The sequence below is a fragment of the Dromaius novaehollandiae genome, chromosome W, assembly GCF_036370855.1.
Source record: "Dromaius novaehollandiae isolate bDroNov1 chromosome W, bDroNov1.hap1, whole genome shotgun sequence".
Classification (NCBI taxonomy): domain Eukaryota; kingdom Metazoa; phylum Chordata; class Aves; order Casuariiformes; family Dromaiidae; genus Dromaius; species Dromaius novaehollandiae.
In genome coordinates, this window is record NC_088130.1 from 12123169 (window position 1) to 12699884 (window position 576716).

Below are 576716 nucleotides of genomic sequence, written 5' to 3' on the forward strand. Positions count from 1 at the left end.
GAGAAAAATATCCCTGATAATGTATAGCTCTTGGCTTAGCACAAAAAGCTGTAATTCAACCCAGAGGCATTACTAGTTAATATCATCAACGGTGAGAGCACAGTTCAAGGGGCTACATAAATTAAATTGCAAGAAAGATTCCTGAGACTGCATTTTAGTTGTTGCTTTTCAGTTGAGAGCAAAGATTATTATTATTATTACTGTATTGGCATTTGTGAGGAAATCATGCGGCAAGGATAGATTATTGCATGGGGAAATAAAGAAGACAATGGTTGAAAAGTGTAGTGATGGCAAATCCAGATTACAAGGAATGAATCAAAATTTTGGAGAGTGGCAGAAAACAAATGTACCACTGGCATTTCCTCTGCAGTTAAAGCTGCCGTTGTTTCATTTATCATTTTTTAGATCCTAGGTCAGATTTTCTTGTTATTTATGAGGGGGTAAATCTGGACCAATGGCAACTACTTTGAGGATAAATCTACCAGTTTAAATGAATTGGGCCATTACCTTTCTTATCTAAAATGGTGGCTTTGTCATTAAAGTTATTTCATCAGTGGTGCAAAGGAGGGGACACAGATACTGGAAGCATACTGAGAATATAATTTTGCTTCCTTGTGCTAATATTAGAGACTCATTGACTCATGGGTGCATTAATGCAAAAAGCTTAGGGAGCTGTAGCATGGCCCATGAACTGTCATAGTCCATCTACCATAAAGTTTGAGAGGAATAGAGCATCAAATATTTATCAGGTAGGTAGATGTCAGGAAACTCTTTTGGCCTCTGACCAAAGAGCTCACACTTTCTCTATCTGATCTTGAGTCGCAGCTCCTGTTGTACATGCTGACGTGACAGAGGGATTTGAGGTATGTGGAATTATCTCAGATTGTTTGAAGCTGTAGTTATCCAGCTAAATACAAATATTGAATGAATTTGTCCTTACCTGCCTTCACACCACAGCTTTCTTTTTTCCAGTATTAGACATTCTTCAGGCCCACGTGCATGGATGTCTGCACTTAGTCATGTATTTGTGCTGTGCAACGCAGAGATGCCCGGCACAGTAGGCTTATTGCCTGGTATTAGGTAGTGCCTTGCAGAGGTACTGCCTTAGCTCCTGGAAGCAATGTAAACAATTTTTAAGACGCTTCCTTGAGATTTTATTACCTCTCTCTTTCGGCGGGGTGCAGGGATAACAGCCAAGCTGCTGCTAGCTCCAGGACTGCCTCGTGAAGGTCACCTCAGTAAAACATAGTGCAAGGTTAAGGTGATCCCTAGGGGACCTGCCCAGTAACACCACCAACAGCAAAACGCAATGGCAAAACAAACACATGGAAAAACCTAAGGATTATAAATACAGATCTCTGTGCAGAGATTTAGCTGGGTATATCATACTAACCTCAGAGGAGCCACGTGCCAAAATCCCCTGCCACCACCTTCAGATTTCACCCCAGAAGTCTTATTTAAAGCAACAGTGAAATGTAGCTGATGTTGGCACTTTTCCTTTGCCCACTCTGTACCCAAGTCCTGGGGCATGCACACACACACACCAGTATATCAAGGCACAGGCATATTCTGTAGGTCCTTGTTCACTCCTGCCGTATAGTTGGTAAACTGGAAAAGTCAATATTTATTATGTATTTTCCCTCTTCTGAAAAATTTCCTGTACTTAAAGTGTATATCTCCATGAGATATTACACTCTACCATAGTAAAGATATTGATAATCTTCCTAGGCTTCAAAGGAAAGGAGTGAAACCTTAGTTACTTTGTTTTTTGTGGTTGTCAGTTTGAATCTGCTCACTAGAAGTCTTGCAAAGAATGGTTTCTCTGTGTAAACTGATTCACAAGAATGAATGACAGATACATGCTCCATAATTATTGTGCTCAGTGATTGAGATACAGCCACATCCTGCTACTGAAATTGCACGTAGACCCGTCTGGAGCAGACTCTTCACACAGTGACTGTCAGACGCTAAGCTTCAGCATATCGCATTTGTCTGTGTCTAAAGGTTTGGGTCCACTTGGAAGTGACACATCATTAGTGACAAAAAGAGGATTGTTCATGTTCTTAGTGCCAACTTTGCAATTACTAGATAACACACATTTTCTGGCTTACTTATGATAGGATTAAAAGATCATTTTGTTGATGTATATACACTATGCGCAAAGCTCTAGACTTTGTTCCTCTCCTATTTTTAAGGAGAGGTAAAAGCAAATGCAAACATAGAATACAGCCAGGCTCTCTTTGACATGTATTTCTAATCCACCACACCAGGAACTGGTGTACAAATAGTTTTGTGGCAATGTTTTACCCTCAGCTTCATGTCGCACAGCCCCTTTGACGCTGGTAGTGTTGCACTGTGTAAGCCAAGAAACAATTTAGTTGTTCTGTGGAGGAGGGGAGAGATCCTCCACGTAACTGAACATGCCTCTTTTGGACCTGAGATTTTGAGACTATTGTATGCAAGTTTTATGTATATGCCTCAGAATTATGTGTTTGCAAATATAAGGGGTGGTTAATTAGCCCACATTAATAGAATAGGTTTTCCTTTAAAACTTACCGTGAACTCTTCCCAGTTGTTTGAGTAGACTGTTGTTTTGCTCTGGTCTTTTTGTGGCAGAGAGTTTGTGTGTGTGTCTCACGACTGGTTTTGAGAGCTTTTCTGATGTGAATGCAAACAAAATATGTGACTCCAAGAAGGGCTGGATGATTAAAGAATTGGATCTCTCAGCTCTGGATTGCCTTCTCAAACCTAACCTGGCTTCACAGCAATGGAAAATTATTGCTACTTGATGCTTCACACAGTTTCATAGGAAACTATTTTAATTTTAGCATGCTGTCCAGTGGACAGAGGATGCCAGAAAATTGAGAAGAAAGTGCAGTTTGTGCTGCTCAGAATATAGACTCACAATCGCAGTTGACATGCCTGTGCCTTGGCAATCTTGGGTGGGAGACTGAGTGTCAGATATTTCCCTTTGGGACCTTTTTTAAGTGATTCCAGCTCTCCCTTCCGCCCTCCCCAGTTGTCCCATATCTTGTGCCCATCTTGTGGGGCCAAGCAGCAAGCTGGGCCTGAATTAAAAATAACCAAAGAGAATCACTACAACATGAGATGCAGTGGCCAGATACTTTCTCCATAATTGAAGGGCTTTAGTGAACGGGCTTTGGTGAGATGAGAGGTTGCAACTCCTGTACTGGGATGGCAGAAGAAGGCAGTTGCCTTGATGCCGCAATTATAAATAAGTTTGCTAATTTAAACTGCCCCAGCGAGGTACTCTCCTGACTCCCCCGTGATGCTGACCAGGATTTGGATGGCACTAAACACTCATGCACCTTCCTTGCGTGTTTACCTGGATTAAGCATGAGAATTTAGGTATCTGTTTAAGTGGGATTGCTGGTGGGGCGTTGCAGGTGGAGCCATGCTTGTCCCAGAGAGCAGCAGAGCCGAGCATTGCAGAGGAGCTGGGGCGAGGAGGGGCAAGACCCCACTAGTGACAACGGAGTGGGCGCAAGGGCGCAAAATGCCATGGCGAGCAATGCCGAGCGCTGGTGTTGGAGATGCTGACCAAGGATGCCGTTAGATTAAAGTACTGAGGCATCCAAGCAGCGTAAAGCCAACCGCTTTACTGAGCTCGTACTTTATAAGTGTGTCAACACTTCCATGGTCTGCAGAGTGATGTTATAGGTTCAGACAACTGGATGATGGTCTTGGCTAGCTCAAAGCCATGGAGGAAGGAGCTGGAGGAGACAGTTCAAAGGAAAAGAGATAAGTTTTAACTGGAATGTTTTGAAGATCAGTCACCAAACAGCATTCCAGTGGTCTCCTAGGACCAGGCCTTCGCTGCCTTTTTTGCCTGCATATTGGTTACTCCTTGATGCAAAATGCATCTTGTATCTTGTTGGGGCCAAATCAAACCCCTGCAGGAATGGGGGGAATGTTGTATTCAGTTCCTCAAAGGAGCAAAACAATGTGTCACTGAGTTAAGCACTCACTGAGGCCAAGAGCTATTCCTTGCATTTTTTTTTTTGCTTTGTTTCCACAAAAATAGTTTGCATTACAGCAGTAAATTATCACTGCATTTTAAAACGGAACAGATCATGGTGGGATTTCTGTCTTTACACAAGCCGTCTAGTTGGAGATTGTAGTTTCCACACGAGGCATACCTCAGATAAAATTGCCAGCCAGTTAACATGTCCTCTTGTTAAGCTGAAAGCATTTTTTTGTTCAGTTGAATTATACATAGTAACTTTGTACAAACCCCACCCTGTACAATCTGACTACTGGAGAGGGCCAGGAAAGCAAGAGGTTCTTCATTTATTGCCTGCTCTATCGGCCTTTGGACAGTTGTAGATACTGATCTTGTTCCATAGCATGGATTCAGCTACTACAGTCTATTTCAGATCACCATGACTGTAGGTGATCAGCCTTTAAAAGTACTGGAGAAACCAAGGTGAAAAATGATTTACATTGTTCTCGCTGACTTTTTATTACAGAAACAGATGTTGGAGTTTTACTGACTGAAATAATCAGCCACAGAGCTAGTAGGTCATCAGCCCTGCTTTCCCCACCGAGTGCCACAACTGTAAAACAAAATGCACATTCCAGAAATTACAAGTTTTATTGGATATGCCAAAAACAGCATCTAGAGAATAAGAGTATAGATGGGGGGAGTGGAAAAAAAGCATGATAGCTTTGCATGATGTTGCTTAAGACTTTGCAGTGAATTTTGTAAATCCACTGTCTCTTCATCCAAAACATAGAGAATGTTTTGCCTTTAGGATGGAAGATGGGAAAGGGAAGGAGGGGTGAAGTTTTATAATAGTATAACTGAGGTGGCACAGTGCATGACAATACTTGCTGCTGCTTACAAATCTTGACTCTCACCAAGTGTTAATTGAGTATTCTCCCTGGTATGGCAGAAGCTGAAAAGCAGAAATATGAAAAAGATACTGCAGATGAGCTAGGGAATCCAGAAGTAGAATTTGGGGGTTGTTAGCACTTTTGCCTGTGCTTGGGTTATATACCTCCCCACATGGGAAGTTCTAGCTTCTGAGGTGCAAAGAAAATAAATAGAGTCCATTGGTTCAAACTGCATGGGATTTTCTCTATCTACATTTTGGAAAAGGGATCCAGTTTTTCATGTGGTTGACAGCAAGGGAGTGAGGAGGCACCCAGATGCAATTCTGACACAGAAGGGGAGCAGTGAGTGAAGGACCAGCTGCAAATGAGAAATAGAAAGGTTAAGTGAAGGCAGTTGCAGCTGCCTTTTTTGGAGAAGCTAATAGTGATTGGGACTCAGTTTACCTAAAAGACAATGTATACCTTGTAAATGTAGCTGACAGTGTGAAACAAGTCAAATAAGGATAAGATCGGAGGAAATTTTTTAAATGTGACTCTAGGCCCTGGTGTCTTACTGAAAATTAAGAGGATTTAGATTCATAAATGCTTAAAGGTCTAAGGTTTTTTTAGAACAGAGTAATGGGAGCTGAATGGCCTGAACTGGTCTTCAAGTCTAGGTCTAAACCATTTTGAAAATGTTACCCAGGAACCATATGGGCTTGCAACTGACAGTTCAAATGAAGTTGCAGTGTAATACATTGCATGTACAATGCCAGTTGGAAGGAACAGAAGGACATATGAAACTTGCTCTTAATGACTGTCTTTACTTAGAGGAAATGAGCAGTTTTTTGCAAGGGGCACTGAGCCAGAAGAAATAGCTTGGTAATGAAAGGTTATGGGTCCTCTTCAGAAAAGAGAGAAGTCAAATTATTTCCTAGTTATTGTTCTGCTAATTTCCTGGTCATGCAAGAAACTGTGTTTGGTGAGACAAAGCAGTTTGTGTGCAGGTGTAGGGTACAGTTCATAACCACATTTCTCCCCCTGTGGGCATGAGCTGTGTAAGTTTTATGTCTGTCTTGGGTAAAAAAATCTGCACATTTTCCCTGTGGGAGTTCAAAGTCCAGACTGAACAACATCTTCCAAATCTTCCCTTACAAAAGCTCCTCAGAGGAAACCTCAGGAGCTTCGGTTACTGTCTTGCAGTTAAAATCCTGGCCGTAGTCATGCATATAGTGCTTGTCGCCGGTGTGAGCACAACTGCATTTGGAGGTGCCAGACTACGCCTGTCAGAGCTGAGGCTGAACGGCGGTTCATTCATGCCCAGTGGATTGTAATAGCAAACAGTTAAAATGATGCTTGTATCAGAAGCTAAACACAGGGTGACGAGCTCAAATGACTGGTGAAGCTTTTGGACCTAAGCAGCACCTGCAGTATGTCATTGACAGAGCAGAAGTAAAGCTCTATGTTAGAATGTAGGTTTTCTGCTTCTTGGCAGAAGACACTGAGCTAGTACATTTCTGACATCCGGATTTGCTTGGCCATCTCTGCTGCACTGCTAACAGAAATGGGACAGGGAAGAAAGAAAGAGCTCCACTTGAAGTTAACCTACCTTAGATGGTCACCAAAGCCTCTCTTATAAGAGATCTCGCAGAATGGTGCGATATGTCGCAGGATTTCCTTCACCGCTGCTGCTGTTATTCCTCCAGTGTGGGCCGTAATGGCATAAAACAGCTATGGTTTCTGCTCGCTTAGACTCCACATGGGATTGGAGCATCTTCAGGCATTAATATTGCTACCTGGACAACAGGAACGTGCTTCATCTCTCTGTTGCCACTAATAAATGTGGTGTTTCCAATAGAAACATGCCTTGAGGAAACCTCTAGGGAGCAGGATGAACATATCTGTGCCTCACATACTGAGGTAAATTTACCTGACATGAATTGCCCAGACAGGAACATAATTTATGACCACAGTGAGACAAAGGGTTGTTGCATGTTGGGCATGATTCTTGCCTATTTTCCTGCAACTGATGTGACTGCATGCAGACTGTGGTTGCATATGCCCTGAAAAAATGACAGATGAGGGGTCCGGGGTTCCGAAGAGGGTAAATTTTATCTGAAATTTGGATTATTTCAGAAAAAAAGCTTCAGCTCTTTTATTCAAGAGTTTAAGAGGCTCCTATACAGTGCTTTGTCTTGCACTTGTTTGTGTCTTAATGCCGGCTTCAGTAGGATCTGGGTGTCAGTCACGAACGTAGTGTTAAGATTGTCTGTAAAGGATCTTTTAATGCACCACACTTGTGTCTATTTTGTGTAATTTGGACTGGCTTTTTTTCCCTCTCAGAAGGAAGTTTGAGCTCATTTCCAGCAGATCTTGCAGGGGGTGAAGAGGTTATGGCAGAGTGATACATGTGGGTGAGGTCTCTGCTCCGATGGAGCTCCTTAAAGTCTGCAGGGAGAGCAGGGGGCTGTTGAAGCTGGGAGGGAAACAGGGCTAGCTTGCCAAATGGTTTGGTAATGGAAGTTGCACATGTTAGTGGCAATTTGCAGTAACTCAGCAGAGCTTAGAAAACCTACCGAGTGAAATGCATCCTTTATTTGCTTTTGTGTTTCTAAAAGAAAAATCCACATAATTGTCTGTTGTGAATATTCTGCTGTCACTATTTGGTAGCCGGCAGCCCAGACGTGCTAATGTGAAGGCAGACCCGTGTGCAACGCTGTGATTTCCACACACTCAGCGAGCGAAGAAGTCACTCTGAATACAAAATGCACAGTGCTCCACGGTGCTTATGTAGCTTACATGGTCACATTGAAAGCATTGGGACGTATTACCCGAGGTGTTACTATGAAGTCCTGCTTTACTTGCATCTTGTGAAGGTTTTTGCTACCCATATAAAAATATAGATGTTAACATTATTAAAACTGTAGCCTACAGAAAGCAGGATTTGCCCTAGTAACACTGTACAGCTATGAATACAAAATCTGCCGAAAGCAACCTCGGGGCCGCCCTGGAGCCCAGATGTGTATCTATCATGCTGCCAGCTTGAAAGCGTCGCCTGGGGAGCGGCCAGGTTGCACCCTTTGAAGAGGGGCAGGCCACCGGTGCCCTGGCATACCTGATGCCGTGAGCACACACCCTCGAGCGGACTCGCGGGGGCAGCCCGCGGGCTGGAGGGAGGCAGGCGGCAGGAAGGAGAGCCGAGCTTGCAGCAGTCACAGTTCTCCTTGCAAAGCGTAAAGTCCAACAAACCAGTGCTCTTGTGGCAATGCCAGATCCATCAGTAACGCTAGAACTGCATGCAATAAAACAGTAGATAACAAATAACACATTTTTTCTTTAGATACTGTGGAATGCTACCCATGTGTTTAGCTCGTAGAAGAACACATAAGAAGAAGAATACATGTTGCATTGTAACTTGAGAATATAGAAAGAATATAGAATATAGACTGAACTATATGGAATATGGGGGTGTCTATTAGTGGACAGAACTGGGGATGCTTGTGTTAATATTTACAAGAGGTGATAGGACATAAATGTAGAAGTAATTGCTAACTTTTATTTTAACACAATTATTTTCATCAGAAGAAAGCCAATGTAACCAAGCCTTTCCATGAACGTGTTTCTTAGAGCAAAAGTTGTCCTAGGCATCTTAGGGTTTTCTGGGCCTGAGATGGATCTCTGATCAGCGGAAATCAAAGGTTTGGGATCAGGACTTTCCTCATCCCATCTGAGTACCTTACCAGCCAGCTATTTCACTGGTGTCAGGAAAATATTCTGAAAAGTCTTTTTCCCAGGATATTTCAGAGTAAAATAAATGTCAAAGCCAATTTTTGTTTTTCACTGCTGTTATTTCTGATATTCTTACTAACTCTATACAGAAGCTCCAAGCTTCTAGAGATACTCTTCGTGCCTGACCATTATTTTCTTTATGAGTGTTTGACTGTAACCTTGTCATTAAGGAATGCTGCAATTCATACCGAATATTTATTGAACGCATGTAGCAAAACCTAACTGGACAAGTGTTCAAAAGAAGGCTGACCTTGTGGTGCAAATACTATGATTAATAGGTTGGTCCTTGCATTTTTTTTTAAGGATCTTGCTGTCCTTTCTTTTAGACTTTGATATAGCATGATAATTTTTAATCAAAAAGAAGTGCATGCAGGGGGCCTGTGGTTGGAGAGATAGGAACCTCTGTCAGGGAGAGAGGTTCTCACCCATTTTCATATGAAGCTCGTTTGCAAAGGCTTTGACAAGCTCTGTGGTGTGCATGTCCTACAATGATACAACTCCCTTACCTCTAATAATTTGCTGCCTAAAGAGACCGCATTGGGCCAGCTGTGATCTTTTGTCTTCCTAACATTTTAATGCAAGGCATCAGAAGGAGAAAACAGCTGTAACACGACATGGCCATCTACTGATAGAAAACTGTATAACTTGTAAAAGGCATGCAACAGGAAGGAAGGGAGCATAGATTTCTGTGCTTGTTTAATATGAGTTCTCCTCTAAAGATGCCATGCTCTACAGGGGGCAGATGTCCAAAGAACCAGTGACCTTTTATCAAGAGCTCCACGTTTAAAAGTAGGTGTAAACAGTAGGTCATCAGCTTACTACTTTAGGGTTTGTCTATAAAGGAAAAAATTACCAGCAGAATTACAGCAGCATAAATCCTCTGTGGATAATCTGCTCTTGATATGTGTGTGCATGCAGAAGTTACGCTCCTATAACTTTATGCAAGTAATTATACCTTCAGGTCTTCCCCGTGAGAATGAGACCTTAGAGGTAAGCACGCAGTTGTGGGAACTCAGATGCTTAAGAAACTCCATGGTCTCTTCTTCCCCTTCCCCCGCCTTTGCACTGTTGAAAGTCAACACAGATTTTAGAAATCTCCTGATGGTGAAGGCAGTTACATATCATGCAACGTAAAACTAATTATTTTTTTAAGTAGTGTACCTTTGATACTCTGCCAGAAATAAAGACCTCTAAGTGCGTATGGAGCATTCCCAGTTTACATTTTGGCAGAAACATCTGAGAAAGAGATTTGGTATTTAGACACTGCATTTGGTAGAAGTGATACTGGAAACACCTAAGTGAACAGATGATGTGAGAAACAAAGTTACGCCAGTATTTAAGGGGTTACCCATGAGGTCTGTTTGTGACTCATCTTTGGGGCCCTTCTGCACTGCTTTGGTACAAATATCAGTAAAGTAATTTTCTTGGGGAATTTTATTCCAATTTACCTCTGACAGCTCTGTGAGTGCACTTTTTTCCATGAGAATATGTAGAAACCAATTAAAAGTTCCTCCATGAGCTGTGCTGCAGAGCAGGTCTTACATGTAAGGAGCTGTTTGATATCCGCTGCAGTCGTTTCAGATATGATGAGCTTCCCTCTCCAGGGAGACCATATCAATAAGCCCATGGGTTTATAGATAACACTTCTTGCCATTAAGGGGAGGGAGGAGGACTAGGGGAGGGAAATCCCCCCTTTGCCCCACTCTCTACATGGACAGCAGAATTATCTGAAAAGAAGGTGAGATCACGGAGGTAAGCAGAATTTAAATGCCAAGCAGAAAATAGAAATAGGACATTTGACAGAGGTGAGAATGAGGTGTGACAGACTGAAGCAGAGATGCAATAGCTTTCAATGAAAATTAACATGCTGGCCTAAGAATGGAAAAAGAAAGCTTAATTCCCCCCCACCACCACCACCCCTTGGAATAACATGATAAGGTGAATTTGATCCTACTTAAGTACTGTGTATTAAGTAATGCGTGTAGCACAGTACTGTGTGTATGTGTGTTCCTATGTGGGTATATGCATATTTGTACTCTGTGCATGTGTGTATGTATATGTATGTATGTACACATACATATAAATATGTGTATATTCCTTGTTTCGATGACATGCAAACACCTTCTGATATATTAGGATACAACAGGAGTCACCTTGCCTGTCTCTTCTGTTGCTGCTATGTCCAGGCAAGTCCCTCAAGATATTCCTATTAATTTAGATACATACCTCATTTTAGGAATAGTGGACATAAATCTTTCTGCACATATATACGTGCATGAGAAGAGAGCGTGCTAGCGGTTGCGTTGCTGTCTGTGGGTTGATGGAGAGGAGGAGCGGAGAAGTGGAAGGGTTCAAGGCTGACAGCTTCATAACATCTAAATGACTGAGGAATGCTGCTCCAGCTGCATCCATCCTCTGCGTGCCGGAGAGGCAGATAAGGGCAAAGTTAGACCTTTGCTGTCCTACAAGTGCTGTCTGAGTTATTTTATTCCCTGACATGAGTTCTCCACAGATAGGAAATATACACTGATGTACGTTGTATCAAAGCAGCTACTTGTCAGATAGAAGTTGGAAAACACCTCGGCAAAAGGAGATAATGGTGTCTGGTATCTAGCTCTGAGTTATTTCTATTAAAATGATTACTAGAAAGCTACCTTTGACTACTGTCACTTATCAGGAAATGTATGTGACAGGATGGTCTGTCAAGGAAGCGGCATATGTGGTATAAATGGACAAGGTTGTGTGACACACTGGAGGGCTGAAGCTCACCTTGTCCTCTTTCTGGTCCCATATTCTCTTTCACATTTTTCTGTCCCTGAAGTTTTCCTGCGGTCCAAAGACTGTGTCGTTCTTTCAGACAGGCTCTGCTATTGCTTAGCCAGACAGAGGCTGTGGTTACTGAGTCCCCTTAATCCAAAATAAATCTGTGCTAATTCTAAGAGGAGTGATCTTGCTTCCCTGCCACTTGTTTCTCTCTTGTTAGTGCTAGCACTTGTGGGGTTATATGCGGAGCCAGATGAAGGAACTGATTCATCTGAAAATGATTTCTGTGTGTGCCAGCTGCGGCAGGCACGTATGCTGGATTAAAGTGACCATGCAATTATGGCTGGAGAAACGATGGCTCGTGGCCCGGTTGTCCTTAGAAGGCTGGGGGGGGGGAAGGACGTGAGAGCCAGTAGACAACCAGAAAGAATATATAAAGTAAGCTCTCTAGAGCCTGTAAAGAGAAACTTAAGGGCAGAAGGAGTCTGTAGTTCCAGGGAAAAAGTAATGGAGGCTTTTTATTTTTTTGCCATTTTTTAATGAAATTTGCTCTAAGCCGTGCTGAAACAAATGTAGAGCCCTAGCCTTTAAAGGTGCTGTGTCTTCATAGAAGCCAGAGCTAATGCTCAACTCAGACTGACGATCGTCAAAAAAATGTTCACAGTACGGATGTGTGAGCACAATTCTGTGTGCAAGGCCAGGAATCTGACTACTGAGGTTTAGCTAGGTGATGGGAATATAAAATAAATTACTTCTGCCAAGAGGTTATGATTTGCTACAAGGAATAGGCATGGTTGCATGCAAGTATTGACATTATCTTCTCCCACCCCATCAGAGTTTTCTAAATAGGAAACGTGCCTTGATTTTTACCTAAATGTGTGAAATGGGACTAATTGTAATGATTTTAGAAGATAGAAAGTATTTGAAAGAACAGATTATTTGAAAAAATGACAATACAAAGAGAAAAATAGCTGTTCAAAGGATTTGTTTAATTTTTGTCACTATCACTACCAATGATGATAAAAAAAATTGATTTTAAATATATTATGCTTTTCAATGGTAGGAATGGCAGGAAAATAAAATATCTTTTTTTTGTCTGTTTTTTAGACTTAAATTTGCACTTTCATTGCTCTTTGGAGGTTTTCTTCACAGTTATGAAAGCTAAAAATGTCTGAACTTTTAATACAAAGTGCACTGAGATTCTTCTAAAACATCTTGATTTCTGGTAGCTTAGGCTTTAAAGGAAGAAAAGCCAAATATCACAGAACCTGCATGAAAATTGAGATAGCTGATGATGCGATAGTGTGTGTCCTCTTTAAATCTTTCTTTCTGTTTTGTTGTACTTTTACCTGCAATTTTCCAGAGATGATTATCTCCTGTATGCAAACTTAACTCTTTCAAAGAAGTGTCCTTTTTTTTTTTTTTATTAAGATGAAAGAAATAATAGGAAACAGAAAGAACAAAATAGGAAAAAATAGGAGGATAGGGTTCCTGATTTAGAAAAAGGAATTAATAAAATGAAACCCTTGTCTTAGAAAGTAGAGATGCACAACAAGCCAGGATATAGCTTCAAATCTGCTTAGGGTTTTTTTGTGGGCAAAGTAAATTTCACTGTAGCTTTTAAACTCCTGACCCCTGATCGTTATCAGGTAAGAACCTTATCAATTACCATAAATTTAATTATACTGCTTTAAATATTATGTAGAAAATCATGCATGGTAGAACTTGTACTTATCTACTCCTATAAATGTGTTATGCTGAAAGCAGATTTTTTTTCCTTTTGTCTGTAAAGATGAAGAAAGCCTAGAGAATGTTTTAGAAAGGATTTGAGAACACTCAGTATTTCTCATGATAAAAAATTCTTGTTTTCCTTCCCCACTGTGCCCCCTAAAAAAAAGACTGTGGTTTTCTTTCTTTGAAGACTAACACTTTAATCTTCAAAAATGATTGATGCTATTTTACTTGAAATAGAAATTTTGATTCTGATTCAACAAAATAGGATTCAGAGGACCAAACCCTGTTGGTACCATCATGCCCAAAGCACAAGGACTTTTCATTGGGCTCCCCGTTGGGTCCTGGTAAGGGAAATAAAACACTTACCAAGTCATGTCTCTTAATTTTGCCAGATCTCTTCTTTCAGTCGAACACAGTCCCCTCCTTACATCTAGACGCTGCCCTCCACCTTAACGGCTTTTCTGTTTTCTTGAACTTTGTCCAGGTTTCTGACCCAGGATCAGCTTTTGTGGTCATTTATTTATCGAATGCAATGATATGATTGATATATGAATGAGAACGCTCCTTTTTAAATGACTACCTAACTGCTGGCTGAATGTTGGATTCAGTACACGGGCAGCTACCAGCGGCTCGCCTTCCCAAGGTCCCTTCTGCGTTGCTGGTTTCTGGGGGTGAATGCTGGTCTGGGTAGCTCGCACAGGCTTTGTACTGTGTTGCTTTTCATTTGACAATTGAACCCGCTATTGGTGCCATGCAGTTTCTGAGTAATGATTAAAATGAGCTTTTGGAAATATAAAAAATACTCGTAAATGAGTTGCCTTGACTGTCCTGTTTGAAGCTGGGACACTTACTCTGAAATTAAGAAAAGAGGTTTTTATCTGAATTTGGCTGAGGCAAACTGCTGGCAGAAACCTTTCCATAGGCAGTGTCCTGGACCCCTGCTGCCCCTGTTTGCCTACACAAATTTCAGGTTTGCAGAGGAAGTATGAAGTGGTTCTCTCATAACAGTTGAGAATGAAGGGTTCCCACAAACCTAAAGCTGCTAAGTCTTTCAGTTCTCCTATTGCTTGGGCAGCTGCTTGGCTTCCAGAGAGGAGAAACCAATGCTCAGGCCATGGGGAAGGGAAGGGTCTGACAGCATCATCAACTGGGAATTAAATGTCAGCTTTTTACTGACAGTTTGCTTGTGTGGAGACAACCGCTATGACATTTCTCAAAAAAGGCTTTTTGCAATATTAAAGCTGTTTTTTTTTTTTTTAAGGAGAGAGAAAGAATTAGAAAAAAATCTTGTATTTGAATCTTTATCTTTGAGAAATTAAGATGTCAAGTGCTTTGAATTGAAAATGTTCTGGCACAGTACTGTGAAACTAAATTGCTAAATATGAGGTAACTGGCACGAGCCAGGACTCCCCACAGGCTGCCAGAAGTCTCAGCTCGTGGGTACTCCTGAAATTCCCAGGTGGTAGAGGTGGAGGAGCTATCTAACCCAAAAGCAGCAATGATCGACACAGAAAACTCTTGGTTATTCTGACCTGAAGAGCCTTACAGTTGGCCATAACAAAAAAAAGTAGTACTGCTGTCCGTGACCCCTGGCTAGTCATCATTAGGTTGCGACTCTCTAAACCCAAGACTGGCCTGGTTGTCCCATCTGAAATGCCTGGTGGGACACCCTGGGGTGGGGTGCCGTGAGGCAGGAGGTGAACAAATCCATGCTGAAGACTTTCAGGGCAACGGAGAAAAATGATGAATACCTGGAATCTGCAAGCCCATGCTTCAGTGAACCAGAAAACGCATTACAGCCGATGGTGAATGCTGGCTCTGCGTTAGGGAAGGACTGTTAGGGGGAGTTTGTACAACCACAAACTCAGCTGCCAAACGATTTTGAAGGAAAATTCAATTGTAATGCTTTTAGCAGTAAGCATAATAGGTATTACTATTACTTTTTATAATCAGTAGGATTATCTTTTAAGCATAAAGCCAATCAGAGTTAAGGTTAGAAAAATATCGTAGGTCACGCTAGTATTTTTTTAAAAGAAAATATAATTCTAACCCACTGCCAAGACACGGAAATGCCAAACTCTCATGATACCAAACTTTGGTTCTCTAGCATTTCTACATCCAAAGCACCTCAGCTAATTTCAATATCATATGTGCAGACAAGAAAAGGGGAGGCATTTTATAATGTATGGTACAATTACTACATACATATTGGAAGATCTCTTATTATAGAAAGGAAATTATCTGCTAGTCCCATAACTTACTATTTATCAGAATTTAGGGCATTAGTTTTTTCATATAAAATGAGTATTACCATCTTAATTGCACACAAAACTAATTTCTCTCCCTCAAAGATTAATGCTGGACTGGCTGTATTTTAGTCAGCTTTACTGTAAAATAAGGACATCTCTCTCTGATTTTGATTTATATTTTCAATATTGTATTTCAGAAAATGAACATGCTCATTGCTCTGCTTATTATTTTGCCAGATGAGATTTTTTCAATAAATTTGTGGTTTATACATGTGCAATAAATGTACATCCAGCCTGTGTTGCATTATATGGTGTAGCACATTGCATTTTGGCTTTTAAAGACGATGATATAAGGTATGATTGTAATCTACAGATCCAGAAATACCATTCCGCGGATTCTTTGTCTTATTTTTAATAGGGAAAATGAGACTGGTTGTGATTTCTTTATCAGATATAAGAGCTATTTAGGTGTGCATTGAGGCTAACTCTGATGCATTAAGTGCACTTAAAGGCAGTTGTGTGCAATATGTTAAAATTAGAATGGAAACAATAGATTAAACAATTTGGTTCCTCCAGCACTGCTTTTGGCAGTTGCCAATACCTTATTTTTTGTAAAATGACCAGCTGATCACCTATCAAAACCATCAGTGCTACACTTGCATGTCAGACTGTGTGGAGTGATGCTGAAAAGGGGCTGATGCAGGAGGAGCAGAACTCCAGGCACAGTAAAATGCATCCAAAAGTGGCTTAGTTATTAAGCATATATAGAGGTAAATCAAGTCAGCCTTCAGCTGTTGTGTAACAATTATAAACAACAGTTTATAATCTATAGGGCTCATCCCACAGCTTGTACTTTTAGGGAAGTGTTTGTTGATTTTGCCGGAGTTATTTGCAGAGGAGAGTCAGAAATGTGATTAAGGATTACAGGATTGAGTCCCAACCAAGCACAGATGACAAACAGCATCAACATCTTGACATTGTAAAAGGAATCTGTTCTAATGAGATTATTTCACGATTACTTGGTGTCTCCAAGATGTGGGTTTTACTTCTGGGTTTTACACTGAAGCAAATCAAGCAATGGGCAAATCTCTCCTCTTCTTTTTCCTGATCTTTGAACACAGATGACAGCATTTCCCTGAAATTCTTTCCTAGTGATTAAAACTGTGAGTGAGCAGGAACATGAGGAATTGGTAGGACTAGAAATTAGTCCATAGAAAAAGTCAAATGTTCAAGCAGTGCGTGTCTTTAGATTCAAATAATATGTAACAGAATTGATGCAGAATCCTTGTGGGGAGAGGATAATGCGCAGCTAACAGCAGTGAATAATTGCTTGTGGTGAAACAAACTCAGATAAAGCCAATTTAAAAATGCTGGCAGTCTAATGCGCATGAAGCTGTAGGAAAACTTTGTTTTACAGGGCCTTTTGGGGGAAATCCATTCCGCTTAGCATATTCTCTGTTTTTCTTCCAAAGCATGAATTTCTACTGCTTTCAAATATGCAATCAGTTTTTAAATGATTACCTTCTACACTAATTGATTGTATTATAAAAAATACTTATTATGCTTAAATCTTATCTTGGCTTATTCGTTAGACTCCATATGTCAATCTCCAGTGGAGACTGACTTTTAGTGTGAAGCTCAGCCTCAACGTAATCAGTATTTGCAGGTTTTCATGCTCTGCTCGTCTGTTTTACGGAGGGGACATATTATTTCCACGTCTGCACAGAGATAAGAACGACATAATAAATTCCATGCATTTTATCTTTAAATCTTGCATCTCTCAGATTCTTAAACCACTAGACGGTTTCTTAACACAAAGCTTGTGCAGCATTTACACACTCTAGTGAATCTTTCAGACTCAGTCCTCTTGTCAACTTTCAACCCTTCAATGGTGTTCAGGCTATTAGGAAGTTCAATGTTGCTTTTTCTTTCTTTTTCTTTTTCAAGTAGCTGAATCAGTTTAGAGTGACTACGATACTGAAATCAAAATACGAAGTCAGGTATGGAAAGCTAACGTACATCACCAGATACAATCTTTCCATTTTGTTCTGCTTTGCTATGATGGATTTTTAGACAAGTCACGTCTATGAGCAAATAACTTCTTATTAATTCTCTGCTATAACTTTCAATGGATACATTCATATCCTAAACTTCTAGATCCATTTTTCTCACTTTAAACTGTGTCATAAACTTTTAGCACATTGCGAAAGTGTTGTTAGGGCTCTATCAACCTTAAAGCAAGCAAGCAGGCAATCTTCCCATAATGTGCAGAAGTAACTAGCAGCTGTAAAACACTTTAAGATGCTTTCAGTTGCAGAGTATGATGATAACCATGTGGTGGAGACATGACTCAATACTGTCATATATTTAGGGCTGAAAAATGGAGTCTCTCTTCTGTTCTGAAACCCTAATGCTAGACCAGAAAGTGGTTGAAATGTTTCCTACGCAACTTTTAACATCAAATTGTTAGCTATCTGGAGCATAATTTGCATTTTATGTGCATTTAAGTATGATATCTAGACAGTTATCTGGAAACAAATACTCATTTTCATATTCCATAAATTTTAGGCAGAGTGCTGTCTTGGAAAGTTCAATTTAAGTGTCTTCAATTGCAAGGTAAGATACTGTCAAAATATCAGACTATTTGGGTATGATACACTTTTTACATTGACACGTCTTTGCTGCCTTGAAAATGGACAAAGCACTATATCCCTTTCAGCTCTGCTGCAGCAAACAACTCTTGTAAGTGTTTTGCTTTGCTATTTCCATGTTTTGAAGCACTAATGATCACTGGATTTGCCCGTCATGGCCAAATCTCTGTTTTCTCAGATGAAGGAGGACTTACGGTATTTTATGGTATTTTTGGCAATACGCAAAGCTTTCATCCTTCATGTGCCATTTTAATGGTAAATAAATCTTGAAATTTAATTTGCTATCATAGGCAAATAACCTATACAGTTCAGGATGGATACTATTACAGCATACTCCTGTAGCTCTTCAAAGCAGCTACTTTGCCTTTTGTTGGGTTTTTAGGTTCCTTAAAAAGAAAGTTTCAAGAAAGGCCAGTCTAAGACATCACACTAGAGTTGTGCGATCTCTCTTTGGCAACTTATCCTACATTTGATGTCTCACAATGAGTTTCTGAGGAATTTCTTTTGCATTATATGCAGAAGACAGTATGACAGCTACTGCTACAATTGCATGCCCGAATGAACCTACCCCTCCTCTGTTCTAGGGATGCAGGTCAAGAACGTGTCTTGCCTGTACTTTCTGATGGAAAAGTCAGTGCCACGGTCACTCCCCACACACGGGCATGGCACCAGCGACACCTGGCAGTTACATGCCCTGAGCCTTGCTCCAGTTGCATTTCCTTTAGCTAGACTTGAGCTGGCCTAGAGTAGAAATATACTTAGCTAGACTGGAAAATATATTTTTTTCAAACTTCTCCTTGGTAAGGAAAGCCATTTCTGTACGTTTAATATCTATAAATTGCTGTATGATCATTTTGGAGGCAAAAGTGCTGCATGAAAATAAACTGAAATGATGAGTGATTTGGGAAGACAAGAGTATCTTCAGGGAAGAGAGCGACCCAGGCCAGAACAGCTTTCTGCTGCCTCGGTAGGACATGCTTGCTCCCAGGGATGGAGCAAGGAAGGAGGGAGAACCTGGCCACTGGGAAAAGGGGGAGTGAGAAAGGACATTTATTTGTTCAGGCCGTGCTCCAAAATTAACCTGTTTCTTTATCCATTGTCTTCATGTCACTCTTTCGATCTCTCTGGGGCTCAGGACACAGCAGCAGGGAAGGTCTCCGAGGGCTAGAGGTCTCCTTGGGGCACACACGGAAACTTGCAGAAAGCTCCAGGGAGGCCTCTACCTCGTGAATTTTATCTCTCTTTTTCAAACCAGCACCTGACAAACAGTACTCACCACATCTCTGCAATAAACTGTACCAGTCTGTATATTGGACAACCCTTCACTAGATGGTGGTGGTTTGCAGTACCATTTAATGAAAGCTTCCAGAAACTTTATTCCTTGTAGTCCAACTTCTTTACCTGCACTGCAAGTGCAAAAAACAAATGTATCTGAACAGGTAAAATTTCAAACATAGTGATGCAGTCCTGATTTTTTAGGTTTTTTAGATTTTTATTGTAATTTTTTGCCATTTTAGGACTGCAAAAAGAGACCAAAGAAAGCACTACTAGTGCTTTGTGCCTGGTGTTTAAGACACGTTTTTTATTTACCAAGATTTTTTATTTACCAAGATTTAATCAAATGTTACATAGCTTAGCATGGCTTTGCAAAGAGTTTATTGCTTCTGCTTTCTCACTCATGTGACCAGAAGAATGTAGCACAGATGTTCTTTAACATAAGGGATGAGTGGTCACAGTAACTTAGTGTCAAATTAAAATTTCATGCATCTTTCTTACAGCAGTTTTAAGAGGACATAGAAAATCTGCAGCCATTAAAAATGTATGTCTGAGATCACAAAAGAAAATCCTCTCTTGTAGTACTTAAGCACTACTGAGTGCTCTTCAAGCGCTCAGAAAATAATTCTGAAGCTACTTTAAAGTGCTGCAGCCAGTGTGCTTTAATCTTACGAGGGCATCCAATAGGTTATGCAGTTTTATAAGGAAGCTTGCCTTAACTTCCAGATTGTTTATCTTCAAGTTTTCAAGTACTTCAAAAGCACAGCAGCTGTTGCAGTGAGGCAGGAATTGATTTTTTTTTTTCCTGTAGTGTCTCTATTTGGAATTATTTCATCTAACTACTTGAGTATTTGACCCCCTCATACAGTAACGTGGAGAAGTATTTTGGTTTTTATTACAAGTGCAATGTTTTTGTCTATTTTAAAAATAACTACGTCTCAACTAGCATGTTATAGAAAATGGAAATTTTATAAATGCTCAAAACTGCAGTACTGTAGCAGCTAAAAAGTCATGTAACAAAAGGCACTGTCCTGCAGATTTCAAAGAAACTGCTGGTAAAAATATTCCAAGCATATCTTTCTGAGCAGCTCATCTCTTTATGATCATAAAGGTTCTGTAAGTAGACTGAAAAGTTTCTATCAAAATGATGGCTGTTATCAAATGGGTCATAGATTTTTGTCCGTCTGTAATGCACTGAGAGAAAACGCTAGACCTGCTGCACCATTTTTTTTAAGGAAGTCAGCAATACCAGATCAGGAGTTAAATTCTGGAAAAACTGTGGTGTGCCCTCACAGATGTTAGTGGTTCAACGAGCATAGGCATTAACTCTGCGAAAAAGGGCTAAAACTAAAGAATGTAAGCACGCTACTTATTCCTACTCCCTTATTGCTGCTGGAATTTTGCACATACAAGTCTTGCCAGAAACCATTACTTCTAGAAGTCTGGTTTTCTCCTAACTGGCTATTTTTGTAAGCCTCTTCTGACCCTTTAAGGATTAATTTCCTAACACTTGAAACAGCAGTTAGCATGGGAGCTTTAGAGCATACAAGGAAACAATACACTTAACTTTTCCTAGGAGATAAAACTTATTCTAAAAATTGGTCCTGTAACATTCAATGCTAGGAAGAGGGAGAACTGAAACAACATAAAAAAGGTCAGAAGTGAGAGAATTAAAATCCTGCAGTGAAGACAGGAGACTTTTTAACTTCTGACTCGGAAAAGACAGATGTTAAATGATGGGGAGTGAAACAGGGAGGTAGGAACAGAGCCTGCCCATCCCAGGTGTAAATGAAAAGGGCTATTTGAGCCAAACAGATTTAGGTATATCAGACGCAGGAAGGTTTTGAAATGAATACTGGCTTTGCTGGGTTCCCAGCAGGTGAAAAGAGTATAAAGATTCATTTAAAACAAGAGAAAAATTGCTGTTTCTTTCTTCCCTTCGGAGGATGGTGAGGGTGTATGGGTTCAGCTAGGCAGGGAAGACAAAACTGAAGTAGCTGGCACAAAGTAAAATTAACAAGTCCTGTATGCCAGAGGCCTGTCAAATGAACAGATCGTTTGGCTATATTTCTTGACAGAAATAGTTTCAGTGTGTCAGAGCACTGAAAAAGAGAAGTGCCAGCGAAAGCTTTGTTGGACCTTAAACTGCCTGTTTTCTGCGAGCCTGCTGAAGGGATATTGCGAGGTCATACTTTTCTGCAAGTGTGATAATAATAATTATAATATAGCAGCAGCCAATTGAGCCTTTACTTAGAAAAATGAACATGCGGACAAGCACGCTTGCAGCATATGCTCTTAGGCAGGCCAAAAATAAAGCACGGAAAGGCTCCCTCCAGAGCGCTTGATGGATGGGTCATTAACGCATGTGGCTGTCAGAATAGTGGCAGCCAAAAATACCCTCTTTAGCAGAGGAAAACATACTGCAGCTCATCATTAATGTGATGTGCCCTGACCTAACAGCTCAGGTCTGAAATTCCCAGCTTTCTGACAGACTCGGTGTTCCAGCCAGCAGTTGGGTTTTGGTTTTGGGGTGGGTTTTTTTTGCTGTTATTTAATCAAGTGTTCACTGAGTAAAAGTAGTGCACAAAGAAAACAGTCTTGATAAGTCTTCCTACTATGCCAGAGCAACTAGCAAGAGCTTGTTAATAAGCAGAAAACATGGTAAATGGAAAAAAATAAAAGTGGGGTGAAAATGTTACCCTAACGACTCCAAAGACATAGATTGGATTGTCACCAATAAATGGCAAACGCCTGGTTTGTCAATAGATGGTGTGCAGATTTATGACAAGGGCAAATACGATGACGTTTCTGCTATCACTTGTAGTGACTTCAATGTCGGCTCAAACCAGAGCCCTCACCTCAATTGGCACTAACAAAGCTGAGGAGGCTCACTGTCCCCTCTGCCTTCAGGCAAGAAAACTCATACACAAATTTACCAGCTGGGAAATGATGTTTCCCCTGTGAAATATAAGGTTCTGTCCAAATGGGCTATCTGGTTCAAAAAACAGCTTCCCGCGATGGCTGCCAATCTGTCTGAAACGTGGCGGCAAGGCCCTTCCCCCCCCCCCCCCCCAAACACCTTGGGCCCCTCTTTCTCTCAGCTCAGGTGAAAATACTGCATATTAACACAATTTATCCACCTTGTGTGAGAAGGATAAAGTAGAGTAACTATAAATTCTATCAGCATAGTCTACTGCTGGTAAAGTGAATTGATTTTCCATTCTCTGTCTCTCAGAGCTTATTTCCTTGAAAAGAGACAAGTCTGGATGCAACCCTGGTAAGCAGTAAATCAAAAAAGCTTTTCTTTCTTGTTATATAGTTGGATCAGTTTCAGTGACCATTGCTCTTGCTTCTCTTTATATTTTTAATGTTCTTTGTAAAAGCATGTAGCTTTATGTCACCCCAGGGATGCTGAGAGTAGCCAGCAAGGTTAGGAGCTCTGATATTCATTGAATAAACTTATATACTATAGCTTAGGCTTCACGTTTGACCAAAAGTACCTTTTTATTAGTTATAATAGTCCATAAATTCTCCTGATTCCAAAACCTTGAGTCTTTAACGTTTCTTTTTTCAGATGTTTGTTCTGTTTTCTTAAACTTTGGGCCTTTACATTTCCAAAGCATGTAGACATTGTAGCAAGTGCAATAAAAGTTCAATTATCATTTCCTACATACCAACATACCTCCCCGGTTATTTAAGATCAGTCTCGGACTCAAGCTGTTTATGGTCTAGTTCAGACACGGCAAAGATGGATTATAAGAGGTAGTAGAACTAAAATATCCCAGGATGAGCCAAGATATTTATCAAAGCACCTTTAATTCATTTTTGAGTCAAAAGAGAGTTGTCTGAATAGAAGAGCTTTGGTGGTAATAAAGCTGGGGGAGACAGCAGATAGGATTTGGGGTTTCACGGGAGGGCCAGGAGATCAACATCTGATTTACAGAAAGCCTCGTACAGCTCTGCTATTCATTCAAGGAGCTCATAAAACCGAATGCAGGCAGACAGAGGACTTGATCTAGGAAACGCAAGGGGACATGAAGACGTGCCTGCTGCCCAGGGCTGCTGCGGGGTGAAGGCTGAAGATGTGCAGTTTCTCAAGCGCTGTGACATCTTGCTCGACTCGGCTGCCGAGCAGCCGAAATGCTGTCAGAATAAGTGGAGACTGTCAGCGTAAATGAAAAGCCGCGTGGCTGGGAGCACCTCGAATGTTCTTAAAGCTTCTTTTATTTTTATTCCTGTTAAACCTGGCTTCTACACATTAAAACCCTGTCAGCCACCTGGAAGGGCAGTCACATGCAATATTGAGAGGGACAGGGGACATTGCTTAAGTCTCCTCACTGCTGCATGCTTCATGCTTTCTCTTCAAAGTGAGGTCCCTTGTTCGCATACATTTTGCAGTACAAAAATGGAGAGCAGAGTTATTTTTAATTTAATTTCTCATTTTCTTTATGTCTGTACTATTCCTTTCAGGAAACTGTTTCATTTCCCTGTGCTTTTATTCCTGACATTTTGTTGAAGTCTAAGCTAGACTCCCACTGAAACATCACATAGTCTTATACTGTAGGTGTTAACAATAACAGAAATGCCAAAACCAAGGTTACGCTGAAATCCCAGTGAAACAAACCAGTTCACCTTGATCTCTTACCTAGGATGTCTGTGAACTTGTTTCTGTGACAAGCTGGGTAAGTGACTGAATCACAGCAAATTATAAGTATTTTTACGTAAGTGTTCATACCATATCACTTATTAAATAGGCTGAGGATGTTCCTGCTGATACATTAACATAAATTAGAGCTTGCAAAATGAAATGTTGCCAGAATACGATGCTATATCCAAACCAGAACAAGTCTCAGAAATGAATCCGTTTTGACAAACTTTTGCAAAGGAGAGGGGGCCCATATGACTGTGTTTAGCACTCTTGTGCCTCGGGAAATTTCTTCAGGATGTGGGAGCCACATCAGGCAGAAAGCAGAACTGAACACAAATTTCTCATACCTTATAAGCAAGTGCTTTGGGATTTAAAAAAAAAGCCCCAAGCAAACTTTAGCTCTTCCTCAGCCGAGGAGGAAGAGTGGAGTGCTGGGCTGGGGTTTTTGCGCTGCAGGCCACCCACGGGCACGCTGACACGGTCCTGTTTCCTGAAATCACGTGAGAAGTTTTGTTTGCATTGCAGTTCAAGGAGAGAAAAAAGAAAAGAAAAGAAATACCCAACACTTTAGTGAAATAAAACTGTTTCCCAGTTAGTTTGACCTGAAATCTACCGTGTCTCCACTGAAATCACCAGAACGACATCCTGCCACTGAGAAGACCGTGACTACTGCTGGGGGGATGGCTGTATTTTCTGAATCAGCCGCAGTGCACCTCCTCCAGTGCGGTGAGGGGTTGCAGGAAGGATGCTTGGTGCATGCTGCTGCGAGCCAGCGTGTTGCTCCTTGTACCGCTAACAGGTCTCCTTTAGGTGCAAGGAGCAATAGCTTATGTGGTAGGTGATATCCGACAACCCAGAGTACATGGTGGGAGGTTAAAGGAGAGCAGCTCACACACAGCCGCTGGGCTAGCAAACTTGGGAGCTGTTTTCAGCGCTGTTACCAGTGACCTCTTGTGGCTCAAATACTGCTGTGCTTGGAGAAGCATTTTGCTGAACCTAGGATGGGAGATAGCTGAGAATAACCCCGCATTGCAGGTGTCCCATCTTCTGCCCTCCACCATCATCTATATGTGGTCACTTGGGCATGCATATTGAGTGTCTCCTTCTAGGCCCAGCCTGAGGAAAAGGATAAGATACATGGGAGACCCCTTATGCACTGCCAAGACTTTGGCTTTTCATTCTCCCAGACACTGATTTTTTTTATGGTTTTCTACCTATTCACTTCTTGGTCATTCCCTGTGTGCTGGTGGCTTCTGGCTAGTTTAAATTCAAATCATGGTGTTGAGAATCCTCTTCCATGCAGCCTGCCTCTGTCTCTGCACTGCTCAGCTAGCAAACTTCTGGGAAGCCACAAGATTTTGTTGAGGGGGAGTATCACAGAAAACATGATTTCTTGGACATGTGCCTTGAATTTGCATGTGTGTGAAGGTACCTGGAAGAAGTTGGCAAAGACAGAGGTCCAGGTGTATGATACTCTGGGGAGGGAGTATATTAAGTGACTAAAACTCCTGTGTGATAAAATTAAGAGCAGCGTTAGCAAATCTCACTAGTCCATCCTGCTTTGAGAAATGTGGGCCTTGGGCGCATGTCCCACTGACCTGTCCTAATCAATGACTGCTTTCTTTTTTTTCCCCTAGCTTCACTCAGTCGCTCTGCTCTGGCTGCTGGTAGCAGGCCAGCGAGCCTTGGTCCACCCCAATCTCCCCTTACCCACAGGTGTCACGTGGGACGCAGCTAACTGCAGTAATACCAAGAGGACTAGCTGTTTAAGCTGGTATGGTCCTGCTTTCAGCCTGGCAAATGTATATTCCACTGGCATCCTGCAGCCTTTTTGTGTCCCTAAATTAGCTTTTTACAAAAGGTGGGTGGTTGTAGTACAGCTAAACAAGCCAGAGCGGTAGAGCCAGAGACACAGAACATGTGAAATGGAATAGATCTCCTCGTTTGTACACAAAAGCACCATGTCCTTCAGCACCATGGATCTCTGGTGTGTCCCGTATGGTGATTTATGAACTACCATCCGTGATCAATCCTAAGGTGCAGAGCAGTTGTCAGTAGAGAGGACGCGTGTGCAGTAAACAAACTATAAAATGCGAATGCTGCCGCTGGCCTCAGCATGGTCAGAAAAGCAGTCGTTGTAGTTCAGCTGTTGCTTTTGTATTATCAGTTATGTCTACAGCATTTTGGGGCAACTGACTTTCAGATTACAGATATCTAGTAGAACCTGTCTTCTGAATATGCTCCTTATTAGGAGCAGTGCAAGCTCCTCACACTACTTCATAGATGCCTGTTTCCTCTGTTTTCCTCTTCTGGCACAGAGATGTCGGACCAGATCCCAAGGCTTTGGGGCAGTGTCAGGAGGCAAAAAACAGGATCTCAAAAATCTGTGGAGAATGGCGGATTAAAGAGGATACATGAGTATCATAAAAGTGAGAAACAGGTAAAACAACTGATTGACTTAGAGATTTTTAGACTGAAGTAGAGGAAGTAAATAGTAAAGAAAAATGCAACAAAGATTTTATCGCTGCAGCTTCTAAGAGGTGTTCCAAGAGTTCAACCTGTTGGAAACTTGCACGGGAGGAGCCGACGGAGGGAAGACCCAGACGCTCAATATGAGTGATCAGCGTACTTCAACTTTATTAGGTGTGGTCTTTCTTTATATAGCACAGGACTAATCAGGCTCATACATATTGCAAAAGCTGAGCTCCTTATTGGTAACAGCAATTTGGTTTACCCAGCAACTTCTGCATTACATCACCCGCAAGTTCCCAGGACTAATCATTGATAACACCTTGGAGCCAAGGACAATGTGTCCTTGGCTCTGGCTGTTTTTACTCTCGTACGGGACTTGGCTCACATCAACTGTGTGCGATATGCACTTAGTTCTGCTTCCTTTATTTGTTCAATCTTCACATGACCTCTGCCCTCAAGCCAGTCCTCCACAATTCCCCCGTTTTTATTTTGTGCGAGAAAGACTTTTTTAGTTAATTGTTCAAGCTTTTGTGTTAAGCAGCCAAAAATCACTCTTACAGCAATTAAAATTAATACAATTATGACTAGAATACGTAGCCCTTCTTTGATCAAGCTCAAAATCCAGGTACTCACATTGCCAAACATCTTTCTAAACAGATCATCAAACCAATTATACTGTACGGTGATTCTCTGGGTGTGGTCCTTTAGCCATTTCAATTGCTCATAGATTGACTGTCCATGATCAGAAAGATTAAAACAACACATTCCTTCAAAATCCTCACACCCGCGTCCCTGTGCCAAAAGCAGAAAATCTATAGCTGCTCTATTTTGCAACACTGCATGTCTCAGGCTATCCATATCCTGTGACATTTCAGAGAGAATTTGTGTAGTAACATTTGATTGCCTAACAGCCCAACAAGCAAGTTTATTTAGATTAGACATGGCATGCGCAACTGCAACGTTAGGAGCTAAAGCTGCGGCGAAAAACCTTTCCGCAGGTCCCCATAATTCTACATCATCAGCACAATCTGAACCTAGTTTTTTCAATTCACGCTTGCCTCGACGATTCTCACTTCTTCTATGTCTGATTGCTGCAGTCAGATTTGACCAACGCTGATCATGTAAGTCAGGGGCGAAGAGTGTCAGGCGTCCTCTGCTGGACCTATCCATACTCCCGTTTTCATGTCCCGGTATTTTACTCTAAAGGTCCGGCTACCAGCCTTTTCTTCTTCTATATGATGTTTGATTGCTGGTGGTTCTTTGTCGTCCCCGAATACACACAAATAGTTTAGTACGAATAGGGTCTTATCAATTTTTTCCTTGATGTCTAGGATGTCCTTAAACTTCTCTATATATTGTTTGACAGTGCTGTTTGCTCGTTCAACAACCGCCTGACCATTCTAGGTCGTTGGGTTTCAATGGCAGCCAAATGGTATTCGGTGGTGCTCCCTCAATTTGCAATATTCGGTTTCTTCCTTTCCTAATGAGTTCGGCCATCGTTGAAATTTTTTCTTGAATAGTTCGTTTTGGTTGTAACGGTGGTGCTATCCATTCTAGTACAATGGGTTCCGCCAACCCTCTTTTTTCCCCGTTTTTATTTTGTGTTGTGTAATGGCTCCCATTAGGTATTGTGGGCCACATAAAATAGTAAGATCAAGTGGCTGATTTTCCAGGCGTCGATGCGTAGCACGCGTAGTAATTAGCGATGCAATTTCCTGGAGTACCCGTTGCTGTTCCTCTGTGAGCGTGACGGCAGCCGCTGGGTCTGTTCCCTTCAGCAAGGGGCGTAGCAGATTTAAAAGTTCATTAGGAATGCCGACAACCGGACGGATCCATTGGAGGTCTCCTAATAGTTTTTGAGCATCATTGAGTGTTCTTATGTCAGTCCTGATTGTCAATTTCTGTGGTCTGATGGTGGCATTCGAAATATGCCAGCCTAGATACTGCCAGGGGCTGGATTCTTGTACCTTTTCCGGGGCCACTACAAGTTCCTTTTTCTTTAATTGTGTGATTAGATCAAATTTTTGTTCAGGAGAAAAGGGGGTTTTTTGTGCCAACAATATGTCGTCCATGTAGTGATATATCATGGTCTCTGGCCACTGTTGACGTAACGGTTGAAGTGCCGCATCGACATAGAGTTGACAGAGGGTTGGTGAGTTTCGCATACCCTGCGGTAGTACTGTCCATTCAAATCTTTGGTCTGGCCCCTCTCTATTGATAGCAGGGAGTGTAAATGCAAATCGCTGTTTATCATCTTCATGGAGGGCTATGGTAAAGAAACAGTCCTTTAAATCTACGATTAGCAGGTGCCAGCCTTCTGGGATCATTGCTGGGTTGGGTAACCCCGGTTGTAAAGCACCCATGTTATGCATCTGTCTGTTTACAGCACGTAGATCGTGTAAAAGTCTGTATTTGCCGGATTTTTTCTTGATCACAAATATTGGGGTATTCCAAGGGCTGGTAGATAGTCTTAGATGACCTTGTTTGTACTGTTCCTTTACTAGTTCATGTGCTTGAATGAGACTTTCCCGTTTAAGCGGCCATTGCTCTACCCACACAGGCTGATCAGTCCTCCAGCTGAGTGGGATTGGGAAAGTCCAGGCTATGGCCGGTGCTATAAAGGGTGTTCCGAGGTAAGCACCATACCCATCTGGGCAAGGATATCGCGCCCTATTAAGGCTTGCACTCCTTCAGGTAGGGGTAAAATGGAAACGGAGCAATTAACCACCTTGTTCCCTATAGTCCATTGTAGCATCGATGATTTCCGGGCGAGGGTGACCCCGCCTACTCCAGCTACCATAGAGCTGGTCTCTCGGGTTGGCCAATGTTGGGGCCAAATCTTAGTGCTAATTATTGATACATCCGCTCCAGTGTCCAATAAGGCATTAGTGCGTATAGATTCTTCTTTATACTTTACAGTCACGGTTTGTCGGGGCCTTTGATGCATTCCGACAGTCAGTAATACTGCACTTCCAGTGGAACCAAAAGCACCATAGCCTCGTGGTTGCTCTTTCGCTGGTGCCACCCCTACAGTCAGGTGGGGAAGCGGAATAAGCTGGGCTATTCTCGATCCTTGCGGTATGTGCATAGGTGGAAACATTGCTGAAACCACAATTTGTACTTCCCCGAAATAGTCCTTGTCGATCAATCCTGTCAAAACTTGTAATCCTTTCATTGTAGCGGACGATCTTCCAATCAGTAAGGCACCTACTGGCTCATGATGATTAATAATTACTGGTCCGTAGACATTCGTCCGGATTCTTGTTGGCTTTGTATCCAATAAGGTGGCGTCTACTGCTGTTGCCAAGTCCAGTCCGAGACTCCCTCTGGTGGCTGGTCGAAGACAAAGGGGTTCATGGCGTTCGGAGTGGAGCTGGGCGCCGGCTGAGGTGGTTGTGTTAACTGCGGGGGTTGCTGAGTTGTTGTGGTGAAGGCCGCCTTTTGTGTCGTCGCGGGGCGGCTCGTCCCGCTTCTCCGGGCGTTTCCCGAACCAGCCTTCCAGCAAGCCGCTCCATCATGTTTGCTGCTTTTGCAGTTGGGACACCATACTCTACTAGCTTGGCATTCTCTGCGAAGATGGCCAACAATGCCGCATCGGTAGCAGTGTGCCGATCGTCGATCGGGGGGGGGTATTTCCGCCGGGATTTTGCAAAGGAGCAAGGGCAGCGAATACCTGACTTTGATTCTGTTGCATATTATCCCGCAACGCCTGTGCTTGCTCTCTCATGCTCTCTCCTAATTGTCTCACCGCCTCTACTAGCATAGCTTGCGGTCCTACAGGTACCTGCGCCATTCTTTCTAGCCCCTCCTCAATAGTCCATGTTCCCGGGAGCGTGGCTAAAATACTACGCGTTGAAGGGTTACTATTCTGTATTGCACATTGTTTCAAGATAGTCCCTTTCAGATAATCTGGTACCCCTGCTGCTTGTATAGCATTGGCTACTCTGTCAATAAATAAGCCGAAAGGCTCTTCCCGGCCCTGCTTTATTCCCATATAAGATGGGATACCCCCTGGCTCCTTTAATTGATCAAGCGCCCGCCTTGCTAGTTTCATTGATTCTTTAGCTTTATCTGGTCCCAGCAGGGCCTGCGCTTCTAAGCGGAAATACGCGCCTATCCCCATCAACTCATCTAACGTTACTCCATACAACGGGTCCCCTGGAGCCCTTATAACAGCTACCGCTTCCTGGCATACTGCGTGCCAATGCGCGTTAAACAGCAGCTGCTGATGCTGTGTTAGTATTAACTTCATTATGCTGCGTATGTCCCCCGGCAACAATATATTTGTCCCCCAAATATAGTCCAACATCTGTTGGGTTGGTTCCCCCTTTATTCCCGAATTTTTTTTTTTTTCTTTTTTTTTTTTTTCTTTTTCAAACTGCTTTTATTAGTGGTTTCTGACCATTAATATCATAGAGAAAAACTTATTTCACATTGATAGCCTGAGATGGGTGTCCTCAGATAACTGTGGCCAAAGGAAGAGGAGAAGGAGGAGAGGAGAAAAAGGGGGGGGGGAGAGGGGGGGGGAGAGAGAGAGGGGGGAAGAGAGAGAGGGGGGGAGAGAGAGAGGGGGGGAGAGGGGGGGGGAGGGGGGGGGAGAGAGGGGGGGAGAGAGGGGGGGAGGGAGGGGGGGGAGAGAGGGGGGGAGGGAGGGGGGGGGAGGGAGAGAGGGGGGGGAGGGAGAGGGGGGGGGAGGCGCTGAGGGAGGAGGGGGGATCTGCCGCATGGTCAATGTTGCTCCTTTTGGCAGGCCTGTGTTCCCAGACCCTCCCTGGGCAATAGTAAAGGTTCGAGGGGGGTGATGGGTATGGGGACACAGGGGACACCTCTGCATGCGGGGGTTCCTTGAACCCATCGGGGCTTCCCAAACGCTCCGCGGCGGCGACAGCTACTTTCTTTTTTTTGTTTGTTTGTTTTTTGGGGTTTTTTTTGTTTTTTTTTCTTTTTTTTTCTTTTTTTTCCTTTTTTTTCCTTTTTTTTTCTTTTCTTTTTTTTTTCTTTTCTTTTTTTTTTTTTTTTTTTTCTTTGAGGTGCGAGAGCATTAGTAACTGCCCTCCACGGCTTCATCAGCTTTTTTGCTGTCTTGTTGTCACTTATTACTTCATCAAACAACTTGTCCCCAAATTTTTTCCATTCAGTTTGTTCGAACATGGTATCTGGGTTAACAAAACACCCCTTAGCCACTCCGTAAGCTAATAGCCCTGGGAGTTCCTTATGACATTCTATTCCTTGAGTACCTCGCTTTTCTAAAAAGCATCTTAATAAATAATAAGCCGCTTGTCGCGCCGTGGTTACTCACTTACCGTTGCAACCTTTGCAAGACCTGCGGCGAGACTTTCTGGCAGGACCCCGTCTCGTCCTGGGCACGGACCCCCTTTGTTTGTGTCCTCTCCACCTCCTCTGTAGCTCTGGCACGTAGACCCCCTTTTGTGTCTCGTCACCTTTAGCACAGCAGGACCAGCTGTCTCTAGCACTCTGTCGACTCCTGAGTTTTTAATCACCGAGTCCCTGACCGGCAGGGTCCCTGTTCGGGCGCCATTTGTTGGAAACTTGCACGGGAGGAGCCGACGGAGGGAAGACCCAGACGCTCAATATGAGTGATCAGCGTACTTCAACTTTATTAGGTGTGGTCTTTCTTTATATAGCACAGGACTAATCAGGCTCATACATATTGCAAAAGCTGAGCTCCTTATTGGTAACAGCAATTTGGTTTACCCAGCAACTTCTGCATTACATCACCCGCAAGTTCCCAGGACTAATCATTGATAACACCTTGGAGCCAAGGACAATGTGTCCTTGGCTCTGGCTGTTTTTACTCTCGTACGGGACTTGGCTCACATCAACTGTGTGCGATATGCACTTAGTTCTGCTTCCTTTATTTGTTCAATCTTCACATGACCTCTGCCCTCAAGCCAGTCCTCCACATCAACCTACTCCGTTTTGCCCAGGGATAGCTCCCAGACCAAGCATCTGGGGATTCTCATGCCTATCATAGATATTTGTAAGAACTGAAAAAGCTATCGTGAATCTGCAGGAAGGGAGCTCACAGGGAAACATACAGTAGTTATCTCTGACATATGACCCGCAATCAGGAGCAGTTCTTTACATAGTGCCACTGTCAAAAGGACTGCAGAAGAACTGGTTAAACTCTGTAGTTCTGTGTATATCCCAAAGGAGTGAGTGGCGGATCACAAACCAATTTCCAAGCATCTCTGCTAATGTAGTTTTATCAACTTCGAAGAGATCAAGGCCATTCAAATGACCTCTTATCATCCTCAGGCAGATGGACTGGTGTAGCAAATGAATCAGTCCCTCACAGGAATACTACAAAAATATTTGCATTCAGATTCCGTGCACACAGATAGGTTGTTACTTTATCTTTTATTAGCATTTTCTGAATCCTACAAACTTCTGAGTCCACTGAACTTCACTGGGTTTTGCTTCACTTGTATATACACAATAGCTTGATGACATATTAGATCTGACTAGGAAAACCAGAGGAAGGGACTTCAGATTCTTCTAGTATAATGGATTCATCATAAAGTGAAGGAGAAAGCCTGCAGACACTTCTCACCTCACCAAAAAAAAAAATCTAGATGTGATGTAAGTTAGATGACTCAGTGGAGGAGTGAGCCTAGCAAAACATGGGGCAGGGTAGTGTTTGGTTACCCTCACCCTTTACAAAATAGTAAGGAACATTTGCTGCAGCAGGCAAGGAGGGTCAGTGAGTTGTTATATTGACCTGCTAGATAAAAGGAGAAATATCTTTCACAGACATGTGTTAAAACTACTATTGAAAGATAGTATCTGAAAGCTAGAATTGGCTATTTTCCCTGAATCAAGCTCAGTAGAGGTAGTGTCTACCAGATTAAAACATGTACACAACGCAGGACACTATTAAAGGAGGAAGCAGCTGGCATCTGAACTTGGCTGCTATGTTCCTCTGGCCATTTTTGTCAAGTGAGGAAGGGCTGGTATTATCCAGCAGGTTATTGATACTGATTATCATGTGCTTTCCAAAGAACTGCACAACAGCTGAACTCCAAAGTGGAGCAAAAGATGAAATCAAAGTTTATAGTGGAAGTTACTGAGCCATCTAATACTCTATGTGGTGGCCATGGGGAAACTTGGCTTTGGAGTCCAGGAGATTGAGGCTGTTTCAGTGTATGCTAAGGTCCCTTGGAGGTGAATTATTATACTTGTTAAAATATCAAGCACTGGATTTCACAAAAGAGCTCTTTCACAAAAGAGCACAAAAGATCTGTGCACAAATCCAGTTATTTCAGGGATCCACTGCTTGGGTCCAAAACAAGCAGCATGTTTGAGTCATAGCATTCCCCTAGAGCCCCACTGAAAGAGCTGCTTGAATCATTTAGAAGTTCCTACAAGACAAGATAGAAAAAGCCATCTCAACTATTAACCGCCAGATGTGTGCTGGATTTCTTGAAGATGAAGTTCCTTGGGTATCTGGTGAGGGAATGGAAAAGTTAATCTGAATTTTTCCAAGAATATAGAAGCTTTCATTGCTTTTATGGAGAAAGGAGGTCATCAAGAAAAACATAAAAAGGACAAAGAAACACCCTAAAACACAGTTAAATTGCTTTTTATGCCTCAAGAAGATTCTTAGTTTGGAACCAGTTTAGCTTTAAAAAAATTATTATAGTGTGAACAGATGCATCAAAGTACGGTTGCAAGCTGTACTAACCTAGGAGAAGAAAGGGGAAGAACATCCTGTTGTACATTAACAGAAAAGCCTATCTGCAAGAATAATAATATATCACTGTAGAATAAGGCCATCTCATACTAAAATGGCTATTGGAAACAGTAGAGTTTTATCCCCGAGGATTTATTTTTACATTAGTATGAAAAGCTTCCATTAAATTGGTAAAATACAATGAGGTGTAAAAGAATGTCTCTTATTAAATACGACTAAGTGATATTTGGCCTTACAGTCTTGCAAACTTGAGGTGAAACATCAATGGGAAGTGAATAAAGAATATGAATCACCTGTAAGATATAGGAAATGCAGGCAGAACATGCAGTTTCCTTTGCAGGGATGGTGCTTTAGCAGGAATGTGGTATAAACATGGGAGCAGGATGTAGACAGTTTTGTCATTTTTGTTTGCTTGTTTTTTTCCTTTTCTTTTCCACTAAAGACACCCACCCTTTTCTCATTTTAGTTCTTATTTCTTTTAAGGCAGATCAGCCAGACTCCGTCACAAAATCTGAATTGCGTGGGTTGCAACAGGTTCTCCAGCATTTGTGGAGGAGCACTCTATAAAGGGAGATTGTAATGATGGCTTTGCAGCGGTATTGTGATATATTTTTAAAACATTTCTGCTACAGATCAATATATAAGGCCTAACTTAGAGAAAAAAATAAGAACTCATTCACACTCGCACAAAAAATTCTAAAACCCCCAACAAATTTGCTGTTCTAGGTTGTTGAGTGACAAAAGGGATCTAGGATGACTGATTCACCCATTTGAATAAGGAAGAGACTGGTAGGAGTAGAGAAAAGAGAAAAGGATACTTTGCAAATTCTCCCTAAGAGGAAATTAGTATTATTTAAGGAGAGATTACAGCCTGAGCAAAATCACAACTCCCTATTCTGTAACAGCGACCTCCCTTATGCATCCTAGTTGCATAGTTATACCTAGTTATGCATCCTAGGTGCATAACTTTGCATTTGGCTTTCTTAGAATGTATTTTATTTGACTTGCTCCTGGTAAATAGTAATCTACATCATTATTTACTGTTTGACCAGTCTTTATTACATACACAAACCTGATCATCAGTGATTTTATAGTTTCATGCAATGGATAAAAGCATTATATAGTTTTGGGCATATAACTGATCTTTGCGAAAATGGACCTTTTTTTTGAGATGTGTGAGAGTTAGCAGATATACCTTGCATTACAGTTGTATTTTAATGAGAATTTTGTGTAGTATTAAGTTATATATTATATGAAAATACATATGCTGTTTCTGAAACAAAATGATAACCTTCACAAAGAGCATCTTGTGACAGAATAACTGATATATAATTTAGGTTCAGGTCAGAGCAGAAATTTTATTACTACCAACACAGAACAGCAGAGAGACAGACCCTGCTGATACAAACTCTGCCAAGTGGGGCGGTCATGGAGCTGATATACCTTTGGGTTATAGGACTTGTCCTTCCCAGAGCTACAGTGGATAAGTAGGATGTGGTAAGTGACAACAGGGAGTGAATTACTTCAGGAAAGGAAGCCCTAATGATACAGAGAGTACGTGCTTTTACAAACAATACGTTCCTTCAATAACTGAGTCATACCAAAGGCCGTTGCGGAGATCTCTTTGCTAGATAGGTCTGCAAAGGCCTCTGAGGCGTCAAGTATTTTACTTCCATTATCATTAGGTTTGTTTGATGAAACACTCAGGCTAAAGCTCTGCTAGTTTTATGCTGCCAGCCTTTACTAGTGAACGCTGCATTATATCAAACCTCTGCAGGTTGGCCTGGGCATGGTAAGGCTTATTGCAGTGGAACTGATTTTCCTTCCTGAGTACAAGAATGACATTAGTTCTTGTGTCTGCCTGGAATTTTCTACTGTTCGGGGATTTATTCCATCTTTATATGCTCCTCCTTAACAATAGCCTTTTTCTAATAAAAAAATTGGAAAACACTTCATCATGATATAGGCATGTTACCTTCTTCATTTATTAAACTTTTCTGGTTCTTCTGCATCTTGTGCCATGCTTACTCTAGGATGGCCAGCCTTAGAGCAACTGTCCCTTAGAACAACTCATCTTGGCCATGGCCTACTATCTTCCTTGAAAGGCCTTGGGATGAAAATGACAGGAGCATAAGAGAAGTAGAGGTGATAGGAACATGTTTTTCTAGTCCTGTGGTGGAACACAGCTGTGTGTTACACCATGTGATGGGGGATGTTTGTGTGCATGGTCCGGATGGTGGGTGAGCAGCAGAAGAGCCCTGTGTGCCTTTCCCTCGTTAGATTTTCATGCTTCTGGTCTATTCTACCCTTTAAGAAAAAAAAAGACCCCCCCCCACCTATTTGTATTTATTCGTATTTATAAATTATAAATAAAATAAACCAAACCCTCCTTTTCACTTAGTCCTGTTACAGTCTTATTTATGCATGTTAATGCAGCAATGAACACAATAACTGCCTGCTGCATTAGGAATGTGTCAAATGCTTTTTGCTACAGCTAAACCATGTTAATAAATCAGGGGTACTGAGAGCACAGTGACTCGTCTTGCCTACAAATAAAATGGCCATCTTGCCTTTAAAAGTGAGAGTTAAGTCATCTTTTCAAGTAATTGACAGAAGACTAGGAAATGAAATTAGTATGAAAAGAGGAAAGGTAGGAAAGGATATACAGCATATCCTGAAGGTAGGGGAGCAGGAAATGAGTAACCACAAAACAAGCTGGGGTTAAATATAAACTAACCAACTAAAGTCTTGGATCTTCCTTCACTCCCTTTTTTCCCTTCTTCATCCCCCAGCTAAAAAGAAAAGTATATATTATTTGCAAATATTATACACTTTAAAAAAAAGAAAAAGAAGGAGTCATGAATGAAACTGGAGTTGGAGTCCACTAGCTAAAAGCTGCTGGGAATACACTGCAGCGATGAAAATGTTAAGGTAGAATTCACATGCTAATATTTGATCAGGGAAACTATACTGAAGTCAGAGTTGTCTGCGTATATATCCATTTATCCTATCTCTTAAAATCTAGTATTTGATCCTTAATCAGGTAATTTTCCTTCAGATGATCCCTCACACTCCCAGTGTGGCCTCGTCCTGGTTTCTGGATGTAGTTCCATGATAGAGTATCTCAATAGTCTTCCTCACTGCAAAATAGTTGAAAATGTGCTCTTTCAAAAGAGTGGTAGAAAGGCTAGAATTAGCTTCAGATCATGTTTAGACTTCTATTTTGAGCCCGAAAGCCTTGTGTTTGTTAATACACTTAGTTATACATCCTGCTTTGCAACAACTACAAGATTAGTTCATGTTATCATATAATATGAACCAGGAACACTGGTCAACTAGGCAAGAGCAATATTTCTCTGATCAGAAAAATTAAAGTAAACTACTGAAGGAATGGTTAACATCTTTGTGCAAACTGTCAGGATTTTTTGATCAAAATCAACAAGCTTTACTGCAATCACAGGACAGACATTCTTGTAAACTGAGATGATTATGTTTAATAAACTGCTCAGCTGAGCAGCTGGACTCAGCACAGGAAAATTTTTTACGTGTTTTTTTTATCACAGAAGCCAATCAGAATATTCCTCTTGGAATCAGACTTCATTCTCTAATATGTAAATATAACTCTCATTTTTAGAGAGGGAAATTATGAAGAGTTAAAGTCAAGAAATCCAGCCCATTTATTAAATATGGGCAAATAATATTTCTAGTCTATCTTATGCTGCATTGGCAAACCAGAAATTGAGAGACTGGGCAAAGCTCTAGCTTCGATTTTCTTGACACGTGCAGCTGCATTTTGCAAAGTCTGTTTATGTAGCCACTTTGTGCAGTCAATAAGTTTGTTTGTACAGAGTAATGATTAGGACCTAGTAAACACAGAAAACAACTGCACAGAGGCTGTAATGAGGCCTGCAGGCTTTTTACTTCTGGCATGGAAAGCGGAAAAAGAAAGAATTCAGCTTGGCTCTTTAAACCCTAATAGGAGGATCATTTATATCATTGGCAAAGTACACTTGATATGGTTAAGTTATTTAAAATAAAATAAAAATGATTAAATAATAAAGCTCAGTTTGATATATTAGAATGAAAATCAGCTATATGTAACATTTCAGATTCCATGTTGAATTGCCTTTAACACAAGTAGGAAGTGCTTTGGAGCACCTTCTAAACACTATCTTCTAATCGATTAATGCTTAGCAGCTCTTAATGACTTTGTAAAAAGCAGAATATTTCAACTTGTGACTCAATACGGCAGCCAGAGTAGTGTGTGTTATACAGCACTGTTGCTGCCATGAAGTTATGGGCATGTAAACCCCCTAAACATGCAGAAAACATTTTGGACTATTCCAGGTGAGATTTTGAAATTCCCCCTTTGGAATTAAGGCTAAAGCTAATGCTTCCTGAAAACCAGAAACTGAGTTTTGACAAATGATCATTTCATTTTAAGAAAGACCCAAATCAAGCTATAGATATATATGCACTTCAATAATAAAATCAGGTGATAGTAATTTCAAGTTGCCTTCAACTAATGCTATTATGTTGGTGCGCAGGTACTTATATACCTGGTCTTTCTACAGTGTATGCAAAAAGATGCCATACCTGTTATGTTTTTACATCTGGGAAGGCATATGAGTTACTAACCTGCAGGTCATCAAAAATATGAGATTTATAAAGCCCATATGGCAGGCAGTAGGTTTTCATTTAACTTTTTATTTTCTCTTCACTTTCAAGATACGTTTAGTTCATATATGTATTTTAATCTCTTTAATTTTGAAGGAGATTCGGTAAGGAGAGGGCTACAGTTCACTTCAGTAGGTCATCCAGTTTGAACAACAAGAAAATTAAGGCCAGCACAAGAATATCCCATCCATTTACACTTTTCTAACTGGTCTGAAATACAAAGAACACCAGGATGTAGATTCCAGGCAACTGGTGTCACTAGGAAAAGTTTAAAGCCACAGCTCAGCTAATTAACAGCTAACAGCCCTTAAAATGATAACATAACTCTAAACTGGAGCTTCCTCAAAATAATATGAGTAAGACTGGAATCTTTATGCAGTGGTTAAAAATAACTTTCCTGAAAACTGTTTCCTGAAACTGTTTCTGGTATAGCCTGGCTTTGGGTAAAACACAGTGGAAATAACTCCTTGTTAAACATAAGTATCATCAGAGGCTTTCAACCTATTTTCTCCTGTGTAACAGCTTTCAATTGCAATTCATTTAATTTGTTTCAAAACGATCTTGTCATATCTACTGAAGTAATTCAAGCATTTACAGCACCAGTTGGAAGGAGCAGATGTGGATCATTAATATTCAGAGAGCTTCCTACTGATGAAAAAACTATTTGCAACGGTTCAGCCTCTGCAGTGGTTCATGCTTTTGAATCATTTTTGCCTGACTAGAGAGAAGTCTCAAGTCTTTTAGCAAGCTGAAATTTGGAAGCATGTTGATTACTCCATGATTGTTATTTGCACTCTGCTGCTGTAACTCCATGTGGAACCTATTTTTTAGATGAGTACTTCCAGCATTATATCTGAATTGGCCACCTTCTCTGATTAGGCTGAGTCCTTAAAACCAAAGTAAGTGCTAGCCCAGGGGCTTTAATCAATCTGTGCAAGTTTTTCATATAAGCGATGCCTGCTACTCAACCTACCTCTTGCACAACTTTTTCATTATCAATGTTTACCACACTGTTGCTTTCAGCACAACTGCATGAAGTCCTGACACTTTGTTTTCTTTGTTCCTCTTCTGTTTTTAGCCTAGAGCCAGGCAGTAGGTTATCAGATCTCTGTGGGATTTTCCAGCAAAATAGCTTAAATAGAAATCTTAGGGAGATGTATAAATTAACTTTTGTAGAGAAGTAAAAATTGATGGACTGAGAAGGAAATGTACTACCATTTCATAAATTTCAGATTATGTGAAATGTGCCATAACTGTACCTACATTAGGGAAATAATATGAGAAGATAAAATGAAAGTTGTTAATAAATAAATAAAAAAGTCCAGGGTAAATTACTAACACTGTGGAACTAGTTATGTTATAAAAGTCTGCTGAACAGGAAAGACCTATTAAAATTGGACATAAATTTTGAGGATTTAATTATAATTTTATGTTGTACATCTCCAAAGAGGGATAAGGATTATTTTCAGTCTGAGATTTCCTTGTAGACATGAAGTCAAGCAGAGGTGTGACTGCAGTAAAGCTGTTAGCAAAGATATAGTATATTAAACAGTACAAATCAAGAGACCAAAAATGATTCTGTGCTGAGCTTAAAAACAGGGGACCTTCATTTCCCCTATATCTTCGCTGGCTTCCAGATTCGTTTCAGACCTTCAAAACAGAAATATGATTATGTGAAGTGTCTAATTTGCTTGTGGTGTTATAAAATCTTCACACCTCTTTTAGGCTGAATCTCATCCCAGCTCTTTTAAGTTTGGTGTCAGTCTTTGCAGAGAGGAGGGAAAGGAAATACAGATTTTCATGCTAAGAAAGATCACTTTTCACATATTCTAAATAATCTATCTCTTTAAAGGAAAATGCTCCCAAGTGCTGGTGGAGAACAGATACAAGTTATTGCCCCAATACATCCAGACAGAACGGGGAAATGGATCAATAATATATATATCTATATACACACACACACACATATAAATATTTTATTTATATCTCCATTCTCTGACATGTGCTTGATGGTTTCAGTAAAAACTATATCCCATCACTATGTTCTGCCCTTGCAACAGGGGAGCAGGGTAAATCATGAAGCCTTTCCAGGTTGCATAAACTCCATGCATGTGGAACAGCTTAGCACTAGCATCCTTCCAAGATCTGTGCTGCTCTGCACATGTTGAAAGTGTGTCTAAACAGCGTTACCTTTGCAACACACTTCCTCAGCCTCCACCTGTAGAGTCCAGTGCTTTCAAGATGCTCTGGAGCTGCTCACGACCACAGGAAACTGCCTCACTTCTGTAGTCTGCACTGAGACATGAACGTTGCCCGGACCATATTGCTTGTTCAGTGACGTTGCTTGTGGTTCATTTGGAGCCTGGCTCACAGAAATATACTGCTAGAAAAGAGTTCTCTGGCATGCGCTCAAATTTGCCCTAGACATCCCAAACAAGGACTGGTGAGCTTGGTCCGAGGTACGGAGTCATAACAAAGCTTTCTGGGAGAGGCTGTAGGCTGGACACATCTTCAGCATCAATTATCAGCTAGGGAAACAGCAGCATCAAGTAAACTGGCACCTTGTAAAACTGTTCCTCTGCCACAAACTTAACTCCACACGTTAGCAGTCTAAATTCTGCCCCGACACTTACTTATGTTGTAAGATTATATTTTTCTGAACTGTTTTTGTACTGTTTTTAGTCTTTTATTATCTCCTTTTTTTAATAGTGTAGCTTTAAAAAAAAATAAATAGCTCTTGCATTTTCATCTATTTAGGCAATGAGGATGCATGATTTGGTATCAAACTGATTTGATACCAAATGAATTTCTTTTGATGACTATTTCAAGTCCACAAAAACTTTTTTTACTTGTTTCTGGCTCCTGTGCCAATCAAAGCGCAGTGTGGCTAGCATTGCTTTGAAACACTTTTTGTAACTTCAACTTATGTCTGTCTCAAGAAGTAGCAGATTGATGGCCTGTTATTTTCTATTCTGCTCCATATCCCTGTGTTCCATTTTAATGGCCTCATTAGAAGAGGACAACAGTTAAAAACAGATCTTTAATTCAGTGATGTATGCTGCATGCTCAAACATCCAACTTAGTAGCACATAACTCAACTGATCGTAAGGTCATGCTAATTTACTTTAAGCAATCTTTGGTCTTTGATACAAAACTCAAGTACAAGAAACACCATGCTGTCTTTGTGGAGTGTGTGCAGGAGTCTAAATTGCACAGTGTGTCAGAGAATGGGCCACCAAGTTTAAACATTTAATGTGACCTTAACTATTTTAAGCAAATTACATTTCAGCTGATGGGACATTTGAGAGCCAAATGCAGTACAGGCGGATTTTAATTTAGTAAAAATGTGTAAAACTTGAAGATTACCCACATGGACTGATTGGTGTAAGAATTCACATATTTTCTAGAAAGAGGGATTAAGCATTTGATTTTTGATGAAGCAAATATTGTTATGATTTGAAAAAGCACAAAATAAATTAGAACAACTTCTGTCCCCAAATTTTAACTGGAACTTAGCTGCATCTGCATGGAAAAGCCCACATAATTCAACCAGAAGCATGCCAAACTGACCCTTAAGAATGCAATTAGGGGGTATCACAATCGACCATTGTACCACTCCTTTAAAAAATATTCTTATTACAAACCTGAATCTAGCTGTCCCTGGAGATTCTTAAATTTAGATATATCTATTTATTGTAACTAAGATACAGCATAGTCTCCCTCCACCTCTAACCCATCTAACAATAAGATTTTTGCCCTATTTTTTAATGAAAACTTAACTGCTAGACAGAAAGTCATTTATTGCCTGTTTTCACAGTGATTTGTATTTCATAAGATGAATTTATAGCTGCACAAGGAAAAATGAAGTTTTGAAAAAAATAACTGTAATTTTGGTCCTAGAAACCTGTTACAGCACTAGCTGCACAACCTGGTAGCTGCAGCTACCTTGTAGGACATTGAACCAATGGCAGCAGAAGACAGCAGATGGGAGTTATTTATTAATGCAAACTCTGCCTCCAAATTTTGGTGAGAAAATGGCATTTTGGGGGAAGGGTCATTCTCTCCAGGTCCTGTGAGGCTGAAGAATTTTAACCCTATGAGCTTCCTTTATGCAAGAAGGAGAATCCCATAACAGACACACAAACGTGTCTGCTTCTCTAGCCTCTACTTACAAGTCCTTAAATTACACTATGTTAATCAACAGCATTCAGCATAACATGTGGCCTGGCTGTGGTAAAAATAACTGGCCGATAAAACGTGAAGCAGGACAGTCTCTGACTATTATGAGTCATGCTTAACAATTGTTCTAATGAGAGCTGGGAGAAAGCCTTTTTTCTTCCCCTCTAGGATTTGCATTTTTGGTTCACACAAAATAAACAAAATAGCACTGTTCAAGTGACCACAGTATTTCATGAGACCAAAACACTCATTCAATAGGATTAACACTTCATTTCAAAACTGTTTAAGTGTTATGACTGTTCAAACTCTTCTTGCAGGACTGAGCCCCTAACAGTAGAAGAGATCAGCTGCAGATGATGCAGATTTGTACAATGCCTCAATCTTGCACAGTTCCAGTCAATCCAATACTGTCGCCTTTGGTAAGTGTTCACTTGAAAGTCTTTATCTTTAATTCTTTCCAGAATAATAAAAATACTACTTCTAAAAATATACTGGATCAGATTTTGTAAGTTAGAGGGGTCTATACCATTCTTATTCTCCAAAATACTAACTGTGATTTTCACATATCTTTTTGCAACAGCTGATTTTTTCCCCCCCTTTAATTATCACACACTAAGGATCGTTGGATTGAATCTGTCAAAGTTGCTAATAAGGAAGTTAACAATAAAATTTGAAAATGAGTACGTACATAAATACTTGTAAGATCTCTTACCAGCACAGTATCCCTCAATAAAGTATAATCTTTGGCTGCAGTTTGAGCAATCTGAACAAAGTTCTTGGTTTTCAACTCTGCAAGGAAGCTTAGAAGTAAGCTTTATTTATTAGCTTTAATTCATGGGAAGAAACCACACATTTTAAAAATGTTTATTCAGATTAGGACATCTCTTCTGAAGATACCTGTGGTATATTCAATATACACCTTCCCTATTCCTTCAAAAACACTTAAGCTTTGAGGTAATTTAGGATAAAATACAGGAACACTTAAAAAAATAAAAGCAAGAGACAGTAAAAAAAATTTTAGGCAGGATAAATAGAAAAATATTCTGTCTTCCTTTCCCTGCTAATAGTTTCAACATAAATGCACTTCAAAAAGCAAAATAAGTCAGAGTCCAAAATTAAGTACATTCCTCAAGCAGAATTGACTTCATCAAGCATTTCACCTGAGCTAACATTTCAGGATTGGTCCCATAGCAGTAGGGAAGACATCCAGGGACAGATCATGTCATTCTACCCCATACACTGAGGGCAACAGGGGTGGGAATTCAAACCCCCTAAACCCTTCATTGTCTTTCTGGCTCCATGCGGGCAAAAGGTGGTCACTTTCTATAGCAGCATCTCTGTTCACATCTGTCAGCTAGTACTGACTCTGCCAATATTATTTTATCTGCTTACAGGAACCTATACCAAGGGAGATGGGTAATGCTAACAATGGTGTCCTGCTATCCCAGAGGGATCTTTAGGTTTGAGTGTAATCCAGGAACAAGGCACTTGCTGGGAAGGCCTGAGATGCAGACTGTGGGTTTGGAAGACTCTGTCCTTTGCCCATTCAACAGAAAAGAGCAGGAAGGCCCCTCTCTTAGGGGATGCTACTCTTCCTCTATTCAATGATTCCAAAGGAACTCTGACTTAAAATGTGGCATCTTCTGGCACACATGAAGGTTCTTCCTTTGGAAAGGATGATTTCACTTTTATATGCTATACCGGAAGACTGAGATACTCTAAGATATTTTTACAGTAGCAAAGATATGATTTGGGAATGACATAGGCAACAGAGGTTATAGTTCTTAAGACAGAATGAAAAAAAAAAAAAAAGCTAATCGGAGTCTTCATCGTCAAGGTATTCCTCTGCATTACTTAATGTTCGCACTATATCTGGAAAGAAACAAAGCATTCTCTTAATCTGGGATAAAAATCATACAAAGCCTCACATTTGCAATGCTTGCAAACCACCATCTGAGAAACCTAGATTCCTGTATTGTTTAGGGATGCTAGGGCTAAGATACACAAGTGCTGGGGCTGAAAATCTGCATCTCAAAGGCAGGGCTAGGCCAGTAATCATGTGACTTAGTCTGAAGGGGAAAGCACAGTAAAAGTAAGTTTACTGCTGTTCTACTTCTCCTCAGTGACCTCCAGGAGCCATCTCCTGGCTCCCTGAAAGATGTGCAGCAAAGCTGGAATATTTAATTCTCTTTTCTGTATATAGTACCTTTAAACTGCAAAGGAAAGGATCGGTGAGTTGGTTTACTTATGAGTGCTTAGCTGGCCGTCATTCTCTGCTTAAAATCAGACATACTCCATATATTCTCTCTTCTCCCCACTTCCTTGCCTAGCTTTTTTCCTGAAAAAAGGTTTTTGAGATTTACCTATGAGCTTATGCTATCAAAAGATGACAACAGAAGACAGGAGTACTAAAGTATCTTCCTCCAGGTTTGTAGTATTGCCAGGAGAGGTACATTTATCTTTCGGATTGTACAAAGATACACAGGAAAGGCTTTTTGTGACAGGTGATTGCTTTCCTACAGATCTTCAAAGGGGCTGAACTCCTTAACTATAAAGGGCCAGAGTAGTTGCTCATGAATTATTTAGTATATTATAATGTATAATAGGTACATTGTATTGTGTATTATGTTGTACTATTGGGAGCAAGGGACCATCAGATCCTAGTCAGTCATAGTCTTGCAATAGTATATTAAAAATATCAGGTACAAACATGACAAGACTGACATAATTCAGAAACATGCTAACTACCTTACCCTAGATTTCTGGAAGAAAAGTGAGTAAATTTAAAACTGACCCACTGAACTGTTTTGATAAAAGTCTAAGGATGGAAGAAAACAAAGGGAAGAAATTGTGAACCTCTGTGCTCAAGGGACCATACTTCAGGAAAGGACAAATTGTATTGCTTCCATATAATACTTCTTCCCTCCCTCAGAAGCACAAATGACAATCTTTTTGCATTTCTATGACAGCATTTCCAAGAACTCTTTCCTTTTTAGAAGGTACCTTAGCAGTCATTACCTGTGAATAAGTGCTTACATGCATAAAACAGAACTATATTTAAGTGGTTGTAAAGTAAGTTTCTTCAGAGCAAATAAAATATTTTTACAGAAGGATTATGCAGAAGCAATAGCTAAATAGGAACAGATTTGAAATTGGGAACAGGAAGACTTCTGAAATAGGACTAAATCTTTGAAAAGGAAAGATCATTTTACTGACAGACATGGGAAATACTGAAATGTGGTATCAATCAACAGACATGGAAAAGAGAAATGAATGCAGATGACCAAGAAAATACAAGGAAAGTACACAGCTTAATAGTGTCACAGAAATTATAGAAGACAAAATTAAGAGAGAATACCAAGCAAGAAAACTAATATTGAAATTGCAGTGAAAACTGAGAACACTACACCAAGGCAAACAAGAAAAGACAGTGTGTCAGAGTATCAGAACCTGGTAATAGGTGAAGTGACTATGGATGAAAAATTCGTCAGCTGTGAAACAAAAATAATTTAGATGGAGTGAAGCAAATGCACCACAAATAAAAGATAACCTCCCCAGAGTCAGAAAATGAAACATTAATATAATTAATAGGGACATTAGACAGAGAATGTTCTAGTACCAGGTGACTATAATTGACAGGAGAAGATGAAATAAAAAGTGCTCCTAATAGGAATTAACTAATATCAGGAAAAAATATGCAAACAAAGGAAACTGTCATTAGTCACAGCTGCTTTCTTCAGAGTCAAAACAGAGGGAAATAATTTGTCAAGGCCTTCTGGCAATCCCTGATACTACTTCTACCAAAAAGCTGGACAGTATTTTTCCTGCAACCCCTCTTCTTGGCCCTCTAAAGGGACTGCCAGCTATTCCACCATGTTATTCCCATAACCTCCTATCACCCACACGTTAGCATTCCCTCTGTTCTCATGTTCCATGCTAACCCTGCAATACGGTTACTAGACTGCATATGCCACCAATATCAGTTGTAACTCTGCCTGTATCTTTAAGTCATTTCTCATGTGTAATTCACCGAGGGCTTCTACCCCAATTTCAGCCTTCTGAAGGTTAAAGGAAACAATTCCTATGTGATCCTGAACAATTCAGTCTTTGTTCAACTTCTAAAGACAGACTTGTACCTGCCCAACTCCTCTACACAGCTACTGTGCTATTAGGAGAGACGAACGTGGGAGGCAGTGAGACTGTTTTGATAAATAGCTGAAAGCTTTTTCCATTTTATTTCTGTTTCTCAGTCAAGCAGGAAGATATAGGAATAAAAAAGGAAAACAGGAGTGAGACATAGATAAAAGAAGAGCTCCTGTTATGTTGGCTCAGTTTGGAGAAACAGACAGGTGGAACATATCACAGACTTTCACTCTCATGTCCTGCCCCTAGCAGTGCACTGCTCCTACAGGAAGTTTTCATCCTTGCTTTCCTTCCATCCTACCACTCCAAAGAGCCCTGCTTCCATTTCCTCCCCTTTCCACTATTATTTGCACATCTTCTGAACACCTTTGCCTCTTGCTGACATAAGAAGGTATTTTGTGTGGCGTCCTCAACATTGAATGTGATGAACCACAGACCTCTATCATACCTCTGCTGAACTGCTACTTAACCCCTTCTTCCAAACACAACTTTTAGTCTACGTAGCTCCAGACTGGTTTTTATGGCTATCAACACACTGATACTTGGCTGAAACATTAACTGTCCTCTAAAAAGGGAGAAATGTATCAGAAGAACAAAAATCAGAAATACCTGCACTTTTTTTCTTAAGCAGGGAAGCACAAGCTGCATTGGTCGCCATGTCTAAAGCCAGTTTCTTCTCATTGTTTTTCAGATCTGTTCTTGCCCCTTTATAATAGAAAATTTCCATCATGAATCACTCAGCTAGTCTTAGCTACTTCTTGATGGTATTATCATATGAGTTTCAGTAGTATGGGTAAAACAGACCAGAGTAATGCTCATCTGTGGACCGATATGAAGCAGACTAAAGGCTATAGATGTTCTTCCATATGCTACAGTTGGCTAGGGAGCTCATTGGCTGCTCTCCCTTTCCAGGAAGTAGATCTCTCTGCTGTTCTGCGGTTAAGTGCCACATTTTGTCTGCCAAGCAGGCTGATATTTATCTTGAGCAGGTCCGAAATCTACTTTCCAGACAACTGCCAGAATTTTCTGCAAGGCTTACAAAGTCAGGCAGGTGAGTTAGCTAGGGATTGTACCTAGGTTATAGGAAAACAGTTAAAAAATACATATTAATAAACATTCAGGAAGCTAGTCTGCCACACAGATTGTTGAAATCTTGGTGAAGATTACCCTTTGCCAGCAGCACCTCTACAATATCTGCATAACCCTTCCATGCAGCAGCATGCAAAGCTGTGTCTCCCAATTTGTTCTGTGGAGTTAGAGGGAAAAGCAACAGGATTAAAATACAGCAAAAACCTTTCAGCTTGCACCAAGAATGAATAACATCACATCTCTAGTGTAAGAGTCCTACCTGCTGGTTTAGCTCTAGGTTTGGCTGGGTAAACAGAACATCCACTATATCTACAGGGAACATGAAAAAAATAAAAGGAAAACTTAGTGGAAACAAAATATGCCTTTTTGCATTCATAGTATAATCTTATTTAAGATTCAACAAAGGAAAGATCCAATCAGCTAACAAAAATCTATTACAACAAGACAGCATTGAACAAACAAAACCAAAAAACCCAATCACAAGGAAATATTAAGGCATACCATACCCTCAAAACCCAACATTTTTTGGTCTGTCCTTCCTCCCACTCTAATTGTCACACTGATTAGAATGGCTGCTTTAACATCAACAGCAGCAAAACACAACACTTGACGCATCTGAACCTCCCATCTGGCTTTAACTTTTCTTTCAGAAAATTAGAATGACATAGAACAATCCTAGGTTTATTATTTAGTACTGCAATTTTAGCAGTCTGTTTAACCAGCAAGTCAAGAAAATCAGAGAACGGTCACTTCAAATGATTTTTCTCATACCTTTATGCCCTCCATGGCATGCCCAGTACAGAGCTGTGTTTCCAGCTTTGTCTAAGCCATTGACCCCAACTCTGTTATCCAAACACTCTCTCAACCAGCTTAGGTTGCCTAAAAAAGAAATTCTGTTTTACTGACTTTTTCTCTGAAAAATTAACAGAACCATTAAGGCCACTTAGTTCTCTCTCTGACTGCCATGCTCCTTCTATGAACTTATGAGGAAAAAGCGCGTTTAGCAGCAACACTTAACTCATAAAACAACCAGTCCAAGTGATACCAAACATCATCTTCCACTCCCATAGGACCTTTAGGCCTCTGTAGAGCTGACTGGATGATATAAGACATTTCTGCTGTGCATACAATCAGAGTGGTAATTCTCTTAGGCTGTACGCAAGTTCAGCTTCTGAAAACTCAAGAACTTTACCAGATAACTTGTTCAAGATACTAGATAGCCAAAACAAACATGCCTCTTCATTTTAAATATAATTAAGGGCATTTTGGCACAAAACAGACAAATCTTTCTTTAGCATTACACAACCAAAGTCCAAACTCACCTCGTTTGGCAGCTTCATGCAATGGGTTATCAATAGACTCAGCTTGTTCTGCCACTGAAATGAAACAGACAGTAAACTCTAACCGGTTCTGAAACTGAACAGATATTTGATACTACCTGTATGGGAATAAAACTTTGCTTTGCTCTGGAACAGCCAACAGTACATATCCCATTTTAATGTGAAGAGGACTTCCAAGTGATGGACTAGTTGGATACACTTCCCTTTCCTGTGTATAGGAAAGAAATTCAGAGAAGAATCTGTGAAAACTTCAAAGAACAGCCTCAAATTGATCAGAGGTTGCAAGCCACTGAGAATCTGACAGTATTTTATCCTGGTTGTTCCTTGTCTTTCTACACTTGTAGATTATTTTTGAGCAGTCGCACAGGGGCTGGTCATTGTTCTGCAGTGCAGTGGCTTTCAAGCTATAGCGTGCCACCTGTAGTTATCAGTGTATTACTTTTAAGGGGCCTGTGAAAAGTAATTAAGTCCACTCACTGTCAATAGGCTTCCTATTTATTTTTACGGAGATTTGCATTTCCCCTAGAAAAGTTACAGGAGGTCTGCAAATCAAAACTGAATTTTGTGATGGGAATGTTGAAGTTTAGTAGATATTCTCTTCATCTTGCAAACTTTAGGTTTTATTGGAGAAGAGCAGGGCAAGATTCCTGGTCACAGTGCTGTTGCAGCAGCAAAAAGAAATGAACAGCACTGTGGAACAGTTGGAAGTGGGGCTGTGACTTGGAAACTCCCTTTTTTAAACTTCTTTTTAGGTAAAAGCCTGTGACTACTACGGGTACAGGCAAGTAGGACAGCATCCAATCTGAGATGACTGGGTTCTCTAAGCCCTTGCCCCTCTGCTTTTAGAGGAGGTAGGCAAAATCTGAGTGTGTGTTTCTCTGGTCAAAGTGTTACTATAATCAGATGCAACGCAGGCAAATATAAAGTACTTCAGTCACCAGAAGTAAGAGTCTCAAGTCTATCACGACCTACCCAGATCTTTTCTCACTTTGGTGTGTATTGCTCACATAATGATTTATAATTGCAAGATTTCACGTGTTTATCTCTTCAGTTACGAGTAAAATAAAATGCAAATGCTATATTCTGGTATTTCAGGTTAGAAAAATTTGTGCAGTGAACAGAATCCTAAAGCAGCACTGGAGAAGCTGGTTGCAGAGCAGACAGCCATTATACAAATAGAACACTCTAGTCATACTGAGCTGTGCTTCTAGGGCACAGCAGAAAGCATTAATCTCTGCAGATATCACTGTCTCAGAAGCATAAAAATAATTTTGTCCTTATAAAATTATTGTCAAAAGCAGTAATAAGCATTTTTAATGCAGACAGCACTGATTCTGGCTTCATCAGCGTTTCCATTTATATCTGTTTTCCAAATGTGCTCCTTCCAGTCCAGCAGATGGAGCACAAGACCTCACCACGAAATCAGTAGTTTCCAATCTGTCTGCATCTTCCCCTAAAAGGTTATAGAAGACCACAGGAGAGTGCAGTGTTTCAAGTAGCACAGGAATGGGACTGAACCTGGGCAGTCCTAAGACTAACAAGCAGCGGAAGCAGGCTTTGAGTGATTTTACAGTTTGTCCAAATCAAAAGACATGCTTGTATGCAATAAATATGCAACCAAGTATACTAGCTGCACTGTGTAGCAGCTAGAACACCTCTGACTTGCTGTTGTGTACAGACACTGCTTTTATGTCCCAGTACCCTTTATTTGTAGTATCTGCATAGGCTCCTGTTTTGCTCACATACAAAGTTTTTGCAAAACGTGCAGCACCAGACTAAAACAGAAGTGGAAGTTGCAAACTTTGGCTCAGGTAATTTTTCAATAAACCACTCTAGAGCCAATTTTTCCAAATGATCTCAATGAAAACATACAAACAGAATCAGTAAGTTGCTGGGTTTATTTTAAATATAGCATACTCCGATATCTGCAAGAAATCAGAGCATAGGTGAGCATGTGTAAACCATTCTTCCAGTGCATAATAACGACAACCTCTGGCAGATGGCTAGAATACAATCAGTCTGTCAGTCACAAAAGTAACTGAGAAATTTCAGCTTGTGGAAAGAAACTGCATTGTAGCCTTCCATTCATGGATTTCTACTGAGACAGCTCACCTAATCTGACTATAGGTTAGGGCAGGGAATCATATCATTGCTACCATAACATTTCCTAGTGAGGAAAGGATGGACGTGAAGCAAGCACACTGCTACTGACATATTGTGGTTTTGATGCTATCTGTCACATGACACTGCTGCTCTGCCTACATTTCCTGAGAGAACTTGGAAGAATTCAACTGGGTTGCCTGTACTCATAGGTTTCCAAAATGATTTTAGCTGAATCTGAAAAAGCAATTTTTATTTCATCCCAACAGGTCAAATATGAATTTTTGCAGTTTTATTACTCTTTATTTCTACCTACCTGGTTAGATGGTTTTAACATAGTGACTTTAACAAGCAAACCTTTTTTTTTTTTTTCTCCCCCCTCCTTTCTTTCTTTCAGTGGCTGAATACATTCATTAAGGAGCCACTACAGGCAAACAGAACAACCCTGTTTCTTAAGTGGAAAAGGTCAAAGGAGGCTTACAGAAGTACTCACAATCTGCTTTATCTTCCTCTCTGGTTCTAGGTTTGCCTAACAACTCCAATATTGATTATCTATCTCTGTAAACAGACAGCCCCTGCTGTGTCAGACTTCTTGATCTCAAAGCTATTAAAGGCTGTGGTGTCCACCATTAGGTCTACTTAAAAAAAGACAACATGCAGACTGAAAGAATACAGCTGAGAAACAGCTAATGAGAAGATATTAAAAGCAGGAATACATCCAGTAAGGGCATCAAGAATATAACGCTATCACTTTAGCATTCAGTCTGTAAAATCATCCTGTATACCCATCTATTCATTCCCTCAAGACTGAAGGCATCTCTTGCTACACACCTAGAAACATGAACTTGCCAAACTCAAGCTGTCCCTCTGTAGGTTATAAAAACCTCAGACAGCCTGTACATAGCCAACATATAGTGGTGACTGATATTGCAGAATTTGAGTATTTTGAAATACTCTGGCAGAGGACAGTTAAACATCAATATTGTTATCATAGTTTCTGAAAATAAGCATATCAGCAATTTTCATTTACCAATTTCCTTTCACTGCGAATGACCTTACCAAGGAAAATATTTCAGACTTACCATAGTTGCTTGGAATTAGTCCAGTTCTCCCTTTGCAAGTTCCTTTCCACCAATTTGTATCACTCTGGAGAGAAAGGGGAAAAGTTTAAAGGGATAATGCTGCATCTCAGAATTATTCTGTCTATATGGGATGTGTCAGACTCACCATGTCTGAGATGTAAATGATATCTCCTTCTTCAAAGTACAGTTCATCTGGCTTTAAAAAAAAAAGTAAATAAAGTTCTGAATGCATGTACCTAGACAAAACACATACATGGGAAAAGCAGAGTACCTTCAGCTCTTCTTTGAAAATTACAATAGCTCAAATTCTCCAGGAAGAAGACAACTGCCTGACAGTCTTTCATACGGTAGGCAAGTCAAACTACAGCTAACTTTTTGGATCTGTGACCCTCCTGACAGGTAAACAAAAAGGCTGTAGTCTTTCCCACAGAGCTCTGTGCAACAAGAGCAGTGAAATATAGCTAGTGTTTGCTAATCTCTTCCCTTTTTGGCTGGTCCCAGTTCATCAAATCTCTCTATTCTGAATTATCTTTGTTGCCTTTGGAAGAAGGGGGAGGGGGGAGGGACACACTGAGTCTGCTTATCCTAGATTGCAGGCAACTGGTACTAAAGAAGACATGATGCTTTTAGAAAGAGCTGAACTTGAGGAAGGAGAAAATGGTGATATATTAGGCAGTTATGGACACGTTTAAGAACCGAGATCCATCAACATTGGAGGCTTTTTGCATCAAAACTGTAGTACAGCAAGTCTGACAGGGCAAACCAAGCAGAACTCAGGAAGATTTTATTATAGACAGGATTAAATAAACAAACAAAAAAATCCAAACCCTAAAATCTAAACATACTCACCGTTCTGGGCTCAAACGTATACAGGGCTCTGAACACTTTAACCTGCCCTAAAAAAGAAAAATAGTGCCAATATCATGTTTTCTAACCACAGCACGCACCTACAGCCCCTAAATCCAACTGAACGCCTTTTCTTAAACGTTAACTCTGTTCGAGTGAGTTTGTGGTATGCCTGTATCGATGAAAATACTCAACTCAGCAGCACAAGTTCTGAAGGAAATGAGCCAAATGGTCAGCTAAGTGTAATCTGCCCCTTGTGCACACCTGGCTCACTATGTAGCCATTGACATCTCAGGCAAAGTACAGCTTGAAGCACACAAAAAGCCACCTGAACATCTGTTATATATATTTCTATTAAGAGAGTCAGATGGGTCAAGCACTACAGGATTAAGGAAGGAATAAAGAAATATAAAAGTGATGAATATCCCCATCATTTTTTCATACTTACTTAAGGCTAATAATTAGGAATTATTGTTGGACTTCAAAGAAAAGTGGCAAATGGTCATCCAAGCCCTATTTATGTAATGTACAACTGATATGTTGTTCTGTTTAGATGTTTAAAATAAACTATAATGTTTACAATTCCACTAAGTGGGCAATGTTTGTTTTAATAGGGCAGCTTTAAGAGACTGTCAGTGTCATCCAAGCCCAGAAAACATAATCTTAATGTAGAGAGGTACAAATTTAATTGCATAAACTGCAAAGGAAGCATCTATACAAACATAAATAAAGAAAATTGACCAACATAGGTGTATTTCAAAAATACAAAGGAGAAAGCATAAGAGCTCAGGAAAAGAAATAACTATCTTGCATAATTTTATTAGCTGAACTGCTGAAATCCACTGGACTCAATGGTTTTTCTGTATTGTTTACTTCTAAATAGCTGAAGTCTTAAGTATGTAGATATTCTATACTGTACTTCAGGTCCTTAAACTGTAAACTTTACATTGTTATATAGATCAACTTGTAATCAAAACAGTATTTAGTCCATCTGGACAATGCACTTAGACCAGGCTATTGCTCAGAGGCACCAGTGAACTTACTGCCAAAGTCTGGTACTGTAAAATAAACTGTATGCTTACACAGAATCCTGCATAGTATATTAAGCCACAAATTATACTAGAAGAATCGAGTGACAAGTAAGTAGGCACTCTTCGTTACCCTAATATCTAAAAGCCTTCCCACAAGAAGAGTGATTGTTTTAGAATGGTAACTTACGGGCTCTACATGTCAGTCTAAATACATATAAGTTGACAGGCTTGAGAAGAGTGGGGAGGGTATTCAACTGCATAAGCTGCCATATTGACCAGTCTGTCATTTTGCAGCATATCCAACAGTCTCAAATTGGATCTTGAAAGATGTATTCAAATACCTCTGGATGTTCTTGAGCAAGAGCCATGCCACAGCATGTGTTTATGAAAATACATTTACTAAGGTGCAACTCCTACGCAAAACATTCTGTAGTCCTGTATCTTAAGCTTTTTGGGCCTATGTGTTTATAATAGTCTATCCATAAAGTTAATCTGTGAAGCTTTCTAAAATAGCCAGATGCACGTAGACACTGTAGATATGATGATTCTTATAATTCATAACTGCATCCTGTGCCTATATTCTGGACCTTACTTTTGAGTAACACTATAACATTCAAATCTGGCTTTACTGGTTCTCTCTCATTTCTTAGGCATAAAGAGTCCAATACTTCTCAGATCTATGTCCTAGAAACTAAATACCTGCACTGTGGCAGTAACTAAAATGAAACCTCATTTTTGTTCATTACCTATATGGTGATGATGAACAAAAGTAGAGGGTAGTGTATCCTAGATCTAAGAGCTTCAGAATAAAGTGTTCCAGCTGAGGCAGGGAGGAAGTCAACTAAAAAGAGGAAAAAGAACAAGAGATGACAGAACAGGAAGGGAGACAGAAAGGGCTGGGTGATAAAGGGTAGCTCCCTTCCCTCCCTTCTCCCAAGCTTTCTAAATAGATGACAAAAATGCAAAATAGAATTGCACAGTATACATTGTGACAACTTTAACCTTCACTCACTAATTTTCAAGGTTTTTTTCAAGTACAATTCTGGGGTAGAGGAAATGGAGAACAAAAAGGAAGAATAAGAAATATTAAAATGAAAAGATGGCAGAAGACAGAAAAATTAGGAAATGCAGATCTGTGTAGTGAGTGTTTTCTGTAATAATGTATTGCATCTGTATCAACAGATTTTTCTAAAACTGTCACACCCTTAAGTGGAGGAAAAGAAGAACAAAAACACTTATGCTGATAAAAGTATTGTTAAACTGTTGTTTAAACCTTAGGCAAATTGGCCGAATTTTTTTAGTTCTATACAACAGAAATGGAGAATTACTTCCCCAAATGTCAAGCTGTGGTGTCACGGCATAGCACGTTCTAAAAATCTCTTCCCATGATGAAGTACAAAGTACAGATCTGCATTTATAAGATGCCAGTCTGGTTCATGTTAATTTTACAGCAATTTATACGGGAGTTGAGCACTGCTGCTTACTGGCACTTCTGAATGATCTTTACAAATATTTCTTGATAAACAGATTTATACAGTGCTGCATTTAAGAGCTAAGAACAATAGGATTTGAGCACTTGACGTGGTACTAATTTGCAGCTTATTTTTAAATGCAAAAATCAGTCTAAAAGATTTAAAATAATAAAATATAAGGACTCAAAGTACAGATCAAACTAGAATCCCTTTTCTGCAAATACTGACAAATTATCTTTAACTGGGCACATGAGTAGTTAGAATTGCTTGAATAGAAGCTACTTTTGTTTAGTAATGCACATCCCTAGGCATGCAGAGAAAATTACAGCTTTTGTTTGCCAGTGTCCTTTGTAATAAGAAAAAAGTCAGAAAGAGCTTGATGATACTCTCCTGCTCCCCTTTACTATCCCCTCTCCACAGCTAACCACTTTGCAAGATATCTGTGTCATGGAGAACTAATATATTAGCATTGATTTGAACTTATCAGAGTTGACTGACTGTACCTCCCCCACCATGTATTTCTAGGACAAAATAACTAAAATATAGAAGACATGACTTGAAGATTTCAAGGCATTAGACAAATATTAGTGACTTTGTTCTCAGCTTGATCTGGGGGGGGGGGTATCCTTTTCAAAAGATAAAGAAAATGGAGGCACAGTGCAATCAAGTGTTCCACAATAAATCTCTTTTTAAGCAGAGGGAAAAGTATAAACTCCCTCTGCTTTCAGTCCCATGCTTTAGCCACAAGACTATCTTTTCCTTTTCTCATGGAACTTGCATTAAACATCTGCAGAACACCTATCTAACAAGATAACTTCTTATGCATACTAAGCAGACACAAATACATCTTAGCATACAGACTCCCACAATTTACAAAACCCTCCTCAAAAACACCTCAGGGTAAGCGAGTCAAACTAACGATTCACTCTAATCAGTGACATTCTGCTGCCACATAAAACAAATGCCTTTATCATGTTTGACTGACCTTGCTCCCTTTGAATTCTTTTGGATGACTTCTTAAATAAAGATAAAATGCTTTTATCAGGAAAGGAAATGGGCAACTCAGATTTCTAATATTGCCCTCTCCCAGCTAAAACTGATTTGCCTCGAAATTGCAAATGAAGTGCATAAAAGTAAACTGAGGTTCTAATTTAAATAATTAAAAGTGTTAAAAAAAGTTAAAAAATTAAAATGTTAAAAAATGCAGCTTCTGATATTTACTAAACTAAAAACATCACTATTGTGCTTTGTAATGCAAAGTTAAAAAGAAAAGACAATTTTGTCAAAAGATTATAAACCTTTTGCCTCCTCCTAACAATTTTGAGGTTTATTTTTACTTGCAGTATCATTAATAGAAGGTTGTTTTCAAATAAGTGCTTAGTGTTTTCTCAACAAGGAGTTACTGTTTCTCTCAGTGAGGCTTTTTTCCACTTCCCCCTACCCCGTTCTTTTACTCTAGCTTCTCTGTGCCATTGTAGACACTATCATTAAAAACCCCTCTTCTACTAAACTTGCCACCAAAACATTTGAGTGAGGCTGAACTTCCGCAGCCACAGAGGAGGGAAAGCAATTTCATTAGCTGGTCAATTTATATTACTTCCTCAACCAAAAGTAAGGTGTACTAGATGTGAGAGCCATTTACTTCAGTTAAGGAAATAAACATGCTAGTAAGCTAATGTTCCCAGGAGCTAATAAGGCTTGGGCCCAATGAACTGACACAAGTCTTTTGTTGGAATTTGGCACCCTGGTTCTCCTGCCATGGACAGATGCAAACAAATCTCATTCGCTCCAACACAAATGAGGTTCTGCAGAACAGATATTGGTTCTGACGCAGCAGCTTTTCATTAGCTATATTCAGAGCTAGTAGCTCTAGAGCGCCATAAAACCAGAATCAGATAAACAGACTCCCTGGGTGTCACAAAGCACTATCAGTGCCTGTAATACAGAGAAAGTGATCATCTCTGTGCTGTGGGAAATCCTGCATGGCCCATGGTTATCTACACATAAATTAAAAAACTTCAGGTCTGTCAGCATTTGTGAGGGGTCAAGCTAGTCCTGGGCTAAGAGTCACCATCCATCCTCCCTTTTGGCCCCACGAGGCTGCATAGAAGCAGCTGAGAATCAGGGACGCTCTCTAGCATAAACTTGACTATAAACAACTAATTTCAATCCCCAGCTATAACAACTTGACCAAAAAGAGAAAAAAATGTATAAGCCTGCAGGCGGGAAGAGAAGGACAGTTTGCAGGTTTCAGGTCCTATGCTAGTTTCTGCATCTTCTCTAGATGGAGGAGCAGAAGGAATAGCTGTGAACATGAATTCTGATACACATTCAGATGATTTTCTCTGTAGCAAGAGAGTCATCTATCTTCCGCCTGACCTCACAGAAAGTATGGTAGCAAAAGCACAGAGAGCATTTTCTCATTCTCAGTCTAAGACTCTCCAAAGAAAGAACATAACCTGGTAACTGCAGCAACTAGAAGATGCAAAGTTTTGGTCAAGTGCTAGTATCACTAGTAAACTGCAAATCAGAATTATTTGCAATATGCTTACAGGTTGCTTTAGTAAGGACAGATATATTCACATTATGATCTGCATGTCTCTTGGAGGATGCGGCAATTTTAATAAAAGGACATTAAGACCCGATTGAAATGTGCTTTTCCTGCTTCTTAGAACCTGGAAAATAAGGTGCTTTACACCCAGGCCAGTGGGATTAAAAAAAGTGGAAATACATTTTACATGAGTGCCACTTCAACTTTGGCATTTTGCTCTCAGGATCTTGCACAGAGACACAAGAGTACAATACAGCATTTAAGCATTGCCACAACCAACACAAAAAAGTAGAGTTTCCACTGGTTAGAGAACCATCTTCCACTTCTTAGTAGTACTTGTTAGAAAGGGGAAATGAATATAGGGCATCCAAATCAAAGGGGAAAGGGGGAGAGCGCACCACCCCCCCCCCAAAAAAAAAAAAAAAAAAGAGAGAGAGAAAGAGAGAGAAAGGAAAAAGCCTGGGAAAATTTGAGTAGTGACACCTGGAAAAGACAAAGGGTGGACTGGTGCCATTGTAGATAATAAAGTGGCGTAGCCCCCCAAAAGTCATGAACTGTATTTGTCAGCACCTAGAGTGGAAGGAGTGTTTAGCATTTGTTTTCAGAAAACCAGAATTAAGAATATCCTCACAGAAGATGAACATGAATATCTTCACTTAATGTTTGCTGCAAATTATTCACAAATGAATTGTGAGCTGCCCAGTTTGATGCTGAAATCTTCCCCTACTTACTACAGGTTTTATTTCTGCAAATACGCGAGATGCCTTTGCTTGTAGAAAGGCTACTTGTGGCCACAGCAGCTTGCAGTAAGTGGAAGGTTTGAGGTCAGAAATAAGTGTTTTTAATTCATATTGAAAGCGGACTTCAAGCTTTTTAACAGTTCTTCTGATGCCCCTCACCCCCCCACCTTAGAGCTGGTGACTCTAGCATAACTCCCCACATTCATGTTTACTCCTCCCTGACCAACAGAAACAGAAGAAACAACAGAAGGAACCAAAACCATCACCTAAGCCCAATTCAAGCCTACTGATTGCTCAGACCTTTCCCATGTGACTCAACGTAGGACTCCTGCTCTGGTGAATGGTGCCTGCCACAGATCCTACTTTACCTAAGCAGTAATATGAAATGAACTTGACTATGATTCAAACTAAGTACTCGCATATAGAATCCTACTTTTAATTGTGAAAGCTACTGGTGGCTGCAAAGGTAACCATTTGTGTTACATATATTATGTTTCCTCCCACCTCCCTTCTTCTCAACTGGAATTACTTTAAATTGTAATTTCCTTGAGACAAAGACTTGTACCAAGTTTTCTTTGTAAAACGTTGTGTTGATTGTACCCTAGGATCAATGAATCCTTCTCTCTGGAGAATATGAAACTAAGGTTAAGTGTTATTAACTATTCATATAATACTATCATCTCTCCAAAAGTTGCTGCTGCTGCAGCCTATGTAAGGTTCTAAATAACAATCAGACAGGGAACGCTGTTCAAGGAGACAACTAGCAGGAGCCAATACAGCTTGTCAGGTTTGAAGAATGTAGTAAGTAACTTTTGTAAATAGGATCAACATTGGGCACAGAATGTTTAAAAAGTTAATGAACTCTGCAAAGAGCAATGCAGTTTGAGACATCAATAGAGCTATTGAAAGATGGAGGGGAAACTCTACACTTGCATAGTGCTGACATAGAAGAAAGTTTAGTTATTTTCAACTCCTACTCCACTCATTTGAATCACCAATAGCAAAACTAAATAGAAAATACTGCTAAAAAGCAAGAGTAGTAAAACAGCCTCAGCAAAAAGCAAAGCTAGGAGCTTGTTAAAAGCCCTTAAAAACAACCACGATCCTTTATTCAGAACCTAACCACAGACTCCAAGATACAAGCTCAACTGTTGACAAATATATTAGATGACTGTTTATAGATGTTAAAAATCTCTTTGCAACTGAAATCCTAACAGAAGGTGATCATGGCAGGACTATTAGAAGTGAAGAGCTTTCTGTCAGATAAAAAGCTCTGTTACTGAAAATTGCATTTCATGCAATAATTATTTAATTTTCTCCCTTAATGCCTTTTTCCACATTTTTAAATGACTGTCTGCCCATCCAACTGTAATCTCCCAACACCCCTCTGATGAATACGCTCACTGTTTTAGAAAGGATGAATATTTATTTCACTAGAAATGCTTTCCTGCCACAAGCTATATCTCCTTCTATCTAGTCTGCGCTCCCCTCCCCCCCCCCAGCATTACTTAAAGAACTACAGTAGCCAAAGTCTTGTTTTCTCTTCTATCTTTCTTGAATTCTAACAATTCACTGGCAAAGTAAGCAGGTTTGCTGTTCCCTGACACAGGTTATAGACCCGTATGCAGACTGGTATGCTATATCTGATCTCTGTCAGTGAAGAAAAATTAACATAGCTTGATCAAATACACTGAGAGGACATTCAACCAATTGCAGTCTGGAAGCTACCACTACAGAGAGCATTATAGTGCTGTAGGAATTGTTTCAACAGATGCAGTCCCTATGTTGTATCTACTTGTCTTTTAAGTTAATACACTTTAATGTCTATAACCCAGGAGATTCATAGAACAATAACAGTATTATAGGGATAACTGATATCAAAGACAGAGAAAAAGCCAGACACACATGCCTTAATACAAACATATTTTCAAGTAGGCTAGAAGACAGTTTCTTCCTTAAAATACCTTTGAAAAAAATTAATGCAATAGCCTCCATGAGACATTCTCTATTCAAACAAAGATGAGAGATTCATCAAAACGAATCTCATTACCCTTAATATGATGAGAGCCACTACCAAAAAAGTCTTACTCTCTTCCTCCTTCAGCCATTTGTTTCTGCCTCATCCTTTTTGCTGCATCTAGTAATCACGTGGTAAACCAGAAGCTGGTAAACCAGCAAGTTGATTAGATAGAAAAATAACAACATTGAAAGAATTCTGTAGCATCAGAGCACTGATCCAAGTTGTCACATTGTCACTAAGTACAATGGAAAAGGAAGGGCAAGGGAGCAGGGAACCTCCCCTTTTGACAGCAGTCTGCATTTTACCAGATGAAACTAACACAAAACTGCATCCTAGCAAACTAGGAAGGGATGCCCAATGTCAGAAACATCACGCCTGATTTAGCCTCATAGCTGATGCACGTTAAACAAGACTTGAGGCTTTAGCTCCTTAATCGTTCTCTTAAGCCAACTCCTCTTTTTGCAGATTAGAGAACTGAGTAATCAAGTTCAATGGAAAAATTTATTCTTCTCACATATTTGGGTGTTAAAAGTCACACCAAAACCTTTGAGAAGCCTACAGATTTCCTCAGTATGGGTTTTCAGCGGGAGACCAGAACAGCAATGCTTCTATCAGTGCTTTTCGATTTCTTTTTAAATAAGCCCTGTTTTCAAAGAGGCTTAGTAAATTTAGGGTAGAGGTAAGTCACCCAAGGATGAAACTCTGCATTCAGAGCTTCACCAGATTTTACTTCTGCAGATAAGTAAGCAACTGTTCTAAACTGGGTCTGCAATTACTTGATTTTTAAACACATTAAAAACTTGTAAAATAAGCTGGCTAGTTAAAATATTCAATTATGTCATGTACTTAAGTACTCCTAAAGCACATAGGTATTTCAAGGATATTCTAAGGGAGGAAAATATTGAAATTTGAACATATTTAGTGGTCAGATAAGGTGGTTAATGTCTCCCAAAATATGATTATCTACTTGATTATGTTAAAAGTGAATCTTTAACTAGAAGTAAGAACCCAGCCTTTTATACTGCAGGATGGTGTGCCAAAATGGTAAACAGCAACAGCACTTTCCAGACCAATTCCTCATTTAAAAAAACAAACCCTCAAATCTCGTGGTTTAAATTTTGGCAGAGGAAAGGCCTTAGCCTCCTTAGCTGAAGGAAAACACTTTATTTGAAAAACTGTGCAACTCCCAATGATTTCCAACTTCCAAAAATAGAATTGTGCAGTTTCCAATGATTTTTAATATTTTTTCAGAAAAAATACTCGATTCTCACTAACTTTTGAAAACCAACTCTGCGCTAAACATAGCCAAGCGGGCGCAGGGGCCGAGATTTACGCACTGCGAGGCCCAGAGGCTCTAGCAAGGGTGATGGACACATGCACCTGCCACAGGGTCTCGAAGGCCACGCACGGCGAGTCCGGCAGCAGCAGGAGCTGCAGCAGGCTTCGACGAAGAGCTGCGGAAACCTTACGGTGGACAACCGCAACGAGCTGCTCTGGGGCACCTCGTCGCGGCGCCCCGGTAACGGCTCGGCCCCGGCGGCGCTCTCGAACCTTCCCCAGGGGCGGCGCCACCAACGCCGGCGTCGACCGAGCGACACGGCGGTTAATGGCGGCGGCACCCCGCCGGGGGCTGCGCCGGCTCTGACAGCCCCGACCCGGCTCCCGCACCGTCCACGTGCCAGGAGGCGCCGGGCTGCTCCGCGCCCCGCGGCGAAGCCGCGCTGCCGGCCCGGGCGGGGCGCAGGCGGCCGGGGGACGGCGGCTCGGGCCGCCGCGCCCCTCCCTTACCTGGCTTGGCCGGCTTAGGGGGCGGCTTGGACATGGCTGCAGCTGGGTCGGGCGCGGGCGGCCGCCTCAGCAGGCTGCGGGCGGCTCCGCGGCGCGGGACGGTGGCGCAAGCCCTCGCTGGGCTCCCAGAACGGTGCGCGCCGGCGGCCAGGGAGGAAGGAAGGACGGAGCGGGGGGAGGGGGGGTGGCGTGGGGGCTGCCGGCGGCGCCCCCCAGCGGCGGGCGCCCCGCGAGTCGGGGGCGGGACGAGCCGGGGCGCAGCCAATCCCCGCGCGCGCCCAGGCCCCACCCGTCGCCCCTCCTCGCTCTCCCCCCTCGGAAGGGAATGGAGCGCGGCCTGAGGAGGCCGTAATCAGAGCGCGCGGCCGCGGCGGGGCAGCGGCGTGGGCGGGGGAGGTGGGCGGCCGTTGGCGGCGGCCAGGCCCGAGGGGCGCGTGCAGGTGCCTGGGGGGCCCCCGTCGCGGGCCTGTGACAGGAGCTTCGTGCCGGCTCCGCGGTGAAGCTGGTGGCATACGCGCCTTGGTCACCTGCGTAGTTATGCGCAAGAGGTGGGAGCTCTGCCCGTGTGAAAGCCGTTGGGCCGGGATGGCTTCTTCGGGACATCCTGCGTGTCCTTAAGCAGTGGTTAAAAGTCAGTATTAACCTCGGAGGTGCTGAAGTGGTCGTGCCAAATGGGAAGCGTGTTTTGGCCGTTACCGCTGAACTGCTACCGTGTGCTGCAGCTTTGTCATGCCGTGGCGTAAAAAATCGGTTAATAGCAGTTCTCTGATGTGGTCATAACAGGTTTATGTTGTTTAGAGATGCTTAAAGTGAGACAGGAAGGAATAATTTAGGAGTTTTGTGTTGCAGTGTTGGTGGCAAACTTGTCTTTGTAATTTGTGTTATTCCTTCCTTTTGGGGAGGAGGCAGCAGGGAAGAGCTGGTGGATTTTGTTCATCTTGGTGTTTTTTTCCTTTAAATGGGGATTAACTCTCATACAGACAGTGATGTAAATTAGAGTCCAAAGCTCAGCATGTGTATCTAGATGTTATTTAGTTTGTTAGATAGTGGGGTTTTTTTGTGGGACAAAGGACAAAGAACACAAATCTTACTGATTTTTTTAAAAAATAGTAGTTTTTTGAGGGACTGAGTATCAGAGCTTCCTGAGAGCAAGCAGGTAATCTGTTAGTGCTCTCTGAATAGACAGGTAATACCACCAACATGCAGTGTATCGTCTAACTTGGGAGTTACAATATTCCTAACAAGCCCTCAGATGCTGACTTCTAAAATTGTCCAGTGCCAACTGCTGTAGGTACTCAGCAGCATTGCAGATCAACAGCTATTGTACTGATGATAACTCTTGGACTAGTCAATATGTTTTTATTTTTATCTACCAGAAGAAACACATAAAATGACCATGTAAAGATTTCACAGGCCTGTGAAATAATGAGAATGGAATATAGTTGAACTTTCAGTCTTGTGTTCCAAGTAGAAAAGGCTAAAACTGCTTTCTCCCAGACTCTGTGTATATCCAACTCTTTCTTTAAAACAGAAATACTGTGGGTTTTACTTTTCATACTCATGCCCTGTCTTTTGTCTAGTATAGTACAGCAGATACTTGTTTGTTACTGGGGAGGTTTTTTTTTTTTCCCCCACTTGCTTTTACCCCTTCTGTCCTATCAGGTCTTATGTGTTATAGGCCTTATCTTCTTAAGTGTGACCTAGTAGGATGGAGTGGGTGAAAAACAGTGTGTTTGTGTGTGGTTAAATAGTTATTAATTGGTGTGTGCTCTCGGTAAGTAATGTTTGACAAATGTTAAACTGTGGTTTGACAAACTCTCTGGACTAGTGCTGCTGTCAAGAGAAGCAGCTCCATTGCTACCCATCCTTCTGCTACACTGTATCTTCCCCGGCATGGGTGAATAGATGGTAAATTGAAGGGAATTAATTCAGCTGACAACTGCTGTTCTTTTCCTCCCTTCCCTTTTGCAGAACTGTTCTTCAGGTGGAGTAGTTTTCCAATGCAGTTCACTATGGGTTCTGCAAACACCTGCACCAGCATGAAGTTGTAAGAGAGAGTTGGAGAAAGACAAGATTGTGTCTTCTGGCAGCAGCGACAGCTGAAGGTGTTCAGCCAGTCAGAGCCTCAAGGTTGGTTTCTTGGCAGCAGTGGGCATGTGGGTGAACATCTGTTCCAGAGTTTTAGTTTTTGATCTCTTCTGGAGCAGAACAAGTGTTACATAGTCTTCTACAGTGCTAAATCAGCCAGGATGGCTTAAACTGCCTTTACAGTAGTTCTAATGAATCCCAATTGCCCTGTGTTGGAGCACTTGTATGGTCTGTGCTGTTAACTCGGGACAAGGGAATGGTGGATTCTTAAACTGCTGAGGCCAAATTCATAAGAGAATCTTTGGACATACTCTTTGTATAAACTTTTATGAAATTTTAAAAACATCTTTCACCTTGGCACATGGCATTGGGTTCTGTGGGGTTTGGATTTTGTTTTTTTTTTTTTCACCACAGCATCTCTTTTTCTTACCTAGTGTTTCAGCTAGTTGTTTGAGCTAGCGATTGTGCTTTTCTTCCAGAAACTGCCATGTTAATTGATATTGGTAGAACAAGTCTCTCAAAGTTCTCCCCAAATTGTTAAAATACTGTCTGTGGTATAATGCATCCAAATCTGATGTGGTATGTGTGGGGTTTTTCTGTTAGCATTAAGATGCTAGAAGAGCTAGAGGTTCTGACAGTAACTTTGCAAAGAAGTAGGACAGAAAGCTTAAAAAACATTATCTATACCTGGTGTTACTTAATGCAATAGCAGGTTTCCTTGTTGTCAAATTTCACTGGCTTATTATTTTTGACAGTGAAAAGAAAGAACTGAAGAGAATACAAACTATGAAAGTATTGGTTGTTGGCCTTGGAGGGTAAGTATTGACAAGTTAAATTTCCTCAAACTTAAGACTGCTATTTGTTTCAGAATTAAGTGTGACATTGTTTCTATTTGTGATAAATTGTATTTTGAGATATATTTTGAAAATAGATTCCAAATACAACACAATATTGACATATATATATATATATCATGTAACTTTTTAGAACTTGTCCCTGTCTTTTTCATTAATCTCAGATGCCATCTCTATTCCCTTTCTTGCCACTGTTAGATTTACTCTCTGAAAGCTGTTAGAACTTGCCAGCAAATTTCTGGATGTAGGGAGTATTTAATGTGAATAAACTTCTTGGTTTTTGGATTGTATCTGTATTTTGACTTACCCTAACTATATTTACATGTAAGCGGGTGTGCATGTGCATATGTCTGTGTGCATGTGTATACGCGTATTTTTGTCTTGATCCAATTTTTACTGTGTTTTCTAATTCAGTGTAACAAATGGGGGGGAAAACAACACTGGCAGAGAAGCTTAAGAAAATTCTTCCCAACTGTGATATAATCTCTCAGGATGACTTCTTTAAGGTAAAGGCTTTGATAGAAGACCTGATAGATATAAGTAAGCTTAAGATAAAGTTTTAGTACCATTTTTTCCCTTTTCAGTTCTCCTATTGATAAACTTTTTGAAATGGATGCTGCTCGAAATCACGTTAACTTTATGCGAGAGGAATAGAACGAGAGCATTGCGATAACAGAACTTTTCAGTTGCCAAAAAAGACTGAGTATACTCAACAAAAAGGAGTTTACTGTATTCTTTGGTGCTCTGTTAAATAAAGAAGAGGTGTATGCTGGATGCATTTTACAAGATATTTTGTGCTCATGAAGCTAATAATATTTTTGTCTTAATCCTAGATAAAAAACCCATGCAGCAGTATGTAGTTCTGTGGTTTCCAAATTAAAAAAGAAAAGCAACTCTTGTATTAACATTGGAGTTGTTTATTAAAGAGGATGAAGTCGTTCTTATTTCTAGAAAATAAAGTTCTAATGAACTTAAGAGGTATTATTTGAAGAATCTGTTGTTCTAGATCAAATAAAGTATATTGTATTTTCATGGTTGTATACAGCAGTTTAATTTTGAAGACAAATTTTGTCACTTATGATACAGTGGTATATAACTCATATGTTTTTAATTTAAGAGAATGTATCTGTGAAAGTGTTCATAAGAGCAGCCCAGAAAATGTTAATTTTTTTTCTCTCCAGCCGGAATCTGAAGTAGAGACAGATCAACATGGATTTAAGCTATACGACGGTCAGTAGCTTTGATACATTGTTAGTGAGCTTTGTACTGAAATGTCTGCTGTGTAGAATTTTAGTACTTCCCTCTTCCCCCTTCTGCTCAGAGCAAGATGGTGAGCAAATGGTTGTTTCAAAGGGATCTGTTGTTCAGTTTCTCTCAGTTCACCAATATGTAAACAGAAAACTTGCTGAACTAGTGAACAGCTGAAGCTAGCACTTCTCCTTTTCATTTCTCTTTTTTATCTTTTCCTCTACTTCTTGAGTTTGTACCTGGAGCAGTAGCAAATGGCACTGTTCAGTTGAAAGTCTCTTGGCTTGCAGCACTGGCATAAGCTTAATCTCATCACTTTCTGTGCAGTGATGGATATTTTTCACTTGGATGATGAACTCATGGGATGTCATGACCATTGAGTCTCTTTCATGATCACATCCCAAATCAGTCAAAATTTGGGTCCAATCTTGACACCTTTATCTCGTGTCAGATCTCACATGGTGACCCAACGTTTTGAAGTTCATAGTTAATACTCGCCCAACATGATAATTTAGTCTTTTAAACATTTAGATCCAGATCCACTTTAGGCCAGTGCTTTAGTTCAAGTGATATCTATGAACAGTTTATTATTAGCTAATCTCCTCCAGTACTCAGGGACCACAAAACGCATCACTTTCTTGATATTGGCCAGAACCATAACTTCCATCTGAAAACTGATTTTCATCAGTGGTGCAGTTTTTGTCTCAGCTTCTAGACATGAAACTTGAACGTGAAACTAGAGGGATCAATTGGACATTCAGGTTCAAATATCCAGGTTTAATGCTGCTATTCTAGATTCCAGTACCAGCTGGGAGCTTACGATGTCTTTACCTTTGTCTTCTCCTGTGGATCTGCACTGTGGGTTGTGGCCTTCTAATTTTTTATTAAAAAATGTGTCTTGCATCAGTTTCTAAACCCCGTTCTCCTGTAAAATGTATTTGCTCCTATGTTAGGAGGAAGCCTGCTTTCTTTCTATCATTCAGTACTTACCCGATGTGTTCTGTTTCTGTCCGTAGATAGACGTGTAAAAGTGTTGCTTTATACTGTGCTGCTTGATATGCCATCCTGTTTTTGATCCAGTCTGTCTCTCCCCACCTCCCAAACAGCCAAACCCAATAAAAACCCAAAGCAAAAAGTTTTTGAAACTCGTTGGCCTGTTTAAGTTACAACTGACAGAAGGGAGGAGGTCTTAGTGGCAAGCAGGTTTTTACAAGTTTCATAGAATTGGAGAGCAATCTCACAGCTTTCATGATGGAGAGAAAGGCTGTGAAGTGAGTTCACATGCTATTTGGTGTTGCACGGTTTTGAGGGGCCACATTCACCTGAAATTCCGCTTTAGTTTCAAGGTGTCACCTGTTGCAAACAAGGAACAACTTTGTGTGTGTGAGATGTTTTGGGGGTAATCTTGTTCCTTTTCATTAATGCTTATAGTTAGATTATTTGACTTACTAACTGAGGGATACTCAAGGGTTCTTTTTCCCTCTTTTCTGTTTCTAAGAAATGCCTGTGGTTTTGGTTTCATCTAGTACTTGATGCCCTCTATATGGATGAAATGGTGAAAAGTATTCACAGTCAGATGAACAGCCCAGCAAGCTTGCGCGTCTTGACTGAAGAATCACAGACTACATGTATCAATCCGAAAAATACAGAAGACGTTTATATTTTAATTGTGGAAGGCTTTCTTTTATATAATTATGAGTAAGCAGTATTATGTAACCTGGTATATTAAAAGTTTCCCTGGAAGGGAAAAGAGAACTAAATATATTATTGTCTTAGGCCACTTAATGAACTGTGGGATAGAAGATATTTTCTGACCTTTCCTTATGAAGAGTGCAAAAGGAGGAGGAGGTAAGATTATTCAGTTATTGCTCACTGAGGGTCACTCTATCCCCTAGCGTGGAGTGGTTCTTTTGTACTAGCTTTTCTTCTGTGCTTGCCAAATAAAAGCTAGTAAGATTAGCTGTCCTCTGTGATTCACAGGGAAGCTTGTGTAGACTATTTAACAAGCACTAACAAACATTTTTGTCATTTAGAGCACAGGGTGGTTATTTAAAATGTTAAACGTCTTAAAAACACTGAAAAGAGATTCCTTAGGTCAGAGAAATTATTTGATTATTGACTGCGTACTGCAGTTAAACTATGTTTAAAGTGAGAAGCACTTCAAAAAACATAAAGCAATCTTATCCTTGGGTGAATACAGCTACACGGTAATTAAAGTAATAATATTCATGTGTGGTTTTAGTGTATATTTGGTTTAGACCGTGTATTAGTTATACTGTGTATTTGATTTATATTACTGAGCCAATGTCTGACTTGGCTCCAAGTTTGGAACCTGAATCGTGTGCTGAAGCAATCCATGTACATGAAGTCAGTGTCTGCTGGCTGAGTGAAGAAATGCTCCATTCAGTTGGCTTTCATTTTCACGTGTGGCCAAGGATTCTGGCGGACTCCATTTTCTTGGTTCCTGTCTTGACTCGCCTGGAGTTTGGCATCCAGGCTGGAAATGACTAGATGAGATTGGTAGTCATCTAAAACTTGAGAAATCGGTACGCCCAATAAAGAGGAAAAAAATAATTTGTTTTGGTAATGCTTTTGATAAAGCTTAATTTACTTGAGAAAGATATTACACAGAAACCTTCCTTTTACCTCATCTTAAACATGATTTGATTGGCCAAAATAGGTAATTCAGTAAGAGTTCATATCACTGATTGTATTATAACTGTTGGAGCAAGGGAGGCTCCTTTGTTATGCAGCTTCCCTGCCTATTTGTATTTTGGATAGATGCTCTAATTAAACCAGCTGATACTGGGGGAAAAATGTAAAACTTGCATGGGAAAGCAAATATATTTTTGTGTAGCACCAGAGTCTATCAGCCAGCAGATACACCGGGGTACTTCGATGGACACGTGTGACCTATGTATCTGAAATATAAAAACGAATTGGAAGAAAATGCAAGTAATGTTGGTATGCTATCCTTAATTTTAAACTTATAAAATGATTAAACATAGAATTTGGGAGGGTGGGTTTGTTTGTTAATTTGGTTCCCTACTAAAGCAAACATTCTTCAGATTTTTTATTTGTGGTGCTTGGGTAGTAGGTTTGGACCTTTCTGTTGCTTTGTTTTTCAAGTTTTTAAAGTTTTTTTTTTTAAATAAAAATGTGTAAATTATGAGGTTACAAGAAAAAAATCAAAATGTTCTGATCACTAATTAAGTCCATGTAACAAGCCAGCTTGGGTGTGCATGTATGTATACATGTGTATGTCTAAATAGGAGAGTTCTGAGGTAGTATCTGATGTATTGGGTGAATTCTTCAAAAGAATTAAAATCTGGCTGAAGTCCTGAAGACCTAAACTTAGGGCACTTCCTAGGTGCTTCTTGTACACACTCCAGTTGCCAGTTTTGCATGAGAAGTGTCAAAGTTGGGTATATTGGTGGGGCTCTGCCATGAGTTTGTGCGATGCTTCGTTTGTGCTGTAAAAGCTCTTGGCACTGCCTGCTTCTGGATGTGGGGGCGGAGGGAAGAGAAGCATCAGTGTGCAGACCAGGGCACTCCTTACTGCGCTGTGAGAATGAGGACAGCAATATCCCTATTTGCCTTGCTCATTCCAACCCTATAGCTGAGGGAGAACCCAAGGTCTTCCACTGTATAGGGATCTTTCTGCTGAATTAGTCCATTGCTCTACTGTCCCAATGTTATGATCTCTACCTTTCTGGAGATTTTTGGACCAAAATATTTGTGAGTGAGTTCTTAACTGGAATACCCTTCTATTATGCTAGTTTTTGTTTTGTTTTTGTTTTTAAACATTTAACTTGAATTCAGGACAGAACCAAAGGGACTACTGTTCCTGTCTTTTATTTTGTTCACCTCTTGTGATTGCACCCATAGGAATAGTGAAGATTTTCTTAATTGCTATTACAGATAATTGGCATAGAACTCACATGAAAACTTCTTTCTTTCTTATTTTTTAGTTTATTTGGATGGAACAAAACCCCAGGAGGAGCTTTTATCCTGTGTGTACAATGATATAATACAGGAATTAAAAAAGCAAAGGGAAGGAAGTAAGTAATTTTGTTGGAAATTGAATCTGCCTCTCCCATTCCAAGTTAACAAAAAGTAATCTTTCTGTATGGAAATAATGTGTGGATTATAGATCTGTCTATCTATATGCCACAGTCCTTATACATGTTTGTCTATTATTTTAAGTCATAATAGGCTATAACTTTTTTTAAGAAGTTAATTGAAATTGGATTTTCTTAAATAATAGGTGAATCTACTACTAAAAAGGAGGGGGGGAAAAAAGCCCAATCCAGAACAGGGGAAGGAGGGGCAAAACATGACTGAAAGCAGACATATTTTGGGAGTGGTAGTTTCTCCTAATATACAGTCATATACCATGAGCAAGCAGAGAAATGACACCACAGGTGACGTGCTTATTTATTTTAGGTAAGCAAGTCACAGCATAATAATGTAGGAAGTTTGGATTCTCTCTGATGTGGACTGAAAACCAAACACTGTAGTACTTGGCAAGGCAACTGAGCAGATGTTGTATGTATGTCCATAATACTACTTCGTACAACACAAGTGGATTTGTAGTGACTATTAACTCTGTAAGCCTCACATATTGCTGAGTAGTATTAACAGTGCAATATTTTTTAGAATTCCTTCTAACAGTAATACTTTAGCCAAATGCCAATCTTTAAATCTGATTGCATGCTTACATTTTTAAAGAATATAAACAAATATTTTTGTATAGAAAAAAACTATAAAGATGCAGTTCTGTTGATTAATAAGGATATTGGAAGATAATGTATGCAATTTCAAATGACTATATAGTATTTGAGAATTACAAAGTGATTAGAAGCTAGTAAAAATATGGGAGGAGGTCACTGATAAACATGTTATAGAGGAACTGGCTACGTGCTGTTGCTAAAAAGACTAGTAATTTTAAGACTGTATAGTTAAGAGCTGTTACATTGCTTATTCAGTAACTGAAGATATTACTGATAATGTTATAAGTGAACATATTTAGACATGCTAAATACCTGCATGGTGTTTCTCAAGTAATTTGTATATTGCAGATTATTTGGAGTAGTTGGGAGCGGATATAAAAAAAAAAATGAAGAGAAATCAGGTTGTAGGAAAAGATGGGCCAATAAGATGGGTCAGTGAGAATGCAGATGCATCGCTGACAAGGTTAAGTAATGTATCATGGAAAGATTGAGAATTGGGATGGCATAAAGTACTAGATGATAAATGCATGCTTTAAGGAGGAGGAGGAAGGAAAGATATTCTTTGTTAATTTTCAGAACTCATGTTGAAATTATATTAATGAATGTATTTAAAAAGCAGGTATTCTAAATGTATGTTAAAACTTTCTTACATGGTTTGTGTATATATTTAGATAAACTAAGAAGTAGAATCAGCTTCAGTTGTTGAATAAGAAATGAATCAGCTCTTACTTTTTCTAAATGTCCTCTTACATTTTTATCAACCAGATAAACAAGACTTTTAAAACTGAACTACATACATTAAAAGACAAGGCTAAACTACATATCATGCTTTGGCTGAACTGATCATGGTGATTGAAATGTAATAGGCGTCCTAAAACTGTAAAAAGAAAAAAGCCTGAAACAGATTAGAGCTGTGTAAAACTGTGTGTGAGACAAAGTACTTCCAAATGCTAATTTGTATAATTATTTTGCAATAAAAAATACTTCAAGTTGCATTTGCTCAAATGTGTTGATGGACTGTCTGGCTTGAGACTATATTTTTGTTTTTATTTAACTTTGGAAGAGGTGCAACTGAGAGAGAGTGGCTAATACACGGAGAAGGGGAATGTTGCTGTTGTCTCGCCTCCCATCTCTGCACAGAACTTGCTCACTTATTGTCGTCTTTTGTAATCTTTGGAAATATTCTCTTTCACAGAGAAATGCATGAGTACAATTTCAAGAGATATGATGTTTCCAGAGGAACATAAGTGATGCTTTTATGAATTGAAAAGGATAGGAAGCAAAGGGTAAGACTTAATGGGCGGGCACCTTTCAGGAGGAGGAAGAATTTTAGTATTGGCAGTCCTCAAGTGGTCTTATTCAGCAAATTTAGCAGCAACTCAGAGGCGGGAATGAATAATGAAATCACTCAAGCTTGCAGATGATACTGGGCTTTCTCAAGTAGTTTGATGTTGAGCCAGTGGCAAGGAACTTGCTTCCTGAGCTTTGTGAGATCCTTGCATGGGCAACAGGGGTTGGTAAGCTTCAGTAAAGATTTATGCATCTGCGGAAAAATAATTGAAATAATTTCTCTAAATGTACATGGTGCCGAACTTGTAACTGGAAGTTACTGCTCAGGGAAGTTATCTTTGACGGTTCTTTGAAACCATTGGCACAGCGTGGAGCAGCAATCAAAATGTTGGCCATCTTATGGAAGGGTATTGAGAATAAGACAGGTGGTACTATTATGCTGCTGTATGAAACTGGTGCACTCACATTTTCAGTATTGTGCAGCTCTGGAGGGAGGACATAGTGGAGTTAAGAGAAGGACAACTAATCAAGGAAATCAAGCAACTGCTTTGTGAGGAGATACTAAAAAGGCTGGGCTCTTAAATCTGCAGAGGAGAAGACTGAGGGAATATGGTCAAGGTTTACAAAATCTTGAAAGTGTTGAGTCAAGTGGATGCAGAACTACTATTCACTAAATCTGACAATACTAAATCTAGGGGGCACTCTTCCATCTTTGGAAACAGATCTACCAGTTCACACAGCAGATAGAGAGCTTCTGGAATTTATTGCCATAGAAGGCAGACAGTGCCAGCAGGTTTAAAAGGGTCTGGGAAGTTTATAGACAACGGATCCATAAATTGTAGTAAAAGAAGCAGGCAGGATGGACCTGCCTTGAATGGACTGCAGAAAGTGGCCTGGCTCATGTGCTGTGCCTAAACTGCACGTCCTCTTGCCAGTTGCTACAGCAACTCACCTTAGTGGGAAAAGACAGTGAACTCTTCTGAGTCTCTTTGGGAGAGAAGCTATTTCAGGCGCTGTGATAAAAGTTCACAGACCTCCCTGCAGCATTTGCCTCTTTCCAAGACTTATGTTGTGTGTTGGTAGAATGCTTTGAAGATGGCACCACCACTGATGGGAAAAATCTAGTTTGGCCCTGGCAGCTGGCTCTTGCTCTTGCACAGCCCTATCTTTTGTGCTAGCTCTAAAGCAGTTGGGGAGAGCTGCAGGACAGGAACCAGTGGTGAAGAGAGGATGTTCTTTGGAAGCAGTGCCACCTTCTTCTGGCTGCAACTTTAGGCTGTCATAGCTGAAGGAAAACTTTGCTGAGTGTCTTGCATATGCTTAGAAATGTGAGGATAGAAGTGTTGCTGTTGTAGTGTAGAAGACTAATGTAAGTAAAATGGCTGATATACAGGAAGCAGAGAAATGCAAGGACAGGATTAGTTTGACATCGAAGAAGGTGATTTCTTCATCCTGATGATGCCAAAATAATGGAAAGAACATGATGATGTACATGATGATACATGTGATCTATCATCGTATACACTTGTACATGATGAACATGATGATAACAGTCATTTATGTAGTTGGAACAAACATTTTATTTCACAAAACTATTACTCCCTCTCTAACCTTCAGAGGTAAGTCTAGAAACTAAAATCCTAACTCCGAACACTACCGTAATTGACTCAGATGTTGATTTTGTCACAAGCACTGCTTTCTATCTCAGGTAACCATTTAATGCACTACTGGGAGCAATTACCCTTTTGTCCATCCCACTGGGAATAATGTCTTTGTGCTTTTTCTCCTGCACAGCCACCTAACACCTTCATAGTCAACCTGTCCAATGCAGGTAACGCAGTTGCATCAAAGGAAGAATAGTCGTGTTAAGACAAGGACAAGGGGGGGGGGGAAATTGAGAGTGTTTACATTAGGAGGCTGATGCTCCTATTTCAACAGTTAGAAGGTTGGTGTGCCCACAAGCTTCTCTCTTACTCCATTCCCTAGTTATATCACTTGGTTTACCTGAAAAGTCATTATTTCCTGCCAGCCTTTTGACAAAATAATGATATAGTGCTTTTCAGGTCCTCAGTCTGAGGAGGGGATTGACCCTTAACAAAGGAGGCCCTTTTTAGTAAGAGCTGGCTGTTACCAAAGCAGGTTGAACGGTAGCAGGAGGACTTGTTGTGGGACGCGTGGAGGGTGTTTGCACAGACAGGTTTCGTCAGGATGAGGGGGATGCTCTGGCTTGCCTATAGGGTGAAAGGGGAAAGTGGCTTTTGTGTGGGGAGAAGTCTGAAGTGTAGTGACTCACCTATTGTTAGACATTGCTTAATTGCTTATTCTTAGACGTCACCTCCTTGTTTTTCTCCCTGCAGGCAGTTCCCATGCTCTTTTTCAGAAAGAGCAACTTGGCTTTAGCCCAGGGTTTAATTATTCGCAGAGCTCCCTTTGCGGTATCCTCCTCGTCAGCATTAAATGCCTTACTGCTAATAGCTGGTTACTGCACAGGACTGGATCTGTATCTTACCAAGAGCAAGCAGCGAACAGACGGAGGCCTGCGGCAGGCCAAGCAAGAGCTGGAGTTTTTGATTGCCTAACTTGTACTTTTTTTGCATGAGGGCTCCAAGGGAGCTCAGCAAGCGCATGTTGCGGTATCTGCAAAGGCATTTCAGACTAATTAGGAACAACCCCAAGCAGATGCCATTTTCTACGGGTTAGGGCTAGTACTATCCTACAGTGAAATTGCTCTCCCTGCCTGGGATAGCTGACGTAAATTGAGTAATTCGCCAGGGATCTGATCAAAAAAAAAAAAAAGAGGTGGCTGCTTATTACTTATTTTAAGGGGAGGTGGGGAGTTTGCTATTGTTAATCTGGCCAAATTGTCCTTGCAGAAACGGACGGAGACAGCAGCTCCACGCCTGCAGTCGGTACACGTGAAATGCCGACAGCGGCGGGGAGCAGCCTCCTCCCCCCGCCCCGGGCCGTGTGGGGGCAGCGCGGGCCGCGGGCCGCGCCCCGCCCGCTACTGCGCCTGCGCCCTGCGCCGCTCTTCTTCCCCCCGGTGTTCTCATGATGCTGCCTGCGCGCTGCCCGCGCGGGGGGCGGTGCCGGGCGCGCGCCCGGCTCCCTCCCGGCTCCCTCCCGCGTCCTGGTGCCGGAAGTGAGGGCGCGCGCGCCGAGCGGGGCGGGCGGTTGGCGGCTGTTGTCGCGGGGATGTCGGCCGCGTGCGCTGTGTCCCGCAAAGCGCAGCCGCCGCTGCCGCCGCGCCCCCCCGGCGAGAGGGACCCGCCGGCCAAGGCGATGCGCAGGGGGCTGCGGCGGGGCCACGAGGAGGAGCGCGAACAGCTGCCGTGGCGGGGAGAGTGCGGCGGCGAGCGGGAGGCGGAGGAGGCGGCCCCGCTGAGCGACGTGCGGCGGCGGCAGCCGCAGGAGCCGAGGGCGGCGGCGGCCACGGCAGCCTGGGCGGAGGCGGAGGAGGAGCGGCTGGAGCGGGAGCATTTCCGGAGGATCATCAACGCCTTCCGATACTACGGGTAACCGAGCCCCCCGCTGCCGCCGTGTGCCGCGCAGGCGTGCCCTCGGCTCGGCGGCCTCGCTGCTCCGGTGAGGAGGCCGCTGTCCACGTGGGCGGCTTCGCGGTGTCCCCGCGCCGGCCTCCCGGATCCCCTTGCTCTCCTGTCCGTGTCCGTCTGTCCATCGGCCCGTTCTCTGTGGGGAGCACTGTGCCGGGGCGTGCTGCCTTTGGCTGGGGAGAGAAGGTTCGCTGCTCCCCTTGCGTTTCTGGATACCCACGAAGTCGGTTTGCCGGCTAGGAAGCAAAAAAGGGGGGGGGGGGGAACAACCCCCCCCCCCCCGGCCTCAAAATGCCAAACACTTGAAGCGACGGGTAGAAGGCTTTTTTTTTTTTTTTTTTTTTTTTTTTTTTTTAAGATAAAAGTGGTTAAGTATGCACTATGTAAATAAAGTATTGAAACACAGTAGTAGTTTGAACTGGCAAAGATATGCAAAGGATGTTTCACTTAGTCTCGATTTTTGGGGAAGTTTTTGAAAGACTGGTTAATTTGCAGAAGAAATGAGGCTTTTCGATAGCGCTGATGGATGCCATTTTGTTACAGTTCTAGTTGTCTAGACGTTTGTTGAGTGAGAAAAGTGCTTGATGGCCGTTTAGGAGCAAAATAAGAGGAAAAAAACTCTGATTTGCCACGTGAATTCATAGAATGAAAGAGAAGAGTGCTCCAAATTGCATGTAGGCATGGCTGAAAGAGGCCTAGTCCTTGGCACTATTTTGGCAAATTGTCTGTTAGGTTTGTGAAGCAGGCTTGGGATGTAGTTTCATTATTTGTATTTCACTATTATTTCACTATTTTTATACTTCAATTGACAGATTACATCATCTGAGCATTGCTGTGCACTGACCCCTTTTTGGCAATGTAAGACAAGCATATCCATAACACTTAAATGACAGTGAGGTTTGTGGAGAAGTGGGTGGTTAGAGCCTTTGTCCTGTTTAGTGTTTTTATGTCATGGGGGTTTGGGGGTTTTTGTTTGTTTGTTTTTGTTTTCCAGGAGAAGCAGGAGGTTCAACTATATGATGTCCTGATGTCCCTTCCAAACAGAACTCTGTAATTCAGTTTGGTCATATCCAAAGCCTTTATGTTGGATATAAATATTTGTTTAACTGCAGTTGTCTGTTATGGCTGTGTCAGTGATGTAATTGTATCCTCTGGCCTTAAATCCTTTGAAACTGTTGTCTTTGTCAGCTTCAAGCTCAACAGTGACTCTAGACTGCTTTCAAGTACTTTAGTAATGGAGCTAAAATTGAGCTTGAGAGCTACTTGATTTGTGTTTAGTATAGAGAGTTTTTCTTACTGTTTTTTCTCTGCTTTTTGTTCTTAAATGTCATTTAAAACCAGTGTAGATATTACAGTAAACAGGCCCTTCTCAGTGGCATGTTTGTATTGTTGGAGAACATTTAACTGGTCGAATTTGTAGGTTGAGGTTGCAATCAAAATTGCAGCAATTGCACCTTACTACTTCTGGTTGCTAGTTCTCATCACTATGCTGCAGTATGTATGCTGACACAAGAGTTTGAGAAACTGCAGTATGGCTTAACCTGATAAAATACTTGCAGCTGCCAAAAGGGGCAGTATCCATATCTATTCCCTTGTCCTGGCTTCATAGCTTCTCCCTCTCTAGTCCCTTCGACCCTGTGCTCAGGCAACTTGACTTGCTAAGCTGGCAAAAAACAAATCTAGCAAAAATTGAATAGCTTTCTGCTGGGTTAATGAGTCAAGCCAGGTTTATGGCAGGCCTGGTGAGTGCCAGAGCTGTCACAAGGTAGAGGGCAGAACTGTACTGGGAGAGGAAAAGGGAGAGGAGAAGAAAGAAGACTTTCAGCAGTAGCTTCACACCTTCTCCTCTGTGGAACTGTTTGAGGAAAGGAATGAGTTATTTTTAGCCCGAATCAGTTACATGAGCAGATTCACAGTCTGATAGCCCCACTCCACATCCCACTATTGCTGTAGCCAAAGGTTACCACAACATTCAGCTGTTTCATTCCATTTAAATTGGATTTGTGAAACAATCTGGCAATTTTTATGGGTTTGTGGTTTGGTTGCTTATTTAATTGAATCATTTTGTAGATCCATGTATTGGAGGTAGTGATCACCTGTGCTGGAAATGTGTGGCTGGTGATGGAACAGTACGAGGTAAAAACAGTATTTAAATTGTAACATATTGGTGAAAGAGTGGTAATGTGGAACTAGAGCTTAAAACAATCATTTTGCCTATAAAATTCTTGAACTTCTTCTCTAGTAGGAAATTATGAAGTCTGACCGCTCTCTGAATTTAGTTAAAGAAATGGATAGTTGTAACTGGAGCAGCTTCGAGTGAATTCTTTGTATTTATTTATTATACATATTGTTGCTAAATATCTAAAGACCTTAAATGTTTTGTTTTCTAGAACTAATATGCACGAACGTGTGAACAGAACGGAGAGGCAGTTTAGATCTCTCCCAGCTAACCAACAGAGTCTTCTCCCTCAATTTCTTCCTCACCTTGACAAGATTCGGAAGTGCATTGATCATAATCAACAGATACTACAGACCATTGTGAATGATTGCGTTCATATGTTTGAAAATAAAGAATATGGAGAAGATGTATGTTAAAACTGAACTTTTTGATATTCCAGAATTAAATTCTGTATGCTTTGGGATTTTCTGCATTTGTGTTTTCACACCTTTTGTCCTCCAGCATTCTTTCCTTTTGCCCTTCTTACCTTTTCTTCTTTATGAATTCCTGTTTGCTTACATTTTCTTACTCTCATTTTCACATCTTGTAGAGATGATTACTAAAACAACATGTTGATAGTTCTGGTTACTATTATGAAAACTAATATCTATGGCAAATGTCAATAATCATTTCTAGTAAAACAGTGGTGGTGTTTGTGTGGTGTTGTTTGTTTGTGGTGTGTAGTGTTTTTTTTTTTTTTTTTTAACTCTGGAGTTCTAGCTCTACCCTGGTTACACTTTAATCTTATTTTTCCAATTGGCTATATAAGCCATAATTGATATTGTCTGCCATATTATATGTTATTGTACGTTATGGCATCCTAAATTGTTTTAGGTTGGCCAAGAATTTTGAATGTTATCATCTATAAGATTTATTTATTTATTTGCACTACTCATCTGCTTTTCAGTGTGGCATTTCTATCACAGAAAATTGCACTTGGACTTGAAAGACTGGCAGTGATGGAAATGGAAGTCTGCTTTTGGTATCTGCAGGCTAAGTACAGTTCGGGATAGCTCCAGTGTGAGCTTCTCAAGGCTGCCTCAGTAGTGACATAGAAGGACCTCCTCAGGGTGGGAGGTTCCATCTCTGTACTAGTCTTCTATCGACTAGAACTCCTGACAGCCCTAAAAGCATGACTTCTTGTCTGTTTCTACTTTATTTTTTATTTTTCAAAACTAAAGATACTTGCATATTTTCCCTAACTTTTTTTTCCGCTTTAATCAGGGAAGAGGGAAGATTACACCAGCCTCAACATTTGACATGGATAAATTAAAGTCTACTTTGAAACAATTCGTAAGAGACTGGAGTGAAGAGGGTAAACCCGAAAGAGATTCCTGCTACCAGCCAATCATTAGTGAAATTGTAAAGAACTTTCCAAAAGAGAGATGGTAAATGGTGTTTTAAGACTTAATTTTATGTGGGCATGCACTGTTGCACAAACATTACAAAGTTTTTAGGAAATAAGAAAAAGCTTGGATTTAATCATTCACAGAAATTGCTGAATTTTGCAGAATGTATTGTTCAATTAAGAAAGTTTCTGTTTAATAGAAGGTTTTGGATAAGAGCAGAATCATAAACTTCACATGTAGTAAGCCAGGAATAAATATTTGTTTTCTGTGGCTAGATATAATGGGCTCCCTGATAACTTTTAATGTGATAGTATTCAGAAGATTGTGGAGTTAACCCAGTGGTGCTCAGTAAGGTGAAGTGTGCAGGTTAGCTGTTAATCAGAGTGCTTGTGCTGCAGATCAGGGGAAGGCCATTATGACAGCAGCAGATGTGAGTATTGCCCTTGGTGTAAAGGAAAAGGAAAGAAGACGACTCATTTTCCCTGTTACAGTTTTATTGCTCTTATAGTTTATCTTGCAAATGCTTAGCTCTAGCCTTGGTTTCAGATAGATGTTACAACGTAAGTCTTAGAAAAACTTCGTTGGATGTACGTGCATAATTTTATTACTGCACTGGCTTGTTAAGAAACACCACCAAAAAAGTAATCAGTGCAGGGGTTTTTATGTAACTTTAAGTAGAAGTATACTGGTAGAATCTGAGGAACATTGGTATGTTGAAGAAATTATTGCTGTAAAAATTCTGTTGTTAGTGATGCTGCCATTTAGTCAGCCCAGTTATCATAAAGTATCTTCCAGTTTAAACTTGACACTCTCAGAAAAATTAAGTATTGCATTTATTTTAATATCACTTGTGAACTTTGTTCTCAGAACATCTCAGAGTTTAGGTTTGATATAGCTGGAAGCTACTGTGGGTTTCTTTCTCAATGATTACTGAAAATGCACTTGCACCAATTTGCAAATAACTTCTACTAGCTGTTTCTTAATTTTCATGAATGAGGACTACTAGTGGTGGCAGAACATGGCGTGGATTCTGACACGGTCAAATAGCAAGGTCAGGTAGACTGCTGGGTTTCTTTTTTGCTTTGAGCTAACTTATCTAAAGATTGAATGATAGTGCACCACTTAGGAAATTTAATTTGAAAATGAGCTTTCTACAGTACACTGAAAAACATAACTGGAATGCTCTTTGCTTGTTGGATATAAGGCATTCAAGGATCTTCAGTTGTATAAAAAAAACTATAGTAAAAGTTTAGTTTTTACACATTTAGGTGAAACTATTTCTTTAGAACTCCCCCTAGGAGTTATCCTAGGGGGGAAAAAATACAGGTAAAGCTTTTGCCTTTCTAAGTTTTACAGTTTACATATAAATTGGTAGCAGCATCTTGGAAGACATGATATTGATCAAACTTAATCTTTGTCTCTAAAACTGGCTTTGAATTTCAACTTTTTGGAAATCCTCCTTTAGTTCTTAGTTTGTAGATGGGCGATGCCAACGTGTTGCGTATCTGATAGAAGACTTTCTGTCTGAAGGCCGAACAAGTTGGATAAAGACTGGACAAAATTTAAGTTTTGTTCTTCAAGTATAGCATTAATATACTTAGTGAACTAGGAAAAATTGTATAGAAGAAAATTGTAAGCCTTTTTACATATAACTCCTGACTGAGAGCAGCAGCTTGTGAATTCACGCACATTTAAAACTGGAAGTGGTAGAGCAACGTGTCATACAAAATGTTTCTTACAACACTTTTATTTTTATATTCACCAGATCCTTAATTTGTAAGATACGATGTATTTCTTGTGCCTAACAAAGGTCAAATCACAGTTCTGAATGCAGAATTTCAATTTCTGAAACTAAAAAGTGTAACGTAAATGTTGTAACTGTAAAGATGTACTATAGACAGCTGCAGCTGCTCATGGCTTAAGAAACAAAGGTGTCAAAGGGAGCTCAAAAGGTGATGTGGCAGAAGGAAATTTTTTTAGAATTGCTGCTTTTACCTCTACCTTGCTGATTCTTTATAGGAAGAAGTAGTGCTGTCTCATTTTTTTTTTTCTACAGTTCATCCAGGAGAAGATCACATTTCTTTTCAGATAGAGACCTTGTTTGTATCTAGCTTTTTGTCATGTCACTGAATTACAATAATGTATTTTACCCTGCCTGAAGCTGAAGACCACCTTAGCTGCAGAGGGTTGCAAAATTGTAATACTCAAAAACCTACCCATCTTTAGCAAGCTATTTGAAACGAGAAACGAGCAAGAATCGGGTTTATTCTCTAAGCATCTTCACTTCATTCTCCTAAGGCAGCAATACTGTGCGAATTGACTTGGTCACACTTTAACTGTTGTTGAATTTTTTAATAGGTTTTCAGTGCTAAGAATGCCCTAGATGAGTTAAAAATTGAATATTACAAGGTTACCTGATGCATCTTTAGTGCAGATCTATAGGAGAGGTCATAGGTATGGAAGTAATCTGTTAAATCTTAAAAATGGCAGTTCACTTTTTTTGTATGCTAGCTTTTAAAGTTTTTGGTTAGAAAACAAGTTACCTCTTCTGTAAAGTCTTAGAGATGTATGACTGAAGTTGGAAAGTTTTGACTTGTACTTGTATCATCAGGAAACTTTATTAGTTTTAGGAAGCAACATTGGTAACAAATTGGGTGAATCTCTAGTTGTTAGCTTTGTGCTACTTTACTAGGAATTCTGTTGTTTTCCGTTGGACACAACAAATGTGATGCCTCTTCTATCCCTGTTGTGATGGCTCTGAGATACCAGTTGCTTTTTTCTTCCCCTTTTTCTCTTTGTTTACATCAAACATCTCTATTGAGAGTTTGAGTTTCTGCCCAGTGAAATGTTTGCATTTTAAAAAGGTGTATTGCATACACATCTATTTAAAAGTTTAATATTGAAGCTTTTTATGGAGCTGTGGTAGCACTTATATAAAACCTTTTTTCTGTTTATATATTGTTTATATATTGTTAGTTATTGTCCCCAGCTCATTCTTTATGCTAGGGTCCAGAGGCTTTCCTACTTTGGTGTACTCTTTTCAGGAGGCAAGAAGCGCAGTAGTTCAGAAGTATTTGTTCTCTTTGTTTATGTATTTTAAGCCTTACTGTCTGTGTCATCTCAACCTTGCAGAAGAGGCAACTTGTCTGGCAGGGAAGGCTGTCCCTAATCTGGTTCCTTTTTTAAAGTTTTTGTGGGTATCGGTTGTTTCAGTTTGAAGGGATGGAAGGGGCTTAGTTTGGCCATAATGAAGTTACTCTGGCTGTTGTGTATATAGTGGGTGCAAAGTCTCTTTCCTAAAGAGAGGACTGGCTGTGAGTGGTCATGTAGGAAGGTGGCCTGTGGATGGAACCTCAAAGTGCACCTTTGCACTTCTTCATAGTTCTCTTTAGTAGTGTAAAGTGCTGAAGTGTCCTGCAATGTTGAAATTCTTACAGAAAAAGTGTTTTCATTATCAAATGCCAAAAATACAGGTTTGCCTAGATGTATTTTGCATTAGAAGTGATGGGGGAATAAATACTCTAAATCTCTCACTACAAGTCAACCTATATATTCTTAATGGCTTCATCAGAATTGTACCTTCAGTTTCTAATTAACATCATTTCTGTTGTTTCTATTGCTATGCATTGGAGTCATGAAAAAGGAATATAGAAGATTTGTGGAAAAGTACAAGGGCATGGTATTTTGATCAATTTAGGTATTGAAAAAGATGATCTGCTATTAGAGGTTTTAAGTCACAATCTGAAACTATCCAAGTATGTTTGCTGCTGTTAGAGCTCTGTGCACGCTGGTATTGTATTGTTGTTATTTTCTGCGATATCAGCCTACTGTGGGTATGCAAAGAGCAGGAAAAGAAGTATTAAATGCGATATATGCTTGCAGTTCTGGGATGCAGAACAAGCAACAGTGGAAAGCAGCTGTAAACTAGAAGTCTTGTGAGTAGGTGCTAATGTTATCTCGTGTTTCAGTCTAGTTTCTTGGCAAGACTGTCATCCAAAAATAAAAAACGCAAAAGCTGTTTCTGCATCCTGTTCCTCCTCAGAAATCTTTTTCTTTCTGTAAGTGTAGAATCTGTTAGTAGGATCATCAGAGCAGTTGAAGCGAAGTTGCATGAGCTAAGAGTCTTTCTAAAGCAGCAATGGATTTCCTGTATTATTCAGTTTGGAATTTCTAGAATTGTCTGCCTTCTTGACCAGGCCTTCTAAATTTCTTTGGTCTGTAGTGAAATACAGATATATTTTTATTTCTTGATTAAATGTGACCATTTAAGCATATTTATGGAAGAAACAACTGAAAATCTAGATGAGTGTACTGAGGAGCATTACTTTACAGCAAATACTTCTTTCTAAACTGGATAAATTTTTTTGTTCTAACTAATTCCTCTTCTCTTTCTGAATTTTCTTTTACTTCTATTACCCTTTCTACTTATCCGAAAGGACATAAAGATCCAATTTCTCATCCAAAAGGAACCAAAGAGATGTTAAACCTTTAAGTTAGCTAATATCATTCCATGACCAAGATCTGTAAGTTTAGGTATTTTCTCCAAAGTTTTCCTTTGTTCATTAACTTGGTCTATAGAACCCCCTGTCATTAGAAGTTTAAATCTAGCCCCTAGTACAGCAATTGACTATACTTTTAGTATATGCCCAAAAGAAGTGATGAGTACTTAGTTTCCTTTTTTATTTGAAAAATTTATCTCACTCATTTTAAGCCTGAGCTTGGCTATACTTTTTGCATGCAGAGTCACATTTACAGTGATTCTAAAGCTTCTGCTTTATAAGAATTTTCTTTAACTTGACATAAAACGTTTGTCCTCCTAGAGTGTGTGTGGGTTTTTTTCTCCTCCAAATTTGTGCTTTAACCTAAATTCTGCTTGAAATGCTGAATTTACCAGCAGGTGATGTCTTCTGTGCTGTTCCAGTCCACAGAAGGCTTTGCAGGTCCTGAAATGGAAGTATGTCAAGTTTGCAGAAGAATTGGTCTTCAACTGATTGCACTTTTTAGTTACCTTCATTACTTATTTAAAAAGCAGTTATATTTTAAAGAATATTATTGAAAACAGGATTATAGTACAGTAATGAAAATTACCATACTGAAAATTGGGTCTGTTCACTATCTAAATTTATAAATGTTATAGAGATAAGACATGAGGAAAGAATGAGTTGACAAGTTCCACAGTGTGTGGCGTGTCCACTGGTCTTCTATGGAGAGTATATTTCTGATGTATAGTGTTTCATGGCAATATAAGAACCCCTTGAAGTAGGTGCCTTTGCTTTTAAAAAAAAAAAAAAAAAAAAAAAAAGTTACCTCTCTTCTGAGAGGTATGTATCAGTAAATAATGTTGAGCTGCAGTGTTTAGTTTATGAAAATGAAGTTTATCTATGATCACACGCCATTATATTCTTATTTTAGCTGAAGCACCTTCAGATTTTTCTGTTAAGACTCAGTCATTGTAAAATATGAAGCCTATATTTTTTTATTGCGTATAACTTTACCTTGAAAAAAATGATAGCATATTAAAGTCTTCAGTAATGGCATCAAGCTTTTAAAAATTGAAAATATATCAAGAGTGCAAAAAGTGATACAATAATGACAAATTTTATTAGCATTTCTGATGATGTTCATCCACTGTCTCTTTAAGAGGCTGCAGCATGTACATAATTTATCCCAAACAGTCTGTTAGCCCTCTTCCCTATACCTATACTGTTAATAGGCCAATATTTCTCACCTTATGTGCCACAGATGTTCATATTCAAAATGTGTGATGTACGGAGGTTAAGCATAATGCCCATTTATGTTCCTAGCAAATACCAGAGCTCTTCTGATCTGTGGCTTAGAAATGCTGCTGCTGCTTGCTGGTTTAAGGTAATTTCACTGAGGATAATCTTCAGTTGTTATCAGTTATTAGGGGCTGGGGGAGTTCCTTTAATTGTCTTTGCTTCTACTGCTATTATGTAGCTACTGTAGGAAAGCGGGTTTTTCTAGCCTCCTAAATTGGCTTGTGGCTGTTTAGCCATTAAAAAGCAGTTTCTATGCAGCTTAAATTTTGTAGCAATTCTGATTCCCAGCTCTTCTTTCAGCTGACTTTAACATGTAGTTTGATGTTACAGCTATGTTCATGTAGTAGGTACCTGCTTGTTGCACAGTGAGTTTGCGAAGTACCTGATTTCTCTGATTTCAGGTAACAGAAATGGTCTTGCACCATTTTGGAAGGCAAGTGTCCATGTTAGTGGATTCAGAAATTTGAATATATTTTGTGTTCTATTAGCAGTGCTCTGGATGCTGAAATGAAGTTGATGGCCCGCACAAGTCCCTGGCAACTGATATAAAGAGGATAGGTAGGAATTAAACTGCTAACAAATTTCCAGGCAGGCTTCAATCCTGTAATAAAGTTGCAGAGGAAAGTGCAGTTAAAATCAACTTTTTTCACTTTTTTTCCTGGATAAAAAGATAAAAGCTAATTGAAAGCAATTTAAAATCAACTCGCTTGTATGAAGCTTTCTTGTGCCTGTTTGAATAAGGGTGCAGATTCAGAACACTGGTTATACCTACATAGCTCCTTGTCAGTAGGTTATTTATATAAGAGTATCTCTTCTGATCAGTGTTGTGATGTCTTGGAATTGGTATAAGGTTTTTCAAGCCACTGTTATTGTAAAATCTAAGTGTCCACATGAGGTTGCAAAAATTTGCATAGAGCTTATTGAAATATTTCATAAATAAAGATATATTGTAAAGAAATGGATGAGGCGGAACAATGGTTGCAATAATGGTGAATAGTTACACCACTACTAATAGAAAAAAGCTGCAAGATTGAGGTTCTTTTAACTTTTCTGGCAAGTGATTTGGATCCCCCTCCTCTCAGGTTCCTATTTTCAAAATTTATGTTAAGCAAATAGTTTTCCCTTGAATTCATCTCTTTGCTTTTTTCACTAGGACTTCTTTGCTGGCTCATTATTCTTTCTTCTGGCCTTCATTGTAGAAGAGAGGTAAAAGTAAACTCTTGTTTCACAGAAGTGCTTTTAAATAATTATAAAGTGCTGTCTTTCTGCTTCCTGTTAATCAAAGAATAAAGAATCTGAAATTATAATTTGAAAGGAATAAAAATTAGGAGTGAAAAAACTTTGGTTTTCAATTTGGGAATCTTAACCACTTAAGTGATTAAGCCACAAACCAAAAGACACTCTTAAATCACTTTGTTAATTTGTGTGGCCTTCAGAAAAGAATACTAAATTATATATAGGTTGCCAGTACTTTCTTCTGGGTTTGGTTAATGATCTTTAGAAATACTGCTTTTCAGAAGTTTTGTGCATGCGCGCTTGCTTGCTTGCTCTCTTTTTAATGCTGATTTTGGCTTCCTTCATTTAGTTACGTGTATGTATTAAATTCACTCACATATGTTTTGCCTTTGAAGGTGTACTGTGAAAGGGAGGGAGGGCTGAATGTTCACCCCCCCCCCCTTTTTTTTTTTTTTTTTTTATGTATATATATATATATATATATATATATATATATATATATATATGAATATGAAACTAGAAAGTCCTATTCAGGACTGAAAACTGGAAAATTTTTGGAGAATGTTAAAACATGTAAGTGTTCACATTCTTCATATGTATGTGGCTTTGGGTCATTCCACTTGGCTGTACGTATAAGACCAGATTCCTATGAATAGCCTTGTCCTTTTAGTCAGCATCTGTGCCGTGTTCACCCTTTTGCTTCCCACAGCAAGAGTATAGAGGTCTAAATGGCAATAAACACTTAATCATGAGATTAGAATCCTGTCCTATATCTTGCAAACTTATGTATTATGCTTTTAAATTACAATTTCTTTTGTTATTTGGCATACTTCCTTGTTAGATGATACGTCTTTTCAGTTTGGCGTGGAGGTGATTTTGAGAGTGAAGATTCCCGTTTGTGTTTGTCCTGTATATGAAAGTGTCTTTTCTCTTGTATGCAACATGAAATGAAAAGCCCTACACTGCCAGGCTTGATTGTATTATGATGCAACCATACTGGTAGGTTAGAATATGTATGTATTACCTTTTCTGCCTGGAAGAGGAGAACGTTTTGAGATTCTTAGTTGTTCTATTTATTAATTGCTGGACTTGGAACCTGGGAGAGGTTAATTCACAGCTTTCTGCTACTCAAATGTGGGGCATCTCCTACCACAGCGAGTCTTCTGAGAAACTCCTAGTATTAGGCATGCTCTGTACATCTAATTCTGCAGCAGGTTGTCCAGCTGTTTATCACAGTAAGTCAAGATCCTGAATATAAGCAAGTTATAACAAGCATTTCTCATCGGCAATTTTAGCATTACTGTAAAAGAGAGGAACACTGGTTTGTGGAGTAGATTCTGTGTCCTATGGAAAAGGAATGGAGATTCTGTCAATCTTTCTCTTGAGAGTTTAACAGCAAATCACTCCTGAAGCATTAGTATCAGTCAGGACTGAGAAATATAAAAATATATTCCAAATACAAAGCCTGCTGTGATGTCAGTATGTGATATCAGACATAGATTGTCTTGGTACTAAACAGCTTCAGTGAGGACAAAGATGCACCAAGAGTCTTAGCACAAGGTTAATTAATATGTGTAATATTTTCGTAACTGGGGAGCCTTTGGCTTCTCCACTGGCAGAATTGCCTTTGTTCAAATGACTTTGGACAGTCACTGCAAAAGTTACCTTGTTGGTAAAACAGAAGCAGTGCCTCAGAGCATCTCCATCACTTGAAGTGGTCAGCAGTGCTTATAAGAAGTCTTTAGCAGAGCTTTTAATCCTTTGCCACCCCTGTGCATCTGGGATGATGAAATGGGATTTAAATAGAGAGTACGGCCAGGAATTTTTGTAGAGACCAGGTAGAATGTAAAGCTCCCACATTATTGACTCCTCATGGTATGTTATGCCTGTGATGTTAAATGCGCCATTTTACAAAAAGGGAAGGAAAATATAGTAGGGTAAACATGCTGCAGAAGAGTTTAGTTAGGCTGCTCCATCTTTCTTGTGTAAATAGGTTATCAGACCGCTACAGGTGAGCCAAAGTTAAGTTGGTCTAAATCCCTCAGTAACTGAACACTGCTGGATGTTTTCCTGTAGTCTTGATATCTAGTTATGGGAAGTGAAGGGCAGAGAACTGCACTGTACTTTGCTTTAGGAAACCTGATGTTGCATATGTACTTGAGTGAAATCAAAACCCGCAGTTGCTGAAAAATTAACTATTTTTAAGTATTTATAGTCTGAATTATTCATTATCAGCTCATAGAAATTTTGTCTGCTTTGTGTTGTGATGTCAAAATACTTGTTTATTTCTTACAAGTATAAAGCGATGTAAGCAAGAACTGCATTTCTGATTTCTAGCATATTTACTAGTTATTAGTGGGCATCGTAGAAGAGTAAATAGTGATATGTGATCATGTTCGTTCTTTCTGCAAATCACTCCAGCTTTTAAAGTTATTAGAGAAAATATTTTGTTAATGATGCACTATACTCTAAGGATTGCATAGTTGTAAGTACTTCTATTCTGTGCACATGTTCTCTTGATAAGTCATTTTTCTGTGATTTTTTTTGACTATACAATTAACTGATCTGATCAAAATGGCTTGGTTTGCCTTTAAAAAATACAGGAAGTACATTATAACATCTAAATATATGGGGGAAAATGTTTGACTGGACCTCTCTACGTTTTGTTAGGAGGTATCAGATAAAGACTTAACTATTATTTTTGTTTTGTTGCAGGGATTTCTCCAAAGTTAATATCCTGGTACCTGGTGCTGGGCTAGGTAGATTGGCGTGGGAGATAGCTATGCTCGGTTATGCTTGCCAAGGAAATGAATGGAGCCTCTTTATGCTCTTTTCTTCTAACTTTGTACTCAACAGGTACATAGCTTATGTTTTACTTGCTGGTTGACACCTACAGGGAGGCAAAATTATTAATGAGAAAAACTTGAGTAAATAAAACTGAACAAGAATAGATTTTTAAGTCCTAACACAGGTAACAACTTCATAGAACTTTTTTTCTTCCGAAAAGTATAAGTGGAATAATTGGAGGGGGGAATGTTATGAGTCTATATAAGTGCAATAATTTGAGGGGGGGAGCATTATGAGTCTTATGTGTAAGTTAAGTTTATAGTAGCAAGCATGCCTTTTCAGTTATGAGACTTAAGATGACTGGACTCTGCCACAGATTTCCTGCATAATTTTGAATAAATTTTATTTTTTATTTCAAATCTATTTCTATAAAATGCACACCTACCTCACAGGTGTCAAAGATGGATTAATATATGAACGATACTTAGTGATGGTGATTACTAACAGAGGAAACCTGTCAATGAAAATGTTGCATTCCAAATTAAAATATAGAAATAGCATCTTGTGCTGAAAACAGCCAACCAAGCATGCTACACTGCTTCTTAAGCAAGTCTTGTCACTGAATAAAAGCTAAAATTATAAATTTAATAGTTCTGCAACTGCCCTCAGGTACCAAATTTGAATGCAAGACAGTAATGTAAATTTTACTGTATGTGTTTAATTTAGAGTGATGTTTTTGTGTTCGGTATTGTCACTTGCACTGGAAATTATTGCTGAATAAATTTGATAGAGAAGGAAGAAGGCAGCAAAATGCAGTTCCTGTAAGAATGGGGATGGAAAGACTGTTAGCAGACAAGTATCAAGGAGATTTTTTTTTTCTTTTCTTTTAACCAAGTTCAAAGAAACAGAATTTGTGGGTTCCCTAATTCTTCAGTCTGAAATGATAAGCCCTTTGTGAAAACGCCTAAAATGACGGCCTATACTCTCTATTTTCATGGCGCTTTGCGGCCCTGTTTATGGTCTGTTTCCCTCATGCTAGGCATGGGACCTGAAAGATGATTCCTGATCTGTTATTACTTAAAATTCTAATACAGAACAAGGGGAAAGCATTGTTTCTCATGGCTGCTGAATGTGTGAATATGACAGCAGTGGTCACTAGAACGAAAACAAATACTTGATAGAGATTTATTTTCTTTTTTTCTTACATCATCCATAAATGACTGTCATCTGGTGGTGAAATTGCATGTTACAGTTGAGCTGATCTAATGCCTTGCAGCTATGGAGAAGAGATCATGTTCTTCTCACCTCTAGCTATACAGCCTTATTGGCTGTTAGGCTCTTTGGAACTTTTAAATTGATTCAAAGCAGTATAAAAGTATTCACTTCCCCTGTTTGACAGCACTGATTAGCTGTCACATTGGTCCAAACCAGAAAGTATACCTTCACCCTAAACTACTTATGATAATGTTTTTGCCTCCTTTAAATACGGAATCTTTAGGCCATGTGTGGAATTCACCTGAAAAATCCATGAGTCTAGAGCTTATTCTAATATTCCATAAATCTTAGCATCTAATGTTCATGTAGTGTTTCCTATTAGTATAAAATATATTTAGCAAAGAAGCGTATATGTGTTAGATTTGCTAACAGTATTTAGTCAGCAAAATTGCATGTTGCTCAGCTGTTGTAACCTTCATCTTTCCTGGGCAAGTTATCAGTTACAAGTTTTGGTATTAGCAGAAAGAGAACACACAACTACTAACTCAACTCTGAATTTCGGTCAGGTCAGTTGAGGTGCAGGGATAACTGTAGACTTGGGATGCCTATTAAGAAGGTTGGAGGGACTTTGGGGATCTTTCATTTCAGGCCTAAATGGCTGTTCCCAGTTAGCCATCTGAAATGGACATGTTTGCCTTTCTGGACAAGGGAGTTGAAAGAAATAACAATGATCAATATGAGTTGAAGATACCAGTTAAGGAAGAGTTGTGGTAAGAGGATTTTGTGAATAAGTCTTTAGCTACAGTTTCTTTCCTCCTTCCCTCTTAATTTATCCAGAAAGAGGATAGAGTTGGTGCCTAGGTCTTTCCATGTTGAACAAGGAAAATAACTTTGAATAAAATGCTAGCTTATTTTATTGATTTCAGTGATGCTTAAAAAAGGTTAAATATTAAATCTTTTTTTGAAAATTCTATTTAGTTTTGTAGTTCAAAACAGCATAGTATAGTTCCTAATTAGTTTTTTTTCAGCTGATAATGACATGAGGATTTTTCTAGTGTATGCTTACAGTTTTGATCTGCCTTCTTTCTCTGACCTTGGTTTGTTTTTAGGGAGACAAAGTACTGTCTTGAATATGAAGCCTACTACTAAAATAGGCCTTCTGGATTTGGTACAGTGACTTAAATCTGTATACGAAATACCTGCTGGTTTTAACACATGTGAAAGAACTTTCTTCTCTTAAATTGAGAACTTATGTTGCTGTGGATAAAATTTCAAAGCATGGTATGTAGTGAACACAAAAGCGCATCAGTGTGTAACTATGGTCAATGAAAAATTGAAATGAATCAACTCAGCTTTGAAAACTGTATTGTTTAAAGTGCATTACTCCATTGAGGAAGCTCCAGTTCCAAAACAAAGTGGCTCTGGAGAGTTAAGCTATAATGGCTCCAAAGCTGCTGCAATCCTTAAATAGAAGATTCAGCTTTTTCCTTTATGATACGATTTTTGTATTGCTGGTGTATTTTTCTTGTGTTTGGAAGAATCCTGGATATAATGACAGATGGCAGAGGTGAGCGCTGGTGATGTGCAGACACACTTCATTTCTCACATGCTTTGGCAGAACGAAACTTGTAAAAATCATAAGCAGTCTTCCTACCTCTGGGAAGCACACCAAAACTTTCAAGTGGTCTAGAGCCACAGGATACTCATTACAACCCTATGACATCTGATAGCAGGAAAAATATCAGGGTTGCGTCTACATGGAAGAGACATGGGCTCTTACATGGTCTAATTTTTCCACTGTGCAACAGAATTGATCTAGCGTGCAGCTAGTTGCTGACTTGCTTCGTTTTGCAGCTGGAGATTCAGAGCAGACTTAGTAGCCTCAGCACAACAGCCTGTCAGGAGAAGCAGTAGTCCCACCTATGAATATTTGAGGAAACAGAGTTTGAGTAGTATAAAATCACTTTGCACCCAAACAAGAGCGGAGGTAGTTTAAAGTGCTTGGAATTTTGCCAGTGGAATTCACACTGACAGTTGGCTAACCTTTACTTTCCTGAAGGAATGTCTTTGTAGATAAATCCGGACACCTTGAGAAGGTTGCTTAATTGTACTTTTTGCATATTGATGAATGCCTTAGGATGAAAACATTGAAGCATTTTTATCTTGAAATCAGAGTTCAAAAGTGAGATTTGAGCTAACAGTCTTTTCCAGAATTAGTTTTTCAGACTGTGTTGCACAGTAAGTGGTGCTGCCCCATTAGAAGTGAAGTGCCTCACGCTCTTAGTTAAAGATGTTAGATATTTTTAACCTAAATTCTATTGTGCATCTTTTGTTGGAAGGATGGTAATTGTAAAGGACCGTAGTATTTAGTTTTGAGGTATAAATTAGGGAAGGTGGAAAGGGAAGGTTTTCAAGCTTGAATATGGAGCAGGATTGTTCTTCTGTAGTAAATGGGGAATTGTGCTGGAACTGTCTAGAAGTGTATGTGTAAATAATTTGTGCTCAAAAATGAGAAGAAAAAGGTACTGAAAGGTGCATGTTCGCTGGCAGGCTCAGAAAAATTTCCTTTGTAATCAGCTCAGGTATCTTCATTTCTTTGCCTTGCTTGTCTGAAAATGTCATTGTTTTACAGAAGTGTTCTAAGGACACAGATTGACTGTGAACACATGGAGAATGCTGAAATGGTTAACATAGAAACATTTGATAGACCTTTTTTTAAATTATTATTATTTAATGAAGTCAGCCCAAGTAGAAGTGTCTTGCTTGAAGGAAATTATATCCATGTTATCAGGGTATTTTCCCCTGTTTGTTTTCTTTATGACTGTTAGGATTGCATATATCTGGCATTTATATATCCATTATATATGGAGACAGTTGATGAGTTCAGTATACTGCTGTTCATATGCAGTTGATTGTTTTTACTGAGAAAACTAAATATAAATGTGACATCAAGGTCAAAATTTTTATTTCAAAGATTGTACCTCAGATGTTTTTTTATTCACAAGCCAAAAGAGTGCTTTTTATGTAAACTGGTAGATTGCTTGCAGTTTAAGAGGTGTTTGTTGATATGTATTTTATAGAACAGATGTCCTCTGTTATCTCTGAATATTTAGTTATGCATGTATATCATGGCATTGGTAAGTGGGCTTGACTGCAGAAAATGGTGGTGATGCATGGGGAGAGAAAACTTCCTTTTTTTTTAAGTTACAAATTGAGTTTGCTGGACTCTGCGGAAGACTTTTTGTTTATTTACTTTGAATACTATTTCATCACTTTTTAGAGTTTGCTTAGTTTGTTGTGTCAATCCATAGATCTTATTTAAGAAAATTACTTTGCATAGTTGCAACGCTTCAGATGCTAATAACTTAAGAGACATCTAGTGCAAAACTTCTATGCCTTTGCAAAAAGATTTTGAAAGTTAAATACATTCTTTAATATAGCATTTGAACAAAGCTTTTGTTTTGCTGTGCTTCAAAGCCCCTATGATTGTGGTTCAGAAAAGGCAGAAGAACCTAGAATGAGGACAATATTCCCCAAAAATTCAAGACAAGCATGAAACTACTGTTGCTCTTTTTTTTTTTTTTTTTTTTTTTTTTTTTTTTTAATAAAAAGATAATCCAGAAAGACTTAATAGCTTTACTGAATTTACTGAATCACAAATTTTGTCCATCTCACAGAAAGAATCTTGTTAGCTTTCTTCTCAGTGAAAAGTAAGTTGGGGAAAGTGGTGAAAAGGGCGAAAAGAAAGTTTTAAAATGGGGGGGGGAAGGGCAGTTATTGAGTGGTGATAGTTTTATATGTCAGAGAGTGAAATTGTTTAATTTTGTTTGATCAGTTCATAAATTGATGGGTCATGAACTAGATAAAAGTGCTTTAGAAAGCTTATAGCTTTAACTTTATCAACAAAATCATGGATGTTGGTGAAAGTCTTTTGTGTATCATTTTATATGCAAGATATCTACACTTTTAGATAATACTTAAGCAGCTAAGTGAAACTGAGTTGTTCTGACTTCCTTATTTTTCAGATGCTCTGAAATCAACTCATGTAAACTTTATCCCTGGATTCATCAGTTTAGCAATAACAGAAGATCTGCTGATCAGATACGACCAATTTATTTCCCTGATGTTGACCCTCACAGTCTTCCTTCTGGTGCGAACTTCTCTATGACAGCAGGAGATTTTCAAGAAATTTACTCTGAGTGCAGTGAGTAAATGCAAATATTTAGTCTTTCCATGCACCTTCAGTGTTTTAATGGTGAGACAATAAGAAATGATTACAAATAGAGTGGAACAAATAAATGATCACAAATACAGTGGAACTATGTCTGTGATCGTTAAGCAAAAAAATACCAACTGTAGCAAGTTTTTTTTTTTTACTCCAAATTTTTCTTTTCTTTTTAGTTATAAAAGAATACACTATTGCAGTAGTCTCTTTCAAAATAAAGACAACATAAGAATATTAGGGAAATGTTTACTTGATTAAGAAAAGTGATGTTAAACAGGTGAACGGTGTGGAATGGAGAGTCAATTCTTTAGTGCAAGAAATACAAGTTTTTTTGTTGATTCCTTTACAGTTGTAAAAACATACCCAACTGTTTCAGAAATAGTTAATTACAAATGAAACAAATGCATGCATATTGAGTGCCAGTAGCAGGTATTTTGGGGGCACATTATGGAGATGGTAATTGTTAAAGATTGAGATGCTCTAGCCAGTACAAATACCGTTATTTTTCCTGGTTATATCAGATTAGTCATGCTGTCTTCATTGCAGCTATTAAGTGATCTTTTATGACTAATCTAATGTTGACTTAATCTGCAGATGACAACCTCCTTTAGCGCTTACTCTACATGTTTTGGCTTTTGATCAAAAGATAGCACTTAGCCTTAACACTTCTGATCCTAGTAGAGCAAATACTAAGAAACATGGAGTATGTCTATTTTGGAGGTCTCTGTCGCCCCGCCGCCCCCCCCCGCCGCCCCCCCCGCCTCTCCTTCCCCCCCCCAGTATTGGATTGAACAGAAGTTGCAAGTTCTGTTTTCTGCTTCCACTTCTCTGACCTTATTGGAGCCATAGTTATTTTCACCAGAATTAAATAGCTTTCGATCAGCTTTTTTTTTTTTTTTTTTTTTTTTTTTTTTTTTTGTGCAGCTAAGCTCCCAGATATTTTGTTGGAAGATGGCTTCCTTAAATTGCTCCATTTTCTGCAGATTAATCTGTCTTGTATTAGACAAGGTGATGGTGATAAATTCAGATTTCTTTTTAAATTTAGGGAACTTAGACTTTTGCAATTTCAAAGATATGTTTAGACAAAAAATGGGGAGCCTCATACTTTAAAAGATAATCCTTGAAAGATCTTGCTAGTTAAATACACTAGTAAAATACAGCTGGAGAAACATTCAGATACTGGATAAAATGCTTTGGAGTTGCATACTTTGTAAAAATATGCTTTAATGTACAGACCTGTATTGTTCTAGGTGTTAGCATAACTGGAGAGGCCCAAAGTCACTGAGTATTTTTGCATTTATATTTTTAACCTTTCTGGTAGTGAAGTTCATAAAAACAGGTGAGTATTAGCACATTTGGGTGCTTATATATATGTATATATATGCACACCCCTCAAAGTCAAACTTGCTGTCTATTGCTTATGTAAAACATAGCTAGTTTCTGGTAAACATCAAAAGTGTTCAACTTCTATTATCAGTTGAAAGAAAGCCCAAGTGTAACAACAAATATTGGTGTTAAATTTTTACAGGGCAAGAAACATTGAACCTGATCTCTGTATAATATGTTCTTTTTGTGCAGATACATGGGACTGCATAGCGACCTGCTTCTTTATAGATACGGCACATAATGTTATTGATTATATTGATACAATATGGAAAATACTAAAGCCTGGAGGAATATGGATAAATGTAGGCAAGTGTGACCAACCTTTCTTCCACCTACTCCCAAGTTCTGTTTCCTCACATAACGAGCTCCTAGTATCTGAAAAGAGTTATGGGGATGAAAGTGTCTGTGCTGAAAACTCTACAGAGCCAAAAAAAAAAAAAATTACAGCTTGCAAATCATCTCAGGCCTGTTCAATATGTCAAAATATTGAAGAATATGTCCAAATGGTTATTTTTGTTAAGTTACTGTCAAGTGATTTTATATATGGCATCAGAGCTGTCTAGTGCCATGTTTTGAAATCATGCATCACGTTTGTTATTTGTTTGACAAATGTAGTGTCCTGTATTCTTTCTGTTGGCTTTCCAAGGAAAGAGAAGTTGTTCTGTCTGTATTTGTCATCTAATTGGTACTGTGCTTGTAAGCAGAAGTTTCAAGGATAAGATTTATGGATGCTCTGGCTTAAAGGAAAGGAGACTTAAAATTTCTGCCATGGTGAGGGAAAGGCAGAAAAACCTCATACATCAAACACTTTGTGTAGTGACTGACCGACTACACATTTTGTCACTGGTCAGGACAAGTGTAGAACGTAGCTCTTGTAGAGGCCACATGTCCTGCCTCCAATTCGATAGAGACAGCTATGATTCTACAATGATGAAGGGGAATAAAATTTAAGAGACAGAAGACACAATTTGGTAGGGAACAAGAGTTCATTGTTCAATATCAGTTGAACTAATTTGTTCTAACTTTACATTGATTCTGAAGTCATTATAAAAAGCATATTTGAGTAATAAAATATGTATCTTTTTTGTCTGTATTTGACTGTGGGCCTGAATGTTAGCATTCTTAGCACTTTCGGTATGTACTTCTGATTCTAAAAAAAGTTTAGGTTTTTTTTTTTTATATCCCTTTCCATTTTATTCTTATCCTCTAGGTCCTCTCCTTTACCACTTTGAAAACTTGGCAAATGAGCTTTCTATAGAATTAAGCTATGAGGATATAAAAAATGTTATACTGCAGTATGGATTCCATATCGAGGTAAGAAAATATTGCAGTTTAGGAATGCGTAGTATAGACTAGACAAACTGCTTCATACAGTCTTTACCTTAAATGTAGTTTAGCTTAATGGCACAGGCTAATAATGTTTAGAATAGTTAAATGCTTGTAACTGTGTTGCAAAATTTTACTTTTCTCATTTTTTAAAAAAGTGAGTGGATAGGCATTGAAATCTGTTGGTAGTAGTATATAGCAATTTCTCTCTGACTGAGAGAAACTTATGCAGTGCCGGTAGAGAAAGTGTTTTGAAGACTTCTGCTTTATATTTTCAGGTGGAGAAAGAATCTGTATTATCAACATACACTGTGAATGAACTCTCCATGATGAAATACTACTATGAATGTGTGTTGTTTGTCGTGAGAAAACCAGAATAAAAGTGGTTTGAATAGGTTAATCAGAAAAAAATGTTGGCTCAAATGCTAAAATTGAAAACAAAACTGACTGGGTGATGTCTGGACACAACCTCAAATCAGTGGTGCCTTCTTATTCCTAATTAGGATTTAGATAGTGTCTATTTTCTTAATCTCTATTGCTATCCAGACACGTACTATGCCATGCATATTTGTACTATACTAATGAAAATGGAGGGGGAAATGTTCACATACACTGTCCTTGTGCTTTGGAATGCATTAAAAAAAAATTTCTTGAGTATAAAATTTTATATTTGCCCTAACCATGCTAATTCTCCACATATGCTGCCTCAGTTCTCATAAATTTATAATTTTTTTAATTTTGTGATATTAGCAATGCTTAGAGGTACTTATTGTACTAGCTTTGTCACAGTTTAAGGAAGTATGTCTAAATATGCACTTGAAATTATGCAGTCTAAAATGATTGAAAAGAGGTAAAATGTTTCTTGGAAGATATAATAACCATCAGAACTGTTAGACAGCATTTTCTGTGGAACTGGAAATAGGAACAAAGACTATTGTACAAATGCTAATCTTCAAATCTGACTGTTAACAATGTAATTAAAACAATCTGTAGGCAATTTGAAATAATATGTGAAAGCAGAGTACTAAGTGAAGAACATGTCATAGAGGAGCAGTAAACTAACCTCAGTTCAGGATTAACACCAATTGTGATTAATCTGTTGGTGTTGAAACTGAAATATTGAATGCTTTGCAGACTTAAAATGTACTGGTTTTGAGTCACCTGCCTACTACTAAAGTTAAAGATGTGGAAGCAATATATTTTGTTAAAGATAATTAAACAACAGAAAGTCCGGTTATACTTTTGAGCTCTTCTTTTTAAAAAAAATTTATAGTATAGCTGACTTGCCCATGCCATAAACGGGTAGTGGGCAAAAGGAAATCCCTTTTTCTCCTTCTACCCCCCCACCCAAAAAGTTGCATATAAACAAGATGTACTGTAACCAAAACACCATCTTGTCTGAGTTGGCATATGCAGGCCAATTGGTAGATAATTTGGATGCAACTTCAAGGCAGTTTACCCATGCTACTGTGAAGTCTACCTCTTGCTTCCTTATCTTAATTTTTTCCTGGCAAATAAGGTTTAGGTGGATATTTTATCTACAAAACCTGACATTATACAAGAGAGATGGAGGCTTCTGTCACTTAAATAGGTAAATGAGAAAACATTAGTTAATAATTACTGTGCTAAGAGGAGGTATCATATTAGCCATTTGTTTTTTGTTCCTATTAATATGATCGTTAACTTAGGTACCACTTTCATCCTTTTTCAAACAACCTCAGTTGTTTTCAGTTATTTATATAGTCCCTTTTTCATGGTGTTGGCCTAATCACATCTTTTTAATAGGGGCTATATCCATTATAAGATTTTGGATTTCTTCTGTTAAGGCAGGGAAATTGTGCCTTCATTTCTTTTTTAATCGAAAGTTTGCATGGAGAGAAAAACACATCTTTACCTTTGATATAGTCTCAACACTGCATAAGAGAGAGAGCCTGTGGATGTTTCAGTACTATGTTGTTTTCTGCTCAGAATCCTTATCAAGGCTAAAGGCTTCTGAACCACAAACATTTTCATTGGAGCTTTAACTTAAAATAGTCTTTGAACTGTCTCCTCTTCTTAAAGGTGTACCACCAAGATTTAGCTCTGTTAATGAATACTTGAAATTTAACCCTGTTCCAAGAAAGACCAATTTAAAGCTGAAACGCTGCCATTATAATAACTAGATACAAAAACAAGCCCTTGCTCTCACCTCAAAGTCTTCTGTTGCTTTGATTTCCTTATTGTACTACTTCAATTTTTTTCTATGAACTTTGTGATTCCTTGCCTTCATTCAGTTTTTTTCTTATATAAAAAGTGATTAGCATTTTATTCAAATTTCAAGCTCTTTGAAATAAGACAAGGTTAGGTAAATGTTAATTATGCAGTTGCTGAGTATTTACATCTGTAATATTGCCCAATTTCTGCCTCTTTTAACCAGCCTGTAGTTGCTCTTGAAATGTGGTGTTACTGTTTTTACAAATAGACCATTGAACTTTTTGCATTGACTAAATCTCAGTATCTTTTGTTCTCTTGGGTTTGTTCTTCACTACCCCTGTTGTTGAAAGTGCCATTTTTTTGCTTTGCTTTTGGAAAATATATGTTTTTATTGACTTATGTCAGGTATATAGTGATGCGCTTCTATTTTTAATTTAGAAAATGCCAATTTTCCCTGATGCTTCCCTTTTGAAATGTAACAGTTGCGTTAAGAGTTGGAAGCAGAATAATCTTGTGAATGAATTGTATGAGTTGACTAGTGTTTTTTACCTGCAGTCTTATTTATGAGTTCTTAAAATTCATCATTTGTATTTTTATGGACAGGGATAAATGTGTATTATTCAGTGTGATTGCATTCTTCTCTTAATTGTATACAGAGGGGGAAAAAAATGCATAACTTGTTTATCAGCTGAAGCCAAGATGATTTAGGTCACTATTAAACTGTATGTGGTATTGAGTGTAAAATATAAAATGCTGCATAATCTGCAGTGTAATACTTCTTTTTACGTTTGTCAAGCTTACCCCATATAGTGTCCTGTATTTTTATTTATATGTACTACATTCTAAAATCAGTTACGGAGATAAGAATTGGAAGTTCCATGTCTTGGTGTGAACTTTCCTCTATTTTTAATGTGTATAATGGACTTGATTTTTCTTGGATATTAAAGTTTGCTGTATGACTTGATGAGTCTCATCTTTGATTTGTATAGCTTAGGCTGGATTTAAAAAAAAAAAAAAAAGTTGTCAAGTCGTGCTTCCTTAACCCTTTAGTATTTCGTGTGCTGATGTCCCTGCACTTTTCCCTCCAACTCGGTCTGTAATGGACTGGGGCGTTAAAACAGGGCAGATCTGCTTCACCATCGCAGAGGTCTCTGAACCTTCAGCCTTTGGTTGAATAACGGATTAAGTGCCCCAGGCAACCAGCCGGGGGGGGGGGGTGTTTGTTTGTTTAAAAAAAAAAACAAAAAAAACCCCAGACGTTGCTCAAAGCGAGGCGTTTCCAGCATTCGGGGGGACGCGGGGAGGCTGGAGCTGCCGGCGCGGGCGGGCTGTGTTCGGCGGCCCTGGAACCGAGGGGCCCCGCGGCGGCGCCTGCGCAGTCCCTCGCGCGCGGGCCCGTGGGGGCGGGGCGGGGCGGGGCAGGGCAGCCGTACGGCATCGCAGCGACTCTCCTCGGTCCCGTCGGCGCCGCGCATGCGCCGGCGCCGCGGCGCGGCCGGGCCTGCGCTGCGGGGGGACGCGTGGCCGCGGGCCGGGCCGCTCTTATGGCCAAGCGGTGCGCGGAGCCGTTGGTGTGTCACGTGCCCTTCAAACGCTGCCTGTCCGAGCCGTCGCGCGCCGCCGCGCCCGAGCGGCCCTCCTGGGCTGAGGCGGCGAATGGCGCCCCGAAGCGGCAGCTGGAGGAGGCCGAGGCGCCGCCGGGGAAGCGGCCCGGGCTGCGGGGCGGCAGCCCGCGGGCGGAGCAGGGCGAGGCGGCGGGCCGGCCGCGGCGGCGCGGGGGGCCGGCGGCGGCGCAGGAGGCGCGGGCGGCGGGAGGCTCTGAGGGCCGCGGCAAGGAGCGAGCCGCCGCCGAGGTAACGGGGCAGCTGGGACACTGGGTGCGGGGTCGGGCGAAGCTCGCCTCCTCCTGGGGCCGCGCGGCCTCCCCGCCCGCCGCGGGGTTCCCCTGTAGGGGAAGGGCAGGGAAGCGGCCGGCCGGAGCCGGCCTGCCCCGGCCGCAGGCTGTGGCGGCTGCTGGGAGGTCGCAGGCCAGGCTGGGAACAGGCGGCAACTCTTTTTTTTTTTTTTTTTTTAACCTTTTTTGTTGGGGGTGAGCATTGAGTAGCGGTGCCTCGAACAAAAGGTCTGGTGAAGAGGATGGTCAGGGGATGGGTCATTTAGTCAGCTTTTAATGCCGTCGTGCACAGCTGTCCCTTCACGTTTCTGGTTAATGGGGGCAGTGCTAGTGGTGTCAAGAAAGTTTCACTTCTGCGAAAGTAATATACGAAGTTAAATTTCCTGCCTGTGTAGAAGTTTGATGTAGGTAAACTCGCTGCTCCTCCCACGTGGACCTTTTAACTAAAAGTAAAGGATTTGATCCAGCGAGTTGGAAAAGCCGGGGACTCTAATTGGGTCAGATGGACTTTGAACTCTAGTTTTAGTCCCCGGTTTTGAAAAAAATAGTCCTTCGATAGTATAACACCTGTTTGTGGTCTGTAAACAAACTTGTGGCTTACCTTTCTTGAGCTCTTCCCTTTTTTCTCTTTTTGTGATTATTAGTGGAATTAAGGCACAAACAAATCGAGGAAAAAAATTGGTATGCGCCAGGAAAATAACGCATCCTTTTTAAGCTAGACATTTTAAATACAAGGATATCTTTCAGTTTGGAAGAGAGAAAAAGGCTTCTTTTGAAATTTTGGTGACAAATTGAGCCAAGCTCTACCGAACAGTTTTACTCCATTGCAAATATGATGCTGAATTATTTATTTATCCCTAGAATTATTTGTTGTTTTTTAGTTGTGTTAGGCAAGGCAGTAAGGCCCCTGGAGTCCTACACAGTGAAGAGTGAGACAATACTTTCTGAAAGAATTCCATAGGAAGATTTTATGTATAGTTGCATATTTCCCTATATAAAATATTTGTTGTGAGACTGTATTTTTAAATAATTTGTTTCCCCAAGTGCAATACTGTATAAAAATATTTCCACTTTAAAATAAAGCTTTGTAATGTTAGAAGAGGTTTTTCATCTGTCTTCTGTGTGGTTAATGTTAAGAGGTTTTTCATCTGTCTTCTGTGTGGTTAATGTTAAGAGGTTTTTCTTCCATCTTCTGTGTGTCCTACCTGTTTTAAATTTTTCCCAACAACAGATATTTTTGATGATGACTTTTACGCCTCTTAAGTTGGCATTATTTGTTGTTTTGTGGCTTATTGCAAAATTTGTTAGAGTAATAGGCATGAGAAGGAAAGTATTAATTTTCTACTGTTGTTCAGGAAAGTTATGAGCAATTTCAATAATACAGCGGTTCACCAAAGAAGAAATATTATTTGAGTTACATTTGCAAGCATATCTTTGCAACTAGAGTTAGGAAATTAACTCCTTAAAATGAAACAACTTCATCTCTAGAAACTGAGCTTTAACTGAGCTTGCTGTATGTAACCTACATGGCTAGCATTTTTACTCAGAACCTGTTTTGAAAGATATTTAGCTCAATGGGAATATATGGAACTCAGTTACTCATTTTATGTATTAATATCGAGTGTTCGCTCCTGTCCTTTGCACTGCTTGGTTTTGCTCATTTTCACACTGAATCTTCTGGGGAGATGCAAGTAAGCTGAAATGCTGCTGCTCTGAAGACTTGAATACTCTTCAGATTAATCCAATATGTAATCTGAACCTGAAATTGGGAATATGTGCATTTTTGCAGTTGTGCAGTTTTAGATTATAATCTCTTTGGAACAAGCATGCTTCCGTTTCCTTGGTGCATACAAAGCACCTAGCACAATGGTATTCTGATTTTAAGTGTCTAGCTTTTCACAGTGTGAGCAGCAACTTTTTATTAAATTATAAGAAGAGGAAGTCAGGTAAACATGAGGACAGTGTATAAGGATAGCTATGTGCTGACAGGTTTTGAAACTCCATTGCTGGAGATTTATTTTAAAGAAGTTGTTAGCCACCTTCCCTGTACAATTCAGTATGAGTGATCTTGCCTAGTTAGGAACGTGGACTAGGTAATCTTTCATCGTTCTTTCGCACGTTGTTTATTGTTTGTTGTTAATACTGTGCAGTACAAAAATCTCAGTTCGCAAGAATACTTATGCAGCTACTTGTATTTTGACTTTCTTCCAGTTTCTGTATGACCAGTCCTGTTTCTGTGGCACTCCATTACTTCACTGCTTTTGGTCCCAATTCCAACTAATGGGAACTTTGTTTCTTTAAACTTCCCTGAAGCTAATCTTTTCCTAATGAGCAAATGGATACATCAGTAGTACTCTACAGGAACACAACAATCCTATTATTGTAAAATGTCCTCACCTTTTATCCTTGTGTTAATCATCACAGTTCTTAAATAATGCAGGTTTTGATAGTAAATGCAAGTAACCTAGTACAACAAACTGTCGTCCACAAGAAGTCTGTATTGTAACAAATAGAAAAATTATTTTTGTATGGAACATACAGTAAATTTATCTTTTTTAAAAAGCATCATGTTATTCCAGTGTCTGAGAGGCTTTAGTGTCAATACTTACTGGGATTTTTTGGACATTAGTTTTTATTATTCTGTTACAAAGCCAGCAGACAGATCATGAATTCATTCAAGAACCATACCGAAAGTTGGTTATACCGGTTTAGTAGTTAAAGATGCTTTTTTTTCAAAATGTGCTCAAACTGACTCATTAAAATAAAATGTTTAAAAATTCTAATCACAGGTTAGAAACGATACAAACCAATATATACCAGAAATAATTAATTTTAGGTATGCGACAGTACTCATTGTTTTTATGTAGTAGAACAAAGTACATGTTCAAGACCTAACAAATGACTTAAGAATTTCTTTGCTCACTTCTTATGTGCATCACTTTCATAGAAATGTGCATGGATTGACAACCAATTCTAGAAACTTTGTTTCTTATTTTAATAATGACATAAGATTATAAGCAGACAGCATATTTTCTAATAGAGAAGGAAAAGGTTGTGGTGGCATATACCTATGGAGTAAGCTAGTAGATAAATACATGTTCCTCCCATTTTTTTCCTATACAATTTATCTTGTCTTAAGCTTTCCCCTCCCTGTTCCAAAAAGAAACGTTGATTATTCTTTTCTATACTCACGTACAAAATGTAGATAAAGAAAAGAAGAAACACAATGTGGTAGAAACCCTCACCAGTGCTTTACTTTTCCTGCAAATACTGTTCTTTAAGTAGATGTAAAATAATTAAATACATTTTTCAGAATACAAGCTTCTAAATGTGTATGATGTTCATATGGCATTGTGAGAGGAAAAGGCAGTGAACAATTTTTACATATGCAAAGTGCAAAAAGAATTGCACGAGTTTTTTCAGCCTTGTTCCCTGCAAATACTTCAAGTGGAACAAATTGGTGGAGTTGTTACTATTTCCCAGAGGTATACAGTAGTCCTTTGTAAAATTATTTGAAATAATAAAAGTAAACTATGATCAGCTTCTTTTGTAAAAGCTTTTTTATTGTTTTCTTTTACTGCTGTGATATACGTTAATGTTTTGTTGCTGTTGTTGTTTGTCTCTTTTTAAAGCAGGAAGAAGAATTTTGTCAGTATAACTCATTCCTGTATTGGAGAGTACCATTGCCTACTCTTGATTTGTCTGACATTCAGGATCTAGATGGAGAGACTGTACCGGAAACTAAAACTCCTTCAAGGACTGATACCATGGAGACTGAAATGGAGACCTGATCAGTTATTTCATAGCTGTACATCTACTTGCAGGAAGCAAGCTTTTCTACCTGGGAGAACAATTATAGCATGTTTCTGACTTTTTGAAGAAACAGCATATGTGAGTCTGCAAAAGCAAGATTGAGTTGTCTAAGTTGATGGAAGAATCACTCTTAGATACTTACCAGTAAGCTGTCTGGAGAGGTAATCTATCCAGTGGCGAGGATGCTGTGCTTGTCTAGCAAGAATGCTTGAAAACATGGAGGCAAACTAAAAGAAAACTACCGAAAATCGTAACTGGGTGCTATTGTAAGAAGCAGCTTGATATGTAACATATGGGAAAGAAGTGGAAAGTCATTTTGTCTGTCCTGAACAAAAAGTTGTAATTGCGATACATGAAAGTGAAATCTTTATCTTGTGGATCTATTTTAAAACACACATTCCCCAAAACTGCAGTTTTTCCTAGTGCATTTTTTCCCTTCAATAGCTAAACCAAAAAATAAGAGCCCACCAAAACCAAACTGAACATTCCCTTTTCTGTGCAAACCAAAAACAGCTGTGGTGGGGGGAGGGGGAAGGAAAAGGGATTCTTTTCTTCTGCAAGCTGTCGCTGTTCTAAAAGTTGCTTCACAGTCTCCTAGTGATCACTCAAAGCAACGAGCAGCTAGCTTTTGGGGTTTTGGTCCATTCTTGAGTTAATGCTATTCCTATTCTTTGTGACATTAGCTCTGAACCAGTTAGTGATGAAATGGCAGGCATGTGCAAAGCTGTCAAGAAAAGTTACTGCAGTGTAAAATTATCATGTATGCTTTTTCAAACTTAACCGACTGAGGTCCAGTTTTTGCAGAGGCTATAGATCTTGCAGGGCTTTTTTTTTTTTTTTTTTTTTTTTTTTTTTTTTTAACACAAGTTCATTGAATTAGTGGATTTTTGTTGTGAATTATGAAGTAACGCTTATCTTTTTTTATTTATTTTACAAATACTTGTCTTCAATAATAGACTGAAATTTAAAGTTGTATTGGCAGACTATCAGACCTTGCAAATGTGATTTGTATTTAAATATAGTGAATACGTCTGGGATTTTTGTTGGGACCATCTCTGAATAAGGCAATTTGTGAATTTTTAATAATGTGTTTGTTAAAGAACAATAAAGTTTTGCCTTTCTGTATTCGAATGTTTTGAGACTATTGTTACTTGAATTTCCTGACTTTGTCTCTTAAGACTGTTGCTTCTGTAACTGTGTCATGTTATTAGGTCCTTTTGCTTAAAACGTCAGTTCGTCAACCTCACTAGTAAGCATTTGGAAACTTTTTTCAGTATTTATCTGTAGTTTTACTTTGCTGATTGTTTTACATTGTGTGGGTTTTTTAGAGCTTGCAGAAGAAGGGAGGTAGCTTAGTGAGTCAAGCATTTCATGGTGCTTGCTCAGGCAGGCTTCTAACTGCTATTAGAGTAGTGAGATACATATTTAAAACCTCAATATTTATTTTGCTCAAACATTGTTATATTTTTTAAGACCAAGTATATCAAATTGTTCTTAAGAGATGCTCAGATTTTTAGAAGCAAACTCCTTTTCCAGTAAGAATGCATCCACTATTACGTGTTTATTGTAACTAAAGTAGTAGTAGTGAGTAGTAAAGTAGTGAGGAAATATATTTTTGCTTTTCCTTTCCTTTTTTTTTTTTTTTTTTTTTTTTTTTTTTTTTAAACCCTAGCTAATTTACTGCATTTGATTTCTGTGCAGTCACATCTCTTACTCCTGTATTTGTGGTATTTCTAAGATTTCACACCATCCATTGTTCCCAGGAGCCAGTATTTCCCAGTATTAGCTAGTATCTATGCAGATACATTTTTATAATTAAGATCTGCTTGGTGCTTCTTAAACAGAAAGTCCATCCAAGTGGTAGGCTGCACTTTAGTGTCAAGAATCTCTCTCTTCTTTCCATATTCACTAGACGCTTACCAAAGAAAACTTATGGTTGTCTTCCTTATATGCTCTTCTATAACAAAATAAATAATCCCTTTAAAAATTTAAAGGCTTCACCATTGTTTCAGAGCACTTTATGTGCAATTATGCTCTAGGCAAACACTTTCCTTGTGGCTTGTTCCAGTCCTGGAGCCTGGGTTATGGGATGGAATGTTACTGCTGCTCTCAGAGCATTTGCTGAGCTGATTCATTTTTTCCATTCATCTGTTTGCAAGTAGAAGCAAACTTAAAAGCTTTGGAAAACCTTTTGAAATGAGTCTGAGAGGCCGGGTAATATAAAAGGCTGGGCAAGGTAAGTGGGTGTTGATAGAGTACATAAGCTTTGCATTAGAACTGTGGCAAAGCATGATAAAGAAATGTTTTTGCTGACAGATTGATATCTCCAGACACTATGTGTCACTCTGGGCTACCAGAACGTTGGTCTTGACTTCTGGCTTCGTTTTTCAAAGAGCTAGAGCTCAAGTGATGTACGTAAATTATAAGTAAGTTAAAGTCATTTTAATTTGCATGCGTGTGCTATTTTTAGTTCTGAGTAAACTCTCCCTCTGGCTATATCCAATAGGAGGAGAAAATGTTCTTTTAAAATAATAAAATATCAGCACAGAAATTCTAAGACAACTTGTGAGCAGGTATAGTGTCTACCAACTTTTTCGTAGCACTTCTTTTAAGCTGACAATCTTCTTTGAAATAAACATTCAGAAAAATGTTATTTATATTCTCTCTAGGTAATTGGCAGTTTGCTTTTTTGTAAAATTTTCCTTTCTAAAAGGAGGAGCCCCTATCAAAATTAAGAGTAAAGAAATAGGCAATGTCGTTCAGTTGAAAAACTTGGGTTCGGGGGGGGGGTAATGAAACATAATAAAAGAGAACTATTACTGGTACATTATTTTGTTCTGATTGCTTTTGTGGGATGGATTCTGTGTCCATCACTTCAGTTCATTCAGTGTCAAAAGACTTCCATCAGAGGTTGAGTCAGTCTGGATATTGCTCTTGGTTAGAGACCTTAGAATGGAGTGTCCTTCGCTGCACTGAGGCTTGCAAATTCACCTGCATCTGGTTTGGTATACATTTCTGAAATCATTGTCTTGGGTACTTTGTAGGATGGTGCTTGCTTGTCCTTGATGTCTGTTTTTATTTTGCCATTGTGAAAAACATGATAAATTAGTCAAATGACAAGTGCATATGACTGATGTTCACAAAGTCTGGGGGGAACAAAAAAAAAAAAGATTGAACCACAGGGATTATGCAAATTGATGAGGGCATTGAATGTGGAAGTAGCACAATTTGGGTTGAGAAGACTGATCAGAAGCAGGTACATTGCTGAAGTGGAAGATGTTTCAAAGCAGATTTAAGTATTATTAGCATTATTATCTACTTGCTTCTCCTTGTAACCTCAAGGCCTATTTTAGAAGGGTTGGTTTGCTACTTGATCTGTACTGTGTTCATGGTTCCAGTAATAGATAAGCCTCCAGGAGAAGATTCAGGCTCATTCCTAATCAGGAGAATGAAGAATTTTTGCTACCAAAAATGTGCTGTATTAATGACCAAGTCTTGGGTAAGTGGACCTGGCTAGAAAGAAAGAGAGAAACACAAAATACGGGAATGGAAGCTAGGTAATGATGAGTAAGAGGGACAGCAGATGATCGCAGGCATAGCTGGCCATCTGAACAGTATGATGTAGCAGTGTTTTCAGGGCTGGCTCCATCTTTGGCACAGCAACATTTACAATAATTCGAATATGGTGATGGACAGTAATTTTACTAGATTTCTTGCTGTTTTGGCAGTTTTTGCTTGATGTTTTTTCCTGTTGGCAAAGCCAAGAATTTAATGGACATTAAAAAGTACACACCTATTTATATGGCTAGTGGGAAAATCCACAGGTCCCTTAAAATAGAAAATAAGGAGTGCAAATACATGTTTCTAAGTAGCTCCAGAGATTACAACTGTCCTGCACTAGAAAGCTAGCTCTGTTTACGGCAGATTCATTGTGGGGATTCGCATGTATTTTTCTGGAAGTTGATGATAGCTGCTGTAGGAGATGTTAGGCTGCATGGACTACTTGTTTGGCATAGCAAAGCCTATGTTCGATAAAGCACTTTAAAATAGCTAATATGCTTGGGCTGGCTTAATTATTTCCATACCTACAGTTATAACCTTGACTCTCTAGGTGGCAATACACATACACAGTAAACTACTGTGAATCTGGAAAATGTTTTGGGTATGCTTTTATTCTGAACTGCTACTGAAAATTCGAGCAGTGACATCATGAATGTTAATCATTTCCTTACTGTGATACATAAATAAAAGCAGATCAAGTCACAAGTTCCTGATTTTAAGGTGACACAAGGTCTTCAGCATAGTTCAAGTGAAAACATTTTGTCAGTTTTTGGTTCATCTCTGTTTATCCCTTTTCCCCTACCCCCCAAGCTATCAATTTAAACACATGGAAATTTGTTGTCACTACTTCTTAGCACTGTTTCCATTAGTTACAATTGGAAAGCAAGCTTTATCTGATTGTGTGTTGGATGGAAATCTCGATCTGTGGCTGAAGGCTACTTGAAATGTATTCATTAAACATGGGGATGAAAAAGGTAAGCATGCTAGTTCATAAGAGACTAACTCATGGAGCGGTGTTTAAATGTTGGTATATAGGTGACAAAATATATTTGAAATGTATGAAAAAATTTCAGAGAGGGATTTTTCCAGTAGTAGTAGTAAAAGTTTGCTTACTTAAAATTCTTGATTTCAAACCTGTCTTACTAGAGAATTTGATTTTGATACAGCAAACAGTGCATCTCTATTATCAGTATTTCATTTGTAAGTGAAGTCTTTAGTATTATTGTGTGTTTTAAATGCTTTTCGTTAAATGAACACCCTATCACTGAAACAAGATGTGACTTTTAATTCACTTGTAAGAACTTAAAAGCATTATTATTTGCTTAAAGCCATACAGATCATAATTTTTTCACTGCTGTAGAAGTAGTTTCCTTATTGCTGATACGTTACTCAGGAGAAAAAAATCATGAAAGGAAGATGTAGGAAAAATCAGTTCTTGTAATTTTGTTATTTTGTTTTGCTTTTAAGACTGGCTGTGATGGATGTTAATTTTTCTGTTTTTGTTTTGTTGTATGATATGGAACCTATGAGAGAAAAATACAGACTAGCTAAGCGTTACAAGTTTTTCAGTTTTCTTATATTAATAGGAAGGCTTCATGTTTGGATTGGAATATGGTGAAATAAAGTCTCTTTCTAAATATGCAGTTGAGAGAAAAATAAACAAAAATAATATTGTAGTACCTCCAGTGAAGTGTAAGCCAAAGGAAAAAAGTTGTTTTTTTTTTAATGCAGAGCTATGAATAGAAATGAGCCACTTCTACAGTTGTTTGTTCTCTTGCACAGGTGAATTTTGTAATATACTTTGAGCAGTGTACAGTGCTCTTCTAATTAAATTGGAACCTTTAATTAATTCCAAAGAATCTACCCTAAATGTCAAATGTTCTCTTTCTGAAGCCTGATGTTGTAAAAACAGTTTCTTTCTGATGCTTCATTCTGTGGAATGTGAAAATTATTGTTTTCATTTTCTTCCTGGCATATCAAACAAACTAATTTTGCTTCTTACTACATAAAAAGCACTTATGAGAAAAACTACTTTGGCATAAAGTAAACAACCAAAATCCTACCGTTTCATGATTGTTAGATACAAGCTACAGTGTTTTTTGATCAAATATCACAAAATGTTTCATGTGTGTACCCCTTAATAGTTACTGCTTTTCTATTTTTAACCTTTTAGGAATTATAGAAACCTTCTGTGATTGAAAACAGGAAAGCATACTTCAGGCAAACCTCTATATTTCCCAGTTGATAACATGCAAATACAGAGGCACTAAAGACTAACGAGAGAAAATTTACAGCTTCTCGTTATTGAAAGTGAAGGCATAAAAATCACTCTACATTGAACCCATCTGAAAGTATGATTCTGGACTCATATGTTGATTTGAGAGGAAAAGTAATGACTAACAAGCAAAAATGTACTTTGGACATTAATAGTAATATAAATCCGGGAGTGTAAATATCCAAATACCTTCATTTCTGTGACATGGAAGGGCCTCAGGTGGAATCCTGATGGTTTTGATGTCCAGAATGTGTATTTTTTCTTAGAGCCCATACGTACGCTGCATATATATGCCCAAAGAGCTTTAAGGATAAACTTGGTTGGCAACATCTCTTTGAGTCAAACAAGTATTTACTGTGAGTGTGTCTACTTGTTTTTGTGCCAGCAAATAGCATAAAAGGCAGAATAGGCTCCCTGTTATCTTTGTTTCTCATTAATTTGAGCGGCAAGGCAGATTCTCATACCTACATTTCAGTGCATTCCTTCCTCCCCCCTTTGTATTGTGCAGCTTATCTAGGAATATTCTGGATTTGTCAGTGCTAACTACTCCAACCTCAAATCGATTTTATCTTTTTGCTTGTTTGTTTGCTCTTGAATCATTCTGAGGCCAGAATTGCTAATTTATTAAGGCTGGTCATTTCAATGTTGAATTTGGCAATCAAAATACTTTAGTCAAATTTCTTAGACCACATACCAGTGTCTATCATTGACTTAAAAGAATGATAAAAGAGAACTGCATTATCGAATTCTCCTTTACAGTATGAAAAATTGGAAACATTTTACCTTTTAAAGATATGATTTTGAAGGTCGCTGTATTTCATCAGTACTATTTTACTACAGGTTAGAGTACTGAATTTTTATTTTTGAAGCGTACTTTTCTGATTCAGAGTCCTGTAGATACAGTGTAGTAATGCTATAAGAGATTTGTGATTTCAGGACAGCTCATAGGAGTGAGCAGTAACTGTGGTAGCATTTTCAAGGACAGATGCTTAGATTTTTATCTGAAGTCTCAAGCAGTCAAGGAAACAACAGTATTTTTTTAGTGTGGTTTCTTAAGAAAGCAAAAGATTGTATGATCATACAATATGTTAAAAAAAAAATCAGCCACACCGTGTTGAGCTTAGGATGTAACCAAACTCATTTCCTCTCCTAGGCTGATTGTTTTTTTCTCAGAAAGGAAAAATACCTAAGGCCTTTTTATATGAGAGAAGCACTTAGGAGAGTGGTTTCTGTTGCAAATGCTGTTTTTTGTGGCTTTAAAGACTACCATTTAAAAACACAATATAGCAATTAGTCATATATGGCCCAACACTTTGATATAAAAAATAATGTTAAGACACAGGGTTGTAGCAAAATAATTTTGTTTCAGAAAGGGATGATTGGCACAGAAAAAAAATCCAAAATCAACTGCTTTATTCACTAAAGGAAAGTAAGCTTAATTTTACTTTGTTTTCTTCTTAGAAATATAGGTACCTGAAGGAGAAACTGTTCAGAAACCAGCAGCAAACAGCCAAATTCTCAGTTTGAAGGTTCATGATATGCTCTCTTTCTATCCCGTGGCATGCAATTGCTCCTTGAAACAGTGTAAAAGCAGGGATCATTGTAACAGAGCCCTGCTTAACTGGCAGTAGCATCTCAATTTTACACCTGACTTTTTTGCCTACTATTTCCCATCTGTTGCTCTTGGTGGGAGCTAGTCTAAGCAATGCCCTGCAGAGCAGGTCCAGCCCGTAGGGTCAATCCACCTGGTCGCTTGTGCTGCAGCCCCGTGCGGGGGCTGTGCCCGATGGGGAGCAGTTGCTGGCACAGCCAGTGAAACCCAGCGGAGAAGTGGCAGGGACTCACCTGAGCAGTGGGCAGCAGTTGCACGTGAAAGCTGTCAGCATAGCATCTGCATGAGCCATGGATGCATCCTACATTTGGCATCTAGCCCCCAGTTTTGGAAAGATTGGCCTGGGATAAGTATGTGCTTTGAACCAACTGTCACTCGGTTTTCCTTTAAATCTGAGGCGCTCTGTATGCTTGCACCCTCACCAGGTTTTCCTCGTGTCTCCAGCCAAGGTCAAAGCACAGAGGTCCTTCTTCCTTTGAGAAGTGGTGACTTGGTGCTCCTTGTGTGTTCATCACTGTTTAACCCTCAATTTGTAGGTAAACAGTTTTAGTCTAGTTCAAAATACAGAGGTCATGTAGATAAGGTTCTTTTTTTATCTCGGGCAGGATTTTTCCCCCCTTTAAGGCTTGAAGCATTGCTTTGGCACATCTTTGAGTGTTAATTCTAGCACAAACTACTAGTATGCTGCCAAACCTGCCTTCTGTATAGGCCCCATGAGACAGATATATTGTGTCTGGTGTGAAAAAGATGGGAAGGAACAGAACAAATTTTGAAAATTCTTCTAAGATGAGGATTCATAAGTCCTGGGGTCCCATCTGGAGAAAATCTCACTGAAGAATCTTTAAACCTGGTACTTGACCCAGGCCAGGGGGTTGACAAGTCAGCGTTCACATCTTCCAGGAGTACCCTTAAAGATCTTTCCAGTATGTCATCTCTCAATCAACCTGAGGGATACAAAGAATGACAGAGCAAAGTGCAAAGAGCCACTGTTCCCTGGGACTGTTCTACAGACCTTAATCCTTCTTTAACAGCTAAGCAGAGATTGTGTTAAGGCTCCTCAGAAATTTAGAAAAGGTTTAAGGCATTACTGTTTAGCTACACAAATCACCCAATGAGTCATCTAATACAGAGGTAAGAGCAGAGACTGAAGTGGATATCCTCTGATAGTGCATCTTCCTCATGCTTGTCTCTGTGAAGATTGTTATCCAGCAAAAGTACATAGTGCTTCTCTGTCACTACTAAGGGTTTCTTCTCAAGAGACAGAGATGGCTACATCTTAAAGCTGTAGAACGTACTCCTTCACCAAATCCCCTTAGGATTTCTTTCATGTATTTTCCTACCTCAATTAAGAAAATAGGGTAACAGAGACCAATGGCACCCTCTGAAATCTCATTTTGCAATTCTGGACAGTGGCATCCTGCCTTAGAAAGGAGGATGCTTGTTTTTGTGGAACTATCACCAGAAACACAGAAAATATTTTATGATTGTACTGAGACACTAAGCTGTACTGCCACATTTTGTTCTTTGGGTCTGCACTGCCTCCAAAGGTATTTACAGAATGCATTTTGGGAGAATCGATGGTTGGATATTTGTGAGTCTGACCATCGAACTGACAATATCCACCTATTGCATTCTTGACTAGTTACACAGTCTAATAAAAGCTTTTAAATATCATTTTTTTTTCTCCCAGGATAAATTCTGCAAACAATCCTATTCACTTGGAGTGTTTCTTTGCTCAAATACAGTGACATCTTAACTATCTTGAAAGACTTCAAGCCATGTTTAGATCTCAGTAACCACTTGTTTCAACCAGTGAGTGATCTGAGCAAGAAAACACCCTAAGCTCTAAGACCATGTGGTGTCCTGGGTATATATTCAAGACTCGATATTTAAGACTGCTCTTGTTCTTGCCTCCTATTGAAGCACGTTCATCACATGAACTAATAGCCGATAGACATTTTTATGCCTGCCAGCATTGTGTCACCCTTTATTTGGATGAAAAAATGAGTCACTCTTGAGGAGGGAAACCATGTTCTCCTTCCTGGAAAAGCTTTTGTTGGCAGATTAGTTTCTAATATCTGTATGTGGTAGGCACCAGGAGGGAAGCTGTGCTGCAGCAGACCTGCAGTCATCATTCCATGTTCACATACTGTGAAATGAGCAATAAAGCGCAGACTTAAGCCCATGCCAATAGGTTGCCTGCACACCCTGTAAGTTGAAGGGCAAGAATAGGGCAGAATATTCTGTTCAGTTGTAGTCCAGAGCCTGTATGGTAAAACAAGATTTCTTTAAGTTTTGTGCTATAAATAGCCTGGTCTCTGCTACAGTGCTTTTGCACAGCATCATAAAAGAGTAGCTGAAAAATGTCATCATCTGGTGAATGTGCATTCTTTGCTGGACTGACTTGTGAGACTTCTTTAGTTATGTTGGAACATAAAGGTATATAAGCCTAGTGGCAGGCAGATTTATTGATGAGGATATGGCAGGGGGGAAGGAAATCTAGAAGCAGTCATTACCAGTTTCATCCCTTGCTCCTCTCTTCACTGCTCCATCACTTCTTGTAGATCTGCAAAGGCACGAAGGGAAAGATAAAAGTTTGGTAGAGAGTCTTATGAAACCTAATGTCTTCAGTGGGCATTTGGTGATGAGGAAGCAGTGAAACTGGGAGTTCTCTCTAAAGCAGATTGTTCATTTGATGGAGATTAGTTTTGGCTTTTGCACTCTAAAATAAAGCCACCCCTTTAATAGATCTTGCCTGATTAAGCACAGTTGATGAAAAACACTCAACTTCAATATACTTGCTGGTTAGGAGGTATGATCTAACAGAATCTGGTAAACAGAATGGGTATCTGTGTGTTCATCCTTTCACAGGCATCTCATGGAAATAAATCAAACCATCCCTGATTTGGTAGAAGTTTCTACTAGGTGTATTATCCTTCTTTTAAAAATCTCTTTTTGGAAAGAGATTCTTGGATTTTGGAAAAAGTGGAAGGTTCCACTTGGATGAATACGGTCATAGGCTGACAAGTGTGTGCTTCACCTGTTTAGGATGTGGAAAGCAGGAAGTCTGAAGTGCTACTTCTAAAGGGCTTCCGAGAACTGAGCTGGCCTCACTGCTGTTGAAGTAACAACTGGGAAGATAGGATATATGACAAAAGAAGCTTAAAGGATGGACAAGCAAGATATCTCTGATCTTAAGGTAAGTCTGTAGAAATAGGATTGGTATTCTGCAGTAGGATTGCAGGAGAAAACACTCCAGTAGTTCCGATTTTTAGAGATAACAGGATAAAGGAGTACATGATAGTTATGTGGACTTTGAGCTATTGAAACGTCTGTTGTAAAACACAGGCGTGAAAACATGTATGGTATGAAGTATTAGGGAATTGTGCATGAGAATTTTCAGCATGGGTATTGGTTTGTTTAGCTTTGCAGAAAATTTTTTTGTGTCTTTGTACTAGATAACAAATGCTGAGTCTTCATTCCAGGAAGAGTGAGAATTTCTCATGTCTGAAGGAAGACACACAACTTAGAATGAAATGGGAGAAATTTGGAATTAAGAAAATGCTTTCAATCAGAGGAATATATATACCTAGTCACGTCCCAGTAAAAGGCTAGAGCATCTATGTGTGCTGAGATACACATGTATGCAGGCTTTTTACAAGGCTTAGACTCATAGTAAGAGTGAGCCTTGTAACAGTCACTGATGGGTTTGCCTGATTTTGCCTATTAAAGAACATTTTTTTAATTTCATTTATATGCATTGGTAAAATTGAAGATTGAGCCGAAAGTTTCTATGCTGACTCAAGATGATTTGTTTGAGAAAAATAAAATAATCTCACTATTTTGAAAGGTGTAGCTAGAAAAAGAATGAACATGATATTTATTACCTGCTACAAATTTCTAGCAATGTTTTCTGTTTTTTGAAGCTTTTAATTTTTTTCAAGTCCTCCTGTATAAGAAATGCAATGCAAGAAGTTTGAGGAAGACAGAGGAGCAATGTGAGAAGCAGAAAATTATGTTTGGTAGGGGCTGAAACACAATTTTCTTATCCTCCTTGTCTTTGAAAAATTGCTCCTGTGAAAGCGCTGCTATGTTTAACAGCCTGCACTTCAGAAGGCCCCGAGGCATGCTCCAGGGCTGAGCAGGCTTTTTGGCTCAGATTTACCACGGAGGCTGGGGACTTGACCTGGCAGTGGGAAAACTCCCTCTGCCGTGCTCTTGGTGACCCTCTTCCTGGGCTCCCGTGCTGTGAGGACAGACCGCCTGGTCCGAACGCGGAGCTCCTTCCCGCAGGGAGAAAGAGAGCTGGGCACCAAGGAGGAAGGCAAAAATTGTCTGGGCAGGACAATTAGAAGTGGAGAGAAAGGAAACATCCAGCAGTAAGGGGAGGGGTAATTTAGATAATATGCAGAGCTTGGCGGGCATTGGGGCTCAGAAGTCAGTAAAATGGCACAACTGAAAGCAATGAAACAAAAGAAACATTGGGCAAAAAATTAGCAGTGGATGAAAGGCTGGGGTAGAGAAACCAAAGAACTGGAGATTGGGACTGATTGTAGGAAGAGAAGCAGTTTGGGATGAGAAATTAGAGACTGAAAGAAAAGTGAGGTCTGAGAGAAGTTGGAGGAAATATGGAAGATGAGAAACACAGAATGAAACTCAGGATAAAAGAAGAATAGCCTGCGTCCTCTGTGTTAGTCCACATAAAATACAGCAGCCCGTTATTGCTGCAGTTGCTTTGGTCAGATGGTGGTGGCCCTCAGCGCATTCAGAGCTTCCCACCCTAGGCGAGACGGCGATAACTTGTGATGGGTTGTTGAGGTTTTTCCTCTGGCTTTTTTCCATCAGTGTGGGAAACGTGACAGCAAAGATATGTTTAAAAAGAATAGGAAGACCAGGTAGTTGAGTAATCAAGAGTTTGGTTTTACATCCATGTTTCATCCCTTTATGCATAAGCAGTTTTTAATTAATTCACTGGTCACACAGTGCTTTCCTTGCATGCAGGGCAAGTCGTTCATGGCCTTGAGCAAAATGACCGGATAGTCATTTTGTGTTTTCCACGTCTTGTTTTTTTAAATGCATTTGCTAGGTATGATTCGAGGCCTAATAACCCAGGGCAGCATCACTCCTCTCCTCAGGGACTCTTAGGTTCACCATCAAGCGCTACGACGCTGATGCACCCTGAGAAACGGACGGCTGTTGCCCTCGGGTTTTACGGGGGGGGGCAAGACGGAGACAAGCTGAAGCCCGGGCAGAGGCGAAGTTTGGATTCCTCGGCGTCCCGCGGTGGCGGCACCCTCCCGCGCCGCGGAGGAAGGCGATAAACCGGGGCGGTGAAGGGGGGGAGGCTCCGCGGGGCCGCCGCGCCCGCGGGAGGCGCCGCCCGCCGCGCCTGGCGCCATGGCCGGGTGGCGGGAGCTGCTCTCCGCGCAGCCGGGCTCCGCCCGCCGGGGCGCCCGCGCCCGCCGGCCCCCGCCGCGCTGCGCCGCCGTCGCCCTCCGCCGCCTGCGGCCGCCGCCCCGCTGCCGCCGCCGCCACCACCAGCCCGAGGGCGGCCGCGGCCCCGCGGCCCCCGCGCCGCCGCAGGTAGAGCCCCGGGCGGGCGCCCGCTGCGGGCGCGGGGACGGGGAGGAGGATGGGCCTGACAGCCCTGCTCCGGGAGGGGAGGGGAGGGGGCCCTTCGCTTCAGAGTGATTTGCGGGGTTTCTTTTTTATTATTTTTATTTTTAAGTTATTTTTGAGCATTCGCCCCCCAGCCATTGCACGCCGGGGGGAGAGCAGCAGGCACAGGTAGGGCAGCCGGGCATCACTTGACGTTTGCCGCGCGGGGAAAGGGAGCATGCGCACCAGGCGGGCTTGGCGCATGCACCGCGGCCTCTTGGTTTCTCCCCCATGCTCCCACAAAAGAGAGCTGGAGGGGACGAAGACGCCATCAGGCCTGATCCTCTTCATCTTCATCCAGGCCAAAGTCCCATTGACGCGAATGATAGGTTTCTTGGTCAGGAGTGGGTGAGGAGGCTATCAGCTCACCTGAGCAGTGTGGTTAGATAATCTTTTCTTTTTCCAGCAATGTCTATCGCAGTTGCTGTTTAATAAGTAGCACCTGGGTGGCATCAAGCTTCATCTGAAAGTCCACATGACTTGGGGAAAGAACAGATTTGTTGAGCTGATCACTAGGAGAAAACCTCGAGCTACGAGTGGCTTCAACCTTACTGCTGTTTTGTTTTGTGGTTTAGCGCGCTGGTTTTGGTGCTGTTTGCCCTCAGTGCCTCTGTGGAGGTGGACTTTGGTTATTTTTTTATACCTACATCTGCCTGTATTCCAGTAGCTGTGAAAGGCTTCCAGCAAAAAGGATTCCCGCTCTGCAAGCAGGACATCGTATGGTGATTTGGTGGTAGTGCCATTTGAGTACCATGAGATTTACAAAGGTTTGATGTGATTTATAAGAAATTTGCCTTTGGCTGTATTCAAATTTCACTTCTGTATACTGTTACGCTGGCTGACACCTTTTTTAAAATTCAAAGATGAAATTTATATCATTCAGAAGTTGGGGTTTTAAGAACAGCACTCTGCAACTACAGATAATATTAGGAGACTGGATGCTATTTCATGCAGAGGATGCTGTAACAATGTGTCTAATGTATTCATTTCCAATATACTTGCTAATATAAGAAATATGCCTAGAGTGGAATATTCTTTGTGAATGATACAGTTTGGGTATACAGAATGAGTATAGTTTTCAAAACATGCACCATCTGCCTGCACACCAACAAAAAATGAGATAGGGGTTTAAGTTGTGAGTGCCTAAAGTTAAACCACTAATTCCTTTTCTTGGTGCCAAAGTGGACTGGCCAGTCTTCAGAGGTTTAGTGCATTTTGGATCCCACAGGGAGCCAACAGAGGGGAATTAGTTTTTGTTACCTGTAAAAATAAACTAAGGCTTATTTAGGAGCCTAAAATAGGTTTATGGAAGCATCATTTTTTTTTTCTTAATGAAAAATATGCTCTGATGTGAAATCAGTTTACAGCATTTCCTTTGATGTGTTTATATTATACTATAACAACCTTATTTAAAGTTATAAGGGGTTTATATAGTAGTATTTGGAAACGTGATAAGCAGCAAATAGGTTAGGTTATATTTGAACTAAAGTTTCTTTAATCATTTTGTGGCTTGATAAGGGACAAGCATTGTAGCTTTCTCAGCTGTTACAAGGTCAGACGCACAGAAATTGCCCAATAGTCAATGTGCTGAAGTATGTGATCCCTGGAGGTAACCAGTTTCAGGAGGAAAACATAAGGACCATGCACAGCAGTATTAGGGAAAGACTTTTTTCTTTCTGAGCTCCACCTTCGCTTTTTTATGTTGTAGGGATGGGGAGGAGATAAGGAAGGTAATTGTTGCCTTACTTCTTCTCATTTGCGACAACCTAAATGGAAGTCAAAAAGTCACATATTAGTTTTAAGAAGTGGAAGATACATGAGATGAAAATTTCTGCAGCTCATAGAAGAATGAGAGGTCTCAGTAAGCATCTCTCCATGCACGCACATAATTGTACAGTGCCTAAAGTATTCTACACGTGGCTGCAAATAACATTTTCAAGAACGTTTAAGTGATTTAAGTGTCAAAGTCCCATTTTTCAAAACGGTGTTGGCACATAAGAGCGTCGCGTAACGTTGAAACCAGTCAGACTTTGTGCATATAGTGGCAATATTTGTGCAAATAGTGTGCAATATCTACCTAAACCAGAGCAACATACACTTTAAATTTAAACATCTTAAAGATGACTTAAATTTAAGCCTCATATTGACCGAGTGTCTTCAGTTGCTTTACACACACAATATTTAAGATCGTATCAGATGCAATCTCTGGAGTTGTGAAAACAACAGATTTGTTCCAATTTGCCCAGCTTTTGTTGCAATCCATCTCTTCTGTGTCGTTTCTACATACAGTAGAGTGTACGTGACTGACTATCGGCCTGCCAGGGATCAGATCCCTGGTTGTAATGTGTTTGTGGAGAACCTGAAGGGTTTGATACGAAGGCAGCCACAGCATGCAAGTCCTCTGTCATCCCAAAGCGTTCCCCTTTGCCTCTGCTTGACCACTGTGGTAGGTGCCAAGAGATAACAGAGAACAGATTTTAACAGTCTGGGACCAGAGTCATCCTCAGTTTATATTAGTGTCTTTAAAGTGGGGTTGCAGTACGGGATAGCTTGTTGGGGAAGGCTGCAGTTGTGCAAAGAGAAGGCGAGTGCCTTCACGTTGCTGTTAGTGCAGCTCTGAAAATGGCTGGTGTTGCAAATGGGACGGCAGTGCCTGGGGTGGGGGCTGCTCTGTCCCCTCAGCAGCTTGCATCAGTGTGGATCTGATCGGGTGACAGCTGCCCAAGCTTGATGTGAACCTTCCCAGGAAGAAACTCTGAAGTAGAGGGGGAAAAGGAGGTACGTGTAATACTCTTCCTGTGTCTTTTCCATACTAGTATGAAAGTGCCTGTGCCAGGCCGGTGGGAACTTGTATTCATACCTTATTGAGACCCTCCAGTCTCATTCCTTTTATTAGCTTATAGTTAAAGCGAAGTACATTTGTTCAAGGCAAGGTAGCCTTTGTCTGCAAAGAACTTGCAATTTGAGTGTGAGATACGAGGAATCAGAAGCATCTGACAAAGCAATGGAAGCAGTAAACTAAATGGTGAGGTGATCTCCTCTGTTACGGTAAAAATACATTTTTGGGGGAAGACGTGAAGAAGCTGAGATATAATTAGGTTCCCTCCACTTCAGTTTAGGGATAATCAGTTATAAAGCAGAACTACTTCAATTTCATTAATATTCATGGCTCTGCATACTCTGTCCCAAAAGAAATTTTGAATGACTCTTAATATTTCTTTCCAGCTGAGTGGTTTTGAGACTTGAACTGAGAATGGCGCAGAAAGAAGCAGAAAGGTGGACGATGATGATTTAGTTGTGTTTGTGCTCATGGTTGGTATTGTGACAGCACAAAAAGAGGCAAAGGAATGTTACATCTTTGAAATGCAATTATTACATTTATTTTAACACTATGACTAATTCTACTTAAAACATGAGTATTTTAAATCAGATAGCCATGTTCGAAAAAGATAGTAATGCGGTACTCCAGCAGGCAAGTTATATCAGATGAACATACTCTGTGAGGAAGAAAAGACTGAAACTATAGTAGGGGCTAGATAAGCTAAGCTCTTTGGGTTGAATTCAGATAGGATACTGGCACGTGAAATTTGTCTTGGTCTTCACAGGGTTTGTGTCTGGTTTACGTTTCTGCCGATATCCCGAGGCTATGCTCCATGAGGCAGGGTGTTGGGTGCACTCACTGGATCCAGCTTTGCAGAAAGAGAAGTGGCAGCAGCTTTCTCTTCACCAGTGCTCTCACCACTGCAGGCTTCATCTCACCTACAGGGTCCTCTGGGGTGTGACATGAAGCACCGGGACCGGGGTAGGACGTGCAACAGGCACTTAGAGCAGGGTCCAGGGTTTTGTCCCAAATGACTCTGTTGTCCTGCCTTTTTGGCTCTCGGTTCTTCTTAAATTCAGTTTTCACCCAGTAGCATCATGTCAGATGAAGAGGTGGGGCCCTCGACACGACATACCCCTAACAAGCCTATTGGCTTTAGGGTGCTGTCCAGAGTGATCATAGGTTCAACTTAGGTAATCTAGTTTTTGGATGATTGCCCCCCTGGCCTCTTTGAGACTGTCCGATCAGCTCACAGCATGATGGGAAGCTGAGGTGGTTGTGACTTAGCAAGGTTTGATCTCCCCTCAATGTTATTTCCACCAGGACCTGCTCTACTCTCAACTGGTGTATAACGCTTCCCTGATTCTTGTAGTACATAAGCATATTTCTGTATAACATGCATGTTAAGTAAACCCTTGTGATCCACACTGTATGTTTTGAATGATGTTCTTTTGCATTATGTTCACCTCTCTGACATGTTCATTCAGAGAGCTGATTGTACCTTCTCCTGCAAGTCCTAAAAGAAGAGAGGCCCCTTCGGGTGCGTAAGGCAGAAGTATCTTTCTTCATGAGGCTGTTGTATGCTACAAATTCTAAGAGCTCTAAGTAAAGTGATTAAGCCTCGAGGAATACGCAGTTGTTTTCATCATTTTCTTATGGCTGGCTTTGCTTTACTTCTCTTCCATAGTGCTGTTTCTTTTACACACCATTCTGAGTTGTCCAATTCCCTCTGCTCATTAAAGAGGAACAGCAACTTGCATCTAAAAATAATTTTTGGGTTTTCTTACTGTTCTTTCGACCAGGGGACAAAGCTAGACACTGTGGTGCTGTGCGTTGATAAATGCAAGTCAGAAGAAGCTTTTTTAAAAAAAATCCATTGTTTTTTCAATGTCTTCTTGTCACTGCTTCCAAATCAGATGTCCTTGGTTTGCTAGTGAAATGCATGGGTTTTTTTTGTTTGTTTGTTTTCTTTCTAATTAGGAAGCCTCAGGTGATAGATGAGGTGGTGAGAATTGAGTTCAGCCCTCTTCTGTGTTACTGCTAATGACGAGCACCCTGAATGTCTAATCAGACTGACACTTATTGCCTAGTCTGTGATGGTTTCAGATGTGATGGTCTGGAACGCCATTAACAGGGGCACATGGCTGTGTCTCTGGGCCAACTCTGCAGTGTCAAAATATAACATGTTTACAGTATGAAAGTGCTTTTCTAGATGCCATATGGTACCAGGAGTTGTGCAAAAGCAGTGAGAAACTTGGTCATTTCCCTAAAGTGATGTAGAGGGACTTTAGTGCCAGTTGGATTACACTGGTTTGCTTAGGACTGTGGGTGTAGATTTTTTTACCAGCCCAGCTAGAATGGGTCAGTCCCAGGTTTGATTACAGTCCTACTGCTATAAACCACTATATCTGTTAATGTATTTATTGTTTTTGTTTATTGATGTAATCTAACCCCCAAACAGGAGGCAGAGGAGCTTATGTTAGTAAATCCTCAAATGCTTGCAAAATGCATCCTTCCCTCCTCCTGGTCGGGCCCTTTGGTTGTTTTTGCAACCCCCAGTCTGAAAAACAGCTGATAAAGTCGAAGTGGTTGAATCGGTAGACGAGGCCGGAGGGTAGGTTGGAAAGACTTGGTGCAAAGCCTCAGGGGGTGCTCAGGCAGCCTCTGGGGTGCAGGGACAAGGAGCCGTGTCCATCCTCGTGGGTCCTGGGCATTAAGAGGGTGAACGGGGTGATTTCTATTCAAAAGCAAGGTAGCATGAAAAAGGGAAACTGCTTTTTGAGTGGGGCTGGAATGGACACCCTTGCTTCTTGCAAAATGGGAAGAGCCTGCCCCAGGCCCCGGCCTTGCAATGTGTCTGAGCGCTGCTGTGCACCGAAGTCAAGCCTGTAAGGATTTTATTAGTGCATGGGACAAACAACGGAGCAAAGGGAACAACGCAGGCAGGAGTAACAGCAGATGATCCCGTGCCTCTAGAGGCTAGCAGTGTTGGTGGTTCACATCCTTTAACCTTTGTAGTACTTCAGTTTAATACGGATTTATATCAAACTGCAACTTCCTGGGGCCTTTCATGCTTCCTCCAGCTGGATCTCGCAAACTGTGTTTGGTTTCCCCTTTAGATACTTTAGACACATCCTGTCTTTTGTCACCTCTGTGGCTATTGTTAATTCCCTGGTTGTGAAAATATACAGTAAGCAAAGGAAAGCTCAAAATTTATTGGCTGGTATCAAATCTAATTTCCCTCTCTCCCTGCTCTTCACGTTTTTTCTCTTGGTGAAGGAGGGATCTCTTGACTTGTCTATCTGAGAGAGGCCAGAGATAGGCAAGGTGCAAGAAAGAGGGGAGTCGTCTGGAAAAATGCAGGCAGAAAAATATACTTCAGTATGACAGTATACACAGAGACTAAAGTTGTGGAGAAGCTTAGAAATAGGACTTTTTTTTAAGAGCAGAGGAACGTTTTTGGTTTGAATGTGAGGTGAAATGTGAGCTTCCCTGGACAGACTAAAAATATTCAAGCAATGCAATTACATGATTTGATGGTATGAGAGGAAATCTTTGACAAGTGATCAACGACACATAATGTTTACTGTAAAGCTGCATTTGGCAATATGAGTGTAGAAAATAGGTTTTATAGTTTCAGCAAATAATGGTAAAGTGTGAGCTGTGAGTGATCATAATCCAATACAATTACAACTGTATCTGGTTTAAACCAGGAAGAGCTGTGTAAAATTGCTGTATAATTTTGAACCCACTGATAGAGGAATGCTTTTGTAAGAACAGTAGGCGGTTGACCTCTGTGATCGCTCAGTGCCAGGTACGTGAGACCCAGTTTTAAAAATAGTAAGTTGATTAGTGGCTCTTTGCTAACGTCAAGTGTTGGACAAAGAGCGAGCACTGGCATTTCCTCCCGAAGTGGAAACCTGAGCAAGGCTTGAAGCGTTGTGCTGACTGTCTGAATAATATGCCTGAAGCATCAATTTCTTATTGCTCCTTGAATTTTGGCCAGTTTAAAATGACTTCAAACAACATTGTTTCAAGTCTAACTTGCCTGAATTTGTGAACCCTTCTAATGCTACTGCGTTAGTTAATAAAAGAAGATGAAATCCTTTAGTTTCTTCATGATATGAATAGTAGTACTGACCTTAGAAACTTTGTCCATGCGGCAGGCAGGAGTGTTCATTAAGGGAACCCTGCAACTTTTGTCTCCAAAAAAGACAAAGTAAAGCCATTTCTATATTAAGGGGTTTACAATTTTTGGCAGCTATAATTTGGATTCATTTGTCATTTCTTGCTCTGTTACTGATGCTTGCTCTGTTATTTGTCACAAGTTCTGAGTGTCCTATCATTTTTCCTACAATTTGGAGTGCTTTCTGTCAGTTGATATCTTTTCTGTACCTTTTTTTATGACTGGTTGTTAAATAATCCACATCTTACGCTGATCATTGAACTGGTTTTATGGGAGAATAAAAGATAGTGTACAGAACTATGTTGTATTCTAATATTGGCAATATGTGAAAAATGTCAGCTTTTAGCAAGATAGCTGCCGCCAGTGTTAAGCACAGATTTTTTTCCGTTGTTTAAATGCATCGCAATTATGGAGCATAGCCAGATCCAAGCTTTCTCAAAGGTGGCAGCGCTTCCAGAGCAATAGGTTTTGGACTGGCTATTTTTAGCAGAAGGCCCAATTCTGTTTCTTGTCATGGAGACTTTGTGTTGTTTCCAATTGGAGGAGCTGACCAGGAAACCAGCTAATGCTTATACTGATTCTGTCTTGTTTTTAAGTTATTTGCTGACGTCTAAGGCCAGGCCAGGCATAAAATAGGATTTTTAGCAGCACTGTCGGGGCGTGCTTCAAGGGGGAGGGGCTGAGGAAAATGAACTGTGATTTGAGGTTGCCTGTGTGTAGCTGTGACTGGTTCAGCGCTTTCAAAGGTAGAGTTAGAGCATCTTTGACAGCAACATGGAGAGAATTCACTATTTAATATTTCCTGCTTTTTGTTGTCACAACCCTGCTGCTATTTGCATGTCCTGGTGTGTTAGGTGCACTGGAAGCATTTCCTCATGTTGAGAACACCAGAAATGTTCTTGTAACTGTATCACGTGGTCCACTCTGAGGTCCGAAGCTACGTGCTGGAAAGCCTGTTACAGCCAAAGGGGCTTTCTTCAATTGCGTAAGTTTTGATCAACATTTGGGATATGGTTTCATGAGCCTTTGATGCAAGGCCCCAATCCAGAAAAGCACTTAGCCATACAGACTTAGCTCTTAAGTACAGTTGATTAAATGTTAAAGTAAATGCCATAGTACTCTCTGTTGATTTAAGGCTGAATTGATAAGTTCCTAAGAAGCTGACAGGCTCCGTCAGAGCTAGGGAAAATCATCCAAAATCTCCCTGCAGTACGACTGAAGGCTTGTAACAAGTTCTGTTATTCTGCTCTAACTTGGGTCTATGTTTACCCTGTTAGCATAAGTGACTCCTCTTCTATTGGTGTAGGTTTCTAGGAAAGTTTGAGAGTACTTAATGGTGAATGTGGTTGAATGAATTACCAGCAGATTATCACAGAAATTCTGCTGTGACTTGAAATGATATTTTATTTTTAAGAGGGGGGCAAAAGAGAAACTCCTCAATGCTACAGAGTCTGCAGACTTTCTACAAAGGCAGTCTGGAATTAACCAATAGTTGTCTTTTATAGTTGGACTTACTGAAATGTTGAACAACAGTGAAAACATTCAAATTACATTATTTGCACAATACTTCTATGCATCTTTTTGAAATGTGCGGATGAAAGTTTTCTTGCAAGTTCAATTGTTTGTAAGGCAGTACTTCCACTGATGTACAGGCTCCTGAACACTTGGGCAAAAAGTGTGTGAGAAAGATTGGAAAAGCAAAATGTAATAGTTAATAACAGGTGTGCTGTCAGTACTGTCTCAGTACTGACAGGAGGGGAACCACAGCATGGCTGTGTTACAAAGCCAGGCTGTTGTCTTGCAGCAGTGAAATGCACAGTGAAATCCTAGAAGACAGGGGAGTTAGCTGAAAACCTCACATTGGGTTCATGTTTTATTGCGTGTCACTCTGGAGTTTTACACTACACTTCTTCCCTACGTGAAACCGAAGTGGCGTTCTTTGTTATGATCGGTTGTTACTTTACTTAATGCCATGAGTGTGCAGGTGATGGATGCTGAACCAGAAAGTCTCTGCCCTGAAAAGCTCATGCAGCCTGTTAAGCTGGAAATCTCTTTAATGCTAGGAGTAATTTAGCAAGGGCAATGAGAGGCAGAAGTATTGTTGACATCCTGCTTGTGAGTTAAAAATTACTATGTATGAAATGATGATACCTGTAAGTTCAGCTTAGTTTATAGAGCTCAGGCAGCGTTCCCAGGGCTGCGGGTTCAAGAGATACCATTTTGCTTATAGCCTGAACACGTGTGAGACAGTCCGAGCGTTGGCTTACAAGGACTCTGGCTACCTTTCAGGTACGTAATGTTCTTGTGAGTGACTTGCTCTATGTCTAGTTAATTTTTAAAAGGGTTTTAAATAGTCTAGAACAGTCTGCTGAGCACAGAGACGGTGGATACTTCTAGTGGCTCTGCAAATGGGAAATCCTCCCTTCCCTCCCCTCACTTTGTACTTGAGTAAGGATTGGTCACATCCTGCCCTGTATTGGTCTCTCACAGGTACAATTACAGGAAAGTGGTATCTCCCTGCTTCCCAGGCAAAGAGCATCAATTCTGGGTCTTTCTGATCTTTCTAATCCTTGCCACCAGTGGTAAATTTCTTTACAGCTACTGTACCAATATACTGGAGTCTTGGGGAAAAATCTATTAGCCACATTGCTATTTAGTATTTGTTTTCATCTCATTATGTTAAGGGTGACCAAACATTTCTTAACCAACATATTTCTATCACATGTAGCTATACCATGTTTTGCTGAAAGTCTGCCCATCTCACCAAATGTGCAAAATATTGGCTCTAATTAAGATATGCAGGGATACCCACATTCTTGAGAAGTGACTTAGAAAAGTGGTTGTGTGTAGTGGAATCTCTGCACAGCTGGTGTTTGGTGCTTGGCAGCACGTATCACCTCTTGAAGAAGTTGTATTTTGGCTAAGATACAAGGTGGAAGTCCATTGCTCTCTGTGTTGTCTGTACAAATTCCTTGCAGTTTTAATAAGGGACTTGCAGCTTGGTTGCTCTGGCTAGATTCCAGCACAGTTGTATTTTGCCTAAATAAACTAGCCTGTTATTTAAATTGGCTACTCATTATATAATTTCTTATTATCTGCCCCATCTAGATCTACAGTGTGTTATTAAAGGCAGATGCTATTTTTGTGGAAGAGATGGTTATGTTTCAATAACGAATGAAATTACTCTGATGCTGAGATGTGTGCCTTTTAATTTCCTTTGACAGAATTTGATTGTGTTGGGAGCAGTATGTTGTTTCTTCAGAAAATGTGTGTATCTGTGCTCTCACCCCACAGGGGACATTAGTGCAGTTAATTGTACTAAAAAATTTTGGTGTTTAGTATTAAGAGTGTAACCTAGTTTTCCTCGGTTTGGTACTCAACCAGTGGACAGTGCTTATTGTCTGGTCTTGAAGGGGCTGAATGTTTGGTGCAGACCTTGATTTAGTAAAGCTAATGCCAGAGCAGGACAAGTGCACATTAGCCCCTGCTTATCGGAGTTTAATTGGCGCAGGGCATTTAAAAGCGTTGACTCTGGCAAGTCCTTTATGAGGGGGTGGGGTGGGCAGGGCACGGACCGAAGCGAGCAGGCACACAAAAATGGAAATGTTCCCCGTGGACAAGTGCTGAAATTAGTAAGCGCACAAGTGCATGGCTATACACATGCTTCCTCCGATACAAATGCGTTAACCGCTGCATAGCTGCTCAGTGACCCCACACGGCGAGGCGGGGACCCCTCCTCGCTTTGGGTAGTGCTTCCAAGCTGGTGGTGCCGGACCCCGTGTGAGAGAGCAGCAGTGAGCACAGCCTGGCCATCTTGGGAGGACGGGTTATTTCCTTACGAGGTGAGGTTTTAAGTTTCGTCCGCTGTTGCTCGCTGTCCACAAAGGTTGGAAAGGAGTGAGCGATGCAGGTGTTTCTCTAATTTTTTTTTTCTCTGGTCTCTTGCTTTATTTCTGGAAATCTTTGTCTTTAACCTGTTTATGTTTAACCAGATTCGACCTGGCAGTGTCCCTTTAATACCACATTATGTAAGGATATCAGACACTAAAGATATTAGAGAAGTGATTAAAAGCAATTTGCTAAGAACTATTCATGTGCCTGAAATCTCAGAGCCAAACTCTTCCCACTCCATTGACTAAAGCAGTCTAGAAATCTCCAAAGCCTCTTCTGCGGCAGGGAAGCATTAGCAGCAAGCCTAATCCTCAGACTGGTGAGAAATGAGAAGGCAAAACTCCCAGATAAAGGTCTCAGAACTGTCTGGAAAGAAAATTCCACTATAAACTTGGTTTTAGATCTTCCGTATATCAGAAAAGAAGTTTACCAGCGTGAAGGAACATGCAGTTGTATTTTTGTCTCCTTCAAAGGTTTGGTGATAGAGAGGGCACAGGTTGATACCAGCTTGGAGTATATAAATTAAAATTATAAATATAAATTTTAATTTGTTGTCGCAGTTTAATTAAATGATCACAATTTTGAAATGTTAACTACAATTTTATGAAAGAAACATATGTATTATAGAGAGAATTTAGAAAACTAGCGACCAAAAGCAAATGAATTGCAGCTCAGAAGTTTTCTGTTTTCATTTTTACTTGCCTAATCCTGAAGTCGTTAGATGACTGTAAAAAGTATGAAGCATTACAACTCCTTTCCTGATTAGGCTGTGAATTTAGAAACCTTATTAAAGCATTAGATTAAGAAATGGATGCTATTGTTATAGGGTAAATTTACACAGCAAGTGAAGATTTCAGCTTAATTTTATATAAAAATAATGGTAAGTGTGTCTTCTTCAGTTCTGAAACTTGTAGTGCTTCACAAAATGATATACAGTTATACAGACTGATTTTTTTTTATTTTTATTTTTTAGTAACACCATCTCTTTAAGGAACTTCACTAAAGGCAATAGTGTTGGAGACTTTACCAGCTGTTTTTTGCTGTATGCACTTGTTTATCATTTGATATGAAAACCAACCTTAGAGTTACAGTCTCTTAGGCAGGCTTCATCATGATCATATACAGATGATATGCAATCCAAGTATTATCATTTTCTTAATCTAAAAATTACAGAAGCAAGGATGTGAGACAATGCAATGTAGCCTTTGGCAAAATTTTTGTAAATAATCAAAGATTACTGTTGAAATATCTGTATAGGAAGATACTCTATTTCTTTGCAGAACAGGGTGAAAATTCCCACTATTCTTTCAATTTTACTTCAGAATGGTTTCAGTCCTTATTACTGAGAAATTCTTAAAGACTAAGAATCCTTAAGTTGAGTTAAAGGACTTGAGTAGTTATGCTCGTAGTGGATATGCCGTTAGGAGACATGTATCCTTGGCATTTCAGGATTCAACGGTCAGATTGATTTCATAAGTCTGGTTTGTCTGAAGTAAATGGGAATTTTGCCAATGACCTCTATAGTAGTAAGGTCAGGTTCATGGTATCTGATCCAAAGCTCATTGGCGTCAATAGGCTTCTTTCTGCTGACTTCGTTAGGTTTCGAGTCCGACCCATTGCGATTAGAGTTGTCTGGTCACTCACCAGGGGATTAGGTGTGTTGTGTGGTGGTATTAATGTGCATGTGTAGCAGGTTAGACAGCAGCTTCTGCTGGTGTCACAGCTGCAGGAAAAAAGAGGTGCTATTGGGCCAATTTGTAAAATGTTACGCAAAACATCCAGAATTTTAAACATTACTTTTATATTTAAAAAAAGACCCAAAACAAAAAAATAATTTTTTTAAAAAATAAGGTACGTTCTTTCAGGGGACGGCTTGGATGTTCGAAAAGCTGATAATAAAGAAGATGCCTCTGTATCTCCCTTACTAGATATTGTAACGTTGGCTAACACAGTTTATTGTCATCCTTCAGGATTATGTAGAGCAAAGTTATCTTTTGATTTGAAATACACTATAGTTTTTCTGCATAGTTATCAGATGACTTGTCCTCATTAAAAAAAAAAAAATCTGTTGTAACTTGTACCATGTGATGGCATCATGAGAGACATTGAGCTTCAGAGATTAAAAACTTCTTTGACATCCTTTCTTGCGTGTATTCACACGTGGGTTACTTGAGTGCCAGCCCCTTGCTCAGCTGGCACCATGCTCTGCATGGTGTGTAGTTGGTGTGTAGGCTGATGCAGAGTGTCCTTGTTATGCTGGGCTGTGTTCTCCAAAACTGACCTTCACACCTGGGTTGTGATATACCCCACCTCAGGAAATAGGCAGGTAACACTTGATTTCTGGGCTATGTTGTGCTGGAAATAAAGTAGCTTGAGGGAAGCCACCTGAGACTATGTGATACCAACGGCTTGTACAAAATTATTTTGAATTACTAGTGCTGTTACTAAATTGAAGCGACAGCGGTCTAGATGTTCTTCTTTGTCCTCTCACAAGGCTGAGTATGTTGCCCCAGCAAATGCTGGGAGGCCTGTCAGGAAGGCAGGATCTCTCATGCGGTACTGCTCAGCACGCACCAAAAACTCTCCTAGCCATTCCATTATACCCACTCTTGCTAATGAGAAGTTTAGTAAAGTATTAAAAAAAAAAACTTTTTATTCAAGGCATTCCATAAAATAAAAGATTTTTTTATTCTCTAGTTTTGATAAGTCAAGAGTAGTATTTACAGGAAACGGAGTCCCAGGATGTTGTAATAACAGAAATATTTCAGTGTTTTCCTTGATAGCTCAAACAGTTAGGATGAAGTGGTTTGGGAAGTGTGAGACAATACTGGTTGCTGAGGAGAATCCTGCCGAAAGATTTTTGAGAAGAGCAGAGCATAGCTGCTCTCCAAAAATGAAATTCGCTCTGTTGCTTCTCAGGCTTTTCTTTGGATTGAATTTTTGTGCCTGGTCTTCAGTAGGTGTCTTTCGAAGATAATTTTTCTGCATGCCTTGCTCTGTCCAGCCCTGAGGATTTGCCACAGTGATATTCCTTCATTCTGAGCTCAGCCAGACGCAGTTCAATTAGTTGTTCCCAGAAGAATACACATGCACATTAATACCAGCAAACTATTTTTTAATAAACTCTTTCATCTTTGTCAATGGGGGCCTCATTCAGACTACATTAAAATCAAAGGAGCGACTCCCATTGGTTTTGATGGAAGCTGGTCCCAAACCTTCAGACATCTTGGTATTTCGTTTATGCAGCTCTTGACTTTCCATAACCAAAGGATTAGCTATAAGATTATGTGGGGGCAGATAATATTTGCGAATGTGAAGCAGAAGTAAGAAACCCCCAACAGACCTGTTTTATTAAGGATCATAATTCCATTCAGCAGATAAAAGAGAGGTATTCTCTTTTATAAGAATTATTGCTGAACTCCAACCATAAAATGCTCCCAGGAGTATTCTCAATCAGTTGAATTACAGACATTCTCATGAATTTAATTCTTTACTAATTCATGATATGAAAGAGACCTTTTGCAAACGAGCATGGAGACAGGTACTTATCATAAACATTTTTATGAGGGAAGTGTGTGCTGTGCAGGGATAATTGTTTGCAAACATCAGAAGGAAGGAAGGAGTCACTTTATTATTGTTTGCCTTGTAGGCCTAATCATAAACCAGGACCCTGTCCTAGAGCTTACTATCTAAGATAGACAAGAGGTAGAGAGGCAATGAGACAGTTTTAATCATTATAACTGTATTTACTTTTTATAGTACAATATCTATCTTATCCATTTTGTTGAGGTAACAGCTCCCATAAACTGCAAGATTTTCCTGTGTTCTAGTATTTCTTAAATTCAGTCATGGAGTTTTCAAAGTTTGGCATCCAAAAACCTGTTATTGCTTTTGGGAATTTTGATCCTGATAGACCAGAAGAGGTTCAAAAACTCCCCAAGATTCTTTGAAAAATCTCTGTACCACAGTGACTATTTACTCAGCTACACAGCCTCCATCAAGTCAGTTTTTGGAGTGTCCCTGGAGGTCAGTGGAAAAATCCCACTTGACATTACTGTTAAGTGCTAGGTCTGGTCTTTGAGAATGGTCCCAGATTTTTGCATTTTGCATTTCACTGTAGTCCTAGTTCAGGAGACATGTAACCAGGAAGCTTCAGTTCTTAAATGTTAATAACAATAATGAAAAAAGCAATCAGTCATCTCTTTCTGGTTAAATAAATAAAAATAATTTAAAAATCTTGATTTTTTTTTTCAGATTTTCACAGGTTTAGTAAGATTGTCACACACTAGTCTTCTGGCAGAAGGAATGGGTAGTCATTTCAGCAACTCCTCCTTTTCTCACTTCCAGTTCTGATCCATCCTAGCTGCTGCTTCTATTATATGTGTGTTTTTTACTGGTCCTCTAAATCGTTTTCATGTTCATTAACAGAGGCAGACATAAATCTCAGTATTCATATTTACGTGGAGCTCTGTAAAGCTTGGGAGTGAATGGCTGGGACTGGTCAGAGTCATAGCTGTAGCTTCAGCTCATAGCGTTTGGTTTCATCTAACATCATGATAGGAATCATTGAGACGTTCAGCATATACAGCAATACAGACATTATAGTGCAATTTTTGACATTATGTTCTGAAGTTCAGGAATGCAATTATGTCTGAAATGTCTTTTCAGTCCCCTAAGTCTTGGATTGAAGAGGTCTTCAGTAAGAGAGAATGTGCCAACATCATTCCCAGTTCAAAAGACCCTCACAGGTAAAGAAGTGAATTTTTCCTTCTGCTACATTTAGAAAGAATCAGAATAAATTGTTATGGACATTGTGTGTAGTTTCAGTGCAGTTCTTTGTGATTTTTGTGATGCCTCAGTTAGTGATTGCTGACATTTATGATTTCTTGCAGATACTGTCACCAGTACCTTTTCAATGAAGCTGTTTAAGTTAGAAATCGGCAACTATTAACCTTCCTGGGCTTCTCAGATATGTTTCTCTCAGTCCAATAACCAAAACTGTGGTACGGCATCCAACTGAGAGAGAGAAAAATGACATGCTTCTTAATGTCAAATTACTACTGCACTGGAATTCTTAATCCCGTTTTACTGCTTTGTCCCTTCCTCAAAGGATAAAGCAGAATCTGCTTTAAGTAGAAAACAATGTCTGCTGTTGCTTATGGTACTCTGAGATGCAGGTTTCTGCTCAGGCTGGCAAAGAATGTGAAAAGAGTAAGAAAAAAATCAAAATGGTCAACCCAGGTTTGAGGAACTGAGAATGCAAACCTTCCAGATCATGCCCTCCACATTGTGTAACTAATCGGTTGTATTGCCTAAATAAACTCAGTGAGATCGCATCTCAAGGGTGTAAATTGTAAATTTGATCATATTGTTTTGAACATGTAGATAGCGTAAATGATGGATTGGACATACAGTCTGAGATTTAAAATTCCAAACAAATCACTGAAGTTATCCAGTAGATCTTTCTAGGTTGAATGCGGACATACACAACCTTTAATTCTGTTGATTAGAATTTTTTCACAGGTGAATTAATATTTTATGAATACCATTACAGGTGCTTTCTTTTATATATGCATGTATTAATTATTCATCTATTGTCACAGATGTTCTGCAGGATGCCAGGTATGCCAGAATTTAATCAGGTAAGGGTTTATAAATGAAAAGTCTATGCTTTTTAAAATGAGCTAAAGTAAAAATGGACCTTCCTGGTCTAGGAAGCAACAATAGCAAAAATATCCTTCCTCTGGAAATGTCATAAGAGCCTTTCTGGGGGCCTGTTGGGGAAAGTTTTACTATAAACCATGGTACAATAAATTATATAATAACCTTCAATTTACTCAAAATAGATCATTTTATCCAAAGGACTTCTGCAGATGTCTTTGTCTTAATCTTCTCCTGAGGAAGGAAAGGCATGATGATATTATTTTTCTGAAGATTTTTCTCATCTTCACTGTACTGGCAGTTCTGAATTCCTGCTTTTGGGAAGGCAAACAACAACATTTACATCGTTTTAGTGCTTTTAACTGGTGTGTGGATTGTCTGTGGCTTGTGAATCTTTTCAATCCAATGTTTGTAGTAGCTGGTGGTGTTGTAGCTGGTGTCCACAAACAGCTTTTAGTATTGCATATTTAGGATAATAAATTAGCAGTTGTTAAATCAAAACTTTAATTTTCCTTGACAGTTGTTTTGCAATAAGGCCTTTTCTCTGAAAGCTGAAGCAATAGAAAACTGGGAGTTCCCAATAACTAATGACTAACAGGGTGGTGCAAACTGTTCCTGTCATCTGCATGAGTGTGACTATTTGCATTTTGATGATACATTTCACGTTTTATTTTACTTCTAAGGTTTACATGAAACCAGACTCAAACTTTCTAAAAAGCAAATAAAACACTCCTCTAAATCAAAACAGCATAAAGAGCATTGGCCTTAAAAGTAAGGTGAATGATCTGTGCAACATATGCTCTTAAAGGGTCTACTCCCTTCATCTGATTTCTGTCCCAAAAGAGTGACCACATGTGTGTTTAGCCCCAGAGCAGAAGAAGAGAGATTTAAAGATTTTGCAGGCGTTCTGGAGGTGGCAATGCAGTGAGAATTTTACTGCTTCCTGCTAACTTGCAGATAAGTTCAGATGAGTTCAGTAAGGGAGTACTTAAGATGTAGTTTTCACACTATTTTAAGTCCATCTAAATTCAGACTACTGCAGTTCTGGCTTTCCCTCTGCTCTCCCCTTGCCTCTGTGATCATGTTGTTGGTTGGTTCAGGAAGCTCATTGATATGAAAATTAACCTGGAAAAAATAAAAAAAGATTAGTTTTGAACCAGATCAGCCTTCTAATCAACCACTGTGTAGTTGTATGAATGCTAATACTACAGTGGGAGAGCGGAGGGCAGATGGAGGAAGAAGGAGAGAAAGTGGGAGTGTGCATGCCACAGTGTTTTCTTATTAAATTATTTTTCTCTTTTACCTTTCTCTAGATCTCATAGATTTGGATTTTGTTCCCCTCTTACTGTTGTTAACTTTTTGGTGTGCATTTTCCTGCTTCTTAAATTCATGTAAATCGCATTTGTCCATCTGTCTGTATATGCAGGATGTGTGTGGGTATCTGGTGTTCGTTTCAGTCAGCTGTTGTCTTCTGGGTACATTTTCCCGAGTGATAGCTAATCTTTTTACTTGTGTATTTTGAGATGCACGCATCGCTTTGTTCTAGCAGAGCTCTTCTTTCAAAGTTCCAAACACGGGAAAAGCATTTCCACATGAGTGTTAAAATTGGTTATTTTCTGTTTGTTAGATCAGAAATTAAACTAGTTTTAGGCTTCCCGAGATTTGTAAATTTTTCACAGCTATCAAAAGTTGATGTGAATGTACTTGATGTATACTGTAATTTGACCTAATACCTTAGACAAATGAGTTCCTTTTTTTTCAAAGGGAATCTCTTAATGATGTTATTTAAAGAGAACTTTCAAGGTTTGCAATCGGTTCATGAGTGGGTTATGCAACTGTTTGCTAATACTAAGTAGAATAACTCCATTAAGTACTTGCTAATCAAATCTGAGTAATGCATTGGTACATTTGTCCATGCTTCCCCAGCGTGTTGAACTGGCCTATGTCCTCTTTGGTGCAGTGCTCCCAAGCACGTCCCGGGCTGCTGCGCTGCGGCACCAAGGCTGATCTCACTGCGTGGTTATTCAGCAATGCGGTGCTGAACCTCTGGTTCCTTGTGCATCTCCATTGTTTTTGCGAGTTATCTCTGTATTTGACCCTTTAGGCACATTTCTTGATACTGGCTCTAATGTGCTGCCCAGTCACCATCGACCCTCCGAGTTTCTCCTCGTTACTCGAAGCATGACTTTTCTAGGGTGCTGTTTCTGCATCACTCCACGTTACTCCCTGCCTCACTAGTAGCTTGGTGAGCCTCTAAAGTAAGGAAGGAAAAGCTATTGCAAGGATGCTTTGAAGCTGTACGTGGTGCATTCAGAGGATTACAGGATAATGCGGGCTGGCAGGGACCCCAGGAGGCCTCTGGGCCAACCCCTGCCCAGAGCAGGCTCAGCCACGGGGCAGACCAGGTTGCTCAGGGCTGGACCCAGCTGGGGCTTGAGGACAGCGCCAGCACCACCTCTGGCCCAGCCCCGCTGCCGGGCTGTCCCCGGGGGAAACGTCATTTCTCCCCATACTGAGCTCTATCGCTTCCCCGGCGGCGCCTCCCCCAGCGCCTCCTGCCCCAGCACTGCCCGGCCTGGCCATGGCTGCACCCCTGTCTTCGTCCTGTCTCACCGCGGCCCTGTTGGCCTCTTCCTCCCGCCCAACCAGGGCCCTCTGAGCAGCACCTGCCCTCCCATTTAGCCACCGGTTCCCCCAGATTTGGAGTCCTTTACAGCTCGATGGAGCGCCCTCCGTCCTCTCCTCTGGGTCACTGAACAGGACAGGTCCCAGCAGAGACCCTCGCGGTGCCCCATGTGACACTGGCCTCCAGGTAGGGTGCGACCCATAACCACCACCCTCCGAGCCCGACCCTCAACCAGTTTTTTACCCGTCTTGTCGTCCTCTCACCCAGAAAATAACATCCCAATTTGGATACAAGAATATTGTGGGAGACTGTGTCAAAAGCCTTGCTAAAGTCGAGGTAAACAGCATCCACTGCTCTCCCCTCATCCACAAATCTGGTCATTTTATAACAGCATGCAATCAAGTTGGTCATGCGTGATTTACCCTTGGTAAATCCTCTGACTGTTTCTGATCATCACCTTCTCCCTCATGTGCGCAGATGTGGGCTCCAGCAGGACCCCTCCCAGGATTTTCCCAGGGATTGAAATGTTGCTGACCAGTCTGCAGCTCCCCAGATTTATTTTTTGCCCGTTTCTGAAGATGAGTGCAGCACTCGCCTCTCTCCAGTCATTGGGAACCTCCCCTAATCTCCACAACATGTCAAAGCTGGTGTATAGTGGCCTTGCGAGGACATCCACCAGCTGCCTCAGGGTGCAGCCTGTCTGATCCCAGGGCCTTGTGCAGGTCGAGTGCTCACAAGCAATCCCTAACTCAATCCTTACCCCGGCTGGTGGCTCCTCTCCTCTTTGAGCCCTGTCACATACAGCACAAAGATCTACAGCAAAATACAAAGAGCTCCATGTAATGTCCTGGTTTGATTTCCTCACCCTTTCTGAAAGCCTCCTGGTCTTGACTTTCGACTTTCCAGATAGCTCAGGAGTTATTTGCACCTTGTCCCTTCCTGCTAGACACCTAGAGAGAATGTGCCAACTTGAAGCAGAGCAAGAGCTGTCTGGATAATACCAGTCCTTTAGAGTTCATACATCTGTATGGTAATCTTAGGTCTAAAAGCAGGTGTATATACCCTGTGGTGCCTGTGTTAGGTCCACGTGCAGTCCTCTACCGCCTGCTCAGTGTAGCTAAGGCTTTCTGCAAACGTGGCTGATCCCTGTGTGCATTTGCATTTAAACATTTAGAACGCAGTGCAAATGTTGTTATTTACTAAAACAGTTTGGTGTTCATTGGCCCTCTCAGTTTCAAGATTACTGCACTGATTTGTCATGTCAGACGGTTAGTTCCTTTCCGTAGGATCTTTGCTATGAAAAGGCAGGTTGCTGCAGTTCATGTTGCTCTAGGAAGGGCTACTGATGTGACTCTGTAAGGCACAATAACATCAGAGGTAGTCCTTATGTGCTGATATTTTGATGGTAGCTTTCTGCAGTGCTAGGTTTCGACAACTCTTTAATTCTCCACTGAACAAGATTGCTTGATTGAGTTATTAATTCCTCAAGACTGTGGGATGCCTCCCTTCTCCAGTCTGCTTTTGTAGAGCATTGAATAGATCCAACGTCGTTTGCCTGTGCTGAAAAACTAAAGTGCACACATACTTTATATGGTTTCTAGGTGTCTGAAAGTGCCTTTCTAAAACAGTACACCTGCTTAATTTGCTTAGGGCTTTTATTTTTTTTAGATCCATTTATCTTTCACCATTTAACTTTCTCTCATCTCCATAGAAAATGTTCTGTCTTTCTGCATGTTACCTCTTTAGGGTTTTGCAGATCAAGTTTACATCTAACCTGCTCCTAGATCCACAAGTAATGTTTCAGAGTCCCAAGGAATTCATTAAGTTTGGGATGTTGGAGGCTGCTTGGTATCTCACGGAGTAGAAGGGAAGGCTTTCTCTAAATTTCTCAAGAGTGTTTTAACATCAGAAATGTCTAAAGGGAAACTGGAGTATCAGATGTCATTATAAATTACATCCAAGTTAATCCTGTAAAACAGGCCGAAGCCTGTCAGAGCCTGTATAACAGTGATACTGATTGAATTTGGAGCCTGGGCTATTCATCTGGTTGCAAGCTTTTAATGCTAACTGAGCTTCTGCTGAATTTCCATTAACATTGCACTTCAATCAATTTATTTTGTATATTCACTTTGCTGGTGTCCAAGAGTTAGTAGAAAGGTCACCCTTAACTCCTCTCTAGACTTAAGGTCACTTCTCTCCTCCTGGTTGATGACTGTAACGCCAAGATCATCTTCAGTACCTAGAATAACCTGTGGTCATAACTACAGAAAAGTCTTGATGGCCCAAAATATTATTCTTAAACTTCACATATGAGCCCAATAAATCTGAACTGCTTTGCTCAGATCAGAATTGCTTCATGGGACTGTCAAACTGTTATTAGTGTTCCCCAGGTATAAAAAAAATCCTATATCCTTCAAAACATATTTATGATTTTATTCAATGTCATTTTGCCATTGCTGAGTTTTCTCATCTGAGTTCATTTTTGTTATATTTAGTGTCAGAAAGCTAGAAAATCCATTTGGGCTATTCTGATCAAGATCCTACAGCCATGTGCAAGTGTGTATGATATAAAATCATTTCTTTATTTTTAATGTGAGGTGTTGCTGTGGACGGCTGATTGGAGATCACCCAGAGGTAGACTGTAGCTGGCCAATCTATCAGGCTGCCCTGCAGAAAGGCGATGAAGAATGGTCCGTGCAAAAACACACAAAGACGAGTCCAACTGATGCATTTGGGACAATCAATTTCCAAGATGGAGATCATACATACCATGCCAAGGTTTGTGTGTAATTTGATTTTTTTTTTAATAGGTGCTGGGTTAATATGTACTTTTTTGTAATTTCAGTGTAAGAAAGGCAAAAGGTGAGGTTGGGTGAATGTTGGATTGTTAGTCCTGAAAGAACAGGGCAATGTACAAGTAACTCGAATATATATAGTGTGTGTGTGTGTGTGTGTATATATATATATATGAATATATAGTGTGTATATATATATATATACACGTGTATATATATATGAATATATAGTATGTATACAATATTTTTAGGTTGAGCTTCATTGAGATTAAGAGCAACCTGACTTGTTCTCTGTATTGCTCACTGATACATTTTTATGCTATCGCATTAATACCTTTCTTTGTGAAAGTTCTGATGTTTCACAAGATCTTTAAGACGTTAGAGCTGAGAAGTTTCTAGACATTTCATTTTCTTCACTTGAAGTATTTAAAGGATATTTATTTTACCCGTGATTATTTCTTCCAGTATATCAGACTCTCTTATGACAGCAATTTGGACCAGCTGTTGCACCTGATGGTTAAAGAATGGCAGATGGAATTGCCGAAGCTAGTGATATCTGTTCATGGAGGCATTCAAAATTTCAAGCTTCCCTCGAAGGTCAAACAGGTTTTCAGCAAAGGATTGGTCAAGGCTGCTGAGACTACAGGAGCATGGATAATTACAGAAGGCATCAATAGCGGTAGTGTAATTCTTTTTCTTTGTTTCAGTCTTCATCATATACGAACATGTACAATTAGGGCAAATACAATGTAGTTGTTTGTATGATAATTTGGGATATTCTAGCACAAAATAAGGGAATTTTTATCAGGAATAATGCATAATGCAAAGAGTGGCATCAGACTGCTCTCCTGTTGACTGATACTCTGAGTATTTTCAATATTTTTTTTATTAAAGAGGAAGGATTATTCTGCATGTAATAAGAAGCACAGTGCCAACTGATAGATAACCAGAACTTATGTTGCAGTGGATTTCATCTACTTCCTTAAAACATTCAGGTTCTGAAGACCATGATCAGCATCTTTAAAAATAGTTTTCAAATCTAAATTTAATTCACATTTTATAATTAAGAAAGTTTTAAATTATGATAATCCATTAACTAGCCTGTTAATATCTGAAATTCCCTAGACTATGCACAAAAGCTGAAGTGGTCAGTAAGCCAAGGAACTGAAAAAATCTTATTTCTTTAGCTCGTATTCAATCATGTGGCCTTAGAGGAGACTATCCTGTACATCAGAGAGGATTTGAATTTACACCTGACAGATGACCTAGATTGCTTGGCTATGCTTTGTGCCATCCTGGAAGCAGTATGGACAATCAGGAGATGACATGAAGCTCATGGGAAAATCCCCTTGATGAAAACCCTCATGTGAATGATGTGCTGAAAAATAGTACATTCATTATTAGATGAATTTAATCTTTTTTGATGAAGGAATGATCTGAAAACTTTCTATAAGCTAAAACTACAAATGAAACTTTTTAAATTGACTTGTTCAAAGCTATTCAAACATGTTTTTATTTGCATGATTTTTCTTTAAATGTCAGTTGCTTAGACAAAATCTGACCTGTAATCATTGCTGCTTTACAATAAAGTCTTAATGTATATTAGCTCAGGCTGCAAGGAGTACCAAGCACAGGAAGAAATACAGACTCATTCAATTAGCTGAATATAAAAACATAGACATGCAGAAATTGGAAAAGATCATTGCCAAACTATTTTCCATTAGCTTAAAAGTTGATTAAATTCAAATATGTTTTTAGAATGTTTGGATGCTTAAGGTGATTTTTTCTGTGTTTTTTTTCTTTTCTTTTTGCTCTTAGTTTGTCGTTCTAAGGTCTTCCAATAGAGTGAGGCATTATATTTGAAAGAATAGAGTCTAAAAGTATAGTATACTAACTTTAGTGTACAATGAAACTAATTGAAATCGTTAATAATTAAATGTAAATACTAACAAAGTATTATATGTTAGTATAAATACTAACAAAGGCATTAGTTTCAATCTTAGTTCTGAGAATACTTATAGAAATAATAAGGTATTTATGCAGGTAGATAGATCCATTAGCAACATATGTGAATAATGTTAATTACAAATATGTGTTAACTTTGGTGCGTTACGTCTGAACCTTACTATTCCTGCGGTGCATGTCAAATGTAGAAGTGAGGAGGATAGTTTTATTTCTGTTCAAAACATAACCGTAGAATAAAGTAAATGATGGAGAACCCTTTCACTGGTGTCTGGTAGCAGGAATCCAAATGTAGCAGAAAAGTGATGATTACTTATGTGTTCAGGAGTGTCTAGGCATGTGGGGGATGCCCTGAAAGGCCGTGCCTCCCCGTACCTGCGGAAGATCTGTGCTGTTGGGATCCCTCCCTGGGGCATCATCGAGAACCAGAGGGACCTCATTGGAAAAGATGTGAGTTGGACATATTTTGCTAAGAAAAACCTTCCTATTCAGGGGAGGTTTTGGCTTTCTTATCTACATCATTTTCTGCCTGCTTCTCTTCACTGGTTTGGTTTTGTTGTCAGTAAAAGCAATCTTAGATTTTGCTCAGCAGTCCAATTCTATCACATGTCGAGGCGCTGTATTTTGCTTTTCATATGTAAGTAATAGTTTTAAAATATTTCTGTTCTTATAGAAAATTGCCATTTCTTTTTGAAATTTTGTAATTAACTAGGCAATTGTCTTGTGTGTGCAAATGATGTATTTCTACATTCATGTGATTCAGGATAAGCAACCAGGTTAATAGTGTACACAAGTAGGCTATTAAAATGCATAATTTTTATTCATAAACTGGAATTTTATGTGAGTGCCTGTGTGAGGGCACAATCTACATAACTGTTTAAAAACACTTGACAAGTTAGGGCAAAATCATTCCATGTAAATGACAGATCACATTTTTTAGTAGAAATACAACAGGAAAAAATATGCTACTGTGTTTCAACTATTACAAAGGCAGGCAGTGACTCATCTCCTTACTAAGGACTGTAACCCTAATCATAAATGCTTTCTGTGGTATTAGTTATATTTTTGTTGCTGTTAAGAATCAAATGAAAACCCGTGCTTGATTAGAGCAGCAGGAAGCAGGATGGAGACTTCCACACAGTATGACAAAGAAATATATATAAGTGAGGCAACACACAAGGCAATATTTTGCTGATTTCTTTAAAGATTTTTTTTATTTTGATTTTCTCAGGTAGTTTGCCTGTACCAGACTCTTGGTAATCCACTCAGCAAGCTGAGTCCCCTCAACAGCATGCATTCTCATTTCCTAATGGCAGATGATGGGACAGTAGGCAAGTATGGGAATGAAATGATGCTCAGGAGGAATTTGGAGAAGTACATATCACTTCAAAAAATACACACAAGTGAGTACTGCCTTGGTCACAGTTTGAAAATCCTATCCTGAAAGTCATGGAGATACTTGGCATTTCCCATTACATGCTGTGTATCTTCAGTTGCCATGGATTTCGCTGATTGAAAGTTAATCAATTCAGGTGTCTTGAACTCGATCAGGAGAAATGAAAAGGACAGCACTCTCAGAAAGAATTAGGCATTTGGGGTAACTCAGGTTTTGGTTTCTCAGTTGCAGAAACATCTAAAAGAGTCGGATTATTCTGAAAGTGCTGAGCATGTGCTCACTTTCCATGGTTTTGCATGGTCTTTATATCAGCATGAGAGAATTTCCCAACATTTTGACTAGGTGGTAAGACTGTCAGATTCAGCAGCACTTGAATCCTTCTCTGCCTCTTTATGATACTTTTATCCTCATTGTATCTTGCATTGCCTACCTCAGACCTCCTCAGGAACAGAAACACAGACTGCCTGCAGAAGGGAAACTTGTCGTCAGTGTTTCCGTTAGCCAGACTTTGTAGCTTCTGCTTCCATTGTTTGCCTATGCAATAACTGAATTATGGTATAGAAATCATAAAGAAAATATTTTTTACCTAGACAAGTTTTTCTTTTTATGCAGTAGATCATTTAAGCAATTTCTGGAAGTTGCTTCTGTTCTAGAGATTTAAATCATGAGATATGTTAAAAAGATATTTGTGGAGTTATAATATTGAATGCTTGCTTTTTTTATCAGCTCATGATATAGTTTTTACAAACTTAGAAATCTACCCAAAATCTTTTTAATGTGCTCACATGTACAGCTTCTTATTCAGCCTCTAATGTTTTTTCTTAGTACGTCTTTTTGTCACTTGTATTTCCTATTGTTTTTTTCTATTTCTATTGCATCTTATTTGACAGGTATTTATAATTATTAAAACAATGCCTTGCTGCTGTAAAACTCGTCAAAGTCTGTAAAAAAGTGCCTGATTGCTTTTCTGTATGTATAAGCAAGCAAATGGATATGGACCACATTTCAAACTCCATCAGTGTCCTTGTATGTGTGAGAGCTATTGCGAAGTGCAGAAGAAGGATACTTTGCATAATATGCTCTTTCTTCTTTCCAGTGCTAGGGCTGCTTACAATTGCATCAAGGGGTTTTCATGACCTTTTTTCCCCGATGGCAAATATTCTGTGAAAGTTGGTCTTAAAAAGTGTAAGTTAAATTAGAGATGGCGAAGGCATGATTTCCTCTCCATTGAACCACGTAGTTCCTGGGAGATTCCTTCATGAGTATTTGTTGATGAGACATTCTGATGTGTGTGGTGTTTTTGTTTTTTTTTGTTTTGTTTGTTTGTTTTTTTGTTTTTTGGGGGGTTTTTTTTGGTTTTTTTTGTTTTTTGTAACCAAGACCTGTTTGTAACTGGTTAGGTGTGTTTTGAAACAGGAATGGGCCAAGGTGTACCTGTAGTTGGGTTGGTGGTGGAAGGAGGCCCCAATGTGATCCTAATGGTGTGGGAGTACATGAGGGCCAGTCCAGCTGTCCCCGTGGTGGTCTGTGAGGGCACTGGCAGAGCTGCAGATATCCTGGCTTTTACCCACAAACGCACAGGTGATACGGGGTGAGTAGTGGCATACCGCACCTCCTGCTTGATTTGCAATATTGGGAGGGACCTGAAAATGCCTGTCTCCAAATCAGAGAGACAAGAGATTCCTGCCTCTAATAATGACCCCACCATGGGCTTCTGCTGGCTTTTACTTCTCTGAAGTGAGAACAGTACTTCTTCCTTCCCCGCCTCAAGCCAGTTTTTTTAAAAAAACCTATTCTGCCAAAATTACTAAGGCTTTTCTGAAGAGGAAAACTTTGAAACTGCATCTAGCTATTCTGAGTTATTTCAATGTTTCTAGCCTCTGGCTAGGGATGGTGTTGGGGGATGCCAGATACCTGCTTTGCTTTTGACCCCATCCCTTCATCCTTCTTGTCAGGATTGTGAAAGTGGGCTTGGGTTTGGGTTACACAAAGGTTTTGAGACTAGGGCTGGGGTTATTGGCTGTGAGTGCCTCAGTCTCAGGTAGGAAGAGGACCAATGTTCCCTAGCCTTAGTTTAGGTCCCAGTATATTTCCCATATATCCCAATATGCCCCGTATTTGTCATCCCATCTAGCTGTAACTCCTTCTGCCACCTCCTGTGCAGTCTCAGCTCCCCAGAGCCTTCGCTCAGCTGCAGATGCTGGGATATTGAAAGACAGAAAAACGTTATGAAACTTTATTGTTTTTTAGCTGCATATTCATAAGCAATCCTTTGAAAACTCTTAACCTTTTTATTTCTTGTGTTTCTAATGGTTTATGTGTGTGGTCAAGCGTAATGCCTATGTAAATAATAATTTATGTTATGTGATGTCTTTGCTCTGTTTTGTTGAAAGATGGGGGAAAAAGTCAACAGAGAAGTGAAAGTAAAAGAGGTTTCTCAAGTGTCTCTGCTTAGCACAAATTTCTTTTATTGCTGAGGTATCATTTGAGGTGGGATGAAGTAGCCAAAAATATACTTATTTTTGCTTTTATGTCTGTTCTTCAGGGAGTTGCGCCCTCAAGTGAAGGAGGAGGTTTTAGTAATGATCCAAAACACCTTTAATTTGGGGCAGAAACAGTCCAGCCACTTATGTCACATTTTGATGGAGTGCATGGAGCGCAGGGAATCCGTGAGTAGGGCTCACGCGCTGATTTTATGATGTCTTTGTTTGCGGTTACCCTTTTTGCTCTTTCTATGATGGGCTGGCTTGGGCTCAGCGGTTGCAAAGTAATAGCGTTATCTCTAATACGAAGATGACAAGAGGGTGTCTGTGCTCTTCTGTGCATTTCTGCTGGTTTCAGTACACATCATGTACCGCAGGGGAAAGGAGGCTCAGTGCGTTTGGTCAAAACTCCTGAAAAGATAACATGAAATGAGTCTCTGTTTTTATAAAGCACTAGTAACTGATCTGTGTATCCTTTGTTTTACTAAGGTATATATTAGGTAGTTCCACAGAAGCTATTTAGTTGACTTTTCAAGTCTCAGTGGTTGCTTATGAAACGACAGCCTTCGTGTTTTTGGCAAAAGGCCTGACATCTTTGTTTTCACAGTAAAGATTAAGTGATTCTTTTCTTTTTCCTTCTCTACTAGTGTCATCTTTGTAATTTAGAAATGCATCCATCCATTCTTCTACTCAGAATTTTGCTAGATTTTGTCTCTAGAGTATCAGGGTTTTTGAAATGTGCTGGCACATTTAATGGCTAGGGTAGTCATTTGGGGGTACTGAGTATTTCTTGTGAAAGCCATGACAATTGTAGCAATGGACACTAACAGGGAAATGATATAATAAGGTTTTTTTTTGTTTTTCTGTATGTTTTATTTTATTTGAGTGTCTAAGACTGTTTTCTAGTTGAAAACTGGGTAGATATCAGTCATGTTGCATTTTTACATTTCCCAGCTTTGAAAACTAACCAAAAGGAAATAAGCTCATGTTATAATACAGTAGGCTGATGTCAGTTTGTCTGGGATGCCATTGCATTAAAAAGCAAAATGATGTAATTTCTTATTGAAACAGAGTAAACATATTCAGATATGGGTCCTTTGCCAGTGTTTGCACTGAGATCTGTGTGATTTAATCTAACACAACCCTTACCAAGAAGAAATAACCTCAAGCTTTTCCGCCCCACCTCAAATAAAGTACTTTTACAATTCTAACAGATAACCATATTTGATGCGGAGTCTGAGGAACAGCAGGACATTGATTTGGCAATTCTGACCGCACTCCTGAAAGGTACTTATCTGAGAAGACGACCTGTTTTCATCTGATGTATAGCTGTCTTGGCTTACCCATTCAAAGCAAAGGAATAACATTAATGTATGAGAACTGTTAAATTCTTTGTTTGTTTGCTAGGTACAAATATGTCTGCTTCAGATCAGCTAGATTTGGCGTTGGCCTGGAACCGACTGGATATTGCCAAGAAACATATATTGGTTTATGGACAACACTGGAAGGTATGTTTTATTTTTCACAGTAGCTTTGTATTTTATTGTGGTGACTTATTTTCCATGATTTGCATTTGTCAGGCTTTAACTGAGGAGTAGTTTGGTGCTTGGATTCAGTCTTGGCATAATCATCTTTGATTTTGGAGAGACATTGTTCTTAAAATCACAGTGGTCAACAACAGTGAGCATCACATGAAAATTAAAAACACACTTGTTTATCTAGTCCTATAATTTTCCCTGCTGGCTTTTCCAAATAGTTCCACTGGTCCTTCTGGATATATATCCCTCAAGCCTGTTCTGGCAATCATTGCTGGTCAAAGATATTTCATTGTAAAACAGAGCACTCTTTTCTCCAAAGGAATTAATGTGCTGCCTCTCTTTTCCTAGCTCTAGACAGTACAGAAATCATTAGACCAATACTGAATCCTTTGTGGAGTTGTGTCGCGGCCCGAAAGGAGTCGTTCAGGACGACCTCCCTCCCCTTGGGGCCAAACGACCAAGTTCGTGATGCCCTTGGACTGAATTAAGGTGAAACGACACCAGCCAACCGGTTTTAAGATTTATTAACACAAAGATAAGGCATGTGGTCAAATAGGATAATTCAATGGCGAATACTGCAACTAGCTAGACAAAAACAGATCTTACCAACATTCAACAAAAGAGAGGGGGAAAGAGAGAGAGAGAGAGAGAAAGATATCACCACCCGTGGATCCAGCGGCGTCCTGTTGGTCCTCTTCCTTTGGGAGTCTCGGCAGTGGGGGGGGGCTCCCGTCTGGTGGTAGGTGGGTCCTCTTCACCCTGGGTGTAAGTTTTGGTGGTGCGCGTGCAGTAATTACAACTTGAGTTGGGTCCGACCCTAGGTTAGCTCGGAATGACACGCGTGCAGTGGTTACAGCTCGAGTTGGGTACCTCCAAAGAGGGACCCTGAACAAAGAGATCCCTGGGCAATTATAGCTTTTTCAAATTAAGTTTCCCACCCCCCCCACGTGGTAGTTCAGACCAATAGTAATTTTTGGGTCTGGAGTCTCCTGCTCCTTATTGGATCTCATCGTTGTTCCTAGGCAGGCTGTTTCTTTTCTCTCTTATCTTTTCTGTTGCAGTTTCTGCAGACAGGTGTGTCTTCCTTCCTCGGGTCCCACCATCATCTCTCAAGGTCTTGACAAAGAGGTGGTAACTCCAGCAATTAGCACTGTTTCAGCAGTGCACAGGAATGCAAATTGCTGGTAACTCCCTTATCGTTCCCGCCTGCGCCAGCTCTGGGGCCCTTTCTCACCGAACTAGGGAGTGTGGCCTAAGGCTTCAGCAAATTTAGCCACTCATGCCAAGCAAGTTTTATAGAAGTTGTGCTAAAAACGGATCCCAAAGTCTCTGCCCGATTGCGGTCTCGTTCAGTGCAGGCTCGGTGTGTCCTGGGTGGTCGCAGGGAGACCATCTCGGGGGTCGCAGCAGCCCAGTCCTGTTTCCGCCAGGGACAGATGGCTTGTTCGGGGTTGTGGCCTGCCTGCACCCCATGCACCAAGAAATGTTTAAGGCAAAAAATTCATTCATCTGTCCGCCACACCACCCTGTGACTTAAACATTGATTGGTACGTCTCCTTCCTGAAGTCTTCATGGCCTTCATCCACAGTGGTGATAGGAGATAGAGAGAGAGATATCAGAAAGAAGTATAGAAAGGGTAGAACAAGTCATGGGAAGAGTAAAAGGAACAATACAGGTTCAGGTAAAAGGTGCTTAACAGTGGTTACACAGAGGTGTTGCCCAATGCAAGCTCATGCTTTAACAATTTTAGCAACTTTTAACTTCACAGAACACACATCAAAATTGAGTTAACGAAGGTAAGTGATTGTTACAACAGGTATAACAGCTGGCAAATGCGGTATGGATGTCAATATGCAATTTCCTCCTTCAGGGTAAACTGGGAATGGGTTTAAATGATGGGTACTGTGGTTGGCTGTGGCCGATAGATGGCACGGATTTTCTTTATGCCGTCGGGTGAGGTGGTAGGAACAAATTGCATATTTGACACAACATGTCGGATTAATTGAACAAAGCAAGGAATTATACAAGGTAAAAAACATTAAAGCGGCAACTGCACCTAACAAATACAACATTAACTGTTTCACCCACGGTGCCCCTGGTAACCATACCACAAATTGCCACTCCAGCCGTTCCAGGTTTGGACGGGGACATGGGCTATTTTTCTGATATCTTTGGTTAACTGGAGAACTACCTCGCCTACATCATCTATTTCTAAACAACAGTTGGAAATATTTAATTTCCCACACAACCCTCCCTCTTCAGCTAACAGATAGTCTAAAACCATGCGGTGCTGAAGGATTGCCGTGCGCATCTGTTGGGACTGCCAAGTTAAAAGATCTTTTGCATCAGCGGTTTTGTTGGTAATAATTTCTAGAGCCACTTTTAGGTTGTAAATTGGTTCTCTTGCCCCCGATATTAGTTCATTAGGATTCCAGGTTGCAGGCCCATAATGTTGAACTATTCGTTCAGGAGGCCACTCATTATTTCCCCATTTTTGCGTCTCACCCAAATCTACCTTAATGGATCGCGTCTTACGGGCAACCCTTCTGTCTCCGAGGTTATCATATACTTTTATGCCTAACCAAGGTCCGCCTGTTTCTGGTAAAAGGAAAAACAAAGGTCTGACAATCCCTGTATAACAAATTCCCGACCACCCCGCGGGTAAAAATTTATATGCTGTGTGTCCGCAGATCCAGTAATGCCCCTTCTTAGCTCCGATGCCCTGAGCAAATGGCCCGTTTATCCCTGGTGGGAATTGAAAGTAAGTTGTGTCTCTGTCACCCAGAGGGCTGAAAAATGTGGTTGCCCCATCACCTATTTGGCCGGTATAATACCAAGCCCCAGAAGTCTCTTCCCATTTGCAGGTTTGCTTGTAAGGGGGATAATTGGGTCGTTGGAGAGTTAAAGTTTTGTTTTTGTTTGACCAGTATCCCTCAAGTCCCCAATTGTGCCCCGTTTCATCGAGCCACATCCATAGCTGGAGATTCCTGTTTTTGTCGAGCGGCTTATGAGCGAGTGTCCATCGACATTTACTTTCCCCCACTTCGATCCCTCCCTCCTGGGTATGAATTAAACAATATTGCTCCATGGCTGGAAACTGAATTGGCCAGGTCCCACTGTCGTCCCACATGTCGTCCACGGTTTCGCTGTAATTGCTTACGATCTGGTCTGGGGTGAGGGGTGTGGACGTCCACGGCCAGCTTGATAACCCTATCGGTCCTCTGCACACCCAGCAGTGGCTTAAATTGAGAGTTTGGCTTACTGCTTTCACCAGCAACACGAACTCGTTGTTCTCGAAGAGATTAAATGGCTGGGGGGAAGGTAGGGGGAGTGGTCGTTCATCACCCTCGTGGATGCATCCTTGAATCACGATGGTCCAGAGCAGTAGGTGCATCTTGGTCAGATCGCTGCCCTTGAAAACAGGAATAAGGACAAACTCGCTCCTCGGGTCAGAAGGAGGGAATAATCCATTTTGTGTGAATCTTGTGGGTTTTCCCACTAGCATCTTTTGCTCTCCAAGTACATTTATTATTCTATTAACCTCCCAGCAGTTTTGCTCCTGAAAAGGAAGCCATTCCGGGCAGCCTTTGAACACCATATATGAGTCCATGTAGATGTGTACAGGGGAAGTAGCCTGGCCTTTGCATTGGGATACGCTCCACACTGCAGCCAGCTCTCCCACCTGCGCACTGCCCTCTCCCTCTGTAATGATCTGCTCCTTAGTCCCCACTTGCAGCGCCACAGCCTGGTATCTCCAGGTTTTCCCTTTCTGCTTTGAGGAAGCATTTAGGATCTGATTGGAAAATGGGGGAGCTACTAGAATTACAGAGGGGAGTTGGGGGGTTTCTTTATTCAAGTCTGCCTCATCTTGTATATTTAAAACTTTAGCAGCTCCCTCTGTTACGGAGAAGATTTTGCAATAGTGCTGTATTTGTGTGTACCATTTTCATACAGAGGCTCTCTGAGCCACCCCGTCAGGGGGCGGGGTCCCTGCCAGGACCGCTTTGGTCACCTTAAACGGACCTTGGAGAACTATGGGTTGCTTTCGAATAGTTCGTTCAGCCTCCCTTAGGGTGAGGCTGACTACAAACATCCCCTTCTTCCACATAGTGTACTGTTTTTCAGCGTCATATAATGGCCTGGCAATAATTGAAAAATCAGGAATGTGCTTCCTCCAAAATACGAGCAGCCCTAGAGCATATGTTGCAGGTCCTTTTTGGACTCCAGCATTTTAATTGAGTCTAATGAGGACAGGGTATCCGGGGGAATGCAGGTCATCCCCCCCCTCCACCAGATTCCCCAAAATTTTACTTCACTGGAGGGAGTTTGGATCTTTTCAGACGGAATTGTCAGCCCTGTCTGCTCTAGGTGAGCAATAATGTTGCACTGTGTTCTCTCAACATCCTCTACCTGGCTCCCTCCCATGAGCACGCCGTCTATGTATTGATAAATTTTGACTCCCACCTGTATGGGGACGGTTTCGAGCTCTTGTGCTAGCGTAGGGGATGCTTGTACCCCTGAGGTAGTTGAGTGAACTTGTATTGCTGTCTCTCCCACGTGAAGGCAAAACGCTCTTGGTCCTCAGGCTGCAAAGGGACCATAAAAAACATGTATTTGACATCGATTGTTGCCATCACGGGGTGGGACTTCTCCTGGATAGTCGCTATTAATTCAGCAATATTTGGCACAGCAGCCGTCAGTGGGCCTGTATTGTTATTCAGATGCCGATAATCAATTGTCAATCTCCACTTTCTGTTTGGTTTACAGACTGGCCACACAGGGGAGTTACAGGGTGAGTGAGTGGGAATAATTATCTCCTGTTCTCGTAATTCAGTTATTACAGGGGCAATTCCCTCCCTTGCTCCTAATGGCAGAGCATAGGGTTTGACATTGATTATTTTTGAAGGAGGAAGTGCGGGTGCTGACTGAAGCAGCCTCGTCGAGGCTACAGGGAGTCCAAACGTCCACTCTTTTCCTCCCAAGTCTACCCAGGTACGGCCTTTTAGTAGGTCAAGTCCCATAATATTTGTTGGCAAATCTCCTAGTATCATTGTGGTTTCAACTGGAGATTCATCACCTGGCAGCCAGCATTTAATTCGGGCTGTCGGTTGTGGTTTAGAATTACCAAAAACATCAGTGACCCAGATTGGTTTCTTATCGGCCACTATTCCATTGTTATCAGCGATATCCTTCCGAAGAGCTGATATCTGGGCCCCAGTGTCTACTAAGAAAGTAACTGGAGTTTTAAAGGGCCCTAGTGGGAAAGTTATCAACAAGTCTCCTCTGCTGTTTTCTGTGAGCCTCCTTAAGTGGACCCACTGGCCGTTCCCCGGCTCACTTAAAAGGGACAGCTTGGGGGGTTTTCCCGACTCCGGGCTTTTAAAATCAATCAGATCAATTTCCTGGGGTGCAGACGGGGTTACTACTCTAGGTTCTTGGGATAAGGGAGCAGGATCTTTGGGATTTGAGGAAGATGGGGTTCCCCTTATCCTGTCCCAACTTCTTACCAAACTTTCCAGGTTGCTAGTTGGTAACCTATCCATGACTTCTCTGGGAATTCCCTTTGAAATGCCTTCTGCCCACAATAATTGTCTCCTGCTACCCGACACCCGTACCGGTTTCCCAGGATGTGGGGGTCGCGGCGATTTATGTTGCCTCCCACCTTCCTCAACTCTTCTTATTTCTGCTTTATGCTTTGTTTCCCCCTGGCCAGTGAACCCCATACGCCTTCTGTAATTAATTAGTTCCTGTGCCACTTCCCCCCAAGTCATGTCAGGGGAGCCTCCCCTTCCCCTCGGTCGGGGAGCTCCTAATCGGTCTTGCAGCTGGACAGCATATAGCTTTAAAGCATCAGGAAGTCCCCTGATCAGAGGATGTAACCTCTCGGGGTCTGCCACACACTGCATGGGGGAGGGCTGCTGCGGAAGCAGCAAACGGTCATGCATCAATTGGAGGCAAGCAGTTTTCTGCACGCTTTCCAAAATGTGGCCCGCTGTGGGTGTTTTAATAGAAAAAGGGTCTCCTCTTTCCATTGGGTCTAATCCTCCTGCCCAGTAGGCTACCCTCTGGGTCAAGGACCCTGGTTCCCTATTATCATTTGTGGTTAGGAAGACTCCGGGTCCCCAATATCCTCTAGCCTCATCTTCGCTCAGCAGAATGCGATCCCCCCCAGTGAGGGAGACTCTCCACACATACTCAGTTTCAGTTTCCCAGGAGCCCCGGGAGTATTTTTCCTGTATTTTAGCCAAGTCCTGAGGGGAATAGGGGATAATACGCGTGGTATGTTGTTGAATACCCCCTTGACCATTATCAATGGTTTCAGTTTTAATCAAGGGTCTCATTACTACGTTCCCATCTCCAGGATAAAAGAGGTTCCTGCTCTCTTCTAATTCTTTAATTGGATATATGGATTTTAGATCAGATGCCTGTTTTCCGTCTAGTTTTGCCAAATTCGAGAATCCCAGTTCACTATCATCAAACCCCCGCCTGTTTTCTTCCAGTTCAGACGGCAGGATTCTCTCTCGGTCTAATGAGTCTGATAAGATTGTTTGAAGTCGCTGAGTATGGTTGCGCTCAGCAGCGAGTTGACTTTGCAAGTTTCTCACCTGTTCTTGCAAAGACTCAATTGTCTCTTTGTCTCGACTCTGCGAGTTTCTTATCTGTTCTTGCAAGGACTCAATTGTCTCTTTATCACCCTGCCTCTCCCTCTGGGCAGCAATTAGTGCCGCCCCTAAAACAGCACAAACTGTTGCTTTTCCTTTCCCGGTTTGTAGTTTTCGTTCCTTTGCCAAAAGAGTGATCCTATCTGCCACCGCCTTTGAGTCATGCCAATTGTTTTGGGCCCAAGCCATGCCAGGAAGAGAGGGCAGGGCTTTATAGCCCTTCAATTTTTCAAAGAGAGGATTATCCTCCATTGTCGGATCCTCAAATCGATCCCGACAACAACTATCACACAACACAAAAGGAGACTACTCCAAATTATTCAGCCTACTGTGGGTTCACGTACCCAGTGCGGATCTTTACAACAAGATCCTCTGTCCCCGCTCCTGTCAAGCACTTCCCAAGGAAGGGGCCACGCTAAGGGCCCTGGTCCCTTCTGGTAGGTTCAGTATCTCAAGGGCATCCTGCCGACTACGCCAATTATGTCGCGGCCCGAAGGGAGTCGTTCAGGACGACCTCCCTCCCCTTGGGGCCAAACGACCAAGTTCGTGATGCCCTTGGACTGAATTAAGGTGAAACGACACCAGCCAACTGGTTTTAAGATTTATTAACACAAAGATAAGGCATGTGGTCAAATAGGATAATTCAATGGCGAATACTGCAACTAGCTAGACAAAAACAGATCTTACCAACATTCAACAAAAGAGAGGGGGAAAGAGAGAGAGAGAGAGAGAGAAAGATATCACCACCCGTGGATCCAGCGGCGTCCTGTTGGTCCTCTTCCTTTGGGAGTCTCGGCAGTGGGGGGGCTTCCGTCTGGTGGTAGGTGGGTCCTCTTCACCCTGGGTGTAAGTTTTGGTGGTGCGCGTGCAGTAATTACAACTTGAGTTGGGTCCGACCCTAGGTTAGCTCGGAATGACACGCGTGCAGTGGTTACAGCTCGAGTTGGGTACCTCCAAAGAGGGACCCTGAACAAAGAGATCCCTGGGCAATTATAGCTTTTTCAAATTAAGTTTCCCACCCCCCCCACGTGGTAGTTCAGACCAATAGTAATTTTTGGGTCTGGAGTCTCCTGCTCCTTATTGGATCTCATCGTTGTTCCTAGGCAGGCTGTTTCTTTTCTCTCTTATCTTTTCTGTTGCAGTTTCTGCAGACAGGTGTGTCTTCCTTCCTCGGGTCCCACCATCATCTCTCAAGGTCTTGACAAAGAGGTGGTAACTCCAGCAATTAGCACTGTTTCAGCAGTGCACAGGAATGCAAATTGCTGGTAACTCCCTTATCGTTCCCGCCTGCGCCAGCTCTGGGGCCCTTTCTCACCGAACTAGGGAGTGTGGCCTAAGGCTTCAGCAAATTTAGCCACTCATGCCAAGCAAGTTTTATAGAAGTTGTGCTAAAAACGGATCCCAGAGTCTCTGCCCGATTGCGGTCTCGTTCAGTGCAGGCTCGGTGTGTCCCGGGTGGTCGCAGGGAGACCATCTCGGGGGTCGCAGCAGCCCAGTCCTGTTTCCGCCAGGGACAGATGGCTTGTTCGGGGTTGTGGCCTGCCTGCACCCCATGCACCAAGAAATGTTTAAGGCAAAAAATTCATTCATCTGTCCGCCACAAGTTGCCAGGTAAAATAAAGATAGAATTAAATGTGTGATAATATGGCATTGTGGTATTATTTTTTTATAAACTCTATATCTCTCAACAAATGTTATTCCCATTTTTTAGAAAAGTAAATATTTTCTTCAAAAAATGGTATCTGAGGCTGCCAGAAGTAAATCTCCTTAATTTTCCAAGAATTACAAAGTTGATTTTGCCAGTCCCCATGTGTCCCTTTTTTTCTTTACAGCCTACATTTTGGATGATGGAAAGTGGAACATCTTTTTTGCTGAGTGACCTTAGCTGGTGGTTTGACTGAAAAAGAGAATTTAATTTATTGCTCACCAATCCATGTTTTCTTGTGTTGTATAAGGCTAAATATGTGGAAAATTGTGCCCAAGATATCTACAGTTGGGCATCCATGAATTAATGGACACTTTTGTTGTTACCTCTCTGGGCTCAGCTCACTATCTGTGAAGTGGAGATGATAACAGCATGTTTGCACAGAAATCTGGTAAAAACAAATGGTGTCGAGTGCCCCCTGAAAAGTCCAGAAGGGAATTACCAATTTCATTTTCAGGATTTGAGCGGTATGCGGAAGATAAGGGATGTGCCAAGCTGGGAACAGTAAGGCTGGAACCAAATGCTGAATAGCTGCTTGTTAAGTGAGCATCATGCACTCTGTGAACTGGATATGGCTGAGCCCAGTGGAGAAACACAGTGTATGATTGTGCAGTGAACGATTGTGCCATTATTCATGATGATGAATTAGCTGATAGCTTGTGAGTGCTTGACCTCATAACCTTAATAATATTTATGTAACACAGACTTTTGTTTTTATGCAATGTGAGAAAGATGTATTTATAAATCAAAATATATGCATATTTTTGCCTTTAGGAAATTTATTGCAATATGCTATTATGTTTTGACTCTATAAAGAGAATATATTTTTCTCAATGTCATCTTTCACTAGCTGGTTTATAGCATGTAAAATTTTTTATTTACGTTCATTTGTCTTTAACAACTCAGCTGTCATACTGTCAACTGTAGATAAGCCTTTATTAAAGCACAGTCTGTTTAAGGTATTAAAGAAAGAGGACACTCTTTATTCATTATTGTCTAAATGTCTATCCTGTTCGAGTAAGTCAGAAGTATTGAGCTTTTGCCATTTTTATCACTGAAGATATATTTTGGCAAGGGCTGTGGATTTGCATCCTTTTTTTGCTAGCCATTTGCATGAAAAGTATAGGTGCTATAGAGGCAGGTGGAACCTACTTTGAATGGTGAATTAGTATAACTCATGAAAAAGTGAAGAGTGAAAGCTGAGCTCTTAAATGAGAATGTTAAATTCTGGTGGCTTTTTTTGCTGCCTGATATTTTCATTTGATGCTTCTGGTTCTTGTAGTGCTGGAAATAATGAATGACAGTTTCCCATTCCCCACCACTGTGACACTGATAATTTTAGAGAACTGTTTCATAGTACCCCTTCTCTCCTTGCTTTTCCGAGCTGCTAATCTGCTTCATTTCTCCTTATCTCTGACAATCTTTGCTGCTCTTCTGTGTACTTTCTCCAGATCTTTAAGTCCTTTTTTTGGGATAGGCTGACCAACACTCCACCGAGTAGTCAAGATGTCAGGTTCTCCATTGAATTATGTAGTGATGTACTAATATCTTATACATTATTCTGTAGTCATCTAAAAAGAAACCCTAATATTCTCTATGCTTGTTTGACTAGTACTGAATTTGTATTCATGCTTTCAGAAGATAGGTCAACTAACACCTTTTCCGAATTAATTTCAAGACTGACATTGTGCAGGCTGGGTTGTTTCACCAATGCATATTATTTCACATTTACCAATGTGGAGTTTCACCTTTTTTTTTTTTTTTGGCTGGTGAGTCTATATTCTGAGATTCTTCTGCAGCTCTTCATGACAATCAATTTAATTACTATGAATATTTTTGTATCATCAGCAAGTATTGTCAAATCAGTATGCAGCCTGTGGGACTTCCTTGGAGTCCCACCACCTATTACTATTCTTTTTTCCCATCAGTTGATCACTTATTAATCAACGAGAGGACATTCATCTTGTGACAGTAAAATTCCTTTAAAAGTTCTTCAGGAAAGCTGTTATCAAAAGTTTTTTGAGGGCTACAAAAGTACTCTGTTAATCAGAAAGCCTCATCCTTATTGGCTTCCTGAAAAACCTCCAGTAGCTTTATGATTGCACTCTACAGATTATTTGTGTTGCTTCTCCTTAGTGTACCACATTTACCCATGTCCCTATTAGTGCTATTCCTTATCATAGTTTCATTATGTTTGTTCATACAAAATTCTGACTATATGGATATGCAATACCTGAACAACATGTGCACCTCTGTCCTTTTGAAAAATTGGCATATTTTTTATGGTTTCACAGTCTGCTGGCAGAGAGGCCGATTTCCGCTACAGTTCAGTTCCCTGGGAACTCTTAGGTGAATACCACCTGGTCCCGACAATTTGCTACCACTTTATTGATGACTTCTGAAATCTTTTCTACCGACACTTCAATTTGACACAGTTCCTCAGATTCGTATGCCATAAAGAACAGCTTTGATGTAGGAACTTTCCTAACATATTCTGTAGTGAGCAGTGAGGCAAAGAATTAATTTATGGTTTCTGCAATAGCCTTACCTCCTTGAGTGTTTCTTTTATACCTTGATCATCTTTCGGCCTTACAGATTAACTGGCAGTCCCACTGCTCCCCCTCCTCTGCTTCTGATGTGCTCAAAAAAGATCTTTGTACTTGTTCGTATCTATTTCAGTACAATTGTTCAGCATCATTTTGAATGAAAAAGCCATTGTCAAATAATGAGTATGTTCTCCCCTTCAAGTAAGATGTAAAGAGCTCATAATAAACAATTCTTACATCTGTTATTGCTTCTCCAAGCAAAAATTGGAAAGGCATATGTTCCTTTTTTTTTCCCCATTAAGCAGGTTAAAGGTCTTACATAATAATATGTTCTTCATACATTGTAAAGAAGCAAAAAAAACCCCAAAAAACCAAAACCTAAGTACAATTCTAAAGCTCTCTTTTGACTTAGTTGCATTCTTAATTAACGAGGAGTAGTCTCCCCCCCCCAGGTCTACAGTTTCTGCATGGTTATTGTGACCATGTGTTCAAATTTTTTGAAACAAGTATTTAAGCAGCAATCTGTAAGTGACTGTTCATGCAGTCTTGGTATTTTTTGTTATGTATTTAAGTATTTCAAGGAAACACGCATGGTTATATACTGATTGTGGGCATTTCTTTTTAGAATTCTGGTCCTAAAAATTCAGGTGGTAAGGATTATAATCAGCTGTTACTATGTTTCTGCTTAAATGTCAGCTCAGTCTCAAATGGACTTTGCAACAAAGAATGTCATTTTCCTAGTTACCACTTTAACCTCTTTAAGACACACTGCCAGCCCAAGGAATGACTGCTCAAGGAAATTTAATTCAGGAAGGGTCACTTGAGATATTTCTGAAAGAAGCGCCGATAATTCAGAGGCATCGCGCAGGCTTTCTTTTGACACGTGATGCTTCTGTAATGTTTACTGATCATCTTTTAATATTGCAAAAATCCACAAAACATAAATGCATGCATGCAGGACCAATTTTACATAGTTAGTGCTGGTACCTGCCCTATTTGTATGCCAAGATTCTAATTTTTCACACCCAGCTGCATTTTCTGAACATGAGTATTCTGCAGAAATCTTCTCTTCTTTTGCTGTCATAGTTCATCATGTTCCCAACTCCTTTGCTATTTTGCATCGAGAAATCCTGTTGAGCTCTCTGCAGGTACTATGACTAGAGTGCTTCCCCAGTTTGCTGCTGTCATAGGTAGGACTCTTCTTTGCAGTGACTTTCAGAGAGTTTGTCCTAACTCAGATCCTTTCTCATATTTGAAAAGAAATCTACATTAAAGAACTTCAAGTTCTACAAGAAGATCTTGAAATATAGTACTTTGAAATGGTTTTTGTCATATGTCAAAAAAGAAAGTTTTTTCCCCCGTTATCATGTATTAGCTTCTAAAGTGAAATTGTGAGTCGGAATTGTGAGTTCCAAGTGAGTTGGAAATGTATTGTCGGAGACTGGCTGTGAAGATAGATTTGTAGAAGTCTTTACAGATGTTGGGTTTACGGAGAGTCAGTTTTTCTCCTCCTCTCTTTTTACACCAATGCTTCCTGCAGCATATTTTTCTTTTGGCCTGTACACTTTAAATGTACCTAGAGGCAGGTCATTGTGATAGAGGGATCCCTAACTGTTCGGGAATGTTTTATTTATTTCCAAAAGAAGGTAATATTTTTCTAATCTTTTTCCGTTATCCCTGTCCTCCTGGAGGTTGGTGCCTTGGAACAAGCAATGCTGGATGCTTTAGTGATGGACCGTGTGGATTTTGTGAAGCTATTAATAGAGCATGGAGTGAATATGCACCGTTTTCTTACCATATCTCGATTGGAAGAGCTTTACAATACAGTGAGTGTTTGAAATCCCAGTGTACCAAATGGTGCAGTGGTGCGCACACAACTTGTAGATATGAATGTGTAGAGAGAATAGCATTTTTCTTAAGCGATTAGATAATAAGGACACATTTTAAAGAAGGGCTTTTGAAAAAAACTTGAAAATGAATATTTTTTCATCAGTTTTGATTGTAAAGTTGGATTTTTGGATTGTTGTGCTAGCTTTTTATTTTTGAATTCATCGACCTGAACCAGACTGAATACACAAATGAATCTCATGAAAAATATATTCCAATTTTAATTTGATTTCTGACATACACTTATCTTGCTGAAAATGGTCTGCTGTTTAACCAAGGTGATATTAAATGCTTTTTAAATTATATCCAGGTTTAAGATAAAATAAATGTTGCAGATCAGTGTTTAAATGCTTTTGAAGAGGTTTGTGGGGGGAGCTTGAATAGCAGAGGCTTATTTTGAAGTTCTTTCAGCTTTCTTTCACAGTCTTGATTTTCAAGTGTAGAAAGGTACATTCATTTGCTCTCTTCTTTTCACATCACAGAAACAAGGACCATCAAATCTGCTGCTGCATCACCTAGTTCGAGATGTGAAACAGGTAACATGCATAGGAAAGGCTGGGGAGCAAAGAATGATGCTTAAAACTTCAGTGTCCAGCGGCACACTGCTATTAGATGATACTGGAGAGTGTTTAGGAATAGAAGTGATGGGTTCATTACTACACTCCTATATCTGGTGGTTCATCTTCATCCCATTAATCCCCCCAAGCAATTAACTAACATACTACCACTGAATGCTCCCAAGAGCCCCATACCTTAATTTGAAAGCCCTGCAGTTCGTATAGATGAAACTGTCTCTTTCTTAAGTTACCAAAGTGACATTATGCAGTGATTGTACAAAGGGCTTAGCGAATTAGGGCAGTAATTATGCTCATTGCTTTAAGGTTTTGTTTTGTTTTTATTTTTTTCCCTCAAAGCTAGAAAAGTCTTTCCTTGTTAAGCAGTAGCAGAAAGATACTGTGACAAGATGCAGTATTTTTTTGTGTGCTGCAGTGCCTGGGAGAACAGAAGGTGGCAGTGGATGACTACTACATGGAGCATTGGCTGAGTTAGGAGCGTAGAGGCAGCCTAGTTATTTAGCTATGCAGTTAATTTGTTTCATATTTCCGTTATCTGTTGCAAATCTCAGGATTGCTTACACAAGAAGGGATGAGCTGTTCTTTGTGCATTTAGTCTCCACTGTAGGAGATGCCACGATCCAAAACTAGATTATTTGGCTAATTCTTTCCAGGGTATGAATACTGATATAAAATAAAATGGCAAATCTGACTGTTTACAGAGTAGCATGCTATCAAGTACCGGTATTTTTGGTATGATTTTCATATTTTGGGTGACCTTAATGCCAGTCTCTCCGATGTGATAGGTGTAAGGGTATTCTGGTCTCCCTGGCAAGCTATTTTCTGTGCTGTCCTGTACTGATGGGCATATCTGAGGTCTAATTTATGTGATGGACCTGGAAGATCTCTGTACTGAAAATACATTCAGCTTTTTCAAGCTGAGGAGTCTGTCTTTCTCACTCGAACTGGAGTGATGGGCTCCTTGATATGATCCCTCTCCTAAAACCCTTGGCCTGGTTACCTCTCAGGACATTCTGGGAGATCTCAGTGTGTGATTTAAAGGGGCACTTGAAATGGAATAGTGGAATTTAGGTGAAATGTGGATGCATAATTTAAAAATTTTCCACACCAGTGGCTAAGCTAGACTCACTTGGGACCTGCAGATGGTCTAAATGTTGAAAAGACTTTCACACCTGAGCTTCTGTAAGTATGTGTGAGTGATTTGTGCACAGGTTGTGCAGTCACAGTCTTTTTATATGATAACGCAGTGGTTAGGACACTCACCAGAGAATTGTGAGCCTGGATTTTAGGACATAACCTCCATTACTATGACTAATTTTGCTGCTGCTGCTTTGGATTTGGGTGGAAATACATGGGTGCAGAGAAGTATCTATACATATAGGTGGGCAAAAATACTTGCTTAACTCTCAATGCCAGAGCTGGCAAGCTGTCTCCTGTGAGACTGCTTTTTGCCGCAGAGCTCTCAGAGCATGCTAGTGCCTCTCGTTCCCCTGGGCTGGATTGTGCTAGTTGGCTGGACTGAGAGCTGTCTACTAAAGTCTATTGAAAAAGCTCTGGCTAATGAAGAAAATGGCTTTTCACAGTTTGAAAGATATGGATTGCTGGGAATATATAACACCTCTGGTCCTGTCTATGCCCAGGCCCATTTTTCACTTCCAAGAGTTACAGCTTAAGATTTTACTGCAAATCTTTAAAGTTGGCATGGAAGACAGTCTGTTTGTCAGAGAATTTGCCCAAACCTCGTGTCCTGCAGTGACAGCAAAGAGAAACTGGGAAGCAATGGTGTTTAAATGGAGGTGGTGAGAGGCTCAGAAGGTCTAGCTAATGTAAGGGCAGATGCTGTCCTAGTTATCTTGACAGTGTGGAGCCTGTACGATAGACCACCAGTCTCCAGGAATTATAAAACATATAAATATGTTTCATACACTTCTCCTTCATTTATGATTAGGTAATGAACTGGCTTAATGAGCAAGTCGTACCATGCTAGTTTTGTCTTGTTATCGGAGAACAACTCTTCAGTCTGCCTAGCTGTTGGTCATTTTATTGATGGATCGTCGTCTTCACTGTTGAATGCAGCTGGTCTTCACAGAATCACAGAATGGTTGAGGTTGGAAGGATCCTTTAGAGATCATCTAGTCCACCCCCCCTGCTCAAGCAGGGTCACCTAGAGCAGGTTGCCCTGTCTTCTTTCACTGTGTGAAATGTCTTGTGAACATTTGAACAACACTGCCAAATGCTGAAATGGTTGGATGTTGTATGAAATAGCATCGCAAAATCTTGTGACATTTGGTGTTTCAGAGTACCCTTCCATTGGATTACAAGATATCACTGATTGATATTGGGCTGGTGATAGAGTACCTCCTTGGTGGAGCTTATCGGAGCAGCTACACAAGGAAACATTTCAGAATCCTGTACAACGATCTCTACAGAAAACACAAGGTAACATCCACAAAATGGCCACTGCTGGTCACCAATGAAAGCCAAAATGTGACACCTAAAAATAGCTCAGGTTATCATTGTGATTTGACTGAAAAGTGTTGGTTAACTGTATTCCACGCTTAGTCTGTTTTGTGGATATCTTAGCTGTGATAAATTTGCCAATAAAACAGACAAATCTCCCCCAAACTATTCCCCTCCAGAAAACTATTGGTGACTGTTAAATTAACTATTCAACTAGTTTAACAGACTCGCCTTTGTGCCTGATAGCCCGGTTGCATTCTTTCCTCTGGAATTCATCAATAAAGATCTTCAAGTCTGTGCCAACCACCATTTCCACTTTTGTGAGCGCTATTTCTGCTCTTAGTGCTTGAACCAAGTCACAGAAAAGTCCTTGAATTCAGTAGGTATTGAATTAGCCTATTAGAGGATGTCTGCATGGCACAGTGAAGAGACACTGGAGATCCCTGACCCACGTTCTGAGCAAATATCTTACCTTTTAGAAGCAGTTCAGCGATGGCCTGGGCTCGTGAACCACATTTGCCTGACAGCACTATTTCCTTAAAGCGCTGGTCATTGCCTGGGAGGTCTCCTGCCGGTTATGCCAGCCTGCATTCCAGATGCAGTGTCTCTGTGCAGGCAGGGAATTGCACTTGTCCGTACTTGCTGTTTTGCACCTTCTGGATGCTGAAGGTGGTTCACTGTATGGTACTGCCTTGTGTGGTATGTGCATACTGTTAGCATCACCTCTGCAAACAAGTAACTCAATGAAACTGCCTCAGAGCTACAGCCTGCAAACGTACTAGCTTCCTTGTTTCCCCTATTCATTTTCCAAAACCAGTAACTTGAAAACAGCTTGAACTTCTCAATAAATTAGTCAGTTATTAATCCTAATGTCACAGAAGAAGCAGATTCACTGCAGAGGAACATTTCATTTTCTCTCCCCAGTTTTCAGTGGAACTGGACTTTGATTACAGTCCTTCCATCTGTAAAACAAAGAATACCCTCATCCCAGTGTCCTGCTTTCATGACTGGCAGAAAAATCTGAAGGTGATTAGAGAAAATGAGAAGAAAAAATGAAAACTATGACTTGGAGTGAATAGAAACACTGTGATAGAGCTTCCTATGTGTCACTGACTTATAATGCCTAAAAAGTGATATTTGAGCTGCTGTAACACTCTTTACTGTGGCCTCATGAAGTACAACCTGTGCAGGGATGAGTGAAACCGCATTGTCTTATAACCAGGAGCTGCAGAGATGAGTGTTAATGATTCAGCCAGTAACGTTCTTCCTTCTGAGACAATATTGAACAAAATGCTCAGGGATGCTAGACATGCTGTCCTTCAGAAGAAATGGTAAGCAAAAGGTCCAGAGCACTTCCGTTTGTTAAAGCGCTTATGGCACTTTTTGTAAGGGTAAGCACTCAGGAAACGTTCCAGATTGGGTGATTTCATTCTGGTTATGTTGTTTGAATTGGTGGATGCTATTGGGGGAATCAGTATTTTGTCTTTTAGAGATTAAGAAAAATATTTTTTTAATTTTAGATGGGATACAGGCCACTGTTTCCTTGCTAGTACAAGCTCCAGATGCAGTTACAATGATAGCTATCTCACTAGTCTTTGAATAGCGTCAGTTTTCACAGGCACTGTTGAAATCAGAAATAAATACAGGCAAACTTCATCCCTAATCTGCATTTCTCTGTTTGTGTTTTATGGTCTACCTTTGGATCTAGAGAGTGCTTTCCAGTTTTTCTCAGAGCCTGTCTCATCATTCCCTTCATCACAGTAATCACATGGGTAGCAGAATGGGATCCGCTGAACATACTTTGCATTCTCAGTTCTTCAGAACTGCACAGCCTTACAAATGCAAGGTAATGTAATTGTTTATTCTAGCCTTAGCTTTGGACATATTATGCTACTAATGAGTTTGCTGAGAGATTTATTTTAGACATATGCTATTCAGACTTGTTATTTATCATAATTCAATTTAAATTCCATGGAAAAGGTGTTTTACTGCACACTATTCAAGAAGTACAGGTCTCGCAATTTTAGTGTTGAATTCAAGCTCTGATTCCTCCCAGGATACTTTTAAACTTCCATTTACTTGTTGATAAGGGCTTTCGTTCATTGAACCTGTAACATTTCTGAGCATACAGTATGGGCAAAAACTCTTCTTATTTGGAATCAATAATAGGAATTCTCTGACTTTCTCTATGTTTTCTCATGATTGCTTATTAAAGTAGCTACAGTAAGCCTTCTAAGAAGAGATACAGTTCTGTTATCTGGAAAAGGATGACAAAATATTTTGTTTAAAAAAAAATGACTGTTAAAAATCAAAGATCCCCACATATTCTCATGTGCCAGACAAAACATAGAGTTAAATTAATTTAATTGACTTTATTGGAATTAGCCTGAGCCAAGCAGAACCCATTATAGCACTGAGAAAACCTGAGATGTACTTCACTTAAACCAATAAGACTTTTGCTTTGCCTTTATGGGGAAATATCTAGACATGAATGTATAGCAAGTTTACACTACAAATGTGGCAGATGTATTAAAAATCACCATTAACTATCACAAGTCTGTTGCGTATTTCAATCTACTGATTGCTTTTCTCTTTTGTCATGACACAACTACAAGAAAATAATAAAAGATTAATACCCTGCTATCAGGGGGGTGGGAAACTATCTAACAGTGCAGGCTGTAAATGTCAAGGGTACAGATTACTGAGAAATGGGTGTTTTTCCTCCACTGATGCAGGCAACTTCCTACTGTTGATGATCTGAATGTGATCCTAGCTATGGCTTAGGACTTATATAATGATCAAACCATTTGCTACTTGTAATTCAAATCTGCATGCAATTTTAATTACATGAATCTGAACCTCAGCAGTTCATTCAGATTTTCTATCCTTTAAACAAATTTACAGGAAAGATCCACTGCTTTTCATAAGTCTAAGAAGAAGTCAAAAGAGTTTATAAACTTCGCAGAAGACTATGAGTCATTTGGCTTTATTTACCCCTATAACGACCTCTTGGTTTGGGCAGTATTAATGAAAAGGCAGAAGATGGCAATGTTCTTCTGGCAGCATGGAGAGGAAGCCATGGTCAAGGCCATTGTGGCTTGCAAACTCTACCGGGCAATGGCCCACGAAGCTAAGCAGAGCAACATGGTGGACGACACTTCAGAGGAGCTTAAGAAGTACTCAAAGTATGAGTTCTCCCTTCACTTCAGTTAATAAAGATCTGCAGTGCTTAGAATGGTTAGACATTTTTCTAATCCACTAAGAGCTTGTCAGATTAGTGGTGCCACAGACTATGGAGTGCAAAAGAAATACTTTCAGCTGCCCAGCATTCATAGTGTACAATGCGGCTGGATACTAGTGCACAGTCTGGTTGAGATTTAAAGGAAAACTATTAGTTAAAAGGTCAAATGGGAGATTGAAATTTCCCTTACAGTTTTGCTTACCAATTTATCATGTTAAAAAGCTATATGGCACATTTGTGTTGGACTTTTCAAACATGTTGCACACGGTAATGAGCAAGCTTGAATTCTGCTCTGCGTAAGACCTAAAGAAAAAATACGCTGAAATAGCTGAGTGAAAAAAAAAAAAAAGAAAGAAATAGACCAAGAAGGTTTTTTTCAAGTTTGTAATTTCATTTTAGTCTTTTCTGCTAATTTTTCTTGTTGGTGTTCTATTGTATGCTTTCGTAATCATAATGCCTCAGATTCAGAGTACAATAAGATGTGCTGTCTTGTTTTGCACACAGCTCCAAAGATCCTTTTAAAGGAAGGCATATCTTCATAGAGGAGTCTCTCCTAAAAAGATGTGTAAGAGCCAGTGTAAAAGAGAGTTCCTCTTGCAACTGCCTGCAGTGCTGTCCACAGTGATGGCATGTCTGTTGTTGAAGGAAATACACTGACCTTTATAGAGTCCATTTTGATCAAAGAAAGAGGTTAGGAAAAAAACAAACCAATCACAAAAACAGAAACCAGGATCACACTAAACCTTGTGATTATGAGTAAATATTAGATATTCCCTAAATTATTTTTCGCTGGGTATATTGATAAAGCAATGGGAAAAATGGCAGAAGGCATGCTTTCTGCAACTGTTAGCTGAACAGAGCTTTCAAAACAACCTCTTTGCACCAATGATTTTGAGTTTTGATTGATCCCTTTTATATTGAATATTAATTCTTTACTGTTCTAGGGAATTTGGGCAGCTTGCCTTAGATGTGCTGGAGAAAGCATTCAAACAAAATGAGCAGATGGCCATGAAGTTGCTGACCTACGAACTGAAAAACTGGAGCAACTCAACTTGCTTAAAGCTGGCAGTGTCTGTGGGACTGCGGCCTTTTGTATCTCATACCTGCACACAGATGCTGCTGACTGATATGTGGATGGGACGCCTGAAGATGCGGAAGAGCTCCTGGTTTAAGGTAACATCACTTGATTTAGCTTTTTCTGAATATTTAGATGCTTTATAGATGTCTCCTTGGTTATGAACTGATTTACTGCAGCTTCAGACAGACATGCTCTGGCATGGATGGGAACTGATGCACGTCTGGGGAAGAGAAGACAAGGGTGGAAAGGAGGACAGTTCCTGCTGCTGTTTTACTTTTTTTGAGGAAACAGCTGGGGGGTTACATTGGGAGACTTCACCTTCTGAGTTTTCTTTATCTGTTTCCACTCCCTCAGCACCCTCCTCACTCACACCCACTCCTCTGGCAGATCTGCTGGTGGGAGGAGCGCCCTGTCAACATGGAGGGCGGTATCTGCAGTATCCATAGATACTGCTAACTCTCTCAAAAGCCACAAGACAATCAGGAGTAACACACTTCTTCAGAGGCTGTAGGAGTGTGATATGGAGTTTTCTGCCTCAGCAGCTCCCTCGAAAGTCTGGGCTTTTGCTCTGGATTTGTGCTGGCACCGTGCACAGCTGGCTTTGGCCCCAGGTCTATGCTATCCATGCCAAATTAATTTACTAAGTCTTATGTTTCTCTTTTAGGTCATTGTAAGTATTCTTCTGCCTCCCACCATCTTGATGCTGGAGTTTAAAAGCAAAGCAGAAATGTCTCATGTGCCTCAGTCTCAAGACTTCCATCAGTTCACATGGTACCATGGGGATGAGAGCCCACCCAGCACTAAAGATGCCTCGTCTCTGGTTAGTCTGCAGTGACTAGTCATTTGCATCTCACTGTCTGTCCCTTTACCATAGTGTATTTCTGAAGGGAGAGGAGGGGTGATCATCTGGAAATGTCAGGGCCTGCGTCTCAAGAATTAGGGGTTCAGTCCCTGGTTCAGATGCAGACTTCTTGTGTGAACTTGGACAAATCACTTCATCTGTCCTGGGTGTCTCTTTACTATTTGTAATACTGAAATCTTTCCCAGCCATACAGGAGTGCAATAAGGTTAGAATTAACTGGTTATGCAGGTATCGGGGCACAAGGTCTGTTGAAAATGCAGATAAATACATATGTAATCTTATATTCTGCGTAATCCGACAATGGTTTCATATCATACACAAGATGGCATCCATAAAACTCGATTCAGTTTGCACAGTCAAGCACTCCAAAGTAGGGAGATGCCAGAGCTGAGGATATCCAAGAGTGAGAATGGCATCACATGCCTCTCCACCTCAGTTTTTCTTCCCATTCTGCTTGGCCAGCAGCCTCCACTCTGTGTCTTGGTACTCAGACTCTCTCCTCCTCTCCATTGCCATCCTTCATTCTTAATCTTTCCTTGAGATATCTTGTCCCGAATTACATCACAGCCCTTCCAGAGGTCCAGCTCCTGCCCTCCTTGTTCAAAAGAAGGGAATCTCTACTTCTGCATTTCTTAAGCCTAATAGAGGCATCACTTAAAGCACAGGAGAAGGACTCTGCTTTTGGTTTAATCACGTGAACTGAGGCCTGAAACACTCTGCAGGAAGCTGTAGTTGCACAAAAGTCCTTCTTAAACCTGACTGTGGATAATCACCAACACAGGTGAAATCTTGGCCTTTTAAGATCTGAATTCCTCCAGATTTCTGCTAATTAGAGTCACATGTCTGTCCTGTTTTCTGCACTGAAATTTTCCGAAAGTTTTCAATCTGAGGCAGACAGCAGACACAGAGAATTTCCATCCAAACGGGTAAGCGTGGGTGAAGCCCTAATCAAATGAAAGCAGAATTGTCAAGTGAGATGTGCCAGGCAATCTTATTTGCTCTGCCTACAGCCGATAAGCGTTGTGGATTGCTTGGGACCTTCTCCATTAACTTTCAATTTGCGTAAAGCAAAAGTGAGCGGATAGTTCTCGAGGACATTCCCAGCAGCACGGCTGACCTGTCAATGCCACACCCGTGTTTTCTCTCTCTGATGCAGAAAAATGCTTGAAGCACTTACCTCCTGCAGTGCCTGTCTAATATAGTCAGCTCAAAAAGGCTGTCGATGGTGTTAGGTAACAGCTATGATACAGAGGAAAGGCCAGTTGTAATTATTTGCAGCAGGGACCCCCTGCAGCCTGGTAGAAGGCAACAGAGCAACCTGTGTAAGTGTGTGTCTGACCTGCCTCAGACAGGGGTGCTTCCTTTCTGAGCCAACGATAAGCTCATCTTCCTATTCTATCTAATGTAGAGTGGTGGTTAAAAGGCTGAGCTACCACTTCTTAAATACTCTGATATGAAATGCAGTAGCAAAAAAGTGTAGAAAATTTCAACACTGTATGTGTGCTACATAGAGGGTTTCTCACCCGCAGTCAAATTCCACTGACCTACTGTGGCCCTCGCTCACAGGACAAATTCTCCCCTTCACCTCAGTGAATCCAGTGTTAAGACGTCAGGGTGATTCTGTGTATCAGACTCTCTCTCTTTAACACATTTCTGAGTCTAAAGTGATGCATAAATTGCAGTTTTCCCCTGGTTACCCAGGGAAAGGTTGTGTATTAGGAATAAGCCTCCATGTTACAAGAAAAATGCTATCCTGCAGATGTCTACTAGCAGTAGCTTTTAGCATTGCTACTAGCCAAGGCAGCTGACCAGCCCTGAAACAAAACTAAACCAGGTAGCTTGGTTCCCTCAGCCCTGCCCAGCTATTAGCTGTTTATAGTTCCCAGGCCCCTCCATCTCTCAAAACCCCTTTCAGTAGCACCTGGTTTTCTCAGTTGCCCACGGCTGTGGATCTGCAGCTTTTCTTAGGCTTCAGCAGCACCTCAGATATTTATATCTTCAGTAGGGTACTCGGATAAGTATTAAGCTCTGGATGTAGAATCAAATGTGTTTTTTCTTTTTCTTTTTTTTTTTGTTTTGTGGGAGGTAATAAGTTATCTGTATTTTTTTGTATGCAGATCTTTGTAAGAGAGTACTTATTTCATCATGTTCTAATCAGACATACATCAAAAATAGCAATTGGATTCCATGTTTATAATTTCACTGCCCTGACATTTTCTGTGCAACTGTATTCCAAGCTTACAGTGCGCTGAACTGTGGCACTCATTCCCTTTTTTCGGAGCGCTGTACAGTTGTCAGTGGGTTTCTAGCCAAGACTCTTCTGTCACACTGGGAATTTTTATCCTTATTTTACAGCTAGGAGAGGTGAGACAGAGAGGGATTAAGTGACTTGCTGAAAAACTTACAGAAATCTGTGTCAGAAATAGGAGTGGGTTCAGGTCTGCTGATGCCCAGTCCAGTGCCTTCAATTGCAAGAGCAAACTCTAATGATTATATCAGAACAGTGTGTGTGTGTAAATTATTGCAAATGAGATGGTTGCAACAGGACAAAATCAGGATGTTTCTATCTTTAGAACAAAGCTTAAACACCTGTGCCTGGCTTCCTGCTAACATGGCACAACTTTTGCAATCGTACACCATGGTTTCTTACTTTTAAAATGCTGTTTCCTCTTAAGAAGGATTATGATGTGGAGAAGGCACCTCAGAAGTCCGACGAAAGCCAAGTGGACAGCGGACAAGGAAGCCTTCCTGGAACTAGAAAAATCTATGAATTCTACAATGCACCAATTGTCAAGTTCTGGTTTCACACGGTTGGTCATTGCGCTAGAACTCACGTTGCCAAAATCCTCTTCTAATCCTTTAAATGTCGCTACATACCACATTTACTTTGTCTAACACTAATTTACAGGCACTTGGTGGTGAGGAATGAGAAGACACTTGAATTTTTCCCTCACAATTAGTTTTTTCAGCCAAAATTGTGCAGCTGCAGTAAAAAAAAAAATCTGGTTATAGGGGACTAAAGGAAAATCCCAGCACAGTTTTTTTCGGTAGTTAATTGCATCTGTAGAGATAAACTTGAATCTGACCTTAAATACATAAAATTTCACACATATTCATGTCTCTTTAGAAACTGTTTCTGAAGGAGTGAATTTTGATATAGGATATCGTTTGCTACAGAGAAATATGCATTTATCAGATCAATTTTTGTAACTAACCCTGTATCAGTAGAATTTGTGATCTTTAAGATCGCAATGTACATAAACTGTTATTCCTTTAAAAGGTTGTGGTCAACAGCTTTATATTTTCTTAGTTTATTATCTCAGGTATGTTTATAGTATGTTCTAAAATATATTTTTTTCACCTGATATTATTCTGTCTGTGTTTTGGCAGGCACTGATAAGCTAGCAGCATTACACTTGGCTTTGGGAGTGGTTACTTGCTCCTACAGAAGATTAGGATAAAAGCCTAGCACTGCCTTTACATCCAAGTAGTGGCATGCAGATATAATATACTTTGTCTGAGCTCTGGACATTGTGGGGTTAGGGCCCAGGTGGACATGCGCTGCATGCTGCTTGGGACAATAGTTCATCTTCTGCTTTGGGTCTTTCAGCACTAAAGTGCCAATTTTCAAATCATGCTTAAGGGTATTCCCCATTAAAAAAAAAAAAAAAAAGCTTTGGAGAACTTTGAGTAAAGATTTTGGGCTCAAAAATTTGACAGTGCCTCAGTAATTTGAGTGCATTTTCTCAGGTGAAATACTTGTTAGTATGTTTGCAGAAATATGTTGGTTTTTTGTTACAGCTGTCTATGCATCTGGAACATGTGGTATGTGTTTTGTAGATGGCGTACATGGCTTTTCTCATGCTTTTCACATACACTGTGTTGGTGAAGATGGAAGCGAGACCTAGTGTGCAAGAGTGGCTTGTTATTGTTTATATTTTCAGCACTGCCATCGAAAAAGTCAGGGAGGTAAGCTTTTCCATTTCTACTCATCTTTAGAGGGTATATTATAGACTAAAGAATACCATAGCCTACATTCTTCCTGTAGAGAATTTTGCATGGCATAGGAAAGAAATGCATACAACATTTATGCTTCAGAAGTCTTTTACTTGAAGACAACTACTGGGGCTTTCAAAAAAGGTTTTAAAGTTTGTCCTTAAATCTCTTAAAGCTAGTGGTAGTGTGCAGGTTGCTTGAAAGTCATGGTGCTGAATTGGGATTTGGAGCCTCGGTGTTGGCATCAATTTCTTAAATTTTTGGCATAGACCATTAAACTTGCAAGAAATATGGAATTTTTCTTTAGGTATTTACTTTAACTGTGGACATTGTTGTCAATTAACAGATGTTATATACAAAATATTCTAAGGGTCTCCCTCAAGTCCAACTGACCCCCTAGAAACAAAATTAGAAAAACTCCATCAAATTTTAATGCTGTATTAGCTAGGCAGGAAAAAATGACAGTGATCAGTCAAAATTAATCACATTAACTGCGATTGATTAAATCTGAGCTTCTGAACACACCTTGCACTCCAAAGCTGGGGTTAGGAACAAAGGCAGCTGTGCATTTCCCAAATTATTTTATCTGATCAGACATATCTTCAGTGTGGAATTGGCACATAATAATCAACAGTATTGTGAGGTATTTTTTATGTGATTTTTGCAATGCTGTACTTTTAGGAGAATAAAACACTGAAAAAAATCAGTTCTGAGTGAAGGATGCTGTTAAAATAGTCAGATCACTCAGGAGAGTGTGAAATCAGTTAAAGAGAGGTGAAGGATTTTAAGGGGCAGCAGAAATTTTGGGAATAGATTGAAGTCTGGGATGAACATAGGAGTTCTGTGGCTGCATGAGATAAAACTGAAAAAATATACCCAGGGACTGTTTGACTGAGAAGAAATCGTATATGCATAGCAAGTACTTTGGAGATCACTATTGTGCTATTGCATCCTATTGATGGTGCATCAGCGTCTTCTTTCTATCATTAACCCTTACTAGACACCTAGAAGTTGATGTCTTCTACATGCGTTTCTTTGTCCATGTACTGGTTCCGGACTGCTGGAAAAGATTTTGTAGGACATGAGGTCTTACGCGTGCAGCTAATTAACTGCTGAGGGCCTTGCTATATGTGACTGCAAGCCCATATTTCTCTAGATTGTATCAAGTAATTGTTAAAGGCTTTAGGCCCTGATCCTGCAACCAGCTACTCATGTGGGTTAGCCCAGTTGAGTTCAGTAGGATCACTTGTTTGTGCAAACGTGTTCCTGTGCGTAAATTCTTGCAGGATCAGGGCATAACATTTCAAAAGCTCTCTTTCACTTGCTACTTATCGGTGTGATCTTACATAGCACTGCATAATTGGCCTCACTCACGCAATGTGCAAAGGTTTTATTTATGGCCTCCCAAAGATTCCACTTCACGCATTTGTTCAGTGAAGCTTAAAATCCCTTTGGGGCACCTCAAGAGTTCAAGGAGCGAACATTTCATTCTTTACCTTGCTAGTTGCCAGCACTCCTTTTTCTAGCATGTCCTTGGCAGAATGCAAGGATCTTGCTTTATATTTTCAGTCTAAAGTAAGATGCATTAATTATTTTCCTGTCAGCAAGGTTAGATTGGCATTTTCCATGACTTAGGGGCTTTTGAAATGGCTATTGCAGGTCATGACCATTCCTCTAGAAAATACTAATTAATTTATAACAATACATATGTGTAGTAGTTCTGTACTGCCTGCTCCTTTCTGCTGAGGAATGTGCTTTTCAGTGAGTGGCTTCAGTATCAGAATTCATTTTTCCTTAGAATGAGCTATCCTATTTGCTTGAGCAATATCACATTACAGATTCAATACAAACCTCAGTAGACGGTGGATTGCAGTAGTAATATGCAGACCTGCTAAAAGCAGAGAAAAAGGAGTACATTCCCAAATATCACGAAACGATTCAGACAGGAAAATTTTAAAGAATGTATCAGTGATTTTAATGGTGCTTCTGTTTTTTCCAATTCTGCTCAGGTATTTATTTCAGAGCCTGGAAAATTCAGTCAAAAAGTGAAGGTGTGGATTTATGAATACTGGAATTTTACTGATTCTATAGCTATCGTTCTGTTTATGATTGGGTTTGGCTTGCGCTGGTTCAACCCACCTGTTCAAACGGCAGGGCGGCTGCTTTACTGCTTGGATATAATATTTTGGTATGCACGGCTCCTTGATCTTTTTGCTGTGAATCAGCATGCTGGCCCATACCTGACAATGATTGGGAAAATGGTAAGTATTACACTTTGGAGAAACATTTTCGTAGTTAAGGTATCTACTGAGGAACCTGTAAATGTCAGAAATAAATCTAGAAAAGAACGGTGGCCAAATGAGAGGTGACCTAATAACTCATAGTGACTATATTACCTGCATTACCACCGTTCTTTCTGTTTGTGAGTTTACAATCGGATTTCAGTTCTCTCTAATTTATTCATAACTTGAATTTATTCACAAAAGCCATTTTCACTTGGTTCCTTGGAGAAGGGTTGCATTTGAGTTGAGTTTCTGATCCAGCTTCATAATAGGAGGAAGAAAAATCTCTGTCTCTGGCAGACGGGCTCACTACTAGAGACAGTTTCCAAGAGCTAGGGGAATTATCTAATTATTATTTTACATTTTGATTCAAATAATTATATCCCATTTTTAGCAAGCAAAATTTCTCTGAGATCAAAGTTAATTTTTTTCCTTTTGGTATCAGAACTGCTGCTGAACTGCTGCCTAGTCTTGAGGGACATCTGCAGATTCCCTCTGTAATTTCCCTTGGTTATTGGGAACTATCTTATTAATACTTTTATATTCTGTCTTGCATAGTAATTCTGGTCCAGTGGTAGAACGCGAAATCATTTTCCCTGATATTCCTTGCTCTCTGTTTGAAAGAACGTACGACTGAAGAAGAGAACCAACACGGGTCTCTGCATTATTCAAATCCTACTTAAGACCTTAAGATGGTCTTAAGCAAGTAGGACTTGTGGACTTTTTAGACCAGAATGAATTTAACTTCTAGAGAACATGTGGATAATCCAGTTGATAGAATATTTTTCTTTCCTCTAGCAGATTAGATTATTTATACTGTTTTTTTATTCCTATTGGTAAAAGCTGTGATTGATTCTGCTCCCTAAAATGTATGTCTCCTTTACATATAATTACCATAATTTTTCCACGCAGACAGCAAACATGTTCTATATTGTGATCATGATGGCCATAGTCCTGTTGAGTTTTGGAGTGTCACGAAAGGCAATCCTTTCACCAGAGGAGCCTCCTTCTTGGACTCTGGCACGAGATATTGTGTTTCAGCCCTACTGGATGATATTTGGTGAAGTCTATGCTGGAGAAATAGATGGTAGGTAATTTTCACAAGACAGGTCACCAGCTTAAATTTAATATGTGCTTAAACGTGGTCACTTAGGGCTCTTAGAGCTTGGACCACAAATTGCATCTATTCTTGCTCAAATGATTTTGATTCCAGCATGCATATATGGCCTTAATTAGTTTAATACTGTATGAATAAAGGTGAGAATGTTAGTTTCTTTGTTTAAAATGAATATTAAGCTTTAAAGCCTCCAAATTTAACTTTTGAAATGAAATATATTACAAAGGTCAGAGCAAAGCACATAGGGACTAATACTAGGCTTATTCTTGGTCAGGGGATCTGGCAGCGAAATGAATTTCCAATTAGGCCAATCCAAAAGTGCTGATCTCCTGGAGAAAAGACTGCAAAGTTGCCATAAAAAATAAAAGGGGGAGGAGGAAAAAAGAAAAAAAGGAAAGGATTTTTCACCATAATAAGAGTTGTATTAACAGGCATCATTCTTAAATCGACCGGTTACATATAGCAAAAATATACCAAATCAATGTAAATAAAAAAGATGTTATATCTTGATTTTTTGGTTTTGACTTTATCGCAATAAGAGAAAAGCCAGGCACTCCAGGCGGTACTTCATCATTACAGATGGAAGGCACTCAGATGCTGCTGAGTGGTGGGTGCAAGTAAAACAGTCCCTAAAACAGAAAAATAGGTAAACAAACAGATAGAGATATTTAAGATATATAGTTCAGCATAGGTCTGCTTCATTTATATAATGAAGCATGTTGCATCCATTATTATTGCTGAAACAATCACATGATGACTATATATCTTGATTATGGAGCAATTTTTTCTCAGTCAAAATACTTTTAATAAAAGTGTGCTGTAAAGTTTCATAGTTTAGTCCATTTAATCATTTATTAATGCTAAACCTTTAGAAATTTGAAACTTCCCAAATAAAACTGATTTCACTAATGATCCTGAATGCTGCAGAATTTCTTCTGCATTTAGGGCTGCTGCTTTATAAATATATCTTAAAAATTTCCTCAAAGATACAAAATTTGATTAAAACATTAAAAAATATATTTTGGCAATTTAAAAACATTAAGAGGGATCCCTTAGTTTCTGTGAAACATTGCATCCTCTCACAAATATTCATAGTCATATATCCATTTGCACATGAGTTAATATGATCTAATTGAAGCTGTATAGGAATCATACTCCAGGTTCGATGAAGCAGTCCTGGGGCCTCATTGTTTCCACACTGGAGTCAGGGAAAGCTTTATTACTTGCTTTAAACATTGACGATTTGGATTGCAATTTTCTTGAGTGTGTGCTGTTACCAGCATATATTTCAGTTACATCATTTTCCCCTTAACAAAAAGTCCATTATTCTTGTAAGAACTGATATTTAAGAAATGGCATCTAGAGCTTCTGTATTGCAATGGAAACTATGGGACGGTAGTGTCGTGAAGAAGCCTCAGATCATCTCCCTTAAGTGGAGGTAGACTCTTTAATCAGAAACTAAATAACATAACTCTATGGCAGTAACTGGAGCCGTCCTGTTTCTTACTGGTGCAAGTGCGGAGCCCATGCCATTGCTCTGCTGATGTCCTTGCTAATCGTTGTCTGCATGTCCTTTACTTTCAGTCTGTGAATCCAGCCAAGACTGTCCTCCTGGCTCCTTCCTTACGCCATTCCTCCAAGCTGTGTACCTCTTTGTGCAGTACATCATCATGGTCAACTTGCTCATTGCTTTCTTTAAGTAGGTACCATGGGTATATTGCTGCAAAAGCAAGGCCAACTAGTAGGTGCTCTGCCAACACTTCTGTAAGAGGCTTCCACCAGAAATGCTCCACCAGGGGCATGTTGATGAGGGGTTGTTACCCCGTCTTTCAAGGGGTCCAGGTGGATAAAAGAAAAATGGTGGAAGTAGGAGGGTGGGAGGAAGGGGATGAGGAGGCAACTAAGCTGTTTTGCCATTTAAACAGAATCTGAGCATGTAACTGTGATGAAGGAAGGGAACAACTCCACTTGGCAAACAACCAATATTAATTACTCTGATGTAATTTGTTCTTCATTCCTAAAATTTATCTTTCTTGTGTTGACAGCCTGCATAATGTTCATCATATTGTTCATCATAAAGAAGCATAGTATTTAAACTGGCAGATAAATGGAGGAGACATTTGAGGGAAGGGGGGTAATGACTTTGTTAGGGGCATGCTCTTCCTCTCGGAAATAACTTGAAATTTCATGTTGTTTGGTGCAATCTGATGTGTTCTAGAACTGAAATCTAACTGCAGTGTTTTTAAATCTCTGCTTTTTAATGTCTGCTGCCAGAATAGGAGAGTTTCATCGATGACTTTGTAGCAGTCCTAAACTTTTCAGTTTTAAGCGGGACTCCCTGAAAACCCTTCCACTGCAGTGGATTAAGTTTCTCATGGATATGTTGATGCTAAAGAGCAATGTGTGCAAATGTTAGCAGAGAACAATCTAATCCAAGCAGTTAATTTTTTTTTCCTAGAGTTCTAGTATTTCTGAGGAAGAAAAGTCAGCTGTAAGTTTAAAAAAAAAAAAATCAAATGAAGAAATGTAGTGATTAATATTCAAGAAAACTGAATGATCAAAACTCATTCTATTCCCATTTCCAATTAGAAATCCCTTTCCTGAAATTGTTGCAAGGCATTAATTTTTTTTTTTAAATACACAGCTGTGAAATTGTAATTTGAATTATTTCTAGATTTAGACCTTCAGCAACAATGACATGTTAAACCTTCTGCTTAGTGATTTGATTCTTCCAGAAGTGGGACCAAAAATGGGTATTAGCAATATGTTTAATTATGCTCCCAGAGGCAAAGCTGATGTTTTTGTGATTATATGTTGGGCATGAAGGACTCAGGTAGGACTGCAATTGAAATTAAAGTGCCAGAAAAAACAAAGTTGCTTGCCTGAACTGGGGTCTGTGATAGTATGGGAAAATGTTAGGTGCTGCATCAGTCAAATTTAGCAGCATCACTGCAAGAAGTACCCTGCACAAGAGCTGCCTTTGCAGCTACCTCTTGCAGCAGGTATTTTGTCTGAGGGAGAGTGAACTGAACTGAAGAACAGCAGGACTGTTTTGGTAACATGCTTCCTTTAGCCTGACTCCTCCATTTAATCCGGTTCAGATCGGCAGACAATGTTGAGTTCCCAGATAGACTGCATATTAAAGTTTAAATACTCTGGCTGAGATTTTCAAAGCCACTTCAGGGATATTTTTTGCCCAGTTCCCATTAATTTGAATGGGAATTGGATCTCCAAATCTTTTAGGCAGCTTTGAAGATCTCATCCTCTGTGCACTAGCTGCAGGCACGTGCTACTGCTTCGTTAAATGAAAGTTGCTAAGCTGATTTACCTCGCTGGAGAGATGGGACTTTGTCAAATTAGATCTGTAGACAAGCATCTTCTGCTGTACTGGGAGGATTTCTCACAGGAATGTTTTACCTCCCTCTCCCCTTTATCTCTCTTCTCAGTAATGTTTACTTTGACTTGAAATCCATATCGAACAAGCTCTGGAAGTACAATCGTTACCGCTACATTATGACCTACCATGAGAAGCCATGGCTGCCTCCACCTTTCATCCTCCTGAGCCACATTGGACTCCTCATCAACCGCATCTTCCACCATCGGCCCCCAAATGAGTTGGATCAAGAGGAAGGCGATGTTGGACTAAGTAAGCAGAGCAAAGCTGGGGACCCACAGGAATAGCTGGTGGAGTGTTTTGCCATCTTCCCGTCAGCTACTTTGTAGCTGAGCGCCTCCAAAAAAAGAGATTCTCTGGGGTGGGAGTTGTTTTTATTTTCAAAATTGAATTTAACCTGCCTGTCTAAGAGCTCATTTAGGGCAGTGTTTTGTTTTGATTTTGGCTTTCTCTTTGCTACATACTGTGTGTCAGTGAAGACATGCTATTAACAGAATGAAGAACAGGTTCTGAGTTTTAACTTACACCATTGCCTGGCAGCACCATCATGCTCAATCATGGTTATTATCTTATTTTCAATGAAGCTGGCCCATGACCTCCAAATGATGTTGCAGAACTGTCCTGATGGAGTAGCATCAATATGTTGCAACTCTGAGTTGAACTAAAGTGACAGCAACTTTTTCTGTAGGATACAATAATGTTATTTTTAAAGAGAATAAGCTACACTGGAGATAAACATTTTTTGTACATTTGTCCTGAAAAGATGAACAGTTCTTTTCTAATTGCCCAGGCTCACAGACCTTTTTGATGACCCTATGTTTATTTTTCTGATAATACTCATTGACTTCTTCCCTCTGTGCCCTCCATAGCCCATTAAGTTTTCATGATTTTTCTCTGTCTGGATCATAGGTCATCAGCATCTCTGGTTCGTTTGGTAAAGGACAGCTTAAGTGAAAACAACACTGAGTGGAGATGAGACTTCTGTTTTCAGTCCCTTTGTACAGTAATGATAGTCATATGTATTAAGTAAACTAGTTAAGGATGCTCTGAGGTGAGGCACTAGTGGCCCGTAAAAGATGCTTCAGCAAACATTACAGTCCCAGACCTGTTATGTAGTGCTGCATATGAGTGGAGAGTCCCTTCCTGACTTTGTGGCATCAGCTGGTGATGTGAAACCTAATATTTGAGAACCCATTTCTGCAATAATTAACAAAAACTGTTTGTAGATATACAGGAGCCATGAGGGTAGAACCCCATTAAAGCACATCGGCCTCTGAGTGAACAGGATTAGTAAAAGGAAACTCCTGCTTGCTAGATAGATCCGTGGCCATGCATCAAAGGACCCCTTTGTGTTAGGCTCTGGGCTGGATGTTAGTCAGTGTGCCATACTTTGTAACAGTGGGTGTCAGGGGTAAAGGTGAGGCCCAGAGCAGTCCCCCATAGTCCCTGGCAGTACTGTATCCTGCTGGGCTGCGGGGAGGCAGCAGCAGCGCTGCAGTGCAGTGTGATGAGTGCGATTGCATGAGCAATGCAATGTGAAAGTCGCAGCAGAGCCCGAGGCCAGAAGACGTCCAGAGATGGCAGATTTGGGGATAGAGGACAGGAGCCTCCTACCTCCTTGTTGTGGCAGTCCCTCTGTGCACCATTCCTGCTGTTGTCACCTTAACCCTTCTCGCCTTGGCGCTGCTCCATCCCCAGGTCCTTCCTATGCCTCTTCCTGGCGATGCCGCCTCCCCATCCTGCTGCTGCCAGCTCCAGCCGCTGTGCTGGGAGCAGCCCCCAGCCACCGTTGTGAGGGGAGGCGTGACCACAAGGTGCTGGGATGGGGTGGGAGACGAAGACTCAGCGGTGGGGTCTTGCTGGGTGATGGGGCAAGGCAAGGGAGTGAGGAGGAGGAAAGGTGGTTGGCTGTAAGTTTATGTCATAAGAGGCTGGGGAATGTTGGTCTGCAGCGTTGGACAGCCTCATCCTTTTTTTGGAACGTGATGCAACTTACATCCTTGATGCCTAATAAAAGAGTTGCACAGCCCCTGCTTGGGTTATGTTTCGTTCAGGATTTTCTCTGCTGCACATGAATCCCTAAAGATATCTGCTGTGCTCACAAATGTGGGCTGAACTAATCAATGGTGAGCTGCTTTACTGCTGCTCCTAGACTCGGCTGCTCTATCGTGGCTAGGTACAGCAGCCTTCCTTTGAAGTAGCACTGTTCTTTTTATATATGTGCATAGTATGTTAAGTGACTAACTTGGCACAGAGGGTGTCTTACTTGTAAGGTACAGCAGGCACCAGGAAAGCTAAACGACTGCTTCGCATATCTAAAAAGATGGAAGGCAGCTAGTACCTCGCCTACACCCTTTCTCAGAAAGAGATTTCCTCTTCATATACCTTTGCTTTCTTTTTCTATACGCTTATGCATTGCTTGATAAGTTTCTTCTACTTAAATTTTGGTATGATGGTAATTAACTGGTTTTAGCAATGAGGATCCAGTGCCACCCAGTGGAAAATCAATGAAAATGCTAAGGTAAAATCTGAGGCAAGGTCACCAACGGGTTAGAGGGGAAAAGAGCCGAGCAGATGATCACATCTCATTCTGCATGGGAGAAGGATCCTGGACCACTGTGCAGTGCTTCACTGGTGTGCCCTGTGTTGCAGCAGGTTATTAAAGCTGGTAACGAACATTGTCTTGCAATTTGTCACAGCTACCCCCATAGTAAGTGCAGCGGGAACTCTGGTACGCAAAAAGAAAAATAAAAAAAGAGCTTGGAAGATGTGCAGCTTGGATCACAGAGGTAGCTAAAGATAAATCCTCTAGAGACTGACTTGCTTTTTTATACCGTATGCACTTCTTCATGCTAACTTATATTCAGCCCCTTCTCTCAGAAGTCTTATGTTGGTCTTCTAGAACAACAGTCTCATGAACAGCCTAAGCGGTGGAGTTCTAACCTTTTAAAAGAATTCGTTTCACCCCAGCGCAAAGAATATTTGCTTAATATTTTGTTCATACAAACATCTGAAGCAAGTAGGTGAGAAAAAGCTTTGTAGCTTTGTGTTCTTGAAAGGATGATAATTGTTATGGGTGAATAGCCCTTAATGAATGTGCTGATCAAATTATAGCAAGATCTTCATAGGTAAGTCTTGTATATCTGTCTCTAAGTCTTATGAGTCTTAGATGTGTAACAAAATACTGGAAAAAGTTAGAAAATTTATCTGTGAGCATTGATTTAGCTGTGCATTTTCAAGTCTTTAAAAGCGAGTGGAGTTTCTGTCAGGGTAGTTTCTCGGCCTACGTAAGATAAGATGAAAAACACATTTATGCATACTTGGCTCAAATTCATACAATGAGGTCTGATTCATTTTTGTCAAGGAAGGGAAGGAAACCTATTCTGAAGGTTTGCTCTTTTTTCACGGTGGGGTATAAATGGAGGGGCATTTGTTAGCATGCTTAATACCAGCTATTACTTCCTTTGTTCAGAGCTGTACCTGAGTGATGAGGAGTTAAAGAAGCTCCATGACTTCGAGGAGCAGTGTGTGGAAAAATATTTTCATGAGAAGAATGAAAGCTTGAGTTCCAGCGACAGTGAAAGGATCCGTGTGACGACAGAAAGGTGTGTTTTGTGGCTAATTTGTGTCCTTTGTATGCATTTGTCATATAAAAAGACTTTGATAAGCTAAAACCTTTGGAACAGATTATGGCCGCTGTGAATATGAGAGGCATTAGTATGCATAGGCCCTTATAATTGGGTTGAAATGTAACGCATCTGAACTAATGGAAAGCCTGGCTGGGAAGTGCTGCTGGCAAAATTGGATCTCCGGATGTGTGCAGTATGCCAGCAGTTAAAGGGGTGCAGGAGGGAGCTGCTCAACTTCACTGTTGCAGACTAGGTAGCACCGAGAAGGTGATGCTGGAATAGAGCATACAGTACATTTTTTTATTTAAAGGCTTAGCAGTGTAGGAACACTGTGAGAATGTTTCTTGTGATCAAGTTCTGCAAGTTGCTGTTTGCAGAAATAACCATATAACCATTGTAGCATTAGCTACAATATACTCTTTTGGTTTGCAAAATATTGATAGGGCTATCAATAGGATTTCAAAACTCTCAGTATTAGCCTAATTCAGCTTTCTATTGAAATCAATGGCAAAGCTGCCATTAAGTTTGATGGGAAGAATTAAACAAACTGAGCACTATAAAAAGTCTTATTGAATGCCAATACTGATATGATCTAATAAATTAATTCTGCCTAGAGTAAGATAGCCCCTTAATCTTTTCTTGTTCATAGACCTATTTTCTGCATACCAAAACAAAGCATATAAACAAAATGATGTCTCCTGTAAAAGAAATAAAATAAATGGGTTTGCTCACAAGCTGCAATATCAACTGCAGCAAAAAGATTTCATTTAATGGATAGCTATAGATCTGGAAAGGGATTTTTGCTTTTTTTTTTTTTTTTTTTTTTGAATGCAAAGGTAAAATGTATTTCATAGCAGAGGAAGAATCCCTTCTAAAATAAATTCATTTACATGAATAAAATATCTTGGAACATGGGTATTTGATTTTATTCAGCCATTGGTTAAATATTACACTGTTTAGTTACTCAGTGACAAAGGAAAGGAACACTTCTGGCATATTGCCTGCAGCCAGGTTATCACTATCTTAGTGACAAAGTACCAGAGAGAGTAGCTTCAGGAGATGTGAAGATAATGATTTGGTTAAAATGAAATCATTCAGTTTTTCCAGGCTGAGTTCTCACAGTGGTCACTGGGGATTTGAAGACCATTGAAAAGGTTCTGCTTGTTTGGCAATTGAATTTTACTTGAAGATAACTGGTGGCATTGGACATACAAAATCTATTCAAGAGGCAAAAGAGGTCGTTGGGAAGGCTCTTTTCCCAGCAGACTCTAGTATTTGAGAAATGGAAGAGTATCTGTAGGCTCACTTGAGCCTCATCCTTCTCATTCTTGCACAAGAAATGTAGAAATGCAGGATGACTGACTGATTAGCAATACACTTCTCATTTCCAAAGCTGTGTCATGTTACCCAAGGTTTAGTAATTATATGGCAAAGTGTGGGGATTAGTAGGAAAATGGTAATTTTAAAAATAGATGCTCCCTGAGCAAAAAGCCTGTCTATTTAAAAGTCATGGGTTTTTAGCTCAGTAAATCTGAATGACAGATTGAGAGTCTGGATTGGTTTTGTCAAATGTAGATGTTTATGAGAATGGAAGTCATGTAAAAAAAATGAAGGACTGTTTAATTACAGATTTTTTTTCAATTGTGTTAATGGCTTCCTTCATCACCTGGCGACCAGAAATTAAAATCTCTGTTTTGATATTTTAATAATTTTTTCTTTTTCCACCTAGAGTGGAGGAGATGTTTTTGCAGCTAAAAGAAGTACATGAGAAGGTATTTTATATCAAGGAATCTTTAATTTCCCTGGACAGCCAGCTAGGACATTTGCAAGACCTGTCTGCCTTGACTGTGGACATCCTGAAAGTGATTTCAGCTGTAGACACCTTGCAGGTGGAAGAAGCCTTGCTGGCTGACAGAAAACATCGAGCCTGTAGGAAGCTCCCCCATAGCTGGAGCAACGCGCTCTATTCCAAGACTCTGAGCAGTCTGGAGGGTTTGCATGATAAGAAGTACAATTACTACAGCATGCCACCGTCCCTCTTGCGGAGCTTGGTGAGGAGTCAGTGGTCATCAGAGTGTCGAGGCCATGTTTTGAGGACTGAGGATAGGAAGGCGGTGGAAGACAGCTCTCCAAGGATAGAAATAGAAAGCGACACGCTCACTTCAGGGGTATCTTCTGAGACTAAGTCCACTCCTAGATATGGACAATTTTTGCTGGTTCCTCCTGACCATCAAGGAGGGTCTTTCTCTGAGGATGTCAGCTTGAATTTGTCCTTTTCAAGTGCTCCTGACAAATACAGGGAAGTCACATTAGGGGACAAGCTGCAAAGCAGCATTGAAGCACAGCAAGATTTGAAGAGGGTCCATCTCAATGGAAAAGAGCCAGAAGATTATCGATGGAGTCAGAGCGACTTTGTTACTCATTTGCCAAGAGAAAATACTGATGGTGTAGTGACTGATTGTCCTATAGGTCTCCAGCCATTGCCAGCTCTCTGTGAGAATGCGACACCCTCATGTGATGACAGGGAAGAAACTGAAGGTGGTTATGTGAACTGGGGATTCTCTGAAGGTGATGAAAAAGGGGTTTTGAGGAGGAAAGAAAAGAAGCCACTGTGCATACATTCCACCTATAATAGTGACTGCAATTTCACGGGTAGTCCTCCCAGGCGTGTCCAGATAAAAGAATCACAGTCCTTCTCCTATAACTCCAACAAGTCAAGATACAGCAGTGATGTCTCTCAGAACAAGCTGAAACGCAGCACCTCCTTCTGGATCAGCCCACTCTGGAGGGACTGGAGTTTCTGCAGGAGCAACAGCTTGCAGTCCCGTAGGGAAGAGAAAACAGAGAAAACCTGCAAGGCCATAGGTGGTAATAATAAAATTTTATACCTCTACCATATCTTTTATGGAGGAGCCCAAGACATTGCACAGATTTCTCTTTTGCATGCAGGATGTATCAGCCGCAGTTGAGGGGAGTAGCAGGGAATCCAGAGTTACTCCTTTGCTTTCCTTGCAGTGGGTCTGGTTGCTGTAGGGCAAATCTGAAGTGTGGCTGGTATCTAAGCAATATGACGCTGTGTGTCAGGGCACAGGAGCAGTCCAACCCTGATTCTCCCCCTCTGGCATGCACCCTGTGGTTGTGACTACGCAACCGGGGTGATGAATGGACTGTGTTGGCTCTGAGGGAATCTCCCACACCAGGAAAGCAATCCCAAAGTTACAGGAACTGGAAGAAACTGTACAAACACTTAAAGGTACATCAGCATTATCATAGGTCAGATGGATGAATAGAGAATGAAGAGGTAGATATTTTCACAGTAGATCTAAAAAACAAACAAACAAACAAAAAAAACCCCATCCACTACCAAGTTTGTTTACAAGAACTGAAATATAGCAGACTCCAGTTTTAAGTATAAATAGTATGAAATGATGGCCAACATTTGTTGTTTTATATCTTATGATGGTGAACATCTTTGCACTGAACTGCATGAATTTCATGAGTATTAGCTTTGGGTATCACAAGTCATTCTCAGCTTGCTTTGGAGATCTGCCAGCTCTCAGTCTTATCAGTTCTTCTCTTGTAAACAAAATCTCTGTAGCTTAACCATGTTTTTTGACCACTTCACACAGACTCCTCACTATCTAGTGAGCTATGCCACAGTGAGGCGACAAAAGCAAAACAACAAAGCAGAGACAGAAAGTCTCCGAGGGAAAAGAAGCGGCAAAAACTCCTTCAGGTGCCGGTATGTGTAGATGCAAGAGAATCACATAATCCATAGCTGTCTTTTTAGTTCACTGAGAGCAGTTTTGTAGTGTGGGACAAAATTAAAGCTTCACTGAAAATGCATACATTATAAAATACTATATGCGAATTGGGGAGTCTTTTTTTCTCTGGCTTTGGTTTAATTTCCCTTTTGTCTGAGTGCTTGGGAGTTCAGTTTTGAACCTGGTGAAGTCCACTGGCTTTGCCAGGTAGTAGACCAAGCCTGTTATTGGCTTTACACAGTAAGGAATCTGCCCTCACACTTTGCTGAGAGGGGGAATTTGGGGAGGCTTGATACAGTCTGGGAGCAGTGAGCTCGATCCTGGCTTCCTGCATGCAGCAGTAAAGAGACAAGCCATGCCTCTTATGTTGTCTTCTGTCTATGAGGGTTTGGTAATCTTTTCTCTGAATCCAAGTATAAGTGGCAGATAGCGTGTTGATTCTCTCTACATATATAGGGGTGTGTGTGTGTATATATATATATATATATTTATTTATGTATGAAGCTAGTCTCGTATCAATACGTATGTGCACTTATATAAAAAATTATTTATCAGCTGGAAACAGTTACCCCTGTTTAATGAGATGAAAGCTGAAGGTGGATTGGTTTACATACGATGCTCAGGTCAGCAACAGACCTGAGGCTTGAACTTTGAGACCTAATTCTCTCATAAGGTATTCCAGGGGACCTCAAAGTTTATTTTGAAAAGCTATAGTGTTAGATTTTTCACTGGTAGTATTTTCTAGACAAAAGCAATGTGTCTTCTGCAACTTGTAACAAAAACGGGAAAATCTATTTCTCAGTTGGGAGTCATGTCAGTCATTGGCATTTCAGTGATATTCTGAAAGGCCATGGCATAGTGCAGCTGTCGGAGGACCTGCAGAGGTGCTAGTCAGCCTGTAAATCGAGTGCTGTTTTGTCTGTGTCTTGCCAGGTGATTACAGTGGATGATTGTCCCCAGAACACCCAAGTGAGTTCAGAGCCTGCAGAGAGCAACGTCTGGAGTGAAGAAGAGAAACACAGCAAGAACTGGCTCACTGTGTCTAATTTCAACCAGCTAAGTATGTGATACTTTGCAGCTGGTGAAATTCAGGACAGCCTTAAAAAGAAAAGCAGTAAACAAAAATTTACAAACTCAAAGTGTTATCCACCACTTTCACCGCATGGCATAACTTGTACATGCTGAATACAATTAGACGTTGTCATGGACGGCTTGGACATTTGTTCTGCCTTTGCAGAAGCAAAATGGATGTAGGTGGGATGGAAGTTCAGTTACATCTTGCTGTGAGTGTTGTCTGGCTCACGTGGGGGACAGCAAAGCACTAATCCTCAAGAATAAGCAGGAAGCAAGGAGGATGATATCCTTGTCTCCTCTCCTGAGGTTTCTTCTAAAGCAGCATCCTGCCTAATTGCAAAAATAGTCTCTGGCAAATTTTTTAGGGTGTTTAAACTTGCAGGTAATGCTGCAATACTGTATCTGTTGGCAGATCCCCTGCATGCATTATTCATTGCTCAGAAATACATCCTCCAAGGGCAAGAAATGAATTCTGCATTGTCTCTGTAGGAATGAATAGGGAATGGCCTTCCTATTCTTCTTTTAGTAATTCTCTAGCTCTTCCATTCTGAGAAATCCTTGCGTAGGTCATCTTACCTCTCAGCTTTGTATGACACAGCTCGCTGGCTTCAGTTTGCAAACTGCTAGGAGAAGCTCCAGGGACTGCTGTGACTCAGTACGTTGTGGTCCGAGGAGGACAGGGCTCCCCTGAAATTTGCTGACAGAAAATGGAAACAGTCTGTTTTAATCCTATGAAATTCTGTTATTGCATTTATAGCCCATTACTCATTTGCTAGGGCAGTATGGTGTATAGGTGTTTATTTTACAGCAATGGGCTGTTCATTTACACTCCAGATATTGCTGATATCTGTTCTTTTGTTTAGGTTTGGAACGGCTCAGTTACATGCACCAAAAATTGAAAAATCAAGAAGTTGATAGGCATACCGTACCAGTCTGTGATTACCTGAGGCGTTCTCGAGAGGTAAGACTTAAGGATGTACATCCTAGACCATAGCTACATGGCAGTGCAGCTCTCCTGCCCTCCGTGGAGTTGCTGGTTCTTTGTCATGAAATACCTCTTGATACATGAGGAACTATGTTATATACTGGGATGGCACGTGTGTGCTAGTAAATGAATAGTTTAACAGCAGTTAGTGCTCTATGAAGATTAATACAATGGGATATTAAATTGAATCAGGAGGTGGGTTTGGATATGACTAAGGTGGTCCAAAAACCAAGCATGTGTTAGTAATTCACTAGGCAATTGAGTGAGTACGCAGCTTGGTGTCCCGATCCAATATCCGGGGGGGGGGGGGGGGGGGGGGGGTTTCGTTACGATCCCAAGGACGAGATTAAGACGCTAAAACCGGTCAAATATCGTACAACCTTTTAAATTTATTTTCCACAGAGTGGGGAGAAAAGGTGGGGAAAGGCAAAGGGGAGGAGAGAGAGAGAGAGAGAGAGAGAAAAGGGGGAAAGAGAAAGAGATATCACCACCCCTGGATCCAGCGGCGTCCCGTTGGTCCTCTTCACCCTGGGTGTAAATTTTAGCGATGCGCGTGCGGTAATTACAACTCGAGCAGGGTCCGACCCTAGGTTCCCGCTGAAAAGTTTGGAGCCAAATCAAGGCAAATTAAATAAATAAATTGTAATGACACGCATGCAGTAGTTACAGCTCGAGTTGGGTGCCTCCAAAGAGGGACCCCGAACAAAGAAATCCCTGGGCAATTATAGCTTTTTCAAATTAAGTTTCCCACCCCTCACGCGGTAGTTCAGACCAATAGTAATTTTTAGGTCTGGGGTCTCCTGCTCCCTATTGGGTCTCATCACTGTCCCTAGGCAGGCTGTTTATCTTTACTGTTGCGGTTTCTGCTGACAGATGTGTTTTGATTCCTCGGGTTCTGCCCTTCTCTCTCAAGGCCCTGACAAACAGGTGTTGTTCCAGCAATTAGCACTGCCCCAGCAGGGACAGTAGGTGTTATCTCCCAAGGTCCTGACGAGGAGGATATAATCCAGACCCCCCCCCAATTAACACTGTTTCAGCAGCGAGAGGAGGCCCTGCCCCCCAGGGTCCTGGCGCCCAAGCAGGCCTCACTTCAAAGCCTTGACATCCTCCCTCCCAGAGTGTGGGGCACAGGAATGCAGACTGCTGGTAACTCCCTTATCTTTCCAGCCTGCACCAGCTCTGGGGCCCTTTCTCACTGAACTAGGGAGTGCGGCTAAGCAAGTTTTATAAAAGTTGTGTTAAGCGGCAGTAATTTGCAGTCCAGGTCCCAAAGTCTCTGCCCGATCGTGCCCTGGTTCGGCGCAGGCTCGGTGTGTCCCAGGTGGTCGCGGGGAGACCACTTCGGGGGTCGCAGCAGCTCAGTCCTGTTTCCGCCGGGAACAGATGGCTTGTTCGGGGTTATGGTTTGCTTGTACCATATGTACCAAGAAATGTTTAAGGCAAAAGTCCTGTCCGCCACACTTGGTCTTGAATCTATAGGCAGAATCAGTTAGAGAAGTGAAGTAACTTTTGGAAAGTTAGCTACATAGCTCTTAATCTATAAGGCAGAGATAGTTATTTCTTGTAAAGTGAGAGTTAAATATTGATAATAACTGCAAAGTTTAGTTTTCTTAACCTCTGGCTTAAAAAGACTGTATCTTACCAGAATTAATTTGCAGCTCCGTATCATAGAGGCCCTCTGCCTATGTAAATCAACATAGGTTCATTGACTTTGATGGAGCTAGACCAATTTATATTTGCTGAAGATCTAAAGGGTGTAGGAAAGAAGCTGGGTTACAGAAACGTCTATCTCTTTTTAAATGGCGTGGCTAATGGAAGAAAATGCATCTTTCACCACATTGCATAGGGGTATCTCAGAGGTATGAAAGGAAATTAACAGGGAATAAATTGAGAAAAGGAACCGTGAAATAATCCTTTCCTCCTCCTTTCTCAACAGCACCCTTCCTTGCCTGTTTTACTCGTAGTGCTCTTGATTATTAAAAGAGGGATTTTTGAAAGCCTAGCTTCCTTTTCACTGTAAATGTTGTGAGTTTTTGTTTGTTTTTTTTGTTTTTTTTTTTTTTTAAAGAAAGGAAGATGAGCCAGATATTTGCAGTTTTGTTCTGAGTGCTGTAGAATTTAAATCAAATACTAGGGAAGAGAGCTTGAATCTAAATTTTAAAAATGGCAGTTTTTTGTATGAGAGAGGGGAAAGAGAGAAATCTAAATATTTCTTCTGAGTGTACATTTTCTGTTAAACCTAAACTTGGAGACTAAATCAATAAATCTTTGAAATGTGAAACACAGGATCAGACAAGCAAAATAAAGATAAAGCTGTGTGAAAGGACTAATCTGATCCCACTGCAGTCGCTGGAACTCTTCTCAGGACTTAAAAATCCCACCCTTGAGTTTTACCTGAGCAACTTTAATCTGAGTTTTGAAGCATCAGAGTTAGGCCAAAACTAGTTACTTCCAGAATGCCAGATTCAAATTATTTGAATCTTTAAATATCTATGGTGCAATACCCATTGAAGTCGCTTGGCCTCCCTTTGATTTCTGCCTGGGTTATGAGAATGTGTATATATACATATACATATATATATATATATATAGCTGAGCCAACTTGTTCAGTTTGGATTGAGATATGTTTTTAAAGAAAAGGATTTTCCCTAAAATAGGACTTCTCAGATTTACCCCCTGAACACCAGTGCTTCACAAGTCTGTCTCAATGGCTAGCAGGGAGCAAAGCAAGGGAGATGTGTGTGGGAAGGTCTCAGATTCGTTAAAGAATTTTTCTCTGCAAAGCAATCTACAAGGTGAAAATATGAGTGAACTCTGAGCTAGAAAATTTGAGAATTAAGTTTCAGATAATGTTCAGAGCTGAATTTTAGTTAATTTATCTTTCAACTTCATCTTTGAACTTTTGATTTGTGCTCTACTTCTTTTAAGCAACAAAATCTGTCTGGCTACTGCTTTTAGAAGAATAATCCCATCTCTGACTAGCACTTTAGGAGGACCTGGCAAATGGCAGGCTGTCTGATAAGTGCAATTTTCCCTGATAGGGCTGGAAGATTAAAAGATGGTTTGAGTATTTTCTTAACTGAAAGACCTGGATACGATCTAAATATCACTGGAAAACTGTTCAGTATGTTGTCTTCTATTATAAAGGCTTAGGATGCATTTTTTTTTCTCAACTGTAAAGCTTATTCTTAATTTTGAATTTTCTAATACAAAGGAAGTTTCTGAATACTTTCAATATTAGAATGCCTTTATGACACTTTTATAGTAAGCTTTTGTGAGTGTATTGAGCTGTAAGTGGAGACCTGAGTATTTTACTCAAATGTATGGAGACGACATGAACAAATTAATATTTCAATTTACTGTAGGTACAACAATGCCATAATTCACTTGCCTATCAGTGGGACTATTCATGCTAACAATAAACATACCAATAACTATTTCCAGGATTTAGACCTTTCTGAGTTGTTTGATGTGCATGTGACAGTGATGTGCAGATTTTACCAGTAAAAGTATTTCTCTTCTTTATAGGATTGGAGTCATAGCATGTTTGGAAACACCCAGAAAAATAATCTGAACAGGAACTCCTTGTATGTATTCCTACATATATTGAGATATTCATTACATGCTTTTATAAAGAGACTTCCATACTTTCTGCAGGTTTCCACTTCAGTTCTGTAATACGCTTCGGATGAGAAATTTATCTGAAATGAGGAATTAAGGCAATTCACTTTGTTTTAGTTTCTTCAGATGAAGGCTTATTAATGGAGATAAGAGATCCATTTAAACAAAATTTGTAAATTTAGGTGGAATAGAGACCCCCTTTATTATTCTAACAATATCCAATTTTCTAATTCAATCACTGAGATCACGATCGCATCTTTTAACTAGCCATTATTCCAATCTAGTGAACATGAAAGGTTGCATTTGCTTTTGCTGTGTCAATTGCATGTTTGCTCTTTTAATAATTAAAACCCTAGCAGCTCCTGAAAGCTGTTCTCATTCTCTGATTAAAATCTGTTGTTTTGAGTCTGCACATTTGCAAAATATTTGGTTTGTTTTTTATGAAGAACTTTCAGTAGTTATTAAGCTTTGATTATATTGAGTGAAATTATTCTCATTTCAAAAATGTTTTTAATTTTCTTGTTTTTTCTTGTTTTTTTTTAAGCTTGATTGATAATTATGTTAATATTTGGGGTATTTCCACATGTGGTGCTGTCTCTCTCTTCCTTCGCTTTCCTATTTTCATTGATTGCTTTTACATCTCCCCTACTTAGTAACACTGTGGATGTAATAAATAAAAGGCACTGTAAAACTGCCACATCCCATATAATTTCACCATGGGAAGAAGAAAAAAAGATACTGTGTTTTTTTTTTACCCATCCTGTGCTTTTTCTTTTTTACTCCAAAATGTATAGGCAGTAGGCAAACTGCATATCTTCCATCAGGACTTACAGGCCTTGCATGGCCTGATTCTGTCATTCAATCTATTGTCTTCAGTGGGATCTCTCTGGTGTGAGATATCCACCATCTTCTTTAATAAAAGCTACTTTAACGTTAAGGTTGAAACCTTAACCCATAGACCAACAGTTGAAACAGGCTGCTTTTATGCAAGCGAGGGCAGTGACACGTGTAGCACTGGGGACAGTTGAGCATTGATTCACATGGTTTGGAAAATGATCAAATGGGAACGTGACCGAAGTGGTCTTTGATTGATGCTATTGTTACCGTCTAAATGAGGTGGACAGTGGCGCACAATGCTAAGAGCAGCTCAACAGAAAGCAGAAGAACGCAGAAAAACATCACTGCTCTTTAGTAACTGGGGTTTATTTGCAAATCATTGCAACAAACAAAATTGCACTGGGAGTTATTTTGTTTCATGCTGCAGATGGAACCTTTGTGAGTTTGGCCTTCACATAGCTCACATCTCATCATAGGTACCAGTGTTAGCTCAGAAAAGTTTGAAGTAAAATCTCAAATGTTTGCTTTTAAACAGGTTAAGAAGTTCAGAGGGAACTGACAGTAAGTTTTTCATTGTTACTCATTTTAATTCCTCTCTGCAAATCCCATCTTGACAATCCTGAAGTACAGAATCCAAAGGGAAGTTAATTTGCTATAGTTGGATGGTTATAGGAAGACATTCAACTATTATTTCATATGTTAGTTACTAATTGTTACTTTAAAGTCTAAGGCTTTTTTATATGGGAACATGTTTTCCTCAGGCTAACTGCAAAGTCTTAGAAGAAAAAAATCTATTTTTACTTAAGTCTGCCCTGTAACGTGCTGCTTTTCAGCAGGAATAAACTGTTTAAAAAGATGGTGCTGCTTTCATCCCTGGCAGTCTAACAGATCTCCTGAGTTAAAGTTGGATATATACCTGAGGATAGATCATGGTATAAAATTTCTAATGTATGCTTGATTTTTTCAAGTCGCAGTTTGGTGCAATTCCTCCATTTGTGTGGTTTCACTGAAATTATAAAGGCAGTGAAGTATTGAATTTATTATCAAATTGGCAGTGAAGAAATTCAAGGTCATGGCAAGGAATGACTTTGCTCCATAAAAGTAGAGTGCTGTTTAACTTCACTTACATTTTTTTGGCTTTTTAGTCTACTCTGTGTTCCAGTTTTCCCGACATGCCACACAGCTGTAATGGGCTGTGCAGCTGGGTATCTAACCCTTGTTTAAGGCTGGCTGAGATGTGGAAATGGAGCACCCTCCTCCTTACTGCCCTGTACGGGCTGCTCTTTCTGCTCGGGCTGTGCCCAAAAGGCTGCAGAGCTGAAACCCGCTGCGGCGAGTGCGGGTCCGCGGGGCTACTCTCCAGAGCCCAGCAGTTACAGCGCTGCTGCTTTGATTAAAACTCACTTTTCCCATCCTCAGAAGGACTGATTTGGCCACTGTTCTCTTTTCGTGCTAGCTGTTCCGCTTGGTGTGAAATGCTGTGATACTGGTTGGGCCTGGCATGAAAGAGAGCAAAACGGATCTTGGATCACCAGCCAAGGGCACTCACCGGAAATGCCGATCCTTCCCCCCAAATCTATTTGTTTTTTTTTGTTTAAGATCTGTTTCCTTAGGGAGGGGAATCTAAGCAAATTAAAAAAAAAAAAAAAAAAAAAAGCAGCAAGAAAAACGTAATGTCCAAATAGTTTGATGAGATTCAGTTTTAATAACTTCCTTTTTCAGAATTAAAAGTACCACAGTGTACATGTTTTTTGAAATCTGGCATTTCGAAGGCTTATTTTCCAATAGAAAAAAGTAATTTCATCTAATTAATGGAAACGTGTTCATTAATCTCGGTTTTATTATAAAACGGCTTTTTATAAAACAAAGCTTTTTGGACCAAATTTGATCTGGCTGTGCCTCTTTAACATCATGTAACCACACAGATTATTTGCCTGTTTATATTTTAACAGCATTTTAGATGTCATGGGTTAATGGGCCACTATTATTATAACTTTGGTGTAATAGCATAGTTAATGGAATGCTTAATGACTGAGGATGGAGTTGGAAAAATCATGCCTTTGGGAGCCTGTGAAGCATGATGGACAGCAAAGTGCTTTTAATATCCCAGAGGTGTAATTGGCTCAAAAAACCTACATGTCCTTGAGGTTAATATGACTAGTTTCCCACCATTTCCCTGAATAAATAAATCATCTGGCTATATTGCACTGATGATGAGATGTGCCAATATACTGTATATTATAGCATAGTTAAAGCCTATCAGCAGTTTTCTCTTCAGAATGCTCAGGCAGTAGTTCTGATTAATCTGTTTCATGACAAACTCTGGGATGGAAGGAATTCGAAATCAAGCATTTCTCTCTGCTGTAATAATTAACGTAATGATCCTTTAAACATTGTTTCAGATATCTTTGCCTGCTTGAAAACATCTCAAGATCTGCACCATCATTACTCAGGTAAGCAGGAGGCATCAGAATGATAGCTGAGTAATTTAACAAATTAAAAAGAACATTACTCCTTTCCCTGTCATCCTCTGTGATTTTCACTTTGAAGAGTTGCACAATTGCTCACTGCAAAGAAGGTTGTTTATTAATTTGTGCCCAACACAGCACTGAGGAAACTGTGAATTATTTTCTTGCTGCTAATTGCTCCATTTCAGGTATTTTTGGCAAATCCTGAGCAGAATGTACATAATAGCTTTCAAAATATCAGCAGAAACGATGAAGGGAGCTCTGATTCCTGTGGGGGTGGGAGGTGCACTCATTCATTTATAGCTGTCGCTTCCCCTCGCACCTCCTTCATGCTTTCTGGACTTGGCTTCTTCGATTTATTTATTTGTCCTGTACTACTTAATCTGTGTTTATGAACAGAGAACCTATGAACTCATGGAAATCTGTCAGGGAATAAATCATTTGGATACTAATTGCCCACTGTCCTTGAGCATGCACAGAGTTTCCTCCAAAGGAAACTGGATTTCTGTTTTTCCCAGAGGAGAACTGTGCAGAGCTTGCCGGTAGATGTCTCTATTGCCTGCATGACTTGGGCTCCTTTCAAGGGAAGCTTAGGGTAAACCAGGAGCATTAGCAGCCACCTGAAGTTCCAAAAACTACACTATTTTCGCTCTCAATAACACCTCCTCATTTGTAGTCAGTGTACAAGAGTAATTTCTCTCACTTGGTGGGATTGCTGCAGTGATGAATTGGGCTCTATTCATGCATGCTCTTTTGGATTAGTTAGGATTTTTAGCATAGATAAGGATCGTTTCCTTTGTGAGCTGGCAAAATCAAAGGCTTTGGGAGGTTTCTGGTATATGTTTTCATTTCTCAAGAAGACCGGGATAGAATTTAGTCAGCTAAGCCCAAAACTTTGGTCCTAAAATCCCACACCATATACTGCTTATATTAAAAAAATGCTTTAGTTTTGCTGTAGTGTTTCACAGGCAGCTACAGTTCTGCCTCTCTGCACACCCAAAAGAACTTGACTTTTGCCCTGAGTTTAGTGGCTTGTGCAAGTCTACTTCACATCACTTCTCGAGGGTCTGGAGTGAGTTCTGGCCTGGTCTGAAGGCTTTCTTGCAAAGCCTGGCAGGAGGGGAACAGAGGGGGGTCCTCTTGTTCACTTCCTTTTCCCTGTTATGCAGTAATTTACTGACTAAAGCATGTTCCTAGCAAGGCTTCAAAGGACGACCCTGTTCTTTTGATCCATGCTCCAAGGACTGTTTAGGCATATTAACTAATCCCTGTCAAATTCGGAATATAGAGATTGTAAACAAGCCTTGAATCGGAGTCTGGAACACCGATCTTCTCAGCTGAGGACCCTAATTCATAGGTTAGAGAGTCATGGTCCCCCTTGCTCTCTGCTTCTGGGCTACTCAATCTCTAATTCCTTTCTGCTCAGGGAAGTAGTTTTGAAAAGAAGGACAAGGGAGTGCCCAAACTCTAGAAGAGTTTGCAGTCAGGGCTGTTTGGTTGCTCTGCAGAGAAACAGAGCTCAGCTATGGGTCGCGTCCTGCTTTGGACACGAGTTGTGCCCTCAGCCATTGAATAGGGAAATTAGGTGCTCAGCATTGTAGCTCCTGGGTTGCCTCCTTATTCTAATCTTAACCCCTTTGAGGCTTATCTGACACCCCTCTCCTGCTTCCTGATATCCTGCACATTTTGAAGACAAATCTGTAAACGCTTGGTTGGTGCTCAGGAGTTCTGAAGGTGTTTTTCTGAGAAATAGGCCCCCAGTTAGGGTGGGATAATAACGTTACTGGTGTGGTCTGGCACAGAGCCCAGATGAAGAGGCTGCACTCTGTGCAGGGTGAGCTTGGATTTCACTGCAGTGCCTTACTAAAACCCCAGGCAATTCTGAGCCTTACAAAGACAGCCAGCAAGGGCAGCTGAGGCCAGTACATCATCTTAGCACAATTCAAATATTGCTACCCTGGAGCTGGCAGAAGAAGGGAGCAGCAGCCACGGCCCTTGGTGGAAGGTGAGGATGAAGCATGGCAGAAGGAGCTCTTCTTGCCAGGGCGCAAGGGGCCAGTCCCAGAGAGGCAAGGAGCACAGCCTGTTTTCTGGGAAGGAGGGAACAGGGAAAACAGTGGTGATTGACGCTTGTGAGATACCTTGGGTGTACAAAAGGGTGCTGCTGGCTGGGTAGAATTTCTAAAATGCCGACTAGGATCACGTTGCAGCTTATTTGGCTTTGTACGCTGCAATAAAGCAATGTCAGATGTTTTTGAAGCTCAGCCAGGTTGATGTTTACTCAGTACAGTAGAGATATGTCTTGTTTGCAGCTGTTGAAAGAAACAACTTAATGAGACTTGCTCACACCATACCATTTACACCAGTCCAGCTCTTTGGTGAGTACCAACTTTCTGGTTGTTTTCTGCATTATCCATGCGTTATTTTTTAAAGACTGCATTTGTGACATTGGATTAATTTCAGTAAATTAAATTAAATTTCTTTTCTAAAAGAAATGAACGGGGATAGAGTCAGAATAATTCAGGTTAGGAAGGAATTCTGGAGGCCATCTAGTTCAACTCCCTGTACAGACGATTTAGATCAGGTTGCTGAGGGCTTGTCCAGTTGGGTTTTGAATATCTCTATGAACAGGGATTCCACAGCTTCTCTGGACAACCTGTTGCAGTATTTGACTACCTTCACTGGGAATTTTTTTTTTTTCATAATATTAATTTGAGTTTCCCTTGCTGCAGCTTGGGTCTGTTGGCACTCATGTAATTACTGTGCACCTCTGAGAAGAGTTTAGCTTCATCTTCTCTTTAACCTTTCATTAGTTAGTTGAAGACAGCAATAAGATTCCCCTATTAATGTTTATATGTATTTATATATATTTATATTCTCTCACACAAACACACACACATGCGCGCCTATGTATATGTGCAGCACATCTCAAGAGGAAAACCAGATGTTGGCTGAAAGGGCAGCACTCCTGTACCTGGTACAGAAGCCTTGTAATTTGCCAAGGAAAAAAGAACTGTGCTGTAATTGAAGAATGGCAGGGAATAATACATGTGATCGTTTGGAAGAGATTTGAAATTAGTGTGCTATGTTGGCTTACAGCAGCAGGAGCTCTGCCTCTAGACACTTGAGATCTAGGAACCTTTTTTTCAATGGGTAGAATATTTTGTCTCACAGCAGCTAATTGCTGATACTTCATAGGATTTCTTGGAAGCTGATTACTGCAGATAATTAATACAGCTATGACCATATCGAACATTCTAATCTCTGAGGCTCCTGGGAGACACCTTTTTAGGTATTAAATTGTCAAAAGATAATAAAATGAAGTGTCGCCTTCTGATGCGACAATCTCCCGTTCGCCTGAGACGGCACGGAGGCTCCCCCAGCCTCCGGGCCAATGAGCACTGACACCAATATGGGGATGCTGCAAATGGCGTTTATTGTACGCATGTATTCGCTTATATACCTACAAGCATACTGCTATCTCTACGTCATATCCTTCCTCTTCCTTCCTCTTTCCGTGCCATCGCGAGATCTTCCGATCGCCGTTCCCTACATCTCCCCCTCCCCATGCTTTGACTATGCTATTTGCTTTAAATTGCCGTGTCGCGGGTTAAGCGTTCATAGTGTGGGTGTGGGTGGGACCACCCCTTTTCTAGCAGTTGTCTTACCAAGCATCTAAACACTAGTCTACATGCTAATATGCCTAGCACGAGCATCAGTAGCAGGTGCAACTCTTCTATTAGTAATTGCCTGGCCCATGGTCCTAGCCCAAGCCAATTACCACTACTGAACCCAGAAGGTCAAGCTCTTGCGGGTCCCAGGGCAATGATGCATTCAGCGTGTTCTAGCAGTTACTAATATTGCTTGTGTTTGTGCAATGCTCTCTCAGCTTTGGTAGGTCTACGGTCAAATTCAATGGGACCCCTATTAAGCATGTCTTAAAAGGCTGCCCCGCACCCGCCAGCGTCAGGCAAAATTGCTTATTTCCTGTCCGGTTTGCCAGGTGAGCCATAGATTGTTACTACCCCATTTCGCTAACATTGGTTCGCCTTTCACCCCTTGGAGTTCCAGTCCCAGCATCGCTACGAGGAGAGCTACTTGGGTTGCTCCCCCTGCCATCTTCTCAGGTTTTCTGGTTACGCGTTCTTCTTGTGGTTTCACGCGCCTTTTCTCATCTGTTCTTCTTCTCCTGTCTGCTGTCTTTGCTGCTAGAAGGGATCATCGGCTTTTCAGGGTGGTCCTCCCCTGCAATAAAACTCAGACATTCATTAATTCACCTGACTCTCTGCTTCCTGTCTTGTCCTTGCCCTGAGGTCTGGGCGCACCCACTTCATAGGGACCCATCTTACCATTTCTCCCTGCCTGACCGCTGCATACCCTCGTCCTTGGGTTACCAGCTGCCACCCCTCTTCCCATTCCCCTTTTTCCGGGATTCGGACCTTTATGTCTGGTCCCTCGTGCATGGCTTGGACCGCCCAATGCTTTTCCGCTGGCGTCTTGTTCTCCTCCCCCCGATGAACTGATTCAGACCGAATAAGGCACGCATAATTATTTCTGATTGTTTGTGCGCGGGGATTCTTTGTGTATATCCTTCCCCCTCCCCAAGAATCTCGATCCTTTGCTTTAAAGTGCGGTTTGCTCGCTCGACGATGGCCTGACCTGTGCTATTATAGGCAATACCGTGCACTAGCTTAATTCCCCACCGTACGGCCCATTCTCTCGTGCTTTGCGCTGTGAAACACGTGCCGTTGTCTGTTTTAATAGTTTCTGGGGCACCCAGCCAGGCCATTGCCGTGTGCCAATGCAACTGTGCCGCCCGCGCTGTGACTCGTTTATGTTGGGTCGCCACGATGCTACCGCTGTGTGTGTCCACTGTGACAGCCAGCCAGGGCCGTGGTCGAAGTCGCTGGCACATTGTGAAGTCCGTTTGCCATATTTGGTTTCCTTTCAGCCCCCTGGGGTTGATGCCGGCGCCCCACAGGGGGTTTTTTTGGCAATACGGGCAAGCCGCAACCACTTCACGAGCCGTGGTGAGGGGGATGTTGCAGCTTTTTGCCAGTGCTTTTGCACCAACATGGAGAAGGTCGTGCACCTGCCTTGCTTCTGCGACTGTCCACACACCTTTGGCCGCTTGATCGGCTTTATTGTTGCCTTCTTGGTACACTCCTTGGATTGCCTCATGACTCCGAACATGAATAATGGAGGCAGTGGCCCGCCGTTGTTGTAGGGCTTCTTCTAGCATTAGCGCAATGGGCGATCCGGCCCATCCGGGATACGACATGTTGTGTAACAATTTAAAGACGAACATGGAGTCTGTCACTACATTCAAATGCTCTTCTGGCCACATTTGCAATGCCTGCGCCACAGCTCGGGCCTCTAGATGCTGTACGCTACTGTCCGGCTCGCTGATCTTCACTCGGTGCCATTGGGCCTTTTGATCTTGCCACACAACAACCGCTGCCCTGGTCACCGATGATGCGTCGGTGAACACTGTGCGCCCTGGTGCAGGTCGCTGTAGCACTCGGGCTTTCAGATGGGGCCGAAGGACGGTGAGATGTGTATACATCTCCAGCACAGGTGATAATCTGATTGTTCCTGGGAATCCTTCTAAAGCTATTGCTATACTATCTTGTTTCTGGACCACGCTGTCCCATTGACTCCTTTTTACCGGCAGGTAAATGGACTCAGGCTCCTTCGCGAAGTGCCGAACGGTGGCGGTTCGTCCCTTCTGTATCATCTGTGCCAACGCTGTTACGATTGTGACGTATGCCGTACTTATTTGGTTTGACACTATCCACCATACGACTTCCGGACGCTCCGGTGTCCCTTGTCCTAGAACGCCTATGGCTCCTGTTCTTGTAACTGCCACGTACAGATTGATAGGTCTGGCCGGGTCGTATCTCGTTACTCCGCCCTTTGCCATGAGATCTTCTATTTTTCGGAGGGCTTCTAACGCGTTCGGTGTCATCTGCCTCGGTTCCCATGGTTTGTGGCCCTTGAGCAACTCGAACAGTGGCTCCATCCACTCCTTGGGAATACCTATCAGCCCTCGCAGCCATTGGAGAGCTCCAACCAATTGTTGTACATCATGCAACGTCCGTATCTCTCTATTGAGCTTTATCGGCTGTGGGACCACAGCTCTGGGGAGGATGGTGGTTCCCAGATAGTCGACAGATTCTCCCCTTTGCGTCTTCGCTTTCTGGACGTACAATCCCGCTTCATTTAGGCAGTTAATTACTGCCTGTTCTGCCTGATCGGTTTCTTGCTGGGTCTCTGCAGCTATTAGGAGGTCGTCCATGTAATGGATGATAAGCGCGCGCGGGAGCTGCGCTCTTACCGGCTGCAATACCTTAGCTACTGCCGCCTGACAAATCGTAGGTGAATTTTTCATGCCCTGCGGGAGGACTGTCCATTGATATCGCGCTGCTGGCTCCTGCAGATTCTCTGAGGGCAGTGTGAAGGCAAATCGAGCTTTGTCCTGAGGGGCTAATGGTATAGAGAAAAAGCAATCTTGGATATCCATCACCACCACTGGCCAATTCTTTGGTATTGCTGATGGTAGTGGCAACCCCGGCTGGAGGGCACCCATCGCTTCCATCTGCTGATTTACCGCTCGTAGGTCGTGCAGTAATCGAAATTTAGACTTGTCCTTTTTGTGTATCACAAATATAGGAGTGTTCCAGGGACTGTGGCTTTCCTCCAGGTGTCCCTGCTCTAGTTCTCTACTTACTATTTGTCGGGCAGCCGCCAATTTGTCCCCTGTCAATGGCCACTGCTCTACCCACACAGGCTCATTGGAGCACCATGTCAGCGGGACAGCGAAATGAGCCCCGAGGAGGTAGGCAGTGGCCCTTACCCTAAATTTGTCAGGTGAAAGCCGCTTTGCAATAAGGCATCTCGCCCTAACAATGGTTCCCCTATGGCAGTTATGTACGGCCGCACACGGATGATCTGAGCAGGCCTATCCGGGTCCTCCAATACAATTGTGATATCGGTTTCAGAAATCATAGCCTCCGCCCTGCCTCCCACTCCATCTAACGAGCTTGCCACTTTTGCTGGCCAACTCGATGGCCACAACCACGAGGGCACACATGTAACATCTGCCCCCGTATCTAGCATCATTATTAAGGGGATGCTAGGAGGACCCGCCCCTGGTGGGCCTATCAGATGCGCTTTCACTCGGGGTCTCTTCTCACACCCTAAGACCAGGGCCACGCGGGGTTTCCCTTCGGAGTTTGGTCGCTGGAGCTGTCCATCAGCGGTGTGTTGTTGTTGACAGGGGCTACTTGAGGCCGGCTCACCGGGGAGGGGTGGCCCCCTAGTTGCCCTCCCCGCTTCTCGTTTCCCGACCGCCGACAATCTCGTGCTCTGTGTCCTGGTTTTCCACAGGCCCAGCATGTAAGGCTCCCCATACCCCCTGTTGGGCGCGCGTAACTTCCCTTATTCGTGCACTGTGCTCTCAAATGGCCCATTCGCCCGCAGCCAAAGCATGGGCCTCCCTTTGGACCTCCTCTAGCTCTAACCTCCGGCATTGCCATAACTGCTGCAGCAATCTGTAGGGCTGTGGTCTTGTCCCGGTGTTCTAATACGTACTTGATCGTCTGCCCTAGACTTGCTCCCTTAGGCGCTGTTCTTAGGATTTCTTTTGTCAACTCGTTGCCCTGCTGTTTGATACATTCCAACATCACCGCTCCTTTTGCAGCGTCTGGTAAAGATGCAAGTTCTACTGCTGCCTGTAGCCTGTCACAAAACTTGTCAAACGGCTCTCCCACTCTCTGCTTCACAGTCGTCCATGGCTCTGCCTGCTGCACCAGTGGCCCAATATCATCAAAGGCCTTTCGAGATGCTTCTGTTGCCACCAGTATCTCCCGAGGTCTCAGGCCCGCTGCCTGCTGCTGGGGTGTAGCCATGGCCGCATCATTTCCTCTTAACCGCGCTAGGGTGGATTGGCCCAGTGGGTTCTGCGGGTCTGCCTGCGCGGCCATCAACGCCTGCTGCAAGCGTGAGGTCCACGCTTCTTTCCACATAAGGACCATCGTGGGCGATAAAACCAGTCACGCGAGGGCGCGACAATCCCACGGTATTAGGCCTCCCGCGTGCGCCGCGTCCAGCAACGTCTGTGTCACCGGGTGTCGCAGGCCCTGTTCTTGCACTGCTTTCAATAGCTGTTGTACCGTCTTTGGGTCGAGGGGCATCCATTCCACTGCCCCCCCCCCCCGGGGCAACTCGTACTGGGAAGGCCCCTATTGGCGCACGAAACTTGAGGCCACTCAGGGCACATTCCGTCGCTATCAGTTTCCAGTCTGTTAGGGGAATTTCTTTTCCCCCTCCCGCTTGGGCAGAACCTGCTGTCTCTGATAGCCCTCTTTGTTTAGCTGTTGCCTCTGATAGCCCTCTTTGTTTAGCTATTGCCTCTAATAGCCCTCTTTGTTTAGCTGTTTCTTCTTCCAGAGCTGTAAGCAGCATAAACATCTGCTCCATATCTCTTGTGACTTTCCTCCTTTTTTTTTTTTTTTTTTTTTTTTCTTTCTCCTTCGCCTCTGACTGCGGCGGGGGAACTCCGCCCTAGTTGCTGCACCTGAGTCTTCAGTCTCCTCCTTCCGCAATGCTGGTCGACGCCCACTCCTCTCTCGGCCAGCGCCATCTTTTCCCGGGTGCGGGACCCTCGGTCTTTCCCCTGCTTCCGGTCTTTCCCCTGCTTCTTCTCTTCTTTCGTCCTCCCACTGCACCCGAATCATGGCCCCCGGTAGCCAGTCTCGGGGATCATCCACTATAATCGGTCTTTCCTTTTCTTCTGCCTCCTCCACTTTCACCTTGCTTTCTTTTCCTCTACCCGCCTCTGGCTTTTTCATATCTCGGTCTCCACAAAGGTCTCCTGGTTCTCCTAGTTCTCCCCCTTCCATCGCCCTCATCTCTTTCCACGGATACCGCGGCGGAGGCGGAGAAGAGGGCGTTATTGGGTAAGCCTCTAGAGTTTTTGCCTCCCCCTCTCCCCGCTCTGGTTCTTGATTAACCGCCTCCTCCTTTATGTCTGTTTCCACACTCTCCGTTTTCACTTCATCCCCTACTATCGCCTCTTCCTCTATCGCCTCCGTTCGCTCCTCTGCGTTTGCTGCTGTCTGTATCGTTTGCTGCTGTCTGTATCGCCATTTCCGCGGACATGTGCAGCGCCACGCGGGCAGCCTGCCAGGTCTCAAGCTCCTCCCTAGTCCTTTCTAAAATGATCGTTATGTCTCCCCACGTCTTAAGCTCTGCGGCCTTCTTAGTGGCCATAGCTCTCTGAGCAAGTGCTCGAGTGCACTTCTCCCAGTTAGAAGGGGAAAAAATGTCCCCTGGTCTAACTATCGCTCCATCTTTCAGGAGCCGCCCGACGCAGTTCGCAACTGCATCCGCTCTCATAGAGAGCCCCCATTCCCGGGCACCCACGCGTACAACCTTAACTACCGCGTCCATGATCCGGATCCTCTCGACCGCCTGCGGTCCGCCGTCTCAGCTATCACGTCGGGGTCACCACTTGTCGCCTTCTGATGCGACAATCTCCCGTTCGCCTGAGACGGCACGGAGGCTCCCCCAGCCTCCGGGCCAATGAGCACTGACACCAATATGGGGATGCTGCAAATGGCGTTTATTGTACGCATGTATTCGCTTATATACCTACAAGCATACTGCTATCTCTACGTCATATCCTTCCTCTTCCTTCCTCTTTCCGTGCCATCGCGAGATCTTCCGATCGCCGTTCCCTACAATGAAGAATCGATATAAGACTAAGAAATGTACCTGGTTATTGTGTCCTTGTTCAAGTGTCTTATTTTTATGTCACTTTCCATTGCTTTATTTTAAATTAACGTGCGTACAAAGTCTCATGCTCAGCAGCACCTACATTTGTGCTAACTGCTGACTTGGGGGTAGAAATCTGCTTATTTCTCCTGGATCCAGTTTGTCCTTTGTTGTGCCATTCTTTGCCACTAGCAGATGCAGTTACCTCGTCACGCTTGCCAGTGAATACCTATTTCTTATGAATTAACATTGCAAATAATGTGAGTTACAAGAAGGAGAGCCAGGTTTAAAAAAACAGTCTCCTTTCTGTTTACAGAAAGTAGTTTACAGATGATGGCAACAGGAAGGTGTCCCACTTGCACTGCAAGAGAGGAGTGCTATTACAGCTACATAGGGAGACAGACTGTGACTGAATTGAAGCTCACCAGATTTGTTCTGCTTTCAGAAAAATGTTGTTAGTGGGAGCAGAACTTCTGAAATTTTGTGCACTACAAGTAACACCGGAATTTCTGGGAAAAAGACAAATCTTACTTTAAAATGGCAAACTGAAAACTTTCTGTTCATTTGCTTTAACTTGTTCTCCTTGGATTACTCTCTAAAACAGAACTTTAAATACCAAGGAAAAATTGAGCTCTTTTCAGTTCGGATTCTACCTTCCCTTGTTCATCATGGCCAGTTCATTACTTTCGACACAACTCAGCTGACTGTCTGCCAAACAATGTAGCAATCTCCAGGCTTTTAATTTTGGAGTAGATAACACATTTATCTACTTGTTTGACTTCTTTACTAGTTTGTTTAATTAAGCACAATTACAGTACTGTGTGTGTTCCATCAATCGTGATTAACTTAAAACAAATCTTAATAAACATTTTCCTTCCACATAAATGAAGAAACAAAGGGAGCCATATTAAAGATACTTAGATTTAAGTTCATCCATTGGAGATAAAGTGATAATCCCTTAAAAACATGTGTTTTTAAAGTCCAGTCATCCTTAAATACTTAAAAACTATGGCAGAGGAGACTGTTTTACAAAGACCAGAATATCAAAGGGATTTGCATATGTGGAAAAGTGCATGAGTTCTTAAATTCATCTCTGTTCAGAGGCTTGATACAAGCTCTTTGGACCACTTATGTTATCACAGTAGATCTTAAGTGGAATATATGTAATAAGTAGTGTAAATTTAGATAGGGGTGGTTTTCACACAAATGAACAATAATGATAAAAAAGCTCTCTCTTCAAGTGTGTCTTACACAGGCCTGTAAAGTGGTGTGTGGTTTTAAGATGCCAAATCAAAATGCAGTTCTCTCCTGTTTCTGTGATGGGTGACTTTTACCAACAAAATTCTGTTTTTTTTCAGCTGGAGAAGAAGTGACGGTCTATCGGCTAGAAGAGAGTTCACCTGTGAACCTCGACAAAAGCATGTCGTCTTGGTCCCAGCATGGTATGGCTGCAATGATCCAAGTCTTATCACGGGAGGAGATGGATGGGGGTCTGCGGAGAGCCATGAAGGTCATTTGTACTTGGTCTGAGAATGATGTATTGAAGTTGGGACAAGTCTTCATTGTGAAGTCTTTTCTGCCAGAGGTGGTTCAGACCTGGCAAAAGATCTTTCACGATGGCACAGTGCTACATCTCTGCCTGAGGGTGAGTTCATACCTTAGGGGACACTGACCGGTCTAGTTTGACATGTCTTAAAAGTTATACTGGTTATACTGGTAATGCCTTCAGCATACTTGACCTGTGGTTTGATATTACTCTTTGGAAAGGCAAATGATTTTGAAGAATATCTATTTCCCTTTTGTACACAATATGCAAACAATCAGCTGAATTCTTTCTTGTTTTTTGGCAATTCATGATATTTTTCTACATGATAGCATGTGAGTAATGTTTATAGCATGCTTTTCTTTAGGAGATACAACAGCAAAGGGCTGCTCAGAAGTTAATCTATACCTTCAATCAAGTGAAGCCTCATACCATTCCATATACTCCAAGGTAGGAAAACTGTCTTTAAGTATCAGGTTTCTCTTCTCAGCTGTATCTCAGATCTAACACAGCCTCCTTTCCACAGTGGGTCGAAATAGCTGCTGCTTAGACAGTCTCGTTATATACCTAGGTTCATAGAGATAAATCAGGATGGAAGATGACAGTAATGGCAGTGGCTTAAACAAGAGGCTGTTAGTGAAAAGAAGTTTTCAGCAAGAGACTTACAAAAAATAAGGTTTATTGCCTGTTTCTCAAAGTCTCTTTTCTGATGCCAGTGTTTTTACAGGAGGAATTATCTGGTAGATAATATTTGAGCATGTGGCTGAAGAAGGGAAGATATCTGAGGCAGTGGGTGGGGAAATTTTATGTATTAGAGGGTTGGCATTAGCCAAAGCAGACTGATAATGCCTTTTAAGTGCATTTCAGTCATATATATATACACACACATATATGTGTATAGATATGTTTATAATATATGAGCAAGAGAGAAATATCCATGTCTTTCATATTATTTGAATAATGCTAAAGCTTTTGATTAGGAGCTGATTAAACTAAAATATATACATTTTGAGAAGCAAGCCATTGCCCTGCACACAGTCTATTTCTAAAGCATCCCTTATATTACCATATTTTGAATGTTTCCATACATGTCTGTATTCATTTGGTAAAACAGATCATAATTTGGGTATTGAGTACTTACAATAAAGTTTTACTGTTTCTTTTACAAGGGACTTTACAGACCAGGACAAGAAACATTGGGCCTTCAGTTCATAAAAGACTTGAAAATTTCAACAGAGTAAAATGGCTTTTCGCATTATGAGAGCTTAGTCACATCTTTAGGGGAGATAAGGACATCTGGCTTAAAAAGTGCTAGGACATGTATTTCTTACCTGTATCAGTAGAGACTTTTCCTTCTGGTTACCTTTTTCTCTCCCGTTCCCATAAGCTGTCTCTAGAATTGCCTCTTTTTAAATCTGCTCTACTGAAGTGGCACAATCCCACTTTGATAACATACTTTCCCTTGTCTTAGTGGGCATGGATTTGACAGTGAAATAGTGAAGAAAGAGAGACACGCAATTTCAAGTCACTATTTGGGAAAAAGCAAGATGAACTGAGCTGTTATGCATTTGCTTTGGTAGCAATTGGTTGGCTGATCAACACCTGCTCTGTGAACGGCTAACTGATATGTGCTTAAGGCGCAGCACGCATTGCCTGGTAGGGATGTCACAGGAGGTGAGAAGGAGTGGGAGAATAATGGTTTTAGGACAATAATCCACTGGAAGCCAGGATTCCTTATTTCTCCTCCTCCTCAAGCAATCGTTTAGAGATATTCACTTTAATTGTCTATGTTCTTCTTTAAGAGAAGTGGTACAGACTGGTTTGGTGCTTTCTGTCTTCAGTAATAGTACTGAAGGTTTTGGGGTACAGTGAGATGTGTTTTAATGGATGTTTTTGAGGAACAAAAGTTTCCAAGAAGCCTTGCTTCTCCCCTCCTCCCATTTGAATGGAAGCCGTAATTTCCGAGGTAGGAGCACAGTAGAGTTTCCCATTATAGCACTACAAACAGAAGTTTGATTCCTTCCCTCTGCAGAAGATGGCAAAAAGGGAGACATCTGGCAGGGAACTTAGTCACTGGCTACTCTTTCACATGACCTTTCTAGTGATTCCACTGAGTTTTGTGGAGTTGCACCTCTGTATATAATGGTTTGAGTCAATTATCATGGATAGTGAATAGTTTATATAACTGCTTCCATTTGCCAAAATAATATTATCAGCCTTTTAAGAGGAAGGTAAGTAGCTCTGAACTTTGTCTTTATAGGTGGATCTGATGGCAAATAAACTTCTTGGTGATGCTGTTCCTTAGCCCTTGAGCAAGAATTGCTTTTTATTCAATTAACATAAGAGAATTTGTGTAGGCAGTTTATAGGTTGGCTGGAGTAAATCAGACTATGTTGTTTGTCCATAAACTATACCTTCTGAGGAAGTGCTTTGTTCTGAGTGTTATCAAACCCAGAAGGCCTTTCCGATATCTACCATTTGTTACCTCCTGCTGTTGAAAGTGCTCCAGCCAGGGAAGACATGCCCTCCTTTTTGGTATATTTGCTTTGCATCATGCTGTGCTCTGATTGTGAAGTTGTTTGTTACCGTGCCAGCTCCTGATAGACAGCATTTATATCTGCAGGTTCCTGGAAGTTTTCCTCATCTACTGCCATTCAGTCAACCAGTGGCTGACCATTGAGAAGTACATGACTGGCGAGTTTCGGAAATACAACAACAACAACGGAGATGAGATCTCTCCCAGCAGCTTGCTGGAAGAGTTGATGCTGGCCTTCTCCCATTGGACCTATGTGTATACCCGTGGGGAGCTCCTTGTCCTGGATTTGCAAGGTAAGTGCTGTCATGGAACAGCTTTATCACGAAACCCAAAGAAAGCACTTCTCTCAAAGGAGAATTTAATACGGAGGAATGGGCCAAATTCTCTTCCCATTTGCATAGTGGCAAAGCTCAAGCAACCTCTGGGTATCTTTCGTGTGGCATTGGTAAATGAGCATCCACAGAGCCACACTGGTTTATGTAGGTGTAACGGGAAAATAATGTAGCCTCAAATATATCTAGGCAGCATGGACAAGCAGCAGGCAGTTAAAGCGTGCAGGAACATTTCAACCAGCTCCAAAAAAACCACTCCACAGTTTTAAAGTATTTTTATATTTATTAAGATATATAGGTAATACATAGATTCAAGCGTACCCCTGTATATTATATATGCACAACTGTGTGTGTGTGTGTGTGTGTATATCTGTCAGAATACTGAGAACTATTATCTGTATTTTTTATTTTTCTTATTAATAAATCGGTAAGCAGTTTACATAAGCTGCAAGCCTGAATACTATTCACAAAGTCTGGTGGCTCCTTCAAAGAGCATGTGATCTCTTTACAGTACATGTGTAAATGGGAACATGGCATATTTTAAAGAGATAAAACAGTTGACAATGTTCAGAAGACGAACAGCACCCATCAAACAGTATAAACACCATTGTTTGTCATTTCTGTCAAGGGAAATGTGTATGGGTAGACAGAGACTTAACATATTTACATTTTACAGCATTCAGAAGCTGTGAATTACAAAAAGACATGCTTATTATGCAAAATAAACCTATAATTCTATCCTTGCCTTCATTTGGTTGTAGCTGCACATTAAAAAAATGCAGAAAGAGTAAGTGTGTCTTCACCATAGCTTACTGGAATTTGTCTTAAATTTGCTTGGGTTTATTATACAACTCCCGACAGTTTCAGACCAACTGTGTTGGCTCAAATATGGAAAAGTTAAACATCTGTGTAAATCGCATCAAGACTGGAGCTTCAGTTTTCATCTCAAACAAGGAAATGGACTAAAATCTTTGCAGACTTCTTTTGCATCTTCTCTAGTTTTGGTCTCACGTTTATCTTGTAGTAGACCCCTTGTTCTCTAATCTGGAGTTTAGGAAAAGTCCAAAGCTGCTCCTCTTGGAGTTTTAATAGGACTTATCTCTATCAAACAAAAGTTATATTATACTATAACCATCTCATACACATGCACTATATTTTGTCTAATTTACCTCAACTGAAATGGCCCTTATTGAAAGGAGTAGAGATTTGGGGGTATTTCAGTTACAAAATGCTATTTCCACAATCTTTACTGGTGTTTGTTGCAGAGCATAAGCTCATCATCAGTGGCCTATGGAAATAAAAATAATTGCATATCATACGCTCATAGACTTCATTCTTTAGTTGAAAAACAATCATTTCCCCAGATAAAAGGAAAGAGCTTTCTGGTAAAATGGAAGTATGCCATCAGTTTGGGGAGAACTGCAAAATATGTATAAGCATTCACTGCAAATGCATATTTAATTCCCTTCTGTGACCACTCAGAAGAGAAAAGGATAACAGATCCAAGCATTTGCTCATAACATGGCTGAATAATGAGTTATGTCTCATGCTTCGTACCTTGAGGAGAACCTGTATCTGGAGTAGATCCATTGAAATCAGTAGGAATTTACACCTGATTAATACCTTTATTCCAACCTAAATAAAAGTGTTAGTCTTGGTTACATTTTGCTTAGTTATTTCAGCTTCAGCATAATTTTTAGTGGTTACAATTATTTGCATAAGCCTTCAGTCTACATAGAAATAAACCACAAAGTAGCTGAAGTCAGGACCATAAGGAGAACTCTAAATATTTGCCTGTAGTTAACAGTTTTTTGTAGTCTTATCATGTACTTTTTAACTCATGACCACTCTAACTGTGACATTTTTATGATCTACAAAGAAAATGGATAATCACATATTTTTAAGTACTGTGTTGTGAGAGCGTTACTACTGTCCCTTATAACACACACTATTGATTTTATTGTAGGTGTTGGGGAAAACCTTACAGATCCATCTGTGATTAAACCTGAAGACAAGAAGTAAGTTCCTCTCTGAGGAAATTATCATTGATGTCAGACATTCTGCGATATTCAATATATTTTGGATCTGGGGAGCCACATGTGCCCCAGCTCCCACATCTGATGAGAGGTATATGAAAGGTGGGGAGAATCTTACATTGCTGTGCTGGGAGCACATGAGTTTTCCAGGGAGAGCAGGAGTGGGAGACTGGACTCCATAACTTTCTTAGTAAATATGCACCTAAGGAGTTCATTAGTGACTTTAATGTAGTTCTCTTTCCCCTGCCTGGTGGGGTGCTGCTTCATTGAGTATATAGGGCCACATGGCTTAAGGAAGTGAGGAGAGGGCCATACACATAAGGCTCTGGATTTCTGATCTTTCCAATAGGTCCTAATGGTGCATTTAAGCCTACTGCACCTTACAGGCTTAGAGCCAAGACATGGAGATATTTAATCATGCACTGCAGGTCACAAAAATCAGCGAGGCTGCACAGAAGTAGCAATCTGGCTTCATGCATTAAATTGCAGAATCAGGGCTAGTATCTAGGCAGACGTTGCAGCTGTGTGCAATAAGTAAAACAGCCCCACCAGTCCTCAGGTGTGGAGTATGAGACAAATGCAGCTGGCTCCTGGATACACCCCCAGGCATGCCTCCCTGCCCTTCATGTCTTGCCATGTCGGGCCACTCCGTGTGCCGGAGGCTCTCTGAGACAGGGCTGTGAGTCCCTTGTTGATTGTATCGCTGTGAGCCGACCTGCAGATCAGATATGGAGCAGAGGAGAGGCTGCGGCATCGAGGAGTGCTACCCTGTAGGGCCCTCTTCTCTGAGGGGGTCTTCCTAGACCCACATGTCTTGCCAGCTGCTGCGTGCTCAGCTGGGCTCCCCCTCTCTCAGATCATGTCATCTGATGAAAAGGGTTTCTCAATTTGGGCAGGAAAGAAGATACAAATGTGAATAATCTGATTTAATGCAAGGAGAAATTAATGATAGAAATACTAGATGACTTGCTCAGAACTCAGAACAAGTCCATTTTGGAGGCAGACTCTTAGTTCTGGGACCAGTGTTAATATTTCATTAATAAGATTAGTAATAAATGACTGTATTAATGTTGCATGAATGTTTAATTATGAATGCAGGTGTATTGGCCATATAATATTTATTCTGAAAGCAATATCAAAAATACGCTGAACACTTCACAGAGACAAAGTCTTTGCCCTAAGTAGGTCATAGGATCTTGACAGAAGCACAAGGAGTGCTTAGGAGAGAGAGTCAGAGAGATCAATTATATAGTTGTTCACTACATAGGTTCGAGTAAATGTTTTTAAAGTATTGCTACAGATGAATAAAGGCCTGGCTCACTGCTATTCAAGTGGATTTTTTACTTCAGTGGAAGCAAATATGTAACCTAAATAAACCATTGGTGTGACTTATTACTGACGACTGTGGCCACAATCATTAGACCACGGTAATTCTCATGGCAACTCAGCTTATCTTCTCTAAAATAGGAATAATATTTACCCATGTTATCTTGAAGGGTATGTTTGTTAGCATCCTTCTGGATTATTTTTGTCATTAAATAATTTTGTCATGCTTACTAAAATGTGATCCTGCAGATTCTATTTTCAAAACTTCTTGTTGTTTTGTTTCTATCATCTGCAATACAGTCAAGTCTTAGTTAAAGAGCAAATGTTGATTAATTAATCAAACCAGCTTGATTTTCTTATGTTCTGGAAAATCTTCAGAACAGCAAGTTGTGAAACTATATTGTTTTGATTCAGGGATCTGAAGGAATAAGAGTGAAAACGCAGATGGATTCTGTAAGCAGGCAGCAGATACCCAATTCTAAGGCATGCTTTCTAAAATAATAATAATGTAAATGCACTTTCTTTGCTCTAACCTTCACTCCATCACAGGGGAAACGTTTCTAGCAGTATCAAGATCTGTTTTATGTTTTCATTTGTAAATAACATACTTCATCAAAACCTGTGTGCTGCCTCAAAAGTTGCTTTGAGCTCACATTCTCTTAGAAGCCTGGGAGAGAGTAGATGGCATCTGACTGACAGGGCTGATACAAATTTTAGCACTACTTATAATTACATTATTTATGTTTTGTTTCTGTAATTCCATTGATTTAGTAGCTCATGTCATTATCTTGTAATGAGTCTTTTCTTTCATGCATTCCACACGCTGTCTTGGAATAGAGTTTTTAATGGCAAAATGTGACCCCTATATCTGTGGTAGTGAGGCATTATATCTTGGTTTTATATACAGTACCAAGCTAAAAATAACAGATCTGCTTGGAAAGTATGCCTGACGCTGTAGAGTCTCAGACAGATCCCAAACTGGTGTATATCGGTGTGACTTCACGGATATTTAACACGTATTGAAGACCTGGCCATGTACAGTTCATGGGATGAATGAAGTGGGAAAAAAAAGACGTGGATAAAATGTGCACTAAAAGATTTCCCGTAAAAGCCGAAGTAGTCAAGGTACAGCAGCAGGATCATGACACAATGAAATCCCTGCAGACTCTTGTACTGCCCAAACGTTGGGAAGACATGCCTCATAAGTAATGCTCTTTTCAGTGTGTAGCACTTGCCAAATCCACAACAAAGTCTGTGCTGGTAAAGCTTTCACAGATGCAAGGTGCAGGATGTCTGTAGAGCAGATGATGAGAATTGTGGACCAAGTTTCAAATTAGAAAGAACTGATGCATTAGGCCTGTTGAGAGAGGTGAAGAAAAGGGCCCTAGCAGGCAAAAAACTCATTACAAACATGTGAAAAGGAGGAGTCAGAGGTGCTAGATCTTTCAGTCTCCCTTTTGAAAGCTCTCAAGCGGATAGTGATGGGCTGAAGGTTGTAGCAATGAGTGGAGACCTTGTCTTCTCAAGCTACTCATGTAGCATATGTTTCGGAGTTATACTAAGCTGTGCAATTTCAGCCAAACAATGACAGTTGAAATGTTGCCAATAGCAAAAGCCTCTGCGTGGACTACACGGCTAGCCTAGACACCTGCACAACTGAAACAGGAGAACTGGATGCTCAGTCTGCAAAAAGATATAGATGAAATAACTTGGGTGCCTCCTGAGAAAGGTGGGTGCATGAAGCCCCCACAGTCCATTGCTATGAAGTCCCCACCTTCCATCAGTAAAGTTTTGTAGATGCCTCATTGTTTGCTTTGAGCATTTGCAGCTCTGTCTTGACTGCAAGGAGCACCCTTTGCATTAACACAGTATATATTAATATATCACTGACAGCCAGCCAGGCCCAATCTGATAGGTGTTTATTGAGCATTTATTATTAGATTTGAGCATTTACTATTAGATAGGACTCTGCACAAAAGGAGGAATGGGCTTTCTTTCTTTTTTTTTTTTTTCTTTTTTTTTTTTTTTTAAAAAAGCTTGGTAGCTCATATAAATGTACCTGCTCAGGGTGCAGGAAAGTGGGGCTCAGTATTTTTCTCTCCTTGGAGAGACCATGAATAACCAGGAGAGTAACCTCATTTATAGAATATGTATAGGGTTAGAGGGGACCTTAAGGGCTCAGCTGGTTCTTTTTCTGCACCAAGTCATTCCTGTGTCAGGCCTTACAGGTCCTATATGGCCAACTCTTGAGGACTTCCAGGGATGGTGATCCTAAAACCTTCACAGAACATCTGTTTTCAATACTTTGCTATCCTTACTATTAAAAAGATTTTCCTGATTTTCCACTTGAAACATTTCTTTCTGGTCCTGTCTATAATTGGCATAGAGGACAAATCTTCAATCAATTTCAAACAGTTCCTATGTTCTCCTTCAATTTCTTTCTTCTGTTTTTAGGCTACCCCCTCAAGTTTTTGTATATGTCCTGATTTCTAGACTGCTGGTCATTCTCGTTCTTTCCCTAATTTGTCCCCATATTTCTTGAAATAAGTTTCCAAAATTGAATGTAACACTCCTCTTGAACCATAACCAGTGCCGAGTAGAGAGGAAGGATTACTTCATACACGTTGCAGACAGTAACCCTTGTTATATGTCCCACAACAGCATGGGAAAATTATCTGTCTTTCTTGTGGCATTTGCTGCGCTTTGCATGGAATAATCAAAGAAGGAATATCAGAGTGGTTCTGTAGCTTAGTAGTTATGTTTCCTATACCTGCTTAAGCAAATATTTGTCTATTCTATTCTTACTGGCATTTTACCAGGTTAGACTAAAGGCTAGAAATGGCTATGTAGGATTGTGTCATTTAAAGTGTATATATGGCACTTAAGTAATATTCCACTTCTTATCTGTTTTGATGCATTAATTTGCAGTAAAGGTTGATTAGACTAGTGCTTGAATGAACCAGGAGACAGACACTATTTACTGTCTGCCAGAAATTAGACAGATATTAAGCTTTCAGTATGAGTTTTGGCTAATCATTGCACTTCTCCCATGTGAAAGGGGAGAACTTGTCATGTTTGTGAACTGTTCTCCTTAGATATATCTTCTGAGTGTGGATTACAGGAAGATTTGAGAGAGTTAAAATCTTTTTCTATAGCTTCTCAGAGCTATAATTGATTTCAGATTTTAAAATGTGTTGTTTCCACTCTGCATATAATTAAAATAAAAAATTAGCTTTCATAAAGTTTCTTTGGAAGTGTTTCTTGTGTGCTGTGTTCCATGATGTCTAGAATGTCAATTAAATTCTTGAAAACAATGGTGGAGCAATATTAAAATTAATGAACACTGATCTTTCAAAGTACATTAAGAATCTGTTATAATTATGTGGTACGTCTAATACGTGTCTGGGTATAGCCTGCTTCTGTTTGTAATTGTGTTGGCTTCATCCAGAATATGCAATACGCATTCACAAATAGATCCCTTAGTAATGTTGCTGAATTGGCCAGAGTGCAGACACACAGAAACGAGCATAGAAAGAAGCCAATAAATTTTAAAGCCTTGCTTGCCAGCAGTGTACTATATTCTTTTTCTGTGCTGCATATTGATATGACTAGGGCTCTGCTTCCTTTGGGTAACCTGGTTTTCTGTTCTTAAATGAAGCAAAAGTTCTGCTGAATTTCACCTCTTTGCTAGCTCTGGTTTGTTCCCAGATGTCCACTATCGAAACCAAAACCAAGCCAGTTGCTCGATGAGAATGGACAACATTTCCAACAGAGTCATTCATGTTCTGGCATATGCTCTCTGAATGCTACTGTGCCCGAATTTCTACTAAGCACTTTAGTGGGAAGTGTTGGGTCTGCCCTGTATCTCTCCAGAGCAGGTCACAGCATGGCTATGCTGCATCTCTGAGATGCAATACTGGATAAAGTAGCTGTGGGGTATATAGCTGGTATATATCTAGGCTAATACTTTACCAGAATTGGCAGTTTTCTTGTCCCTGAGCTAAGAAACTTGTGATTGTGATTATCTTTATACAAAGGTCTAACTTAACTCTGATTTAATAAATAGAAAATGTCATCACCCCACTGACAAGTCACCCCTGAGACGATTTCTCTATAATCTGAAGAAAAATAAAGATATTTGCCTTTGAACTTTACTTCTAGAACCTTGCATTCTTCCTCATTTTTTTTATACTGGAATTGCTTTGTTTTGGTTTCATTGATTATTTTATGTTATTTCTTTCAGATCTGGAAAAATGGTATTTGGACCAGCGAACCTAGGAGAAGATGCAATAAGAAACTTCATTGCAAAGCACCGTTGTAACTCTTGCTGCAGGAAGCTGAAACTTCCTGGTATGCAAAATAAAGATTCATTTTTAATCTCTAACTTTTTGAATGCAAGATAATAAAGACCAAAGTATGACAGAAAGACAGGAATTGAAATTTTACTGAGTGAGTTGTGATGAACACTGAAATATAGTTGGCACACTCTTTCTGGGCAAAGGCAAATAGGAAAATATTTCTCTGTCACCTTACTCCTTTGCCCAGCAACCATATTAGGGTTTGATGATGTTGGTCTGATGTTAGCAGTCAGCATGTTAGCTTCTACACACTGAATTGTTTCCTTTGCTGTGCAAAGTGATGGATCATTTTTCTGGGAGAATCAATACAGTTAACCTCAGCAATAATTTTTAGAATAAGAGAGGCTAAAGATCTGAGGAAATCTGTAAAAACTAGCAATGCATTAGCCTGGGAAAAACTCACTGCAGCTCTCTCGGCCCTTGGATAGGGTCCTATCCACTGCAACCCTTTCTTCCTGCTTAAATAGTTTGCCTGTTGTTCGTGTTAGGTTTGTTAGAACATGCTCCTGTTTTTTTTGTGATGCAGGTTTAAAAGGCTCAAAGCCAAAATATGTTGCTATTTTGGATGAATTTCCACCTATATATTTTTTCTAGAGGAAAGCTCCTTCCTCTCAGTAGCTACATGGAAAATTGCTGTTTGATTCTGAAACAGAAACTGTGGTGTTATTTTTTTGGATTACTTGTGCCTATGGCAGCTAGGCATTGTAGAGGAGAAAATCAGCTGAATGAATACAGCAAGAGATGGGTCATTCCTATCAGCTCACACCATTTTTGGCCTCTCCAGGGCTCTCATCCCTCTGGCTCTGGTTTGCCCCATTGCCAATTCTCGGCTTCCTGGATGCAGCTAACAGGCTGCCACCAGCTGCAGAGCTGGATGCTCTGCTCTGGGCACACATGTTTTTCAAACATTTATTTATCTGTGTCATTGAATTTATTTTCTTGCCATAGATTTGAGGAGAAATGACTACATGTTGGAAAGGCTCAGTCCAGCGTTCGAAGGAGAAACAGAGACAGGAGGAGCTGATGGTGTGGACGAGCCCTTGGAGTACGACACATGGTTGTGAGCGGAGCCCACATATTTGCATGCTCGAAAACCGCCCCCTTATCATGGCTGCGGGTCAGTCTGAAAGAAAAAAATGTAGACGTCTGTGTGCAGCTTCTCGCTGCCCTCTCCGTACTCTATGGGCAAGGAGTCAAAAGCATCTCTCTAGTTATCCCTCTCCCGTGCGCTCGAGCTGGTCCTGCTGTTACTGTTCAGTAAATTGCCAGGAGCAGGTCACCCCTTGGCAGGATGAACTGTTCCATCAGTGCCTTTTTTGGGGAAATGTGGTTAATGATGCCAAACTGTGTGTGCTTGCTTAGGAAAATGACAACCAACGTATTTCCATGGAGGAAGGATTCGATGTTTCTCTCTCTGCTCTGTAGTAAAAAACTAAATGTATACACATGTATAAACCATTCATTTTCAGATGCAGAGCCCACTCAACCCCGTGCTCACTTTTGCCCTGTGCACAGGAGACTCTTCAAGAAATTGCAGAAAAGTTATTCTCTCTTTATTGTTCATTTTGATGCAGTGACAAGCCAAGAGTGTATGAAAGTCAGTCAGTGGTTTAAACAATAGTTACGGATATAGCAGGTAGATTGCAAAATTTTATGGGAGCTTCATCTTGAGTTCTTTTCATGTACCAAGACTTTAATAAAGTCGAACAATGAAGGGTTGGACCCACAAGTATCACTGGCCTTTCCTGTTTTGAGTTGATGGAACTGAAAAATCCACCATCTTTAATACAAACATGAACTAAACAACGATCTTGAACATGATTCCGTTTTTAACCAGGATCTGTTTTTCTTTAAAATATTTTAGCTTCAGAATGTTTTTAATTCTTTAAGTTGTAAATTGCAACCAAGATTTGAAAAGGCACAAAAAATAGTATGTTCTGCTTAGTACTTAGCTGCTTATTGTCAATGTCAGGCTGTACACAGGATTTTTTTCTACCAGTGGTGGCATTAGATGCAGATGCTGCAAAAGTATCCACATATGTTTCTGCTCATATCCTGTGATTTCAGTAGAACTTCTCAATATAGAAAAATCTAGTATATGCGATTTGCTTTGTAGAATCTGGATCTAAAGGAACTGCTCAGCATAAATATCTCTAATACAACTTACATTGTATTAGAGATCACTTTTATCATTAATGGAAATTTGTACTTTTGTATTAACAGGAGAAATACTTAATCTTGAAATATAAGTCATCAGAAAATTTTATACTTGAATACAAAACAAAATCGTATTTCCATCACAACTGATAGTACATTGTTGTGTAAGGGGACTACTTGTGATGATTTATCATTCATTGGGTATATTTAGAAAATGTCTGTGTATACATAAGAAATAGAAATTACATGTTCCCAGTTTTTGTATTGATTATGATATTGATTATGACACTGACATAAGCTGTATGTTTGCCTGAGATGCCTTCAGTTTGTGAGAGCATCCTGAAGACATACTTTTGCTTTTTTCTTATCATTTTGGTAAGATTATTTTTATGGAAAATAATGCCTCGCTTGTATTAATTTGTACTCATTTTGCAAAAATGACACCCCCCCCCCTTTTTTTTTTTGAAGCAGTTCAACATATTGGCAAGTTTTTGCTTGTCTGTGAAAGTGATTAATTGCATCTTTGCATAATGGTGGTGGATTTTGATCCCTTCGCTGGTAAGATAGTGGATCTACTTCCAATGATTATTCTCTTAAAAATTGCCTTTAGGAAGAGATCTACTTAGTGCCATCCTTTAAAGAACAAACTTTCTCTGGGAGATATCTAACTTTTAGCATGCCTTTAAATTCACTTAAGTTAAATGAGACTTCAGTATGCCTTTAAAGTTAAGGACTATTTAAGTCTTATCCTGATAGTGTTGTTTTCCTCACTCATTGCCATAAATTCTTGCATCAAAAGAATGGAATTATGGACACTTATAGATTAGACACAAAAAATAAGCCCCACAGCAGTTTGGGCTTAAGCACCTTTTGTTTCTTTTTGTTTCAAAGATACTACTAAGTCATACTTTAGATTACCTTTTCTTAACAACCATCCTGTTGCCTTCAAGAGTGAGTGGCTTCTGAATTCATAGCAATGCTTGTAAGAACTGGTACGGTGTTTCAGGTTCATCTTATCCCTTTTTATAATGTTCTCATCCACGTACATACTGCCTTCACCTCAAATTAGGGATTCTCACAAAATGACTGTCCATTATAAAATACAACTTATACAAACATGTTTTATGTCTAACTTTACTCAGTGTCAAGTATTAATGCAGTGAACCAAGAAAAGGATGCATTTGAAATTGTTCCATTATATACTTGTAGCAGCGCACTAAGTTGAAAAATTCCAGTGATTCTGGGTGCTAATTAATTTTGCCTCACCTTATTTTTTTCACTTTTTTGGAAGGGCTGCTTTACATTTCACTAAACTGTAAGTTTGGGTAATTTGTGTAAAAATCTTTTTTACTCCTACCTTTCTCATAGTTCAGTAATAAATAGTAATGAAAATAATTTGAAAAAGTTTATTTTCTTTTTCTTTTGAGTCCTTGGTATCTTTCTTGCTCCAGATTCTGTACTCTTTTAAAATTGTCTTTTGATGTCTAAATGCTGACCACAGATTGAAGCCTGGGCATGCTGAAAAAATGAAAAAAAACCAGTGGCCCTTAGTGGGAAGAGCAGTAAGCCTCATATTAAAACCACAGTGCATGTGGAATGAGAGATTTGTAGGATAAGGCTCAGCTGCTCCATGCTTGTTCCATGACAAGAGGTGTGGAAGAGAAAATCCTACATGTCAAACCTTAGTTTTCTGATAATTAGTTTCAGTATTTGTTTTTGCTTGAAAGCACGTTTCGGATTTTTTTAATTTATTCTTCTGATGGATTCAGAATAAAGCCCTGCTTACTTTGTTGAAAAAAGTGAGGCAGTAGGTGATGTAGAAGCTCTGAAAAAATTTGAAACCAAAGAATTTGTAAACTCACATTTTAATGTGAACTTAAAAGAAGCTTATTTAAGAATTCAGCTGAGATTGCTCAAAACAAAACGTGATTTTGGCAGCTACTGCGTTGGAGATTTAGCTTAAACATATAACAAATATTCAGACATTGCAAACCTCATTCTCAGGAAGGCTTTTTTCATTTCTTTTTGTCAGTCGTGGCATTTTCAGGGTGACTTTATTGTTGGTGCAATAAACACAGAAGGGATATTAGATCTCTATTTTCTAGAAATGGATTTGTATTTGATGTGGTTTTGTCAATCTATTTCATCCTGTTTCAAAAGGATAAAAACGTATTTTCAAAAATGTTTCTGGTCTTGATGAGTATAGAATGAAGCAGTATGTTTCCAAGTTGTAAGAAAAACAGGTGAAGGTTACATATAGAAAATAATGCAGATTTATATTTATTTGATTTTTTAATCTCAAGATAATAAACATTAATTCTATATGTATCATGTGGTTTTCAGCTCTCCTGAATCTTGTTTTTTAACAGTATAATAACATTAGTTTCTATACTTGAGTCAGTAGGCTTGTAGCAGGCACATACTTGTGCCATAAGTAAAAATTTCTTCCCTAGAAAGTACATACTTTATAATGTTCCCTATTAAGTACAACTTAAATTATTAGATGTTCAGTAACCTTTGGATTTTTTTTTTAGTTGAGTTGAGATGCATATTCGAGTCTTAGAAAACTTGGTAGTTAATAGACCAAATCTACGTTGCAGGCTCTTAAGAAAAACAAATATCACTTTAATATGACAATATTAATTTTACCCTAATTCTGCATCTGTGTTATGGAATGACCATGCAGCCACTGGTGTAAACAAAGAACTGGTAGAGATTAACGGTACTCTGTTGACTTCATTGTTCAAGATACTATTTTATATCAGCTACTTTTTACGTCTATTCTCTATTCTTAGGATGTTGACGCCAATGGTTATCTCACTTTCTGATTGACAAGGGGATCCTAGAAATATAGAAAAGCCCATCTGCAGTGACACTGGCCTTCACATGAACTGTGAGCACCCCAGGGTTGTTAATGCTTTCCCTGTTGCTAGACCTCTTACAAAAACTGCTATTGCTTTTCAGCTTTTCTTTACTGTACTCATTATATCTTGAATTATTCTGGAACACACTTTGATTCCCTAATATATGGTAACTATTGCAGGAGAAGGAAAACCTCAAGCTAAAACCAAACAAAAGCTACTTTCCTATTTCTTATTTGAATAGCGTATAAGCTGCTGCAAGGCTCTGTTCATTTGCCTATCTGGCATCAGTTCTATTTGCAGAGACAGAGCAAATAAACTAGTGTTTTAAAATAAACTGGTTTCATTTAGATTGTGATGTTTAGTTGTGATAAAATGCTAAAGATTAAGGGAAAAAAATCAAAAAAAAAAGCACAAAATCCTGGGAAAAAAAGTTACTATTGCATAAAGAAAGATAGACTGTGCTCTGTGTGTCAGGGATTTAGGTAGAAGGCTAAAACCTTCCATTTCTTAGGCTGTCATTGAATGAACTTGACTTGGATTTTGACATTGTGCAGCCAGTCCAACATACCCACAACTGGCAAGAGGAGGAGGAGGAAAAGGAGGGTAAGGAGCAGAGAGGAGTCTCTGACTTCTGAGCCTTTCTGCTGCTGTTCCTGACTGAACTCATCCTGCTGAGATACTGCCAACTTCAGCTTGCTCCTGTGATCTATAGTGAGGCAGGCTCTACTAAAATGCAGAGCATTTGTGTGCACCATGTAGACCAAGACATTTGTGTCAGGGATCTAATATTGAAACAAGTTGAAAGGGGATAGGCTGTTCCACTACTAATGCTGGGGGATTTACTGTAAAAAATTCAGGCAGCATACACTACCAGTGGACAGGTATTTGATGCTTGTGATTAGAAAAAAAAGTGACAAAACATAATATTACTGCAGAAGAAATAAAGTCTATGACACATCTGTGGAGGTACCCACCTGAGTACCCAACTTTCACTAAGGATTTCCTTCCTTGAACTTTTAGGAATTGGGTGTCTCAGCAGCTTCTCAGGAGTTGATTCTGTGGTGTGGTGATGAGGTGGGAATCAGGTTCAACACTGCATCCCAGGTGGCCCAGATTCAAGAGGAGAGTGCCTTACCTGATCATGAAAAAGAGAGATACTTCTCCTTAGTTGACCCCTACTGTGAAATCAAAGTATTATTTGACCTTTGAAAATGTCTGAGCAGCAAATTGGGATTGCTCATGGACAAATGTGGTCCATGAAATAAACACTGAACTTAACCTTGCCCCAGCTTCATTCTCTGGAGTATTGCAGTCTCTGAAATCCTATTCAGGAAATGAGAGGAACATTCAATCTCAGATAATGTCTGTGTAGCAGCCTGGATTAATAGCTAACCTTGCATAACCTCTTCCACAATAAAAAGTATGGATTTCAGCTGAGATGACCAGTGACCTGAACTCTGGGCAAAGTGAAAGGGTTGGATCTGACTGAGCTCAGTTGACAATTGGACAAAATAAAGGTGGAAGATGACTATGGAGGATCCCAGCCTGCACCCAATTAGAGAAGGATTTGAACTCAAGTGGCACCCTGACCAAATTAGACCAGCAGTTGAGGTTAAATAGCTATAGTGCACAGGAAAAGAGCTGAATATGACCACTTATGATCTCTGAGAAGCACAGCAGGGCTGAGGTTGACCCATGAGGAACCCTTAGCAGAATGGAGAGGCAGAATAAGACTGCAAGATAGTAATGAAGGGAAAAAAGGCCCAAGGCTGATCTCAAATATTTGCTTTCATCAAATAGTAAGGGAGGGGTCTAACCTTAGGGGACCCCATGGCAGCTGACCAAGGTGAGCAAAGGAGGTCCAGGTAATCTCAAATGACCTCAGAGCAACAAATGAGAGTTGGAGTTGGCCACAGATGACCCCTGCGCTGCTAACTAGGTTTAAGGTAGACCTCACATGACTCTGGGAAAGAAATGACATCTGGATTAACCTCAAATAAACCTGGGCACCAGACAAGGTCCAGGCTGACCTTAAATGAGTGGCTGGGGCAACTAATTGGAATTAGGGTTGACCTCAAATGACACCTGGGAAGGTTAATTGGCTCTGAGTTTGACCTAGAATAACCTCCGGAATGAAAATAAGGGACAGGTTGACCTCAACTGGATGTTAGGCTGACCTTAAATGATCTCAAGCATCAAATGAACACAGCATTGACCTCAGATGACCCCAGAGGATCAAATGAGGGCCATTTTGACCTCAAATGCTCCCCATCAGTAATTGGAGCTCATGCTTATTTGAACTGACCCCAGACACCAAGTGCTGGGGTGACCTCAGATGACCCCAAGTAATGGTTTGTATCTCAAGGTGACTTCAGATGACCACAGGCAGGAAACAAGGGCTGCAGTTGACCTCTAATGAACCTAAGCACCAAAAGAGGGGTAGGTTGACCTCAAATGACCACCAAGGCAAGTATTTGGATCTCAGGTTCACCTTAAGTGCCCTCTGGGCACCACACAAGGGCTGCATTGACCTCAAGTGAACTCTAACTAGCATTGAGGTTGACCTCAAATGACCCCTGGGCAACTTAATTGGATCTCAACTTGACCTTAAATGACCCCTCTCCTCCAAATGAGAGCAGTGTTGACCTGAGATGACCCCTAGGCAGCAAGCAAGAGCTGTTTGACCTCAAATGACCCCATATTGACCTCAAAAGACCCTGGATAGGTTAATTGGATCTCCAGTTGACCTTGAATGACCTTTGTGAGTAGGAAACAATGCCTGTGGTTGACCTCAAATGACTCTGTGCAACTATTTGGCTCTCAGGCTGACCTCAGATGACCCCCAGATACAAAATGAGACCAGCGCTGACCTCAAATGACCCCCAAGCAGATAAGTGAATCTCATGTTCACCTCAGCTGACCCTTGGAGAACAAACAAGAGCCAGGTTGACATCAAATGGTCCCCAGTCATATAACTGAATTTACGGTTGACTTCAAATAACCCTGAATCAGGAAATTGTACCTCATGTTGACCTGAAATGACCTCAGACATCAGCCAAAAGCTCAGTTGATGTGAGATGCCCCCAGGAACTAGCTGGATCAAAAGTCAACTTCAGATGGCCCCAGGCAAGAAACAAGGACTGTGATTGACCTCTAATGACCTCCCAAGAACCAAATCAGAGGTAGGTTGACCTCAGATGACCACTAAAGCAAATATTTGGATCTCAGGTTCACCTTAAAAGACCTCTGGGCACCAAACAAGGGCTGCACTGATCTCAAATGAACCCTAACTGGCTCTCAAGTTGACCTCAAATGAACCCTGGGCAGCTTAATTAGATTTCAACTTGACCTTAATGACCCCTCTCCACCAAATGAGAGCAGTATTGACCTTAGATGACCCATGTGCAGTTAAGTGCATCTCAAGTTGACTTCAGATGATTCTGGGTACCAAACAAGAGCCAGGCTGACCTCAAATGTCCCCATGCACCTAACCTGATTCCATGTTGACCTCAAATGACTCCTGGGTAGGTTAATTGGTCCTCCAGTTGACCTCAAATGACCCTTGTAAGTAGGGATAAAAGGGCTGTGGTTGACCTCAAGTGACCCTGTGCAAATAATTTGCTCCCGAATTTACCTCACATGACCTCTTTGCACCAAGCAAGAGCTGTGTTGACCTCAAATGACCACTGGGCATCTAATTGGATCTCAAGTTGACCTCAACCCCTGAGAAGGAAATGAGGGCTGCAGTTGACCTGAAATGCCCCTGGGTAGGTAACTGGCTCTCATGTTGACCTCAAATAACCCCAGACAGCAAAAACAGGCTCGTTTGTCCTGAAATGACCTCTGAGCCACTAGATGGATCTCATGTTGACCTCAGATGACTCCTGGGCACGAAAAAAGGACTTTGTTGATCTTAAATGACCTCTGGCAACTAACTGCATTTCAAGTTGCCCTTAAATGACCCCTGGACATCATATGAGGGCTATTTTCCCCTCAAACGACCCAAAGGCAAGTTATTGGACCTAAAGGTAGACCTCAGATTACCCTGTGAAATTAGCTGGATTTAAGTTTGACCTCAAAAGACCTGCTTGGCAGGAAGTAAGGACTCTGGTTGACCTTATATGACCCCTTGCATAGCTAATTGGCTCTGAGGTTGACCCCCAGATGGCCCCTCTCAGGACATGAGAGCTGAGTTGACCTCAAATGATCCCATGTAGGTACTAGGATCTCATGTTGACCTTGGAGGACCTCTGTATATCAAATGAGACCCAGGACTGACCTAAAAATCATGTAATCATAGACTAGTTTAATTTGCAAGTGTCCTTTGAAGGTCATCTAGTCCAACTCCCTGCACACAGCAGATACAATTAGATCAAGTTGCTCAGGTGCTTGCCCAAGTAAATTTGAAATTTCTCCAAGGAAAAAGATTTCACAACTTTTCTGGCAACCTGTTCCAGGATCTGATCATGCTCATGGTTAAAAGAAATGAAAACAAAACAACACAACAATGATTTCCCTGTAGCTAATCTATCTAACATATATTGTCACAAGTGTGGAAAAGGTAGGAGTAATTGCCATCAGCCTTTTGGCTACACCTTTGCTAATACAGCCCAGGGTGGTCTTCTGGCAGGGAGCAGCAGGGGCCAGCTGCTGAGAGCCCAGATCACCAGGTGAGTCCATAGTGATGAGGCAGGTCCAAGGTCAAGCCCTGAAGTCAAGTCCGCAGGCCAGGGTCAGCGAGGTACAAGAAGGCCAGGTATGGTCCAGGCGCAGGCAAAGAGTAAAGGCCTCAGCTTAAATGCAGCTCCAAAGCAAAGAGAGGGGAGGTTCCCCTCTATTAACTCATGTTCAGCTTTTTTGTCCACTAAAAACATCAAATTTCTGCAAATCAGGTTTCCTTCTGCTTCAGGTTTTCCTTTTCTGCAAAGCTGCTTGTTATCCGTGTGGCTCCCAGTCTGTACCGCTGCATGGAGTTAGTCCATCCCATGTACAAGACTTTGCATTTGCTTTTGCTGAACTTCATAAGGTTCCTGTTGGTTCCCCCCCCCCCCAAAAAAACCTGTCTGTACCCCTTGAATAGCAGCACCATAAATATACCATCCAGCGTATCAACCGCTCACTTCAGTTTGTTATCCCACAGGAACTTGCTAAGAGCATGCTCTGTCTAATCATTCTGGTTGCCTTTCCATAGTTTTACTTAGCTTAGCGCAGTCTTCCCAGCAGTTCTTTATCATAACTTACCTAGGTCCTCAGCAGGCCAAACCAAGTTCATGCAGCCGGGCCAGATCAGAGCTGGACCTGGGCTCCTTGGGCCCCAGGCAGCTGAAACTCTGGAGAGGAGGAAGGTTTGGGGGGGGGTAACCTGGAACCAAGTTTGACTTCAGATGACCCCCGATTGGCAAGCAAGGACAGTTGTTTTCTGCAAAGGCCTACAATGCAACAAACTGAGGGCAGCAGTTGACCTCAGATGGTTTCCAATCAACAAAACATGGGCAGCTCTTAAACTTACAGAACCGCTGAGTAATTGATGTAATTCTTGAGCTTCTCTGTGTAGTGTATGTAAAAGGAGGGGGCAGAGGAGGGAGATGGCTGCAGTCTGCAGTCAATTTCAGGTGACAACTTTATATGAAAATTAAGTAGTCTTTCCATTTCCACACTGCATGTGCATGACAGTGCAGTTGTGCAGGACCCCAGCTAACTGCTCTGTTTCCAGATGTGGCAGTAATTAATCTCAGTTAATCCCAAATAGAAAAGAGATATAGTGGCTGCCCTTTAATGGTAGCTGTGCAGAAAACTGTACCAGTATATTACTTCAGAAAACCTCAGATCACAGACTTTGTCAGTGTTTGATCTCCAATGATCTCCTAAGCAGAAGACTGAGGGAGTATTTTACCTAAATGTCTCTTTAAGCATGAAAATTTTCATTTGCTTAACTTCATCTGGTTCAACTACCCAAGTCTGGCTCAATAGTTGACCTCAGGCAGCTCCTGAGCAGCACAGCTAGACAGCCTGTTGCACCTGACCAGCAGTCTTAGGAAATGGTTAAATGGTATTGAACCTTTATAACATTTTGGGCAGGTGGGCCCAGCAGTCTTCCTAAGTGTGAAAATGGGGCAGCAGTGGTCCCTGTTTGATCCATATACATATTCCTCAGGAATAACTAACATTTGGAGGACATCATTGTACAGCAAATTAGGGCTTCATTGACCTTTGAGCTGTAAACTAGGGCAGGCATTGACCTCCAAGTACCCAACTCTGGCCATAGATGATGTCAGATGATCCAGGGAGAAGGAACATGGATCTGTGGGACTTAATATCATCACTCTAAAGATGGTAGTGATGGTTCATTTCAGCTAAACTCAGTTCAATAAGTAACTTTTGCAGATGTTTCCTGAATAGCAAATTGGGGCAGTAATTGACCTTTGGACTCCTGACCCCTGAGCCAAATGTGGGCCATAAATTAGTATTTAATTTCACATTGCCACTGGATAATTCCTTAAGGCAGTAACTGACCTCATATGACTCCCTTGAATTGGAGAAGTAAATGATCCTGTTGTGTCCTGAGCAATAAACAAGTGCAATGCCCCAGACGCAGTCTGGATCTGTGGTTAACCTCACTCGACTCTGTTATAAGAGGTGGTGGCAGGATATGATCTCAATTATTGCTCCCTCTCTGCCATCTGAATTTAGAAATTTAAATTAGGCCAGCAAGTTGAAAGTTGATGATATCTGAACATCAAGCAGAGGCTGACAGGTACCTCAGGAAAACCTGAGCAGCAAACCATGTCAGAGCTTAACCTCTGGCTAGCACATATAGGCTTCAAATGACTTCTTATGAACATGAATAGGAAGCTGGACCTGGCAGCTGCAATTCCTCAGGTCACCCACCACCAGTCCTGGGCTGGGCTGTCTGGTATCTCTGACAATTGACATGTGAAGTCCCCATCCTATTCTACTGTCCTACTGCAGCCTCAAATGCAGGGTTTGTCATTCAGTTCTATGCTCCTCACTAAAGAGACATTATTTTTACACGATGCTTGGTGAAAATCTGGCCTGAATCAAATCTGCAGCTTTACCATTGACCTTGGTGGAGCTAGGATTTCAACCCATATTTCAGTGTCCAAGAAAATGTCTGTTTGCCTACCCATCTATCACCTCCCTGACTTTGTTGTCTCTCTCTCTCTCCCTTAAGACCCACCTGGATTCATAGTTCGAATCCTACAAAAATTGCCAAAAATGCAAAATGCCATTCATTCCACCCGAAGAAAGACTTCCCACTAAAGACCCAAAGATATTTAAAACAGTGTATCTCCTTCTGTCCATCCTACAGCATAAGATCACCATAATTATTAAGGTGGTTAAAATCCCTGCAGCGGTTAATGTCTAAATACCCTTCAGAATCCATATCAAGTCTTATAATAATGACAATGTATTAGGTTTCGTACCAAGCCAGGCATGAAATTAACCTAACATTTGACTTTTAGGTGGGTGGAGGCACCACTACTGGAGTACTGAATTACTTTCCATCAGGTAGATTCCTCAGAAGCACATGCAGTGCAAGTATTTCCAGTAGGATATCTGAGTCAGTCTGCTTCTTAACCCCCTTAATTATACAGTGGGAGTTTAGCCTCTGTGATCCAGTCTGCATGGATGCCAGTGGTCCTCTTCCATCAGCTAAACCTGACTTTCTTGGCTTCTGTGGACCTAGATGATTCTCTGGGTTGTTTTGATTTCAAGATTACCTAAGATATCTTTTCTGAACAGGACATATTCTGCACACATAAAAATGGCCTTACAATAACAGACCTGAGTCACAGGAAATCCCAGATAGCATCAAATAAAAATACTGTCCCTTTCAGCTCCTTCGCCATTGGTCTGAGAAGCCTGTACCCATTCCAGCTACAAGTATGATGGGCAATACCAACCAGAAAGAAAGGATATTAACAGTTAAACTCACAATATGCGAAATGATAAAGTGTTCCACATTTAAAAGAACACCAGCCTTAGTTTCAGGCTAATTTATGTTCATTATCTTGCTTCGTTCCAGAAATAGAAATGCTCTTCTCTCTTGCATCCCACAATATGACAAATACTATGTCAAATATCTTGTATTTTGTGATCCACTCTCACCTATAGCCAAAGAAAAGCTCCTGCTTCAAGCCCCGTTAGAAACTCAAACTCTCATATATGTTTTATACTTGGCTAATCCGTCCGTGGATGTTTAGTATTTCCTTTATATAAACTTATAACTTATGGATGAGGCCCCAAATGTTACCTAGGTGATTCAAGCACACTATGATAAAATATGAATATATAATCACTGGAAAAGACTTAAGGTAAAAATTAGAAAAGTACCTCTCCCCCAAGTTAGAAAATCTGTGCCCTCCAGCCCCGCTCTGTAAGTGTCATTGACTCAAGACGTCATTGACTCATCCACTTTAGCCCTACCAAAATATTTCAATCACAGAGCATAGACCAAATTAGGATCATTGCAAATGTGCCTGTTCAGAAGTGCCCACTGCTTCCATACATTTTGTGTGGCTGTACTGAGGTTTAAGAGAGTTTGGTAAAGGATGGAGGAGAAGGCTGACAGTTTTTGGGCAGAGCTAAGGTTATAGCGCTTGATCTGAAGTATGCCAGACTTGCATTCTTCATTTAGTGAAAGCAAAACAGGGAGCAGACCTTATTCTAAAATTAATAGACTTTCTAGAGGGCTACATAGAGCTGGCATGTTCAAATTAAATTTCTGTAGACACATCTCTATTATTATCCTTTGGGTACATAATAGATCATTATGAAACAAATTGGATAGGCTAAGTATCAGCATAGAATGGATTTACTGTCTCTCCTCTGCATGAACATGTGCAGTAATCGGAATCCTTAGGATTCCCAAGGGAGAAGTCAGACAGCTGGCTGTTTACCCTCTGTGTGCCAGCAAATTTCAAATAATTACTTTCACCTACCTACATTCTCTCTTCCATTTAATTAAAGTAAGACAATTATTTATGTGAATAAAGATGAAATTGTTGTGCTTTCTATGCCCCTTAAATATAAGGATGTTGGTCCAGATCCATGGGGGCATGAAGAGACTAACTGAAGAGTTTTAGGTTCTGGACTTTTCTCCCTCAAGCTGTGTTTGATTTCTAGGAGGAAAAACTGGAAGCCAATCATCAGGGATGCATTAATTCTAATTAATGGGCAGCCAGCAAAGATTTCGATTTACCAACACTGATCACAATTAGGTGGGCATCTGGCCTTAGTTTTCTTAGAGCATTGCATCTGCATGGTAAAAGGCTTGCTGTTGCATTGCTCTATAGTTAATGGGATATCTTTTTCAAGCCTAGGTGTACCTCTTCTAGCCTCTAATACTATCTCCTTCCTTAGCCAGCATCTCTGCATTCTGGAAATACAGCATTCCTTCACTTCTGCCTCAGACCATTACCCTTACCCCTGATCTTCATTTTACATGCTCCATACTACCATTCTTGACCTTCTGCTTTCTACCATGCACCCTCATCTTGGTCTTCTGGAGCATAGCCTGCTTGTAGACCTCCTTTTAGCTTCCTTTCCCATATCCCACTGTCCTTTTACATATTTCACTAACCATGACCTCACTCCTCAACTGCTACCAATTTCTTTTCTTATCTATCTATCTCCCTCCCTGCCTGCCATGGGATCCAGGCCTGGATCCTGTCTGAAAGTCTGGGTGGAGCCTTAGCTCCATCACAATGCTTTGGACAGACCACAAAGTGAAGCAACAGCTGGGAATTCCTGCTTCATTGTGAGGAGCATGTACTCAAACCAACAAACATATAAGAAGCCCTCCTGCGTTTGCTGCTCTGTGGTAATTGCTCGAATGTAAGTGTGAAGTTTGTTTGCCCATGGAGTTTCTTCATGGAGGTTTAAGTATCCCACTTTTATCCATGAGCTAAAATTTCTATGGTCCTCTTGGGGAGCAGCTGAAATATAGGAACTTTTCACCACTGCAGTAACTCTTTAGCTCCTCTCTAAACAGACTGTTTTTCTAGAAAGCCAGGCAAATGGCTTCATAGCCAGAGGTGGGCCACTATGTTGTACAGGCCTGAGTAAAAGGACTGGAAATCTTACCAGGTAGCATGATTTGCTTTGTTTCTTCTGGGCCTTCCCTTGTGACTCCTCTTCTCATCCATTTCACATGGGACACTGTCTTCCAGTCGATACCTGCTGTAAATGCTACAATTGTCATTACAAGAAGCTCATCACTACTATCTTGAGCAACTTGAACCACAGCTCTCTCTCCAGAGCATTGGCAGAATGACCTATTGGCTTCCATGAAACAAACAATCATTTAAGTTACCTTACCAAAAAGTATGTAACATACTGAAGGTGGCCAAAATATTAAACAACACATACATGTATTAGCTTGACAGATATCAACCATCCTCTGTGTGTGCTTCATGGGATTCTGTACCTTGAATAAAAGCCCTTGCCATGGTCTCTTTATAAACTTCTCTGTTGCCTCACCCCCTAAACCTGAACAAAACAGTGCACACAATTTCATGGTATGTGAGTAGCCTTCACTTCCAAGGAAACCTGCTTTAATACTTAAGCCAACACCCTAGTAATATGCAGTTGAGCACCCCTACTATAGTCTGTTTATGAACCTCTCAAATGCTCAGAATTTCTTGTTTGCCACCTCACATTTGTTCTTTCTTTCTTTGTCATCTTTCTTGCTCTAAAATTATTGTAAATAAGACTGAAGGACCAAGATGGGCTGTTCATGCCTGCAAAGCAGGAGAAATACATGGTATTTTTCCTTTCCTGCTTAAAACTACTAAACTCCTAAAAACTACTAAATATCAAATAGCGAATACATTAAGTGTCTTCTGTTGGTATCTGTGCTCTTTTAAGTAAGCAGCCATCTGCCCACTGAGACAATATGGAGGGCAAAAAAGCACATTTTCAACCCCAAACACCTCCTATTAGCTGGCAATAATTAACCTTTTTATTTGCTTTGTAACTATTTGGGTGCTAACACCTTTTCTACTGTTGTTTCAGGTCAGGCACATGATTCGCACAGTAGCTGCTCTTGTTTTCCCAACACTGCTACTTGTGTGAGGATGGGCTTGAACTGTCAGAAACCTGCATTACTTTCTTGCAAAGCTCAAATCCGCTTTTTGCATAATCAATTACTCCAGTAGCATGAGTTTGGATTTTTGTTCTTCTTTTGTTAAATATAACCAGACTCAATGGCACACAACAAAAAGAACAATAAAATAAAACAAAGGTTTTTAGAGAGCATCATGCCAGTTGTTAGGAAAAGATTATTAACTGCAAAATCTGCACCCATGTTTTGCGGCATTCACTTTGGGTGCAAATTCCTTCCTCACGGATCAAGCCACTTACTTGCCTGAGCATGGCAATGGAGTCTGTTGCCCGAGGGCTTAGAATTACGCTTGCAGTGCAGTTGTGGAAAGGAAGATATGGGCTCACAAAGAGATCCCTCCCCTCTTCTCCTCTGAAAATTGAAACCAAGGGTACAGCAATGACATCTAATTGCAGCATGCGGGGTCCACAACATGGAAGAAATTATAGACAGTGCTGGTGCCAGCTTTCCAATTAAAATTTGACAGATCTTGTAAATTCACCATTTCCTTCTGCAAGCATCTGTGTTACAAGAAAAAAAAAATTCCCCCAAACACTACAAAAATAAAAGTCCTTGCTCAACTGCTGATATTTACTATCCAGTTCAAGGAAAGACAAAAACCATATAGAAATAAAAAAAAAAATAGTAGGAAAGCAAAGTGGGTGGGGAGGAGAGAAGAAGGAATCTTTTATTTCCAGCCTAACAATGCAGGAAGCACAGCCTTGCAGTTAGCTACATTTACCTGAACCCAAACCCTGCTAGTTTTCTGAGCCTGCTGTTTCATTCAGTGGCATGCTAAGGTAAGTCTTCTGAAGCACTATATAATTATTGCAATGGTGTAAGGAGTCAGGTCCTTCAATGTATGGCTACAGGTTTTTTGGAGCTCCTGAAGCTTATTACTTGGCTAATAAGTTTTGAAATACGATGTTAAATGCACAGTACATATAAGGAGCAGCTAGGTTTTTTTTTTTTTTTTTTTGACATCAACAGTCTCCTATTAGAGCACACACTGGGTGGAGGATTAAGACACAGTAGTTAAGGGGACTTTAGAGGCCCAATGAAGATAGTCCTGTAGCTTGAACCCAGGCTGAGGTCCCAGGTGGACTGAGCTTTCCACAGGCTCCTTGATTCTGCTGGCATCTCCAGAACCCTCTGGTTGTCACAGCCTAGCAGTCTGCCTCCCTGTAATTCTCGGTGTTTGGAGTAATTGCCTCCCCTTGCTCCCCTTAGAACAGCAGAACTTGTGTTCCCTTCACCCACAGTTTGCAAAATGACTTGTCGATCTGCATAAAGTCTGTTTTAAATACTGTCAGTCCCTTCAATTCCCCAAGCCCAGATCTATGCAGAAATGTTTTCTGTGCATGATGCTCTAACAAACATTTTAAGGAGTACAAAGAGAGCTCTATAAGCTCACTTCTTGCTATAAATATCTGTTGCTTATTAAATACTATGTGCTATTTAGTCTTCTCCCTTGAATTTGCAATTGCATGTATTCTACTCTGGTCTCATTACTTAGTAGAAAGTTCAAAAATAAAGGCATTATCTCTTGATATTGCTGGCAGTGTGCCCTCTACTCAAATGACAAGGCATGGGGAGTAACATCCTTTCGTCTTCCCTTCCTGTCCTAGGCTATGCTGAAGCGGAATGTCCCAGAAAAGGAAAGAATGCTTCCCTTCCATCTCAATCCTAAATTCCAGCCCCAACTAGATGTGGAGCTCAGGTTATAATAAGGGCTGGATTAAGGCACCAAGCTCCCACGCTGACTCCATGAAAGCTTTCTTTCGAAATTCTCCATTATCTGAACAGCTCTGTTAACCAAACCTATTATCTTTTCCCCTTGGTTTTCAAGTTGAGAAAGGAAAAGCAACTTCTTTAATGGCCCACAGATTGATGATTAACATTTTACATGTCCCTGCTGGTAAGTAAAAGAACTGCTTTGTGGACAGTGAAAATGCCTGCAAGAAAGAAGCAGGAGTCAACTTGCTTTATTAAGTTGTACTGCTTCATTAATCACAATCTTTTTTTATTGCATTGCTCAAAGCCAAATCCATTCTACTTCTCGGGAATGGGTTAGCTCAAAACCAAGTACTCTTAATGCACCTTTGACATCTGGCCTAGCAGCTGGCTATCTGCTAATATTGCTCTTAAGAAGTGTCAGGAGCCACATTTACTGTGACCATTCTAGCCCTTCTGATTTAAGCTACTGTAGAGGGCAATGAATTACCTTAAAGGAGCTCCTCTGGAAAGCCCTAAGTTTTCTGCTGGACCCCTGCCAGCCTCACTGCTTCATGAGTATGAACAATCAGACAATTGAACTGATTTGACTTTGCCACTCCTGGAGTTTCATTGCCTTTAACCTTGGGATGTAATGATAGTAATGCCATGCTAAGTGCCTCTCCTACCAGGGGGAATAGGGTTTGTCGGCTCAAGTAGGGCACCCATTCTTGTTAGCTGAAAACTGCACTGATTTGCAGTGAGAGGGGAAATAGATTGAACATGATTAACACCACTTAGAATGCAGCTTATTTTCTTTTAAGTCTTTCGAAGGTGGGAAACACCCAGGTGTATTTATTTCCTTTTTAATTGTAAGCTCATTGTCAAACAAGGCTGGTCTTAGTTTTTTCCTGAGAGATTCTTTAATGTCTACTAAAGGCCCAATAGCATCAGCCTAAAAGGTTTGTACTCACCTCCACCTCCAGCCAGAGCAATGATGGGCCAGTTTGATTATGGGCTGCATTAAATATGGAGGCAATTGTCCCTCTCTGATGAAGGTACTGCCAGAGGAGAGATTTTCTTTCCTGGCATTGGAAGGTTAAGGAAAAAGAGCTGCTCAGTAAAACTTGCCAGCCCATGTTAGCGAGGACAGACTACAGAGTGCTCTGCTTTCCAGGCAGCTATGCTGCCTAGGTGCTTTCCTAGCTGTCTTCCTGTGCCCTCTCATGTTGCTTTCTGCTTCCGACTCTTGTGACTTGGAAAGAGGCTGGGAGAGGAAATGATAACAAAACCGAACAGCAGTTTAACAGTCTTTTGATAACTTGGGCCTTCTCAGACTAACAGCTTTTGGCAGAGACATCAAATTCATTCACAGATTTTTTTGGTCAGAAGAGGCCATTATACTCATCTGTTTCGACCTACAAAAAACAGAGATTCCCAGGTTATCAAGCAGGCATTCGTATGCTCATTGGGGCCTACAGGAGGAGCCTATGTGCCCTAGGAGGAACATTTTGAGTCCTATTACAACCTAAAAGCTCTGGCTAATACTCTCTAGCAAATTTCAGTGTGAGAAAGATGAAGGTGGCTTTGGTTAATACATCAGCCTGTGACCCCTCTGGTGTAGGGACCGGGATACATTCACTGATGCCATTCCTGCAACCAGTGATGTCCAGCAAAGGGGCAGAGTTGATACTGGGGATTGGCAAGACCTTAAATGCCTGCAGCTGTATCCACCAGAAAACAAGGACTGGAGTCATAATTATTGTGCCATGGTTACAGAGAGGAACGAAAGGCCCTTTGGAACAAATTGGTTCAAGAAGCACGGTCTATCTTTGCCCACTGACAGAGGGGGCAATGTCAGGGAACACCTCTGAGGGCTGAGTCTTACCTGGGCAAGGGAGCAAGATGCAAGCTTGTTTGCCTGGTCCTGGTGGGAGCTGGATGCAGATTGGGAAGCTGAGCAGCTCTATTAGCACAGTGATGTACAATGATGTTAGAGTCCTACCTTAGAGCAGGATGTACTGTGTCATTAGAGTTGTAGTGTGTCAAGGGGCAATAGCTGGCTTCTGTCACAGAAAATTTGCACCGCTCAGGCCTCTTTTTGTTGCAGCAATGCACAAATAGCAGCTAAAAAACAAACTCTATTTTCTCCCATCAAGCAGCAATATTTGTTTCAGGCCTTTGTGTAATAGCTCAGCTCTGCAAATACTCATCTGTTTCTATTCCCAGTTGAGTCCTAGTCTCTCACAAAAGGAGTCTAGGGGCTCCAGGGCAGTCTGAGGCTGGATGGGGCTACGATCAGAACACGATGGTGGACCTGGCAGTTCTGTTGGAGTTAAATGGACAGAACTCATATCGTTTCAAGGAGGTCCAATTTCAAATGAAGCGCGGAAGCACAGGAGATCAGATTAGATTAGATTTCACGGAAGCTCTTCGGGACTCTTCGGGAGTGTTTAGAGTGCTGTAGCACCTGAGCTAGAGTGCAGACTCCATCTCCTTACTAAATGTCTTTATCTCCCTCTTTTCCATTGGCTCCTTCATACTGCTTCACCTTTTCCATGTTCCACTAAACCTTACTGTCTCCATACCTCCATCACTCATTACAGAAACCTAGTACTTTAAGTGCGTTCTCTCTGGCACATCAACATATTTCAGCAGAGCAGCTCTCCAGACAACAACTCTGCATGTAGAGATGTGCCTCGAATGCACACCCTCGCATGCATGCCCTCAGTTCCATCGCTGTAAGGTCATGCCACTGGTTTCAGAGAAGTAACTGCAGGTTAATACTTCTATAAAGGGAGCACTCTTGGCTGTCACATATGTCAACCTTTCCCTTTTTCATGTGCTCCTAGTTTTCTATAGTTTACTTACAAATATTATCTAGAGGAATCCCTGTGACCATTATATCAGCGATTACTATTTCAAAAATTCTGTTTAAAGATAACATGATAGTTGTCTTGAGGCATATGATTGAGTAGATATTTTGTCTACTTAATACTGGAAAAATGCAATTTCTAATGGAACATAAGATATTGGTGAGATGCGAAACATTCCTGGCTCCCACCCTTGGCTAGAGACAGGCTGAAATAAGTATTTTTCCTACAACTTGATCTTTCCAACATAGGATAATGTGTCAGTGATTCTGTGTTGCAATACTGCTTTGTATTGGAAAGACCGTTAGAGAAGCTCAAACAGCTCTTGATGTTCAACAGCATTGGAAAGAAAAGCTCTTGGGAAACAGCCTAAAAAGATACTGGCAAAAACTTTAAGAGAGACCAGCTAGTGCTTGTGGCACTAGTCTGTGAATTTAAAATAGAAGATTCATTCTCTGTGTTGTTAATGCAAGCACTAGATGGACACATTTTTAGTCAATAATAATAATAAATAATGAGATGCATACAGCCATTAAATGACTGAAAAAGTGTAAATGGAATTTCCGTTATTTATCTTCCATGCTGTTTGCTCTGATTTTTAATCTTTCCATGGAAAACCATAAAAAGACATAGAATTTTCTTTTAAATTTGACAAAAAATGCTTCAGTTTTGGATCATTTTTCTGTTACCTTTTGTAGCAATATTCCTCACAGGAAAACTGTGTCCACAAGAAAATTCTGTTTTTTAATGAAAGGACAATAGACCTAATATTAATTTCTTTTTTACATTTCTTTTTGAATATATATGCCTTTATTAACATCAGTCACAAATGACCTCCTATAATTTCTGGTGGATAGTATCTGCATTTGAGGGGTAAAGGTTCAACACCTTTGAAATTTTGATTGTACTCACTGAATGTTTTTAAATTCCAACAAAAATGACAAATTTGGATTTCCCATTTCACACAGATTTTGAAATCTGTTGGTCTAGTTCAGTGATGTGCATTCATATTTCTGCTGTAAGTGCAAAAAACCCTCTCCAGCATGCATGCATATGCTTTCTAAAATATGCCATGCGATTGTAAAAGGTGTGGTACCTATGATCCACTACTGTTCAGAGAAGGCATAAAGTGTACATTTTAGTATGATTTATCATACTAAATAAATAAATCATACTTTAAATTCTGATTTATAAACAGCCACGGATTCTCAGGGTGCTTTTTCAATGATATTACAGGATTGCAGGGTTTTCCCTTAAGGATGCAGATGACATTACAGTTCAGACTGCCGTCCACAAAACAAGTCACTCTGAGGCACTGGAATGATAAGTCACCTCAGAAGAAGGCTGATTGGATTTCATTAGTAACCCAGATGGCAGCAAGAGAATGTAGTCCTTGCCAAGACAGCATGGGTTTATTTGATAACATCTGGAAACCTTACGGTAGGGGTGGAGAAACTGCTTATACTCTAAAAGTGCCAAGAAAGAGATAAATAGATATATAGACACCAAATCATCTGCCTACCTAAAATGACAGGAGTAATCAATGATCAGAGTAAACGTCCCAAAACACACAGTGTTTAAACTTGATGTTGTGCTCATTTTCTAGTAGATCTCTCAGTAGGTGATATAATGGTATGTTAATTTCTTCAAGTAGCAATTTTCAGCAAGGCTTTTGGCTGATAAAGTATTTTGCACATCTTGAAGCTGCTTGGATAGCTAAATTCAAAAGGCTACCTAAGCACATGTCTAGCTTCAAGCTCATGGAAGAGGTATTAATTTCTTTTGGGTACAGCATGAGTTAAAAAGTACACACAAGCTCATACCACTGTATTGGGACCCCTCGAAAGCATGGTCTTCAGCCTCCCCTCTGCTAAAAGGCAGCGAGAATAGAGAAGAAAAGGAATAATGTGAAGGACCTTCAGAAGAGACAGAAATGAGGGGGAGCCCCAGAAAATGTAGTTCCCTTTTCAAATTACCCTGAAGTGCAAGCCGTGACAGCGCAGCATCCGTAGCAGGCAGAGATGCAGGCCAAGCATACAACACGGAGAAGTCCTCTGTTCCCCTCCAAACCTGCTGGAAGTGTCTCCAGAAACATCTAGTAGGAGACACTGTGCACAAAATTATTTTACAACTTGAAAATAATAATAATAAAAAAGTCCTCTTCCTTCTGTAGCAATGAAGGCAAGCATGTTGATTAGGGCAGCACGGCCTTTTAAAGGGGATGAAGATCAGCTGTCTCCTCACCTCAGCCCTTCCACGCTGCCCCTTTTGCCTCCCTTTGGTATCACAACGCTCCCAAGTGTGTCGCTCTGCCTTGAGCAAAAAATGAGGGCCCAACTGTACGCCCAGTAAGAGAGAGAGCTGACTTCTAAGTCCAGAAGAAATTTTTATTTGTAAGAGGGTAAGATCAACATATGTTTGCTAAAACTTCACAGCTGAAAACTTCAGGGTGTTTGGTCTTCAGCTGTCACAGGGAAGCAAAGGACGTGCCAGGCCCTGCCTATGTCAGTTACTGAATCGTTTAAAGGCTGGTGCAAAGCCATGAGCTGCAGAACTGCAAGTCTAGTGCCTCCTTCCTTGTAACCGAATGCATTCTTCAACTTAAAAATGTCACAAAAATAGGGGGATAGAGGGTGGATTTTTTTTAATAGCCCATTGATAAAAGCTTTTCTTAATCTGGAGAAATTCCAGACAAGGCCAGCATTTGCTCAGAATTGCTTTTTGTTGAAATGGAGGCAACTTACACACAAGCTTTATTAGGGCCGGGCTGAAACTGCTGGTCATGGGAATATTCTCTTAAGCTCAGGACTGCAGTTACTGCCATGGGAATTTTGAAGAGATTTTGCAAAAATTATTTGTAAATCACTGATGGTGCCTCATCTGTTTACTTTCATACATGCAAAATTCCAGGCTTTCATATGCAGTATGAATGTTACATGCTTAAACTACAGTAGTAGGCAGCCCCCTTTATGGACACCTAAACATCAGCATCTAGTTTTTTGAGTTGCTTTAGGGTCATCTCAAAGGTCCACATTCCAGAGAAGAGCTTGAGAGACCTGAACCCTCTAGGAGCCACGGGTGGAGGTTGAGGAAGGTACCCAAGGGCAGCACAAACAGGACTAACACCTCTCTATGGGCAACTGAATTGAGCCCTTACAGATAGCACATCCATATGAAAGATTTGCTCAGTTTTTTTAAGAAGCATAGCTATAAACACAGTCTTAATGCATAGTCAGGTATGTTGGGGGGAGATTATACTTTTATTAACCCATTTGATATAAATGGAATAAAAACCTTTTGGGCTCAGACACCCTTCATCAGATCTAATTAAAACTCTAAAACTCTATAAATCTCACTTCTTTCACATTCTCAGACCATTAAAGATACAACACAACCCCTACATAAACAGAAACATAAGCAAACACTTTCCAGAAACGTAAGCATGGCTGGTAACACCAAAATTCCACCTACCTTTCCAACATACCGGCACTTCAAACTGGGAGCATGGAGGGTTGGCATCTTGTATAGATCGGTCTTGTCCTCCCAAAGCAACTTGCAATCCACTTTTAAAAGGATTTTTCTGAAGATTTATTTTCGGAGTGGGGAAGTGAGGTGAAGAGGGGAGAAGCAGGAAGAAAGGAAAGAGGCAGAAAAATTGCTTTGCCAGATTCTGACTCATCCAGGACTAACACTGGACTATTTTTAGGATGTTTATCACATTTGATGAGACAGTCGCTTTTAGGAAGTACATGGTAAGTTATCATAAAATTCTTATACGTCCACCACATATCATGATCTAGAAGGCTACATGTGCAAGAGTTTGTAATTAAGTGAACATATGTAAATATATAATCCATCTGTGATTGTCAGTTATTGTAATTTCATGATGTATTGTCTAATGTATTTCACCTTTGTTTTCCTTGAAAGCATATACTAATTTATACTACAATCTACCTTTGAGAAACTGTAATGTGCAAAGAGCATAAGATATTTCATATACTTACGAGTAAATCTACCGTGAGCCTGGTGAATGGAGTTACACTGACATTGAGCTAAAACTTTTTCCTAGACAGCCTAGAAATATAAGCCAGTTTCAATATATTAAAGACAATTAAACAGTAAGGAAGCATAAACTACACAAAATCTGCTGATATTGTTTTAAAGTACACTGCTTCTGACTTTCTAATTGAGAAAAATACAGGTTAGTATTTATACGAGCACCTGTGGACACTGCATATTTAAACATCACCAGCATATTTATGCAATTCTTTGTTCCAAAAAATGCAAGTACAGCAGTCCATATATTTCATATGGGTAGTAAACAGCTCAGCTTCATGATGTCTCCAATATGAATGTTCATATATGAACTCATTGTTACATTTATTTGAAAGGATTTCAAACAGATGCCAAATCTCCAGATGAGTCTTAAGTCTCTAGGACTTTGAAACTCTAATTACGCTAAGCTGCACTTACTGCATCTCAGATCCCAAACTTAGCTGCTTGCATTGTGATTCAAGCACCACCTAAACACCTGGCTGGCTTTAAATGTATGCAAGAGTCCTGCTGAAGTCAGTAACACTATGTGTATGATTTGTTTAAGAGCTTGCAAAATGAGGCCTTTGGGTATCGTATTTTTAATTTATATTTAAATAGAGGCTCCCCAAAAATGAAGATGGCCACGTAGTCTCCTTAAAAGGTACTCATCCTCAGCTTTGACAGCTAGCACTTTCTGGTCCATCCTCTACTATCCTATTAGATATTAAAAATAGATTAAAAATATTTAATTGATATATTTATCATTTCTTTTAAATATGGTATATGCTTTCCAGTTAAGATAACGTGCTGTTATGTTACTGTACAGATTGTGTTCAGGCAGGTGTCTCTTACTTAAAGTCCTTTGCTCTTCTACTAGCTGAGGCTTTCCCTAAAATAAATAGAAAATAAATGAATAAATTTAATGATTTACATATTCAAAAGTTGCAGCTGAAATTTAAATTGCAAAACAGAGCTACTTTTGGTGCATTGATGGATCTACATGCTATTCTTAATTCAATAGGTTAAAAGAAATCCTGAAAATAAGTACAGACTCCTGATGTTTATGTTTTTATTTTTACCCTTCTGTTTTGGAAATGTATGCACAATTTTTTCCCTGACTGATCCAGGTAATTTAAAGGTAGAGGGAAAAAAGTAACACAACAGATTTTATTTTCTTATACAGTTTTTTTTTTTAATTTTGTTCAGCATTAAAGAAAGGAACTTCATCAACATTGATTGTCATTTACAGAAAACATTCAAAGATCATGTGTGCATTATTATGGAATGCTAACAGTAGTGAACTAATAATTTACAGGACATAAAATAAGACAAAGATCTATTACATTCTAAAGTAATATAGAACCTTTTCATTTGACAGGGATGCTGGTCCTAGGAAATTCATGATAAAAAATAAAACCCTCAATGATCCCTTTCTAAATGAATCAGGCTGTAGTTTTACTCACATACACATAAATTAGGTCAGATATATTAAACAAGGGAGAAAGATCAGAAGAAAACTGCAGATGTAAAAATGCTGGATGAACTCCTGGCTCCACTGAAATCAGGGGTGGTTTCCCCCTTGATTTCAATGGAGCCAGATTTTTACCCAGTGTGCCATGGTTCATTTGTGGTTTTGCTTTTTGCATCTACAAGCCAGTTAAGATATATATCATAATTATTTTACAATTAAGCATCAGAAAAAAAAAAATGACTGTTGACTCTATGAGACATTTCATTTTAGAAAGGAATTTTTGTTCTGCTTTTGAGAGGGATTCATTTTGAATCGTATTTTAGCTGATCATTTTTTTAACACACTTCTTGACAGGCAATGCAACTCTTGTGCGTTACCAACAGTGGTGAGCACACTTATCAAGTGGCAAACAATATCCCCCAAAATTCAAATCAAATCGATTTACAACAATGTAGCTACAACCAAGCACCATATAGTTCATGGCTTGGAGATCTGGGTCTTAACAATCTCATTTCACTCTAACAAAATGAACTGGAAATAGGATAAAAACATTAGATATTTGAAAGTTGGAAGTATACGAAAAATCAGTTTCTCTCATAATCCTAAAAGCAAGGAAGCATTTTCAGGGATATTTCAAAAATATTAGAAAGTTTCATTTAAATCTAAATATCTATTTTAATTATGTTTTTCTTTTTTTATAAATCGGTAATCATAAAATAGTAGCCATTAAAGTCATGTTACTTATGCTCCTGCCTGTGTTATTACAGCTGTTGATTAACTGGACATAATTTCTTTTTCTATTATGATCTTTAAAACATGTATTTGGTGAAGGTCAGTTATGGCTTCAGATTACAGCTAATGAGTGGCCTGACCTCAAATTTGAATAAGAAATTAAAAGCATACAAAAATATTTTGCTCATTGGAAAGAAAAATTTGTTTCTATTAATATAATCCATGCCAGAAGGTTCATAAAAGCCATATGCTGTAAGGAAACATTATTTGCTTGAGCAACCTTTCTTCAAATTATATTATTCAAATACGGTCTGCAGGTATTAATACAATACTCACTATACAGACTCACTGGGAACAGGTTTCATTGATAGTCCTGTCTTTTTTTCCCCCGTTACAAACAGAATTATACACTGAACACCAACGGCTGGTCAAAAGGCTTTATCTATTACAATCAGTTTCCATAAAAACTGAAGAGTACATTACACTTATAGGAAGCAAGTACATAATTTGCTCTTTGATGTTTTTCCTCTTTAAAAAAAATCATTACAAAGTCTTATGCTTAAACAGAGACATAGAAAAAATCAGTGTATTCACTGTCCCAAGTTATTTACAGCAAAAATTACAGAGACAGCATACATAGTATTAGACTTCCACAAGCATATATTAAAAGTAATTACATTTCAAAAAATATTTTATTTGTCTTCTACATTTCTACAATACATACTCAGGCTTTTTTTTCTTGTTTTGTTTGTTTAGTTTTTAAGTTACTTTCTTTAGTGTTAATCAGATGAGGCAGACAGTGCAGTTGTAAAATAAGGGATTCTGTTCCTATTCTGATTCCTAATTTATTTACACTGTCCATTCATTACAGCCAGAGTAATTAGTTTAACATGGGAATTATCTCACAGCGATTAGCATAAATCTCAAAATACCCCATGCATTTGATGTAGCTGGGTGTCGATAACGGCTTGCTTAGAGTTGAGTTGTGCTTTATTTGTGGCCACAAGTACAATCGCAGAGCCCCTCCCTGCAGCCCGCCAGAGGTCACGTTGCAGTAATGCAAGAGGCAAAGACTATCATCACAGCTAGTTTACACGTTATGCTACTCAGTGGCTTTTTAAGAATAAGTGCATGAATAAATCCCTGTCTACTGCACAAGAATGCATGGTTGACACTTCGTAGGGTTAAGTCATTATCAGCATTTTATACTAACAATGACTCTGTTTTTCGCCTGATTTAGACATTGAAGTGACACATTAAAGAAACACAACTGTAGTGCATCTGAATCCCAGAAGAAGCTGACAGCCTAATCTAGTTACTTTGATTATTAAGCTGAGTGTCTAATCAAGACAAATATAAGTGCTTTTTTTTCCTCCTTTTTTTTAAATAAGCCGGTTTTAAGTGGAACAGACTTTAAGGTAAAGCCTGTTCTTTGTGGCTGCCCATCTGGCCCTGCTTGTTCTTCAATGCAGTTGAGTTTTTGTTGCCTAAATAATAAGGGACCAACATGATCATAAAATTGAAAACCAGGAGACAATTTTCTAATTCTGTCCAGACAGAGTTTTATATTGAACATACTTTACTGTTGCCAATGTATAGCCATAAACAAGGGTCTCAGCCTTTTCTTGAAGCACATACATTTTTCCCAACAGCAGTATCTTCGATCACAAATTAGCAGCTCCATCCAGCGAATCCAACAAATATGTAAAAACACTGTGATATCTACATTTAACAAAGTTTTTTCTTTATATTATTGTACAGAAGACCGCGTGCAAAGCAAACATTTTCTGCATGTACAGTTACAAAGAAACACTTATAATTTATTTATTGCTGCTATATTCAATGATGTTTTCTTTCACTCTCCCTGTGTGCTGTGCTTGAATTGTGAGGATGATGAAATTATGTAATTGTAGTACATCATGTTAGTGAACTCACTGTGAGCAGCACTATCCTCGCTGTGTGCAGTAACACCCAGGAAATATTCGACCCCAAATGAGTTTCTATTCCACCTTTGCAAGTGCGTTTTGTGCATTTCATTATTCTCTCAGCATAAACAAAATGGAAGCGTTGTTTGGAGGACACTGACACATCCATCGTGTCGCTGGATGTTCAGACTGCCTTTTTAGGAGTTACTGGTCCTTGAGTTACCACTGGAGAAATTTTAGGGCCTATTCTTTTCACCATGGCTTTTGCCTACAGTTTAGAGGGCATATGCAAGTGGCTTTTAAGCTGAAGTGGTCTGCTGCAAACCATTTCTGGGATGGTAAATTCCTGGGGGTTTTGGCTCATTGTCATACAGTCCTACTTACGGGGACAATGCATGCAGGGACAACGCAGTCATGACATGCAGGCTGGGAGGGAGAGGAGAGAGGAGCCTGCTTCCTGCCTTCTGAGTGCAACATCTCTTATGCAAACTGAGCCAGCTTTGAGAAGGACCAAAGATGAGTCATTTCCCACTCTAGGCTTCACTCATTAGGAAGAAGGAGGAGAAGGGGAGAGAAATAGAAGGATTAAGAGGACTTTTCTTTTTAAGGGGCAAGTGAAATGCTAGCAAGAATTTCAGTTGCTTAGAAATGGCTCCCGACAACCTCAAAGATGAAAACTGAAATTGCAGCAGGACACTTGGCAAACAATAAGGACCTTGCTGCTTAGGGGTCTTGGTCTCTCCTTTCCACCTCTTGATGAGGTTGTCCACCGGCTTTCTAGGTATAGCAAATCCAGCAGATGGAAGGAGCACAAAAGCATACCTATTCACTATGAGGATAGGGGCAACAATCAGGCTCAGGGGTGGGGAGAGCCCCTTGGTTAGAGACCTGGCATCAGCTCAATGACTGGTAAAATAATCCACTGCAATCTGTCTTTCTGTGTATGTTCTTATAACGATAGGTCTATTGACAACATTTGGAGTAGAGCGAAAGGTAAACATAAGTGCATTTCAAACCTCTCATGATTAGGAAATGGGAGTATTTTTCAGTAGTGTGGTATAAAAAGCGGTCTTATGCACATTTGCTGGAGATGAGCAGAGGACTGGGCATGCCATACAGAGGCCTGAGTGATGGTTATGGCTTGGTGCATCTGTGAGAGGAAAGGATAGCAGTTAGCCAGTTCATTTTATATTGCTTGCTCTTTATAGGCATTTCTCCATGTGGTAATTCAGAAAACTGTGGCTGTCAGCTGACATGCTGTCATTTATTCCATATCTTAGCCCTTCCTCTTACATACCCGCAGCAGTTCTGAATATGAACCCACATTAACGGTACCTAAACTCAGTACCTTTAAACTGCACTTTCTGTTGTCAATTGCCTAAATTCAGTAATTTGTACAGAGCTCATCTGCATTTTGCTTCCAAAAGGCCTTTCAAAGCATAAACTGATTGCTCAGAAATGCTTCAGTGACTGCGAAACAACGGGTGTAGTGAGTCCTGCATCAAGCTGAGGAAACACTGACAGTGAATTCAGTTTACACCAATGTTAGTTCTAATCGCTGGCTTGAAAGCCTTGTCTGGGTCACATTCGTTTGAGCAGCTCAACCTGTGCCCCTCAAAGCCTCTAACATTCTCTTCCTTATTATTACCATTATATTTATATAGCTATTTTTAATAATGAAACATCCCTGAGTGGCATACAGTGCAACATCTGCATCAAGCAGTGATTGTCATTTACAAAGTGTGAAACTTAAAGGAAAGAGGACCGAGTCTCCAACACACTGTTCCTAAAGGATGTCAGAGACAGTAGTTAGTCTTCAGAGTGGAGGCAGAAAGTGCTGGGATACATAGGTAACTATAAATACTCTATTTCGTTAGTGTCAGGGAAAAGAAAGCTGTTCTGTCTCAGGTTTCCATTTCAACACATATATCTAGACACAATGCATTTGGACCAAAAAGACTGGTGTTTCATTTTGATCTTGTTGCCCGGTGCTATGTTCCTGGGATGTCCAATAGACAACTCTAAAAACAGGAACCAATCTTCCAGGTCAGATATTGCCTATACTGGAAACAGCATCATCAACACAAAAATAGTTGGGAGGAAGGAAGATGGTGGGAGCCTGAACGCCTTTCGGCTGTGCTTTGTAGCACAGCTTTACAGGAGGGGAGAAAGATATGGGGGGACAGGAGCCATCAGCTGCACGGCTCTGGGCTGCTCAGCGAACTGCTCGGAGACGCCACCGTCTCGGAGCAGCTCTCACAGCCTGGCGGTGGGAGGGTGAGAGGACAGCGTGAGAGAAAAGCTTTGCATCCTCTTTGTGTAAAAGTTGTTGGGGCAGAAATCCCTGCAAAACTAACCTACAGGGAAACATACATCTGCGCAAGCTACTCCCATGGGAGCAAAGACAACCACGTAGCGAAGCTCACATTCACGGACAAGTCCTGTAGCTGCCCCACCTGCGACACCCTACCCTCAGATACGTGCACCGAGCCAACGCTGGTGCCCAAGACTCAACACAGAAAATAAATTGGCCTCTGTGAAATGAAGCTGAAATGAACAACACGAAGCGCAAAGCAAAAGCATTAAAAAGCAAGTATGAGGACAACATCTGACTTGTGCTCCACAAAGCTCAAAGGGGACCTCCTAATGCTGAGGGCCTCTGACTTTACGAGGGGTTGAGCACCTTCTGTGTGGTGCTGAGATGCCTCCAATTTTAACAGCTCTAGTTAGAGCTCAGGGAGCCTGACAACTTTCAGAATCAGATCCTAAATGTTGCCTATCACAAACCAATCATAAAATATATATAGCTTTTGGAAACAAGTTGGTTCAGCTGAGTGCCTTCTATTACCCTGTTTTTCTAGCAATCACTAAAGCAATCTTTCCATTAAAAGAAAATATGACTCTTGGAATTAATTCTTTATACAAAGAGCTGGCAAGAGTGACATTTACACCAAAATTAAGTCCCTGTGGTAGTGTAATGAACAGTCTACATCTGCCTGCTTGACACCAAGGATAATTTAGATCAACATGGTTGAGTTATCTGCAAACAATGCTAGAAGTAGAAGATTCAATATATATTTTAAATCTTTATTTGTTAAAAATCTGGGGTTAATTATTGAAAAATACGTCCCATTTGAAGAGCTTGTGGCTAAAAAGTCAACAAACATTAGCAATTACTACAGAGCAGATGTGACAAATTTTAGCTCTAGAGATTTAATTGAAGGATTTCAGATACTAGTATGGACTAAGGAAAGCCAGTAAGAAATAAAGTGCAGCACTAATATTTTCTGAAATGAATTTTCTGAGTGGAATATGCTGCTAATTATTGGGACTCGTGCTGTTTTATTGTTTAAAGTCTAATGGATAACTTCAATATCAGGATCCAAACATCAGAAACCCAACCTCCGGAATTTGAAAATTTGAGTATAAATGGCCATATATCAAAAACAACAAAATTCCAGCCCATAGTGTATGACAGTTATTTGTTGTTCTATAGTCAGTCAATGAAGTGGCAGAAAAAAGTTCTACTCTACTTATGTAGCCAGTCCCAAATCACAGAAAATTAAACAAAATTTATCAACCTTAGTTACCACAAATAATGTATGAGAATGAATTTTTATTCTCCAAATAAACAACAGGATTAATTGCTCAAATTCTTTAAAGTTGTAACAAAAGCAGAAAAAGCTGTTCATAATTAACATTATTTGAAGCTAATAATTTGATTGATTGTCAACATTCGTAATTGTTTATACAGACTATTGCCTGTTAACGACAATGAAGATTTTGTAGCTTAAAGATTTTAGGACCAGGAGGCAAGAATCCACTTTCAACCCAAGATGGGACACTGCTTTCTCTGTGGTCCTTAGCAAGTCATTTAACTTCTTTGCCTTCATATGCTTATCTTTAAAAAAGGACAATAATCCTTATTTATGGAATAGGCTGGAATTTACAGAATAGGTTGCAGTGATTAGTAAGTGCTTTAAGGATGAAAAGTACTATGGGTAAAGAATAAACAATGTCTTTTTCACTGGTCATCTGCATTCAGTCATCTTGCCTAAGACACAAGTCAGAAATCCTAAGGATTGATATATGATTTGGAAAGAATAAAATATTTTCAAGAAGCAGCACATAACAGCGAGGGACATATATGAACACAACAAAACTTCTTTATTTACTAACACTAAGGACAGAAATACATATAATCTATTTATATTTTTGTAGGCTGGCTAAATATGCTACTTCTAACATACCAAAACAATTTAAAAAGGATTTGAAATAAATATATATCTGTGTGTCCTTGTGTTTGGAAATTACAAGGTAGGTATTAAGCCCTAGCAATCAAAAATGAGCTCTTCTAATGTTCAGTTTGACTTGACTTTTTTTCCAAATGCCTGCACGTAGGCCATGAATAAGTACAGCTAATTAACTTTTCTGAAATTAGAAAGAGGTGGAGTTTGTGGTCCTATTCACAGACTTGCCATGTAAAAGATGCAAAAAGACAAATCACCTTATAAAATGTTGCCATTTTAGAGTTTAGGTGGTATAAAGAAGCATCAACAGTAATGCATTCTTATCTATGTTAACTGAAGACATTTTAATGTAATTAGTAGAGATCAGGAAATGTGCCCTGAATTTGGAGTAAAACAAGTATTTTAGAAATTGCCCTTGTACAGCATTATGTAATTTTGCAGATGTTGTCACGTTTACAATAAAATTATTCTCAGCACAACTGACTGTGCTGTGCTTTTTTTTCTTGAGGCTGAAATGGACTTTCAGAGAAACATCTATAGAGTTGAGGGTTTATGACTGCTGTTGTATCTAAGGGATTGCTAAGAAGAAAGAACAGAACAAAACTGTTGGTGTTGTCTAGAGTAGATGCTGTCATGAAATGTGTCATGTAAACACGTAAATCAGTTGATGGAGGACAAGGGGAAACTTTATAAAATACACTGTGAATTATTTGGTCCTGCAGAAAGAGGGACGGAAGATGGACACGAGAGCTGTGTGGGTCTGCTGGAAAAGCTGGAGGCATTAAGCTATCACGGCAACAACCCCGTGTTTCTGCTTGTGCCCTGGGCCAGCTGTGCCCCTGTGGGCTCCCATGGCACTGCTGTGCCGCAAAACCCTGCACACAGCAGGTCCTTCAGCCTCCCTGAGTGTCCTCCTCCTTGCTGTACCTCAGACTGCATTGACTTCTATGAGATTTGAAATAAAAAAATACATCTGCTTGTAAGTCCTGCCTTCAGATCATCTCTTCTCTACTGCCTGCTTCCAATGATTTCTGCTCTACAGCCTCCGCTGGAGTCCCTGAAGAAGACTTCTCTGGAAAAGCTTCCTCAGGATAAAAGGGTCGTAAGGACAGAGTCGTGGGGGAAGCTGAACCCCTGCTCTTCCATAGGTAGAAAGTCTATGGTTTGTGGCTCTGGCAGCATCCAGATACATTAGTCATGACTGCTAATTAAATTTAATTAATTCACAAGATTAAACCTGTGGCATTCTTCCACTCCCCTTTGCTCAGTATGTGCTCTGTAATCTATATAGATATAAATCAAAACCATGTATCAGAATGTGCCAGGGTTGAAGCGATGATGGCAATTGCAATCCAATCTACACCTGCATGTTTCCAGATCAGACCTAGCTCTGTGCTGGCCTTTGGTTTTGCAAGAAAATGAACAAAGTCAACTCAGAGACAGACAAAAAGAAATCCCTGATCCTTTGCTCCCCTCCTGAAGTGCACATAAAATCAACCATATGTGTATATATACATATACATTTTTATATATATATGTAGAATGGAAACCATCGGCCCATCTAGATGATGGCTATGTCATATCTAGTGATAGTTGTGGTTGCCTTTGTAACCATGGTCTTTGCTCACTTTGTCTTTCCTCTTCCCTTCCTTCCTTCCCTGTGGCTGCTACTCTTCAGAGCTACATTTTAGGCTTCCTATGGTTTTCTCTGAGATTACCATTGATTTCAGCAAAAACCAAACAAGCCTTGCAACTACTTCTGTATAGAATAAAACCTTTTGTCAAATCAGAAAAATGTAAGGGTAGGATAGTCTACATTTTTACTCTGTGTTTTAGGTACCTTACTGACATCAGGTCCTACCATGTTCACTTTTGTATATGCTCTATCCCTGTAACGGAGCAAATTCCAAAAAAACCTTTCCTCTCTCCACTGGAATCATCCAGACAAGGCTTTTGCACCATCGATACATTCCTGATGTTCCATTTACAGACTGCACACATGCACTACATTATACGTCTCAGAAGTGATCCTGTCATTATACATCGGCAGTTGATGATTTAACTCTGGCTGGCAAAGTAAATCTTGATTGCCCAAAGTAAATCTAACATATTATTTGGAGAGTAAGAAATGCATGAGAGCCTGGCTGAGCATCCTTTGAAAGTAGGCATGGGATTTTTAAGCTACAGCATGTATGCATATAATATATACATATATATATATGTATATAGCACATATACATATTTATATGTGTATTCCATACATGCACAATAATTTCCAAGACAGCTACAAATTTCCACATGCATTAAACTATCTAAAAACAAGAAATAGGCAAGTCTAATAAATGGAATTTTCTTAAATTATATTTGAACAATAAACAGCAAGAGTAATACTGCAAAGTACTGCTCTATTCTCATTTATATCTACAATAAAATTCTATGAACAGTTGTCTCCCAAAACATACCCCAATAAAATAAAATTAAAAAAAGGTAACACCCAGTGTCCTATATTTGTATATTCATGGTCAGTTAAAAAAAAAAAAGTAAACAAAGAAAAGAAAAAAAAAGAACCCCACTCAGAGGTGCATATTTACATTCTTCAAACTGTAGCGGTGAAAAATAATTCTATTAAGTGCAGGACATTCCTAGTGTTGCAGTAGTGACATTTTTAATAAGTTCTTCATGAAAACATTTCTTTTGTCTTAACAGTGATGCATTCCATGACTATGTGACAATTTTGTCTTCCCCTTCACTTGCAGCCAGTGGTAGAGTCTGGATTGAAAAGCTCCTTATACAATGGAGGAAACAGTGTGTTCACTATATCTGGATGAGATTGTTTAAATACCTGTAGTTTCTCTCCGTGCAAGTTGCAAAGTGCAGTAATGGTTGGTATCTTGGCTATTAACTGCGAGACATTAAAAGAAAAAGAAAAGGAAGAAGGTGGAAGTAAATTTAGTAAAAATTGCAGTTTCTGAGATGAATTACGGTAGCATCTTGTTGGCTGACTGAATGCAATACTATGAACTCCATTAGAACTACCCATCCAACAGACAAGAAATTGTTCTTGCCAGTAGAGGTTAAACAAAAATATCCTGAAAATTTTAGTCAAGTGCCAAAGAATGTGTCTAACAAGAAGGAACTGCCTCCACAGGTGTTTTTTTTAAAGCAGTCTCATTCTTACAAGGGTACCAAATAAAGCCATAGCGGTTTGAACAAGAATGAAAGAAAAAGGAAAGACATCCAGGGTCAGGAGTACAAGAAAAAGCCTTCCTTCTCCTACACGGGGCAAGCACATAGTTTGCTCCTTTTAACTTACATTAATGCACAGAGAAGCTGCTACTAAAGGAGACATGCGGCCTCGGAGTACGTGGCCCTTCTTTTTAACAATTTACCTTCGTCAAAGTCTCGTCGTCAAGGTGGTTCTTCTGGATCACGTGTTGAAGTGCAAAGTAAATTTTTTCCTGAAGCTTTTGGACCTTCCTTGGCTCTATTAACCAGGCTCGATCTGAGAAAAGGAAAGGCAGGGGCTAAAGCCACGTAAAGTACGGAAGTGGGGCATGCTCACGGATGGACAGCATGTCTCACGAGCATTCATAGCAACCACAGGTCTCATGAGGACTGCAAGATAATTAACACATGCTTTCAGAGGCAGAACATCTCAGTCCATTAAAGGATCACCTGAGAGTTTAACCAACACACAAAGTGCAGAGCAACATGATGTTGGCTCTACGTTTGTTTGAACCAGGACGTTAGAGAGAAAGATGGGAGTAGAAATGAAACAAGGTCCAAGCATTTTATTATTCTCTGTTGGTACAGACTGTTTTTCTAGCTTCATACTGCTTAGGTGAAAAACATGTCATGTCATCTCAGTGACTTTTTAATCCATAAATAATAAACATATTGATCAAAACAGTCAGTCCTTTGAAAATAATAGAATATAATTATTTAAAAATTAAAACAAAATATATCTCATTATTTACTAGGCTAACATTTTGAGACCAAATATTATATTCTGAATAAAAAGAAATGGCTTCCTTAAAAAGAATTTCTTTAATAATTCAACAGAATTATGAGTTGTTGCAACATCTTGAAGTGTAAATTTCTCATTATTTAGAAATGCTCTCTTTTTAAACAACACAAAATAAAAGATTATCTGGGAGAATAACAATTACAAATACAGTTATTTGGAACCCTATGTGGCTTCTGCCGAACTCAAATCCCCATTGATTTCAATGCATGTAGGAGGTCTGTCTTAAGATCTATGTTCTCACAAGCCATAGGTTCTGGAAACAACCACACACAAAGCGAAGTAGCAGACCTCAAGACAATTCCGAAAATATTAATAGAATGTGTTTACTGCACCAGTAAACCTTTTGTGTTCCCATGCTGCAAACTTCTGTCCCTCTCCAACTCTCACAATCCAAACTCATGCTTGGTATAGATTTTAGCTCCCAAACAGGAAATGAAAAAAAAAATCCATTTTGTCATAGGGCATGAATTGGAAGGTGCAGAAAAATCCCTTTCCCTTTCAGAGCTCTTTTTTCCACCCCTTCAGTCACTAACATCCTCCATAGAAATAACGTAAGTTGACCATTTCAGGGAGCATGCTTGTCATACAGGCTAGATCACAACGGTATTTCAGTGCAGAAGGTGTTTTCTGACACACTGCGGAGAAGAGTGCCTGAAAAGTGTACGTCACCAAATACTGCAAAAAGAGATAAATCACCAAATCTCCAGATACTTATCAGGTGCTCAGGGAAAATCACCCTGCTTTTCTGTTACACCAGTGGGCATAGAAACAGAATGGGCTAAGAGTGTACACAGCACCCACAGAAGCGAGCACGCAGTAGCATTTAGACTTCCTAGGTTAGATGCCAAATTTTATGCTGTTGCAAAAACGTGTATTTCAATAGTGTTAAATCAAGGCCCATTGTGGCAGATTGAAGCCAAAAAGATTTATCATAGAGAGCAATCCTTAAAGATTTATCTTTCTGTTACAGGAATAAGCTTAAAAATAGACTGAGGCTGTTGGTGCACAGGTTTCATAAATTATCTCTCACAGAGTATGCTGTATATAATGCAAGAGTGGTTAAACTCATGACAAGAGCTAGGTGAAACTCTTACAATGGATATTAAGTTTGCCTCCCAAAATGTGATTTCTAACACCTGAAAACCATCTGTAAATTTGGCTGGAAATCCCCAGATACCTCTAGCTATATTCACAAAAGTGTAGGAAAAAGAAGTCAATAGATAAGTGGCTACCGATAAGCTTATGAGAAATACTGGTTCAATTCCGTGCTTTTCTGTTAGGAATTTGGACTCATCTATATTTGAAGAGTGTACAGACTACTAGGCTAAAGTATAGTGTGGGACAGAAGATGAGGGACAACTCAGAAGCTCTCCTTTTGCAAAAAGGAAGATGGGGAAAAAGGACCGTGGTCAGTCAAAGATTCAGAAGAAGAGGGACTAGAACGCAGGGGGCCAGCTGGGCTCCAACGCGTTTGCAGGTGGAGATGCCTCAGCATCCATTGTTGGGGGTCGCTCTACAATGTCTTAAGCTTAGAAATAAGAAATCAAGCCAAATAATTACCCACCAGCATGGTGGTTATGACACTCATGTGAAAAGTGCAACATCTGGATGTGTGCTCTGAATCAGGCAGAAAATGGGTCTGAAATAGGCCTTTGGCATGCAGGACCCCAGCAACTACATTAACAGATGTCCTTAGGTCCTCTCATTCCCTTTGGGACTCCTGTTTCATGTAAACTACCTAAAGAATCATGGAGTTTGAGAGCACAAGAGTCACCGCTCAGGTTGGTAGCTTCTGTAGAAGAAAGAAACTGAATCTGAGTATCTCACTTAAGGAGTGTCTGCGTCCCTGCACTGGTGGGTGGAAGGAATAGGGCAGGGCTATACTTAAATGAACCACTTCTTCATTTTTTTACTTCTACATTCATTTTCTCAAAATGAAACACAGACATTTTGAACTACCTGGAACATCTAGTGTGGAGTAAAATGATTTCCTTTTCTATTATTTATTGTTATTATTTTGGTAAGAGAATAAATGGCAAATTTCAATGTCAGTTCAATCTGTATTGATTTTCCCTGCCTCCCTATTCCCAAATTCAAGCAGTCCAGCTGAACCAGGAGTTACTTACACAATCGAAATTTGCATTTTTTTTCATGAGTTTGTTTCACACGTACATGCTGCTTCAGCCCGTCACTTCTTTCTTATTGCTTCTTTCACAGCTAAAGATACACATGCTTACAGACTACAGGAAGGAGCAGTCAGCAGGCATCAAGTGCTTTCACATTCTTGGTTCAAGGAACAGGAGAGAAATAGATTGTATGTTTCCTCTTGCCTGTGTGTAGGAAAAAGCCAACTTGGACATGAAAGGCGGAACTGCGGATTATTGTAGTATTTCATCTTGTCCCACCAGCTTCAACCCTCAAGCTTGATCGTGGTGAAAAGAACCTGGAATTGCTTCTGCTTATCTGTGCTGCTTGGCAGAAACCAAAGCTGCTGTCCAAGAAACACTCGGCTCTGGAGTGCTGTATTAGGACTGCTGTATATCAGGACTGAAATTCATTAGTAGAGCTAATGGGGAGGCTTTCACAACACATGCCTGCCATACAGTTGGCCCAAAGCCAGTGCTGAGTTGCTAGCTTTTTCAAGCACTTAATACAGCCACAGATGTTTTACAAGAAGCAGAAATGAGCTTGGATTCTCAGGCAACACGAAGTGCTGGCAGAACGCAAGAGATTTTGGTGCCTTGCGAACAAAAAGAGCATACAAAGAACTACAAAGCCTGAATCAGAATTTTGATATCCATTTAGTGCCTACCTGCAGCTAAGCACATTTCATAAATGACTTGATCCAAAATTCATTAAATTCATTGGGAAACATTGCATTACTTGAATAGGCTTTACCCAGGCATAAGGCACAGGAGCCTCAGAGCTGCTGGAAGGGTTCTGTGACCAGATTTTGTTGGCTAGCACTATAATTTGCTCTGTCTTTGAGAATTACCTAGGAGATGATTCTGGACATAAATCTGACTTCTTTTAAATTTGGCTAGAAATCACATCAGTAACTCTTTTCCCGCAGATGAGATGTCCCCACCTTATCCAAAGTGCTCTGAAGTCAGCAGCAATAATCTTATTGCTTCTGTCCATCCAGTTAGCTCCTACTTTTCCAACTTCTAACAGTTTAAGAAAATAAAAAGCAAAGTAAAACACCACCTAGATTTAAAAAAAGGCAAATACAGATCCTGCTTACAAGGATTCCAGCACCTTCCTGCTTATGTCGGTTTCATAATACAAAGTGAGCTGGAAACATCTAAACCACCTTCTGCCACCTCTGTTGTTAATGTGTTCCTGAAGAACTTAGTCCAGATCCCAAACAAATTTCCAGATTGCCTTCAGCAATCTGGAAATTTGTTTGGTCTAACAGGCTACTAAGGCTACCCAGGAGCAAGCCCTGGCTGCACATAACCGTACAGGGTAGCATTCAGTGCTACTCATCACAGTGCCAGTCTCTTGTCATGGTCACAGGTTTGGTCTTCTCAGACTGGAGTAAGGATGGTGGAGAGGGACCCATCAGGATGCTGTATGTCCAGCGTCCCAGAGGGAGCCAGGGCACCCAGAGGGATGGTGCACAGCCAGCCTTATGCATACGTGTACGGCTGGGATACGGCCAAGGTACACACGTGGTGGCGGGGGGCTGCTGGGCTGCTCGAGCCCCCTGGCCTCACGGCATAAGCAGCCACCAGCTCATCCCTCTCACCTCGGAGCAGACAGTGCACCACCGCAAGGACTGCTCAAAGGGAAAATAAAAGGAGCAGAGTCCTTTCAGGAGGTGTTATTAATGATGAGAACGAACATGTTGACACCATCTGTGCTAGTCTAATTCTGTCTAACGTAATCTCCACCACAGATGTGCAAAAGGGCAAAGTGACCTAGAGGAAGCCTTTAGCAGAACAGGCTGGAAAAACAATTTGCAGCGGGATTTTTTGCAAAGAGCTTTTAAGAGGTTATTCTTAACGGGAATTGGGAGGCCTACCTCCCCTGAGACATGTTTAAAAATCCCACACTAAACTCTGAGCCTGTCTACTAGATCCACCTTCTGAGTCAATTCAGTCACCAAAGCCCCTTTTCTGTGGTCAGACAGCCTGAGCTGATTCAGAGCACACTTGCCTGGGAGGAGTTGTGGTGTGTGAACACATGAAAAAGAGCACATTACCCCAAGAAGCACTGTGTCTCACCTGGGGCTAAATTCAGACAGGACCTTGTGCAGTATTTTACAGTTCTTGTTCTCATCCTCACATGAAAAATCCTACCAGAGTTATGGACTCCCCTCTCCGCGTGCCACTGGAGGAGTCAGCCTCAGAGCAATGGACAGAGTTGAAACCTGGAGCTCCCTGGAAATCTGAGGAGGACCATGCACCTCCTCAGGCGCTGCGCTTCTCCGCGCAGGGGGTGGAGGGACGCCAGCCGGCCCCCCTGGTCTGCACAGCCTGGCTCCAGGTCTGGCACCACCATTCCCAACCGTTACAGCTCCTTCTGTCTCATGACAGAGCCCACAGATGCCAAGATGATCCTTGACTCAAACACAGCCAATCTTTTCCTATGGTTTAAGTTCAGGTAGCAAACAACTGACTTTTTTTTTTCTTTTTGTATAACTGCAAATTTTGTATAACTGCATAGTCTGCCTATCTGTGAATTTTTATGATGGTCCTCACCTTATGGGGTCCTCACACTTTGAACCTATTTCCAATATGTGTAACTGCTGACAGTTTTCCAAAAAGAGTGGGTGGTACATTTGGGTTATCCGGATATTCTTCAGTTGTTTAAAACACCCATTTAAGAAAGCAACAACTGTTTAAGTAAGTAGAAATATAGGTGGACAAGGATGGGGGGGGAGAGGGATTTTTTGTGGTATCTGGAATGAATAATTACCTGGCGATATCAGAACAGCAGATGAAAACAAGGCAATCTCCTCTTCAGTCAGCTGTAAGGAACATAAATTCTTTGCGAAGTCAAACGCTTCATTCACCAGATCATCAGAACCTACAGACCACAGAGGACAAAGTCAATGCTAGAAATTTATCAGCTTTTTAACTTGACTTGAAAATTGGCTTGTTTTGGTGCCAAAGAAAATTTGGAGTCAACGTCTGTACTTCTAGAACAGGTGCCTTCCATCAGCTATTAAAATTCCACCTACTCTGAAAACTGGCTATTTCATGTATCACTAAAACATCCAATGAAGCACAAAAGTTATCAAGAATTAGGGGTATGACTTTTATCAAAAGCACACAGAGATCTCAGAATTTTTTTTCCTCCTATGTGGAAAGAAATGTTATTATTAAACAGATATTAATCTAAAGGACAGAGATGACCAATAAATAACTTTAAATAGCTAAATAAAATAACTTTAAATAACTTTCACATATAACATTTTATTAATTAACAGTACAAATATTTTTGAAGATTTGTGAAAGTATAACAAGGATCAAAATAAATCAACTAATGCATATTAACACATGTAAATGTTCTCTTTATGAAATGTAATGCTATGTTTATCCATATGCTAATAATAAAAATATATACCTCTATTGTAATATAGGCATGTAAAGTAAGTAACTCTCTCTGAGTTTGGTCCTGATCATCTCATGATTAAATTTGCTATTAATATATTCATTGCATGGATGGACAAAAGAAACCATTTAGCTATTAATATTTTGAGTAGCACTCAATAGCATGTTGAGAAATGAAGCAATTGTTTTAATATATGGATCTAAATGAGCTGAAAAATTTCTGCAGATTCAGAGGATTTTAGGTAAGTCCCTTGATGCCTTCTGCTGTGGTCCGCCCTTTTAGTCTCCTCATTGATGAAGGTAAAACCGATTCTTCTCTTTACTCCTTTTGCATGACACAATCAGTGGGAGCGATTTTATACATCGGACATAACCGAGCTGTGATGACAAATCACTTTGGTCCTACCACAATTTCTTTTTTCAAATATTTTGCAAATTTTAGAGGACACAGTAGGAAATTTATCTCATAAAACTCTCTCAGTGCTTTTTTCCACTAGTGAAAATCACTTTACTACTAGCAGCTACTGGAGTCAGTTTTTTAGTTCAAGCATGGAGATTTGGAGGTTTCAGGATTCCAAATTTACTGAAGGCTTTCATTGCATTCACTACTCCCAGAAAGACAAATCTGCCACCATTTGGCTCAGTGAAATGGTTGAAAAGAAAGAAATGAACATACCCAAGGCTTTAAACATTTGCATCCCTCCATACTTTCCTTCAAACAGAACAGTATTGTTGAGTGGGTTGAAGGCACGGCACATTCTCACCAAAACCACTTCCAAGCAGCCTATTGGTCACAAAAAAGAGCAAAAGTGCCACACGTTACTGCAAAAAGTCAGAATATAGGAAGTTTCAAGAAAATATTTAGGAGAACATCAGTCACTAGAAACATCAGCAAGGGATGCTCTTTCAAGCCATGTAAATGAGCTCTCTGTGAATGAAGGAAGCAATATTCCTGTCTGGTTTGACTAGAGAAAAGTGAAATTTCCAGTCCAACCCCACTTTCCTTTTTTTAAGTTGGCTTTCTTCATTGTAGCAAATTGGTAGCCTGGATTTACTTTGAATTTAGAGCTGGGTGAATATTTTCCATTAGAAATATTTTCTCCTGAAAATTGGGCATTTGTTGAGACTCTTTTTTAATAAACACTTTTTTATATAAAAAAGGAGCTTCATTCTATATGGATATGAATCCCAGCTTCATTTGGCTGGAGGGAGGAGAAATATCAAAGTGTTTTTAGAGATAAAATAAAAATTAAAGAACTATCAAAAACACCCCCAAATTATGTTTTCCTTTTGTTTCTCTTATTTTTCTTTCAAGTTGGGAAACAGCCAGAGTCGTCTTTATTCTCCTCATCCTTTCTTATTACTTCCTATGTGCAAAAACATACAGTTTGGAAAAATGAAGGGAAAAATTATTTTAAATTTATCTAAATTTAAATTTCCCTATCTAAATCCAAATTTCCTGTAAGAGAAGCTGTGAATCTAGGGATTCTTTTGCACACACATTTTTGAGTGAAAAGTCCTGATTTTCCAGCTTCTTCTGCTTAGCATTAACAGCAAAACGGAAAATAAAACCTGACATGTTTAGACAGGCTGAAGCTAACCAGAGTTGTCCAACCATATGGTCAAATATATCTTTTTGCTTAAGGTGCAATTGCGTTGTTAGTTTTGCCAGTCAGATGAATGAAGTTACTTTGGGTGCACAGGCATCTGCAGAAGTTTTGGAATTAGTATGAGCTTCAGAAATCAATCTCATGCGAAGACCCGTTTTTCTTTGCAGGAGATTGCGCGTGTGCTCCCTGGATCTATGAGCATCTCTCCCTCTTTGCACCTGCGCCCACGGCCTCGGGTCAGCCCCGCGCTGACCCACGGCCCCTTGGCACGGCACGCCGAGTCGCACCGACTCACAGATTTAATCTCCTTGGAAACAGGCAGCACTTCTTATGCTTTGATGAGCTGCCTTGCCCAGCACCCCACCTTTTGCATGAGGAGGGAGCAAGAAACTTGTATGACAGGGTAAATGCAGCCAATTACCAGGAGCAGCTCACTCGGTAATACCATTTTGTCCTTCCCAGTTAAACGGTGCTATTACGTAGTCATGATAAATCTTGTCACGGAAGATGGAAATTCCTGAGCCCCACACTGGGGCAGAAACCCTGGTTCCCCCTGCCCTTTCGAGCACACGCGCGCTCCCACGCGTGCTCGGAGTGCTGGCGCTGCCATAATCCTCTCTCATCTCTCCCGACACCAACTGGCGCCAGGGGCAGCAGATGAGCAATTCGACCAGCTGAATTCACAAGGTCCTTCCACTACATGTCAGGATGGAGACTGCAGTTTCCACAATGATTTTGTGTGTGGGGGGGCATTAAATAACCACAACCGACTGTAGAGGGTGAGGACCAGAAGTAACGTTATTGACACGCTAACGCAGCTGGTGAAATAGACTGAAGAGTCACTCTTCTTTAAAATTAAAATGACCTGTCAAACAAGACGACAGAGTACGTTTCCAACGCACCGTGTGCTAAGCGGGTCTCCAGTCCTTGGTGTTTACCCACCTGACTTAAGGAGTAGGATTTGGTCATTCTGGCAGAGCTCCATGAAGCCGGTTATCCGCTTCGCAAACTCCACCACGTACTGGATGGCGTGAGTGATCTGGATGGCACACTGCTGCCACAGAGCTTCTCTCGTCTTCCCGGAAACGCAGGGGAAAAAGCAAAGCAGTAAGCAAGCGCGTTCATCAGAGCATTAAGGACTTCAGGTGGCCGGGCAGAAAAGCACAATCCGTAGATTTTACCCAAGGCAGAGCTAGGGCATCTCTATTTATTAAATTGCCTGACACTTTTCATTAGAAGGCTGTTCTCACAAGTCATTTGTCCCAGGGATCTGAGCTCTGGCATTGCCTCTTCAAAAGGGGGACTGTATCGGCCAGTGCTACAGCGTGATTTCAATGATGGCTTTTGTGTAGGATACACAGCAGTGACACAAAAAACGTAAACATCCCGGAGCACCATTAGAGAGAAAGCAGGGCAATGCTATTAAGTCATCTAGCAGAATATTTCTGCTAGCTTAAAACTTCTAAAAAAAGTCATTAAAGCGTCATTGCAGTCTGAACAGTGATTACACCAGATTTATGCTAGTTTTCTTGTCCACACTTGTGTGCACATGCGCATCGATGCTGTTGGGTTGCGTGCCATAGCTCTGCAAGCTGTAGTGTGTTTTTATTCCTGCCAGCCCTGCAAAGCCACAAAGCTTTCAAGGAACCCTTTTCTGTCTTTTGCCTGATCAGCTAATGTGTCAGCTAAATTTTGGTTGCAGAACCGTTGCTAGTGATACAAGCGAGGAGGCATGAAGGACATAGCTGGGTTTCTGTGGGCTGGACTACATCTGAAGAGCTACTAGTGAGCAAAATCCTGAACCAGCTTGACCTGCAAATCATAGAGGTAGACTGAAAATGTAATTAGATCAGTTTTCCAGTCACTTTTGAACAACTGCCCTTCAAGGAGTACTTTGCTTTCATCATTATCTAATGTCCAGAAGTGATAGATATTTACTTGGCTTGCAGTGAAAATATTTATTAGTCACATGAAAAGGGGACACGTCTAACAGTTTTCAAAATGACAAGAAACAAAATTATGTAGTCCTATTTTCCAAAAACTCTAGCAACAGAGAGGGGCCAATCCTGATGACATTAAAGTCAACTGAAATTCTGCAAAAAGTTTAGGCCTATGGTAACTGTGAGTGGACAGCTAGATCCTATAACCACTCCCGAGCCTTGACATCAGCAAACATTTTGACATGCTGGAAAGCTGTTGCTTCTTTTTATGAACTGTCACTCTTCTGCTTTCAGTAACCAGGCTCCTTAAAGTCATTTAAAAGCTTATTTTTAACTCATCAGCATGGCCTTGCCCAATATGTTACACTGGTAACCATTTCAAACAATGGGGAGAAGAAGAAAAAGCATATTACAGGCTGGTACCTTGCTCTGGTAAACCTTAATTTCTTCATACGTGTGAGTCTGCCATGCTAGCTGGTGTAGTTCCTCCATTGTATATTGACATGTCTCCAAATGAGATTTAATGATATTCTGTGTAATTCGATCTGAGAAGAGGAGAAGAAAAAACAGCTTGCATGAAACATCCCAGTGAACAGTGATTTGCAATAGCAAAATGCTGAAAACATTAAAGTTGTTGGAAAATGCAGATTTTTCAGAAAAACATTTTTTTTTCCAATGGTACCTTTCTAACTCACTCTCTTTCTCTTTTTTTATTTCTGAAAATGTCTGTTGCAAAATGTTTTGGTATTCAACCCAAAGCCAAAGGATGCTCAACTTTTCGTGGATTTGCACATGAAAATAACAACGGGTCTTGTGAAACTGTTTGGATGCTTTCATTTTGGACATGAATTTTTGTCACTGTGTTTAAATAAACATGGTTTTGAGACCCCAATCACTTCTGTCTGCCACGAGTCTGTACAGCTGCCCAGTCCTGGCAGCTTAGTCCTGACGGGCATTTGCATGACCTTGAGACGATTCAGATCAGAGAAGCAGGAAAAGTCTTTTCTGTTTTTCTCAAGTTATTTTTCAGCTGGATCAATTTCTGATTTTTGCTGGGCATGAACATGGAGACAGGTGCTAGCAAGGGACAAAAGCTGGAACTAGTAGTCCGGGGTTTAGAAGGAGAAGGGGGAGGAATAGATTCAACTTTTCTGTGACAGCACAGAATTAAGTTACCTTAAAGTTACTGTGAAACCACAACCTTATAAACTACTGTGTAACATGGAATACAGGACATATGGGGAAAGTGAAGCATTCAGCGCTGGCCTGAGATCCCATTGAAACTAATAGCAAACTTCTCAGAGAAGTATTTGAAGGTAGATCTTGGCCTTTCAAACCACATGAAGGGATAAGAAAGATTTTCACGGAAAGTTTCCAACATGAGTTCATTAACAGCAGAAGTTGAAATCTCTGGATAAAGCATGCTGTAGGAAGAGCAATGATTCCTGAATTTTGCAGCTCTGAGGTCTATATATCTAATGAAGCTTCGGGTTTCAGCCTGAAGAAATTGCTTAAACAAAATACCTTTCAACAAGGAAACAAGTGGAAGTCATAGGACTGAACTGAAATGCTTGCCACAGAACCTCACATAGCAGAGACCACATTCAAAAAGAAGACATTCAAAAAGACATCGGCAATGCATCAGCCAGACTCGAGCATGGAAAATAAAAAGGACCAGGAATTTCATCGTTTATTCATCCATATCCTCAACAGTCTGAGCACAGTGGGTGGACTTGGTGTTTTGGAGCCTAAAATATGACTGTTTCTTTGGTCATATATTAATCAAATTTAAAAACATAATTTAAAAATGAACATACACATGTATAAGCTCACTGCAATCACTGCTGTAGGAGTATCCTTTAAATGAGAGATGTCTATTTTACTGGCATAGTTAACAAACTGAAAGTCAGTGGATGGGTGCTGAAAAAACACCACAAAAGAGCTCCAGGTTTTTGCAGTGACAATGAAACCTGCCCAGTGCAATCTTTATGGGGATCACTTAACAGACCAGTGCTATCTTTAGGCTTCCTGATGGAAGAACTGACTCGGGGTAAAGAAAACTAAAAGTGCACGTTAGTGAGTGCAGGGATCCATCCACCATTCTTTCACGGAAGGATAGATGCAAATCTCATCCCATGATGGTAGGTTGCCTTATTTTGTAGTAAAAAAACCCCCTTATAATTGGTAATTGGGCATGTTAAAATAAAAAGATGATGAAGTTTAAAGATTTTTTTTTTTAAGGCAAATCAGCAAAGGTTGATTAAAGAAATGCAATTCAAGAAAAACTCTTTTATAAACACCAAATATCAGATTTTAACCCCCAACATGTTCTATTAAAGTGCAATTTTAACAGAATCAGCTTTCTGGAAATATCCTGAACCACAGCAAACCTGACTGCAGAAATTAAGCTCGAATTGATAGATTTTGCCATTTATGTTACTGAAAGGATTTAACCAGATGAAACTGAAGTATGGACAAAGGAAGAGGTTTGTATCTAAACCACCTGTAAAAGTAGTATAATTTTAACTTTTGTTACATTTCCCCATTCTGAGCAGCAAAGGATTTTGCTCTCTCCCCCATGGGCTATTCTTTCTTTTCTCGTGCTTCCTAATCCAGCTCCCTTAGCCTCACCATTCATTGCATAAAGCAGCAATTATCCACGTTCTTGACACAGAGAAAATAAACCCTGGCATTACTGCATAGCCAGATTTTAAATCAGATAAATGGCCTGAGGGCTAACAGTCTGAAAATAAGACCCTTTTGCTTCACTGACTTAAAAATATATTTGATTAGCAGTGCTACTTTACTGCAAAGATTCCCACCCCACTCTTTTATTCTTTTCCTACCCCTTATGTATTTATCTTAGGACCCAACAGTTGAGTGGCACTTCAAAAACTCTTCAGTTTTGTGGGGTGGCATCTTGTTTTACCCCTATCCAGCTGTAAGCATAGTTATTTCCTTACATACTTATGCTTATGTTAAGGCGACATTAAAATCCATTTAGATGTTCACAGGCCTTAAGGCAATAGCAGCAAGCAGCAGCACTGAATGCGGCTGTCCAAAGAGGAACCAGGTGCAGGACAGACTTTAAAATTTTGTGCCGTGGGCTAGGCAAGGCAGACCGTGTCATGGAAAGGGTGCACTTGCTCTCGGGGACGAGGGCCTGGCTGCTCGCTTGGCTGGCTGATTAGAAGGCAGCGTATGCAGCAGAAGGAACTCCAGCTTTACGCAAATATGGCATTTCACATGGTGCAAAAAGTAAGAGAAGTAAAAACTTGTCTTGGCTTCTCCGAGGGGCCAACAACAAAAGATACGCGAAGAGGCAGAGCAAAGAACATAGCTCTCAAATGGTTGCAGAGTCCACAGCCTTTTTTCTGAGGTTTTCAAATAGATTTTAGCTTTTTTTTTTTTTTTTTGATAATGAAGTTGGAATCAGTTTGCACCTCCGCAATTCCAGGTAGAAAGAGCTTAATGACAATTACTAGGAATAAGGTACTGACATCTAATATCAACCTGTCCTGACATGCAGCACAGGTACTGTGGTGTACCCAAAAATACAGTGAATTTCTGGGATACTGGGATGACCTGACTGCTCTGAAGTGTTGCTGGCAACTGAGTTCAATAGATGAACTCTTTTAATAGAACTACAAAGAAAAAGGAGAGAAGGCAAATAGCTTCATACAGCAGGAGGAGAGCTATTGTCTCCGTGCAGAGGCTGTGGCCTCGACCTCGTGGAGGTCTCCTGCTGGGGTGATGCTCAGCAGCCGTGTCCCTCCTGTCCTCCAGGCCAAGAGTCTGCCACAGTTACTCCATATATTGGGTCATGGCTTTGGTGCATTTAGTGTCTGCCACTACAAGCCAACAACCATAACCAGGAATCACATTGGGAAGGGCTGCAAGCACCATGAATGACAACACCGTTCTTGTGACCTCAGTGTGGGCTGTGTTTCCAGTTGAAACGTTGTCGGCCTCCATTTTGCATAAACTACAGCAAATTTGCAAGGTTTCCTTTGTGAGAAGGCAACTAAAGGTGATGATGCTGACCACTCAGATATGAAAATCAAAGTTTGCAAAGAGTATTTTACAAAGAGTATCTGCTGGAAGTGTTGAGTGAAAAATAGTAATTCCAACTCAAACAAAACATTGAGCCTGTATAATAGTATACTATCAGCATTATAATAACTACAGCTGTAAAGTGTAAGGCTTTTAATGCATGTCTGCCATAGTATGTAAACAGAGATTTTGTTAAGGTGCTTCATTTGTCCTCTTTTGTCTGTATGTTGGGTTTCTTATGTTATGCTGTATCTCCTATCATGCATCATGGTCACTTGATACTACATGATACCATGAGAAGTTGATGGCCATAGTATATCCTAGGAGATCAATTCTGTCTAGGAAACGTCCTACAGAAAATAAAAAGTTTCAAGCAACTAAACTCCAGCATGCATTGTGACATGCTAGCACTTCCATTAGACAGTTTGGTTCTTAATTTGAAGTGTTCTTAATATTGGTACTCTGAAATTGTTCATGCAAAGCAGACACATTTTATACAAATATCATGTATAACTTAAAACAAAAAAAAACCCTCTAGAAAGAAGTATTTGCTCCCAGAGAAATAAACTGGAAACAACATAATCAATCAAGCAAACAATAATTTTAACCAATATGAGGTCTTGAAACATCAGAAATACTCAGACAATATACACCCCAGAATGATTAATTGTATTGCATATCTGTCCTGCATATGTCTGACTAGTTTTCTGTTATGGCACATTATTTTAGCTGTAGACTCATCTATTCTTAGGGGTGACAAAGAAAGTTAGATACTATTGGCTCATACTGACTCTGAATTTCCAAAGATTTAAAATGAAAACACACCAAAGTAGTCAGTGCGGTGACTATCTGCACCAAATCACAATGCAAAAAAATACTAAACATTAGGAGTGAGAGGTTACAACACCTATAATCTATGGAATGTCACATTTCCCTAGTCTGAGTACATCACCTACTTGACAAAATATACCCTAAGAAACCACATATCCTATTTGAAGTATTCTCCTAGTGGAATATAACTTTAAAGAAAGCTGATCTGATAACTTCATCCTTTGGATTACAGAAATGTCTACCAGTAGGACTGGTTTCCCTGCACAGAAAAGAAGGGGAGGTTTCACAAGTTCAGCTTTTCACAGAAATCTCCAAAGCAATGGAAGAAGTAAGAATTTAGTTATAACATATGGTTCAAACTCCCAGACAGGAACACAGTTCACCTAAAAACTGATAATGGCATTGAACTGGAGCAAAAGTCACCATCCCCCCTTCCAGGTCCCCATATGAACTTGACCGTATCCGATGAAAGCAACTCACAAGAGAGAAAATGCATTTGAAATGTTTTAGATACTTTCAGATAATTGCTGATTAATGAGAAAGATATGAAAACTCAGTTCTTCACCAGGCAGCTAAATGGGGAAGCAGAGGATTTGGAACGGCTCCAGAAAAGGAGCTAAAGAGGCAGGGAATGAGGCTAGCCACGAGGGAGCGAGCCTGCTGATAGCTGCATCAGCGCTCGGAGCACGTCCAGGGCAAAAATGCCATTTTCAGAAACCTGAGTGGCCAAACTGAACTCAGAGCTCCATGGCAGATAGAAACGTTCCCCTTCCTGTAACAAAAGCTCAGATGCTGGTGATGAGGCCCTAAAAGAAGCCAAATGGGTGGACAGACAATAGCACTTACTGAGTAACAAGCCCCTACTGTGCAAGAGGCATTAAACCTTTTGTTACTCTGATTCCTGGCATGTGATGAGATCTTGAAAACAATAGCCTGTATTTTAACAGCCCCATAGCATATCATTTCCCTATTACACTTCTCCCCTGCCAAACCTTACTCCTGAACACCTTGCCAAAAATTATGATAAGAAAGACTGGAAGGAAATAACAGAAAATGAAACTTAGATCAGAAAAAAGGCAATCTAAAAAAGACTGGGAAGCAATAACTTGAACAATACTGATATCTAGCATGTGGGAGAAATTAATGGTACCCAGACAGGTAAGAAATGATAGTGGACAATAAATTAATCAGGACTTTGCAATGCAGCAGTGTAATAAAAGGTCAAACACATAGTGGAATATGTCCAGAAGAAGCTGAAAACTGTAAATGGGGAAGCTAAAAGATTATCAATCAAAAAGACTTTTTCTAATTCTAAGATCAGTTGTGAGTTTCCTGAATGAGATACTGAGGGGAAATTTTATGATCTATGATACACTGACAGGTTGGAAGACTGTATGGAATACAGACCGGATGAGGAGGAGGAGGAAGAACATGAGAGAGCAGTGCTGGTCTGGTGAAATGACTGGCTTTTAAATCCAGTCTGGAGCATGGTAAACTCTTGGCGGGAGGAAAAAGGGACTCTAGCTTGATTTGGTGAGGCTGGCCTGGTGTATGGTTAAATAAGCCATACCACAATTAGTGGAAGAAACCCATCCCGGTGGTTCATGGTACATCACCCATCATTCCTGTGCTGGCCTCTCTCTCCGCTGTGCTTGGCTGGGAAAGGGGTGCTGTGCCGGGCTGGTTCGCTGAGGCTTGGTGGGAATGCTGCCCAGCGCCAGGGCTGTGTCTTCCCTAAGGAAGGCTGGCTGTCCCCTTCGTCTGCTGAGCAGCCTCTTCTCAGAAAATGTGTGGGAAATTAAATCTCTGAGACCTCTGCTTCCCTTCCAGTGTGAAGTTGGACAACAGTTAAAAAATTACTGGGGAAGGAAGCGCCTGACAGAGAGACTGGACAAACAGTGAGACTGTACTAGCCCTATTTTATCAGCAAAACAGGCCAAAAGCGTATGTTGCAAGGGAAGAGCAACAGTGGATGGGTTATACCTCTGTGGCAGAAATCTGGGACTGCAGCTCACAACTTCTAGAACTGCAGGTGACCTTTTCTATTTCCAATTTCAGCTACTCAGCTGGGCTTTTTTTTTTTTTTCAAGTGTGCATTGCACTGGTGGGTTAGGAGCTGCTTAAATCCAAAGTACATACAGAAAAACGAACATTGCAACCTAGATAATATAAATCAGCATAGCACAGACCTGCAGGGGTCTATCATCAGCTGATGAGTCAGTTCTCCCTTTTTAATGTTAATATGCAGAGATCTCGAGCTACAGTACTGAGGGAAAACTCAGACTTGGGGTCAGGTTCAAAGCTGGTGGGGATGGGTGCAGCAGCTCCATGGACTGAGCACAGCTTTCGCCAGCTGTGAATTTGGCCTGCGGAAGTTATCCACAGACTTCTGCAGTGGCTGTTTCCTACAGGCTCTTTAGTTCTTTCATTTGTCTCTCTGCTCTCATGAGAAGCTCTAGTTTTTCTCAGCATTCTTGTCTTTTGCACTGGGAGCTGAAGAACTTTGAAGTGTGCCTCCTAAAACACTGATAATCATCCTCAATTAAAATGAATAATGAATTTTTAATTTGCCACTTACCCTTAGGATCCAGTTGAGTAGCTAAGAGCTCATCTCAGCTTATATCCTAAGTTGAGCTCTCGCAGGGATCCACTTTGAATTAATGCTGCAATAACACCACAGCTTTGGCTGGCTGGCTGGCTGCTGTAAGCATTCCTATCCCTTCTTAAAACTGTCAAAACTCTATCTATACGTTGTAGCACCCCAAATAATGCCAGGCAAACAATCGCATTACCACTCTTCTGAACCCTAATTCAATAGTATTGGGACTGCAACATGAAAAGTTTTGCAAAGTGGTTTCCTTACACAGATTATATCAATTCTTAGGCAGGAGTAGAGGCAGTAATGCAGGGAATAGAGCAGAAGTATGTCCTGTGGTTACTGTCCAACGTGAAGAATGGGTCCCCAAATTTTTTAAAATGAACTGGCTGAAAAATCTTAGTTCCTGGCAAAAAAGCGGGAACATTTGTCCTAAAAATGGTTGCAAAAAGCACATCCCATTTTTCATCTGTCTTTACCTTCTCAATGTAATAATATACAAAAAAATCCCCTTTCAAGAACTGTTACAAATACAGTAGCAAGTTTCTAAATCCCCTTTTATTTAATACATTTGTAACACTATTCGATATGCGGCCTAGGAAGACAATGCGAAACATTCAAATACTGATGTGAGTCTAGAAGTGTTTGAGTTTAGCTCAGGAATAATCCTCTCTTGGGTTGAAGTTATCGAGTGCTTAGCGTCAGGAACAGATTGCACATTCAGGCAGTTATGAGTGTGAATTTCGTATTTCCCCTCTCTCCCTTCAAATAAATCAGTGTTTCATTTGCCTTTCAACAGGAAAATACACTACAATTGAATAATGCCCTAATACAGAGGAACCCAGAGGATGGACCCAGTTCTATGCAGAATTCTGTTAAATCCTAGTGGATCTTTATGAATGCTTAAAGGTCTCCACTTAATAATAGTTTTTGTGGGTCTCAGTCAATTTAGTAAAAAAGGTGTATTTCATACTAATTAGAAATCATTTAGCTGGCAGCAAAAGCACAAACCAAGGCAATAGTTAGAAATTATGGGACATAGACTCTATAGGCACCATATAATTATTACAAATTTATTGAGATGAACTGCTTCTTAACTTCTTCCAGCATAGCTTACACAAAGAGATTTTTATATTAAAATTCAGCCTGTTCTGCAACAAGAACGCAGCTTCATTTATTATGATTAAGCAAACATTAGAGTGCACATTGTTTACTATGAGACCGAGAAAAATGCATGGGACAATTGAAATATTTTGGGTTTAAGCTAGAGTTGAGTTTGCCCTGTCATAGAATTTAAAAGGTAAGAGTAGTATCCGGCATCCCACATGCGAAGTAGCAAAGATTTGATATATGGGAGAGGTTAGGCATACATCCTAGCATTTTTCTCATTGTCACAAGCTTACATTTACTTTTTTATAAAGATTTTATGCAATCTAGGAATAAAAACGTTTCAAAAAGCAATGAGAAAACATTCTAAAATAGTTCTTCTATTTTTCCATAGTGCGGTGACTAAGTCAGATCAAAGTGGTGCCAGAGTATAGAGTCAGAAAGTGAAATAATTTGATTATTAGCAACCTCAGTGATTTCACTGATCAAGAGAAAAGATATCCACACAGTCAAAAAGGAATGCAAGACAGTGCTCTGTGCTTTAATATCTGGCTTTAACTATTCCAATTTATATGCAACTTTCATCCCTATAAGACTACTGCACTTTAAAAAGTGTTTTCTGATGTTCAGCTTCAGTATTTCTTGTCTGAATTTCAGCCCCATATGTCTCATTGCATTGATTTTTTCCACTAAATATATGCACTGTTTCCCCTCCCTCTTGTGTGTTTCACTCCAACTTTTTCCTCATATCTTTCCACTCTTGTACAAAAGAATGATTGCTGCTCTTTGAAAGAAAGTATCAAAAATGAATGGGCCATCTAAAGAAAGACATCGTTACCCATAGAGCTGTTAGCAGCACCACAAACTGCATAATACATGGAATTACATTATTCTCAACTGTAGAATGGAAAGTAGTGAAATGGATGGGATGCGTGGTGAGATTTACCAGACTAAACAGAAGGCACGAGGTGTGCAAAAGTGAACTAAGGTCTTGGGAAGTCAAAATTGTGATGTTGCATGTGTTCTGGGAAAGAACAACTGTAAAATCATGCTTTTGGAGGCTTCCTCCTGCCTCAGTGTCAAAGAAAGACCAGACAATGTGGTACAGAATGACAGAGAAATACAGTATGAACCCCAGAGTAAGCTCTCAAAAAGCATGGGATGAGTTTGCAAATTGTTGGTGCTCATCACCCAGAAACAACATACAAAAACACTGAGGACAGGGAGCACCGACACCAAGATGAAGGGTTATTTGGGTCGGGGAGCAAGCGTGAAGAAAGCCAGGCTGGAGTAGCAGCATATCACTGCTAACTCAACACCTCTTGATTTTTGCAGGTAGCATGTCACCTCTCTACACTACAGTGATTCCTAAAAAACCACCTTTCCCCCACGGCTTTATCCTCTCAATTCCCATTGCTGCGGTTGCCACCTTGCAGGATGCACGTGAGACACAGCCTGGCAAGACACCCTCCTCCGCACGTCCCAGGCCCTGCTCCATGTCGGGGCACCTGCTCCAGCCTTCTCCTTTCAGGGCTTTCTCACGAAGGGGCAGTTACCATTTCTTCTCCTGCCGACAGCGCTGCGGCGTCCCAGGGCATCAGCAGAACAGGTATTCCCACAACTGCCCGCCAAAGCGCACCTCAGGACTCGCTATACCGCTCGCTTTACAGCGATCTGCTTGTGTGATCTATAAGCTGACAATATTCATAGCGCGGCACTGTTCCTGAGAAGATTATCATGATATATGGTAATATATGGGATACGTGATATGGTACTTTACATATTTTGACTGCTACAAATGGTTGCTTTCTAACTGCTTTCTGGATTCTCGATAGAACGAACACATTCTGTCAAGTTCGGTTATGTAAGGACATATTCCTATCTTTGGAGAAGAAGGAGGAATTTCACATACTTGCTTTAATGGATTAGAAATGTACCCACTCTAGAGAAATATATTTTCATGCTTTAGAAATATAAGCTACAGATCGTGTTGTTTTTAATATTAACTTCTCTTTTTAATTCATTGGTATAACAGGCTGAAAAGTCAAACAGTGCAAAAGATCACAGAAATGTCCCCTGTTTGTTTTATCCATGCTCAATTTCAGTTAAAGGATGCCATTGATTTTACTGGTTTAAATACTTAATCCAGCTGCTTGTTTTATTCCAATATTCATAACCACAATTTGGAGAGGATCCCATGGTCTTGGGTGCTGCAAAAAAACACATTTTCAGCAGCAAATTTCTGCTCCCCAAAACATGCATTGTATACCAACAGTAATTAAACTTTTCCTGACTGTGAGCAGAACTCTGATTGTATTCCTGCTGGCAACACTTAACCTCACAATAAACATAAAGGGCCATATTTAAAGTGGCAGTTTCGGCAATGTCTACAGTGCATAGTCTGTAGTGTGATCGAACTCCAATTAGGAAGACTGCCAATGGTTGCCACTGGTAACATTATTGTGGCTTTATTAGTTGGCCTGCATTCGACATATGAATTGACTTAATTGAAAGAGAAGCCAAATCCCTTTCAGAAATATCCAAAAAGCTTTAGAATTTGCAGGAAAACCGAGCCTAAAGTATACTTTTAGGCTACCTACTGCATGTTCAAATTGTTTTAGATTAATTGCTGGATTGCGTACATTTGAACCAGGTTTAGTTAAAGAGGCACATTGTATCCGGCTTATTGAACTGCTGTGATCTGTGCTAAGTGTACTGAGGAGGACTGCCAGAACCAACATGAGTCTGATCCAAAGCCCACTGCGCTTAGTGGGAGGCAGTGGGTGCTCAGTGGTTTGAAAATCACAGGGTGAAAAATCTGGTGCTTAAATATAGTACCTCCTAGAAAACATTTTTTATTTTCTAAGTCTACGCCAAGAGTTTTAACACAGACTGTGCCCTCCCTAAGTCTCCTTAAGTCAGCAAGTGCTAAAATATGCACTTAGTAAAGTATAACAACATATTCAGTTATTTATGAACATTTTGATCCTTTAAACTATTGGGCCCTGCAACATAAACTCAGTAAAGCCATTATGTAAATTTGTAATTAGGCTGGTTTTGATCTGTAAATTTTCATTCGTAAGTATGAAAATTTACAAATAGAGAAAGATTACTAATTTGGAAGAGAGAAAAAGATAAAACCATAAAATTTTACAAGCTTTCAAAAAATTACATTTTTACATTACTGCCAAATTATGTGGCAATCTTAGAGGGTAAAGACAACATTTATTTCTAAATAAGTGATGTAAAAAAATTCAAAGTCTATGCTTACTAAAAAAACGTGTTCACTTCAGCATCAGTTCAGCTAGAATGCTTCAGCATCACAATGCTCTAATTTATTCCTCTACTTTTATGTCCATTTTTGATGAAGTTGAAATATTTTCTAACTGAGGAAAGCTGTCAAGTTGGTTTTAAACCTTGCCATTCTCTGCTCTCTTCTCGAGTGTATGAAAAGGGGAAAGAATTAATTAATTAGTTAAAAAAATATCAGGAGAAGGGGGTCTAAGTTATGTCAGATGAACTGAAATGAGCACGGAACTGAAATATTAATATATTCTGATTGTCACCTTTAAAGAGGTAATGGTGATAAGAAATATGTCCTAAGGGTATCTGCACAGAAATGCACATGCTGCACATTTTTAACTGCTCACCAGATGGCAACATTGCTCCACCCGAAATACAGCTTAAGGGCTTCTGCTTTAGCTGCACACACCTGAACTGCAAAATTTGACTCTCTCCTCTGTAGGAGGGATACTAAAATATGGCTCAGGAAAAGGAAAGAGGTAAAGAAACATGATTACGCCAGACTAATGTCACAGAGCCGAGCCATCAGTTCGGCTTTCCCGTGTGGTCTGCCACAGCCTTGGAAAGAAGTTGCAGGAAAAAGGGAACATCAACATAGCAGCTGTTACCGTCACCTTAGGTAAGGATTTTAATTTAGAGAGAGCTTCACTGCATTTTGAGTCAGCTGGTCCCTGCGATAGCCCTTCACGTAGCATCTAACTGACCAATGCATGTTTGGTGAGCTGTCTACTAACACTGGATTTGGCACAGAGAACAAAGCCTGGAGAGATGGAGAAAGGAATTAAACAAAAAATATGTATATACACATATATCAGCATGGAGAAGTGCTTTTGCAAGCAGCACAGCACAGCAACCTTCCCAAGAGACCCACGTGCGGCTGGTGGGTATTGCATGCACGAGGCACAGTGCTATGGATGTCCCGGAACAGGATGGGCAGAGGGGAACAGGCTCAATTCTCCTAAAGTTAATGGGAATTTCCACTGAAAGGGGAAAGGTGTGAGACTGGCTTTGAAACACACCCTCAGCAGAGGAGCCGAGAGCGTCTCCAGGTGAAGACCTCCTCCCAGGGTGGGATACTGAATGAGCCCAGCGCTGAGCTCCGGCCTGAATGCTAGTGCAGCGAGGAAAATAAGTAAAAACTTTATACAGTACATAAAGATGTTCACTGAAGGACCTGAGATGGATGTATGAACCCAGCTAAATTAAAGATTACTTGTGCACAGGAGGTTATTTGCAGTTTCCAAGGGGGCTTTTCTTTTGCATACCCATCTTAAGCCAGTCTTTAAAATATTTTGCAGGCTTTGCTTCGCTGTCATTTCCCAGGCAAAGGCAGGCTCAAGAGGGCTGTGTTTCACAGAGGATTTGGTGAGTAGGATAGGTGATTTCCCCAGGCCCCACCACAGGGCTGCCCGAGGGAGCTCCTGCCCGTGCTGAGACACACGCGGCAGGACAGGGCCAGAGGGGACCGGGGAAAGACAAGATGAAGCCTGAGGATGGCAACCTTTCTATTTAATTTTCAAATTTGGTAAAAACTTTTAAGCACTCCAAGCCTTTGGGTGCTTCTCCCTTCAAATAGTGCTGATATTGAAGAAATATCATGTAAATATACATAGACAACATTTTTTTCTGTAATTACAGAAGCTTTGGCTACCCAACCTTGTGTGCTCTCTACTGGCACCTTACCAACTGCCTAAATATATTCAGATACAGGGCACTCTTCAGTTTGACCTGGAGTGAACCCTGAGCCAGTCTGTTTTCCCCACAACAGCATCCACTAATTATTTTTTTTTCATCTTTACAAAATCATAAGCTGGTATCTCAGCTACAGTCAAGCCAGGGAAACCTTTCCGTTAACTTTCACAGACAAGGATCTGAGCCACACGTTGTGTGAGAGAAGTAGGATGCTTAGCTCAGTGACAGGAAATGTTATGCCCTTATGTTGAAACGAGATGGTCTTTAATTTGACAAAACTCTAAAAATAAGCCTTTAATATCTACTAATTTAAAATCGCACTTGGGAGCAAGCGTTACCGTCCTGCTGCGGGGCTGCCAGGGTCAGGAAGCAGAAATGCCTCTTTTCCCCACGCCGGCTGACCTCTGCTGCTCCCTCTGCGAGGAGAAAGCCCCGCTCCGAAGGACCACGTAGTCGCCTTCGAAACCAAGGGCAGACGCTGCCCCACGGGTCTGAGCTGCCACTGCAGCATCAGGAAATCTCTGCCTTCCCCAGGCCGAGGCGAGGAGTTGGCCTCTGCATCCAGCAGACTGCTGCTTCTTACACCTCGCCTTCCGTCCCACACGGCACAGATAGCCCATCCTGCTTTTCATCAGCTAATGTACAGCTGTACCTGGAATATCCCACCTATAAAGAGGAATATACCAGCTCTAAAGACATGTGAGGGAGCGCTACGTAACTTAAAATTGTCGATACCTACAGCTGTTTCCTGGTCCAGTATTTAGAGATGCTGGTAAGCATACAATGCAGGAAAAGCTGTATTTTGCCTGCTGTGTCATTCTAATACCAAGCATTGAAACATCTGCTGTGTAAAAGTTTTGAATTTCAAAACTGTTAAGAGGAGCAGTTTCATTTCCACTGCTAAGTCTAATGCAGATGAAGTTATGTTGAAGAAAATGAGAATTTCTACATTTAAATTAAAGGAATATAACTGTTAAAGATCAAAGTATGCCTGACCAATTTAATTACTTTTTTGGGGAATTAGAAAATTAACATGTGCAGAAAAGAACACAAATGATGTGTAAATTAGTTCATAGAGTATCTTAGAAAATATTGCATGCATAATTGAATCAAACTGACAGGGAAATAAAGACTTCTTTGGATTTTTGAGAGAATCTTACTGTTGGATAGCAAGCAAAAAGTAAATAAAGTAATTTATGCAATTGCAGCAAGTTATTTAGTCAGGTGCAGCAGGGACCATTGTTAGGACTTATTTTACAAGCATTTAACATTTTCATTAATAATGTGGAAGAGAGGGTTCGCAGCATATTAATTAAATGGCCAGATTATTCTAAACTGAGTGAAGTCACAAGTATCAGTGAGAACTGAGACATACTGTAACAGGACCAAAAAGCTTAGAAAAATGAGTATGAAAGAGATAATGAGATTCAAACTTGGAAAAGTGCAGCTAGACATATCTCGATAAAGTTAGCCCTGTACAGGAAAAAAATGTAAGTGAGAAACAACTAAAGCAATAACAGTATAAGAATAAGAAGAGAATTGGACATCGGTTGGCAAATAAAGCAGAAGCCATAAAGACTGCTTTGATTCTGGCCTGCCTGTGGAGAAATCATCATGTCTTGGAAAGGCTTAGAGCAACTTTTAGAAGCTCAGAGGTGGAAGGAATTTCAAGCATCCATTTATAGGGAAAAAATTAAGAGGGATACATCCAGTCAAAATCAGGTAAGTGGCAAGTGAGGTGGTGCTTAAAAAAATGCAACTATTTGAAGAATATAAACATTAGGGGAAAACAAAGACTGGAGATCTCCCACATCACGAGATCTGCTAGAAAGTCTCCAATGAGGAAAAGAACTAACATGACTAGGAATACTTAAAACAATGGCTCAGTTCATCACTAGATGAGATAGTATAAAGAAATTTTTATCTAGGTAGAAGAACTGATACAGTATAGCTTTTCCATCTTCTATATTCTCTACGGGTTTCACCTAACAGTTAAGGCAGTTAACTTCTACTTAACATGAGTTGGATGTATTCCTAAATCTCACTGGAGTGAGTAGGATGCAATGCTACAGTAATATTTAAGCACATTGTAATACAAAATCAATGCATACGAGTGCTTCTGAGTTTTCCTGTTTTGACTCAGAGACCGCAGCTCTATAGAGGTTCCAACAATCCAATGCAGCATTAAAAGGCTGTTTGTTTTTAAACATTGAAAATATCATTCAGCTGTGCACTAATCCCAATATTTTATGGTACTTCTCATCTATTTTTTTCAGTTATGTCAGTTGTTATACTACCTTATCTCTCACTAACAGCCTTACCTCTCTGCTGTGGGTGTCACAAATGACATAGAACAGAATTTGGGTAAAATCCTAGCAATTTAGGAGCCCAGTTCCAATTTCCAAAGGAAGTGGAATAAGAGTTCGGGCCTGCCCTAAAGCTCCATAAATCAAAAGATCCCATTGACTTCCATGGGATCCTTTGGCTCATAAAGCTATAGCCCCATGGCTGTATTCTCACTGTTGGGCTCACTTCTGTAACTGAGCGTAAACCTGAATTCACAGACTGTCCGAACTGTCATATTTCCAGGTGCCTCCTCTGACTGTCTCTGGGAACATTTCCCTTTGGGTGCAGTAGGAAAATAGCTTTTAGGCCAGCTTCAGGTCTCTTTGACACAAGCATGGATAATGACCTATGTGGAAACTCCAGCAGCTAATAGCTGAGAAAGGGGTAATTGTCTCTGTGGCAGTTTAAATTCTCTCTCAGCTGCTTCTGAGTACTAAAAACACTATTCCAGGACTGAGGTTTGCACAAGCCATGTGCGAATGATAGTCCCAGTCACCAGAGCCAAAAGGGAAGGTGAAGATGTTCCTCACCAGCGCCCCGCACTACTACGTGGCGGGCGTAGGAGATTACTGGACAGCAGCTCAGGCCGAACATGCCCAGCAACCATGCCCCACTGAGCAGAGTGGCAGAAAAGTGTAATTTTCTTCTGTGCTATTTGTAAGTAGAGTGTGCAGTTTGTTACACACCTTCCTGCACGTGAGCATACATGGGAACAAACATGCACCTAGCTGCACCTGTAGTTCTTATCGGACATTAACTACTACACCCACCCTTTCTGTAACACCCATCGAGTGCATTTGTAGCATCATCACCCCTGGCCCAGACATCTCCAGCCAGGGCCCTCAGACGGTCTGAGTGCATGCATGCATTTACGCTTCTTGCCATCTTCTTTTTTTGCATCCACAAGGCAGCACAGCCAGGCCAGAGCTCTAGAGTTTGTAACGTGACGTTAATTCATTTGTTATGGGTGCTGCTGAAAAACATATGTTTTTTTTTCCTTCTTCTTCTTCCTTTTTAATTAAACCCAATTAAAGAAGTATTACCCTTTACTTATATCCTCAACCACAACTGACTCAGCATTCATCACTTGCTGAGGTGGAAAGTACCTAATTAGGATGCCAACCTTCTTTTACGTTATTTCTTTACGCAGAAAGCACCGCTTCCAGTTGGGTTGGAGCAGTAGGACTAGAGCCATTAGCTGAACAGAGATCTTCCCTAGAGAATGATCTCTAGCTGGCCTTTCAAGCTCTCACATCTCACAGAGAGGTCTCTTTGCTGCTTTTCAAGGAAGAAATCACAGGACAGATGCCCGAGATGCTTCTCCAAGGCATTCGAGCTGTCGAGCTGAGCTACATGACTATGTTCACCTCAACCTTGTTTGTGCATCTCACGAGATCAGTGTACTTACTCTGCATGCACGCCTGTGCACAGAAGTAGGGAGCTGGTGCTTTCTGCAATAAATATCCCCCCAAACAAGCTGCTAGAGGGCTTCTGGGTGTTGACAGAAATATGGGAGGCTGGCTAAAGAGATCATTTATCCGTCCTAGTAACGAGCTCATTTGAAACAAGCTCCCCACTGCTAATTATCTCTTGGTTCTGATTGATTCATTTTTTTTTCACCTGCTTTGGTGCTCCCATTTCATAAACAACACATGAAGTGCTGAGTTTAAGAAAGTGAATAACTTGCAGATCTTGGTAAAAAAAAAAAAATCACAAAAAAGCTGGCCTGGCATGTGAATTGCCTCTATACTATACTAATTACTACCACACTGATTTTCTTTCCTTTAGTTCCTCTGTGTGTGTGGGTACACATACATATCCATGTGCATATATAATTACTGTACAATGGCACATAGAATGCTTGCGTAATATTTTAATAAAGATGCTATCGCAATCTAATTTATATACAGCCATTACGAGCTGCAAATTGAACACCAGAAGAATACGAAATGTCCTTACCTATTTCAGCCATGGATATTCCTGGAGCTAACTGCCCGTTGTTGAAAGAGCTATAGGTAAACAAGTTTGGTACAGAAGTGAGGTCATAGATAGGTTCCTGCTTTATCTGTTTGATTCCAGTCATGTCTAACCCAGACTGATCCGGGGAAGGCTGGGCAGAATCCACATTGTAATAACCCTCAGACTTCGGCAGGTCGATGACGTGCCCGTTGGAGTAAGTGCCACCGGTTTCGTTATTCAGGTTGCTCAAGCCGTTGCTGATGCTGTTGCTGTAAACCCTGGCGAGGGCTTCGGCCTCGCCGCTCTGCTGCTGCCGCTGCTCCTGCAGTCGCTGCTGGTGCTTCTGCACTTCAGCGTACAGGCTATCCCTCTGCTTTTTGGACATTCTTCCAAATTTCACAGCTGAAAGGCAAAATGCGATGCAAACCATTGTCCTATCTCTATTTTTTTCCTCTTAATTCCCCACCCCCCCATTGCTCTTCTGATATTTACTTTTAACATCGCTTTTGTGGCAGAAATTTATCTTTCTCTGTGGAAATGCGAGAGGATGCATAGCTTTACACCCTATGCATCTCACAAATGGAAAGATATCAAGCGCTTGGATTTACAAGGTGAGAACAAGAACTCCTTTTTGACAGGAAGGGCCTTAGTCAAGTAACTCACTTCCGACTGTGAATGTTAAAAAGACCCTGCATCTTTTCTCTTGTCTCTGTGTTCACCAAACAACAACCCAGAGCTATATGAAATGTACAGTCTTTAGATTCATATCCCGTGTGATTTATCAACTTTCCACAAACCTTTAAACTGCGCACTAACAGGATTAGTACTCTGGATGAAAACAAGCCCTAAAGCGTTATTATCGCATCCTTTCAATAGGGTGTTATCTTCACACTTTTTTTTTTTTTTTTAACATTACAGGTTAGAGTTAGAACCTGGAGGAAAATAACAGATGTGAAGGTAAACAACACAAATGAATGTCATCTTTTCCACAGAGGCAAGACTCAGGGATTTACACAATCCACTTTTACATAATTTCCATGCGCAAAATCCATGCATTCCCTCTGATGAGAAGGGGAGGAAAACATCAGAGCGCAAACCACTCTGCCCAGGAACAGGGTTCATTACAGCAACATTGAAATTTTCAAAAACAACAAGTTAGCTGCTGCAGAACCATGAGGAGTGAATCTACAGCCTGAATATATAGTGGGTCACACCTGATTATCTTTTTTTCTCCCCATGTGTCTTTAAATTCTGGCTTTCTATTAGACTAGACCTTGGGATCTCAGAGGAGAGATAGCTATTCATGCTCTAGAACAAGTGAAGTGAGATCCTTCAGTTAAAGATACATCTGGAAGAGTTTATCAGAACACAGATAACAGGACTTTCTCTTTGAAATATAGTTACAAAATGAACAGGAAACTCTCATTTTTATATACTAGAAGAAGTATTTTCCAATGCTGAGTATTTCTAGTCAATTTATAAATTGAGGTCAATTCAGAATCATCAGAAATAGTAGCACAAGGTGGGCTTGGTTCCCATTTTCGCTAGCCCGTTGTTCACCTATAACCCTCCAGAAGAGTCCAAGCCCTATACGTGGGTGGACATGAAACTCTTCCACCAGGAAAGAGAACAGAAAAAGAAGAGAATAATATCAAAAGGGAGTGTAAGACCATCAAGGAGAATGGCTGCCCCTTCAATTTGTTTGTTTCACTCTAAGAACTTGTTTTTCTTGCTATCAACCTCAACTTACTGTCCCCTTCACACAGGCTGCAAGCTACCTTATGCAAACATATAGGCTGCCTCTGGAATCTGTCCTCTATGCATTTCACACTCTTATGGACAGTATACAATGACTTTATTTTGAAAATGCCACTGCATATTTTCTTTAATTTTAGGGCCTCAGTAATAAAAACAAACACCCACTGCTTATTCTCATTATATATTCATTAATTGGATTCTCCAGCTGCTGTCAATTAGCATCCTGCCTCCACATGATAAAAATGAATCTGTTCTATGGCTGAGAGGTAAAATTCACATTCAATTTCTCTGTTAAAAAAATCCATAAAGGCTATTTTAAACTTGCGAGAGCCCTCAATATTGTTGAATATAAGCACCCTCACATAAACAATGAGAGAAGAAGGTGATGCTGTCAGAAGAATCACTCTTTGTCTGCAGGCAACAGTCCCTGAATTACAGGTTGAGAAGACAGCACTGTCGGTCACATAAAAATGTCCCTGTGATACCTCAAATCCTTGGGAGACATTACTTCTAGGGAGAAAGCACATCATGCTGATGAATTACTGGAATTTTACTATAGTCTCCTTTGGGCAGAAGCAGGAGCTAAGGCATCAAGTATGCTGCACGATAGGACCAAAAAGAGCTCATGGATTAAAGGCTAGACTGCAAGACCCCTCCCAGACTGAAGAGATCTAGCAAGGTGTTTCAAAGAAATATAGGACATACTGAGGTGGGAAAAGACATATTAGAAGGCAAATTTAAAGCAAGTTTATGAACTGTGAACAATCTAATGAAAAAATCTTCATAGTGCTTTATGTAACTTATCCCTCAATGAACATTAATTTTCAATGACACATTTTGTATATACTTTTTAAGACAGAATGTCGATACCAGGAAACACAAATTAATATAACCTGCCTTCAGAAGTATGACAGTTTCTTCTGCTACTTGGTGACAATTTAAAACCTTGCTGTGATCTGGAAACCACCTACATTAGCAGTGGTGCTTGGGGCAGGTGGGATGTAGGCAGCTTTGCTTGAGCTTTGCACGGCATCTCCAAGGTGCCCTCCAGACCAGGTCTGGTCCGGCTCATGTCTGTGGTCTCCTGGTCGCAGCTGATCGCACCACAGGTTGGAAAGTGGGTCTGAGCTCTCCCAGGACCAAAGGATCCCACCTTTCTATATACCATGGAGCTCCCCTCTGAAGCTTCACATGGTATAGTTTCCATTTTCAGTACTAAACTATGAAGCGTAGATCTAGACAGGGGCAGGTGGCAAAACATAGGTGAAAGAAATGTCTCTCTTACAATGCAAAATGTTCAGCCAAGTGCTCTGAATGAAACAAACAAGCAAAAAACCCTAATGCGATCAAGATGTGCTTTTGTTTTTAAACTGCCTATTTACTGTCACAGACCTTTGGAGATTTCAAGGAAAGGGACGCTTTCACACATCAATATTTAATGTCATTAATATGAGAGGTTGTCTAAACTGCAATATGAATCTGTCTCTCCAGAGGTGAGCCTTACGTGCTTTCGATCAGAACAACACATTTCACTTCTGACTCCTTCCATTTCAAACTCATACTGCTCTCCATTTTGCTATTCTCCCCACCCCAGCCCATGAAAACACGTTCCTTTTGTTAACTGAACAGCAAAGCTCTGCCTCGCAGTGTGTGCATCACTCCTTCTCCTCTCTCTCCTTCGAGAAACCTGTAGGGAGTTTAAGCCAGGCGGTGACGAAGAAAAGTTTCAAAGGATTGAGGCGTGAAGCAGGGATCTGACTCCTTACCATCTCGAGACATTCCCAGGGCAAGACACTTCTGCAGCCGGCAGTGTTGGCAACGATTTCTGTTGGTTCTGTCAATTAAACAGTTTCTCTGCCTTGGGCAGGAGTAAGAGGCATTGTTCTGCTGACTCCGCCGAAAGAATCCCTAGGGACAAAGAGCAAGAGTGAGCGAGCACGGGAGAATCACCACGCACATGTATGTGCACACACACACACACACACACAGAGAACCACGTAAATGAATTCAATAAACTCTTATTTAGTGCAATTTCATTTATGCTACAGCTTTGCAGGTGCTCTAACCTTGCCTTGCATGACGAAATTAAAGAACATTCACTACTAGCCAGGAGATTTGTGTATTATTCTGTAAGGAATATAATTATTACTTTGTTAAAAGGCCAGCAATAGAGTTACAAAATACATTCCTATCCTACAAGAACCACCTTGTATCATCTAATGCTTCCTCCTAATAGAGGACAAACACATCTGTGTTTGTACACAGATGACGAAAGTATTCGTTCTCACTATTTTCCTTCTTTAAGGAAAGAGACTGGTAAAACCAACACTGGCTGTGCACAGTGTTAGAAGGTGAAGTCTGCTGCTTAGTTTAACCTGGCAAATGTTGATCTTATCTGGAGAGACACTTTAGGAGTGAAAAGTAATTCAAATTCAAGCATCCACAAAAGCACTAGGGTTTAATGACTGTATCAAGTAAAGCTCACATGCAAAGGAGAAAGCAACACCTTTAGACACTGCCATGAGAAAGTAATGACATTTTCTATGTCCATGGAATATATCATTATCCATTTTACCTATTTAAAATTTTGCAGTTATTCTAGCTCCTGTGAGGTTTTTCTGGCCAGTTGTTGGGCAATTTGACTAAAGATCAGCAGGCTATAACTAGAGTATTAACTCGTACCTAAGGGCCTCATGAGCTCCTAACCACTAGGAACGACACCAAGAGTCAGTGTTATGGTAGAAGTGACATGCAGTGGTGGAGGTGACAAGAGGAATGAAACCAGGGGATGAGGATGAGAGGCAGAGAGAGAGTTTTATTTGATATTCTTTTCTTTCCTGCAAAAGAAAGAACAGGAGAAACAGCGAGTCCAGAGAGAGGCAGAGGGAGAAACAAAGAGAAGTTCATTGGCAAACTTAGCCGCTTTAGAAGCAGGTAACTGCACAGTTGTGTGGTAGGAAAGATGAAGGATAGCCCAGCAACTGCAGGAAGCCATGAAGAGAAAAAGGGTAGAAAGTGTCATTACTGCACAGTTACACCAGTCACCAGGAGCAGTGACACCAAAGCGGTTGTGCCTTTCTAGGCTGGTTTGTAAACCGCTCTGGACCGAATCTGAAAGCAAGAGCTGATTCCATTTAGCAGGTAAAAACTGTGTTAACTCATGAGAGATATTAATAAGACATGGAAATTGCAAGAGCTGTGTGTTTTGGGGGAATGACAGTGGGGAAACTGTCGGCTACGTTGTAACAAGGCTCAATTCACTTGCAGAAGATAGCATGTGACGGTTTGCTCAAGTCCTAGTGAACTGCATGAGGACGGCATGGGGTGTCAACAGCGATGCATAGGACTAAGGACACTGGCGTTGCTAGTTCATCGGGTCAAGAGTAAAGAGACTCACTTCACCCAGCATGCGCTGGGTTTAGCAGTGATTACAATATATCTAAAAATTAATTTAAGTTGCATTATATGCACTTTGGGAAACATGGATATCCTTTAGGGGAACTATTAGGAAGAATCTGGTGGGGACTCATCTGATCTGCTTCACCAAAACTCTCCTGAAGTTGTAGAGAGGAGTTTAATTTAAAGCTAAATGGATGCTAACTGTAGGACATTTTTCATCTATTTGCTGAACTTTACAGTCAATTTTGTTTTTTATATAAGTAGGATTTTCCAGTTTAGATTTTAGCAGCTCCTCTGTGAATAAGGATTTGAGAGAACAAATGAACTAAATGAAGTTAAAAAAAACCCCAAATAACACTCTAGCATCGACTGTGCCTTATCCTATAGTGTTATTTTCCCCCAATTAACGTTGATTTCATCTTGCAAGAGTTTACTTGTTTATTCTTTGTCCCTCTTAGAAAAAATCAAGAGTCCCATTAAAATGTTAACCTACAACAGGTAATTTATTTTTCCAGGGAGATTTTTATACTCTTTTTCTCCCCTATAAGATCCAAATGTTTTATTACGAGGTATAGAGCATCACTTTATATCATGTTTAGGGGATCTTTAAATAATAATGGCTATATTTACAGGGAATAATTCCCTTTTGGGGAAGGATGAGACAATTCATTACAGAGGAGCAAGGCCTAAAGACAGGTCTCCCAATATTCCCAACACCGACCACAAGTCTGTCTGCATCTTGAACAATTCGCTTTATCCATCGCTGTCAGCCAGGCTGAAAGTGGGAATGGTCACGCCTGTCTGAGTTACTACACAAAGCAGTGCAAAAGCAGGTGCCAGTGCAAAAGCAGGTGCCACGAAGACACATGGGGTGGAAACCTGTCTTCAGGTTTCACCCTTCCAGCGCAGACAGTGGCAGAAGCACCATTTTGTTCAGGGGGCCCAGCACGTAACTCAGCACATCCAGGCACGCAGCCCAGAACAGCAGTGGTGCTGCGATGTCCCTTCAGTGCTTATCACCTGCGTTTGCAGTGGCATAGCTACTGGCATAGCAGAGGTGCCAAGAAAAAGGACTTCGTGTCCCTTGAAGTTTGTCGCACCGCCACCGGCAGCGCAATGCTCAGATGGTGGGTCCTGAAACACCGTGGCGGTCTGGTGAGGGGCTCAACGTGAGTGTGTGTTTGTGGGGCCGGCGTCTCCTCTTTCTTCCACGTGCGCTCTCCCTCTTAATTAATTGAGATTTCTAATGTGTTCAGACAAAAGGAGCCAGAAATGAGCCGTTATTAGTATGCAAGCTGAGCAAATAGTTATTTAACCGTTGGACAATGAGGAGCTGATTTATGCTGTCTGAGACAGCGCTTACCTTAAGAGAGACCTTTGACAAACTGAAACGCCTCCCATCAGACCCGACGTGAAAATTGACAGCTTTTTTCACGACGAGCTCACAAAACAAGATCAGACTAATTGATCTGATACTGCAAACTGGCACAAAAACAATAGGGTTAAAACTGCTGTAAGCGGAAGAGGAGCTCTTTATCTCAATAAGCAGTCTACATACAGAGCTGAGAGGTATCGTCTCCTCTCGAGGCACACACAAGGGCCAGCATTAACACTAATCACATCTACGGGAGACTCTACCCCTGACTGCTCTGTGTAGGCTGGGTACAGAGACAAGAAGCTCCTTCTCTGCTTAAAGCGTTTTTCTCCCGTTGTTTTTGTGCCAGTTTTGAAGTATCAGATCAATTAGTCTAATCCTGTTTTGTGTGATCATCATAAAAAGATGCTTATTTGCAGTCCAGTGTCACAATAAGACAGTGTCACAATGAGAGATGTTTCAGTTATGATTCTTAACGTTTCTGAAAGGAGGATCTGATCTTTGACAACATATTGCTTCTCAATGCATTGGCATTAAATTAAGCTCTTTCTTTCAGGGATGGCTGCATTCAAATTTTCAGATTTTTCAGATGTTTTAAAATTTTGTAAAGCATTAAGTAAATACAGACTTGCCATTTTGCTCTCCAAAGATGCATCTACCCTTAAATGTACCAGCTTGTGTCTTTGCATATAGAAGAAATCAGAGGTGCTCCCCCACCACCTTTGCAACTTCACATTTAAACTCGAAGCTGTAATACTGACGTGTGCAGTATAAAATTCTGGATTTCCATGAGTAATGAAATAATTCCTTAGATAAGCTAACCACAGAGCCTTTCTAAAATTGCAAACTGCAGCCTTCCTTCAGCTGGCTTAGGGTCTGACTGGAGCTGGTTTGAGCCCATGGCTGGGCTAACATGACGAAGCAGCATGGAGGGTGTTTTTACCTCCAATTCCCAGCAGTTCTCCTATGCTGGAGCTTAAAAGAGGGAAGGTAAAGGATCCTTTTACACTACTCATAATGTGAGGCATTTTTTCCTTTAGAGATTTGAGTTTGGCTTGCAGAGAATACAAAGGGGATAAAATACGACCAAACAGACACCTGTAAGCTTTTAAGATGCTGAACTGAGATACTGCACCAACTTTTAATGCTGTATGGATTGTATAGGAAACAAGAGAACAAAACCAGCTCTGAAGCTGATTTAAGGTAGAACATGTGTGACTTATGTTTGCCAGCCTCTGTATCAGCACTTATACTGCATCAGATGTGATTAATTCATGTTTCAAACAAGGAGGCAATTCTAAAGACTATTTGATGAAAAAGGAAAGCAACTAGTAAAATTAGACATGAAACACATCTATATCAGCAGCAGGCTTAACAGCCTTTGGCACCCCTTGCTTGAAAGAGTGTATTATTACGCACACAGATGCCTGAGGCTAATGCAGATGCTGATGACTGTGCTGTATTAAAATCTCATACCTTGCAGCCTTCACATGTGATGACTCCATAGTGTATTCCAGAGGACTTATCTCCACAAATTTTGCATGGTATCACTTCAATTTGCGCTGAAAAAAAAAAACCAAACAAGACATCTATTTTGAGTACCTAATTCTATTTCATTTCTTTCTTCCTCAAATGAAGATCATAAAAATTAGAGTTATACAGTAGGTAACCTGTTCACCCCCCCGACAATATAAAACTGCTTTGTATTGTATTATATGTTTCTGAATGCTTCGTTTAGAAGAATTTTAATTGCTTCACATTATGTAGTTTCTACCCACAAAACTCTCTTCAACAGTTTAAGCTATCTCACGATTAGCAAGTTTTTCCTCGTATTCTCCTCTTTTGTTTTTACTTGTAAATTTCATCATCATCATCGCTAATGACAGTCATTAGGGATCCTAAATAATTATCTAGATTGTTCTTGTTTACACTTTTCAAATATTCACAACTTTACTCTTTATTTTGCTGAGGTAGAATTACACGGCATGTTTCGATGCATTTTTCACAGCATTAAAGATGATGAAGCTTTCACATCCTTCAAATTACGGCTTCAAGACAGACCAAGACAGTAATTCCACTAACAGAGATGGGTTTTAAAATGACTACTTAACCTCTCTTTATCTTCAAGCCATTTGTTTCAGCACTAACTTAGAGGTAAGCAAGGACCATAAGCTGAGATTAAGTATCCAGTGCCTGTGCTCTGGGATTCTGTGGCTAGACAAATGATTCAGAAAGCAATCAGAGATCCAGTGGCAGGCACTATTTGAAGATGTTTGAATAGGGATATGTTCAGATCCTTTTATAAACAAAATGGTCACTTAATTCATAGAAGGAAAATATATTCTGCATATCTTCCATATTTTTTTCTTTTGCTAACATACCTATTTGCTTCCCTCAGCTGAACTTTGAATTCTGAATATGTTTTTCTTGTCTGCATTGTAAGAGCATGTGCTCTGTTACGTAGGGAAAGATTGTGTCTTATTCTAGGAAGACATGTTGAGGAGAAGAAATCCAAAACCTACTTTGCCTCCCATTCATTTGTTTTCCTGTGTGGGATCCAAGCCCCTCTGTAATTCTCATCCTACTAGATGATGACTGTTATAGCTGGTAAGACTGCTTTCCGGCATACCCAGGGTCAGCAGTAGCACCAGTTCATATCCTTGGGTGGTACAACTGAGAGCTTGTGTAGTTGGCCTACCCTGAGTACAAGGACTGCTAACTCTTAATATGTTGGTTGGACATGTATAACTCCAAAAGGGACTGGCAGACTGAGGAACAAGATTATATTTTAGGTGCTGATCCCCAAAAGAGCATTCCATTTCACATCTATGGTCACTTAAAGGGGTCATAAATGCTGGAAAAAACCTACTTAAAAATGACTGCACATTGTAAGCTAAGCACTAAGCACACTTCTACAATGGATGCTGCGGCAATATGATGATGGCATGATCTGGATTTTGCTCAGTTTAAACCTATAGTTATCATTTATCACTCCTAGTAGAAGACAAGAGTTTTCTATGAGTAATCTTCCTACCGACATGAGGTTGAAGGACCAAAACTCAGAGCAGTGTCCTGCAGAGGCACTGCACATCCCCTTGGAAGGTGTAGTGCATCCCCCCACGGCAATTATGTAGGCTACAGGTTTACAGTAAACTCCATAAAGCGAACATTGGCGGCCCCTGTTCTCTGGAAACCCAAGTAACTATTACCCTGGGACACCATATCCCAAAGGAGCCAGGGAAAAGAGAGATTCATAGATGTCTGGAAAAACTTTAGCTTGCCACTGTGAGCTCAGTTTCCTGAGATGTTATCACTGATCAAACACATTTTTAAGCAAGGCTAGCACTAGTCTAGGCAAGCAAACCAGCTTTTAAATTGTTCCCAATCCAAAATGGCTAGGCTGCATTTTAGCAGACTGTAATTTGTTGTTAATATGTTTCAGATGGAGAAGACCCAGAACCAAAATCTCGGATGTCTTTACACTTAAGAAAGTTCATATGCAGAACATTAACCATCCTGGCATGATATCCCCATAAAATTGAGGGAAAATCTTTATAAAAAGAAAGCTGCAGTTCCTTGGCAATTTTGCCTCTTCTACAGTTTGATCTTGCTAAAAATTTCCCATGCCTTATCCCCACTGAGTTCATTGAAACATTTAAACATGCACCTCCAGGTACCGATGTTTGAGAGGCTAATTCAGCTAATTGCTCACAGATCCGTGCTTGAGAGTCATGCGGAGGGAGCAAGGTTGGGCTCTGGGACAACACGCTGCTTTCTGTTGACATGCCTCAAAGACAGATGTCAGTGCAGGAGCTACAGTGGGAATACGAGGGGATCCTCAGGACAAGACAAGACACAGGAGGAAAAAATAAAAACAATAAGAAGATACTTTTAATGTGGTTTACTCGCATATAGTCTGTAACTGCGATAGGGACAGAGACAGAGGAATTGATCCTGCAACACTCACGGCATTGAGCACAGTACTCGTCACTGTGAGCAATTAATATCTCCATGTGTGACTTGTGATTATAAGCACTACACTAACGGTACATATTTGTGGATCAGGTAACTAAATGTTAAGGCTTTGGGTTTCAATTAATATGAAATAAATACTTTAGGCCCACAACTCATCAGTTAACTCAAACCCTTATTCAAAACTAACCATTTTATAAATTAGTAAATACAGGGTCTCTAGCAAATTGCTGCCACAGCTCTTTGGAGAACACACAGAGAAGGCAGCATCTTTAGGACACAGAAGGCGTTTGAAGAAGTTTGGAAAAGTAGACTCTGCTACTGTCTCCTAGGCATTTCTTTTTGTTCATAAGACAGCAGAACAATTTAAGGATTCGTAACAGAAAACTCGAGTCGTTAATTGTACAGGCCAGATGAAAAAGAAGCCACTGTATTCCCAGAAACATCTTGAATTACTGTAATTAACACCCAGTGTACCAGGTTTCTTTTGCAGATTTAATGATTGTCAGGGGCTACTACACCTTTTTCACATTGCATCTTTGTTCAGCCACTCAGGATTGTATGTTGTCTTTCTTTCTCCCTTCTCCTCTTCGACCAACAAACAGTTTTGGGAACTGTATATTCTACCTCTCTTTATAGGTATTATAAAATAAGCAGCTTATTTCTGGACTCCTTACAAGTACAAAATGCATCCATTCAATACTGTTCCCTGAATATTGAAGTAAAAATGGAATGAACTAATACTGGAGTTGCCATAACGGTAACTTTCAGCAGCATAGCAAAAGAACTTATTTTATTCCAATGTAGTAAACATGAGGAAATGTATAACAGCAAAACTACCTATGTCCACTTTTAAAGTCCTTCCACTTTCCTTCTTACCCATTTAACAATGCAATTCAGAATAATAGCTCCTGCCTCTTTTCTAGCAATAACATGTCTCGACTGTCCATTTGCCCAATTTTTCAACAAGCACATTCAGTTTTCCTCCTTCTTAAGGAGTATCACTCCATAAAACTCTGCAAAACCACCATCATCCTGATATCTAACAGAACAGTAATAATGGTTGGATACTTGGTGCACTGTGATGACTCAGCTGTGATGCTGTGGTTCTTTTATCAGTACCATGGCATTGTCCCATCTCCCTGCTGTATTCGTCTCTTATTTTACACTTAGATTTTACACCATATACCAAGCAGCTGGTAACTGTCCCTAGGTTTATATGGCACCATGAAAATCAGAATAGTGCAATGAAAATGAATTAATTGCACATGAATAATAATAATAATAACAATAATCCACAGAAGCTGGGTTCACCACCTGGAACCTAATTCATTCTCTCTGGACAAAAGGAAGAAGAGTGAAATTCTACTGAAGAAGCAAATACAAAATCACGTAATACCTTTGAAATGAACCACTGAAAAAAAGAAATATGTACTTAAAGTCATCTTCAAGCCAAGCATTAGTTATTTTCTCAAATGCTGCCTCAAGAGGAATAAAAAGTGCGCTGAACCTTTTTTTTTTTTAAACCTGGAAAGAATATACTCACCAAGACAAAATTCATTATTCTAAAACAAGGCAGGCAATAGTCAGGTTTCAAAAATTGTTATATTGGTGAAATTAGAAATAAATCTGAAAAGAGATATAGAGTTTAACTTGCCAAATTTCTCTTGAAACAAAGATAAGAATCAACAAGGCAGCTAACGCGTCCATCGTGTATTGGTTAGGACCACCACTCAAAGCCATATGTTGTCTGACAAGAAAAAAGCAAAGCTTAGGTTTTACGTAATCCTAGTTTAACATCTGAGGAACTTCATTCAGTAGAGACAGGACTATAATCTCCCAGACTTGTATTTTTGGTTCCGAGGGGAAAAAAAAGTCTCAAGCTTTCAATAGTTAGTTCTTGATCAAAAGAGTAAAGTATAATGGGCATGAACTTTGAAGGGGAAGTCCTCTCTCTAATTTGGTGATCCAGGAGGGATTGTACTTGGAAACATCAAGGATAACCAGAGAACCAATGGGGGAAAAAAGCAGCTCCTTCACCTTCCAAGAATTCCCTCCACCCTTAAGCTGGAGTTCTTAGAAAACTGCCGGTAGATTCACCCTGTTCACTTTCATGTCTGTATCCCTAAGTGATTTCAAATTAAATGTACTCAACTCTTTTTATTTAGTTACCAATTCTGCTATTTCATCCTGACCTCTGTGAGTTGGACAGTTCTTTTTTTTCTTCCTGCACATTACCGTCAGTAGAAGTTTCCAGTATAAGTTATGCCACCAGTTAGATGTTTCTACTTCCTTTGCAACTGGATTGGGCGTTTTGTGGCTGCGCAATAACATTTCCACTGCTTTGCATTTGTATTTAATAACCTGAAAATACTCAACCAAGGATACTAGTTGGGTTTTCCAGCCTCTTCTATACCTCATGCAGTGAGAGCTACGACATTAGCAATATCTAAGCAAGCTAATTAATGCTAGCTAATACTAATTAAATGTGTCTGTAGATACATGTTTGCTGTCAGCCATACCCCAAATGAGCTGTTAAAATAAGCAAATATGATGGAATTCACACCGGAAAATACCTGCTTGATAAAACCTTAGCATTTTTGCACGGTCATACATAAAACCCCGGCTACGTGTCTGCACCCTGGACTTTGTTAGATCTGTGAACGCTGGCAGGTCCATTCTGCCAAGGGCCCTCTGCGCATGTGCAGCAATGCCAATGAATCCCAAATATGCCAAGTCTACTGCTGACATGCAGAGACACGCAAATTCGCAAAATGCAACAGTTCTTGTATATCTATGTTTCACTGGCCACACTGGGCACACGCAGTAGACTTGATCTGTACATACTCTGTGCCAGTTTGTCAAGGATTTCAAGGGGACTGGTAGTCCTGGCTGTTGGATATCCAGAAATCTGACAGATCATTACTCAAAATAGCAGAGCGATAGATTACTACTAAAAAGATTGTTTTCCCCATAAATTCGTACAATTGGCAGGTCTAATTTCCTTCATGGCCTCCTGCTCTCAGCTGAAATTTTTTTAGTTCATAACCAATCTCACTCAGAAGGTTTTTTGGTGACACATTTTTCCCCCTCCTATGATTTCCAGAAAAAAAAAGGAAAAAAAAACCCACTGCACCTCACCTCATCCTACAGATCAACTCTGCACTTTATTACCTGACTGATTTAAAGACTACAGGAGAAAAGATTTGAAAAACTTTTGAGGCTTTTCAATGCAAAAAAGTAATCTTTTCAGGTAGTTAGACTGTGCTTTCTTACTGTGTGTATTTAACATTTATTTTTTAAAAGGTCAGGATGAAGCAGACACACGAATTGTAATGCTTGTAAGACTGACGAACAGTTTCAGAGTAACATAGTGTATATTAGCCTTTTTGCAGATTTCACATATGAAGGAAAACTATTTATATCTACACTGTAGATACATACTTGGACAACTTTCTTGAGTCTGCTTATCCTGTGGCCATAATGATGTTTACAGACCACTGCCGAGTGCTCTGAAATTGATAGATGAAGAGTAATGAGAGTTCAAATTATTATGGCTGCTCCAGAGCTAAAGGTAATCTCCCATCCATCCATATTATCCTATCTTGTTGTATCTTATTTGTTATATACTAATTTTGGAACACATCTGGAAAAAAAAATTTCCACTGATTATTTGCCTTTACATTCAGAGTGAAGGTGAAATTATAGGAGAAAAAGGAGCGTAGTAGAACAAGTTCTTCCCATCACAACATTAAGAACAGAAATAAACAAAAATGCTTTTGTTCAAATGCCCTTTCTTTCCCTTTCTGAGTGTAACTACAATAGGTCTAACAGGGTTATTTAATAGTTTATGAATAGTAACAAGTTGCTGTATGTTGTGACGGCCCACGGCTACAGATGAGATAAGATTTTTCAGGTAGATATTATATCTTTTATTAAACCAGCAGACATATTCTTTCAAAAAGAAAGGCTTTTGGGGCACCAGCCTTTCATCATACCTGAGATAGAAACAAAGGACTTCAAACCTAAGACAAGTTAAGAATAATTGCTCGGAGCTGAATTTCATTATGCTAATCAATAAGAAAAGCTGGGAAATTTGCAAGGTTGTATGATTCTCTGTGGAGCAAAGGTGGATGTGAGCAAGAGGAGAACCGTAAGAGTCTTAAGACTACTGATACGATGTCAGGAGATAATTGATATCCACTTATTTTGGATTATCAGTAGTTTTTTCTGCAGAAGTGATGATTTTAATGAGTTAAAACTTATGGTAAATTAACAGAAGATCTGTAAAGTGGACTTCCATTAAAAGCTTAAGGATTATTATGAGCCGGTGGTGGAGATGCTATTTCCTGGACTCAAATCAAAGCTATGCAGCTGTTTCATCAAGAATGGCAGTCCAGAACTCAGAAATGCCAAAAGGTTAAGAAGACCTCAAAGACACTGAAGTTTCCTCCTAGCAGCTTATCTGTTTGCTTATTTTGATGGCGACAGGCTGGACTTAGCGTGGGAGCCACACAAGCACCTGAGGCTGTCAGGGCCTTTCCAGGGGTGGTTCAGGGAAGGGAGCAGAATCAGAAGCAGAACCACAAGTTTTCTGTCCAGGACAGTGAAGGTTAGTACAGACTAAGTGCAGCCCAGGGGCCGTATCCAAAAATATGAGAATCAGGCCCCTTGCCAGAAGCTATGGCTCAAAGCCTGACCCCTGAAAGGATGCACTCAAAGAGACCACAAAGGGTCAAAGCATCAGTAACTGTGACAACATATCGACAGCTCTGTAGGTCTGTATGGAAGCATGTTCATTGCCTTTCAGTGTGGGCATTTCTATAATAACCTAGGAACTCTTTTTGTTTGTAACTCATATGCATGAAAACTATGCGCGCAACTTCAAAGGATGGTCTTGAGGTAAAACAAGTTACCACACAACAAAAACAGGTTGCCAAACCCACAATTTGGGCTCCATAGGTGAGTCCAAATCAGAGTTATTTAATTAAATTCTCAGAACCGTAGCCTGTGCCCATAAAGATCTCAGAAACTTGCCTTATTCCCAGGGCAAGATTTAAGTGTGTAATAAATGCAGAATTCTTACTGTACGGTTTCTACTTCCCTCAAAGACTCAAGCAATGGTTCTGCTGATACTGCACACGTCCCCTAAAGAGATTACTATTGTAATCCCAAATATTATACTAACCAAGCTATCTTATATTTGAGCTCATCGGATCCAACGTTCTGCAAATAATCTCTAGCAGCTTTAGCTAGTGTTTATATAAGCTGGTCAGGAGCTGGTTTGAGCAATGAAGACCATGTTTTTCTATGCAGCTGCCTACACAGTAAATGTGTGCTTGCTCAAACAATAGCAGCCAATCCAGAAAATATATTGCATATGCAAAGTTGTTACCTAGAACAGGCACACTTAGTATTTACTCCGTCAAGCTATTTTTCATAATTTGTGGACACTCATTGATATAGCTTACAATATAGCAACAATTTAACAGTTTAAGGACAAAATCCTTCTCCTCCTCCTTTGTCTTTACTCAGTAATTTGCTTAGAAAGCTGCTCAGTGTGGCCTGGTGGTTCTGTTTGTTTGTTTGTTTTTTTTTTTGTTTTTTTTTTGTTTTTTGGATAGACAGCAATCCCTGGCTATTTTTTTCAGGATGAATGGACCAATGAACTTTGCAAGTTGAAGAAGAGCGGGACGGAAATGAGCTCATAACTTATTTCAGCTTGCAGTGGAAGGCAAAGGGCAGTGCTTAGTCTTAACCGAGCCGGAGCAGTGCCCGTTCGTGGTAGCACCTTGTCCTCCAGCCCGTCACGGCTGGGCTGCAGCTGCAGCATGCTCGCAGTCCTTTCATCCTCCAAACAAAATATCGTTGTGCTCAAACGCCCCAAGTTTTCTGTTCTGCCTGTAACACCCAAAGCCAGAACTTGACGCAATGCAAAGCCACCAGGAGAAATGAGGATCGTGGTACGGTTCAGGCCTCCACGCAAAAGCAGCTGACAGTCGGCAATTTCAGTACTCATGACTCAGGTGCCACTGAACGGAGCCTGAAGCCCAGAAGCTTCAAGTATAATCCTATTTAACTCCTCCTCTAAGACTGTTTATTTTCCAGACTGCTTCCCCAGCACTTGCTCTGATAAAAAGAAGAAAGGCTGCAGCAACACCAGGGACGACGAGCCACTGGGAACAGCCACAGCCTGTGGGGTGGGGGCTAGTGGTGTAATATCATGGTGCATTGTGAATGATCAAGAATTTAAAGAGGTTTGTTCAAGCTGTGGATACACACAAAATACAGTTGCAGGACCCACAGAGAGTGCAACTTTGGAGACAGCCAGGCCAGAACCTTGTCCTATCGCCTCACCTCTCAGATATTCTATTTTTCTTACTTATTTGGATACTTACAAATTATTTTTGATAATTAATGCAAAAGTTGTGCACAAGTTGTGGAAGACGCAGAGAAGTTAAAATGCGCTTTTCTTTTATAAGCATATAATCTAACAGAAAAGAATCAAACAGTATGTAACTCTTTGCTTCTGGATATTAGTGAGTTATACACTGATAGAAATAAGTGCAATTAAAAATATGATAAAAACCAGAAAAATCACTATGTGAGACTTAGAATGAAAAAGTATTTTACCCTCTTATAAGTAGGTGATCTTGCCATTCAAGTAACCAGGTATTTATGTTTTATATCCTTCCCTTTTGTGAACATTTAATCATATATGGTAAGAACTGATTTTTACTGAGCTCTCAGAATACTCTGCTTTCTATAAGCTATTGCTATTGTTAAGGTTTCTGTAGGAAAAAAGCTATATATAAAATATGAGTCTTAAGAGGAATAAAAAAGCACTTCAAAATCCAGAAATTGCTACATATGGTAATGTACATAAAAAGTCTAATAAATTAGTATCCTGTATGTTCCTTTAAAAAACTTATATGAAAATTCTCTTTAAACATTGTTATTGCTACCTGAAATCTTAGCAGGGAACTGGGTACAGGAGACTATACCCAAAGATGATATTTCACTTTTCAAGTTATGAAAATGTAACTTAAAATGACTTGAACATACTGTTAAAGTACATTCAGTAGTTCCTGATGGCTTTCACAAACTCTGGAAAACAACTACTTTCCAACATTTCTCTCTCTTCTACACATGGTACGTTATAAATATGATATAGAAAAAATCTTCCACATCTAACAGTGATGTATAACAAGGATGTATTTCACATGGTAAGTGTTCTGCTGTGGAAATCACATATAAAATAAAATAGTTTTCATTTCGCTTTATCAATTAGACCAATACCTTATTTGTCAGACTAACTTAACTGATTCCCTTTAGCACCTCATCGTTACTACCAAGACACCTCTCCTCTATGCTTTTTTTGACTAGACATGCCTGTAAGAGTATTTAAATACTTAATTACATTGACTGATCTTTTCCTTATTCTTTAATGCTCAGTTTTTCCTAAACATAACATCCCCAGTATGAATTTTTATAGTTCTACCAGTTACTGTAGCAAGCAAATGTTACAATAATTAAATTTCTGGAAATTTCTGGAGGTTTTCTTTCATTTATCTAACACTGAAAATTAAGCATACAAAGCAGCTCAGCACTAATCTGTGGAGAAGTGTATACACTGGGTCATCTGAACATACACATTTCGATACAGCAATCCCAATATATCAAGCACTACAGAGGGTGGATCACAAACCAAGGTGTGGGAGAGGCAAAACAGAGTGAAGGGGAGCATAAAGGGTCATTTTGCACATTGATAAGCACAGTTTTTTGTCAACATCCCTGCTTTTTTTCCCCTGCCCCTCAATACTCCTATTTCCTGGAAGGTTTCTCATTCCTGGCATCTCTGTCAACCTAGCTGGCCATTGCAATTAAAAATACTTAATTATACTGTTTTCTGACTGCCTTATGCAAGATATCTTCAGGAAAATTTTGGCTGACTTGAGTATTAAAATCTTATACTTTGATTAACAATAGTATGGTAAACCATAGGGCATGATGCAACTTAAAAAAAAAACATTCTAGTAAGCTAAATATATTGTGTATTTGCAGTCCTGATAAACCACTAATTAATGCAGCTTTTCATGTTAAATGTTTTACAGCTTGAGGCTTCTTGCCAAAATAGCTAACTGTAATGCTCAAGGAAAAGTTCATAAGGAAGAATACATAAGCATAGTTTATGTATTTATTTTTATTAATGAGTATGTTTCAGTAGCAAAAGCCTTTTTTAAAAATGGGAGGGTTTTTTTTTTTTCTTTTAAGATAGAAAATCAGCAGGCTGGCTGCCCAAGGGAAAGAAGGGATGGGGAAATGTGTTTCTGGTACAGATTTTGGTTCTGATTCACACTAAGTAAATTTGGAGTAACTCAATACACTCAAGTAGAATTACAGCAGTGCCGCAAAAAAAAAAGGATCTACCTTGCACTGCCTGCGACCTTACGAACTGCCATCAAAGTCAATGGAAAAATTTCCTGTCCACTTTCCTGGGGATTTGTATCAAACCTTGCAGTATCTTCCCTGATACCTTAGGCTATAACTCCTACGAGGCAAAATGACAACAGCCACAGACAACAACAGGAAAACAATAAAAATGATTTCAGACCACAATGACTCCAAAATCTTCTGACGTTCCGTCCTTAAAGCTTTTTGAATTTGATCATATTTTTGCTCATCACTACGGATTTTCACTTTTGCACTTTTTATTTAAAATCCTTGCCCTGTCTTTTGAAAAGTAATCAAATCAGCTGGAGATACTCCTGGATTTGCATCTGTTGCAGTCTGAAAAATGTTATACTTCCCGACTGTCTACTTACCAATTTAATCTGCCATCTTTTAACACAGTAGGAAGAATTAATCTTTAGTAAAACTCCAAGTGGAGTTGTCTCAGGATTAGATTTTGCACAGCGTGATTAATATTTCTCTATTTATTCTTCATGGGAGTACCTCATATTACTAAGCAAGGGAAGAAGAAAAATGTTTGAACTCACCAGTTGCATCAGTTTTTATTCGGGGTTGAATATCACACATTTTGTCGTAAATAAGTAAGACGCCTAGGTGCAGAACAGTATTCTTCCTACTACTCTACTTATGCACTGTTATACCTGTGCTGTTGCAAAAGTGGAGGCTTAACAGACTGCATTAACAAGATTAAATGGGAGAAGTGATAAAGGCGTAGACTGTTCCATTTCATTAGGGAAGGGAGGAAGACCGCTTGAGGAACAAAGTGATGAAATAGTATTGTCTTCTGATACGGCTTCATATAGAAGGCATTTCTAATTCCAGCCCAATCATTTAAAAATAATATTTCTTTTCTGGAAATTATGGAGATAAATCTCAGCTTTCCTTTACCATCAGTCATTTTTGTTTCAGCCGATATATGTAAGGAATGGAGGATTTAGAATGGCACATGAAAGATGCCAAATTACTACAGATAATAAAACCATCTCGTGAAATAATACCTATATTCTATCCTACCTGCTAGCTCCTCCGGAGCTAATGAGTTGATTTGCTCACAGTGTTTTTATACTCCTTGTGACAGACCTGACTGAACTTCCCCCGTTGGACTCCTGTTACCTTAAAGTAATATAAATTGAATCCTGGCTACCCCTAGTTTGTATGGCGGGGGGGAATTTCGGGGGCTGGGGTCTGAAACTCCCCCTCTCAATATGAACCTTCTAATACAGTTGCCAGGACCCTGAAACTGTTGTTCTTTTTTTTTTTTTCCCCCCTAGGTTCCCACACTGGTCTCTGCCTCACATCACGTTCTGCTTCACACGTTATACCTGCAAGGGCAGGCGGGAGCTGTCATACACGACACAGGCAAACACAAAGCACTGTGAGCTTTACACGGCCTTTCTGACAAGAAAAAAAAAACTGAGGCACAAAATGAGAGCTCTTTTACAAGACAGTTAATAGTTTGTATACAGTGCTGCTCACTAATTCGCTTTTCCCTTGGGAGCCTTTGTGGGTTTTCTGGGCTCAGAAAGAATTCCCCTCCCCTCCCCTTTTACATATTCCCAGGCTTTTTTTCCTGGGAGAGCTCCACCAGGTTTCTTCATTTCCAGGCAACCTTCCCCTGCTAAACCGTACTCTCATGTCCTAACCTTTCGCATAAAGTAGTTGTCGGCATAAGGGATGATTCAGATTTTGACAGTCCTGTTGTGCTAACTCTGCACCTTCGCTCCCTTGGAATTCTTGCAAAGATAAAACTGAGAGGACCTCGTTTTCAAAACGCAATAAGCCTGCTACAAACAGAGGATAGTTAATCCCACCTACTCTTAATAAAAGGTGCTCAGAATTGTGGCACGGACACCTTTCTTTGAATGTTTGCTCTGGTTCGGTGGTCGAGGAATTTTTAAAAAAGGAACTGATGCTAGGAGAAATATTAGGAGAGAGTTCCAAAGTTTATCAAAATAAGGAGAATTATTGAAGATTATGAGAAATACAAAAACCAAACAAACAAATAGATGAGCTGGGAATATGCAGCCTGAAAAAATATTTTTCCAATAACGGGGAAAGCAGTCTTTGAAGGATAAGAAGAAACAGGATACGTTCATTACTTATAATAACCCTTTTAAATCTGTATAAACATTACACAGCTATTTTTTTGTGACTGTTCCTAGAAGCAGTCACGTAGGCTACATGTGATGCTATGGGTTTATAATCTTAAGTAAGGTCCCAAACTCTTAGCCTGCTGCATTTCAGATGAATAAAAATGCCCCGGCTTGCTAAAAGAATAGAAATTGCCCTCTCTCTATTATTTCATAAATGGAAACCTTTGAAGTTATGGGGCATAATTATTTTCTTGACTGGATAAATAATTGGTGTATAATTTTCCTCCTGTTGCAACAGCATTTCATTCTGCTGAAGTAGTGATTGCCTAACAAGATTTCTAAGTCTCGCTGTTTCATAATATATTACAGTTTCCTATTAGACACACCGCTTCCCTCTCAGATAAAAACACGGATCAAAGAAATGGCCAAAAGAAATGAACAACATTTAAGGATTTTTTTTTCATTTTCTCTTCTCTAATTCATGTAACTGAGAATTAGTTCTGCATGAGTCAGGAAGAAATCAATAGATTGTTGCCAAATATTACAGACCTTTCTGATGCAGGAATTAGCTTCAAATGGGTGCTGAGCGACAAGTCCAGATATGCTGGATTTTGAATTGAGAATTTTCACTTGACTACTAGCCTAATAAATCACCCTGTATGTCCTATTGGGTGTGCTCTGCCTTCACAGGCACCAGTGAAGGCACACTTGGGAATCAAAATTACTAGACAATATTTGTGCTTCATAATGAGAACTCAGTTCCAGAAAAACTGGCAATATTTGAACTTTTACAAAGAAATACTCCAACTCCAAAGTGTTTTCTATTTTAAGTTTGTATTTCTAGAAATGCATCTCACTGACTCTCAGCTGAAGAAAAATGATATTGAGGAACAATTATAAAAGCTAAACAAATATAAAATGAAAACTCCACTCATTTATAGCCTAGTAGTTATGCAAGCTCTGATACGCACACGTTGCTAGCTGCATTTGGACCAGAAAGCTTTCTTGTGAATTGGCTGAATAGACTGAACCAATGCACAACACAAATACAGGGGCTGTCACAGACCTGGCCTTTTTGTAACTGTTTCAACACAAAGCCATCATGAAAAGAGCCTATCTGCATGTTCATGAAAAATGTTGCCCATGTTCAGTTCTGCAGGATGAAATTCAACAGAGAAGAAAAGGGAAATGTTATCTGGTAAATATTTTTAAGGACCAGAAAGGAAGAAGGTAAAATGTTTTTAATGCCATAAAGCTTCTCAAATCCATAGTTTGAAACCAGTTAAAGCTATGGAATCTAGCCTTATTCATTTATGTCCTTACAGTTAATTCTCTCGTCAGTCTAATTAGCGCAGCAGTTTCTATCATATTATGATAACACACACAATCCTAGGCTATGTATGGAAAGGAGGAATATAAACAATTTATCTCAATAATTTAGAAAGAAAATAAGCTATAAAAGTTGTGGGACAGACGCTGACATAGATGTTTGTCCTTTGGCTTCTCAAAGACTTAGATATTCAATGAGGTAATTGAGTGGCTATTACAGGTTTTTCTAGAGATTGCAAATACTGAAATTGTAACCTTTCGCCCATCCTTATTCTACCCATGAGCCACGCATAATTATTCATTCACTTTTGTGCATAAAATGCTCATAAACTAATTACTTCGTAAGGCAAGGAAAAAACAAGGGAATTCCTACCTCCAGAAATACTGTTCCCTACTTAAAAACAAAATCCAATACGATGTTATCTGTTCTCCAATGCTAGACTGGTGCTCTCCAACCTCTTGTCGCTGAGTCTCACTTCAGAAAACCAGCCATCCTTTGCCTCTCAATAATTGGGCTTTGTATCCAATGCAACGCCCAGAGATTGCTGCTGCCCCTGCTGGCAGCTGTCCATGGCTGTATTTTCTGCCTCTGCAAAACTTGGTGCTGCTGGTTTGTGTGGATCCGACTCCACGGGATGGCCACCTTGGTGGCAGGAACCATCCTGCTCGAGACCCCCATGCATGTTTCTAGCTCAAGGAATATTCAAGCTGCTCTAGGTAAAAACTGTTCTAGGTAGCACTTCTATTTAAAATGGTTTGGCTTAACAAGGGCAGTCTGGCCAGAGTTTGAGAGAGCAATAAATGGGGAGATGAGCGGAGGGGCGTAGCTGGATTCACTCCCACCCGGACACCTTGCTCCAGTTAAGGGCAGGCACCAGCTGCAGAAGGAGTGACACAAATGATGTGAGAGTGTGCACATACAGGAGCGCATGGGTTCAGAACACAATTTGGTGCGAACTGGTGTAGGGCCGCAGAAGCCAGCGAAGCAGCACCAAATTATATTAAGTGTGGGTCGAGGTCCTCTCCTCATTTATTCCTAAATTACAGTGCAGCTTAAAAAGAAACGAAGAGAGTGTTATTAAAGGGGCTGCGGATAACTGCACTCTTCTCTTGAAGGCTGCATACGATACAGCCCCCAGACTTACTGCCATTGCTAGGGGAAACTGAGCAGCAGCTTCTAGGTTGTGGCCCCGCATAATTTCAAAGAAGGAGCTTCTGTAGGAAGTAGGTATTGTCCTTGGAGAATGGGATCAGATGAACCTGCTGCTTGCTCTCTTTTGCTTTGTATATTCTTCAGCCAGCAAGCTCTGATCCACCTTGCAAATGTCCTTTTGGATGTTGGTCTTCCTCCCGTGTGAATACAGAATAGAAAGAATAGTCTTGCTGCATCCCGAAGTCTTGTGATCTGTAAATCTAAGTCTCCACAGCCCTGGGGACATTTCAACAATGTGAATCAAGCTCTATTCCATTTACAGGCTAAAGATACAGACATGGCGATGCTACCTCCTGGTTTAAAGAAAAATCGATACAAATGCATAGAAAATCCAGGCGCTTTAATCAAGGCTGCTATATATGGGGGATATATAAGAGAGATTAGTGCAATAAATTGGAAGCAGGGCTTTCTGTTGTTTTGGTTTAGTTCAGTTTTGTTTCCTCACCCCCGGTGAAAAGTAAACCCACCAGATTGGGTGAAGGGGAGGAGTGAATGAGAGGCAGTGTGCTATAAAAGGTCTATTAGTCCAATGTGCAGTGCACTCTCAGTTCACAGAATTCAAAAAAGATAACAGAGGCTGTGTCTCTGTGTGAAGAAAAGAAGTATCTTTGGAAAACCTTGTAACATTAAGATGACAGCCTTCCTCTGTTAGTATGACCTCTAATGGCTTTGAACAACACTGAATGAGTTTTAAGAACCGAGAACGAGATGGTTAGCCATAGAAAATTTTTAGGAAAAGCAAGGACATGTAGAAAATAGTATCTTTGAACCAAACTGAAAGTTCTGACCTCAGATTTTGAGCTGGTCTATTATTAAACTTCTCTGTGGAAATTTGCAGTATCTGGATGACCTGTTCTGAGCAACTTTTTTGTCTCATGACTTCTTGTTCCACCTTCCAAGGAGTGACAGGCTCCTCTGGGTAAAAAACCTCTTCCCTAAAAGTTATGCTGGATCTCTTTGGAACATATAAGGAGAGATGTAGGGCTAAATCCACTCAGGACTGGATGCTCACACAGCACTTAATCAGACTACCAAACTATTTCCATAACTGATTTCCCAAGAACACAGCAGGATTTTTTTTTTAAAAAAAGATACTTATGTGGATAATCTGAAGAGCCAGAGTTATGCTAAACAAGCATCACTGTGTTTCCGTGATGTCAAATCTCAAGTGTCAGAGTTTAATTCGATCTCGAGCTATTGGTTTTTAGCACTGGACCAAACTACCTGTCATCAGACATTGTCTGAAACAACTGGGCAGTTCTTATGCCTGTGGAACTACTGATGATTTCCACAGTTTGTACTCCTAAAGGTACTTTTCCAGGGTGATTACAGCTATCAGTACTATGAAGATGTACCTAACAGAGCCCTAATGGAAGCAGAGCAGCCACCAGTACTCCTTGAAAGTCTCTGCCATGCTCTACCGAGGCCCGGGATACCAAATCAGCCTCCAGATGACTGTCAGTCCAGCACCGCTGGCTCACGTGTGCATGACTGGGTTGCCTTCAGCGGAAGTCTGCAGCAAGGCCCAGGCTCACCTTCGGTCAGGATACCTACTCTATCACAGTGCCACCTTTCCTCCCGTAACAGTAGGGTGATTAGAGAGATTTTTATTGTGGCTGGAGACCGTCAGGACTACCACCAAAATTCCTACTTGGTTTGTCATAAACATAGCACTTTCTCCCACTCAACGCCCAATCTGTAATTGATTGCAGCACTTCTGACAATGAGCTAACCCGCTCTGCATTCACACACATTCCCAAAGATGTGAAGCACTGGACAGTTTCAGCCCATATGCTATGCTCCACTCTTCACTGATTGCCTGATTTATTGATATGTTTTATTTTGATTAAAAGAGCCAACAAATACTCTCTTAATTGTGAGTCACCTTCTGAAAAGTAGGAATGCTTTGAAGGCTGCTTTCAAGTTTAACCCATTGATCTATATTATTCTCTTTTTGCTTGATATTCTGAGTATGAAATAGCTTGGCTATCAAACAGTAGATTTCTTTGCCTGCATTAGTTAAATAATTACAGGTCTCAGACTTTGGTCAGTTACAGAAATGATGTTATTATGCTGGCTCACAATAAACAAGCAAATGTTAAAAAAAAAAAACCTCACAATGCATCTCACCCTAAATCAAGGCATAATTCTGTACTTAAGTATATATGCTATAGCCCCTCCTTCTCCATCCACTGTGTCTCTAATGAGCCTGTTTTCCCATATCTCTCCTTCTCCAAGATTGGTATATCAGAGTGATAAAGGAAGAGTCTAGGCTGGACAAGGTAAAAAAAAAAAAAAGAAAAACAAAAACCTTACTTTTATGGTCTCTCATTGACCATACATGCATGAAAGCATCATAAGGAAGTCAACAATTGAACTGCCTTGCAAACATGAATTGGAGAGAGGGAAAGTAAGATTTTAACCACATTTTGTAGCTTTTCTGCTGAGGTTCAACAGTTGAAAACAACCAAAATATTGTCTCTTTGTGGGTCTTACAAGCTTATGAGGCCTCATTTGTTTGCCAGGATCATTGTGCCTCCACAAAAAATTTCAGATTTCTGAATTTTCTCTGAAAGTTCAAAAACAATGTCAAGAACCTGGTCTGACCTTTAAGGAAAGCTGCAAATTACACAGGCCTGTGGACTGGGAAAAAAGCTTACAAGAAAAGTGGAGATAAATCTAAGAGGGTATTTTGGTTTCTCTTTAAGAAAGAATAAATTGCTTTCTACATTAATAAACCAGCAGTACAAGCAACCCTAGCATTTTTTCTGGAATTACTGAAGTGGTCTTTCAAGAAGAGTAGCCCCTACATCTTGAGAAATCAAAAGCAGAACAGAGGGATTTAAACAAGTTTGGTAATTAAATAAACGGTGTTGAAAAACAATATTTCCAAGAGTTTCCTAATATATAATACAAGTCTTAATCTTCAGTACTTTACATAAAGTATGAACAGAGACCTCTTGGTTTTACTCCCGTGACATACTGGGACTTCACTCTGTCTCCTATAACATAGTCCACTTTAAAGTCTCTGGATTATACCCTGTAATTATAACGTGCATTTGGAAACCTAGTAAGACAGGACAATTTATCTGCCGATGACCACAGTCACCTTCAGTAAGTTAGTGAAGGCAATGCAACGATACATAGTTCAGTCTGAGACCTCTATATTTCCACTTTAACATAAGGAAATAATAATATGTCTCAGACACCGCTGCATTGTAACTATCAACAAATGGTATCTGACTGGCAGCAATGTTCTGCCTGTGAAGTGTGCTTGCATCATGTACCTTCAGTCTGCCGAGCCCAGATACTGGAAGCAATGGGCTGAAATGACTAACACAGCAGAATTATTTCAGTAGGGATCTTGGACCTCTCATGAATTCATGCTACATCTCATTGTGGGGAGAAGGGGGATTTTGTGCCTCGTTTTAAACTCAAACAAGCTTTCACAAATAGGAAAACTGCCTGCCACGGTATAAGATCAGCTGCAAAGAAAGCATCACTGCTGGGTTTCTAATCTTGAATCTTGTGCTCATTAATAATACACAATAAAACATCAAACCTTTCTAAAACAACAAGCCCAGAACTTTGCTTTAATACCTCTGTCAGCACTTCTCCTTTGCACTCCTGAAGATGTGGATTGTGCTCTTTGACAGAAAGAGCGAGTGCTTTTAACTCACTCTTCTAAACACCACCACAGGCTTCTGTTTCCAAGTACAGCATGTGAATAATAGATGCAGAGGTCAACAATTTTAAAAATTGAAAAAAAAAAAACCCTAACTAAAGGTCATGTCTGCTGCAGGCAGAAGTAGTGTAACTGACGGGGAGCATGCACCAGCCAACATATTGTGCTGCTATTTTAACAATGCCATTCAACGGGATCTCCAAACACATGGCAAAGCTTGTGGCACCAACCTTGAAAGTCCTCCAGGAAGGCATGAAATGGAGTGGAGATAAACTGCAATCAGTATGACAGCCTTGTTCTGAATGGTTACACGGAAAAGATATTCATCCACAATGAGACACATTAGATCCAACAAACAAATAGTGGAGACTCCTGAAACTTCTGTACTCTGATACTTGTTTTTCAGAAGCAGTTTGACTGAAATTGGAAGTGATAAACCTGTATGAAGTGCCTAAACTCTTCTATAGTATATGGACAGTTTGGGGTTCTTTATTGGATCTGGCCCTTTCTGGCTTGGCCATATAGGAAAGCTGGAGGAGGTAAAGAAAGTTTCTAAGGTGTCTTGGATGATCTACTAAGGAAAGTTTTAATTTTGAAAATTTACCTCATTTTGTTCTCAATAGTGACTGACCAATAAAACGGTATTAGTGAGATCAGAATATGGGGGAAGTAGTGAATGAGTGATTCTGATACATTCATTATATATCAAATGTAAACACCTACCTACAGTGATGTTTTGCCTCTTTGCCTAAAGTACCAGAGCTTTTTTCTTTCTGACAAAACTTTAATGAACATAGTTGTAATTTCGTTAAGGCTAAATGGAAAATAGCTTTTTCATTATATCTGCTTATGATTAAAGCTGTAAGAGAAAGCCAGGTTATAAGCACAGATCTAGCGGCCAGTATCTGGGAGGGACCTCAGCCACCATGGAAATGTGGCCCCGCCTGAGACAGAGCACAATAGCTTCTCAACCTGAAACAGTGGTACAGAACAAGAAATGCAAAATGTTCTAGCCAAGCAAATCTTCAGGGGACATTTAGTTAATCAGGAAAATATGCATGGAGTACTAGGACTAATGTGTCAGAACGCTTTCACCACGCACGGTGAGAGCCCTCTGTATGAGCCCCTCACCCTTTAATGCAACTGATTGATAGAGCCTATCACCATCGACAGGATAAAAAGGAAGAGCAATACCAAATGAGTCACAAGTACAGTTTCCTACCACGCTACTGAAGTAATACATCCCTGTTAGAAGCCTTTCAAAAGGCCATTTCAAAAGAAACAAGAATGAGCTGTAAGGAGAGAAGAGACCTCCAGTAGAAATGTGTGTTACTGCAATTTTTTCATCACCATCGCACTGGTGTGTCATTGGGTTGGGTATTATTTTCTGACTTCCCCTTCCAGGAGGTGGCAATGAATTTAGAGAAATGAAAAGTAAGCCTTTTCTCTCCCCCTCTTAGCTTCTAACAAAACCTCAAAACAAACAAAACTAGTGACAGAAAACTGCAAGTGGGGAACGGCACAAATTTTTGGAGAAAAAAGGTTAGCACATTTCCCAGATCCATTCTTTGTCATTTTCATGAAACATAAAATCCTATGGATAGAGAAGTGTGCTTTTCTAGGCAGTGAAACACAACCCTCTTTCTCTGGTATATTTTGATTGTTCTTGAAGACAACAAAAGATATAACCTTTGATGAAGACAATAAAATGATTAGATACAAATTTTGTATCTCCTAATGAGATATGACAGCTGATGAAATCTCAGAAGACAGCTGATGAAATCTCAGGATCTAGTAAGAAAGGCACAATCAAAAATATGTTTCTTGGAATCTTTAATTCTGATACTTGTCTAGACAAAACAAGTCGATTTGTCTAATTGAAAGACTTCCCATTCTAGGTGCTGAGCCTGAGAACTTAATTTGCTTAAAAAAGCTAAATGAAAGGTACCATGGAACAATCATATTTATCAAGGTAAAGTACTAAGATACTCTCCAATATATTCTTAAACACTAAACTATAGTCATATTACAGCTGTCAGAAATGTCACTGCTATTAAAAATGTTTTAATGGTGTGATATACTCAAGTCTGCTTACGCTGACCTTTTTATCCATTTTTCTTTTCTCTGTAAATGCTCTTTCTGAGGAGGAAAAAGTGTATATCTTTATATCATCTGTCCCTTTGCACAGTTCTCATGCATAATGCAATTACTATGATTTTCTGCACCTCAAAAGTGCAGCCATTTCCCGTAACTACACAGAGAGAAGGAAAATGACCCAAATTCAAATTACTGTACAAGAGAGAGCCCTTACTAACATAGCTCTTATTACTTAAGATGACAGTGAATAACTACAGACAGCACTAATACTTTCCATTCAGGTGGTTATACGTTAGATTATTAACCAGCCTTACCTCATGTTCCCTTGGACACTAATGACTTCTGGTCAGGTGATTCAGAAGATCTTGGCAAAACTGTAATATTGGTCCCACCGAGAATTACCTAGCTAGGTAAGGGGGAAACAATATGCCAGAGAGATATGTCACAACTGCAGCCCATATTAACATCTTATTCAGGGTAGCTTTAACTGTTAGATCCGGGAAGTCAAAAGAAACGGAAAGTCCTGCAGCGGTTGGATGCTTTCCTCTCACTTTCTTAGCTAGTACTGCTAGCAAATCAAGTACTCAGACACGAATGTTTTGCTCTGCAGAACAATGATGGAAAACATTATTAAAAATGTCAGGAAAACTATTATATCTGCTAAAAATCATAGACATTAAAAAAAGTAAAGAAAAGCAATTCAAAGCAGCTGTTTTCAATATGTCTACCTGAAACCTTTTATAACAAAGTTCCCTCTCCACATCATCGATCTAAACCTTTAATTGGCAGACAGTAAAGTCTGATGGGAAAATAATGGTCTTTTAAATACCTGGGAATGAAAAGCAAATTGAGTTAGCACAGTGTAAGAGGCAAGTAATTACATAATGTCAATCCTGTTTTATACAGTTCAGTCTTTAAACAGCATGTAAAGAAAAGACATGGCTGGGAGAAAATATGAATCTCCTTACTTCAGGTGACTCGTGCTCTTTTCCCAATAAGAAGTTAGGACTATTACATGTAACAGCAGGTTCTTTGCTTAAGGGTTTCTCAAATGCTACTGCTAACACTGTTAGTTTGCGAGTCTTCAAAATTTTATCACCTTCTTGTCAAATCCAAATGTCAGTCACTAGTTATGAGACTACAAATCTTCACTGGGCAACTTCCAAAATGATACTCTCTACAGAAAGAATTTCTATTATTTCAACGAAAAAAACCCATAGCTCTACTGCACATGAAAAATAGAAGTAAAAAAGTTAAAAGACCAGTTGAAGTCTCAAGCATATATACTATGGCACTGCATATTCTCACTGAGCTTATATTCAATAATTTGCTGAAATGTAAGTAAATCGCTGAAAACAAACAAAAAAGGAGAGCTTTAGATGTTACATGTCTCAGCTCCTCACTGACGCTGAGCTTTTCAGTTTCCTGTCTCTACTGTCCTTGCCTCACCACTCATTCACATAATACATACATTGCCTCAGCAGGATTTCATGCAACAGACTCAACACCAGAGAAAATGTCTAGAAAAGGGGGCAAAAAAGGACTGGAGTCAAGAAATGACATGGAGCCAGAGCTCAATGCCTTTTTTCCATAGTTGATGGTCAGAAGCTAGCTAATTTTTCTAAGCAAGAAGGTCATGTGGCACTGTAAGATTTCCAGGAAATGTTACGTATTTGTTTAACCTTGAGTATTTTGTATTTTCAAATATTTCTCTTAAATTGTCCTAGGCGCAATGATTGTTCAATAGCAATCACGCGTCTCCAGTACACATATAAAAGAGAAAATCATCCTGGTCCATGGTGATAGATTTACTTGAGCACATTTTGATTATGTGCGTAGACACAATTTCAAAACCTTTTGCCAAAGTGATGCACCTAAATATATTCTTGGTAGGATCATAGGCACTGGGCTGTTGAAGAAGGAAACATCTGCCTGGAAGCAAGAACAGCTATTAAGATGATCTCCATTTCTTATAGGCCTCCACTGTTATTCCTAGCAGGGTGTATGTAATTAAACCACTGTATGGTACTGGGTATCTCAAAAGATGACAAGTTTTGACAGCTCGGCTTCCTACAAAAGGTATGGGCTGCATGTTTCTCCGATTTATGCCTTTGGAGAATTTGAATCCTTTCTTCCTTCATCATGCCTACAGGTGGCTAGGGGACAATTTTGGGGTTAGGGCTCCTCTTCGTTTGCCTTTTCTCTCTCCTCTTCCTCACTGACTTCAGAACAAATGCATTCAGCACTCTTGTTTGCTGCTCAGTCCTCTTTCTCAAAAGCCAGCTTAAGATGCCTTTCTGCCAGTCTCCCAACACTTTAACTCCTCATCGTATGTTCAAATCCTATTTGCCACCTCCTTTCATGAAACTTTTCTCAGATCTTACAAAGACATGCATAAAAAACTTTCTCTTCAGGAGAAACTGAATGCATGAATTCTTTCTTTCAAATCTCTCTTTCTTCCCTGGAGCCAGAACCAAAAAATGGGACACTCAGTCTGCTTTGTTACTGCCCACCTCAAACTCAATGTACCAAGTTCAGTCTTGAAAGTGTATCCAGTAGGTATCTACTGCAGGGGTCAGCGATTTCTATTGCCTATTGACCACCATGCCAATGACTCATACTTGCTCACTTGCCCTATATGCTGGTCACTCTCGCCAGCTTGCCACATTGCACGCCAGGATTTTTCTTGCAAAGTTTCTATTAAACTTTTGAAAAATTCTCAGCAATAGAAATTCTTTTGTTGTTCATACTGAGTAACTACAGTGTCACAGTTCAGCTCTTGCAACGTGGAACTGTTTCAGAAAGTGTTTTTGGTAAACATTTTCCAATGACATTTTCTGACACACAAGGCCACCAACACTCAGGAGAAAAACAACAACAGAATATTGGAAGAGGTCAAAATTGTAAGGCCATTAGCATCCACCTGCTGTGCTTTAGTAGTCAAAATGTATTGGAGAGGCTCATGATATAACCCTCTATAACAGAACTCATTTAGTCTCCAAATATCTTTTGCTTTGAATTAAAAGCTGTTCATGAAAACCATAAATAAAGACACACATCAAATGTTGTGAAAGACAATTTCTACCAATCACTGGGAAAGGAGTATTTGCTACACAGACTCAAATAAACAGTTAACTAGGGATTTTGAGGTAACAGTCATGCTACATTTTGCTAATTACCGTTCTGTTGACCTTTTCTTTTTCAAAGCTAATACGTTAGTTAATCTCTTTTCTTTATAGAAACTTCAAAACAATGTGAATAAATCAATAGAATAACTTTTCTAGAAAATAACTGCATTTATGTGACATTTAAATAGCAGTTACTGACATATTCAAGAAAAATGTCCTGCCTTGTAAGTAGCTGAAACTGCCATGCAATGATTCAAGATATTTCAACTGTGCAGGTCCCCAGAGGTTAAAAGTAATGAGAAATATGAACTAATTAGTTGCATGCACAGTTTACTTTATAGAGAATGTCTTTGGTGAGTGAGATTCACCTTTCCACGAAGTGAAATCACTCAAACACCTGATAAAAAAAAGAAAAACCGAAATAATCTAAGCATAAAGTTTATGATAATCAAGGGCCACTGGAATATTTTTCAGATGAATCTGAGAAGTAAAATTTTGAAAAGTAACTTAATACAACCAATTGGGATTTATATAGGATTAACAAGTATAATTCATTTTTTCAATTGCCTTAATTATTATGACTAGCCTCAACCACCCTCAGGCATTAAATGTCCACGTTAATTGCAAAATATATCTATGACTTATTGTCAAATACAGTATAAATTTAGCTCTTCCTGTTGAAAACAACACTGTTACAGCAGAATGACCTCCTCCAACGTCAGACACACTGGAAAATATTGTTAGGTAATGCATGTAAATGAGTAAATTTCAAATACTGCATCCCAAGTGTTGCAAACACTTTCCTACATCTCCTCATGTACTTTGAGAATGCTTATTTCAAGTGATGGCCTTTCGCTTTTGAAGTGTGTGGATGTAATAGAAGCCCTACACATTTCTTCTGATAAGGCATTTGGACTGTAGACGAACAATTACACACTGTGAATGCTTTCTGATGGCAACTGTTAACTTATGCATAACTCATACCAAATGTCCATATTCTTTTTGAGCAGTTGATATCTTGCTATTCTTCCTAAGTGTTCTTGATTTTTATTATAGATCAACCAATCAAAATACACCGAATTTTAACTATTTATTTGGGTAACTTTTGTTCCTGTGGGCTGCTTAATTTTTCACTACCTAAGAGTGCAGATAGAGTAACACATTCAGTGTACATGACAGAATGTTTAAAAACTTCCTAGTAATTTTAGGGGCATTGCTTTTCAAAAGTGGCATAAAACATTCAATAGGAGATCCACTCCCAGCCATTTTAGTGGGAACTAGTTGCCAAAGTATTTTTAAGAATCTGAGTAGACAAGCTTAACTCCTGTTGGAAGTCACTGAGACCTATAGCCTCAATTTCCTCAATTACTTTTGGAAATAGAACCTAGAGTATGAAGACCTAAATCACCTACATGCTTGAAAACCGTGTATCTAAAGACACCTGTAAAATTCTTTCTCCTGTTACATCTGTATTAGTTTTTTCATTGCATTAGAGACGGAAGAGAATTGAATTCAGTCCCAGAGGTCCAAACAATCAGTAAGACTGTCTATAGTCAGCAAGACAAAATCAAAACATTATTACTATTACTACAATCACTATTACTATTACTATTAAAGTCTCTAAGGGAAATGAACAAAACCTGATGATCTTCTGTACTCTAGGTTTTTCCAGGAGTTTGTTTACTGTAAGAAAACTTTCTGGAGCCAGAAACAATAAATTCTCCTTAAGAAAATGATCAAATGTTCATGGATCTCAATGCAGAATCAGCAAGGAAATGGAGATGCTGGCATCCCCTTTTACCCATTATATCAGTTAGCGACTGTGGCACTCTTCCAGAATAAATGGTTCTTGTTGCCTAAGGGATCTGAACACAAATCCCTTCTGTAAGTTACTTAGCATGCTCCAGCAGTCTAAAATAGGATCCTTCCCATCTCATTCGGAGCCTAACCATCTAATTTCCTAGAGCTGGAAAAGCTTTCTTCCATTCCAGGATTTGGAAATTTTACCTTATGTCTAAGAAGAGAGAAAGTTGCAACTTGAATTCAGATTCCCACGGACAGCACCTATTCTTTGTTTCCAATGCTTAACACAAAGACCTTTTTTGAAAAGGACGTTGTTAATTTTAACCATTTTAAGATTAATAAAGAACCAGTTTACTCAGAGATTTAAGCAAATGACTAACAGTGAGCATCCAAATAGGCCCTGTCATCATTAAGCCGGGAGCTGGAGGAAGCAAGGGAGGGGAAGACCAGTGGCTTTGAGCTCTTCTTTGCAAGAGGGTGCAGAAGTCTTTTCAAGAAAGAAGGCAAGTGGGTAAGGTACCTGCAGAGCAGAAAGAAGGGAGGACTATTTTTTTTTTTTTAATCTAGGGACAATGTTGATGCACAAAGATAAAAATCTCACCCCAGAAACTCTTCAAAGAAAATATCATATTTAAGCATATTTTTCCATTGAATCCTACTGGATTACATTTCCATTAATCTCCAGATGAAGCCCTGGGCTCAGTATTTTCTTCAACATGCACTTCTACACTAACAAAGTCATCTCTGAGCTTCTTGGTAAGCTTATCAGCTACTGTACCTCTATGTGAGCTGCATCCTTCCTTTGCTAGCCAGGTGTCCATGCCTAAATTGGGAAGCTTAGCACAGCTAGTAGCAACAGCCCTGCAAAATCCTTCTGTGCGATGCACAGAACAATCCTATTTGTGCCTGCAAATCTGTGGTGGCTTAGTTGCATAGGTGCTGGCCAGAAAGCTAACCCCCTAAGTCTTTTGCAGATATTTCTATTTATTTTTCCACAGAGGATGATTTCAGAAAGACAAGAGATTCGGGAAATACAAAGGGAAATGCAAAACATCAGAAACAGTGTAATGTTCTAAGCCACCTCCCATCTAGTTGAATGTAGCATGGCTTGTCATGGGATGCTGGGAATATTTACCTTAGGCACTTTATATGTCCATTGATAGGGCTCTCTGAAAAACTGTGCAGAAAAACTGCATCAGAAATTCCATCTTTGCCTTTTCAAAGCAAATTGCTTCTACGAGAGACGTTATTTCTGTTTTTATTTATTTATTTTTCTCCTAATTGTAGGCCCTGAAAACTCAGCCTGTGGCCTGAGAGTCAGGCAGACTCTTTCTCATCCTACAACTAGGGCAATAAGTGTTGTCCAGAAAAATAACCTTCATTTCTGACTCCACTCTCTTCTGCGTTATCTTCAGTGACATACAAAGTGCAAATTCTGTATCTCAGTGGTTATAATTATCTGAAATATAACTTGTTGATGCACAAAAAGAAACAGAACTCAATTCACTCTCTCTCAGCTGGTCTGGCTCTTACAAGTCTAACAACAGCATAAAGAATTAAAACAAATCCAGGTAAATACTATCTTTCTTTCTGACTGAAGCGGCTATGCAATTTGAATGCACAATGGAATCAGAAAGTCTCATTAGGAAGCTTCCAATGCTATTTTCCCAATGTTTCCAATGCATTTGAAACAAAAAGAAAATTAAGAGTACAGAATTTATTAAAAAAATTGGAATGAAGACTCAGAGCACAAATGGGTGTCCCTCAAGACTTTAAAACATTCATCTAGGTACATACAGATCTAGATAGACTTTATTACACCTGTGCTATTCTCTTTTCATCTTCAGTGAATGTAGAGAAAGCTTTCTCCAGAATTAACCTGCCGAGTAAATCAATCTTCTATATTAATCTTGATGCACCCAGGAAAAAATGTATTTAGACACAATTTTAAAATTGTATTTTCTGTTACAGGAGGAAGTTGATCTTTTTAAAATGCACTATTCTGAAGTGGCAAAAAACAGGTTAGACTTCTGCGATCTGTTAAACTTTATGCAGTCTTTATAATTATGACTAACATTACTGAAAAGCAAAATCTGCATTTCTCATTGATGGTTATTTTGATCATTAGTGGTGGGTGGGGGACATATATATGGGGACATAATAGCAGGTTTATTTTAAGCTTATGACAATATTAGAACACAACTAAGGTACCAGTATCTATATAAATTCAAATTATTAGCAGTACCCTTTCTATGTGCCTAATAATTTCTCAAAAGACTGTGTCAGAGCCCATTTCTGTGCTTCAAATATTACATATCTGAAGTAGCTGTTTCTTCAAATACATTGATAATAGGAAGCTGTCAGCCTACATGTGGTTGTATGTGCTTTTCAGCCCACTTGGAGATCCAGATACAAAATTCAATGCTCTAAGACATAATGCTGGGTGTCCAAAGTACTCCAGACCCCCAAAAGATGAATACCTCACATTCACATCTACAAGCAGTTTATCATCCCTGACAAATATAACATGTAACATTTAAGAGCTAATTCAACCAGCATCCAGTATAGGTTAGTTATGTAAATTAGACAAATTATGCTTTGCTGGCTTGGCACACAAGAAATTTCTATTTTTGATGTGCCTTAGCTCTTCATCAAGGGGTATACCTCATGCCTCCATGGAAACCCTGTGTGTAAAATCCTCCATTAGATAAACATCAAGCTTATCACTCCGTAAATGTGATCACGGAAGACACGAAAGGAACACAAGCTATGGAGGCAATTCCTATACCATGTACGACCTGGAAACGTATGCTGGTCACACTGTTTGGAGCTTGTGATGTCGTACTAACATCATCTATTTCTGACTTAAAGATAACCATCCACTTTGTGGATTGAAGATCTGGCAGCTCTGAATGGTAGAACAAATTGAAATGATACATTTTCAGAGCTTAAGAACTGCTTGTACGAGCTTAGAGCACAGGCGAAGGACAACCGTGTTCATAGCCATATTCTTACACATGGATCCACCAGAACAAAGGAGTAAGTATGGTCTTAACACACATTTTGAAACAGGCATTTTGTGCATTTGGACAATCACTTGCCACTGATATTACTAAAGAACCAGGCAAATTTATGACACCATATTACACTGGATTATAAAATTAAACACCACATGCAAAGAAATAACTACCTTTCAACTAATCCATTATTTTTCAAAACATAAGCTCAGCTGTGAGCAGCGATCGTGAAGAAGCAGGAGGAACAGCACTGCGTAAGAGTTTTTCCTAGCTGGGACGACAGAGCAAAGGGAAAACCTCCTGCAATGGGAGACAGAAGTTGCATTGAGCTGGAGGGGCGTGCTCCAAACCAGCACGCCTGGATGAAGCGTGAATGAAGGGCTTCGTCACATGGAATGTGTGTCTAATGTTCACAGGAGTTATCTGGCATCTGACCAATACGGAAAATTGACCCTAAGGGAACAAATCCACGGAGATACTCTTCATTTATGTGAGACAGGATTGTGTAACTGATGTTGATGTTAAACTAAGCTGGTGAGCAAAAGTTTGAAAAACACGTATATTTAGCTACCAATAAAAAGACAGCTGACATAAGATCAGTTGGACTGTGGTGACACAGCACCACTGCTTTCTACCGCACCAGCTGCTTCCATGGTCCTACCTATCTTATTATAGTGTTTGAAATCTCCATGCATAGAGTTTAGAAACAAATTATTTTCCTAAAGAGCAAGTGACTGATGCCAAAACTTGATTTGAGCATTGACGCTCAAGGGACTATGCATGAAATAATGAGCCATTGAGCTTGAGGAAACATACCACAGCAGAACCTGACCATTAGTAAGCATAGAGAGGGATATAGCTGTTTGCTGTTTCTCCTCTAATATTCAAAAGTAGTCTTTGTACTTAGTTTGTTTTCTTTTTTATTCCAAATATGGTAAAACCAATCATGCCAGTATTGATGACATCCCCTTGCCCCAGCATATATTATATGGAATAGCAACTGCATAGATTCCAAACCAGAACATGGCCCAAAGGGAAATGGACAGATTAGTCTGAAATAACAAATGCATAGGGAAAAAATGGTAATTAAAATCATCACCCAATTAAGTCAACTTATGGGAGAGGGAAAAATTGACTGGTTGGTGTTAATGATGACCCCCACAAGGACCACAGCCTGCTGATATGGTGTAAGGAGAAGGTTCAAGTGAGCATTTTTAATTTTTCATTTCCACAATAGCCAGAAGTATGGCAAGAAAAGCCTGTCTGGTGGCATTTAGGCACTCAGAAACTTGGAGAGAACCAGAAAGTTCATAGTACCTGAACAACAGAAGAGATTTGTCAAAGTTTTTTTTATACAAAGTTATTACACTGTTTTTTTTCCAAAGAACCTCCTAAAATGGTTCATTGACAGTAGAAAGTTCTCAAGGGTAAGCATTCTAATTTAAATTGCTTTGCAATTATATCAAAATAATCAAGCCACCATTTAGTTTTGAGTGATATTTTATCTAATCTTATTTTGAATCACATACATGTTTCACATAGAAATACCCTTGTGAAAAGGAGGAGTTTAAGGGCTATGCAGATTTTGAAGGATAATCCAGAAGATGAGGAAGAAACGTTACCAAATCCATCGTGGGGGAGAAATAAGATAGAGGACAATATTAAAAAAAAAAAAAAAGATTATGACCTGCAATTTGCACACAAATGAATTAACAATACCCTGTCATTTTTAAAAGACACTATCTTTAGTCTGTAAGTTTTCAGTCCTAATTGAGAGAAGAATATGGAAATGAGATATAATTACCAGAGACTTTCTTTCAATGAACTTTATGAACCAATAACCTTACAGGATTGTGTTGATCAAGTGGTCTCTGTTAAAGTACAAAGTACAGTGTTCAGTAATGTTCAGACTTTGATAATGTGTACACTATCCCATTGTTGTAGTCATATTCAAGGTGATCTTTATGAGTTTTTTTCAGACAGCATGCAACTGCCACCCCCCCAATGTTTTACATACTATAAGCACTTGGCAAGATTAAACGCAAACCCTAATCACATCAAGGACTTTTTGAAAGAGTACCTTCGTGTCTCTCCCCAGAGGCATGCACCTCCTATAAATAACTCTTTCTAGTAATCTAGGAATTTAGAGGACGGATCTGGATGATTTTTGGTGTCCTATTCTCATTGCTGGCTATGGAGTTGGGAGAAGCGACAGGAAAGAAGAGCCTGAAAGCAGGGTGATGCCTTGTGCACCTTGAGCCCTGAGCACTCACCTGGGCATCCTCAAGGCTGCGCAGCGGCTTTCCCAAAACCCCGATATACAAACTACGGGCAGAGAGAAAAAGCTCAAAAAAGCATTTCATGTCTTACTCTTGGACGGTGAAATACCCAGAGGGGTCAAATAGAATTTATTTAACACAGTCTGCCCTTTGCCTGATAGTCAGTAGTAATGTGCTCCAAAAGGAAGAGCAGCAACACATAAACAATTCATTAAAAACAGGTTATAAAAAAATAGATGAAAAAAGTATATCTTTAAATATAAAACTGTAAATATACACACATACATATTTCTATAAATACACACACACAAACCCCTCAACCTTCTGATTTAACAATAGCATGGCAGATTCCTTTAGCTAACAATGCTAACAAATGCCAGCCTATAGCTAGCTATGAGAAGGGATAAAGGCTCCTTCCTTCTTGGCTCTAAGAACAAGGATAGGAGAGATTCCTTTCTATTTCATTCCTGCATACATTTTGGAGGTTGGGAGAGGTGGGGAGCAAATAATTGATTTTTGGCTTGCTGGCTGAACCAGAACATCACCAAAAATAGTTTCAGGTCAGTTCAGGATTTAAAAATTTTAGAAATCTTTTTTTTTTCTCTGCAAAAAGGGCAAAATATTTTTTAATCACCAAAATGCATCATTTGACCTCAAATAAAATATTTCATTTAACTTTGTAATTATTTAAGAAATTCCAATACAGATACATTCTTTCAAAATGAAGGCTGAAATGCTTCCTCTGCATGACAAGATACTGTCATTTCTTCGTGGAAAAAGTTTGTCTTAGTTTCATACATTTGTCAGTATGCATTAACTTTTTTTTATTTCAGGCAATTTCTCTCCTGATTTACAAGCAATTTTTTTTTCTCTACTCTGCATGACATATCTGCCTATAATGTTTTTCTGTTATGAACTCAGCTCTCAGCTATGTTACTCATTCATGAATAAATGTTATGCCCATATATTCGAAGTAACATTTTCTCTTTTATATTTTCTTCCTGTGGAAATAATCACTACTGCTTCACAGGGTGTAAATATTTTCTTTATAACTAAGGTGTGAATCTGAAGCTGTTTCTTCTCTTTGTGTCAGTGAAATTCTGTTTAGCAACCACAAAGATTTTGTTTCCTCTATGCAGTAAATGATCCCTGCCTTCAGGCTGGGGAGCAAGGGAGCATCAATTCTGACGGTGTAAATGTATGTGTCTACAAATTGCCTGTATCTTGGCATTAGTTTTAAATGGAGTCTACTAAAGAGCTCTAAAGTCTGGTGAATTAATCAAATTGCCTTATTAAGGAATTTCAATTGACTGGCTTAGACTGTACGACAGTGTATATATGAATCACTTGATGAGCAAAATTTGACCATCAGTGTTTTATAATGTCCAGCTATTTCAAGTCAGATGCCCTGAAGGCGGAGCATTTATTGTGCTGCAAAATGCTAATGGTGAGGCTACAACTGCTTTATCCTTCCCCCCCCAGCCCATAGATGTGTGCCAAATACTAAGAAGTAATGCACAGATATTATATTATTCAGCATGCTTTCCCTTGCTAAAGGGTAGCTCCTGCCATCCTTAATCTTTTATAACGCAACAAATCTTAGTAGTATTGGCTACTCTTGCCAATGTCAATACACAAAACTTCACTGAAGTTCAGCTTTTCATTGCAACAACTACCTAAAAATATCATTGAAGCTCCACATTTACGGTTTCTCTGAATAATTATCATTCCAAATGCATTCTATTTAAAACTAAAAGGAGAGATTTTGTTTGTCACTGCTAGCTTTGTAAACTGAAATAGCCACAGGGACCCACTGGGTCTTTCGGGCCCATATATTATCACCTTTCGCACTTCTTCTAAAACAGGAGCTTTCAAAGCCCTGGTGACATCCTCTGTTACGATCATGTCTCCCTCCCACCTTCTGACTTGAAATTTCCAATATTTACATAGTCAACATACAGAGATCAAATATCTGCATACAGCTCTGTCCTTCAGTTACCCGAATCAGCCATGCACTATCTAGTTTTAATATATCCTAATAGCAATAACGATCTCTTGACCTGCAGTGAAGCTCCTGATATCAAAAATACAAACATCAAATGCTTAACATAACATAGTAGTTTCACCAAGATAGGTCAAACGTGGCTAGAACTTGGTAAGCAATTCTGTTCAAGCTGAGTCTGGGAAGCCTTCAAAACGAAATAAATGATTTTCTCTCTTTTTTAGCTAAAATACATAGCCATGACAACACTGAGGGCTAACAAAATGTGTTGCATTTGAACAGTGACAAAATAAACTGTGGAGTGCTTGTGAAATTTAGTAACAGCAGTAGCAACCAGAAGAGTCTTTTCTACACGGCCTCAGCCCTAACTAGAAGGTCTTGTCCAGCCCCCTAGGCTTCTCCTCGGTAGAGAATTAATTAAAGCCCACAGTGCATGGCAGAAGACTCCAGTTTGGTGAGCATGAGTTTGTTTTAATCCTTAAAAAATATATCAGCAAGGAATACTGATCCAAGCAGTAAAAGATGAAGGACTTTTTCCTCCCCCTCTGTTATACTTAGATCCTCTGTACAAGTATTTAAAAAATACAAAGACTTTGTGGACGGTACATTTCAAAGATAGCCCATTCTTCATTTATTTGCCTCAGAAAGGAGGACAAATCACATATCGCAGAAGAACTGTGTCTTATGCCTTCTGCAAAAGCATGGCTAATTAAATGTTAAAAACAGAAGTCACTCAACTAAATATTAGAGTACCAGCTGCACAGTCACAGGCATGCCTTTTTATTCCTTCTTACCTGTTAGGTGTAGTTTAAAATTGTAACAACATATAGAACAAAAAGTACAAGCCATGACAACCACTCAGGTTCATAGATAAATCAGGAAAAATCAGCAAAAAATAGCTAGTGTGTTTGATTTCTACTGGCGCTCATTTATAAAAAGTGGATTTTAACACATGAAAGTGTAAACACACATCAGTATGTCTGTAAATCACCTTGACTACATATTCAAATCTGCTAACTGGCCATATATGAATTGTTTCCTACCAAAATTTTAACTTATAGGCCACCAGGTATGCACAATAAATGTGTATTTTGGTATTAGGCAGCAAGCCTAATTCTTGTTTACAAATTAGGTACTGCTCCTCTAGAGTCATTAGTAGGACATTGGTAAAAATTGTATTTTGATTTTTCATCAAAATCTGATGAAAATGAGGCTAGTTTCCCTTAGATAAATAAATAAAGGGTATAGTCAAATAAAGGGTAGTGGGATGTAAAGAATCTATGCCTGCCTGATACCATCCTGACCTTTGGCCACATCTCTCTTTCTTTAGGAAGATTTCACAAGTAAAACGCAGCATCATCCATTTATTTTACAAAGTCTGTAAGTTGCTATCAGGTAATAGCAACAAAACAAAATCCCAGAACAACCAACCTACTTTATTCTAAACTGGCCAAGTAATCTAACTCAAGTTAACGCTTTAATAAATTAATTGCACTGAAGGTTGACCTACATACAAAGAGGTAAGCAAACAAAAGCCATCCAAACAAGAAAAAAATAAAAAAAAACAGAGGGAAGTTGGAATGGTAATGACACAGCATATTCCTAGTGATATTAGAACAAGTCAAGAAAAAAAACCTGAAATTTAATCAGTCCATTATTCCTTTACAATATCACTTCTCAGCTATTTCTTATGGTGAGAAATCCAAACCCATACATTTCAGAAAGAACAGAAGACCACACAACTCACTTTTGAACAGATCTCATCACATTTTTCTTATTTCAATAAAAAGATTTAAGAACCACTCAGTGACCAACACAGTCAATTAAAATAAAAACCCAAACAGTTCATAATATCGAGGGCTTTTTGCCATTCTAAAGAGTAAATACAAACAAAACCACTGCCTAATTTCCAAGGTAGAGTGAATCTTGAGTATTCCTAGTATTTGTACAATTAATATTTTATTGGTGATAAATTTTAATAAATCCTGGAGAAACAACTTCACTGAACACTCACTTACCAAAGGGTGGGCTCAGCCATGCCTACACGAGTAGGCAAATGGGGTCAAGCTGTCATTATGGATTTAATCACATTCTTCCTCAACTTTTCAGATCGGTCTCAACGCACCTCAAGATGTTATTTAACTCACTCTTTTTCCAGTCTAAGGAAGAACAGTCTGGATCTGAAAATGCTAGCAAAACTGAAGCAGAGTGGCACCTTTGCCTAACTATTGCTTTCCTGACAGGGAGATGGACAAGGAGAAAGGGACTCTCCTGGTTTCACCTCTTGCCCTGGCAGCACTTGCAAACTTTTCAGACCAATTTTTTGTGAAGTTTTCAGTAAACTGGTATATCACACTTCCAAGATCCTGAGGCAATACTGAAGTCACTGTGGTGTTCCCACTGTCAGGTGAAGAAGTGGCTATACAAAACTGTAGAAGAGACAGCACCTAAAATGTCTATAACTGTTCAGTATCAGTTTTGAACACAGGCTAATACTGCATTACTTTACACAGTAACGACTGTGGCCAAATCCTACCTCACCCGCAACTCTGCAGGAAAATCCCTGCACACTACTTCAGCTTCAAGTGCCCAGAGAGGGTCTCCTCCTGCCTTGAGTCCTGCAGGTCTCAGCGGGGAGCAGGACGCATCCCTCCGCGCAGTGGCTCTCTTGGATAGAAGCAACCGTGACAGAGAAAATTAGAGTAGCTGCCCTCAGCAGTGATAATAAAATAGATCTATTGACCAATAAATTTTAAATGCCACCACATCCCCCCATTCACAGTATTCTCATATCAAAGGGTTTATTGATCTTGCAGAAGGACACGTAGAAATGCAGCCTTTCTTCCACAGAGGAATAGGTCGCATAACTAACAGGAACAGATTAAGATCCTAAAATATTTAACAATGAAGTCAGCAATTTAAAATTCCATTTTGGAATATGGACTAAGTCTGAATCAATGACTTTCCTCAGAAAGTGGTCATAATAAAGAAACATTTCAAAAGCATTTTCATTTAAACAAGAAATTACACTCTCAGTTAGTTTCTCACTTTTACTTCATTATGAAACAAATCTATTCTCTTGAATTTGTTTCACAGTAGTTGTCTACTTATTACTAATGTTTTAGGTACAAAAAAGCAAAGCAGAGAAGGAAAAAGGATTACTTGGCTGGAATCTAGTCATCCAGCTATATCGCAGATCCATTTTAGTTTTGGATAAGGAAAGAAAAATTGCTTCATTAATGCTACTCACATTGCTGTTTACCTAAGATCAGGTTAACTACAGCAACTTAATCCTTCACTACAAGAGGATTTTACCCTGAGAAAAATCCTCTCTAATTCTCTTACCTCTATAAATGGCTCCAATATGCTTTCCCAAGAAGGAGCTTCCACCTCCTAACCGTAGGTCTGCCTGCCATCTCATATCTGGCCCCATCTTTTTTTGCCTTCTCTCTCATTGGTGCTGCTTTAGGCTCACCCAGAGTCTTTTCACTGCAACTAAAACATTCTGCGGGATCGTCCACTTTGTACTTACCCACCACTGTTCCAAGGAGATGACTAAAACAAATTAATCATTTATGATTTAATTAAAGCTATTCTCTGGACCTTTAATGTTCATGAGGCAATGATGTGGCTGGGGTTGGAAGAAGAAACTGGGAGCCAAAACAAGGGTTCACTTCCTGGCTCTGCCACTTGAATTGCTATGTCATTTTAAGTGTTACCTACCAACTAGATGGGTTTTCTCGCTTCAGGATAATTGTGAAACTCCGCTTGTATTGGGACCCTTTCATAGACGAAAGGCTCTACTGTATGCAAAGTAGGACATAACTCCCAGGCCACACATACATAACTTTCCACAAAGTCTAAAGGGGAACCCTAAAGTAATCACGATATGAGAATAAAATACAGCATCTCAGGTTTCAGTGCAACATGTTCAAGGATGATAGGATGCAATGATTAAAGAGTAAATTGTTTTCATTACATTAATTCCATGTACTCACCCCCCAAAATTCCACCAACAGAACAGAAGCTATTAAAAACAACATTGTATCATTGACATATTCTCCTGACAGACCAAAAAAATACTCCTTTCCCCCAGAAAAAATGATTTTTTGTACCATCATGTAGAGGGGATGGGAAACTTCCTGAATAAAGGTTAATGCTTAAAAAGCATTACACAAACTCTACGTGAGGACAGTAAAAATTTTGTTTGAAATAAAACAATAAATAATAAATACACCCTCCTCCAGCTCTCATATTGCACTCTCAGGGACAGATTTTGATCTGTTGTGGTCATGTAAATTCAGTTCAACCCCTTTGTTTTTGATTGAATTACTCCAGGCTCAACAGTAGAACCAAGATCAGAGGCTGATTAAGTGATTTGCCCAAAGGCAAACACCAATTTAATAGCAGAGTTGAAATTAAAGCTTTGGAGCTCCAGTCTCCTCTTACATTGGTCTTGTTTTTTTCAGGAGAATGCAGAGTATCATCTGATTCACTGATAGAGCAAAACACTGTACTTTCCCAGTGTTTCTGATTGAATAGTTGGACCGCATCAAACCATGTCGTGTTCTGACAGTGTTGCTATCCATGCTACAGATGTGTAGTGCACACACATAAGTTAAAAGAACCTTACTAGGGCAGCATATTCAAGGGCTCTAAAGTTAGGAAATACCAGAATTAATTCTTCTCTCTGGTGCATATGCTTAATTACAAGTTTATATACTATTTTCTCCATAGAACCCTACCTCACTTAGTACATAGGATGGATGGTGTTCATTGAAAAAGCAACCAGTCGATAGTTTGTTTTCTACTGGCTGTTCAATGTTTAGCCTGGAGTCTTATTTGCTATACACTACCAAACACTGCTCTAAAAACAGAATTGTTAATTTTCTCATGAGCTTTTTTAATGATGTTCATTGGTATCCAAATGCTTCATAAATATTAATATATTTATTTTTATCACATCTTCCCCACATATTCATACACAAATTTTAAAGAGAAAAACTAAGGAACAGGGAGTTTATTTTAAAAGAAATAGACTTGTTTGGAAGCTTTCTTAATTAAATGGTTTATCCTCTGAAGATGTTGGTTTGTCAGCTGTTTAGGAGAAAAGTTGCTGAAAAGTTTCAAAAAGTTTTGATGAAATGTTTCCAAGCAAGGTTTACTTATTTTTAGGATGTTTTACATTTCCTGACCACTAAAAAAACTATAGGAAAAGGCATCTATCAGATAAGACAGACACTTGGCTGAAGTGTAAGAGGGGATTGTTTCAAGTCCCTCAGTCAGGCGGTACAGTGACACAAGCTGCTGAGCCAAAGTGCCAGGCTACCAGCCACCAAGCGATTCACGATTCAGCTCTTACCCCTTGTTTTCACACGTACAGATGTTTCACTCTGCATTTGCACACAACTGCATGCAAAGATGAGAGATCTTGAGAGATTCATTCTAATGAGAAATGAAAACAATTCCTGAATCTTGAAAACAAAACAAAAACACAAAAGCAAAATCTCTAAGGACATAAAAAGAGATTCCCCTGTCTTCATTCGATTCAGCCAGCTTCATCTTTGAGATTAGCCCATCTTTGGGAGGCACAGTTTTAGGAGAATGATTTCAAGAGGGGCCATAGGATCACAAGCTCCCAGTCCTGGACAACTCCAAGGAAAAGTCCTGCTTACTCCAAGCACATCATATGTCTAGCATAAATAGAAGTTACTAGAAATAAAGCTACAAAGCTCTGGAAAGTGTCTACCGAGCATGTGTAAAATGTATTTATTTCCTCCAAGGTGAATCTCCATGGTAATGAGAAGATAACGAGGTCTGAGAATCAGGCCACTCATATTGAACCATCAAGATTTGTTCCAAAGGATGATATTAAAAGGTTTACATATCCCTGCCCCCGCCCCCAGATTTGTTTTAATATGTCCGATGATTTGGATGACTCAGTGTCCATCATGGCCCCCACTAACCAAAGCCAGGGAAGGGGAGCTGCAGCATGGGGGCATGAATTTCTTGAATGGCTTCAGTCCAGAGGAAAATGTCAGTGAAGGAAGTGAAATGATAAATCAAAAAATGATGGGTCAAAAAACAGTGGTTTTCTGAGTGATGATTGAACTGATACCAACTCCATCAGTTTCAATTTGTTCACACATTTTGAAAAGGCAGCTTTGCTCTGGTATCCCTATAGCTACCATAAAGCTCACGTACGCAATGAGTTGTGTGTGCCTGCTAACACAACATGGCTGTAGGCTCACGGGCAATCCAGAGCAAACTGGAAGGACTTAGTGATCCAGTAACACGCAGCTTAGTTTTTGGTCATGGGTTCAGCTTGGGCAAAGCAAAATACTGTCCTCCAGCCTCCATTTTGGCTTGAAGTGGCTGAACTGTTTTGGTTAAAATTTTCCAGAAATATTTTTCTGAGGGAGATATCTAGTTTCGGAGGGAAATTTTCAGTCCCTATTTTTAAAATTTAATAAAGCTATAGTCCATTGCCATTGGAGTTGTATGATATCAGTATGAAACACTGATTTTATACATAGACACCTTTATGCCAAGAGTGTGTGTGCAAACTGAAGAGAGATGTCATGCCTAGTAGAAATTCAAATACTTCAAAATGTTAAATTAAAATATCATCATAAATTACTATTGATATAGTCATACAAGACTAGCAGGAAGACAATACAATTTGAATGACACATATATACCTTGCTCGAGAATTCATTGTTGGACTTGTCAGAAGATCTTAAAGGGGAAATTATTATCTTTATTGCTAGTCTGTAATTTAAATAGTGAACTATTTTTCATTCATGTATTATGAAACAGATTTTTGCATGCTTTTCAGGCTAAAGATACCTTAAGTGTGTAGAGAGGTTTATGAGGCAAACAATAGATGAGAAGAGACCAAGGCAGCCGGGGGTCCTGCAGCCCCCACGATACAGACCGTACATGTCCCCTCCAGCCTTAGCGGATGCAAGCAGCGTAAGGAAAGCTGCAGTGTTTATTCAACTGCTCCTTTGACAGAGCCCAGTCCCAGCAGATGCTGAGTGCTGCAGCCTTGGCCAAGCATCTGCACATGCCTTTTTACTTAAAGGATGCATAGTCCCCTAGGCTTCACTGCCCATGTCCTCCGAGTCTGAGGCTGCCTAAGTGCTCCGCTGGGTCTGGGCCAGCTGCTCAGCCTGCTGCAGGACTGAGCGCACGGCGGGCTGCCTGCTACGTGCTCCTGAAACGTGCCAGGCCCACCAGAGAGGCATAAAGGGCATCGGCGCTGGCTCTAGGAGCTCGCAGAGCACATTTTCCTCTGCAACTTCGATACTCAGCTCAGCCATGTTGTCATCTGCTGATGCAGTTTTCTGTGCCTTCTATGCTCCATAATGGTTTTATAAATCACTTCAAGAGCACGTGAGGACAAAAAAGCTGCTTGTATTTCTCTCCTGCCACCCCCCTTCTCCAGTAACACACAACACATTTGTTCAGGGATTCATTAGCAAAGCATTCTTTAACATTAATCTAGGGAGAAAATCCTGCAGTTGTTCCTTAAGCTATTGCTCCATTAATGCCAAGAGTAACTAGTCTGCAGGCTGGAGATTGCAAAATGCTTTGTCCTTTCTACTTTGCAAAGCACCATAACTCATTAGCAAGCCCTTGCTAATTGAATTTGATTTAATGTCAACACTGTCACAGTCACACAGAAGCATACCAATAAAATTTCAATCCTGCTTGCTGTGATCATTAAGTCCAGTTGTCTAACAACAGGAGCTCTGCCTTTGTGGTGAAGGTTGTCAGATCAGACTCACAGGAGCTCTGCATTTCAGTTGCTACATGAAATAAATAAAAGTACCAAAGCTGCCAGCTAAAATATAAGATTAATGGAGAAATTTGTTAGTTCAGATGACATGCAAAAATGCTGCTGTTGGCTGTTTTTGGGGTCCTGATCTCAGTTATCCTTTTCAAAACACAAAACCCCATAGACCAATAGAGAATTGAAAGAATGAGTCTGCTTGGAAAATGACTGACTTTTTTTCAATATAAATCATCTTCCAAATAAAAAGAATAAAATATGAAAGCAAAAGGTGGATTTACTGTGGCCAATAATTATGGATTTTTATATACTGGGATTGTTGGTAGAGTTGTGCTAGAATTTTTTTTTTTAACTGTATGGCCAAAACAAAAAGATGATAAACAGTAGCAATTTGTTTCAGATCTTCTAACTTGAGGGCCTTTACACAAAGCAGAGCTTCTACTTTCTTCTGAGGGGAAAGCTGTACCCTGGGGTTCATGATACACCATAATGTCTTTTTATATTAGTGTCTCACACATCCCTCCTGCAAAGGTGAAACCCTAGTCTACTCTTAAGTGGGAGTGAATCTCTAATTCCCCTGCCTCAAAAAACTGCCATAAACACTGGGGAGAAGTAGTCTGGCACAGAGGGGAGCTTATTGACATTAGTATTACACTGAGAATGTCTTTTAAGCCTCCTCTAAAATCTCACCTGAAAATTAAAAAACAAACACACACAAAAACACCCTCCAATTCTCCCCTCCCCCCCCAAAAAGCAGCAGAAATTCTGAGAACTGATGATGCATAATTCTCCCATGACTACTCTGTGTTGCTGCTTCTCCTCATCGTTTTCCATGGTTAAGCTCCCAAACGATAGCGGTTCTGCCGCTAATCCCCAAATACATGCTGTGAAATTTGTATTAGAGAATTTCACCCCATTCCTATTTCTGTCCCTATAGTAATTCCACGGCTTTTCCAGACTAATAAAGCCCACCAATTTTGTGATGTCAGCACATCCCCGAAAATCATGCCATGGTCATTAATGAAAACATTAAACAAGATCAGCCCCAAACTGATGCCTGAGGAGCTCCACTGAAAAAATTATTCCATTCAGTCCCTTACTGCATATTCTTATCACCAATAAATCATTTAGTTTCTCATAGTCTAAATACCAAGTGCCTGAGACAAAGATACTTAAAGAAAACTTTATATTCCAGATTAGCCAAGCTTTTTGATTCATAACGGCCTATTTGTTCTTTAACGTGTTTGGAATGATAACTGAGCTATGCAGTATGGACATGCCCTTAGTATCTTTATCCTACAGACAGGCCACTGGCTGATAATATGCTGTAGGCATGACATTTTTGGAAGTTCCCTTTTTAAAATTACACTGTTCATCAGTGTAACATGCTGTATAATTTTAACTATATTACCTCCTGTTAAATTACAACCTTACATGTTCAAAAGCATTGGTCATGAGCACAACACTGCATACTATTGAGGAACACTTTGATGGTTAAAAGAACAGTCCATTGAAAAGCCACACTACCTGGTTGCATCTAAAAAATACCTATTACTACCACAACATTGTGTGCGTGTGTGTACACACACATATACACACACACACACCCTGTTTTGCAGAAAATAAAACAAAACAACACCTGAGAGATCTGCATGCTTTTCTATCTTGCAACTGAAAATCGATGCGTTAGCCAGCATTTTTTTTTCATTTGTTGGTGCTAAATGTTATTGTGTATCCTAGTTACTGCAGAAAAACCTTATCCTAATAACTCAGCAGTCTTTCTCTTCAACCTAAGATATGTGCTCTGATGGTCCTGAAGGCTCTCCCTTCCAGCTGGGCTATGAGCTGAACAATGACCAAAGGAGTTGTCTGTTGGGCAGTGCACTGTCTGAGCCCACTCTGCATTACTTTTCCCCCTGCCTCTCTGGAGGATGATTCACCTCTGAAAAGGGGAAATTCCATGCTTCTTTCTCCTTGTTTTGGCCCAAGCCGGCCACTTCCTGCCTCTTTTCAGGAAGACTGCTGATCCTTCTTCTCTGTATAAGAGAACATCCCTCCCTGTTAGGTTTGACATGTCAAACCTACATAGCTTTTCTCCAGGACTGATTTGCAGTGATTAGTGTCCACCTCTTTCGTTATTCCCTTTCTGCCGTGTTCCACAGCGAGTCCACAAAAGCATGCTCTTATCAGCAAAGGTCAGAGTAATGGAGTTGCTCATCTGTAGACTTTCCTCCCTGTCCCACCCTGTGCTTGGAGGGACTCAAGATGCCTCTGAATTTTTTTAACCTTATCAAAATCTCCGGGTGGGAGAAGAACTGAGAAACCTGTTTAAGCATTTGCTCCCCAAGTTGTGTGTGGGCTGCTGCCTCACTTCATTCTGCCACTGTCTAGACTATTCTGTGAAAAAATCTAGCGGTTATGTAAAAGCAACAGACCAGACGACTTTTCAGTTGTCTAGTATATATTTTTAAACTCTGCAACTTTGTGTCATTCCAGTTAGCAACAACCAAGCGAAGTATAAAAAGATGTCCATTTTTAAGCTACTGATATGCAACCACTTACATAAGACATGACTAATTATAAGGCGGAAATCAAACTTCCACAATATACTTTTGCTAGCTGAAGTTCTGAACTGCCTTCACAGTCATCTGGCAACCAGACCTGATTGCCAATTGCCTGATTCTGTTAGCAATTCCAGGATACAAATATTAAGATCAACGAAGTAACTTTTGAAAATCCAGTGCTCTTTATCCTTATTTTAGTCTCATGATTTTTGATGTTTCCCTGGTTTTGAATCTAGTAATTGCTTAGGTATCTCACTGCTATTTGCAAGGTAGTACAGTTTTAAGTAGAAAGCACTTTTTATTACATGTGTGGATGAAAACTGTATACAGCCTTTTTTTTCTTTTTAATTAGAAAAGTCCTCCAAACAAGCGTGAAAGAAAACGAGCTACTACTTTTGTTCTTTTTAACCATAAATACACTGATATTCTTCAAAAGACCAGCAAGTGTGTTGATAGCATGTTTTCACTCCTCTCAGAATGAAGAAAATGAAAAGCTACAAATGGAATGACTTAATATACATCGCCTTGTCAGAAACGATTTGGCATTATATGGTCACTGCACCTGAACAGCTGAAAACTCCTAAGTGAAGAGGATGAGGCATTTACACAACCGTTTTAGTTATAGTCTCAGTAAGACCCTGACATTTCAGCATGTCAGACAAAACTCAAGACAAAGTCAGAAGTGCCATTACTCAGAATGAGATCATGCCTCTTAAAATTACAAGGGATATTTCTAAGATAATTACTGCAAAGTCATATGCAATTTTAGTAAATGAAACAACATAGTACTTAACAAAGAATAAGTAATTTCAAGCCTGTGATATATTGGTGATGATATTAATATTCATGAAAGCTTTAATGAACTGGACCTTATAGTCAATACATCATACAAGTAATAGAGGATGTATCACTGTATCCAAAGACAAGGATCAGATAGCACCATGGAGAACACTTAGGTCTAGACTAAACTCACCTAATAGCACAGACATATCAACAGGACTGCAACACGAAGCTTTACATGGTTGTGTACCAGGTGCCATATTTTTTATTGCTGTGACCATTTTTCAAATTTTGCATGTCAACAAATTTGGCATTGTCATAGAGCACTTTGTATAGAGAATACTCTTGGCACTGTTTATACTGTGGACAGTTCACAATGGAGTTCACAAGTAGCTATGCTTTCTGTCCAGTTCATACAGCTGAAAGTTGTGGTATAAAGCTTGTGCGGTTTTGAAGGGAGGATGCAGTGAAAAGAGCTTGGAATGACAGCTTGAATTAGAGTAATACCTGCTCAGATTGAAAAATCCCTCAAAACATAGAGAAAAACATATGGCTGCATCTCCCCAGATTTGGCAAAGCATCCTATAAATGTATCTGCTTTAAAGATGGGAACAGAAAAGTAAAAACTTGTACAAAATCTTGAAAAAATTGACTTAACTGACAACTTAAATCATAGAAGAACCTGCTCTGAACCATGACTGGCCAGTACCTGGCTTCATCTGAGCAGCCTCCAAAGGGTTCCTGAGGTCGCTTCAGATACAGTGAGAGTGTATTTTGCTGCTTTGTGAAGATTTTGGGTATTTCACAGGTTGTCTCATTCTGAAACAATTCAAGGACCCATTAGAAGCATTTTATGGGAAATATGACAGAGAGATATATCAACCTTAGGATAGCCCAGGACCAGAGTAAACCGTTTGTATGAATGTACTGAAATTCAATTCCCTGCCCTGCTCCCTCCAATTAAGGATTTGATCTATGCCATCACATAATGAAGATGGCCACCTAATTAATTACCCATCCATTGGCTATTCTGTCCCACTTAGGGTTATGCAACCTTGAACAAATACTGAAATACTTTTTGCAGTAGAGACTTGAACTATACTGTACTACAGTTCCTCTGTCTGTTTCAGCCTCTAGCAAAGACTGTTTTGATAGAGGGAGAAAGTTTTGCTAGTTATCTCTTTCCCTCTTCAACACTTTTGCTTTTGATTCAAACTCTCCATCTTGACAAATATGGCATACCTTTTCCCACAAGCAGTTTTGATTTTGAATACTGAATATTTTCAGATTAAAAAAAAAGAAAAATCACAAGAAAATTTTCATCATCTGAAAAAGCCTTAGAAATATCTCAGTCAAATTGAAATCAGTTCTTCTTCAAAATGATAGATCTGACAAAGGTATTTTACCAGTATCAACACTAGAGCAGCAAAAGCCATTCGGTACTCTCTATTGCACTGAAACACTACCTTATTTCACAATGGTACAAGTCACAGCTCAGTGATTTTACTTGTACATCACAAAAACAAAATTGAGGAACTACAGCTATAAAAATAATTTAGAGACATCTAAGGCAAAGACCAATGTTGGACTTCTTTTTTTATTTCAGACTTTAAAGTTATTTTCTTTACTTCTGTTTAGAATAATAGCACTTAAGAAATAGTTTTGTGATATGCTTGAATTTTGTCCACCAAAACAAGCAAGCTGTGGCTCCAAACTCGGTGCTTGTTAGTGGGGTTTCTGAACACCGGTGGTGCTGCCTGAGGTCCCCAAGTTATAAGATGTTTATACTATTGAGGATTCAACCTTCAGTTTTCACTGTGGTCTGACTTCCCATTACAAACAGTATGGGGCTCTTTCAGTTACCACAACTTAGTCCTGGTGGGTCCTGGCTTAACTCCAGCACTGATACCAGCCCCCTTTCCTTGGGCACTCTCATAGTTTGGAGACAAGCCCAGGCATATCCAGCTCCTTAATTAATAATACATCACAGTTATTTCAGAAATGTCTCCCATTTCTTTAGGCGATAGCATTTCTATTAATTCTGTAATAAACTAATATACACTACAGTCCTTAAGAGAGAGAGGGATCATTCATATGTTCTGGAAAACCTCTTTTGTCACAATACTGTGATAATAAAACAACAGATCACTCCATACCTCTGCACTAATGCTCCCAACAAGCAAATCAGCAGGGCAAACAGTCCTCTTATTTAAGTGAGAGAAAAATCAGGCTCTAATTGTAAATTTACAATGATAGTGCTCAGTCAAAATTATTTTTCACAGATCGGGAACAATTATAATGTCATATCAAATAGATTAGAATGTGCCCATTATAAGGTACCAATTGATTTATTACACCAGCTGGACCAAGCTGTACATATCACTATCAATCAGCCATATGGTATCATCGACAGTTACACAGTCCTAAACATAAAGTTTACAAAACCTATGTGTAAGAAAGTAAGCTGGATGTCATTTATTTATCTGCAGGTTAACTCACTGAGACCAGTTTATCATCTGAGTTGCAACAAGGCTGAGCTTGGTCTAAAGTTCCTATTTTTCCATAAATACATTGCACTTTTTGATTATTGCTACATAGTTTTTGATTCTTTGGGGTGGAAAATAATATTGCTGTTGCTTGCTTTGGTTTCAGGAGCCTTTCAGATCTGAAATTACAGGATACTCTCTTTCTTTGGAATGTGGCACCCAGAGGTCACCAAGAAGCTCCTAACTGTTGTCAAATGAAGCATATACTAGCCATTTCATCCATACAACGGGAAGGCAACTCAGATATACTTGCTTCAAAGCACTGACATTAGTAATGGAGGTAAAACAAAACTTATCTTTGGCTGTTGTAAGAGTACAGCTCACTGTGATTATTTCTGTGCTACCCCTACCACATTTATGAATCTGTCCAGTTCCAGGTTAAAACTAGATGGGTTATTTACCATAATGGCCCATATATTATTACAGAGTAGCCTGATGAATTTCCAGTGGGGTTCACATGACATGGTTGCCCACAGTAGCAGAAATATGTTATAAATAAACAAATAAGTGTGTGTATGTGTGTATATACATGCACACACATGCACACACATATAAATATGTTACATATGCAAGCATGCTGCAGCCAAGCTGGTTCCATCTAGTGGAAGTCACTTGACTTGCTTGCAACATAAATGTAAATACTTGTAAAAAAATTACTGCCACTTCCGTTAGTGTATCTATCTGACTATAACAGCACAAATCATAAAAAACGGGAGCCCATCCAAAAATTGGCCACAACCATGGCTGAGAACTGAGACCACAACTGAACCTGTGCAGAGGATAGAGTGAGAGGAGCAAGGCAGTGGTCTGTGCCTTTTACTGTACCTGTTGCAAATATTCCCTACATGCACAGTACCTTCCAATATTTGCCTGTGACAGTGAGGCTCGTCACCACCCAGCCATGCCTACCTAACCATGACAAATCCATGCCACGTAATACTCAAGATCCCAGAGTCATAAGTATTGTTAATTGATATGATTATATTGGCTTTGGTGGAGCTACTAACTTATAGCATCTGAGAACCCAGTCAAGTTCAATTTTATGGTACCATATTTGAAATACGTAACCCGTAGCTTGAAAATAAGAAGACTGAATGTAGAATTAATCAAATCTGTTTTTTGTTTTTTCATTTTTTGTTTTTGTTCTTTTTTCCCCAGGTGCACTAGTTATTACCACAATATTGCATAACTTGTTAAACTATTTACTTGTGAACTCCACTCTTTATTCAGGTATAAAAAAACTGCAGCAGTGTTAATTTTTCCAGAACATGAGCATTGAGTTTGCAACTACATAGTTATGCCATTCAACCAATGTGTATAACCCAATATATAATCATCCTGTACAAACATTTATTAGCTTGATATTATTAGGATAGATTATTTATTAATACAGTACCACTTCTGCAGTATATCAGCAGTGCAAGGATAATTTTTCTAACCAGCTCTGACTACCATCTAACAACTCAACCTTTCAAATATTCACTGCAATGCATCTTCACAGGCTTTGGTGTATGATGGTGATGTCTTTCATGTACAAACAGCACATAATCCTGTAACATTTGGGGTTTTTCTGAATTCTCCAGTTATGAATGTACAATGTTGGGACTAATGAATTTCATGCTTTTAGATTCACAGCGTGAATTCTAGAACATCTGAGGCTTAGAAATGGTTGTAATATATTTATTTTTCTTGATGAGAGTCAGAGTTATTTCTATTTTGGATTTTAAAAGTGCTAGGACTTTAAACTTGATTTTTTTCTTTTTATCATGTACAGAAGATTGAAAGCTACAGGTTACTTATTCTGAAGAGAAATCCGTTATGTTCTAATTGGTTCTTCTGGGGAGAAGATGTGATCTGTTTATAGCCACATTCATGCTGTCACTTTCTGGTGTCACTACGTAAAACAGGAAATATAATCATCATCGTCATCACATTGACTTCCATTTCGGGAAAATTAATGTAAATACATGCTGCAGGCAAACATAAAAATTAAGCAGTTTTAACCTGATTTGCTCGTCTTCCCAAAACTGCTGTCCAGTGCTGAATTATACTTAATTTTGTATTCAGCCATGTCATACATATTCAGTATCATAACTGCAGGCTGAATTTTGATATGTGTTCCCGGATGTAGATATGGGAGGACAAAGAAGGCTATTGATATATATGAAAAAGGTTAGCTTGTTTTGCCTCAAAATGACCTGCTATTTTCTGATTTACCATACAGAGCACAGCTACAGAAATTTAGATTGGCCAAAATACACATCGTTTGTACAAAGACTTCTAAATGCCTTGTATTAGCAGAACTATCCTCTCTGACAGATCAATCAAAAAGTTTTGCTTTTTGGCACTTTCAGTTCGGTTCTACGCTACTCGCTATTCAGATACAAGATATGGCCCTATTCTGCAAGAAATATCCAATACCTGCAAGTCCCCTGTCTTTCAGGATATTTTAAGGGGTAGCCAGAATTTTAGATGACCTGATCCAAAAAAAAGGAAGGTAAAAAACCACAACTAGTTGAACACATCAGATTTAAGTGATAAGGGGAATTGGTGGTTGGTGCTAATACGGCACCCTTAACTGTGATAAGACACTTAACAAAAGCAACAAAAATGCCACTATGGTTTTAAGGGCTGTTGCACTTCATGTGTGATACCTATTTAATCTGTGTATTCTACAAATTGTAAAAAACTATTCCTGAATGGTAACAAATCTGTGGATTAATCTGGCCTGAGTTCAGAACCTGCTACCAAACAAAACATCTCTGCAGAACAATTTTTATTCTCAGGAAGCAATATTAATTTCTGCATTCATGTAAGCAAGAATATTTGAGCTCTGTAATTCCTCTATGAATGATTTTAGCAATAATATTACTAATACTATTTCAGTGTTTAGTCTTAAAAATATCCTGATTTAGTTAAAATTTGTAACTCTAAAAATCAGGTATTAGCTAAGGTTTCTTTTCAGACCCAGTTTTGTGTTGCCATGAATTTCATTTTCTCCTTGATCCAAAACCTGGCTTTAACAATTAAGCTAAATATGAACACAAATAAATGTAGCTCAATTCCTCTTCGTCTCCCAGCACTCCTTTAAAATATTATTCCTAACCTTCTAACCACTTCAATTAAATACAGTGAGTTTTACATGACTCTCAACATTTCCAAGATTATACATTTTGATCCCAATTATATGATGACTATTTGATTACATATTCACCATATAATTAGTAGTAGCAATCATAATCCTCCAAAAATGTTTAATAACTTAAAATTATCAAGGACTCCATTAAAGGTTTTAGGGGATTAGAAACAAGGTAGTGGCCAAAGGTAAATTCAAGGACATCAAACACCCTTAAAAAACAAAAACAACACCCCCCGCCCCCCCAACTTTTCAGTTTTAAGAAAGGAAAATATTTAGAAATTTTTCTAGGCTTTATTGTATTTTTTGTGCTTGATCCCATTTCATAAATATATATATATTTTACTATGTATTCTACACAGAAGGTACTTCTATGTATATTTTACAAGGATACTAATACTATGAACAACCCAGTTACCTCTGCCATGGTCATTTTACCACCAGGAAAACAGTTGAATAAAACATATACCTTAGGTTGTTCTACATTAATGTGTGTCTGTGTACACCCTGCCCCCTAGTCCCATATATATACACACACATATATATATATACACACACACATACATACATACACACATATATGCACATGAACGTGCTTGTGTGTCCAACCTTCATGCACTGATGCTGGCTGGACTGTTGCTATTACTTCAGTATTGCAGGAAGAGCAAAAACTGACTTTATTGTAAAGAAACTCTTGTTTCGATATTACATTCAGAAAAATACCAGCATTGTAGGTCATTTCAAAAAGGAATGATTTGCCACTTAAAAAGAAACCTTGCTGTAAAAAATATATTCCACAAAATATAAACTCTGGCAACTAATTTGAATTCCTGTTAGAAAAAAATGAAACTGAACATGAAAGTTTAGGTCACGATACTTCATTATGCTGACACTACCTTGAAGGTTTTATTTAAAATTACATCCCTATTAAAATCATTATATCCTTTTTTTCTTTACCAGGCTTCTTGAAGGACACAATCTTCAATACCGTGATGTGAACATCTCACCATTTTGTGGTGCTTTTTGTCAGAATTGCATCATTTCCGCTGCCTTATGGCAGACGGTCTCTGGCGAGGGACACAGGACCATAAATTAATTGCAAGAAGATGACTGACAGTCAGGCTTTTAAGTTATAATTCCCATAACACCTAAACTATTATTTGAAGATGCATTTTTAAGTTTGAACTAACTTTAAACACATTTAGCCTCCACAAAAAGTAACATGAATATCTAGCATGCAACACAGCCCTCATCTTTATGGTTTTTCTGTAGATATTTTACTATAATCATCCCAGTAAGAGCGTAATTCACATCTTTTGTATGAGTCTCACATAAATAACAAGATGGGCAGGCAGGGAAGAGCAGAGCATTTTTCCCACTAACTCCAAGCACTGCAGAGTGACTGCTTGAAATTTCACTTCAGATGATTAAATAAAGAAGTGAACCCTAAAATGTGATTAGAATTTGGATATCTCCCAAATGCTGTATTTTAAAGTATAATTTAACTTAGGCCTGCAAAAACCCTCCTCAAGAACCTACAAAATAGCTCATGTTATATCCTATCTATATAGAGAACAACATTAAAATTAACCATCCCATAATTTTTGTTCTATTTTCACAGCTCCTCACCCACTGCTTACGATTTTCCCACCATTTTTTCATTCATATTTATGTGTAAAATAAAAAAACCCAAACCACTGCTTTGTGTATATACCTGTATATGCAATACAAAATGTATACGTGCACCTACATCTGCACACTTTTGTAGTACAATTAACAAAAGACCTCAAGAAACATTTCTAGCCTCCTCTTCATTCACTGCTGTTTCATCACATCCATTTGCATTTTCTGCTTATTGGAGCATCTTGCTTAGGATACTGATGGGCTTGTCTGAGATCCTGTTCCTCCATGGACACTGTATGCTTTTAAATCATTCTAAGATTTTTTTTCCACTGTGCAAAGTAAAAATAAATAAATAAATATATATATATATCATGCAAACTCCTTATAAAATCTATATCCAGACTATTTGAGTTCAATCATGGGCTTTTCTGGACTGCAGGCTTGTTCTTGCTGACTATAGCACAACAGATTGGCCTGTGCATGTTGGATCTTACGGATCAATAGCAACACCTGCAGCTTCTAGACTGTGTGCCTCTGCAATAGTTGTGATACTTACTGTAAGGCGCGACTAATGTTACGTTGGCCAGTTAAGCCTTAGCACTCTATAGAGATCCGAAAACATGCCCTGTGCTCCCAGGGAAATGTTGTCAGTCCAAATGATAAAAGCTGGACACAGTGTTTCCAAACTAATTTGTATGAAGCTTCCTAATAGCTTGGAAATTCAGTGTAGAGTGGGTTAATTCCATGGCTTAAACCTCCAAAAAAATGCTTTATTCAGAAATCTAGGTTGAAATGACATCTAGGCAGAAGATAGCTGACACTTAGTAGCAATACAATACATGACTTTAGTGGAGTCAAGTTAAATCTTGGCAATACAAATACAGTAACTGACAGGACTTTAAGGCTTAAATATATATTTTTAAAAAGTGTCTAAACTGTGTGTTCAGCAGTGTTGGCTTGATGTGTGTCTTCTATGGAAACTTTGTGTAGGCTTACAGATGCTAATTCCTTCTTTCTTTCTTTCTGACATTATACACAAACTGCCATGTCAAGTGTATGTTCAGAAGCAGCTAAACGCAGCATTGTTAGCTCTTGTTTGCCATTACTGCTGAAAAATGAGTCCAAGACCTAGCTTGAATTACATGGTAGTATAAAGTTAGACAGTAAAAACTTTCAGGAGTTTAAAGAGAATAGCTATTAAACAAAATACCACCTTCCAGGCTACAGAGGCTTCCTGAGACACATTTCCAGTTATCACCTCCTGGCATATAACTTTGCAAGTAGTAAGTGTTCACAATTTTCACAGCAATCAGGAAATAAAACCAAAATTTTGCTCTGTTTCTATTTCTTTGTTCTACTTTTTTTTTTTTTTAAGGACTTTCTTTTTCTTCTCTCGCTGGACTGATTAAGTCCCTCCCAAAATAGCTTGATCACCAGTCCCTTTACAGCCTAATAAAAGCTGGTAAATCACTTGGGGCAAAGGTCTCTACTGTAGTGTATGTAAAAAGATTTACAGTCATATGCTGTATTGAGCAGCCTTGTTGAACAGAATATAGCATACTGCATCTTTGACAGGCTGAAACAAACCACATGCCAGCTCCGATTTCAGACTTGCATAAGAGGCAGACTGCGTTATATCTTCAGCACATCAGGAAATAAAGCAGTCAAAGGGGAAAAGAGGAACCGACGGAAAAAAAGTAAGGTTCGACCTGGTTTTCTTGTTGCCCTACATAATACACAGTATTCCTAACTTCACCTTTTCCCCATATATGTGCTCCCCAGGGCAATTACACAGCATTTATTTACTTTAACAATAGCAGGAGCGAGAGGCTCCAAACAAGTTTAGCGTAAAAAGATTTCCTGAAACATCATTTAAGCCAAACTGCCTAGGGAAGAAGGAAGAAAAAGTCGCCCAGCCATGTGGCCTTCTAAAAGTACTTCTGGATCATCAGAACAGCCTGGTTAGTGTTTCAGCTACCTTCTGTTTCTTCTGGAACCGTCTGTATTAATTCATCCTTCAACAAAAAAAAAAAAAAGAACTTATCTCGAAGTTCCAATCAGATAAGGATTCTGTAAAAGGAATAATGGCCCTCCATTTCTTTCTTAAAGATATTCAAACAGGATTTTCAAAGAAATTAAAGCTCAGATAGCAACATGATGTGTCCTCAAATTTACCTACGTAGTGCTGGGGAGGGAGGATTCAAAATTGTATCACCTAGGTGAAGCCATGCCTGCAATCTTGAAAATGCTTACAGAAAAAAAGACCAGCAACAGAAGAAAAAAAAAAATATATATATATATAGGACAAGAGAAAACAAACAAAAACCAGCAGCAGCTCGACCCATATCATGTTTCTCATGGTACAGTTATTAGCAGTGAGGAGGAGGGAGAGGGAATCAATTATTCTTAAGAAAACACAAAGCTATTTTCAAGTGAAATGTTGCAAACTTTTACCGAGTTTTCATGTATTTAGACGATATTCATGACTTCCACAGTGAAACTGATATATTGCCATACTGTCAAAGTACCATATGGTCCAAATGGCTTTTGGAAGGCTCAATTTACCTCCCAAAAGAGAGAAGTTTGAAAAGTTACTTCTGAGTAGTTTGGTTTGGGCTTTTGGTCATGCTTCACTCAAGCATGATCAATTTTGCATAAACTAGCAGAAGATTTAGCTCAGAATATTTAGGATAGTAGTTGATTTCCATCACCCCAAACAAAATGTTAATTTATGTTTAAAATTGTTTAAATTAAAGATGAACCAAACTGTAAATCCCAGATTTAGAACAGGCCAGATTTGAACAATCACAGAATCACAGGATAACTCAGGTTGGAAAGGAAACTTGAGGTCACCTAGCCCAGCCTCCTGCTTGCACAACAAACTGAACGATGCCTCCCTGACTCCAGTGGCAGCTAGTTTACTTTGGAACATGACATTTTCTTAATAACTTTCTTTTAATGTATATATATGTGCTATGGATGATACTTCTAGGCACAAAATGGTCCACTATCAAGTATTACTATTTTAACATAGGTTTAAGCAGACCATGCAGTGGATGCCAGGCAGTTTGTCTCCATAGGCATACTCCACCTCCTGGGTTTATATAATGTACTTATGGGTATCTGCAGACCAGTTCATTGGCTGGACATGGCTACTTGGATTTTATTATTTAATCTTGGAAAGCATTTCAGCTCTATATGATTTCCAAAGGTCTCAGTCTCCCTTCTTTTTTCCCAAATTATTATTATTTATCTGCAAGACAGAAAGGAACTAAATAGAAGTCCTATCTCATTAAAGGTCATCGAAACCTAATTTAGCAAGGGTACAATTACAGGAGACCAAAGCTGGAGCATCTGATTCCCTTTTACCCCATGCCAATATAAATTTATTTCCTTAATGCAGGAAAATATATTTGGAATACATGCTCAATTTTCTATTTTACATTTTTAGGAGCACATACATAAATCACGCTTTCAGTTGCATCCATTTCCGAATCCATTTCCTTTTGGGGTTTCAGTGGAATTTACTATGAAATTAAAAGCAGAATGCAGCCCCTTGGCTTATCTCTGTCTTTTTTTGTGTGTGTGAATATTTTTAAAAGCAATAAGGGTTTTTTTGACAAAATACAAAACATACAGCACTTTTAAGCACAATATTGACTTGATTTCTTTTTTCCTTTGGGATTTATATTACCAATTATTCACTGACTTTGCCAAATGAAAGGGAACAGAAACTAGTCTCCTAAGTAAAGTTTCCTGTCCTCTGAAAAAGCCTACCAAGAAACAGATACTTTAGCAATGGAGCAAGGACAATAGATGTTGCGCGTTGTGTGGAAAAAGAAGTCTTTTATAAACCAATCAATTTACTTTGTGCCTAGGACATATCCAATGACTCTGTTTTTCTGTATATCTGCTACGATAAAAGGCAGCGATTATCTTTTCTGTAGAATGTTCTCACAGGTTTGCACAATGCTTTACAGAGCACAGGCAACAGGAAAACTGCCTCTTTGCCCCCAAATTTCACACTATTCAAGGCTCAGATCTTGCCTGGTGATCTCTCTGGAAAGCAATTTTTTTGGATAGTTGCACAGCATTCACTCTTGTTTTGGATTTAGGCAGTGACCAGACCCCTACTGTGGACTGTGATATTTGCTATCCTATCTTGCTTTCTCCAGCGCGGCTGCCTGCAGAAGGAAGGCAGAATCGGTGCTTGTCCCTTCACACTGGCCAGGTGGCAACGCACCACAGATACAGCCTACCCCAATGTGCAGAAAATTACTGATCTTCTATAGAGTCCCTGGAAATGCCGGAGAAATTCTGCATCTCTCACCCCCTCTGCTCTCTTCAGTGTAACAGAGGGCACTGGGATAACATTTCCCCCCCCTTTTTTTTAAGAAAGAAACAGGTGCAGAAGTTGCAAATCTAATCAACAGAAGAAATAAAAATCCCAATGAATCAAAAACCACATAGCTTGAAATCTAAGTACTCAAACTAATTTAGAACATGCTTCAGCTATTAAGGGAGAAGAACCTAAATTCCCCCTTCCACTGGTTAGAAAGGGTTTCAGCCAGCTGTATACCTAAAACCACAAATACCTAGAATGTCTAAAGGTTTTCCTGTCAATACAGAATTTCATGTTATTTGAGGAAAAAAAAAAATATCTCATGGGCTACTTCCATCTTCATGAAAGGAAGGTGGGGGGAATGATAGAGTATTTGCATTTTTCCTTAGGGTCGTGATATAATAGAACAGCATCTGCTTTTGACTTTGCCTTGTGGCTTTTCATTTTGCTCATGTTGTGTTGTGTTGTGTCCATTTTGCCCAACAAAATGTAGGCTAAGCTAAAAAATCTTAATTGACAATTTTTTTTCCTTCCAAAACAGGTCTGGCACAGGTCTAACATGACTCCAGGTGGGCTAAGTGAGGCTGAGCAGGGTTCTAACATCTTGGACAAGGCTGCTTACTGGTTGTGAGGAGTAAATTGAAGGTCCTTCTTTCGTCTGTAATTTAAAGGTTGCACTATGCTACTTTGCCTCAGAATTAACTCTTCTAGAATTTTTCAGTTTACATCAGGGTTTAGTACAAAATGCAGAAATTAACTTTTTATTTTCTTAGAAATGTAGTATTTTGTTATGTTAGGCAGATAATGATTCCTTCTACTTCCCAAAACAAACAAAAAAACCCCCATCTGCCATTAAAGATCAGCTAGACACTATTCTACTGGCTTGCAACAAAGCTATATTTTAATGGAGATATTATTTGCTTTTTTAGATAACAACTCTATGGAACACTCAAAGCCAGGTCACACTTCTAGGCAAGAATAGTGAGAAGTACGTGACAGAGGGATTTGTCCTAGCACTGAGAAAGAAAACGCCAGAAGGACTAGGCTTCTCCCTCCATGGGGTATCTCTGGAGAACTGAAATTAGGTGAAGGACTGAAGTCAGCTCGATACTGCAGTAATCCATACTGAATATTACTAACATTGTGGTGCTGAAAATAATGCTTGGCCTGTTGCTATTGTGGATGCTCAAGAAATGCTGCCGATTTAATTAAATAAGTGCTTCTAGAAAGTGACTTCACCTGAATTACACCAGAGCTGTTATGGTACCATTGCAGGAAAGGAGCTAAGTGGTTGTGAGATTCCACGTGCTCTTCCACATGTCCTGTAAGAACCGGCACGCAATGGATGTTCCTTGCTCTCTCCTCCACGATAAAAGGTTTTTCTAGTTAGATAGAAAAGTTTACAGTCTTCTACTTTTTCCTTTACTCTGGACGCAGTTTTTCCTCCATCTGTTCAAAGCAGGTCACTGTCATGAGGAGAACAGGATGGATCACTCTGTACATATCCCTTTCCTTGTAATGCCCCCAGAGGTTGGAATTTGTTTACTTTTAACTGCTACTCTCACCATTTGCTGAATTGGATATCCTTGAAGGCCTCTAAGTTCTTAAATATATATGTATAGAATAAGTAATTGTCCAGCATTTTTGCAACTCGAGTGAAAACAAAACTTTGAAGATAAGATGAAGTCTTAAAACTGTTACAGAGGAAAGGCAAATCCCAAAGGGCTTACATTCTGGAAACTCCTGTATCTTCTTTATGTCTAAGAATAGGAATACAGATCACAAATATGTAAGATTAAAATTTTTATCCCACAAAAATGAAAAAAATACATATTTTACTTTTTTTTATTTGTCTGTGCCTACTGATTTTAAAGTAACTGTTCAGCACTATTCTTTCTTCCCTATGGGCTGGCTTATCTGGCAAATATCTTCTCATAACCACTTGCATATGGAAGGTTTTGAACACAGCCAGTTTATTAGGAATTTCCAGAATTCAGAGAGTATTGTGAAAGCATGTTATTTCTCACAATATCAAATTCAGTAATAATAATTTCAAAGCTGATGCCCTCTTCTCACAATATCAAAATCAGTAATTATATTTTCAATGCTGTTGCCTTCTTATTATATCAATTAAAAATCTTATTTCATTTCCACTGGGACTCCAGAGTTAGGAATATACCAAAGTAACCTGCTAAACTGGGTATTTCTATTGGTTATGCTCACTAACAAAATGAAAGCTTTAAGGCTTCACCTCTCATGAAAGAAAATGTCATCACAAGCATATGCTCTCCTTGCTACACCAGTAGTCCAGATCATCATTATAATCAATGACACTTCAGGCTTAGGGAACCAGGGATCCAGAATAATACACCCTGCATAATTAAAATATTAGATGATTTCAAAGCTTCTATTATTCTGACATCTGAATTTTCTAATACCAAAGGCTTGTCAGGCTTCTGTGTCAGTCTCAGTGACCTAGGTCGCCATACTTTGAGATATGCACTTTTATTAGTCATTCTCACACCATAGTCTGCTGCAGTAGAGTGATATTTTCCGAAATCCTGCATGCTGGCACTTTGGAAAGCAGGGACCCTCTCTTGAGAAGATAAGTCTGTTTTATGTCCACCTCAATCTTTGTGATCTCTACCAACAATGAAATTGTGGTTGTCAGAAAGTGGATGAAACTCTAGGAAATAGGCTGAGCCCAGCTAATTATATGCAAACTGTAAAAAAATCATCAGATAAGCCCATTAAACAGTAGTTTCCAGATGGTGGTCTATAGACTAGTGGGTGGTCTGTGAGACCATGCTCAACAGCCTGCAGCTGCTCCACAGAAGTTATTACTTTATTTTCATTTATATCATTTTAAAAAGTGTTTTCAATTAAAAGTTTAATGCTAAGGCTGTATAGCTGTCCATAAAAATTGGATAATTGATCCATATTCAGTTCAGTGATCGAGAAAAGTTTAAAAACCATTGTATTAAAGGTAGCATCATTAATAGTATCTATCTATTTGATAGACAGACCCATGCTGCGATGAGCAGAGATCTCCATTACACTCACATCATGCAATAGAACACAGAACATCAGGTCTAACATAAAATATAAGTTTTATAAGCTTACTTGTTACATTTGTCTTTCTGCAAATCTCCTCTCAGCTTTCTGATCTGGAAATTCCTTTTTTAATTTAACATTTCCAGAGGAAACAGTAAAACTGGCAGAACTATTTTTTAGCATTATCAATAGTCTCACATTAGCAGGCACATTTCAGATGTGCCCCTGAGTTTTTCTTTACAATAAGAATGTCTAAAAGCACCAGTGAATGCATTTATTTATTTATTTTAAATAAAATTTTATATGTTTCAAACCTACTTCCCTTGTGTTATTTCTGTGGTTACTAATTCAACACACACACATGCACACTAAAGAGAAAAATGTACACATTTTTCAACAGTTCCTTGAAATACACTGCTTCTAAGGCATTTGACTAAATGTCTTTAACTGGAAACCGTGGGATGGGTTTTCTGACATGTCCAGGTGTTTTAGCAATTCAAGTTCTATAGAAAAGCAATGTAAGAAATAAAAGCACATTTAAAATGTCCTAAATCCATATGGTTAATCCCTAAAAACAAAACAGGTACTTCCAGTTTCCACTGACACCAAAGACAGCTAGCGATACTTAGCTTATCTGGATTATTCTTTTTAGGAGTGTCTTTTGCTCTCCACCAACTTCCATGCCTAAATTTTTATCTCTAGATTTTTTTTTTTAACATTTTAAAGGTAACATAAGAAATGGGAATTTTTTTCTTTCTTATATTGGTCCAGACCTCAGAGAATGAAAAAACATTAACAACAAAAAAAAAAAAGAAACAAATGGTACAGAAAATTCATCTTGAAGGATTTGTTTTCATTAATGCCTTCCATTGTATGTTTTTCTGTGTATTTCAAGATAGAGAGAAGAACATTATGTTTTCTTGTAAAAGGATCAAGGGGGGAAAATAGTATTGGAACGGAAAAGGCTGCTGTTTTCATGTAAAATAACTGCATGTTTTACCTTGTACTCTGTGGTTCCAAATTGCCAATCTTGTGATGCGCTGTCACAACTTATGCGTGACTGACTGGTTACAGAGCCTGCTGATCTATATGGAGAGGTGAGAATTTGTCACTGTGCATAAGCAGACAGATCAGTCAGATATAGTGATAGATCTGTTCTTTGCCTAGATTCGTCTGCTGCTATATTAGGGTGGCTCAGTGGCTGCCAAATCAAATTCTGAGCCTAGTTTTGTGGTTGAAAAAACAGAAAAAGAAGTAGTGATGTCCTGACACAACCACTTTGGGATACAATAACTGTGGAGAAAAAAAAAAAAAATATATATATATATATATATAATCATTGTGGCTCTATGTTCCTGTCTTCCAGGCCAGCCACAGTTGTCCTGGAGTAATTTCATAATCTTTCCCCATGAACTGCCGTGCATGCATAACACTCCACAGTGCAGCACAATGCAGGAGCAGGCCCCTACCTCTCCTGGGGCTGCCAATAACGAGGATATTTTGTGCAGCTAAATGTGTCACTAGCAAAAAATACAAAATAGTAATGCACAGTACTATCAAGGAGAGCCCCTGCTTGGAAGCAGAAGGAGCATCCTCACACTATTCAGACTAGTGTAAAATGGTCTGTTTGGCTTCTTTTTTAGACTTGCTTAAAAACCGTGGAGCCCACAAGAGGTGCAAACAGAGCAGGCCCTCAACAGAGATGAAACAGGGAGGCACGGGCAGAGGTGGCCAGTTCTCAGACAAAACAGCCCCTGCCTAGAAGCTGCGTGGCCACGTTAATGTAGAGCTCTGCCAGCACTATCACTTTCTGATGGGAGGCTGAAAGTATCAGTGCAGGCACTGCCACGTACCAAGGTGACTCAATGGACGGAGAAGGTGTATGCTCTTCTCCGTCCAGAGCTGAGGAAGAGGTATGACACAAGCACGTCCCAGGCTCCGCTCAGATATGCCGCACTCCCAGCAAGAGATCATGAGATCTGCAAGGAGCAGGACACCCTTCTTGCCCCTGTAGAGCCACCCTCCTAGTCCGAAGGGCTGCGACTGCTTCTCTATTGCAGAGAGAGATGACAGTATATAGAAAGCCACACATAACGTAATCCAAGTCAATAAAAACAAAACACATGGAAGTAGAAGAAGGGGTGAACAGCATTACGAGGAAATCCACTAAAGGCCACTGACACCTAGCTTACTAGGGTTTTTTGTTTGTTTTAAATACTGTACGTAAATCACACAGCTGACTGCATCCATAGCCAATGCTCTATTTCTGCTTACGTCTCCTTTCTCCTCCCCCTTTGCCATCGGTTTGGGACTTCTCCACCCCAGTCTCCCCAATACGCTGCGTTTGGTCAGAGCCCTTGGTGTAGGTTGCATCATAAACATTGAAAAGTCAGCCTAACTAGCTTAACAAGAATGCACATCACTAATTACAACTACCCATCATCTAGAGAGATTTCAATAGAGCTGCAGTGGCATAAAGTTGACAAACCGAGGTGTCGGGCTCACAGGATTTACAGGACCCTTTTCCTGCTCATCTCTGTGCTTTTCCTAGAAGCTGCAACCACTTATCTACAAGAGCGAAATGAACGCTGGCCTAAACGTAGTTTGAAGTTGGTCCCCTCTTCAGGGGCTTTAGACAGTTCTTGTGTAAGAGTCATGAAAGCTTTGCACTGATGTGGCTGCTGGTCTCTTTTGTGATTTGCAGTGGTGATTTATATTCTCAATTTTTTTTTAAACTAAAGGAGTCATCAGGGAGATACAATCAACTGTATCAAGTGTATTTAATTACACTGCTTAAAAGCTGCTTTACTGCTGATGGACAGAAGACTCCTCTCAGAATTTTACATGCCTTAGTGCTCTTCCAAGGAAGAGCAAGAGAATGCATTTTATCTTTTTTTTCCTACTGACATACTGTACTAGCAGCTATATTAGTCCTCATTTGTACAGATTAAGCTAACTGTTGGTACACAGCAGCTTATATTGGTTATGTGTTTTGTTGTTTCTTACAGAACTGTTTGTCAATGGTGTCTATTTAATCATGCCTGTTATACTGGATTTTAAAGCTTAGTAAACACTTTACAAATCCACTCTGGTTTTAGACAGGCTTGTTCTTTGTGAAAGCTGAAATGACTGGATTCGTCAAGGGCAAAGCCTATACATAGCATAGGCATAATCTTTCTGTGTACTGTACTGTGATGAGGACCCAAGGTGGCAGGAAATGAGTGCATCAAAGACGACAGTTGCCCGGCTAGTGCCGTTGCAGTATTTTTCTTACTTTTCTTTTGTATAGAACTAAACATTGTACTTGACATGCAAAACAGCTGTCACAGAAACTTATTTTTCCTGAGTTTTACAACTGATACTTAGTATTTCAGTTGACCAGAGCCTCTTGGGCCAATATGCTATGATAGCTCAGACAAAAAAACCCCACACATGCCCTAAGGGAACATGATGGAGCTTTCCACAAACACTATGCATGTATGTTCATAAAGCTTAGCGAAGAACACCACGATCAAACACAATAGTATTTTTGATTAATCAAAGACTTTGGCTGTTTTGGTTCTAATATTCTAGAATGAATCAGCAATGAATGGTTCAACAGAGAGCAAAAATGCGGTGGAAGATGGCCAAAACTTGACTTCAGTGGATGTGGCCTTCTATATGTACACACACACACACACACACACGGAAAAGAGCTGCAGCTGCCTTCAAATATTCTTTTATAGTCTCTGATGGTAGATTTCCTTTGCACATATCAGTTAACTATGAATAGTTATTAGTAATAAAACATATTCATAATTCACTTATTTGCACAAAATAACACCCATAGATACATTATCTACTACAGTAACATTTACAAACAAAAAAAGGGAGAAAGGAAAAAAAATGTATTTGACTGAGATTTTGGAGAGTTGTTTAAGGAAAAGTAGCCTTGACAGAAAACTCAGCTTGGAATCAGGCTTCTTCAGCACACTAGATGATAGTTTATTTTCAGCTAGAGAGACAGTATGTCAGCTCAGCTAAAAAAGATCACAGGCGTTTCTTCATGCAGCGCTAGCTTTACAGAAATTTAACAGTTGCCAAAATTTCTGAACTCATGAACCCAAACATCAGCTAGGCCAACATTCTCAAGGTAGAATATCATCAATAGAAAAAACTCCGCACAAGCGGCTCCAGCCATGTTTGCAACTCTCAGACTGAGCGTCAAGGACTGTGCATAGCAGGGCAGCGGGAGAGCCTCAGACTGAGGAATAAACTGTTGCTTTTAAAGGGCAAATGGTGTCATGGATTTTAATGTGGAAAGCTGGTCATTTGTTTCAGCCCGTTTTTACACTGGCTGCAGATAATCAGGCCATTCCCCAAGAAGTAAAGTTTGTAAAAGGACAGCGAAAACCTTACATCAAAATAAATCCAGCCCTGTTTGAAGAGTTGTATCTTCAAAATACTGGCAGGACTGGTGCTGAACTGCAAAGTACTATGATACTGAAATCTAGCTTTAAAGTCTATATACCTGGATGCTTGGCTGGATTTCCAAAGGACCCAGCACCTTCCACTGCAAAAGCTGCATTGAATAGAGGGAGCCTGGAAGATTTGGGGCTGACCTTACTGCGGATTTGTTTTCCTTTAAGACTAGTCAATGAAACTGCAGTCAAGGAATATGTTATACCCAGCAGAATTTGGTGAGAAAGAAAATCTCAAACCCGCAAAAGAGGCCCCGAAAGCAAGCGGTGCCAGCCACTGTGCAGGCAGGCTGCCTGGCAGCTCCCTTTGATTAGTCGTCGTCAGCTTGGTAAAATAATTAGTAAAATTCCAATGTGCTGCTTGTCAGTTTACAGCTTTAAAGAGGTGTTAGCTCATATTGATAGATAGCACTGCTCTTTCCCAGTATAGCAAAAGCGAGAGTACAGTATAGCAAAACCATAAATATTAATATGTATCGTCAGGTTTGCCACTTAGGAGTGTCACCTTGTGATTAATGGGCTGATATTGAGAGCTGCAAAGCAAAGCTGATCTGAATGAGATGCGCTTGTGTGGTAAAATGTAATTCCGATTGTACACCTCAGCACATTGGCAATCTTTTAAATAATAAATAATAATAACAACAACTAATCACATATATATATACAGGATATATAATATACAGGATAATGAACTATTTGTTCTTCCTAGCATAGAAAGGAAGATGCCTGCTTGCGTTCAGGCAGTTCACTGTGAAATCTTTCATGCCCAGGCTATGCTCTTATTTGCCCTGTGTAGATACGAGAACTTCAATAACATTTTTGGCAAAAGGCAACATTTGCCAAATTTTGCAGAAGCTCCCCTTTCCTTGTGGCACGCCTCAAGTGTTATGTTGGGATGTTTGATCAGCACATACATATTTACAAACTCTAATGGTGGTGGTAGTTTACACATACGGACCGGATGGACCGTGGCAAAATGTACAAACTTTGGGAGATGGGCAGAACTTTCTGGAATCCAGAATATATGCCAGCAGGGGAAGAGCTACTTTATATAATATGCTTTATGTAAGACACTCTTTATGAGTCAGTCTTTTCACAATATATCCATTGTGTGTACAAGCACCCTGCTGAGGGTTCAGCATCACATCTCCTCTAATTCGTGTTAATGTTTTGCTCTTTAAATGGTTGAACTTGGAGCCTTCGTGGACTATTGCTAGAGGGCTTTAGCTCCACTGGCTTCTCTCCCACAGAGCCCCTAACGCCCTGCAAAATAAACACTCTGTTGCAACACTAAAATCCTTTTAATTGGGATTTATTTATTCACGGAAAACTTATTCCACATAATTTCATATTCCTTTTCCTAAAGGAATAGATATCTAACTAAACAACATCTTAAGAGTCTTGTTTACTACCTAGGTTATCATAAAACAAGAGTCAGAGTATGTTTCAGCAACCTCCCTTCCCTACCTTAGTTTCTGAAAGTGAAAAGTTAAAAACTTTCTATAGTCAAAGTAAAAACTTTCTATAGAGAATAGTGTTGCCATTGAACCGAGGGGTCCAATTCTTCTTAATAAGCAATAAGGAGCTATATGCATTCTAGGGAAGTTTATTTCTTTATAAAAGAAAGGAAAAATCATTGAAGTTTACTGGAGACAAGTAATTGTACTGCCTGTAGGAAAAACAGGATTCATTTGCTCTTTTTTTTCTCTTATCCCATGCTATCCCACTAGACGATAATGAAATTTATTTTCATCAGTGTTTTCTGTTTGGTGGTTTACTACCTGCCTGTCATCTCCTAATGCATATTTCAGTGTTAGGTAGTACCAGCCATACGTCACTCAAAAGTCGATGTGTTAGGCGAAACAATCCAGTTATTTATACACAGTAACGTGAGTAGCATCTGAGCCGAAACTTCTTTTTTGAAACATTTTTCCACCAATTAAGAACTGAAAAAATCCCTTAGTTTATAGGAGATCATAATAGATATGGAGAAGTAATGCAGCAAAGCACCTTCCCATAGATTTATCCCCAAAAGTTTCTCAGTCTTTGGCTAAAACACCGCATCTGTCTCGACAGAAGAAACACAACATGACAGCACAAACTCTTGTTTTAAAACGAGGTTAAGAATAATTACTACGATAAGCTCCTGTGATTCATTTCATTGCTGTGCTATACGGAAGACTGATTTTGAAGAGAACGTGGTTTCTGCACTGTGGGCAGTGAGATATACGTGCATCTGTGTCCAGGTGAGAGCAGGACAGAGGAGAGGGCTGGGACTTGCATTTATAAGCCCAGACACTAAGCTTTCACAGCTCCTCTGTCTTCTCCTATGTAAAGGTGACCGATCTGTGGACCTAACACATAACTTGTTCTGTTAAATACTCATTTGAAACAGAGTCCACGCAATGCCTTAGAAATATCTCATTATTAACCATCTAGAAAAGAATAGGATACTCTTATTTCAGAATAAGGGTATCCACATGATCCATTCATCTGAAATAGCCTTTATCTAGTTTACTTTCAATGCAATTATTAGCGAGGTTTAAAATCTTCTCTTTTATAGTGGGAAAACTTTTTCCAATTTTGAATTTCAGGCAAATTTAATTTGCCCTCTTTTTCTTAACCATTTTTCTGCAACCCTCGTCAGTACCACCTAATGTAGGTACTATTGATGAATCATTGGTATGAATCAGCCATTTTGCCTTTTTTACCACTTATTCAGGCCTCCTCTGTAGCCAGGCTCTTTTGTTAGAGCTGGAAGAGCTATCCTGATACAAAAGCACTGTTAAGAAATTTTCACAAAGAATTCACTTTAAATGCAGCCTGAAAAGTTGCATGAACTTTGGGTACAGGTCTGTGAATGCAAGCACGACTGTGCAGACCTCACAGAAAACTCCGGGGTTACCATGGCAAAACAGACTTTTTCTAGATCTCATCAGTTTTCTTTAGCTCCACAAATTAGTAGGAAATAGACAAATGTGCGTTGCTCACAAAAACATTTTTTATATCAATAAAATCGTACTGGTCAAACAAAGGCATGAGTTCGGCTGGAGTATAAGAGAAGGTTAGAGAGGCATTTAAGCTTCACCGTAATGAATAATAATGAGCAGCATGGGTTCTCAGAAGGATTCCTTAATCTTTCTCCTCCTCAAGCACTTACTTTGTTGTTCTGTTTTCTTTTCTACTTCTTTCAGCAACTTGTGTCTTTTGAACTGTTCTTATCATACACAGTTTGCCATTAATTCTTCACTCGCTATTTTGAGTTTTACACTTCCTGGAAGGTCTTGCTGTCAAAATGCTGTCAAAAAGCTTTTCAGCCTTCTCCCTACTACGGTATCATCCTGGACCCTTTACACAGTAGGTCTACTTATAGGGGAAGGCCAAATCGTGAGAATTTTGGTTGTAGAATTAAGCACTGAGAATGACATTTTAAATGCAATTTCGGTCATCAAGAAACACATGAGAAGGACAAAAACAGCATAGTCTCTTTGATTAATCATGGCAGGGGTAATTATACTGCACCATTTTCAGTATTCCATATTTTTCCCTATAGTAAGAATAGAGAAGCTTTGCTTATACAAATTGATATGAAAATAACTTGGTCAATTTATCTAACAGCAAATTGGCAAGTCTTTGAGCACGGCCACTGTTAATAATTTGGCACATATACAGTATTGAAATAATATATTCAGTATTACAAATATTTAATATTGTAATATTCACTTTGGAAAATGGCCATGTTCTGCATTTTAAAGTAGCTTTTTATGCGGATATAATAACTTTTCATCCTGGTGTTACATATGTAAATCCACGCACATTAGGGGGAGAATATAATCTTTATTGTGAATTTTTAATATGCAATGCACATGGTCTGTGCACACAGTAGTTTGTATTCTACACTACATTTTTGAAGTCACTGACAATACTTGTGATCCATTTGAAGGATAAAATACAATGCTCAAACAGGGCCAGAGAACACCAAATTGCCCTCGTCTATTAGCCAAGACGAGTTCAGCTACAGAACTGCATTAGACTCTACAGGGTAAGACCAACCTTGGTAACCTCAAGAGTGGTACGTTTATGAAAACTGGAATGGCTGAGAAACAGATAGGCATGCACTTAGTGAATAGGCTTACATCCCCTCTCCTTTGCAAAAGGTCAAAATCCAGGGTCGTCTTCACTGGGGAGGGTCTAAATAGGAAACTATTTAAACACATGTAGAGCTGTCGACAAGCATTAGGGGTCTTATTTTTGTTTTATTCCCCCCCCCCTCAGCTTCTTATTAAAATTCATCTGACAACAGCTGCCTCGGCAGCTCAGTGCAACCCCAAAACTGTTTTTAGTTGGAGGAAAAGAAAAATAGCATTCAATATGGGTAGCTAGATACACATGTAATCTTTCCCCCATGCTCAGAAGATGAGATGAACACCCCATGTGGAATAGGCATTTTACTTATTCATAAATGTGTTTCAACTACTGCACGCTACGGGCAAACTTCCCCCAGGACCTCCAGTAGCCCAGCCTGGCATCAGGTGGCCTCCAGTTGCTCTTTGTACTCTCGTTCCTCTTCTACTCTGTTCCCAGAGACCTGCAAAACTGTCATGCTGTGGATGTGGATCCCGAAAGGAGGAATCCGGCCCTGAATCCCACCCAAGCAGGAGCAGCGGGGAGAGGTGGGAAATGTCGCTCCCGTGTGATTTCAGGCAGTAGGTTGCAGCATAGGTTCACAGGTCTCCTACCACACAAATAAATGACCTGAGGGAAACCTTTGACAGTCACCCCCTGCATCTTATTCCAGATAAGGAAGGTAGGGATATGGAGCAATAGGACCAAAAACAGAAGCGGACCACCTGAGAAAGCTTTAGAGTCTGTCCCTTTTCTAGCAGGGTGGTCTAAATCCAGGTTCCCCACTCTAGCTTTAATCCACGACCAGCAGGCTCCTTTGCTTTTTCTTTTATCCCTACACACCATAAATCAATCAATCAAAACTATGTGTGTGGTGGGTTTTTTGTTTTTTGTTTTTTTTTTTTGTAACTGCCAGATTTTCAGTTATATGAACTACAGCGCCTGGAGTAAAGTTTAATAAGCATCTCCAAAGAGCTGTTCTTTTATTCAGAGGGAAGTCAAACAATATTTGTTCAATTTTTAATGATAATCTCATTCAGATAATAAAGTTACCAGAAAAATCCTTTTGGGAATATGCAAGTTGGAAAGGAATTACAAACTGTCAATAACAACATACAGCTACATTTTTCAAAAGTAGACTTTTAGTCCTTTGGGGGCTAATGCTGTAGCAATACCTGCTTTTTTATTATTATTTGAAATTAAGGTCTTATTGTAACTGGAGCATACGCCTACTTCAAATCCTTATATTCAATTTAGTTCAAAATATCCTTTCAGTGCCAATCAATGCAGACTTCAATTTCTGGTACTACTGAAGCAATCTGTGTCTGAGGATCTCTCTCTATATTTAGGATTCCCAGTTTAAAATTAAGACTGGTAAAGAAAACAGAACATTGGCAGTCATAACCCTAAGATCGAGCCGTATTTTCATATGATTTTTATGAGGCTCGTGAGCTCAACTACCGTCTTCAGCAGTGGCTTTGTAGCCTGTGATGTAAGAGGTGGGTAGTCAAATTTATAAAATTCCTAGCAAACTTACCAAACCCCATTTTTTACTGAAAATTAGGCATCTGTCCTGACCTGGAAGTTTTGTAAATACGAGTAGGCTTAAATCTACACCGTAGCTGCTAAGGCCCTTTGTGAATTGGATGGCTGGGTCTCTGAAGTTTAGGAGCTCAGGCCCCTACTCACTTAGAAAGACACTATTAAGCAATATAAATGTTTCTTCAAAATTTAATAAATGATAGAAATACATATTTGAGCACTAAATCTGTATCAGGTAAACAAGCTTTGAACTATGACCAGCTACGTCTATTATATTATTTCCTCTAAGTTTCCCAGTAAAGCTATTTCTGCCGGGCTAAGAAATGAGCATGGCATGAAGTCTATACATCAAGATCAGGAAAGAAGAGTTTTAAATAATTTATTTTGTTCTGCTATAAAGCCAAACAGCTCAGCAATCAGTGTTGGTGCCAGAAATAGTCTGATACAGTCTCTTAAATCATAATTAAGAAACTAAACAATTAACACAATTAAGCAACGAAACAAACTGTTCAATTAAACAGGAAGTTATTAGTCCAAAATGGAATTTATAGGGTCTAATAGTGCAAGGTGCTGACTGTCCCCTCAGAGGCACCGAGCAACCTCAATCAGCACCAAAGGCTGGCAGCTCACAGAAACAACTCACATATCCTGTGTCCGCACAGGGAAGGCACCATGCTGCATCAGCAAACTCTGCACAGGGGAAATCTTCTGATCTAAACAGGTTTGCAACTATTACGGTGCAAGAGTGGGACATTTATTGTGGCTACTGCTCGCGATTTTATTTTTTGCATTATTTATCCGCGCATAGCTCTGTGATAAGAGTTCATACGGATAAAACGTAAATTAATTACATCATAGCTTGGTTCTGCAACATATATGCAAGTTTTAGCTTTGCTGTACCACAAGCTTAAATAAGACATACCAGGCAACATATCCTTTATGTTTTTGTAGCATATGAATGGCCAACATAGGAACTTAAGTGGTATTTCTCTAACCCAATAATGATTAATCTGTCGAACGGTAGAACAAATAACTAAAAATATTTTTAGCAAATATTTGCAAGAAAAAAATGGATTTAACTTCAGCTTATTTGTGAACCTTTCGTATTCACTTTCCACAAATATTTTAGCAAATACTGACTTCCATAAACAACTCATTTAAAATAAATATTAGAGAATGTTCATGAATTTTGATTTTATAAACACTTACACTAAAAAGCCAATGGTTAGAGTTACACTTGTTTTGTTAGGAAACAGAACCTGGACCATATGTCATATTTTCAATCAAAATGCTCACATCTGGAATTTTAAATACCAAATATTTGCAACATCTTGCTTACCAGCAGCCTAGAGACTGAAGATTATTCAGAGAAGGAATTCAACAACTAAAAGTGAAAAATTAAAGAAAACTGCAGTCTGATTTTGCACACTTGGGAATGGAGCAGAAGAAAACACTTAAAACAGAATAGCTTGCCTGCATTTTGTAGATTTAATTAAAAAAGAAATCAAAATAAGCCAAATCGTTCCCCTACATATTCTTAATATCAGACAAAGAAACTCTTGCATCATTATCCGTCCACATCTCAGAGAATTACGGAACTAAAGCAGATTTCTGTTTGGTCGTCTGTTGCTTTCTACAAAAGAATTTCAGAACCAGTACTATTTGCTGCCACTTTTTTTGAATTATAAGCAAACTTTAGCCTATAATGAAAAATCAATATACCATCCAGCCTTTTATAATATCTGCCTTTTACTTCACTGAGAGTTTAACAATACACAGTAATATATAAGTTTATTTTGCTTATTTTCTTCAGTATTTCTTCCAGTTATGAGAACTACATGTTGCAGTTTCTGTAATTATGATAAGCTGAACTGATCATTTTCCCCGATTTAAAGATTATATACAAAATTAAACAAAAAACAGCATAACAGTTACAGATTTTTTCCTAGACTAGTTTCTTTCTTTAATCTAAAACATATTTCTTTGGGTTTCCCTTAACTTACAGAAAGAAGTCCATCATTTAACATTCATAATTATTGGGGGTGTATTATGAAATTGCAACATCAAATATTTAGAGACAACACAAGTGAATTTTGACAGAATCTAAACTTCCACTTTAATTACATCATATATTCTAAATGCTCACATGAAACTTCGAAGCCTATGGTTTCAACTTCCTAACCAACTTTCTAACTTGAGACAAGAATATTTATGAATTACCCATAGTATTCCAGCTGCAATAGAAAATGGAGATTTCCAGCTTCCTGATGGTATGAAGAATGATCAACATCTCAGCTGAAAAGTTAACTCAAGTGACTTTATGTACACAAAGATGATTTCAGGGAAGATTCAGAGGCAACTAATACTATTATGCCCTGTCTCTACATCCTGAGCAGAACAGACAAGACACTTGACCTTATTTATACTACTGAGTAAACAAAAAGTTTTATTTTGGCACAACTGAGTCACCGTAACTGAATCCCTGATATACAGGCAGAGAACACAGTGGGGGAAAATGTATATATGCATTTCCAACCTGAATTTATTTCCCAATAAAATACATTTTTTATGGCCAATATCAAAAGGTATGGTAAAAAACAGAAAAGGGAGCTGTTTAACTCTATTGATGGGCTTTTCAGGTCACAAAACTCATCACGATGCAGACTTCCCTATGCGAGGGTAAATGCTCCAAAGCTGCTGAAACTAGCTGAAAGACACACAGCTTTCAATAAAACTTTTGAGAATGCCCTGAAGGCATTGAGAATACTTAAGCAAAGCTATAAAACATTAAATTGAATGACTATGCAATTGAACACAAAGATTTAAATTCTAATAACCACAACTATATAAATTTGACTTAAAATTACAAAAGTTAAAAAAAAAACTGGTGAAAATGCAACCATTTCAGTACCTTTCTCAGATGTCTCCCTTTTAAAACACTTATGGCCTGCAAAAACATTTTGCCCCATGCTATGCTGAAGGCAAAAAGAAAGAATGTGCCAAAAATGCAGGGAAAGACTCCAACAACTAGCCCTTTTATGTCTTATGAGCCAAATGTTCTAGACATAGTTCTGGGAAAAATTCAGATGGTTTATTTAGGGCAATACTCTCACAGCAAGTAAAGGCAATCAGATACCAGATGACTGTATCCTGCGGTTTGTTTTAGAAATATTTCAACAGCTTTCTAATTTGGTAAATTATTATTGCCACAGTGCTTATTTCAGCAGAAATTTTTTAACCTTCCTCCTCTTACCACAGTTTTTCCTCTTTTGTATTAGTGTGCAAATGGAGCAGGGAAAAATGGTGGCTACGTCTCATTTCAGCCATAGATGTCTGAATATCCCATAGGAAAATTGTTACTTAGTAAAAGAAACTTAAAAAATACTCTGTCATTGAGATAGCATCCTTGGCAAATATTAAATTAACATGCACGTCCCAGGCATGTGGGAATTGTTCTCCTTACTCTAGAGAGGGCTATGAGAAAGCTGACCCCAGTGCCTCTTCTAAAGACACTGTCTGCCACCTACAATGTTGCAAGAATATTTTTGAGAAGAGCTGGTGATTCAAATAAGTGCAAGACCCACTTGTGGGTGAAAAGACATTTTATTGCTTGATCCCAATTACCTGACCAGCTCATTAGTTGTCATGTGACAGGGATTTCTTGGAAAAGTGACCATGATTTGATCCAACAATAGTATATAACACATGATAAAAAATAGTGCCAAGGCACATCCGTGTTGAAAGGTATTGGGAAATTAACTTTTCTTCTTGGAGAACTATCAAAAAAGGGAACCTTACTGCAGCTTGCATAGTACAGTTTATTTAGGCGTATAAGTGAATGAAGGAAACTAAAGTAGTGGAAAAAATATTACTTGTGACAGAATAGCAGCAGAAAGTGTAGAAATAAAAAGCAAGGACAAAGAGGCTGTATGATGAATAAACTTTCAAAAGCCCATGGAAAATATATAAAATTTTCCCTACTTATAGAAACCACAGTGGGACAATCAAAGGCAGCTGAACTGAATTCAACCATTATCCAAACACTCATTGCTGCTACAGAGGTCATGATGTCATTATTTCGTGTAGTGACATCAGGGGATTGGACATGTAATCCAGCACTTCTGTGTTTTGAGTTTAGCTTATCTAGATTTCCTAAAGAGGAAAACAACACTACAGAGTTTCTGCTGAAAATTAACAAAGATCATAACTATTCTAGACATGTATTTTATGAATTTGTTGTAATTCAGCTTGTAAGCATTTCCAACATTCAGAAATAGAGGATAGTCTGCTAGATGTTATATCATCATTGCCGGAGAGAGAGAAAAATAAGGAAGGAGTGGAAAAATGGGATACAGTTTCCAACAGGTCCATCATGAAAGCACCTCTGGAGTAAGAGAAGAAGAAACAGAGTTAAGAGTTGCTAACCTAAGGGAAAAGATCAAAGAAAATACAGTATGAGACTAGCAGGAAGGGTGCCTTTAAAGGGTTACCCACAGCAAGGTACTTAGTATGGGGTTAAGAACAGACATATTGTCTGAAAAGAGAAGTGAAGTGTGTCGAGGAAAGAGAAATTAGAGAATAGAATTATAGGGGCCTGGTGCACTGCCAAGGAAAGCTTGGCACGGGAGGAAAGATGTTGTACTGAAAGGGTATCCTCCCTGATCGGGCTGCGGTAACACAAAATACAGACCCAGTTTTGCATATGTTACCTCAGTATTATGACAGTAATATATAATCTGAGCAATAGTCTTTAAGTTGGGAAAAGCAACATTTTTCTTATACAGCACCTGAGTAGTAGCAGAGAAGTGATACTTAAATGTAGGATGTGTTGCGCACGCTGTAGACGGTTAATACGAAAGAGGTTTCATTGGCAGAGGAAAAATGCTTTGGTTCAAGTTTACTTCAAACCTCAAGGAAGTACAGCATCGGAACCAGCTGAAAACACCCAGGTAACAGAAGAAAAGACAACAAGAATGCTGAAGAAAAATGACCCGAAATGGTGAGGTTGTTGGGACAACGTGATAATGTGGCACTGGCAAAAGTCTTTGGAAAAACATTTAGAGCTAAGGGAGAGAGAATATAAAGAATATGCGAGCATACTTCCTATGCTGAACCTCTCTGCCCCACATGCAGATGTTCTTCCGAGTATTAAAAGAGAAAATGAAAAATGGAAAATGAGTGAATTGCTAAGAGCTGAACCTCATTTGTTATAGAAACATAGATTTCTTTTGTAAAAAACAAAACAAAACAAACAAAAAGCTTAGGTTTTCTGTCTTGGATTCAGCTACACACAGCTCAAATGATCAGTGTATCTTTGGAGACCCTCTATCTTTGTCTTATAAATAGCGAGTGGAAAAAGATTGAGTGATTTTACTCCTTCAGCCAGGAGGATCAAGTTTGTCTTGAATAAAAGAATAAATTATTCAACTAGCTACTTAATAGCTTAGGAGAAGTGAAAACAAAAAACGCTGAATTTCTGACAAACATCCATATTGTGCCTGTGGAACTGAGCTGAGGGACAGACATACCAGATACCCCGAGACAAAAAAAACCATCCTTACATTCAGTAATTCTTACTCTACTCTGTCCCCAGTGAAATCAATGGGACCACTTGGAGAATTATCTGCTACTCAGGGTGAGCCATAAATCTGTGTATGTTAACAACTAGATGATTAGCAATTACGTTCAACAGTATTCTGGTGCTGTGGTAATACAACATAGTACAACAGATGACCGATCCTGCCTTTCTCGTGCCGAACCGCAGCCCACGATTAGGGCCACAGCTGTCAGCAGAACGATGGTCCGAGGATAGCATGGTCCGAGGCTAGCAAGAAAGGCTACTGCTGGCCCTCGCTGCTCATCATACCTCCAGTACTAAGCCTGAAATCACGATCAACACGAATGTATACTCAGTGCATAACTGGGAACTAAGATATTTCACTTTGTTACAGAGCACAGGAAACCACCACCAACAAAACGCCACAAACAAAGCAATCCATCCTTATATAGCCACGTGCCTTTGATAACCTTTGGTGTCCTTGTTGACTATTTGGCAATGAACTTTCATGTTGATTTGGAAGACACCAGCATCATTCTATTAAAACTGAGTGATGACTTCTCACTGACAGGGATCTCCTAATGTATCTTTAAAGACACTGATATAAATCATGTATTTGGGCAAATTATCAGCTGGAGTAAGTTACCACAGCCCCAGCACTTCCAGCAGAATGGTGATGATTAATAAGCTGAAGATCAGGGCAGTTGTTTTTATTGCTATGTAGTATAGCAAGTAAGGGCTATACATGCAAAAGCATGGAGACACTGTAATACTCAGCTTTAGAAACTCACAGAGGTTGCAGAGACTGTATGAAGGGTGGTGAATACTCTCAGATTCTCCTCATGACACTGTTCAATTTTGCACTATTTGTTCTTTAGAAAGAAGGGGAAGTGAGCAGAAGATCAAGAGAGAAAGAAAGTGAGCACAACTCTTTAGCACCATTAACAAGTCACTTGGGGAGGCAGCTATCATTCCAGTTTCTGATTCAATAACTATTTTTATCCAATTTAAAATTTGGAAAAAAGATCCAAGATCGCAATGTGAAATTTTGGTGTTCAGTCCTGCTCTAACTACTGGGCTAACAGGTCACACTTGTCTTGCTCCTGATGCAATGAATCTTTAAAGGCACTGTAAGTGAGCAGAGTCAACAAGTGAGATGGAAAACCAACATCTCCATTGCCTCCTTGCTACAAATTGCCTACAGCAATGTGATTAGGACGCTGCTGAGCTGGGAGATGGATACAGTTACCAAGTCCTATAGAAGTGCTCCTAACTCTGACCTACTGTATAAAAAGCTCCATCATCTCCCTCTCCTCGGGTGCTTTGTGCAGAGCCTCCTCCGTTAGGGAAACCATTGTACGTTTGGTGACTTGATCCTCAAAAGAGCACACACAGAGGAACCCATCATAAGAGGGTACAGGTGTGAGACGTGAATGAGGGATGGAAAAAATAAGAACTTTGGATACCTGAGGAACCTTAATATTAAAAGCAAATAGGTTTACTGAGATAAGTATTCTGCAAGGTGTAAAGCAGCTAAGGAGAGGCTTTAAGAGTCACAGTTTCAGAGCTGAGCACCTATCACAGGCACTAAATTTCATTTATAATGATTTGTAGATGATGATCTAAGTTCTTATGGCATCAGAAAAAAGCTGGCATGCTTCCGCCAACACAAACTTATATTCACAATCACTAAGACGTGACAGCGAAGTCAGTAATTTCTGCAATACGTTGGACCATCGTGGACAAAAAAAAATGAGCTGTATTAACTTATTGAAGAGCTATGTAAAATTGTCCAGAATACATGATGAATAATTTTCCAGGCACACCCCCATGGGTGTAAATTTTAAAATGAAATTAATTGTGTTTTACTAGAAAGCTCAGCATCGACTCAAAGACCTTTGGAGATTCAGGGGGTTAGGTGAGATGATCTGATGCTTAAAGGGCATGTCTTGTGAAAAGTTTTGGTTTTTAAGATTTTTAAGGGCTGTCACTGTAGATAAAGAACAATTCATGCTCAGTGAAAAGCTAGCAACTGGAGAATGAAGAGTAAAAGATAAGCAAAAAAAGAAGAATGTGAAACAAATCAGATGAAAAGAAGAAACTGGTGGAAGAGAAAATCAGGTAGAAGTAGATGAAAGCCTGAATATATGTAAAAATATATGGAACACTAACAATATTAATAATAAAACAAAATAAAAACAGCTAAACAGATAATGAAAGAACTGGCATATTAAGAAATAAAAAAATGAATACTTAGAAATGTAGGAGCTATTCTTTTTTTTTTTAAGAGGTTGAAAAACCTCAGAAAAAATTATTATTTATTGGCTTGAGCTTGGATGTAACTATGGCAAAGTGCTCCATTAAATCAACACAATATGGTTTGTACTGGGGTTGGCTGGAGGATGGAATATTTTCCTATTGATGGGCAAGAAAATAATTTTGGTCCCAGTTTATCCTTTCCAGCTTTCTCCTCTGATGCTGGGGCTGGGAAGGAGCTCTCAGACATCCCAGTTAATGGCTTCTTTAACTTCGGCAGAAACAGCATTGTCCTTGAAAGAACCATAAAAGAGAGTGCAAATGGGGCACAAGCATTTCCTGCCTGTCTCCAGGCAATGCCTTCTGAGTTTAGACTTCAGAATCTTTTAACACGTCTGCTACTCTTGGCTTTTTCTGGTTAGGAGGACTACCACTTATCGTCACATGACGGTTTTGCAGTAAGACTACCACTGATGCACATTTTCACTGGAATGAGCCTGTCTTGAATTGGAAATCCTGGCAAACATACCAAGAATATTTATTACAAAAGGAGCAATACTTTCAGAATCACCTCCCTATCTCCTTAATTTTTTGTTTTCAAAGTTTTGATTATCAGGTGAATATAATGTTTGTCAGTGCAGTTCCCTTTTATATGAATCCCAATTTTGCTAATTTTGCTTCAGAAATGCTTGATTGATCTTCTGCTCACATAAAGAAAAAGAGTAGGACTTACACCATACAGCTATATGCAGATCAGCACTAAACCATTACATAAATCTGTTAGTATGATAACCATAATCATAGGACACTCATACAATGTGTTATGCTACCAAGTCTCATTCTGTCTGTAAACTTAAAGAATCTAAGATGTCATATTGCAGAAAAAATGTGATGAAAAGCTTGACCAAGTAACAAACTATTTCTAAACTGCACCTACGGTGTCCTACGATAGCATTTCTGGTCATCTTCCCTTGGGCCAAGTCTCCTTATTGCCCGTACTATCTTTGGTTTGGGGCACGCTTGAAAGCATCATTTACTCAACCTACTTAAGATCATCAAGAAGAAGCCCGGGGACTGCTTGCCCCTGCTATCACTCTGTAGTGACACCCCCAGAGGGATCTGCCCCGGCACCACTTTCCAAATAAATACCAATAAATACCACTTTCCAAGGAGGATTATGCAGATAGACAGGCCTGTGAATTGTCTCCCAAGGAAATGGCTGAATCTGGGGCAAGTGGCAAGCAAGACACTGACTTCCTGTGATGACTGACTCTCTATCGGCCCTGAGATCATCACTGTATGCCAAGAATCAAGCCAGTAGTGTCCAGCTGATGGACTCCACAGAACAATGACATGAAAACATGACCTGTTAGATATTGTGCCATGCTTGCAAAGAGTACAGCAGCTTTTCAGCCTAGCTGTTGAGTCTTGTAAGATGGAAAGATGCTGGATACCCTCAGAAATGTTCAGAGCTAGATATGATGTGGAGAAAATTTCACACAGAAGATAAAGAGAAAGTGCCTGGTTCCTCTCAGGCACTGTCCGAGGTAGCACATCAGGGCACATATATAATGAGCTAAATAGATATAGAAAAAGCCTAATGAATGACTTGTAGCTGCAGCACCTGAGCTAGCCACACTTTTTCCCCCCACTTATGCACCCTGCTCTCTTCTCCTTCACTCAGTCTTTTCTTGAAGAAGCAAGTAGTCCATCCCTAAGACTTGATGTGACTGACCATAACCACAGCCTGCCTCGTTCTGCTCATCATCATTTGGGCTGCCATGCTAGAGAGAAAGAGACTTCCATCCTTTCTTTCTGTCTTTGTCTTGGGCCTCAGAAAAATCTAGGATTCATTCCTAGATGATTTTGATTTTCTTCTAGCTGTACATCTTTCTCAGACCTGACTAGGATAATGTTCAAAAGTATTTCCCCAGCATACCTAACCTGGAAATGAGCTAGACAGTGTATGTGCAGTCTGGGAACACTGCAACAGTCCTTAAATCCTAGGAAGAGTTTGCATGTAGTGCATTTTTGGGGACTGTCCTGTTTTTTCTTTTTATTTTTTTTCCTCCATCCAGGCGTCCTGTCTGTAAAGGAAACCCTAATTTTCAAATTGGAGTGAGATATGTCCATCTTTGATGACAGTGTTTGCTAAGACCAACTGCTGTTGGCACTGAGATACAGTCAATTAAAAAGCCTTCTTGTAGAAGGCCACAGTGGAAGATGTTTCTTTTGACATTGTTCTTTTTTTTTGTGAAGACTTCAAATCAGGTGGCTTCAGCCTGGTTTCTTGATAAGTGCTGAATTTCATACTATTACAGGGTGTGCCAAGAAGTTTCTTATCCATCCAAAGGTGGCTTTGGAAAAACAGAAAAGATAGAGGTTTTGTTTCATTTGTTTGGAGGAGGGAGGGTGTGTATGTATACTTTTTCTTTATCTACTGCCTGAATGATGAGAGCCAAAGTACTTGGTTCTTGCCAATAATAATTTTTATTGGCTCTTGTGAGTGTTAAAGCACATGTAACATCTTGGCATCCTTCTCTCTTGACTCTGTGTCCTGTGGAAAAGCCTCAGCTCCAAATTCCCATCCTCTCCCATATACATAAACTCACAAACATTTCGACTTCTTCCCCACATCTCTCTGTGCCAAGTCCTTTTGCTGCTAGTGAATTGTATTGACCCCCACCTGATGCTGTAGGGGCCGCAAGAGGTGGCCAAGGAGATGATGGATGAACCCTCCAAGGAGTAATGATGCTTGTTAAGAAAGGGAAGATCCACAGGAAGTAGATCATACATGGTAGGCTTTACATGGAGATCCAGTTTGGGGGATGGGGAATTATTAAGATTTTGCTAGAAGTGCTGTGAGAACTATGAGTTACATATCCTGCCTGCTGGTGCCCTAGAGATTAAGTTAGGACAAAATGTAAATACTGGAAGAGTGGAACACATCTCAGAGTTTGAACAACTTAGACATGGCCCAAGAGTAAAATTATTACCCAGCTCACAGGAAATCTTCAGGAATTTTACCCATTGCTATGTTTCCCATATTAATTACAATGTAGGTAGGCAAAAGCATAGAATTTCCCCTTCATGCTCAGCATCTCAAGCATCTCAAAATGGAAATGCGTCCTCTCTTTCTTCTGTGAGCTCAGGAGCAAGTTTTGCATTTGGAGATAAATTCTGGGCCTGAAGGGCCCTGGGCCCTTCCATAGCAAGACAAAATACTTAGGAACAAATTTTCTCCAAAGTAACACTTCTGCAAATGCAGAGAAATTGCAGATTTGCATGTCTGCAAATGGGATCAGAATACAACTTCTAATATAATTACAGTGTTGCTGTGGAAAACTTTATAAGATGCACCAGTATATGCTCTTACTGATTCTTCCTTTGGTGATATTTCCCCACAGAAGGGCTAAGGAATAGGTCAGTCCATGTGAATATGCACTTGTATGAAAATACTACTGCAGCAACAGCAAAGCCGAAATCAGTATAATTCTGCGTAGCAAGTTCTGCAATATCTTGGTAGAAAGAAGCATGTTAGGAAAGGCTTGAGGGATATAACAAGAATGACCTTTTAGAAAATGAATTATATACCTAATACCTAAATTCTATTCCCCACCCACCAAAACATGATAGGTAAAAATGATCTATTTGCATTTTGATGAGGCAAGATAACCACATGCCTACAAAGTTTCTTCTTCAGCTTGTTTTTTTAAATGCCACATTAGCAGAATCAGCTTATATTTTAATGAATGACACCATCTCAAATCCTGCTTTTGTCACTTCAGTCTTTCCAGCCCTGACTCAAGACACCAAGACATAGTCCTGAAGCAAATGCTTCCTTTTTCTAGATTATTTCAAGTTCTCCATATGACTCCTCAGCATATCAAAATAGCTTCTTTACAAATGCAAGATATTACGTTGATCCCAAAGCCTCTTGTTTAATCTCTGATCTCTTTTCTTAATATGCAGCGTTTTTATGCAGATCTCAAACTGATTTGGAAATGTATTCATATGCTGCTTTCTTCACTGAAAAAGAACCTTAGGAGAAATTCTTTCTGAGGGATTCCTACCCACACCTGAGGTTAGATTGGGATTTTCTGTTGGCTTGTGTTCATTTTTTTTCCCCCTCCTCAGTACACTATATAGGGAATAAAATCTATATGGAAAACAAAGGAAAAACATAACTGCAAACACTATTTTACTGTCCAAATAGATTTATAAGAGAAATAGAAGCAGCTCAATTATTTCTTTAAGCATTTTCATCAGTTACCCAGCCTAAATTTGTCAGGAAAAAACTTAAGAAACCACACTTACGTGCAGCCTAGCCCTTGCTTCCTCTCTTTTTACCACTGGAGCTGACCATCTGAAGAAATCAGTTATATGCCCAGAGCCTTAATTGAAATCTACTGCTGAAGAAAATTATATAATTCTATTGGTTTGTGTAAGTCTGGCTGCCTAGCAACAACAACAACAAGTTTCAGCTAAGCGATATGATAAAAACTAGTGATTACTTCTGTGGGCATGAGTTTATGGAAGGAGGATATTTACTAGCGAGTGCTCTTTAGAGGAGAAAAAGGAAGCCAGTCAAAATGAGATGATAAATAAAGTATAAATATGGCTTCCTTAAAAATATACACTTTTAAGTATATACTTTTAAGCTGACTCAAATCAGCTTCCCATATGTTGTTGACAAGCCTATGTTTTATTTATCAAATACTCTTTGAGGGAAATGTACAAGTAAAATATGAACCTGTGGGATGACTGTATCTGCAAAAAAAGTACCAATAAAACCTAAAGTGAAATCAACTAACAGGAGATTCATCTCATCTCATTTTAGCCAAAAAGATATTTCCACAGCTGTCCATAACACTATAGATCAAAACAACATTTGCGTAACTGATAACAGAATAAGGTACTCCACAGCAAATTTTCCTAACATATAAATTTGTTTCCCTTTGTACTTTTAAAATAGTGATACTCATAAGATACATCTGTAGTGGGGCAAAGGAAGGCTCTGAAATCAAGGCTCTACAGAAACGGATCTTACTGAATAGGATTCATACACTTATGTGAACACATGATACAACTCCATCCCTGATCAAAAGACAAACTTGAAAAAATACAGGAAAAATACATCTAAAAATATCACGGTGGCCCTAAATTCGGGGGGGGGGGGGGGGGGGGCAAAGATGACCTTTTCACAGTTGCACAGTAGAAGCAAGGCCAAGCCACTCCAAACTGTCAAAGTGACTTGAACAAAGGAATAACAAATATCACTTATTAAGTTTTGAGATGTCTGAGAATGTTGTTATGTTCACAGAGCTAGACCCAGTGCATGCTTTTAACAGGATGCCTCCGTCAAAAAGGCATTTTCAAAAGCAAAATTAAATTAACTTTTAATGTATTTCTGCTTGACTTTAATGACCCTCTACTTGTTATTTCAAAGTAACAAAACCAAGGCTGCCCTAAGATGCATGTTTGCACCACCCCTCGTTATCAAAGCTGCACAACGAAACAATGCGCATCGCTCAAGTTCAGCCCTCCTCCAGCAGAAAGTCCAACTCAGCATTTTCCAGGAGAATTTCTTTTAAAGGATTTATAGAAGCAGCCCACAAGTATCAATATTCCCAGTGCAAACTCCTATCTTTGTTCTGGTCTCTCTTGCTCACTCTGTCTCTTTTTGAATTTCCTATAAAAGCTAAATTAGGTCTCGGGGGCACTGCACCACTAAACAAAGATCTCTTCTAGCCCATTGTGATGGAAGTAAATGTACTCAGGAGGGAGATGTACTTAAAGAGAGGCTAAAGTGTCTCCCTCCCCCAAATCTCTCATCTTTAACACAGACTTCTTTGCCCCCTCTTCACAAAATCACTCACACTCACTCGTACACTTGCCCTTCCCCCTTGTAGCCTTCTCTCTCTCTCAGACATGCAGCCAGTTGAATTTACTGAAGTGGAATAAGAACCTTTTTGGTGTTACTTGCTAAGCTGTTTCAACATTCATATGATTCCTTCTACAGCCTCTTTGTGGATACATATACATTTGGAATAAATAAGGAGACTTGCTCTTTGCAATATCAGGACAGCTATTTTAAGAGGATATATCCACAGCCCAACCTGCAGCCTTATTATAACTTAATAACAAGTCAATTTTGCTCTCCCTGTGCTTTCCAGTCTACTGCAGCTAATAACAAAGTTCTAGCGTCTACTCAACTTTAACTGCATCACCATGGGATTTAAAGTTATAGACACAATTATAATACATCTCACTACTAGGCAATCATGAATTCTAAAGGGGGAGGTGAGAGGGGAGGGACACAAATAGCCTGACTTGTACCATTTATTTTCTGGACCGTTATGAAAACAAAAGAATGAAATACGTTAGTTTAAAATATTAAAAACTGTCTAAAGCATGAAAATAAGAATGTTGTCTTCAGCCAACACAAGTTTACTGGATATATACATGCACATTACTTGAAATTTGGAATTATAGATTTGAGTGGAGACTGGTGATCAACACATCCATTAGACATTGATAAAGCCTTGTTCACATATATCTAAGAAAGAAATCAAGATTCTTTTAAAAATAGTTTTCTGTTGACAGATAGAAAGCTACAGAACACTGTTCCAGAACTACCGATTTAATTCTGGGCTTCCTGCGATGCTTATGCAAAACTATTTTTCAGCTCAGTTTTCTATACTCAAAACCTTAGAAGTCTGAAACATGTCTGAATATGGTTGAATATTTCTGATAGAAAGGCCTTAGCAGCTAGAAGCACTGTCAGATCACTTAGAGGTCCATAACAGTGACGCTCATGTGTGTATATTAGATTCCAGACCGCACTGTAACACATGGGATTATCTTTATTTGATACAAAATACTACTGCTCCCTTCATTCTCGCTCTATTCTCTTTTGCTATGTTGTAAATTCCTTGGAATTTTGATAATATTTGAACTTTTTAAAAGCAGGCTCTTAAACCTAGCATTTAAATACAAGAAGCAATGAGAATTATTTTATGTGCTTGCTATACAATGCCATGTTTTACTGATATATGTTACTTCAGAGCCAAACGCCTCCTCCTACCAAGCTAAATGATTTAGAAGTAATGCTGGGTACAGAGACTATACACAGATTACAGATGAAGGTTCAACCCCAGATTGGTAGTGACTGAACAAAATAAAAATGCCATGGCACTTGGTGGCCTGTGTGAAGTTGGTGGTCTCAACCCAGCCCTCAATGGACTTTGTTCGTAAAAAGCAAAAACAAACCCCACCACGTAGCACTAATTGGCACCCCTGTTGGCACTGTCAGCAGCAAGGCCAAGGTTACAACGGACACGGGAAAAGGGTCTTTCAAGGTCAATGTTGAGGCACAATAGGGGAATGACATGGGACAGAGCCGGCCCCGCAGCCGAGGCCCGCGCGGCTCCCGGTGTCTCGCCTGCACCTAATGAGATCAGTCGGACAAAGACTTTCGCACGTCAGTAACCTCACCCATGCTGAAAACACGTTTGCATGCCGAGAAAATCTCCAGGAATAGGTCCTAAATCTTTGCAGCATGCAGAAGAGCCATCGGTCTGGCACTTTCTGGTATTAAATAAATACACGACATGCTGAAGGCACTAGATAACAATCCCTGCCTTAGAAAAACCCTTGGGAAAATTCTAATTTAACTGACCTGACAAATTCCGTTGCACAAAAATTTTCTTATTCTTTTCCTTACTGTATAAGGATGCTGACTGTATCCACAATAATAAGGGTATTACTCTATATAGACCCTTTTGTATAGGTAAAAACACTCAGTCATGGAGGAGAAAAAAAAAGTAAACAAACTACCTAAATACACTTTTTTTTTCCTTATACAAGGATAGTTGATAAATGGCACTATTGAAAATATTTATTCATATATATAACTATAGCTTAGTCCAGTATGAGCAATTACAATCTCTTCTTCAGCCTGCCTTTCTAATGAGTCTAATGCCCTGCCCAGAAAGACTGTATTCCAGGTTCATCCTTAATACCTATTCAGTGATCATTTTCTGTTAAGTTTGCCAATAGAAGTATATTTGTGATATAAGCAGCTCATGAAATGAAGAAGGAAGAAAAGACTAAAAGAATATGAAACGTACCAATAAAAAAAACAAAAACACCCCTCAACCCCAAATAACTGACAATCAGTAGAGGTGGTGATTTAAACTAACACAGCACAAATAAAAAAAAAATCTAAAAGCTAAAATGCACTTGCGATAAAGAACAAAACCAGTAAACATATATCACAATGACTGGTTAGCTCTAAGAGCAAAGTCTACAAAAATATAAACATGATGTCCAAACAGGATTGGAAAATGACATATTTTCTCTTTTTCTTCCTAATTACAGACTGCAACAGTAGACAGATAGTTAAGGTAAGTTTGTATGCTTGGATGTGAACACATATCTCCTGTTGGAAATTGGTGGATTTAAACTCACATGACAGGAGAATTACATTCTTTAATTTTTAAGGAAATGTTCAGTCATCCTATGCATATATGTATCACAATGTCACCTATACTCATGAAATAGGACACATGCCTATACACATCTAAAATACAGACCCTTTTCAGTTACCTGGCTATGCAGCAAGTAAAAAATTGATGATGGGTTAGTATTATTTAAAATACCATAACAACCAGCCTGTAGACAGTGAGCAGGAGTTTTATGCAAATTAGCTTATTCCTTCAATGAAAACAATTTCCAAGTGATTTATTTTATCCTTGTCAGTAACCTAAAAGTCCATCCTTTGACTTGTTCCACTGTGAAGCATCTCTCAAAAATATTATTTTGGAGATGATGAAAAAAATCACAATATGCATTTAATAGCATTTGCCTTCCTGAAATGACTTTATCCTACTGCTCATTTTTGCCCAAGACATAATGTAGGTTCATACTGGGTCAAAAATCTGATGCATTTCCAAACATTTCAATAATGGCATAAAGACTTTTTTTCCCGAGACATATACCCTCCTTTAGCTCAACTGATCCTGAGAATGGATGAAATAGATGTTAAAGGATGACAGCTTGGCTCTCTGCCTGTTTTATGCTTAGGACTTACGAAAAAACTACAAGGGGGAGGTGGGAAAGCACAGCATTCATGTAAATGAACCTCCTACACTACCAGAGGAGTTTTCTGAAAATTCAGATTTCCCTTTACTTTTTGGTAATAGAGAGTTCTGCAGTTGTTTGGTTCTGTAATAAGCTCTGTGGGGTTGCTACAGAAGGAAAAGTGGTCAAGGGGAGGTACTTAAAAAAATACCTTGAAGCAGGAAAGCATCATAACAGTGCTCTGTGTTTCTCTATCTTCTGAGTATGGAGAAAGGATCTAAAGGCATTATCTCTATTTTTCACAGGCAAAAAATGTTTTTCTGCTAGTAGATAGGATATTATGTCTTCACTCCCGCACATTTCTACTGTCTCCAAAACCCTATTATATTAGTTAGGTGAACGCCATTATAATAGATCATTGTCCAAAAAAAAAAAAAAAAAAAAAAAAAAAAAAAAAAAAAAAAAAAAGAAGATACAGGCAAATTCTTTCACCTAGCAAGAGAAAGAGCAGGTGCTGGCAACCAAGCAGTGCCAGGGAAGGAGAGATTCATCTCTCAAGCACCTCTATCTCCAAGGCTACAATCATACAAATGTAATGGAAGTGCACGATGGAGATGTATCCAAGCCAAGATTTAACAAATTGTTTATTTCTCCCCTACAACATATCCCAAACTGTGATAAACTGAAAGGAACAAAAGGGTGAAAGGAATAAAAAGTCATTCTATGATATATGAACATGTACAATGTATAGTTTTAATGAATGAATTCCACATTTTTTAACATGTGAAGTTAGTGTCAAGGACTTTTCTGAATGCACTTCTTTTTAAAAACAATGACAAAAAAAGAAAGGGAATGAGAGACAGAAAAATAAAAACTATTTTTTTTTTTAATTTCATCCAGAGTTTAAAAAGATCAGGTTTGGACATATTTTGTAAATGACGTTTTAATTTTGCAAATGAATAACTTGGCTGAAATGAAGCAAATGCCAGGCTCTTACAGACAGCTTACATAACTGTCTATGTGATGTTCCAGCTTGCAGCACTCTTGAGTAGCAGGGCGCTGGATATACATAGGGAAATGAATGGGAGCAGATGCTGAATGTTAGCGTTTAGCTGAATACCAAATAGATTGAGGTCCCACTCCAGCAAATCTAAATGCAACACCAAGTAATAGAAAGTTTTACAACGAATACGCTCATATTGTACATTGATCCTCAACTTATTTCACTCTTTTCCTGTTTCTCCCACTCCTCTTTCTTTCTCATTTCTGACAGCGTGCACACTGTAGTCAACTCTGCCCGCAATGAGCAGCAATGGAAAAGCCCAGCACTTTGGAGTATAGGACTGCTCACATCAAAAAAACTTCCAAGTCCTCCTCCTTTCCCTTTCTGTCTTTTTACATTGTCTTCTTTTCGTTTATAATTCCACTTATCTCTTTGCTTCTTTCTTCCACATCACTGTCTGTCTTTCTAAACAGCACCACTTCTGTTTAGTTCAGTCATTCTCCAAATTCACCACCCTTTCTACCCTCATTTTCTCTCTCATCTTCTAAAATTCCCTGTTGAAATACATATTTCTCTCTTTCAGTTTTATGATGCAGCTGGTCCAGTCTTTTCCCCAGGAAAATGGAAAATTGCACCCTGTGAAAGGTCTTAGTGCCCTGTTCTTCAAAGCACACCCACTAGAGATAGTAGCAATTACTGATTTAGAACACAACTTAGTAAACACTCTTTACAAAAATAAATATTGGAATTTTGGCAAGCTCAAATCAATGATAAATTAAGAAGGGAGTTCCTGCATATGCACCTGAAGCAGAGTGCAAGTTCTCTTCCCTCTTATCCTCTGAACTCAAAGTGATGCCTTACTGAGCTCTCCCCTCTTTCGAAAAATCATTAGATTGTAAACAACCAATGAGCCATATTGTACCATTGGTTTTAAAGTAAAATGCTCTAACCAAGTCTACAGGGAATTCTATTTCTGAATTAAAGATACAGCTTGGATCAACCACAGCTCTGCAGAGAGATCTCACTCCGTTCGTGTAATACACTGTAACATACATTTGCTTGAAATACTGATACACATGAATAGTTACGAACAGTTACTCCAGAAACCTTTGTGTGATAATTGTTGCTTTTCAAAACCTCAAAGTAGTAGATACTGACTGCAAAGTTTTGGGGAGGTTTTAGAAAAATTAATTATGAATTAAATTCTGGTGTCACTGAAGACAGTGGTAAATGGCTAGTCATTACTGAATACTTTTAAAGTTTTATCTTTAATATCGCAACAGCTAACACAACACTGGTAAGGCCTTTATTTTTTTCAGTCAGTTCACAACAAGGAATTTACTCTCATAAACATGATGTAGAGATGTTTGACAAATTCCAGTAGAAGAAGGTGTTGGCATTCTTTAAGCTAAGGAACTATTTGCAGTTTGAGCTATTCTAAATTATGGATGTTAATGAACTATACTGTGCATCTACTGACACTGTTGTTTTAATCTTACTGCTTATTCCTTCTTAAGGACTTGAGAGATAAATATAATCTGAATTTTCCAGAACTGACTATGGTTAAGAAGATGGTATATATTAACAATTGTGATCCTTCAGTAAAGTGCATTCCATTCAATGAATGAAAGCTGTTTTATTTACATGTGGCTTTAGTTCATACTAGGTAATACTTATGATTTTAGATACATATTTAGCTTATTTGGAATACACAGGTTTTCAAACAAGAAATTTTAGTAAAAATGTTGCTACTTTTGACTTTTTCAATATTTAGCAATGCTAATTTTAAATACAAATCTCCCATTATTCTAATCGATATGTCTCAAAGATTGCTGGTGCAATACTACTTATCTGCATCTATCTTTTGATGTCTGTTATAGCTTTCTCTGCATTAAAAGAACAGTGAAGCTGATATTTCTCATAACACATTTCCATACGTATTGGTATAGGGAGAAGGGATTATGTCATAAAAGAAATCTGCTATCCTGACCAGTAATAATTGGTACTTGTATAATTTTATAAATGTACTGACACAAACCAATGACAATTTGAGTATTAATTCCTAACCATACTAAAATAAATTCTGCCTGATGCCCCTGGAACTTTCTCCAGAAAAGCTCCTCTTCTCTACAAAGCTATGACCACGGAAGGGCACTGTGCCTTATCTAATAACGTCGCTTCTCCAGTGCCATTCCTGCTCTGTACCACTAGACTGTGCTGCATTTGTTCATATTTGTGCTCCTACTACACTTGAATATCTAGCTGCGGTTCCTGTGCATGGTCTGTCCTCTCTTTTACTTCAGTCCAATTAAATACTAAATATAGTTCATTGTCTAACTATTGTACAAAATCCCCCAAACAACCCGCACTGAAATCAGCAATGCTTTTCATGGCCAGTTTGCTGCTTCATTCTTCTTCCAGACAGACAAATACGATAAGAAACAATAGAGCACCTGTTCCACTACATAGTCAGGACCTGAACTATAACATTTATTTTCATTTTTCCCTCGTTTTGAAAAGCAAAATCAGCACTGTTATGTTGAAACACTAAAGTGACCAAGGAAAACAAATGCTAGCAGTGCAGCATGAAATTTTCTAAAAAGTAATCCTCTGGCAGGTTCTCAGATTAAGACATTAATTGAAAGCAGTTCATCATCGCTTAATAAAACCAGACACATTTTTAGGAAAGAGAAGATGACAGAAGTAAATGTCTCTGAGCAATATTTTTTCCCTAAATATTGTCCTTAATTTTTTAACTCCGTGTCTTTACAGTTCCCATATAGTAAGTTCATCACTCGTTACGCTATCGTCTTTCAAGAAAGATTTTCATTTCCAAAAAGATCCTTTGGAAAATAGTTTGCTCCACAATTTTCACTCTGCCAGCTGACAAACAGGGACACACCACTGGCTCCGGGACTGGTTCATAGCTCCGAATCCTCCTTAGAGCATAAGCAAACACCAGAGTCATTAATATCAAAAAGTTCTCAATTATTCTAACGCAAGTTCTAACTGTCAGTTTACACTAAGCAAACTAAACTCCCCGAATTATCAAATCAGATGAAGCCTCTCACACTTTATTTCCTCTTGTAGTGAGAATGGTGATTTAAGGGTTGCTTATTTATAAACAGCCTTGTCTTCACTTTTTGCACTTGAAGTTTATTTTAGGAGAACCATAATTTCATCTGAGATCAACAACAACCTGCTCCAAAACATAATATGCTACTCTCCTGACAGCTCATTATTTTGACAGTACGCTGAACTGTAATTTAACAACTTCTTCTTTGTCTTCTTTTGATCTAGTTTTTTCCCCATGAACACATTCACTGAAAAAATTCATAATACATATTACTCATAAGAGTAAAGATATTTTTAGTCTACAGGATTGCTTCAGAGAGTGGAAAAAATAAATGCAATGAGAATGCATGTCTTGTTTGGAAACATTACTCTGAAGAATAAAGTTCACTTTTAGCTCCTGTGGATTAATGAAGCAGAGAAGAGAATCTTAAACAGAATAATTTCTGTATGAGCTAGTTCAGGAAACCTTTAACTGGCCATGGATAACTAGAAGGGAGCAGTTAACTGTGAGACCACCTCAAGAATATGTATAAGCAGACAGATATTCTGTCAGAATGTATTTAGGACAGATTTTGTGGCATTTGTCTAAATTACTCTTACAACTGTACTGCCTTTTAGCCATACTAAAATGTTCATTACCTTGTGTAGCATATTCCTGCCTAAATATAGTACGAATGCAAGTATTTTCTGCAGGGAAGGTTGATCTGGCCATTACATACCAGCAGGAATGTGGCAATCAGAATAAGCATATCAGCATAATTAAACAAAGTAATTTATTGATAATTACTAGAAGAGCACTGTTTTAGAAGGTTTTTTATATGTCAGCATTAGCTGAGGGGAAAAACAAACAAACAAAACCCAAAACAGGTCGTGTATTTATCCACCTCTCTTTGCAGCAAGCATGAATTTCCAGGCAAGCGAGCAGCTATATTCCATCTCCAAAGAGGATGAGGCAATCAGGAGTGGTATGCAATTTTGTTGAAACTTCAGGGTAACAAGCTTTGTTAACAAAGCATGCTTCTTAGGACTTTGATTCCCTCTAAGCCTTTATAATCGTTCGTATTTCTTACAATCCCAAATCACCGGGTTTCACAGGGACACAGAGCAAACAGTCTGAAATCTGGTTTGCCTTATTCATGCGAGTAGTCCCATCGAATCTAACTGAATCACTCGCATAAACAAGGCCCACGATAGCAGGATAATTCTTTCAAAATGAGTTCATCTGACAAGCTAGCACAATTACTTGACGTTTACTCTTTAATGAGTATGTGGTTTTAAATGTCCATGACTCAGATCCAGATAAAAGCATGATTTTTTTTAATTTATTAAGTCTTTGCACAGCAATAAAAGCACCAACTTTCCTTAAAAATTGTTGAGATGCATCGTAATTGCCAATTCATCAAAATAATTCATCATTAACAGCATAATAACCACATTTATGTCAAACTGAATTAGCCTATATACTTGCATTGGAGGCAGAAACAGCTGTCATTCTGTTTGCATAAATTTCCAGCAGAATGTGTCTGGCAAAGTTAAGCATGAGCATTTCTGCTTTATAAAAAATAGTTCCAAGACAGCAAAAATACTGAGGGCCAAACTTCTCCTCAACCTTTCTCACAGGGCCACTCAAATGAGTAAGCATTGTTCAGTCAAATAAGGACCAGACCACGATACTTCTATTCTCTTATCAATCCTGTACAAATACGAGAGTTAAAGGTGCTTATGAAAAAAATACCAGGAAAAACCAGGAAAATAGCACAATCCAAAATGCACCTTCTGTCTTCCACCTTCAATGACACTGTGTGATGTCTTAGTCTCAAAGCAGTGCTACAGACTTTTTGCCCAGACTGCACACAGAATTGGAAGGAACAACATTGAACTTTATAAACACGAAGCACAAGGAACAACATTTTGACATCTATAGTTTGTCTATGAAAGTCATTATGGAAAGCCCCAACTGTGCTAAATGCTCAAAGCTGTTAAAATTAGTCTTTGGAGAAACTGATTTTAAATTCAAATGGATCAGGTTCTTTAAAACTTATGCTTCAGTTGAAGTTGATTAAACAGGTTTATTACTAAACCCAACAGTAAGTGATTTAGGACAGCATCTTAAAAGTGCAAAACAATGCATAAATACTGATGCATTGCTATTATCTCATGATTCTGTAGTGATGCATGAGAATTTTCTTTTTGCAAAGTTTCCTTTCATTGGCTTTTTATGTGTTCCTTTTGTCCAATGTAACTACACCAAGTTATTTACACAACTATTATATTTAGCTTGATTTACCATAAATGCCGTTATAACACCTGTGGTTTCCCTCATTAAGAGCTTAATAGGTAGGGTCATGGGTTGAAAGGGCAGCATATGGGCTACGAAAGGGCTGGTTAACATAACCTATTATACTGGTGCACTGGTAAAGCTCATTTCTATTCATCTGATGATTAGTTCAATCAATATTTTTTCCTGTGTGCTTCTTTTGTCTTTAGCTACAAAGCACACATTCTTCAATTTCATAGCACAGACCTTGTTTTTTGTGAATTCACTGCTTTACTTGAGAGGAAAGAAAATGATTTCTTGGATAGCTTGGGATACATGCCCTCTTTTAATTTTGTTTTCCTGCATCAGGTAACCAGTGCGTGTACTACAGCAAATTCTAGTTCCTGGAACAAACAGTGCTACTGTAGATACACTTCATCCATATATTTCTTAATGGGTAGCTGTCAGTGTCATGTGCTGCAGTACCAATGATAACACCCGAAAGACACTTTCCACTAGTTAGTGCAAGAACCATGTTTTAACTAGGAATTCTGACGTCCAGTTTACTCAGAATATGTATTTGCTGTCCCTGCCATCTTTTTTGCCCAGAATACATTTTTTAATCACAAAACACAGATTAATTACTGTCTCTTAATGCAATCAAGAGAGTTTCATTGAACAAGTAAATAATACCAATTTATGAGGATCACTTATCAATATATTTATATATAAAAGACCAGTAGCAGGTGTGAAATATTTTCCATACCACGAATGCATGCCATTTTTTTCTTTTTTTTTGTTTAAATTAACTACCATAATATAGGCCATCGAACTTTTATCTGCCAAAAATAATTTGACCGTTAAAAAGTAGAAAGAAAAAATCGTTTCCAAGGAAAAAGATGAAAAGATGTTAAAACAGATAATTCTATACTGATGCTTTTTCATTATGTACTTCTCCCTCCCACACCCCACAAAACTATGGCATGGAACAACAATAAATGCAAGATACTCTATGGAATGTAAATACAATGCAATTCAGAGTAAAGGATCGCAGAAGTACAAGTAAGCTCTCACACTTCAGGCTGGATTTTGCTCATTCTAAATAAAATGCTATCACTCCATGCTGTAATACACATTTGTATTTTCTATTATATAATACAGTAATAGTTTGTTACTGACTCACTTTCTAAACATTTACTTATAGCTATAAGCTTAAAATTGGTGCAACCAGCAAAGGCCCAACACTAGAAACTTACTTGAGCTCTATCTTATGTCAAGGAGCCTCAGTGAAGTCAGATGACTTTATTCAGGCAAGTAGTCGTTGGATGCTAGAATAACTTAGGAAACAAACTTCATTCACTTTAATGAATGTATAAAAGTTACCTGCATTCATCTGTTAAATTCAGAAGATGTTACTTACTTCTTAGCTATCCAGACTATCTGTATACATTAATCAAAAACTGTCTCAGAAATACTGCACATAGGACAGTGTGAATCAAATCTTAATTGTTTACAAATATTTCAGTGACACTGAGAAAACAGAATAATTACATAACATTATGCAACACGTATCACTGCTCAGTCCTGACACTAATAAAAGAGTAAACCACACAGCGAAAGCTGAACAAACAACCCAGCTTCAGAGTTCTGAGGGGTTCCTTTTCTTCGAAAGATAAAAGACACACCTGATTTGTAAAATCCCCAGCTGAAAGCTCTAATATTACTTTCTCAATTAAAAGGGGTGCTCTGTATGACTGTTAAAGACATTTTCACAGCTCGAGTAATTGTGATTGCAAACTTGTCTTTTATGTATATAGGGAGCAAGTGCCCAGAGTAAAATTTGTAGAGTTGACACAGTTTTTAGCCACTTGTTAATTTTTTGAGTCTCAACCACATTATATGTGAGATTCACTAATTCTTTGAACTGCTGTGATTTTACAGAAGAGTTTAACAGAAGTTAAACTACACAAGATAAAACCCATAAGTTCTATTTTCTTTTTAGTTAACTGGCACATTGATTTTAGTGCATTTTAAAAATATATTTATAAGTCTTAAAAAAAGTTAACTACATCATCTATGTTCTGAAAACTGGCCAGGATTTTGGCACGAGAGGGAAGGCTGGAAAAAAGAAGGACTCTATTGAACCTTTATTGTCAATGTCATGCATGTCAGGCAAAAAAAATCACCAACTTTTAAGACTTTTGCTCTCTGTTCAGAGGCAAAGACGTGGACCTGCTCTGACGGTGAGCACTCCAAAAGTGCAAATATTCAACCTGCTGTAACAGGACATTGTTCAGCTATAAATCAGTGTGGCTGAGTATCCTCAAAGGATTCAAAGTAAGATTTTGAGCACAAGGAATTATTATTTCGGATATCACATTACCAATGACTACAGTGTTTTTGCGTAACAGCCGAGGCATGCCCCAAAGCCAGCTGTGCTCCTGTGGGATGGGATGGCGCCAGACCCCGGGTCTGCCCCACACTTTGGGTGCAGCAGGTGGTAACCAAGGCTGGGTGTTTTGGGGAGGCTCTTTGGACCCAGCTCCAACGTGGGGCAGGGGACGCGACTGCAGCAGCCCCTGTGCATCCCAGGTATGTCGCGCTGAGCGCAGTGACCACAGCTTGGAAAGACCACAGCTCGTCTGGGAAAGTTTGGGGATAGATCTGCTCATATGTTAGAAAGAGAGCCTCTTTCTCCCAAAGCAACTACGAGTGTAATGCAGCTGCTCCTGAGCCTTCTGCAAGAAGGCTCCTACCTGTCGCAGAGCATTAATTCGTGGAAAAGCCGGAAAGTCTATTAATTCTGATAGGCGTCTGTTTCCTTTATTAGCGAGCTCGCAAAAGCAACGCAGGGACATTCTCTTAACGCAGCACTTCCTCGCGGGCTCGCAGGGGCGTCGAGCGCTGCTGTCGCCTCGGCCTCCACCCGGCGCGACACCCCGTCCCGGCACCCTCTCGCACGACGCCCTTCCTGCGAGGACACGAGCCCCCCCGCCGCTCCCCCAGCCCTGCGCCCCGCGCCCTCCCCCCGCACCCTGCGCCCCGAGCCGGGACCCCTCGGGCTGCGCCAGGAGCAGCGCGGCGGGACGGCGGGGCTCCCCCGCCGCCTTCCCCCCGGGGCCGGGGGCAGGCGCAGCCCCGCGGCCCGAAGGGGACCCCGAGCGCCGGCGGTGAGGGCGACGGCGCAGCAAGGGGCGGCTTTACGGGACCGGGAGTTTTCCCTGCGTTTCTTGTCCTGCTTGCAAAGAGAAATAACCCTTTAGCGAGTTCTCGCCGGGTGCCCCGAGGCGCGCACCCCGTGCGTCTCCTGGGGAGGGAGGGAGCGGGGAGGAGGGTTTTTCTTTCTCCCGTGCGAAGGTCTAAGTTACAACTCCCCCCGGTAAAACCACGCGCACGCAAGCAGGCGATGCGCTAGCTCCGCGGACACACGCCGCTAAGGGAGCTGCCACCCCGCAAGAGGAAAGCCCGGCTAAAAGTTGCGTCCGGCGTGCGCGCCCCATCCACCGCAACAAGCCGGAGACCCGAGACATCTGCGCGCGATGTCGCCGTCAGCCCCTAGCGCGCTCCGCTCCTCGTACCGATGCCCAGCCTCGCCCCCAGCCCCGCGCCCCGAGGGAAGCCCGGGCTTCGCCCCCTCTCCGCGCCCGAGGTGAGGCAGGCAACCGGGCGCGGCGACCGCGGAGGGGGTCGGCGTGGGGGCGGACGAGGCCGGCGGGACGAGCGCCCCGGGCCTGAGGCGGGGGGACGGCCGCGGGGATGCTCCGTGCCCGGAGGGGGCACCCCCGCCCGCGGGCGCGCACAACCGCGGGGATCCCGGAGGGGCGGCTCCGGCTGCCCCCCGAGGTGGCTGCGCGGGGAGCTGGGTAGGAGTCCTCGGCGGCAGCTGGGGGAGAGGAGGAGACCAGAGAAAAGTCCGGAAAACAACTTTTTTTGGGGGGGGTGAGGGGCACTAGCAGCGCCCGGGGCCCAGAGGGAAGCCGGTCCCGCGGTGCGGGCCACCTGCCGCGGGCGAGCGCGCCCCGTCCGCGCCCCGCGGAAGGCTTTTTTTTTTTGGGGGGGGGGGTCACGGCAAAAGCACTGCCTGTCACCTCCTCCCTCGCTCGCTGCGGCCCACGGCCACGCCGGGCTCCCGCCACCGCTCGGCGGCCGACCAGCCGTCGGGGCACCCCCGAGCCCCCCTGTGCCCAGACCCCGGGGCACTCGGGGCTGCCCCCGCCGGTGCCCTGAGCCCCTCGCGGGGTGGCGGTGAGGGGGGGACACGCCACGCGTCCACGCCGCGGGCGGCCGCGACCCGCCAACTTTCTCCGCCGGAGGCGCCCCCAGGAAACCTCTGTCCCGGCCGCCCCTTCTCCGGCGCTTTCGCCCCGAGAAGAGCCGCCCCCCCGCGCCCCGGCCCCCGCTCCGCCCTTACCTCGCATGGTGTTGGCGACTCCCCGCTGCGCGCAGTCATGAAGCTGGGAGCCCGGGCGCCCTAGCACAGAAATCCCGTCTCAGCACGCGCGGAGGCGGCAGCCGGAGCGGGTCTGCTCCGCCGGCGACACCATCCCTCCGCGGGCGGCGGCGCGGAGCGGCTCCGCGGCTGCCCTGCGCCGGGCGCGCTGCGGCCGCCCCGCCGCCACCGCCGGCGCCGCGAGGGCTCGGGGGGTCCCGCGGGCAGCGGCGGCGGCTCCTCAGGCGCGAAGAAGGGGAGGGAGGGGGCGAGGAGCCGCGTGGAAAAAGGCAACAACGCCGTTAAGAAAGCAGGCGCGGAAAGCAGCGCGGGGAGGGCTGCGCGGCCGGCAGAGCATGTGCGCTTTCACATGACATCTGCGCCCGGCGGCAGCTCCCCGGCGCGGGCTTCCACCGCGCAGCGACAGCGACGCGCGGAGCGGCAGAGAGACCCGGCGAGAAAGCGGCAAAGCGGCTTATAGCGGGGGCGGGCGGCGCCCCGGACCGGCTCCGCCCGCTGTCAGCGCCGCCGCCAATCGCCGCCGCCGCCGCCACCGGCACCGGCACCGGTACCCGCCCGGCCCGGCCCGGCCCGGCCCGGCCCGGCCCAGCCCAGCCCCGCCGCCGCGCCCGCGGGCTGCCCCGGGCGGCTTTGGGGCTCCGCCGCGGCACCGGCGGAGGCTGCGCTGGTGCTGGCTGCGGAGCGCTGGAGCTTGGGGAGAGGGGGAAGAGGCGCAGGAACCCCCTCACGGCCGGGGAGGAAGGTTAAACCCCCACCCCGGGCATGGATTTCTCTCGCACACCCTTCTCCGGCAGGAATGGAAGTTTGGCGGTGAGTCGTCTGCTCACGACAGAGGGATTTTGGAGGTCCGAAGCGGCGTGTTTTCACCGGACAGGGGTGGCTGATTGATAGTTCTGCAGAAATTGGTTTGTTCTGAGGACAGAGGGCTTTTTTCCCGAGTCGTACTGACTCCCCCTCTCATGTTTTGCCCCTTAGAAAAACGGTTGCAAGATCTTCCCAATGTTATTTTTTTCTCGAGGTAAATCATAGGCTGGAACCTATGGACTCGGATCACCGTCACCAGTTGTCTCGGTGGGTCTTCCTGGAGACAAGTCCCCAAAGAGGTCCCTGATGCAAAGGATCACAGATTATAACCCCAAACTTGCAAAGAAATAAGAAACTCCAGATTTAATTGAAGTATATCTATACAAAATTATGCACATCAACCTCATTAATCAAAATGGGATGTATTACTAACAGAGATACTTTTAACTTAAATATGAACCCGACAGAGGAGATTTATTCTTTCCTACATGAATTATGAGATGAAATGCTATTAGCTCTGTTATGCAAGATGTATGATCTCTTTTGCTCTTAAGAAGTTAAGAATCAGTACAGACAAGAGGGAAAGTGGTGTTTCCGCTCTCGGTACAAACTGGCACAGCTTTGCTCCTGGAGAGCACGGTAATAGGTTTACAGAAAGCAGTTCACCTGGCCAGCCTCTGTCCAAGCACCTGTTTGAACACGAACTGTGAAGGACAGGAAGAAACAGCTCTGCCTATCTGGAAAATATTTAGATTCACCCGATCTTGATGAATTATGTTTTAGCTGAATTCACTGTGGTGAAAACAGAGCCAGTTAAAGATCACATATTCATGCTCAATTCATAAGATGTTAATTGCGTCTCATATTCTTGATCATCCAGTTTTATGTATTTATGCAATTCGCGTACTGCATACATAGCGGCTAACATTCATTTATGGCATTTTCTTGGGCTCCCATTCACAAACCCTTACCAATTGCTTATTTTTATTCCACTGACAGCAGCAGGCTTTCCAATACCAATCACATGATTTTCACCTTTGCCCTCCTCAAACATAGGACTTTACAGTGGCACATTTTCTTTTTAACTGAGATTTCAGCAGGTGTGGCTGGATGCATCCATGGACTCTCACCAAGGACTCTCTGTCATGGATGTTCCCATCAGCCATCTCTTCAGCCTGGTCACTATGCTCAAAAGTATCTGAGGTAACTGCAGCGAAATAACTCTCACACAGCACTTTACAAGAAGGCTTCGGCTCTACAGCTCATCTTCTAATGGATATGTTTTACCCACTATCTTGTTTGGATTCGGAAGAAGGATTCATTAACTCCTGGCTAGTGCTTGTGGTTTTAGAGAAACATCTGGGAGAAGGCAGAGATTTTATCTATTTCTTGCTCAGTATATTGCAACCAACACTTTTTTTTTTCTCCTGGCTCTCCACATAACAGCAGTAACAAAAGCTAGATGAGTTCAAAGAGGAGGCAATGACTCCTTTTTCATATCCTGAGTCTTGTTGTTGTCTATGCCACTATGACTTTTAGATCTAATTATTGTAAGGCTGCATCTTAACACTGGTCAAAACTTTGATAAATAAATAACAAGCTGTCATCCTGCTAAGCAGTGCATTCAGAATACCCCCCTGCCCTACTGCACTGAGATCTGTACTGGGTACCGGTGCACTTGTAAGAAGAATTTAGATGGTGCTTTAGACAACACAGGGGAAAAAACACAACAAAACTGAAACGCACCTACTCTGTCTTAATTTAACTTTGATTTTGTTTCCAGATCACTTTTTTTTTAAGCTACAAAGCCCAAACGGTTTGGGCCCTGAATGTAATGTATTTTTCTCTCTATCATTTGGAGCAGCAATTTTCATTTATCTACTTATTTTTAGAAGTCCTAATATTTAGCCCACTTTCGATTTATTCTTCTGTCTTGTTCCAACATAGCCTAAGTATACTCAGACTCTGAATCTGAGCTTACCTCTTCATTAGCTGGAGGAAGTTGTTCAATTTGCAATTTATTCTGGTACTTACAGTGAGGTATTGTCTGCTAAGCATTAATAATGGTGGTATTAAAATATTACATACAATACTTGTATCCGGGCTTCTTCAGTGAGCACCAGACAAATTATAAATACTTTATTCCCAAATGTATGGCTCCTGAAATGATTATACTTCTAAGTGGGTAAACAGGACACAGAAAAAGTCATAGGATTGGAGGTCACACAAGAGATTTGTAGTAAATTTAAAAATTGAACACAAATATTTTGAGTAGTTAAACAGAGTGGCACAATTCAGCCTTGCTATTCTTGTAAGATGGTAGCTATCCTGGGTTTCAAAGAGCCTTTAATTGGATTCCTCTGGTTTCACAGGCATGCTTCAGAGGAAGAGTTTAGAAACAGGGTGGGGGGAGACCAGGCACAAGGAAATAAAATATAATAAATTAAGTTGTTTTACTTTAAAAAGTTAACAAACATTTTATAAAAATAAATATAATTGTTGCACTACAGACTGAACAATGAGAAATTGCCTTTCCAAATATTCACTTGCTTTAGCACCTTCCCCAAGGCTCTTTGGATGACCAATCTTCTAAGACAATATTTAAGGACACACAGTTTTATCATTTTAATCATTTGCAATATATTCATTAAAGCTGTAACAAGTTATGCCTAATTTAGTTGCTTCATTAAAAATTACTGAATAGAAAACAGTGGAGTAACAAACTGTGCCTACAGGCCCCGTTCCATTCCCCTGGATATCAATGGCTAATTTCTATCGGTAGGAAAGGAAGCCAGATCCCTCCCATAGCCAAAATTTGTTTCTTAGATTCAACAGGAGCAAGATTGATCACAGTTTTCTTAGTCTCATCTGTCTCCAGCAGATCTGGTCTCAGTGCCAGACATTCCTCACTCTAAGTCATGAGGCATACTTTCTAATTTTGCATTTTATGACTTCTGCATGGAATTATCAAGCGACTCAAGAATCTGAACTTCTTCCGTAGATTCTTCAGTGTAAATTCACTCTCTAAATTCTTTCTCATTTCTTTATTGTCCGCCATCTGAAAGAATGGTAGGCAAACCATGCACATACGCTATACCCTGTTTATGTTATCTCATCTCCTATAAAATCTTATAACCATCATAAAATTTCAGACTGTTTCCACAGAATATTATTTAATTCAAGAATCGTGTGTTGTTTCTTCAAACTCTACTAAAATAGTTTTAAAAGCAGTTCTAAAAAATCTTGCCACAACCAGAAACAATATTCAGTAATTGAAAGTCTTTAATTATGCCAATTTTAGAAGCTATGAATGTAATGTATTATGCATGACAGGATAACCAGAAACTTAAAAAACCCCCCACAAAACAAAACAAAACCATACTTGAATATTTCCTCTGTCTTGTGAGATAAAAAGCAATTCCTAGTCACAAGAATGGATCTCAGCTCCTGTAAATACCTCATGACATTTAAAATCTGATGTTTCCTATAATATTGCAAATTTACTATCAAGTTTGCATAGTCAAGCTGTTTAAAGATTTTTTCTTACTAATAGACTGCTTTTAAAGTTTTATGGAAGCTAAGTGCTATGTAAATGTCAAGCGTCATTTCATTCCATATATTCTGCTCTGCTTTGATGGCAGAAGTTGTATAGTGACTTACACCTGCTTTGGAAACAGTATTGATTGCCGGGCAATCGTACAAAATGTCTCAGTTAAATACATCCTTGAGCAAGAATGGAGAGAGGAAATCTATTCCAGGTGAGAAAATGCTTTAACATGATTCCCCCCCACCACCTTTTTTTGACAATGTTTACGTAAGATGGTTAGCAATTGAAAAGATTGGATGTAAGGGTATAATTGTTTGGAGCCACGCTAACCCGAAAACACCGCAAACCTTAAAACAATAGTCTGAGTCAAAAAATTGGAACGAGGCTAAGTTTGATGGTAGTGCCCATGCCCAGATACCCTGGAGTTTGCTCTGAAGAAACTGCAGAACATCTGAAGGTTTCTGAAATGAGGAGGCAGCAGCGAAAGACTGCCGTCCTGAAGGACGGAGCTCAAAGAGGCAATGACCTTCTGGCATCCGTGTCTACGCTCTCCTTTCTTGGCAGAGCCAAGCGTTCCTAAGCCTCTTTGAGGCCATCAAAGAGCAAAAACGAGCTTCAGCAAAGGATTCAGGAAGATGAGAACTGGAAGGAATAAGCAGGCAAGATAAAATGCACTAGGAAAGAAGCAGAAAGACTGAAGACCAACCTACGGAGCGGTGCTTCAAACCCTACTGTTAGCAGTCCCTGAGGGACAAGGCACTGTAAGTAAGGAACAAAGTGTTTCTTTCAAGGCTTATCGCCATCATACAGTAATTTAGAAAATGAAGATCTCTTACAACCAAAGATTTTCCATTTTAAATGGACACTGACCTTCCAGCTAAACTTTCTTTTTTTCTTATGGAAGCAGTTCGCTTTTTTGAAAATTTTATGTCATTTCGCTGGAAAAAGCAAAACTCAGAATAGAGATATATCAGGAAATGAATTCATTTTCTGATGAAATCCCAGCTTTCCTATAAATATTTGTGCATCACAGTTTTACTTTTTAAGGTTAAGAAAGGTCAAAGAGTGGATTTTTAAACTTTAATTAACATTTTCTCTGTAGTAGGCAAAATGGATAGCTCTCCTATTTCTGAGTTAATGTCTGTTTAGAAAAATCATTTTTAGTTCAGGGCATTTAGATGAACTGGCTATCTCTCTTATTTTTTTAAAATCAGTTCTTTACCATTAGAAGGGCCAAAAAGCATGTATTTCTTACTAACTTTCATTCTGAAACTTGTAAAATTGTGGGAACCAGTAACACTCTGTATGCATTTCAACACAGGTTATGATTAAAACTGGGGTCTGGCATACAAGGAATTAGAGGAATATGAACCAGAAAAATGTGGAAATATTTAGACAGTCTAGATTCCTGGATTTTTCAAGGTGAAGGATGACACACACTGACAAGGAGCAACCTTGAACCAAGTCCCGAAGTTTTGATTATTTATTAGCATTTTATAATACATTAGTACCTGCAAAACAGAGACAGATCTGAAACAAAAAGTTAGTTTGGATTTAACAGCTTAAAATGGTCATATTCCATGGGTTTAAACTGGAAAAAAAACCCCATGGACTTCTTGCAAATTCTGACTGACCCAAGAAATGTTCACGTTCCAGTGTTTGGCCTTTCTCATGGCTTTTGAGAAATTCAGGTCTGGGTTCAGTTTTAGACTAACCTGCCCTGCATGTTGTGTCTACCTCAATGGTCCATAGCTTTAGTTGTAGCTCATAACAGCAGCTACAGTTAAGGATGTTTAAGAGCCTTTACTCTACAGTGACTTTTTAGTTTCTTCTGATTTTTTTACATTAGTTCTTTCTTTCAGGGTTGAAGGTATTTATAGAACCATCTCATGCAGGAAGATTCTTCATGTAATGCGTATCTGGTCTATGACAATATTCCAGAGCTATCTACAGAATTATTCTTTTTTTTATAAAACTGCAAAGTATGTCTAGGAAATTCAGTAAAAAAAAAGAATAAGTGCAACCTATTCACACTGCATATAGTGCAAATACTTTGGGAAGCATATATGGTGGGTTTCCTCCTATTTTTTAAGATGAAACCTAAAATTGCTTTTAGCAGAATTATCTTTGAAACTGGTGCCCCCAAATAAGCTGATTCTCAGATAGCTGGAAATAATATGCTCAAACACTGTTCAAACAGTAAGGTCAAGGGATGTTCAAAATGCCCATTGTTGGCCTAATTCTGTGCAATGGATAAGAACAGAATCAAGGTTTTGAAAATACACACACTAAAAAGACAGGGGGATTTTTTTTTTTTTTTTACGTGTCAAAGTAGATATTTGAAGAGAATAAAAGAGCCTACAGATTGCTTACCACTATTTTTGGCATGATCCATTTACAGGCAAACGTAACGGAGACAAGATAGTTACGTCAGATAATAAAAAAAGTCTCCAAAAGCAGAAGTGACTATCTATGCTCTCCTTTCATTAAAAAAAGCCCTTTCTCATATAAAGCTACTAGTGATGCATGCGTTTTTTTTTTCCAGTTTATAGGCCAAACTCAAGAAGGGAAAAGTGTCCTCAGCTCAAACCCTTACATGAGGCAGGCAGATTTAGCAAGTCTTGATCTGAGAAAGTACTAATGCAAATGCTTAAGATTAAACATGTGGCTATGTGCTTTTCTGAATTAGAATCTGTGTCAGGATGCTTATTTAGCTACAATTCTGATATTAAGGAAATCTTCCCATATTGACTGACCTAATACAGAAAGTGACATTGTTTTGAATGTCCCTTTTGTTTGATATGTTTTGGCTAAGGTACACAGGTGATATAAATATTTGTTTGCAAATTAGCTAATAAACATTGCCTACTTTAATTCCAAAAATAGTTTTTTATGATCATTGGAACAAGATAGGATTATTATTGAGTCCAGGAGACACTTCCTAGATAGAGCAATGTAAGAATGCTGAACAACTTATATTTGTGGATAGCTGTACAAAGAAGTCTTCACAAGATAGATTCAAGACTAATAACTGCTGGTGTAAAATAGATCTCTTGGGCTGTATGCCATCCCATGTTAATGTTGCTGTGTGTCATTCCAGCATAAAACCTGGCAGCTCTGGAGTATCTGAGGCATGATCAGCTTCCCTTTGCAGCACAGCTGGCTTGTGGAGGGGTACGTGCACAGCTGGAACACACATAAGCAAGGCCAAGGAGCTAAATTCCTTTTAGATCCCAGATTTCCGGGATGGTCAGTGGTACCTGACAAACGGCAAATGTACTCGTATTTTCTGCTTAAATCCCAAGAATAGCAAAATGTAAAAGCCCACTAGGACACAATGTAGCATAAAGATGCTAGAGCTAGCTTTAAATGAATTATTTTGGGTACTGGCAGCAGTCAAGCTGTGATAGCAGAGAGCTAACTCAGTGTAAGAAGTTTATTCTGCTGCATGGACAAGTTTAGCAGCCTGTCCTGTGCTCCATGCTGCTATTGCGAGATGGCTGCAATGTATTATTTTGTATAATACCTTTCCTGCAAAATGTATCTAACACAGCGGAGGCACACCACAAAGAACAGCTGGGATAGTTCTACACTGCATATAATATACACACAGTATTCTAACCATTTTTGCACATTCATGATACGATTTCACTCTTTCTTACTCTGAACTTTCCTAGGTGAAATGTGGACAGCCTTGAGATATATGCTCCCTTCCCCCTTCGAAAAAAAAAATCACGTGATATTAAAGAAATAAGGTATTTCTAAAGGAAAGGCCACTTCACCATTTATAATGTGTGCACATGGAAAGTCAGTCTCCAAACACCTAAAATTCTTGCAAGACTCTGGAATGAAACAAAGAACTTAAAGACTGCTGCTGATAATAGGACATTCAGCTAAAAATGCAAGTGTCTCTCTCTCCTGCTTTTAATGTCAGTCACAAAGGATAAGATCCCAATCCCAGAGAACCGTGGTGGTTTGCCACCGTGTCTCAGGGAGATAGCTCATGTGTCAAAACACATTAACTTTCTTGGCGTGTGGACAAGGGGCTACTATCCGAGGAGGCATTAAGTCCAGTGATCAAGGGGTATGAAAACACAATAGTAATTTCAACTAATGGACAACATATAAAAACAGTGAGAAACATGCAGAAGATGTTCATGGAAGGACAGCAGGAATACAGACTGTCAGGACTTGATTCTCAGTATAAGAAAATAAATAAAGAAAACAGCATAAACCCCCCATATTCACAAATCAGTGATTGTAACTCAAGATTAGAGATCTAAATGGAAACAGAGAAGCACAGATATAGCTATAGTGCAATAAAATATAGTACAATAAAATAAAACAAATATAATGTTCATATTCCTTTAATCTTTCGAAAAATGCGCCAATTTATAAACACTGCCATGTTAGTCACACTAAATTAAACAGAGGATTGCCTTAAAGTGGGACAGAGAATCATATTACTCCTTATTATACATAATTCTTAAGCTTTCATGTTAAAATGATTTCTCTAGGAAGGACAACAATATAGAGAGCAAACAGAGAGATAAATACAAGTAGGCACAGGAAATGAAAAAAAAAGAAAAAAGAAAAAAAACACATTCTTTTGCTGAAGAAATAGAGCACTACATACAAGCTCTATGTAATTTCCAGAAGCCCCACCTGATACTATCTTACATGGTGTATTATTTTGTATAACAACTTTTGTCATAACTATGCCCAGCAGACTGCAAGGAGCTGGGAGAAACCACAGCTATTCTGATGAGACTAGACAGAGAGAATAGTGCGGAGGTGGAAGGCTACATTAAGGGTCTTGTAAAACTTTTGCATTTTAGAAGAATATAGAGATGTTATACAAGAACCTTCTCCCTTGAGCAGTGGCAATACTGCTCAGGGACTCTGAAGATGTTTGTAGATAAGGAGAAGGAGTAAAAAGAAATTAGTGTTTTAGAGCAAACTGCGGAAGACTTTGGAGTCTATATCATTGCTCTCTTAAAATGCATTAGTCTCAAAACAGTCTTTTAGAACTAGTTGGGTTTCAAAGGAAGAGGATGAAAATTATTAGGGACTGGCACAGCTATGATTGTTTCCTTAGAAAGGAGGAGAATAAGAGATACAATAATAATTGGCATTGGGAATATTTTTCTCCTTTCACTCAGAAGGCAAAGGGACATTCAAAGCAATGAAAAGATGAAAAAAAAACCTGCCCCAAAACCTAATGGCTCCCTCTCCAAGGCACGTAGCACTTAAATGTTGGAACTCGTTGCTGCAAGAAAAAAATGAGCAAGACTCAAAAATCCTGGAATCTGTAGAAGCAGTGATATTTTGAATGCTGATAATAAATGTTAACAAGTTTTGGAAAAGATCTTAAAACTTGTTTTTCAGCTCTTGAAGAAATTTATAAGCTGTTGAGATTTGGATTTACTTGCATCTAAAGTGTATGGTACTTAAGACTGTTGGAGAATAAATATTGGCTTAGACTGTGATATAATACAGTATGATAATTCCTATGCTCCTGAAGGCTTGCTAGAAGGTGTGAGTGCTATGCTTGTATCACTTCTCATGTGTCAAAATCATTTTCAAAAGCTTTGTCTTTGGGAGGGGAAAAAAAAGAGTTTTACATTAGGAAACTTCAATAAGATACTATTAAGATAGATTAGTAATCATTACATATTGTAGATGTTTTGTGACTGTCATACTCAGTGCACCTTTTTGATTGGGAAGCTAATACAAAAAAAGGGGTCAATTACCAAGAAATAAAATAAAAAAAAATATCACACACTGCCAAGCCACTTCAAAAGTTACAGGGGAAAAAAAAGAATATCAAAACATTTTAAGGAGCCGAAGGGATAATCACAACATTATTCAGGTGACAATTGTGTCAAGATGTCCCTTGCAAGCTGTAGAAGCCATAACATGCAAAAGTATACTTTTTTTTTGCCATACAACAACCAAAAATGAAAAGACCTTTTTTCTACCTCTTTTGTCTCGTGAACTCCGTCACTGAAACAGATATGTCATTCAGAGAAGAAGCTATTTTCTCTGTTGTCAAATATACAATAATCAGATCACTATTAAACAAACAAATCAACCACTGCTTCATGCACATCCCCCCCTTGGCCACATTGCGTATGATACACTTGGAACAGCTCCTGCTCTGCGTCAAACCTTTCGTTCCTCAAATTAGCTATACAAAAGGAAGCCAAAGGCCAGGTGGAAGGCCTCAAATTGATTGTAGCAATATCAATATCTGAAACTGCTTGGTTTCAGCATGAGATCTGAAGTCAGCATTGATGAATACGTTTTTGTCCATGGATACTACACTCTTGCTCCACTAGATCCACTCTCATTCTGCCAGATCTTTCTCCAGGATTTCACAGCTATTGATCATACCTCTGTCTTACCTGAGAAACTGCACCTCTTTCAGTTGGTGCCTCACTTACAAACTTTTGCAAGGATCAATCTTGTTTTTCTACATATAATTTCCATAAACCAGCGGAGGAGGACCTAAGTGCTGGCAACAGATAAGTGATGCTCAGCTCTACTCAGCCCTATGGTCCATCACCATATTATGACCACCAACCTAGCTCAGAAGGAACAGGCTGGCCAAAACCAGCCAAAGCTGAGTCCTGACCAGAAAAAGCAAAAGATGAAGCCAACGGGCAGTTATGGCATACTGTTCTTTGAGTGGACAGTGGTTCATGTCCAGTGTATGGGTACTCTTGGGTTCCCACCAACTCTAAACTCTGAGAAGCATCAATCAAAAATGCTGTTCATCATGTCCTTTTGTCTAGGAAACTCCATCCCACTCTGCCAGAAAAATGCCTTCCTATGACCGGACTACAGCGCTGAAATAGAGCTGGATGCAAAGCCGCTGATGATTAGAAAACTCCAACCAGCTCAGAAAGCTGTGACATTTCCTTAGCAACACAGCTACCACAAACATAGGAGACCTTCCACCATTTTCCTATAGAATTTTTAATCAGGTTCAAGGACTCTTTCCTTATCTTTATAGTTGTTGGGTCCCAGATACCTAGGAGACTGCCTAATGCTTTGGAATGACAGCTGTGTTCTTCTGGCACAACAGGGCTTTCTACAATAAGGGTAAACACACAGGAGATAAAGACTTCTCAGGGACTGGTCTGATACAGTGAAATTCACTTCTATAGCAAATAAGGTCATAAAAAAATTTGTTTTCTGGGAAAAGTGCATTTCTTTAATCCTGCATTTTCTATTCTCTATTTCTATAGCACCATTATGTTTAAAAAACAAACACACAAACAAACAGTGTACAGTCAAAATACATTATTTTGGTTACATATTTCCACCAGATTCCTAATTTCATATTATTGGAAAGCTACAGCTTTCTAAATAGGTAGTTAAAAATGTGATATTGTTTGTTTAAGGAGGTGTAGTTTTCTGTATACCTGTTGTACCAATATCATTTTTAGTCTGTTTGCATTGTTTTCAGAGCAAGATTGTGATATCTTTTAGAAATATCTGCATGTAGCAGCAGTTATTTGATGAGACAGAATGAAAGGGAAACATCAGTGTGAGATGGTCAAGCTACTAATCACGGGCACTACCAAACAGTCAAGTGAGTGAAGTATGTAGTAAAACCGTACCAATACTTGGCAGAGCAAAACTGCAAATCATCAGTATGAGAGAAAAGTATCATCTTTGTTACCCTGCTGAGGTCTAAGAGTTTATGCAAATAAGCTCTCAGATTTTCTTCTGATGTCACTTTAAATTAAGACTCTAGGCAAATAAAGATATGTTGGCGGAAGTGAGAAGTAATCATTAACAGGTAATGGCTTGGTAAGAAAAGGTATACAAGTCCTAAGTTGATCACAGCAAAAAAAAAAAAAAAAAAAAAAAAAGCAATGTCTAACAGAAAGTTGTTGAGGTTGTCTAAAAGAAGGTTGTTGAGTAAAATCTAGAAATAAAACTCTTATTTACATTTGTACTTGCAACTTATCAAATTGTTATTCGGGCATTTCTCCTACCATGCACCACCCATAAATCACATTAGCTTGTAAGAGCCATGGAAAAAGAATAGAGAACAGAAGATGGAAGGAGTTGGTGCACTTGATAGATCTTCCCTTACATATCAAAACTGAACTTATACAAGGCCATATATTTCATTAAAAAAAGAACCAACACTGAAAATAAAATCTGTATATCATACCAAGTTGTTCTGGATTTTTTTTTTTAGTTTTACAATGATCCTAAAACCACATGATTTTACCTTAAGCATCAAGCAGACCTATTAATCAAAAGAACAAGACTCACAAATAAACTTTTACAGGATCAGACCCATTTGACTAGTCAATAGATATCTATGAAAAATAAAATGCAGTAAATAAATCACATGGAAAACATCAAAAGTTTTCACTTTTAAAATTAAGGGCAAAAGAATGGAATCTGTGTTCACTAGAACTGATGCAAAAATCTGCAAAAAACCCTAGTGCTAGAAAATAAAGCAAGGAAGGGCTGTTGTACTTGCAACAAATTCCATAGGTTTTCCCCAGGGACTTGTCTGAATTAAAGCAAAACTTTTAGGCAAAACATCCAATACCAACTGGAAACCTGCCAATGCTGAATAATTTACCATGCCCTTTCCTAAAACCATCCAATCAGCTTTTACTCTTGCTGTTAAAACTGCAAGCTACTATCTCTAAACCAAATCCATGTCACGCCAGCTTGTCGGGGCTCTGTCTTTGTGACTTACCCCTTGCGGTGGTGTCCTGCTTTCTTAAATATAGTGCCTTGCTGGATGTCCTGTCCTAAAACACAAGATACAGACCACGCGGGACGGACATGGGTCCTCGGGGCCCTGACGCAGAGGGCTGTGCTTTTGTGCAACGGGTTTTGTCCGTGAGTCTGTGGAGCTACAGAGGGGCAGGAGCTCCAGGACTGGCTCAGCTGGCACGCACTGGTTGCAGCAGCTTTTTCGATTCATAGACTAGTCTTAGCAACTAGCGCCTCAGCCAAGCGCGCCGAGCCAAGTTCTGTTCTTAGTTACACTGATGTAATTCTGAATAGCTGCTGGCCTGCTTTCTTCATTCATAGCTCATACTAGTGTTAATGTATTTCGATATGAAAATAATGCTTATTCAACAACCTCCCACTCAGATAATACTCCTGTTCCCACTGAAACTAATGAAAGGTTTGACTAAGCGAAGCCTTCAGAATTTTGTAAATATTCAGCTAATGCATCGCTCCCTGCCAAATTCAGACTTGTTTGCCACTGAGTTAAAGACAGCTCTACTGAATTTATTGGAACTGCATCTCATTTCAAACTGTCTCATAGTTTCTCTCATTTAAACCAAAAGAATCTGGGTGCTTGAAAGAGGAATTTGGAATAATAACTATTTCAGCCAGGCTGTGCAGAAAGTATTGGTCTGTATATCCTTTCACTCTGGCATAAAGAATCAGCATTTAGTCTCCTATATATTTGATGCAAGGCAGCAAAAAAACCTAATGAGCTTTTTTCCAGCTTTTGCTTTCCACATCCGAAAATAAAGTGTTAATAATGCTTCTGAACTTTCAGTAAATAAATTCCATCTTAACTATGCTCTGAAGTTTATCTTCACCTTTATGGAGTGCCAGTTCAGTATTTAAGCAATAATTAAAAAAAACCCCAGTCATTATTAACAAGTGATGGTTTTTGAATTAATGGCCTAGGGTGAAGCCAAGGGCAGATAACACTCTAGCAAACTGGCTGTTAAGTTCATTAATGACCAATTTCTGCAGGAATACTGCTATTATAAACTAAATTCAGTGGTTTAGAACAGAAATTATACAATTTTGGTTGCCCCCCCCCTTCTTCAAATTAGCTGTGACATGGTTCGAGGCACATTTAAGAGAACAACTATTTTTAATTTAGCCATTCTATCCTTATCATTATCCTGACTACCGCTGCCTTGAACGTACATACTTTTAATATAAATCCACCAAACCTGGTAAATTTTGAGTGTATAATTCAGCTGAAAAAACCTAAGCATTTAAATTAGGCAGAGAGGGCATGAAGAAACAAAATGAATATACTTCAGCTTCACGTATGGATAAAACTGATGCCAATTAAAATTCATCTCAAACCTACCCGGGTGTGTTCTGCCTGCATCTGTTAGGAACTTTTCTCTCCATGCATTTCTTTCACCACTGCTACAAAGAGGGACGCAATCAAATGGAAACTAGTGTAAACTCCATGCAAATGATTCCCACTGCTTCTGTATTGCACAAGTCCAACTTGCTGTATTTTACTCAGGCAATGCAAAAGGACGTGATACTAGCACAATGCTTGAAAAACAGCATTGATTTTGAATAAAAAGCTCTGCATTCTGCTGGCAGCTGAGGAGTTCAAACAGAAAACATGCCAGCAGTATAGACCAATGCATTATCACCCCCTCCCTCTTGCTGCATAACTGTGCTTCATAATATGCCATAACATTGGCAAGCACAGCTCAGAGCTCTTTAAGAACACGAGGAAGCTCATGAATAATGGTTGAATCAGGAAAGTGATAATTAAATGAGACAACTGAATGCCGGTGGAGTCCCCAGTGGAAAATACTGTTCAGTGAAGATCATCTCCACCTTTCGCTTCCCCTGTTTTAGCAGTTCATTACCACAGATAGTTTTCAAACCCACATTTTAAAGAAAATATTCACATTCCTAAAACCATTTATGGTATCTTCATACGTAACCTCTATTTTAAAATGTAAGGTATTTGTTATGCTTCAGAGAAAAAAAAAAACTTTCATTTTGTTGACTCAATGAGATAAAGCTGTTCAGTGTTATTCAAAGCTCTCAATGAGATTCTGCTGTTTTACAGAACTGGTGGGCACCAGAAAGCTCCTGTTAAAAAAGTGCAGCAACTGCCAACGGCTAAATCCTCATCATCCTAGCTTAAATGTTTGCCTCAAGTTCCTCCTTCAATGTGTGCTATAGATATTTTCATATCACCTCCTATTCCACCTACCCTGTGGTCCCAGAGTAAACACAGTTAGCTAGGGTGGCAACTCTTTAGCAACCAGTCTGAAAAGAGACAGCTCTAACCTCTTATACAATAAGCAATATACAATAATCAACTCCACTTCAGAAGTTGTGGAGCAAAGGGAGGTTTTCGTGATCCCTGCACATTATTTGAATGACGGTGGGACTTAGAATTTGAGCCAAAACCTGCATGCTGCAGGCCCAGCTCGTTTTTGCTGTCATTTGTACTTGCCAAATAAATGCTTCTCCCACATTGCAGGAGTTAACCCCACGAAAAGGAAATGAGGACTGAGTCTCATTATGGAACAAAAAAATTGCTTTCTGTTAAAGCACTAAAAGTTGGAGTGACTCCAGTGACTTGGGATTCATATGGGCATGACAGCAAAATGTGACTGTGACTACAACACAACAGTTTTGTGATTTACACAGTGTGTATAACATTCATTCATTCATTTTCATTTTAAATAAAATCTCGTTCCTTTTTTTATCACCTGTCTTCTCATTCTTAAGGAAAAAAAAAAACCCTGATTCACAATGAATCTGTGTTCCTTTTCAAACAAACCCAGAACATTTTTTTAATCAGCAGTTCTTAATATATCTAGCCTGACAGCTTTGCATTCCAGGTTGACAGGATACTCTTAGCATCTGAAATATGTAAAGAATCTCAGAAAAAAATGATTTTAGGTAGCTTGTTTATTTAAAGCATCATACAGACTATTGGCATTTAACATATATTTATGCGATTTTAAGAAAAAATGTCTTCATTATGCTAGAAAAAGTAAAGGAAGATGTAGGAATCCTCAAACTAAAAAGCACAAAAGTTCAAAAGCTTTATCGCACCTATCTCACAATGTTGCAGAAACACATTTCTCTCATTTTTAGAGGGAGGTTGTAAAAGTATATTCACATGATTTATTCACAGACCACTATACTACTCACAGAGCCTTAATCTACAGTAACCAAGGGTCTGTGTTGGACATACATAAAGGCATGAACTACTCTCAACCCCTAGAAGGAGAATGGATGAAATTTCATATTATTTTTCAATAAAGTATTTTCACACCTACTGCTATCCTCTCTCTTGCTTCTCTAGGTGGCTCAGACAGCTTAGGCAACACGTTTAACATCCAGAGTATGTACACATATTTTGGGTTCCAGTTCTATTTAATATTGAGCCATTACAATATGTTTTTCTTTTTATTTATTTATTTATTTTTTATCAGTGGGAATGAGAATGACTGTATAACCTTGTAGGTTAGGATACTCTTCTGAAAGTTGGAAAATTCTGAATCACCTCTGTTCCCAGGCAGACAGCATGAGGTGGAGTATCGATTTAAATGGTCATTTTCCAGCCAGATTGGTTCCCTGATCCAGTTCACTGTGCAAGCACACAAGCAATGTGATGAAACAGCAACTGAAGGTACTTGCTTAAGCTGGCAGAGCTACCAAAATGTAGGCTTCAAGGAAATTCCTTTCTACCAGCTTGTTGGTTTTTTTCCTATCTAGAAATGAAATAATATATCTCAAAAAGAACTGTATTTTTTATTTCATTTTTAATGATTTTTTTCAAATGTTCTGATGAGCATTGTTGGAAAACAATGAATGTAAACTGATTTCTGCCTTCTCCACACATTTCAGTTTTTAAGCCAAAGAAGTCAAGAAGTAGAAAATAAAGTCTGCTTTATGAGGACATACCTTCATTTTATTTCATATTTTTAAAGATAGTGCCTACTACACCAACATTATGGAAAAGGACAGTAGAGATGAGGTTGTAGGGAGTGATTTGGCCAATTTCACATTATAGATGATTCAGATGATTTCTGTATGACTTCAGAATATTAATAAATCAGCACAGAAATCTCCTCATAGCTACCCATATGCTAATCTGCATATGAAAATATTAGAAAATATCTTGAAATGTTAAACAAAAGAGAACTTTAAAATTTCATTGGTGGTAATAAAGTTATAGATGTCAATGGCCCAACACCATCCTCCACTTTTTAAGAAAAAGCAAGGTGCCTTTGGTGGTACAGGTTACCAGAATTGATTTCAGCCTTGTTTGCCTTTGTAATCTTTAGGATGAATTTGTTTAGCGAATAAGACTATCATTATCCTCTTGAAAAGGTTAGACTGTTGCCCACACTTGGTCACAGATTTAGGTTAAAGAATGTTTGCTTTAGTCTGGAATGTAAATGAGGAGGAGAAAAAAAGGATTTGAAAAAAAGCAAACGCTGAAAGTGGGTAAGATTCATTGACAGTTTAAGGAGTGCAGAAGCAAGACTTCATCTTAATTAGCATTATTATTGTGTGCTTTGTTTAACAATCTATTTTAAATACAAAAGAGAGTGGGATGAAATCTGAGTTCTGTTATGTTATCATGGTTCAATGTATTTTCCGTGCCCACACTAAAATTAAAACCGCAATACAGAAAGTTCACATTTGCAGTTTTCTTTGAAAGAAACCTGTTTGAACATCATTCCATAAATATGATTTTTAATTAAAAAAATGCAACCTTAAATAGTCATAAAAGGCTCCTTGTTCCTTGTGAGGTGCATCATTAAAGCTGTATTGCAGTGTATTGCGTTTATTTAAATGACAATCTTTTAAATTTACAGTCTCATCACCAATGCTGAAGAAGAAAGAAGGGCTATTAAAGGTAGCATAATATAATGAGTTAAGAGGAATCTGAAAACCAGGAAGTATCAAATGATAGTTTTGTCTCTGCCGCTACCTTTCAGGATAGCTTTAGGCTCTTAACCTGCTTCAGTATTCACAAATTTGTTAGAAAAAAAGATAAATTTGTATTGAGAAAAAAAGTCTGTAGGTATAAAAACTTAAAGGCCTGATTCTGCACTCTGGGCTTACACTACAACTGTGGGCAAGAGGCACTTTAATGCCAGAAAAAGTCTGGATCACTAGTAAAAGGGATAATTCTGCCCCTTTCCCTTGCTTGCAGGGCAGTGTTATTGCAGCTGCACAGCGAGATGGGTCAGGTAACCCACCTGGCTAACAACCAGCCTTGCAAAAACCGCAGTGTTAGAAAAACGGCAGGGACAAAAGGGACAGCCCTTTTTGCAGAGATGTGGCAGTGTGCGTAACGTCAGGAAGATCCTCAGGGAAAGCACCTTCTCAGTGGGAGAGCGCAGGGAGACTAAACCAGTATTTCCTGGAATACCATTAGATGCAATGGAAAATGCAACAAATGTTTAAAATGTTGTACGTTTATGTTATTGTCCTCCTCGTCTTCCTCCATTTTGCCTCTTCATTCCTCAGTTTATTTTTTTTGAAGGGGAAAATAGAAAGATTTAAGGAGGATGAGAAGTTGAAGGAGAAAAACAAAATGAGATTTAAATAGTATAGTGAAGAAGTGACATTTTTGGCTATTTGTGAAATCCCTCATTGACATTGTCTCTTAAAGGATCATTTCTCTCTCTCTCTCTCTCTCTCTTTTTAAGTATTTCTTCCAAACATATACATATATGTGTATACACAGGTTTTTCCCTGTATATCTACCCATGACATAGAAGTATGGTATAAATCTGTATGTGACTCTTTACCAATACAACTAGAACAAATCAAGGCAGGCATTGATATTAGTTACTTGATTTCTTTATAATTGCAATGAGTTCATTTTTAAGTAAAGTAGTCCTTGCTCAGTTATTCAACATTTTACATAAATGTATTTCTAACCAAAGGAATGAATGTCAATAGGGTCTCAAATTCATTATCTCATCTCTGATTAACCATGATGTTATTTATATTCTTCAGTTATCCTAGAATAACTTTATTAAAGAGGGCAAACTTTTCCTTCTTTCAGGTACAAAGAAATCTCAGAGTTAGGAAAAGCTGGTTTGGTCAGAATTTTATGGAGTTTTCAACTGTTTTTTTATTGAGCCTCTTGCTCCAAAACCACTGAAAATAAATGAATTCCTTCAGGAGTTATGTTAAAGAGAAATTACAACTTATAACAAAATAAGAACATTTGTTTTGTATGTAAATGGGAAGATTACTGTGGAAGCTATAGCTAGAATTATAAAAGTTTCTTAAAGTATGTTGCTAAAGCCATAAAGCTTTTTATGTGAGCATTACTTTATATTTCCTTGCCCATCCTGTTTAAATATATTCAGTTCTACTTTGAAGTTCTTTACAAGACTTTAAAAGTGAAGCAGAAGCGAGCTCATAATCATTGTACTCCTACAAGTAAAGCTATAATATTTAATCTATGACTCGCATACAATTCCTCTATTGGAAATTCTTCAGGACAGTGATGACATCGCTGCCTGTGTGGGTGAAGTATCAACATTACGGAATTTTAATCATGATTAAAACCCAGCTTATTAAATTTATTGCTTTTCAGGATTCTGCCAGTAATCACTAACCCATATATATAATATCTGGTACTCCCAAGGAGAAGTGATGTCTGCCATGTGCTCCTGGTCTTAATGTGAAAGGACACCATCCGTTCACAACAACAGTTTCCAAACCTCCAGAGGACATTTCCAGAAGGCTCAGTCCTTGAGGACGTTAAATAAACGCTGTCCTGTTTGTAACTGTCTTCACTGCTCATTAGGCACTGGCAATCAACAAGAGAGGCAGCAAATATCATTTATATGGAAACAACATTTTGGTGAAAAGTAGGTATCAAGGACAGTGCTACCATGACTAGGCCTGGACAGGAGGTCCGCTAGCTGCTCACCGGAACTTCACTAATGGAACAACATGATAAAGAAATTATAGAAATGGTTGTACCTCTTGCTTCAGGAACTACTCTTCTTCACACTGCCTACCTAGACATGCAATTTCCAATTGTGTTTGATTTTTTGCCAGACTTAAGATGTTTAGACAGAAATCTTATAGGCCTGCTGTCTTGCCCAGAATGAATGTGCTTTAAAAAATCTCAGCTGAAATGGTTCAGGCATTTCCAAGGGCAAAATACTTGTTTTTCAATGTAAAATTGTACAGTTCATTTCTTTGGAAATTTTTACTGTCTCTGCACTATAGAACAAGTGCTTTTCATATGGCAAGAATTAAATTTTGCCATCTTGATGAAAATTCATCCTAGTTGGTGAAGTTATAAACCTTTCAGAAATCAAACTTTGTACTTGGCTCACTAAATATTTGGTAGAGTTTAGCAACCAAAATCTCCAGTCTCCATCCCCAGAATGCAGCTTGGGCCTCTCTCAGTCTTTACTAGACTTTGCTGACACAGAGGATATTCCACTATCTCCCTCTTTTTGTTTAGGAGACCTATGCTATACCATACAGTGCCTTTAGGATCCAGAGCAATCATATCGCAACCCATGTGAAGGTCTTCCTTGTCCTGAATCAGGCTACAGATGTTTTATTTAAATCTTTGATTCCTGATTGAGGTAGAAAACTTCAGATAAAAGTAATTTTAAGATTATAATCCTTACTTGTACAAGTCCGTAATCCTGGGGACCGATTCATACATTTAAAACTCTAAAAAGAAATGACCAACAATGAGCCTTTCACCACCTGAAACAGGTGATCCACAGCCCTGCGACACTCTGAATACCCAGTCAATGCCCTGTTCTCCAGTCACTCTCTAATAATGATCTGTGAAGTAGTGCAAACCCCAAGCAATAACAGCCATAATTTAGATGCAGTTATTAGTGTTAATAATGCTATTTCTCCTTTTCAAGAAAGGAGTTTTAAAAAATCGTGAGATTTTGAGCCAATAGTTTTGACTTCTTGTTTCTGAACCTTTACCTTTCATATTCTCCAGTGCTGTTCTGAATTTGTGGAGGTCAAAAATACTCTGAGAGACAAATGCACACCCCTTCTTTCCCCGCTGCTCTCCCAGGTTCCAGGAGATGTGATTTTTGAGAAAGCTTACTAGGTTGCCTTCATTTTTGGGAACATTAGATTAGCAACTCTGAGTCACACGATGCTGTTGGTCTATTATATGGATTATATCCCCAGAATCGCATGCCTGGAGGGGCTGGGTTCCCACAAGTGATGGGGCACATCTTGCTCCCACTGCTACAACTTGGCACTATACGATTGCCAACATGACTCCCCAGGTTGTGTCACATAACACACAACTGGAGTAGAAAAAACTTATATTATTCGCTTGAAAGTATGTACATGCGCTGTGAAGAAGTACAGACCAGACCAGACTGGGACGTTTGCTAGAAAGAACACCATATATGGACTTAGGTGATGACTCTCCTGATGTCATTTTAGTGTCTTTAAATGATGAAAATGTAGCAGAAATAGTTCATCTAATACTTCCCATGCTGTGAATTTCATAAATCCTTCCCTTTTGTGAGATTTCTAATATCCTGGGCTGTTTTTCAGCATCAGAGTATACAAGTGCAACTAATGAGGCTTTGCTCCAACTTAAAAACTATTACAGTCAGTGGCTCGGCACAAAACATTTTTGCCCCAAAAGTGGCCTTTTCAGAGTTGTTTGTCCAGCTTGTGAGATATGGGCCTCTTGAAACTGTTTTACAACCTTCACTACAGCATCTGAATTAATGCACCAATAATTACCTTGTGTATGATAGATATGGCATTAGAGAGTTGTATTCATAATGGTTCAATTAATCAAGCCATTATAAACATGTACTTTCAGGGACTAAACTCTTAAGAGCAATTATTTAGCAAAATTTCGTAAAAAGCTCTTAACCATTCCTGATAGACGAAAGCAAAAAGTTTTTTTTAAACGGTGTTTTTTTTTCTTCCAAAAAACCTGTTGCATATTAGAGCACACAGTTTTAGTGGGCCTGAAAGTTCTTTTCTCTTCTCCATGCCTGGCCCTATCTCCCATTAATTTTATATAACACATGAAAAATTCCAAGCACTTCTCTGACACCTGGAGCTAAGTTCTGTGTTTTTTGAATTTATTTCTTGTGCTCAGTTGATTTAGATAATAAGAAGGTGTGAGCTCCAACTAAAACTTCATTGATCTGGGTATTCAGAAAGTCTTTTTTTTTTTGTCTTTTTTTTTTTTCTCCTTGCTGTGGGGGTTTTCTGTTGTTTAGTAAGGTGCAGAATTGCACCACAGATTTTTTTCTCAGTTGGACCACATACAGAAGTTCCCTACTTTGCCCACTCATTTATTAACTTTATTCATAATCACTTCAGAGCTACTATCTGTCAAACCAGGTTGATACTGGCAGTGGATTTAGAATCATTGTGGTTGGGAAGATGCTTACTGACATACATACACACATAGCACAACAATGTCAACCTTGCCCAAGCGCCGACTAAGCTCAAAGTACGTCCCTTATGCTAAAATTCTAAAATGCTTGCAATTAAATGAATGCCTGTACAATGAAGAAAGAGGGGATTTAAAGTATCACATTTTGTGCCCCAGCAGATGAAATTATCTGAGCTAAATTGGTTTACACTATTCAGTAGTTACCATGCCAAGCTCTATCAAAATTACATTGGGATAGAGTAACTCCTGTATTCTATGCCTTTTGTAAGCCAATAACGTAGCAGCAACCAGAGAGCAGACACAATAGGAATTATGTTTCAAGCATGAATTCAAACACCCTAGGAGCACCTACTTCTAGTGTAAGGAGTATGGACCCTAGACTTTATCTTCTCTTAAAGACTTGAGGTCTTTAAGATGTTTATGAATAGACAACATAGAAAACTCAAAGACAGCTTAGTTTGGCTTTGCACACATTTTGAATAGCGTGGCTTCACTTAGCAGAGCCCTCCAGATGTGGCATAATGCATAGGACATGCAGGCTGCAAGATCTGGCTTCTAGATCAGTGGCAGTGATACCTCTTTGTCTTGCAGACCATTTAATTCAGGATCTCTTTTAGGTTATACATTTTGCTTTATTGAGAACAATTCTGTGCAGGACCAGTGCAATTTTGGCACAACTCTAATGCATTCAGATTTCTTGCAGTCTAGAAATCTAACCACTGCTGAAGCACATAGACTTTGTGCGACAATACACAGGTGAGGAGCTACTGTGTGCTGACTTCTCCTCCTCCAGCTGTCAGTTTCCCCAGTGATCCCTCTCTTCTCTCTTGAGTGATAGGTTAACATTTAAGTATTCATTGATGGGTAATGAGTAGCTTTCTTTTGAAGGGGAGATGCAACAGGGTGAAGTTTCACCCATAAAGAAGATGGCTATAATGGGGCTTCAAGCGTTTTACTCACCTGACTGATCTTGCTCAGAATAGTAAAATCAGGGTAATATGGCCAGAGAATGAGCAGTCATACATCATTGTGATTCCAGCACAGCTGTTTAAGCACTGGTTATAGGTTCCTTTCTCAGACTAATATATTGGTCAAGGTTGTATCCTTTTTGGTCTCCTAATGGTGGTCAGAAATGTAAAGGTGGCTGAAACAGGGCACTAACACATTTCTCCTCATGACTTGCTACCTTACAAGTATCGTGTGTGTGTAAAAAAGTCCCATCTCTAAGCCCTGTTTCCTTGCAATCAGCTACAGATTTACTGAAGATCAAAAGAGAGCAAAGGAGCTGGGAAGAGCGCATTAACGCTGCTGAATGAAGCACATGGATCACATAATGCCATCATTCCTACGTGATTATGTTGTCCCCACTTCCTGTGTTCTCAGTCATGATAAATTCACAGCAGCTATTAAACCTGGTGTCCTGGAATATCAAAAGGAGTATATTTTGTTAATCTCATTATCTTTTCACAGTATCCTTGGAAGGCAGTCATGGGAGTCATTTTATCCTATTACCATTACCATGCAAGGTGATTGCTTGCCATCACATCAAGTTTCAAAGACATGCTGCATATTTCAGGTAACTGTTTAAAGTTTGTTCAGCAAGTTGTGTATTCATACAAAATACACTTTGTAAATGTGAAAAGGCTTCCCTCTGGATGTATAGCACTGCCCAGCCCTGCAAAGAAAGGACATCCTACTTCCCTGTGAGCTAGCAAGCTGTTTGGGGTTTTTTACTAAGCATTGCTTATTTCTCAAAAGACTTGATGGTCCATGTGCCCAAGAAACAGCTGAAGTATCAAAGCAGGAGTTGGTAGTCTGTGGTGTGATGAGATGAAAAACTCACTGATTAAAAAAAAAAAAAAAGAAAAAATCTTTGTAGGGAAAGAGAGAAAGCAGGAGAAAGAACATCTGAATCTAAGTAACCATCAAAGATAGGTATGAAGCAGAAAAGGAAGCAGAGGCCTTCAAGATCTCCTCCATTACCACAGCCTAGGTCATTGTCTTTGCCCAAAAACTAGGTTACAACAGCCCAAAATTGGTGAATCATCTAACCGCTTGTCAGCTGAGTCTCGTGCAATGGGAGGGAAGGGGAAAGAGGCATTAAAGTTCTCCAGTGCTAATTTATGTAACAGGTAGAGACTAGCAGAGTTTCTAATTATGTTCATCTGTTTCAATGCCATTTTTCTCCTGTATTTGGTTTTCATGAATAAATTAATTTTACCATGAACAGTGACAGGCACCCTCAAAGAACTTCTTTGTCTGGGACTCAGGAGCTAGTGTGGAAGAAATAGATGCTTTCTGATGGACAAGGTTAGAGAGGAAAATTCCTCATCAGAAAGGAGGACTAGGGACTGTATCTGAATCTGGAATAGCTGAGTGCAGTAGGCAGCTCTCATGGTTTCATTGTTTATACAGTCTTCCTTAACAAGGGCTCATAGAAGTAAGCCATGAAAAACTCAATTTAATCCTTCCTTACCCTTATGCTTTTTTTTTTTAAACATCACTAGTTTTTTTTTCCTCTTATTCATTTGGAAAATAGTACAGAGTTTGAGTTGTGGAGAACAAAGTAGTATTTATTTAATAAAAAGCTGTTTCTATTAGATTTTTTGTTGGAAAGACAACTTTCAAAAGATATTCATCTAGGCTTCTGTTTAAGTTTCCTTTTTCAAAGCTATACTTTGAAAAAAAAACATTCAGGCAGTATCCCATTATAAACTCAAACACAGACGTTTTATTCGTACCTTAGCATATATGTTGCAAAGTCTGTTACTTTTTCCTCTATTTTTTCTCTTCATACATGTTTTACCAAGCCCCACTTCCACCATTCAGTGCATTTAAAAATTGCGTTCATGTTATATGGTTTTTCAGCCACTGCTTCTCTCCCCCCTCCCCATATTCCTTCTGTCCATTTTTCTTATATTAAAAGGACTTCTACAGGAATTTAATTTTGAGTTGAATCTCTCCCCCCACCCCCCTTAGGCTGAGAGTAATAAACCACTGCTAGCCACGGCCTGGCAATATCAGTTGTCAGGCTGTCAGAGTAAATGTGAGGGCTCAACTCAATGTCGCTGCTACTGGGAAAAAGAACCCAAAAGACCAGGAAATCCTCAACATCAGAAATACTGTGTCTTAGACTTGGAAACAGAGTGATATAGAAAATCCATCTTCCTAACATAAAATATTTACTTGCCCGGTACCAGTAGTGATCACTGCTTTTGTAGTCCGTAGTTGAGTGAGTTTGTATAAAATGAGTGTGACATCCTGGTGCAAACACATACTGGACATTCCAAGGGAGATAAAACCCCAGACAAAGAGAGAGAAACCTGAAGAATTCCCCTTTCCGAGCTCTCTGGGATACTGCACTGTAACATGGCAGAGTTTGTGGGTGTGACTAATGCAAGGTGACAGCTCCGTTCAGATCCTTCTGCCCATCTTTAGTGAGACCGTTTTAATGAAATGTTTGTTTACTCTTCAAAAGCTGAACTCAGCTCGCAGGGCACAGCTATTTTGTGTTTGTCTGAGTCCCGTTTGCAGGAGTTAGGTATTATAAGTGACCAGCAAACCACGGCGTTGGTGAGTTTTATGGGCATGACAACAGCTCAGCAAGTAACAGCCACCTCTCCACGAAGGACAGCAGCCTTGCCTTCAAGACAGCCCGAGCTGCAGGAATTCCCGGGGGGCTGAACGCAGGGAAAGCTCGAGAAAGATATTTTAATAGGGGATATTTGAGCACGTTGGCGGATGGGCTATTTTCAACAATCACTACAGTAAATTGCCATGATGCTGTCAGCATCCCCTATGAAAAATGTACCTGTGCAAAATGCTTATAGCAAGTAATTGCAGACGACTATAAAAACGAGAGGTTTTAAGAAAACAATAAAAATGGTGACAGGTAGCTTCATAGGGCAACAAATACATTTTATCCTGTCTTTCCCCACAAAGGAAAAATATTTCCAAATAGTATAAGCACATTGCAATATCTGCATATTAGAAATACAGATGTTTTTTCAGGTTTTGTTCTAAGATAAACCAGGTGCCAGATACAAACGAACACATCCTGAGCCCTTCCTGTAAACCCACAGGGTGGTAAATCAACGGTCCCAAGTCTAAGAGTTAAAAAAACAGAAAGGAAAGAAAAAAAATGCAGGGTTTAAAAACACATCTTTTCTCAAAAGACTGAAAAGATGTTAGCCAGCATGGCATCCAAATTTAGTGTGTGCTTTTGCAAGGGAGAAAAGAAAACTGCACAAAGATTAACTACAGAAATAGCACAGCGTGAAGTACAACTGGATGCCCCGCAGGTTGCCTGGGCAGCCCCGGCACCACGGACCTTAGAAGGCAGAGTGTCGTTCTCCGACGCAGCCACAGCCATTTCCCACCAGCCCTTTCCCAGGTCTGGGATCCACAGCCCGGTGCCAAGCTTTCCTCAGTGCCCAGCCACACCATCGCCTATCCATCCCCTGCTGGATACGGCAAACCAGCAGACACGAGCTTGCCACTTGCACTCAAGCTGCCCACGCTGCATGGGAGACCCCCGAGGTGGTCTCTCCTCTCTGTCACCACATGCGGGCTTGCGATTTCTCCATCGCAACCTGGGTCGATACTCCAGTACAAGCCAGGCTTCTCATTTTTTTCCTTAAAATGCCACAACTTCATTTTCAAAAAGCAGACAATGAAGAGAATTTAATATTCTGCTAAATTCTCAGGATCCCAACTATTAATACTAATGAGCCCTGATCAGGTTCTGCTACTTGCAGTAGGAAACAGACAAATCCTTTAAATATCATCTAGGGCTCCAGCCTTAATAAAAATGGATGCCAAGACGCTATGATGTTCATTTAATCATTGATAGTACTCATATAACGTTTATGGCAGTTAGTTTTGGTCAAGGCAACTGCAGATAAATACACCTCTTATTAGATTGCTATATCTCAGCAGCACACAGAAGATTTTAAGATGGAAATGTTACAGTCTTCATAGTGTCTTCTGCATGAGAATTCCACATTTTATTATTCGCACTCCCCTATTAATAATTTTATCACTATCATAGTATCATAAGATACTATGAACTACAAAATTGAGAAAGTTTATTATTTTCTAAATACAAGCCTAAAAAGATGATCAACCCACTTGCCATTTGCATGATTTTTTTTCATATCTTGTGAAGTGAGCTCCAAAACTGACATTCACTTCCAAAGTAATAAAATTTAATCTCTTTTTGCGTCCCAACCTATACTTTCTCTCATTTTCTCTTCCTCTCTGAAAATCACATAATGCTTTTTTTCATTGCTTTTATGCAGTCCCCTTTAAGGCATCTTCTCTGCAAGACTTTTGGTGTTGAAATACACCAAACATACAAGTAGAGATTTATAGATTATGCACAGAAGACATGTTTTAAAGAAAATCACTATATTCTCTTCGGCATGCACATCATAGGAGCATATGGGCAGATAGTCACACTTTAGATTTTATCATAGAGCAGATGAAAAAGAATTTTTTTTCTTATTTCAGGCTTTTTTGTGTTTTTGAATAAATTTGGTGGAGAGTGAAATATTTATGAATAGGATATTTCCCCCTCATCCCTTGGATGGTGTTTTAAAGCAGTTTTACTAGCAACAGCTACATCTTCACCGTATTCTAGCAAAAAAAGATGCACCTATATGCAGATGACAACATTATTCATATTCCACTATGAAAATTAATGGAAATTTTGCATACCAAGACTGAGTTTCACTCATATAGTGAAATTCTGCACCAGCTAAAGACAGTTGCAGAGTTCTTATTGAGTAAATAATTTTTAAGTTTCAATTATAATGTTTTCCTACTCTGAGTGGAATTCTAATATGTTTTCTTGAATGCTTAAAATATAAGGGTGATTTTGAGTCCAGAATTTGTTAACTGACAGAGAACTGAAGTGAAATTCTACTTCATTTGCACCTCTGTTCAGCAGTTTCTCTTGTGCTTTCTCATCACAGAACTGTTTACTGTATTTTGCAATTATAACATGCAGCATAGATTCTGGGCAGAGCTGGTTCTCTTTCCAGGCAAATAGGCAGTCCTGAACTGTATGCCTAAAACCATGTTAGATAATTTGTATTAAAAAGCCACAGTTGACACCTAATGGCTGCTAAATTTGAATATTACTATGTGGGTTATTCAAGTTCCACCCTATAATTGAAAACTAGCACCTCACTGTTCTAGTACCCTCTAGGTTTATATTTTTACTACTTTGGATAATCATTTAAGATTAAAATAGTCTGGGTTTTCAATTCAATGGAAAAGATGTTATGATCATGAAAAAAACACTAGTAACGCAATCAGCAAACCTCTACCAGTCATTTATTTTGGATCTTCAGAAGCATATTAACTGCAGCAGTTTGTAGAGCTGAACTTGAATTTGAAAAACCCTGAAAGATTTCCTTATTCAACCACAAGATAGGTTTCTATAATTTTGAATTTCTGTGCGACAGGAGAAAAATAATGTTTTAGAGGCTTTTCCCTTTGCCAGGGAATCTCTTTCAGTCTCTCGGATATGTACTTCTTCGAGGTATAGAATCACAACCAGCTAAAACACTTCTGATTGTTGTTGGTGCCTATGCGTTTCCTTCTGTTTTTTTCCCATTCCATTCCATAATCTTTGACTGCAGCATCTTCTGCAGTATTCAGGACTTGCTTCCTAGTTTTCTTGAGGCTGAGAGTTTTAAATAGCTTGGATAAATACAGCTTTATTTACTTGTTCTTAAACAACTGCAAAGGCAGTTGCGGACGTTCTCCCCTTTCACCTAATTAAAACAAGCACATTAAAACGGCACAAAAAGCAAAACGCCCCCAACCATACGACTATTCAGCAAGAAAGTATTCAAAACCAAAATTAGCTTCATGAGCAGATTCTTGGACAAGATGTGCATCTTATCCAGGCCCAAATGCTTGCTCAAAGGTAGCTTTTTCAACACCTCCAGAAATCACTATTTTTTGCTGAAAAAGAGAGAAATTGAATTCTGAAATTAAGTAGTCCATATTTTGTCCACCATGTAACCAAAGTGGTTGCTTCCACAGTCAACAGAACAGTAAGGACAAAGGATGAAGAAGGAGATGACATCAGGCTATATTATGCCTTACACATTAGAGCTTGATTTAACTTAGTACCTTATAACTATCCTAAAATCTGTTTCTTTCTTTGATAATACAGCAGTAGTAGGTACAGGCTTTGAAAAATGGTGATCTTGTAGTGAAAAAAAGGATTGATTCAGCCGCAGGTGTAAGATAGATAGAGGAAATTCAGAGCTTCGCTAGCTTATAAAGACGATAAATTCCCTCAACAGACCATCTTGCCAGCTTGAGATCACTGCATGGTGCTGAGTTTTGGAAGCATTCCTGACTGTTGGAGAGTGATTAAGCTATGCCATGTTAATGCTAAGTATTTCTATATGCTGTTGAAGTTTAGTTTTGCAGGAGTAACCTGCAAAATCTGATCCAGTAAGGATAGTGTTTAACAGGGTCAGATGTGATAGGAAATGCTTCTCTGGCACACGTGAACTTTTGGATTAAATTCATAGACTTCACAGGAATGATTCTGGATTTAGATCAGTGCAACCGACAACGGAACAAATCCTTATATCCTATGATATTTAAGGTTAAATAAATGCTCAAAGCGTGATTAGCACTATGCTTATTAAACAATCATCTGAACACTATTTTACAAATACTGACAGCAAAAAGGACAGGGCATGCACACACATCGTAAAGGGACCAGTGAGGTGATGTGAGTTAAGGCGGTGAATATAACAATATCTCCAAAGGCAGGAAGCAAATCCAGAAATGTCAGATCAGAATCTACCCCAGAGTTGCTCTATTGATATTCATATCTTCACCTGGGTGATAGATGGCAAGATCTGGGAATTCATGATACTTTTAAAACTGGACTCCTGTAAGTGTCAACTATAAAGAACATGCATTTAGAAACTGAACTACAGCACTGAAAAGAATTATTTGGAATATACAGACATCAGAAGGAATCTAACAGAATATGAATTAGCGACCCTTTTTGAGCGTATTACTCCCCTAAATCTGTGTGCACGTTCTTACAAATATCCTCTCTAACTGAAGAAATATTTTAAAATATTACTTTGATTATTGCTAATAAGTTTATGGATAGACTTGTGCAGTTAATTCGCTTGCTTCTTTTGGTAAGGATACCATTCAAATCAGCAACACAAATTCCTTACTGAGTAGTGTTAGCGTAACTCTACGCGTTTCAGTTGGGCTACAACACCATAAATGTACTTAGTAAGTGAAGAATGAGGCCCAGTGGAATTGTGCTTTTCTGGAACCAGTATGATCTTTCTTTTTTGCATAAGATATTGTGGCGGACAGATGAGTGAACTTTTGCCTTAAACATTTCTTGGTACATATGGTACAAGCAAACCAAAACCCCAAACAAGCCATCTGTTCCCGGCGGAAACAGGACTGAGCTGCTGCGACCCCTGAAATGGTCTCCCTGCGACTATGCGGGACACACCGAGCCTGCACTGAACCGGACCACGATCGGACAGAGACTTTGGGACCTGGACTGCAAATTACTGCTGCTTAACACAACTTTTATAAAACTTGCTTAGCCGCACTCCCTAGTTCAGTGAGAAAGGGCCCCAGAGCTGGTGCAGGCTGGAAAGATAAGGGAGTTACCAGCAGTTTGCATTCCTGTGCCCCACACTCTGGGAGGGAGGATGTCAAGGCTTTGAAGTGAGGCCTGCTTGGGTGCCAGGACCCTGGGAAACAAAGCCTCCCCTCACTGCTGAAGCAGTGTTAATTGGGGGGGGGTCTGGATTATATCCTCCTCGTCAGGACCTTGGGAGATAACACCTACTGTCCCTGCTGGGGCAGTGCTAATTGCTGGAACAACACCTGTTTGTCAGGGCCTTGAGAGAGAAGGGCAGAACCCGAGGAATCAAAACACATCTGTCAGCAGAAACCGCAACAGTAAAGATAAGGGAGAAAAGCAGCCTGCCTGGGAACAACGATGAGACCCAATAGGGAGCAGGAGACCCCAGACCCCAAAATTACTATTGGTCTGAACTACCACGTGAGGGGTGGGAAACTTAATTTGAAAAAAGCTATAATTGCCCAGGGATTTCTTTGTTCGGGGTCCCTCTTTGGAGGCACCCAACTCGAGCTGTAACTACTGCACGCGTGTCATTACAATTTATTTATTTAATTTGCCTTGATTTGGCTCCAAACTTTTCAGCGGGAACCTAGGGTCGGACCCTGCTCGAGTTGTAATTACCGCACGCGCATCGCTAAAATTTACACCCAGGGTGAAGAGGACCAACGGGACGCCGCTGGATCCAGGGGTGGTGATATCTCTTTCTCTCCCCCCCTTTTCTCTCTCTCTCTTTCTCTCTCTCTCTCCTCCCCTTTGCCTTTCCCCACCTTTTCTCCCCACTCTGTGGAAAATAAAGTTAAAAGGTTGTACGATATTTGACCGGTTTTAGCATCTTAATCTCGTCCTTGGGATCGTAATGAAACCCTCCCGATATTGGATCGGGACAGATATATTCCAAACTCAGGCTCCAACTTCACTGAAGATCAATAGCATTATAGCTATTTATGCTGGGCACTCGTCTAAGCCTTATGTATTTCATACACACTATGCTAAATTTACTGCCTGTGTACTGTCACAGAGTAGACTAAATTACAACAGGAAGGAAATGTAGCCCATTTTGTTTTTACATGCAAAAGCTTAATTAAATTAAAGTATTGGCACATTCAGTTCTTACATAGACCTGAATAAATATGAAATAACTCCAGTAACTTTGATGAGGTTACTTTAAACATATACCACAAAGAAAACAGCTTTTGGCCTCACATGTTTTTTGTATTGTATTGCTCCTATAACACCAGATTACTGTCTGAGAAACTCTCTGATATGCTGTACATAATGTAGACTGCATTTGAACAATCCATGTTGTATTGTACCCTACAAGGATTCGACTGCTGTATGTGTTTTCAGCACATTAAAATAAATTATATATAAATTGAAGAGACAGCATGCTAACAAAAGAGTGCTGTCAAAAAAAAAGAGGAGGAGGAGGAAAGGCGAAATTAAAAAGATGTGCAAAGTTAAGAGGAGAGAAAAGAGAACGCAGCTATAGAAGTGAGCCTTACTTAAGTTAGAGGTTATAATATGTATCTTTCATTCTAAACAATGTCTTTTTCTGCACTTTTTTTTAGCTGAATGGGCTGGAGATATCACACCTAAGTCAATTAAGAGTAAGATGCCCCTTTACTTTGTTCAACCTGAATCAAAGCTCCTAAGCAAGGATAAGTGTATTGTATAGTGAATGCAGGGGTCAGTGAGGAAGGCATAAAGTCTTTTCATCAGAGAAAAATGGTGATTTAAAGCTTAAGCTCTTTCAAAGGCTCTCAGGGGAAAAATGATGCTCTACTAAAGGTAGAACAGAAAGAAAACCCAAACAGCCTCCCTCTCATTATTCACCACAATTAAATAATCAGAGAGAAACATGGTCCTGACTAGCTACAGACTATTCTGCATTTTGTTTTGGTTTTGGAAGAACTAGTTAATCAGAGCTTTTTACATTTCAGTTCTAAAAGCCCATGGACTCTCATTGACCATACAATCCATGATGAAATAAGATTAAAAATATGATTTAAACCTGTATTTACAGACAATATTAATTATCTTGCTAATGCCAGGATTTTGAACCTCATATCTGAATTTCCTTGCCTTAAAAGCATATAGGCAACTTTTTTATCTAACTTTCAAATCCTGTGACTGGATGTGTTTATATTTTTAGGCCAATAAAAGAAATTAAACTAAAAATATTGAACCCTAATGTTCAAACGGGAGACTATTTGAGGAAGGGACAGTGGGAAATTCACAGCACTTGTCAATCTTTGTGCTTTTCCAGACCAGGTACTGGATTAAATCACTCCAGCTGTTCTTGCATTCTGCTGCTGTGCTAAAAACATTAACCTTCAGTGTCTCTGAGACTTTTACTCCTGCATCTAGATCAGCTTCCTGAAGTCTGACATGAAATTAGTCATCACATTTATTCACACCACTGCAGTTGTAAAGTGGGGGATGATCACCGATGGAGCACAGCTCCCAGAGAGTGGAAATGCTTCTCCCTTGGTGGTCTGGGCACGTGCTCCTCTCGAAGTGGAAAGGAAAGACACCTCACTGCACCTTCTCCTGATGGTAGGGACAAACTAATAACCTGCAGCTGGGCTAGCTGGAGAAAGGGAAAAAAGCAGCAAGACAAACCGAGCATTTTAGGTTTCCCCTGCCCAACAATCTCTGCAGCGGCTGGTGGAACGGAAGAGGGAGAGCTCAAGTCCTTGGCCACCGCACACTTCTCTGACAGGTTCTTGTCAGGGCAGGTTCAAAACAGGCGCTTCCAGGTGACATTTCTTTCTGGTTTTCCTAGGAAAAAAACTATTTTTGTGAGATCCTTCTCCTTGAAAAATATTGCATTTGAAATTTGGAGGACATTATTTCAAGTAGCATTGTTTTCAGGAAGGCATTTCTTTCTTTTTTATCATGTCTATTCTGGATGGGGGTCAGTTCTCCCTCATAGCCCCAGAGATTTGTGAACAGCCAGGCCTCTGGCTGTTAATGATGCTTGAGGACGAAGTGTTTTCCTTGAAGCTCCTAAAGCTGCTAAGTGAAATAGTTCAGGCTCTTTCTTCATGTTGTACCTGATAGTTGCTGCCATTCTCCAGGCCCCTGCCTCTAGACTGGTAGTACTATTCTCCTAGCTATTATTTAGGGACTCCATTTTCTTGCTACGTTTAGTACAATGAATCTCAGTCTTCTGTTTTAAAGCAATACAAATTTTAAGTCATGAGGGAGCTTATAGCTGTAGTAAGTCAGTGGCATCAAACTGCACATCTTCACAACAAAATTAAGTATTTTTTCTCTCAGGTTTCCCATATTTAGCTGGAGATAAGCATATGCAAATAAATTCTCTGTACTGGTTTCTCTTTAAAGTCAAGTTTAGTATGTTATGTGCAAAATCTGCCAGAGAAGTGGCTCTGAGAGGTAATCTCTCCTTTCTCTTATTTTCCAGGTCTAAATCTGTAGGGGAAAAAAACTTTGCTTTTGCATGTGCTTATATTTTCTGTTAATTTAAATAGGAACCACTGATTCCCAGAAAACAATAACCAGCTCCTATTTTAGTAGAGATGAGGTTTTCTTATCCACTTTACAGCCCTGAAAAAAGGCTATCAATCAGAGCCTGATAGAACATTTACAGAAATCATTCTTAAAAATCTGGCCATTTTATCTTAAGATAAAGAAACACAGGCACTTCAGTGCTTGAAATAAACTGAACTTTCCACCAATTGCTACACAGCATACTGTAAATGAAGATAATCTATTCATTTAAGGCGGTTGTCAGTTAGCCTGAACACAGTGCATTAGATGCTCAGATGGTTTTTACTAATCTTAGTATGAAGAGCATGGGCCAGCAACTTGCATGATGTCCATTGATTTTAATTCAGGTGACCTTTTACATCAACAGATTGTGCCATAAATATCACGTGAAGTAGGAAAAGCTTGTTTAAATGATACCTGGCTCTGCAAGTTAAAAAAAAACCATTTTCCTGGAAGCCTCTTGGTCTTAATTTCAGGCAATATATAAGTGTGCATATATATCTGTGTAAATATGTATGAACACGTGTGGAAACTAGCGCTTGCAGAGGCATAAAATGATAATTTCTACATTTAAAAATTGTCTGTGTCATTATAAATTTTCAAACTAGAAATTAATCATTCACTTTGACTGTGGGATCATTTCAGCCATTAAAGACAATGTCTTCATTACAGAATTCTACTTTTGAATCATTTCCTCTCAAATAGCTCTGTATAAATAATGGACCTTTTGGCTCCATTTCTGACCATTATCTTTTTTTTTTATTTTTGCGAATAAAGCTTCTTTTTGTTTAACTAAATCAGAATTATCCCTGTGCACAAAAAAGAAAAGGCATATCATAAAGAAAAGGAGGATATGTCCACCATCACTATTGCCACTTTACTCCCTACACATTATCTCTTAAAGAATTGTCCTAAAACATACGCGCCCAGAACACAAACTGTTCTGCTTTCATGGCAACAATTTGAACCTAACGTGTTACATCTCTAACCACAAGCTCGTTAACTTTGCAAGTCTCTTACTTTGCACAAAATGCTTAGTTATGTGTTGGGCTAGAGGGCAAGAGGACAGTGCAACAATTCCATTGGTCAAAATTCTGCTTCATCAGCGAGAGAACCCAAAATTGAACAGCTCCACTAGTGAGCAGCTACCAGCTGCAACGAGAAAGGCACTTTTCCCAAAATGTGTAGAAGGGCATGTCATAAAATGTAAGATTTCTCAATAGAATGCAAGAGAATTCTCAACAGAATTCAGTTTAAACCCTTTTCTGAAACAAGGCAATAACCCAGTCTCCAACTCAGATACGCTCCTTCAAGAGCAAGCTACTTAAAGATCAGAGGTACTTAGTACTTTCTGTTTTTGTGAATAACATCTAAAGCATGGCACCTTTTCTCTATGCCATCTACATGCCAAATTTACCACCACCTCTGCCATGGCTGAAATACAACTGTTCAGCAAATAAATAGTATTAATTCAGCAGGCCTTCGTTTGCCTAGAGAGAGCAGTGGCAGCAATGTTTCAAATCAACATCATAATTGTACAAATATTGTATTTGTAGTAGACAAAAGTGCGTTAAGATGAACTGCACCATATTCCTCCTGCTTCTCTAGTCAATTCAAGCTAAAAGCACCAGAAAAGTTAATCTTTTTTCCATGGGGACCCAGTTTAGGGACAATATTCAAATTATAGCCCAAGATACCTTTCCAGTAACAAGGCCACAACAGTAATAGGTTTGCTGCTTTCTATATCTTCTCGATGTTATTTTCCTTTACTGCCTGTGTTTTCTGTGGTGCTTGTGAAGTCACTGTAGGTCAGTTTGACCTTATTTATCAAAGCTTCTGAAGAAGTAATTATGCTTTAAGAGTTACATGTGATTTTTGCCCCATCAAAGCCTGGTAGCTCTGTTGCAGTATGACTGGCCTAAAGCGAACACCTCAGGACAAGGTTCCCATGGTATGAGTATGGGCAGGTATGACGGTATGGGCAGGGAAGAGGGACAGCAGAAAGTAATGGTGGGAAAGGAAAGGCGGAGAAGGGTGACCTTTAGACATTGTCCTCATGAAAGGGAAACTGTCTTTTGAGAGCCAATAGAGGCCCTTTGCTGGTAAGAGTACATTTATCCTTGGATTTTTGCTATCACCTGGCTTTCATGAGACTTTGGGAGAGAAGAAAAAAATGATTTGGAAGAAGGAGGTAAAACTGCGTTATAAAAGGAACAAATAGCAAGTAAAACTGAAGAAAAAATAGTATTTACAACCATGCAAGTTTCATGTCTGGGTTATCTTTTTCTGATATGATCATTTATATGTGATATATATGTGATATGGTCATTTATACTTCCTCCATGATAGCTCTCCCTTGCCAGCTTCTGGGCTCCAAAAAAAATCTGTGACTACATAAAGTCTGTGATCTGGAGCTACGCTGTTGTAATAGAAATGATCCCACCTGGCTTTATAGTTTGTCATACCGGCTTCAAACATCACTGCCTATCACCTTTTTATTAGCCAGCCAAACAAGTACTCCGTTGTCATACAACAGGAATCTATCTGGGAAGTATAGTGACCACATGTGCTCTTGGCTGCAATTTGAAGGGGATATAGCCACTGGGTAGCTGAGATAGCATGCCACAGGCATCATGTTTCTCTTCCTCACCTTCCCCAACCTAAACTAATTAGCCACAAAATTAAAGGATGACCTTCTGCTGAGAGATGAAGGAAACACCAGGTCCTTTGCATCCTGACATGCCTAGTCCTAGCTGAAAGCGAAGTTGCTTCTGTTGCTAGATATGTTTGGATTGATGCAAGGCAGAGTTTGCTCTGAGGTAAAGACAGGACATCCTGATGGATCATGACACATGCACGTTTTGAAGTCACACATGCTACCAAGGCCTGCTGCAGTGCACCATTGGGGTAACATGAATTGCAGTGCTGGCTCACTTTATTCTCTTCCCTGAAATGCAAAAATATCTGACAGAAACAACTGCCTCCAAGAAAATGAATTCAGAGTCAAGTGCATCTGGAAGGCAGGATAAACATAGCCTATAGTTAGATCATTAAAAAAAAAAGTCTATGTATAAATCTTGCAAATTGAGCAGTATTTCTCTCATATCGTGTCTATCATACCAAATAAGCACTGGTTTATCTGTATTGGGTAACACTGTACAAAAGCTGTGCACTCTTTCTGTTGCTTTTTAAATTTAAGGTACTTGCCACTTAGTTTTCAAAGGTGGCTAAAATGGATGAAATTAGGACACAAGAATATAGTTTCATACAATTGGTTCTGCTTTCCAGCTGCTGATGCAGCTGCCAGATACAAATACAGTCTCTTAGACCAGCAGACTCTAATACTTAACCACTCCTCAGCATAAACAAAGAATAAGAATTAAACTTTGAGGGATATTATTTGGAAGAGAATGTAAAGGGATAAATGGAACTATGTTCACCCTGTAATTTGATAGCTTTAAAAATAGAGAGAAAAATAAACACATATCACTAAAAGAAAAAAAAAGTTTTAAAAAGGCATCTTTTCATGGTTTTACTTTTTTTTTTTTCTCATGACTATAATGAAGGAGGGGTTACTTTGAATTTGGAGATTCATAATATGTCTTTTATCATCTCTCATGAATGATTTTTCTTCTTCAGTGAAAAAAGATATATACTTTTCTTCTTTACTACTCTTTCCATGCTGCCCCAGGGAATATACCTTTACTCTATGAAAACAGAGCAGTTTCTGTAGTTTAAAAGAAAAATTGAAGTGACCTTTCTGACTTCCTTTGATAACTTCACAAGTATTATCCTTATCAGCATTTCTACATTACAGAAGGAAATTGCAGAGCAAAATATCCGAAGACCCATTAAAAAACTTCTGTGTATATGACCCAAACAGTTGTATGGTCACGGGAGTTGACATTTAATGATGATTCTATCATGAATCTGACAGTGACAATTTTTTGAAAATAGCCAGAGTGGGAACAGTGCCTTTCTCCTGTGTTCATATAATATCTAACCCATTTTGGGTGCTACAGGAATAGATTCAGAGAGAAATCATTAATAATGTGTGAATACAGGCAGATCAGAGCTGTAGCCAGGGGCATAGGAAGATGCAATGGCACATAATTCCCTTCTCTCTACCTCTTACCGTTTCCTACTATAGACTCACTAGACAAGTGAAAAAAGTCAGAGAAAGAAATAATATATGATCTAACATAAAAAGAGCTGTGGAAACTTCTTACTGATCTCTGCATCTGGATTGCAACTCTAATCTTTTTGTCATCAGCTGACAACGGGACCAATCCTCAAAATGTCTCTGTAAAGTTGAACTTTACTCCCAATCATTAGGTCTCTGTGGAAGAATAAAGGTCCAAGCATGTCTCAAATTTTGCAGATGCGTGCCTCCACTTCCTTCCATAACTTCAAATTACGATTAACTATTATTACCATTAATAATAAAAACAGTGGATTGCAGTGTATTTTGAAAATTCAACAAATTCACTAAGTCCTGAAATTGGTAGCCACAATGGATATTCTTCCCAAACATACTCGGGGCCTTTTATCTTCACTGTCGTGAATTGAAGTCCTAGCTACAAACTTCCTGACTTTAACTTGACTGATAAGATTTCCTCTTGAAACCACCTTCTTTGAGCATTATGTTTCAACAGCTATTAGCTAATGGATTGAGAAATCTATATAATTAAATGTGGAAAGCCAAATATGAGTGGATAGTAGTCCTGCATGATGGAAACACAGAATTGATTTATCTCCTATTAATATTGAAATATTATTTTGAATAACCTTTGCAGAAAGAAAAACATCTTTTCCTTCTTTCATACACTCTTTATTAAAAAATAAATATTGCTATAGCAGAGATAAAGCTCTAACGGAGTTTTTAGCTGCACACAAGCTAGAAGTGCTAAAAATGTGAAAAAATTATTGGCTTCCAATATCTAATATCGTTTCTGCAGAAAAGTCTCTTCAAGTTTATGGCAAAAAACAGCATCATGAATCGCATTGTTGATGATATTTTATTAATTATTTAATAGTCCTTTGGGGTCTTCCCAGTCTTGAACCTACTGAAAATGTTAATTGTATTCCTACAGGTCCATGCATCTTGTGTATCACATTGATATGCACATATCAGGGTGTGCGTGCATGCGTGTGTGTGTTTGTGTGTGTGTAATGATCACATATCAGGAACTCCATCTGTCCTTTTCTATCTATATTCCATAAAATATATATAACATTTCAGTTTGTCTGGTGACAATTTTTTTTTTTTTTTTGCTGCTTGTAAAAATTCCTCCTATGAGTGTCAAAGCAAGCAGCTTTGGAAAAAGCAACCAATCTGTTCTCAGTTAGCCAAATTCTCAAAATGAGAATACAATATCATATTTGTGTGTGTGTGTGTGTGTGTGTGTGTGTGTGTATGTGTGTGTAAACAGCTCATTATTATTTTGCATATATATTTTTGCTAACATGTTTCTCTCCTGTCTCCAGACAACTCAAACTGACTTCATGATAGAAATCATTAACATAGTAATAACTGCTCATTAAACCACAAGACTAATGATAGTTAACATGACGTCAGCAGTGGTCAAAATAAACAGAATTCTTGCCATATAACGGCATTCTTTTGATCTTCCTGATAAGAACGAGTCATGTTTACAGAAGCTGCTCGCTTGGCAGACCTGCGTACCGGGACTGAGCCCTTCAGTAGGATTTAAGACCTGCCCAGATACTACTACTTGGATTTCACACTGTTTTAGAGAATTTCTGGTCTCTCTACAAAAAATTAGTCAGGAACCATTCTAGGAACACATCTCTCTCATATCCATATTATTTTGAAATCATGGAAATGCTTTCCCTTAAGATAAAGTGACAGGACTGATACCCCATACGCCATCTTTAGTTAGAGAATCAGACACTATTGTCAGAAAACCAAGGTGTTGACAACGCTGTGCAAAACACAAGGTGCCTGTACCTAATATTCTCCCATGAGAAGCTCAACTGGATGCACTGGGCTTAGCGGTATAAAATTTTGCAGCTAAATAACCTCTACAGAACTGGGACTGTGCTCAGCCCTTGCACCAAGGATCGTGTAAAGCAATATCCTGATGTCACAAAGTAAAAGCATCAACTGGGAACTGAAAGTACACAGAATTTGGAAGAACAGATAGAGTTGACATATTAACTAGGAACAGTAACGCAGTGCAAGTTGTAACAGCTCTCACCACAACTCAGTGAAGAAGCAGACATATTAAGGAAACAAAACAAACAAACACAAAAAACAAATGAGAGAGGAAAAACAACTACACATACTAAGAAAGTAAGTTTTAAATTGCTTGCTACAACAAATAAATACATTCCCATCTGAAACTGTATAGAAACCAAGGATTCGAAATACTGAGGTAAAGGCCCTAAGGTTGGTTTGAATCAGCATACCTCCACAGGCTTCAGAAAATCTTATTTATAGCAGCCACCAGCACAGTCCATTGTTTTGCTTTAAAGAATTCTTCCCCAGCCTACCTTCCAAGAGCAGATGATCCTGTAAGTTCAAAGCAAAATACAGGTCCCCAGCTCTGATGCTAACTTCATTCCCCTAATGCTATTGATATGTGCTATGAATTAAAACTAAAATTTGCAAAAACTAAAAATTGCATTAATTTTAATCACAAAAAAGTATTTAATTTCATGTGATCTACATCTATCTAATTTTCTTTTTTTTTAAAAAAAATATCTCAGTTCTCTGTGGGTTTTATTTCAGGGGTAATAGCAGTACAAAAATTTTTCCAATAGAAAAATTAGTCCTGACTTACTAATGAAAAATGAAGACAGACACTTTTTTTAGAGCTAGGATTCCCACACAGCTGATTTGACCATTTTCACTGTGGGCTTGCCAGTGGTTGAAATACAAAGCGTGGGAAAGAAGAAAGTTAACACAAATCTTGTGACTCTCTGGAGGACATATCTGAAATTCATTGCTTTCCTCCCAGAAGCCAGCAGACCTGCATGTAGTGATTATAGCAGACTTCATCTTGCATTTCCCGCAGGAATGACCCAAGAAGCTACCTCCATTTCTCAGTCCTAGTCCACTTCAGGACAAAAATCATCCACCTTCGGCTAATGTTAAAGCTAGCCCGTCTCAATTCACACTAACACAGACCGGGAGTAATCACAACCAACGTGATGCGACTTTGCCGTCAGTGTTGTAACCTTTACCTGGCAAGAGCACCAGAGAACCAAGTCCATTGTTTTCAGGTAAAGTTCATTGTTTTTCAGGTAATTGTGCAACAGCGCCCCAAAAGCAGTTGGAGTTACAAGTGTGGATTTCAGGAAAATGGGTGCTGTTCCTTGAATCTCTTCAAACCACAGATTCAGCTGCACAAGACTTAGAGGTAGAAGGATGCATTTCTGATGTAAATAAAGATGACTACAATGAAGCCTAGCGGAGTTCAAGCCCTTAAGGATGTCTGCCACTCAATGTTGTGGTCACTATTCATATTTACAATATCCTGCAGACTATATTATCATATTTACAATATCCTGCAGACTATATTATTTAAATCTTTATCACTATCTTTTATCATCTTCTATATTTTCTGCCTGGTTTTGTTCCAGTGATACTTAGCGGGGAAACATTTTGGTGTATTCTCTTTTACTGCTTATATCCCACCATAAAATAACTTTATTCTCTACAATTTTTTTTCTCTACATAACAAAATCAGCGATTATAGCTGTTATCACTACCTATTAGGCAACATTCAAAGTACTTTCCTTACCTTTTGCAAATACATCTCTACACAAGTTCTTTTGTGCTGTGAAGCCTGAAAAAGGACTTTTTTTCCATTTACCACAGCATTCTGAACATACGCAGGAAATTCTTATGCTTGTTATGTAAAGTATATGAACAATTGTTTCACAGAAGATGGTTTGTGATTGAAGGGGTTATAATTTTTGAATGGGGAAAATGTAATTTCTTCAAGAAAGTTCAAATTAGGGGACTATACACAGACTAAGTTCAGTGTTTGTTTAAATACTTTTTAAAATTCACACCTTATTTCATGCTGGTTTTTCTACCAAATCTTTCATTTAATTGATGAGTTTTGTTTGTCTGACTGTCAAAGGGCCTATTTATGTACCTTACGGAACATAGTCAGCCTTCTCAAAAACCTGTAGCTGCTATCTGCTTTCTACTGAGAAAGCAAAGAGCAAATAGCTCTTTTTTCTTACAGTGGCCCTTCAAGTAAGTATTTGCTATTGATTTATTTGAATATTGCTATATTCCGTATATTAAAAATACCTGTTGATGCTATTATAGATTTCCTAATCTTCATTTGCAGGATTAGTTCTGAATTATAAGTTTCTTGCTAGCCATCTTCTCATTTTAGGCTACTAGTAAAATGTGTGTTCTTCCTTCTCTCTTTCTTTTACACCTTCCCATTTACCACGTTATTCCACAAGTCTTTGTTGTTTTTCACTGCTTGAAATTTGTTACTTTCTTTTAACTTTACATTTTAATTATGCATATATGATTTCAAAGGAGGGTGTGTGTTCTATTTCAAGGAATTTAAAGGGTCTTCCTCTGTAAGAAGAAAACCACGGTTAATTGGAGGAGATAATTCTAAATAAATAGGGTTGCACTCACATACGAGGAGTATTTTATTTTCCATTACTAAGAATTTCTGGAGTTAACCATGGTGATTCCAGGTCTCTACAAGATATTTTTGGTTGTGCAAAGCACTTCAGTAAGGTATAATTCAGTCTTTGTGATGTAGTATCCACCTAACCTGTGTAATATCCCTTCTGGAAGTCTTTGAACCAAATTTGGAGCCAGATTTGAACCACTTTGCACCATTATATTGCAATGTATCATTGTAAGCACAAATCCCATATATATTCTGGTCTCTCAGCAACAATCTAATAAACTAGAAACTTACCACAAATTCCTTTTGGAAAGGGAGCATAAAAGATGAAATACAGTCACATCAATGACATGTATTGATCAATCTTAAATGCAATCACACAGACAACAATTTTAAGACAAATATTACTCTATACTTTTCTTATTATGTTAAGGATGCAACATTACTCTCACGAAACAGCAATGATAAGTACATTAGAAATGAGCCATACTGTCAGCTGGTAGAGATGTTAATTGCTATAATTCCCAAACAACAGTTCCCATTAAGGAAGAAGAGCTATATCCCACAATCAAGATAACTGAAATAAAACTTTAAAGACACGAAAGCATGGGTTGGAGCTTTAAGCTGTTTAGATCAAATACTCATTACTTTGTACTTGATAAGAATAAGAACTTTGTTTATTATATCAGCCATGTGCAATTTCATATGTCCTTAACTATAAATTCACTTGCCTATAAATAGTGGGTTTCTGAATGATATTCTAAGAATGTCACATTTTCCTTTTTTTGGGGAAAGCGAAGAGAGAGAGATACTTGGCAGATAGAAAAGGACAGTTGTACTACCTTCAACAGAGCAGGGCTAGCGTATGCTCAACTTTGCATATGACCTTCAGACATTTATAACACAAACACATTTGTATGCAGGCCTCTAGGCACCTTTCCATACATAAGATACAACCATACTAGTCAAAAGTACATTAAATCCAGAATTGTCCCCAAATGTACAGATATGCAGAAAAACTGACAAGTAGTGAACACTTCATACCTTAACCAGGTTAAGAAAAGGCACAGAAATTATATGGCCTGCTTCTCTTCCCACTTTCACAGCATAAACCAGGAATCACTCCATCATTGATTTTAGCCTGACATAATTCCAAATGTCAATGAGATGAGAGCTGGCTTTTTAACTTAAGTTCTTGACTCTCTGTATCTGAAGCTCATTGTTTGACATTTACATGCTTTAGGTCTTAACAAGTTGTCATCAGGTCTAACGGTGCAGAATAATGTCCATAATTCATGTTTTTCCACGCCTTGATGATGCCCCTTGACCTAACATGGCATAAAGGCTTGTACTGTTTCGCAAACATCGCAGATAGCACTAGTCCTGCCAATCCATTAGTACTACTAGAATCAGTGTAATAAGGCATTAGATGAAAGATAAACCTTATGACATAGGCCTTTTGTAATCATTTGCTTTAGGTTTCTTCTCAGGAATTGCACAGAAAATGCCAAAAGCCAAAAAACCCCCACATCCCCATTCCTGGGAGACATTTCTGATAACTCACAAAAATACAGAACATAGCTGTGAGTACCTGATCCATAAGAGTGATGGAATTAAAGAAATCCTAAATTTTGAGGTACTACTGAGCAGTTCTTCATTTCCACAAATTTCCCTTTTTATCTCCAGTACTCAAATCGGAAACTCTTAGCATTTGTCACACGTTTTGTTCTTAAAAGTATTGGGGGAAAATGTTTTTAATTGTTAATAGCCAACCAAGAATTCAGGAAAAATGTTAGGTACATTCTACAAGGTGACATTTCTACTTTGTTTCAAAATGAAATGTCTTTAGAGGAGAATTCTGAAGCTTTTTAAGGCAAAAAGTAGCCTCTCATAGAGTCTAAATATACCATTGAATGTCCTTGCCTCTATGTATGGCAAAAGAGGTAAAAACATCACCTCTATTCCTTGCATGGTTCCTCAAATCTCTTTTGTCACATAGCTCAGGTCACTTGGTCAATGTTTTTATGAAAAAAAAAAGATCTATTACTCTCTACTTGAACTTCAAACCTATTTTCTCTCTTTGCTGATGAACAAGTCATAAATGTTTGTAAAAGGAAACAGCAGATGTGCATTTAGCATCTAGTCATGCTATTAACTCATAGTCTTTAAAATGTTAATTTTCATGAAATACACTGTTGCACATACTAGCTTTTTTTGGCTATCTTCTTAAGGTCTGAGCACAAGAAAAATATGTGTCTAGAGTAACAAGGACTAAAATGCTACTTTCAAACAATCTGAGCTCATATGTGGGAAAGGGACTTTGACACAAGAGAAAAGCAAAGCTCAAACTCATGGATCTGGATAGGTGGTAAAATGTCCTACTCCCTTTGACATCCCACACTCAATAACATAACTCAGTTTGTGTTTCTTGTTATACCTCATCTATGGCCCCTCAAAATTTCCTGGTGGGCATGAGAATAACATTTCAATTCTGATGCACCCAAATAATCATATCAGCTAAAAAAGAGGACCAACCTTACAACACAGTGCTGAAAAGATGATCTGGCACACTGTAGTAGCTAGTGGTGAATATATGTCGATGTACACATTTACTTTTAAATCAATCTAATAAAATGCCAATATTTCATATTCATATTCAATATTTTTATCCAGTGAGAAATTCTTTACTTTTGCTAGGTGTTTCTGTTGACATGACTAGGTTTTCAAACTACACATGTACATTGAGGCACAGCGTTATGCCTTTTTTGGTCAGTACAGCTTAGGAGAAGCATTTCCCTTGCTGGATATACAGTCTAAGATTAGAAAATAACCACATGCTTATGTGTCAAAACTCAGCGAGTAGCTCTGAATTTGTACTGCCACAGTTACAATAAATCCCAGAAGTTTCTAACAGACTTAGTGATATATCGTGCTGATAGCTTCCCCAAACATTTGATTCATGGTTAAATATTGACTTAGCACCTTGCACAAGGAAAAGGGGAAAAAACAACAAAAAAGAAAAGCCCACAGAAAATATTTGCCATGGCATTCCCCAGGGATGTTGCGAGTGGAAGTACTTTCCCTAAGGAAAGGAGTGGGAGCACCTAGGTTAGTCTCCTACTATGAAATGCCCTGTAAGATCTCATCTTCTGCATGAAAGCTTAGATCAGGGAGATTAATCTCTCTAGACAAAAGACAGTCTACATGAAATTCCCTTTTATGGACTAATCTTTTGCTGCCAGAGTCTGCATATGTGGTACAACTCTTCCAAAAAACCACTCTGCCCCTTTATTAATGATGCACTGAATAGGTGCTATAAATGTTTGCCATATTTGCATGGATGAGGTGTCATCATTGTTGAAAATGTTCTAAGTAGATGTAAAACGTTTTGATGTGCTAGTGTTATAGACTCGCCTGGAATAGTCCAGCAGGTGGCTGGACCAAGCACTGTGCAACAATAAACACAGCATGATATTTACTCTGATTTAATCATGCTGCAGCATGAATTCTGATTGTGTTTTTTCAAATTATTCGATGTTTCTTATTTCATGGTGCTCAAATATATTCAACATTAAAAAAAAAGTTCAGTTTCTTTCCATTATTATACATATTATGTAATTAATATATCTGAGTGGGAGGAGGGAAAGGAGAGAGAAGTTGTTTTCCACTTTATAAGTAATACGGAGAATACTTTAGCCAAAGCTTCATATTTATCTTGTACATTTGGAGATAAGATCCAGTTACAGAACACAGAGATCGTCATTTGCTGGAGGGTTTGGTATTAACTGATACATTTCTTAATGAGGAAATAAGTTCCTGACATACAAACAAATCAAATGCACAGCCTCACTTTAGAGCGATAGGACCCTTGCTTCATCTGAAAGACGGACTGGATGATGAGGTTCATTTCTATACAATAGATCTCTTCTATAACTAAAAGAAGGGAGAGAAAAGAGCTAGTTGCAGTTGCTTCAGCAGCAAGAAAGTCTTTAAGTTCCACTTTTCCTAAACAAGTCTAGGAGAAACATTCAGCCTATATATGTGAGTGAGAGCTCTGAGCACCACATGTGAACAAATTCAAGGATTCATCAGCTCTCTTTACTTGGGTCACTATGGGACTCCATCTCTTTTTGATGGAAATGGTCAAGCACTACTAGGGCTGGAGCTGGAGGACATCTTCCCTCACTCTTGCCTGTAGATTTCATCTATTTAAATATGTTAGCCTTATTAGAAACAGAAATAGGCTCGAATTGCCATCCCTAGTCCCCATAAGCAATTGCACCACTCTGTGGCTCTTGACTCCAGTAGAGAAGATCTCTTCCCTTTGCCATACTCGTTATGTGTGTCACCAGCACTAGCAGCAGAACAGGCACAAGTGAAGCAAAATTGTCAGCTCAGTTGTCTGAGCTTGCTTAGCTGACTCATATGACAAACATGACTGTGTGATCCTCCCAATGGTTGCAAGAGCAGGGGGAGCTATAATTTCTTCATGTTTCCCTTAAAGCACTGTCAGGATTCTGTTACAGTTTCAAACACACATTATGCCCCATTTGTATCGTGCCCTTGTGAGAGGTCACATTACAAGCCCTTATACACACCTTCCACCAGAAGCCGTCCCAGCTGAGCCAACGAGGCACTCATGGGAGCAGTGCACAAAGAGATGACAGGAGAGTAGCAATGTTCTTGTGTGTCAGTGACAGGGAGCACCAGGTAGGTCACCAAACACGGGGCCATGGGGACACCACCAGAACACAAGAATTCAGCTCCACTTTGTAAGAGTGAATTGATTTCTAAAGAATAGAGCTGAAGTTTCTTTGTGTATTCATCGCTTTGCTACATCAGCTTTGCTATATTTGACCTAATCCTCTGCATTTCCAGGTATATGGAAACAAAAGTGCTTGAAAAGGTATACTGCAATATAGACAATCTAAAGTCACCGATAAAAGTTAAAAACATGATAAACTTCTGCCTCAGCAAACTGCACATTCAGAACCACATACTAACAACACATGGCAAGAAAAATAGCTGCATTTTCAGTCAAAGACTTGTCACAGTATACAACAGATCAAATACATATCCCTATAAATCATGTGATATTATTATAAAGGTACTATCATTCTCTACAGTAGGGGTTATATTATCACAGCATCAACAAATTATTGTCACAAAATCAAAAAATTGCTCAGGGTCCTGAGTATGTCAGCACTGACATTGTCAAGGTGTCTGCATTAGGCAAACAAGGGATCAGAGAAATGCTGAGGGACATGACAAGGAACAAGAACACATGTGACACAACTAATTTTGTCAGAAAAATTACTTCTTAGAATTTCCATCAAAAAGAAATGCAGAAAAGCCCTAAAGGAGATTTTTCACCTTGTGGAAACTGTTTCAGTGAAAAAAGAGGGGAAATGAGAATCATTTTCTGACCGCAAACTGGCATTTGTGCTTTTCACAATGAGATCAATATTTGTTCTATGCATCTTTTGGAGTGCAAGCAAAAAAACAGGGACCAGAACTGGATCCAAATGAAAAACAGTAAGCCCCTCATTTCAGTGTCTATTTTTTTCACTGGTAGACTTTCTATTGCCAACACAAGTGCTCTGGAGGTATACAGCAAACTTCCCCCCCCAATATACAGAATAGGATACAGAGATTGGCCTGGACAATTACATACCCCAATCTTTTTGTTGTTGAGATCTGCACATCTTTAGTCATCAGAAACCAAAGAAGGATGCATGCTTGTGTACTGTCATTAGTGAGAGAATCAGGGAAATGATACTAAAAATCCATTGTTATTCTCACTAAAATTACTTTCACTTGAATGTGATTAAAATCTGAATTCAAATTTCCCAAGTCAAAACACAAGGAAAAAAACAGCGTATGCAGCTGTCCATAAGCACAGTGGGAAGTGAACAGCAAACGTCTGCTTCAGAGCTACAAAAAGAATCTGGAAATGTGGTTTGTGAAGCAATCTTCCTACCCAGACTCAGAAATCCTGGCACTACGGTGGGCATCCCCTCAAACCAATATTTCCATTACTTACTACTGCAGCTATATCTTCTGATGATGATCTAACCAGCTCTCCCAAGGCTAAGAAAACCAGAATTACTCCTCATTTAAATGGGACAATGCCTCTCAAAGGAAAAAGGCTGTGGAGGAAGCTGTGTTTTTCACTCAAGTGGCACTGCTCTGAGTTGAATAAAGGTTGCCATTACACAGGTATGGTTGAGCATTTGCTACTTTTGAAAGTCCCAAATTTTCCTATTTCCCTTCAGGACCACAAGAGGAAGTCTGTAGGCCACCTGCCCGAGAGCAGAAGGTGTGTTTACAGGGGGGAGAGTATTTGTGTAGACAACATGATGTTTCTCTCATCTTCACATAGAAGTGTCAGGTCAGGATACGTAAAGGAAACATACTTTTCATGAGCTTGGACTACTCACTGGTACATTGAATAAGATGACCTCCTTTATATGGGATAGTCTCCAAGCTAAACAAATGAGCTCCTTTGTCAGCTGCTCCTTGATCCCCAGGCAGCCAGTCCTTCCTGTTGGATACCTTTGGTTCTTTCCCATGCCTGTCCCACAGCAACCCACCAGCAGCTACTATTTGGTTTAATCTTTCACGATCTTCAGGAAGAGAAAGATTTATTATTTCCTATCATACAAGGACTGGGCCAGAAACTTAGATAATGCATGCAGAGTGGCTTGTTTTCAAATGTCTTTTCTGTCTCAAAAAGGCACAGGCTATGCTTACAGAGTTGCTATGAAGAATATTACTGTTTTATTCTGTTCAAAAAGTGATCCCCTTGACAGCAGCACAAGTACTCTCTTTTTACACTGGTGTAACATAGATCAACTGGCCTTTTATCTTTAGATGAGGTCTAAAATTCAAGATTTGACAGCATAAAGATCCCATGCATATTTTGTAACACAGAACCATTAAATTAAGCATTCTGGCTAAATTCCTATTTGGATAATCATATTTTGCTACCTAAATTTCTCACTTGGTTTCAGCTGAATATTGTGTACTTGCTCATTTGCTGTTCTAAGCTTTCTGTAACAAGGACTGGGATGCTAACAAGGAAGGAAGAATGCAGTTTGCCTGCACGATGACAGTGGGGATGGAGGGAAGAGCTTCTCTTAATAAATCTATGCATATTTCATCTTTACAAAGACTTTCAAACAAGGATCTCTTCAGGCTAGGTGTAAGTTTCCCTTTGCAGGCTTTTATTGAAAGTTTTTCCACGGACCCATCACTCTCCACTTTAGTCCTTTTATAACTTCTTTGTGCCACTGGCTGCAGTTACTGAGTTCAGAGCAAATGGCTCCCTTTTAAGTCAAATCCAGCGCTGCTTAATGAACTGGTTGGCAGCAAGGCATGCAAAGAGCATCTCAGCCACTCAACCTGACTGGATACTGTGTATCCCATTTTATATATAAGCCCTGAGTACCAAGCTGGTAGGAGCAAGTACAAAGGTCGTTGCCCTCCTGTCAAGGTCCTCTCATTACCTTCCTGCTGTCATCTCATGCCATTGTATCAGGTTTGTTCAGGTGCTTGTTTCAAGGATGCCTACCTTCAACTTTTGCTTGGAAAATATCAAAATTTAACTTTCCTACAATAGCAAAATACTCCAACAACCCCCAAACCAGACCTCTTTCATTTCACCCTTTGAGTCAGAAGGAACCAGGGCATAACCTATGCCTCCTCACCACAGGAGCTCTCTAGCACAGGAAAACAAATTTAAAGGCCTCCAGTGTCCTGCATGCATCTTATCTGACCATCATCCACTGTCATTGCTTCTGTAATAAATCAATCCTTCATCGTGACTTGACTGAAATGTACTGTATTTGCCTGTCCCATCAATTATACATTTCTTTTGGCACTTGAAGTCAGATACCAATCATAGAGCATGGGGTTACTCTACTGTTGCTATTGAGTCACATTAGCAAAACCCATGGTAGATATTTCTGTAAAAAATTTCCCATTGATCTATGTTCATCAGCAGGGATGAAATGACAGGAGCAGTACTATCTCTTGCTGAATTTTAAAGGGATACAGCAGGACTTTTGTAACAGCTTCTTGCTGATTTGCTCTCCAACATGTGCTATGCTTTGTAGCCTTCAAAGGTAGTATAATATATTTGTGTTTTTATCTGTTTTCTTTTAATAAGGCATATTTTAAATGCAAGTTGTCCTTATATCTTACTTGGGGCAGATAATACTGCAAGATCACCTGTTGGTCCTTTCTGAGGCACATAAAGTTAGAGCTTCAAGATTATGAGAACTATGACAAGAAGGAAGAAGGGATGAAGTGAACATCACCTGTACAGCAAACTAGTGATAGAAGCTGGATTTAGTGCTCTCACTATAGAGTTACAGCACAATTTCATACTGTATGGTGCCTCGACAACATGGCAGCATCAACTAGGTTGATTTTCCCCATTGATTTCCCCATTTCTGGGGACACTTGCAAAGGGACTTATTCTTCTGCTGGATGCTGGTTTTTGCACCGATACAGAACAGTTTTGTATACACCACTAAGTCCTAACCTGTGCATTTACTAAAGGAACTCACATTTCTCTTATGCTTACTGCACATGCTACCTGGCAAGAATTATCTCTGCTGCTTTCAGTGGCAGACTTACTTGCTTAGATGGCTAACAAGTCCAAAAATTTTCATGGTGCCAAGGGCACATCTCAGTATGTATTGCATCTTCCCTGCAACATAAGAACAACAAGAAAATAAAAATGCTTCTGTAATATTCAGTCCTTAATGCAGAATATCAGTTCCTTTAACCCCTCATTAATGCTTTCCTTTCTTTTTTCCTTCCTCATGTCTTAAGTCCAAGCAGGCAGCTCCAGGAACTCAGGGATAGCCAGAGAATACAAAGAAAAGAAGAGGCAGAATTAGAAGACTATATGAGTAATGAGGGCTGAAGTATAGTGAAGTATATAGTAAGGGACATACACCACTCCTGCTAAAGCCTCCCATTGATTTCTGTGGCTTTGAACCAGTCTTCAGAAACATAACAAAACAGCAATTACTTATGCCAGTCCTTTAGCTTTTGGCGTAGATGTTCAAAAGGGAAATCATTAACTCTTCCTAAACTTAAAACCCCTCCGTTTAGCTCTGTTAGTTAATTGTTATAGACTCATCGTGGCTAAAATGGGTCCAAATAACTGAATGATATTTTAAGTCTACTCAGGGAAGGATCTTTGTCCCTTCCAAAAAAAGCAGACTTCTTGATCAAAATAACATTTTTATCTGATCCAAAGGAAAAACAATGTATTGGGCATTTTTTTGCGGGAAATAAACAAAGGCAAAAACGTAAGCTAAAAACTACGTAGCACCATAATCCTCAGGGGTAGATGCACTTAGATTTGTCTTTAATGGAAACTATATTTTGAAGACAGAGTACATTTTACCCAGTCAAACACCAACAACAGCTGCTACCATTGCTAACACCTGACCTGCTAATCACCAGCTATTTGTTTCAGAATGGCTACAGGCTTTAGAGCAACGAGAATCTTCTCAGAAGCCCCTTTGTGATACTACCATGTGCAGACCAAAAAATTCCCTTGTCTTCCCCACGTGAACTACAGAGAACAGCGTAAGAAATCCAGACTACGCCTTACAGCAGATAATACAATGCACCAACAGGAGGGTGACCGCGTGGTTTCTGTTGCTCTAGCTCCATAGGAGTTTTGGCATCTTTTGATATCTTTGTCTTCCAGTATAGATTTCTCACGTCGTTGGGCTTACTTTTTTTTCTTTCCTTCCTTCCTTTTTTAAGCAGTTTGTCTCGAGGCTTGAGCTCCAGATGTTTTATTTTTGGCCTTCTCAGATTGCTGGCACCTGCCTTCTGCCTGAGGTTGCAAAGCCGCGCGTTTCTGGCTGCTCTCTTTGGGGGCTGGATTATCAGGTGCTCGGCAGCGATGGCTCGAGGCACGTGGCACGTGCACCGCCACTGCATGGGGAGCTGCGCTTTGGGAGCCCCACGCTGTCGGCAACCCCTGGCAGCCCTCGCCTGGCTCAGCAATGTGCGGGAACCCTGCAGGCATCTTCGAGGGTGAAACGAAAGAGCTCAGCCCTTCCCCCACCTGCCAAGGGGTCTGTCCCCCTGTTTGCGCTGCTCTGCTTCGGCAGCCCTTCTCCTCCGCTTTTAGTAACAAGTCAGGCTTTCAATACGGCATTTTGCACTTCTCTGGTGTGCTGACTCCCCCACTCTTCCGTGCTAAAACCTTTCCCATACTCAGCCCTGGAGTGGCCCAGCTGCCAAACCCTGCCACCCTTAGCGTTTCTGTATCACTACCAAATTTACCCACAGGCGCTGCATGTTTTACATTGCAACGTATTGCAGGGCTCCTTGGCCCCCAGCGTCGTAAGCTGCTGTAAAGGGGGGGGCTGGCTGGCGTTACGCTGCACTTCAAATGAGGCAGAGCAAGAGCAAGAGGCACCTATGAGCCCTCTATGTCCTGCACAGGTCACCAGAAGCACCAGAGGTCACTTATTGCGGAAGGCAGGTCCCTACTTTCTTCTGAAGCGCACAGGGAGAGCCAGGCTCCGAGAGAAGCTGCGAGAGTTCTTGTTAACATCATAAAGGTAAGAAAAGACTCGAATGAAAAGGATTGCTGTCATTTCCCCAAATACATAAAATGAATGCAGAAAAGAAACCACACTGATCCAGCTGGCAATAATTAGCAGTAGCAGAAATTAGGTTTTGACAAAATAATAATAATGATAATAAAAAGTGCCTTGCATTAAACAGAAATCTTCCTCAGCTTTGGAAGGGTACAATTTGTACACATCCTGAGGCTGGTCTTTGTTGATTTATTTTGTTCATGAACCAAAAGTTTTTCTTTGTGTATTACTAGAAATTGGTGACAATTTTTTGACAGCAAGTTCTTTCTCCTCAAAAAATACAATTTAATTAAAAAATAGAAAAAACATTTTGTTAGGAACACCGTAGTTGCTACAAAAAATCAGACTGGAAGAGCCAAATTAATAATTTTCCTCATTTCATGAAAAAAAAGTCAAAATCATTATAGTGTTTCAAAAAAACCCATATGATTTCATAACTTTAATATACTATAATTAACTGCTATATTTAAATACTTGAATGCAATGCCTATAAGCATTTGAGGTTTGAGATTCACAGCAAGGTCAGCACTTGTCAGTTCTAAAGATGAGACTGAATTTTGCCACCTTAAAACTAAGGGGTTGACACCAGGTCAGAGCCACTTTTGCTACAGGAAAAGCAAAGGAGGAAGAAAAGGTGGAGATCAGAAGACGGGTTGCTACCCCTGCCACCAGTAGAGAAAGAGAATTGGTGGGAGTGAAGACTTGCTGGCACATGGCATCCATATCAAACCATCTTTCTGTACTTGGAAAAGGCAAAGTGGGCAGCAGGCTGTACCTATTGTATTCTCCTTCTCCACAATCTACTACTTTAGGAAGAACATATCATGCCTCTGCCCTGGTTAAATGACATTCTTGGTGACTAGCTAAAGAAAACATTCAGTGATCCTGACTCTAATGCTTCAATTTTCAGAATTTAGTTGAAATTGAAAAAAAAAAAATCTTTTTCAGTGTGAAACATTCTTTTCCAGACCGTTTCTAAGCCTACCTCTAAAGAAGAATGGACATTTATACACTGAAATGGGGAGGATTGGCCAGATAATTTATTACATATGGAAATATATGTAACATATACTTAGAAGTGTGAGTTCTAGGGTCTTGGAGGAACATGGGCTACCTGATGTTTCTTGCATGCAGAAAGCCCACCATTTGGGATTCACCATTTCTGTATCATTTTTATCAGTCAGTAACCTTCTAACCAAATAAGAACAAAAACCGTCTACAGGTGACTTTTCAAGCTCTTTCCTTTCTCCATATTGTTCAATTACTTTTACAGTTATATGGAAGGTGGTCACCCCAAACCCTGTTGCCTGTTAAAGTAAATTGGTTAATTCAGTGTAACATTGGAAAATGTTTCCTAGTTTAACCATCTGTTGTTCACATCCGTGATTCTAGGTTGGGAGTTTCAAAGGAGACCACCTGAGAGGCCACTTCTCCTCCATGGCACACTGCTTCGTAGACACACTTGACATGGAAAAGGGAAAGAGCTGCCAGCAGTACTGTCTATGAGAGCTGCTGGGGCCTGAAACATGCTCTGACTCTTGATCCAAGATTGCCTGAATCTAACCATCTTTCTGACATGCTACAAAAGCCACTTATGGGATATGATTAATGGATAGATGTATTCCCAGAAACCATGGCGATGGAAACAAACTCTTTTGTTTCACATTGCCAGAGTTGTGCTATTGGGGTCATTTTTGATTTTTTTTAATTTAAAATTTATTTCTTCTGCATATAGATGCAATATAAGTTATATACGCTATACAAGTTAGGATTCCCTTTATATATAAATTTTTAATGTTTCTTTAAATCTAGTTAATAACAACATTTAAATTCCAGCAGGATTTGAATACATGCTCATACTAGGTTCCTTTGGAAAAATTAAGCCCTAATCTGCTCACTGCTATACCAGAGGACTTCCTGAAAAGTTGCAACATTCTAAACAAATCCACCCCAAAAGCCCACCTAAATCTTACTTTGACACTGCTGTAGTACTTATCTTCCTTTTGGGGGATGGGGAGGAAGGCACCGTTCTCGGCTCCTATCGATGAGGGCCCGTCACGGCACAGATCTGGTGGATCAGTAAGTGAGCCTGCTTTATACAGCTCCATAGACCTGTATAGAGACTCTTTACCACCCCAACTTTGTCCATGGACCCCAGTGTGAGAACCATCCTTCCAGCTGACATGGCATTTTAAATTGGCATCTTATCTTTATATATGTCTGGAAGACGTGACAAATCTAATAGAGCTTGTTAAACTGCAAATGTGTGACTGTCTCTAACTCCTGCAATGAAGTTTGAGAAAAATTATACTCCCAGCTCCCAAGCAAATGGTAAGAAATATGGATAGGAAAGAGAGAAGTTCAAAGTAGAATACAGCTTATTTTACAGCTGTTTTTTTTCTGGCAGAAATGCCTAGGAAATATATATTACAACTGCTTCTTATAGTTTAGCATATGCTTTCAGAATATTCAATTAAGAAACATGGAGAAACAGAATAGCCATGATGTTTTAGGCAAAGGTGGAAGAGATCATTAGGAATGATCCCTAGAAGAAATATATAGTGCCATTTTTTCAAAAACAATTACCATCAACTTAGATCTGCATATAATACATTGTATATGCATTATTTGTTGTACAATTATATAATATAATTGTGCACTATATACACCTTGCACTTACAAAGAGAGTGTCAGAAACACACACTTCTCATGAACATACACCAGCCAACACAAATGTCAGACTCGTCCATGTTTTGTTGAGCTATTCTGGCCTCCTTTATTTAAATGTGTAGGTAACAACCATCTGTTGGGCATCACAAATGGTTTTGTTCTTTCCAGAGGCCTTTGAGATCAGTTTTGAGGATCACAGTCTATTCTAGTGGATCACTGATGACTCCCACTTTCCAAATGAGAAAAATAAAATGGAGCAAGGTTAGGAATCCGCTTCTACTCCCATCAGAATCAACACTGAATCTCAGGATGAACATCCAGAAACCATCCTCATGGTCACATGGGACATCTGTGGCAAACGAGGGAGGGAGCCCAAGTCTCCTGACTCCAAGTCCTGTGCTTTAACCACAAAGCCACTCTTGCCTGGAATTGCTGTTTCCTCTGTTGCACTGAATATAAAGCAAGAACTTCACTAGATCTATGACAAAAATTCACACAGCTCTGTTTCCCTTCTGGTTTTGTTTATTTATTTAGTCAGTGGAAGGGAACAAGATGGTGATAAATGAGTGAACAAGTCTGGGCCAGAGGAACTGTCAGACTCCAAAAGTTCAGGCTGTCCTACAGAGAGGATATTAAATGTTTGCAGCCAGCCAAATTCACTGTATCTGAGAGGACTCTGATACACTGAACTTGGCAGGCTGTGAAAATTTAATGCATTTCATCCAATGCATTTATCAAAATGTATTCCAAAAGAGTTTCTAAGGGAGGAATCACAACTCTTTGGCAGTCATGGAAGTGTGCGAGATTGAAGAGTGTTCTGGAGTGTCTGATATAAGACCTTCCTATTTATTTATATCTTTTAACTTTTTTTTTTCCTCTTTTGAGGATGAATTTGAGTTACTTCATTTTTGAAGAACATTTTTTTTCCCTGTTTTATGGTAACTGATTCAAAGATTTTTGTAGCCTGACATCTCACAATGCCAATGCATCTTCACAAAGAGAAACTTATTCAATTTCATAAAGAAGCTATTTTTCCTCCTAAACATACACATTTGGAGTCATGCACTTTGCTCTACATATTGCAGAGAGCAAGACTGTAAGACCTGTCTTTTCCCTCAGCTAACCTCCCCCCCCCCCAGGATTTTCTCCAGTACTTCCCTAGTTAAACGTAAATCAAATCTATACTGACTTTTTTAATGTATGTTTGACCGCATGTTGATTGTAACTCATACTTCCCTACTTTAGATCTTGGTGCTGCTCAAGAGGGTATCTCGAGCTTTTGTGTGTAATAAACTGGAACTAAAATCTTGCTTATAATTGCTTTATATTAGGCTAAATTCTTTATATACTTTGAAGTCATTCAAGTGGCTTCACTAAAAATGATGAGATCAGAATTAAAGCACTGGATTTAAGTTACCTAGTTTTTGAGTCAGATTCCAGATAAAGTTCTCAAGTCCCCTCCATTTGAGAGCATTCAGCATTTTGGTTCAGGCCAACCAAAAGTGACAAGGTTCAGTTCCACACTGCCCACATATGCGATTTTAGTTTCATTTGAATTTGCAGCTTTCTGTATGATATGGCATTACACAAGAGGAAAGGATGTAGTGATTGACTGAAATACTGACCAGCTTCTTTTCTCTTTCCAGTGACACATCTCATGGGACATTAGAGACTTTTAGATACCTATAGAGCACCATCATAACATCTGAAGTCCTGGGTTGAATTCAGGGTTGATTCTGAAACAAAAGATGCTGTCCTCTTCCTCTCCCCCTTCTCAGCTTGTCAAAAAGCTTAATCAGTTTTAAATTTGTGCAGAGAATTTAATTAGGGATCGCCAAGTTGAAAAAAAATGCATTTAATAGAAAGTATATCCAGAGATCAGCTGATAGGGCTTCTAACACTTGAGTCCCATTCACACACTTTTCAAGCACATGTAAAATATTGTGTGCCATGATATGCTTTTCTTTTCTTTTCTTTTCTTTTTTGGAAGGCAAAAAGTAGGGCTCATAGCTTTAAAAAACTGATTTTGAACTATAGTCTAGATTCAGCAAGTAGCAGGTGAAGGGGACAAAACTCTGGAACAATTTTCTCTTGACAGCTCCTGTTATACCAGCTGAAACTACTTGGGGTAAAAAGTTGCAGTAATCAAATCAGAAGGTCATAAGAATATAGAATGCTATGGGCAGACAGTGTCAGCCAGGATAGCATTATATCTTTTGACAACTTAGTGAATAATTTTAGCCAAAAAAAAGTGAAAGTGAGGGAGAGGATTTTTTTTTTTTTAAAGTATGAATGTTTCATTCTGACATTTTCAAAATGAAATGACTTGACTTTGATTTCAAATTAATTTTCATTTGGAGATCTACCTCATTTCAAAAAATTAAAAAAAAAAACATCCCCAACTCTTGGCAAAAAAAACCCTGAAGTCAAAAAATCAAGCAATGATCAATTATTAGTGGCTGTAACTTCAATAGGTAAAGAAGGCTGTGTGAAAATTACTAATATCACACCTTTTCAAACAGTTCATTTCTCATAGACCAATGGGCAATAGGCTTGTGAAGTTTATTTTTCCTCAAAACAAGACATATTCTCGAGGATCAACATGATGTTTTATTCCTGTATAAAGCGACTGCTCAAACACAGCAGCTAAGCTAGCTAGGCTGTTAGTGACAAGTTCAAGTAAGGTGAGTCTGAGCACTTTTACCCTGTCATGAACCTGAGTGTTTCATATTTTAATTGACAACATTCACATCTTTGAGCTTTCATTTAGACTTTGATAAAGTCTGCTCACAAAGGCAGATGGCAGGCTGTTATTTTTAATTCACGAGCCATGTTAAATATATGCCATATGTTATAGAACTTTTCAGGCGCAGCCTTTTGAATGCTATCACAATAAACTTATAAACTTACATAAAAGGAAAATCTGACAGAGGAGAACAATACCATAACAGGTTACGTTTTTTGAAAAGTGCAGTGAAAGTGACCTGACTTTCTGCTTGATAAAATATAATTATCCATACCTCCGAATAATCATTGAAATGCCAAAGGCGGTGTAAAAGGGGAGTATTTGGGGGCTTCTGCTATTTACTGTTCTCCATCTAGAAGATTCCCTGCATGCAGTACACACGCTAACTTTCCTATTTTCTTGTAAACAAAAGGTTCATGATCTTTTACGCTACAATGTTTTGGAAACTTAATTTGTAGGTTAATAAAAGTAATAAAATAAATGGTACAAAGCCAAGATATCTCAAAGAATTTAATGTCACAGCTGTTGCCCAAGGAGACATTCAAGTTGCAGCTCCCTCAGAACAACAGCTGTGAAAGATGTAATTGTACCTATAAAGCAACTATGGAATACTGTTTTCTTTTCTAAGGGAATATGGTTGAGGTCCAGGCTACTATACCAGGAACAGGTAGATGAGAACATATAGGCTTTCAGCAGTGAGTGGAAGACCTATCTTTGAAAAGACTTTGTCCGCCACGCTACTCAAAGGCAAGGGGACTTGTGGCCTGCGCGTGCTGGCAGGCAGTTAAGAGACGTGAGCTGGGAGGTATGGGGTACAACATGGCTCATTTCCATTCACCATAATACAGAGAGAGATACGACTCCCACAGAGAGGAAGAAAAGCAATCAGAGATGGGGAGGATGGAGGGTTTCTGCACATGAACAGGGCACGTAACCTCAGAAATTGTAGGACTAGGTGGGACTGGGGCCTCTCGCTGGAGAGGACCACAACAACAACTGAAAAGGGAGCACTTTCGGCAGCTCTTGGGCGCCCGTGGTCAGACTGGGCTAACGTGGCAAGTGTGCCACTTGGGCTGCCACGAGCAAACATTGTTCATTAGTCTCCATGGTTTTGCATGGGCAGGTTCCTGTGGTTCTGGATTTATTCAGCTGCTGAACACTGCCTGGAGCCACTGGAACAGAAGCTTTAAAGAAAAGATATAAACGTATGTGCAGATTAGCAAGAACATTTCTATATAGTGCAGGAATGGATGAATTATTCATTATGAATTATTCATAATACAAATTTTAGCATTTTTTCCTGTATACATTTCTGATTTTTTTTTAATTATTCAGCAAGATGATCAAATAATATTTGCCAAACTTTTTATTACTATCCACCAGAACATTTTTGTAGGGACTACTTTTTAGTATACATCTTAACTATATTCCCCAACACTGGATTAATCCAGCCCCTTCTGGAATTCTCAACCATCTTAGGGCTGCTGGAAACAATAGACTAATGAGACCCAGCACTGTTAGGAAAACTGTTCAAGAAACTGGATAACATTGATTTTTTTCTTTTTTCTTTTTTTTTAATGAGAGTCAATATTTGCTAACACAGTTGACTGTTGTATAGAACTAAATAAATTCAAGAGATTCATTTGGTTATAATAGATAGGTTTCCAGAACCTGCAATAATTTTACACTTGGGCAGCTTCAGCAGTGTCATCCAGGAGACTATGCAATGCCATGGGGCAACGGTTTCTGAAGTATCTGCTGGCACTCGCATTCTTTAAATGGAGTTGATCCAGATCTAATTTTCAGATAAATCCAGAACGAGATGATAAGGAAATATATGATTATAAAATATATAATAAGGATAATAGAATAAGAAAGGAATGAAATCGGATTCAGGCCCTGTGTCTTCAGTGGTGTTACTTCAGTTACAGACTGGAATGAACGAGGACAGATCCAGAGCCTGTGTAAGTGCAGGCTATCCTTCTGATGACAGCAAAGCTCTGAACTGAATAGCTACCACCTCTATACACATATATTTGCAGTAAGCTATACTGTGGCTAGTGTCCAGAGAATGGACATGAAATCCAAGTAATCTGCACCTTTCTATTAGCCCTCTGATTAGTATGAATCTAAGTAGCGAAATTGCTATGAAACACCAAAGCTTTTGACACTTACCAGTAAACAAAAACAAAAAAGGGTAAAGATCTAGCAATAGGGAGCTACAGTCAATGAACTTTAAATTATGTGGCAGCGTTAGATCCCAACTGCTAAAAGCACGGCTCTTACTTAAACTCTCCTGGATGCTGCGGGCTAATTCCCATCCCTCTGTGTTGGGTGGTTGGGTGAATATAGGCTAAAGAATTAAAAAATACAAACTTTCCACAAACTTTCCTTGCCCAGTTTCCATGGAAATGAGAGTGGAAAGACTGCTGGCAGTCAGTAGCTGAGTGTGAGAACTCTCACTTGCGGATGTCAGTTCCTGACTGTTCACTGAAAACTGCAAGCGTTGGTTTAAAAAATCAGCTGCAAATGATGTCTTCAAAACTCTGCAGCTCGTAAAAAAAAAAAAAAAAAAAAAAAAGGAAGGTTGAAGTTGATAAACTAAAAAAAAAAAGGGGGGGGGAGCTTTTAAAATGTAAAAATCTTTACACTTCTACCTGGCTACTCAGATACCTCACTTTTATAAGCCACAGGACTGGCGACTACATTTTCAATCACTAGCTTCTATGACTGGATTTCCCCTTTGTCCAGCAGGCTGAGTTGATTACTTTGCAGAGGATACTGAAAGGCTTACCTATTTAAAGAGGGCACAGGGTTGCTTTTTTGTTTGATAAAGCACTTGTGGGTTCCATTTAGATTTGGATTGCTAAGATTTACCTTAATTTAAATAGAACACGGAAAATTAATGGATCTAGTTTTAAAGTCAAAAAATGACATTTTTACAAATAAATATAAAATAACATTTCAAATAAAGATTAAGAATATTCTTCCATGTTTTCAATAGACTCACACATTTTGAGCTCAAGCTTATAATCATTACAGAAAACTGCTTACTATACTATAACACAGATCTGTCCTTCTTCATATTACAGACAAAATGCTGGAAACTCACATGTGCCAGTTACATCCAATGCACATTCTCTACATCCTACTAAAACTCTTATCAATGCATTTATTCCATTGTGTATTTTTATAGCCAATTTACTGTGCTTAAATAATATACAATGGAGTAATGAGTATAAGGTGTTTTTCCTAAGATTACAGTCTTGAAGACAGATAAGCATTTTTTATGGTATACAGTAATTATCATAGTAATGCATAATTTTCCCTGGATTGACTGTCTGCTAGTGCGCTAATTCAGGAAGCGCTAACTCATTCACAAACAGCATCATTAGGAGCTGAAGCAAATAAGCAGCTGATCTGGCTCGTAGAGTACACTGAAGCCCTGAGACGCCTTTTCCCTTTTTTCCCTACTCATTAATTCAGTTTTCATGGCTGCTGCAGCAGGTGGAGTATTTTATCTTCTCATCTCATTAATCATTTGTGGGTTACTGAGGAAACTCTATTAATACCTGGTCAGGAGACAGAGACAGTATAATCCATAACAGCTCTAGCAATAGCACAGCCAGCTTCGGAGCCAACATGCAGTAATATTACCAAGACTTAAGTAATGTATGCAAACCAACGTGAGGCACCTGTAAGGCAAATCGGTATCCTTCAAACAAGGAATAGGATTACTGCTTAAACCATGCGGACACAAGAGAAGAGAAGACAAGACAGTAATTAGGATATGGTAAAACTTTTTGACTGGATGATAAATAGGATTGCAGATTTGCTGATTTACTGCTATCTCCCTTTCACAGTCTGTCTCAGAGCAGCTACTGTTTTAACTCTTTGAACTAATGCAATATACAATTACAAAGTTTTCTCTTATTTTGAGGTATAGAAGAGAGCCAGAAAAGACCTCACTATAAGCTTTGTCTTCTTTCATTCCCCTTTTTAGCTATACTAACTCCAAGCTGCCAAGATTCATCAATAATTACCCAGCATAGGGATTTAGCTAAATCCCTATATGTATTATTTGGTTGTAGTGTTCAGGAGCACTAGAAAGGAGAAGAAAACTGCTGCAGCAGAGGTGAGATTCTCTGAGCCATTCTGCCCGAACAAGGGTGTTTTGAGGGCATGCAGGCCAGTGCGTTTTTGCTGCTGTTTCGCAAAACAGCAGCACAGCAGGCACTAAGAGCATATTTTGCCAGGTATGAGCCTCCAGCAATGGGCATCAAGCCACTAAGTGATCTGACTGGTCACAAGAGGTAGTTTTAGCCAGGTGCCTAAGCTGTGCTCAAAGAGCAGGTTTCAGGAATGAGCCAGAGATCTCCTTTGCCTTTTATCCACCACAGGCCACCTCACTGGTCACCTCTTGCTAGAGGCGCGTGCCTGCCCTCACCCCTTCTGGCTGTTGGGGCTCCTAGCTGGCTCCCCTGAAGCAGAAGGGCACAGTCTCCTGGGTGATGGATGTGCTAGAAGGATCAAGGTATCTGTTCCCGCTGGGATTAATGAAGAAGGCGGCAAATAACACTTGCGGGCCACGCTGCCCTTTTGAACTTTATTGCCTTACAGTGGATAGAGTCCACCTTCACTGGGTAGTCACACACACTGCTTCAGTCCCTTAAGTCCCTTATCTTCCTTCCTGATGCTTGATTCAAACTGTCCCTGCTCTTAAAGGGCAGGATTTCCAGCAAAAATTACTATACATCTTGGGCCAGAGAGTCCTCCAATCTTTATGAAAGTCTTTCTCATTGTCTTCTCTCCTTCCAGACCCTTGGCACTCCTTATTCCCTCATACTTTGTCATCAGGAATCCTCCATAAGTGAAACATTTTTTTGAAATATCCATCTGTCTTTAGATTTTTAGAAGACTTTTTCCACAACCTGATCACAGCACTGAGGAAGCTAAGCAAATACAGTAATCCAATTCCATGCTTTGAGGTATGAAATGACTACTTGCTGGTGGTAATGAATAGCTCCCCAGCTCCAGCACACCGTACAATATTTCTCATTCAACTAAATATAGTGTTTGAGTGAAGATGCGACTGGAGACTATGCAGGGGGATGGGACATGCCTAGTCCACATTTATTTGGCTTTGGCTTCTGTGTGACCACCAAGCTGATGCAGCATGGTTAGCTATAATAGGAATGTCACACCTCCTAGAGCTTTTCTCATCCTTTTTATGGCTTCCAATTCGCCCAGCTGTCCCACTTCTTCAGTATAATCAGCTGGTTGCAGAGGTGGTATTGCCAGATGATGATACAGACACTCGCCTGATGTAAGCTAATTTACACCGGCTGAGTATCTGACTCTGAGTAGTCTGCTGCCCCCAGAAAACTGATATTAAATGGAGAGACAACAAAAGGAGATGACACTCAACGCAACAAAAGAGTAGCCCAGTTCTTGCACTGCCCAAGATCTGATTTCCCTCTTTGTGCATAAACTAGTGATTCCCTTTGACCAACATTTTTATACATGATCTACATCTAATTTATTGGGTGGTATAAGCTAAGTATATATGTGCATGCTAAGATTTTAAATACTTATGTAACACATCTGACAACTTAAGCTTTCAAATAATGCCTTATGGTAACTGCTCCTATAAACACCATGCTAGCATGACAGAATTCCCTGAAAAAGCAGTGACAGGCACCAAAGATATCATATGCCCCCATTGTCTGAGATTAGGAAACATCAAGCCCCCAAACTATGTATAAGAAAATGGAAAGTAACACCACACTACTGCCAGATCACACCTATATGTTTGTTTCATCTTTCATGCAGTGTCAGATGTGCCTTACAATATTTTTGTTGTACGTATTGAATACAGCTGAAGAGAGAATGAATAAACATCCATTCATACTGCTAGCCCCCCCCTTACTGTCCCTTGCTCACGGTTTCTGTATACATATATATATATATACATATATAGACTCACAAACACACATGCATATAAATGTTTCATGTACCTGTAAGGTTCTGGACTCCCCCATGATCAGAAACAGGGTCTTGTTATCTACATGTTAGTAGAACAGAAACTTGGTCTGAAATGCAACCCTTTGGTACTATCATTATGCAAGTAATAAACACTGAGCTGCTGTCTCGAAAGCTCACAGTGTGATTCTCCTTTTTTAACCCAGCAATCCATACACTAAGCGGGTGCTTTGTCTTTTTTTTTTTTCCTCATTTTTTTGAGCTGATAACATTCCTCCCTTCTCTGCTTGTTATTTAACCTTCCTAAGAATCAAATGCTACACACAACTGAGGTCAAAGAAAGTTTTTCTCATTGATTTCAATGGACTTTGTATCAGGAACCACCACAGAAAATTATTAACAAGTACACTAGAAAACATTTTACATTGCCATTTTTTTAAACATAGAAATGGGAAGAAATACTGTTCTTATTTGTGCTCAATACCCCCTACTGCCATGAGATAATATTTTTCCTATTCTTTCTATTATGTGGACAGGGAAGGAGAAGGAGGGACAGGAAGGAGCTCTTGAAATGCACTTATTGAATCTTGCAGAACACTACCAGAGCATTAGTCATGATAGGTTCTTGTGCTCAAGTTTCATTTTAAGCGTTACTCTGGACTCGGGAACTGTTTCATTTACAATTGCAGGCACTGTCAATTTGAACTAGTTTGCTATGCATTTACCTAGTTGCATTACTCTTCTTATTTCTTCTGAACTAGTTCTGCCTGATCTCTCAGAGGGTTCAAGCTTAACAGAGAGTTTTTTAAAAAAAGCCAGCACCATTTTATTAGGGGAGGAACTTTAAAAGAGCACTTCTATGGACTATCCATACCCTGCTAGTGGCAAGTCTTCTTCAGTCAAATGCTCTGTTTCAAGCCTTCCTCTGTGGTGCGTGCTCATGATCAAATGTCCCATTAGAAACTTCTTTAGACAGGCAGGATCAAACCCACGTCTCCCGAGCCAGCGCACCCAACCACAATTCCCACTGATCTTCCCCCAGGAAATGCCGAACTTTTCTCGTCATTAGCATACAGCTGCAAAGTGTCACATAGTGCAGCCGGACTCCAAGTTTTCCCTACCAGCTCCTCATGACACTTGGATCACTAATTTCTAACGGCAAATGACAACAGCCCGAAAAGGCTGCCCTGCTAACAGAGCGAAAATCATAAAATTAAGAAACAAACAAGCAACGGCCCAAGCTTTCCGGTGAATATTCTGCGACATACTGTATGTGATAGACCAGTAATCATTCTTGATTCTATGATAAATTTGAATACTAATCCCTTTTGAATAGGGATTAAGCTTCGGCATGTAGAGGAGGGATTCATTAGAATTCATCTCGTCGAGACACAGCTCGAACAAACTTCCACGGCTCCTGTGTACAGCTGTCTGCTCAGGGCTGACAGCCCATTGCCCAAGCCAGCAGAATTACCAGTGAGTGGCTAAAATCAACAAACTGTAACCTGCGAACATCCTCATTTTCTCAGTCAGAAACTTCAATTGACATGGCGCGTTGTACTCTGGAGAGGACTATTTTTAGGGAAAACACTCTCTGGGTAATCATAGTTGTAAGAGGTAAGCTGTCACACAGTCCTGAAAATGATGGCAATAAGTAAGGGGAACATAGTGGTAGCCATGTCGACAAAGTATAAGCATGAATGTTGTGAGGCTCCTTTTGATTTATGTAACACTGGCACCAGGCTCACAACAGTTAAACTACTTGATTGGTTCAGCAGGAATCAGACTAGATATTAATGTATCACTGGGATACTTTTTCTCAGAAAACAAATTCTGGAAAAGTTTTAACCTCCTCTGAACTGTGTTCATGCAAAGGTATAAAATGGTGCCTAACGTGCTGTGCAGCGTGCACCTAGCAGTACTTTTTGTTTCTTAAACTAGTGGGTAGAATCCATGAGTGTTTTTACCTCCACGTTAGAAAGGCAAAACCACGAAACTTTTAAGACTCCATTCGCAGTTTGGGCTAAATTGGCATAGCTCTGACGAACACATGGAGCTCTGCTGATCACATAAGCTGAGGATTTGGAATAGCCCAAGACACATCCTGCTGTTGCAGAGAGGAATGGCTCCAGGCATCCTGAACTAAAATGTATCGTTTGTAGTAAATCACAAATGACTACAGCACAATATGATCCTAAGCATTCTGCAAGTGAAATACTGCCGTACTTTAGGATGACACCCTTGCACATATAACAACCCTCCATGTGTCCAACAACAGTCAAACAAAATGGGATGTAGATAACCATGGGCTATTCACACAACGCTAAAATTATCTAGGGACGGGTTATTAATCACAAGTTTCAACATCATCAGGAATTCTACACAGTCCAAGTCTTACTCATTCTGAACAGCAGAAGTTTGAGCTAATTAATTTGAAATGTGTGTTAAGAATCAAGGTCCAGGTGCAGAAGCCTAATACTCTGTGCCACCAGCTGTTGCTGAACTCACTTTTGGGGGATTGCAGGCTTCCAAATCAATGCATTGATCTCACTGACCCCAAAATGGAGTTGTTTCATCTGGAACATAAGATACTGATCTGCTCTGGTTTTGTAGTTACCTTTGACATCTGCAAGAAAAAGACTTCAACCTGAAAGTATCCTTTGAAAGAAAGAAGAGCTGCCATATAATATGCACATTTATTACAGAAAGAAAAAAGATATGGCGCATGCTTTAAAAACTTTCCTTCCACTTCACTGAGAAGCAGTTTACAAGTGCTAATACAAGACATTGAAATATATTGGAAGGTAAATTATATTGTTGGCTAATGAATCTCCTAATTTTAATTGGATTCCTGTGCATATCTCAAGCTTTTCTGCATTATACACCAATATTAACTAACGTAACTCCATTGACTAAAATGGTGCTGCGCTGACTTGTGCAACCTGAAGTTATAGCTCGCGACATTTTGTTTGGCTGAATTAGCACCACTTTATCATCGCTCTCCATTAACATCCCAGGCAGTGAATCTACTGGCAGCAGCATTCATGGAAACAACGAACTCTACGTACATGCTGTGTTTGAAAGCAAAGAGTACCTTCACATCGGAGTCCGTGAATCAGACCGCCACAAATGGCACCCGAACAGGGACCGAAGACTGACTTCGTCCAGGGCTGTAGAGGCAGCGGTTAGCTGAACCGGTGGCGGAGCCCGGCTGAACAAAGAGCTGCTGAAAGGAAGCAGAAGGGGAGCCGCTGAAAGGGAGCGGCGTTGCGCGCAACAGGTTACCTACCGCTGGACGGAGGTAAGCGGCCGGGAACGCGTGGGAGTCGTGGGAAACGGAATCTCCCCGCAGGATAGGTCCGTGCTAAACGTAATGCAAAAGACTTTGAAACAGCACGGCAGAGATATACCCCCCCCTACCAAGACCTCAAAATGTTATTGATGTGGGCACGCTCGAACTGTCCCGAGGTGAATTCCACCACGATTTATAGCCTCGGTACGTGGGACTCAATCGGAGTTAAGCTCTGGGACGTGGCAACAAGAAATGATAAGATGGCAGCAGGACTTATAGCCCCGTGGCGAACCGTGCTTGACACCCTGAAAGAGCATAGCAAGAAGAAAACACAGGGACCGGAGGCACCTGCAGCCCCCACAGCACCTCTGTCAAGCGACACGGTGGTGGGGGCGGTGGGTGGACGGGACTCCCCAGGAAACGACCCAGACAATCCATTTGACCCAGGGCCGATCGATCCGGAGCAGGAGCCAGACATCTATCCACCTCTTAATGCGCCTTGCTGTGTCCATCTTACGGCCCCTTCGGAACCACCCCCCCCCTCAAGAGACGGGGCCGCCCGCGAGTGCGGACTGCCCACAACCCCCCAACACTGACCCGGCCTTCTGGGAAGGATCCATCACCCCAGGGCCGCTCGGCGGGGCGTGACTACACCGGCCGGGGACACCCCTCTGCCTGCCTTCTTCCCTCCCTCCTTTCCTCCCTGCCTTCCTTCCCCTCCCGCCCGGCCCTTCCTCTCTCCACCGCGGAGCAGCAGGAGGAGGAACATGGCGAAAGCAGAGCAGGCCTCAGCCTGGAACGGCAGCACGAGCTCAGATTCAAAGGGCCTTTCACAGATGGTGTCACCGCAAACCTGAAGCTCGGCAATCCTGCAGACGGGAATGTGTGCTTCAAAGTTAAGACCACGGCACCACGTAGATACTGTGCAAGACCTAACAGTGCAATTATCGATGCAGGAACATCAATTAATGTTTCTGTGATGCTACAGCCTTTGGACTATGATCCTAATGAGAAAAGTAAACACAAGTTTATGGTTAAAAAAAAAAAAGAAAAAAAAGCAAGAGTCTATGCTTGCTCCAGCTGATACTTCAGATATGGAAGCAGTATGGAAAGAAGCAAAGCCCCTCATGCATTCAAAACTTAGGTGTGCGTTTGAGCTACCAACGGAAAATGATACGCCTTATGACATAGAAATGAAAGTGTATCTACAACTGCAACAAAGACAGATTCTTCTGTAATGTCTAAATCAATAAGTCCCTCTTTGGAGGCACCCAGCTCGAGCTGTAATTACTGCACGCGTGTCATTAAAATTTAATTATTTAATTTGCTTTGATTTGGCTCTGAACTTTTCTGCGGGAACCTAGGGTCGGGCCCTGTTATGGTGGCCGACAAGCCTAATTTCCATAACAGTTTGGCGACCCAGGTGGGACCCTAGGCGACCACTGTCGGGGCCTCTCGTCTCCAAACGATCATCTGGCGCCATCGGGTGAGTTCACCTGGGATCTTTGGCAACGAGAGGCACCGAGAAGGTGAGTCTTAAATTCCCGCCGAAATTCTAAATTCTGGTCTGGTAACAGTGCACTGTAAGGGGTACACGGGCTGGCCACCATAAGGCGTACCAGGGGATGGGTGTGAGTCCCATCCCCAGGGTCTGAGTGGGCTTTAAGTCCCAGCCCTGCCCGGCCGGAAAGGGGAGTGCGCAGCCTGATCAGCATAAGGCGCACTGCAAGACTGTAAGACAGAAGTCTAGAGTCACTGTGACTGGTGTGAGTGTGAGCAGTAGTGTGTGTGTGTGTGTGTGTGTGTAGCCTGGGAACCGACCGGGGCGCCCGTCGGCTGAGGAAGCCGCCCGCTGCGAAGGGACAGCAGTCCTAGCAGTTAAAGACTCGGGGGGTGTGAGTGCGGTTCCCAGAGAGTGAGAGTGAGAGAGTGTGTGATTTAAAAAAAAAACAAAAAAAAGCTGGTCCAACTATGTCAGGAGGATTGCCCATTCCTGACAAAGGAGGAAAACCCAGCGGAACCCAGCAAGGGACTTTTGATCAGCAGGCTAAATTGTCCCATGATTTCTTTTTTTCCACCAAAATGCAAAAGCGCTACAAAAAACTTATCACAAGAGACCAGGCCCAAAACATTATTCGAAGTTGCCCTGATTGCCAAAATGCATCCCCGTTACCACCCTACTCAGGGACCAACCCTCGAGGCCTGCAACCCTGCAATGTCTGGCAGACAGACGTTACCCATTATCCCTCATTCGGAAGACTGAAATATGTCCATGTCTCTGTAGATACCCTTTCCCATTACGCTGTCACTACTGCCTATGCTGGGGGAAAAAAAGGCCGTGATGTATGTCGTCACTGGCTTGCCTGTTTCGCCACAGTGGGGGTTCCCACTCAAATTAAAACTGACAGTGGTCCCGCATACACTGCACAGCGAACGCGGGCATTTCTCCAAACCTGGGGGGTCGCTCATGTGACCGGAATTCCCCATTCCCCAACTGGCCAGGCAATAGTGGAACGTACCCATCGTACTCTAAAAAACACGCTTGAAAAACAAAAAAGGGGGAATAGCCCCGGTGCCTCCCCACAAGAGCAGCTGTGGAAAGCCTTATATGTTCTCAACCTCTTAAACCGTTATACGGACCAAAGTGCAGTTAATAAGCATTTCTCATGCCCTACGTGGCGAGAACAGCCTCGGGTTCACTACAAGAACCTGGAAACGGGTCAATGGAGTGAACCAGTAGACTTAATAACGTGGGGGAAAGGTTATGCTTGTGTCTCCACAGGTAACGGGCCTCGTTGGATGCCTGCACGGCTGATTCGACCTGTTGAGGCCTCCCTCGGAACACCAAACGAGGACTGAGAGCCAGTTACGATGAGCCCATGTCGGGGCATTTTCTGGCAATATCTGCCTGCCTCGTGCAGGGTCAATATCGATTCATAAAAGCTTACCGCGACTACACGACCTTACTAATAAGTTGTAGATAGAATCAGAGTGGAACCCTTTTGAGGGATAGGACTGGACGTTAGGTTTGGGGTCGTGGGTTAAGAAGGTACTGGCATGTGGATTGGTAATCTTGCTAAGATTTCTAGCCCTTGCTATCTATCTCCCCTGCTTAATAAGCCTTATGCAGAGAATGACTCGAAGGGCTTTGCATCAAGTACTTGTTGTACAAATACACACTGCACTGGCAATATTTAGTTTTGAAAATAAAAAAGGGGGAGATGTAGGGGCAGACAGCGAGGGATTGGACAAGATAGAGTTAAGGAGCCGAAAGCCTTGGGAGGAATAAATAGCAGTATGTAGATAAGGTAGTAGCTGCACGGAATGAGGAAGAGTGATGATGGGAACATGACCTTCGGGAAAGTACCAATCCGGGCTAGAGCTTATATAAAGGGCTTGCTTGCTTGAATAAAGTTGATTCTGATCCAGCACATCGGAGTCCATGAATCAGACCGCCACAAAAACCAAATATAATTTTCTGTGTGTATTCTGTATATTTAACTGAACATTTGAGATGAATGTGGCATCCTGACTGTTTCAGTCAGATATTATTTATTGTCCCTCATAATTATAATTGCATTTGCTATTTTCATCTTCTATGACTTATGAAAGAAAAATAAATTCTTTTTTAAAATCAGTTAGAACAAAGAAAAATAAAAGGTGTAATAATGCAGAAGGTTAAACAAAAAAGTCTGACAAAAATACATTTGGGGAAACCTTCTGGGCTTGATGCATCCTGAGAAACCTGTGGACAACTAAGAGTAGATGGGTCTATGCTCTGTGTGTCCTGGTGAGATAGCTTACTTCACCCAAGAGTATCACCATATCAGGATACTGTATTCTGTTTTTGAAAAGAGCAGCTCTGCTAAACATATGCTTATGCTATAACTTCTGCTTTGGTGTGTTGTAGTAGACTTCTTATCACAAACTATTAAACAAAAACTAAACCTAAGAACTCTCTACCTTGAGAAAACATCCTACCACCTCCACTTCATACTAAATCGAATATTGATTTAACATTGGAAGTCTATCTTGGGAAACCTGTAGAATTTGTTTTATTTTATTGGAGTCACCCTTCAGTTAAGCATTCTTACACTAATCCAGTCTTTCCTCAGAAAAGCTGTTACAAAACAGTGCAAAGGCCAAAAGATTATTTGTTCTGTAAAATGTTATGGCACATTTTTTTGGCTTACAGATGCAGTAACAATTAGCATCCACTTGAGGGCACAAGGAAGAAAGTCCTAAAAAGGTATTTGAGCTGGTAAGTATAGAGCAAAGGGGCTGCTCCATCCCAGCAGCAAAGGTAACACGCCCCTCTTGACCTTCATTAACTTCTCACATATCAGGACAAGTCTGCTCCGAGTTCAGCTGAAAAATGTGGCTAGTTGCACAAGAGGCTGCAAAAGTAATTTCTTACGTGGTATACTTGAGCTTTCTTTTGCTGTCAGAGATGAAAGTCAGTAATGGCCCACTAAATGTATTATCATCCGGCCTCATATAGTTCTACCAGTATCTTTTACTGGTAGAATCACACATGCGGAGGCTTGTATGCTGTATATGAATTTTACTGAAGCCCTTGAGAATAGTAATTTGCTGGAATACATTCAACATACATTTTGTCACAGTATAGGAGAACTATTATACTCAGTACATGCATACTATAGGAGCTGTATTTAATAACATTAGAATCACAGGTGAGCCAAGTGTAACATATCTGAGGAGAGCGAATTTTAACTACAGATGAATTTGGTTTCTCGTTTGCAAAGACACTGGTTCAAAAGAAGAGTCACACAATCGTTATTTCCTAGTGGAGCTTCCCCATATACATGCTTCAAGGTGTCTCTGATGAATAACTTTCTGTAAGGTAAAAAAGAATCCCACATATTAGCATATCGAATAGAGCTCTGTTAGAGCACCCTGTCTTCCTCTGTGCTGACATAGAATGACTCTTTGAGTGTATTCAAGACCTTTGCCGGTTCAGTACCAAGTGATTTACATGTTGGAACCTCTCCCACCCCCTTGGGAGACTTGCAGTCCACCTGACCTCATGCTTAGAATAATCCTGAGACTAATTAGAATGATTCTGACACTAATTTCTATATTTCTTTTATCAGTTTTAGTCTATTATTCTTAAGTTATGCTTCCACCACTCAAAGAACAATTCAATTCTATGATAGTTACAAGCACCAAGTGCTCGCAAATGGATGTTTCTAGGTATTGGCACTTGTTCAGTCAAGCTACATACAATGAGCTGCTCAAGCTTTCTTTGCTGTTCTGCTGATCTTCAAGCTGCTCTTCTCAAAATTCCCTGCATACAGCAACGCCTCTCTCAAAGTGCCTGTAACTAGAAGTCTAGAGATGCTGTAACATGCTTAGAATGCCTTCCTCTAGGATTATTCTTATATAGGTAATACAAAAATAGATGCTATCACAAGTCACAATGCTATCACAAGTCTAATCTAATTTGCAATGATTAAAATGGTTCACCACTGAAATTTACTGGAAACAAAACTGATAAAACTGTTTAGGGAGGGGCACTTGGAAAAGCACTGCGGCACTCGGATGGCTAGTCCTCTTACAATTTTAGAAAAACCTTTCTTTTATCATCTGCAGGTAGGAATCTGAAAGAAAACAGTAGGAACACCATGCATTTTCTGTCCTTGCATGAATATTTTTTTACCTTCCCTTTCCCAGCCACAGATCATCATTCACTCTGCAACAGCTGCTGGGGCTGTACCATACCAAATATTTCCCTGGAAAAAGGGTCTGTTGAACCCATCTCTGCTACCAGCAACATAAGAATAGTGGTACTGGTTCAGACCAATACTCCATCCAGACCAGCATCACAGTTATTTCTTTAGAAGAAAGTCAGACAGTAGAAAACAAGGTGGTGAGGCAAGGTTTAAGGTCCAGTCTCACTCCTTCCAAGCTGGGCTCCACTTCCCGTGGCCCAGGTACATCACTTTCTCCACAAGGATGAGACTGAGCAGACAAGGGCAGAGTGCCCAGGTGTTCCCATCTACCAGCTCCAGTATCTTATGGCCAATAGCCTTGGAGAGAATGGGAACATGTCTGGGGATGAGACCACCACAAGAGTCTCACCTTACCACCTGCAGCTTGCCACCCACAACAATGGGCTGAATGATCTCCAGGCAAAAGCCACCATCGCTCCAGGGTGTGTGCTCTGCCCAATGCCCAGGTGATGCTGCTGCCCAAGGAAAGGCAGACCCACAAAGCTAAGAGCTAGGGAAAATGGGACTGACGGGGGATGGTGGTGGTGGTGAATCCACAAAAAAAAAAAAAAAACAACCCAAAACCCCCCAAAACATGCACCTGAATTAGACATCTGGGAAAGGGCAAGAACATACCATACTCTCCCCCAATACTTTCCCAGACTATTTTCGGTTTAGGTTTTTTTCTGGTCTCAATATATTTTACCTATTTAATAGCTCTCAATGGATCTATTTGCCAAGTATTTGTCCACTCTTCCCTGCAACCCATGTATACTTTTTGCATCCACAGCACTACTGGCAAGAAGTTTCACAAGTTTACAGCCATACTAAAAAGGGAACCTATTTTTGCAACCTGTTTTCTAATAGATCATTATAATATAGCTGGAAGTGCTGCCAGTAATTAAGATTGTCACTCCTGATGTATGATTGGTTTGCAGATGCTTCTGAATTTGCCAAATGCTAACTATTCTGGTTGATTTTTTTTTAACTAGTTTTTAACAGTAACATATCAAGGGGGAAACACATAGCTTTACTCAGGTTAAAAACAGACTGTTGGCTCCTAGAAAAAACTATAGGATCTCCACCTTTAAAACTTGGCAAATAAAGGTTACATGCAGAGAAGAATAATCTTTGTTCTAGGGAGTCAAATATTCTAATTCCATGGGAAAAACCACACACACATAGTGAAAGCAGAACATGGGGGGAGGAGAGGGAAAAAAAGAAAAAAAAAGAAAAAAAAAAAGCTCAGTTTGAAAACATTCATTAGAGACTTGGCAGCTGAGCCACCAGCACTGAATGAGATTGGGGTCCTGGGGAAAAAAAGATAGCATGTGATCATGTAATTAAGGCACACACGCGAGGGATGAATTAGAGAGTGCACATGCCACTTGAATTCTGGCATTTCCTAACTTTTGCATCCTTTACTTTACAGTCTTAATTTTCCTTTAATGTAGTTGTGCCTGCAATTAGTAAATATGCTTAATGAATCTAAGGCTGGCATCCTTCCCTTAGCAATTGTCAGAAAATATCCCTGCCTGATTTCTATTTGTCATCTATCGTTATCCTTTGTACGGGGCAGCTATGGCACTTCAGTAACAAAACCTATCTTTACATAACTGAGGTTTATTTTTTCCTTCAGTATCTGCAGCATTCACTATTTCTTATAGCAGTAATAGAGAAGCGTAAGGGAACACTTTACATTTAGAGATGACTGTCTCAGTTTATCTCAAAGAAACACCAGACAACTTCTCTAGAGTCTATAATAGGGAATATTTGAGTCACTTTTTAGTATGTGCACTTGAATCTTATCCAACATGGATGAATATCTTAAATATACAGAGCTTCCATTTCAACAGCCTCATTGAAATATGAAAACATTTCTGTTTAAGCTGCCCCTTGAGCTTATGAAAACAATATAAAAGATTCTTCTTTTCTTTCTTTCCTTTTTTTTTTTTTTTCCTGGGTATGCCACCATCATATTTACCATTCTAAGGGCTTTCTGCCATGTCTTTAACAAATATCTTTGGTGTATTCAGAATTATTGCTGTGATCTTCTATTTTAGGATAGGACTTTCTCTCATTCATACTATTTTTCAGCCAATATCAACCCAGGGCACTATATCTAGGAATCCACAGCAAGACTATCAATCTGGACACAGCCAGCAATAAACATGCAGTAGTACAGGCAAGTGAGTACAACACCATCCTGCAGTAGATTTATAATCCTTAGCGGAAACAGGGGAAATAGCACAAGCATATATGTAGTTTCTTGGCTACTTCACTTTCTTCCTCAGAAAAAGAGGCTCTTTCTCATCATGGTCTGAAATAGCATGATTATGGAGAGGAAATACAGTGCAATATTAAAGATAAATGTTGTTCAGTTATTTGCTTTATTTCAGCTATAGTACAGCATACTTGTTATTACAATAATGAGTAATTAATTGACAATATTTATGCACAGATAGTGTCTTGGAAAATGTGGAGACAGAGAGGAAATTTATAGCAAATAGTGGATAATGCCAAGCTTTAAAGAGATTCGCTCCCAGTGGAACACAGTAGCTGATTTCAAAAGAAAACAGTGAGTTCAGTTTGCTTTTGATGTACTACATTAACATGAAAGTCGATTAAAAACTGCTTGTTTTTAATCACCCTTTTATTGCTGAACTTTATTGCAATACTGAACTTGTGCCACTTATAAAAACACTGGCACTCAGCCTTGCAAATATGTTATAGAACTGAACTGTGGTAAATAATAGGAATAGGTAATAGTAGACTTTTTTTCATTCCATCTCCTTGATCCTCAGCTATGTGGTGCCAAATACATGCTTAATGTAACTCTGATAGAGTGATAGAGTCAGGAATGAAATTAGCTCTTGTTTTCATGCTACTCAGCACCTGGTGTAGTCCATCTCCTATTTAACCAGTATATTTTAATCTTCTCAAAGCATTTAGAAGACTTAAAAATGATCCTTAAAAAAAAAGCCAGAAAATATCTCCAATAAATTAGATTGAAATAATAATTGATATAGAAAAATGAAACTCAGAGGTAGACCTATAAATATCAGATTTTAATATGCATATATGTATACACGCACACAAGCAGAGAAGAAAATATGCATTCTTATTTTTCCTTTATTTACAATATGTTTTCAATGAAAGCATTCAGCAGGCATTTTCCTCACTCAGTCTGTAGTGACAGAGAGAAGAGTTAGTCTCACCACTTTTATCCTCTAACAACTGTACTATATGCCAGCTAGTGGTTCACTGCTGTATAGAAAGGAGGGCTAAAGATATCTGATTTTGCTATATACTACTCAGGCATAGCATAAGTCCTTGAAAACAGACTGTGTGGAATTGCTTTTGCTTGGTGGGAATTAATGGCATTGATATCATGGCTCGAACAGCTCAAAAAAATACCTTTACTTCACTAGTTAACAATTTTATACATGACAGACTCTTCCCCTGGAAATGTTGGCAGTTTGCTTTAGCAGGATCCATCCTGATTGCATCTCTTATATTTGGAAATCCTTGTCACCATTATCATGCAAACACGGAATTTCAAGTGTCAGAGAAGAACTTGTGGAAAATGATTTAAAGTGAATCTATTACTTAGTTTAAAAGGGAGTTATAAATTTCTTTAAGAAGATTAATACTTCCCTCATTAACTTCCTGGTTGTGATTTCAAAGGCCATGAGCTCTGTCTCATTCAGACTACAAGCAACCAAGTTTGAAAGAAATGAAATATATCTCCAAATCCTCTGTGCAACTTTCCAAGTTCCCTAGACCGAGTATATATATATTATAAGACTAAATGGAACTCATGAGGCCAACGAACTTACTGCACTTAATGCTGTATAGCTTTTCATAAATCCTGCTATAAAAAGCAGAACCCCCACAGACTCCAGCTGACACGTAGCACGCATTGGGTTAATAAAATCTATTATGACATTTTGGGTTGGAGGAGGGGAAGAGATGTGAAATTCATAATAGATTAATTCTCTAGCACAGATAACCACTACCCAATTTAATATCTCAATTAAGTTGCACTGTATGTGGCTAGAGTTTGTGAATACAGATGATGAGATATGATTTACTTCAGCCTAACTGCAATACAACATTTTGTTAGATATGAGATTCAAAACAGAAATACCCTTAGAACTTGTGATTTTATTTTCCAAAAACGCTCTCCCTCTGTCCCCCAATTTTTGACTCCTAATACTATCAGTGTTTGGAAACTTCTAGTGAAAGATCTGTGTGACTTGAAGGCAAGTTAATATGATAAGAACTCACATTAAAATCAGCCATTTTAAAATGGGAAGTGGATGCACGTTTCTCTAAAACACATTCAGTTACAAGCACTTTTGGATGATGGAGTTACCAGCAAAAGCATTCAGCACTAATTACTGAATATATTCAGGCCATCCTGGGGGCTTAGAGACCTAACACAGAAAATCTTTGGTGGGGCAGGGTGTCTCCCAGCCTGCAGGCTAAAACTTTCTTACCAATTTTGCTGTCCAGCAAGCAATGGTTCATTCAGGTACAACACTAACACACCTTTGTTGCTCTGGCTTAATACTCTGATAATGCACAGAAAATATACAGTCTGATACAGCTGTTTAGAGATGACTCTTTATGTTGCCACCTTTGAAGAAAGCTCCAACTCAGAAATCACTGCAGAATTATATAACCAATGATAAGGATAGAAAACTACCTTTTAATGAAAAGTGTATCAAATAAAAACAAGAGGAGAAAAAAAGTCTTGACTGATGTGTGATAGTTTAACTGAATGGTGTTTAAATACCTCTAGACAGTTCTTCGCACCAGGTATATCTAACTACCTGCCTTTTTTTAAAGTACTGACCATCATTTTGTTCAAGTTTCTTGCTTATAAGGCATCAAACACTAAACACTTTTTTTCTCTCTAACATTCTCGCTTCCCAATTTTTTATAAAAGGAGTCTATTTTAAGGATCTACATTATTTCACCCCAGATGAGAATATTTTCATTCATACTAATTATCCTCTAAGAGACAGTTTACTTGACTGGGTGCAAACCATTGCCACCTCATTCCCCCTGTTCTTTGAGTTGATGGATAGGAGCTGGATCCAATCTGGAGACTCTGTGGGAACACTGGTGCGTGAAGAGCTGGGCATAGCCAGCCATGTGTTAACACCTCCAGGTGAGCCAGGAATACATTGTTAATCCCTATTTTACAGAGGAAAGTCAGACACAGGGAAAGACTAAGGCCAGCTTTCAAGCATGATCACCTAACTCCTGTTGAATGCAGTGGGAGGTTTTTTTGTCTAAACTGGAAGCTGGCACTTAGCTATGTATCCAAGGTATTTAAGTGACTTGCCCAGGGCAACACAGAAAGTGTGTGGCAGGGCACAGTTTCTCCCAGCCCATAGGTTACAATTTTCCTAACACGGGGCCATGTTTTTTCCATGTCATTCTTTCCAAAAATCAGAAAGGGATAGCTCCGAAAGAGATTGTGCTGAAATCTATGGAGCTGCACAATCATGAAGCTGCAGCAAAACTGTAGGAGTAGAAAACGTCCCATAGTTTTTTCTCTACATATTAAGCAATAAAACAGTGGAGGACTATTGAAACTGATGGATCTAAAATCCAATAGATTACTATCACCAGCCAAATCTGACTGCTCACTTAGAAGAAAAATTAGATAACAAAACTGAACAAAAATCCCTGCAAACAAATGATAGCCTGCAATATTTTTGATAGACTAATTTCAATTTTAAAAGCAAATAGTAGTTAAAGCAGAAGGTCTAGTCTCATATTCTCCTTTGTGCCCATGTTGCAAACGTTGCTAAAAACAGCCCACATGAAAATGTGAAATGTCAGCTTGCTTAAGTGACACTTTCAATGATATCATATGGAGAGTATTTATGGAAATTAATTGAGATTATTTTAAAAAGGAATTGAGGGTGACAACCTGGTCCCTGTTAAAATCATTGGGAGATTTACCCTGAAATACAACAGAGGCAGGATTTTACTATGTTTTCAAAATCCCTTAGGTAACTTTGAAGAGCTTAATCAAAGCAAACAGGATTTAGTAGGTGTGTCATCTGAGGGGCAGACGTAAAAGGCACATCTTTTCTAACGTGAGAGCATGCCATGAAAATGGGATAGCAGACGTAGGCTGTCACAAAAATCAGGACCATCCTGAGAATAAGCCTAATAACTATCTGCATAAATATAATCTTCATTGCAAGGCTTTGCATGTGCTTGTACATAACTTATGGTATCTGGTAACAGGATAAGTGATGAGAGGAAAAAGGAAATGGTCCATGTAGATCGCAAGTGCCTTATGGTAAAAATATTGGCTTGCATGAACAGTTTGGATGTATTTGTTCAACCCCATGCACAAAGAAGAAAAAAGGGACTAGATTTTTCTACCGCCTATTCATTTTGTTGGTGCGGCAGAACATTTTGTCGCATTCATCGTGACATTTACATCTTCCACTCTACCTGGGAGCAAGAAGATCATTTTATATTGCGGCTGGTCTCCATTTGAATCGGAATATTTCTCTACCTTTTTCATGTAATGCCTTAATAAGTTTCTATCACAATCTTTTTCATGTAGCTGAATGCATTTGATCTCCAACAAATTTATCACTCGGTACCTCTGATTAAAAAAAAATAAAATCTGGATGCCTTTGAAGAATTGTTCTGCTTTGCAGGAGAGTGAATGGATTTTTTTTTTTTTTTAAATTAGAGCTCTAACAGCTTGCTACTATGTGTATGGATATGAGTTTGTGTAGGGGGGTGGGGGGCTTTATACTTATTACACACCAGAAGACCAGAAAGATCCCATTCTTAGGATTAAGCATTGGAAAGACTTATGGTTTCATGGGCTATATTTTGCCCATTTTTGTACCAGTGTATTCAATTTACTTTATAGCACAAAAGGGACAAATTCTAGCCAGAAACCCAACTGATTATCATACCAGCAATGGTCAGAAGACTGATTAGCTCTATTAGCTCATCTAATCCAGAAGGATGAGAGAGGTGAAAGAGGATGGGTGTGTGAGGGGGAAATCTCCCCCCCTCCCCCAGCCATTTTTATATTTTTCCATTTATGTAAAGAGATAAATCCTTGAAAAAAAATGGAATACCTGCAGATTTAATTTCAGTGGCTCTCTATATTTTATATCCCCATTTTCTCATCTGACTACGCAGCTGAGTTACACAGATAGACAGATGGCTGACAAAATTTTCTTGAGACATCTACATGGCATAGTAAAATGCATAGATACCTAAGGCAACATTAAAACTCACTTAGATACAGAAGCAATATAGCCACATTTATACTGCTAATATAGCCAAACTGACGTGCCAATAGGTCAAGTGGCTCCCCTCAATTGTTTAAAACTTCTTTTGAAAACTTTGATCGCTATCACACACTATCCTGGTTTACTGCTAGTAGTAAGGTTTAGAATATTGTGATCAAATTTTATTTGGTTGGATGGGGACATTAATCAGACACAAAGAATTTTTCCATCAAAAGACACTGGGACCTAGATACAGAATTCCTTGAAAACGCTGAGTATTTTGTACCATTTTTCCAATCTGGAAAGCATTCCCTCACCACCATCTTTTGACAGTTTGGAATAGCAGGCATGGAGGTGGGAGAACCTGTTACACAGCCACATTTTGGAATTTGCTGCTGTTCTATGAAGTTGTTTGCATGAGTGTGGATGGTAAGGATGGATGGCAGCTTAGCAGCTCAATTTACACTCAGAGCACTGGGGCTCATAGCTTGTGGGCAGTATGAAGAATTGAGGCCACTGCCTGCTCACTTTCCTTCATTCACTCACCACCCAGTGCATTAGGAAGCACCAGCCCTTTCATGCAGCACTGGAGCTGAACCACGTATGTGCAACAGGTCCACTTATGAGACAGATGAGGCACATCTATCACAAACCCACACAGATCTTTTGCCTTTACAACTAGAAGAAACTACGTAGTCCAGTAGCCTGTTACAGTAGAAAGGCCAAGTCCCCCTAAATTACGTGAGTCCAAAGCATGTAAAAGCACTCTTGCTTAATAATCATGGCTGAGTAAGAACTATTGTAACTGGAATATTGCACAGATAAACACCAACGATAAGCAAACTGATGCTACCTTGATCTTCTAGAGCTTGACTCTCCTTTCACATGTCTATTTTACATCTACAGAAGCTTAACAGATAAAACACTGCTGCAAACACGTGAAAGTACAATTGGACCTACACAGCACTTAGCTTTTCATTTGAGGGCTGTCAAGCTTATGATAAACATGACATGAACCTCCTCAAAGGATGATGCATCATATCCCTAGAAGTTCAGATATTATCTCATCTAGTCCAGAAGGATACAAAGAGTAAAATAGGACAGCTTTGTAAGAGGACATCATTGATTTATTCAAGGTCATGACATGACTTTGGATCTAGTCCCCTGGTCATGACCACAAGACAGACATCCAACCACATGACCGCACACTTAATTGACAGCTTTGTGACCTTCCTCAGAGAGAATTTCTGTGGAATTTGCATCTCGATAGATGCAATAACTGAGTCTAGGAAATACCTGGTTTATTAATTAATGGCATGAACAAAAATCTGTTTTATAAAAAAAAATTATGATTTTTTTTCTTTGCTTTTATTCTTGTTCTGCCTTCTACTTTGTGCCCTTTGCTTGGCACTATTTTGTGTGCAATGGCCATGAGTATGCAGGTATCTAACATTTTCATGGTCTGTGAGCTGGATGCAGTTACGTCTATGGCCTTATTCAGTGCCTGTAGAAGTTAAAAAGAACATGAGCTTCGGTGGGCTCTGAAGAGGATGCAAGGCAATTTATTAACCAAGCGCTGCTCTCTTCCACTAATGCACTGAGTGAAAGATTGCAGGCAAAATTCTGATTCCATTTAAATCAGTGTGGAAACCAATTAGGATCAAGATTTGACTCAATGTAAATAGGAAATGAAAGAAAGAAAAGAGAAGAAAAAGGAACAGCAACAAACATCTTTCTATATAGCATTGTTTTTTTATTCTGTTACTGCTATGATGTGGCATCCATTTCAAGGCACTGACCAAGCTGTTATCTCTCTCCTTTACAGAAAGGGGGGGGGGGGGGGGGGAAGACTCAGAATTTGTTTCTGTCAGTGTCTGAGAAGATTCTACAAACTTTGTTTCTGCCCTTAGCAGAAATAATTTGCACTCCTAAAATTTTTGAAACTTCTCCAAGTCTTTAAAAAAAAAGTCGTGTAAGGTAGTTGCTGACTCTGCCTCCTTTTTCAGCTGTACACCCTTGAGGTGCGTTATTGAGGCTGTGAAGCTGGATATGTTAGGTGTAGGGTTTATGAATATGAAAAGAAGGAAATTTGCATGGTTATGGTGTATCAGTCATTGAAATTCTCTCCTGTTTGAGCACAAAGAATGTATCAGTACATGAAACAATTAATGAACACTAAATCTTTAAAACAAAAGCTAAACTTAAAAATGAAACAAAGAAGAAAGATTTAACTTCTAAATGCATTTCATTTTTGGGAATCTTTAAAGATTGTCTCTGAAGATCTAGTGTCAACACCATTGCAGCTTCAAAACTCATTTCTGCTGCCTATAGCACTGTTTTAAGCTTTTACCTCTAAAATCAAAACAAGGGAATCTAACCTCCCGTTTGTAGTTTCTCTTTTATAAAATGAAAGGCTTCAAATGGCACAAGGGCAGCAATTATGCCATCCAAACCCATCATGACAGAGTTCTAGGGATAGCAGTGAAGCAAGCTAGAAAAAGGTAAAAGAGAGTTATCAAAAGTAGACAAGGTTTTATTCCATTTACTCTTGATTCTTTCAGGGTTTCTTGGAATCTTGAGAATAAGCAAACTGATTCATTATTACCTTTCCCTTGGGACAATTATACTCTTGAAGGTAGGACATGCATTTTGATGCAATAGCAATAGAATAATATTCAATAACAGCTACACCATCTGGTCAGACACATTTTTGGTGCAACTATTGAAACAGCTGAAATATTCTTTTGATTTTTTTTCCCCCCTCTCCTCCAGAAATGATTTTTGCTTTACTCTTTTCTTTATTCAGGCCAAATTATTGCTGGATATTTTGAAGCACATTGGAAACTGTTGCTCTAAAGTAAGGTTAAAATAAGTTAAGTAAGGTAACCAGTTAGTTACGATGGCCCAGCTAGCTTCAAAGACAACACAAAAAATTGCTTTTACATACTACAGCAATGATTGATTTTAATATAATATATATACTATAAAATAATAGCTTGATTTTAATAACTCAGATGCAGTAAAAGAGTCAGAAAAACAGAGCATTGCAGACTTGCATTAATTCTTTATGAGTTTTTCAGCCCAAAGATTAGCCATAGCTTCAGAGTACAGTTTTTCAGAAAAAAAATGCAGATGTAGGATACATCAGTTCGATGAAGTTATAGAAATAAGAAATAGCAGCAGAATAGGTTTTTTTTTGATCATTCAAAATGGGCCCTTGTTTTTAGTCCAATATCACACTGTACAAGAATCTGTCTAGTTGCAGCAAGTTTGTAAGTTGGTCTGACTTCTACTCATTGCAAGGCAGAAAAATTATGATGAGCACTATGAGGAGAAAAAAAAAATCAAGTAAATCTGTTTAATAATATTATTCAGATAGGGTCTAAGGCTACCTAGGTGAATTGTCTATAATAGAATAAGAAGTATCACTAAGATGTAACAGTACTGAAATTTAGGGTGCCATTTATCCCCTGACTTCACCATCATCAGAACATCATATATTAACCCACTTGCTCTTTGAGATCTTTAATAACTTTGCTGAGATAAACAAACTAAAAATTGAGAGAAAAAAATCTCCATAATTTCATATGCAAGTACTGTGAAAGTTTTTCTGGACTTATCTAACTTGAAATCATAGAATTTGAGAGCTGGAAAGGCCCTCAAGGTCAGCCTTGCCCCTTCCTGTCCTCCAAGGCAAGCTGTGCTTGAGAAGGCTATTGCTATGTGCTGAAACCAGACAGTGACTCCTCAACGAGCTGCCTTTCCATTGAGTTCTGACCCTTACCACGGTCCTCAACATTCGAGCACAGAGACACTCAACACAGCTGGCCTATTTTTTTTATTATTTTTTTTTTTACCTTAAGAGAAACTACCAGAACTGCTTTGAGTGGCTCCACATAGAAACTCAGAAGAAAGGCTATTCCAAATCAGACAAACCTCAACATTTTATGATGCTTCTAAATCTCAAGAAAGAAATGAAACTCAAAGCATGTGGAACTCCACACATTTAAAACAGATGAACTCCAGAATAAGCAACATCCCTTGTCCTCCTAAACTGACAGCTGCCCCTTAACGTTGTGACAGTGTACTCCAGGGGACAGTCCCAGCTAACAAAACTTATTTTTCCATTATTGATATTTAAGTATTTTTGGTGCTTTGAAAGCCATATGCGTCTTTCCAGGAGACTACTACATTAAAAAAAAGTTATTACCATAATCTCTGCAGTAGTCAAAGCTTAGTGAACCATTAAAAGCAAAGCAGCTCAATGAACCGAGCAGCAAAAACAAAATAAAAGTACTTGAAAGCATGCCTAAGGCAACAACATTTATTTTACTTCCATCTCTTACAGAGACTTTAATAAATGACAAAAGGGTCCAATAATTTCTTTGTTGCCCTCCCTGTTCGGACTTCCAAGACTTTCAGGCAAATTTTCAGCATGAACTCTTGATTTAGTGGTCTCCATCAGAAGACTGGAGTCTTATGCAGAAGCGCTGCATGCTTTCGTTGCAGTTTGCCAGCTGGTGTATCTAGGATGAACAGCCACCTCCAATAATACTGCTTTTACATGTATGTGTGTACACGCATATAAGGTTTTAACCCATACCACCACAAAAAAGTGAATTGGAGGTACCTGCCAGTTTTAACTTTTTAAAGCTGATCTTCAGTTTTATTTTTTGCTTTTCCAACCCTCCTTTCCTTAAGATTTCCTCCCAAGACAAATTCTGTTTTTGCTAATTGTGATCCATATAAACATACAGCTTATCTTAGCAAATACACCCTTATTGACATTTTGCCAAAAGTCCCAGCTGCTGGAATCAAGTGATGCATACAGGAGAATTGAATCACTTTCCAAAGAAAGAAGAGATTTCTATCTGTCCAAGTTTCAGAACAAAGCTTGAAAGTGTAGAGCAAGTAGACTCCAAAGGATCCAAAAATCAGATAGCAAATACAGGAATGCTGACTTTACTATTATTATTTAAAAAGCTGTGATATTTTGAGCTGATCTCCAAACGTGGAGGGAGCACGGGATGGGATGTGCGCTTCTGGGACATACTCTTTTCTCTAGGACTTCACAGTCGAGGCAATGGTGTTTGATACAGAGGTGCACAGCTCTCCGGTTTATTGATCACGTCTGCAGTCTATCAGACACATTCAATAAGCTAAGCAGCTAATGCCCAATCCCAGCATGCATCTGGTTTTAGCAAGCAGCACAGTAAGTAGTATTTGGGGGCACTTTCATCTTGGGTTTGTTCCAGGGGAATGACTGGGGCTTTATTGGGGAGCTCCTGATTATGCCGATATTCTCCTGCAGCTCAAAGAACATGAAAGTAAGCCTGACAAATGAGCCATGCAGAAACACCAGCTCTTCTGCTCAGTGTTCCCCATATTTTAAAGATGAAATTTTTTTCACTCGAGTCTTTCTTCTTTACATGTTCACTTGGATTATGATTTGAAGGACATCTGAGAACAACATGGCAGAGAGAGGCCAGCTGATTATGGCAAATAACTAAAAGCATCGAGTCACAAGCATAATTAACAGCGAGAATACTGTGCTAAAGCCATTTGCCTGAAAAAGCCAAGTCTTGGTTTCACTGAAATCAAAGCATTCCTCAGAGGGGCCAGCATAGGATTTTACCCCATATATCTTTTTAATTATTCACAAAACTCAACTTAAAACTGCCAGCTTTTTTCAAGGTTTATACCTATTAAAAAAAAAAAAAAAGACAGATACAGACACACAGACATAGTATATTTCCAGAATATGACAAAGGTATTTCAAGTTATTCTTTGAAAGAGCATTGTGCTTAAAACGTTTTTCAAAATATACAAAAAATACATGTGGGCATTCTTCTACCCACAGAGCCTGTCTTGTTCTAGGCAGTGTAGCTCTCAAAAAAGCACAGGTAGCAAAACTTCATTTCCCCAAAATGCACTTCAATATATTTTAAGTATAAAAACTTAATTTAAAATAATGTCAGCATCTTTTGCCTGTAGAATATGAGGCTCAGCATCTTTAAATTATTTAAGAGGTCCTCAGAGAGTCGGTTATGCTTATAACGTCAGATTTACTCAAAGAAATGGAAAGAGCAAAGCAAAGTGTTGAATAAGGACTTCCTGTGCGATTTTACCAAGTTATTTTTTACTGGCTATAATTGCAGCAGCATTCTCACCTCACACATTTTTAGCCAAAAATACATGTTGTATAACTTGCAGCTTTTTTTTTTTTATACATATATATATATATATAGAGAGAGAGAGAGAGCAAGAGAGAGAGTGGGTCTGCTCTAGTGAACTGTTCTATTCCTCATGAGGGTTCATTCACAAATAAATGCCCTCTATCAAGATTCAATTAACAGTACACTTGTCCAGGGGTTATAGATACCAGATGTGTCTTTTCTTAAAAAGGAATTAGAATTGCATGAAACCATCAGGAGAAAGTGTACCAGAACCATCATCTGACATTTTTTGTTCCCCTTCATTGTCTCAGGAGTAGAAAGACCAGAGCTAATATTTATAATGTGATGTTAACAGTTTATACTCAAAGAAATGATAAATGTCAGGATCTGTGCTGTGTCACATCAGTGTCATGATTTATCGTTACAATTACGCTTTGAATATACAGCTAAAAATTCTATTCTAGTATCAGCCATATTAGGATAGCTGACAAAAGATTCTTGCTAGTGTTGTCTTTAATGAAGGTTATATTTCTTTGCTAGGCACCTCGGAGACCTGTGGATAAAGCACAGTCTACATAAGACATACTGTATTTTCCCATGTATATGCCACAAGTTAACTGTAGAAAACAAACAAAAAAAGCCCCAGAACAAACAAAAAATCCCCACCTCACCACCTATATTTTAACAGCAGAACAGGTTATGGATGTGGGAGAGACCTATGCCACAGAGCTCCCTTTCTCCTAGTGTCACCTCCCTGGACCACTGCAGTTCTCCACAATCAGCTTCTCCTCTTCCCAGGAGCCTCTTTCTCCCTCCATAAGCTAACCCTTCCACACCCTTTTCTGACTCTGATTTTGAGAGACTTCTTTGAAGGTCTGGACTTGCTTTCAAGTAGTTTTAAAAAGGTACAGGTTATTTGAATAATAGCTTATGAGCACAAAAACATGGGTAATTACTGCTTGAAATAAAATTAGGTATGACATTTCTGCCAGACTCACAATAAACTATGACCATAGCCCTATCCCTTCTGTTTACAAGTTCTTACAGAGATGCACACAGCACATGCTATCATCTGTGAAGTTGTATACTCTTATTTGAAAGCAGAATTTAGCTGATAAATATTGAACGTGTTTGACCAATTACATGGGCTTATTCTTAAGTTTTATAAACATTTTAAATAAAAAATGGTCAAAATAAGAGTACCAGGCACATAGCGTGGCAAATGTATACAGGATCCAAATCCAGCTTTGTCTCAACCTAGACATCCCTTTCTAATTTAATGGAATCTTACATGACCGAAAGACTAGACTGAGAACTTCATCTATGTCCTAAATCCAGACATAATGCCATTCATTCAGGTGACTGCAATTAGAAAGTCAACATATAATGTAAACATCTTAATCCTTCCTTATATGTCTTGACTGGGCAAATCATTCATACAGATGCACGTGTAAGCGCTGACTTCTGTAACTAGCCACAGTAACACTCACCAACTGTACCACTTATTTTCCCTGCACCTCAGCTAGTTTTTATGCTTCTTTTACAAAAAAAAGAGGAACTACTGATCCCTATTTGCTTTGACAGTTTTTCAGCACTAATGATGAAATTAGAAAGTGCACAGAGAACATTTATCAGAGCTAGAACAAGGACCACAGGCCAATTCTTACTTTACCTCCAACCACCTTGTACTGGCACACTGTGTACTGTCAGTGTCTGAAACACTCTGTATTTGAACTAGAGCACAGGCTCCTTGGGGAAGAGATGCATCATCTCATTTGCTTTTGAGCTAAGCATATTATTGACACTCTGTACATAATAAAAGGGATCGTTAGCATTCACAACATTAATATTTTGGGAAGAGATTTCTCATTAAAAGGATAACTATTTGTTTCAGTTAATCAAAAACAAAACACATCGTAGGTGTGCTTACACAGTTCCTAAGATGATGTGTATCAGGTCATACCCTTCGACCTGAGGCCCTTTAGTAGGAGCTTTGGGTAAAAAAAAGACTCAAAACTGAATAACAAACTTAATATTTGAGTATGGAGCCTCCGTGTTTCAATTCATAGGTTGCCACGTGACCTGCACACAAACTCATGCAGAACTATACTTCGCCTCTGCCGAAACACAGCTGCTCCCAAGGACAACCCTTCTCCCCAGTAGCCATTTACCAGCCCACTGCTCTGCTCAGCAACTTAGCTCTGGAGCTGAGGACCGTCCTTTCCAAAGGACAGTACAGACACAGTATTTCCAAGTGGGTCCGAATACTGTGAATAACACACTCAGAAGCAGCACAAAACATTAAGATGACAGAAATGAGTTGAGACTTAACTTTGCCATGATTTCAAGTATCTTCTTTGCCACAGATGGATTTTTCTCCTCCTTATTTTCTCTCAACTCCAACTAATGAAGTATAGCAAGTATCCTGTGCTCACTGAGGAGAAATATAACCAAATGCTTTGGTTTGAAAGCTAATTGTTTTCTCTGTTTAGAGATCCACCAACCCACAGCTGCCACAAAGTGGTAGATTAAGGCAGGAGTAGAGACAATGCGTGCACCACTCAATTCTTCTTTCTCTCATTCTTTGATTTTAAAATCCAATTTGGGGTTATATTGTATGTAAATAAATGACTCAAGGCAGATGCTTAACTCAAGGCTTCTATGCCAGTCATCACTTTGTTAATTAGAGCCTGGTGAATGGAATATCACTTTATTTAAACAGAAGGAGAGAGCTGTGCAGATTTGAAATTGTTAATTATTTCACTTGAGATAGAAATGCATCAAGTACACCTGAATTCATGTTGACCACTGTCTCTTGCCTCACAGTTTGTCTTCTTCCTTTCCCCTCAACAAATGCTTTTATAACACAGGAGATGTAGATAGAATTATTCAGATTCTGATATTAGCTTGAAGAAGTACTATTTTGCCTCTCCCCCTCTCCTTCATCTTTAATTAAGGCATATCCTCTAAGATTCGTGCCAGTCTCAGCTGGCACAAAATGATGAAGTTGCACTGAAGCCAGTGTTCATTTACATAGCTATGGATATGCCCTAGCCTTCATCTTATAGTCCGACTTCAGCTTCTGTAACATCTCCTCCCTTCAACCTCCCATCAATATATGCTGGCCACACCACCACCTTTCCTGGCAATGTAAAAAGGATGACCTCTAAGTCTACCTCACTGGCAACAGTGTTCAGACAGCAGAGACTTACGAAATAAATCCATGGCTGCTTTATAAAACCTTCCATATTTCAGAAAAGTATTAATGATTTTGGTTGCAACTTTGGTGGCTAATTTCTGTAGAGAGTAGAGGAAAAATTAGAGAGTTAACAAGTTAGAGGTGATCAGCAAAGCAGTGGCATTTTGATTTATTCTACTTCCCTGCTACTCTTGGCTTGCTATTGTAATTTTTATTATTTTTTTCTATCAAAATGGAAGAAGGTTCCTATTATCATCCATCACTACATGACTCTGAAGTAGCTTCTTCCCAATGCAATACATCACATTTCATATTTATTTCTGTTGTTGTGATTTAAAAAGTTCTGGAACCTAAGTTTGAGAATTTATTCAAAGGATGGCATGATAGGGATAAGAAGGCATACTAACTCTTTCAGTTTGAAAATGGCACTTGAAAAAGATTGCATAGGGTATGTGGAGCTCCCAAAACGTGTTTACAATGGCATCCATCAGCACTAAGCTTTCACTCTACCTACATTGCACTTAGCTGCATTCTTTTTTCTCTGAATATAACAAAAACATCCTTAGAGACACCCAACAAACAACAAATGTACATCTTAGATGTCAGCTTTTTTTTAAACCTTTTTTTTTTTTAGGCTGGAATAGAAACATATGATCTCCTAATCCTAGCTTTAAAATTTATCTTGAATTTACGAGATCTATTCTAATGGCCTCAAATCATGGGACTTGTAGTGAAATACATAGCTAAATGTTTAGTGAAAACTACTTACAATTTACTCATTAAATATTCCCCATATTCAGATGAATCCATTTTAAGAATCAGGCTAAAGTCAAAAGTTTCCCAGTAATCTCACAGAGCTTTACATCATGTTCCTAATGGTTAATCAATTTCTTGAATATACACATGACCATTAAGAATCACCACCTTTATCAAGAAGCATCATGTTCTCATATCACAGGTTACAGGGTATGGAACATACTCCTATAAGAAAAATAAATCAGGGAAAGCAATGCTTCTCTATGCATAAACATTCTACTCAACTTCAACAAGATAGTGTGCATATGCACATGTAAGGACTATGCACACAACTTGATTTCTGCACCTTCAGACATTCTCATAAGTTTTGCAAAGTATGCCTGCAAAATAGCTCCAATTTTGAAATAGCTAGGGAAAAAAAGAAGAAAAAAAACACAACAACCCACAAAACATATCTTGAGCCTCCTTATCTCAAGTCTCTGAAACTATTAAATGTCCCCTCCCACCCACCCACCCCAGAAACTTCCATTTTAAGATCAAATCAAAGAATAAATTCTGCAAAATAAAGATACAGGCTCACAGAAGCATAGGAAGGGATCTTTTGGGCTCAACTGGCTCTCCAATTTCCTTCACTAGCAGACATGTTTCATGCAATCCTGTCCATAAGAGTACTGTGCTCACTTTTAAAGTTTTTTTTTTTTTTTTAATCCTGTCATTTCTATTGGAAAGCTGTTTCAGAACTCTTCTGGTGGTTGGAATCCTATTAATTGCCCACCTCAGTGTGATCAAGAGCAAAAGATTTATTTATTTTTACAAAATTCTTATGTACATGTCTAAAATATTTCTTTTCATTTCCTGTGTCTTGTGCAGTAGCCTATTAATAGTGTGCTAATATATATCATGACCAGTCTTCAATTTCTAGGATAACCTAATCTAGGTCTTCGAGTCATCTTTGTGGGAATTCCTAAATCATCCTTTTGGTCTCCATTGCTGTTTGCAATCTTTCATTTAGAGAAAGATCCAAGTTGCACAATGGGCATTCCAAATGATGCCTACTAATAATTACTACAATTTTATTATCAAATACTTTTTCTGCTGGGAGCATACTATGTGATGCATCTTGTCTTGTCACATTCAACTTTCACACCGTTACTTAGGTGAGGGTTTTTTTTTTTTTATATCTTGTTATTGTCAGTTATGCTTTTTCTCTTAGTTTGTCATTGCCAAATGATGGGTACAGGATTTATAATAGTAGCTCTTGTTATTAATCCCTCCATACATAACCTTAATTTTCACTGTTAAATTTCATCTCATTTATTTATATGTATTATTCTGATCCTCAAGATCATCCAATTCTTCCTATATATCAGGACAGCTGTACTTTCTATGTCTATGAAAAAAAATCAAATAAGTTCAGTTCCAGGACTGATTTTTGATGTACTCTACTCATATGCTTTTCCAGTCTGAAATGAAAGAGGACTTTTTGAACAGCTGTTGCTTATTCTTCAGAAAATTTTTATCCACTTGTCACAAATTTTAAACTATTTTCTCTAACCCAAGTAGTCATTCCCCTTTTGACACTGTACTGTTTACCAGTGTCCAGATACAGATTTTAGCACTTTTTTCACCTACAGTTTAACAAAGCAAAACAAACAAAAAACCCCACCTAATTGGAGCCTGTTGTGACAATACATCTCATATGAAGAGATGATCTTTCCCCAGAAAAAATCTGATATCATAAGTATTCTATTTCACATATAAAAGTGGCTGAAACTGTTTAATAAGCCTCCACTGAGACTTTGTAGATTCCTGTCATATCAGAAATTAGTTAACTAGGACTTCATCATAAAATATTGTTTGTTCAAACTCAGAGAAACCAATACAAAAAGTCCTAATTATATGAAAGGCTGCAAAGAATCCATAACACAATTAAATACAACTTTTATAGTGTTGTAGAGGTGTCCAGTAGATGCTTCAATCTTTGTGCAGTGATATACAAAGACATAAATAAAGTTTTAAACAAATTTCAAAGACTTTGAAGATAACTATCCAGGTTATAAAAAAACTGAGATTTCCCTTAATCAAGATGACTTTGGAAGAAGAGGCAGATGTGCATTTTGGTATTTCAACACTGTAGTTCAGAGGCTTGCTGGATTTTAGCACAATCATCTGTTCCCTGAAGACTTTATAACTATAAAAATTTGAAATGAGAATGAAAGTTTTTTGACCTGTCATTTTTTTCTTTTATATGAATTTTGAAAATAACTCATCTGTACTAGTGGTGAGTATGCGGTCATGCTTTAAATGTTAACAAAGCCAGTATTTATGGAATATCAAAGTGTGCAACATAATGGAGCAAGAATGGCAAGATGCAGGAGAACATATTCTCTTGTTATTTACACCTCTCTCATTACATGGGGCAAGTTCCATAGTACAAATTACATTGGAGATGTCACCAAGACTGATATGTTGAATATATCAGCATCTAGTCTTGATTAACAGCAGGATTTTGTTCATGCTGTCCTCTTGGTATTTGATGAGTAAAGTACCTTGTACAGTTGCAGCTGGTACTTTATAGAGCTCGACAGCTTGCGTGTTTCTTTCCCAACAAGAAAAAAATATTGGTATCCAGTCTACATTCATTTTGCAATAGGATTACTTTTCATAAAATCAGTATAGCAAACAGCCCAGACAATAGAAAGTACACTTTGTGCAAAACCTATTCTTTCTGTAAGCATCAGAACATCTTGCTCTGGATAACACTTCAGCCTTCTGATTTCAATCTAGTGAAGACAACAGGATATGGAGACTGTACATGAATTCCATTAAAAGATGTTGGATCTTGCATGTTTCTTGGCAAGAAAGAGGCAGTACAGGTACAGTAAATGGCATCCTCATAGGTTTATCAGAATAAAACACAATGGAATAATTTTTAATTCAATGCTACACAACCTTATATTTTCCCCCCCATACTTAATTATAAAAGAGAATCAGAATGTTATATTTATTGGCACATTTGGCCCTAAGTTTAGACTACATGATCTGATTTGAATATCCTCAAGGGAACTGTTAGGTGCTGAACATTTTAAAATCTGGCCCTTTATGTACAAGTATCTACTTGATCTATGACACTATCATCAAGTCCATTATTTTCTCGTGCAGTGAATTGTGCCCCACTGTCATGTGCCTAATGTATTACTAAATTTCCCTTGACTTTTGGGAAGTGGACATTTTTGTTAACCTAAGGTATTTGCATTCCATAATAACCTGAAACATATATTTGAAAATGCAAATAACACAGTTAACATTTCAAATAAATTTAGTAATACAGGAGTTTATGCTGACATTAAAAGTTATATTGAATTGCTGCTTGGGTCATTTTGAGAATGTCATCTTTTGTCATGTTAGTAATAGAGATTTTAATAGCATCATAAACCAGAAACATGAAAGCATTATTAAAACCTGCTTCAGAAAGAGTTATCAGCCTGTTATCAGTTTGGACATGATGAAATTTCAAGCTAAACACACTGGACGACTTCATACACATTTAACCAGCAATGCTGTAAAATCAATAGTAATGGATATTTAAGCTTAAAAAAAAAAAGAGAAAAGGATTGTTTTTGCTAATAGGGTCCAGAATAAGTGTTATAGGACAGAAAAAATGGCATGCCTTCTGAAATCTAGCCACATCCTTTGAAAGTTTTTCTTTCCAATTATTACAGTGGAACATTTGTTTTGTACATTGCCCCGTCCTGCCATTCATGCTTGGAAGCATGTCTTTTTGTTTAATTTATCCAATGAAATCAGTCACTTTAGGCTCTTATGTATTTTTAGACATAGAAGAGCTACATTCTGCATTTCTTTACATTAATTATTTACCTCTCTGCAGGGTAAAACACTTACTTTACACACTTTATTCTTTCCCCCTCTAAACTGCATACCAGACCCGAGTAAAATATGAAGCATTTGAAAACTAGACCTGATTTCAGGTAAGGTATGAGCCAGCTTTTTATGAAGGTGCCTTAGTGAAAGCTTAGGAAGGCATTTCTGGAGATCTTAATCTTGTCCATAGGTGGTGGATTCACTAACTTCATGTATACTTTAAGGTCTAGGATCCCTCCACCACAAGTTCCTTAAAATGTTTTTGGCAACAGATATTTCAAAAATACAAAACAAAAACTAAGGATCTAATGCACTAATAAATATAGTTCAGTGTTAGATTCTGCATAATTCCAAAAGTTACAGTTTAATAAAAAAGAAAGCATCCTATTTCTGAAAAAACATTTCAAAGCATGTATGTCTGTTGGGAGGATCAAGATCTTATATGATCTTCTATTCTTGAGTTATATTAAAGGTACATTTTAATTAAATGGAAAATAATGTCCAGATGCTAAATATGCAGATAATTCATCCTTGCAGAATTTCATCAATTCTTCAGATATACAACAGATACATACAAATATATTGCTGATTAGAGAACTAAAGAATATATATACCTTATACTTCAATGGGTAAGGCAGACAATTTGCTTATAGAAAATACCAAAGCAAACATATTTACTACTATTTGTATAATACTTGCATATTTCTGCCTTTTTCCCCGCCCTGATAGTTTACAAGAGAGCTGATGCAGTGTAATGGTGCTTCAGCAGCAAATGAAGGAACTGAGGGAACTCAAGCTGGTGGGAGCCTGCAAATCAAAAGTGGAGGGAAAAAACTTGTTCTAGGAAATGGAATGGAGTCAGCTAGAAGCTGCTAGCTTGTAGTGTCATCTTGAATATATGTAGAAAGCTCACAGTGTTCTTGGGATAATTCAATTATGACAGATCCAATGGCAATGATAGGTAGATAATGATTTACATTGCTATCCTACAGTCCTCATGCAGGAAACTTTTAGCAGAGCAGTTTTATACTCACCACATTTAAAACCCTTGAAAACATTTTGGGCTAAAGATCATTGGTTCAAAGTGTTTCTTACTTCATACAGTTTGTGTTTTATTTACAAGTCTGGTAGCAGAGGCCTGGTTGAAAGGTCAGCATGAATAATGCACAAGCTATAAATGAGAGCAAGCAAAATGAAAAAGGAATGAAGTAGGGCCAGACTTGTTCCTCTAAGTCTTGTGCTCTCCAAAACTTCGCTTTCATTTGGATAATTTTTTTCATCAGGTTCATCTCCTCCATGGTATATTCTAAAAATAGCAACCACTACAGAGCAATTAGTTAAAACATCCTGAGTACCCGTGCCTTGGTCCACTTCTGAGAGGACAAAGCACAATCATTAAGTTAATGCAAACAGAAGAGTTTTTCTGCCACATTTCATAGTTCACTGGGATCCTATGAGTCAAATGGTATCCAAACACACTCATTCTGTGAGAAATAGATGGCTTTCTTGCCCTATTTTAAACCTAAGTGGTTTCCCTGATCAATTGGAGTTGTTTGTTTATTAATATGAGACAAGTTTAGATTACTGCTCCAGGAATAGGTAGGAGTCATGCTTTCATTTGGCTTGTTATTAAAGGCATTTGCAGAATGAGAGACAGTAAAGATGGGCAAATGACTTCTCTAGTCAACACCCGAGTCCCACTAAGGGTGGCAAGAAATATCTTTTCCAGCTCCAACAGCCAGCCATGGCTTCTTACTCCCATTTCCTTCCGCAATAGCTCATGACTCAAAGGCTAAGGCAACAAGAAGCATCAAAGCATACATAGGATTTGGCAAGTCCAGTAGATAGGACTGATTCACACAGAAGAGGCACAACGTGCTTGCACAATTTTCTCCATTACTCCCACTAGAGCCAGCCAGAGTCTGGGCTAGAATTAGTAGAGACACCAGCTGGAGGATGCTGCTAACATGTTTAGTCCCCTCTTGTCTTACTGAAGCACTCAAAGCGTTTGGACGCTTTATTTAACAGACAGGAGAGTTAGAAGATACTCACTGTTTTGGTGCTTTCTTGGGAGAAGGCAGAAGGCAACTCAACTACTGCTTTTGTGATTATAACAATATTTACTTGCATTTGATAACAAAACAGAACATTTATCATCAATTTGCCACAGTAATAGAAGGCCATTCAGCTATATATTTGTATAAAATCACCAAGGAAAACATGAATCATCATTATTTAAACACACAACATGATCATTAATGTACTTGTATCTGATGCAAACTTGTTTGGCAATTGAGTTTTAACTGTAGCTCAAGCTTTTACAGAGTCCTTGTTTGACAATGATTTACTGAAATAGTTTTTAGAAAGGCAGGAGACATCTGTACTTTAAAGCTTACTAGTTATGGCGAGCACAGAAGATGATTAAAGTTTAGCTGGTTTATAGAAGGTGAAATTCCCAAATCACTGAACTTAACAGAGCCCCAGACTAAATTTCTCTCTCAATGTAAGGGCAATTTTGAGATGAGCTGAAAATGGAAATGAGTAAGAACCATGTGATGATCAGTTAGTCCAATGCCTCTAGAATCTCTAATCTGTAAATGAAATAGCCCTGTAACCCCATTCACAACACAGTTCTTCATGACAGAATATGAATGTTATTAAAGAAACTAGTACAGTTAGATGGCAGAGTATTTTAAAACTTAAGAAAAGGTTTTAGAATACTTTCATTACTCTAGTTTCCCCTCCCCTTCTCCATTCTTAGAATTTTAAACTTTAAGAACTTGGAAATCCAGATAACCACAATGCTAAGATCTGTGCACCAAGGGAATTGTGAAAGGAAGTGCAATTCTAGCAGCAGGACTGAAGTGTCACATGCACGGGGCAGACCTCAGTGGCCCCAAATATGTGCCACACAGATAGTGCCCTAACCCCCGTAAGATGACATTGTGCCATATAATTCCATAGAGCTCCACTAGTCTGCACTAGCCAGAGAAACATGTAAGAAATAGTGGCACTACCAGGTAATTAAAACCGTAGGTAGGTAGCTTGCTACTCAGTAGGTGTTTGCAGCCTGCATATTTTGCTCTGTTTGCATTTCCTGTGTCTGAAGGCCCTCTGAAACTCCATAAAGGGGTTTGCAAAGCAATAGCCTCTGTGAAAACACAAAATGCAACTCTATCAACACTTTATAGTCTACAAATACTTCAAGGAATGGTCATAGTTTCTATTTCCCCTTATTACAACAAACCAAATAATCCACCAAATTAACTATTCAAATACTGAAATGGAAAACATATCAAGACATTCAAAATTGAAAAGCTATGTGCTTGTATTTTTCTGGTTGGCTAATGAGTAAGTTGAGAAGTGTTGTTTCAAATGTTTTTAGCTATTAATTATGTTTCTAACAATATTCTGGATCAAACACTCTGCAACGAATTTGTTGTTTGATTTCTTTTTTAGTACCATAATTACACATTGTAAACAGCTTCCCTTTCCCCTAAAGGTTGTGTAACTTTATAAAAACAAGGGAGGGGTGGAGGGTGGGGAACAAAAAAATAAAAAAAAGGAATCTATTGAAGTAGAAATTAAAAAGGATATGATAAATAATGACTAGATAATGGGTTTCACTGGGATATGGAAATACATTCCAGAAAGAGAGTGAAAACCTGTGTGAAGGCATTTGGAGAAGGACATCCCCATCCTGGTTTTCTTCCCCCCCCCCCCATCCTTAGTGTTACCATCACCAGGCCAGACCTTAGGACAACCCACAGCTGATGCAGCTCACCAGGTAATCTCTTTAGGAATCATTGGTTGGAGAAGCAGCTACAAATGGTTTAATTTGTTTTGTGGGACAAGTGGTGAGCAAACAAAGTAGAAGATATTCCATGTATTCAACGCTTTTTGTGAAAAAACAATGAGTACAAATAAAAGGCACTGATGACATTTGATGAAGATGCTTCCCCACGATATCTAGTTTTATTCATCTCCTATTAAGTGCTTTAGGATTAAGCTTTCTACTTAAAAGCATGCATGTGCAGTAATAGAATATGTTTAGATGAACTATCAAAAACCCCCCATGTTTACAACTATATTCAATGATCAGTATTCTCTTTAGTTGCCCCAGCTTGTGAGCCTGCCATGTTAGGCCTGCCTAACACTTCTCTAGTGCTGATACCGTGCCAAATTCCTGAAGTGTGTCCTTCCCATCCCTATCACTGAAGATGGCTTGTGGAAACATTGAAGCATATGCTTGAGCCATCCGCTGCTTTTCCTGTCCAGGATACATTGGCCCTTTTATTTAGGAGCTTTTTTCCCCACAGTGCTTGTGAAAAGCAGCTTGTGAAGAGGCAGAGACCTCCCATAGTAATTTGGAAGACTTTATTGTTTTCTGGCTTCCACCCACCTAACATTTCTAAATTTACCAAACTGTTTAGTTTCTTAATTGGTACACCTTGGTTGCAAGTTTGTTTTGCCCATTTAAAATCATTTCATGATATTGTAGTAAACCTAATATGAGAACCAACAAGTGCACACTGCCCTCAGTCAAAATTTTAATTTCCCTGTGAGAAATCTGTAGAGCCTGGATTACATATAAAAGCAACAGAAGAATGATTCAGGCAAAAACTGCACAGCCATTCTATGTCTCACTTGGATTTTATTAGATTTTTGGATAATCCTCTGGGACACAGACATACTTGGCTTGACAAAAGTTGTAGTGGTGAACATGTCTGTGCTAATATCCCTTCTCCCTGTGATGGGAGCTCTATGCCAAAAATAACCTAAGAAAGGGGGGGGGGGGGGGGGGGCCCAACACCAGCACAGCTATTTTAAGTAACAATAGATGAGCAAGATATGACAGATTTTTCCTCCATGATTTAACATGATATACATATTACATGTGCCCTTTAATGTGAAATTTAAGGTTTAGAAGAGCCATTGTTCAATAAGTACTATTTTGACATAGGGATTGGGAAGGAAGACAGTTATTTTAAGATAAGCACATATCAAGTTTTGAATTACTTCCAGCCAAAGCATTCAAGTTTTATTTTCTTTCAGCTGAAGTTCTCATTCTTATGGGGGTTTTATTCTTTCATCAGGAAGGTGCCAAGCTAATGGCCTATGACCCATTCCTCCATAAAGCTGTGTACAAAAGTGATTAACCCATAGTACTGCTTTTTTGACTTTTAACATTAATGTGTCCTTTTTCAAAAGGAAACATTCTGGGCTATTTCATATACAACCTCTCACAATGTGAAGGACACCTGCAAGTCTATTAGTGATGATGGTAATAGCTTAGGCAGAAGTGACAGTATGACCACAGGGCTGCCCTTACTAGATATGAAAGAACTGGTTAATGCTTTGCTTATCTACTCTAACACATGCTTTTCTCTTTATTTTCATTTTTGAAGTTCTCAAATCACACCTACAAATCTATTTTGGTAGAAAGGATGTACAGGAAGCAAGGAAAATGTTTTGTGACCCTTTAATCTTTCATTTCTTTGCCAATAAGTAGCTGATTTCCCTCTTCCTAGCTAGTCCATTTCAAAATTACATAACATCACTTCATAATAGCACAAAGAAACTTTTAAGAGAACCAGGAAGATCACATGGTCCATCAAGATCTCCTGTAACTAACCTTGGGACTATTTTAACGCGGTTCCTCCCACCCTAAGCATCCCCAGCTTCAAATTAAATCAATTTGTATATCACCATTTATCATCTTGGAAATCTAGCTCACAACTGTACTCTCCAATTCTCTCCTCCAGAATTGTGTCAGAATAATTCACACTTGCTTCTATCACTGCCTTTGACAATTTGTTCCATTATTCAGTAACCCTCTGTATAAAGAAATTTTATCTGAACTGCTTATAGGATTAATCCTTTCTTCAACATCAATCCATTATCTCTGTTTTTGAGTAAATTATCTCAAACAGTGCCTTGGTGACAATCCTGTTCTCTGCCTTCAGGATCTTACAGGGCCTAATCAGGTCCTTGTTCTGCTAAGATCTATGCCCTGTATATATCTGATTTCAGATATTTTAAATTCTTCTTTCACCCACTAAGGGAGAATAGAAGAATATCAAAAGTGTCTTTTGCATGAAAAAAAACCTATAATTCCAGAATAGGAGATATATTCAGACTATAAAGGGAGCTGTTTATATTAGTTCAGCAAGACAAAACATGTAAAAAAAGATAAAAAAATAAAAAAGGCACATGAGGAGTCATAACAATGAGCACTGTGGGGGGGAAAAATAAGTAAAGCACTCAACACAAATATGGATTAATAGGTTAGCTTGATGGGGTGCTTAGAGTTGCATAAATCTAGCTCTCTATATTTCTTCTGCTCCCACTAAGACTTCATTTGCTCAGATAGCTTCTGTGTTATATTGGTTTTGATTCATCATTACTTTGTAAGCTGCTTTGAGAGAGATTTTCAGACCTGGAGCATCTACATAAATCCAAAATTTTTGTAGTACTTTAAAACCTGGAGAACAATCAGTCACTGAACACAGATATTATATTTGGTCAACTTCACAAAGTTTATTTCCCTGCGTAACAGACATCAGAAGTCTCTGCCAATATGATCTTTTCTCCTTTCATAGTACTTAACATTGGTACTTCATTTTAAAGATAGGAAACCATGCTACTGTTACCTACCATTAGCATTTCCTTGAGCAGTCTGATTTAGAGAACCTTCAAGTTGGGTACTGTGTTAGCTTTGGCTTGTTCTGATTTGGTAATGACTTGTATTATGTAGACTGTAATGACGTTGCTTTCATCATCCTTTACAGAATACCTGCAGGCTTAATAATAATAAAAAAAACCCTTTATTATTATTAAAGGGAAAAGATGCTGAAAGTCAGTGCTCCACATAAAAATCTCTGATCACAACTTCCAACCTGGTATAAAACCCACATTTTTATCTTAATTTTAGGCTACAAAAACATGGAATTTTTTGGTAGGATGAAAAATTCATAGAGATTTCAAAGAAGAAAAGACACTATGTTCTGATTTGGTGCTTCCCATTCAAAATGTATTTTTTAAATGCATAGTTTGTTTCATTTGGTTGATGAAGCCCTAAACTTTTTACTGTGCTATGACACTGCATTTATGCTTGAGAGCTGTACTACATACCGAGCTTTTGGAGTTGATAAAACAAGGCACAATCCTCAGCAAAATAAAACAAAAAAACAAACTTTCCTGAAAAATTCTGATTCCAGCAAGTGCATTTTCTATCAAGACAGAAAATATCTCAGAACTCTTTATGAATATCTTACACCATAGATAAATATCTTATTGTAGAAACTTTGTCTATGTGAATTTGCCCCTCTGTGATTCATTCACTAACACTACTACCTAGAATAACAGCTGCTCTCTGCACAGGAGTGGGTGGAGATTAGAGGTGTATAAAAAAAGGCATTCTTGTCCCTGAAAAAAAGTGAATCAAAAAAAAGTTTCATCCTAAAAATATTCTATCCTAAATTCAAAAGAAATGTTGTTAGTAACCCAGTTTCATGAGCCAAAAAAGTCTATGGAGGTGTAGGAGATGGAAAAAAAAATTTTTTTTAAATTAATTTCCCCTCTTCCCCTTTCAATCAATAAAAACATTGTTCATTTAGATTTTTACTATGTTTATATTGACCTCTTAAAATATAATCGGTTAGAGTTTAAAATTAGAGCATTAAGATACAAAATCCTCATTTTTCATTTAGGAAAATCTGAAATTAATATTTCTACAATAGCTAAACTATTTTTCAATGCTTTCTTAACTGAAAAGTTAATCAAAAGATCTTCCTTTATTAAAACCCTAGTTTTAGTAAATTCATATTTCACAACAAAATAGACAGACTTGCCTACAAGCAAAATGTCTAGGTCAGCAACTAGGGGAAATACACTGGGCTCCATGTTGTGGGGTAACAGACAAATATACTTTGTGCAATAGCTCAGTAGTTTCATACCTTTTGGAAGTGGGGAAAAAGCAACAAGAATAAACTAGACTTCAGCTATTGCCTTCCCTTTAGGATATCATCTGCAACCCTGAGCGTGCACTCCCATTTTCCTATGATCATGGGCAAGTCTTGATAGACCACCTCACTCCAGTCCTGCTAGCTGCTAAGTTACAAATGTAAATAGTTTGCCTATATTAAATGGCAATAGAGTTCTTTGGTGACCCATCTTTTTCAACTAATTGCATTTTAAACATTTACAAAACTTCTTGTATTTTTATTTATTGTGGCCTGCCTGTGCATGTCTACATAAACAGCTAGATGGATAAGGGACAGTCATGCACTTTTGTAAATCCTCATTGATGTTTATGTTTTCACCATCCTACTCTAATATTTTAATATTTGTGCTAAGCTGATTTCTTTCCCTTAATCCCTTTGTGAAGCTCCTTATTCAGCAATATACTGCAGGTCTTTTTACTCCTGCTGTGCCTATTACTAAATAGCACTGTTTTGCACACACATTTTTCTTTTAACACTCTTTGTTGTTCTTAATGATTGTTCTCCCCAGCCCTTCTCCCTTTATGATTTCATACAGTCCGCTTCACAATCTGTTTTATAGTCATTGTACAGCATCATCAAGAGATCATAGACTCCCATTCTTAAAAAAAATGCACACACACACACAACTAGCTATTTTACAAGGATTTAACTTTCTGGCAGAAATAACCTAACACAAACCTTAGAGAATTCTCTATCTTGAAAGATTCTACTTTCAAGGTCACTTCTTCCCACTTTTCATTTGTCCATTATTCCCAGAGACACCATTGAGCGAGCTACCTACCTATGTGTTCATGTGTCAATATGAATACACTGAACTGAAGGAGGTCTCACTGAAAACACAATCACATAATCCAACTGAAGCAGTGTTAAAATTTAATTTTGAATCAGGCTTTTCAGAAAGTTCTGTTAGCAGCCAGCACTTCAGAGTTTAATGTAACAGGGGGCATGTGCATGCACATGTGTGCATGCATTTTAAACCTCAAAATTCTGAATTTCCTTGGTATTAGACCATAAGTCTGTTTTCACCTTGTCATCTGTACTAGACATCATGTCTTTAACATTTAGAGATTCAATCTGGGATTAAATTCTAGAATAGAAATTGAATAAATACTTTATCAAAGGAGGAAAAAAAAAGGAGGCAAACTCAAAGTGAAGAAGAGACAATCTATACTAACAGGAAAGAGAAAAAGAGCATAGACAGTTTATATCTGGATTAAAACTAGTCTCCTAAGGGTGAAAATGTTTCCTATAGACCAGTGATATTGAAAGTTAACCCCTTTTTCTTCCTGGGCCACATGTAGAAGCTTACAAGGTTGATCTTACTAGGGTTAGGTGGGAAATAGTTCTCCTAACCCAAAAAGACTCTTCTTGATCTACACAGAGAAACTCATTATTTATCTTTAACACTAAAAAGCACAATTTACTGTAAAGCCTTAGCTCTGATCAAATCAGAAAAAACCCTTGATCCATGCCCCAGCTCACACAGTTCTTGTCATTAGGGCCCTGAATTGTTTAAGTAAAGGTGGAAAAATTGCTCGAGAAGCATAAGCTTAGGTGTGGAAAAGAATGAACAAGACCTACAGCAGTATCTGCTTGCCCAGTCACTTTTTACCTCTACTTCCAGGGTCTTGGGCACCTAGGGTTATACTTGACAAAAGCATGTCTGGGAAAATAAGGAAATAAAGCCTTCTCCATTGTTGTAATTATGGATAATAGCAGACTTGCACCCATAACATTTTTTGGCTTGTTCCGTTGATGACACTTGCGTATCAGCCTCAAAGGGTTCAGGCCAACTGTGACATTTTCCTGTAGATCCAAATGCAGTTTGGCATAACTACACTCCCCAACCACAGTGCAATTCAATTACTGCAAATACCATCCTCTTATATGCTCTTTCAGGTGGTGCATCCCTAAACCATCATGTCTCCAGATGGCCAAAAAGCTAACGAGACCTCACCAAGGAAAAGCTACTCCTGAGCATTTACCTGCAACTACTCTTTTATGGTCACATTCATTAAGCTATTTTAGATTTTCCTTCTCAAAAGCAGCCTCAGATTTTTTCTGTTTCTGCACATCATATGGGACAAGGATATAGAAGACAAAGTATTTTTAAAACAGTAGCTGTATTTGGTTGTTACATAGGTTAACAGAGAAGAATATTCATATTCCCTCTCTTCACTGTCCTGCCTTCGTGCTAAGTAAAATCAGTGTGCAGCCTAAAGGTCTGATCCTGCAAGATTTTCAGCTGTTAGGGGTCAGACTTGCAGCATTTCATAATAAATGCTGAGCACTTCAGGCTGGGGCCCTACAGAGCTATGAAGTAGTATTAGTTTTCTTCCCAACACATTTATTTCTTGCTTACAGTGTGCTTTCTATCACAAAACAAAATCTTAATTAAAGGCAAAGTAATGAAAAAATCAGAAACATACATACAAAAAATAGAAAGCATAAAATGTATGTTATTCTGTGCACAGCCTTCCAGTGCAGCAGAAGTATTAACATTAGTAATCAGACCTATGGAACAGAATGCTATTATTAAAGCAACTGAAGAGTTTTTAATATTATAAATATGTATGACTCTGTAGAACAGTAAGGAAATATATTCTGCTCAAAGTTCTCCTAATGCTGAATATTTTAATGAAACTTACTGCATTTTTGTAAAAGTGCTATAAATTATCCACTTTAAAATTAGATTAAAAACTATTTGAGAAATAATTATGGGTATATGTTCATTAGATTGGAGTTGGAGGACTGAGAGATAAGGGCATTAGGTCAAGTCTTTCAATCTGCCTCCAGATACTCATTTCCACTATAATGCCTATAAGCACATTATGGCAACAGAATCTCAATGTTTGGAGAATTCTAATTCATTGCCACTCTCTCGCTGTGAAACAGCCATTCTTAGACAGTGCATGTGAAAACACAAACACAGAATTTGAGCATACTCAGCTGAGATGCTCCGCTGTCATCCCCTCCCCCAGCACACACACTTTTCTCCTCCTCTCAGTCCTGTCTGCTGAAGCCAATCAGCATGCAAGACTTCACCAAGCAGTTAGTAAATGTTGATTCAGACTACAGTATTTACTTAATAATGGCATTGCTTTATCCTTGCTTTTAAGTTAATCACAAACAATCCTCCTCCAATCCTTGCCAGGAAGCCTCCCTTAAGTCCATTGCAAATCATAGACATAATCTGTGTAAATAGTTAATCTGCCTGAATCTTATTCCAGCAACACCTGCACCAACACTGATTACCAGATGTGTAATTGCATTTCTCTTGTATTTAAATAGATTTCCTTTTACATTTTGTGGCAGAGAGTTCCCCACCTCCCTTGTGGCCAGGGCAGACTTTCTTGACCTCTCTTTGGTTCCCTGATGCAAGTGGGCCCTGAGATAAACCAATGTGATGTCAAACCATGAGGATGAACCTTGTACAGCTTCATATGAAGTCAGAGGTCAATGCCAGTCAACATATGGATCAACCAGGTGCAAAATACATCTCTCACAGACTCAAGAATTAAGAAGTGACTCAGTTCCACAGAATTTCTTCACACACATACACATTGGGCCACTAATTAAGGCACAAAAACTGACTTCACATAGAAGTTTTCCCTGATCAGGCACTGTTTTGTTCCTCTGATTAATGCTTTCTATGGAAAGACAGTTTTAAAGGAGTCTTATTTCTACCATCTTACCATCAGTCATTCAAGTGATTGTTATTAATACTCAGCATGATACAGATGTGAGGGTTTTTTTTAATATAAAACATACACACACAGTATATAATACTGGCACATATATATACACATCAAGAAAATTTTGTTTAAGCTTCAATTCTTTGGCTCATCAACTGTATCTTAAGATATATACAGGGAGAAATTCACCTTCAAGCAATAGGCCAGTACAGACTCTAATGATGTTTGAGTCATTTCACCCTGTTTAACCTTTGATCTTCAATGGAGGGATAAATTCATCCATCGTGCCTAGAATAAACTTTCTCTAACTTTCTGTTACAACAGTACAAGGAAGAAAAAAAAAAAAAAGGTTCTGCTTAGTAGAATAGGAATAGTTAACTTCAGTCATGAACCTGTCCAGCCCACTGCTTTTACTCTGTCCTATTTCTGGAGGGTTTTTGTTGTTTTTATAAACCATCTGGTCTAGATAGCTTAACTCTGAAAAGTGCTGACAGCTTTTCCTGAAAGGCAGGAGCACAATTAGGCATACCTGCTTGTATATGATCATAAACCCTCTCCACAGCACTTCTCTCTGAAATCAAGACTTCCAAATTAATGAAAACTAGAATCTAGAACAACCTTAAAAGCCAAGGTGCAAATGTTAGGATTTGGGGCAAATTCCATATTTAGCCATATCTTTTTTCCTCCCTATCAGAAGGACTGCATCATGGAATACCAAAGGGTTTTTTTCCCCCCCCCCCCCTTCCCTGTTTCAGGCAGTTGCAGAAACGAGGGTCTCAGCCTGAGCAAACTCTTCTTACACAGAATGACTTAGACAAAGCAATGAGATGCACAATTGGATAAACATGAGGAACGTGACACGCTCCCATGCAGACTTTACAGGTTACCCTAGCCTCATGCCCTTTAGAGACAGGCAAACCCAAACAAACTGGTTTATAGTTAGTGGGATTGAAAATCATCAAAAGCCATCTCCTAAGTCAAAAGTATGAGAACCCGCAGTCAGTGAAAACTACCACTAAACAACATTCAAGACTGACACAGATGAGAGACAGGAGTTCACATACTTCAGTAATATCATAAGCAAAACAGAAATTTATATCTTAAAGAGAAAGCCAGATATGTCTTCATAACCCTGAATAATCTGATGAAAGAAAAATATTACCCTCCAAAATAACCACTGTATATTTAACTCCAGTGTAACGGCTGCTTTATTGTATGATGTTAACCCACGGTTATTTGTCAAAAGTGTTACCATCCAATTTTCAAGCCTTCGCAAACAGCTGTCCTTAGCAAATCCTTAACATGCTTTGACCAGAAAATAATCAAAGATAAGTGACACAAGGAAGGATGAAACAGAACCAACGGGATGAGAAGTACAAACAAAACATCCAGGATGAACTCTTTTAGTCAAAGAAAGAACAACAAGGGGACTTTACATTTGAGTCCATAAGGGAAGAGACACTGAGGCAGACTAAAGACATAAGAAACACCTATAACACAAATAAAAAAAAAAAAAATGAAAAAAAAAAAGTAACCCAAACAAAACAGGAAGGGCCAAATGGAGCTGTATGATAACAAAAACACACAAAAGAGAAATAGGGATATTTTAAAGTGTTCTGTTATTCCACTTACAGCACAAAGCCATCTATGACTACTCAAAGCATAACAACTGATAGCTCACAAAGGAAAAAAAGTTTCCAGCCTATCTATGATACAAAGTGATATTCAGCACAATACTCCATCAGTGTTCATCAAACCTTCTAAACCACCTGTAGCAGACCAAGCTAGGGGCAGCTCAGTTTGGGTAATAAGGAAACACTGCAACCATTGGCTGCAGGTGCAAACACACAGGCCGCTGCCAGCAATTAGAGTTAGTTAACAGTTTTCATCCAGCTGGAAATACTTGAAGCTGATTATTGCAGTCTTTCTTACTCCACAGAAACTAAGTTGCTGTTTATGGCTACTATTTAATATTCTGAGGCTGCTTTTCAACATTTTTGTGATCCTCTTGGGAATAGTGACCTACGCTTTGAGAAATGCTGAAAGGAACTGACTATGCAAAGTCACAAGGTCTATCTTTTGTATCCTAAACCTAGGGATCTATTCCAACTGCAGCCTATATTCTTTTGTTGCTAGCTGTGTTTATCACATGAGTAGTTCTGGCAAGCAGAAATAACCACAGAAGATGGAGATGATACTCAGATTTCTCTAAAGACAAATCATCAAAGATGATTTTACACAAGAGTAAAAATTTAAGAGTGCTAACTTTGGATAGACAAAGTTTCCATGGTTCCTGTCAGTGCTGGGTTTTCCTAACCTGATATAGAAAGTTCATGTTTGTTTTTAAGTCTCACTACTCATTGGCATTTGCATTTTTTGAATGTTAAAATAAAAACTAAAATAAAAGTGAATAGTGAAGTAAAATTGGTATAATTGCACTCCTTTAAAATAATACAAAAGTATTTTATATGAACTGATTCAAGCCACTTGAACAAACAAATTCCTGATACAACATGGTTCAAATAGGCATAATTATGTTCCACATACTTTACTGAGGGATTTCTAGTAATATAATTTACAGAGAGGGAAAGCTTATTAAGGGTCATAAAGTCCAGACCCCACCGGGGCAGAACCTGACTGTGTAGCATCCACTGCAGCAGAAGAAAATAGCAGTAGTACTATAGGCGTGTCCTTGTTTGGTACAGTTCAGAATACTCATGCACATGGATTTCTGTGCTGGTGCTGAGCAAGGCTATGCTGTCAAAAGTAACACCTACCTGCTGTGCTCCTTTGTGTGTGTAATTAGCTGTCATCCCATAGTCTCCGTATCTATTGCTGTAGGAAAAAAAATGCCCATTGATTTTCAGAGATTACCCATTACTCTTCTGTACACAGAATTTCATAGCTGGAGGGGAAATGTCTGACAAGTAACATGGCAGGAAATGGGTTATCTGTGGCTATGAGTCTACCTACATTTTTTCTGACTAGTGATTTTTCTTTAAAGACATTTTTGTGGTGGTTGAGTCAGATGGATTGTACAAGGAAGCTTTTCCTTTCTCCAGGCAAGGCTTGATTCCAGGCCTTCAAGCCCTGGAGTCAGGAAAACCCACTTTATGCACAGTCCTGACAGTCTGGCTGAGGGAAAAAGCAAATCCTCCTGTGCTGAAATTGCAATGTAGAAAACCTCCTGTCCAGTGGAGAACAAAAATTAGGACTTTCAAAGCAGAGGGGATGTTTTGGAAAATAAGTGTTTTGGGACTGCCTATGGAATTACCCTAAAACGACAAACAACTGTAGGGCCCATTCTTTTCACACTAAAATAGGTATTAAGAATCCTTGAGAATTTCAGAACTCAGCAGTTTTTCAGCAATAGCACACCATACCTTGAAAGGCCCCCACCAAGCTCACTCAGTCTACCATGAAGCTGAGCCCTGGCTGAAGGGCTTGCAGGTCTTCCCTCCATGCTGGCAGAAGGGCCTGAATGCTCTGGGGTCCCTGGTCCCAGTCCACATCCTGGGGTTCCTGTAGGTCTGTAGACACTGTTATTCTACTGGCAAAGAAGAGCTGGTGAGGCCAGAAAGGAATTCAGAAATTCAAATGAACAGTAAGTCATCCCCCATTGCTGACAGACAATCAGGCAAGGTTGTCTATACACAAAGCCACTGTTGGTTAGGAACCACTGGGCTCATTAAGGACTTCTGTTACAACCATAACACAACAAAAGTAATGGCAATAATGGGAACAGCGTGTAACATTTCTTTCCTGCAAGGTTTTTCTCTGTCTTGGTGGGAACAGAGTGTCTTTAGTCTTTGAAAACACTTTATTATGAAACAGGTTAAAAAAAAAGAAAAGGATATCTCAGACATCTCTATGCAAGGTATCTACTCATAATTTCATCCACTCTACCATAAAACAAGAACCAGAACTCTCCCAGCTGATCCTTAGGATTTTCCAGTCATTCACATCTATAACTGGCATATGTAAAAGGGAAGCTGCACTGCTACAGCAACAGTAGGGACATGCTGAAGGTCCTATCACACCATGACAAAGGGTGCCATGCAAATGAGAGTATGACAGAAAAAAACCCCAAACCAAAAACAAAAGCATGGGTATGTTTCTCATCTATTCAGCATTCATTAATTCATTTTTTTGCTGGAATTCTTCTGTAGCAGTGTGTTCACATGCAACAAATCAGGTGATTGTTTGTTTGGTTTCGTATGTGTCTGCACATCTTTATATCATCTATAAGAAGCACGGTTGACCTGTGTCAGTAGAGTGACTGAAGAAAATCAGCCTGAGCTATTTCTCCACTGAAATACTCAGTGGAGTATTTTAGCCTTCTTGATTGTTCTTGAGATTAGGATCAAAAGTGCCTCCCTTTATTTCAGTGAAGCAAGACTGGATGCACTAATGGGTGACTCAAAGAAGGATCGATGAAACACGTTCTGTTTTCATTCTGACAGCAAAAATGAACTGAAAAGCACCCACAGGTTCTCCAAAACAGACGGTCAGAATCTGCAAGCAGTAAGAAGCTTGTCACTACCTTCCGCGACACAGAAGCAGATTATACTCTGGCCTTCCAGGAGCATTTCCTATCCACATCACAGATGTCTTTGGTTCACATGTGCCCCAATTAAATTTGAATCTTTCCTTTCATGACCAAGTATCTATCTGTATACTGTACAGCTGTACACTGTGGTTAGTGAAAGATAAGTATAAATTTTCCTTGATGTGATTTTAATTTACAGCATACGGAGATTTTAATTACATAATTGTTTAATTTTGATTCAGCCATCTTAATTGCTATACTTAAGTAAGCATTTGGGAAGTGTTAGATAGTTCTTTTTTCCCAGCAGATTAAATTTAATTTTTGCTAATTTATTTTACTTTGATTCTGTATTGTATCCTTCCCCTTTCAAAATCATCTCCTTGCTATGGAGCATAAAGCTATACAGCTGTTAGGATTATCCTTTCAGATACCAAAGATCCACATTTCTAGGATTTTTCAGATTGCGTGGCATTTGTAATTCCCAACTGAATTCAGATACATCCTTTAATAGAGCAAACAGTGTCCTCATCCAATAGAAAACTGATTTGTGTTTTTTTCATTGCTTTCCCTTAAACAAAAATAAAGCAGGCATTTTTTTTTCAAAGGAAAAAATCTATAAAGACCTCTAAAGATGGAAATTTCTCTCTAGAAATTTTTGTGCAGCGCACACAGTTTCCTCTCATGCATGCTTAACTTTGCAGGCCACAATATCGCTCACGTGTTCCCGGACTTTATTTGTGTACTGCCTCAGTCAAGACTTCTGATTCAGATTGAAGTTCCTGGTCAGTGTCAGGGCAAGGGCTCTAATTAGAAGCTGCTGATGTATGTCTCCTTTTGCAGCTCAGTTCAGATATTAAATTCTTGATTTGGGAAACCTGAATCGAAACAAGTACACAGTTCCAGTAAATTTAGATTTTAACAAAGTATTCTGCATCTGTTGAGAATTTTCTCCATTAAAAAAAAATCAACTTGCTTTAATTTTGAAACACTGAGAATTTTATAAAAAAAAATTTAATTATTTTCTTATTTCTGCCTTATGTTGCATTCAAATACAGTATCTTCTTCTGTAATGCCATAATAACTTGACTTTTTAACTCACTCAGTTTAACATTCCTATCTGGATTACGGAGCCAAAGTTCCTTCTATTTGCCTCCTTGTGCATTTCATATTTTTCTTGATTTAAAGCATTTGGAATCACTCTTAGAGAAAATGAGACGTGCTAATAATGTGAAAGGTACATCTGTACAAAAGAACAAGCATTGCCTCCTGCAACCCAAGGTCATTGCAGTGGTGGTGGCACTGATTGCAAATCTCTCAAATAGTCTTACACTCCAGAAAGAGAAGGAAACTCAGGACAGTGAACAAAACTGCTGCCCCATCTTTCAGCCAACTGCACAAAACTTCGTGATGTGGGGGTGGACTGGAGAGCCCTATGTGGCCTACAGAAGAGCTCCAGCTGAGTTCTTCACAGGGCCCAGAGCCCACGCTGAACTCACTGCGTGCAGAGCAGTAGTCCTAGCTGAATTTCACAGCCCAAACTGTCCTACATGGAAATTCAGTTCCCCTCTTCTTCTCCCAACTGTTCAGCACACAGGTCTAAACTCCACCGAAGGAAACTTCTCTGCCTGCAGGGCTGGTGGCAGCAGTAGGGTATGCTTTGCTGGTGTGCTGTAGGGTCCATATCCAGCTCTCATTCTTCTGATGTGATGCAGCTGGGACACACAGCTGGGATCCAAGGGCCAGGACTACCAGATGTGCAAAACAGAAGGCCTGAGGACACTGTTAGGCAAGACCAAGAAGCTCAAATCAGGCCAAGTAATCTCTCAGTAGTTTGGGAAAACAAGCAACGCCCACTGGAGCACTCACATAGGATAGGCACAGTGGTTCAAAAATAGCTCAGAAGGAAAATAGAACACCACTATGTTTTTTAAAAGTATTTACATGTTTTGGGATCCACTTCATACAGAGATGGGAGACGGTCTCGCTTTCTATCTCAAGTGTGGCAGTACCATAACAATATTACCACAGATTTGTTGCATCGCATAATGAGTGTCGCCATCTCATTCTGTTGGCAAGGGATACTGTTAGTAAAAATGTGGATGCTTACTTATATATTCTAATGGAGGCTGAAGTCTTTTGAAAGCCTGCCTTAAAAGTTTATGCTGATGTTGATGCATGCTATTGTAAAAAACAACATCATTATTGCCCATACTTATTTTTTTTATCTCACCATCCCAAAGAAAAGAGAACTGCACAAAAGACTACCTGCATTTCATTTTTAGAAGAGCATTTTTCAGCTTTTCCTCAGGATCTTTTAATGCCAAATCCATTATATATATATATAAAGATGCTTCTTTGCTAAGATTTACAGTTTATATTATGCATTATAGTGGTTCAGAGGGACATTTATTGGATTGTTTAACATGACACCTTCAAAGCACAAGGCATTATCATCGAGATGCAAATCGCAACTTTGCAGGTCAAATCCATTTCTAATAATTTTGATATATCCTGTCCCAATGTGCTTTGAAAGACTTCTTGCCGGCTGCCAAGTCAATAACCATGTGGAATGAAAAAATTAGCTTATGAGAAGTTTAGTGCATCAGTCCTGCTTCTTCTTCTTACAGTATCAGTGCATCAGGAGATCTTGGTTCCAGTTTTACTTACAGGGTTGTAGGCTAAGGGGAAAAAAAAAGTTTTGCTGTCTACTTGCCAACACATACAGAAGCTTTATTTTGTGATACTAGAAGAGACAGGAAGAATGCAGTTGTCTCAAGTCTCTTAATTTATTACCAGTTCTTGTTTGCAGTGGTTATCATGCAACTGTCAATGCACTTTGTGGTTAAGAAAAATAGTAAGACAAGTTTGCTAATTTCTGCAAGTGCTAGTTTGCTACAATTCTAACTCAGGGTATGAGTATCAGTCATGCAAACTCATGTGAATGCGCTCATTAAAAGACAGAAGGAATCATTTACTACCACAAGAGACACTCTCTATGGAGACATTTCAGAAACACATCATTGATGCCATTATTTGAAAGGGGTGGTGGAGGAAGGGAGGAAACATATGTACTTCAGCTTTATCAATCATAACTGTAGTAAATATTCAAACAAAAATATCTATATATACATGCATCCTTGGAAAATGTTTTTTTCTGCACAAGAAAACAACATAATGCCTGAGGTTCTGAAGCAGCCAAGTGATTGTTAAACATAATCTTAATGCTGTCTTGTTGTTTTACATTTCTTGCCTACAAATTGGCATTAAGTAACTGTTTTGGTTTAAATTTTATGTGGTAAAAAAGGGGTGTCTGACTGGTCTGTTACAAAACACAGCATTCTTGTGAATGCCCTAAATCTGGAAAAATCAAATTTTGAAGTCCTTGAACAAATGGTTGGCTGTTTAATATCTTACTCCAAAGGTGTGCCTCTACAGAAGTCAGATGCACCACTTTGAGAACAGGTATTGGAAGAATTTAGATGAGGAAGTAGTATCTTATGGTGACTAGTTATTGCCAGCATGTACTGGTTGCCGTACTTGTATCCCAGGACTTTTTTACATCAGTAGTGCCAATAAGACCAATTTTTGACTTACTAAAACCAGTAAACATGACTTTGTGGGCTTACACAGCAGTAGGAATAGCTGTTTTGGTTTAGCGGGACTTGCTATTAATCGACTTTCTCTAAGCCAAAGCATGTTAACCTTCTGAACACATGACTTGGTCATAGATCTTCAGAAGAAGGTCTTGTTGGTGGAAGAGGAACAATGTTTCAGAAAGGGGGGGAAAAAAAGAGTGCTAATGCCAAACACTGAGCTTGTTACATTAATCAAATGTGTCACTGTTTACAGTCTTGGGTGCTGGCCAAATATTTCTGAAGACTTGACTAGAAACTGTAAGCAGAGTGGTGTGAAAATGGAGACAGAGACAGCGTGTGCATGAAATCTAGTGAAGTTCAGTCCAGAGTGAGCTCTAGAACAGCTACCAAACTTCAGAGTTCAGATAAAATTTTCAGTGATTGCTTTTAACATAAGAGTAGTTTAAAATCGCCATCTATTACACTATGCATAAGTTTTTTTATGTGTTTTCATTCAGATATTTGAATTTGGTTAAGGACTTCTAGAAATAAGAAGAGTGAATAAATAAATGTCCTATCAATTACTGAAAAATATCCATAAGCATCTTGGGTAAAGGCAACAATAACTCTTCTCTAGCTCCAAGTCAAGGAAAAGACCATTTCTCACAAGTTATCAAATAAATAGAATGTCATGTTATAATGGGGTTTTAAAAGAGAGGACAATCATATATTATAAAAAGTTAGCGTGCAGTTTATCTCACAGGTTTCATTTTCTTTTTGTTTGTCCTGAATACCTTGTAAATTTGCAAAGTTTGTAGCTGGTAAATCCAGCCCCCTTAGTTTTATTTAGCACTTGCTCACAGCTCTTTGGCTTTCCTGATGCTGTACAACATTGCTTGAAATGTTTGCGCAAGAAATGAGGTAAATCAACGTTATTCATATTACAGCATCAAGGCGCAGTGTCTGCTAGCTTATTTTTTAGCTTAACTTTTTGAACTCATGTGGGCAAATGATGAGGGGTCTGGAAACGTAGAAAGTGACTTACAGTGTTTAGCCACTTAACTCTCATTCATTTTAATTGGAACAGCATGCTTCAGTTAGTCACTTTTTAACCTCTGCCACTCTCAGCTAAAAGATTTGCGTAGTGGCTGTGAGAAATCGACAGAAAATATCTTACAGCAATCGTTTCTAAGCCCATGTATAATCTGTGTCCTTAAAATGAAAACTGGCAACACTTAAGTAGCCTGGTAAAGCAACAGTTCCTCTTTCTTCATATCTGGAGACCAGCTGCTCCTACTATCCCTAGAAGCACCCTCAAAAGCAGCCATCATTCTCCAAAGTAGTCTTCCACAGGAATCACTACCATGCAAATATAGAAATAGTACTGAAAAATAAATCAGGAATGATTACAAACCTGAAGTAATTTGGAAGTTACATTTTGCTCTGCGAAAATAGCAGTCTGAATCAAGGGCTTTTTTCATTTGAAAGTGCATATTCTCAGAGTCCCTCAGCCAAAGCTAAACCTGCTTTGACCACTATAGCAGAACAGAAAAGATTCACTCTGGAAATCATAGTAGCCTGGACAGATCCTGGCCTTACAACCATTAAAATAAAAGGCCTGCAACAGCAGGATTAAATATTTGGAGTTAGATTAAAAAATAATAATAATCATAAAAATTTCCCATTAAATTGTGTGGACTTTGACTCAATCCCAGAGTGAGGAAGAACAAAATACACAGATATTCATGTATATAGAATGAAAACATTAATCCCTTTCTATCCTTTTCTATGGATGTCCAGGCATTCAAGCTTTACTAAGGTATACTGTTAAAATATCTTATAAGTATCTTTTAGCATCTGAAAAGATTCATTTTCAAGACTTGGACCTTGATTTAAAATTTACCACTTCTTCTATACTGATTAGTGGCAACATTGGTGTGTCAAGAATTTGAAGCATTACATTTCACAACTATAGAAAGTAAGCTGAAATACATCTCGGTTAACTCAATTGTAGCATAAATTGCAAAAGGCAAAGTTGATTGCAAATCCTGAAATTCAGATTAGGTGCAGCTCATCCCAAGCAGACACCTTGTCGCCTTCTGATGCGACAATCTCCCGTTCGCCTGAGACGGCACGGAGGCTCCCCCAGCCTCCGGGCCAATGAGCACTGACACCAATATGGGGATGCTGCAAATGGCGTTTATTGTACGCATGTATTCGCTTATATACCTACAAGCATACTGCTATCTCTACGTCATATCCTTCCTCTTCCTTCCTCTTTCCGTGCCATCGCGAGATCTTCCGATCGCCGTTCCCTACACACCTAGTAAGGGACTTGTTCTGTTTTGAGGTCTTACAGTCAGAACAATGACAAATAGGACTTTACCAGTACTAAAAACTTGCACTCATTTTAGCCTTCTATCTAGAGAAGAAAGTAGATTTTTTTTCTCCTGCAGATAAATGTGAAAAGCAAAGAGTAAAAAAAAAAACAAACTGGAGAAGTTATTTACTATGAATTATGTGTTTGGTGCTATAAACTCATTGTGATTTCTCAAAAATACACAGACAAGTGGTAGGCTTACAGGAACCATATTCTACCTTCTGTTGAGTAGAAATGTGGAATCTTTCCTCTTCCCAGGAATATGTTTTACCTTTGAGTAGGACAAGAAAATTAAAGGGACTACTCATGAAACAGGAGACTGCTTCAAGCTAACTATTAGCACATAATATACGGTCTCCTCCTACCAAGTTAAAAGCTAGGCCCCTGAGTTAGATACCCAAACTTCCTGTGTGATGACATAAAACTAGAAATCTAAGCGGGGATGTGCATAGCCCAACGTGTTTAGGAAGGAAACATTTAAATAAACCATCAAGAAAGAATGATAGAGATTTATTTTTAAACTTCATCTCCCTCTGGAACTAGAACACCTTTTCGAAGACTACAGCAAAGGTGCCAATTTCTACTTGGGATTTATAGCTCTGGTTGCCAGCAACTATGTCAAACACTGAATCCACTTACAAAGTAGAAAAACAACAGTTAAGGCTTTGGTGTGGCTTTCATCTCCCTCCATCACAAATGAACAGTTCCCTGTCTTTTCAAACACATTATATAGAAACATAAACACATTAGCATGACTCTTGAGAATGCTGCTGAAGTTTTTTAAAAAATTACTTTGGGTATGTAAATTCTCAACTTTGGATTTTGTTTTAAATACATGGATCTATTTTTAAAACTCAGAATTTCCAAGAAACATGACCTTTCTCTGTTTTGAATACATTTTGTACTCTCGTGATCCAACTGAGATTTATGGGCTGCTGCTGCTAATGAGGCCTACAATTGCCTCCTATTGTTTTTAAATGTAAAACAGCCATCTCTTTCCCAGTTGTTGAAAACATTCCATAACAATATTGCATACTGATGTAAACTCTATAAAAACTCTCTTCTCACACTACAAGGACATGGATTAATCCAACAAATTAGAGGTCCAAATGCCAACACTAAAAATGTCGTGTCTTGTTTCTAAGTCAGAAATTATAGATTTGTGTAATTGATTATATTAGCTCTTTCATTGTTATGCAAGAAATAGAAATAACTGCAAAATGTCCCTAGCGTGATATGCCTCCAATTATTTTTACAGTCATGGTATGATATGATCATAACTACATTTGCAAGTGGATGTAATAGGAGCAGATCTACAGAATGAAGCAGCTGGTGCTGAGGATCTGACAATACTAAATGTGTGTTGGGGAGTTTTGCTTCTAAATAGCTCTGTTCTGGCCCATGCACTGAATGCCCATTATTGTTTGGCAACTATTAAGTGTGCTTCAGGAGCGTATCTTCCACTCTGGTTTCACTCAGAAAGTGTCCAGTCCATATGCTCCAAGACTACTCTATGTGAATGCAAACATTTTAAGTGAGTACTATTGGAAAATCCACTTCAGAATCTCCATTGCTCTGAACTGAAACACTAAAGCAGACTTACTGTCTACATTTCTATCACAAATGTCCAATAAATGTCTCATTCTCTTCCTGGGAGCGTCAAGTACTCATTCCACAGCATCAGATCTTCAGATTTAAGATCTAACAAGGATCTTGAAATGTAGATTTTTATTATTATTTTTACAAACACTGTGAAGATGAGCATTTCAAATATCCCTAGGTATCAGTCGCGGTTGCATTCAAAGTTTGGACAAAGCCCAATTAAAACCCTTGTCAAAAGAAGTAAGAAAATAGATCTGCACAATGACTGCAATCTAACCTCAAGTTCAAGTCCAAACTTTTCAAAAAATCTTTCTACTGTGGAAAATTCTAACTTCCTCATAATGTTGTTATCCTCATAACCAAAATGATCACAAAATATCTTTCACCTACTGAATACTGGAACGTAGAGGAGGCTAAAGCCCTAACACAGCAGGCCAACAGTTCAGTCATGAAATCACTTATGTATAAGCATATTCCCCTATGCTAAAATGCAGAACAAAACTAGGAAAATAAAAGCTGCAGCAGAATGGAAAGAAGAGTGTTAAAAAAATAGGAAAGCAAAAGACAAAAGGAATAGTCTAAGAAACTCTATAGCGTGTGACCTAGGATGAAAAAAAATGTGCCAAAAGTTGTAGTTCTCCCTAATTCCAGTTGGATAGACCTATCAACTCTTTAGGTAAGAGCAATGGGGTTGGCTTTTGCCTCATGAGTATCAGCCGGCAGTTATTTGTGTTATGGCCTTCCCTCTCCTCCATGAATCTATAAGCCACATGTGAATGGATGTATTAGATCTGGGATCTGCCAAGTGACATTACACGTGGTCACAGGTCTGGGATTATTCCTTAGCCCTCTTCTGAAGTTGGTCTAGCTTGCAAAGACACACCGCTCTCTGCAGCCTATATATTGGCAGCAACGATGTCTTCGGTCATCTCTGTAGAGCACCTAATTTCAGCATTTTGAGTAACGTGACTCAGAAGAATTGACCATTCAGTAGACATTAGATTGCTCACAGATCCAAGGGCAAGAAAAAACGTGGCAAGGATGAGCCTGCTTTTAAAAAACATGATAGTCAAAATCTAAGCAAAACACAAAAAAAGAAATAATGAGCATTTTCAAGTCAGGCTTGGGAAGGTATACAGCATTATGCAAAGCAGGAGGACTATTATGACCAGACCCAATCAGTGAAACAACATACATATGCATGTGTATATATATGTGTGTGTGTGTATGTACAGGTACATATACACTTACCTATGTATATATGTATATGCACATACTTCAATCATATATATGTATTTTAAAATCATAAGTATTTATGTTTGAATACACACACACATGTTGGCATGTGATAAATTCACAGTTTGGAAATTCACAAAAATCCAAAGATGTAAATAATAAACAATAATAGGAAGTTTTAATTTTCTTCTTGATATTCCTCCCTTCTGTGAACCTTTCCTATATGCTCCCACCTCTTCTTGTTACTACCACAAAGGCCACCTTGTATTGTCACTATCCTACTCCTTCTATTTACTCTTTTCCGGTTTCGTCCTTCCTTCTCTCATTTCCAATGAGGATGTCTCTTTCCTGCTCATAGAAGCATTTTCCCGCCTTCCTACAGATTAAAATAGGGGTGGTACCAACGTGCCAAGTTTTTCTCTGCATAGAGCGCAAGGTTTAGAAAGGAGGCTTGACTCCAGGTGGTAGGACGCTCCAGTTGCCCCTTCGCCGCTGCCACTCTCATGGCTGAGCCAGTGCGAGGAGCAAAGCCCTTATCTCTTCCCGACAGCTGCTAGACGCCTCTTGGAAAGCAGAGAAGCCAGCCAGCAGCAGTCTTGGCTTTAGGGACTGATTTCCTCTCCCTTGCTCCCTGCTCAGTCTAGATCAGCCCAAAATAACCTCTCTCCTCTGCCCATAATGAGATATATATAGCCTTGCACGAGAATAGCTTTATAGCACACCTTGTACCCGTAGGTGTGTAAATAGAGGTGCAAGTGGTGAGAAGTATGCACAATTTCAGCCTGTGTGTGTTCGCATGTCTTCGTGGATGCAAAGGGCATAGGCCTGACTTTAAGCAGATTGTAGGAGACAGCTCACTCCTGGCTCCGCTCATCCCTCTCAACACCGTATTGTATAAAGAAAGGCTTTTCACCCAAATTGCGCTTCCTTTTCTCTGCAGCTTCAAGTTGGGCCCTTTTTGCGGATGTGTTTTCTCTGGCAATGCCCCTTTCACAAATAGCCCTGTTTTAAATCTTGGAAAAACAAAAGTATAAAAAGCCAATAGATGCAGCTGGCGGTTAGGTGGGTCTTCTACATGCTGCCTCTGAAATATTCATATATGCACAGACAAGGAGACGAGGACTTGCAGTCATCTTTTCTAGTGACAGCACATTTCAAAGACAATTAAAGGACAAATCTGAAATTTAGAATTAGCAGTGTATTAAAACAAGTGTGGCTCTCTGCCCAGATTTCTGCCATAACGTTAATTGATTTTGGTAGTTATGATAACACTTTACAACAATAGTAATTTCTCTGCAATTTTAAGAGGAATACAAACATACAAAAAAATTCTGTTAAAAAAGATACCTGATGGAGACACATATTCATATATACCTCTGTGTGTGTATGCATGTGTGTACATACGTGTGCTTGAAAGAAACACACAGTGATACAAATATAAAGACATTCCTAAAATTTCAGTGGTGTGGCCAAGGTATTTCAGTGGTGTGGCCAAGGCAATCCATATTTGATGTAAAAAAGGCATCCAAAATATACTGAGGTTTTACGTTCCGCTCCCAACCGGCAGCTTTTGCTCTCACCTGTTATCCCAGCTCAGTCATTAGTACATAGTACTGACTGTGTGCAAGTATTATAAACAGCCAATTAAAGAGGGCAGCTTCCCTGCTGTCTTCTCTAAGTTGCTTAAAACAGGTATGCAAATATTGAGAACAGTGACACAACAAGCAAAATAACTGCACACGCGAACAAAGCAAAGGCTTAAAATGAATGCAATGGCAGTTGTGTTTGGAATGATGTTCACAGATTATACCCTAACATAATAAACCGCAGGAGTCAGGGAAACATTTGTTAAATAATTGTTTTTAAATTGAAAATATAATTTTAAATTATTTCTTAAATAGTAATTGACCAACTAAGCATGTAGGCAGGCAACAGGAAGATAAAAGGTAGAAAGTGAACATAATACAATGCAAGACAGATGTAAAGGTTAACACATGTCTCTCCATTACATGGATTTGCTGTATGGTTTGGTTATTTTCTTTGCCTATTTTGGTATTAGATTTTTTTAATGTCAACATGTTTAATGCTTCAGGAAGCAGAAAATTCTGTTTGAGAATCAAAGAAAAGTAGTTTAGTTCATATATATACCAACTCATTCACTATATCCCTCTCCCTCACCAAATCATATCCGTCTTTTCCCTGCAGATATTCTGTCTCTACTTGTTAAAAAAAAAAAAAAGCCAATGTTTTCATATTTTACTGGTGTTACTTTGCATATTACACAAAATGGTCTTAAAACCTGAATGAGGAAACTGGTGCTAGAATTCAAGACTTTTTGCGTTTAAAAATCCTGTGAATCCTACCGCTAAGTTAAAACTAGCAGAGTTAACAGTGATAATTGAATCAGTTACAGACAATGGGTAAGGCACTACAGAGAGTCAGTGGCTATGAATTTAACATTACAAACATCCTCACAGTGAAGCCAGATGTATGATATACATGAGTGAGTATTTCTGCCCTCTAGGATTTTCTTTTAAAAAAAAAAACAACCTTTTTTCCAATTCTGTTGAAAAGTTGAATTCCTGAAAGTTTTGTGTAACTAAAAATGTAAATAAAATATTTTGTACAATTTTGAGAGATCTGTATTTTCCAGTCAAATAATATTGGTCTTCAGTTTTCCTTGAATATAATTAATATACACTTCTAAGACTGGAAACCATTTTGAGCAAAACTTTCATAAAAGTATCAAAGCCAAATATTTTAGCTCTTTTAAAAATTTTCCAACAAGTTAACAAAATAATTAATTTTTTTTGAAAGCAATCTTTCTCAATGAAAAGATTACAAATGATCTTCATTAATGAAAAGGTTTTATTAATAAGAAATTCTGGTGAGCTAGAACATATTTAATGAGTTGCATATATATTGCACTGACAGTTTTCTGTCTTCTTAAGTTTGTCTTTCAGAAAGTTTTCTCTTTTTTAGAATTTTCTCCTAAATATTATTTTTCTTCCTTTCAATAACTTTTGAAACAATATTTAAATAATATTTAATATAGGAGAAAAATCTGTAAAATAAAGACATTATTGTCAGTATCTAGTTCTTCTATAGATCGTCACATTTGTGATGCTGGATCCCAGATTAGAAAAATAACTGAAGAATGGGAAGCACTGAAAAATAATTGAAGTTTTGAAGAGGTTAATTTGCAGGAAAAGGAGGTTTTGATTCAGGCTTATCTTTGATGTTTTTTCTAAGCAATGTATCCATTCCTGATTTTGCAAAACGTACTCACATGTCAGAATGTATTCTTTAATCTGCATTTATAAGTAATGATCTTGTTGTTTAATTATACAGAGCAGTAGCTGCATATTCCTATATTCACTATGCCATTAGAATAGTTTTGATTCTCATGAGTTTTCTGAATAATATTTGGTTACTTAAATGTAAAAACTGAGAATATGAGTATAACACATACCTTTATCTACCTTATGCTGATGTCTGCTAAATGAGTATAAAGAACTGATTTACATAGAAAGTTATCTACAAGAAGCATATAAACAGTGCAGTCACTGATACTTAGTTGAAAAATCAAATCAGATATCAAGAATTCTTTGATCCAAACCAAAAAGAAGACTACCAATATGTGTGGACTCGCTGAAGAGTATGAATTCACTCTAATAGTCCCAGAAGAACAGAGCTCCAAAAAAGCCAGCTTGCTTCCCCCTGAAGCAAATAAATCAACCAACCAACAACACAGGAGACAGGGACAAAAAGAGGAATTGAGTATTGGGGCCAGCAAAGCCTCTTGGAAAAGGATCAAAATGAGAAGGCAGCAAGAAACAATGTGCAGAAGAAATCAGCATCTTGTGAAAGACTCAAGGAGACAAAGGAGTTTAGGAAGACCAAGAGATAAAAGGCTTGCATGAAGGTCATTTCTTGCTTTTAAGGTATTTCTTATTTTTTCCAGAGGCTGTATCTCTTGTTCTTTGTAAATAACATATGTCTGCTTCGTAGATATACTAAGACATGAAGCTTAGCCAGAGTAATACTTACATATATTTGTTATCTTAGTGCAGCTAAAGACCTAGATATTTTTGCTGAGATTAAAAGCTAATATGGTACCTGACAGCTGTAGCTTTTAAACACCCCCGGAAGCTTTAACTAAGTTCCAACCACCAAAACTCTTTGTAGGACTTTCAGACACGAGTGGGACACTCATCACCTAATTTCTAGTATCCAGTTTCCTTGGCGTCTCTGACCATCACAGTCCAGCAGAAGGAAGAACAGAAGCAGATTTGACTTTAAAATCCCAGCATGAGCTATCAGGAGTGGCATTCAGTTTGGAAAACAAATCTGGGTAAACTGAGAAGATTTAATATAAATCCTCACAATACCAGTCTCTACCGCTCAGAAAACCAAAACCCCATGTGCTTCCTTCATACATACCCAATAAGGCAAGGCACCATGGCAGAAACAATATAGTCTGATGTTAATTTGACATGCCTTCATTTTCAGGTGTTTGGACATGTAGGACTGAGCTGTCCCGCAGAAGTTAAATGAAAAGACAAATGTGGATAGGATGTTCAGCACTACAGGTGAAAGGCTATGCTTTAATTTGACAAAGTGTGTTTAAATTAGGCCTTATAATAGGTTGGTTCCCCATTATTTTGTGCCATTAACTTGGTTTTAGAGAATACTTTCAAACACCTTCACTTGTTAAATCTTTCACAGCCAGCTGATTGTCTCCCTAACAGAAAATGAGAGAAGCAAAATGTCAAGAAGAGCAAGGATTATCTTAACCTTGTACTACACTGATCAGAACTCTGTTCGAAGTCAATGATTGCAAAACTTGTTCAGAATAACCTGATGACTCAGTCTCCCAGAATGCTAATCTTCAAAAATCAGTGCAGCAAGAGAGGAGAGGATTAAAGCCACATTCAATTGTAATGAGACCCATCATTAAAGGCTGACCACAATCCATCGACATGAGATACCTAGCATGTGTAATTGCTTTTGCTTTAAAAGTTTCATTAGTACCCAGAATTTAGAATCATTGTTCTGTCACTACCTTTCACCTATTATTTTCATTTTATTCCTATAACTTAACTAAGTTGTTAATAAAGCTCTCACTTGTCTGCAGATACTTGTGTTGTAGCTTCAATTTTATACAGATGCCTTTTTTTTTTTTTTTTTTTTTAATGAGAAGAGCAGCCTGGCTGCATAGCCTCTTCATATTATTCACCAGCTTTTTTTCTTTTTAATACTCAAAAAGACTGTCTCATTCTGAAAACGTGCTTTTTTCCTGTTTTCTTAAGGTATAGCTCCTAACATCCCTCAGAATTATTCTCTAGCTCTGGCCGATGCATGTACGAGCCAGAACGAGCACATGCAGTCTGCTAATGGACCATACTCCCCGTTTAAAGACCAAGTTCTTAAAAAGAGGATGAAGGATCCATTGGTCCTCTGAGATTTTTTTTTTTTTTTAATAAAGGTGAATCAAGCAGTTCTTCAAATGGCGTATGTCCTGTTTGGGCTTGCTTTGCACTGTTTGTTCACCCACTGAACATCACTGCATTTCATCTCCAGCCAAACAAATTGTTAATTTATTTGGGGGTGGGGAATGGCAAAGGACACTCTACATGATTAATTAGCTTAAAGTATGTGCTAAAAGCAAATAAATAAAGAACAGTGCCAAATTATGCATGCTTCACATTCAGTTGGTCTGAGCAGCGAAATTCAGTCTGGAAATGCACAGATTTCTACCAAGTCCTCCTTTTATACACAAGGGAGTAATTCTCATTTCAGCCACACAGCATTTTATTTTTATCATTGAAACTGGGAAACAAGCTGGCAAACATTTCTGAATCTTAATTAACCCATTTAAAAACATTCTACAGCAACAGTCCTGAAACATGCTAACTTACCATTTTTTGTTTTGCTCCCCCTCCCCCTCTCTTGTTCACACATATCCCTGTATATACAAACACACATTTATTGTATTTATGGATATTTTTGCTTAAAAAAAAGTTATGATAGTTTTAAAGTGAATTAAAAGGAGCACACAGCCAGAATTCCAAGAAAGCAAATGTAAGTTGTATCATCCTCAGAGTAGTTAAGACGATCAAGAGAGGCTTCCAGACCTGGAATAAGGTAATATTATAAAGGTCTCCCCCACCACCTCTGAAATCTGCTATTTCCATGTATGCAAGATGATGCACTAACAAAGTACAGCTATTAATTCCAGTATCTTTTAAGACCTAACTCTCCTCTTGAGTGTTACATTGCAATTCTGGATTTATTACTACTACATAATAGTACAAAATGACTGTAATTACAATTACCTTTGCTTTCAGTTTCTCCTTCTCTCACAAGGCCTCCCTGGGAGGCTTTAAAGCAAGATAGCTAATAAAATAGATGACTGAATGCTATAACAGATGTCATATGACAGGTCTGAAAGCATCAGCAGCAAATTGACTACTGGGCTACACAGCTTTTCTGAAACTCAATGGATGAGACAATTTGTCCTGACTTACCCTTGACAGTATCTAAGCCGTAAAAATACAAACAAATTATACTAAATCAGAAATTATAATTTTCTGGCAGTGAGATAGGATTAGCAGAACGGATTTTTGGTTGCATGTTGTCTGTTTTTTCCAGGCTGAATTATAGACTCAGGAAAAGATTATTGCTTTCTTAGATGGTGTCTCTTGAAATTTGTTTCTGTCTCAGCTGAGAATGACAGAGGCAAATGAGGGGAAGAGAGGATAGAAAAGCGGGGGATGAAAGAGAGAGCAGGAGAAGTAACCACTTGAAGGTAAGTGCCAAATATTCATAGCACAAAACATAGACTCTTGCAGTAATGTCATAATTATCAGCTGGAAACTTGCCATACAACATGTAAAAATAGCCATGTGCCATCTAGTAATCATTTTTCCCAGGCAAAATGGAAATTAAAGGCTACAACAAAACTGAAATTCCTGTGCCTGGGAGTGTGGTAGAACAAGCGTATACCACCTGTTAGCATAGTCATTTCCCAGGCATGTACCTTGATATTAACCTAACAGAGCAAATAAAAAAAAAATTCTTACGTTCCAGAAGGTGGCTTACTTAGGGACTTAAAGCAACTCATAAAAAGAATGCAACATCTTCAATACTGTACATGTACAAACACCTGTCTCTATAGGCCTCACTACATTTCTTTAGGCTCCAGCATGTACTCTTTTCTTTCCAGTTTTGAAGCTACTGCTGTGACGATGTTTTTCTGTGCAGAACCAGAATGACAGCTTTTAATTTGAAAATCCCAAGATTCAAATTTGACTTCATTTTACTTTTAAACATGCTAATTGTCAGATGATAATATATGCAAATTTCCCTATATATTTCACATCTATGACACTATCTTTGCATCTAAGCAGTAATATATTTCTTCATTTTGCTATAACGCATAGTCTCTCCAAGTACCTCCATTTTCTTTATATTTACACATTTTGTTAGGCATGAGATGACTTGTACATTAATTGATTTATACATTACTTTTTCATTTGCATTCAGGTGAAAAGAACATGATGGCAGACATGAATAATAAGAAATGGCGATGCAATCTTTCAATTACCAGCAGTCTAACTTTCTCATTAGCCAAAAACTACTTGCAGGATGTACCTGAAAACTTTAATGTAGTTGCACTACTCCAGCTCTTTATCTAGTGTGCCTTTTCAGGGGATAAAACCTTTTAGATTTACTCATGCCAAGTTTGCCATGATTAACTGCTCTATCTGCACATACAGCTAAATGCCTGCTTGCCTACACAGCACATTGGCTTCTTGATGACCCTGTTCTGCGAGTGTTGTTCACATCACCTCTTTCTCAAGCAGTTATCCAATATTGCAATCTTGAAGACTAGCATGCGCTGCAATTGTTTCATCAGCTTTTTTATTTTATTGCATCACTTCTATTACCTGTGTGCAAGGTCCTGTTGTCACAAGCCCTGAGGAAAACTACAGGCATTTTCCTTGAGGATAGTTTGCAGGAGTGACTGTGCCCCAGCCTGGCACAGCTACCATCAGACAACCTCTTACCCTTGTGTTTGCCACTGGTCCCACAGCACTCCTAGGCTACGAGTTTAACCGGTCATGGCCAATAGCTGAAGCCAATTAAAGCTCTTTTTCCTTCAGTTCACGCTGAAAGCGGTGTGATGGGTCCATCCGCTGCTTTTAGCCTAGTCCATGATACGTCAGAGACTACTATCAGCACCTGCCAGGGTAATCCCAAGTGCGTGGGTTCAAATGAAAGTGGTACTCTGAGCTGATCTTTGTTACGGACTGATTCCTGAGGGACTTGCTACTAAATCACATTCTGCAGAGCAGTATGCATGTCTGTGCCAGAGAACTTAAAGCAAATCAAGTATCTCAGCACCTCCTGTACCAAAATTTTTTTCACAAAAAACAAGCGGTCTCCAAGCGCACTGTGAAAATAAGGGCGACTTACAGGATGGTTGTTCCCTAGTTCCCTGTTCCCACCCTCAAATTGTCCACTTTGCTCTTATTTAAAGCAATACAGGTGCAAAGAGTTTCCTGGTTTCTTCACAGTTCCTTCAGGAGCAAAGAACTGCAAATTTGGTAAAATTTGAATAGAGCTCCTGAATTAGTAGCCCATACTGCTTGCTATGCTGGATGACGACAAATCTCATGAGGACTACAGTTACCACATCTCAGAAGAAATGTGCTGCCCTGTGTGATCAGTCTTATTCCTGTGACTGGAAGGTTTCTGGCCATTCTGTCACTGCACTGCTTGGAAAGTAACTCTTCAGCGTCCCACTGTATTGCAGTGGATAGGGTCCTTTCCCGCAATTAGAAAAACTGTGTGTTTACAGGCCAGAAGCCCCACTTTCAGGCCATGGTTTGAGGATAGAGCACATCAAATAATTAAAAGGTATTCTCTGTGAAATGATATAGACTGCTGTGAAGCTTAGGGGAGGCTTCTCTTAGCAAGCAAAGTGGCATAAAACTGTCTGGATATTATCTTGTTCGGAGGTAAATTTTTATGTTTTATGTGATTACCATATTCCCAACAACATTATTTCATGGCTAGGCCTTCTGAGGATGCCACTGTATAGGGTACAGATATGTTGTTCAAAATACAGTGCTGGGGTAAAATTATAGTACCCTACTCACAATGAAAGTTTTAGGAAGCTATAATATTCCTTGTTCTTTTAAGGAATATATTTATTACATTCTGTGTCTAATTCCAAATAGTTTGATGGAAAACCTCATGCTTCCTTCGCTTAGAAATACTAGCCAGAGCGAGCAGACTCAGAGATACATGTACACAATAATTATGCTTTAACTTATCAGTGGCTACATTTTCAACATGAGCTCCCTTATCATTACTTGTAACTACTGTATGTGCCAAGAAACAAAACAAAACAACAGCAACACCACCTCCACACAATGACCAGCAAGGCCAATAGGCCAATATTGTTCTGCAGTGAAAAAAACCTGTATCAACACCAAAGGAAAATCTGCTTGACGTGAAGCAATATATATATAAAAAAAATCACTGAAGATATTAAATATAAAAATACCTTTCACATTTCACTATCCAGAATAAACACTGATTCATAGGTTTCAAAGGCCGAAAAAAAGGTTGTCCTCAAGTAATCCTAGTGAAATCGAAAGAATAGTAAACTGATGGAAGATCTCACTTGTGCTACCCTCACTATTCAAGTTGCCCCATGAACAGTCACTGTGATTACAGCCAGGCTGAACCGTAATGGTATTAGACCCGGTATCATAGGTTGACTGTGCTACTTAGAACTTAAAGTCAAAATTAGATTTTCAAAGGGAATTCAAAAAAATCACACAGTGTGTTCCCATCAGTTTTGACAGGATACGGTAGTGCGCAAAAGAAGACGTCGGTCACAGAGTGTTGTTTGAAGGGGCTTGCATGCATGCCGGGAGGGAAGGGTGTTGTGCTTCCCTTTGAACACTCCTTCCCTTTCTGACTCCTGAAGACTACTTCAGGCTGGCATCAAAAAAGGAACCATCCAGGATAACTGTGGCCTCCAAAGAAAACCAGCAGAAAAAGATGCTGAAGAGCTTGATGACTTAATTTAAAACTAATGAACATCTTTGAAATATACTTGTCAGAAGATCTTTTGAGTAACATATCACACAGTAGCACCATCACTAAAAACAGGGTATCTTGACATGAAAGTCTGCTGTATTTTACAGTTCCTCGCTAGGTCTCAACTCTTGGTCATACCCTTCAGCATGGAGGGTGCATTATTTTAAATAGAAAAATAATTCGTTTTTCAGCATATTAAGAACAGAAGGGATCTCAGGTATCAAAACAGCGAGCATGATATGTAAAAAAAAGTCCAAGATGCAGAACAAAAACCTTCTTATATATAGTCAATTCAGGAGCACAAGCCATTTCAAAAATATCTGGTATTAGAAGCTCAGTCATGGTCAGAGAAGTATTGCTAATGGACTTCCTTCCAATAATGTGGGGAAATTGCAGGTCTATATTAAAAAAAAAGCTAGCTAGCTAGCTAGCTAGCTAGATGGGATCACAGGCCTAACTACAAAAAGGCACAGTATGCAGCTATTTAACTATGAGACAAATTTTTACATCATTCAGTGAGAGATAATCTCAGCAGACCAGATCCTAACTTTAAGGATCTCAATGAGAACTCAGCAGTGTTTTTGGGCCACTGCCCAAATGAGAGAAGTGAGCTTCTCAATCTTTACTGCAAGGTGGCCAGACTTGTCCAGGTTTCTATCTAGAACCTATCTAGTTGCACTGCTGTGTTACTGTGTCTGAGCTAACATTTTCCAGGGTTAGCATTTTCCAATGTTTCCAATTCAGCAGGGCTCATACATTGTATTCTAGGGCTTTAATATTTTTGCAGCTAGCTTACATCTGTCCAGTCAGTAGCAAGAGCAGACACAGGAAATCAAGTCTGCCTGTGTAAACTGAGCTTCAGAGGACTATACTTATTTTGTTTTCTCCCCAATGTATCATTATTTGGGCTAGCCTGCATTTCCCTAACTAGCTGTTTATTGTTACTATTATTACTACTACTATTATCATTATTATTATTATTATTTCTGTGCTTATGTCCAAGAATTGAACCTAATTGCAACAGTTTGGAGACTACCTGAGTTTTATCCATACTTACATCTTAAGAGCCCCTCAGACTCTCTCTATATGAACTTGCAGTGTTTAACACTGGTAAAATGAGCTCCATTGCTCTCTGCTAGCTAAGAAGACTTTCCTTAACCATGTTTTGGGGGACATGAAGTTTCACTACAGTATCACAGTGCAAACACACATGCATTTCGGCAATGCAGACTCAGTTCATGTGAATGCTATCAAAGAGGAATCTGGGTAGGCCATATCCGCTCGCCATCCAAAAGCAGCATGTCGGTGGACATGCTGAAGAAGAAACAGGAAATAATACACAGGTTGGGCTGTCCAACTGTATGGGACAATGGCGGCAAGTATTCTCTTGTGCTCCTATAGAGCAAGAAGGACAAGCATGGGGAATCTGATATTGCAGGTGGTCGCTACACATTTGTAAATGTGATTTGTGGCAACCTACCTTCCACTGAAATAAGAGAAAATTTAATCTAGCAGCCTTTCCTCAGGCAAAGCGTTATCAAATTTGGAATTTTTCTTGAATATACAGAAGAGCAGCAAGTACGAGGTAACTCTGCTATTATCTTCATTATTTCAGATATCTTAAAACAAATATTAAGACCACAAAACAAATCCAATAATAAATATTGCCAGACTGCAAAATAGCCTTGGCAGACAAAATCTGACATCTTTTTTAGAGATGATCTCCAATTCTTCCCCTGCATTTGCTTGCTGAAAATCATCTGAAATACAGCAGCGCTCTATACTTTATATGAAATGCCCCCACTGACCTCGCATTACCAATTTCTTAATATTTAAGCTGACAGATGGAGTGTTGGGATTTGAACCAGATACCAACCTTCTGTTCACATACGACTGGCTCCGCCTTTAGTGAGAGAGCTCTGTGGAAGCTGAGTCTCCTGGTGAGGATTTCGGACCTGGTAACATTTTTGTTAGATTCTTACCAAGAAATGACACTGTTTGCTCGGGACTCCATTCTGCATACTTAAGAAGACTCATTGTCTTCTCCAAAGATTTAGATAGCTAACTGACTAATTCAGTGGGGGGTTTTTTTGTTTTGTTTTTTTTCTTTTTGATATCCACTTCCCCTCCTCCAAAAAGAAATATAGACCACTCTATGACAAATGTAAGCCTACTGAAATAGATATGTTTTCTCCAGGTACGTTCCCTGTATAACTATTCCCTGAGTCCTTTAGAATCTACATACCGCAGACTGAAAACCACCAGATTTTTTTTCCCCTCTCAGAACACAAAGGCTGGTTTGTGATCCGTTTACTTCCACGACTAAGCAGCTACTCACGTGAGTAAACCCACTGCAATGAGATAGACTATTTGAGGATGGAGACTTTTTCTGATGTGAAAGAGCAGCACCTGATTCAGCCCTGTGTAATTTTAAATTTCTGCTAGGACCTAGAAAATCTAGACAAGCTTCTATTTAAGGTGAATAAGCTAGGATTTCAGTGACTATTTCCTGAAACATGCATCCCAGTAGCAAAATACCATCACATTCCAAATGCATCCTTAATGCTGTTCTTTGATGTCTCTTTGAACAGTCAGGCAAGAACCGTTTTTGTTATCATTCATCATATTCAAAATGTTCCAGGTGTCATGCAAAACATACAGAATCACATAGTCAGCTATTTGGCTTCTAATAAATGGCTGTAATTCCGATATTTATGAAGGCTCTATGACATAATGGGAAGGAGCTTATTAAAACAATAGCTGAAGAGAGAGAAAGTGGTTGGCAGCAAGTGAGCTCACCCTTCCTCCCCCTCATCTCTCATAAAATGCGTGCCGAAAGGGACGAGTATAAAGTGGAGCAGAGAAGCTTCCTCAGTCAGGACTGAGAGATCAGCTCAAGTCTAGGGGCAGGGATTTAATTCAAGGCTCCTTTTGTTGATAGCTGCTCACAGTACACTTTGAGCATTTAGTAACTTCATGCCTGTCATCAGTCCTTTAACAAGATTGCAGTGCTCTAAGTAGAGCCAGACATCAAGCTTTAACAGCATCACAGCATGTAGATTAAAACACCCAACTCTTTATTTTTACTGAAGAACAGACACCTAGCTCTTCGCCTACACAAAAGCAGAAGTGCCTCTGACTGACTTTATGCAAGCACATGGATCCCGGCTTTTCCTCCAAACCTTCTGCTCAAGAGGAGGACAGACTTGTTCTGCTGCTCCAACACCCTCCTCACATGTGAGTAGGGGGTTAGGATGGCTATATTTGCATGGTTCATGCTGATGAGGCTGAGCAATAAGCCTTCCTTTTCTCTTTGGCCATGTTGGGCAAGAAGGGATAAAAATCCAGTTGTCTTGAAGTGCTTAGAAGAACATGTGTGTAACACTTCCCCAGGCATGGTATCATTTCTCCTTTTTCCAAAGATCCTATGGAAAGTCTCCTCTGAGGATCAGCAAACTCAGGAGAGGGAACAGGAGCTGGACTACAGGAATGAGTTCTGCACAGGTGAACTTTCTTATGCCACTTTCCCAATATTTCCACTCGAAATGCTGACAGGAGCCCAGTGAATCAGTATTTCATACCGCCCTCCAATAATTAAACTTCCACAAAGAGTCAAAGGAAAAAAGTCAATCCCCTCATTGGCTGTAGATGTAATATCCTGAATGCAACATTTTGTTTATCTGCTCCCCACTGCTAATATCTCCTCTGAGATAAGTGTATATATGCTAAGGAGTCATGTTTTTTCCATGGATTTGCACAGGCAAAACAGTTTCTGCCTCTTTTAAGCATGGACACTTATAGAAACTTTATGAGAGACTCAAATGAGACCTGTAGTATTTCAAGGAGATAGTTATGGCCTATAAATATGGTACATCAATAGAAAGTACATTACAAGTTATTCTATCATCATATAAGACAAAAGCAGACTGCTGTGAGGAAACAGAGAAAAATATTGCCTAAGTCTGATTCTACCTCAGTTCCCACCTAATGATTCCCTCCTAAGAGATACCAGCACGGTAAACGGAAGACTTTTTGAAGCTTTGCAAAACCACCAGCAACAGAGGACACTGCTACCACTTGAGTCCCTTAGCAAAATGTTAACATCTCCAATAGCGAAGCTAAATCCACAAAACTCACCGACGTGGGGCTAGAACATTTTATGAAGGCGTCACAATTTTTTACTAAGACCTTCTAATAGATTTCCTCTCTTGTCTACTAATTAAATGCTACTCAGAAGACCAAGTGTGTAAAATTGAACATCAGTTTCAATTCTGATCTTTTCAAAGTTGCCTCTGATTTGTCAAGCAAGTTCTCTCTGTCCTGCAGTTTTTCCATTTCATTCTCAACTCAAAGGCAACACCTTTTTTTTTCCACATTGACTGATAAAAAAATCACTGAAGCATGGTTGAATAGTGCAAGCATGAAAAGATGTCACTTTAAAGATCCTATATCTTAAAAATAGTGGAAATGAGATACTTCATATCTGAATTTGATCAGTGGCTCTCACTGGAAATTCAGCTTTAAAGAAAATGACCTCCTTAGTTTTACGTGTATGGGCAGTTTCATACTGGGATAATGAAAATTAGAGCATTTTCTGACTGATTTATGGTATGCTTTGGAGCAAATACAGTATAGAACACGGGCAACATATTAGGCCACTTTAGTTTTAGATAAGAGATCAGGATATAAGTGCTACATGTTTTCAGCAATTTAGTTCAATGCTGTACATGCTGTACGTTACAGAAGTGTTGTTTTAATTAACCACAAATTTTCATTTAAGCTTTAAGGTACATTCTGTACTCATTATTTCACTGTTTTACTTGACTCCTTCCATTCCACCCAGAGATTACAAAAATTAACAATGTAATTTTTAAATTGATAAACCCTGCCCATAAATGCCAGGAAATTATCTAGATAAGGCATTGTTAGTTTGGGTATGTTGCAAATAAAAGTATAAACATCATGTATGGTAATAATATTTTAAAGCATAAAATATATGAGCCTGTTAGTGATTTGAAAGGATGAAAGAATTTCCTGTTAGTCTTCTTAAGGTCTAAAAATCTTCCTACTGCAATGGGCAATTATTTTAACATACTTTAATTTTGTAATGCACTAAGACATGTCTAATACCACATTGATAAATTATGGCTATATATTCAGATTAATGTAGATTGCCAGATCAAATTACAGTGTTCGTTGCCATTGTTTCTTTTAGGATTTTCAGTTGTGTACAGTCTGTTCTGTTATTACAGTTGTTCAGCATAAAAGAAAGTATTTTCTTGTCTTATGATAAAAACGAAATATTTCTGACAGTCTGAAGTGGACACTGGTATGACCTGTTTTAGCATGGGATCATCCCAAATTTCTGTGAATGAGCAGAATGAACCTGCCTGTTTTTTAATAAGGAGAATGGCAACAGACTTTACCAGCTTTATTCCTTATACATACTTCTCTTTGCTAATATGTAATATGAGAAATATCAGAACAATTCCGTGATTTTGGTCTCTCCCTAAAACAGAAACAAACAAAAATACTCTCCATACTATAACTGGAACTTAAATTTTTGAATAGTTGATGACCTATCATTTTGTATGTATCTTCCCTTGATCAGAGCAAACACAATTAGAATAATGTTTCCCATGTTAATGGTAAGGTTAAATATTCCTGCATTTTCCATGAAATCTAGCCACTCCACAGTCTTATTATCTGCTCCTTACAGGATACCAATTAACGAATGGAATCAATAGGAGAAATATTTGCAAACAATATTTTCAGGTCTAAAGATGCCTCTTTTGCCACAGCTTCAGGTCAATTGTGAAAAACGTACATCTCAACTGTTGCTGCACAGTATGAACTTTGCCATAATAATAATATAAGCATCTGTAGATAAACTTCAGATTCAGAAGTGTATTGTTTCCACCTGGTAGAAAGATTCATGATATAGTAGTGTTTCTTTCTGGTGCTTCCCCTATCCAATATCATCATGTATTTATCAATCACTTACCAGCTTCTTGATCTACTCCATATAAAAATCATGCAGAAAAGTATTCCTCATCCTGTGCGAGGAAATCATGATTTCCTATATCTTTTACCAAACTAAAAACATGCTGTCTGTAAAGAATTGTCAACCACATAGGTTTTGTGGGTCGTTTTCTGCTGCTTTTTAAGTTTTTTGTAATTCTTGCACCAAAGGCTTTGGACACTGTAGGTAAAGTCAGTCAGTCTCTTGTTACTGAGATTACTTTCTTTTATAGGCTCATAAAACAACAGATCCACAACCAGCTGTTTGCAAGCCTCCCCTTGGTGAAAGAAAACCAAAATTATTATAGCCTAGGCACTAATCCTGTATTTGATGAGGTGTCACAGCTGAGAAAAGTAATTAATGTCACTTTGAAATAGATTCATAGGATGGGTCACCTGAACTTTGAATTTAAACTTCAGTGTGGCATTTTATCTTCCTCATACTACATAGCTGGGATCCACAATGGGGATCACAGAGTCACATCACTTAATTAGGGTAAAAAGGCATCTTAGGCAAGTGGGTCTACTCATGAATACTCACTGCAATGCATTAATTGATTTGCCATTTGTCAACAAGGAGCTACAGTAATTTTTGCACACGTTAGGACAGAAAAATTAATGCACACTTATATGGTGATGGATGACATGAAAGGTGAGGGCATAAAGTGTTGCAAGTAGTACCGAATCTTTCAGGCCTCTAATATTGGTCATCCACAGTGAAACAGCCTGGAAATCAGGGAGGAGGGACAGTTTTCTTTTGGAGACCTAAAAGTGCTGACAAGGCTCCTGAAAAGCTGAATGCCGGAGTTGGAACTAGTGCAGTTTCTGGCTAGGCACATAGGCACGCCTGCTTCCCTGCCTCCCAGGCCTTTTCGAGGCCTCTGATAAGCCAAAGGTGCAAGATCATCCGTGCACCTAGGGGCACCACCAAATGAGGTCTGAGCATGGCCCTGGTACCTCTGAAGCCTGGTACTTACTGGGGACTTGTCAGAAATTAGGTGTTCTGCAAATTGGGCTTTGCTCTGTCTTTGAGTTAGTACTGATAGATCATAACATATCTTGGTTATACTGCAGTATAGTTTATATACTATACTAACCAAGAGTATATTCAACTTCTTTTACTGTTGCCACTAATCGAATCAATAAATAATTGGATGGGTCATTTAGAAGAATTAGCGTTCTCTCTAGGCCTCCAAGTGCCCATGCAGCTGGAAAAAAAAGCTTGGTTAAAAAAAATCAGGTCCCTCTACTTTCGTGAAGTAGAAATTTCTCTCCTCATTTTGAGGATACATGTAGCGAAGAAATGAAAAGTTCACTTCTCGTTAAGAAATCATTGAGCTCTGGGGCCTCTTTTGGAAGCCAGACTAAGTAATTTAAAGGAATCTTTACTTTGTGTGATAAAGATCAAAATAACTGGTAGGGGTGTTTGTGAGATCCTGGGGAGGGATATGAAGGGGAAAGATTTCTTTCTAGCCCATTTGTGATTTTAAAGGCCAAAACTAAAGGTCTGAGGTGCTACAGAATTAGCAAGACTCTCAGTTTCCAAGCAAGAGGGAGTTTGTATGGTAGGTAATGCTTTTGCCTTTAAACCTGGGAGAAGGGGTGTGAAAGCAAGCAGAACTGATGGCCCAAGGGGGGCTGCAGCGGGAGAACCCTTGCCGGGAGAGGAATCGAGGCCTGCCCATGCTACCTGAGCAACCAGGTCACACACGGCTCCGGTAATGAAGATCCATCCGTTACCATAACGTGCAGGCTAGAGCTGTAGATCACTTTCATGGTCTCCAAAGAAGCTGAGCAGTTATCAGTAACATTCAAAAATCCACTGGAAAGTCATTCATTTCACTTTATGGTCCTAATTAGCCATTTGTATAGTTCTATAATTAAATATGTTCCTTTCTCATCAAGTTTTTCACTTTAGTAATGATACCACTGTGCCACAAACAGGCCCCATGCTGTTTGGTTTGGGACTTATTCATAGCATTTAATTGGTCACCCAGTGGTTAGCCAATAACCCCTTCTATGGGAAGCAACACTCTGAATGCTGTTAATGGGCTAGAGGCACAGTGACTGCCTCCTGGTACCCAGCAGTACTGGGAATAAAGCAATTTCCTCCACTGTGTTGTGTGCCCAATAGCTAATCCTCTCCACTCCTGAAATGCACACTATTTGGTTATAAGTATTTGTACTGGCTTACTTACCGCTGGGTTGTTAATAGGCAGTGATTCTTCAGTGCTCCTTCAGTGAAGTTACAGTCTGCTTGCTGACTGCTAATTAAAACAAGTTTGCACTCTAAGACTGCAACTAAAAGGTAGCAAGGTCATATTATTTAATGCAGCAGTCTTTTATTTAACAATGTTTATACAGTACTTATATGCGCACATTTTGCAGACAGGCACGGCTATTATCGATCACATCAATACAGTCAAAATGAGCCACAGACTAATCTTTCCTTCCTTTGCAGTACGATTGCTAGACTTTCCCTGTCTCTGGGACTGCAGAGTTAAAATGCAATACGTGCGTCTCCTCCAGTCTATTTCCCAACTTAAAAAAAAAAAAATCAAATAGGAGCAGATGAGCCAACAATGTTCTAAATGGACTCAATCTGCTAGGAGTCTTTATAGAAATTAGAACATATATTCATGAGCATCAGAGCAATTTTAAACCCAGAAAGGTTAAGAAAGCAAAATGGTTATGGCTTGCAGAACCAAAATTTATCTATTATTCTGTACTTTTATGCCACCTGTTTAAAATCCAGTTCTTATACAACCCCTATCACCAGGGTATCTGGGTGCCTTTCAGTAATGCCCTAAATGATGTAACATTCGTCCTTTGCATGTGATTACTCCTTTCCTTCTGTTTGTCTCCCTCTCCTCAGGAGAAAGAGTTGTGTTCTGTTTACTTTTATTTTCTACTTTACTAACAGGAAGGCTGAAAATAATCCTTAGCCATATTGCTCCTGGAATTAATATCTGAGGCAGAAATAAGGAGTTATGCAATTTTAATAAGTTATTTAACAGTTTTTCCCTTCTCCATATATTAAAATAGAAGTTCACTTCTCTATTGTCTCCAGCAGAATGTAGGACACTACAGTTTCAACATCGCTACAGCACAATGTTTGCCTTAATCAGGGAGATTCTGCAGATTTATTCTTAAAAAATAAAATAAAATGCTGTGACTTGGAAATGGGTTCAGTGTTTCGAAAAGCTGACTATTAGGGAACAAGTACTGTTCACCCCCTCACCCTTCACCTTTAATGTGCATATTCCCAGCTGGTCAACATGGGCATGATTTCTTAGGTATGGAAGCTGCACCAGTTTACATCAGTGGAGATGTAGTCAGAGCCTATATACTCCCTAGTTGCCCCCCCACATTTCCCCCCCAAAAAACTCAAAATGGAAGCAATATTGTTTCTGCAGTGTTGTCTCTTCTTAATAGCAGCCTTTGTCTTATAGTGCTGACAGGCAGTGAGCATGCTGCTTATCTTCAAACTGGTTTCACAGTTCTGAGCAAATTCATGCAACCTTGCCTCATCTTCCTAATCTATGGCATTTAACGAGTAGTTACTTAATCAATACAGAAAAAATAAGGAACTGCCTCATTGGTGTGCTTGACATCCACACTCCACCTGCATGCGAGTAGCAAGTCTTGTCTCGCTTTCAAGTCTCACTTGTCTGCATACTTTCTCTTCACTCTCTTCATTTGTTTCTGCCTTACGAAACAATAAAACCTCATTAAGCTCAGGTTCAGACCGAGCACATATTGCACAGCTTTTAAGGCACAAAGGCTCCTGGGCTTTTGAGGGAGGCTGACGGTCGAGGGACTCTGCGACCAATTGATTAACCTACGTTTTGTGGTTGAGGGTGTATTTTGCGTCTCTCTCTCTCTCTGGCTCTGATTCTGAAAACATTTATGCATGAGAGGAAGTTCACATATGCTGAATCCTATTCAACAGAACTGTTCATGTGCAGAGGTGTTTGCATGAGCTTTGCCTGAATTTTTGTAGATCGGGTGTACTGTAAATTCATAGAGTTTGGATAAGCATCTTTAAAAAATCAGTTTGAATTGAAAATACAGGATCGCTTTTACAATGAACATTACAGCACACTGCACCTAATATAATTTATGATGTGTGTAGTTCATTCTGTGTGTAATTTATATGCTATTCACATGACCCTGTCGTGGATCATGTGAGCATTCCTTTGTGCCTTTTATGCATGTGCGCAAAAGTTAGCATATTATCCAAAGTGTAACTCTGTGTGCACAATGCACATCGGGCTTTAAAAAACTTATTACAGGTATTTGTGCTCTGAGCTCTAACAGAGAACAGAGCTATATTATGCCTTGTACTGTAAACAGAGAAGTCAGGGGAAAAAAAAAAAAAAGAGAGAGAGAGAAAGGATGCTCTTTGCCCAAAGGTTATGTGACCCACTAGCCCAGACTTCCTAACCAATACCCTGCCCATTAGCCTTTCCTACCTCAGCCCTCCTCCCAGCACTAACAATTCACTATTTGAAGATTTTTGTCTAATTATAAAAGGTGACTTTTCTAATTAATATAGCTAATGGCACTATCCCTCCAACCTAATACATAAACTGTCTATCCCCTCAGATCACTTGAGCGAAAGTCTCTCCTCTTGGGAAAAAAAAAAAAAAAAAAAAAAAAAAAGGTACTTAAAAGTACTATTAATATGTTGGGAAGCCAATGGAAATCTTTTTGTTGACTTCCTTAAGTTTTGGATCAGATTCCTGCAAAATAAGACGAGCCACAGCTTCAGAGACTTTACAGAAGTGGTCGTATTGTTCTAACCATTTGATCTATGGACACTGAGGCTGAGAGAGATTAAATTAATTTGCTGTCACCATGTAGGAGTCTATTCTGGAGCCAGAAACAAAAGCCGTAACTCCAGAATTTCATACTCCTCACTCACCAAGCAATGTTCAACAATTAATATTTTTGTTTAATAATGCAGTCCTCTGTTACCTCTTACACATTACAACGCGAGGCATTAATAGCCGCCATAATCGGATCTCCGGTCTTTGCCAACACCAGACATGGTTGAAGCCCACATAAACACCCTCCTTTCCAGCTGAGCGGGGGAGGGGCACAGCCCTTTTTAAAACATAGGTAAAACAACCATCAGGCTGCACAGGCGAGGAGCGATGCTCGCATGATATTAGAGAGGTACCGCGGCGGCGAGCACCTCTGAACCAGATTTTTGCAGGGTGAGAAGCACTAAATGCAGACACCACCCTGGGTCGGGGAGGGCGATTCCCCAGCTCACGCTTCTCTGCGCCGCGGTCTGCTCATCATATAGGGGATGTTCAGTTGTCTACAGCTGCACATCAGGGAAAGACGTCAGAAAACAAACTAGGAGATAACTGTGTCTGCCCGTAAGAGCGAGCAGGAGGGAAGAGAGCACACTTGTTCGGTGGAAAGGGAACATGCTAAAAAGGTAGGCTTGGAGATTTGCTTGCGAGAAAACTGCCTGCCGTTGTTTACCTCTACTTTGTTCAAAGCAGCAGGACCAGGTGCACTCTCCGTAAATAAACACGGCTACACCAAAGAATATTCCAGGCTCATATAACCGATTTGCTCTCCTAATGGAAACAAAGCCCCAATATTGGCTGTGTGGGCTAAAGGGGAAATGATGTTATTATCACCTGGTTGGAAGAGTTAATCTACTCTGCCATGCATCATGATTTAATTATTCCTAATTGATCCTTAATAGATGGATGTCAAGTCTGGCCTTGTTCGGCTTCAATTATAGCAAGTTCACTACCTCACTTTGCAGCGGAGCTTGGCAAATAATCCGCTGAATTCTGCCTCCCTCCATTTCTGTCTGAGCACTTTCAGATTTTCTTGAATACCACTTGAAACTTCCATACATTATGGCAGCAAAGAGAAAGAGAGAGCGAGTGGAGATTCTACAACAAATATTCTTTGTAGATGCTTTTTGAGCATTCCCAGCTTATACAGTATTCAAGCTGTGTTGGTTACTTGTCTGTGGATAGATGGTATTCATGTTCCAAGAGAGGATGGGTGAAAAGCCATCAGATTTTTAAGTGAAACATATTTTTAAGTTAAATATTGTTTTTCTACTTTCATTTGCTGGAATTTGCACACAACCTTAACCTTAAAAAGAAAGACATGTTTTTTTTAATGATGTAAGAAAATACTCCCAAGATTAACTGTTTGCATTGTCTCCTTTCTGAGTTTTTTTTACATTTTAAATAAATTAATAGTTCAAAACATGCTTGAGCTGGTTAGCTCTGTGATGACTGGAAGATTAGCAAAATAATATCCCAGGAGAGTAAAATCTGAAGAGTTGGGAAGAGGGCATTGAATCAGGGTATTTTTTTCTATTCTTTCCTTCCTTGGTATGTTTTCTTTAACACCCATTCAACCTTAATGACTAATTAACATTTTTATTTTTAAGAGAATTAATATTTATATTAAACACTAAACAGAGCTGAAAACACACTGAATTAATGTGTCAAAACTGTCAGTTCTAAGATGACAGTAATTCCTCAGGTAATCCCAGAGAGAAAAAGCAGTGCTATCACTTCATGGGGCATGTTTTCAGAGGGAAGCTACATCTGATTAAGTGTGTAGCACCAGCACAACTACATGAATAGGCCTGACCAGTATCAATAAACTACAAAGTAAAATTATGCCTTCTGCATATCCTTTGAAAGGGCAGAGGTGCAAGAACAACAAAAAAAAATGTTGAATACCTAATTTTAAAATGTAAATAACTCATTAAAACATATGAACAAGAACATAATTAGAAAATGAATCAGGACGAAGCATGTATACATTTCGACCAAATTCAATTATTTATATTCTCTAAATATATTTTAAACTATTATATACGTATTGTTTGGGAATATACAAGTAATTTCTAATTTTTCCAAGAAGAAACTTTTGTCCTTATTTGGAAAAACTTTGGCTACATTTTATAGTGTCTAACTAAAAAAACCATTATTTTATAGCAGCTATCAATTTGTCCTGGCATGTGGTATTAAATAGACTGTAACACAGGCAAGTATCCTCTACAGTGGGAGTTCAGAAAGCTCATCTATATTTTTGATAACACCCCAATAAAAGTTGTTGCTATTTGTCAGCTAGTCAAATAGCTGAAGCTCTAAAGCACTATCAAATCAAAAAATATTGCTCCTCATAATATCCTAAACAAAATGATGGATAAATGGGAGAAGAATTATTGATAGACCTCTCAAGCACTGTTTTCTTATTTTAGGGTAAGGGATCACCAGAAGACACAATAAGACGATAACCATAAAGTCTCCAGCTACCCTGTCTCATTTCTCTTATGAACTTGGTAAGCATTAAGTAAATAAGATAGCCCTAGTGTAAAACCTTTGAGAACCTAATGCACTACCATCCTTGGATGCCACTGTCAAGATCTGAAACGCAGAAACGTGATAGATACCCTAGAGACATGCTAGATATCCTTTTCTTCCGCTGGGGTCTGCAGAGGGTCGAGCAGCATTAAAAGCAGACGGCACTTGCCGGGATGTGCTTGGGTTGCTGGATCAGGGTGCCCCAAAGGCAGTTTTGGCCAGCAAAATTCCCTTGGGCCCCAGTGAAGATTAAAGCTGCTTTTCTCCCTGCAGCAACCTGCTTTTTCTCAGATAATTTTGCCCCAGAGCATGGTAGACCAGTCCTGCGCAGGATATCGCCTCTTACCCCTGCCATCAGCAGAGTGAATTTGTCCTTTTGGCTTAAATGAGATGGGGGAGAGGGTTCTGCCTTGATGACCCAGTGGAAAATGGCCAAATACGTAATAAATGGGATCCACCAAAGACAGGAAACTCCCCAAGGTCATGCATGCTCACAGAACACAAGCATTACATGATGGTGTGGTGGGGTGGAGAGAGGACATAAACATATGAATGCCTAATTCAGCCACTTAAGTATTGCGCTTAACTATTTGCATATATTGATCCTAACCAGGTTTCAGTATTTTCAAGCAAGTGGCATTCATCACTGTTGATAACAGACAAGTTGTTTGAAGAACTTCTATTGTTACACTGCCGGAAGAGTTTACATTTCAAGGAACAACACGTACTTCACTGAAAAAAAACATTACTCAGCAGGCATCTCACTTAGGCCCACACGGACTAAAAAAAAATGTTCCAGAGCTGAAATATTACAGCTTGTTTGCACCTGAAGGTACCAAAAAGTGATTTACTGTTGGCAGGTTTACCCACAAAAATTCAGTTTGAATGTTTATTGGGAACTGTACCAGTGCTAGCATGTCTCACTGGGGAATAATCTAACTAGCAATGCCACATAAAACACTGACTGAAAAGCAGTGTAGAAGCAAGCTCTCCATTCTCTAAACATATCCCATGTGAAGCAGGGTAAGGAGGCAGGCAGCTGGCATGGAGGGATTTGCCATTAATAGAATATGAAGTGGCACAGCAGAGGAGATAAATTGATGGACAATTATTTCTTTCATCCCTCTCTCAAACAAATAGACACCATATTGCTGCCTTCCTCATTAATGTTAGTGCTGTTTTGTGAAAATAGACAGAGTGGTAGGACGGGGAAAATTCTTCCCCAGTTTGTGCTGAATCACCAAGCAGCTCTGTGGCACATGCAAAGGGCTTCGAATGCCAAGTCTGCATCTTATCCACTCCCCAGTGCGCCAAACTGGGGGCTCATCCACAGTCCTCCAGTGACGAAGCACACATCAGTTCAGTTAGGATCCCGACAGATCCATACCAACCGACCAAGTCCAAAGTCCTTTAAAATCAATGAGTAGATTCAGGCCACTGCTACTATGCTGCCAGCTTTGCTGTGCAGGGAAAAGAACGCAGGCTAAAGAATTATGCTGGGAATCATCAGCCTCCCTACCCCATCTGAATAACCTGGAGAAAGCCGACAGGCAAGTGCTTAAATTAAGAAGAAGAAAAAAAACCAAAGGCAAACAAGAAAAACAACAAAAATCCGAGGGAAACTTCCTCAGTTCTCTGTATTAGATAGATGCAGGCAAGTTGTTCTTAATACCAAGAGCAAATTATTCTATACGTTAGAGCCTGTTCCAGAGGATTAGCAAAACCAGATCAGCAGTTCATCTAATCTAGCATCCTCTTCCTAGTTCTGCTGGAGATTTCAGAGGAATTGTACAATTTTGTAATTCATCTAATTGTATAAAACTACACAAGTGGGAATCTTTTTTCCCCTTGCCCATCTGGTAATCAGCATATGCCCCGAAGCATGAGCATTGGTTGGAGAGGAGATAAAAGCAGAGGAGAGAAGAAATAATAATGTAACTTATTTGAAGTATTGCTTTAGACTCTAATGGATCCCGCCGCAAATTAATTCTTAATAGTACAAATGCCCTGTGGTAATGCTCTGAACTACAGATGGATCAGCTGTGGCATATGCACCTAAATGGCTGATGCAAAGGTGATAGATTTTAAAGAAAAGATTACTCACTTGCTATTTACTTAGAAAATACTTCCTGGGCACTGCCAGGGCAGGGTGGAAACATGTCGTTGATGCTCAGGAAATAAATGCATTCTTCCTTACAGTTTCACTGGCTAAGCCATTGGATAGCCCAAGCTTTGTGTCCTTATTCCTTCTTCACTTCACGAGTAAATTAATTCCTAAAACCAAGAGGGGACTTAGAGTGCCAGGGGAGAGCCAGAGTGGTAAATACTCCATACCTCTACCTGTGCCGAGTTCTTTAGCAGTGCCACCGAAGGCAGCGGGGGGGGGGAAGCGGAGGGCCTTGCCCCATCCCAGACTGGCATTTGCAGACTGGTGACCATTATCCATGCCTCCAGGCAGTCCTTCTGCCAGACAGGACTTCAGGTACGAGCCAGAGCAGTGAACACAGCACCAGCATCGGCTGGCCCCTATCCATTAGCCATGTTTACACTTCAGACCCTGCAGAGCAGCCTGTGGGAAGTGGACTGACAGAAGGGTTTGGCCATTAGCGGACTCTTTTGTGCTGTTACCTCTTTCATTATGTTTGAGAAGGGCTTTTTTCTTGGAGGCTGAAACAGATAGCCTGCAGCCATGACCTGGAGAAAGCAGGCTTCACCAAGATATGGGCGACAAGGGTGAGTGATGAATTGCAATGACACGTTTACGTTGATAGGACCTTGCCTGCGACGTGGAGAAAGAGGACCAAGGGGGAGGCCTCGCCTCCGTGTGCAGCACCCAGAGAGCATTTGCGCTGGTGGAAGAGTCGGTATTTGAATAGTGAAAGTCAAGGTGAGGGAGACACAGACTAAAAACTATCCATTCTGATGTCTGCTTTCTACACCCAGGTTCCCAAGCTAACGTGCTCTGCAAAAATAGGATTCAGAAGCTGAGAATAATAGAACAATGACAGAAAGGAGAATGTAGGTTGCATATTATAGGTTGCCATTTATTGCAATTGAAAAAAAAAAGTTATCAGACCAGGAAAAAGGGAGTGGGCGGTCTCTATGACTAGATACAGGGATCTCTGCTAAGCCGGCAGTTTCATTCTTACTCTTACGTATGTTTGCTTACTTTCTGCTCCCTAATTAACCATTTAAGCACAAACTGCCTAAACAAATCAGGTTAGACTGCATATGCAGTCTCAGTCTCACTGCAGGTCTGGGGTAGTATGAGTCACTGTTCAACACAGATGTGTTCAGAAATAGCTGCGACATTTGGCCCGGTGCAGTCTGGAACACAAAGTTACTGAGGAAAAACACAAAGCGAATACAGAACTGAAGCAAATGATCTTTACTCTCCTGTAGTTACCCAAAGGCCACAGAGGTCAGTTGCACTGTCTCAACTACTAGTTTGGCACAAGGTGTGGCTGAAGTTTAATTTAGAAAGTCCTCTTTTCTGTTGCACCCTGATTATTTTTATAAAGATGGCCTCATTATGGACTTTTGCTCTGCAGAAGATCAAGAGAGATTCTCAGTCCAAAAGTTCTGGCTGATCATTTGGGAGAAAGTGAGCGCATCCTCTTTTCCATGTTGGAAATGTTACGTTCCGCTTCTGTGTGAAGCGGCAATCCCTTGCAAATGGTTGCTGGGAAGGCACAGATGCCAGCAAGTTTGCGGTAAATGTCACACATTCTGGCTCCACTGGACTTACTGTGCATGCACAACTCAACGGTATATCACATAAATGGTAAGACTGATGCATTATGGATGCATTGAACTTACTGTGCCTGCGCTGTATGTTCCTGTCCAGAATTCCTTGCATGAAAATGAGAGGTCTGAAGGCGTGAGGGGGAAGATGTTGCCGAAACACATCTTTAAATGATGTCAATCTGTCCTTCATGGACGTTCGTGGAACTGTGCAGTCGATGCTCTACAGTGTTCATGATCAAGTTTGCGTCAATGTCAAATTATTCTTGCTGGACAAAAATCTAAAACCAGAATTATCTGGTCTGAATTATCTCAAATAATTGAGGACTAAACATACAAAATTTTATATTACATGCTTGACTGCATAACGGCATGCCTATTCACTAGCTGGCTCTAATTTTGCCACTCCTGTATATTTGTGCTTTGTTTTTATTCTGAGTGATGAAGCCTCTGGTCATTGTAAACCAGACAGAAGTATTGATTAAATTCCAGTCCAGGCCCATACGTGGCTATATTTTTTTGAATGGCATTCTGCACATTTTCCCAATGCTTTAATCACAGGAGAGAGAGTATGTGCAATTTTGTAATGCCCGTTTCCTCACAGATGCCAGTTGAAAAGAAAATAAAACATCTGTGGGGAAAAAGCAGAGAACGAGGCAGATGGGAGAAAGAGCATATGTTACCCACACTCTTCTGTCCCTCATCTGAGTTCTGATTTCCCCTTTGGTATCTATCTGTGCATCTGAGTTTAAGTAGGAAATTAAAATGAACTTTTCCACTGCTTCTCTCTCCTATTCTCACAAGACAGAAAGAGAAAGAAAGCCTTCCCAAAATTCAAGCCTTCTTCTTGAAATTAGATTAATGAAAAAAAAAATCACCAGGAAACATAAAAAGTTTTGGTAGTTTGCTTGCTTTCCCTATTTATCCTGATGTTTCTGCACACAGCCAAACTGTAACATACAGACAGCCCTGCAGCTGAATACTCCACAAAACTCTTTTTTTACCTATCTAGATAATTCACACATGTAACAACATCTGGGGCATTCTCAGATAACAAGAGAGGGTTTCTTTTCCAGGCTAAATTTACTCTGGGACAAGTACACTTAAAAATCCTCACATCCATATTGTATGCTCTATCTTGTCATCTTCAAAGAGCACACTTAAGTTGCTTCCCACAGATAGTCATCTTTTTTCTCTCTCCCGTTCAATAGGCATCACAATTTATTGATATCTATGTCCACATCTTGGATAACAACAATATTTGCAAAGACCTCCTGTTAGGATAGAGATTGCTCTTACCTGCACACATTATTTTTTGATAACACCTAGTAATCTTGTTGCATTTCCAATGAGCTCTAAAAGTGCACTTGCTATACCTCTACCACTCACTTACTGGATTTGACCCTGAAAGCCAATTTTCTGGATGGTTTTGTGCAAGATGACAATCATGCTGCTACCCGTTATCCTCCAAGCTATAACTTTAGAAACATCTTTATCAGGCTATCTCAAGAAAAGGCTTTAAACAAATTTGTAAGGCACCTGAGATTCTAGCTGGAGGCCCTTCCATGACGAACTAGATGGAAACGAAGCCACATCCCACTCTCACGGAGCAAGATAAAGCCAGAGACAAACCTAAGTACTTTTCAAAACTCAGCTTAGCACTTCCCATGCAAATTATGTTGTGGGTGTTGAACAGGTAAAAATCAATGAAATATTCATTCACAATAATTAAGAGATTTAATGTTTTTGACTAGCTCCTTAGGCCGAGTGTCAGCTAAACGCACAGGCATTCTTGGAATGATGCTGCTTCCAAGAGCCTGACCTTAAGGCCGGAGAGAGAGAGACGGGTGATATTCTGGCCTCATCAAGGCAAATAAGGAAAAACTTAAGGGGGACTTTTCATTTACAGATGGAAAAGATATTTATATTGGTATTGGCTATCTTTGGGACTAGAAGCAAAAGTTATGGCTGCCCCACAAACAGAATATAGCCTTGCAGTCAACTCCTAGCTCTCATATCAAAATTATCTGATGTACTGATTTGGAAATGAAAAAAGTGTGGGATTTGGTCTGCTTCTAGTACAACACTTTTCCCTATAACTTCTAATAGAGAATGAAGAATATTTTGATAGCATGATTCAGGAAACTGTCACTAGATAAGAGAGTACTCTAGGAAAAATAACAGGTTAAAATACTATGCCCTCAGAGACAAGCTGAGAGCATAAATGACATGAGTGTCTTTGGATATCTGTCCTGCTTTAAAAAGAGTTCTATGTTTAAAATGTGTTATAGCTATCTTGTGATGGAGAGGATGATACTTCCACATACTGTTTATTATGTATTATGTGGCTTTACCTTCTGTATCCTTTAGAACCATGGTGCTCTCTAGGCATCTCTGAAGCACTTGCACTCTGCTTTGGTGGCACTCTGTCAAAAGCTACTTTTTTTTCCCCCCTCCCCAAAATTCTACTGAAGGGTTTTTTTATTTGTTCCTTCTTCTTTTCTTTTAGGCAAAGGACTAAACTCATGCACACAATGTTCTAGTGAGCAAAGGGATGCCCTTTTCTTTATGCATATCTCCAAGAACTGTAACTTTTAGTTACAATCATTATTTCCAGCACTACTTTATAAATGAATCATTTAGTATATAACTCTGTCTGTTGCTTGCCTCTCTCCATAATTGGTACTTTATAGTTGTCAGCATTTATTATACTGCATTGCCAGTGCAATGCATTCATTACCTGGAATAATGACCCTCTAATAGGATCAGGGGACATTTAAAGTTCCTCTCTTCATATAGTTTGCAGTCTCTTATGAGCAGAACAATCAAAATTCATTGCCTAAAGGATCTTCCATTGTTGGACATTCAGACTCATTTGCAATCATCACTGGTCTGGGCTAGCCTTAAGTGCTACAGAAACTATGAAGCTTAAGTTGACCCTGGTCAGCATGTCACTTTGTCCTTTTGAGAAAGGAATATTAACGACAAAATCCCACAGCTGAAAGCTATGTTTGCACAAAGTACCAGCTTGCTGATATGAAACGTGACCATAATTGCTACATATTCACAGTTTAATAACTAGTGTAGCATAGCATCATATTCTAGTTCCCAGAATAAATCCTCCCAGAAATGGTGTGTATTCAGCAAACTTATTTTCAGGCTAGCAGAACACTGAAAACCATTAGTGTTAGCTTCAAAAGCCTAGCTAACTATTTAGGGTGATACATTGTGAAACTGGGGTCTCTGGAATATGCAGTAAAACATGCTTCGATACTCTTAACTAGCATATAAATCACATGCAATGTCATACAGCCAAGATGCCCAATGGCTAGCTATAGTTCTCACATCTTCCCTTTATTTTGGTTGCTTTTCGACATGTCAACAGGTAATTTTTTTTTCCTCATTGCACTGCATGTGAACATAACCGTTGCTTTCTAGGAACACAAAGGGCTTGGCTAAGGTCAGAGAGTTTCCCACGAGCACTGATACAGAGGCCCTCAACACCTTGGAGGTTGTCTTCCAGTCCCTCCATCTGAACATATCCACAGAGGTTACCACTAATGAATGAAAGGGTATGGTGTTATTTCAGGTATTTTGTTTACAACTGCTGCTGTTCCCTTTAATAAGACTATCTTATAGGCTTACTATCAAGTTACTATATTGATATAACACAATCAATTTTCTTCAGTTACATCTAAATGCACGAGTGGGTTGTGCAGTTAAAAAGAAAGCTTCTTGTGGGGGGTACTTGCTTCCAAGGTATTGCTTGATAGGCCCAGAACATAAGCCAAAATATAAATTTATGTAAGCAAAACAGACAAGGACCCAAATACTTTTTTTTCAAGCAGATTCAGAGTGACTAAATAAATGCAACACACACACTCCACCTTCCCAAACTCTCAGGCAAACAAAAGAAACTCTTCTTGGGTAGTTAAGATAAGGTAGTTACAACCTGAACTCACTTATGTTGTGTGTAAATATAGTAAACCTAGATAGTAACCTTATCAGCAGACTAGAGCTGTATACAAATGCCCATATACACCAATTTCACTAATTCTATCCTCTTTTCTGAGAGGCAGACAGAAAATCCTGAGTTTACTATTTTCAACAGATGTAACGGTTCTCCTAATTTCACCTAATCTGGCTTCAACAGGCAATTACCTGAGAAAAATACACCACTGTGCCTATAGCAGAAGTTTTTGTTAAGCAAACCATATTCTCACAGGTACCAGTCTTCTGCAAGCGGGAGAGGACAGGCAAAGGTAATCACAGTCCCCAGCTCCTCTCTGTATCATATAAAACAACCAGGTGGAAACTACACCTCACACGTGGAAGATTAATGCTGAAAAGCTGCTGTGATGTAATGTTAGGCTGTCCTCAGAGCAGCAAGCCCTATCGGGAACATAGCAGTGGCCATGCTGGCTGTGGCCATGCCCTGCTGCCTGGGAGGTGCTGCAAAGGTTTTAAATAACGCTGCATGGGGAAGAGCTGTAACGAAGGCATCTTCAGGAGTCAGGTGAATGGGAAGCTGCATAAACCAACAGGGAGTGTAATCCCAGGGGAAGGCTATGTTAACCAGAGGACAGGTTTCCTTTGGCAGGAAGAGAGAGAGAAATTCCAGCAGACTTGTAAAGTCTCTGCGCAAATTGGTGAGGGGGAGGAACAGCAGCTCTCACCTCTCTCTCTGTCATGTACAATACTCCAGAAAAGCATGGGTTGATTAAAAAAAAAAAAAAAATCGAGAAAAGCCACCAAGTAGGCAAACCATCTATATTTTATCAGCTACTGTAGTGTAATTTGCAGATGGTTTGCTCATAGACAGAAATTCTCCCTCCTTGACCTTTATGTAAGCATTTTCATAACACAATAGTTTAAGAACAGTCCAGACAAATAAAGTACCAAAGACTACTTCTTTTTATTAATCTGAAGATCATTTTAAACACAGAGAAAATGTTGTGTAAAAGTTTTGCTATGGAAAGGTTCTAACTTCTACTTCCTAAAGTATGTGCTGAATATAAGATGTGCTCCCAAAACCCTGTCCTCTCTTACAATAGAGAATGAGAACATTTGGATAGGAAATCTATGTAGGAAAATATGAAATCTATGTAGGAAAATATGAATATTTGTCATATTCAGAAGTTCTTCATCAAAACCAAACTTTTTTCCTATCTTTAATTACACAGTTAATGTAAAAAAAAAAAGAAACAAAAAACCACAATACTTGAATCACCAGCTCTAGGAAACTTTCTAATATCATTCACAATAAGAACATGTTTTTTTCATCACATCAAAGTATTCCTTCCTTTTAAGGCATTGGAAGAGGCTGTCCTGTCCTCCTAAACAAACCATTCCTTTCATCACATTTCAAAGTTTAATGACTCAGGAGAATCAGAAACACTAAAATATGTATCAATGTTTTGGAGAGAAACAATGTTCATTAGAAATGACAAACATGATTGTATAGACAAATTGAGTCCCAATACTGCACACTCTACTTCCCTAGTTAAAAAATATATATAAGATAAAGGTGCATGATTTCAGATATGTGCTTACCACCTCTATCTCACACAAAGAAATGGATATGCAGGTCCATTTGCTTACACACATTTATAGCCCCATGTTCTTTCATATATTAAAAGAATAGAGCAGTGCTTTTCCACAAGCAAAGTTTGTTCCTTGTTCCCCCTCCTCAAGCTCCTCTTGCTCTTATTTACCTTTCTGATATTCCTTCTTAATGTAATCCTTTTACTCAAAATATCCACTGTAGCAGGAGGAAGGCCTGCAAGGAAAAATAGTGACTCCTATTAGTTCATTTATCATCTGGTTTATGTGAGGATTTAAACATCTGCAAGGAGGAATAATTTCCATGCCTTGTATAAATCACCAAGAAAAAAATGGTGTATTTAAAGATGTTTATTATTATTCATAATCTGAAAATTCCAATTTCTTGAAAAACCAGAAGGAAGAGATTTTCATGCTTTGCATTGATGACTTTTAAGCAAAATTCACATAGAGCTAGTAGAAAATCAATGCTCAAATTCCATCAAATTAAATAAAAGGTTTCTTTTATATATATATATTTTTTAACTGGGAATAATCAGCATTTTACTTAACATGAATTTATGCTAACAGTTTTCTGTGTGTGCCAGAGTGCAGCCTTTCAAGAGCTATAACCATCCCGTTCAAGAGAGACACAGAACTCCCTGAAATGACCTGAAGCATTTAAAATAGAGACAATATTGATAAAGAATTATTCCATGTCATTTAAAAAAATCCTGCAAACAAACTCTTAGGTTTGTGTTTTTTACCCCTATTAGATCACATTTATAAATAAAATTCTATGGACCTGAAAGCATAATGACATTTTATGTGTTTTCTTTTTGAGGCTTTAACACTATTACACACAATAGCCTAGAGATGTGAAGGGCGATAAGAAGACTTGTTATTTCTCCTAATAGGTAAACCTGACAATAGGTTAAATTAATCCTTGCATTTCCCAGGAACTGAAGAATTTAAGGTTTGCTGGAGTTCTGAAGAGAGTCAGAGAATGGCAACATCAATTTTCTCTTTTCTCTCCATCCACAGAGGATGATAAAGAAATAGTAAAACCTTTCAAGAATTTAGGACATGTTGAACAGAGGAGTGTTTCATGGTTATAAGCCCACCCCCTCCCCAAATATCCACTGTTCTGCATTTTCCCACCTGAAGAGAGGAAGGGAGACTAACTTCAGCTGCAGCTACCAGTATATAACAGTGAAACCTTGCACATGCTCTCTACTGTATTTCCTTTACTGTATTGCAAAGCTTAATGTAAGGAAAAGAGTCATTTAAATTAGCTTGGTATGCTGCTAAAGTTTTCCTGACAATGCAAGCAAAAGAAAGTTCTTATTTCTTTTTGACAGTTGGTGATTCCACTGCAATTGAGTGGAATTGCATGGGGCAAGAAGAGAGCTTCTCTAGGAAGGTAGCCTTGCCTATAATTCTTAAGCCATGCTCTGAGCTACGAAGGTGCTCTGGCTTATCATGTGAAAGTAGCAAGATTTTGTGTATGTTTTAATAATAGGTGGAACTAGGCAGCCTGCATGTAGGAATACCTACCAGCTCCACTTGCAATAAAGCAAGCAGATCTTATATGATGATACCCAATTAAGGATTTCAAGCACTCTACCAAGTTAGGATAATTAGGACAATCTAGAGATGAGAAAATACTGCAGAAAGGTTTACTGAAGTAGAAAAAAAACTCCAGCAGTAACAGCATTACAGAGAGAACTAAAGTCTCCCAGCTACAACTATGACTGTCTGCTATTATCTCTAATCAAGGTCAGACAGTAGTAGAGAAAGAACTACTCTGCTTTTACATGGTAGTTCCAGGTTCGCGTTTCCCTGACAATTAACAAAAGCCCTTTCTATTATGCTTCGAGCTGCCATTTCCACATAGTTTTAATTCTTCAAGGTAAGGGTTGTATCAACCCTTTAATAGGACTGGATGAATTTAGCGCTATTGTTGTCAGTTGTATTGAAACCTAACAGTGTTTATTACCTGATAAAGCCATTCATTGTTTCATGTTAATGAGAAACACCTATAGGAAGAAGAGAAGTGAGAGGAAAAAACCTCTCCAAATTCTACTTCGAAGCAAAGTCTGTGCAGTTTCTCCAGCTTCATGACAATTAGCTGCATTTAGAAAACTGGGTATGATGCCCAGAGAAATCACTCTGAGGTGATAGAAAGACATGTTGAATTCTTATATTCAAAAAACAAAGGAAGCTGGGATACAACAAGCCTATCATTTGCAATATCACCTTGTCATCCCTGTAATATACATAGCTCAAAACAAAACTGTAAGTCTGTATATACAAAACCAGTTGTGATTCCTCTCAATTTTTCATTTTTATAATATCAGTGTAGCTCAGAGTTATTACTCAAGGCAATTCAATGGTTATATTTCAGATTCCTTTTAGTGTTATTGATGTGTTAACCATTATAAAACAAGGAACACAATAGCTTAGGTTAGAGACTTAAAACTTAGATACTTAAAACTTTGGTGCTGGATGTTGCACTGGATTTTTGCTACTCAAGATGCAGGTATATTTGAATAAGGAAGTACACACATGGTTTGAACTGACTATAGCTGACCCAGAGGAGAGCAATTGTTCTTTTATCTTCACGTATACATTAAACTAACCCTTAATTAGAAATCTTCAAGAGCACCACAATCTTTGTAAACATATATAGACATATTCAGCTGTACAAATTGACTTTGACTCATACTAGAGGAGTTTAATATTTAGATGATTGTTCTAGCGATGCCTTTCACAGCTGTAGAAAGAATAAAATGTTTCAAGCACACTACTTTTATTTTTTTCTGAATAATTAGGTCATAAAGAATTATTAACTTTAAACACACTGTATCTCTCTGCTGTAGTTGCCACTCCTTTTTTAAAAAAAAGGCTTTTTACAGTGAACCTACATTTCTAAAGCAAAATTTGTCTTAAAAATACTTAGGAATGCTATTGTCTTCCAACAACCTGTATTTCTTTAAATGAAATGAAAATCAACCCAGGTTTAGGCTGTAATACCACTGAAGACAGCACCTGAATGCTCTGTGGTACATCCTAATTAGTCAATGTAACCCGTAATGCTATTCAGACCAAGGTAAATTAGGTGCCATAGTTTCTGTTTGTTCTAGATTCATGAAATCTCTGAAAACTTATTTCCCCTGCTAATGAGCTAATGAACTTTGCTTCATCATAAATCTCAGACTGAATGTGCTTTATTTTGAATTACTTCCATATTCACCAAAGACAGTTTAGGAGTACAGTTTTATCTTTATTCTTCTTTGGGAAAGCAGGGAGTGACTGATGATCTCGTTAGAAATTATTTCTTTACTTAACAACACATCAAACAGTCACGGAGGTATCTGGCTTTAGCAACAAATTACTCTGGAGCAAATTTCAAGGGGGGGGAAACAAAGGAGACAGGATAAATAACAAGAGCTAAGAGCCCAAGCACTTTAGATGGGTAGCTTAGAAACAAAAGCAATTAGGCTTCTAAAGGTACCATTGTCTCCTCAAGTTCTTGAATTTGCTGTTTGCTGAATGAACTGTACTGGTATGAGGAGATTTAGCTAGGTGTTCAGAGGTCCCAATGCACCGAGGTATTTACAAAGAACACTGCAAGGTTAGGCTGAGAAAAGTTTGACAATACATTTATCTATACAGAGAAATGTCCATTCGTATTTGTTGACCTTGTTTCAAATTGTGGATAATTGGTTTTCTTTTTCTTTTTATTAGTTGTGATTTTCAGAAGAACATAAGCTAATTAAAATACAAGACCATATTTGGATCAACTGAAAGGCTCCCGGTATGATTAATAGCAGGCTTAATTCTATTGATAAATAAGCAGTGAAGGAGAGAATTAGCAACTTGTAGCAGGATTTCCAGTCATATGGAAGCTAAACTATGAGCTCCTGTGGCAGCTAGAGATACATAGCTCATCTGTTTAACTGCAGTGGCACCCATGAAATGCTATTATCATAGTGTTTTGCTACCATCTCATTGGTTTCTGGCCTCTGGTTCACATTTCTCTCATTTGGACTTGTCCCTGTCTTCTGCTGAACATTAATTACCAGCTAATTTAAGAGGCTCCCCGATGACATCTGTGATGTGAACCTGGGTGTCTTACCCTCCATATCTACCGCAGGAGGAACTTAGGTTGAGGGTTCATGGCAGGGTGCCTTCAAAGAGCTAAGCATAAAAGACTTTACCATCAAATTTCCAACACAATAAATTACTACAGACATTTAAGATGCCCTCTGAAGTCAGGAGGCTCTGGAGATAAAGCATCATGCAGTGGGCTCAACTAGCACTTTCTAGGTGGAAGTACAACTGCTTGGTAAACGTCTCACAGAGTATGAGCGATAGCGTGCACCGACCTCTGTGTTGAGAAGGGTGAGTCATGTGTTGTGGACACCTACAAATCTTGAGGCTGTCCTCACTACTCACTACCAGTGACTGGGCTGAGGACCGTCCTGTCCCCAGGCCTGCCCTGCGCTGGTTGTGAGGAGCCCCACTGGCTGCATCTCCCCGACCTCCTCCCTATCAATGCCCCAAGGCCACCTCTGCTCCTGGAGAGCCAGCTCCGGCCCTGCAGGTTCTCCTTAGTCAAACTTTTTTCTGAACAATTTTATTTTGTCTGAAGAATTTGATTAAACTCAAACCTATGCCTAATCAAGATAAACCCCTAATCATTTTAAACTTGAAAAGGTGCTTTTAAATGGACCTCTAAGGTATCTACATGGGGGCTGAATTCATGTAAAATTGGTTAAATTAAACTTGCACAGACAAGGCTTAATATCAAATTAGTTTTTGTCCCTATAAAATGCTAAGCAGATGATTTGTTCTAAAACACTCTGTTTTTATTTTTAATTCTCAATTATGTTATCTGTTGGCTCACTCTTTGAGCAAAGTTTAAAGCACTTGGTAACAATAAAGGTTTCTGTTAACAAAAAGACATTTCTATAAGAATTCTTGAGAGTTTTTTTATAAGTTAAACTGTATTCAACATTTGATGAGTCTTCATGTGAGGCTGGATATTTATCATCATGAAAGTATTCTTCAAAATCACCAAAGGCAGTCAATTCTTTAAAGACGAAACCACCACCTGCTTTGATGCTCTATATGTTTCCCAGGGGGTTGGATCCACCCTGAAGTAATTCCTAATGTTTTACTTAGAGGAGTGTAGTCTGAGAACCAAGGCATTCTGTTTCTAAACCTGCTTTCCCTTCATTCACCTACAAGGGTCTCTGATTTTTTGCTGTTGTCCTCAAAAATCACTGAAATAGCAAAAAAAAAAAAAAAAAGCAGGCTATTTCTTCTTGGGTAATTTTTATCATCCTTGTCTTACCCTTAGATAGGATTGTGAGAGAAAAAGAAATAGAAAGTTGTAATTGTATACATTTTTCATATATTTTATGTATAGTACCTTTTAACCTGAAAAACTGCAGAGCATGTTGCTAAGACAACCACAGATAGGATGGAATGATTCTGCTACCATTGCTCTCACGGGAGCAGGACTTTTCTTTTCTAAACAGGGTTAGAAAGAGAGTCTGAAAGCGATAACTTTAAATGCCTGCAGGTTGCCCAACTTAGGACAAAAATCACACTTGAGAATTGTTCATAGTTTTGTGTTTGCAGACTCTCTCCTTAGACTACCAGGCTTATTTGTTGTCAGGTTGCTTCCTTATTACCAATTAGGGAAAATAATGCTGGAATGGACCTGCCTCCTGTTGCTCTTGCTTACAAATAGGATCTAGCAAGAACCAAAGTGAGAGAAAACCAGTCTCCAGGTGAACACCTTTCTCCTGGCCTAGAAAATGAGCTCTCTAGCTTGGAAAAAGAGATGAGAATCCCAAAAATCACATTCATTTTGCCTCCTGACATCCAGATTACCTTCAGAGTCACCTTAGTGTATTCTGATGACTTTATAAAGCCTCATAGCTAGGTCTTAAAAGCTCTGTGAGAGGACAGAGCAGAATATATGTTTGGCAACACAGTACTTATTCAAAGATGCAAACATCCTGCACCAGATTGTCATTAAATAAATCTGAACGAAATGAAAATCAGCTGCAGTGACTGCCTCAGTTGTTCAGTGGAGAGGATGGTCACAGTAGGAAGCTATGCCAGAGTAGCAGAAAGAACTCAGGTTTTAAAGATGCAAGTTAGGATACAACAATTGCTTTGAAACTTCTGTTTTTAAGAAGTTCCATTTCCAACTGGTTTTTAGGTCATTTCTCTCTCTAGTTTTAGATCCAGAGTGAAACCACAAAAAAAAAAGGCATTTTTTATTCATATACAAATAAATATATAAGACCAAAGTAAAATATCAGCCAGAAATAATCATGCAACTATTTGATTTTCTGCCTTGAACCAGAAATGTCAGAAAAAATAATATTGTGCCAACTGGAAATTATATTTTTCCCCACTGAAACAAACAAATAAAATAATAACATCAGCATATACAAAACATTTTGTCTAGTTTTGGGGTGTTTTTGCACTTAAATATTAAATCAAGTCAAATTTCTAAGTGAAACAAAAGTCAATGATTCATTTAGAATGCAAAATATTTTGCTTATTTTAAACATATTCCCCATGTGGGGCCAGATATAACAGCAAAATTGATGTGAATTTGCAAACAATTTAACAAGCAATTTAACAAACATCGAATTTAAAAACTCCTAGCAAGCTATTTGACCGTTTTGGTTGCCCACATCTAAAAAATATTTTCTATGCCTTGATCTAGAATATAATATACTGTGACATATAATTCATAATTGCTTTGAAGTGTCTGAACAGACCAACATGAGTGAAACATTGAAAACAGAATCCACAGCCAAATTTGTGACTGATTTGGCACCAAAATACTATTTTTTTTAATGCATTTGGTTGCCAAGGACATTTTGAGGATCTGTTCCAAATCACATTAAGATGTGACATTTTGTACTGCATGTATTGTTAAACTGTGTATTTTCATTCATGTGTATTATCAGTATAGCATGCTTGATATCATCAAGAAAAGGGTGATACAGACATTAGTTAGACAGCATGGTATTCAGCAAAGGCTCCTGTTACAGAACTGAATCGAACATGAATTGCCAGATATGTAGGTTAACAGGCTACTGTAAACTATGCCCCCTTGAATTCAGCAGATAAATGACTGCAACTTAAATTATAATTGTGCATTTAGTTCTTTCAGACTGAAAATTAGTTAGTCACATAACATATGTCTACTCCATGCGCCGCATTGGAAAGACCAGAGCCAGCTCTGAATGTGCGGATAGGTCTCCACAGCCCGTCCCACCACAGGGGGATAATATTCCAGCTCAGGTGCTGGCAGCAGCCATGTCGCTGGACCAGCACGGAGGGGCTGAGTAGCCTCAGCCAGGCAGGCTGAGGACCACATGGAGGACCATATGGAGGACCAGTCTCCTTGTTTGGACTTAACCTTTACATGGCACTTCATGGTTGCTATGGATGTTTTCTTCTTCAAATATGTATTTCCTTCTTAGAGTTTACAGGCTGTTGAGAATTAGATTTGGAGCAACAGTGCTCTTCACTTTGTAATAGAAATAACTAGAGCCGTGGTTTGGATATATATGAAAACACTGAACTTAAGGAAAACAAGACATCTGTGGCAGGAAAATTGACTACAGGATCTTCACTGAAAAACAAATTTTGACAGATAAAGCTTTTATAGAACTTTTCCCTCTAAAAACTTTATATGTTAAGTTTGAAATATTTTGCAGTCAAATATAAAATAACTATTCGAGTGGAAAGAGCTCTACAGCAACCGCTCATGACTGAATGTCTGTAGAAGTGGTACCTCCACAGGTTAGTTCTTCCTAATCTTCATAAGAGTGGCCAGGATAAGTGAAGGGCACATCTACTGTAACAGAGCACAAAACCTGGGTTTTACTCCGCTGCCAAAGGTCCATCTGCAGGTAGTTCAGGCATGGGAGACTGTGTGGTACTGTCCTCAAATTTTCTGAATATTTAAGATGGATATCTAGATGTAATATTTAAGATAGCCCCAGGTCATTCTACAATCAAACTCCTTTGGTCCATTATTTTTCGAGGTTTATTGCTTGTTTATTCTTTCTTCAAAAAGGTGATATTTGTGGAGATTTAGCAATACACTAAAAAGAAAAGATAGTATCAGAATTTCACAGCAAGTAATTATATTGAAAGTACAGAACCAGCACATGATGGACTCAGGCCTTATCGATGTATTGGTTTAACTAAGAATACAGTTTTAAATTGGCTTTGTTAAACCAATTTTAAAAAATAATAATAATGTGAGCATTCATGATTCAACTTTTAACCCTTATTTATATGGATATAGTTCAATTAGGTAAAGCCTCAGCTTAAGCCAAAATAATATACATCTAAGTTAAAATTTTTTAAGAGGAACAGCATTGTGTTTTTAGCATCCTTTTCCCTATACAAATCACTGAATGAATTTAAATGCAAACTTGTAAACTAAAGCAAACTTGAATTATAAAAAAAGGAATAAAAATATTGGTAATTAGACCTCATTGGTTCAATTCTCCTGGAGTTGAGGGCATCTCTATCTTTTCAATAGCTAAAGGGCCAGGACTTTCCAATACTGCAGCATACTGGGCAGCTAAAGTGGGTCTGGGACCAAAACATGCTGTCGTTTGGCTGTGCCTCCTACCTGCAGATGGTGCTTTGGCAGCTGAGCAAAACTCAAGGTTTGAGCTCTGTTGCGTTGAATGCGCACTTATCCTGGCCACTCCTATAAAGATTAAAAAAATTAACACATCCCCAAGTTAATTTGGGTTATCAAGCTTAACTTGCCACTGTTTTTCTTCTTTTTTGTGTATGTTGGACATAGTCATATGTGTATTTAGTATCTAGGGCCAGAGCAGCCACTAGGATCTCAATCACCATTTCCAAGCTACTACATTGTACAAAATATTATCTTTGGGAACGATCATCTTATAAAAGCAGTACACACACATGCACACTCTGTGGATGGTCATTTAATTTCTTTGTGCTCTTCTTATACAGATGATAAAAGCCAAAAATTCTGGTGCTCATTATATTTCAAAAATTTGCACTGTTTTAAGTGTATTCACATTTAACTGAATGTAAATATACTCAGTTTTCAAACAGGTATTATTATATTCCTGTGAAAGAATAAGCTATACCATGATATTTCTGAATAGATTAGCTATATGAAATATATGAAAGTTTGGGAAAGATGCTCTGTCTGCAATTCCGGTAAAAATTTAATAATGTTTACTTATTAAATAGATGGGATGGATATTCTGTGAGACTATCCCTTCCCACCACAGGGGAGGTGAAATTCAGCACTGATGGTTGTAAGGGTGGACTCCAGGTCTTGCCTCACAGATAGGGGCACATGGTTTGTTTTACACAGTTTTCATAGAGTCTGACTAAATCATGTCCTGGATTCACTTGGTGTTGAACTATATGACAGGGACTGTTGACTATATGACAGCATTAAATTAATTACTGGTTGCCAACATCTTCGAGATTCTTGCATGAAAATCACCATCACCACAAGTGTGATGCATAGGTTCAATAGGAATTTTTGGGAACATTGTTCATCCCACTTACACTGATTAAGAGAAAAATTAATTTAAGAAAACACCTCTAATATTTACTTAAAATTAGTTTTTCTTCATAGATGGTCTTCCCAGAGAAAATGCTTTCTCTAACATTTGCAGAAAGCAAAAAGTAAGGAGGTGCAAATACAGCTGAAGGTTTGTTTTAATTTGAGCCAATATTTGCAGAACATTTTCAGAGATACTCAGCTCTACAGAAAAGGTTTGGCTTCTAAAAACGGTTGCAGATGCAGGTGAATTCTTATTTTATACAAATTATCCATCCTATCATGGGCAAAATGATGTATGGACAGTGTTGCTTTCCTAAAGTACCAGAGCTCAGGTGATAAAAAGAGAAAAGGAAAGTAATAGCAGGTGTGAGAAACAAATTCAAGCTGTTGCCAAGACTACCTAAAGGATTCTTATTCTACGCTTCTGAGGAGGATCTCTTTCATAGCCACAGAAAGCACAATAAACAATTGGCAGTGCTTTTGTAAGGATTGCTTATCTCTTGCACCAGCCACTTAATTCCTTTAAATACTGGAAATGGGCTTCCTCTTCTCAGCCTGGGAAAAGGCAAAATCTGACTATTAACCTATTGTCTTCCCTGAGGATCAAAGGAGGTATCAGAGTTTTACAAGTGATGGTAGCAGCTTTGTCTCATTTCAGCAGCTACAGTATGTGTATCTAAAGGCAAGGCACGGCAGATATAAGTACAGCTAATCTTTTACGTAACACGCCTGGAGTAAGCATACAGCATGCAGAGTCAAAAAGTTTTCTTTCACTGCTTGCTCTAGGAAGGTTGTTCCAGTTCTAGTGCATGGCTTATTACCTACGTAAGGACTGACTGTGCAATCCGAGAACATTCATATCTTTTACAACATGCATAGATTATGATCTTAATTATACTAGTGGGAGCTAATGAATTAGTTACTCTGTGTGTGCTTCAGTTTAACTGGAATCAAAATTATACTCACAGTGCCATAATCAATTTATACTAAACCAGTCTATGCTAATGAACATAATGAGTGTTGAAAAATCTGTAGGTAGGAAAAGAGTTTAGGTAACTATAGACTGTATAAATTATTACTTCAGTCCTGCAGTGAAAGGATCCTGTAGAAAGAGACTTCTTTATAGGTCCTTTTCGGAATACTTTCCTGTTTCTCATGCGTATGTATTTACAGTTGTGCCCAGTTCCAGGCTCAAGCAGAGTAGAAAGGGGCTGGTCAAGATAGTCAAGATCTGTAATACTGTAATATCTGCAATGATATCTGTAATACTGTAGAGTTCAGCTGGACTTTAATGATACCAAATTACAGAGTAACTAAGCTAAAAGTAAGTGAAACTTCCTTGCTTTTAGTCTTTTCCTTTTGGTTTCAAAACACATCTCAATTTTTCCTCCATGCACTCAGTAATATATGGAAGGATAATATACAGATATTCTTAGTCCAAATACTTGTGTTGTTTGAAAATAAATCTAAAGAAGCCAAGTCAAACATACATAGGACTGGATACCTGCCTTTTGGAAGCTGGAATAATACAGAAAGACAAAAATAATATATATATAATAAATACAGAAATAATGCAATATAATAATACATAAATACTTATCAGCTGTGGTAAGTATTTTAATATCACTAAGCTGTCTTGAAGAAGAGGTTGTGCAGTGTAGCCCCTCTAGGCCTAAGGAGCTAGCTGGCTACCAGAGTCATGTGGGAGAGACTGGGAATGCAAGTGGATGCTTTTTTGGTACAGTTCTGTTTACATAACAATGAATGTCTAAAACATCTTATTTTCTAGAGTTAATCAGGAGAAATTTGCTTCAAGGCTGTTTTGAACTACAGCTTTGCCCAGGACCCCTCTCCATTTTTCTCGGGGTCTCACAGTGACCTGTGTTCCTCTAAGGCTTAGTTTTTGCTTTTTCTGCACATTTCTGTAGAATATTTGCTGTTTCTTTCTCACATACACAGACTTACAACTAATTCAAATCTCCCTTTATTTGGGAAACCCCTTGGTCAACACAACTCAGCCCAGTTCAGGCCCAGATTTTAGTCAGTTAGTATTTTCCCACTATCTCTAAGCAAGAGGATATTTGTGTGCTCACTCATATATCTCTCACAGTAGCTGTCTCTCCCAGCAAATTCTCTAAAGCAGTGGGACTCATCAGTCCTCAGCATGAACTAAGACTTTTCCATTAAGTTGCAATGTGGGAAATTTCTTTTAATTATAAGGAAACAAATTTTTACCCATGAGGGTGATCAAAAACTGGACTGTGCACTCACAGAGGCTGTGAAATCTCCATCCTCTGAGATACTCAGGGTCTTGACCAGACAAGACCCTGACTAGCCTGATTTTATTGGACCTGCTCTGAGTAGGAGGTTGGACCAGAAAACTCCAGAGATTCCTGCCAATCTACAGAGTTCGGTGATTCTGGGGTTACAAACGGGTAAACTGGAAGCATACACCTCAAATAATGTCAGTGACAACTAGGACAAAAGGTATTTAGAGAAAAAAAAATGCAAATTTTTTTTTTTAATGTTGATCCAGATTCTTCCCCAGGTAAGGAGTATTTTGTATTGCTAAGGCAAAGCAATCCAGAAAGATCAACCCCACCACAAAAGGGTTACTGTAGTGACAATCTGTACGGTTCTTCGCTCTCCAGATCCTAGATGGGAAACAGTTATGAACAGATCTTGCTACTAGGCTGGTGACCCTAACTTTCTCCTGTGGCATCTCAATGCCATTGGTAGCCAAAACAATTTAGGAGAATCTGTATGGTATATTCTTTTCACTCACGAGCCAGAGCAGCCCGCATGTGGCTTATGATCTGGGACTCTTTTGCTGCCTAGCCTTTATATCCCCAAGTTTGCTCTGTGTGCTGATTGGTGATAGCCAAAGGTTAGGCAATTACTGTATTTAGCAGTAAGGATTCCTGCAAATTTGACAGAGCATCCTCTCATTTTCGCCCATCTCCAAGATCGTTGTAGGCCAGAGGGAAGGTAGGGGAGAACAGTGCTGTGTCAGTGCAGTTCAAGTCCTCAACCCCAGCTCTGTAGAGTCCCTCAAGAAGATCACCCTAATACCCATATTACTCTGATCCAGTGATACATTAGACAGGACACTGATGTTTCCTGGCAGTGGATAGGGATAATGTTAGCATGATTTTTTTGCAGACATCAACAAATGGCAATTGTTGAGTATGGGGAATCAATGGCATACCCTCATCACCTATAGCTACATCTCTCTGAAGTCAAAGTCCTGCTGAATGTGGAGCAGAGTTGGGGTTTATACAAGATGCATATTCTGAAAATATTCACTCTTTATATGTAAAACATAGGTGCTTGGTACTTTTTCAAATCTGTCTTCAGATTGGCTGAGAATACTTATTATCAAAGCACAGAAAACAGTTTCAGCTCATTCTTATAAATATCTGCAGGTAACCAGCACAGCATGAATTTTGCCTATCAGGGACTGGACATGTGCTGAATAAAATAAAATGATAAAAAATGGCCCAATAAATCTGAATTATGGTTAGTTATAGCTAGAATTTGGAGCATTCCCCAAGTAGGGGAATTCACTCATTAAGTGAATTATTTGCTTTGTATGATCTGTACCATTTGACTATGTTTTAGAAGAGAACTTTGTATAAATTACAAAGAAAATGCAAATGTATTGTTGTGTTGAGTGCAGGTAGTTGTGTCCTATCCACCACATGTATTTTACTCATAAGCCACGGAAGAGAGTTTATTCACTATGGTTATGGCTTTTTGTTGTCTAAAAACTCTGCTTTGTTGTTCTGTATGCCAAAGGAAGTTCTATAAAATAGGTATTCCAAAAGTAGACTTTTTATCATTATTATGGCTTTCTAAGCATTTTTAACTGATTGATTACATGATTGATGACCTAATAAACACAAGTTTCATTTGGGTCATTTTTATTTTATATTTTCTACATTCTGTTTTTTTTTTTTCTTTTTTTAAATATTGAAAGCATCTCCTGTTTGGGAGTTTGCATACGACTCCTATCTAAATAATTACGTATACAATTAGTTCACTTTATGCATTATATGCCTACGTTCCCTAACGAAAATAGTATTTCTGTGGAAATATTTTATGCTGTTGTACAGTTGTTCTTTATTGAAGAAGCCTTCTGTATGCAACCTATATAGAGGGGAGACAGACCAGAAAAATGCTTTTTAGCATTTTGCACATCAGCAGTTACCCAGCATCAATTTTGATTCTTTCCTCCACATGTTGAAACACAGCTCAGAGCATTAAACCCATTCTCCAGTGATTGGGACAAAAGTAGGTTAGTAGAGTGGGTTGCTAGGAGACCAGTGTCAGCGTCATCTATGACCTTGCAGGGCATAAAGAAACTGTATAGATTTATTGAGCTCTGTGGCACATTGTCTAAGTCCTCTGCTTGGCTGTCTTACTCCATTTCCATCTGCCTTAGTGCGCTCGCTCTCCCTCGCGCACAGACGCACATGCCCTGCTCCCCCGGAGCAGCCATGCACATGGAGATGCACCTTTGCTTCTCGAGGCTTCCTGAAGCCTCGCCGCTGCTACGGTGTTGCATTAAGCTATGGTGTAGTCGCTTAGCTGGCTAGACACAGCAAAAGCAGCATCAGCAAAATCCCATCCTTTTAAAAGCCTGCTTCTTCATACTGTTGCTGTAAGAAATATAGGAATCAGTTCTACTGGGAACAGCATTATGAAAAATGTATAAATATCACAAAGTAATTTTGCTGTCACATTCAAAATGTTTTCTCAAAGTTGCATCCACAGTTTTCACAGCTGAGGTGACTTAAGGTTAAACAGTCACGTACTGCGGGGAGCTGTGGCACTCCTGTCATCTTCCTGACTTTTTTTTTTTTGAAACAGCTAAAGGTAACAGGTAGAAAGAAAAACAAATGAAAATGTGATACTCACACAAAGAGGTGAATTCAAAAAAAAATTCCCGTAAGATGTGCTAAACCTTCCTGTTAAGAGAATTTCTCTTCCTGTCAGGTGGATTTAGATGCTTACTACTGAATGCTATTGTTCTCATTACAAAAATAAAAAGGGCAGGTGGTGGTGGATGGATAATGAAATCCATGGGAAGTTTCATCAGCTTTTGTTAGCAGTTATACTTGACAGAAAATGATCATGAGAAAAAAAAATTAATTGAAATGTACTAGGTTGGGTGCTTGGATTGATATATGCATCCCTTCCACAGATCAAAATGTATATGTGTCATTCCGTAGGATAGAAATACCTGTATAATACAAGAGATTTCTTTTAGGAAGGAAAGGACCACCTTCCCTGAGCAATCAAATTATCTCCACAGCTTTCCTCTGCCCTGGCAGGTCCCCAGCGGATGCGAGGGGATGAGTGGGCTATTCCGTGAGTGCCGATAAACTCTGGCGGCATCAGGCCGGCTGAGAAAGTGCGTCCCAGCACAAAAGACCCTCTTACAGGCAATTCCTTGTCACTTGCCCTCTCACATTTAAATCTAGAGACTGCTTCCCAGAGCATCTCAGTCGACTGCAGCTGGCAGAGAGGTGCTCAGGCACCGTGGTGAGTACTGGAGCATAAAAATCCTAGATTACGTGTGGCTCAGTGCTGCCAATAGACAAGGCTCCTTAATAATTTCCAGTAAAAAGTGAAAAAATTAGGGGGTTTTTTTTGTTTGTTATTACCCCCTCTTACATTATGAAACATGGCTGAGAGATTTTCAAGCACAGAATTATAAAAATGACGGAAATGGAAGCAGTTTAGATGGTTCTATTCCTTCCATAGGGAGCTACTGAATTTTTACATGCGACAGGGACATGGACATGAGATCCAGGGAGCGCTCAGGTGCCTAATGTGCACTGTCAGCAGAATTTGGGTTCTAGAGACCGCTCCAGCCCCTCCCCCACCCCACCAATCCCACTCCAACTCCTCGGGTAACTAGAAAAGCATCTGTGATGGTTTCAACCAGAAAACCTGCCTGGATGCTCACATATTTGCTATCGGGCATCTCCTCAGGCATCTCCATCATCTCTGGTCGGTCTGAGGATCTCTTAGCAGTTCATCCTGTTGTGATTCACAGGCTACCCCTCTGCCACCTAAATCCCCTTAAGGGCCTATCCTGTGGGTATGTTCAGACCAAGCCCACCAAAGACAAGCAGCACCAAACTTAGCAGACAACAAAAGTATCAAGGGCACATTTATGGTCATTGGTCTTGCTAGCTTTCCTGTACAATATCCTTGTGGTCATAAAATAAGGGATCAGGATTCAAATCCCTCTGCCACTGCTAAAGATCCAAAGGACGACACCCATTAGTGCTGAACTGAACAATTTGGGTGGAAGCATCTGTCCCAATCCAATATCGGGAGGGTTTCGTTATGATCCCAAGGACGAGATTAAGACGCTAAAACCGGTCAAATATCGTACAACCTTTTGACTTTATTTTCCACGAAGTGGGGAGAAAAGGTGGGGAAAAGGTGGAGGGGAGGAGAGAGAAAGAGAGAGAGAGGGAGAGAGAGAGAAAGAGAGGGGGGGAGAGAGAGAGAGAGAGAGATCACCACCCGTGGATCCAGCGGCGTCCCGTTGGTCCTCTTCACCCTGGGTGTAAATTTTAGCGATGCGCGTGCAGTAATTACAACTCGAGCAGGGTCCGACCCTAGGTTCCCGCTGAAAAGTTTGGAGCCAAATCAAGGCAAATTAAATAAATAAATTGTAATGACACGCGTGCAGTAGTTACAGCTCGAGTTGGGTGCCTCCGAAGAGGGACCCCGAACAAAGAAATCCCTGGGCAATTATACTTTCCAATCTAAGCTCTCCACTCCTCACGCGGTAGTTCGGACCAATAGTAATTTTTAGGTCTGGGGTCTCCTGCTCCCTATTGGGTCTCATCACTGTCCCTAGGCAGGCTGTTTATCTTTACTGTTGCGGTTTCTGCTGACAGATGTGTCTTCATTCTTCGGGTTCTGCCCTTCTCTCTCAAGGCCCTCACAAAGAGATGTTGTTCCAGCAATTAGCACTGCCCCAGCAGGGACAGTAGGTGTTATCTCCCAAGGTCCTGACAAAGGGGATATAATCCAGACCCCGAGATAATCCAGACCCCCCCCCCCTAATCAGCACTGCTTCAGCAGTGAGGGGAGGCTTTGTTTCCCAGGGTCCTGGCGCCCAAGCAGGCCTCACTTCAAAGCCTTGACATCCTCCCTCCCAGAGTGTGGGGCACAGGAATGCAAACTGCTGGTAACTCCCTTATCTTTCCAGCCTGCACCAGCTCTGGGGCCCTTTCTCACTGAACTAGGGAGTGCGGCCTAAGGCTTCAGCAAATCTAGCTACTCATGCCAAGCAAGTTTTATAAAAGTTGTGCTAAGCGGCAATAATTTACAGTCCAGGTCCCAAAGTCTCTGCCCGATCGTGCCCTGGTTCGGCGCAGGCTCGGTGTGTCCCAGGTGGTCGCGGGGAGACCACTTCGGGGGTCACAGCAGCTCAGTCCTGTTTCCGCCGGGAACAGATGGCTTGTTCAGGGTTATGGTTTGCTTGCACCTTATGTACCAAGAAATGTTTAAGGCAAAAGTTCACTCATCTGTCCGCCACAGCATCTTCCTCATTTCCTTTAAAGTGGAGCCATTTTGTGACCAGCGTAAGGACTGCAGGGCTGGGAGGACAATAAACAAATAAAAGATACGAGGGCTAATGAATAGAGCACCCTGACAAGGGTGCTCAGACTTGACAGCTGAGTATCATGCTCCCAAGTCTTTCGGATAGTTGAACAAAGACTGTCCTAAATTCTTCACGCATTTTACACTAATTAGACCGTTAGAATAATCTGGACCTACAGATGTGTAATGAGATATATGCAAATCATGGTTTATAGATATTTTTGGTAATCTGTGTTGGACTATGTCCACAGGTGGCAGAAAGTCTTTCATTCAGTTTATATCTTGATAGCAGCTGACAGAGCCATTCAGAGCTTCTCAGCAGGGTAGACAAAATTATATTTTGAGAGCTTGAGGCTTGAGTGGGAGGAGACAGGAGGGAAAGAGGTAGCCTTAACATAGAGATTTGGGTGAAAACCTTCTCATATCCCAACCTTGCAGTAATCACTGCAATCAGACCAGCTCTCCAGGACTCAGACACCAGCCAAATCAAGAGTGTCCTACCTTGGAGCTTTGTGTCCTACACTGTTGCCGCCTTCTTCTGTGCCTTAAAAGGTGGGATTTCATTAGGTGTGTCACACTACAGTGATCCCCCAAACTTACCTGAAAATAAATGATTACTTATTTAAACAAGCTAGCAGAGAGAAAACTACATGTGTACATTTTGTTCAAATAGGGAAGGAAAAGTCAATATATGTGGGAAGAAGTAAACAAAAATCAGTCTACAGAAATGTCAAGACTTTTGTTTTCCCACAATTTTAATTTCACTATTTACCTTAAAAGAAACATTTTGATCTATAAACCTTCTTGGAACAAGAATTTCCTCCCCACAATGTTGTTGCTTATATGCAAAACAAATTGTATTGTCCTCACAGTTAGACAATGCCCGGTCTGAGGATGTGCATAAACAGAAGCATCTTAAAGGCAAAGTTGTGTTACTGCTGGTCTTCTTCAGGGCAATAAGAATGTGTGTGCTCTTGATTATCTCCTAAAGTAACCATTAAAAATAATAATCAGCAATATTTCCCTGTTACCTTGTTCAAATTAAAATTAATCTGAGGCTATGTCTACATTTGTAAGTTAGAACAGTGCCCATCAACTACGCTATCTCCTGGAACAGTCCCTGCCGTGCTCTGGGCTGTGCCCACTGGTATGAGCCACTGCTCCTGGGCAATGCTCTGCATTTAGAGCATTGCGGGAGCATTACCAGGAAGGGGTCTGCATACAGCTACTCTATTTTAGAGGCTGCAGAGGTACAGAAATTGACTGTTCCACGGCAGCTGGGTATCAAGGATTGTTCCCAGACCCATTTATTTTACTATATTCATGCAGGGGTGAACAGACAGAAATTCAGCCTGGTGATTCTCTATCCTGAGGGCTAATGTGAAGCCTGGTGCAGTCTTGCTCTAAAATGACGACTTTGGGCCTCTGTTTCCAAGGCCTCAGTTTAGTAACCGTGGGCAAAAATCTGTGGATGTTGAATGTGGCAAGATTAGGATATGGATGAGTACCTCATTATTCACTAGTATGGTTACTAAAACCAGTTGTCTTAATGATGCAGTTGGAAAACGTGATACCATGTATGGCCTAATACCCACTGAAGTGTAATAGTGATTTTCGTATGCACAGGGATCATACTGGCCTGAAAACTCTGATACTTATTCAGACAAAAGATGGGCTTCATTTAAATGGAAAAGTCAGGAATTCAGAATTTTCAGTTTTCCTAAGAACATTTTTTTTCCTGGTAATTCATGTCTTTTCTGTTGTCATGCTTTTCTCCCTTCTTTAAGCATCATGTCTCCTCTAAAGAAGTCCCAGATATCCTAAAAGATGCTACAAATTAATGTGAGCTTTAAAATAGAAGTACCCCAATAATTCATCTTAAAATACCTCTGATTGATAAGCCAAGAGAAAAGGTTTGCTTCCTGCAAGCCTCTTTCTCCCCAAATACACATTTCTGACGTGATCATCCACATGCCAAAACCTCTATACATCCAAATTACTGGATGAATAAGACATACATAGGAAAAGAAGATCTGAAGTTGCTATTGGTGAGAAGTAAGCTCATCTGACTGACAGAGCTGGACCTCTAGCTGACTCCCAGGCAAACTCAGTGGTGCCAGGCTCCAAAAACCCTGCTCCCTCCAACAGTTTACTAAGCCGTCATGGTGACACTACAGAGCTGTCACCAAGCTCATTGCACAGCCCCAGCCCATTGCACAGCCCCAGCCCAGGAACCTCACTTGAGCTGCTCATCAGCTGCATATAGCTCAAAGTCCGCTTGCTGGCCACCCCTGAAGCGTATGAAGAAGAGATTTTTGAAAAAGCCCAGCCAAAAGGTGACTGAGCACTTGTATGTCAAAGGGGACCAGAGAATATGTCAGCTTTCATTTGAAAAGCATTTCTTTGACTAGTTATTGTGGCAGAACCTCCTTGGACTGACAAAAGGAGCAGGGAAATAAATGCTGAAGTTATTTCTGTTGTATAAAGTTCAACATACTTCGCTGGAATTTTGCTCACATTTTAACTGAAATGTGTGTTAAGCCTGTTCTCCATCTTTTTTTACCGGAACCAAAATCTTGAATTTCAGCAAGAAAACAAATTGAATAAGAAGGTAAAGCTTTAGGGAAACATATACCATGGAAAATGTTCTTAAGCAGAACATGTGTGTAAAGAAAATAATTTTCAATGTCTGAGTAACTCAAAGTGTTACTACAAGTAGCAGTGTATCACACAGCAAAGCATGAGGCAGATGTGCCTCACTTCGCAGGCTTCAGGTTGGCAAGCCCTCTCAGCGTGGGACCACTCTGCGAGGGTCTCCGCAGCTGCCTTCCCATGGTGCTGTCCCCAAACACAGCCCTGGAGCATGGACCAGTCGGTCCCAGTTTCTCTACACTCATAGTGTGCACAAATCTCTACCACGTATATGTACTCTGAGGAATGCATGTCACTCAACTACTTCTGAAAGTATTGCCTCCTATCTACAATTTACCATAGAGATTTTGTTTCTAGGAGGGAGAGGGAGGGAGGGAGGGAGGGAGGGAGGGAGAGAGAGAGAGAGAAAATCAGTCTATAATGGAAAAATGTTATTGTAAATAACAGATAAGAGAACTCTGCTAAGATATTTAGGCCAGACTTGGAGCTATGTTGGTATGCAACCGTCTAAGGATCCAGCCCTTTGAATTCATTTCCTTTCTGAAGCCTCTTGCAGTGGGTGATTGCACTGTAGATCAGATAGTAAATGACAGTACTAGCTTGGTACCTAGCTGCATATTTACTTCAGTTACACATGATCCTTTTGCATATGGCTAGGATCAAAATTAGATATAAGGAAGAGATATAGAAAGTTGTTTTTATGACTGGCTGGCACTATACACTTTCAAAACATTGCAAGTGAATTTTCCAGTCTGATTTTTACACCAAGGATGCTCGAATGGATGCAGATAGCTTCCCTTCAGCTTCTCATCATATCATTTCTGTGAATTCACAAGAGTGACCCTTGCCACGACAGCAGAAATTTGATTTTTAACTCAAAAATTCTAAGAATTAAATGTCTCCTAGACAGACTGTTAATTACTTAGTGATCTAGCTCCTTGCCAACAACCTGCAGGCTAATGGTGAAATTTCACTATATGGTTTAACTGATCCAACAGCTCACTGCCTCTGAAACAGGCCCATTTTTCAATTATCTTATCCTCTCCCTTCCACTCTCTCACATCCATCCATGAATGGATGCAACACACTGAACTGGCAGAAAACTCTCTCTCCCCCTTTTTTATTGCCTTAGTTTTCTGCTGGTTTGATGAACTGAATCTGGTCACCAAAGGGATGAGTGGGTGAGAGGACCATTGAGTAGCCTGAGTAAGGGGAGCAGGACTGCCTCTTTTAGTGTCAAAGAGCTATTAAATCAACTTACTTGTTTCATGGCACATGCCTTACCTTATTTGCAAATATTTATTAAATAAAATAGTATTTTTAAAAATTGAGAAAGTTATGGTCTGTTCTCACACAAGTTGTGAGCAGAACAACAGAAAGTTGTTACCAAACAACTTGGTGATTATGAATATATCACAGTGAAATTTATAGAGGGACACATGAAAATACAAGGGTCAAACTGCTGGCAAATTCCTGTATAGACTGGATTAATTGTCTGCTTAGGCGGGCCAAGTTAAATGGTGCTTTCAGGTGCCAAAGAGTGCTAGATAATAGGAAAGCCGATATGATTCCTCCGTGTGTTTGTGACACCCACGTGTGCATGTGTGTGAGGTCCACAGGCATACCAATTTTGAATGTAAAAGTTTTGAGCATTTATACACATGTGGGCTTCAGCAGAGGCAATGTTTCAGCAGTAAGGCTTTCTTGGTTGCTATGAATATATAAATACATATATACGGAATGGCCTTTACCTAGGAATCAAGCATAATCGAGATCCATCAAATTAATCCACCTAATTATACATATGTGCAGTAATCAATTCAAACGTTGGCCCCATAACTCCACGTGCTCTGGGGAAAGCAGGGGTGGCTCTGCACTGAGCAGCACTGTCACCGTGCTCCGCAAACACTGCAGCAAGCACGGCGGTCAGACAGGAGCAAGCAGCAATGCCCCACGCGCCACCTGTAGCAGAGCGTCCTCGTGGAAGTGTTTTCCCTGGCAGGAAAGCCAAAATCATGGCAAGGTTGCCCTCACAGAACTGGATCAGAATGATGCAGCTCAGTACTGCAATCTGGACCACTGTATTTAATGAGAACACATTTAAATTTCTTTGATATTTCTTTGTGGTACAGTATTAAAGCCCCCCGGGTGCAACATATTCCATCTTAGTTACACTAGCTTTGTTAAATAAGCAAATAATCAGTTACCTGTAAGCAAAAGAAATGAATTGTGTACGTGCCATGCATTACCACCTTTGCTTTAGAAATAAGTAGCTCTTTCTACCAAGGATTGCTTTATATTAGACAATTAGTTACACTGAATAAATGTAAAAAAAATATAGTTATTACAAAAATATGTTATGTCTGCACATGCAAATGACTTCAGCTTTGTTTTAAGGCAGTGCACGGAATTTCTATTTTGTTTTAGGAAGAATGAAGATGATAAAAGCATGATGTTACCCTGCACCCTGCAATCTATGAGACATAAATATGTATTGCAATGTACAAAGAAACAGAGTCTGGGCACACGGTACCTTGTAAATGTCTAATTTGAAGATTACAAGGAGGAGAACAGTTGAAGTGGGGGAAAAAGTACAACAGTTCCGAAATAAATTTCCATAATTTTGTTGCAGAGTCGCCGAGGCAAGCAGTTTCAATATCGCAGAGCAAAACAGACAGAGCTGCTTCCTGTTTGGCTGCAGAGCTGCACCACCTGCCTAAAGCTCCTGCACGTGGAAAGGCAGCGGTGCGGAGGACCGGCCAAGCCATGTCCTTAAAACAATGCCAGACTTCTGACGAGGCCAGTCACATCCTCCGGAATGCAGAAAACTAGTTACTCGTAGAATGAACAAACCTTTTAGGAGAAGGCCCGTTCAGTAAGGATGCCAATATTGGAAATGCCCCTGAAACTTTCACCAGGGGGTTCAGAAGGACTATTATGAAGAATTATAAATGAAACAAATACATATTTTCATTCCCTGCCTCTGTCCTCTTCTTCTTCCCTTCGTTTCAGGGTAAACAGGCAAAAGCTCTAGGGAAAAGTAAAGTATTCCTTCTAGACTAGCTTGCCCTTCAAACCATGCTGCTGTATGTACTGAGCTTATTGCTGAAGGACACCAGTGCAGAGCTGGTAGGATTCACAGCTGCCAATGCTAGGGAAGATCAGAGTCAACGCAGCCTGTGATTGGGATAGTGTCCTACAGAAAGACTGAGGAATAACTTGTCCTCCCTCTCAGCAGTGCCCTTTCCCCCAAATGCTTTTTCCTTTATTCTGTTCAAAAATAAGCAAGTCAGAAATCAAATGAAATTTTAGTAAAACAAAAAAAACCACACATGCACACAATAAAGCAAGGGTTAAAACAAAGACAAACAGTGCTTGATATAGGATCACATAAATGTAAGGGCACCTGCATGCATGTCATGCCTTCCTACTTGTCTGTAAGCTGCCAAGCAGGGTCCCGATTCAGCAAAGGCTAGTAACGCACATTTTTAAGCACAGAAAAATTAGCATGTTTTGACTGTGCTCTACTGCCTGTGACTTTCTTTTGGATATAAGAGAAGTGAAAATGATATTTCTAACAATGAGAACGTTTTTAAGTTAATAGCTGACTCGAAAGAGATTTTAGAATATGCTTGTAATTCCACTAACTTTATTCATTTTTTACTACAGCTGTTTTATGAGGAGAAATCCAGATATTTCCCTCCAGGTTTTTTTTGTTTTGGTTTGGTTTTTTTCCTCATAAATATTTTATTAGGGAAGCAGGCAGTGAGTAGGTAAAGGGTGCTTCCTACCTGGACAGCCTTTCATAACGCATGTTCATAAATCAAGGTATCAAAGAGAAACAAAGATGTCAGGCTGATGCAGGTAACAATATGCAGGTTTGTGCTTATGAATACAGAACACAATCTATTCTATCCACTGTGGTGACTAAAGAATGTCACAGCACTGAAGTTATTTACAAACTGTGGCTAGAAGCACTTAAAATCACTTTAGCAATTCAGAACCTACAGAACAGGTGACATATTGTTGATGCAAATGAGCAGAGGAAAGCCATAAATAGGAGCAAGAAAGTAAGCTCTGGTTTGAGAAAGAGTTATTTGAAATCTGTTCAAATCCTCTCCCCTAATTCTGCTTGAAATGTACCAGCTATGGACAGCCAGTTTGCCCAGAGATGTGTGTATATATATATATTTTTATCCACCATCAACATGCAGGAATAGGGAGGGTAATAGAGTAGCCTGGAATATTTGCTGAAAGAGATGACACTTTCTTAGTCTCCAGAAATCCTGAGCTTATAAACATGTATGTATATGTGGGGAAGAGATTCTGCTTTCCTAACCTTCTTCTCTTGATATACCACTCAATGACAATAAGAGCTGTTGTGGGAACAAAGAGCAGCCTATACAAAGACAAGTCCAAATGATACACACAGTACTAAGCTGGCTATGATTTTTTTGCCCCTTATTTTAAACCATTTTGCAGCATGCATCTAAAAACAGATTTAGTCTTTTAAAGAGAGGAGATGGCAAATGGCAGCACCCTTTGCCAGCAGCTGCGTGGCACTGGCTTGGCACCGCGTGACGCCGCGGCCGGCTGTGCAGCACACAGCTCCCTTGCCCCTGGCCCTCCTCAATCCCACGCCGGGGCTGGAGCTGCAAGAGCTGCAGCACGCGTGTGGGGACCAAAGGACTCAGGCGGCATTTTGGTTTGCATTCCCCAGCAGACCAACTTTTTTCTTTTCGTTGCCAGCTTCTCCATCATTTTCCCTTTGTCTCCTCCCCTTCGCTACCCGCAGCTTCCCCTCGCTCCTCCCCGCTGTAACTCCTGCTGCGTGACCAGTGTGCGAGCTTGGCACAGACATGATCCTGGTGCCCATTTGGTTTGTTCTGCTGCAGCAGAGGCATCTGCATCAGCATCTGACCTTCTTTGGTCTTGCCCTAGGCTGTGCAGCACAAAAAGCTGTTCTTATAAATAAGAAATCATATTCAGAAAGGGAAATAAATTCCCAGTTAAAAATGCATGTCTCTCTATGCCCAGTGTCCACTGAGGCCAAACTCTGCTCTAGTGCTACAGAGTACCTCTTCAATGGTGTCACTTTCAAAACATACCAGTTCATTGGACAGTGACAGCTCTGTTATTATAGAGCATGTTTCACAGTCCAAACTGTCTGAAGCACTGAAAAACCTTTAATCTGTCCTTCTCCTTCCAGAGCGTAGGATGGCATGAATGGTTAAGATATCTGTATGCCCCTTTTGCACTACTGGAACATAGCCAGGAACTGTGTAGAAGTCCAGGAATAGACTCAGATTGTTCCCAGATAAGCATGCACATTTCTATGCTTTTCCAGACGCTAAAATAAACAAATGAACAAATAAAAAAAATTGGTCATCCAAACTAAGAGTAGTACAAGAGAAATCCAATCAGTTCTCTTCTCAAACTTGCACTTTGCTGCTTAGCTTACCGTGCAACACAGCTGATACCTGCAGAAATAACAAGGAAAAATTCCTATTTAGATTCCCGCTATAAACTGAAAATCAAGCCAAAAATATCACTTCAGAATTCAGTTGATGTCCAACACTCATGTACATATCACATTAGAATTTGTGAATATTTTACCCCACGTTTGAATAATTTAAAGCATACACTTTGAGGACTCTGTTCTACCCATATATAACCAGTCATTATTTGATGCATTGCAGAGTCAAGTCTCATGCAACTAAACCTGTTCACAGTATTTACTTATTATCTTCTTTAATGAAACAGTACAGACAAGGTATACGTCTTGGACTTGAATTGACAAATACAAGTTCAGAAAGTAGCAGCAACCTCCAAGCTTCATTTACAAATTAGAAGTGTGACTTGAAAACATGCCCATTATTGCTGCTACTCAGCTTTTTACCAGCTTATTAATATGGCTTTGAAACAGGAACGGGGCATGCTTTAAAGAGACTGGTCCAAAGTGCCTTACTGTTCTAAATTAAAATGTTATTTTGAAGATTGTGCTATGATCTTTCTTGATACATATATCAAAATATTTCCAAGACGTAGAGCCTATTCACTGGGGAGGAAATAAGGGCATATTAAGATAGACCCACAGTTGAAAATCTGTTTTGGAGAGAATAAAATAATAATAAAAAAACAACTTCAGACTTGGATCAAGTGGCAAATACTGTGGTGAAAGCATATGGAATTTTTAATCAAGTTTTCTCTGTCCTCTTTCAGCTTAATCTAAGTGTTGCTGTTCCTCTCTTAAGGTGCTGTTTCTAAGAAAGCTCAATGGGAACAAAATTAATCTAATTATTATTATTATTTTTTTAACAATCATTGAGCACACTGAATTATCTACATACTTTCCATGGATTACCCATTAGGACAACGAACCTGAGATGGATGCAATCTTTACCAGCAATGGTTTAGCAGTACGTTGCTGGTTTTTGCTGAAAGTATGTTACTGCATTCCTACCTTTTCGGCTGTTATATCTGCCACTCTTGTGGCTTATTCATCTAAAAGGTAATCTTCCCAACTATCTTTAAGGAACAAGACAGACACGTGTATGCCTCTATGTGTTGCATAAGGGAGGGAAGTTGCAACTACAAGGGGAGCGCTACTTGATCTGGATGGTTTCACAAAACTATTCTTGGCAAATTATTTTTGAGTGCTTGGTATAATAAGGAAGAGAGGGCTATAAGTTGTGAAGTTGAAATCTAAAGCTCAGTACAACACACTGCCTGGCACTGACAGAACAATAACTTTAAACCTGTGTTACGAGTGGATTACTTTATTGGATTGTTTGATTTTCTTTTCACCTGGATTTCTTCTTTGCAATATGAGCCCGGCAGTGCTCTGTGAACCAGCTCACTCATGCAAGATGCTTCAGTCCCTCAATCCCCAGTGAGAATTTGCTCTGGAGAAGTTTTCAGCTTAGAACTGACAGATCTGAAAGCTCCCTTTTACTGTCCATGTTGGCCAGTATCCCCAACAGCAAGAACTCCTGTGTTTGAACATGCTTTTCTGTGCTAAATCATGTTTATTGGTGAAAATATAGTTATTATTTTCTATGATAAGTATTAGAAACCACAAACATTAGATTATAAGTGAACCACCCACATCTGAATTTTCTCATATTTGTGGCTGTTTTACTTTTCTCTTAATATTCAGTGCCTATTTTCATGTCCAAGTTTTGCACTGAATTGTCCTTCTTCATAATTCTGAGCAATGGGAATGTCTAGGAATAGCACAGGAATAGCACAGGTGTAAATGCTATGATATATTAGTTTAAGGGTGCAATTTAAATGGCTAACTCCTCAAATGCCTCCACATTGTCAAAAGTACATGGGTTTAAATACAGACTTTCAGCCATTACAATGAGAAGAGTCCTAATTATACAGACAAAGAGGACAGCTGAAAAAACACACATAGAAATTTAAGCTAAAACACATGGAAACTTCTCTTGTTTATATACAGCAGATCTTAACTATTCTTAACCATTCTATGTTCTCTAATTAAAGTGAACTGTGGCTGTAATTTGAGGACATTTCACTTTGTTTTCTATTTTATATTGTCTCAAAGGGAAATCAAGAGGGGCCATGTGGAATAAAATCAGCTTTCCTAATTCCCCCTCCTGTCATCAGGACTCAGCTCTGGCAAGAATCCTCTAAGAAACACAGATCATCTCATTGAAAATATGAGAGGTAACAGCCATTTACCTAATTGCTGGAATCACCAACACCAGAAATCTCTAATGTTCCTGCCTCACCTGGAATTTTCTATTTTGTCATATACTGGTACAAAACTGCAGAACATTAGACATTTGAGACTAATGATAAATAATTCATATCTGGAAAACAGTGCAATGAATATCATTCCAGAAAACACCTTATTTTGTATTTATTGAAATTGATCTAAAATTCACGCTCACTATTTCTTAAAACATCAGGGAACTTTAAGTACATTAAGTAGAAATTCTGCAATAACTTAAATGGTTATCCTTGAGAGTGAATGTGAAATTTTGCAGATGACTGATGGCTAGGTAGGGTCAGGATGAGTTCTAATGAATCCTTGCTTTTATTGAGTGTCCTTTGAATAGGAACAAAGGCAGAACATGTATACTTCTGTGCTGTAAGCCAAGTAATTCACCTACCATTTTAAAGCCTAGAAAACAAATATACCACATTTCTGACTGGTTTTTATTCTTAGTTAAAATACATCTTGAAAGACTATTGCTGTTATGGTCTGCTAAACAGATAAACAAAGATGTGCAAATATGTATTTTGACAATTTAATAAAACAAAACCCCCAAACTTGACAGTAAGCTCTATTCAGTTGTGAAATAATCTCTCAAGGGAAATGGTGGAAAGAAGCTCCATCTCTAGGGATATTTACAATTCTAGTAGACAAAGCACTAGAAAAATATACTATAGGGAACAATCTTATCCTGACAGCAGCCTGGACTAATAGATCTTTCCTATCTGTAACTTCCAAAGTATGTAAGGAGGATATGTTTCAGTTACTCAACTTCAAATTTTCCTTTGGAGTTCCTGTAATATACTCTCTCCATTGATTACAGCATATAATTTAATGATGAAAATATAGACCCTGAAAACAAGGAGGTGTACAGTAACCCAAATAATAAATAATGTAGGCACTGCTAAAATATAACACTATTAAACATACTAAACTGCCTTCATGCTAACATGGTTGCAAGTTTATTTGAACACAATATGACTCATCCATTTAGTATTACCCTCCCCCTGATATGACTTATTTTCTCCCTTCAACAAGCACCGCAAGGAGACAATGAAAAGCAATGTGACATTATACAAGCTATTCTTGGTTTGCAAGTTAGTGCTGCAGATATAAAAACAGAAGCATGAAAATGCCCTAAAAATGACCAACCAACTCCCCCCAAAAGATAAGTATTTTTATCTGGCAGAAAGTCATAAATATTCCCACTTCCCCCCCCCCCAATTGTAAAGTATATCTTTTGGGGAAAAGTTCCCAGCTTTTTTCCAAGTTTTTTGAGCAGTTATTTCTTCCCCCCAAACCAGCTTTCTAGCTATTTTTAAAATGAGGATTTTTTTTTACCTTTGCTTCCTTTCTGTACTTGATAAAATAAACAAGATACCAAGGAGATCCCAGACTGGCCACCAGCACACACCTAAATCTAGCTGCATTTAGGAGAGTTTTGACAGTAGTCATTCCATACTTGAAATACCTGCTGGCTTCTTTCTTAGCCCATCCTTAACTTCCCTGATGGACTAACAAGATGGGCTATGACATTGCTTTCCTCACTCAGTCTCTTTCTCCTTTTCTTTCGTATTTCAGAGTGTTTTCCAGTAACCATTTTGTTTTCAGTTACCGCAGCCCATCACAGTGGACAAGCAACAGCTGAGCCCTCTCAGCTAGGTCCTGATCCCCCCAAACCCAGCACCTCCTTCCACTCACTTTAGTTGTAACTCTATCAGGCTCTGAGGAGGAGCTAATACTTACTGTTACTTATTGTTTCATCTATTATTAAGCAAATTATTTTAGAGTGAGCACTTACATTCCAGTGACAGAAAGAAAAATAATTTTAGTACCAGAGACATGGTTCTTTGAGAGGCACCTGCTGTTGTTCAGTTTGGATCAGCACCTGGAGGACAGAGATATGACTGATTTTTACACCTTACTCATCGTGGCTGTTGATTACCATTATTTGGAGCTTATTAATTACAAGTATATATTGTGCAGTAGCAGATGTCTTGTTCAATACAATAATTTGACTTGGGAAAACTCAGCTAATCGGTGCTTTTTTGGCAGAAGAGGACTAGTAGCAGAGAAGGAACTAGGGCTCTGTAGAGCAATGAGTTAGGGCACTGAGGCCACATCATGTTGATCTTGCAGATGTGTCTTTGAATATTTCCCATCTGTTTATGACAGGGCAAAACAGGATAAGCTGAATTTAAATTCCACTGGACTGTGATAATGAATCAGCTAAGGGCTGGGGTTTGTGTGTGCATTTTTGAAAAACAATAAACTTTTGTATGGAGCAGGAAAGCTTTGTGTTTTTGTGAACCAAATTATATTTATAATGGTAGCACATGAGCTCTTGTTAGCCAGACTCTAGCAATGGGATAGCTCATAGTGTGAGTATCTTTGGTTAAAGAGGCAAAATCTTACAGGCTAAATATCAGTTCCTTAAAATCAGATTGCATGACTCACACAGTCACTGCGTTGTCAGTGAAATCTAAAGAAAAAATGTTTTTCACTTCCAATGTCAAGTGCTTGTCCCAAAGGCTGAGATAACATTATCATTCTTTTTTTGCAAGATGATACCAGACCAAGAATAGAGAAGCACTGCTGCTTTTCCTCGAGGTTGGTTTGGGTTCAGTCAGCTGTGTTTTTTGATCCTGTCTGCTCCATAGCAGTAGCTAATAGCATAGAAAGAGCTTGTGCACAACAGCTTATGAAAGGCAGCTGTTTCTCATAGGAGATTATAATTCAGAACACTTTTGTGTTATTACAGATTTATCATGGTAGAGATGAGCAAACAAGCAGAAGCCACTGAGACTGTTGTGTCGGTAAGAGATATGCAAACAGGTATATAGAATGGAGTGTGATTTGCCTGTATGTATCTGAACATTAACACAGTACCTGTTCACGGGGATAACTGGTAACAGGCAGGAAACCTGATTCATTTGATTGATGGCTTTGCTTTTTATTTAACTGTGTCAGTTTAGGAGAAGTACAAAACACAACATACTGAGTCATGAAGTTTCACTGGAAGTCCTAATAGGTCATGGAGAGCTATTTCAGCTGTGCAGATAGAAACGAGCTGGAGAGAAAGACATTAGTGTTCTTACAGAAGATCTGATTGAAGGAGAGTCACCAGTTCAAGTGCCTGCACCCAATTTTTGGAGAAGGATGAGGGCACCAAGCTAAGGTTAGTACTGAAAGCTACTCAGTGTGCTTGTAAAAGAGCAACAAAAATGTCCCTCAGCCCTCACAAAAAACATCTCAAATCAAATTTTTATTCCGCTCATAAGAAATCAGATTCCTACTACAAATCCATTGAACAAGACCAAACAGCTTGATGTTTGAGCAATGGAGTCCTTGTATTCACACCGATGCCTGAGACAACAAAGTGACTTCATTTTTCTCATTAGCAATTTATGTCTCCCATCACTAGGTCTGATTCATCTCCTGCTGAAATCAATAAGAGCTTCCCTTTTGACCCAAGGGGCTGGGCTCAGCACACTGCCTTTCGCTGTGGCTGTGTCAGGAGCCATGTACTCCACTCTCTCTGCAGACTCAATACCTCGGTGATGCACGTTAGTGTAGTACCTAAAAAGTACATCAGAGATTTCTGTTACCAGGCACTAAAATAAATGTACTTTTTAATATTGCTGCATTTTCTTTCCTCAGATTAATTGAGACTAGGTAAATCTATCTCCTTGCTCTGGAGTTTCCACTATTATGATGAATTTATGCCATTTACCTTTTACGTTCTTCCCATGAAATGGTTTCTTATTCAGTGGAGTGAATTAACCATGATGATAGTTGAATAGATTGTGATTCAGAGTTAGTGAACTTTAAAGATCAAAAATAAAGGTACCAGTGGAAAAAATCATAATCAACATTAAAAGGGAATCTATACTTGAAATAGCTGAGACTCAGTTTGTGTAAAGTCTGTGCCAATGCTAAGGGACTCTTTTAAACACCGTTAAGTAAAACAGAATTATAGCTGAAGAATGGCTTGAGGCAAAGAATTAATGAAAAAACTACCCTGTTGTGAAACCCAGCAAATTAGGAGCTATAAAATGGGTATTATATTTAGAAGCGTTAAAGCTGTTTTGAGTTTTTAGGTTTCAGGAGGGGAAGTGAGATGCACTCGAAAGAGATGCCTCTGTTACCAGTTAACTTAAAATAGTCAACACATTGCTAACCTTGAAAAATGTCCAAGGAAAAAACACAAGAAATTACTAGAGTGGGAAGGTAAGTGAAAGTTCTGACCTGAAAATAATTAAATGAATTCTATTCTGTTGGCTGATCTGGTTTGCAATGTCCTAGAGCCTTTTGTTCCTTAGAAGGTTTCAGAAAAGGTAAAGGTAGCATTGCCTGGAGAGATGATATTCTCTAACGAGAATGACTGTTAAACAAGTACTTTGAAAAGCAGTCAAAACCAGTAGGACTTACTGCTTAAATGGTTTTACGTATTTATTTGTTTTGGTACAATGATCTGTATGTTTCGCACTTTAGTAAGGAAGAGGTGTCCATTTGGTATTGTCGCAGCCCTTCTCTTTGCAGGCAGGAGAAGAGGGGAGGTGCCTGGCCCAGCTCCTGGGGGTTTGTGCTCAGGTAGAGCAGGGTCAGTGGTTGGTGGCACGCAGCAATCCGCACGCTAGCTGCCGGGAACAACTTAGAGAGGGCCAAAACAGGGCTGGGAGAAGGAGGGAGAATTGACTGTGCATATTGCAGCCATCGGTTGTAGAAAAAACAACGCACACATTTATGCAATTACCATTCGGGAATAGAAATGTGAAGGCAAGATTGGTAGCCTCATGGATGTATGCTGGCCACAGCAGCAATGCTGTATTAGAAGAAAAAAAATCTAAAATTTTCAGAGTCGGTAATATTATAGCTGCTTAGGATATAGTGAACAGAATTTATACCCAAAATTTTATTTTAAAAAAAAGAATTACCAGTCCTGAAAAGGTGATTGGTGTGTAATTCAAAAAACAACAATATTTATACACTTACATTATAGATGGACACTGATGGACGGATATCGAGCCAATGTGAGCTGGCATACTTCCACTTAAGTCAATAGTGATCTGCTGACTTATGCCAATGAGAGTCTGTCCTACTGTCAAACAATATGTAAAACACATCAAGTTATGCATGTTTGAATGAACACAGCCAAATGTGCCTGCATGGAGGAGGATTAATTCAGTATAATCACATGTACTTTGGTGCACAATGAAAGTGAGAAACATTTAAATACGCTGAGACACATCGATTGTGTTTATTCTGCCTACCTTCAGCACTTAAAGTTTCGTTACATTCAAGTCATTATCAAAAAAGCTAAACTGAACAAGTTTTATCTTAAGTTCTTGGAAGGCAACTAGGACAGAATAAGCTGTATTTTTTTTTTAATATAGTTTAGTCTGAAGTAATACCTTAGCATGTGCTACAACATTAAAGAATCTTTGGCAGGTTTACATCCTTTTTGAAAAAATGCTGACAGCTAGATATCATAGAGTTGTTGCTTTCATATGCAAATCTGAGCTGTTGCACCTGGTTCCCATCAACAATTCAGAAAATAAATTGCAGACTTTTTTTAATTAAAATGTTTTAACAATAAAACCAGAAAAAAGCAACCCTGAAGTCTCTTTGATGTAATAGAAGATAAAATACAGTGACAATTTTGCTAATGGATGTGAAAGGTGCCATTTTTTTTTCCTTTTCCAATAATTGAGTTTAATGTCAAATCACAGATCAGTGCATTATCAGTCAGGGCTAGAGGCAACATCACCCACTTGAATGTAGTTTGAACTGAGGTGTAAATCTGAGATTGGGTTGAATGGTCATGTTTTTCAGATAGTCTCGGGCTGTAAATCAGACACTTCACTTAGAAACAGATTTATTTGAACAGTGTAACAAGCAGACATTGATAAATAAACTTTTCTTTGTCAGGAGGAATAATTGCTAGCAACCTGAATTTTAACACGAGGCAGGAGCTTGATCACTCAGCTAATTTATTTAATCAGGAAAGTTCCTGAGACAAAACTACTGAATTTTAAAGATATGAGCTTCAGAAAAACTTACACAGGGATGCATAAACCTAAGGCATCTGAAGTGAAACGGGCAGCTGAACTGAAAGAGGTATTGGCAATTGGACAGAGCCATATGCATTTTATGTGTTAGCTTGATGTATCCAAAATGTTATTAAGGTCTCATCTTTAAATGCCATTTGTCAGCGGGCAGGGTGTTGCTAGGGCTCTAAATTCGAAGAACGGGGAAGGAGCCTGACAAGAAATGATTGTCTTGCAGCCCTCTACAAAGAGTATGTATGAGCCTGGGCTGGTGTTGTAAATGTTTAGTTATAGTGCCTTCCACGAAAATATAAGACATAATGTTACCTCAAGGGATTTTACTGCCTGTGACAAATTAAAACTATATAACCTTCCCAGTCTACAGTTACTCAGCATTTTGATACTTCTAATATTTTTTAAATGCTTCCAAGTTTATGACAAGAATTTACAATAAGTCTGGATACTTTTAGCACAAGAATGGGAACAAGAAGTGTTCTCCTTTGCTCTCTGTGGATTTATGAACATGGGTCGGGTGTGCAAAGCAGGAGAGCGGAGCAACAGGTCAGAGGACAGTGGCTGTGCCATCGGTCCCAGCCTGGGAGTATTTTCTGAGATAATCAGTCAAGGCAAGAAAAGAGAATAGTTGTAGTGAGACTGGCAGGAGCAAACACATAAAACAAGCAGCGCTGTTCATGTTGGTGAGTGTCACTGCATCAGTTCTCATTGACTTTAATGGGAATGTATTTAGTAATGTCAGTGAAAGTTGCGTATTGTAGCCTTAGCTCTACATTTCTGCTTAAATGTTTGAAGCTGTGAAGTCTCTCACCGATTCTAGTGAAAGAAGTATGTTTTCTCATGTGGAGAGAGGAGCTTTTTTTTTTTTTCAAGTAATGATGCTGAGTAACTCTGAGATGATGATTAAAACTCGTTTACCATTTGATATGTCTCTCTCTAGAAGATAATGCACTCTTAAAATGTGATCCCTGTAAGACCCCAAATAGCTTAACCCATAAGGGTTTCTCTTCCAAGGAAGCTTTCTGTTGCCTTTTGTCCATGCGCTCAGTGGTGAGTGAAAGAGACAAAAGGGAAGACAGAAAGAATAACAAGATCC

At 39.7% G+C, this 576716-nt stretch overlaps 6 protein-coding genes and 1 long non-coding RNA gene across 11 annotated transcripts; 3 read left to right on the forward strand and 4 right to left on the reverse strand.

Annotated features, from left to right (window-relative positions):
* Nucleotides 1-43835: 43835 nt before the first annotated feature.
* Nucleotides 43836-63365, reverse strand: LOC112983252 (osteoclast-stimulating factor 1). The gene is made up of 10 exons (XM_064500810.1): nucleotides 63190-63365; nucleotides 53591-53637; nucleotides 52887-52937; nucleotides 52742-52805; nucleotides 49542-49595; nucleotides 48991-49098; nucleotides 48479-48528; nucleotides 48298-48376; nucleotides 47740-47835; nucleotides 43836-44859 (listed from the first exon to the last, which is right to left on the reverse strand). Exons 1-10 carry the CDS (start codon nucleotides 63221-63223, stop codon nucleotides 44801-44803), a joined length of 642 nt encoding a protein of 213 aa, XP_064356880.1. The 5' UTR covers nucleotides 63224-63365; the 3' UTR covers nucleotides 43836-44800.
* Nucleotides 63366-63482: 117 nt separating this feature from the next.
* Nucleotides 63483-101635, forward strand: LOC135324489 (carnosine N-methyltransferase-like). The gene is given in 15 exon segments (XM_064500987.1): nucleotides 63483-63737; nucleotides 65161-65319; nucleotides 66033-66092; nucleotides 66546-66555; nucleotides 66557-66637; nucleotides 67313-67361; nucleotides 68906-69077; nucleotides 69156-69227; nucleotides 79347-79542; nucleotides 80399-80562; nucleotides 90255-90395; nucleotides 95567-95745; nucleotides 97345-97458; nucleotides 98363-98466; nucleotides 98757-101635. Coding segments are annotated over 13 exon segments (1413 nt in total). The 5' UTR covers nucleotides 63483-63737; nucleotides 65161-65319; nucleotides 66033-66063; the 3' UTR covers nucleotides 98859-101635.
* Nucleotides 101636-102105: 470 nt separating this feature from the next.
* On the forward strand, nucleotides 102106-309013 carry LOC135324166 (uncharacterized protein C9orf40 homolog). 3 transcript variants are annotated; one of them, XR_010385514.1, is made up of 3 exons: nucleotides 102107-102524; nucleotides 106198-107500; nucleotides 308998-309013. XR_010385514.1 is itself a non-coding variant. In XM_064499830.1 (2 exons), exons 1-2 carry the CDS (start codon nucleotides 102216-102218, stop codon nucleotides 106354-106356), a joined length of 465 nt encoding a protein of 154 aa, XP_064355900.1. In that variant the 5' UTR covers nucleotides 102106-102215; the 3' UTR covers nucleotides 106357-107503. The 3 variants fall into 3 exon arrangements, 2 of the variants coding, with proteins under 2 accessions (XP_064355900.1, XP_064355898.1); XM_064499830.1 differs by lacking the exon at nucleotides 308998-309013 and having other exon boundaries at nucleotides 102106-102524; nucleotides 106201-107503; XM_064499828.1 differs by lacking the exon at nucleotides 308998-309013 and having other exon boundaries at nucleotides 106198-107503.
* Nucleotides 116879-222486, forward strand: LOC135324428 (transient receptor potential cation channel subfamily M member 6-like). 3 transcript variants are annotated; one of them, XM_064500729.1, is made up of 39 exons: nucleotides 116879-117025; nucleotides 135051-135130; nucleotides 135986-136024; nucleotides 141267-141447; nucleotides 141930-142143; nucleotides 143752-143876; nucleotides 144658-144829; nucleotides 146239-146413; nucleotides 147368-147491; nucleotides 148520-148592; nucleotides 148713-148813; nucleotides 161448-161582; nucleotides 162126-162179; nucleotides 164517-164657; nucleotides 166387-166524; nucleotides 167583-167863; nucleotides 168864-169092; nucleotides 169662-169817; nucleotides 172535-172669; nucleotides 173700-173828; nucleotides 175865-176116; nucleotides 177050-177224; nucleotides 178839-178953; nucleotides 180701-180900; nucleotides 184121-184253; nucleotides 186007-187145; nucleotides 187907-188019; nucleotides 188975-189101; nucleotides 189979-190076; nucleotides 193629-193687; nucleotides 195094-195119; nucleotides 196961-197011; nucleotides 199339-199404; nucleotides 208162-208448; nucleotides 208714-208796; nucleotides 210970-211175; nucleotides 213181-213232; nucleotides 218820-218926; nucleotides 219883-222486. In XM_064500729.1, exons 1-39 carry the CDS (start codon nucleotides 116996-116998, stop codon nucleotides 219996-219998), a joined length of 6117 nt encoding a protein of 2038 aa, XP_064356799.1. In that variant the 5' UTR covers nucleotides 116879-116995; the 3' UTR covers nucleotides 219999-222486. The 3 variants fall into 3 exon arrangements, with proteins under 3 accessions (XP_064356799.1, XP_064356800.1, XP_064356801.1); XM_064500730.1 differs by having other exon boundaries at nucleotides 172538-172669; XM_064500731.1 differs by lacking the exons at nucleotides 213181-213232; nucleotides 218820-218926; nucleotides 219883-222486 and having other exon boundaries at nucleotides 208162-208245; nucleotides 210970-211142.
* LOC135324429 (endogenous retrovirus group 3 member 1 Env polyprotein-like) lies at nucleotides 149323-157105 on the reverse strand. The gene is made up of 2 exons (XM_064500732.1): nucleotides 156253-157105; nucleotides 149323-152255 (listed from the first exon to the last, which is right to left on the reverse strand). The coding sequence occupies exon 2, from the start codon at nucleotides 152235-152237 to the stop codon at nucleotides 150924-150926; it is 1314 nt and encodes a 437-aa protein (XP_064356802.1). The 5' UTR covers nucleotides 152238-152255; nucleotides 156253-157105; the 3' UTR covers nucleotides 149323-150923.
* LOC135324430 (uncharacterized) lies at nucleotides 185189-190373 on the reverse strand. Its single transcript, XR_010385808.1, has 3 exons — nucleotides 190059-190373; nucleotides 189692-189812; nucleotides 185189-187599 (listed from the first exon to the last, which is right to left on the reverse strand). It is a non-coding gene; the product is annotated as an uncharacterized LOC135324430 (long non-coding RNA).
* On the reverse strand, nucleotides 244867-388753 carry LOC135324165 (nuclear receptor ROR-beta-like). Its single transcript, XM_064499827.1, has 10 exons — nucleotides 388340-388753; nucleotides 291113-291198; nucleotides 286629-286770; nucleotides 283105-283506; nucleotides 265641-265762; nucleotides 264220-264352; nucleotides 262344-262451; nucleotides 261030-261140; nucleotides 255469-255581; nucleotides 244867-254981 (listed from the first exon to the last, which is right to left on the reverse strand). The coding sequence occupies exons 1-10, from the start codon at nucleotides 388344-388346 to the stop codon at nucleotides 254826-254828; spliced, it is 1380 nt and encodes a 459-aa protein (XP_064355897.1). The 5' UTR covers nucleotides 388347-388753; the 3' UTR covers nucleotides 244867-254825.
* Nucleotides 388754-576716: the final 187963 nt, after the last annotated feature.

What these genes read in the sequence shown, in the direction of transcription:
- LOC135324165 (XM_064499827.1), bottom strand. An exon ending in TCACATGTGAAGGCTGCAAG is followed by an intron (nt 286,771 to 291,112) that starts GTATGAGATTTT and finishes CTTTGTCCCTAG; the next exon opens with GGATTCTTTCGGCGGAGTCA. An exon ending in AATCCTACTCCTTAAGTCAG is followed by an intron (nt 262,452 to 264,219) that starts GTGGGTAAACAC and finishes TGTGACCAATAG; the next exon opens with GCTGCTTGGAAGTGGTTTTG.
- LOC135324166 (XM_064499828.1), top strand. Translation starts at nt 102,216, where the DNA reads ATGGCCAAGCGGTGCGCGGAGCCGTTGGTGTGTCACGTGCCCTTCAAA. An exon ending in AGGAGCGAGCCGCCGCCGAG is followed by an intron (nt 102,525 to 106,197) that starts GTAACGGGGCAG and finishes CTCTTTTTAAAG; the next exon opens with CAGGAAGAAGAATTTTGTCA.
- LOC135324428 (XM_064500729.1), top strand. Translation starts at nt 116,996, where the DNA reads ATGGACAAGCAAGATATCTCTGATCTTAAG. An exon ending in TTTATGGACAACACTGGAAG is followed by an intron (nt 148,814 to 161,447) that starts GTATGTTTTATT and finishes GTCCTCCTGGAG; the next exon opens with GTTGGTGCCTTGGAACAAGC. An exon ending in TAGTTCGAGATGTGAAACAG is followed by an intron (nt 162,180 to 164,516) that starts GTAACATGCATA and finishes TTGGTGTTTCAG; the next exon opens with AGTACCCTTCCATTGGATTA.
- LOC112983252 (XM_064500810.1), bottom strand. Translation starts at nt 63,223, where the DNA reads ATGTCCAAGCCGCCCCCTAAGCCGGCCAAGCCAG. An exon ending in TCATTTACATCTCAGACATG is followed by an intron (nt 52,806 to 52,886) that starts GTGAGTCTGACA and finishes CTTTCTCTCCAG; the next exon opens with AGTGATACAAATTGGTGGAA. An exon ending in ACTAATTCCAAGCAACTATG is followed by an intron (nt 49,596 to 52,741) that starts GTAAGTCTGAAA and finishes GTTTCATTTCAG; the next exon opens with TGGCAGAACAAGCTGAGTCT.
- LOC135324429 (XM_064500732.1), bottom strand. Translation starts at nt 152,237, where the DNA reads ATGCACCTACTGCTCTGGACCATCGTGATTCAAGGATGCATCCACGAG.